Raw genomic sequence first — 439,121 nt, 5'->3', positions numbered from 1 at the left:
GGCAAAGTCTAACGTGACGTGATCTCCAGGTTATGAAAGCATTAAAGTTCAAATGTGACCAATGACACCAAACGTATTAACAGTCTTTGTCCTGGGACTACGGTAACCTGGCAGTAGCTGGTATCTGATTAGAAAGTGATCTACGGCACTTACCTGTTGTGGATACAGCTACCCATGATATGACTGTATAGAGTTCAGATAGCGAAACCTTGACTTTTGAAGTTAAACATTCATTCGGCGATAAAGAATTGTCACGTGTTTGGGTAACAACCAGCTGTGCCGCTCACTCAGTTTGGTTTAATTGTTTAGGTTCTATTGATAGTAATAGTAATCAATAATGGATTTCTGCTGTTTTTTTTAAATGCGGTTCTGATTAATTCAATGTTGAAATGTGAACTACAAAATACCCCTTTAGATATGTTTTACCATGTCTCTATTGCAAGTGTTTTACTCAACTGTCTCTTTCAGCAATGCTGCTGTGAATCGCTTTCCAGCTATGCATTGATTACCATTACCTCTTTGTGCTGACTGTGCTCCATTATGGCTCAGGTGGACCAGGCTGCTGCAGGCCTCCTGGCACTGGGACTGAAGAGGGGGGACCGACTGGGCATGTGGGGACCCAACATATATGAGTGGATCCTGTTCCAGTTTGCCTCAGCCAAGGCTGGCATCATACTGGTGAGCGCTGACACTGGTGGCATGGAGGAGGAATCTTAATAGGGGAAAGAGGTTTTTCAACCTCATTTGTGAAGTCAAGTACAATAAAGCGGATGTTTTCAGTGGTTATGCTTTGTCTTCTGACAGGTGTCTGTGAACCCAGCCTATCAGGTGCAGGAGTTGGAGTTTGCTTTGAGGAAGGTGGGTCACTTGAGTTGGCACGTTATGTTCCATGAAAGTTGCACTGGGTGTGGCCCTCTTAAGTACGGTGCAGAGATTATTGCTTTTTAAACAGTTTATTATGAGGATAAAGGCAATGATGTTGATGATGTTCATTGGTGGTGATAACAGTGTGTTAATTGGTGGTAATAATGTAGTTTCCTGCTTTGGTCCAGGTTGGATGCAATGCCATTGTGTGCCCAACCCAGTTTAAGACCCAGAAGTATTGTGACATGCTCAGGCAGATCTGTCCAGAGATGGACACTGCTATTCCAGGATCGGTCAAGAGTGCCAGGTATGACCACACTTTTTTCATATACAATCACAACTCTTCTTTTGACGAAATCACACAATTTCAGTTACACTGAATGATGGTCAAATTACAATGGGTTGTGTTCTGGTAGGTGCAAAGCTCTAGATATTGCAGATAGAAAAATTCTAGAGCTCAGACGATTCTCTGTTCTATTCTACATGACTGAGAAGCATGGCTGTCTGTTCTACATCATGTTTTTCTACCGGAATGTTTTGTTACATTTAGTGCTGAGCAATTAGAGCTTTTTGAGGTCGGTTCAGTTTGAAAAATAATCATGTTTTTCGGAGATAAAAAAACAACATTAAATGCAATATACATTTTGTGGGTTGAATGCTGTAACAACACAGAGTAAAACAATTAATGAAAGTCCCATGATGGAGGTGACTGGCCATAACTGCTTATCACTTATTAACCATCATTTATTCACATTACTTTACTAAAATATTTCAGTTGTTTGTATATTTGTTTTATTTGAGGACTTTATTATTTCATTCCAAGTCAATAGAGGATGCAGTCTGGCAAAATCACTATTTTAGTAATTCTTCAAAGTAAATAATGCATACTTTTATGCCTGCTAAATACCAACTGTCCAACACTTAGATCAGGAATGGGCAACTAGCAGCCCCCCTTTTGAAGGCCTTCAGATCAATAAAAAATGTAATACTAATATATGTATATATTTTTTCGGTTGGGGGGGGGGGGGCCGTCGTCGTCTCAACTTATTGTTAGAATAGTAGCATACACAAGGTGCAATTTCGAAATGTGGTTGTGCATCTGCAATTTTTCTCTTGTTATGTTAGTCAATTAGCCCATGTCAGCAAAACATTTTTAGATTGCTAAATTTGTTTAGTGGCCAGATATCTGAACTTGCTATCATGGTTGAATTACTGTCCGTGAGGCCCCCATTGATTATTATTTTTAAAAAAAATGTCAATCTCACCCAGATATCATATAAAAAACTGCAAACATTTCTTCTCTGCCCCATGGCAAAATGTGTAGAATTGCAGCAAACTTGCTTTAAAACTGCAACATTTTCTCTACACCGAATGCTAAAATGTGCACCCCCATCAAAGTTGCCCATCCCTGACTTAGATCTTGTATTTTCCAGTAGAGATACCACTAGATCGCGCATTTTTCTGTCTCTTTTACGTAGCAGTTGTAAAAGAAACACAGACCGAAGAAGTTTGCGCGCAATGAATTATGGTCATTGTAGTTAATTGCCACATTATCTGCACTCAACTATGTAGAATATTGGCCTGTTGGAAACTACAACTTACTACTATATCGCACAGTTGGGGCTTGATATGATTAATCTCTACAGAAACTGTGTAATGTGCTTATTAAACTCACAGAAAAAAATACAAACCAACTTCAGTCAATTTGTTGTTTAAAAATAACCGAAATGTCGGTTAATCGCTCAGCACTAGTTACATTGCACTCCACTGAGCTCACACGATTATCTGTTCTATTCAACGTATTCTGTTCTACATAATGCATTTCTATCAGAATGTTTTGTTACGTGTGACACTTCCTCCTCAGACTCCCTGACCTCCATACAGTGATAGTGACAGACAGCCGGCAGCCGGGGATGTACCACCTAGAGGACGTGATGCAGGCAGGGAGCAGCCAGCACATGCAGCAGCTGGAGGAGCTGCAGAAGAAACTGTCCTTCGACGACCCCATCAATATTCAGTTCACATCGGTACTTTTAGTAAACTGTATATACTCTCACTCTCTATTCTTCCTATTTGATCCTGTGCTCACAGTTCATCTTTACATGGTCATGGTGTTCAACAAATCTATACTGTGAATTCATGTTAAATCCTCTGTTGACAGTGATCTGAGTCATAATACTCAACAGCCCCAGTTGACCTATTCAAGTGCATTTGCGAATATGCATTGCTTTGTGTCCACCATTTCTGACATACTTGTTTGTCTGATGTCAGGGTACGACGGGGATCCCCAAAGGTGCCACCCTCTCCCACCACAACATCGTCAACAATTCCTACTTCATTGGCATGCGACTTGGATATGACTGGAGGGTGAGTGCCCTGCCCACACAGACACATGTGATTCCAGACAATGAGTTAGTTAGGCTGCGTTTAGACCGACAGCCCAATTCAGATTTTTTTTCTTCCACTAATTGGTCTTTTGACCAATCACATCAGATACTTTCACATCAGATCTTTTTCAGAGCTGATCTGATCGGTCAGAAGACCGATTTAGTTAAAAAAATATGAGAATTTGGCTGCCTGTCTAAACATAGCCATAGAGTCACTGGGGTAGTCTTTAATCCATGTCCCCTCAGTCTCAGGTACGCGTGTGCCTGTCTGTGCCCATGTACCACTGCTTCGGCTCGGTGGGTGGTGGCATTGTCATGGCCACGCATGGCATCACGTTGGTCTATCCCTCCACTGGATACGACGGACGTGCCAACCTGGCAGCTATGGAGAGTGAAAGGTATGGCAGAAATATCTAAGTTCTGGTGGAAAACATGCATTCAGTGTTATTGAAGACATTTCTGGGACAGTGAACTGTGGTGTAGGTTGTGTGCTTTGTGCCTCAATCAAGTGTGTCCACTTTTCCACCAGGTGTACCTTTGTCTATGGCACTCCTACTATGTACATCGACATGCTGGGCCAGCCTGACTTGGCCAAGTTTGACTTGTCGTCAGTGGAGGGAGGTGAGAGATCATGTTTTTAACTCAGCTCATTTGTTTCTGTTCTAATCATATTCTCGAAATCTGCTGGATTGAACATTAGTTGGGATGAAATCCTGCATACTCGGGGGTCCTATAGGACCGTTTTTGCGCAATCTTGATATTGGTTATGTCAAATGTACTGTATCTTAGATGATGTGTTTATTTATGCATTTTAGGCGTCATGGCTGGTTCCCCGTGTCCACCTGAAATAGTGAAGAAGGTCATTTCTACCATGGGCATTAAGGAGCTCGTAGTGAGTAATGTTTTCTTAATTAGGTTAATTGATTAATTAAAGTTAGCTAAATGATTACTGAATATGATTTATTGTCCAGAGAGTTCACTCATCTGGTTTCCCAGGCCTGAGTCAGTCCCTGGTTAGAGGTGGAAGCTCAAACCAGCTGTGGGGTAACCCTTCAGGACCTTCACTGCTGGGTACAGTTAATATATTTTTTCGTTAGAGGGAGACATTTTCATACGAGAACGTCCTTCTAGATTCATTATTGCAGAGTTGTGTGCCGACCTCTACTCCTAGCGAGTTACAGGATGGGCATGCGTTTGTTTCAGACCAGCACTAACTCACATGCCTTTGCTAATAAGCTACACATCCAGACTTGGATTAGCTGAAGCAGGTGTGCTAGTGTTGGGCTGGGACAAACCCCCAAACTCTGTAGCTCCCTGGGAGTAAGGTTGGCCGCTCCTATGACATTGTCTCTCTGTTAATATGTTAGCGCACAGTAGTTGAAAATGGAATCAGGACAGACAAGGTTACATATTTATTTCTTAGATGTCCCCCCAAAATATGATGTTCAATATACATAAAAAAAAGATGTTAAGAGTTATGAAAGGGAAAGGAGAATACCTACATGCTCCCAGAGTTTGGGAAGTCTTCAATGCCTATAGATAATCCATTGATTTAGCAGTAAAAACTATCTTGTTTTCAATGTAAATCAATTACTTTAAATGAAAAGTCACACAGTGTAAGCATTGCCACAGCAGTTGGGGAGGGTGGAAAAGGCAAAATATTTTGTATATTAATTATTTAGTCAAAGACTCAGACATGTCACCTCTGCTACCTATTCTCAAATCCCTTTAGAACTGTACAACATGTCCTCCTGTGATAACAGACCTAAAGGCACTGCAAACACTTCCAAACTCCATTCATGTAAGGATTATTATTTTTTGTATCTCTGGGGGAGATTGAATACATACAGTCTTTAAACGAAAGATACCGCTGGAGAACTGGACTCCTCTCTTTGTCTGTGTCATCGCTGACTATGTTCCTTTTCAACTTGCCGTTGCTCCATTATCTCATAAAGTCCTTAGCCGCCTGCGCTGTGTTGTGTCATTTACTTTTGGTCAGAGTTTTGAGAGGAGTCGGGTCAAGTCACAATACGTCAAGGTCCGTTTTACGGTCACAGTCCTTTCAGGATGTTTTCTCAGTCTGACATAATTTCTCACGGGAGAAGCGAGACATGACCAACTGAGTGAACCACATTAAATAAAGGGAGACCTGGCCTGGAACATTCCATTTGGAAGGCTGTTAGCGGGGGCTTGTGGGATGATGCAGGCCGTTGCTGTGGCAGCAGGTGATGGGGTCCTGAGAGGTGAGGGTGTAAAGCTGGCGTTAGGGAGAGCGAGAGGAGGAGAGTCAACATGGCTGCTCGTCTGAATGTTGGTTGTGGGATGCATGACAAATTCTTCAGCTGTTGAAAAGAAAGGGGGATGTATTTGTGTCATGTCTCACTCCATGTGTGTACATGTGACATTGATATTTGGCAGATAGTGAGATGGACGGTCTTTAAGCAGCAGTTAGCGTCGCTTTCTTTCTCTGCACACGTACCGAGCCGGTCACCTGGACAGGCCTTTCCCCTCAGGCAGCGTCTCCTGTAGAAAGACACAAACATCAACAGCCAAGTCAAACAGTCTGCCCTCCTATTGTTCAACGCCATGACCGGGACACGCTGTTCTGTTCTGGACAGGACCCCAAGGCCAAGATTGAAAATAACAGCCAGGGGACAAAGAGTTCTGAGGGAAAAGAAAAGAAGAATGTCAAGCTAGGCCGGTCCAAACCCATCCTCCAATATCATGTTGTGCCAAGTCCCCAAACACATAAATACAGTCCTTTGTAAGAATTCAAACCGTGAGGAAAGCATTGAAGCCAGAAGGGGACCAACAAAAATGTGAAATATGTATCACAATCAAAACCCTTTGTCAAGCTGTTCTTGGGTAAATGCATATGACTGCAACATCCCAAGTCTGATACTGAGAAACTCTTAAGCTTGCTCAACTCAGCTCATAAGTTCACTTGACTGAGGTTAAACTTGCCTATTGACGGACTAGTTTTGTATTTCGTCGAGTCATCGTCAGTCAGGTTACCTGTGTTTTAATGGCGTGTGCCCTTCTTGGCTCTCTTTGTCTTAACTGTGCAGTCGCTGAAGGCAGAGCTGTCCCTAATCTGCTTTCCTCTCTGTGAGGACGGAGAGGCACAGAGCGCATCAGGGCGCTGGCGGCTAGAATCCATCCACCTAGTGGAGGGAAACAGAGAGAATCAGACATACAGGGTCTTGGAAGTTCTCTCTAACGGTTTGGATAATATGTGTGTTAATCAAGATTTTAGAATGTTGAAATGTATTCATGGATTCCGTTTAGTGTGTATATCAAATAGACCACTGTCTGTGTGTGCTTTTCTACCTCAATATTGTGTCAGTGCAAGGTAAGATTTCCTACTGTGCTGTATGTGCGTGTAAAGGTGAGGTCATTACTTACTTGCGCAGAGGGGCTAGCGTGCAGGTGCAGCTCCAGGGGTTGTTGGCGAGCGTGAGGTTGGTGATGGTGGTGAACTCCAGGCTCTTGGGCAGGGACTTGAGCTTGTTGTTGTCCAAGTGCAGAGACTTGATGGCCTTCATGCCGTTGAACGCACCGTCAGAAAACTACAGGCGGACAGATATATAAGACACAGTATAGGAGGCTTTTCAGTTTCATCAGAAGAGGTAGAATTTGACAGGAGATATTTAAACCATAATGTCATAACCAAGAATAGTCTCGTCCTTCAAATCCAAAAGTAATTCATTGCAAGTATAAAAGCTTCATGTGACTGATTGAAATCCCTGAATTCAACTATTGAAACCCTGAACTCCACAATAAGGTAGAACTCCTTTCTGAACTCCTTTCTGAACTCCTTTCTGAACTCCTTTCTGAGCTCCTTTCTGAGCTCCTTTCTCAACTCCTTTCTCAACTCCTTTCTCAACTCCTTTCTCAAATGGCAGTGAAGGCATGCCTGATGACGTAAATGGGTCAAGAATTTGCAGTTAGACCTCATCCTTAATATCCGTCAGAGGGCAGACAGCGATGTTTGGTGGAGGAGATTTTTTTCAGTTTTTTTCTCCAGCAATGTCACTCTTGTCTGACATGAACGCCTCCACTCATAACTGGTTCCTGCACCGTTGCTTATGTAAACTGGACTCTCACCCCTCCCTTCTCCCAAACTTCATACGCATTTGTGAGGCCGCTAAAAACTTCACAGAGGTGCAAGATGAGCTAATGTTCACCGTGTTATGTTTCCCACTGAACACACCACGTCGTTTCAACGTGAATAATTGGGTAATATTTGGTTGAGACGTTGATCAATGAGATTACAACCTATATTCACCCACTCAAAAAAGTTAGTTGAATTTCCAATGTTTTATCACTGTACTTTCAGTCATCTAAGAGCACAACCAAATTCCAATGGAAAAACGGTCTGATTTTTGGTTTAGTTGTCACCCAAATGTGTATCGCTACGCTTTCAACCGTTTAAAAGCACCAAATGGGAATACAATGTCAAGATTTATTTGTTGTGTAAATAAACAAAATATCTATCACTGTGCTTCATTTAATAGCAGAACCAAATGACCTGGATTGCAAATGAGATTACATAAAAAGTACGTGGTGCACTTGATCAATGATGTTCAAGATTCTGCACTGGTTATTACAGTAATCGTGAAGATCTCCACAGACCTGCTATTACCTATGCATGCTATCTTGAATGTGCATGCTTTATATGATTACATAAGAAATGTATAGTTACAGTAACCCTAATATGGCCATGGATGTGTTACTCATTTTAAGGTTGAATGTTACATTAGTTTGTAAGATAGCTTTAACTTTAGGCTATTTACTGTATTACAAAAGTAATATTGAATTGTGTTTGGTTGACGACGCAACCAAATATCAACATTTAAGAGGAGATATAGGCATATTTACTTCTTGGATGGGCTTAATCCTATTTCTTAACTTGTATTTTTGGTTGAGTTGGAGACGTGAATCCAACATATCATTTGTTAACTTGTCGACAAAAATACCTGTCCTTTTCAATCAACCAGAGCTTGAAACCCTAGGCTTATTGTATTGTTTATTTTTAGTTGAATTCTAGGTTGAATTGAAACAATAGTTGTTGATGACTTTGTAAATGCTATATAGGCCTAAATAGCTTCATTGATGATATGAGTGAAAGTATGGTCACATTTCAACTGCTCTGTTAAACCTACCCTTTGAAATGACTTTCATAGCATGAGTGAGATCTCAACACTCATTCTCATCATAGCACACTGGTAATAGTCAGTGACAAATATCATAGCTAAGCGGGGCTTGGTTAAAACCGTGGATGGGAGACCAACAGGTAGCAGTAGATAGATCAATTCTCCAGTAGGAGGTGCTGCCCAGACAGTTTTTTTCAGATAGGGGATATAATGTTGAAGATCTGACGTTGTTTTCAAGGCACAAATTCCCCAAAGTGTATACACGGTTTGTCTATGTTGAAATTTGGTTAACATGATGACATAATCCTGTGGTTGAAATTTGACTCTCAAAACAACCGTTGATGACTTTTTCCAATCCAATGTATTTTCCACGTAGATTCCACGTCACAAAATGTTGACAAATGACTTTGAAAGAACGTTGACTCAACCCGTTTGTCCAGTGGGTTGGCTCTTAGCCTCTTAACAGGAAGAGAGAGGGAGGGAAGGAGGTCCGGGGGCAGTCGTGAGAGGAGGGTGGGCTTTTGCAACATGTTATGTAAGTCTATAAGAGATGAGGCTGTTGATTGAGGAGTCTTTTGGAAATTTCCACTGCAGAAGGGCACAAGTGCCAAGGTGGAGGCTTCTGGTAATTTGCAGCAATGGAAGATGGATGACTTCCAGCGTGGCCAGGTTGTTTTTGCTCTCTTTTTTTAGTCTCTCTCTCTGAGCCACTTCTCTGCCAAGGAGGCTTGCAAAGGGCCCAATTGTCCATTCACCTAAGGAGCGATGGGCAAGCTAAAAATACCCGTCCTTCATGGGCTACGGAACACCCTGCCTCTATTTACCCGTCTCCTAACCCTTACTGACCTGTTGGCAGGACCCTCCTGCCGAGGGGAAAAAACGCACAGAAGATTTTAGAATTTGGCTGGTACAGTACATGCTTGGATACGGGCTAGCAAACAAAAACACCCTAAAAATACCCACTTTTGACTGGAAAATTGCTTTTTACTCTCCCCCACCATGTGCCTCCCCCGCCACCCCAAAAACTTGCCCTCTCACACTGCTTTCCCCTCACTTTCACTGGTACAGTCTGCCTGAGAGATGCTTGTTATTTTACCATTTCCCCTGTGGGATCTCTCCATACTGTATTATGGATTGATAAACTCAAATACTGGATTAACTTTGAGTTTGGAATGAATGGGGAGCAGCAAGCTAACCCCTCAATCAGTATATGTGATAAGTGTCTCGAGGCCAGCATTTCCCATCTCTCCACTCAGGCCTTGACTGGGGTTCATTCAACCTTGTTACCTCTTACATTGTTATGCTATGCCTTACGAGGTGTAGGATCGACGTTTATCTCTAGATAGGAAACCATTTCCTGTGCTCTCTGGACTGTCTGCTGTTGTTCCGTGAACTATATAGCCTTATGATTGTCTGTATGACAGTTCAAACGCCTTCCCCACCAAAGGATGGAAGCTAACCAGATCTTAAAAGCCTTGTCGGACTGCACCATTTAAGTGTAATGAGGCGGTCACCCACCTCACACATCAACCTGAACCTCAGGAATGATCAAGCACTGCGTCAACGCCGCCCACTCACTGCATGGTCAAGGTTATCTTGGGCTATGCTTCAGGAACCCTTGTATGATGGTGTGTATGGGTTTACAGTACTGTACGTGCTGAAGCTGAAGAGTGTGGTTCATACCAGCAGTTTTTTTATGATGCTTACTAGGTGATGTAACTTGGCCACCTGACATTGTTTGGAATCTCCCAACTAGGACGGCATGTATGTGTCGCCCATATAGCTCCTTAATGTAAACAGCAGGGACCTGATCCCTCCCCCAACTCCACTTCTTGTCCTCGCCAAGCTAAATTGGACATGAATCCAATCTTCTGCGCCAACAGCCCACCAACCAACTACAGTATATATGGGAATGGAGCAACATATGACTAGAACACCACTCCTCTCTCCCACTGTGCAATCGTCCTGACCTACACACTTTCAGGGGAAGAGATCTCCTTGTACCACACCATAGAGCGAGCAGAGCAATCAGGGCTAAAACACTGGCTAAAACCAGTCAACTATTTTGCCGACAAACAGCCCGAGACAGAGATCCCGCTGGTCTCAGCACATGTGCATCCTGACCCAAAGCATGTGTGACCTATTTTCTTCTCATATGGGTGGATAAGTCATCATAAGGATCTTATTAGGTTACAGTTAGAGCGATGCGGAGAAAGTACCCAATGTCTAAACATCACGCACACACAGTACCAGTCAAAAGTTGACACACCTACTCATTCAGGGGTTTTTCTTAATTTTTTCTACATTGTAGAATAATAGTGAAGACATCAAAACTATGAAATAACACATATGGAATCATGTAGTAACCAAAAAAGTGTTAAACAAATCAAAATATATTTTATATTACAGATTCTTGATGACAGCTTTGCACACTCTTGGCATTCTCTCAACCAGCTTCATGAGGTAATCACCAGGAATGCATTTCAATTAACAGGTGTGCATTGTTAAAAGTACATTTGTGGAATTTCTTTCCTTCTTAATGCGTTTGAGACAATCAGTTGTGTTGTGACATGGTAGGGGTGGTAAAAGACCAAGTCCATATTATGGCAAGAACAGCTCAAATAAGCAAAGAGAAACAACAATCCATAATTTCTTTAAGGTCAGTCAATTCGGAAAATTTCAAGAACTTTGAAAGTTCCTTCAAGTGCAGTCGCAAAAGCCAAGCGCTATGATGAAACTGGCTCTTATGAGGACTGCCATAGGAAAGGAAGACCCAGAGTTACCTCTGCCACAGAGGATAAGTTCGTTAGAGTTACCAGCCTCAGAAATTGCAGCCCAAATAATGCTTCACAGAGTTCCAGTAACAGACACATCTCAACATCAACTGTTCAGAGGAGACTGCGTGAATTGCTGCAAAGAAACCACTACTAAAGGACACCAATAAGAAGAAGAGACTTGCTTGGGCCAAGAAACACGAGCAATGGACATTAGACAGGTGGAAATTTGTCCTTTGGTCTAATGAGTCCAAATTTGAGATTTTTGGTTCCAACCTCCGTGTATTTGTAAGACGCATAGTAGGCGAACGGATGATCTCTGCATGTCGGTTCCCACTGTGAAGCATGGAGGAGGTGGTGTGGGGGTGCTTTGCAGGTGACATTGTCTGATTTATTTAGAATTCAAGGCTCACTTAACCAGCATGGCTCCCACAGCATTCTGCAGCGATCCAATCTGGTTTAGGGTTAGTGGGACTATCATTTGTTTTTCAACAGGACAATGACCCAACACACCTCCAGGCTGTGTAAGGGCTATTTGACCAAGAAGGAGAGTGATGCAGTGGTGCATCAGCTGACCTGGCCTCCACAATCAGCCGACCTCAACCCAATTGGGAGGAGTTGGACCGCAGAGTGAAGTAAAAGCAGCCAACAAGTGCTCAGCACATGTGGGAACTCCTTCAAGACTGTTGGAAAAGCATTCCTCATGAAGCTGGTTGAGAGGATGCCAAGAGTGTGCAAAGCTGTCAAAGGCGAAGGGTGAATTTGAACCGTCAGTCATCATATGATCAATCGTAGCAGTCTACTAAACCACCTCGCATTTATTATCTGCCCTCCCCAGGCTACGGTACGCAACCACAGAACTGGGAAAAGAGAAACATCTTTTGGCTACTGGAAAAGAGGGAGTTGGCCGGTGGCAAGCCAGACTGTACATATAAATAGCAGATGAAATATGGCAAGCCAGAACCAAAACAAACAAACAAACAACAAGCCTCCCTAATCCACAGGGTTGCTAGAGTAGACAAGAATACAACATATTTATACTAACTGAAGCTTTCTCTGTCTACTGAATGGCTAACTGCCTCAAATAATTGAGATTCAGGTTGCATGAAATGGAACTGTTGTAAATGTTCAATATTCTAAGGCTTGAAATGAATTTGTGTTATCTACTCTTGTCATGGTAGACTTATTTACCACATCTATGCTATGTTATTGCATTGCCGTTCTCTTAAACTTTCAATCGCCTCTTAATTCTTCCCAACTCAATAAGCACTTTGCACCCACAAAAAGGACCCACACCCATCCCACAAACAATCTGAGAGACTAACCTTCTCCAGCCCCATGCCGTCCAGGTGCAGCTTCTCCATGTAGCGTCCGAAGCTCTGGAAGGCGTTGTCAGGGATGCTTCTCAGGGGGTTCTTGGCCAGGCTCAGTTCCTCCACCACTCTCAGCTTGCTCATGGCCAGACCGGGGTAGGTGGACAGCCTGTTCCTGTCAAGGTGCAGGATGGCCAGGTTCTCCACGTCGTCCAGAGAGCCCGGCTGCAGCGAGCTCATCTCATTGCCACTCATGTGCAGCCAGCGCAGGTCCTTGGCTCCGGCGAAGGTGCCTGGCTTGATGTCACGCAGCTTGTTATCGTTGAGCTGCAGGATGAACAGATTGATCATGGGCGAGAAGATGCCCTTGGGTAGGTCGCTGATGCGGTTGCCGTCCAGGTAGAGGTAGGTGAGCTCGGCGAGGTCCTCGAAGGCACCTGGCTTGATGCTGGTGATCTCGTTGTTGGACAGGTAGAGGTAGATGAGCTTCTTGAGCCCCTTGAAGGCCTGGCTGCCGATCTCGCGGAGCTGGCAGTGCTGCATGTGCAACGAGATGAGACCCTTGCTGCTGGCGAAGGAGCCGGTGGGCAGGCTGCCCAGATTGTTCCTCTGCAGGTTGAGCAGACGGGTGGCCTCGGACACCTGTGGAATATTCTTTAGCCCCACGTTGTCACAGATGACATGCTGCAGGTCCCCGTGGCAGTGACACAGGGCCGGGCACTGGCTGGGTGCGCCCCATACCACCGGGGCGAGGACCAGCAGGTAGGTCCACACCGAGAGAAAGCTCACACACCGCATGCTGACGCTGCTACTCTAGACTTGTGTCTGTCAGTCTGTCCACCTTATCTGTATTCGGTCTCTTCCTGAGAGCTTCTTCTCACTGCTTGACAGGCACTCCAAGCTAGAAAAAGTCCTCCAGAAAGTCTCAGGGCGAGAGAAAGAGAGAGGATTCAGAGAGGGAAGGCAAGAGGTGAGCTGGTGTGAGAGTGAATGTGTGACTGAGAGAAAAGGGGGGCAGTGCAAAAAATATTCACTTGGGGCTTTGAGAGGAGGACGGCACGGCGGTGAACAGAACACAGCACTATTTATAACATTTATTTGAGGAGGGGCTCACCAGGGTGTTACGTGGATACGGCTGCAAGAGGAAGTCAAGTGTCTCTGAGAGTTTAACTCCGCGCACACAGTTCAGGATCTTCCACTGACCATAGGGAGCTCAACTAAATTCCACTAACTTCTGGTTAAAATGTCTAAAAAGCTTCCAGATCTTCTGCATGAGACATTTAATCAAACAGTTGGTGTGTGCATACGTTTCAATTGCTTGTTATGTTTAGCAGGCAAAGGATCTCTAGGTCATTTTAGTTATGTAAGCAGAAAAATTGTGTAAACATTGCACTCTCAAGAAGGGCAAAATGTGCTTCCAAATCAAATGCAGTGTCTTGGTGGATCAAGCACACTTTTGACTGCCAATATAGCATGGTCTGTATACCTGTACAGGCTACCTGGATTTTTGTTGGGTAGATAAGAGGCCCTTCACAGGCCGGGGCCATTGTCAGTCATTTCTAAAATAGTTGCCTGAGTGTAGTCGGGCGGTAGGTAAGAGATTAAGGTTCCAGTGTTTAGGGTTCCAGACATCTCTATTGTTTTTCAGTCTGCAGTCAGAGGGAAAGGAGCTCCTTTGTGGCTGTTTTATAACTCATAATCGTCACCAGATGTTTGGCGAGTGGCGGGACTCCTTTTCAAGTCCAAAAAATGTGAAATGGTCCCTCTTCACCTCACTAAAAGAGGGTTTCAAATGGCCAGTTTCATTCCTGCGTGCATATTTTCTACTATTTTGAAAAGGAGTAAGGTGTTACAATGGTCTTTGTGGTCACTCTCACTTTCCAAATAGAGGCGAGGTTGGATGTGGCTGAATTGAGTTTCAGCAGATAGTGTATGTTAAGAAATCAGAATATTTTTCATTAGCTTTCACTCAGGGATGTGTGTGGCTCTGAGTGGGCCTTAACCAACCAGATGTGAGACCTTGGTCTCGAGCGCTGATCCATTAGCCACTTGAAATTGACCAGGAGCGTGAGGGAAAGAGACAGGAAGGGATGGAGGGAGAGAGACATTGTCCACTTCAGCCCTTGGGCTTGCTGGCTCAGCTCCTATGACGCGTTGGCCTCAGAAGGGTGTGTTTATGAGTCCGATGAACACTCTCATGATAAGTGGAATCTCGAGTTTACTTAACAAATCTAGCATTTTATCGGGAACGTCTTTCTCCTGGCTGCCCAGGTGAACATTCTCACCCTCCCCATCCCCAAACGGCTCCTTCAATGCCTTTCTGTTCACCAGTCATGACCTTACTCTGCCACTCTGTCACTACTGGCCTTCGCCCTCAGAAGGATGTGCTTGTGGCAGCAGATGAATAATCGTCTAGCGAGCGCTTCAGAGGCCGAAACCACTGCTGACTCCATTGGTCCTGCTATTCAAAGTCTTAGCCTTCATTTCACTCAACTTACAACTTACGTCTGCCACTGACCCAGTTGAAATTTGTCAATTTAAAAACAGTAATCAAGAAAAGGTTATCAAGAGGACTCACTGGTCAGTGAAAGGCCACAGCAGGACAGATGTATGGGCGTGGTCTACAGAGGGGCAGGCACCATCCTACTGCACAGGTGTGCCAGTTGTCAGGGGGGCACCACATACCTCACTGAGCTCCCATGCCCTGGCTTGCCTGCTGACTCACCCCCTGCCCCTCGCTGGATCAGCTAGTCCTAGCCTTGGAACTGTGAAGTCACGCTGACGTCCAGTACTGACAGGAAACTGTCCACCAGACAGTGGGCCCAGTGCATCAAAGCTGGGACCGAGAGACGGAAAAACAGCTTCTATCTCAAGGCCATCAGACTGTTAAACAGCCATCACTAACATTGAGTGGCTGCTGCCAACATACTGACTCAAATCTCTAGCCACTTTAATAATAAAAAATTGGAAGTAATAAATGTATCACTTACCACTTTAAACAATGCCACTTTATATAATGTTTACATACCCTACATTACTCATCTCATATGTATATACTGTATTCTATACCATCTACTGCATCTTGCCTATGCCGTTCGGCCATCGCTCATCCATATATTTTTATGTACACATTCTTATTCATTCCTTTACACTTGTGTGTGTATAAGGTAGTTGTTGTGAAATTGTTAGATATTACTGCATGGTCGGAACTATAAGCACAAGCATTTCGCTACACTCGCATTAACATCTGCAAACCATGTGTATGTGACAAATAAAATATGATTTGGTAAACAGACGGACAGACTTTTCCATACCCCCTCAGTCACCTTCTCCGACTACCTCTGCAAATGACACAGGGTTGTAGAACGTCAAGAATAGCGCCGTGGTGATACTGTATGTTTAATTGAACTCAGTGTGTGGTTTCACTTTGAATTGACAGATCGGCTATGGAACCACAGAGAACAGCCCTGTGACATTCTGTGGCTTCCCAACAGACAATATGGAGAGGAAGTCAGAGACTGTTGGGTGCATTACCAGTCACTTAGAGGTACGTCTCATCCACCTGAGTCATTTATGTTTTAATGTCTTTACTTCTATTATACAATAAGTATATTTATGTCTGTTAAAGGGATACTTCGGGATTTTGGCAATGAAGCCCTGTATCTACTTCCCCAGAGTCAGATGAACTCTTGGATACCATTTTTATCTCTGTTTGCAGTTTGAAGGAAGTTGCTAACTAGCCCTAGTGCAATTGCTAACTAACAGAACAATGACTGGAAGTCTGTTACCAAAGACTTCCAGTCTTAGCTGTGACCATAGACTTTCAGTCATTGGGCTAACACTAGTTAGCGTGGGCTCGCAAAACGACCTCTAACTTCCTTCATACTGAACGCGGAGACATAAAAATGGCATCCTCAAGTTCATCTGACTTTCCATTCCCAAAAATCCTGAAGTATCTACTTTACATGTCTTATCCACATAGGCAGAACTGCCGGGAGCATTGATTGTATTATCATCATGGTAACTGACGACAGTAGAGTCGCACCCTATTGTGTTCATCACTGCTGTTCCTCAGGCTAAGGTAGTTGACCCTGGCTCTGGTCAGATCATGCCTCTCGGGATATCAGGAGAGCTGATGATCAGGGGCTACTGTGTAATGCTGGAGTACTGGGGGGATGTCGCCAAGACAGACGAGTGCATTACCAAAGAGAACTGGTATAAGACTGGGTGAGTGGACAGGTCTGGTCCCATATACCTCCCCAAAACGCTGATGTCTCAACTTTTACTTATGCGTCATACATGTGTCCTTATAACCATATGCAGTGACATCGCCACCCTGGACAAGTATGGCTTCTGCCGCATCGAGGGTCGAATCAAGGACATGATCATCCGAGGAGGGGAGAACATATACCCAGCTGAGATTGAGCAGTTCCTACACACCCACCCTAAAGTCCAGGAGGCACAGGTGAATTCTCAATCAGTTTGTTTGTATATGCACGTTGAACAGAAGATCGTTTTCTAGGGAAATGACTGCTAATGTTGGTTCATTCTCGCTCTCCATCAGGTGATTGGAATAAAGGATGAGCGCATGGGAGAGGAGGTGTGCGCCTGCCTCAAGCTGAAGGCGGGACAGGATTGCAGTGCAGAGGACATCAAAGCTTACTGCAAGGGGAAGGTGAGATTGAATGAAAGAAAAAGGTTCTGTGACTTCCTGCTGTGGCTAGCCTAAATCCTTGAAATGTTCTGTTTATCTTCTTTCTCCTCTTAGATTGCTCATTTCAAGATCCCGCGTTATGTAACATTTGTGAAGGGCTACCCGCTCACAGTTTCAGGAAAGGTAATCTCTCAAACCATATACTCTCACTCAAAGCTAAGCTGACATGCCCCATAATGTATGTGTCTACATGAACGCTGACCAACATTTCTTTTGTATTTGTTTATACAATTCTGAAGACATAATCAGGGAGCTTAAGTAATTGTCAGAGACAAATTCGTTTTTTATGAACAGTCCATTGCATAAACTGTATGTTCCTCGGTCTCTCTCAAGAGACACTTCAAAACCATTTAGAAATGGAGAGTAATTTGAGTATCCAGGTCCTCTGTCTCTAGACAGAAGGAAACTGAGCTATTAAGCAGTCTGCACGCAGCAGTCCTGCTAAACACATTCAGAGGGCTTCATGTTGGAGGGAGTCACGAACCACCGCGGCTGTCTGGTCGATCTGAGAAACCACCCTGACATAAAACACTGTATTTAATACAAAGACTTATTCTCTCCTTTTTAAATTCCTCTTTCAGATCCAGAAGAACAAACTGCGTGAGCAGACAGAGAAGTTTCTGGAACTGTGAAGGACTGTGAAGTAATGAGAGAAAGTCGGGCTAGACATGGTGGCTCATATCTCCGATGCATGGCATATGTTTTCACTCCACTCTGCCAAAGCACCTGCTGAAATCAAAGTCATTATGGCTGCAGCCCAATTCAGCCCAATTCTTATCTTTTATCCACTAATATTTTTTATTAAAGAGCTAATGTGAAAAGATCTGATGTGATTGGACAAAAGACTAATAATTGGAAAATATATCTGAATTGGGCAGCCTAAGGGCTCTATTAAATACGTAGCTCTGAAGATCCACTTTACAGAGCGATTGACAATTAAAGGCGATGTTCCCGCAGTCGTGGAGACTGCATTCACGGTAATCACAGAAATTACCTTTAAATTTTAAACGCGGATCTTCCACGATACGGATTGAATCCAGCCGTAAGTGCCATCATTTGTGCCTTTTTTAATGCAAACTTTTTTGCAGAACCCATTGGACTAATGCTGTTTTAGTAGGCACAGTTTAACAGGAAAGCGAAGCCATGTCCAACAGTCAGATAAACACTTGCAGCCAAATGATTTTACTGTATTTTTAGGACCGATCATGTAATTGTGACAGCCTTGAAACCACCTCATCAATCTGTGACTCGGGGTTCTATTCCGTCTGTAAAACTGAAGCGTTACAGATTCCGCGATTTATAAAATGTAAAAGGTCATTTCCAATTGAGCTGACATCTGCAGGGTTTAACGCCAAAGCGGGAACATTGCCTTTACATTTCAGTGAAGCTGTACTTCGGCGACGCAGATTGAATAGCGCCCTTATATTACAGCTGCCTATATGTCAAAATAAAAAGCATGTACCTCACCATTAAAAGTTGGGCGTAGGTGTCTGTGTTTTTGTTGGAGGACAGAAGCTTTTAGCTTCTCCATTGATCTCAGTGGCAGGTGGACGGCTGTTAAGCCTTTGGAAAGCCTCTCAAACACACCTATAGAAGCATGCAGACACACAGCTGGATAAGATTTCCACTCAGGTTGTGTTTTTCCAGGATACCTATCCTCTGCACCCAACACTTGTCTGAGCCAGGTCTGCAGTATTCCTGGATGAGAAACCCAGACCCTGCCCTGTCAGAGGGCCAAGAAGATCACAGATGCAGCCTACTTGAGACCTGCTAGTCAAATACTTGAATATCAAATGGAAAATATAGTGGCAAGAAAAAGTATGTGAACCTTTCGGAATTACCTGGATTTCTGCATAAATTGGTCATAAAATCGAATCTTCATCTAAGTCACAACAATAGACAAACACAGTCTGCTTAAACTAATAACACAAACAATTATACGTCTGTCTTTATTGAACACACCGTGTAAACATTCAGTGTAGGGTGGGAAAAGTATGTGAACCCTTGGATTTAATAACTGGTTGACCCTCCTTTGGCAACAAACTCAACCAAACGTTTTCTGTAGTTGCGGATCAGACCTGAACAACGGTCAGGAGGAATTTTGGACCATTCATCTTTGCAAAACTGTTGCAGTTCAGCAATATTCTTAGGATGTCTGGTGTGAACCGGACATGCCACAACATTTTAAATCAGGTTGAAGTCAGGACTGACTGGGCCACTCCAGAAGGTGTATTTTCTTCTGTTGAAGCAATTCTGTTGTTGATTTACTTGCGTTTTTGGTCGTTGTCCTGTTGCATCACCCAACTTCTGTTGAGCTTCAATTGGCGGACAGATAGCCTTACATTCTCCTACAAAATGTCTTGATAAACTTGGGAATTCATTTTTCCGTCTATGATAGCAAGCTGTTCAGGCCCCGAGGCAGCAAAGCAGCCCCAAACCATGATGCTCCCTCCATCATACTTTACAGTTGGGATGAGGTTTTGATGTTGGTGTGCTGTGCTGTGCCTTTTTTTCTCCACACATAGTGTTGTGTGTTCCTTCCAAACAACACAACTTTAGTTTAATCTGTCCACAGAATATTTTGCCAGAAGCGCTGTGGAACAGCCAGGTGCTCTTTTGCGAACCTCAGACGCGCAGCAATGTTTTTTTGGAAAGCAGTGGCTTCTTCCGTGGTGTCTTCCCATGAACACCATTCTTGTTTATTAGTGTTTTATGTATCGTAGACTCGTCAACAGAGATGTTAGCATGTTCCAGAGATTTCTGTAAGTCTTTAGCTGACACTCTAGGATTCTTCTTAACCTCATTGAGCATTCTGCACTGTGCTCTTGCAGTCATCTTTGCAGGACGGCCACTCCTAGGGAGAGTAGCAACAGTGCTGAACTTTCTTCACTTATAGACCATTTGTCTTACCGTGGACTGATGAACACCAAGGCTTTTAGAGATACTTTTGTAACCCTTTCCAGCTTTATGCAAGTCAACAATTGTTAATCTTAGGTCTTCTGAGATCTCTTTTGTTCAAGGCATGGTTCACATCAGGCAATGCTTCTTGTGAAAGGCAAACTCAAATTCTGTGAGTTTTTATAGGGCAAGGCAGCTCTAACCAACATCTCCAATCTCGTCTCATTGATTTGACTCCAGGTTAGCTGACTCCTGACTCCAGTTAGCTTTTGGAGAAGCCATTAGCCTAGGGGTTCACATACTTTTTCCAACCTACACTGAATGTTAAATGATGTACTCAATATAGACAAGAAAAATACAATTTGTTATTAGTTTAATCACACTGTCTATTATTGTGACTAAGATGAAGATCAAATTTGGTGACGAATTTATGCAGAAATCCAGGTAATTCCCAAAGAGTTCACATACTTTTTCTTGCCAATGTACATATGGGTGTATCTAAGGAATGCATTGAGTTTGATGAAAAATAGAGTTTACTGAATGCAGAGACTTTTTATTGGGACCATATGTCAAGATGTCACTGGATAGCATAGTAATGGGTCGCAGACATGACTGCTGGAGATTTGGCTCAATATTGACCAGCTTTGGTGGACTAAGCCTGAGCAAGGCACTGCACAGAATCACTGATATCAAAATCCTAAATGTATTCCAACTCAAGATTAGCCGTGCTACTGATCCTCTGGAATGTGACTGACCAGCCTAACACCACGTTCTTCTCCACCACAGCTGGGATGTGGCCCACCAGACCAAACCAGATTCCATCCTTGTGATGCTGCAGCATCTGTGATATTGAGAGAACCCCCACGTTCCAGAGGATCAGTAACGAGGCTAATCTTGAGTAGCTGTTGGAATACTTTGGGATTTGGAGATCAGTGATTCTATGCAGTGAATTTCTCTGGCCGATCCCTTTTAATGTGCTGAGTAACTTCAGTCAAAGGGGACATAAGAGCTTATGTCATCTCTAAATCGGCAATGACTAACTGGGATGAAGTGAGTTGACAGAGTCAACTGAGTCTTAAGTCAATAGGTGAGAGCAACCGAGCCAGTTAACATCACAGCTTTCAACGGCTAAGCATAGCAGTGGTATTGCCTCCCTCATGTGGCACTGAAGTGTAAAGCAATTTTAAGTTGGAAAGTATGTTAAAGTCTTCCATCACGAGTCATTGTGCACTCCTACACAGTGTAAAAAACATTAAGAACACCTTCCTAATATTGCGTTGTACCCCCCATTTTGCCCTCAGAACAGCTTCAATTCGTCCGGGCATGAACTCTACAAGGTGTCGAAAGCCTTCCACAGGGATGCTGGCCCATGTTGACTCCAATTCTTCCTACAGTTGTGTCGATTTCCTTTGGGTGGTGGACCATTCTTGATACACACGGGCAACGGTTGAGTGTGAAAATCCATCAGCGTTGCAGTTCTTGACACAAACCGGTGCACCGGGCATCTATTACCATAACCCATTCAAAGCCACAAATATATTCCTTGCCCATTCACCCTCAACGGCACACAATCCATGTCTCAATGATTAAAAATCATTCTTTAACCCATCTCCTCCCCTTCATCTACACTGATTGTAGTGGACTTAACAAGTGACATCAATAAGGGATCATAGCTTTCATCTGGTCAGTCCATGCCATGGAAAGAGCAGGTGTTCTTAATGTTTTGTACACTCAGTGTATGTGATTCCCTGTTCATTTCTCAGAGATCAGACATCAGATCTAGCGATCATGTCTCCAGACTAGCCTAGTCCTTAGGCAGGGGGATCCCCAGTGCTGTAGGATGGTGTCCCTGCATCTGTGCCTCTGCCCTGGCCACCTGCTCCTCAGTGCAGCAGTCCTGGAGGAACACAGAGGCCAGGTTACGCAGGCGTGGGCTCTGGGAGATGGAGAAGCGCAGCATGCACTGTAGCACTGCGGTGTCGGTGGTTTGGGAGCGTGATGCAGCGGTGGTGAGATTCATGAGCGTGGTGATGGCAGATAGCACCGTCTCCTCCCGCCGGCTGGACAGGCATCCCGTAACCAAGGGGATTGCTTCGCTCTGCAGGATCTGGTCACGGCATTCCCGATCCATACTAAGATTACATAGACCCCCTGGGAATGCACAGAAGCACTCCGTGATGGAGAGATTCTCCTTTTGAACATCTGGATTAAGGTATATACTGTATGTTTCATTTAAACATGATCTTATGTATTTCACAACTAGTGTCCCTTGTGCCATACTCACCTATCCCAAACTCCACAAAGTTCTCATTTTCCTCTGTGAGCATGTCCAAGAAGAGATCAGTAACCTGAAGGGTTCTCAGGTTCTCCAGGTTCCTCGGATCATAGGCAAAGTTGGCCAAGTTGGCCAACACTTGCTCTTTCGCTTCTAGAAGAAATGGACAATTCGATAGTAATGTTAGTGTAACGGATGTGAAATGGCTAGCTAGTTAGCGGGTACGCGCTAGTAGCATTTCAATCAGTTACGTCACTTGCTCTGAGACTTTAAGTAGGGTTGCCCCTTGCTTTGCAAGGGCCGTGGCCTTTGTGGAGCGATGGGTAACGATGCTTCGTGGGCGAACGTTGTCGATGTGTGCAGAGGGTCCCTGGTTCGCGCCCGTGTCGGGGCGAGGGGACGGTTTAAAGTTATACTGTTACATTAGCTAATGCCAACCACATGGTCAAATAAGGCTCAATTAGTTATATGGTGTAGTAAGATTTGGCTAGAATATAATCAAACAAGAGGTCTATCATCCACCAAATCATTACCAGGGCTTCTGCCTTCTAAAACATTAGCTACACCAATGTCTACACATATTAACCTTAATATAGCCTACTCTACTGCATTAGCTAGCAACGTACCATCACTGTCGGTGTCCTGAAACTCAGTGACAAGCGTCTGCAGGTATTCAAACCGATCAGATCCCGTCGCAGAATGTCCTTTTCCCGACATCATGTGTTCACTTCATCACAGTTACTATGAATAAACGATCCACTGATATATTTACAATGACGAACGTTCACTCAAGATAAATGAAGTAACAATCTTCACATGTTAATGCCAGTGTTGTGGCCGGATGTTTGGGACGCATTGGTCCGTCCTCGAATTGTTTCCCCACCAGGACACGGTCCGTAATGTAATTGGTTGCACATAAATGGCTTTCTAGGAGGAGGATATTCCTGCTGTTTTACTTTATTTGTGAATGCGTGACAACGGTGTAAACTTGTATACTTTATCATTTAAATAGTTTATTTAAACTGTCACAAGATACATTTGATTTAACCAACGTGTTTCGTAATGAAGGGAGGGGTGATCCGGCGGAAGTCGTTGTACGTGCATCTTTTGCGTTCTTTAGGAGGTCACGGTACAGTTGTTGTGAGATACTAGTGGAATAAGAATATTTTGACGGACAACAGTTACTATTTTTGCAAAATTTCGGACAAGTCTCGTCGTGGTTGTTGTCTACCATGAAGCAACATCAGCTGTCTGCCATAAAGCGCCTTACAAAACCAATTTTATTTGGAACATTAATCGTGGGACTGGCCACTGCTTTCTTCAACAGGTGATCCCCTTTCATTAATGTTTCTAGCTAGCTATGTAGCTGTATTCTATCTGGTAAAGGGCAATCAATGACCTATTAACTATAGACGGTCTATACTTGCTCTCCACACCACAACCTAAATGGAGCTGCAGTTCTGTGTCCATGGAATATGATTTGTTTTCACTTAGTAACCTGTCTGTGTTGTCCTATTTGCAGGGAAATACTGCATTAGATCATGTCAATTCTGAATTCATCCTAAAAACGTAATTCAATGACACAATTTAATTTACTTATGACTGACTGCCCATTTTTGTCAGAGCTGGTTGAACATGTCTTTGGGCCCGTATCTAGTGCTTAATGGTGTATTGCCAATGTCTGTTCGACTGCCAATAGTGAGTGTGTAATAATAATCTAGTGAAACGCTAGCCCAATAATGGACTAAAGGAGCCTTATAGTCCAAGGACATTACATGTTCTGTTTAGAGGAGCCAATTCGCCTCCAAACGTGAATCCAATTTATCGTGAATTGATTTTCAATGGTGGTATGATTACAGAAACATAAAGTCCTCTACTTTGAAATCACAAAAATAATTTCACGAATGCAAAATATACGGTTACTAAAGTTTAAGGATTGGACCCTTTTTTTCAATTTTCGCCTAAAACGACATACCCAAATCTAACCTCTTGTAGCTCAGGACCTGAAGCAAGGATATACATATTCCTGATACCATTTGAAAGGAAACACTTAGAAGTTTGTGGAAATGTGAAATGAATGTAACACATTAGATCTGGTCAAAGATAATACAAACAAAAAAACATGCTTTTTTTGTTGTTCCATTTTTGAAATGCAAGAGAAAGTCCAAAGTATTATTCCACCTTAAGCGTAATTTAGATTTTGGCCACTAGGTGACAGCAGTGTATGTGCAAAGTTTTAGACTGGTCCAATGAACCATTGCATTTCTGTTCAAAATGTTGTATCAATGCTAGCTGCGCCACCAGAGTCTCTGGGTTCGCGCCCAGGCTCTGTCGCAGCCGGCGACCGGGAGGTCCGTGGGGCGACGCACAATTGGGCTAGCGTCGTCCGGGTTATGGAGGGTTTGGCCGGTAGGGATATCCTTGTCTCATCGCGCTCCAGCGACTCCTGTGGCGGGCCGGGCGCAGTGCGCGCTAACCAAGGGGGCCAGTTGCACGGTGTTTCCTCCGACACATTGGTGCGGCTGACTTCCGGGTTGGAGGCGCGCTGTGTTAAGAAGCAGTGCGGCTTGGTTGGGTTGTGCTTCGGAGGACCCGTGGCTTTCGACCTTCGTCTCTCCCGAGCCCGTACGGGAGTTGTAGCGATGAGACAAGATAGTAATTACTAGCGATTGGATACCACGAAAATTGGGGAGAAAAGGGGAAAAATTAAATAAAAAAATGTTGTATCAAGTCTGCCCAAATGTGCCTAATTAGTTTATTAAAACATTTAAGTTCATTATTGTGCACTCAAATAATAGCATGGTATTCTTTCACTGTAATAACTACTGTAAATTGGACAGATTAACAAGAATTTAAGCTTTCTGCCCATATCAGATTCTTGTTCTTGTTACTTACAACCTCATGCTAATCACATTAGTGCTCGTTAGCTCAACCGTCCCGCTGTGGGGGACACCAATCCTGTAGAGGTTTTTAACCGATTTTAGCACAGTTTCAGCCAACAGTATTGTTCAGTGACAACACGTTTGTCAAATCAATACCATTTTATTGGTCACATACACATATTTTGCAGTGTTATTGTTATTGGGTGTAGCAAAATGCTTATGTTCCTAGCTCCAACAGTGCAGTAATACCTAACAATACACGCAATTCCAAAAAAGAAAAAAGGAATTAAGAGATATAGAATTATTACAACGAGCAGTGTCAGAGTCCGGGAATATAAATAATAATGTATATGAGGTTGTGTATACCCATTATGAACAGTATATGCATAGAAAATGTGTACAACAAAAATCACTGAATCTGGAGACTCATCTCCCTCACTAACTTCAAGCATCAGCTGTCAGAGCAGCTCACAGATCATTGCACCTGTGGTGATAATTAGGGTCGATTTTTAGGACTATTGTTCAACCCCCATTGTACACTTTTTTTCCCCCACCTTCTAGTATTTTATGGATTGAACTTGAATAGGACAACTTTCAGGATAAATCAAACCACTGTATTGTTTTTATTCATCAATATTGGTTGTGCCTAAAGGCTCTCAAACTGTATTTTTAAACGATTCATATATACCTTTCCTAACCCTAACATTTGCCTAAATAATCTACAAAATCATTTTTTTTTTTTTTTTTTTTTTTTTTTAATAAATCTACCCGTTGGTGTTGAAATGGAGCTGAAGATGCATAGAGGGAATTCTTTCATTGATCCCTATTTTCTGAACCGGTTCTCTTGATGTCTTCTAGTCTGTCATCAAAATTCTAATTAAAGGTACACCGTATTTAAAGGGATGGCTTAAAATAAATGTACTGAAAACCCTATTGAATGAAAACTCCACAAGAAAATCGATTGGCCAGCCAAACAGCACATTTCAGCATTACGCAAATTCATAATGTAAGTCTGAATACAAACTACGTAGAAGTGCATAGGAAAGGCGTGCGCAAGAAAGGTGTAATTTCCTAAATCGGAAATCGGGCACTTAGTGTCTATGAATGGAGTACCAAAACGCTATAAAGGTGTGTAGTAATTGAAATGATTTCTTGCTGATATGAAAGATACTTTCTTCATGTTTCCAAAACTTCACCACAAGCAATGCATGTTCACGTTCAGACCGAGGGTCGGGGCTCTTAACAGAAGTCCCCCGGGAAGAAATCAATAGGCGGTAAAGGCAATTGGCGTCTATGAATGTGTTGGTGAAAAGCATGAATGCACACACAAAAAGTTAGTGGAGGTGCTGACTACCGGCGAGTAAACTGTAGGCTATAAAAAAAATTAGTCGCACACTATATAAGCTCCCAGTAATTTATTGGGTCAACCACCAACGTTTCGGCATCACACTGCCTTCTGTGATGATGAAACGTTGGTTTACCCAATAAATGACTAGGCATTTATATAGCGTGCGACTTTAATTGTGTGTGTGTATAACTATATTGTATACCTTCTACAGACACCGATTCTTTGAAGACCTAGCAGAGATGAGGGCTCAGGAGCGTGCTAAGAATGATGCCAAGCTGATGGAGGTGCTGGAGATGAGGAAGAGGCAGATGGAGGAGTTAGCAGAGAAGAAGAAGCCACGATGAACCTCGACCCACTGGGCACAACAGACACTGAGCTGGACAGACCGAATGACAGCATCCCTTTGGTGGGGTTGCTGGGGGTTGTACAATACAGGCCATTTTCAGTGAGGGAATCTTTTAGCAAACAAGTAGACAGGACAGAGGAGCAGAGAATAAGTAATGTCACGACAAGAGCATCATTCATGTGAAGGCTTTCATTGTGGTTATTCATTCATCTAGCTTAATGTTTTCGTGGAGCTCTAAATTGTCCAATGAGATGTCCATGAAGAGGTCCTCTTCTTGTCAAAGAAAGAACTGAAAGGCAATAAGGTGTTTGGGGAGTGGGTACACTTTTTGGTTTGCTGCTGCAACTTCACTACAATGTAATATTTGTTTAAAGAGCGGAGCATCACATTTTTGTCCCATGATGATAATTGGGTACAGCTGTGAAGTAGCTTACAGTAGTCATACTTAATTGTACAGCAAATCATGATGTTTAATCAGAATAGACTATCCACTTGTTAGTTGTACCCACGGAGAGGGAATTCAACATCCGAAATGTATGATTGCTGGATTTAAATAAAAAAAACATGAGGTGAATGGTGGTAAATGTTATCTTTGCCTTTACCAATAAGAATTATGAAATGACGTCCTAATCTAGAATGGAAACCATTACTTTGGGGTAGTTTTTGTATAATTTTGTTCAATTTGCAAGTACAACTGTTATCCACCAGGGGGCAGTGGTGACTAAATGTTCAGCTGCGTTCTTAGGGATAAGAACGTTGCCAGTCAGTATGGCAATGGAACATTAAGAACGAACGACTTCGTCTCATGCCTAACAACACCCTTGCCAATACATCCTCCAAATACTGGCTTCTCTGGCATTATCACTTAACTAAACAATGGATTTTCAAATAAATCATACAAAGGCCTCGCTTGCCCTTGATGAGTTTAGGCCTTGAATGTGATATGTTGGATGAAGGCAGTGGGCAGAGTTTACGCTCAATGGAGTTTTCGTTATTCAAGTTTGAGCTTTTTCTCAATTATTCTTTCATTGATTCCTTACACCGTCTCTCCTCACCTCGTCAAACTACATTGGAGGGGGGGGACATTCTCCAATAGGTTTGAGAAGGAGACTAAGAGAGAGGATATAAGAAATCACAGATTAGAACCAGAAAGGAAGAGGCGAACTGAGAGTAATTTCTCCAATAGGGTCCAGCTGTGACATCATCCCTCAGGGTTTTTATGCTGCCACCTGGGTCTTTGCAACAGGCAGCGTTTTCATTTTTTTTGCTCACTAAGCATTTTGTTTATGGAGGGATCAAAGAGAGTGCACAAAAGGAAAAGTTCTCTCTTGGTGAGGACTCCCCATCCGAGTGAGTCAAATCACACCTCATCCTCAAACTGCCCAGCAGACGAGCAGCCCCAAGTGGAGAGTCACACACCCCCCTCCCCTCCATCACTGAACAGACCCATGTTTCACAACTGCACTGATCCACCCCGGACTGAGGTGAGAACTTGAGGAGAGAGAGGAACACATGGCACAGCTAACAGCACTGAAGGAGAAGAGAGGAACACATGACACAGCTAACAGCACTGAAGGAGAAGAGAGGAACACATGGCACAGCCAACAGCACTGAAGGAGAAGAGGAACACATGGCACATCTAACAGCACTGAAGGAGAAGAGAGGAACACATGACACAGCTAACAGCACTGAAGGAGAAGAGAGGAACACATGGCACAGCCAACAGCACTGAAGGAGAAGAGGAACACATGGCACAGCTAACAGCACTGAAGGAGAAGAGAGGAACACATGGCACAGCTAACAGCACTGAAGGAGAAGAGAGGAACACATGGCACAGCCAACAGCACTGAAGGAGAAGAGAGGAACACATGGCACAGCCAACAGCACTGAAGGAGAAGAGAGGAACACATGGCACAGCCAACAGCACTGAAGGAGAAGAGAGGAACACATGGCACAGCTAACAGCACTGAAGGAGAAGAGAGGAACACATGACACAGCACTGAAGGAGAAGAGAGGAACACATGGCACAGCCAACAGCACTGAAGGAGAAGAGAGGAACACATGCCACAGCTAACAGCACTGAAGGAGAAGAGAGGAACACATGACACAGCCAACAGCACTGAAGGAGAAGAGAGGAACACATGGCACAGCTAACAGCACTGAAGGAGAAGAGAGGAACACATGACACAGCCAACAGCACTGAAGGAGAATAGAGGAACACATGGCACAGCCAACAGCACTGAAGGAGAAGAGAGGAACACATGACAGCCAACAGCACTGAAGGAGAATAGAGGAACACATGGCACAGCCAACAGCACTGAAGGAGAATAGAGGAACACATGACACAGCCAACAGCACTGAAGGAGAATAGAGGAACACATGGCACAGCCAACAGCACTGAAGGAGAATAGAGGAACACATGACACAGCCAACAGCACTGAAGGAGAAGAGAGGAACACATGGCACAGCTAACAGCACTGAAGGAGAAGAGAGGAACACATGGCACAGCTAACAGCACTGAAGGAGGAAGTGAGAAAGCTGAGGTGCGACTCCCTCAGAGAATCCAGCAGAACAGTCCACCTCAGACCTGGACCACAACCTCAATACCACGATGGGACAGGCAACACAGGACCCAACAGACGCCACCCCTTCCTAACAGCCTTCCTGTCAGCTCCCCCGATAGTCCTCCTGTCAGATCCCACACATCCACGAGGACACACAAAAGCCAGAGGTTGTGCTTCTCATTGATTCAAATGGAAAATACATTCAAGAGAATAATCCACCCCCCCCCACCCCCCACCCCCCCAAAAAGTGGCTAAAGTCTGGTTCCCAAACAAATCAAATTTCATTTGTCACATACACATGGTTAGCAAATGTTAATGCGAGTGTAGCGAAATGCTTGTGCTTCCAGTTCCAACAGTGCAGCAATGTCTAACAAGTAATCTAACAAATCCTAACAATTCCCCAACAACTACCTAATACACACAAATCTAAAGGGGTGAATGAGAATATGTACATGTAAGTATATGGATGAGCAATGGCAAAGGTGCAATAGATGGTATGAAATACAGTATATACATGTGATATGAGTAATGTAAGATATGTAAACATTAAAGTGGCATTATTTAGAGTGGCATTGTATAAAATGACTATTGATCCATTTATTAAAGTGGCCAGTGATTGGGTCTCAATGTAGGCAGCAGCCTCTCTGAGTTAGTGATTGCTGTTTAGCAGTCTGATTGCCTTGAGATAGAAGCTGTTTTTCAGTCTCTCGGTCCCAGCTTTGATGCACCTGTACTGATCTCGCCTTCTGGATGGTAGCGGTGTGAACAGGCAGTGGCTCGGGTGGTTGATGTCCTTGATGATCTTTTTGGCCTTCCTGTGACATCGGGTGCTGTAGCTATCATGGAGGGCAGGTGGTTTTCCCCAGGTTATGCGTTATGTAGACAGCACCACCCTCTGGAGAGCCTTGCGGTTGAGGTTCTGCCCGACAGGATGCTCTCGATTGTGCATCTGTAAAGGTTTGTGAGTGTTTTTGGTGACAAGACAAATTTCTTAAGCCTCCTGAGGTTAAAGAGGCGCTGTTGGGCCTTCTTTACCACACTGTCTGTGTGGGTGGACCATTTCAGTTTGTCTGTGATGTGTACGCCAAGGAACTTAAAACTTTCCACCTTCTCCACTGCTGTCCCTTCGATGTGGATAGGGGGGTGCTCCCTCTGCTGTTTTTTGAAGTCCACGATCATCTCCTTTGTTTTGTTGATGTTGAGTGAGAGGTTGTTTTCCTGACACCACACTCCGAGTGCCCTCACCTTCTCCCTGTAGGCTGTCTCGTAGTTGTTGGTAATCAAGCCCACTACTGTTGTGTTGTCTGCAAACTTGATGATTGAGTTTGAGGCGTGCATGGCCACGCAGTCATGGGTGAACAGGGAGTACAGGAGGGGGCTGAGTACGCACCCTTGTGGGGCCACAGTCTTGAGAGTCAGCGAAGTGGAGATGTTGTTTCCTACCATCACCACCTGGGGGTGGACCGTCAAAGTCCAGGGCCCAATTGCGAGACCCAGGGCCTCCAGCTTGATGATGGGCTTGGAGGGTACTATGGTGTTGAATGCTGAGCTGTAGTCAATGAACAGCATTCTTACATAGGTATTCCTTTTGTCCAGATGGGATAGGGCAGTGTGCAGCGTCATGGCGATTGCTTCGTCTGTGGACCTGTTGGGGCGGTAGTCATTTAGTTCAGTTATCTTTGCCTTCTTGGGTACAGGAACAATGATAGTCATCTTGAAGCATGTGGGGACAATAGACTGGGATAGGGAGCGATTGAATATGTCTGTAAACACACCAGCCAGCTGGTCTGCGCATGCTCTGAGGACGCGGCTAGGGATGCCATCTGGGCCTGCAGCCTTGCGAGGGTTAACACGTTTAAATGTTTTACTCACGTCAGCCACGTAGAAGGGGGGGGGTGGAGTCCTTGTTTGCAGGCCGTGACGGTGGAACTATATTATCCTCAAAGCGGGCAAGGAAGGTGTTTAGTTTGTCTGGAAGCGTGACGTCGATGTCCGTCACGTGGCTGGTTTTCTTTTTGGAGTCCGTGATTTCCTGTAGACCCTGCCACGTACATCTCGTTTCTGAGCCATTGAATTGCGACTCCACCTTGTCCCTGTACTGGCATTTTGCTTGTTTGATTGCCTTGCGGAGGGAATAACTACACTGTTTATATTCAGTCATATTCCCAGACCTCTTTCCATGGTTAAATGCTGTGCAGCGCGTTTCCAGTTTTGCGCGAATGCCGCCATCCATCCACAGTTTCTGGTTAGGGTAAGTTTTAATAGTCACAGTGGGTACAACATCTCCAATGCACTTCTTTATAAACACACTCATTGAATCAGCGTATAGGTCGATGTTGTTCTCTGAGGTTGACCGGAACATATTCCAGTCCGTGTGATCAAAACAATCTTAAAGTGTGGCTTCCGATTGGTCTTACCAGCGTTGAATGGTTCTCATCAATGGTACATCCTGGTTGAGTTTCTGCCTATAAGACAGTAGGAACAAGATGGCGTCGTGATCGGATTTTCCGAAGGGAGGGCGGGGGAGAGCTTTGTATGCATCGCGGAAGTTAGAGTAGCATTGGTCGAGGGTATTGCCCATGCGCGTAGCACAATCAATATGCTGGTAGAATTTAGGTAGCCTTGTTCTCAAATTTGCTTTGTTAAAATCCTCAGCTACAATAAATGCAGCCTCAGGATATATGGTTTCCAGTTTGCATATAGTCCAGTGAAGTTCCTTGATGGCCATCTTGGTGTCTGCATGAGGAGGAATGTACATAGCTGCGACTATAACTGACGAGAATTCTCTTGGTAGGTAAAATGGCCGGCATTTGATTGTAAGGAATTCTAGGTCGGGTGAGCAGAAAGACTTGAGTTCCTGTATGTTCTTATGATTACACCATGAGTCGTTAATCATGAAGCATACACCCCCGCCCTTCCTCTTCTCAGAGACATGTTTATCTCTGTCGGCGCGATGCATGGAGAAGCCCGGTGGCTGAACCGATTCCGACAACATATCCCAAGAGAGCCATGTTTCCGTGAAACAGAGAATACAATCTCTGATGTCTCTCTGGAAGGCAGCCCTTGCTCGAATTTCATCTACCTTGTTGCCAAGAGACTGGACATTGGCGAGTAGTATACTCGGGAGCGGTGGGCAATGTGCACGTCTACGGAGCCTGACCAGGTGGCCGCTTCGTCTGCCCCTTCTGCGGCACCGTTGTTTTGGGTCGCCTACTGGAATTAGATCTATTGTCCTGGGTGGTGGTCCGAACAGAGGATCCATTTCAGGAAAGTCGTATTCCTGGTCGTAATGTTGGTAAGTTGACGTTGCTCTTATATCCAAAAGTTCTTCCCGGCTGTATGTGATAAGACTTAAGATTTCCTGGGGTAACAATGTAAGAAATAATACATAAGAAACAAAATACTGCATAGTTTCCTAAGAACTCAAAGTGAGGCGACCATCTCTGTCTGCACCATCATTCATCAATAGGCATGCCCTGGAGCTGTTGTCAAAGGACAGACTAGGTTCCCAGCCACATCATAATTCACATGAGCACAAACGACCTGAGGGCCCAGCAGGAAAGGGAGTGATTGAAAAAGCTTCTTTTTCCACCCTGCTATCATGAAAATACTTTCACCCTGCCATGTGAGAATGCTATTCACTGACTACAGCTCAGCCTTCAACACAATGGTGCCCTCAAAGCTCATCACTAAGCTAAGGACCCTGGGACTAAACACCTCCCTCTGCAACTGGATCCTGGACTTCCTTACAGGTCACCCACAGGTGGTAGGGGTAGGAAACAACACATCCGCCACGCTGATCCTCAACACAGCGGCCCCTCAGGGCCTGCATGGCCAGGCACGACTCAAACACCATCATCAAGTTTGCCGATGACACAACAGTGGTAGATATAACTAAATCTAGCATATAGGACCTGTTTCAAATTTTCACTTTTATAATAATGGAACAGGATTTATTAGCATATCTTGCCAGCTAAATTAACAAGCCTACAGTCTATGGCATAGCCATATAAATAACATACACTAGGCCAACTCATATTCTGTTCTTCTGAAATACATTTTCTTCCTATCATGTTTCTTTAGACCTGACTAAAATAAATAATGGATTTATTGTGAGGGTGTATACTCAGGGTTGGGTAGGTTACTTTCTAAATGCAATCCGTAACAGTTACAAGTTGTCTAAAATTGTAATCTGTAAAGTAACTTTTGGATTACCCAAACTCAGTAATGTAATCTGATTACATTCGGTTACCTTGAGATTAGTTTCCCCTTAATTCTTATGGCTGCAGGCGCAGTATTGAGTAGCTCGGATGAAAAGGTGCCCAGAGAAAACTGCCTGCTCCTCAGTCCCAGTTGCTAATATATGCATATTATTAGTATATTTGGATAGAAAACACTCTGAAGTTTCTAAAACTGTTTGAATGATTTCTGTGAGTATAACAGAACTCATATGGCAGGCAAAAACCTGAGAAAAAATCCAACCATGAAGTGGGAAATCTGAGGTTTGTAGGTTTTCAACTCATCGACTATCGAATACACAGTTTGATATGGGTCATTTTGCACTTCCTAAGGCTTCCACTAGATGTCAACAGTCTTTAGAACCTTGTCTGATGCTTCTACTGTGAAGTGGGGCCGAATGAGAGGAGATTGAGTAAGGTCTACCATGACCTGAACATGCGCTGACCATGCGCGTTCATGTGAGAGCGAGCTCTGTTCTATCGCATTTCTGAAGACAAAGGAATTCTCCGGTTGGAACATTATTGAAGATTTATGTTAAACATCTTAAAGATACATTCATTACAACGTTTGACATGTTTCTACTGACTGTTCCGGAACTTTTTGACATTTCGTCTGCTTTAAGTGAACGCGCTTTGTGACTTTGGATTTGTTTACCAAACGCGCTAACAAAAGTAGCTATTTGGACATAAATGATGGACATTACCGAACAAATCAAACATTTATTGTAAGACTGGGATTCCTGGGAGTGCATTCTGATGAAGATCATTAAAGGTAAGTGAATATTTATAATGTTATTTCTGACTTCTGTTGACTGCACAATATGGCGGATATATTTTTGTCTTGATTGGGATCTGAGCGCCGACCTCAGATTATTGCATGGTTTGCTTTTTCCGTAACGCTTTTTTGAATCTGACACAGCGGTTGCATTAACTTCTCTAGGATAGGGGGCAGCATTTTTACTTTGGATGAATAGCGTGCCCAGAGTGAACTGCCTCCTACTCTGTCCCAGATGCTAATATATGCATATTATTATTGGATATAAAACACTCTGAAGTTTCTAAAACTGTTTGAATGATGTCTGTGAGTGTAACAGAACTCATATGGCAGGCTAAAAACCTGAGAAAAAATCCAAACAGGAAGTGAGAATTCTGAGGCGGGTCGATTTTCAACTCATCGCCTATTCAAATCCCATTAAGATATGGATCTGTTTGCACTTCCTACGCCTTCCACTAGATGTCAACAGTCTGTAGAATGTTGAATGAAGCCTCCACTGTGATGTGGGGCCGGATAGGAGGTGTTTCAGTCAGCGGTCTGGCAGAGAGCCAGTTCCTGGTCACGAGCATTCCACATGATATCGCCTTGCGTTCCATTACTTCTGTAGACACAAAGGAATTCTCCGGTTGGAATGTTATTGAATATTTATGATAACAACATCCTGAAGATTGATTCTCTACTTAGTTTGACAAGTTTATTCGACCTGTAATATAACTTTTTGAAGTTTTCGTCCGACGTTATGCGGGACCTGCGCGAGCGTTTGGACATGTGTACTAAACGTGCTAGCAAAAGTAGCTACTTGGACATAATTAATGGACATTATCGAACAAAACAACAATTTATTGTGGAACTAGGATTCCTGGGAGTGCATTCTGATGAAGATAATCAAAGGTAAGGGAATATTTATGATGTAATTTCGTATTTCTGTTGACTCCAACATGGCGGAGAAATGTTGTTTATATTTGAGCGCTGTCTCAGATTATTGCATGGTTTGCTTTGTCCGTAACGTTTTTTTGAAAACTGACACAGCAGTTGCATGAAGAACAAGTGTATCTTTAATTCTATGAAAAACATGTATCTTTCATCAAAGTTTATGATGAGTATTTCTGTTATTTGATGTGGCTCGCTTCAATTTCTCCGGATATTTTGGAGGCATTTCTGAAAATGGCGCCAATGGAAACTGAGATTTGTGGATATAAATATGCACATCATCGAACAAAACATACATGTATTGTGTAACATGATGTCCTATGAGTGTCACCTGATGAAGATCATCAAAGGTTAGTGATTAATTTTATCTCTTTCTGCTTTTTGTGACTCCTATCTTTTGCTGGGAAAATGGCTGTGTTTTTCTGTGGCTATGTACTGACCTAACATAGTCGTTTGGTGTGCTTTCACCGTAAATCCTTTTTGAAATCAGATATGTTGGCTGGATTCATAACATGTGTAGCTTTAATTTGGTGTCTTTCATGTGTGATTTCATGAAAGATGAATTTTTACAGTAATATATTTGAATATGGCGCGCTGCATTTTTACTGGCTTTTGGCCAAGTGGGACGTTAGCGTCCCACATACCCTAGAGAGGTTAAGGAGAAGTGGATCTAAAATTCCATGTATAACACTTGATCTTTGATCAACGTTTATTATGAGTATTTCTGGAAATTGATGTGGCTCTATGCAAAATCACCGGATGTTTTTGGAACTACTGAACATAACGCGCCAATGTATACTTAGATTTTTTGATATAAATATGAACTTTACCGAACAAAACATACATGTATTGTGTAACATGAAGTCCTATGAGTGTCATCTGATGAAGATCATCAAAGGTTAGTGATGAATTTTATCTCTATTTCTGCTTTTTGTGACTCCTGTCTTTGGCTGGGAAAATGGCTGTGTTTTTCTGTGATTTGGTGATGACCTAACATAATCGTTTGTGGTGCTTTCGCTGTAAAGCCTTTTTGAAATCGGACACTGTGGTGGGATTAACAACAAGATTACCTTAAAAATGGTATAAGATACTTGTAAGTTTGAGGAATTTTAATTATGAGATTTCTGTTGTTTGAATATGGCGCCCTGCACTTTCACTGGCTGTTGTCATATCGATCCCGTTAACGGGATTGCAGCCATAAGAAGTTTTAAGAGGCATTAGAAGAAGTAAAAAATGTATGTTACCAATTGAACGTCATCTATTACAGGATAAATCAATGTTAAAGTTTACATTTCTGGCCATGTATGGATGTTTAATTTTACTTTATGGGTTGGTTATGTAGGCTTATTCTAACCCATCACTTTCTACTACATATAATAATACTATTAAATTATATCTTTACATTAAAAACCAAAGTCTATCAGAATTCCATATTTCCAAGTCCTATTCTTGAAGACCAAGGGTTATAGCATTTATTGGACTGGCTGGCAGTATAGATTAGCCAAATTGTTTTACCTGCGCATGACCCCAAAACTAAGGACTTATTAGCCAGCCGTACTCTGTTGTTTATGATTTTGTTGTCATGGAGGACGGATTGGGCTCATTGATTCGAGTTGAAAAATAAATCCTGCCTCATGCTTTGGCATGATTTGAGCACTACTGAAAAGTGCTATTTACATGTGGAAAAGAAATGCCATATGCTGCATTTGTTATAGGCCTAATGTTTACCTTTTTGTTGGGGATACGGATATCTTGATAATATGCCGCTGTTTAAAGGGCAAATCCTATGCTCGCTTCGAGGCAAGCAGCACTAAAGCATGCACGAGAACACCAGCTGTTCTGGATGACTGTGATAACGCTCTAGGTAGCCGATGTGAACAAAACCTTTAAAGAGGTCAACATTCACAAAGCCGCAGGGCCAGATGGATTAACAGGACGTATACTCAAAGCATGCGCGGATCGAAGGTAACCTGTCTAAATAATTACCTCCCAGTGGCACTCAAGTTGGTAGATATGAAGTGCTTTGAAACACATGTCATGGCTCACCTCAACAGCATCCTCCCGGACACCCTAGACCCACTCCAATTCCCATACCGCCCCAACAGATCCACAGATGACACAATCTCAATCGCACTCCACACTGCCCTTTCTCACCTGGACAAAAGGAACATCTATGTGAGAATGCTGTTCATTGACTACAGCTCGGCGTTCAACACCATAGTGCCCACAAAGCTCATCACTAAGCTAAGGACTCTGGGACTAAACACCACCCTCTGCAACTGGATCCTGGACTTCCTAACGGGCTGCCCCCAGGTGGTAAGTGTAGGCAACAACACATCTGCCACGCTGATCCTTAACACTGGGGCCCCTCAGGGGTGTGTACTTAGTCCCCTCCTGTATTCCCTGTTTACCCACGACTGTGTGGCCAAACACGACTCCAACACCATCATTAAGTTAGCTGATGACACAGCAGTGGTAGGCCTGATCACCGACAACGATGGCCTATAGGGAGGAGGTCAGAGAACTGGCAGTGTGGTGCCAGGACCACAACCTTTCCCTCAATGTGAGCAAGACAAAGGAGCTGATCGTGGACTACAGGAAAAGGCGGGCCGAACAGGAGGACCTGAGCCCTAGGACCATGCCTCAGGACTACCTGGCCTGATGACTCCTTGCTGACCCCAGTCCACCTGGTAGTGCTGCTGCTCCAGTTTCAACTGTTCTGCCTGCGTCTATGGAACCCTGACCTGATCACCGGACGTGCTACCTTGTCCCAGACCTGCTGTTTTCAACTCTCTAGAGACAGCAGGAGCGGTAGAGATGCTCTGAATGATCAGCTATGAAAAGCCAACTGACATTTACTCCTGAGGTGCTGACTTGCTGCACCCTCTACAACCATTGTGATTATTATTATTTGACCCTGCTGATCATCTATGAACATTTGAACATCTTGGCCATGTTCTGTTATAATCTCTGGCCAGACCTACTCCCTGCCTGTTTCATTACAATACATTCCCTCGCGCTAACCCCGGGATAGCCCGCTAATATGACCCATAATAGGGAAGAAAATGTATTGAGTGCAATTCGATCTACAGTACATCTACACCACGATATGAAACGTTGATTTGAACCTTCTGACCAAATAGTGGGTCAGGCGGCGCCCCACTGTCTGATTCATATCGCTTGATTTCTGATGATAGTCGATATAATCGACAACTGATTGCAATTGTATCGGGTGCACCAAAGAGGGAGGCTGGCTTGGCTGGTGCTAGCACGTGAGCAGATCAAATACACAGCTGGAACGCTGATTAATGTGTCCTAACATGTCCTAATAATTCAAAACATTGCTCAGAAAACCAGGTGTTTAAATCAGCGTATGCTTACTTTGATTTGGTCCGTACGCCAATTATGATAAACAGAGTAAGGTGTCTCCATGACTATTACATAATCTTTAATATCAAATTACTGCTGCGCATATACACCTAGATAATGTCTTTAAGTAGTTGAACATGTTATTACTCCAACCTCGTGAAAGTGACAAACTGGCACGTTTTCATTTGAGTCAAAAACAACTTTATATTGAGTGCCTTTGATTTGATGGCCTGCACATGCGTAGTTCGGCACTAGACTACCGTTAGACCCGATTCTTTTTTTCTTTTTTCTTTCTTAAATCAATACAGAAAGTACATGGGGGAACACAAGTATATATAAATAATATACAAAGGACAATTGGGCTTGGGGGTACAATATCACATTACACAAGGACCTTGAGGGACATACACTTAGAACTATAAGAACTTTTTTGTTAGAGTATTTGTCTTATAATAGTTCAATTTCTTTTTGTAAGGTATGAAAATGTGGTGTTCTGTTTGTAAATTTGCATTTGTGAATATGAAATTTGGCCAAAAGAATGAAATGAATTACATAAAAATAAGTTGAAACAATTTTATTGTAGGTAATGAATCCAAGCAGTACACCTCCACACAATAGTGTAAAATCTTCATAAATGTGTTCAATTATAAATCTACTGATGTCTTGCCACAGTTTCCTTACATTAATAAATGCCAAAAAAGATGCGACACGGTTTCTGGGTGGTCATTACAAAAGGTACAATTTGAGTTAGTTTTTCTTAAACTTCTTCATATAGTGGTTGGCAGGATAATATTTATGAATAATTTTAAAGGAAACTTCCTTAATTTTGTTAACAAGTAGGCATGTGTAGGTATGACTTATTTCTGCGCATGAGCTTAGCTAGCCAAAGTCACATCACCTACAAGCGTGATCTGGGATTTCTATTGGAGAAGCAGTTTCTGCCCATCATCATACTGTACTTTGATTTTATACTCATCCAATGTCTGCCATGTTTTTCTGGATGAGGTGATGTCGTTTTGCTGCTCCCTGTGCTCACTGAAAGTGTGCATGTGATATTGGTCCTTATAAACCAGATGCAACCTGGATATACTGTCCATGAATCAGTGTAGCTAACGTGAGTATATTACCTGGTCATGGCTAGGAGGAATCCAGCTTTTGAAAAAATAAAATCAAGTGCATTTTAGCTACCCATAACCCTTTTCCTAACCTTGAACTAATTATCCAAACCTGCTGCGTAAGTTCTCCTAATACCCTGACTACACCGCTCGCGTCGCATGCGCGAGCATTACAAAATAAATTCAGAAATCTTTTATTAAATTATTGCTCCCGCGCACCAACGAGCGTCTGCATTGCCAAGGGCTAAAATAGAAGTCAGTTCTATTTCTGACGCAGATCGTGCTGCAAGTCCTGCCTCTCCCATCTCCTTATTGGTTTGTAGAAGCAGGTATCCACGTGCCATCTTCTTATTGGTTATACCCACGTGGGTGACTGAAAGACGAACGAGGTCAGTGGCAGTAATGCACCTAATTTATGAAAGTTGCCAATCGCAATATAAAGTCAAGAGAAGAAAAGGCCCGGAAGGACGAGAGATGACTAGATACGATTTGGTTGACCGTTTGTGTTGATTAATTGGTGGAGTAGAGGACCTTGTGCATTTCAGGTAAAATAACTCAATGTTTAAATCCCAGGACAAATTAGCTAGCAAGTGCAAGCTAGCTAGCTAAATTGCCATAAATGTGTAGTGCTTTTCGACCTGTCTAGAACTTTGTCTGATGACTAATGTGAAGGGGGGCCGAAGGAGACAGGAATTAGTAATCACTGCCATGAGGTGACCACGCATTGAACACGTGCCTTCACATGAGGACCTCTGTTCCACCGCTCTTCTGAAATCAATCTAATTGGAACGTTATTCAAGATGTATTTTAACAACATTCTAAAGATTGATTCAGTACATCGTTTGACATGTTTCTACTGACTGTTACGGAACTTTTGGACATTGTCACGTTATAGTGGATGCGCTTTATGACTTTGGAATTGTTTACCGCTAACGCGCTAACCAAAGTAGCTAATTGGACATTATCGAACAAATCAAGCATTTATTGTGGACCTGTGATTCCTAGGACTGCATTCTGATGAAGTTCAAAGGTAAGGAAACATTTATCATGTATTTTCTGGTTTCTGTTGGCGGCTAATTTGGCTATTATTCTGAGCTCTGTCTCAGATTATTGCATGATTTGCTTTTCTGTAAAGCTTTTGGGAAATCTGACACAGCGGCTGCATTAACGAGAGGTATATCTATAATTCCATGTGTATAACTTGTATTATTATCTACATTTATGATGAGTATTTCTGTTGAAACGATGTGGCTATGCAAAATCACTTGATGTTTTTGGAACTAGTGAATGTAACGTGCCAATGTAAACTCAGATTTTTTTAATAAATATGAACTTTATCAAACAAAACATGCATGTATTGTGTAACATGAAGTCCTATGAGTGTCATCTGATGAAGATAATCAAAGGTTAGTGATTAATTTTTTATCTCTTTCTGCTTTTTGTGAAAGCTATCTTTCGCTGGAAAAATGGCTGTGCTTATTGTGGTTTGGTGGTGACCTAACAATCGTTTGTAGTGCTTTCGCTGAAAAGCATATTTGAAAATCGGACACTTGTGGGATTAACAACAAGATTACCGTTAAAATGATATAAGACACATGTATGTTTGAGGAATTTTAATTATGAGATTTCTGTTTGAATGTGGCGCCCTGCACTTTCACTGGCTGCTATCATATCGATCCCGGTAGCGGGATGCAGCCATAAGAAGTTAACCTGCGTGTCATGATCGCGTTTGGTGTGGGGGGACAAAATAAATGTATGCACAATGGGGCACGCGCACAGCCGGTTTGGGTTCAGTGTAACTTGCTACAAAACAAATCTGATGTTAATTTGACAAAAGCTTGATCCCTTCTAGCCACGACTAATGACCACCCTCTATTTAAATAACATTTTAGCCTACTGGGTGCAGGCCTGTGCAGAGAGCGTAACATAGGTTGCGATAGCTACATTCTCTGTTTCGAATCCAGCTGTTTCACTTCACAATTATTGCCTAAATTTAAAAGAATCACTATTGAAACCTTAACTAATTAGGATGACTCGCCTAAATTTAACCAATCCCATTCATTGCTCAACTAGATTCAAGGAGAACTCCAATATACAATCTGTATTAGCTCATGGTATGAGGCTAGAGTTGAATTGCTAAATTTGCATTGTGGACTACTTTAAGTTTTAAAAACAATAAAAAGAATGGCTTTATTTATTTATTTTCTCAACATTTTAAGACAACGGATCCTACATCATGATATATGACTAATTGATGTATAATCACATCCTATATATTTGAACACATCATGCCATAAAATGAATAAACAAAACATACAAACAGGCAATATTGCACTTGAATAAAACTGATAGAATAATGTGAAAATACTTGCACTGGATAAAGTGCTCTTAACTTACAATATAGGTTGCTAACACAGGGTTGTGTGATATTTTAAATACAATAAGATACCAGTGAAAATTCAACACCGAAAATGAAAGACTTGGGAGTTAAAATCCAAAAATTGAATACTGGCAAAAGTAGTCTAAAACACCATGACAGCACCACTCAAGTGGACATCTATAAATAATGATCAATATGACCAATACAGTGCACGTTGTCATACGGTTAAACTGAGCTGAGACTAAGTAGCCCAGAACACAACGACACAATGAGTATTTTCCTTCACCATCCCTTTTGAACAGGTCTAAAACAATGCATTTTAATTTGAACACATTACATAAATAAAAACAAAACTGTAACATTAAATTCTTCAGATGGCTACTGAAGTTAGACTCAAGGTCAGAAAGGCATACGAGGTCGACACGAGATTTAAACCACCTTTAGTGACGGACAATAAGTCAGCTTGTTAGGAGCAGGTCCACGTGGTGAAGGACCGTTCCAGGCTATTAAACACATCTACACACGTGTGCCAGCTGCCAATCCATTAACCCTAGTTTCCATTTATAAGAAATGTCAAATAAGGCGTGGAGAGTTAGAGAGGGCCTCTGCATTGTCTGAGGCAATGCTGCTAGATGAATGCGTTACAGTAATCCAGACATCTTGCTTCTTCTGTAGACTCTGGCTAATCTATATTCTTTCACTTGCTACACCATCTCTGATAAATCGTAACAGTTAAATAAAATTACAGTAACATGTATATCGGAAACCCTCACTGTGTCACAATTTCAATTGCATAACGTGTGTTTTTTCAGTCTAAACTAAAGATTTGAAAAATGACTGCAGAGAGGATAGGATCCTACATAGATACCGTCTCTTTGGATGCACCTTCTCTTTGGGTGTCTGTGTAGAGTGGGCTATATGTACAAGCAGTAAACAATTAGCGAGTACATATAAACTGTGAGCCACATGTACAGTAGGACCAAAGCACAAGCACTAAAGGGCCAGAATTACACAGACAGCCTGTGTATATGCAGTGGCTGCAAAAAGGGGCCAGTATTACAGTATGTGAAAAGTGTTTAATAGTGCTAGCCATTCTCATGTGCGTTCTCTTGTTTGAAGTCATCACAATGCTTTCTGTTTAAGGATATAGCCTTGTCCATTGGCAGGGTGTTTGTGTGTGCAGGGGGGAGATTAAATTGGGGTGTGGTGTCTGTCACTGTCACTGTCACATGATGAGAGGCAGGAGGCCAGGGGAGGAGGGAGCGGGGGGTGCTGTGATGGCTGTCAGGGTGCCAGGGTCCATGCCGTTCACCGCCCTGCTGTAAACACAAACACAACATGAATTAGTCTGGTCGACTGAGGGTTAGGCAGCATCTCACTTGCTGCTCCTTACAAAATGAACCTTGCTGGATTCATATTATAAGGTGGTAAAACCATAGAACACATCAAATCTGCCTAATAATTAGCTAGGTATTACATGGCATTTTAAATAACGCGAGTTGTAATTACTGGGCTAGACCTAAGCAAATTAATTAAAATGGGGGAGTGTTAGATGTAAGACTACTGAAATAAAATGTAGCCCTATTGTTGGAGTATCACTTTACAGTGGTACCCTGGTGCCTACAGCTCTACTAGACCACTAGACAATGGGGCCATTTTAATGAAGGCAAACTCTGTCACTCCACAAGCAGGCACACTTTCCAGTGGTCAATGGATCCCAGTGACCATTGGTCGATGGATCCCAGTGACCTGAGCCACAGCAGGTTACTTCACTCTGTCCTCATTATCCTACTATCAGTTGGCCCTGGCACGGTCACACTGCTAGGCAGCACACACAGGGCTTCGGGCACGTGCAGACAAAAATGAAACTTGATATATTTTTAGATTCTGTTATGGTTTACTGTGCCAAATCATTTATAAAGTATGTGATTGGAAGATCACATACTTCAAGGTTCTAAAAGTCCTCTCAGCTAGTTTGCCCCTCCCTGCACAAATGTAAAATACCTAGTGGAGTTTGTTCAACTTACAAAAATATAAACGCAACATATAAAGTGTTGGTCCCATGTTTCATAAACTCAAATAAAAGATCCCAGAAATGTTCCATAAGCACAGAAAGCTTATTTCTCTAAAATGTTATGCACAAATGTGTTTATATCCATGTTGGTGAGCATTTCTCCTTTACCAAGATAATCCATCCACCTGACAGGTGTGGCATATCAAGAAGCTGATTAAACAGCATGATCATTACAGGTGCACCTTGTGCTGGGGACAATAAAAGGCCACTATAAAATGTGCTATTTTGTAACAACACAATGCCACAGATGTCTCAAGTTGAGGGAGTGTGCAATTGGCATGCTGACTGCAGGAATGTCCACCAGAGCTGTTGCCAGATAATGTAATGTGAATTTCTCTACCAAAAGCCGCCTCCAACGTCGTTTTAGAGAATTTGGCAGTACGGCCAACAGGCCTCACAACCACGCCAGCCCAGGACCACCACATCCAGATTCTTCACCTGCGGGATTTTTTGAGACCAGCCACCTGGACAGCTGATGAAACTGGAGTATTTCGGTCTGTAATAAAGCCCTTTTGTGGGGAAAACGAATTCTGATTAGCTTGGCCTGGCTCCCCAGTGGGTGGGCCTATGCCCACCCATGGCTGTGCCCCTGACCAGTCATGTGAAATCCATAGATTAGGGCCTAATTCATTTATTTCAATTGACTGATTTCCTTATATAAACATTAACTCAGTAAAATCGTTGAAATTGTTACATGTTGCGTCTATATTTTTGTTCAGTATGGTTAGGACCATGGCAAACAAAGTAAATTCTAAGCTCTACTGTTATTTTGTAGTATATACTCCACTTCAAACTCGTGTCCTATAAACAAGCTAGGACTCTGAATAGTAAGGCACAGCGTTGGCAGTGTGTGCTCTCTTGTAAAGATAGATTTATAATCCACTCCTCCCTGCGGTGAAACAAACTGTGCCCTTGTAACCATGTCTTGCTCAGCATGCTCAGTCAGCCTCATATCAATAGTTCCTCACACAGCAGAAACACAACGCCATGACACTACAACCTTGCCACAGTCACACCACTTCTATATGGGACATCTAGTAGTATGTATACCTTGAAATACAACCTCAACAAGGAACAACAGAAGGACAGCACCAGCTACATAAGAACAGTGAAAGATTACTTTTGACGTTGCACTTTAGAATCAGCTGCAAAACTGTGGTGCCTTGTTCACATGCAGTAGTTTGTAGTTAATTGACAATGTGAGCACAAAATCAAAAGTACTGTACCATAACCAACCCTTCCATTGCACTACATGCTTTCCTCTGGGTCATTAAACACACCTCCGAGAATTTCCCCCTCCCTCAATATGATGATTGATCCAAATTGAATGACACTATATTGAAAGCTACCAACTCACACCAGCAAATAGACAGACATATTAATCACATGTGGATGTATTAGCATAGTGTTAAGAAAGCAGGGGAATGTACCACTACCCAAAGCAGTTATCTAGCCCCACGGTGAGTGAGTCTACCTAAGCACTAGATGGGAACTGGAGGGAAGCTTGTTAATCAAACAGCATGCAGGTGACTGACTAACTTCCCCACACATCATCAGCATCGGAGGAGGAAGACCATTACCCAGAAGTAATGCAGGGAATATGACCCTCTCTCTCCTGCTGGGGAAAAACACAAGGGTCTGAGAGACCTCATCAACATCCATAACTCAACACATCTCCATAGACTCCCAACACTAAACAAGCATTTCAAATACACATTTCTACAGTCAAATTTATCAACGTTAAAAAATCTAACTGAAACAAAACGGTCTTAGGAGTGACTGACTGCTTAACACAGCAAATAAAAATGACAAATGCATTAGGCCTATATCCAAATAAAGACAATTTCACATTATGAAACGTTGTTGTCTTTTGCCAAGTTTCTTTCTCATAAAATCTAAGCTTTCATTTCCTATTCGTCACCAATGAGTAATGTGTGGCTCACTGAGGGTGAAGTGGAAGCGGGCTTCGACTTACGTTTTGTCGTAGTACGACGACGTCATGTGGAGGGTATGGGAGAACTTGGCTGTGTTGCCGTTGATCACGTTCCCGTTTTCCGTGATGGCGTAAGACTTTCTGGCTTTCTGGTCCTTGGCAAAGTTCCTGCAGGCTGCCAGCTTAGACTCCAGAGCCTGAGACGGACATAGAGAATGCAGAAAGATAAGAGGCCTTCCACTATTAGCAAGAAATTACAATATGGTATAAGACAAGGAGTGTTTTTCAAAACGCATACTACCGTGCTCCGAGCACGCAAATTGGAGCACGGGAGGGTTGGAGTATGAGTCCAAATCAAAGTATGCGAAACGGAGCGCACTTCTCTATTTTAACGCATGCATCGATGCAATCTTCAACGGAAAGTATGAAAATAAATATGACGCAACCACATAAGAAATGACGCAAATTTTCTCAATCAATGGCCATTATTTGAGCTGAAGTGAGAGAAAATACACCGACTTCAGAATGAAATGTTGCCTATTCACATCTCATATGTTGCTTGACTACAATATTTTATCTTGATACGTTAATAAATACATGCTATGTTAATTTTGGCATGGTTACCTGCCTACAATACCCACTATAGAATGCGTAGGTCACAAGCCCATAGTAAGTCAATAGAGCTAACTGGCTAGCTACTACTGTTAGCTAAACAGATAGTCACGAAGAATTGTTAGCTTGCTACCCACAAAGAATTTACATCTACCTTGGATAATATTTGTTTTAGGCCATTTTTGCCACTTATACTATCTGGTTAGCTACATTATTACAATTCACATATAACTAGCTGACAGTTATGAAGTAAAACGTTTGCTTTTTGTATATATTGTTTAGTCTCTACCATTGCCTTGGTTAGAAGAAGGAAGGTTCAGTGAATGGGTAAGTCCATAGTAAGTCATAGTAAGGCTAACTGGCTAGGCACAAAGAATTGTTAGCTAGCTACCCACCCACGAAGAATTGACATCTACTGTACCTTGCATAAAATTCATTTTAGGTCATTTTTTCCTGTTTAGCTGGCGAGCTAGCTAGATTACAATGATTCACATATCTAGCTGATAATTATGAAGTAAAACGTTTGCTTTGTCTATTTCTTGTTTCGTCTCTATTGTTGCCATTGTCCTGGCTGGAAGAAGGTTCAGTGAATGGGGAGATACAGAGTGAGGTAATACAGTAGGAGTGCGAGTGCTACTCAAATGTAATGTTTTATGCGTTCTCCATGCGCTAGTCCTCACAAGAACGTACTCAAGAGAACATCCTCGGATAATGTACTTGGAGCATGAGAGTGTGCAGGACGGTAGTATGCATATTGAGAAACACCAACAGTCTCAGTGTACCAGGGCACACGGTGAATAGTGATCTGTACAAATGGAAAAAACAAATGTACAAATGTATGTCTCACCCCTACTTTCCGAAGCAGGTCACCTACGATGTTGAGTGCTGATATTCTGGCAGAGGGAGTTAGTGAGTTACCAAGGCCGTTTGACAACTCTGGGGGGAAATAAATACAATTAGATAAATACATACAGTATACTGCACATAAAAAAAGGTTAGGCAACATATTGAGGTGTTGGGGTCAGAGCAAAAGGGTACCTGTTGGGTTGGCGAAGGCGTTGTCCAGACTATTGGCGAGCGGCGTGGCGGGGAGAGACAGTGAGGCCTGGACAGAGGAATCCATCTTGTCGTTGTCCTCCTGGGTGGGCGAGGCGGGTGCCGACATCCTGGTCAAGTCCGTATTTCGCTCTCGGACGGCGAGCTCCTGTCGTAGGTCTGACAGAGAAGCAGACAGACATAATATTTAACTCTAAAACAGACCATATTATTATTATTTTTGTAATTTTTTTATTATAATAAATTTTCTCCCCTTTTCTCCCCAATTTTCGTGTTATCCAATCGCTAGTAATTACTATCTTGTCTCATCGCTACAACTCCCGTACGGGCTCGGGAGAGACGAAGGTCGAAAGTCATGCGTCCTCCGAAGCACAACCCAACCAAGCCGCACTGCTTCTTTAACACAGCGCGCCTCCAACCCGGAAGCCAGCCGCACCAATGTGTCGGAGGAAACACCGTGCACCTGGCCCCCTTGGTTAGCGCGCACTGCGCCCAGCCCGCCACAGGAGTCGCTGGAGCGCGATGAGACAAGGAAATCCCTACCGGCCAAACCCTCCCTAACCCGGACGACGCTAGCCCAATTGTGCGTCGCCCCACGGACCTCCCGGTCGCGGCCGGCTGCGACAGAGCCTGGGGGCGAACCCAGAGACTCTGGTGGCGCAGTTAGCACTGCGATGCAGTGCCCTAGACCACTGCGCCACCCGGGAGGCCCCATAAAACAGACCATATTGACACCAGACATTCAAATTGAGGATAATGCTGTTATAGTCTCTCCCAACAATAATTTGCAGCTGTAAGCAATGCTGTGAGAACATGGGTTCTATTAATTTCACAGAGAACAGCTCATTTTCTAATGAGTGAAGGCAGGCAGGGGTTTGAGTGAAACTGGATCAATAAGCACCTCTGGCCTCATCTTTTAATCTCTGCACTGAGACCAGGAGGGACTCTTTCTCATCAAGCTCACTCTCCAGGAAGGCATTCCTTTCGATGGCCTGGTTCAGACGCTGCTCAAAATCCTCCAGGGACACGATCGTAGCCCTGCAGAAGGAAATAAAGGAGAATACATTTAATTTGTGTGACTTTCTATTTATACAGTGTACTCTCTGTTAGTCAGCAACTCTACCAAAAATGTTAGGTGTGCGTCAGCTCATAATTTTTACTAGAAAATGAATGTTTAGTGACAAACAAATGTCCCGATTCCTCCAAGTAATCTACATCTCTGGCGATGTGTGACAGTGCTGACCTGAATCCAATTCAATTCAGCAATCAGACCCAATTGGGCAAGTGTTTTAATTGGCATGGAGATTTGCCATCTGTCTGATTACTCCCAATGAAGAGCACAGTGTAAAATTAACTAGGAAGCACACAACAAGCACCTCAGCCTCCATCATTGATCAGCACCTCTCTGCATGGGGTAAATATATGGGTTTATTTTCTGAAAGATGGTCAGAGGATGACTACCTTTGCTTAAATTGTTAGATTAGTACTACTGTTAGATATTGCCCTTTTCCTCCAAAATGAACATAACCCTGAAGTACACAGTAAATATCAAATTATGACTCCTACAGCTCGTCTTCTAATGCTGTATCCAGTATGTGTCTGTTAGATACTGTGTAGTGGTCTGGTCTCTTTGCTGACCTCTTGGCTCTTTCCAGGTCGTCGTTGGACTGCTCCAGCTCCCGGACGTATTTGTGGAGCTGCTCCTTGATGCCCCGGGTCTGACCCAGGTCACCCTCCAGCATGTTGATCTGCTTGTAGCTTTGGGCATACTGCTGCTCCAGTTTCTCCTGAAAGTGGGGGTGGAGAGATTAGGAGAGAGAAGAGAAAAGAAAGAGGGATACCTAGTCAGTTGCACAACTGAATGCATTCAACTGAAATGTGTCTTCTGCATTTAACCCAACCCCTCTGGGGGGGGGGGGGGGGTTAAAATTGGTAAAGGACACTAAAAGCTTCCAATGGTGTTTTACTTACTAAAATATTTTCCTAACACTACACAGTCGAACGCACCCAAGGAGGGAACCGCCGCGTTAACCTACATTCTGTCATCTATTTTTCAGAGCACTCCGTTGTGCTCCAGCGTTCTCAGGCTATGGGATGATGATGTGACCCATGTCTCCTCCAGCTCTCTGGTGACAAGCTCAATAGATGGGACTGGATCTGCCTGCCTGTCTGACCTATATCTTCTGGATACATCACGTCTGAATCATTTAACCACTAACCTCGACCAGACAAGCCCTGCTTTGTCCTGAAATGCCGTTTTATATGAGCTACATGTGCATACTACACTGACTACATCAAAACACATTCTAGCCTATGTCAAGTAAAAGTATGTCATAACAAGGCGTTAAACAAGGTGTCACAGACAGTCTAAATGTAGCGCATACTGCACAACATGAATGCATCTCTAAGATTCTTTACTCTGGCGTCAGAATGAGAACTAGTTGCTGTGGTATTTTCCATAAACAAAGGCATGAAAGCAAGAAAAAATGTTTAACTGCCTGGAATAACCACCATACAGTCAGAAAAAAGATGCACCGATTACATTCTTAACACATTCGTATCTCACCATCACCGGTGCCGTGATTCACTGACTCGCATGGCAGGAGTCGTAATGTGAACATGGACGCAGAGCCACGCTCATCCTAGAGCTAATTATGGAGCGTGAATTAACATGCTGATGCATTATGTATGAGAATTAGGGATTGGCAATTGAAATGATTACACTATTCGAATATCATGACATTTATTCAGATACCCCCCAAAAATTGACTCGACCAATCAGAATGATGAAAATGCACAAACGGCAGAGATAAACACAGGGTATCAGCAGGTTCCATGAAGTTGAATTGCTAATATTCTTCTCCAGAAATGAGCCCATGTTTGCAAAAAGTTGGATTATTAGGGCTGGCTCTTTCACCAAAGGCTATAGCCGACATGACTCATATTTTTCAGGCTGGTGTGCTAATTTAGCAATGATTATTCTGCTGTAGCCTAACAGCCGTAGTAGCATAGTTTAAGCGGGTAGGCTATAGATGACTAAAGCAAGGGCTTTCCCATCTGCATTTGTTAATGCTACCCCAATGGGCTAATTCATTAGCTGGATCACAAAGTCTAAGTGTTCAGAATGTTGGCTTCCATAATGATACCACTGTGAAAAAATGCCTTAAAGTCAAATATACAGCACTGTTACTGTATAAAACACGGTCAACTCTCCATCTGGAGAGCTGGGTGTGCAGGCTTTTGATCCACCACTGCTCAAGCACACCTGAGTCCACTTAACAAGGTCACTTTGAGCAGTTGTTTTGTAGAATTTTATTTTTTTATTTTTATTTATTTATTTAACCTTTATTTAACCAGGTAGGCAAATTGAGAACACGTTCTCATTTACAATTGCGACCTGGCCAAGATAAAGCAAAGCAGTTTGACACATACAACAACACATAGTTACACATGGAGTAAAAACAAACATATAGTCAATAATACAGTGAAAAAAAAAATAAGTCTATATACAATGTGAGCAAGTGAGGTGAGATAAGGGAGGTGAAGGCAAACAGATATATGTATAAATAAATAAAATATAAAAAGGCCATGGAGGCGAAGTGAGTACAACACAGCAAGTAAAATAAAAACTAAAAAACACTGGAATGGTTGGTTTGCATTGGAAGAAAGTGCAAAGTAGAGACAGAAATAATGGGGTGCAAAGGAGCAAAATAAATTAATAAATAAATACAGTAGGTAAAGAGGTAGTTGTTTGGGCTAAATTGTAGATGGGTTATGTACAGGTGCAGTAATCTATGAGCTGCTCTGACAGCTGGTGCTTAAAGCTAGTGAGGGAGATAGGTGTTTCCAGTTTCAGAGATTTTTGTAGTTCGTTCCAGTCATTGGCAGCAGAGAACTGGAAGGAGAGGCGTCCAAAGGAAGAATTGGTTTTGGGGGTGACTAGAGAGATATACCTGCTGGAGCGCGTGCTACAGGTAGGTGCTGCTATGGTGACCAGCGAGCTGAGATAAGGGGGGACTTTACCTAGCAGGGTCTTGTAGATGACCTGGAACCAGTGGGTTTGGCGACGAGTATGAAGCGAGGGCCAGCCAACGAGAGTGTACAGGTCGCAGTGGTGGGTAGTATATGGGGCTTTGGTGACAAAACGGATGGCACTGTGATAGACTGCATCCAATTTATTGAGTAGGGTTTTGGAGGCTATTTTGTAAATGACATCACCGAAGTCGAGGATTGGTAGGATGGTCAGTTTTACACGGGTATGTTTGGCAGCATGAGTAAAGGATGCTTTGTTGCGGAATAGGAAGCCAATTCTAGATTTGACTTTGGATTGGAGATGTTTGATGTGGGTCTGGAAGGAGAGTTTACAGTCTAACCAGACACCTAGGTATTTGTAGTTGTCCACATATTCTAAGTCAGAGCCGTCCAAAGTAGTGATGTTGGACAGGCGGGCAGGAGCAGGCAGCGATCGGTTGAAGAGCATGCATTTGGTTTTACTTGTATTTAAGAGCAGTTGGAGGCCACGGAAGGAGAGTTGTATGGCATTGAAGCTCGCCTGGAGGGTTGTTAACACAGTGTCAAAAGAAGGGCCAGAAGTATACAGAATAGTGTCGTCTGCGTAGAGGTTGATCAGAGAATCACCAGCAGCAAGAGCGACATCATTGATGTAAACAGAGAAGAGGGTCGGTCCAAGAATTGAACCCTGTGGCACCCCCATAGAGACTGCCAGAGGCCCGGACAACAGACCCTCCGATTTGACACACTGAACTCTATCAGAGAAGTAGTTGGTGAACCAGGCGAGGCAATCATTAGAGAAACCAAGGCTGTCGAGTCTGCCAATGAGGATGTGGTGATTGACAGAGTCAAAAGCCTTGGCCAGGTCAATGAATACGGCTGCACAGTATTGTTTCCTATCGATGGCGGTTACGATATCGTTTATGACCTTGAGCGTGGCTGAGGTGCACCCATGACCAGCTCTGAAACCAGATTGCATAGCGGAGAAGGTGTGGTGTGATTCGAAATGGTGGGTAATCTGTTTGTTGACTTGGCTTTCGAAGACCTTAGAAAGGCAGGGTAGGATAGATATAGGTCTGTAGCAGTTAGGGTCAAGGGTGTCCCCCCCTTTGAAGAGGGGGATAACCGCAGCTGCTTTCCAATCTTTGGGGATCTCAGACGACACGAAAGAGAGGTTGAAGAGGCTAGTAATAGGGGTGGCAACAATTTCAGCAGATAGTTTTAGAAAGAAAGGGTCCAGATTATCTAGCCCGGCTGATTTGTAAGGGTCCAGATTTTGCAGCTCATTAAGAACATCAGCTGACTGTATTTGGGAGAAAGAGAAATGGGGAAGGCTTGGGCGAGTAGCAGAGGGGAGGGCAGTGCTGTTGTCCGGGGTAGGGGCAGCCAGGTGGAAAGCATGGCCAGCCGTAGAAAAATGCTTATTGAAATTCTCAATTATAGTGGATTTGTCGGTGGTGACAGTGTTTCCTATCTTCAGAGCGGTTGGAAGCTGGGAGGAGGTGTTCTTATTCTCCATGGACTTTACGGTGTCCCAGAACTTTTTTGAATTTGTGTTGCAGGAAGCAAATTTCTGCTTGAAAAAGCTAGCCTTGGCTGTTCTAACTGCCTGTGTATATTGGTTTCTGGCTTCCCTGAAAAGTTGCATATCACGGGGGCTGTTCGATGCTAATGCAGAACGCCATAGGATGTTTTTCTGATGGTTAAGGGCAGTCAGGTCAGGAGAGAACCAAGGGCTATATCTGTTCCTGGTTCTAAATTTCTTGAATGGGGCATGCTTATTCAAGATGGTGAGGAAGGCATTTTAAAAAAATGACCAGGCATCCTCTACTGACGGGATGAGATCAATATCCTTCCAGGATATCCCGGCCAGGTCGATTAGGAAGGCCTACTCGCTGAAGTGTTTCAGGGAGCGTTTGACAGTGATGAGTGGAGGTCGTTTGACCGCTGACCCATTACGGATGCAGGCAATGAGGCAGTGATCGCTGAGATCTTGGTTGAAAACAGCAGAGGTGTATTTGGAGGGCAAGTTTGTTAGGATGATATCTATGAGGGTACCCGTGTTTACGGAATTGGGGTGGTACCTGGTAGGTTCATTGATAATTTGTGTGAGATTGAGGGCATCAAGCTTAGATTGTAGGGTGGCTGGGGTGTTGAGCATGTTCAAATTTAGGTCGCCTAGCAGCACGAGCTCTGAAGATAGATGGGGGGCAATCAGTTCACATATAGTGTCCAGAGCACAGCTGGGGGCAGAGGGTGGTCTATAGCAGGCGGCAACGGTGAGAGACTTGTTTTTAGAGAGGTGGATTTTTAAAAGTAGAAGTTCAAATTGTTTGGGAACAGACCTGGATAGTATAACAGAACTCTGCAGGCAGTCTTTGCAGTAGATTGCAACACCGCCCCCTTTGGCCGTTCTATCTTGTCTGAAAATATTGTAATTGGGGATAAAAATGTCTGAATTTTTGGTGGTCTTTCTAAGCCAGGATTCAGACACGGCTAAAACATCCGGGTTGGTAGAGTGTGCTAAAGCAGTGAACAAAACAAACTTAGGGAGGAGGCTTCTAATGTTAACATGCATGAAGCCAAGGCTATTACGGTTACAGAAGTCATCAAAAGAGAGCGCCTGGGGAATAGGAGTGGAGCCAGGTACTGCAGGGCCTGGATTCACCTCTACATCACCAGAGGAACAGAGGAGAAGTAGGATAATGGTACGGCTAAAAGCTATGAGAATTGGTCGCCTAGAGCTACTAGAGCAGAGAGTAAAAGGAAGTTTCTGGGGGCGATAAAATAGTTTAAAGGAATAATGTACAGACAAAGGTATGGTAGGATGTGAATACAGTGGAGGTAAACCTAGGTATTGAGTGATGATGAGAGAGATCTTGTCTCTAGAAACATCATTGAAACCAGGTGATGTCATCGCATATGTGGGTGGTGGAACTGATAGGTTGGATATGGTATAGAGAGCAGGGCTAGAATCTCTACAGTGAAATAAGCCAATAAACACTAACCAGAACAGCAATGGACAAGGCATATTTACATTAAGGAGAGGCATGCTTAATCGAGTGATCAGTAAGGGTCCAGTGAGTAGAGGTTGGTTGGGGTCGTGGCGATCCAGACAGCTGGCCGGGTATATGGCTATCGGTAGCAGCATAGGATGGAGGTCTGTTTGTAGATACCTCGTGCGTTTCCGTCGGTAGGTTCCGTGTAGTGGGGTTTTGTTCAGATAGCAGCCGATAGGACAGCTAACGATTAGCGGGCCTCAGGTGAGCGTTCAGGTAACGTCGGGACGGATTTGCCGGTTGGATAAATCCCTCGGGCAGATAACGTCGGCAGTCAGTCGTGAAGGCCCGGTGGGGTTCCGTATCTGCAGCAGCAACAAAAGAAACGGGTCCGGATGGTGATGGAACTCCTCAGCTGGCTAGCTCCAGCATGTTTTGAGTTTGCTCCGGGGTCGACGTAAGCCAATAGTCACACGGTATGCAGCTAGCTAGCTGCGAAATCAAGGTGCAAGTGTCCAGAGCCTGCGGTTGGAATCCGGGGAAACTGGGAGAAAAAAAGTCCCGGAATGCTCCGGTCCGAGTCGCGTTGCACAAAAGTGCCGGTAGATTATCGAGCTAAAGGAATAGCTGATGACCGCAAAACGTGGGCAGCTGAAACACCAACGCTAGCTAGCAAACCGGCTAATTTCGGGGCAGCTACAGATTAGCTTCTGGCTAGCTATCGGAGTAGCTTCTGGTTAGCTATCAGGCTAGCTTCTGAATTAGCCCCTGGCTATCTTCCACGATGGATTTTCAGATTGAGGTAAATATTACTTATTGTAATTGGTGAAGCGGGTTGCAGGAAAGCTTTTGCAGGAAAGCTTTTGTAGTTGAGTTCTTGGATAATAAAATAAATAAAAGATATGTGAAGAAAAGGTGTAAATATATATATATATACAGGACACGACAAGACAATACGGAAAAGACGTCTGAACTGCTAAGCCACCTTGGAGAGGATGAATCTGGCGAGTGTTGCTGGAACAAAAGTCTACACACCCAGTAGCTCCCCTGATGTGTTACAACATTAGCCTACAACCAAAAAAGTTTAATAAAATAATTCCCTCATTAAGTGAATAAGATATCAATTCACTATACTTTGAAGCAAGGTAGCTATGCAGGAGGGCCCTAGACTGACTTTTTCAAGTGCCAAGACATGAAAGTTAGCCATTTTTTTCCTGAACATGTTTGAAATAGTTATTTCATCTAACATGTTTAGGGAATGCATGATGGATATTTTTATGTGCAACATGTCATAATAGGATGCAGAATAATCACATTTTGGGGGGGATTAATTTGCCAGCATGTTTTTTGTGCATATTAGTCTAGGCAATGTGCTACATAATTTACCAACTGAGGAAGTGGGAACTCAAAACACATTAGCCACATTGCTAACTCTAAATATGATATTGTTGATAGGCTGTTTCCCGTAGTAGTGATCAGAGCAAAAATGGGAAAGAGTTCCTTGTCTGTCTGACTGATATGAAAGAGATTTCTCATTTAGATTACACATTAATTTCTGACTAAGAACCCTCTACTTTACTGTTGACCATGCCTGATTTTGCTTAATATCATGTACGCTGGGATACTCACAGATACATGCTACAACAACTTGCCTCCTCTCTGGACAGCACTAAAGGACAAGCCATGATGATACAAACTTGAAATAGTCATCAATTTATTATGTCAAGGATATGGAGTTTTTCATAGGTTGTCAAAAGAAGAGCATCATACTTTTTCAGCATAAACGCTAAAGGCTCCTCGTAAATATTTTCTTACCAACTCATGGTTGTAATATTCAAATTCACAGGGAACTCAACTTCACAGGGTTTAAGATTTGTTTCAGATTCCAAGCACAAAAAATATGTACTCAGTCCTTTAAGTGCATTGTGTTCGTCTTGGTACCTTGAGTGAGTCCACCTCGTTCTTGAGCCTGCTGTTCTCAGAGTGCAGGTCTCTCATGCGGTGCTCAGCCTGCCCCAGCTGGGTTTCCAGCTCTGCCTCCAGCTCTCTGCTGCCCTCCTGAAACTCCAGCAGCTCCTCCTGGGCCTCCTGGCAACTGACAGGGCAGACACCACCGGAGAGGACGTGGTTAGTAAACCATTACACCATTGTTATTTTACAGTCCATTGGTATTTACTTAGATACACTCTTGGGTCCTTCTAATTTCTAAGAGTTATAAATAAAAAGCACACAAGTGTGTTGCAGCCTAATGTGCTGAATGGTATATTATCCTTGATCTTCTTTATTCATCTAAAAACATACAAAACCCTCATTGCGTCGGTGCTTAAACATACAAATGTCTTAAGGCAATTTAAAACGGTGGAAATTGAAAGTGCAGATCATGTTACACTGCTTAACAAAGCCCACACAGGACTTGTACCGTTACACTGCTTAAAAAAAAGTGCAATATGAAGAAATCGCTCTGCCATTTCCAAAAATTCTAAATGTTCACCTAATTTCAGTTTGTGACAAAAGAAGCAGTCATTCCATCTAAAACGATGTGAAATACATGACCAAAAGTATGTGGACACCTGCTCGTCAAACATCTCATTCCAAAATCATGGACATTAAATATGGAGTTGATCCCCTTATATAACAACCTCCACTCTTCTGGGAAGGCTTCCCACTAGATGTTGGAACATTGCTGCAGGGACTGCTTCCATTCAGCCACAAGAGCATTATTGAATTTGGGCACTGACGTTGGGCAATAAGGCCTGGCTCGCAGTCGGCATTCCAATTCATACCAAAGGTGTTCGATAGGATTGAGGTCAGGGCTCTGTGCAGGCCAGTCAAGTTCTTCCACACTGAACTCGACAAACCATTTTTATATGGCCCTTGCTTTGTGCACGGGGGCATTGTCATGCGGAAACAGGAGAGGGCCTTCCCCAAACTGTTGCCACAAAGTTGGAAAAACAGAATCGTCTAGGATGTCATTGTATGCTGTAGCGTTGAGATTTCTCTTCACTGGAACTAAGGGGCCTAGCCCAAACCATCAAAAACAACCCCAGACCATTATTCCTCCACCACCAAACTCTGCAGTTGGCGCTATGTATTGGGGCAGGTAGTGTTCTCCTGGCATCCACCAAACTCAGATTCTTCCGTTGAACTGCCAGATGGTGAAGTGTGATTCATCACTCCAGAGAATGCGTTTCCACTGCTCCAGATTCCAATGGCGGAAAGCTTTACACCACTCCAGTCGACGCTTGGCAGTGCGCATGGTGATCTTAGGCTTGTGTGTGGTTGCTCGGCCATGGAAACTCAATAGCGAGTGTCGCAACCGAGGACAAACGATTTGTACGCGTTTCAAATCACCCTGGTGATGCGTTGGGCAGACCACACCACCCTCTGGAGAACCCTTCAGTTGCGGGCGGTGCAGTTGCCGTACCAGACGGTTATACAGCCCGACAGGATGCTCTCAATTGTGCATCTGTAAAGGTTTGTGAGGGTTTTAGGGGCCAAGCCAAATTTCTTCAGCCTCCTGAGGTTGAAGAGGCGCTGTTGCGCCTTCTTCACCTTCACCTTCACCTTCACCACACTGTGTGTGGGTGGACCATTTCAGATCGTCAGTGATGTGTACGCCGAGGAACTTGAAGCTTTCCACTTTCTCCACTGCAGTGCCGTCGATGTGGATAGGGGTGTGCTCCCTCTGCTGTTTCCTGAAGTCCACGATCAGCTCCTTTGTTTAGTTGACATTGAATGAGAGGTTATTTTCCTGGCACCACTCTCAGGGCCTTCACCTCCTCTCTGTAGGCTGTCTCGTCATTGTTGGTAATCAGGCCTACTTCTGTTGTGTCGTCTGCAAACTTGATGATTGAGTTGGAGCCGTACATCGCCACGCAGTCATGGCTGAACAGGGAGAACAGGAGGGGCTGAGCAAGCAGAGGTGTTGTTTCCTACCTTCACCACCTGGGGGCCGCCCGTCAGGAAGTCCAGGACCCAGTTGCACAGGGCAGGGTTCAGACCAAGCTCATTAGGCTCGGGGTCCTGGGAGGGTACTATGGTGTTAAATGCTGAGCTATAGTCAATGAACAGCATTCTTACATTAGGTATTGCTCTTGTCTAGATGGGATATGGCAGTGTACAGTGCGATGGCGACTGCATCGTCTGTGAATCTATTGGGGCGGTAAGCAAATGGAAGTGGGTCTAGGGTGGCCGGTAAGGTGATATGATCCTTGACTAGTCTCTCAAAGCACTTCATGATGACAGAAGTGAGTGCTACAGGGCGATAGTCATTTAGTTTAGTTACCTTTGCTTTCTTGGGTACAGGAACAATGGTGAACATCTTGAAGCAAGTGGGGATAGCAGTCTGGGATAGGGAGAGATTGAATATGTCCGTAACCACTCCAGCCAGCTGGTCTGCGCATGCTCTGCCGCCACGGCTAGGGATGCCGTCTGGGCCGGCAGCCTTGCGAGGGTTAACCCGCTTAGACGTCTTACTCACGTCGGCCACAGAGAGCCCACAGTCCTTGGTAGCGGACCGCGTCAGGGGCACTGTGTTATCCTCAAAGTGGGCAAAGAAGGTGTTTAGCTTGCCGGGAAACAAGACGCCGGTGCCCGTGACGTGTCTGGTTTCCCTTTGTAGTCCGTGATTTTCTGTAGACCCTGACACATACATCTCGTGTCTGAGCCGTTGAATTGCGACTCCACCTTGTCTCTGTACTGACATTTTTCCTGTTTGATTGCCTTACAGAGGGAATAACTACACTGTTTGTATTCAGTCATATTTCCAGTCACCTTGCCATGGTTAAATGCGGTCGTTCGCACTTTCAGTTCACGGTTTCTGGTTTGGGTAAGTTAATAGTCAGTGGGTACAACATCTCCTATTCACTTCCTGATGAACTCAGTCACCGTATCCGTGTATTCGTCGATGTTATTCTCTGAGGCTACCCAGAACATATCCCAATCCTGGTGATCAAAAGAAATCTTGAAGCATGGATTCTGATTGGTCAGACCAAAGTTAAGACCTTAGCACAGGTACTTCCTGTTTGAGTAGACTTGAGCTGCAACAGATTTCCAAAAACGATTGACAATTCTACCAATCTTGTTACAACGACAAAATTAAACATTGGTTTACACCCCCCCCCCACAGTTTTACACTGTTAAACATAGGGATTAGTGGTTTGGTGTGGATTATCCCTTTAACAAAGCCCAATGGTTCAACCCAGAAGTCTGTAACACAAACACAATGTTTAAAAGGGTTAGAAGTCTAAAACAGTGTTACGGTGGGACTCATTTTGGTTAACAAAGCCCACACAGGATTTGTACAGTTACACTGCTTAACAAAGCCCACACAGGATTAATGCCTGACTGTTTGTTTCTTCTGTGTTTTCATATTTGTTTTATGTATTCATGTATGAGCTGTGCCAAGATGTTCCTCTTGTAGGACAATAAACGTGAGTTCAGTGTAACTGAATCAGAATCACTTGACCCAGCTAATCAAAGAACCCTTTGACTTCCCCTCATTGTTTGATAACACATCTCGTCACTAGTCCACCCTGGCCTCCCCATACGGAAACAGACTGTCTGTTGCTCAGAGCACCAGTAGATATTCTATAAATAACCAGGAGGTTGGGTTGTTTACAGTGGGTATGTGACTAGGGCAGAGCATGTTTTGTGTAGCTCAAACCATTCAGACGTTTCTGTAAAAAAAAAAAACTTACGGGATCAGCCCTTGTCTCACAAACCCCACTCTAGCTCAGCTCCCGTTAATTAAAAACGTGCCAGCGTTACGGTTGGACTTGTTGGGCTAACAAAGCTCACACGGGATTTGTACTGTTACACAGCTTAACAGTGTTTCGGGGGGGGGGGGGGGGGTTGAGTGTGGTTATATAAATATGTATCCGGCGCCCGCTACAGCCATGGATATACACACAGCTGCTCTAAAAATGTCAGTGTCCGGGGGCCATCGGAATGGCACGCTACAGGCATGTGACTGGCGGGACAGGGTGGAAGGGGAGCCTGGAGCCAGGAAAGCCATCAAACAGAACTCACTGTCCTTCTATGGGGTGTCCTGTGTTGTGACCCTGGGGGCAGTGGTGTTTTTGAAGGGGAAAGCCCACTTCCTCCATCTGTGGTTTATTCCAAACGCAGCAGCACCCTCGTGGTCTTTGAACAGCTTGAGGCAGATGACCCTATTGGATATCCTTGAGCTGTCAGGGAACACGACCATCCTCCTCACTTTACTACCCAAAATGTTTTGCAACAGAGTTTGGGGGAATCCTCAAGTAAGAGCATCCATTGTTGATACTAAGGAAGAATATTGTACAACTGCTTCACTACAGAATTCATGACAAATTCATCAGAAACACATTTAAATCGAGCAATACAAAGGGAAGTGGATTTGAATCCCCTTGGGTGTAAATGTCCAGAGAGCCTTAGGGCAATTCCACAGTAATAGAATTAGGCGGAGACTCAGATTTGTTTTACTTCAAAATGTTACCAAACAAAAACCCTTGATTTCAAAGTTGAACAAAATCATACAACTCTATGCACATGGACTAATTTTAACAATTTACATATTTGCTCTGAATTAAGATTCAAAGATGTCTGCAGATAGAATAGGGTGTCAGCTATGACATGACACTGACGTCAGGAAAAACATCTATTTTGGTTATTGAACTACAGTAAGTGAAGTGGATTTACATCCGGTAACGGAATTTCAGTGAAGGAATTTGGCCTACATGGGTCTTTGATCTGTACTATACAGAAATGCATAATTATGGACAGGAATATCCTTCTCTTCATGGTGATGTATCCTGAATAGGTACGCAAAGGTAGAAATATGCAACATCCTTCTTTTGCAAATTTGGGTATTATTCTACACACTGGCTATTATTCTCTTGAGCTCTGCCTCCAAACAAGATCACATTTGGTTGGTCTGGACCAGACCAAATCTGAACCAATCATAGACGTCTATGTTTCACAAGTTAGGACATCACAGTACAGCAGAGTACAGCACAGTACAGCAGATATTTTCAGTACAGTACACTCTACGCTAGTGTGCTCTACTGTACTGAACTATAATCTACAGTACAGTAATCTACTTTACTGTTCTGTACTCTACCAGGGGTTGTGTTAGAGTTCAGAAATCAGCATTTTCAAAACACAGACCGTCAACCATTTCACCTGCTTTTTATATTGAAAGTCAGTGTTTTTCTGCTTCAAGAGTGATTACGGGAGTGCAACTATAGTTTCCATCACAGAAAATACATTAGTGCAACACATTCGGCAGAAAATGTGGCTTAATTTTCATCAGATGACAACAAAAGTGCAACACTATTTGGCTACAGCCACACAAGTAAATTATCTTACAATGAAAAAGCATGTTTAATTTTGGTAAAACAATGCATGGCCATCATATTTCTAATGTTTACCATAGAAAGAATGTAGCCAGCTACATTTCCTAATGCTTTGCATGAAGTTAATCTTGCATTTTATCAGAGAAAAGTAGGTAGGCTACACCGATAAAAGTACCGGAGACAAGTAGCTACACATCAGTCAGAGCACTGTCTGCTGATAGAATGCCTGTTTGTGAATTCTCATCCGAATGGAAAAGTGCAAATGAAGCACAAAATTTGTCTGATGCCGAGAAGATATTATAATAACAAGCATTTTAAAATCGGTGTTCCCAAAACACAGCAAGATAATTCTCATGCGTTTGTTTTTTTTCAGTGTGAAAAATGGATAATTCTGCATTAACGTGACCCCTGACTCAACTGTACTGTTTTATACTGTGCTCTACTGTACTGTGCAAACTTGTGAAACATAAACGTATATGATTGGTTCAGATTTGGTCTGGCCAGGGCAGACTGACCAAATTTTAACTACTTTTCAACCTCAATGGACATCCGGTGCCAGTCAATGCTCAGTGGGTAAATGGAATGAGGGTAGGTGGTAGGTGTCAGTAAGAGCCAGAAGAAGTGACATTAAGAGAGAAGAGAGAATATAAGTAGAGAGAGAGAGCAAGAGAGAGAAGCAGAGGGAGAAGCAGAAGCAGAGGGAGAGAGAGAGAGAAGCAGAGGGAGAGAGAGAGAGAAGCAGAGGGAGAGAGAGAGAAGCAGAGGGAGAGAGAGAGAAGCAGAGGGAGAGAGAGAGAAGCAGAGGGAGAGAGAGAGAAGCAGAGGGAGAGAGAGAGAAGCAGAGGGAGAATGAGAGGTTGTCCAGACTGTTTTCACTCTTGCTTTGACCACCAGATGACAGAACAAGAAAGAAAACAGTTGAAATCAGTTGAACATAACAGTATGCCAGTGGAAGGGAGGAAAGTAGCAGGTGAACCAACTGTGGTTTGTGACTGATTTCCCACTGTAGCCAATTAAATTCCGATTTTATAACATAATTGCGAGTTTTAATCACTTTATAATTCATAAACAAACTTGATATCAGTAAAAACACTAACTAATTGGTAGGTCTACCTTTACTTGTTTACTTTACTTACCTTTACTGTGAACTTAGAAAATATCTTAAAGATGTGGGTTTTTGGAAACAGAATTACAAGGCTATGTTTCTTAAACTTACAAAAGGTAAATCATTTCTTCAAAACTAAATATAAGTGTTGATATTAGTTGGGAGGGGTCTTTACTTCAACATTACTGTGCTTTCTAATACCTTTAAGACTTTTTCTGATAGATGTTGTCTAAGACAATGTGTTGTTGTTTGTGTCGCACTGCTTAGCTTTATCTTGGCCAGGCCGCAGTTGTAAATGAGAACTTGTTCTCAACTAGCCTACCTGGTTAAACAAAAAAAGACCCCCTTTTCCATCTGTTTGAACAGAAATCAAAGCCTTTGCTTATTCCTAATTTGTAGGATGGGAAAATGGTTGAAAAATATATATTCCTTTATAAAAATAATAAAAAAATAGACTTTTAGCTTTAATTTTACACCCAATGTGGCATGCTCCTATAAACTTCACATGTTGGTGCTCATGGGTCCTTTAACATGGAAATTCCCCTTATATAACTGGTTGTAGTTTCCCCTAGTGCTGGGTGTGTCTGTGGCCCACTGCGATCTTATCAGCAGTCTTATTTCAAACAGCAGTAGGCCTATGCTCTGTGATGAGGATGTTCATTGAGAGAAATAGACCAGAGATAATTCCATTACAGGGAGCAGAGTGGTCTGCTGCCCACTGTCAGTCACTCACAGATGAGAAAAGATAAATCTAACACCGCTATTACGTAATCCCATTCAGTAGACTATATAAGAAGAGAGAGACATACTAGGGCTTCTGTTTTTAATGTGAAACCAGATCTGTGCCTTTGGGAGTATAAAGGAGCATTGAAAGAAATTCCTAACAAGGTCTTACATAAAGGACTGTCACAGGTGAAACTGGATCTATCATTCAATACAGCTCTTTAAAATGACAGAATGATGAAAGCCATTTGAGGTCCATGTAACAAGTCTGTCTGGGGAATTTCCTTTCAGAAGTATTCATGATTTTAAAGTACAGGTACAGGTAGTGTTACTCTGATCCCATGCACACAGTGAAACCACAGGATTCAAACATCATACTGTAACACCTCGGAGTTCCTTGTGAGTTCAAGTAAAAGTTAAGCCTGATGATGACCATAGAGATAGCATTAATGTAACACAAAAGGCATTATTTGTGCAGATCTTACTTTTTCTTGTACTTGAGGGAAAGAGCCTTCCAGAAGTTAATCTCCTCGTCTTTCGAGGAGAATTTTGGAATCATATCAGTGTCCATGGTATACATGTAGATCTGAAAAATCAATAGAAACAAGTTCTATTACACAACTGCACATGGTAAAACAATCATATATATCAGTAGCACTGTTGGGTCACAAAAGTTGAGCGGCAATAAACAACCACCATAGCAAATATGATACATTAGATATTTAGCCAAAAAGGACATAGAATAGGTCCAGATTAGAGTACACAGAGTATCCATCAGTGACACGGAGACATTTTTCAATAGACACACTGCTGACAGAATGACATGCAGTACCCTGCTCTGTCGTTTTCAATCAATACATCTTCTCAAGCTTTCTCTGTACAGTTGTAGTCGAGTGCCAGAGTGTGTTTATGCGTAATGGTTGAGTGCCCTCTCTTCTGTATCGAGTTAAAAAACACATAACTGACTGGAATGGTGACCAACTCAGCAATTTTAACTCTTGTCCAGTAATCATTTATTATGCACTGTGTGCCAAAGCCATAGAACCTCTCTTCTGTGTACAAAACCGAAAGTAAAAAAGTAAAAGATACAATGAGTACATTTGAGCATGTTCAATTACGACTAGCTTAATGTTCTGAAGGACCATGGAGAACAACTCATTATTGCAAGTTCCTTGGAGTGTTATTCTTACTATGTGGAAAAGTCCACAGCTACTGCTCCATAAAGGAAATATATGCAGTGAATAGCAATGATAAAAGTGAAATAGATGGCGGTATAAAATGAGACACTCATTTCCCTGAGGTAAAAGTATGACTCGAAGTCCCATTCATCACAGTTACTCCATAATTAGAGATAAGGGAATGGAGGTGAGGCGCTGCATATGAAACCAGCCCGGAGCCCTGAGCCGAGGCCATGGGGAGGAGGGGGGGACAGACTGCTGTGTAACAGACTGCTGCTATATTGCTCCCAATCAAATGTCAGCGTTATGGGTTGATACAGGCCTAACCACTCACGGAGTAGGTTTATGTGGGTGCTGTAGAATAATTTGATAAAAGGCTGCAAGTGAATGACAATAGAAATTATTTGAATAAATAAGCGTTTTTGGTGGGTGCTTATATTTGTCCCATATCCCAACCTTCCCTGAGACACCCTCGCAGAGTGAGGTCACAGCCAGGGTCGGCCATTATCAACGGCAACCCTGGAGCAATTTGGTTTGAGTGCCTTGATCAAGGGCACATTGACAGATTTTTTTACCTGGTCAGCTCTGGGATTCAAACTAGCAACCTTTTGGTTACTGGCCCAACGCTCTAACTGCTATGCTACCTGCCACCTTTGATATCAGTTGCCTAGGATGTAAGAGCCTAGCGCCTTGACCACACCGACAGCGTCATTGCATTTTGTTACACCAGAAGTACATTAATTTCCAATGGAACGCTGTGATTGCCTCGCAGCATTCCGTTGCAGAGGCAGTTGCAGTGCATTCTGTGTGGTGCATACGTTGGATTTATTGAACGTATACATAAAACTGTTTGCATAGACAAATTTGACAGAAATGGTAGCAGAAGGTGAATGATGAACTTTTGTTGCAAACATATCCAGATGGTGCTGCATACCATTTTGCGCAATGACGCTAATCGGTGTGATCGAGGCGTAACTGTACTGTAGTAGGTCAAATGAACATGTGGAATCTAGAATGGAATTTTAAATAGATTCTACTCACTCTCAATTCTGCAATGAATGTGGGGTTTTGATGAACGTAAACAATGGTCACCACAGGAAGTAGCCTAGGTACAGTGTCTTCAGAAAGTATTCCTACCCCTTGACTTATTCCACATTTTGTTGTCTTACAGCCTGAATTCAAAATGGATTAAATAGATTTTTCCCCCTCACCCATGTACACACAATACATAATGACAAAGTACATTTTTAAGAAACATTTCGCTAATAAAACCCAGAAATATCAAACTTACTTAAGTATTCACACCCCTGATTCAAACCTTTGTAGAAAGACCTTTGGCAGCGATTACAGCTGTGAGTCTTTCTGGGTAAGTCTAAGAGCTTTACACCTGGATTGTACAACATCTGCCCAATATTCTTTTCAATACTCTTCAAGCTCTATCAAATTGGTTGATCATTGCAAGACAACCATTTTCAGGTCTTGCCATAGATTTTTAAGTAGATTTAAGTCAAAACTAACTCGCCCACTCAGGAACATTCACCGTCTTCATGGTAAGCAACTCTAGTGTAGATTTGGCCTTGTGTTTTAATTTACTCCTCCTGAAAGTGGAATTCATATCCCAGTGTCTGGTAGAAAGCAGATTAACCAGGTTTTCCTCTAGGATTTTGCCTGTGCTTAGCGCCATTCCATTTATTTTTCTCTTGAAAAACTCCCCAGTCCTTAACGATTACAAGCACACCCATAACATGATGCAGCCACCACTATGCTTGAAAGCATGGAGAGCTGTACTCCATAATGTGTTGTATTGGATTTGCCCCAAACATAACACTTTCAGGACAAAAAGTGAATTGCTTTGCCACGTTTTTTTTCCTACAAAGTGCCCTTTGCGAGGCATTGGAGAACCACCCTTGTCTTTGTGGTTGAATCTGTGTTTGAAATTGTATGTGTTGGGTACAGAGATGAGGTAGTTATGTTAAACACTATTATTGCACAAGAGTAAGTCCATGTAACTTTGTGAGACTTGTTAAGCACATTTTTACTCCTGAACTTACTTAGGCTTGCCATAGGAAAGAGGTTGAATACTTATTGACTCAAGACATTTCAACCTTTCTATTTTTTATAAATTAGGGAAAAAAATAATTAAAAAAAAATTCCACTTTGACATTATGGGGTAAATGTGTGTAGGCCAGTGACCAGAAAAATCTATTTAATCAATTTTAAAGTCAGGGGGAAAAGTCAGGGGGTGTCAATACTTTCTGAAGGCACAGTATCTCTCAGCAGCAGAGAGGAATTTCTAGCACATTGGCCAGTGTGCTGACAATCATTGACAATTGCAAAATATAGTTTCACAGTGTGTGTGTCACATTACATATTTGCAAAGGAAGTTGTGAGAATATCTGGGCAAATAACTTTGATATAACAAACGCTGGGTTTTACAGGTACGAGCTCAGTCAATACTATTATATTTTGTAGGGCAAATACAAAGCAAAAGTATGTTTTTTTTCAACCAACAATTCCATCAGATCCTTAACTTTAAGCACCAGATATCAGAGCAGCTCACAGATCACTGCACCTGTACATAGCTCATCTGTAAATAGCCCGTCCAACTACCACATCCCCATACTGTTATTTTATTTAGCTCCTTTGCACCCCAGTATCTCTACTTGCACACTCATCTTCTGCACATCTATCACTCCAGTGTTTAATTGCTATATTGTAATTATTTTGCCACTATGGCCTATTTATTGCCTTACCTCCCTTATCCTACCTCATTTGCACACACTGAATATAGACCTTTTCTATTGTATTATTGACTGTATGTTTGTTTGTTGTTGTACTGCTTTGCTTTATCTTGGCCAGGTCACAGCTGTAAATGAGAACTTGTTCTCAACTAGCCTACCTGGTTAAATAAAGGTGAAGTAAAAAACAATTTAAAAAAGTTTAGAACATGAGACAAAGCAAATGGCTACGTGATCTGTGAAAAAGTCCCTAACACTGACCTTCTGCCCTGCGATTAATACAAGTGGGCAACCAAGTGTTAGGTAGGGGCAATTCTAGATTGTTCACTTTAAAATGTATACCCCCCCAAAATATTTGATTTCCAAGTTTAATAAACCATATGCACATGGGCTACTTTTAACAATTTCCACAGAAGATTTTACAAAAACAAAAAAAGAACTGTGCAGATATAAAGTTTATTTACAGAATAAAACAGATTTCACCATAATTCAGTTTTCCAGTAAATGTTTTGCACTGTGTAAACTGTTCAAAGTAGTCATTGTGCATAGAGTTGTATGGTTTGTTAAACTTTGAAATCAATAGTTTGTTTGGCATACATTTTTAAAGTGAAAAAAAAATCAGTCTCAGCATAATTCTGTAACCATGGAATTTCCCATAGCCTACCACTCAAGAAAAGAGTGAGAGGTAGCCTAGCTAAATAGACAGATGGACAATACTTCTGTTGTGCAGTACAGTTAGTGGCATTGATAGAAACCTTGGGAACAAATGTTGCTAACTGACTGACCTCTGCTCTGGCATCAAGTTACATTGAATGTAGAGACATAAAATACTTTTCATGGCCACAAAGGACTGAGCCAGACTGAGTCAGACAGTCTTGAGCGAGGCAGTAAAACAGCTTAATTTTCTGTACAGAAATTCTACAAGGATGAACAGAATACTGCAGTGGAGGATGAACAGAATACTGCAGTGGAGGATGAACAGAATACTGCAGTGGATTGCCAATTTGCCATGTAGTCTAGCTTGTTCTGTGATTTACTTGAAGGCCACTACTCATGCTATTATTAAAGTGGAACGTGATTGACGCACAGGTGCACAGGTGCGTCAATCTAAGTAACATAATTAAAAAAATCCCCATCAAAATCCCTCAGATTAGGGGCCTCCCGGGTGGCGCAGTGGTCTAGGGCACTGCATCGCAGTGCTAGCTGCGCCACCAGAGTCTCTGGGTTCGCGCCCAGGCTCTGTCGCAGCCGGCCGCGACCGGGAGGTCCGTGGGGCGACGCACAATTGGCATAGCGTCGTCCGGGTTAGGCCGGTAGGGATATCTTTGTCTCATCGCGCTCCAGCGACTCCTGTGGCAGGCCGGGCGCAGTGCCCGCTAACCAAGGGGGCCAGGTACACGGTGTTTCCTCCGACACATTGGTGCGGCTGGCTTCCGGGTTGGAGGCGCGCTGTGTTAAGAAGCAGTGCGGCTTGGTTGGGTTGTGCTTCGGAGGACGCATGGCTTTCGACCTTCGTCTCTCCCGAGCCCGTACGGGAGTTGTAGCGATGAGACAAGATAGTAATTACTAGCGATTGGATACCACGAAAATTGGGGAGAAAATGGGATAAAAATAAAAAATAAAATAAATCCCTCAGATTAAGCTACAGAGTTTTTTTTGCATTGGATGCGGCTCAATCCACCACATCTGCCGGTGAAAGGTTGCAGAGCTAGAGTGGTGTTTGCCAGACCATGAGACATCACAAAAAAAATCGGTCTTCTCACGAAAACGTACAGTTGAAGTCGGAAGTTTACATAAATTGTAGTCATTAAAACTAGTTTAAGTGTTTCAACCACTTCACAAATGTCTTAACTTCTTATGGCTGCAGGGGCAGTATTGAGTAGCTTGGATGAAAGGTGCACAGAGGTGCCCAGAGTAAACGGCCTACTCCTCAGTCATAGTTGCTAATATATGCATAAAAGTATTAATATTGGATAGAAAACACTCTGAAGTTTCTAAAACTGTTTGAATTATGTCTGTGAGTATAACAGAACTCATATGGCAGGCAAAAACCTGAAAAAAAATCTGAAGTGGAAACTGAGGCTGGTAGATTTCCAACCAAGCTCCCATTGAAATTACAGCGAGATATGGATGAGTTTTCACTTCCTACGACTTCCACTAGATGTCAACAGTCTGTAGAACTTTGTCTGATGACTCTACTGTGAAGGGGGGCCGAAGGAGACAGGAATGAGTCACCACTGCCATGAGGTGACCATTCTTTGACCATGCGCGTTCACATAAGAGGGAGCTCCGTTCCATCGCTCATCTGAAGTCAATGTAATTCTCCGGTTGAAACGTTATTCAAGATTTATGTTAACAACATTCTAAAGATTGATTCATCGTTTAACATGTTTCTACGGACTGTTACGGAACTTTTGGACATTTCGTCAGGTTTTAGTGAACGCGCTTCCCTGACGTTGGATTTGTATACCAAACACGCGACAAAAATAGCTATTTGGACATAAATGATGGACATTACCGAAAAAAAAAAAACATTTATTGTGGAAGTGCATTCCGACGAAGATCAGCAAAGTGAAGATTTATAATGCTTTTTATGAGTTTTGTTGACTGCACAATTTGGGCGGGTAACTGTATTTGCTTGCTTTTGTGGCTGAACGCTGTTTTCAGATGATTGAATATTGTGTTTTGCCGTAAAGCTTTTTGAAATCTGACACAGCGGTTGCATTAAGAACAAGTGTATCTTTAATTCTATGTAAAACATGTATCTTTCATCAAAGTTTATGATGAGTATTTCTGTTATTTGACGTGGCTCTCTGCAATTTTCCAGATATTTTGGAGGCATTTCTGAACATGGCGCCAATGTAAACGGAGGTTTTTGGATATAAAAATGAACTTAATCGAACAAGACATATATGTATTGTGTAATATGAAGTCCTATGAGTGTCATCTGATGAAGATCAAAGGTTAGTGATTAATTATATCTCTATTTGTGACTCCGCTGAAAAGCCTATTTGAAATCGGACACTTTGGTGGGATTAACAACAAGATTACCTTTAAAATGGTATAAGACATGTATGTTTGAGGAATTTTAATTATGAGATTTCTGTTTTGAAATTGGCGCCCTGCACTTTCACTGGCTGTTGTCATATCGTTACCGGGATTGCAGCCATAAGAAGTTAACAAACTATAGTTTTGGCAAGTCGGTTAGGACATCTACTTTGTGCATAACACAAGTAATTATTCCAACAATTGTTTACAGACAGATTATTTCACTTATAATTCACTGTATCACAATTCCAGTGGGTCAGAAGTTTACATACGCAAAGTTGACTTGTGCCTTTAAACAGCTTGGATAATTCCCCAAAATGATGTCATGGCTTTCGAAGCTTCTGATAGGCTAATTGACATAATTTGAGTCAATTGGAGGTGTACCTGTGGATGTATTTCAAGGCCTACCTTCAAACTCAGTGCCTCCTTGCTTGACATCATGGGAAAATCAAAAGAAAATCAGCCAAGACCTCAGAAAAATAATTGTAGACCTCCACAAGTCTGGTTCATCCTTGGGAGCAATTTCCAAACGGCTGAAGGTACCACGTTCATCTGTACAAACAATAGTATGCAAGTATAAACACCATGGGACCATGCAGCAGTCATACCGCTCAGGAAGGAGACGCCTTCTGTCTCCTAGATATGAACGTACTTTGGTGCAAAAAGTGCAAATCAATCCCAGAACAGCAGTAAATGACCTTGTGAAGCTGCTGGAGGAAACAGGTACAACAGTATCTGTATCCACAGTAAAACAAGTCCTATATCGACATAACCTGAAAGGCCGCTCAGCAAGGAAGAAGCCACTGCTCCAAAATCGCCATAAAAAAGCCAGACTACGGTTTCCAACTGCACACGGGGACAAAGATCGTACTTTTTGGAGAAATGTCCTCTGGTCTGATGAAACAAAAATAAAACTGTTTCGCCATAATGACCATCGTTATGTTTGGAGAAAAAAGGTGAAGACTTGCAAGCCGAAGAACACCATCCCAACCGTGAAGCACGTGGGTGGCAGCATCATGTTGTGGGGGTGCTCTGCTGCAGGAGGGACTGGTGCACTTCACAAAATAGATGGCATCATGAGGAAGGAAAATGATGTGGATATATTGAAGCAACATCTCAAGACATCAGTCAGGAAATTCTCAAGACATCAGTCAGGAAATTCTCAAGACATCAGTCAGGAAATTCTCAAGACATCAGTCAGGAAGTTCTCAAGACATCAGTCAGGAAATTCTCAAGACATCAGTCAGGAAGTTCTCAAGACATCAGTCAGGAAGTTCTCAAGACATCAGTCAGGAAGTTCTCAAGACATCAGTCAGGAAGTTCTCAAGACATCAGTCAGGAAGTTCTCAAGACATCAGTCAGGAAGTTCTCAAGACATCAGTCAGGAAGTTCTCAAGACATCAGTCAGGAAGTTCTCAAGACATCAGTCAGGAAGTTCTCAAGACATCAGTCAGGAAGTTCTCAAGACATCAGTCAGGAAGTTAAAGCTTGGTCACAAATGGGTCTTCCAAATGGACAATGACCCCAAGCATTCTTCCAAAGTTGTGGCAAAATGGCTTAACGACAACAAAGTCAAGGTATTGGAGTGGCCATCACAAAGCCCTGACCTCAATCCTATAGAAAATTTGTGGGCAGAACTGAAAAAGCTTTTTCGAGTAAGGAGGCCCACAAACCTGACTGAGTTACACCAGCTATGTCAGGAGAAATGGGCCAGAATTCAACCAACTTATTGTGGGAAGCTTGTGGAAGGCTACCCAAAACATTTGACCCAAGTTAAACAATTTAAAGGCAATGCTACCAAATACTAATTTAATGTATGTAAACTTCTGACTCACTGGGAATGTGATGAAAGAAATAAAAGCTGAAATAAATCTTCCTCTACTATTATTCTGACATTTACATTCTTAAAATAAAGTGGTGATCCTAACTGACCTAAGACAGGGAATTTTTACTCTGATTAAATGTCAGGAATTGTGAAGAACTGAGTTTAAATGTATTTGGCTAAGGTGTATGTAAACTTCCGACTTCAACTGTATGTAGCATCCAAACGGTTTGAACTACAAACTATTATGACTACTATGAAAAGGGGAGACTCACGAACATGGTGTTCTTGGGACTCGTCTGAAGGAAGTTTTTTAAATTATTATTATTGTTTTACAAAAAGGAAGTATGACGTTAGTTTTGTGCTTACCCAAAAAGGGGTTAAATAAAATGTATATATATATACATACACACACACACACATATACACACAGTACCAGTCAAAAGTTGACACATCTACTCATTTAAGGGTTTCTTTATTTTTACTATTTCATACATTGTAGAATAATAGTGAAGACATCAAAACTATGAAATAACACAAATGGAATCATGTAGCAACCAAAAAATGTGTTAAACAAATCAAAATATTTTATAATTTGAGATTCTTCAAATAGCCACCCTTTGCCTTGATGACAGCTTTGCACACTCTTGGCATTGTCTCAACCAGCTTCATGAGGTAGTCACCTAGAATGCATTTCAATTAACAGGTGTGCCTTGTTAAAAGTTAATTTGTGGAATTTCTTTCCTTCTTATTGCGTTTGAGCCAATCAGTTGTGGTGTGACAAAGTAGGGTTGGTATACAGAAGATAGCCCTATTTGGTAAAAGACCAAGTCCATATTATGGAAAGAACAGCTCAAATAAGCAAAGAGAAACAGTCTATCATTAGTTTCTTCAAGTGCAGTCGCAAAAACCATCAAGCGCTATGATGAAACTGGCTCTGATGAGGACCGCCACAAGAAAGTGTCTATTTCCATCTTGTCCAACTGTGTATGTAGCATTTCATGTAAACCCTGTTTCTTGTCTGCATCAAAGTAGCGGTCCTTGTACCTAGCATCGAGCATGGTGGCAACACAGTAGAGGCTCAGAGAGAATGCCACCGAATCACTTATTCACAGCCTCGCGTACTTTTGTAAGTTTTAACCCCACGGTCTGCGTCTGCAGTTTTGTTGAGCAGGCATTTCAATGCCATGACAGAGGGCAGACGCAGTTGATTAGCTTATTTCTCGAGTCAGTTGTTCGACTGGGGCTAGGAGTGTGTTCATGTTTCCAAGTTTCAAACATGTTCTCAAATGCCATTGAAATGGAAGCAGCGGTATGAGAACCAGCACATTCTTGAGCATGCAATATGGCTTTCCTTAGCATGAAATACTCTTCGACCCAATGTGCTGTCAGACTCAGCATGCTCATGGGTCCAACATCGCTGGTCCAAATGTCAGTCTTGAAGCTAATAGCAGTGGACGCTCATAGCAAGCAGCTCATAGATGTACGTTTCAATAATACTGTGTAACTCTGGTAGGGCAACATCTGAAAAATAGTGTGTACCGGGGCTCGATAAGTCGGCAAAAGCCAACATCATCCACGACAGAGGACGGTTGATTGTCAAGGGCAATGAATTCCATTATCTTGGCGTTGATGGATTTCGCCATTGAGTTGTCTTGCTGAAATGTTCTTACTCTTTCAAATGACTACTCAAGTTGTTGGAAGTGTGCGCTTAGTATTTTTCTGCTTTTGTTCTGTGTAGCGCTGTATTTTTTGTGGTGTCATTACGCCATCTATTTACGTTATATAGGTATGCACGTCAGCTATGACATCGGTTTTGCACAGGCGTTAAACCAGACATCGGTCCTATGCTGATGTTGGCATTTTTAGCTTTAATCGTCCGATTCCGATATGCTCACCGATATATCGTGCATCCCGACAAAACATGGTACAAACATTACTGGGCACAGACAACAGCACAAAGGGCAAGAAGGTAGAGACAACAATACATCACCCGAAACAGCCACAACTGTCAATTTGTGGTCGAATTACTGCAAAGAAACCACTACTAAAGGACACCAATAAGTAGAAGAGACTTGCTTGGGCCAAGAAACACGAGCAATGGACATTAGGAAACAGAGGAAATCTTTGGTCTAATGAGTCCAAATTTGAGATTTTTGGTTCAAACGTTGTGTCTTTGTGAGATGCAGAGTATGTGAACGGATGATCTCTGCATGTGTAATTCCCACCGTGAAGCATGGAGGAGGTGTGATGCTTTGCTGGTGACACTGTCTGTGATTTATTTAGAATTCAAGGCACACTTAACATGTCTAGCACAGCATTCTGCAGCGACACGCCATCCCATCTAGTTTGCGCTTAGTGGGACTATCATTTGTTTTTCAACACAACATGGACCCAACACACTTCCAGGCTGTGTAAGGGCTATTTGGCCTAGAACAGGGGTGTCAAACTCATTCCACGGAGGGCCTAGTGTCTGCAGGTTTTTGGTTTTTCCTTTCAATAAAGCCCTAGACAACCAGGTGTGGGGAGTTCCTAACTAATTAGTGATGTTAATTCATCAATCAAGTATAAGGGAGGAGCGAAAACCCGCAGACACTCGGCCCCCCGTGGAATGAGTTTGACACCTGTGGTCTAGAAGGAGAGTGATGGAGCGCTGCATCAGATGACCTGGCCTCCACAATCACCCAACCTCAACCCAATTGAGATTGTTTGGGATGAGTTGGACCGCAGAGTGAAGGAAAAGGAGCCAACAAGTGCTCAGCATAAAAAAACTGGAAAAGCATTCAAGGTGAAGCTGGTTGAGAGAATGCCAAGAGTGTGCAAAGCTGTCATCAAGGCAAAGGGTGGCTACTTTGAAGAATCTAAAATGTATTTGGATTTGTTTAAGACTTTTTTGTTTACTACATGATTCCATGTGTTATTTTCTAGCTGGGCTATAAAAAGCTGGCTATAAAAATGAGTATGCAGTCAATGCAAGCTAGCTATGTGTCTGTTCAGAAGAGTTAGCTACAGACATGTAGGGTTGTTAATAACAGAGACTTACCAAATGATGCTGCCAAGATCCATATCAATAATCCATAGTAAAATCCTGTACCGTATCAAGCGGTTTTGCTAACGTCACTAGCTAACAAAATATTAATCAATGATAGTTGAGCTTACGGTGGTTCTTTGACTAGCTGGCTAACTACATTATAATTTATGCCATGTTACCTGGCTAGTCTCTAACAGGTTAGCCTTCCAAAAAGGCACTTCTTTTCATATTATTTTTAATTAAACCCATTTTTTAAATTAAAACATTCTCAATGAGGTTACTAACATGCATTGTCATCGTGCATAAATAGTCAGATGAGTCAATTTTCAAATGTTTAACTGAATTTTTTAGCAGGGTGGCAGGTAGCCTTGAGATTAGAGCATTGGGTCAGTAACCGAAAGGTTGCTGGTTTGAATACCGGAGCCAACAAGGTAAAAACAAATTAGCTGTCGCTGTGCCCTTGTGCAAGGCACTTCTAAATTTGGGCTACTTCTAAATTGCATTGCGGTTGCCATGGCATTTCTCTTTAAAATAAAATCTATACATTTCACTGTTACCTGCCGCTGCTACTGACTACTAGGCAGTGAGACAGGCTGTTGCTGAGTAAGAGAGTTAGTGAGTGAGTGATGAGGAGGACCGGAGGGGGGGGGGGGGGGGGGGGGGGGGGTTGTAAGAAGTGATGTAAGAACAACGAACAGCACCAGCTAGCTACATACTTCTCCCTCATGTCATGGAGAGAAACAGTAAAGGCGTCTTTTTGTAGGCACTAACTCCGCCATGGTTCATTGAACAAAGCCTATGGGGAAAGTCAATGGCATTTTTGTAGGGTTTTTGGATTAACGGCAAAAATAAGGTCTGTGGAAAACATAATGTTTTGTTCTATTTGATAATCTTCATCAGCTAACGCAACTTCTTGTGAATTTTGAAGCATTTATTTAATGAAAAAAAAGCACAAAGGCTTCATAATTCATAAAGGTCATGTTAACTGACTGCTATTATAGAACAAAACATATAAATTAGTTAATGAGTTAACCTCAGACCTTATTTTCAACTTATATTCCAAAACCCTATTATTTTCCATAGGGATAGCTAAATGAACCAGAGGTCACTCATATCTAGTTTTTAGGACTACATTTTTCCCCTCTTGTTGCTAGTTTTAAAGTCTTGGGGGCAGGTTGAGTTGCAATTGCCCTGGAAATTTTAACTAGACCTGGCAACCCTGCACGCATTACCTGACAAGATTGCCATTATACTGAAAGGAGAAATTCTCCTCATTGCAAAAATGATATCACAAAATGTGGTGCAGAATATTGGTAAATAATTGGCTATATGGTGAATAACGTTATATCAGTCAAATATGTTGTTGTAACGTAGCTATCAAACTTAACTACTATTATTGAGTATTTCTAGCCAAGTTTCAGTGAATATCATCCTTGCTTGAGGGTCTTCAGTTTTCAAGCCTGGCCCCTTGGCCCTCAAACTAAGAGATTATAAACTATCGTTATCTAAATATCTATCGCAAATAATGTAGCTCGGGGACCATTGCCATTTAACTTACTGTCATTAGTTACAAGATACGCCTAAATTAACTGTCAAAACCAAACCGTCAGCTGTCAAACATGGGTGGCCGCTCAGCTCGGGTACACCGGGCGTCGCTTGGCTAGCTAGCTAGCTAGCTAGCTAACTACCCCCATCAATTCGAAGGAATTGTATTTTCATGCATTTTACTCAAATAAAGACAATGATACATCGCGTCAACGTTATACACAATTTGATAAGTACATGTTGCGATGTACCTGAACATTTCCATTCGATGTCTCGCCCCCTTTCGATGGTTTTCAGTCCATCGTAGTCGTCCCGCCTGGTGGTTCTGTGCTTGGAGGAAACTGTTGATGCTGTGATTCACGCGCAGCCTACACAAGGGCAAGACACGCACGTGATGAGCAGAGCAAGCGCATCCAAATCGGTGGACCTTTGTTTTAGCGTCATCTGGTGGTTTAAAGCTGCAATATACGTTTTCAAATACACGTTTTAAAAATGATAATGCTTACAGTATTTGACTGAGAATGAACAAAGAAACATTTGCCAGGCTATCTCGAACTAGGATCATATTGTTGTTGAGTGATGAATAAATTGGTAGATTTTTGGGTGTGATCTAGTCATACTCTCCTATTCTTGAAAAACATTCTGGGGGGAAACATTTAGCTAACTTAATAACTGGACACGTCTGTTTATTATAGACTTTATTTTTACGGCTTTATTAAAGGCTTTACTCGAAGGTAAGTCACCTGTCTTGAATCCAGCTCACACACAGGTGCATAACCCGAGTCTTTTCCTGCTCCCCCCTCATTCCAGTCCCCACATTTGTTGCTTAGTAACACTTCCAAACATCCATTGTCAGTAATGGCTTCCAGGTCGCACGAAGTTGATAATGCGCCCTTTACCATCTGGAACTCCGCCTTTGAAGACAGAATGTCGCTGCTTGCAAAGCTGGAAGAGTCCCACAGGGCCGTTAGAAAGGTTTGTGCTGGCACTTTGTGCCGCAGTGCTAGAAAAATAAACTTCTCAGTGCATGAAATGGGTGATCTCCATGCGAACTCATAACACCACAGTTGTGATCCGTGGCCCTAGGCCTATAGATTGAGTGGTGTGAACATATGTTTATTATTAGATATCTCTGTGATATGATGTCTGGGTGCCTGCAATAACAATGCAAGTCATTTTTTAACAAGCAAACCTGGAATACTCCCTGTACCCTGTGTTGTGAAACTGCCACTGTGGTGTTTATGGTGTGGCCTGGTTATGTGGCCCTCTTTCACATTCAAATGAGGCCCTATTTCATATTCAAATGGGACCTTCTACTACAAAAGGAGAATGTTTCGTTGTCATAGAGACTTATCCTCTTCAACTGGCAATCCAGAGAGTAAATAAGGTACCCAAGCATAGGCGGGTAGTGTCGTGGAGTGTCTGTAGGGGCGGTGGGTAGGGTGACTGTGGTGTGTGTGCGTGTGTGTGTGTGTGTGTGTGTGTGTGTGTGTGTGTGTGTGTGTGTGTGTGTGTGTGTGTGTGTGTGTGTGTGTGTGTGTGTGTGTGTGTGTGTGTGTGTGTGTGTGTGTGTGTGGCCGAGGAGGACCTGCCTTCTCCCTCATTCTACTACGTACGAGCATCCCCTTACAAATAGGGCTGGGTCTGTTATCAGTGGATCTGTTGGCAGTCTTGTGTACTGCAGCGGAGCGAAGAAGGATTGGCTTTATTGCACTAGGGGGAACAGTAGGTATCCAGGATATACCATGCAAGTGGTAAACACAAAGGGAGGGCTATCTGCTGCTGCTGCCCCAGTCAGTACTTGACTGAGAGAGAGACAGACAGAGAGAGAAAGAGAGAAGAAATGGAGGCATCCAGCCAGCTACTAAGTCTTGACCAAAAGAAGGAGGAAGATGTTGGGACTAGCTTGTTTCACTGCCATATGAAGCAAAGACGGCTTTTTAATCCTCAAGAGGAGATGGTTTGTGTAGTTCATTGTCTGGGAGGGCTAAAGGAACAATATTCAAGAGTCAAGTTCAATGCTTTACTTATTTATCTAAGAGTCCACATTGTTTGCAAGGTACTGCAATGTAAACGATATGATTTGAACAGCTTGTACTGTATAAAGAGTGTCCTGGAAGGATAGGCAGGGCCGGCTCCAGCTATAAGCGACATAAGTGGTCGCTTATGTCTTTGATTGATTGTTTGTGTGATTGGTCAGTGGGTCGCTGGTTTGCTTTCATTATTATTTTATTTGTATTTTTTATGTATCGTTTATTTATTCAGTCGAGACAAAATAACATACACACACAACCGAAGAGCAACAAATGTGTTTACTTATCACTATCCCAACCAAACCCACCTCATCCAGAGTTAGGTAGGCTTGTAGCCTTAACTATTTAAGTAGGGCCAATAGGCCTACTGCTATTTGTCTATTCTTGATACCTGTTCTCTCACTCATCAGATAGCTTAATACCCTTCTTCTCTGTCTCTCCAGAAGTTCCTGTTACACCGGTTGATAGTCGTCGCCAGCCTCCCCCAGCAACTCGCAGACAGGAAAGACCTGGGAGGTCAGCCAAACATTACTGTAGAACACATTTAAGAGCTATTGTGCATTCCAGGGCGGATTACAAGGCATCACTATTTCACTGATAGAGGTCCTTCCTGTACACTGACTCAGGTTTCTCTTTCTCCTACGGAGCATGATTTTGTTTATAGCTGATAGGTCAAATCAAAATCAACGTTCAAAATGCTTTCCAGTCACTTTAACTCTACCTACATGTACATATTACCTCAATTACCTCGACTAACCGGTGCACATTGACTCTGTACCGGTACCCCCTGTATATAGCCTAGCTTGTTATTTTACTGCTGCTGTTTAATTATATTACTTTAATTTTCTATTTTTTACTTATCTATTTTTTATTTAGCACTTTTTTTTCTTAACTTCTTAAAGCATTGTTGGTTAAGGGCTTGTAAGTAAGCATTTCACTGTAAGGTCTACACCTGTTGTATTCGGCGCGTGTGACAAATAACATTTGATTTGATTTGATGATGTGTTTATGAACGTATGATGTTGGGACATACTTCCGCTACAAATACTCTTCACAGAAAAAGTTACTTTACTTGTCACGTTCCTGACCTATTTCTGTTAGTTTGTTATATGTGTTAGTTGGTCAGGACGTGAGGTTGGGTGGGCATTCTATGTTTTCTGTTTCTATGTTGGTTTATGGGTTGCCTGGTATGGCTCTTAATTAGAGGCAGGTGTTTGGCGTTCCTCTAATTAAGAGTCATATTTAGGTAGGTGTTTTCACAGTGTTCGTTGTGGGTGATTGTCTCCTGTGTTTGTGTATGTCGTTGCACCACACGGGACTGTTTTCGGGTTTGTTTGTTCAGTGTCATTTATGTGTAGGCTTTTTTCCCTGTTCGTGCGTTCTCGTGTGTTATGTGAGTCCGTCGTCCAGATCTGTCTACACCGTTTGTTGTTTTGTTAGTTTATTAGTCAAGTTCGTGTTTTCGTGTTTTTCTTTAAGAAATCATGTCTTCACAATCCGCTGCATATTGGTTCAATCCCTGCTCCTCCTCTTCAGATGAAGAGGAAGAGGAAAGCCGTTCCATTACTTTAGGATGCTCCTTAGTTGGGGTTATTTGAACAAGTCTTTTGTTATGGGCCACTTTCTGGCTGACACACCTAGGTCTGTGAGTGAAAAAGGAAGGACATTATGGGGTGATCCTTATACAATATATTGGATGCAATAAAGCTTATTCATGCAAACCAAGGCGTTTCCAGTAGTGAGATACCTCACTCTGTTATCAGTGAACCGGGGTTATGCAAGTAACCGTACATTCTTTCTCCTTTGGTTGTACAGTACACTACGAAGAACTGAACCAGCGCTTGCAGAGGTATTACCAAGGTGATGCTATCACAGGCCTGCTTTTGCTGTACCCAACCTGCATGCTTCATGTCATTGAGGTAAACAAGATTAACCAGTAACACCTATTAATGAAACTCATATAATATATACAAATCTGTCAAAATCCCCCGTCAATGCAGCGACAAGGCACTAGTCTCAGCCAATAACTTTAATAAGAGGTGAACCTTCATTGCCCATCTTTCTATTGATTAGCATAATGATATGGTATTTTCATTAATCACCATGCTCTTTGTTTCTCTGCTAGTCCTCCAGCGAGGTTCTTGTGTCTCTGCTGCAGGATCTGAGGGACATGCAGGAACGGCCACACTGGTAGAGTATCTTACTATGCAGATTTGAATCAATATATCATAGTTTTATCTCTTCTGCTACTAAGTTCCCGAGGGTTATGCACAGTGGTGTAAAGTACTTAAGTAAAAATACTTTAAAGTACTACTGAAGTAGTTTTTTGTGGTAACTGTACTTTACTTTACTATTTATATTTTTGACAACTTTTACTTTTACTCCACTACATCCCTAAAGAAAATAATGTACTTTCTACACCATACATTTTCCCTGACACCCAAAAGTACTCGTTACATTTTTAATTCTTACGAAAAAATTTAAATTCACGCACTTAATAAAGAGAAAATATCCTGGTCATCCCTACTGCATCTGATCTGGCGGACTCACTAAAAACAAATGCTTTGTTTGTAAATTATGTCTGAATGTTGGAGTGTGCCCCTGGCTATGCGTAAACTACAAAAACAAGAAAATCTTGCCATCTGGTTTGCTTAATATAATACATTTGAAATTATTTTTACTTTTATTTTTGATTAAGTATATTTTAGAAATTACATTTACTTTTGATGCTTAAGTATATTTAAAACCAAATACTTTTAGACTTTTACTCAAGTAGTATTTTACTGGGTGACTTTCACTTTTACTTGAGTCCTTTTCTATTACTTTTACTCAAGTATGACAATTGGGTACTTTTACACCACTGGTTAAGCATGTGCATTCCAGCCTCAATATAGCTGACTAAAACCCAGACATAAACATTGCTTGACATGCTGTCTTGATGTTGTCATGGTCCCTATCATTGTCATACAGTGTCCTGATCGAGGCGCCCAGGGTCCTGGTGATGTCACATGACCTTCCCAGCAGGTTGTTCCAGCAGTGGAGCTACAAGGTGCTGAATGTGCAGCCCAGGCTGGGTGGGATGCTGAGTAGAGACGGGCCGGAGGAGGACACAGACACACTGGTCAGCACGGCCCTGTCTATGCTGCTCAAGCTGGGGAATCACCTCCTCAAAGCCACCAAGGTGTTTTATCATTAGCATCGGTTAGACTACAGAGACTTATCATATCCTGGGCTCATTTAAAGGAAGATCCACCTGCTATTTTTGAATTCAATTTGTCCTACTCTAGATACCATAAGCGGAATCTCTAATTTCTGACAGACCATTATTTTTTGGCGCCTCTATCAACTCTATGTATTTCTACAGGGGTCAAAGATGCCCCCGGGCTCTGTTCTGGATGAAGTACCAGAGATGATAGTCCCCCAGGATATCCTGGTTCAGCTCCTGTCTAGAGGAGACCTTCTGAGCCCCCAGCAGTACCTGCAGGCCTACCACACCCCTCTCCACATCCTCATGGACTCTGGTGAGCAGGACTTTAATCACTCATCAACAGGGTTGGGGTTAACTCCATTACAGTTCAGTCAATTTGAGAAGTGAATTGAAGTTCCAGTACATTAATTAATTTAAGAAATTGTCTGTGAAAATCAATGGTTCTCAGATTGTTATATAGTTCACGCTAACTGATAACTTTGATACCTAAACATTGCCACATGCTGTATGTTCTGTGATTTGTTTTAAGGGCACGTGTTTGGAAGCAGTCAGCTAACTACAGTTTAGTGTTTGGCCAAAAGGTCAAAGGTATGGGTCTGTCAGCATGAAACCAATGCACGTGGTTTGAACCCAGAGAATAACATTGCATGCATCATCTCAAATTGGATCTGCATGACTTTGAATGGATTGTATCTCTCTGAATGAAGGATATTTTGATTCCGGCACAGTATATTCCTTTGTACGCAAGGGATCTTGATGTGTTGCTGTGCATTTGAATCTTATTCCTTGTCTTTGTCTCGTGTTCTTGTCCTTGTCAAAGGTCTCTGGCCTATGCTTTAATATTGGGATTTATTTTGTGGACAATGTCAGTTAGGATGATTCACATGTTTGATATTATTTCCACAGAGCGTACTTGGCCTCCACCTGAGCAACTTCGATGTGAATTCTGACTTCTGATGTGATACAACTAGGCATTTGAATGTGCTTCCTACTCAATCTGTTTTCAGGGTTCATGCCTGGTTATTTGTATGTGTTATTGAGAACTGCCATTCATCTGAACTGTGTGAAACATTCAACTATAAATAATTGTCCTTGCTCCAACAATGGATACTACATAACAAGATACATTGTTTGATATAGTGTTAAAATACACAGGGACTGCAGGGTAGGTTTGGTTGTATATTGCAAATATTTCATAAATATTTTATTGAATGTGAACTGGCATTGGATGTCTTTTCTGTGTATATACTGTCACACCCACGCCATACTCACAATAAGGTATGATTAAATACACATTTTAAAAAAATCATTTTTTAATAGTTTCAACATTCTGATGAGCATTGTTTTTGATCTTACAGGACATGTCCACAGTAGTTGTTCCACTCTGTGACTGGGAGGGAGTATGTTCCCTCTCTTTATTTCAGTGTCCCCAATGTCACTGCAGTTTGACATAGTACTGTAGGGCCTTTATATCTAAAAACAATGTCTCTGGAGCATCAACCTATTTTATTTTGGCCCCCTTGTGTTAATTTATTACTTGAACATAAACTATGCAAAAAGATTAATTAAAAGGTACTTGCTTACCAAACAATAGCTGCATGCACCACAGTGTCATAACTTACAAATGTTCATAGAGGCAAACCAGGTGTGTTTTATCCCACATTTATTCAGGCTTGGCTGATTGGCCAACAAAAGGTGTATCTTTGTTTTGCCTAATATGAAGCAGGAGGGTTTTTTCATCTGATGGATAATGGGATTGATTTATGCCCATATAAGGCTATCCTCAGAGAATAACTCAATGTTTACAGACAAAAAGAAATACACTGCCAGTCATCCATTCAGTTTCACTGTCATTCTGTCCTGACTCATTAGGCAAAAAAAGCTAAAAGTTAGATGCTATATTGTCTCCGAGTTGTATTAAGTTTGGCAATTATTAAGCCATGCTTCTAGATGTACAGTACTTCATATATTTATGTGACTCTGCTTAGTGAATAGTTGATTGACTGGATGGAAAGTTGGAGCTCAACAAAAATGCAAAACAGGAACTGTGGACTGATCAACTGATCATAGGGCGGAACTGAATAATTCTACCTGCATTGCAAGGCCCTTTTTCTTTTCACATGTAAAAATAAATATAACAAGCACGGGTAAATAGGACCAAAGATAAGACAAATTTCACAAGCATGATGAAAAAGCATGCTGCTGATTTTCACACATGGGACAATGTCTAGTCATAACCCCCAAGCCTATTCACATCACTACCAAACATCTGTCCACCCTGTTAAAACTACATCCACAACACAGATTTCCCCCTAAAAACAACCTGAGGCAAACAGTCCAAATAGTCACCAGTACATTCCACCTATTCATTTAAAAAAGGCCTTTTCTCTTACAGTAACTCAACAGACATGCTTAGAAAAACTGTGCTAGTGGAAATAGTCTGAGGAATCTCTCCTACCAACAACTGCCCTTGGTAGACAGGATTTCTGCTTTTAATAAAGTTGTGTGTTTAATAAATATGTACAAACCATCACTTCATAAAAAAAAGACAACCCCTTTTACAGAACAGCAACAGAACAGCACATTATCACCACAGACAGAAGTCCAGATTGACACAACTGAACATTCACTTCAACACATACAAATTGTAAGAACAGCCTTCAAAAATGTTAATGCAATTTTGTCAATTTTATAATTTTTTGAATCCTCAAAATCATATGCCATGGTTGGCATTTGTTGCAAGTAATGATACAAAAGACAAAAGCAATGAAACATCAATATAAACTGTAAAAAACATCAAATCATTTTAAAGAGAGTGGGACCCTCTTCATCTTTGAGGTTTCTCTGTTTCTCTGTTCACAAATACTGTAATTGCACTTTCTTTATTCATTTTGAAATTCAACATTTTTCTTCTGGAACTGTCTACTCAGCATTGCGTTGAACTATATTGCTTTCAGAGGAGGGATATTTGTCTTCTACACTGGGGAATATACTCTGTACTGTAAGGTTGGAATAACTAGGTTGACTCAACCGTTTTTTGCCCCGAGGGATGGTGGTCCCCTTTTTACTTACCTATTGACAATCACAAATACATCCCTTACAATAGCTCTACTGGTCAGGCTGTAGACTAGAGGGGACACACAGTGATGCAGCACTTTCCATTCAGACATACTATATTATTAAGCTCCAGGCTGATGACTTTGCACTAACAATCCTAGAAAATAGATTTAACCTTTAATCTTTGTCCGTGTTATATGGTACTATTTAAAGCTTGCGGCTGATAACCGTGCAAAGCTTACTGCATTTCGTTAAGTGTGAATCTGGCAATATTGTGGTCAGGACCAGAACAACACAGACATGTCAATATATAAATACTTTCAGTCAATATTTATATTTTTCTTATCTTAATATATATATTTGATCCTCTCCCCCTGTTTTATATACACACACATATACAGAGGCGTCAGTATTTACAATAGTGTTGTGATGGATAAAATATATAGCACTTGAACATAAGAGCATGAAAGAGCAGCGTTTGTTGTGGCTTCCAGGCAATAATCAGTGTTATGGATGGAACATTTCTAAGGAGAAAAAGTCATAGGTTTGTATAGGTCATGGGCGGGCGCCTCACCTTTGAACCCCAGCACCGGATAAACAGATTGGACCATTGGTCTTTTGTGTTGTGGATGTCAATCCAACTCCTCTGCACCGTAATCATCGGTATACAGTAAATACTTTCATCACAATAAGAAATACTTCACATTCCTCATCATGAAAGTATAGTTTTTTTTTATTGTGTGGTGGGGGACTGAAACAGAAACCTCTGTATACTTTCAATGAGAGCCTATTCTCATTCGCTGCATGATAGAATATAAACATATATTCTAGCACCAGAAGAAATGTACCTATATTCCGGATAACACCCATACACACAGGCACAGAACTGCACCCATATACACACTCACTCTCAGAAGAGTTTCCAATATTTGCTTTCAAACAGCTGAGCCGGCTCCCCAGTGACAGGCTCTTGCCAGAGAAGTCTCAGGGCGCTCATGAACAGAGTTACAGAGACCACAGAGAGGAGGTATACAGACAAAGGGTGTTAATTTGAGCCAGTTTGCTACAGCAGGAAAAAAATCCTGCAGCAACAGGAAATGTCAATTATTATGTGGATTATAACTAATGGACGTTTTTGTAGGGGTTGATACATTTTTCGTAAGAGAAAATCAAGTCTGAAATTTCAAAGTGGAAATGACAAACTTCAGAAGCCTTTTAATACCTCAAATACACTTCAAGTTAAAGAAATTCCTACATTGAAGGTAAGTTCTCCTGCAACAGGGTTATCAAATTAAGATCCTACATCTGTAGTCCCACCCTGCAAAGTCCACTCATACTCACTATTCAGCAATCCATTTATAAGTATTCTGTTTATTCTGTTTCTATGCTCTATTCCCTCTACTACAACATAGACATGCAGATTTCTCCCACTGAGCTCCAAGCCTCTCCTATGATAATGTACAGTCAAGTACATGCTAGACTATATAATATCTGTATACCGTATTTATAGTTCTATATACAGTAGAATATCTGTATATCTATGGTTGAATTCTTATATTATATGACTCATATAATAACTCCTGTATCTCTGTTAATATCATATACTCTGAAATGTACAGTATAAACCGTCATTTTAAATAGTCAATAATATATTATCCTGATTTAACTTCCCCTCTAACAGCCAAATGTAATCTTAAACCCCCCTTTGAAGAATGTGATTGTGAATTCAAGCTCAAACTGGTCGTGCAGTACCATTATATTCACAGACTATGGCAGAACTCGCCACTCAATGATGCAGCACGTTTCCAAACACATCACACAAATCACAAACACACGTACACGTTCAGCCAGGACGGAACAAGGGGTTGCCAGAATGCCAGTGAACTCAAGAGTACAAGAATGGGTTTAGGCGTCAAAAGGAATGATATAGCCTTGGTGGCAGAAATCAGAGATATCCTGTCCCCTTCCTTTCCTACTGCACTCACAAGAGGAGAACCCATTCCACCAAGCAACTTGTTTTCATGTCTTGTAAGTTAAAGGCAATATTGCAAATGACTCAAATAAGGCAAAAATAAGACAAATGAAAAAAATTGTTTCAAATAAATCCTTAAAAATGAATGCACCCCCAGATAGAATCAATGGAATCTAGTCAACATAAAAACCTAGCGTTCGGTCCCTTTCTCTGAATCAAAAGTTTCTACCTCCATTGTCTCAGCCAGAAACCCTCTGGATGTGGATATAGGTATTTTCTGTATTCATGTCTATTACATTTTTTTGTAGAAGGACTTTGATTTACAGGGCTGAGCCTGGTACTTGGTCTCTATGGGTGGAGGTGAGGTCTGGAGTGAGTCCCCATTGGGTCAAAGGTCAGAGAATGGGTCCTGGAGACAGGTTGGAATAGTTAGGGCTGGGCGTGGAAACTTGTGATGTCATAGTACCGTGCTCTCAGACTCTTCCTCTGACTCTGCCTTAGGGGTTGGCCGGACCACCGCCACTGAGTTCCTGTAGGTGGCCATCTTGGGCTCATCAAAGATGCCATCCAGTTCTACGTTAATGATGGGGATATCCAGGTTGCAGAAAGAGTCTGGGCAGTCAAAGATCGACACGAGACGAGAAGAGACAAGAGAGAAGAAAATAAGAGAGAGACATAGAAAATAACTGTTAGTGGTTGCTTAGAAAAGGCCATTCTAGACATGATTAAGGCAATGCTGAATGATGTGTTGTACACAGCAGGGAGGTCAGCATAAGCCCAAGCTATTGTTTTACACACACATCCTCAAAAACGATCCGTGTATCTAGAGAATTACTGACAGATAAGAGGCAGGTCAGTTAGTAATGTAACGCCAACTTTTCTAGCAGACATAGTGGTTCGGGTAGGTTTGTAATGCCTCAAAATGCATGCGGAGAGACAATTCCCCAACAGTATCCAGTGCAGTCACCACAAACATTTATCCTTGTCATTACTTTGTCTTTGAACTCACAGTCATGTGAGAATGATGACATCCATTGTGTAACACTGAAATGGATAACAACCAGTGACTGGGAAACAGAAAGTGGAATAATTCTAGAACAGCAGTGGGTGTGGCAGTGGGTGAGGGGGGGGGGGGGGGGGGGGGTACTGTGCAGTGTGTAAGCAAAGGGGCAGCTGGCACCGCACAGGAGAGGTGGGATGTGCCATGGTTTCGGGGAGAAAACAGTAAAGAAAGCTTCTTGTGATAGCAAAATTACGCCAATCTTCTGTGTGAAGTGGAGTCAGTGGACGGTCTTTCAGACACATCCACAAGCCATGCATCGCGCCAGTCTCAGCCACCATGCAAAGGCCAACAAAATGGGTTAGTGGTGGACTGAACACAGCAGAGATATATAGCTATATACATATGAGAAGTCATGTATACAGGTATATATACACAGCAGGGGAGGCTGGTGGGAGGAGCTATAGGAGGACAGGCTCATTGTAATTGCTGGAATGGAATCAATGGAATGGTACCAAACACATCAAACACATGGAAACAACATGTTGGACTCCGTTCCATTGATTCCATTCCAGCCATTACAATGAGCCTATCCACCTACAGCTCCTCCCATCAGCCTCCTCTGATATACAGAAAGCTGGAGCCATGCAGCTCCACAGTGAGCCAGAATGGCGGACGGTTGGTTGTTTGGAGGGATGGGAGGGTGAGGCTTTAGTACAGTACTGGAACTCCTGCTTACCCTAAAAGGCCCTCTCACATTTAGACCATATTGAACCACTCGCCTCATACCGCTGTAGGCACACAATAATAGGAGTCGAAAAAAAATATTGAAAAAATGGAAGAACAAGATAAGAGATTAAAATATTTTTACCTTCTTACCTTTTTTTTGTGTGAGTTCCCCACAGTTTAACACAGATGAAAGGATTAAAAGTATTATCAGTTTAACAAACTACACAAAATAATTCCATTTGCAGAAACCATATTAATACTCTGGCAGGCACACTGGAGAGTGAGATATTCCACCTATACCAGAGAAGAGAGTGTATGGGCGGGCTCCTAGGGTGTTGAAACTCCATTGAAGCGTTTACCTGTGGACATGCTCTCTCCAGGAGACAATCCATCCAGAAGGCCGCCACCGTGCTCAAGAGGTTGGGGGCTGGAGCCAGGGGTGCTGGGGGGCTGCGGCGGGGGTAGGCTGGGCCTCTGCCGAGGAGGCTTGGGAGTGGGCCTAGCCTTGGTGAGGGTGCCGGCTAGCGAGGGAGGGGAGGAGAGAGAGGGGGTGGCGGTCTGGGCCTGTCCCGGGGAGCCGATGGTGGCGTAGCCCTGGGGGTAGCTGAAGCCGTACAGGGAGGGGGTACTAGGAGGGGTGGGGGACAGGCTGACTGGAGACGGCTGACCTGTAGACTGGTCCGACATTCCCCCAGACTGAGAGTAGGGTTTAGGTGGGATGGGGGCCAGCTTCTTAGCTGTGGAGAGAGCAGCAACACAGATTTTAATTGAGAGGTGACAAGCCAAGACAAAACGATCTGTCTGCTTGTGCACAGCATGGTCTCTCTCTCTCTCTCACACACACACACACACACACACACACACACACACACACACACACACACACACACACACACACACACACACACACACACACACACACACACACACACACACACACACACACACACACACACACACACACACACACACACACACACACACACTACTTCCATCAGTACCTCTTCTCAGGGTGTGAGGGCTATGTTCAGAAGAGTGCTGTGACAGCCCACCAGAGGGTGCCGTTCCCTGGAAGCCCTTCTGTCCAATCACTGGAGACAGCTCATTGTTCTTCAGAGTACTGGGGAAGACAAAGGGATATGAACAACAATATGTAATCTTCATAACATCTTCTTCAGGTTGTGTGTGTGTGTGTGTGTGTGTGTGTGTGTGTGTGTGTGTGTGTGTGTGTGTGTGTGTGTGTGTGTGTGTGTGTGTGTGTGTGTGTGTGTGTGTGTGTGTGTGTGTGTGTGTGTGTGTGTGTGTTCACTACCTGTCAGTTTGAGGGTAGATGGCCTCAATCTTCCACATGTAGCTAACAATTGCCAATCAGGTTCAACATATTGACCTTATTTCTGCACATGTCATGACATCTATAGAAATGATAATCCCTGTCGTTCAATGTCAGATAATCTGAGTGACAACTGACAACTTTCACTACTGCAAGTATACTACTAGCTATATGGCAGTGTAGCTAAAGCCCCCACCAAAAATCCAAGCCCAAGCCAGTAGGCTTAATGGATTTTTTTCTTGCCTTTTATGGCACGATGCACACAGAATGCCAATGGGTAGAGAGCTTGAAGGTCAAAACCTAACCAGTTTATAATAGGATGTGAGTGACAGCTCTCCCAGCTCCAAATCCCCCCGCCCACTGACAACAGATGAGGATGGGTGACCGGGACTGGAGAGATTTGAAGTTAGGGTGGAGCTATGCAAATGAGGCATCCCTAACAGCTGTTGATGTAAAAGACCCCATTCTGATGAAAGCCAATGATCGGATAGGAATCATGCCAGCCCATCCATATTTTTCACTTAGTCACTATTCAGAAACATAACTAGTCAACTAACATCCAAGGCCAACTGGGCCCCTTTAAAATGACAAATTAACGTCCACTATGTTCTGCTATCTCTGAGAGTTTTTAATATTCTTTGTTGCTTGGCAACATCCTCCAGAATTTCCTGGCAACATGAAAAGTTATGGATTGCATAAAATAAGGAGAGTTTGGTACTAGAATGATCCAATAGAAAATAAATATAAATATCCCTTTGAAACATGAAATTGAGCACAAAAGCGAGAAAATGAACAAAATGTATAAAACAGGATGTTGGCACTTTGGAGGGAGCTCCCTCTCTCTCCCTCTCCCCTTTGTTTCCTAATTTCCCTCTCTCATTTTGCCATTATGAGCCATCTCTGGGAGTGGGCAGGGCGATGTGACGTAGTATTTACCTAGTCAGCTTGGCTCCTCTCTCTCGGCTACAGGCACAGGCGGCCCACGGAGGAGGTGCGGACAGAGGGAGGTTAGGGGGGTGGGGACCGAGGGACGAGTCGTGTCGGGTTAGCACGAGGGGGGTTTTGATGTAGAGAGGGGAGACGTTAGTTTCTAACAGTGAGGGCGCATGCGGAGCTTCGGCCAGGGAGCTCTGTTTGGGGAGGTGCAGGGAGCTTTGTTTGGGGAGGTGCAGGGAGCAGGGCTTGGGGTTAGAGTTGATATCAAGCTGCTGGGGGGAGGGAGAGGGACACGAAGAGGGGGGCAGTGGGGGAGGGCTGTAGCAAGACCAGCGGGGGGGAGGTGGGGGCGACGGCCCAGGGGAAACGGACTCTGGACCGGGGGCGACAGGGCGCGCACACTGCGGTGCTCGGGGGTAGAAATGGTGAAGAGGCGGGTAGCAAGAGGAGGAAGAGGGGTAAGGGGGAGGGGGCCTCTCCTCTTCCGGGGAAGGGTAGGCATAACAGGAGTCCGATGCGTCATCTGAGCTGCAATGATACAAATTTTTATGATTTCACAGGGAATTGAATTGTTCTAAGTCAGGGAGAGGCCAATATTGTCACGTTTTTGTAGTGGAATGAAAAGTGTTGTATGAAAAAAAATATGTGAACAAGTCGAGTGGGCCATTCTGTCATATTTGTGAGCACTCAATAACCACCGCAGTTCATGTAGGGTGAAGGAGAACAAGTGCTGGTTTTTGTATCTGGGAAGGGATTAGTCAACCAAAGTTGAACAGAGTCGCATTAAGAGGGGGAGGGGAGAGGTCTAAGGAGAACGCAAATAAAAAATGTAAAATAAAAGAGCAAATGAAAAACCTTCATTCAGGCCAGCATTCAAGTTTTGAAACTAGTAAACTGTTTGACAAATACAAGAAAAACTCTATTTGCAATCTTACATGAGCAGTGTTAATGAAACCTGTTCTGATGGATGGAAATGAAAAACATGTACATGCTGCATTGGCAAGCTACTTTTGAGATGAGGTACACATTTTCACAATTTTATGGGTAATGGATAAAAAAATGACTCTCTGGTACAACCTGGATATGAAACAAAACCAAGCACAAAAAGAACTTCAAGGGTTCTAGAAACTCTGAAGATCAGACTAAAGGACAACAACAACAACCAAAACAACACACGAGGTCACGAGGTCAAATCAAGTTTGAGAACACATGCAACAGGTGTGAGGGGCTTCGGTTCACAGAAAGATGAAGATGATACGTGGGAAAGAGAATTAGAAGACGTCAACAGACTGAAAGAATACAACAACGCCGTGTCGGGGTCAGTTTCAGGACGCGAGGAGTGTGGGAAATGGACAGCCTTACCTGGCACGGTCACTGCTAGCGGGAGGAGGGGTTGGGGAGGGGGACGCAGAGACCTCCCCCTGCTCAGGTATGAGAGCGTCTGAGGGCGGGAGGGGGGGCTGTACACCTAGGGGCGTGGAGGAGCTTTTACGCGCTGACGACGAGCCCCTGCGCGACACCCAAGAAGTGTCCATCACCCTGACCCCCATGCTGCAGTGGGACAGAGACGCACAGCCAATCAAAGACAGTGGTCAGGGGTCAGAGGTCAGCTCAGGGAGCCTTATCCTGGAGTCCTCACGATTGTCAGTACAGTCTTTACTGTACTATATGAAGTAGAAACACTAGGGAAAGGAAACCTTTGTAATAATGTGTCACAGTGAGGGTGTATGTATGGTTGGTCTCTGTGTGACAAACAACTATTTGAACCTGTTATTGTCGGTTGTACTTGTCAAGCAATCAGAGGAATCATCTGACACCAGACATCGCACAAAAATGCATTTGAAGTAAACAAACCACACACAGTGTGAGAACATTGTTCACACGGGAACTTATTTGGCAGCACTGTCTGTCAGCAGCACTCTGTAAGGAGCATTGCACTATACGATTAGAAGTGTGTCAGGACGAGAGAATAATTGCGACTGGAATACTGACAGACAAATGATGACAGAGAGAGGCATTCTCTCCACAGGCAGTTCAGACAAGAGTGAACAGAGAGGAGATACAGGCAGGAGGAAGAGTAAGTACAGTACCTTTGAATTTTCCTAACGCTGCTTGGTAGGACAAAAACATCACAATAAAGGGTAAGGATCATGAGAAACTCCATTAACTGATTCACAGCAACACTAAAGCAAAGCAACTGCGGGGGCAGTCGGTCAGGGGTTGGATCCAAGATGGAGAAGCAGCAGGTCAAGCCTTCAGGTTTGGATTGCAGAGTGTTGTGGGGGATGGAAGTCATGCTGAGAGTAATGAGTAGAGGGATTTGAGGGGTGAAGATGGTCCTTCCCAAAAGAGCTCCAAGCATGTCCTACCGGTGAGCCAATTATCACTTAGTTTAGAGCTAATTAGGGCAACATTTCCCCATGGACGTAAAAATACCCCAAAATAACACCAAAATATAGGAAGTAACTTGCAGCAGTGGTTAATGTACTCGTTTACTATAAAAAGAGCAAGTACAACTATGGATAGCTAAAGGATACGTAGTATTCAGATATTTCTTCAATCAATGACAATCGCACACACAAAGACACGGTCAAGGACATGGCATGACACATCACCCATAGTGCTTTGGAGAAAGGCCCCGAATGAATGAAGACCATAACAGAGGTATCAACCTGCCTTCATGGACTTGAATATGGACACAAAAGAAAAGGAATCAAAGCTGGGAATGCTACTTCCTCATTGGTGTCAGCTTGTACTAAGGAGCAGAATGCTCCTTGACCTGATCCTGCTCTATCTGAAGGGGTGGGTGTTTCTAATGAGAGCAGAGCTCTATTGATTGGTCCCTATGCAGTCCTGGACATGTTTAATTAGCTGGGATTATTGTGTGGTCCCAGAGCTGAGGGGCTCAGACGGTCTGCTCTGCTGACAGGGACCGATAAGACAGAGAGGTCATTTGAAAAGAGAGAGTGAGAACATGATTGACTTGAAACTAATCCTCCACAGAGCACAAGAACTGCTTACAGCACCACTCATCACCAAGGACCAACCTCTTTCTCTGAGCTCCCTGCTCTCTGACTGCCTATCTCTTACAGTGCACATCTCTCTCTCTCTATCTCACTAGTTATCTCTCTCTCTCTCACCTGAGATGAAGAAGAATTCTGTGATATTCTCTCCGCCATTCTCATACCCAGACAAAACTTTTTACTTAGCTCACTTAAAAAGACTATACAGCCTTGTATGATCTTATGAAGAAAAACTATTCACATAGAAAGATGACATTATGCCATTTCTATGGCACAGATCTGGGTTCAAATACATGCTTATTTAAGTATGTGTATTTGAAATACTTATTTTCTGTGTATTTGAGTATTTTCAAATAATTTGGCAGAATCAACTACTTCTGTTTGAAGTATTTAAGAGTATTTGTCATGGATCCCTCCGGAACTTTCATTACGCACACCTGGCCCCTATTCCCAGTGATTAGTAATTGTATAAGGGTGTCCTTGGTTTACCAGTGTCCTGTTGATTATTTTTACAATGTCCGTTGGTGCGTGTGAGTACCTGTGCTGTGTGATTTGGGCTTTCGTGTCCTTGTGGATTGCGCAGATGATTACGGGTCTCGTCCCGTGCGTTAATCATTGTGTGCATGTGTATTTATTTCCTGTGTTTTTGTCACGTGTTTGTTTGGTCTTCGTCCCCGTGCCTTTACACGGCACGCCTGTCACGCCCTGGCCTTAGTATTATTTGTTTTATTTATTATTTTAGTTAGGTCAGGGTGTGACATGGGGTATGTGTGTATTTTGGGGTATTATATGGTAGAGGGGGTGTTTGTTGTAGTTTATGGTTTTGTGTTGAGTGTATGTGTCTAGCTGTGTCTATGTTGGGTGTAGTTCTAGGAAAGTCTATGGTGGCCGGAATGGGTTCTCAATTAGAGACAGCTGATTTCGGTTGTCTCTAATTGGGAGCCATATTTAAGGCTGCCATAGGCTTTAGCTGTTTGTGGGTCATTGTTTGTGTATATGTCGACGTAAGTGAGTTTGTGTGTGCACTTACGTTTGAAGTTTTTTCACGATCGTTTGTTGTTTTCGTTAGTGTTGTATAAGTGTGTCGTGTTCATCTTCGTCGTTGTTATTAAAAGAAGATGTATTCAAATCATGTTGCGCCTTGGTCCTCTCGTTCATGTCAACGCGATCGTGACAGAATGACCCACCAATACCGGATCAAGCAACATGACCAGCGGCAACAGGAGCAGCACAAAGAGGAATGGAAATGGGAGCGTAATCTGGACTACACTACGTGGGAGGAGATCGACAGGTGGGCGATCGACCCAGGGCGAGTGCCGGAGCCAGCCTGGGATTCTCTGGCGCAGTGTGAGGAGGGATACCGGCGAATGGAGGCAGCACGACGACGCGGTAGGAAGCCTGTGAGTCAGCCCAAAAAATTTCCTGGGGGGAGGCTAAGAGGTAGTGGGCCGAGGGCAGGTAGGAGACCTGCGCCCACTTCCCAGGCTAACCGTGGAGAGCTGGAGTACGGGCGGACACCGTGTTACGCAGTAGAGCGCACGGTGTCTCCTGTACGTGTTCATAGCCCAGTGCGGGTTATTCCACCTTCCCGCACTGGTAGGGCTAGATTGGGCATTGAGCCAGGTGCCATGATACCGGCTCAACGCGTCTGGTCTCCAGTGCGTCTCCTCGGGCCGGTATACATGGCACCAGCCTTACGCATGGTGTCCCCGGTTCGCCTACATAGCCCGGTGCGGGTTATTCCACCTTTCCGCACTGGTCGGGCGACGGGGAGCATTCAACCAGGTAAGGTTGGGCAGGCTCGGTGTTCAAGGGAACCAGTACGCCTGCACGGTCCGGTATTTCCGGCGCCACCTTCCCGCCCCAGTTCAGTTCCACCAGTGCCTACACCACGTAACAGGCTTCCAGTGTGTCTCCAGAGCCCTGTTCCTCCTCCACGCACTCGTCCTATGGTGCGTGTCTCCAGCACGGTACCACCAATTCTGGCACCACGCACTAAGCCTCCTGTGCGTCTCCAGAGTCCTGTGCATCCTGTTGCTGCTCCCCGCACTAGCCCTGAGATGCGTGTCCCCAGTCCGGTACCACCAGTTCCGGCCCCACGCACTAGGCCTAATGTGCGTCCCCAGGGTCCAGTATGCCTTGTTCCTTCTCCCCGCACTAGCCTGAAAGTGCGTTCCTTTAGCCCGGTGCCTCCAGTTCCGGCACCACGCACCAGGCCTACAGTGCGCCTCATCCGGCCAGAGCCATCCGTCTCCCCAGCGCCGTCTGAGCCATCCGTCTCCCCAGCGCCGTCTGAGCCATCCGTCTCCCCAGCGCCGTCTGAGCCATCCGTCTCCCCAGCGCCGTCTGAGCCATCCGTCTCCCCAGCGCCGTCTGAGCCATCCGTCTGCCCAGCGCCGTCTGAGCCATCCGTCTGCCCAGCGCCGTCTGAGCCATCCGTCTGCCCAGCGCCGTCTGAGCCATCCGTCTGCCCAGCGCCGTCTGAGCCATCCGTCTCCCCAGCGCCGTCTGAGCCATCCGTCTCCCCAGCGCCGTCTGAGCCATCCGTCTCCCCAGCGCCGTCTGAGCCATCCGTCTCCCCAGCGCCGTCTGAGCCATCCGTCTCCCCAGCGCCGTCTGAGCCATCCGTCTGCCCAGCGCCGTCTGAGCCATCCGTCTGTCCAGAGCCATTAGAGCCGCCCGTCTGTCCCGAGCCGTCAGAGCCATTAGTCAGTCAGGAGCCGCTAGAGCCATTCGTCAGTCAGGAGCCGCTAGAGCCGCCAACCAGACAGGAGCCGCTAGAGCCGCCAACCAGACAGGATCCGCCAGAGCCGCCAACCAGACAGGATCTGCCAGAGCCGCCAACCAGACAGGATCTGCCAGAGCCGCCAACCAGACAGGATCTGCCAGAGCCGCCAACCAGACAGGATCTGCCAGAGCCGCCAACCAGACAGGATCTGCCAGAGCCGCCAACCAGACAGGATCTGCCAGAGCCGCCAACCAGACAGGATCTGCCAGAGCCGCCAACCAGACAGGATCTGCCAGAGCCGTCAGCCAGCCATGAGCGTCCAAATCTGTCAGCCAGCCATGAGCGTCCAAATCTGTCAGCCAGCCATGAGCGTCCAAATCTGTCAGCCAGCCATGAGCGTCCGGATCCGTCTGCCAGCCATGAGCGTCCGGATCCGTCAGCCAACCATGAGCCGTCCAACCAATATCCGCCGGAGCCGTCATCCAGCCAGGATCTGCCCATTATCCTGGTGTTGCCCCTTATCCTGGTGCTGCCCCTTATGCTGGTGCTGCCCCTTATCCCGGTGCTGCCCCTTATCCCGGTGCTGCCCCTTATCCCGGTGCTGCCCCTTATGACTATGGTGGGGTGGGGACCACGACCAGTGCCGGAGCCGCCGCCGTGGAAGGAAGCCCACCCAGACCCTCCCCTAGACTATGTGCTGGTGCGTCCGGAGTTCGCACCTTAAGGGGGGGGTTATGTCACGCCCTGGCCTTAGTATTATTTGTTTTATTTATTATTTTAGTTAGGTCAGGGTGTGACATGGGGTATGTGTGTATTTTGGGGTATTATATGGTAGAGGGGGTGTTTGTTGTAGTTTATGGTTTTGTGTTGAGTGTATGTGTCTAGCTGTGTCTATGTTGGGTGTAGTTCTAGGAAAGTCTATGGTGGCCGGAATGGGTTCTCAATTAGAGACAGCTGATTTCGGTTGTCTCTAATTGGGAGCCATATTTAAGGCTGCCATAGGCTTTAGCTGTTTGTGGGTCATTGTTTGTGTATATGTCGACGTAAGTGAGTTTGTGTGTGCACTTACGTTTGAAGTTTTTTCACGATCGTTTGTTGTTTTCGTTAGTGTTGTATAAGTGTGTCGTGTTCATCTTCGTCGTTGTTATTAAAAGAAGATGTATTCAAATCATGTTGCGCCTTGGTCCTCTCGTTCATGTCAACGCGATCGTGACAACGCCATAATTTGGGGCTTAATAAAAAAAACTGTTACGCATTCCTGCGCCTGTCTCCCAAATCATTTATACCAGCGTGACAGTATTTTTAAAACAAATTCCCGTAAATATTATTTGAAACTATTTCCAAATACTTGCTTCCAAATACATGTCAAATATCCCTAGGACCAAACAGACCTGGGTTCAAATGCATGGGAGTACTTAAATATCTGTATTTGAAAAAAAACTTTTCTGTGTATTTGAGTATTCTCAAATACATAGCAATACTTTCTAAGTGAACTTCCAAATACTTTTTCAAATATTCAACTACTTATCAAAATACTTATTTGAAATGTACGTGAAAATTATTGAAATACCTTAAATAGTATTTAAATCCAGATCTGCTATGCCATACATCTTCACAAAACACAAAAATACGTTGCTAGTCAACCATTACCCATTGCTCACGCAAATCCTTTATTCTGAACTGTGCTGTAATAACCAATAATATCAATAATAATATTTGATGTCCAATCCCACTGGGCACAGATGTCAATTCAATGTCTATTCCACGTTGGTTCAACGTAATTTAATTGAAATTAAGTGGACACACAAGTTGATTCAACCAGTGTGTGCTCAGTGGTATGGTTCATGTTCCAGAAAATAGTTTTCAGCGAGGACAAGGAGGGAAGACAAGCAGTTAGGTAGTTGACTTCAGAGAGAGAGAGGATTTGGGAGCGATGTGGAGGGTAAGATATGGTAAGATAGGGTAAGATATGGGGCAACAAGAGTTGGATCTTCTTACCCATCCTTCTTATAGAACTCCAGCATCATATTATCGGTGGCCACACTGAGTGGACGTCGGCTCTGATCATTGTGCTTGCGATCTGAATGGTCCATATCTGGAGACGGCATGGAGCTGTAGTTGGCGTTGTGATTGGTGTGGACTGGGCTGCCATAGTTTCCTGTGACATTAAACTCAATCTCTGAGAGAGAGGAAGGAGATAGGTCAGGCGATTACTTCTGTGACAATTCACAGGTATCCTGTTGTAAGAACTGACTCTTAAAATTGTGAATAATGTCTCCTAAGGTCGGTGACTGGCTGTCATACTGTGTCTGTGAGAGCTGACGCTCGACTCCACTTGCTCCCTTGCAGAGGGCGATACAAGGATAATAAAGCAATGGTATTAACCCCTAATGGATGATGGAGGCGGTTGTGCCTGATGGAGGCTGAACAGACACTGTGTTTCCCTCACCTCCAGGGAAGAACCAGTCAGCGTGCTGGATGATGGGCTCAATGATGCCTACGATCTGCAGGGACACAGTGGTCATCATCTCGGTAATGTTCCTGGTTGGGAGAGAGAGGAAGAGATATGAAGGAGATAGTTTAGTTTGATGGAGAGGGATATAACTGTACTGGAAATGATTCACTTGAACCTTGAGATATGAGTATTATTTAATTTGGACAGTTTTCTGCATTTTCATGATGTTCGAGAACTGACCATTAACATGACGATAAAAGTCAAGAGATATAAAGGTTAAAGATATATGGAAATGACTAAGGAGTATTTTTCTCTTTAAGTCGCAACCAATGACCAGGCATTGCTTTTAAAAAGGTATGGTGTGGTAGAGAGAGGTTAAGTCCTACCCTTCCTGCGTTGTCCACAGCAGGTTGGGGCCCAAGACAATTGCAATATTCCCAGGGGTCATTTTATTTTCGTCCTGGTAGTCATCCAACTTGGCGAGGAATTTGATTAAATACCTGAAAGAAAACAAATAAACAGTGAACTAACTATACATTTATATTTTCAACTAACTATACATAGTCATTTATGTACTGTATACCGCATTGGCTGACAAATCTCTGAATCACAGAGATTGAGGTTTTCGTGCTCATCCTGAAATGAACAGATTGCTCAGACAGAACCCCAGGCAGCTCTTTTCAATTGGGCTATGATAAGGACAGCTTTGACAGGTGTTTCGCAAAAGAAGACAACCTAAAGATAAGCCTATTTGTGAGATTCAATGAAGACGCTGACATGCACTGCAGTCTGTCAGCCTTTTGATTCTATTTCACCTTTCTTACACTCCCCCACTCCCACTTCTCCTTTTGATATAAAAAAAATTACAAAAAAACACCCAGTACTGGCTGCTTGAAAGCTATGATTCCTCGGTTAAATGCCTCTGCTGATGTGAAAAGAGCAGTGAGGGATGAAAACGGTGAAAGGTGATGGAAACTGAAATAATTGAATGGTCAGGCAAGTCCAGGAAAGACCAGAGTGAAATGGAAGCGGGACAGAGGAGAGCGAAAGAGCGAAACAGAGATGGCGACTCACTTGAAGTTGTTGCCGTTGGCCAGGGGTAGTTTCTCGCAGGCTGTGAGGAGGGCTTGGAGTCTCTTGTCTTGGTCTTGAATGCTGCCAGACGAACCACAAAATAACAACTCAGTGTAAAAGAGAAACTCCCTTTCCAATGATCTCATCCTTTTAAAGTGAATAAAAAAATGACCAGCATGGCGTACGAATCCAACACAATGAATAAACATCAACTAATTCCGGCATCATTATAAGCAGATACTGACTTGGAAGCTTGAATCCATTCGTCGTAAAGTTCAAAGGTCATCAGTGGCTCAGGGAGTTCCCGTAGGTAGGATTTCAAAGCACCTGTCGGGATAAGACAAGAGGAGGGTGAGTGAGAGAAAGAGGGATAAAGCGAGAGGACTGGGAGAGTGTGTGCTGAAAATGAGAGGGAGAGATAAAATGAGAAAGTAAGAAGGATTATACAGCTACTGTTTAGGCCTAAAGACAGCGGTGCCAAAAGATGAAATGCATCAGAAAACACTGCCAGACACAGAAAGAAGGAGAAATAGGGGGAAGGAGAGAGTGTGTATCTCTACTGTAACTATTTCTCATGTGTTGTACGGGATGAGGACGTCCTAGTATCCCTCGCATTTTGACGGTGTGGAGGAAACCACGACAGCTGTGCCACTCTTCTGCGTGTATGTGTGTGTGCAGGCACACCTGTGTGTGTGTCTATTTGCACTACTAGATAATCACATTCAATGCAGAGCAGTTTGAATCCCTGCAGGGAGCATCTTTTATTAGCTGTGTTGACTTGATTCTGATGTGTTTGGACTGGGTGACGTGAATCCACCTTGACACTACCCTAACCTCAGGAGAGGGTCGCAAATTAGCTTTCCTTTTGGTGCAGGCTCTGTGTATCAGCCTGTTTAACATGGAATCGTTAGAAATAAACATGGAAGAGGATTCAGAGATAATTATTTTCCAAGGCTCACTCAGGTTTCTATTCACATGGTCGTATATTCAGATTCTGGCACAGCCAGGATCACAACAAGGCTGTGCATAAGACCTAAGTTGTTCGTAGGTTGACAGGGAGCCCTTGATAACCCAAACAGACTAGGGGAAGGTTTCCGTGACCATATCAGTTGTCATGGTAACAGATGCAGAGTGACAGGGAGAGGGGGGTTGGGGGGGGGGGGGGGGGGTTTGCCAATTCACCTGCGATGGCGTGAGGGTCTACAGAATACTCCTGTACGTCCATCACCCCGCAGTCTAGAGACGCCTTGAGCTTCTTCAGTTTGGACGCAGACGGCGCTACTCTGAACAGGCCCTGGAATGGGACAGGAACACAGGAGGTTAGGCTAATCAGTACGTTGTCACTTGGTAACCGGAAAACATAGCGATAGGGTGAAATACACACCGACCTCTTCCTGCATGCCACACTCCAGCAGCATGGTGACACAGGCTTCGATAGGAAAGGCAATATCCCGCCCGCTGAGGGCTAGGTGCTCCTCTAAGGGTTTCCCATAGCACGGCTTCTCCACCCAGGTCTCTGTCAACCCCAACACACACACACACAGCACCAAGGTTACACAGTCAGCAGGTTAATCAGGTTATTACTAAGGCATAACATTACCTCAAATACACTAGAGCCTCGGTGCAGCCCCTGTTGACTTTAACTTACTTGATATACGCCCTTGGTTCCTATAATGATGGATATGTCAAAAGGAAACTAATAGCATACAGTAGCTATGAATATCAGGGTTGGGTTCAGTTCCATTTAAACTACAGCAATTCAGGGAGTTAATAGAAATTCCATTCATGAATTGAAACGTCTTCACTTCATTAAAAAATAAAGAAAATCAATGTATCTTCAGAACTGACTGAATTGAAATGGAATTGACCCCAACCCTGATGAATATAGAGAAGATGTGCACCAATGCTCCTACTGCAGGGTTGAAGTTGGAAAGAGATGGTATAATACTGTATGTGTGTAATAATGAGTGAGGGCTGGGTGGGCGCTGGGCGCTGGGCAGACAGACTCACCCTGGTGGGCTTTAATCTGAGGCAGAATATTCTGGAGGAGCTCTAACGACTTCCTGTGGTACTGTGCCTGCACCTCTATCAACTAGAGACAGAGAGAGATGGAGAGGGAGAGCGAGAGAGAGAGAGGGAGAGAGAGAGAGATGGAGAGGGAGGGAGAGGGAGAGTGAGAGAAAGAAAAAGAGAGGGAGAGAGATTAGTGTATGTTCAAGCTGTACCTCAATGAAGACATACAGTAGTGAGCGTGATTAGAGATTAGAGTACTTACTGCCTGAAAGTAGCTTGCATAGTCGATTTCTTTGGCCACAAAATTGTACATGTCTGCTGATAATTGATCCTGGAAAAATACAAAAGTTTAACTTCAGAAAACAAAGAGAGATTTCAGAGAAAACATCTTGAGGCAAGTGAGAAAGAGGACGTGAGCGAGAAAAAAGGAGATGTAGACTGACTCGACAGATCTCCATTCGATTGGCTGCCTCTTCCATCTCTTCCCTGAGGTGCTCGCCCTTGGCCCCTGGCTGCACGTTGCTGGACATACCCGATTTGGAGGACTGGTGGAACCTGATGGATGGAGGGAGAACCGGGGGGGTTACACATCCTATGCATACATATAGACACCCGCTGCGTCCCAAAACTTGTTGACTTCTGTGTCTGTCCATTCGTCCACCTGTCTGTCTGTCTGTCTGTCTGTCTGTCTGTCTGTCTGTCTGTCTGTCTGTCTGTCTGTCTGTCTGTCTGTCTGTCTGTCTGTGTCTGTCTGCCTTCCTCTCTCTCACTCTCTATCCTCCCCACTTGTTCATGGTAGGGGTGGAGAATGTAGCCATGCCTAGATCCTCACTGTACAGTACGGGCAATCCAACAATGACATTCACGTGAAACGCTGTAACGAGATCCCTTCACAGGGGGTTAAGTTTCTTCCTGTCTGGACACACAGCAAAATCACGCACCATTTTCACACACACAGAGACACCTTGAAACGCACACAGACAGACTCAGGCAGTGTCAGTGAGCAGCTCTTACCTTGTGCGTGCCGAATCCATGTCCAGAACCAGTTTTGCTAATTGTTTCCTTTGTTTCTGGATGTTGGGGATTTCCACCTGAGGGAAATCACATCACAATAAAACAAATACTCTTTACTCTGGTTTGTTCTGTAGTGTGAGAGATTGAACGGAGACAGACACTGCAATGTCAGAGGCGCTTTACTTGCCTGTTAAACTGATCATCATTTTATCAATTACAATAATTCTGTTCTCCAGCTTGTGCAATAGCTTTGCAGGTGTGGTAAATTTGAGGTGGTGTACTCTCTCTGACCGTGGTAAAGATCATGATTGCTCTGGTCTACTGTACCTCGGCTAGTTCGTACAGGGGTTCCACCACGTCTCTGTCAATGGTGAACTCAAACAGGATGAGCTCTTGAGCCATCTTCTCCTGTGTCTCGCCACACAGTTTTAGCATCTTCCTGCAACCGGCCAATGAGAGGCCAGAGAAAGCAGCGCATAGCCAATCAGAACTCAAACCAGAACAAGCCCTTGTGTCACTTCAAATCATTACCGTATGTGCTATCCCAATAATGCATAAAAAAGTGTCATATGCTATTGAAATGAGCTGATGGCTGATCGTTTACTCTGCTGTTGATCATGGATCATCCCTCTTTAATACATCCTGTGACAGATGTGGCAGATGATCAATCGGTAATTAAGGAGATTACTGTGTGTGTGCGTGAATTACTGTTTGTGTGTGAGTGTGCATGCGTGTCCTCACCCCAATAGTGAGTCGTCGCCCAACACTGCAGCTCCCTCCACCAGGCATTGCGCTAGCGTTGTAAGGGGCAGCTTTTTCTACACAGGAAATAGAACAGGAGAACATGTAACACTCCCCTGGAAATGTATCATCTCAATGTCAGCATTACAAGAAGGAACAGGGAAAATACAGGCAGACTCACCGAGGGCGATCTGACAGACCTTTTCTCCACATCCACCCCCTGTTGGCCCTGCAGACAGGCAGTCAGCTTCTTGTGGGTGCTGTGGGACACCTGTTTGACCAGCTCCAGCCGCTTCTCCACCTGATGGACAGACCGAAGGACAGGGCTCACTGATTTGGGTATCTCTCTTCATACACACGGACACTCAAACACACACACACACACACACACACACACACACACACACACACACACACACACACACACACACACACACACACACACACACACACACACACACACACACACACACACACACACACACACACACACACAGATAATCTGAATGCAATAAGTGCATCCTGTACATTTTCTCTTTAATAGTTAAGTGTTCCCTACACTCATCAGAAACCAATCCAGTGGAACCGATGTCGTCTCCATTGACGATTTCATTAATCTAAAGGTATTACACAGATATAGGATCTTAATTTGAGACAGTTTGCTACAGCAAGAGAATAATCCTGCAGCAACAGGAAACGTGAATTATAATGTGGATGATAATTAATGTACTGGATGATGTGGATGATAATTAATTAAAGAGTTTATATATTTTTCGTAGGCTAACATCAAGTCTGAAATTTCAAAGTGGAAATCACAAACTTTTTAAACCTTAAATACACTACACATTTAAAATGTAAAATCCTGCAACAGGGTGATCAAATTAAGACCCTACATCTGTAGCCTGTAGTCTGGCTCTCTCAGTAAATCAGAGGGGAGGTTCAGCCTTTGTCTCTAATTAAAGAGGTTCCATTTTGGAGCTGATTAACTTTGCCTTCGGTAATTCGACACCCATTTCACACAAAACATACTCTGTTTTAGGGTTAGAGTTTCACATTCAGAAAAGAGGTATGTACAGTGCATCCTGAAAGCATTCGGACACCTTCCCTTTTCCCACATTTTGTTACATTACAGCCTTATTCTAAAATGGATTAAATTAATTTGTTTCCTCATCAATCTACACACAATACCCCATAACGATAAAGTGAAAACATGTTTTTAAATATTTAAGAAAAAAACATATTTACATAAGTATTGAGACAATTTGCTATGAGACTCGAAATTGAGCTCAGGTGCATCCTGTTTCCATTGATCACCCTTGATATGTTTCTACAACTTGATTGGGGTCCACCTGTGGTAAATTAAAATGATTGGACATGATTTGGAAAGCCACACAGCTGTCTATATAAGGTCCCATAGCTGACAGTGCATGTCAGAGCAAAAAAAATCTTAGAGCTCCGAGACAGGATTGTGTCGAGGCACAGATCTGGAGAAGGGTACCAAAACATTTCTGCAGCATTGAAGGTCCCCAAAGAACACAGTGGCCTCCATCATTCTTAAATGGAAGAAGTTTGGAACCACCAAGACTTCCTAGAACTGGCCACCCGGCCAAACTGAGTAATTGGGGTAGAAGGGCCTTGGTCAGGGAGGTGACCAAGAACACGATGGTCACACTGACAGAGCTCCAGTATTCCTCTGTGGAGATGGGAGAATATTCCAGAAGGACAACCATTTCTGCAGCACTCCACCAATCAGGCCTTTATGGTAGAGCGGCCAGACAGAAGACACTCCTCAGTAAAAGGCACATGACAGCCCGCTTGGAGTTTGCCAAAAGGCGCCTAAAGGACTCTCAGACCATAAGAAACAAGATTATCTGGTCTGATGAAACCAAGATTGAACTCTTTGGCCTGAATGCCAAGCGTCACGTCTGGAGTAAAACCTGGCACCATCTCTACGGTGAAGCATGGTGGTGGTAGCATCATGCTGTGGGGATGTTTTTCAGCGGCAGGAACTGGGAGACTAGTCAGGATCGAGGGAAAGATAAAAGGAGTAAAGTACAGAGAGATCCTTGATGAAAACCTGCTCCAGAGCGCTCAGAACCTCAGACTGGGGGCGAAGGTTCACCTTCCAACAGGACAACGACCCTAAGCACACAGCCAAGACAACGCAGGAGTGGCTTCGGGACAAGTTTCTGAATGTCCTTGAGTGGCCCAGCCAGAGCCCGGACTTGAACCCGATTGAACATCTCTGGAGAGACCTGAAAATAGCTGTGCAGTGACGCTCCCCATCCAACCTGACAGAGCTTGAGAGGATCTGCAGAGAAGAATTGGAGAAACTCCCCAAATACAGGTGTGCCAAGCTTGTAGTGTCATACCCAAGAAGACTCAAGGTTGTAATCACTGCCAAAGGTGCTTCAACATAGTACTGAGTAAAGGATCTGAATACTTATGTAAATGTAATATTTCAGTTTTTTAATACATTTGCAAAACTTTCTAAAAACCTGTTTTTGCTTTGTCATTGTGGGGTATTGTGTGTAGATTGATGAGTAAAAAATTTATTTACCCGATTTTAGAATAAGGCTGCAATGTAACAACATGTGGAAAAAGTCAAGGGGTCTGAAGACTTTCCGAAAGCACTGTATATATACTTGCAGTTCACAGACACATAACAAACAGGCATATTCTGTAGGCCTATATTAAGCCATTATAAGCACAGACACATGCACGCACACACACGCACACACACACACAAATACACACTAACAAAACTTCCTTTTGACTCTTACCTGTAGCAGGTCTTCACTTAATACTTCAGTTTTTTCAGCTCTGCAATGAAGAAGAAGAGAAAGGCGATTAGGGTGGAGTGGGGAATTAGGGGATGCATTATCTAACAAGTTACCGTGGGAATGGGAAATGTATGCACATACCGCTGAATCAACGTTATTACATCACAGAGTGCATTTTCATGCGGATGACTCATTTCCCCGATGATGCCTTGGGCTAACCATGTAAAAGGAATGTTTACTTTACTGTTCTCAGAGTGCTGAGAGAGAGAGAGAGAGAGAGAGAGAGAGAGAGAGAGAGAGAGAGAGAGAGAGAGAGAGAGAGAGAGAGAGAGAGAGAGAGAGAGAGAGAGAGAGAGAGAGAGAGAGAGAGAGAGAGAGAGAGAGAGAGAGAGAGAGAGAGAGAGAGAACAGAATGTTCTTCTGGGTAACAACTACTTGGCTGCCTTATAAACCAAACAAGGCCCAGCTCTTTTTGGGACACTTATGGTGTGTAGCGAATAGAAATCGGACAATTTATGTCACCCACTCCCTCATCACTCAACGTCACAGAATATTGCTCAATACTGTACAACAAACATTGGTTTTCTGTAACTTTTATTTAGCTACGTTGTCATTTTGTCAGTTACTTTTGGATAATGGAGAATGATTCTGCTTTAGATCATCACTAAGGTGAACCAACGCAAGAACTCACTCAGGGTCATAACCGAATTCTCCAGAAAATACGGGGAAAACGCTGCATCACCATCATCTGTGAGTCACATAAGTAGGAACACATGGGTTTCTCATGGGTTTCTTTCCATTATGCTTTGAAACAGTGTTTACTGTGGGTCATAAATCATTACTACTTCTCCGTGTTCTGTTTCTTCATCTTCCCTTCTAAAAAGCATTGCAGGAGGCCTTGGAGAACTGCTGAGTCATTTGGCTGTCTCTATTGTGGGATGTTTCTGCCTGGTCTCATCTATGCTTGTCGGTGCCATGGCAAAAAGATGCGGATTTGCTAGGGGACCCGTGTGTGTCCTGATGGAGCATGGGGGGTTGGGGTGGGTTTGATCTGGTAGGGGATCCGTGTGTGTTCTGTTGGAGCATGGAGGGTTGGGGTGGGTTTGATCTGGTAGGGGATCCGTGTGTGTCCTGATGGAACATGGAGGGTTGGGGTGGGTTTGATCTGGTAGGGGATCCGTGTGTGTCCTGATGGAACATGGGGGGTTGGGGTGGGTTTGATCTGGTAGGGGATCCGTGTGTGTTCTGTTGGAACATGGGGGGTTGGGGTGGGTTTGATCTGGTAGGGGATCCGTGTGTGTTCTGTTGGAACCTGGAGGGTTGGGGTGGGTTTGATCTGGTAGGGGATCCGTGTGTGTTCTGTTGGAACCTGGAGGGTTGGGGTGGGTTTGATCTGGTAGGGGACCCGTGTGTGTTCTGTTGGAACCTGGAGGGTTGGGGTGGGTTTGATCTGGTAGGGGATCTGTGTGTGTTCTGTTGGAACATGGAGGGTTGGGGTGGGTTTGATCTGGTAGGGGATCCGTGTGTGTTCTGATGGAGCATGGGGGGTTGGGGTGGGTTTGATCTGGTAGGGGATCCGTGTGTGTTCTGTTGGAACCTGGAGGGTTGGGGTGGGTTTGATCTGGTAGGGGATCTGTGTGTGTTCTGTTGGAACATGGGGGGTTGGGGTGGGTTTGATCTGGTAGGGGATCCGTGTGTGTTCTGTTGGAACCTGGAGGGTTGGGGTGGGTTTGATCTGGTAGGGGATCCGTGTGTGTTCTGTTGGAACCTGGAGGGTTGGGGTGGGTTTGATCTGGTAGGGGATCTGTGTGTGTTCTGTTGGAACCTGGAGGGTTGGGGTGGGTTTGATCTGGTAGGGGATCTGTGTGTTTTGCCCTCTACTTGTTCTGTCTGTATTATCTGTATAATAAAAAAAGCCAAATTTTAAAAAAAATGAGAAAAAAAAAAGACATGTTTGTACACACTCACTCACTCACTCACTCACTCACTCACTCACTCACTCACTCACTCACTCACTCAAGGAAACAAACAAAACTGTGCTTAAGTGAAGGTGTGGACAAGGCACTTCCATTGCCTGAGATTACCCTCTCTGTCTACACATAAGCGCCTGCAGCGGGTCAGACAGGTAGCGGGACGACAGAGGAGGCTGGTGGGAAGAGATATAGGAGGACAGGCTCCTCAATGGAACAGTACCAAACACATCAAACATATGGAAACCACACGTTTGACGTTTAATTTATGCCATTCCAGCCATTACGACAAACCTGTCCTCCTATAGCTCCTACCACCAGCCCCCTCTGCGGGACAGACAGGTAGTAGGACAGGTCAGCTCATTGCTAGGGAGTGAGAGCCACTTGAGTCCATCTAGTTTGGATCTTTACCACTGCTTACTCCTGTCCACAACAGTGTAGAAGCAGAGTCCTACTGGAACATGAAAGTAAACACTAGTAACATGGCAGTTAGGGTGAAGTGCACTAAGTGTCATGTGCGCGCTTTACAAATGAAGCTCACTATTGCTATTACTATCAATACAATAGTGTTGGTCTTACAAATATCATTCAGATAAAGACTAAACAATACCAAATACCAAATACCAAAACAGTTCACTCTTGTTCACTAACCCAGACCTCTTCCAATAAGCACTCCACCCTCACTCTAACAAACAGACCTATCCCATATTTATTATAGTCTTACTGAGCATTGCTTTTCATCCTCTTCTACATGTCCCTAGACTGGGGCACTAAACATGAGCACACTGACTGGTTTCGGGCAATGACAGAAACGAGAGATTGGTAAAGAGAGAGAGAGAGAGCGTCAGAGAGACGGGAAGGGGGAAGGGACAAGAATGAGACCTGACTGTCAGGCCCTTTCACTATCTCACACCTATTCCCTCACTTCCACCCCCTCTCACACCTCCTCTATCTCGCTCTCTCTATCCGTGTCCTGACAGGAATAGAACCGAATAGGAGAGAACAGGCAGAGAGAGAAAGAGCCCTGTATGTCTGCGGACGGAGCAGTTGCAACTCATAATGAGGGTAATGCAGACAAGCCAAGCATAGATCTAGAGCTGATGGATGGGACAACTGCTCAGACTCCTAGCCAGTACCCAGCTCTTTTTGCTCACCTAAGGCAGCGGTTCTATATCTCAGGCCGTTTCTATTCTCGGCTCGCGAGGCCCAGTGTATTGATCTAGGTGATGAATAACAGGAGTGGCTGGAGTGGAGACTTATTTTTTCCATCTTCAGCAGCCTCTCTGTGCTGAGAGTAGCAGTGTGTGGTTCCCCATGTCTTCTGCTGTGGCTACTGCAGTACACACTTCAGCACTTTAGCTGTGCATTAGTGGGGGAAGGTGTGTAGGGGTGGGGTGAGTTTGTAAATGTGTGTGCATGTGAATGTGTGTGTGTGTGAAGAGTACATTACAGTACAGTGTTAACAGTATTACAGTATTCTCCATTTGTATAATTTGTCGATAACATATCGATAATTTGTGTACTTCTTCCTGGATGTAAACCTGAGGGCATAACAGTTACCAAATGTATACGGCTGTTGCGGGTCCCTCTATTCTTGGATTCAAATCCTGAGCCATTAGCAGGACTGGAGAGAACTGTGAATGAGATTTACTCCAGCATTTGAATTCTCCCGTGAGGCAATGACTCACTCATACAAACACAGGCGTGGTTTAATGAGCGGATTACGAATCAGTGAATTCTTTCGACAGGGAACATTGGAACACTCTCTCGCTCTCGCTCTCTCTCTCTCTCTGTCTCTCGCACGTGCGCGCACACACACACACACACACACACACACACACACACACACACACACACACACACACACACACACACACACACACACACACACACACACACACACACACTCTGAAAGTAATTTCCCAGGCCGGGTCTGAGGCTGGTCTGACCGTCTGCCTGATCGACTGTGTGATCGATCACAGCTACGATGAGAGAACACCTGCTACATCCTCCAGAGACAGGCCAGACACACGGACACACACCCATTTCTCGTCCTCTCTTTTTAGAGGCTGCATGATGAACGAGGGGCTGGACTAGAGAAATGCCATGAAGCAGCAGATGTCAACCACACTCTCTCACAAATTAGAAATGACAACAGAGCGAGTATGGCCTATGTTACATTTTACATGCCTTGAACGTATAAAGAAATGTTGGTTGTTTGAACTGTTATGCCCTCAATAACCACCAGGAGGCATGGTTCCATGACATGTCACACCAGTCCCTACAGTAGGCATATGACTTGGAGTTCATGACCCCCTCCTCATCCAATGAACCAGTAGGCTACATGAAGTAAAGAATGCGTATCAATGGAATGAAGCAAACGCCTATGAAGTTCTTTCATCCCGTATTACCACACCCTGCACAGAAGATGTACAGTTGCGGCCAAATATATTGGCACCCTTGCACTTTTCTTAAATAGTTCCCTATTTCTTCTAAAATAAGTTTAAATAAAAAAAACATTTGGGTCACCACACCTTGCAATTGGATTTTCAACATTAGAGAACAAATGTCATTATTGTAAACTTAAGTTTAAAAATAATTCTTTAGAAAATAAAGACATGGCATGGACAAAATTATTGGCACCTCGGAGCAAGTACTTGGTTGCACAGCCTTTGGCCAAGATAAACGCCATCAATGGGTTTGCTGCACCTTTCTACTAGCAATTTGCCCCACTAATTGTTCAATGTTTAAGCGATTCAACTGCTGTTTTCAGCTCTCGCCATCGGTTATGGATGGGATTCAGATCTGGACTCTTTGCTAACCACTCCAGAACAGTCCAGCCTTTCTTCTTGAATCATTCCAGGCTTCTTTTGATGTGTGTTTGGGTTGTTGTCCTGCTGGAAGTCCCACAACTTTCAACAGAGACAGGGTTGTACATTGCACTCCAAAACACTTTTGATAATCTTCTGATTTCATGATGCCTGCAGATATTGTTTTGAAGTCCAATGTTCAACCCAGTGTCCAGAAACTGGCTCTCCATTGAAGGTTGTTGGTCTTCCAGCAGGACAACAATCCCAAACACACATCAAAAAGCCCTCAAGAATGGTTCAAGAAGAGATGCTGGACTGTTCTGGAGTGGCCAGATCTGAATTACATCCAAAACCAAAGGCGAGATCAGAAAACAGCAGTTGGTGGAGGGTACCCCAACAACATTGATTCATTTAGAGCAGTTAGCTGCTTAAAGGTGGGCCAAATTGCCAGTAGAAAGGTGCAACAAGCTCATTGTTACGAGAAGAGTTTGTCTGCAGTTATCTTGGCTGTTCAACCAAGTACTAGGTCAGGGTTGGCAATAATTTTGTCCATGCCAGTTGTCTTTATTTTCTAAGTAAAATTGTAAACCTAAGTTCACAAAAATGAAATTGGTTCGCTAATGCTGACAATCCAAGTACAAGGTGTGGTGACCAGAAATCATTACTTTCGGTCTACAAGGAAACGACTGCATATGAGAAATAAGAAGTTGAGTTATCCCGACACACACGCCTCTCTCCCGGGCTCTGCAGCATCCGCTGTGTGATGTGAGGTTAAGCTTTTGTTACAGTGAATGCCTGATGAGGCTCTCTGCCAGTCAGAAGCCATTTCCCATCTAATGTTTCTAACAGACAGATCATGCAACACACACGAAGACTCACAGAGAAAATAAAACAAGGCTAATATTTCCTTCTGTAGGCCAAACACTACTTGAAATGTGTTAAGAAAATAGACATAACTCTAGCTAGCCTACAGTACATGCACACACTCACACAGCACAGAGGTATAGAGAGGCTGAGAAATGCAACACCGCCTCCTCAGAGCAGCAGATCCCACATGGCAGCTGCTGTGCTATCATCTGAGCTCTAGTTCTCTCTGTAGACATGTTTTTAATTCCCCAGCACATATTTAGCCAGCCAACACACACACACACACACCCACACACACGCACACGCACACACACACACACACACACACACACACACACACACACACACACACACACACACACACACACACACACACACACACACAGTCATCTCCTTAATGAGTGTAACAGTACCAACACTTCTGCTACAGATACAGCCAGCTCTGACCATTTCAGACGGAGACAGAGGTTGGGTAGATTACATATGGAAGTAGCCAGTAACTTAGGCTAATATAACTATTTCATTTGTAAGAATATCAGGACTGTATACTTTAGAGTTCATCAACAAGAAAAAGAGAGTCAGCCTAGTCTTGGCCATATAACCTTATGTACTGGTCCTTTTTCTCTGCATACTGCACAGTTACAGTGCTGCCTCAGGACGTCAGTCAACTAGATCTGCATACTGCACAGTTACAGTGCTGCCTCAGGACGTCAGTCAGCTAGATCTGCATACTGCACAGTTACAGTGCTGCCTCAGGACGTCAGTCAGCTAGATCTGCATACTGCACAGTTACAGTGCTGCCTCAGGACGTCAGTCAACTAGATCTGCATACTGCACAGTTACAGTGCTGCCTCAGGACGTCAGTCAGCTAGATCTGCATACTGCACAGTTACAGTGCTGCCTCAGGGCGTCAGTCAGCTAGATCTGCATACTGCACAGTTACAGCAGTCAGGAACTAGCAGCAAACACTGAACACTGCAGCAGTTTCTGACGTCAGTGCTGGAATTCCCTATGGACAAGAGAGAGAGAGAGAGAGAGAGAGAGAGAGAGAGAGAGAGAGGAGCACCCTAATCAACTCCTGGCATGGGTCCCTGTCCCTCCTCCATTCCTCGTCTAGGCTGTGGACCAGCCAATTTAAACGGCCCTTCACACACACACACACACCAAATTTACATTAAAAACCGATCCAAACAATTCAAAGGTCCCTGTATGCATGTCACTCAAGGGTACATAAAGCAGCTCCTTCTCCAAACAGTTAGGCTGCCCATGACAGCTGAAACAGAGCAGTACCTACACAACTGCTTTGCCCTAGTTTTTGTCAGGCCCGCAATCTGGAGGCCAGGCACTGCAAGCCTGTGTACGTGGCCGAGACTGCCAAATATCAGCACTACCAGCCTGCACCTCCACCCCAAGCTGTCCAATCGTGCCACGAGGGGCTGGTATTTAAGAAGCTTGTCGGCAAAGGCCTGCTCCATGTAGCCGTCAAATGAGCAGCCCACTTCCAAAATGATCACCTCCCCCTGGCCTGCCCCCAAAACAACAACATCTGGTGTATTTGGCACATAGGAAAACACATCATCAACATCAAACCAGCTTCCTCTTACACAACAATGTTTATGGATGTGTGCTGTTGGTGAGACGACCCGTCTCACCTCGCTGGCTGTCACTTTAACAAGGCGGTCATGTCTAGCAATGTACACATCCTTGTATGAACAGCAACCATTCACAACATGGGCAACAGACTCCATTACATTTGACCCATGTAGAATACAAAATGGGTCATGGTTTGCAGGCTACCAGAGTGCTAGGTTATATTTTGTTGGTGGAACCTCACCAACGGCAGAATTCTGGTACATGGAATGGGAGACAGAGTGGTCAGCACAGTCCAGAGCAATGAGTTTCCCCTGCAGACTCAGTTTTCAGCTGCATCCGTCTGATACCAAGGAGTGTTGTCCTCCATGAAGGATGAGATGTTCCAACATGGATGACAGAAGCCTCCACAACAACATAGGGGTCTGCCACTACTGCATCAGAGGCAGTCACTGGCTCAGTTTGCATATCAGTCCGTGTCCATTTGAGCTCCACTTCAGTGCAGTTGCACAGGCCGTTGAGGTCCGGCCATTCTGACCAGACTCCAAAGCCCGCAGCACACCACAATTTTCCATTAGCCTTCCTGGCCCAGGAAGTTGTCCTCAGTGTCCGTGGCCAGTGGGGCCTTCCTCCTCCGTAGCTCCAGGAGGAGGGAGACTCTGGCTAATTCCTTAACTGTCACATGGTCACTGTTGAGCATGTTCAACAGTTGAGTCAGTCTGGGAGCAGTGTAAATCCACACAACATTCGGGACACCCAAACCCCCCTCTCTTTGGCTCAGGGAGATAACGTCACGTGTGGTGCGGTGAGTTGAAGCATAGCCACTTTCTCACCACCTGCACAGTTTTGTTATTCATCTCCCCCAGAACCTTCTGTGGGAGAGGCACATTTGCAAGCAGATGTTGAATCTCTGCTAGGGCCACCTCTCTCACAGCCTCTAGCTTCATGACCATAGGTAGAGGGGACATGTCAATCATTTCAAGCCTGGTTGAATACTCATGGACAAGCTCCTCAACTTGTCCCCCCCCCCCAGTCGCCAGCAACATTAAACTTATGTTACATTAGCAACAAACACACACACACACACACACACACACACACACACACACACACACACACACACACACACACACACACACACACACACACACACACACACACACACACACACACACACACACACACACACACACACACAATGTCTACTCTCACCAAGGATTCATTAATCTGCCTTGTACTTCAACTCAATCAGCACCTCCATCCAGACATATACCTGGACACAACATGGACACAATCAAGGACCAAGGACTGTCCAATCATTGGCTACTGTGGCTAAAGACTAATGATCCTAATGATGCTGTAAGTTAGCCGTTTGTGCAGTGGATCCCTATGGGAGGATGCTAAAAGCTAAATAGCATCTCTTAGTTAACTAACTAAAGCTTGCTAGCGTGATGTTGGGATCCCATCAAAATCACTAGTTAAAGCATTGCTTTCCTGAGCATTATTAGGGACCTGTCAGCTATGAATGGGTGCTAAATCCCTTATTAATGCTGTAGTGCGGTATGTGGAGGAGGGGGGGAATCAAGCCTGGTTGTCTGTATTGCTATAATCTCTATAAGCAGATAAGCAATATGGTGGGATTTACGGTACCGTGTGTGTGTGTAGGATACGGTGTATGGGATGGGATGGGAGGTAGGGCTCAAGTTCCCATAATTCCATTTCCCTATGTGGTCCCTGTTTAGCCAGGCGCTCCTCTAACCCAATGGCTAATGGACAGAGCAAAAAATTGACAACTCAGGCTGCCACATCACAATATCAAATTTAGAGACAGTTTCCAACAATTTACTGGACAAATGTATGCAGTGATCCTCAAACGAAAATGAAAATCTAAATAGCAGGATATTATTGGCACTCTCCAAAAACAACCTTTTTTCTCTGGATTCATGGAGGCATTGCATGGTCTGATGTCACAAGCCACATGTTTCATGACATCGTGGCACGACTTAACCAATAACAGCCATGTTTGAGAAGAGTCACGTTGGAACAAATAAAAAGCCTCTTCATCACACCATTCAATTACACACTGGGTTTTCCCCCACCTGCGTGATACAGGCACACAGTACACCAATCAATAAAGCAGTAATCATGTCATGCGTGCTCCCTGTGGCTTGAACAAACAGCAGGAAATGACTAAGGAGTGTTATTAGAGGCAGACAGTCGTGCATTTGTTCATGCCTCACACACTGGTAAATGTAACTGTAAATGTTACCATGCTGTGGATTTCTAGCCTGGGTACCAGTCTGTTTAGCTAACATGGAAGGTTAGCGAAACTGGTACCCAAGCTAGTAGATTTCTGTTTCCCCTTGTAACTCTGTTCCTTACATTTAAGTACAGTCTATTGAGGAGGACCATTGGTTTAAGGACACACGAGTGCACCAAGAGAATTCTTCCAAGTGAATTTAGATTACACAGCATACTTCACTCTGCAGCATCGGAGGTGGGATGTGGGCAGGGTTGCAAGGTCTAGATAAAATGTCCAGGCCAATGACCACTCAAAATCCGCCCAACAAGGCCTTAAAACTAGCCACATTTTTTGGGGGTGCAGCAAGACAGGAACTGCCAAATGTATCCAATGGGTGTCTCTATATTAGCTAGCTAGTGCTGGTCAATTGTGAAAACTTTTACAGATGCACAATCGAGAGCATCCTGTCGGGCTGTAACACCGCTTGGTACTGCAACTGCACCGCACGCAACCGCATCACCGGGGGCAAACTGCCTGCCCTCCAGGACACCGAGAGTACCCGATGTCACAGGAAGGCTAAAAAGATCATCAAGGACATAAACCACCCGAGCCACTGCCTGTTCACCCCGCTATCAACTAGAAGGCGAGGTCAGTACAGGTGCATCAAAGCTGAGACAGAGAGACTGAAAAACAGCTTCTATCTCAAGTCCATCAGACTGTTAAATAGCCATCACTAGCACATAGAGGCTGCTGTTTATATACATAAACTTGAAATCACTGGCCACTTTAATAAATGGAACACTAGTCACTTTAATAATGTTTACATATCTTGCATTACTCATCTCATATCTATATACTGTATTCTATACTATTCTACTGTATCTTAATCTATGCCGCTCTGACATTGTTCGTCCATATATTTATATATTCTTAATTACACTCCTTTACTTAGATTTGTGTGTATTGGGTATATGTTGTGAAATTGTTATATATTACTTGTCGGAGCTAGAAACACAAGTATTTCGCTACATCCGCAATAACATCTGCTAAACACGTGTATGTGACCAATACAATTTGATTTGATTGTTATCACATCACTTTTCATGCCATGGCGGTCGCAGTGCAATTTAGAAGTAGCCCAAAAACCCACAACCCGCGACCAATACATTTTCACACGCGATATAGTTTTCAAAGTAGCCAAATTTGCGGGAAAAAAGCAGACATGGCAACCCTGGATGTGGTGGATGGGTTGCCATGGTAACAACCGTTCCACTGCGGGGTCGGGGAAAGTGGCAATGTCGTCTGATGATGCATGCAGCTTTAGAGTAAACAGGAGTGATTTCACTAATGGGGGAACACGGTGGTGAGAGAGCTAGATGGAGGCCAAGCTTTCATTTGTCACCAACTACTGAGCTGAGATCTGTCACACACATACACACATGGATACAGAACAAACACCTCTTCAGTGCTTTCAAGGTCATGTGGTGCAATGTGTGTGTGTGAGAGGGAGGAATACAAAAATCTTCAGTGAGTCTTCAAACCTGTACAGGTTGTTTTTGTATGCTAAAATTGGGATAAATGTATGTAAACTCAGCAAAAAAAGAAACGTCCCTTTTTCACGACGCTGTCTTTCAAAGATAATTTGTCAAATTCAAATAACTTCACAGATCTTCATTGTCAAGAGTTTAAACACTGTTTCCCATGCTTGTTCAATGAACCTTAAACAATTAATCAACATGCACCTGTGGAACGGTCGTTAAGACACTAACAGCTTACAGACGGTAGGCAATTAAGGTCACAGTTATGAAAATGTAGGACACTAAAGAGGCCTTTCTACTGACTCTGAAAAACACCAAAAGACAGATGCCCAGGGTCCCTGCTCATCAGCGTGAGCGTGCCTTAGGCAGGCTGCAAGGAGGCACGAGGACTGCAGATGTGGCCAGGGCAATAAATTGCAATGTCCGTACTGTGAGACGCCTAAGACAGCGCTACAGGGAGACAGGACGGACAGCTGATCGTCCTTGCTGCGGCAGACCACGTGTAACAACACTTGCACAGGATCGGTATATCCGAACATCACACCTGGGGGACAGGTATAGGATGGCAACAACAACTGCCTGAGTTGCACCAGGAACGCACAATCCCTCCATCAGTGCTCAGACTGTCTGCAATAGGCTGAGAGAGGTAGGACTGAGGGCTTGTAGGCCTGTTGTAAGGTAGGTCCTCACCAGACATCACCGGCAACAACGTCGCCTATGGGCACAAACCCACCATCGCTGGACCAGACAGGACTGGCAAAAAGTGCTTTTTAGTGACGAGTCACGGTTTTGTCTCACCAGGGGTGATGGTCGGATTCGCGTTTATCGTCGAAGGAATGAGAGTTACACCGAGGCCTGTACTCTGGAGCGGGATCGATTTGGAGGTGGATGATTCGTCATGGACTGGGGCGGTGTGTCACAGCATCATCGGACTGAGCTTGTTGTCATTGCAGGCAATCTCAACGCTGTGCGTTAAAGGGAAGACATCCTCCTCCCTCATGTGGTATCCTTCCTGCAGGTTCATCCTGACATGACCCTCCAGCATGACAAAGCCACCAGCCATACTGCTCGTTCTGTGCGTGATTTCCTGCAAGACAGGAATGTCAGTGTTCTGCCAGGGCCAGCGAAGAGCCCGGATCTCAATCCCATTGAGCACGTCTGGGACCTGTTGGATCGGAGGGTGAGGGCTAGGGACATTCCCCCAAGAAATGTCCGGGAACTTGCAGGTGCCTTGGTGGAAGAGAGGGGTAACATCTCACAGCAAGAACTGGCAAATCTGGTGCAGTCCATGAGGAAATGCACTGCAGTACTTAATGCAGCTGGTGGCCACACCAGATACTGACTGTTACTTTTGATTTTGACCCCCCCCCCCCCCCCCCCCCCTTTGTTCAGGGACACATTATTCCATTTCTGTTAGTCACATGTCTGTGGAACTTGTTCAGTTTATGTCTCAGTTGTTGAATCTTGTTATGTTCATACAAATATTTACACATGTTAAGTTTGCTGAAAATAAACGCAGTTGACAGTGAGAGGACGTTTCTTTTTTTGCTGAGTTCATGTACGTATGTATGTATGTATGTGTGTGTGTGTGTGTGTGTGTGTGTGTGTGTGTGTGTGTGTGTGTGTGTGTGTGTGTGTGTGTGTGTGTGTGTGTGTGTGTGTGTGTGTGTGTGTGTGTGTGTGTGTGTGTGTGTGTGTGTGTCCGCATGTTTGTGAAGACTTACATGCAGTGTGTTAGTGCAAATCTCAGAGCATGGTATTGGTATTCTTTATATGATTGGATAAATATACATATACATAAACTGAGAGACGGAAAATCTTTAGTGTCCCCAAACTTGCTCCATAAGCATTGTAAACCAGAACCCCATTCTGATCAGTGTTTCATACCAACAGTTATATCACACTAATATACTGTATCCTCCCCATGCTGGACAACACATGGTCTGGTGTGGGAATGACATCACAGCCAAATGCACATGCTGCATAGTGAACAGATAACTCAGTCTGAGGGACTCAAGACTAGAGACGCCAAACGTGTTCCAAAACCTTGAGAAACACAAGCGGCACTCATAGCCAAAACCTCTTGTGTTAACGGAAAGATGAGTAACATCTGAAAAGGCTACTAACTTTCTCCACTCTCCACGGGGTTGCCATTTTACAAAAAGCACGAAAATCCATGTTTCTACTTAAAACAATGAATGTGGTTTACCTACAGTAAGTCACTATTATGGTCCAAACATTAGCAACACCAGACCGATGAGGAGACAGGGGCAACAATGGGTTCAGGAAGTAGCTGTGCTACGCTGCTCCAAGACGAGCGTCGCTGAAACATTCATGCTTCACACTCTTGTAGCATCAATATTTCAACAGGGATAAAACATAGCAGAGTCCCCCAGGAGTGTACCGGTGGGTATGTTTGGTACTGTGTAGGTGTTAGAGGGCAGAGTGTAACATGTGTGTGTGTGTGTGTGTGTGTGTGTGTGTGTGTGTGTGTGTGTGTGTGTGTGTGTGTGTGTGTGTGTGTGTGTGTGTGTGTGTCTGTGTGTGTGTGTGTGTGTGTGTGTGTGTGTGTGTGTGTGTGTGTGTGTGTGTGTGTGTGTGTGTGTGTGTGTGTGTGTGTGTGTGTGTGTGTGTGTGTGTGTGTGTGCGAGAGAGAGAGAGAGAGCGAGAGAGAGAGCGAGCGAGATCATCACAGCAGACTGTCTGTAACACACACACACACACACACACACACACACACACACGCACGCACACACACAGAGAGAGAGAGAAACAAGCTTTCCCCCGCACACACACACACACAAACACACACATTGCCCCCATGCAACATAGGCTTGCTGCCTTCTGTCTGCCCCTGTACTTACCACTTCTGCACTGTTTCACACGACCCTGCTGAACCCAGACACAGCTGACTCCTACTTACACAAGAGTTGCCTCAGGCCATCCTCAGACATCTAATACGGTGGGCCTTTATGTCGCTGTCTTCACACAGCGTCTAAACAACACTGATTGTCTTGTACTTGACACCACTGGCATTGGATTAGCTAGGAAGGTAGCTACCATTGAGACTGAGAAAGTATTTTTAGTAAAGGGAAAGGGGGATACCTAGTCAGTTGTACAACTGAATGCATTCAACTGAAATGTGTCTTCCGCATTTAACCCAACCCCTCTGAATCAGAGAGGTGCGGGGAGGCTGCCATAATTGATATCCACATCTTCGGCGCCCGGGGAACTGTGGGTTAACTGCCTTTCTCAGGGGCAGAACGACAGATTTTTACCTTGTCAGCTCGGGGATTCGATCCAGCAACCTTTCGGTTGCTCTAACCACTAGGCTAGTATTATCAGTACAACAGTTTTATTTGTGAGGACAGGATTTGGGGATCAAATTAGCTAATTCTACTGCTACAAATAGTATTTTAAAGAATCCTTTGAAGAAAATTCCGAAATACTACTAGAAAAATCCTGTGACCAGGCAACAGATTGGGCTATTAACTACAGTATGTCAATATGTTTACGAATCTGGGAATGCTTTCCCAGGGTAGTAAACATCTGGTCCTCGGACTGTTTTGCATCCAACAACACCAATGGTTTATCGGCTAGTTTGGACAGATTCTTTACTACTCAATTCTCACTCCCCAATCAGGCCTGACCCAGAGCCAACGATGGTGTTCTGGAGAGTCACATATTTGGCAAACAGACCTATGCTCTTTACTCTCTGGTTCTCTCTCACTCTCCTCCCCTCTATCCTACAACATGTCACTCTGGTTCTCTCTCACTCTCCTCCCCTCTATCCTACAACATGTCACTCTGTTCCTCTCTCACTCTCCTCCCCTCTATCCTACAACATGTCACTCTGGTTCTCTCTCACTCTCCTCCCCTCTATCCTACAACATGTCACTCTGGTTCTCTCTCACTCTCCTCCCCTCTATCCTACAACATGTCACTCTGTTCCTCTCTCACTCTCCTCCCCTCTATCCTACAACATGTCACTCTGTTCCTCTCTCACTCTCCTCCCCTCTATCCTACAACATGTCACTCTGTTTCTCTCTCACTCTCCTCCCCTCTATCCTACAACATGTCACTCTGTTTCTCTCTCACTCTCCTCCCCTCTATCCTACAACATGTCACTCTGTTTCTCTCTCACATTCCTCCCCTCTATCCTACAACATGTCACTCTGTTTCTCTCTCACTCTCCTCCCCTCTATCCTACAACATGTCACTCTGTTTCTCTCTCACTCTCCTCCCCTCTATCCTACAACATGTCACTCTGTTTCTCTCTCACTCTCCTCCCCTCTATCCTACAACATGTCACTCTGTTTCTCTCTCACTCTCCTCCCCTCTATCCTACAACATGTCACTCTGTTTCTCTCTCACTCTCCTCCCCTCTATCCTACAACATGTCACTCTGGTTCTCTCTCACTCTCCTCCCCTCTATCCTACAACATGTCACTCTGTTTCTCTCTCACATTCCTCCCCTCTATCCTACAACATGTCACTCTGGTTCTCTCTCACTCTCCTCCCCTCTATCCTACAACATGTCACTCTGGTTCTCTCTCACTCTCCTCCCCTCTATCCTACAACATGTCACTCTGTTTCTCTCTCACTCTCCTCCCCTCTATCCTACAACATGTCACTCTGGTTCTCTCTCACTCTCCTCCCCTCTATCCTACAACATGTCACTCTGTTTCTCTCTCACTCTCCTCCCCTCTATCCCACAACATGTCACTCTGTTTCTCTCTCACTCTCCTCCCCTCTATCCTACAACATGTCACTCTGTTCCTCTCTCACTCTCCTCCCCTCTATCCTACAACATGTCACTCTGTTCCTCTCTCACTCTCCTCCCCTCTATCCTACAACATGTCACTCTGTTCCTCTCTCACTCTCCTCCCCTCTATCCTACAACATGTCACTCTGTTTCTCTCTCACTCTCCTCCCCTCTATCCTACAACATGTCACTCTGTTTCTCTCTCACTCTCCTCCCCTCTATCCTACAACATGTCACTCTGTTTCTCTCTCACTCTCCTCCCCTCTATCCTACAACATGTCACTCTGTTTCTCTCTCACTCTCCTCCCCTCTATCCTACAACATGTCACTCTGGTTCTCTCTCACTCTCCTCCCCTCTATCCTACAACATGTCACTCTGTTTCTCTCTCACTCTCCTCCCCTCTATCCTACAACATGTCACTCTGGTTCTCTCTCACTCTCCTCCCCTCTATCCTACAACATGTCACTCTGGTTCTCTCTCACTCTCCTCCCCTCTATCCTACAACATGTCACTCTGTTTCTCTCTCACTCTCCTCCCCTCTATCCTACAACATGTCACTCTGGTTCTCTCTCACTCTCCTCCCCTCTATCCTACAACATGTCACTCTGTTTCTCTCTCACTCTCCTCCCCTCTATCCTACAACATGTCACTCTGTTCCTCTCTCACTCTCCTCCCCTCTATCCTACAACATGTCACTCTGTTTCTCTCTCACTCTCCTCCCCTCTATCCTACAACATGTCACTCTGTTTCTCTCACTCTCCTCCCCTCTATCCTACAACATGTCACTCTGTTCCGCTCTCACTATCCTCCCCTCTATCCTACAACATGTCACTCTGTTCCTCTCTCACTCTCCTCCCCTCTATCCTACAACATGTCACTCTGTTTCTCTCTCACTCTCCTCCCCTCTATCCTACAACATGTCACTCTGTTCCTCTCTCACTCTCCTCCCCTCTATCCTACAACATGTCACTCTGTTCCTCTCTCACTCTCCTCCCCTCTATCCTACAACATGTCACTCTGTTCCTCTCTCCCGATCCATTTATCTCACATTCCCTCTCTTTTCTCTCCCTTCCTTAGACTTTTCTTTCTCTCTCACCCCTATTTATGTCTCTCCCTCTTTCTCTCTCTCTATACTCCCCTGTTTCTTCAACTTTACCCCTGGTGTTGTGTTGTGTAGTGTTGTGTTGTGTAGTGTAGTGTTGTGTTGACGGAGAGAGCTCTGGCACCCGGTGTGGGGACAGTTATTTGGACTGGTCGTGGCTCAGACACTGCCAAGTTCTCATACTGAACAATTAGAGACTGAGTAAAGTGAATGACTAATAGCCGTCCTGGGTGTGGAGAGGAGAAACGTGAGAGGAGATGAGCACCCTAAAAACCCTTTCCAAGTTCCAAGAGTTTCCTGCGGTGTAGGTTCAGAATACGGAAACAAACGCATCTTCAAATCTCCATTCGGTACAGTGTACATAGTTCTGAAAGTGGATAGGTTAGAGCAAACAATTATGCGGACAGGCTTGAAATTAAGGAGGATTTCTCAACTTTCTCAGCTGTTTCTAAGGGAGGGTTCTTATTTGATGTTCTCCTGAGAATGATAACGAGGGACCGAGAAATCTGTTGCAGGCCTCTGGAGGTGTGGGACACCGGTCACAGTACACTGACTATGTCTCAGAGGCCTGGTGTGGCCTTATCTAGTGCCAGTGGGGAGGGAGTGGCAGTCGTCAATGATGTCATGTCATCATTGCGTCATCAGCTGTATTCTCTCACAAAGTGACATCTTACTGACGTCACTCACAGAATTGCTTTACATTGCGTAGATATCGTCCTAAAATGTATATATTTCTTAATTCCATTATTTCACTTTTACTTTTAGATTTGTGTATTGTGTATTGTTAGATATTACTGCACTATTGGAGCTAAGAACACAAGCATTTCGCTACACCTGCAATAACATCTGCTCAATATGTGGATGTGACCAATACAATTTGATTGGGTTTGATTTGTCGTCTGATTTGTATGACATACTACTGACAGATTAGCAGTGACGCATTTGCAAGGCGCTCTGCTCCAGCAAGCTTCTGTAATCTGCCAGGCTGTTGGCTGTTGGCTGTCACTCACCTACCTGCAGCTCAGGTCAGACAGGTTGGTACTATAGCTGCAGGGGTAGTTCCCACACTACCAGGCTCTGTGGTTAGGGAGGAGTTAGTACATTGGACTAGGATCCATAGGCTATAGACCAGCACTGAATTAAGGCCATACTAGTCACTGTCTCCCAAGAAAACCTAACCTAGCCAAACTCCCCATACATGGGATACTTTACATTGCCTGGGAGAGAAAATATGTCTAGATTTCGCTATTGAGGCTTAAGTCAAATGTAAGTGATTTGCTTATTTTTGCATTTTATAAAAGTAAATAGAATATTCAAAATGGTATATGATACACTGTGGTTGGAGAAAACATGGGAAAGTTATGCTGCTTTAAAAGTTCATAAACTTGTTATCGCACTAAAGAAAAAGGGCGCATCTGAGAACAGTCACTCAGGACAAGTCCCTCCTCTTTCTCACTTGAATAACCTCTTAAAGCCCATCCAACCACTTCCAGACATTATGTCCCAATACAATCCCAGCAATAAGAGATATTAGGGATGTGTTTTACCAGAATAAAGTAGCGTAAGTTACCGCCGGATACAACTCTCATCTGTGCTATAGGTAGGCTACATGCTGATCAGGGCTTACATTACATTTAGTTAGTTAGTCAGCAATAATTTTGGTAGTTTTGCGTGAAACAATCACTATACAGTTGAAGTTGGAAGTTTACATACACTTAGTTTGGAGTCATTAAAAATCCTTTTTCAACCACTCCACAAATTTCTTGTTAACAAACTATAGTTTTGGCAAGTCGGTTAGGACTACGGTTAGGATCTACTTTGTGCATGACACAAGTAATTTTTCCAACAATTGTTTACAGACAGATTATTTCACTTATAATTCACTGTATCACAATTCCAGGGGGTCAGAAGTTTACATACACTAAGTTGACGGTGCCTTTAAACAGCTTGGAAAATTCCAGAAAATGATGCAACGTCATGACAATGTCATAGCTTTAGAAGCTTCTGATAGGCTAATTGACATAATTTGAGTCAATTGGAGGCCTGCCTTCAAACTCAGTGCCTCCTTGCTTGACATTATCGGAAAATCAAAAGAAATCCGCCAAGTCCTCAGAAAAAAAATTGTAGACCTCCACAAGTCTGGTTCATCCTTGGGAGCAATTTCCAAATGCCTGAAGGTACCACGTTCATCTGTACAAACAATAGTACGCAAGTATAAACACCATGGGACCACACAGCCGTCATACCGCTCAGGAAGGAGATGCGTTCTGTCTCCTAGATATGAACGTACTTTGGTGCGAAAAGTGCAAATCAATCCCAGAACAACAGCAAAGGACCTTGTGAATATGCTGGAGAAAACAGGTACAAAAGTATCTATATCCACAGTAAAACGAGTCCTATATCGACATAACCTGAAAGGCCGCTCAGCAAGGAAGAAGCCACTGCTCCAAAACCGCCATAAAAAAGATAGACTACAGTCTGTAACTACACATGGGGACAAAGATCATACTTTTTGGAGAAATGTCCTCTGGTCTGATGAAACAAAAATAAAACAGTTTGGCCATAATGACCATCGTGCTACCAAATACTAATTGAGTGCATGTAAACTTCTGACCCACTGGGAATGTGATGAAAGAAATAAAAGCTGAAATAAATAATTCTCTCTACTATTATTCTGACATTTCACATTCTTAAAATAAAATGGTGATCCTTACTGACCTAAGACAGGGAATTTGTACTAGGATTAAATGTCAGGAATTGTGAAAAACTGAGTTTAAATGTATTTGTCTAAGGTGTATGTAAACTTCCGATTTCAACTGTATATGGTAATTTTTAGACATACATGATTAAGTTAATGGTTTAATAATGAGGTCAGCAATCACTTTTACTACCTGTACTGCATGGGTCCAAGTAGGAGAAGAAGAGAAGCCCATTCAATTATGAGACAAAGTTGGGCTATTTATATATTCATAGTTTTAAGTGATAAATATTGATACATTACTAGCCCAAACACTTAATCTGCTAAAATGACAAGTTAATTAGTGGGTGTTGGTGATTTCAGATCAAAAGTGTGGGTGGGTGCCTACATACACCATAGACATATACATATTTCACACACACACAAACACGCACACACACCACACACACCACACAAACACACACAGAAGTCAGCTCTGACAGGCCCAGCTCATGCGCTCCATCAGCAGATTTGAATTGAGAATGGAAAATGAATGTGCTTATGTAACAAATGCTAGTGCATCGAATCGTATCGCATTGAACCGAATCGCATCGATCCGTACCTCTAATCAAACCGAGTCGCACCGAATCGTTTCAAACTAAAAAGTATTGTTCCTGCATCGTATCGGAGCCCATGCATCTAGATACATATAGAATCGTCTTGAAAGGGAAAGATACACATACCTAAGAGTTATGATTGTCACCGTGGTAACAGAAAGACACAGTTTCCAGTTCTGAAACACACGTACATGCACAAGTCTCCTCCAGTGGTCTATAAATCACTGAGTCACACCACAGGAAGAAGGAGGCTGGAGGCTGGAGAGTCTGTTCTGATCCCCAGACTGTTACTCAAACAACACTTACAGCTCCCATTCCTGGAGAAATAGTGAATTCACTGCTCGTGAATGACAATCAAACATGTGAACATTATACTGCTTAAAAGATGATTATCTAATCAATAGTATTGTGAAACAGGTAGGGAGAGTGAGCTTGGCCGAGGGTGGAAATTGAACCGACAAGGTTCTGGATGGGAGACCTGCACACTAACAACGGATCCAAGAAAGCTAGCTCCATTAGCAGAGTCGATATCCGTGCTTATAAACACAGGGTTGCTAAGTAAAGCCTAGGTAAAGGGAAACCAGGTCCTCCTCTGAATGATACAAGACTATACAGGGAGGTGGATGAGAAGGAAGCTGTAACCAACCACTCTAAACAGAGGATTACTCCCTCCATCAATATCACTCCTCCACAGGAGGGCTTTGTTTTCATCCACAGATGGAAGGATACAACCCCACTGTAATCCATGTAGCCTTTTAAAAAAGCTGTCTGATTCTCCCCCCCACACACACACACACACACACACACACACACACACACACACACACACACACACACACACACACACACACACACACACACACACACACACACACACACACACACACACACACACACACAAACAAACAGGCACGCGCAAACAAACTCAAACACACACAGACACATTCAAGCATGCACACATAAACACAAAGAATGCACAGAATTGCACACAAACACATACGCAAAGACACACACACACACGCACATATACAAGCCCTCATTATAATGTACTGTGATTAGCATGGTGTAAACACAAGTGAGCTCTGGCAAAGGAAGCTACAGTAGGCCTACCAGAAAGAAAAATATGCTGGACACACACACACACACACACACAATGTGCATTAACAGATAGCTAGGAGGGCTGCACACATTATGTTCCGAATGTGGGATCAGATGGATAATGGTGTACAGCTGGCTATCTTGGGAGTTTATCTCTCCTTACTCAGCAAGTTTGTGTGTGTGTGTGTGTGTGTGTGGGGGGGGGGGGGGGGGTGATTCAGATTTTTTTTCTCTCACTAATTGTTTTTTTTTTCAGATCAGCTCTGAAAAAGATCTGATGTGAAAAGATTTCCAAAAGTCCCCACAGGGATAGTAAAACAAGGAAAATGTACCACGTCCCCATGAGGACAAAGGCTATTTTAAAATTAGGGGTTAGGTTTAGGATTACAATTAGGGTAAGGGTTTAGTGGTTAGGTTTAGGAGTTAGGTTTAGGTTCTAGGGTTTAGGGTTTGGGTTACAGGTCAATGTTAGCGGTAGGGTTAAGGTAGGGGTTAGTTTTAGGGTTAGGGGTTAGGGAAAATAGGATTTTGAATGGAAATACATTTTCGGTCTCCATGAGGATAGAATAACAAAGTGTGTGTGTGTGTGTGTATGTGTGTCTGTAGTCTATGCATGGCTACGGTCTTCCTATCAGACAGCTTGGTTCCTCATTGAGGTGGGGGGAATACCTCAAGGAGGGACAACACAGCCGGCAGGGGATGCGAGGTTCCGAGGAATGTGCACTCTGATTGTAAAACAGTAATAGAAAAAGCACTGGTTGGCGTGAGACACAGAGGATGTGTTTACTATGGGTCTCTGATGATGGATGTTCTAAACAACATAACTTAGACAAATTAACACACATAGAACCAACCAGCATCATGGTGGAAAGAAAGTAGCAACAACTTATTGTACTCTTTACTATAGGTGTTTCTGTTCACCAAGGCACTTTCAACAGGCAAAAAGTGACAACATCATGACAAGAAGGAATGAAGCCCTCTGTTTAAAGGCCTCCAGAGAAACAGCCTGGAAAAACAGCCAGGCAAAACAGCCAGACAACATTGTTAGGAAGGGAATGCGGTCTAACATCCTATGATAACATAGCCGACACAGAGATAACATGGCCGCTGTAGTAAATGACAGACAAGACAACGACCACTAACACAGATAAGACACAAAACCGGATAAGACTTCAAAAATATGTGTGTGTTCAGCTTTCTTCCTACACTCTAAACAAGGCTGCTGAGCCAAAACACATGTGTAAGCTTACAAATTAGACTTACAAATTAGAATTGTTTTTGTGTGTAGCCCTATAATATTGTGTGTGTAGTTTTACTCACACATCAGTTTACGTTACACTGCATTCACAGAGCAGATGCTCTTATCCAGAGCGACTTATAGGAGAATTTAGGGTTACGTGCCTTGCTCAAGGGCACATCGACAGCTTTTTCACCTAGTCGACTCGAAGATTCAAACCAGCGAACTTTCGGGCTACTGACCCAACGCTCTTAACAGCTAGGCTACCTGCCGGTGGACTGTTTCTCTCATATCACAGTCTGCAGGGACTAGCATCGCTGCTACTCCCCTGATACAGGTGTTGGTATAACACGCCACCCACATGGGCCACAAACAACGCGCTGCTATCCCATAATCCCACATCTATATACAACACATACCTACATGACTCACACTGAGAAAACACACTGCCTCGTGATGAATATACTTGAGCAGTAGACTGACACATACAAATCACAAGTGTTGTGAAATGTGCCATTATGTAAAAAGAACACTCACGTACACACACACACACACTCTCTCCCTACCCACAAACACAGATACATTTTTCAGTCAGCAACCCACAACCCACAAATTTCCCCTTGCTGCTGCACAGCTCCAGACTGCAGATGAAGAGAGAGAACGTCCTCTGGGTTTATTTGTACCCGTTATATCGTCAGCATCGCAGACACACAAAGTTCGAATTAAAGCACAGCAGAACCAATAAAACAGTAGTCTTTGCTGCTCTGCTCTGGTTGCCTGCGAGGCCTCTCCCTCATTCCGACCCACATTCCATCCTATCACGCTGAAATATTCATCGTGTCACTAGTAATCATGATTCCTTTCTGCCTGCTCAATAGCATAGGAAAGCAGTGACTATTGTTGTGGTAGCGTCTGGAATGGCACCCTATTCCCTAAATATAGTTCCATAGGGTTCTAGTCAAACGTAGTGCACTTTATAGGGAATAGGATGCCATTTCGGACGCATGCTGTGTCCTTATCGGATCAGGTCACAGATCACACTGAATTCACGGTTATCTCATCATGTAATTGTTTTGTAAAAGAGTACTCATGCATCTTATCTTGAGAAAGGTCGCAAACGTACCCGAAATATCAACAATAAACATGCTTAGGTAATCGTGTGTGCAGGAGTCTTTTACAATGACCCTCTTAGGCTGTGGTTAGATAGCCAGCCCAATACAGAAATGTTTTTCTCACTAATTGGTCTTTTTTCCCACATCAGCTCTGATGTGAAAATATCTAAGATCCCCAGAAGTCCCCACAAGGAGAGTAAAACAAGGACAATTCTCCCTCGTGGGGACATTTCCCACGTCCCCATGAGGACAAAGGCTATTTTAAGCTTAGGGGTTATGTTGAGGATTACAACTAGAGTTAGGGTTAGAATTAGAAGACCAATTAGTAGGAAAAAACATCTGAATTAGGTTGCCTGTCTAAACACAGCCTATGTGACTTAATAGATGTTGTTCCTTGTCATTCCCTCTCCCAGAGCACTATAATATACCATTTACAATCTGGAAATGTCAGCCAGCTCATCGAAGGAACAACAATAGCTTAATGTCGGGATTGATCTTCCCCCGATTACACCTTGGGATATCATTCAGTGACATACACAACGAGCCAGTAGGAGGCTTGGGTAGAGCCGTGAGTGATTTCGTCGATCTCGGCTTCAGGCCAAATGTATTCTACTAACGGTAATATACCTCATCTCCTCTACTGTTCTGGATGTGTGTTTTTTTTTCCTTCTCAAAATGTCAGCGGTGACTTCATGCGCATACTAAGGCTCTCCGACTGGGCACCAGATGCTTGGGCTGAAAGGCAGTCCTCGGGCCCTTGAGCGAAGCCCAGCGAATCCCTATCCTCTAATTGGTCTTCAAACACACACATTCTCTACAGCTCTGGAAGGACATGAGAGAGACCGGGAGAGATGTGCTGGGAATACAGGATAGCTCACATGGCTAGGACATGGCTTTGCAATTCAGCAAAAATATAGCACTGATAGTGAGGATTGTTGTCACAGGGGTGTTTACAGTCCGAAGGTGAAGCCTTTGAAGGGTAACACGCCTTAGTAAGTCTGGTTCACCACATGCATTAGGAGGAGCACCTGCTAAGGAACATATGTTGCCTGATTCTCAACTGAAAATTAGGCAGGAAGCTACTGAGAAATGATAACCAACAATAACATAGCATTTTGTGATGATACACTCTAGGGAAAAAGGGTTCCAAAATGGTTATTTGGCTGTCCCCATAGGAAAACCCTTCTTGGTTCCAGGTAAATCCGTTTTTGGTTCCTGGTAGAACCATTTTGGGTTCCATGTAGAACCCTCTGTGGAAAGGGTTCTACATGGAAACCAAACCGGTTTTACTTGGAACCAAAAGGGTCCCCAAAGGGTTATCCTATGGGGACAGCCAAATAACCCTTTTAGGTTCTATATAGCACCTTTTCTTTCTCTCAAAGAATGTAAAAAGCTAAGAGAAACAGTGTCTACTTCAAGGAAGGAGCAGCAGGCTTCTCTGTCTCAGTTCGTTTTGTAAGCTGTAGTTAGACTGTGCATGAGACGTCATACGAGCAAGTATACATGGAGCACAGTATACATACATATTTATTTGTCTAGTGCACTGTAGAGAAATTGTTCTTTGCCATGCTGCACAGTTGACATTTTTCAGCATCAGAGCGGGCAGCCTGACACATTCCATCCACTGTGTGGGTTTTGCATGGCTCTGCATAGTGAAGAAAATCCATTCTAAGTCATTACTCTAGCCAGGGAGGTCTAGCCATGAGTCATCAGTTTCACCCAAGCCTACAAAACATCCTGAACTTGCTCCTTCACTGAGAAGGATACATACTAAGAAGGATTAGTAAGACAGTCAGTGACAGATATACAGTAACATGACAATCTAGCATATTCTAGCATCTAGCATCTTCTAACGAGTGTTAAGATTTATGAGCTTGGTTGATTAGCTGGTTGGCATATGTTGCGGACATATATGACCTACACAGAGACATAGAATCATATGACATGATTGATTTGGTAGGCACAACTGGGATCTGTGGTCCTGTCTGTGGAGTAATATTGAGGCGACTGAAAGCGGAAGTGAAGACAGGTTGTGGGGAAACAGGACTGTGGAGATGGAGCGGACGTGAGAAATCAGGTTACCAAAACAGAGAAACCCACTTAGCAGGTCGGGAAAACTGGGTCAAAGCTTTGTTAAGTATGCCAGAATAGCTGCAAGTAGCTAACACACACACGCACACACACTCACTCACACATACACACACAAACACACACACGCATGACATATAGAGGTGCCTCAAGAAGACAGCTCACAGCCTAAAAGCTGACAATAGATGGGCGAAAAAGTATACTGAGAGACAGGATAGTGCTCTTCACAAACTGAACAGGTTTCTTCAGTGGGAGAAAAATGTCTGCAGCACAAATCAAGGAAAGCCTAATCCTTAAACCTATCAATCCTGAGACCCAAACAAAAATCGAATTTTCATTTATCTGCACGGCCAGCCTTTGTATTTAGCGTAAAAATGAAGTGTTTTACAAAAAATAATCAGGACAACCAGGGCTACAAGTAGAACACAAATTGATATAAACAGTTGCATCCATGAGTTTTATTGATAAATGTCAACAACAACAAAGAGAAGGTCCGCCAAAGCAAAAACCTGATAAAAATGCATTTATATGAATGCTGTAAGTACAGAAATGGTTTGCTCAGTGGCAAATTAATATCCAACTAGGCAGTGACAACTGTGTGGAGTTTGGAGTTTGCGACAGCAACTATGTGAGCTTATTACAGTATTATAGACACTATGTCCTTGGATTTCCTGTGATCTATGTAGACTAACCCCTTACCTTCTAACGACTCTTGCGTAGCTTGTGAGCGTCATAGAGCAAAGCATGTTACATGTGTGTGGTTCAGTGGCGGTCGGTGCCATTTAAGATGAAGAAGGATGATTATTTTTTACCATGAAAAACTTTTGAGGTGACAAACAGTGACACACAGACAGACAGTGACACAGTCAATACCGCCTTGCAAACTCTTGCCTGCATCTGGCTGATCTAGGGTGTAATCATTAGTCCAACAGTTGCAAACGAGAGTTTCTATTGGACAAATTCAAGTATGTTAATCCCCGTTTCGTTCCGTTAACGAAAAGTTTTTCAACAGAATTGGTGGAATGAATACACCCCTGATCACACATAAACACACTTCACTTTCATAGCAGCCACGTCGTATTCCTTCTCGCATCTCCTCTTCTCACCTTTTTCCTTCGCTTGTGGACTTCAATGCACAACACAGCTGTCTGTGACCAGGTTGAAGAAACCTTTCCAAGGCAAACCATATCATAACCACTACAGAAAGCCTAAATCGTTGTTACCATATTAGCTAAAGTAACGTCATAGTCAACGTAGCTAATATAACTAACGCGTTAGTAATCCCACTATAATCATCCAATACAGTGTACAGTCAGTAAGCAGTTTAGCAGTTATATGTCAGGCCCCAGTGGCAAAACATTTATAAAGTCAACCGCTTACCATGACTTGGAAGAGTTCCAGTGTTGTGTTGGCTAGTCATAGCCAGCTAGTTAACATAGCATCCCTCGGTTTGAGTAAGCTAAACAAACTAGCTGCATTTGTTAGCGAAGTAAGTGAAAGTGAAAAGAAATCATGAAATATCCCTCTCTTTCTCTCTCTCTCTCTGAGTCAACTACTTACATATTATGCAGTGCTAGCTAGCTGTAGCTTATGCTTTCAGTACTAGACTCATTCTCTGGTCCTTTGATTGGGTGGACAACATGTCAGTTCATGCTGCAAGAGCTCTGATAGGTTGGAGGACATCCTCCGAAAGTTGTCATAATTCCTGTGTAAGTTAATGGAAGGGGGTAAGACCCATGAGCCTCCTAGGATTTGTATTCAAATCAATGTACCCAGAGGAGGATGGAAGCTAGCTTTCCTCCAGCTACACCATGATGCTACCTTACAGAGTGCAGTTGAGCCTACTGTAGACCTTCATAGCAAAACAGTGTGGTTTAATAAATTATTTGGTGACGTGAAGACATTTAGCATAATTTCACTATTTTTATTTTTATTAAATTCATTGAAGAGGATGGTCCTCTTCTTCCTCCTCTGAGGAGCCTCCACTGGTGTGGTTCCAACAGATCCAAAATAAAAATAAAGGAATTACGAAATATCAGAACGAGCAATGTCCGAGTCCAGAATATAAATATATATGTATATGATTGTGTGTATAGACATTATGGACAGTATATTAATAGAAAGGGTGTGTACAGCAGTAGTTATATAGGATGAGCCTCGACTAGAATACAGTATATAGATATGAAGTGGGTAAAACTGTATGTAAACATTATTAAAGTGACCAGTGTTCAATTACTCTATGTACATCGGGCAGCAGTCTCTAAGGTGCAGGGTAGAGTACTGGGTTGTAGCCAGCTAGTAACAGTGACTAAGTTCAGGGCAGGGTACTGGATAATAACCTAAAACACAATGCCAAATATACACTGGATTTGCTTACCAAGATGACATTGAATGTTCCTGAGCAGAGTGTGTGAGTGGAGTTGAGCTGGATTTCACTCATCGCTCATGGAGTGGTGCTCCGGTGCTCCACGTCCTTTCCAACCACTCTGCTAAAAACCGTTCCACAATCACAGAAAAAAAAAACTGCTGCTTCAAATTCGCTCCATTCATTAAAATCACAATTTAACCAACACCCATCTATTTTTGTGACTGCCTGGACCTACCATTTATTTGGTTTTGAAGTTTTGAAACCAAACCATATGATTTGAATGAAAAGTATTTTAATTAACATGAAAAGGTGAATATAAGAAGCGCTCATAACTTTAAATAGGCTATATATCATATTACACAGCATTTATACACTCTAGTAAATACAAATTAAACAAAACATTTGGCGCAGTCTACAGTGCATTTGAATTCATTTTTAGAAACATGAGTTTGGCCAGAGTCTGTGGCTTCAGGCTCATCCGATGGTGCCTGTAGAGCAGGCCAGCAGCCGAGAATATCCTCTCCAGCTTGCAAAGCCACTGGGGATGAGAAACACCCTTTTGGCCACTCTTAGGCTGGGCAGAGATGCAGAGTTGTTTTTTTACGTTTTTTATAGGTAGGCCTAAAGGTTTTTAGGCAAAATAACCCAATCAAAACAGAAAGCTCCATGAAAGTGGGAATAATGAACAACATTTTTAAGAGATCTGATTTTTAGTTTATAAATATTTTGCTACAATGACGCAGTTATCTATCCACATCCTTCCTTTCTTTTAGCATGTGCACGTAGTAAGTACACCATCGTGCTTTTGGGATAAGTGTCTTTTCAGATTCCACATTGATAATTCAGTTGTGGTGTCACGCCCTGGCCTTAGTATTCTTTGTTTTCTTTATGTTTTTTAGTTAGGTCAGGGTGTGACATGGGGAATGTATGTGTTTGTAGTGTCTAGGGGTGTTGTATGTGTATGGGGCAGAGTAGAGTAATGTTGTCTAGTTATGTCTATGGCTGCCTAGATTGGTTCTCAATCAGAGACAGCTGTCATTCATTGTCTCTGATTGGGAGCCATATTTAAGGCAGCCATAGGCAGTGGCTTTTGTGGGGTGTTGTCTATGTTCCATGTTGCATGTGTGCACTTAGTTCTGTTTAGCTTCACATTTGTTTTATTCATTTTGTAAGTGTTTGTTTTTTTCCTTCATTAAAGAAGATGTATTTTTCACGCGCTGCGCCTTGGTCCTCTCTTTCTCAAGAAGACGATCGTGACATGTGGACACTACCTCCCTGCATTCTCTCTCTTGTTCTTGGTCCTCATCTTTGTAAGCCATCTTGATTTTGCACCTGTGTGTTTTATTTGTTACTTTATGAAAATATTTAGCCAACTCCATGACAGTAGCTAAAGCAATGGGCTATAGCAGCACACAGGTAGACTACAGATGCATGCTGGGTATGCCCTGAGCTCATGAAGTGAGCCGTACTGGAGCGCTACTGTAGTGAAATTGGAGCAGGCGAGAAGCCCAAAGCTCCAGCCTTTAGGAATCTCGCTCCGCGCTCCAGTCAAATTGGTCACACTCCGCTCCTCGCTCCAGCTCTGCTCACATACTCTGTTCCTGTCACACCCTGATCTGTTTCACCTGTCTTTGTGATTGTCTCCACCCCCATCTTCTTCCCCATTATCCCCTGTGTACTTATACCTGTGTTTTCTGTTTGTCTGTTGCCAGTTTGCCTTTTTTTTTCAAGTCAACCAGCGTTTTGTGTCTCAGCTCCTGTTTTTTCCAGTCTCTCTTTTCTCGCCTACCTAGTTTTGACCCTTGCCTGTCCTGGCCCGCCTGCCTGACCACTCTGCCTACCCCTGACCCTGTGCCTGCCTGCCGACCTGTACCTTTGCCCCACTCTGGATTACCGACCTCTGCCTTACCCTGAGCCTGCCCGTCGTCCGGTACCGTTGCCCCACCTCTGGGTTACCGACCCCTGCCTGCCTTGACCTGTCTATTGCCTGCCCCTGTTGGAATATTACACTATTGTTTATTCGACATGGTCTGCATCTGGGTCTTACTTTCATACCTGATAGTTCCTAAGTGGACTAGTTACAGTTTTGACTTAAATCGTCTTGAAAATCTTTGGCAAAGATTTGAAAACACCTGTATAGCAATGATCAACAACTAGTGCTGAGTGATTAGTTATTTTTGAAGTCGGTTTGATTCCTACAAAATAATCACGGTTTTCAATTTCGGTTTCGATTAGGCCTATTTGGGTTGAATGCTGTAACAACACAGAATAAAACAATGAATAAAAGTCCCATGATGGTAGTGACCGACATTACGGCTTATCACTTATTAAGGGAAATGAGGATACCTAGTCAGTACAACTGAATGCATTCAACCCATCAATTATTCACATTACTTTACTTTAATAAAATATTTAATTGTTGTGTATATTTGTTTTATTTGATGACTTTATTATTTAATTCCAAGTCATCATCTCTATAGATGTAATGAGGACTGTGTGTAGCTGGTGTAGAGGAGTCAGGAGCAGGACAGCAGATATGAGTAAATAAATGTACTTTACTCAACATAATATAAATGCGATACAAAAAGAGAGCCCACATAAACGGACCTTACTACATAACAAACAATCACTCACAAACAAACATGGGGGAACAGAGGGTTAAATAATGAACAAGTAATTGAGGGATTGAAACCAAGTGTGTAAGACAAAGACAAAACAAATGGAAAATGAAAAGTGGATCGGCGATGGCTGGAAGGCCGGTGACGTCGACCATCGAATGCCGCCCGAACAAGGAGAGAGACCGATTTCGGCGGAAGTCGTGACAATAGAGCTGCTGCCTATGCTGTCTGACAAAATCACTATTCTGTAGTTCTTCAAAGTAGATAAGGCATACTTTTATGACTGCTGAATACCAACTATCAATGACTTGGATCATGTATTTTCACGTAGAGATACCTCGTTAAGCAACAGCTGCTCTCTATATCCCCTCACGATCGCGCATTTTTATGTATTTTCCGTAGCAGGCATAAAGAAACACCGACAAGTAGATGCACAATGGATTATGGTAATTTTACTTATTTACCATGTTTTATGCGCTAAACTATGTAGATTATTGGCCTGTTAGAAATTACAACTCCCTACTACATCACACAGTTCAGGCTGGATCTGATTTACCTCTAGAGAAACTGTGCAATATGGCATTGAGCTCACAAAAAACAAACAAATTAAATGGAATTCAAATAATTGAAACGACATCGGTCAATTAGTTGTTTAAAACCCAAAAATTACAGACATTTCGGTAAATCGCTCAGTGATATTCACTGCCATAAAACCAGTGTGGGCACAGAGGAAATGGCCTGTATCAATGTCCTACCAGCTATTCCGAGATCAATGAGCCAGTGATTTAGCTGGCAGAGATCAGCACTGCACTGAGTTATTCGCACACGCGCACAACACACATACACAACAGGGAGCACGTGAGAGTGCATGCTGCCCACTTCCTGGTGTTGAGACATATGTCATTCCTGTATGAGGGTGTTGGCGTGTTTGTGTGAAGGAGCTGCCTGACGAAGTCGGTCATTTTATGGACCTTCTTTATGGACACAGTAGGGTCCTTTCACCAGCCCTACAGGCCAGCCTTGCTGTGGGCTAACCTTTCCAGGTTTCGTCATTCATTCAAGCCACTCGATACGGTGCCATTTGATGCATTGCTGTTGGTATGTTTAATGTTTGTTCCTCACCTTAGAGTGCAAAGACATCCTTTCAAATCAAATCTTATTTGTCACATGCGCCGAACACAACAGGTGTAGACCTGACAGTGAAATGCTTACTTACAAGGCCTTAACCAACGATGCTTTACGAAGTTTTACGAAAAATAAGTGTTAGGTAAAAAATAGATAAGTAAAAAATAGAAAATAAAAGTAACAAATAATTAAAGAGCAGCAGTAAAATAACAACAGCGAGGCTATATACAGGGGGTACCGGTACAGAGTCAATGTGCGGGGGCACCGGTTAGTCAAGGTAATTGAGGTAATATGTACATGTAGGTAGAGTTAAAGTGACTATGCATAGATAATAAACAGAGAGTAGCAGCAGCGTAAAAAATGGGTCTGTGTAGCCATTTGATTAAGTGTTCAGGAGTATTATGGCTTGGGGGTAGAAGCTGTTAAGAAGCCTTTTGGACCTAGACTTAGCGCTCCGGTACCACTTGCCGTGCGGTAGCAGAGAGAATAGTCTATGACTAGGTTGGCTGGAGTCTTTCACCATTTTTAGGGCCTTCCTCTGACACCACCTGGTATAGAGGTCCTGGATGGCAGGAAGATTGGTCCCAGTGATGTACTGGGCCGTACACACTACTCTCTGTAGTGCTTTGCGGTCGGAGGCCGAGCAGTTGTCATACCAGGCAGTGATGCAACCAGTCAGGATGCTCTCGATGTTGCAGCTGTAGAACCTTTTGAGGATCTGAGGACCCATGCCAAATCTTTTCAGTCTCCTGAGGGTGAATAGACTTTGTCGTGCCCTCTTCACGACTGTCTTAGTGTGTTTTGGACCATGATAGTTTGTTGGTGATGTGGACACCAAGGAACTTGAAGCTCTCAACCTGCTCCACTACAGCCCCGTCGATGAGAATGGGGGCGTGCACTGTCCTCCTTTTCCTGTAGTCCACAATCATCTCCTTTGTCTTGATCACGTTGCGGGAGAGGTTGTTGTCCTGGCACCACACGGCCAGGTCTCTGACCTCCTCCCTATAGGCTGTCTCATCGTTGTCGGTGATCAGGCCTACCACTGTTGTGTCGTCGGCAAACTTGATGATGGTGTTGGCGTCGTGCCTGGCCATGCAGTCATGAGTGAACAGGGAGTACAGGAGAGGACTGAGCAAGCACCTCTGAGGGGGCCCCCGTGTTGAGGATCAGCGTGGCGGATGTGTTGTTACCTACCCTTACCACCTGGGGGCGGCCCGTCAGGAAGTCCAGGATCCAGTTGCAGAGGGAGGTGTTTAGTCCCAGGGTCCTTAGCTTATTGATGAGCTTTGAGGGCACTATGGTGTTGAACGCTGAGCTGTAGTCAATGAATAGCATTCTCACATAGGTGGTCCTTTTGTCCTTGTGGGAAAGGGCCATGTTGAGTGCTATAGAGATTCCATCATCTGTGGATCTGTTGGGGCGGTATGCAAATTGGAGTGGGTCTAGGGTTTCTGGGATAATGGTGTTGATGTGAGCCATGACCAGACTTTCAAAGCACTTCATGTCTACAGACGTGAGTGCTACGGGTCGGTAGTAATTTATGCAGGTTACCCTTCCTGGGCACAGGGACTATGGCGATCTGCTTGAAACATGTTGATCTTACAGGGACAGGTTGAAAATGTCAGTGAAGACACTTGCCAGTTGGTTAGTACATGCTCGGAGTACACGTCCTGGTAATCCGTCTGGCCCTGCGGCCTTGTGAATGTTGACCTGTTAAAAGGTCTTACTCACATCGGCTAAGGAGAGCGTGATCACACAGTCGTCTGGAACAGCTGATGCTCTCATGCATGTTTCAGTGTTACTTGCCTCGAAGCGAGCATAGAAGTAATTTAGCTCATCTGGTAGACTCGTGTCACTGGGCAGCTCATGGCTGTGCTTCCCTTTGTAGTCTGTAATAGTTTGCAAGCCCTGCCACATCCGACGAGTGTCGGAGCTGGTGTAGTACGATTCAATCTTAGTTCTGTATTGACGCTTTTCCTGTTTGATGGTTCGTCAGAGGGCATAGCGGGATTTCTTATAAGCTTCCGGGTTAGAGTCCCGCTCCTTGAAACCGGCAGCTCTACCCTTTAGCTCAGTGCGGATGTTGCCTGTAATCCATGGTTTCTGGTTGGGGTATGTAGGTACGGTCACTGTGGGGATGACGTCACGAATGCACTTATTGATGAAGCCAGTGACTGATTTGGTGTACTCCTCAATGCCATTGGAAGACTCCCGGAACATATTCCAGTCTGTGCTAGCAAAACAGTCCTGTAGCTTAGCATCATCTGACCACTTTCTTATTGACCGAGTCACTGGTGCTTCCTGCTTTAGTTTTTGCTTGTAAGCAGGAATTTGCCAAAAGGAGGGCGAGGGAGAGGTTTGTGTGTGGAGTAAAAGGTGGTCTAGAGTTTTTTTCCCTCTGGTTGCACAATAAACATGCTGGTAGAAATGAGGTAAAACAGATTTAAGTTGTCCTGCATTCAAGTCCCCGGCTCTAGGAGTGCCGCCTCTGGATGAGCATTTTCCTGTTTGCATTCGGCTTACAGCTCATTGAATGCGGTCTTAGTGCCATCATCGGTTTGTGGTGGTAAATAGACAGCTACGAAGAATATAGATGAAAACTCTCTTGGTAAATAGTGTGGTCTACAGCTTATCATGAGATACTCTACCTCAGGTGAGCAAAACCTCAAGACTTTTTTAGATTTTGTGCACCAGCTGTTGTTTACAAATATACATAGACCGCCACCCCTTGTCTTACCAGAGGCCGCTGTTCTATCCTGCCGAAAAAGCTTAAAACCAGCTGTATGTTATTCATGTCATGGTTCAGCCACGACTCGGTGAAACATAAGATATTACCATTTTTAATGTCCCATTGGTAGGATATCCGTGCTCGTAGCTCGTCTATTTTATTATCCAATGATTGTACATTGGCTAATAGGACCGATGGTAAAGGCAGATTACCAACTCGTCATTGGATCCTTACAAGGCACCCAGACCTTCGTCCCTGATATCTCTGTCTCTCTTTCCTGCGAATGACGAGGATGAGGGCCTTGTCGGACGTCTGAAGTAAATCCTTCCCGTCTGACTCGTTAAAGAAAAAGTATTCCTCCAGTACGGGGTGAGTAATCGCTGTCCTGATATCTAGAAGCTATTTTCGGTCATAAGACAGGGTGGCAGAAACATTATATACAAAATAAGTTACAAACAATGCGAAAAAACACACACAATAGCACAATTGGTTAGGGGATCGTAAAACGGTAGCCATCTTCTACGGCGTCATTATCATCAGGGCCTTGTCTATCACATAAAGCGGTAACAGGTAAGCTGTGTTAGTGAAAGAGTTAAATCTCCCCTTCCACCTCCATCTGATATGAAACCGCTCACAGCGGGAGGCTACAAAGAGCCACCTTCCTCCTAAAAAGCTGTTGAGTATGGCTTGAACGAAGCCTGAATCTGGGCCAACATTACCCCTGGTGTGCACTGGCTCATTGTCACTTTATAAGCATTGGCATCTTCGTCTTTCATCAAAGATTTTCATCTCTGAGTTGACAGTGATGATTGGTGCTGTGCGAGGCTTCTAGACGAACATGGAAACTTTTTTTTGGAGAGACAGAGAGAAAGAGGGCAACTGTAGTCCATTAGTTAAAGTGAGATCCGCTACCTTGCTGCCTTGTCAGTGCATGGAACATGAACAATTCACAAACCCAGAGGGAGGCTGGGAGGGCTGATCAAAGTCACATCGATCTCTCTCGGGTTACCTGTCCGTAAGAGCACACCTGTTTATTCGGGAGAATGTGAGAGGGTGTGTAGGGGTGGGTAGTGTGCCCTGTTTGTCTGACTGTCTGTGTGTCTGTCTGACTTTCTGTCTGTCAGTGTTACCTACTGCATTTTTCCTCCAATACAGGAGTTGGCGGGGTCTTTCACAGGAAAGTTGTTACCATAGCGCACACAGAGAGTCACAGACAATATGTACCTAAGGTTCTTTCGAAGTGGTGATACTATCCTGTCTTGATGGAGGATTTAGTGAATGGAGTTTGCCAACGAGTTTCTTTAAAGACTCAAATTGGAACTCCACTTTGTGTGGGGCACTATAATGCTGACAAGGACAAGAGGAGTTATTTTAGTATTCGACTCTTATTAAAAAATGGAGTGAAGAGAAATAAAGGAAAAGCTTATGCCTATCCATACAGTGGAGTCTGAGAGGATGCCAGTGGCCTAGTTTTCAGCTTCTCCACGTCCAATATAATAGCGTTAAAATCCAAAAAGGAGGAGTCCATTTGCATTTTTGTTTAAAGGGGCACATAGCTCTGCTCATGCAGCGCTGTCCAATTATGTTACTGTATTATGAAGAAGTACTGTGTGTTGGAAAACTGAGCTCAGTTAGAGCATTAGCCACGATGCTGTTCTTTACAAGGTGTGTGGGGATACGGAGATTTGAGGCCCCTGCCAGGAAGGGAAGTCTCTGATTTCAGCAGGAGCTAGCTCACAATGTTTTCTCTCTCTGCACAGCAAGACAAAGCTTACAGTCCAGTCCTGCACACTGCTCACCTCAATGCAATTCCAGCATTATTCAAATGAAATTCTGTATTGATTTCAATTATTAAATTATTGAAAATAAAACAGAGGTTTAAAACAATGAGCTCTTTCCAAGGTCCATAACAGCCTCTTTCACACAGAGGCAATAGCCATTGGGTTGTTCTAAGGACATCCTATAATGAAAACATAATCTGTGGGGGTTGGAAAATTTATAACATCTACTTTCTGAAAAGTATGCTCATAGATGATGATTTTCCCCAGCTGATATTGTTGATAATGTTGTTAAAATATGCTTAATATCTGTGCTCAGGAATGCAACACATTTACATCGCTGCTGTGGCCTCCTGCGTGAATAAATCAACCGTTGCCATGGTATTCCTGTGTGGAAATGAGAGCGTGTGGGCCGGGGTCTATTAAAGTGATATGACAGCAGAAACTAGCAACTCAAAGGGTTAATGCTGCGCTGAGGAGAGACATACGCTACAGAGCAGGAGGCAGGAAATGAAGGGGAGAATTTTTCAGCCGTCTGCTCTTTTCCCTTCAGGCATCCCCTCTCTCTCTCTCTCTCTCTCCTATGCCAGTCCAGTCCTCACCTTTCCTCTGTAGACCTACCCAGTAGCCCACAGCTGCCCTCCTTGGTTGGCATGGCAGCTCCAATGACACCTGAGCCCTAGAGGTTTGACTTGCCATCAAAGTTTAACAGGCAGGTGAGGAGAGGATGTTTGGCATCCTGAGTTCATAAAGCAAACTCCAGTCAAAGGTAGGCGGAATGATCTTAGTGGTTATTTAGAAATGTATAACACATGCACACACACTGACACTGTAATGAATGGGGGCTTTTTGTATTATCAGATTACCAACATTTCGTGCTGCATTTGTAAGCTATGGCATGTGACATTTCATTCAATCAATTATGAGGTCTAGTCATCATCGTCATCATCTTCAAATCAGATTCGCCATAGCCGAACTGACTAGGTATCCCTCTTTCCTTTTACCAGTGTCGGAGGTGGAATTGTCTTATGGCACGTATTGACTATGGACGATGTCGCACGATGAAACATCGGAAGCCATTCATTTTCAATGGAAGGTGACGCGAGCATGGGCGAAGGAGCGTGAACAGGGCCAATCGAAGCTCACAATTGCCTCCAGCCCCGACTGGATTGGCTTTGATACCTAGCACTACCGAGCGTGCTGTCGGCTTGTTAGCGCCCACATGACAGGCGAAGCATCGCTGTCTGTCAATCATAGCCGTTAAGAGCTCTCAAATCCACAAGCTGCTCCCGGCATTATACCTAAAGTGGACATTACCATTGGCTGCACGGAGTCTCATTTAAAATTCACCTGCAGACGTGTTTACAAATTCGAACACTGGAATGTGTGACGCAATCTACACCAAGATTAGACGGATAGAAATCCTCATTATTTTGTTTAGTGATTTTCAATTTGAGTGTCATTATTTCCATATACAGATGTAGGATCTCAATTTGATCACTCTTTTGTTGCTGAGAATTTTCCTGCGCCGGAGGAAATACAGATGAGCTTTGTGATTTACATAAATTCACTGCAAACCCACACAAAACACTTGGTTATATTAACAGTATTGCACTTTTCATGTAGCCTACTTTTGGCCAGCTAATAGCCTAACTACCGATCACAAAACGTTAAAATCCTGTTGCTGGAGGATTATTTTGCTGTGACAATATAGGTCAAATTAAGATCCTACATCTGGAGCCTCCACTTTCTTGTTCTGAACTTCTAACACGAGTGGGACGGGAGCGGTTTCGTGACAATGACCACACGATCAGCCGCTCACCGATTTGACAGCTCGAACGCAGTTACACCTCCGACACAGCCAAAACACCAGCTATGCGGGCGTCGGGCTATTATGGGTTAACGATTGATCTGACTGAATCTAGACCTTAATTGATCCTTTGTACAGGTGATCCAATTGTACAAGATATCTGTACCTCCCCAGAAATGTCTGTAACCCCCCATATGCAATAGTCTCAACACAATCTGTCTCGATCACAATGGTGCACCAAATATAAAAGCCCTGTAAAAGGAAAAAGAAACCAACGACTATCCACCTGGGCAGCCAACCCCACTGGACAATTTCTGAGAAGATTAGGCTCAGCAAATGTCACTCCACAGGGGTAGTAGTGTGCCAGCCAAAGGCCACCATTACAACGAATGAAAAACGGATTCGGAGGACGGATATGTGGAGGGAAAGGAGCATGAAAGAAGAAAAATGTTGCCCATTAGAATGTGTGGAATGATTCAAGCTCTCCCTGAGAGGAGCATCGAGCTAATGTGAACATAATGAGGACGGTCCCTCTCTTTCCTTCTCTCTCTTCCATCAGCCTCATCGTCCTTTGTTCCTCACTGTTACACTGCTTGACGGGAGCGTGGTGGAGAAGGAGATCTTTAACCATGCAAGCGCCATTGGCTTATGATAATGTTCATGATACAATGAAATAAGAACGAAGAGGACTGACACTGTGATTACTCATAAAACCTCATCATATGAGTAATTGCTTTGTTGTTGCATAGTATTGAGTTGAGCATGTTTGTTGTTATTACACAAATGGAATAAGGACCATTTCTTACTATCTACTGTAACAATATGTTGTTACTATAGTAACTACAATGCTACTGAATTACAATAAGAACAACTTAATGTAAAGTGTTACCTTCGACTAATCTAATAACAGAGAAGAGTGAAAACACTAATGGTGCTTTTCCATTGAGACAGGTGTCAGCCCCCGTAGATGGAAACAGAAAAGTCTGACCCGTTAAATCCTCAATAGGGGCGGCAGGTAGCCTAGTGGTTAGAGCGTTGGACCAGTAACCGGAAGGTTTCTAGATCGAATCCCACAGCTGACAAGGTAAAAATATGTCGTTCTGCCCCTGAGCAAGGCAGAACGACTGTTCCTAGACTGTCATTGTAAATAAGAATTTGTTCTTAACTGATTTGCCTTGTTATATTGAAATGTGGCATAACAGGAACAAGAGGTTCCATCGGTGCTTTTGAAATGTTTACTCACTGAATCCTCTAATCATCCCTGATTAATGGCCAATGTAACCAATTATATGAGGTGACGACAGGAGGACTATGATGTGATGTATTTTCTCTGGGACCTTGTCTGACAGCTCTCGCAGCAGTCGAGACTTCAGTATAGAGAATGTGACAACTCTGAGTTAGACGTCAACGTACTGGAAAGGAGATGTGGTCACTGAGTGAAATTCATTCATACTCCCAATCCCAACAGGCAACAATTAGCCTAGCGTATATTATTACAACACCGAAATCCCAGCTAGGGCCCTGGGATTGTTACTCAACCCAACTAATTTCCTGTCTAGCTGAGACCAGGCCTTTTCGTTCATGTTGACGAAATACTCATGTTTCAGAGTCAGAGGGTTTTATGCGTGTGTAGAGTAATTTTAGTGAGTGTGTTCACAGAGAAAGTCAGTTTGTTTTCTTGCCAGGTGGGATCTCAATCTGTTTTTGTAATGTTGAAATTCAATCACAGAGTATTGGCATGGCGAGAGGCGGGCATGCAGGAAAGGTGTGGCGGGTTGTGATGCCACTCACTGGCATTGCTAGAGTAGGGAACGCCTGGCTCTCAATGACCTGGGTTGCCACGGTGATGGAAGAATATACAATGCTGTAATACCCATTGGCCCCCTCTCTGACTCACTCGACATCATTGGTTCCTTCCCCTCCCTGCACCAGCCCTCTGGATAACTCTTTGAGGATACGCTACACAGCTGCAGCGTTCTGACAAACGCTCACTTTCCTTGCCCCTTGACTGCAAGAGACATGGAATCTGATCAAAGTACGAGCCAAAATTACCAAAAAGGCTGCCATTTTGGAGCAAATATTTCTGTCATCGTGGATAAACGCAGGCCAAACAGCTAGGAGAAAAAGACTGTTCCAGACAGGAGGCTTCCTCCAGTCCACCTCTTATTCTCTGATCTAGAAGATGCTGTCATCGGGTAGAGCGGAGAACGGTTGGGTGTGGCGTCTGCATGGTCCTAATGGGATCCGACTCACACTCCAGTGGCTGCAGCAACACTTGGCTGCAGACAGCAATGTCTCTGACTGAGATCCTCCCAAGGTTACAGAGAGAAGAGGGCGGATGATGTCCCACAGGAACATACTGAGAAGCCCTCACTATCTAACTGTCTCAGTCAGATGACTTTTGACTGAGACTCTAAAATCTAAAACCTCTAAATCTCTAAAACCAATGATATTTCAGTAGTAGGCCTATAGGTACTGGTAGGGCCCTGAGCATTTCCTGACCATGTGACCTGACCAGTAAAAAGTCAGGGTCCTACCCCTAACTACAGGACCACTTGCAATTCATTCAGAAGGTCCTGTTCTATCATGATCAGTGGAACGCACAGAAAACAAGATTGTTTCATCTCTCAGAGGCACATTTTCTGCCCCACCATATCTGGAGAGGCTACCACCCCCCCCCCCCTTCCACAGAAGAATATACTGCAGGGGAAGAGGAGTGATGCCAGAGTGACATGTCAAAACGGAGGGAAAGAGGAAGAGAAAAAATGGAAAGGTAAATGTATGAGTGGAGCAAGTAGAGAGAGATGCATAGGGAGAAAAGAGATTAAAAGTGTGTGTGTATGCTATTGGGAGAGAGACACAGTGTTAGTGTGTGTGTGTGTGTGTGTGTGTGTGTGTGTGTGTGTGTGTGTGTGTGTGTGTGTGTGTGTGTGTGTGTGTGTGTGTGTGTGTGTGTGTGTGTGTGTGTGTGTGTGTGTGTGTGTGTGTGCGTGTGTGTGTGTTCAGCTCTTCCCAGCCCCCTCTGGCAGCTTCCTAGCGCCTTTCATTTTCTTCTAATTACAGTGTAGCCCAGAGATAGCGCCCAGCTCTAATTGCTTGCAGGAATCTATCATTATTACTACACTATCGCCATGATTAAGAAACACACACACACACTCATCGAGTGTGAAGAAGGTGATGGTGTTGGTTGTTCTCACCCCCTGTGCCTCAGAGCCTCTCAACACCTCGGTGAGGTGCAACACTTCACACTATAAAGGTAATGTCACACCTGTCAGCTCCCATTAATTGGTCCACTACTGAACCCACTGTAGCAATACAGCACTCAATTAATCTGGTTTGAGACCTTAAGAGGTGCGTTAGCACCCCTGAGCTATTGCCTCGACTTTAGCTCAAAGGGCTAACACAACATTGTAGTGTGCAAATGACCGGGGTTCAAACCCAGTTGGTCACACCTACATGATTTATTTTGACTTGCACAAAAACATTTTCTCATTGTATTAGGCAGCTGAGACACAATACTGATTACATTCCAAGTAAAGGACAATCAATTCATAAGCCCAGTTGTGAAAATTACCATACATTTTTACATTTATATTTTTAGTCATTTAGCAGACTCTCTTATCCAGAGCAACTTACAGTTAGTGCTAAAACAGCCTCCAGGCATCCCTACTCTGACAGCCTCCACTCTTCTGCGAAGGCTTTCCACTAGATGTTGGAAAATTGCTGCGGAGACTTGCTTCCACAGCCACAAGAGCATTAGTGAGATTGGGCACTGATGTTGAGCGATTAGGCCTGGCTCGCAGTCTGCGTTCAAATTCCTCCCAAAGGTGTTCGATGGGGTTGAGGTCAGGACGTTGTGCAGGCCAGTCAAGTTCTTCCTCACCGATCTTGACAAACCATTTCTGTATGGACCTCGCTTTGTGCACGCTGGCATTGTCATGTAGAAACAGGAAAGGGCCTTCCCCAAGCTGTTGCCACAAAGTTGGAAGCACAGAATCGTCTAGAATGTCATTGTATGCTGTAGTGTTAAGATTTCCCTTCACTTGAACTAAGGGGCCTAGCCCGAACCATGAAAAACAGTCCCAGACCATTATTCCTCAGCCACCAAACTTTGCACTGTGCATTCAGGCAGGTAGCGTTCACCCAGATTAGTCCGTCGGACTGCCAGATGGTGAAGCGTGATTCATCACTCCAGAGAACGCGTTTCCACTGCTCCAGAGTCCAATGACAGTGAGCTTTACACCACTCCAGCCGACGCTTGGCATTGCGCATGGTGATCTTAGGCTGCTCGGCCATGGAAACCCATTTTATGAAGCTCCCGATGAAGAGTTCTTGTGCTGACGTTACTTCCAGAGGCAGTTTGGAACTCAGTAGTGAGTGTTGCAACCGAGGACAGACGATTTTTTCGCGCTACATGCTTAAGCACTCGGCGGTGCCATTCTGTGAGCTTGTGTGGCCTACCACTTCGCGGCTCGGCCATTGTTGCTCCTTAACGTTTTCACTTCACAATAACAGCACTCTGTGACACAGAGTGACCCGTCTTGAAGCCTTTTTTAAATATAAAAAGGGCAAATTAAGTCATACAATCAAGATCTTGACACACGTGAGTGACCTGTCTTGAAGCCTGACTGGTTAGGGTCAAGAAGATCATTCTGAGAGAGGTAACGAGAGTGTTGATCAGAGACAACACGCTCAAGTGTTTTGGAAAGAAAAGAAAGAAGGGATACAGGTCTATAGTTTTTGACGTCAGATGAGTCAAGTGTTGGTTTCATGAGGAGGGGAGCGACTCTGGCCATTTTGAAGTCAGAGGGGACACAGCCAGTGGTCAGGGATGAATTGATGAGGGAAGTGAGGAATGGGAGAAGGTCTCCAGAGATGGTCTGGAGAAGGGAGGAGGGGATATGGTCGAGCGGGCAGGTTGTCGGGCGGTCAGACCTCACTAGTCGCAGGATTTCATCTGGAGAGAGGGGGGAGAAACAGATCAAGGCGTAGGGTAGTTCTGTGTGAGTGGGACCAGTGGACTCAATAGGCTGAGTGAATGGGGAGCGGATGTCGTCAACCTTCTTTTCAAAGTGGTTGACAAAGTCGACCGCAGAGAGAGAGGAGGGAGGGGTGGAGGATTAAGGAGAGAGGAGAAGGTGGAAAAGAGTTTCCTCGGGTTAGATGCAGAAGCTGGAAATACACTGCACTGTAGAATCAAGTCCACTACGCGTACAATGTTTGACAAATGTGTTTCATTATCTTTGAACTGAATGGTCCAGCAATCAGGGAGGATGAACAAACAGGCTAGGATCATTTAAAATCACCCCTATGGAGTAATTTCTCCTAATCCGAAACATGTAGAGCGATACTCTCATTAAGACCCAGCAGTTGGGTGGCGGTGGTCTTCAAACCAAGGCGAAGCTAATGGTTGTGAGGGTTGACGGTCAAGAAAACAATACCTCTAATTTGTATACAAGGACACAGAAGTGGGGACATCCATGTAGATGTATATGAGGTCAGGGATTGACAGGGAATTCCAGACTGGATTTAGAATCCCTGTGGAATTCTATACCCTGACAGACACAGTCAAGTGCTACACGCCAGCCCTTGTATCAACATTGAGGAAATGCTGATTCAACATTGAGGAGAAACTCAACTCTGAGATGAACCACAACCGTTGCCCCTGGTAGGAAATGAACTGGTTTGATAGTAAATATTCAGAGAATTATGTCACAGAGAGACATAGGCTTATTGTAAGTACAGCAGCTTGAGGGAGAAACTCTGGATCTGTCTTCAATGAGACCTCAGACAACTTGGGGATTCCACATGCAATGTTTGGAAGCCATGTCCCATCATTCTCTTCCATGTCATGTGTGTCACTGACTCTGCATGCTGCCACAAGGTATGTAATGTCACCTATCTTCACACAAGGCATTGAACAGGGTTCACCATCTCCAGTATGGCACTCAAACTTCCACGACCAAGGTCCAGAGAAAAGCCATACACACTGCCCTAAGTTCCAAGTATAGTTTGTTTGTCATTGAACGACCCCGCTCATCAATCAAATAGGCCAGACACGGCTATACATCATACCTTGCCTTAGTTTTGACACGGAAATAGTAAAAGCAAAACATGGATACCCCGAAATTGAAGACCTTAGTAGGATGCCTGTCTTTTTCCCTGAGAAAAACATGCAATATCTTTAATCATCAGTCATAGCAGGGCAGAATGACCGTCAGTCAGTAATGGTAAGGCCAGAAATTTATGGAGGCTAATAATGTTCCAGGGTCTGATAGTCTAAACAAATCATAAAGTGACAAAACTAAACAATTTCCCAGACTGTTTCTGAGGATAAGGAACGCATTTTCTAAAATCCCCATTCCCTGGAAAACATTTCCTTCAAAAATGTTATCAGCCCCCACATTCTTTCACTTCCTTTGCTGACCCAGCAGTTTGACCGACGCAAATCCATTTTTTCCCCCGTTTTCGAGATGAAATCATCTTTTCCTAAAGAGATAGCCTTCCGCTACTTCCCGCTAACATAACAGTTTCCCCTATTCACGACCTCACCTCTCACAGAATGTCCAATCAACACAAAAACTGTGATTGAGAAGATAGCTCAAAATAAACAGCAGAATAGTGATCCAGCCAGATGGAAAATAACACTCCTCTTCATGACTGTGCCTCCCTCACCTCAGCCAAGACAGACCGTCACACATTTTCACACAGACACATTTTTATAACACACCATTACACAGGACTAATAATGGAGGTTCAGGGTCTGCAAATACTCATTACTGGGTGAAACCTTTCTATCATGTTCACCATGCTAAAATAGAACAACATATCCTTGAAAAGGCCTTTGCTTTAGTACATCTACCTATAGCCTACTGAGTCAGCAAGTGAAAGCCAGGTATAGTGCCGGCGGCTGCCAAGGTCACAGAGACATCCCCATTTACGTACATGGATCCCCAGCAGTCAGGAGCCATGCTGGAGCCTCTGCCCTCTAAATATGACTAATTGCCCCTGCTGTTCCACTTCTTAGAATACAGGTTATAACTCATTACTGGGGTGTTACGCCTCAGTGGGCTAGTGTTCTATGCAGCAGTGCCAGCTCACAAGGAAGACAGGGAAACACACAAACACACATATACACTTCTGCATACACACACCCTTGTGCATGCATGCATGCACACACATGCACACACACACACATTCACAGACACACACAGCTGGCTCGGACAACATGTTGATGCCATCACTAGCGTGCAGTGATATAAACACACCACACCTGGCTGCAACCACAGGGCAGGGGTACAGCATGCACGCTTCGACTCTCTTACGAAGATACTAAATGAGATAGCAACACTTCCTCTGCTTCTCGTGAGGCACACATAAGACTCTACTGTCTAGCAGCAAGTGTAAAGGCAGTCAATGTTGTTCTCCTCCTCAAACGAGGAGGAGCATGGATAGGACCAAGATGCGGATTGAGGGAAATAAGCCATCTTTTAATGAAAACAGCAAACAAGACACTACAAAACTACAAAACAACAAACGTGACTAACCTTCAACCGTCCATGTGTGGACACAGGAACAAACACCCACAAAACCCCAGTGAAACCCTGGCTGCCTTAGTATGACTCTCAATTAGAGACAAACGAATGACAGCTGTCTCTGATTGAGAATCATACCAGGCCGAACACAAACTCCCAACATAGAAATACAAACATAGACAAACCCACCCAACTCACGCCCTGACCAACTAAAATGAATACAAAACAAAGGAAAACAGGTCAGGAACGTGACAGAACCCCCCCCTTAAGGTGCGAACTCCGGGCGCACCAGCACAAAGTCTAGGGGAGTGTCTGGGTGGGCGTCTGTCCACGGTGGCGGCTCTGGCGCTGGTCGTGGTCCCCACCCCACCATAGTCAACCCCCGCTTCCGTGGCCTCCTCAAAATGTCCACCCTCCATGTCAATCCCCCTATACTAAAGAGCAGTAGCAGACTGAGGGGTAGCACCTGACTGAGGGGCAGCACCGGACTGAGGGGCGGATCCTGGCTGGCTGGCTCTGGCGGATCCTGGCTGGCGGAAGGCTCTGGCGGATCCTGGCTGGCGGAAGGCTCTGGCGGATCCTGGCTGGCGGAAGGCTCTGGCGGATCCTGGCTGGCGGAAGGCTCTGGAGGATCCTGGCTGGCGGAAGGCTCTGGAGGATCCTGGCTGGCGGACGGCTCTGGCTGGTCCTGGCTGGACGGCTCTGGCTGGTCCTGGCTGGACGGCTCTGGCTGGTCCTGGCTGGACGGCTCTGGACGCTCATGACTGGCTGACGGCTCCCGCAGATCCTGTCTGGTTGGCAGCTCTGGCAGATCCTGTCTGGTTGGCGTCTCTGGCAGATCCTGTCTGGTTGGCGTCTCTGGCAGATCCTGTCTGGTTGGCGGCCCTGGCAGATCCTGACTGACGACTGGCTCTAACGGCTCGGGACAGACGGATGGCTCAGACGGCGCTGGGGAGACGGATGGCTCAGACGGCGCTGGGGAGACGGATGGCTCAGATGGCGCTTGGCAGACGGGCAGTTCAGGCGCCGCTGGGCAGACGGGCAGTTCAGGCCCCGCTGGGCAGACGGGCAGTTCAGGCACCGCTGGGCAGACGGGCAGTTCAGGCACCGCTGGGCAGACGGGCAGTTCAGGCACCGCTGGGCAGACGGGCCGTTCAGGCACCGCTGGGCAGACGGCAGACTCTGGCCGGCTGAGACGCACTATAGGCCTGGTGCGTGGTACCGGAACTGGAGGCACTGGGCTGGAGACACGCACCATAGGGAGAGTGCGTGGAGGAGGAACAGGGCTCTGGAGATGCACTGGAAGCCTGGTGCGTGGTGTCGGCACTGATGGTACTGTGCTGGGGTGGGAAGGTGGCGCCGGATATACCGGACCGTGAAGGAGGACACGCGCTCTTGAGCACCGAGCCTCTCCAACCTTACCAGGTTGAATGGTCCCCGTAGCCCTGCCAGTGCGGCGAGGTGGAATAGCCCGCACTGGGCTATGCAGGCGAACCGGGGACACCACCTGTAAGGCTGGTACCATGTCCGCCGGCCCGAGGAGACGTACTGGAGGCCAGATACGTTGGGCCGGCTTCATGGCATCTGGCTCGATGCCCAACCTAGCCCTCCCAGTGCGGCAAGGTGGAATAGCCCGCACTGGGCTAAGCACGCGTACTGGGGACACCGTGCGCTTTACCGCATAACACGGTGTCTGACCAGTACGACGCCCTCTCACTCCACGGCAAGCCCGGGGAGTTGGCTCAGGTATCCAACCCGGCTTCGCCACACTCCCCTTTATCCCCCCCCAAGAAATTTTTGGGTGAGCCTCTCGGGCTTCCAGCCGCTCTTACGTGCTTTTGCCTCATAGAACCTCCTCTCCGCTTTCGCTGCCTCCAGCTCCGCTTTGGGACGGCGATATTCCCCTGGCTGAGTCCAGGGTCCTTTGCCGTCCAGGATCTCCTCCCAAGTCCATTCCTCTTTTCCCCATTGCTGTTGTTCTTGCCTTCCTTCCTCAATCCGCTTGGTCCTGTTGTGGTGGGTGTTTCTGTTAAGGCAGTCAATGTTGTTCTCCTCCTCAAACGAGGAGGAGCATGGATAGGACCAAGATGCGGATTGAGGGAAATAAGCCATCTTTTAATGAAAACAGCAAACAAGACACTACAAAACTACAAAACAACAAACGTGACTAACCTTCAACCGTCCATGTGTGGACACAGGAACAAACACCCACAAAACCCCAGTGAAACCCTGGCTGCCTTAGTATGACTCTCAATTAGAGACAAACGAATGACAGCTGTCTCTGATTGAGAATCATACCAGGCCGAACACAAACTCCCAACATAGAAATACAAACATAGACAAACCCACCCAACTCACGCCCTGACCAACTAAAATGAATACAAAACAAAGGAAAACAGGTCAGGAACGTGACAGCAAGACAAATCTAATCTAGCTCCAGATTGCATCCCATGGTCAAAAGGGAATCCTCCCAAGGCTTTAAATAGTGACTCATCCTTTCTAAATGCCCTGATGATACTGGTTGGAGGATATGATCCAATACTCCTCCTGAGTTCCAGTAATGACTTATAACCAGCCATTAAACTGCTTTCATCACAGTTTCCTATTACCTCTGCCTGCCAGGTCCACTCTGTTGAGAGGTAATACCTTTTGCATTGATGAACACCTATATCATTGTCCGACTGACTGACTCACCGAAGCCTTAAAGTGAAAGTCAGCAGGCGAGGCTATATGGACGGTGTGACAGAAAATCCTGTAGGTGTGTGCCAGCGTCATCCGTTAACATCGTGTCAGACCCAGGCATGAAAAACAAACTGGTTGTAACATACTTATACCACCGCAAGGATGTATCGGACTCAAATTGAGATGAACCTGGGAACTGAAACAAGTTAATCTGGTTGTGGCGCATAAATCATCGCCTTTGTGTTTAATCTGACTTGCAGGTTCTGTTCCCCAATTTTCAATACCTGAAGAATAAGGAGTTGAGATTAAACAAACACAACATTGATTCTGCATTCGGTTATGCAACAGTGACAGAAAAAAGCTTTTCAGTCAAGCGACAAAGACACACTGTTAACATGAGTTTGCCTTTTAGTTACCGTATGAGGTAGAGTGGTACAAATAAAAGAAAGAGAAAAAAATAGAAAACCAGATTACTGAGGGAATGGAGCTAAAATCTCACCTCTTTTCTGGTCTCCCCTTCTCTCTTACTGTATCCCTGTCACAGTTCAATTTGGCCCCAGAGTATATGCGTGGCCTTCACCCCATTGACATAAAAACCACTAGTGCTCTTGGCTCTGCTGTTGCCGTAGTAACTAAGACACAGATTTTGTATTTCATAGATTTTTTATTTATTTAACCTTTATTTAACAAGGCAAGTCAGTTAAGAACAAATTCTTATTTTACAATGACGGCCTACCCTGGTCCAAACCCTCCCCTAACCCGGACCACACTGGTCCAATTGTGCACCGCCCTATGAGACTCTCGATCACGGCCGGTTGTGATACAGCCCGGGACCGAACTAGGGTCTGTAGTGATGCCTCTAGCGCTGAGATGCAATGCCTTAGACCGCTGCGCCACTCGGGAGCCCAAAATAGGGGGCACATTCTTGCCCCCATAAACATTCAAATTAGGAGAGAACACCAGTTCAGACTATCTGAACTGATATGGATATGGAGGCCTTTTGTCCATACAGTACATGCAAACATAGAACAGGGCATGGAACCTGTGTCTACACTCTTAGAAAAAAGGGTTGCAAAAGGGTTCTTCAGCTGACCCATAGGAGAACCATTTTTGATTCCAGGTAGAACACTTTTTGGTTTCAGGTTGAACCCTTATGGGTTCCATGTAGAACCCTCTGTGGAAAGGGTTCTTTGTTGAACCCAAAAGGGTTCTTCAAAGGGTTCTCCTACAGGGACAGATGAAGAACCTGTTTAGGTTCTAGATATTACCTTTTTTTCTAAGAGTGTACCAGGGGCGTTTCTAGGATTTGAGGCCATCAGGGGCTTAGCCAAAATCCAGAGGTGGAACCCTAATAGGGGGGTCTCAGGGTATCCTCCCCCGGAAGAAGAACATTTTAATTTCAACAGCTAACTGCATCAATCTGGTACACTTTGAGATGAATATGTAAAGATTATATCACTAAAAAAATACATAAAATAATAATTAATGTGTAGAGGAACCATCCCTTTAAAATAGGGCTTGAAGAAAGCCCTGCAGAGTGGGATGTTTTTATGTTGACGCTATATTAATTAATTTCTACAAGTCACACCACCTTCAAGAAAAATCTAAAGGTGGTTGAGGCTGACTAGTTGCAGACACTTGTCATCTTACAATACATACAGTAGGCATGATCTATTGCATTTATGAGCTATTGAGAGTCCCTTTGACATCTCTGACCAGCAGCTTGTGCACGCTACTAAAATGACAAAATCATTTAGGGAACATGCGTTTCAATATAGCCTATCCTCGTTTTTATTACTTAAAATCAACATGTACATGGCATAGTAAACTTACACACAGCTCTGACACACACACTTACCCCACCAGACATGCAGCCAGGGGTCTTTACACAGTCCCCAAATCCAGAACAAATTCAAGAAAACATACAGTATTATATAGAGCCATGTTAGCAGGGGACTCCCTTCTATCTCAATTTGCTCAAGTGAACTGCAAACCTGTTTTTTTTTTAAATAGATAAAGAAACACCTCAAGGCACAACACTTCTCCCCTATTTGACCCAGTTATTTTGTGTATATGTACTGATATGTAGGCTATGTGTGACTTTTACATTTGATGTAGTTCTGTCCTTGAGCTATTCTTGTTAATTCATGTTCTGTATTACGTCATGTTTCATGCTTTCGCAACAGCTAATGGGGATCCTAATAAAATACCAAACACCAGATAAGCAGTTACACCTGAAATATTAGGAAGAAGCGGAATAATAAAAGAAGTATGAGGAATAACAGTAGCCTACTGTTCTTTCTGACAAGCATACTAATTATCCTATAATATGATAGCCCATCATAAGAAATAGAAATGGTTCCACTGACTTAAAATAAAAAACTGAAAATATCCTGAAGACAACATGGCATAGCCTAAATCTACCCGGGACACACTACGTCACGATTGACGTGTATTTATTTTTGTTCCACTCCCTGTGGAGAGGAAACGTTATCAGATTGTTAACTGTCCAGTTACCAGGTTGTTAGCTAATAAGGTAACACGACGGAACAAACGTATTTGTTATTCAACAAATAAGTTAATTAGCCGTCCACGAGTAGCCCAGTTTTAAAAGGGCCCAGGACATGGTTTGTTTATCAAATGGTTCCTGCGAATTTGCGGTAGAAAAAAAACATAGCTCTGGTAAAATGGATCATATCTTTTCAATGGTTTGGGCTAAAGACAAAGTTTTCAGTAGATTAATGGTGAATTATGGCATACTGTCTAGTGTGTAAGTGTAACAGTATAACTTTAGTACGTCCCCTCGCCCCGACCTCGGGCGCGAACCAGGGACCCTCTGCACACACATCGCTCCACAAAAGCCGCAGCCCCTGCAGAGCAAGGGGAAACCCTACTTCAAGTCTCAGAGCAAGTGACGTAACCGATTGAAACACTATTAGCGCGTACCTGCTAACTAGCTAGCCATTTCACATCCGTTACACTCACCCCCCTTTCGACCTCCTCCTTTTCCGCAGCAACCAGTGATCCGGGTCAACAGCATCAATGTAACAGTATAACTTTAGACCGTCCCCTCGCCCCGACACGGGCGCGAACCAGGGACCCTCTGCACACATCAACAACGGTCGCCCACGAAGCATCGTTACCCATCGCTCCACAAAGTCCGCGGCTCTTGCAGAGCAAGGGGAAACCCTACTTCAAGTCTCAGAGCAAGTGACGTAACCGATTGAAAAGCTATTAGCGCGTACCCGCTAACTAGCTAGCCATTTCACATTCGTTACATAAGTGATGCACTGTTATGGGAACTCATATCAGACATAGAGCCTCCAATCAAGGTTTGGAACCGGTTAAGGGAACAGAACCGAAAACCAGAAAATAACTAAATTATTTGAGGGACAGGACCCAAACTGAAAATGAAAGTGATCTATACTGTTTCGGAACAGTATAAAAGCATGGGAACAGGTTAATAACATTATCTTACATTCCGGACATTTTTTTCCAGTCCCACAAAAATTGCAACAAAGCGCCTATGCAAAGCCCCCACTCTGTCACTCAGATATTTTTTATTCTAGTGGTGCTCTGCACACACAAGCTAGCTAGCTAACGTTTGCTCTGGTCCAATGTTAAACCAACTCGGAAGTTCAAAGACATTCAAAGTTCCTCCATAGAAGCCACTCCTCCGTAGGTATAATTCTGTGGGACTAATTCAGATAATCGATATCATAACAAGATGCTGAGCACTTCAAGGCAAGCTTCCTCCATCCTCTCTCCTCAAAATGTCAGTTGCATCTCGCACCCTACACTGTGACTGGTGCTTGTCTTTCATTATCATTAAACCAAAATACAAAATATTTGCTCTTAACGACTTTCCTATTCAGATTAAATAACTTACCCATTCCACAGCAAGCTGCTCTACTCGCACTGACTAGTAAAATAATGTAATGTTGAGGCAATGTAAAAAAAGAAAAAGTATATTTCAGAGGTTTAAAAAGGAACAGAAATGAATGATATATAACAGTATTTTTTGGGGTTTAAACCAGTTCAGAACTTTATTTTGCTGGTCAGAACAGTGGAATAAATAAAAAAATTGCTTCTGTTCAGGATGAAAGATTGGAAAATAACTTTGGCTCCAGCCCCTGCATCAAAAGACCATCAAAATGTTCAGGGCTGGACCAAAAACATTCGGGGCTGCAGTCCTGGAAGCCCAGGCCTAATGACGCCACTGGAGTGTACTGTGACTGTGGGCTTCATGATTTTCTAATGCAATGCAATTTTGACGTATTTTATCTTAATATGGTGGATAATACTCTTTAATGTAGTGAATAAATGTATTTATTACCCAGGAGTAGCGGTGCAACATTGTTTTTTACATCAAGACTCTCCCTTTGATTGGCGAATAGGCTAGCCAACATGAGATTTGTCTGGATTGGACCTTTAAATTACATAGGCTATGCACCAGGCCTATGCTATTTAATCACAGTAAAGCATAGAATAATTTGCTTTTGCGATGTCCAAGAGTCCAACATCAGCTTGGAATGGTGATGGTACCCAAGCAGTGTGTCATATTATTATTTCTCACCCTCCCCGATCGTGCGCGCGCGACCCCTGTTAGGCTACATAAATTAGGTCATATTAGGCATAAAGAAAAACTAAAACCATCAGTATTGCATACAGATAATCTGCTATATGCAAGCTGTAACTTCCCATAAGATTCATTCAATCATTATCGACCCGAGATGTCGGATAGAGCATAATGGCAGCCTATTCTGCCACATCGAAGTCCTTACAAGATTGCAGAACTGAATGGGTTTCTCAATACATTTGTCCTTACCTGCCCACTGTTTGGTTGGCGAGCTGTCGCATTCGATTGAATTGCTTCTTCATCTTGTATTTTCTGCGTTAACACCGATGGATAGAGCGACTCCACATATCTCATTGACAAACAGTCCGGGTCTCCAACGAGAATAACGAGACAGTCCACCCTTTAACAATCCGAATGCCCATAGCTATAAGGAAGGTATCGCAAATAAAGAGGAATGGGTGAGATACTTTTCAACGCATTGTATGGTCCCTGTCACCCAGTCAGTTCACTGCTCAGAGATGCTATACCAATTTCTCCCCGGGCGAGTGACAGCTCACGACACGACGCTGCGCACTAGCGCAGTATGGGGAATGTAGTTTTGCCAATCAAACGTTGAGCCTACAACGAGACCATAGCTGTATTTCAGTGGTTCCCAACCTTTTTCGGTTACTGTTCCACCAACTGAATTTTTCTCTGCCCGGAGTACCCCCAAGTTCCTCCTCATGTGCATTTTACCAGTATAGTCTCATGAGTCTTCTCAAGTACCCCCTGTGGATAGGCCAATTACGCCCAGGGGTCCTAGTACCTAGTTGGGAACCACTGTTTGATATGATACAGTGTTTAAAACAAGGTGAATCTGTTTATTTCAACCTGACAAAAACAAATGTAGCGTATACCCTTTGTCCCTTGTTCAATTTTAAAGTAATTCCATTGCTCTATTGCAGCGGTTCCCAAACTTTTATCTTCCGGGGGCCACCAAATCACTGCCCAAAGCTCTTGAGGACCACCAGTTGCAGAACATTAACATCAAATATTTAGTCAATTTAGTACATTTTAGCAGTGAATGTAACAAATTAAAGGCCTATTTGCATTGTAAAAAATAATTTTGACATTGATTATAATACCATTAACCCCTAATAACACACATCATTTTTGGAAGAAAAATAATTGCAGAGCACCTGTGATAGGCTACACCCGTTTTTTACATTTATTTTTATTTAACTAGGCAAGACAGTTAAGAACAAATTCTTATTTACAATGATGTCCTAGGAACAGTGGGTTAACTGTATTGTTCAGGGGCAGAATTACATCATTTTATTTTGTCAGCTCGGGGATTCAATCTTGCAGCCTTCCGGTTACTGGCCCAATGCTCTAACCACTCTACCTGCCACCCCGTCACCCCGTTACTAACCACTGCTCTATAAGTTACATTGAAAAACAAGAATTGAGTGGTATTTTAATGTTTGTATAGGCCAAGGTCTACTACTTACAGACCCCAAATGCCAAAATAAACCTTTTGTATTTCATTACGGGCAATGCAACCTACTTACAATGTCAGGTGAAATATGCCTCTGAAACACCATATGTCTGAGTAACCTGGTTTGATACCTGTAGGGTCAGTCACACACATACCCTGGCACATGTCCCTAGAATGTCCTTTAGGCCTACATTGACCAATTTGGTTTGTTGATAGTATAATAAAGCATTCTGAAAGTATAACTAGTTTAGGCAGGCCTACTCAGCGGAAAACTTTGATTCTGTGGTTTAGTAAGGCAAACAGCATCATCTTGTGGCTATGAAAGCAGAGTATCCTACCACACACAGATTCTTTATTCATTTAATTTACATAATTAGTGCTTAGCAATTGGCTGCAAAAGTCAGTGATAGTTTTTTACAGCAACACATTCTGTTCCCAATACAAAATATCCAAGGGAATATGCTGTCATCAAAGAAATTACTTTGGGTGCTATTCAGTTATTATTAGACTACCATATCTGGGAATTTCCTTAGTACATGCATTATATTTCAAAACATGACTACACTGAGAACGTATGTTTAAATTGATAAGTGATGTTGTGTTTTCTTAACCTAGAAATTCTAATTTTGGTTTTAATTGAATCTGATCTGATTTGGATGATCACAGTGTATTGTGTATTGTATCTATACCTTCCACCCTCTTCCTTTGTGGATATTGGAGGCCTCCTTGTAGATTGACCAAATTCAAATGAATTCAGTTTAACACCAAGGAATATTTCACTTGCTGTAAAGTCTGGAATTCCAGATTCTGAAGCCATTTTGAAAGATTGAAGCATCTGAAATAGATAGTGGGATGCATGTTCTTCTTATAGACACGTTATAGCAGGAGTTCCAATACTTTTTTGGCCAGAGACCCCATTTTGATATCAATTTTTTTTCCCCACCATGTAAAAAAATCTGAAGGAAGTATGGTTTGAAGTGACTGGAATGCATCAGAAAGGTATTGTGAAGTTCAGAAGATCATCAGGCAATAATTGTGCATGATCTTCTGTGTAGAAAAGAACATCATGATGACGTTTGTTTCCCCCCAGTCTGATTTAGTGCTTGGTCTTGTCCACTTTGTTCTAAGGAATCCTGAGCTTGTGGGCATTGTAGAAGGAAACAGAAGACACCTATGTGTTCCTGGGAGTCTTATCTTTCAGGAAGGGGGTCAGAAAGTTAGAGTCACATTTGTAGGAAGAAAACAGAAACTGCTCTGTTTATTACAACCGCATTTAGCTGTTAGCGAAGGTTACTGACATACCCGCGGTTCTATGAACCAAGTGCAGTTTTATTTTTGCAGTTTCTCTCACGACCCCATTTTCAAATCAGGCAACCCCACATGGGGTTGTGACCTCTAGTTTGGGAAATGCTGCATTTTAGTCACCTAAAATGTAATTTCTCAGTTTGAAGGATCATTATGATCATATCAAGTCAATAACAATTTCACAATAGGTAAAGGACTTTTGTTGTGGGGGTACAAACAATACAATGAAGCACAAACGAATTATAAATGTGACCATGTTTACAGCGGAGGGCAAAATGAACCAACGTATTTAATTGACAGCCAAACAAACAAAAAAGCTCCAGTACGGTAGGTGGCGTAGCTATGTGTTCTAATATGGGCTGTCTTTCTCTCTAACATCCTAAAGGGAAGACCAACTAGCCGTTTAGATTACTTGTTGAATGACATAAGCACGAAAGTTATTTTTGTGTATGTTTTATTGCGCATTTATACCAATTTTTCTTCACCTTGATATAGGATATCGTAATAATATATTCGTTAGCTAATACATTGCATTTGGACTGAGAAGAAATGCGGGACCGAACCAAGGAACTGGGCAATGTGAGTTTCAAGCTAACTTATGCTAACCAATACCAATTAATTTAGCAATTGGTCAGTTTGCAAGGGAAGGTTTCATGCAGATTTGTTAGCTATTTCTTGGGGTATTCTTTATCTGGTAACTAGTTATTAGTGCTAGCTACATTGCTTTTTAATCGGCGAACTTTGCTAAAGTTAACGTACTTGTTAACCTGGCTTGGCTAGCTAGCATTGCTAAAATAGTTTACACCCCAAGGATAGGTCAGTGGCTAGAAGTGCATTAAAAGTTCAATGCCGCACTCATGGGTTGCATGTTGGATTTACATGGCAATGGAGCTCGCCAGCTCGTAGTCCTAAAAAACAGAAATAAATTACCTATGGTTCGTTCAGACATTCCTATGGGGGAACTTTTTATTTCTTGTTTTTTTAAAGGTATTTTTCTTAAACGCATTGTTGGTTAAGGGCTTGTAAGTAAGCATTTCACTGTAAGGTCTACTACACCTGTTGTATTCGGCGCATGTGACAAATACAATTTGATTTGAAATTCATGGGAAAGATTGGGACTTTGGGATGAACGCCGAAAATAAGGTCTGAGGTTAACACAGGTTTAGGAGATCTTATACGTTTTGTTCTATGATATCATTCAGTTAACATGACCTTTATGAAATATGAAGCCTTTATGTGCTTGTTTTGATTACATAAATACTTCAAAATGCACAGTAAGTGACGTTAACTGATGATTATCTCATAGAACAAACTATAAGATCTCCTAAACCTGTTTACCACAGACCCTTTTTCCCGCGTTTATCAACAAAAAAAACACATTTCCCCATAGGCTTTGGCCAACGAGCCATGGCGGAGTTAGTGCCTACAAAAAGTTGAGGATTGTGTCCATTCTTTCCCCCTCTTGCTCTTCCTCACACACCAGACTGCCGAGGCGTCAGACGAGGATGAAGAGGGCAGGGCACTTATGATCAAACCAGGGACTTCTACAGTGAGGGAGGAGAAGGAGAATGATGCTTTTTTCAAGAAGGTGAAATCATGCAACCTAATACAACAGTCAAGCCGTCTGTTTGCATTTATAATGACTTGCTGTCAGTTTCAAGTTGTGTTGTTCTGCAGTACTTTTCTCTTGGCTTGTGGATGCCAAGCACAGGAACAGTTTGTTGTGTCAACATTAAACTACTGTGCCAATGTGATCTGGCAAGTTAAAATGAGCAGCTTTTCTGTATGCCCAATTTACATCTTATGCAAAAACATAGGATGATGCAGAATATGTCTCCTGGCCCGTTCTCAAGTGCCCCAAACAACCAAATTCACTGATTTATTCACATCTTACGTTAACCAGCCTGTTTATCCCTTCATATCAGGTCCAAGAGATTCGAGAGGGATTGGAGACGCTTAAAAAGGTGGTTTCTGACCTTGAGAACAAACAGAAGACCGTGTTGGGTGTGGCACTGCCAGAGGATGGTCAGTAGATCAACACTAACACATTGACGTTAGTGCTAATATGCTGTATGTAAATATATGCTATGGTGGTACTGTTAGGAGTTATGATATGCATAGAATATGTAATGTGAGCTGTAGCCTAATTAATCACTGCACCTCCATGTCTTGTCAAAAGGATCACATTCCACTAAGAAATGTCTCCGTTTTTATCATTTTTGGTGAGAAAGCAGTTGTACTAATTATACGATTAGGTGCCATTATTCCCCTCAGGCTGCCTATTCTGAGGGATTAGTTACTCTGCCTGTTGACAGTTACTAAAGGTGATGTCGTAAGGTTTCTTTCTGCTTCAGGCATGAAAAGGGAACTCCAAACCCTTCGGGAACAGATCAAAACAATGGCAATGCAGATCCATAAGAAACTGAAGAGTGAGTATTCTTAACTGAAGTAACATGATCAGCTATTGATTATTGATCGTGTTTCGGTGCCCCCAGCGGATACACCTGAATACAGAAATATCAGACCCATTGTTTAGTTTTTTTTTCACAGTCATTGAACCCAAGAAAGGAGAAGATGATGGGAAATACATCCCCATAAACCTAAGGATGCAGAGAGCCCAAGTGAGGCTTCTAATTTCCGAAAAATAAATATATTTTCATTTATATAGTTTTACTGTAGGCTGCCATTTAAATTAACACTTTTCCCATCCCTCTACCTCCTTTTTCTCTCTCCAGCATGGCGTCTTGTCTCGGGAGTTTGTGGAGTTGATGGGCCACTGTAACACCATCCAGGCTTCCTACAGAGATCGCAACGTGGAGAGGATACAGAGGCAGCTCAGAATCAGTGGGTCTACATCTATTCGTCTATTACTGTCACTGTATGGCTGTTAAGAAAGGGGAATCGTAAGTGATTTCAACACCATGGATTTTTGTCTTCTGAATTCAAGACTGCAATGCAGAAGTTCATCCACAAAGGTGATTTCGTATGAAAATTAAATATACCCAAAAGCAGCAACTGATAAGGTTATTATATCCCTCTAGCTGGCACCAATGTAACAGATGAAGATTTGGATGTTATGCTTGAAAGTGGACAGACTGATGTTTTCACACAGAATGTGAGTATGACTGACTGACAGATTCACTGACTGACTGAAACTAACCACAATTAATTACTTGTCTGGAAACCACCTACTTGCAATCACACACGTGTTTTCTTCCTCTTTGTTGGGTACTATGCTATGACTTTTCTCTCTTACTCAATCAGGCTCTGTGTTTAGCTGAATAACAAAAAAACATAGTGCATTTGGAAGTATTCAGACCCCTTGACTTTTTCCACATTTTGTTAAGTTACAGCCTTATTCTAAAATGGATTTAAAAAAGAAATCTATACACTATAATGACAAAGCGAAAACAGGTTTTTAGAAATGTTTGAACATTTATTAAAATTACAAAACAGATACCTTATTTACATAAGTATTCAGACCCTTTGCTATGAGACTCGAAATTGATCTCAGGTGCACTGTTTCCATTGATCATCCTTGATGTTTTTACAACTTGATTGGAGTCCACTTGTGGTAAATTCAATTGATTGGACATGATTTGGAAAGGCCCCACAGTTGACCGTGCATGTCGGAGCAAAAACCAAGCCATGAGGTTGAAGGAATTGTCCGTAGACCTCCGAGACAGGATCGTGTCGAGGCACAGATCTGGGGAAGGGTACCAACAAAATTCTGCAGCATTGAAGGTCCGCTAGAACACAGTGGCCACCATCATTCTTAAATGAAAAATGTTTGGAACCACCAAGACTTCCTAGAGCTGGCTACCCGGTCAAACTGAGAAGGGCCTTGGTCAAGAACCCGATGTTCACTCTGACAGAGCTCCAGAGTTCCTCTGTGGAGATGGGAGAACCTTCCTGAAGGACAACCATCTCTGCAGCAATCCACCAATCAGGCCTGTTATAGTAGAGTGGCCAGACGGAAGCCACTCCTCAGTAAAAGGCACATGACCGCCTGTGTGGAACTTGCCAAAAGGCACCTAAAGGACTCTCAGACCATGAGAAACAAGATTATCTGGTCTGATGAAACCAAGATTGAACTCTTTGGCCTGAATGCCAAGTGTCACGTGTGGAGGAAACCTGGCACCATCCCTACGGTGAACCATGGTGGTGGCAGCATCATGCTGTGGGGATGTTTTTCAGCGGCAGGGACTGGGATACTAGTCAGGATCGAGGGAAAGATGAACGGAGCAAAGTACAGAGAGAGCCTTGATGAAAACCTGCTCCAGAGCCCTCAGGACCTCAGACTGGGGCGAAGGTTTACCTTCCAACAGGAGAACGACCCTAAGCACACAGTAGACAATGCAGGAGTGGCTTTGGGATAAGTCTCTGAATGTCCTTGAGTAGCCAAGCCAGAGCCAGGACTTGAACCTGATCAAACATCTCTGGAGAGACCTGAAAATAGCTGTGCAGCGACGCTCCCCATCCAACCTGGCAGAGCTTGAGAGGATCTGCAGAGAAGAATGGGAGAAACTCTCCAAATACAGGTGTGCCAAGCTTGTAGCGTCATACCCAAGAAGACTCGAGGCTGTAATCGCTGCCAAAGGTGCTCCAACATAGTACTGAGTAAAGGGTCTGAATACTTGTAAATGTGATATTTCATACATTTGCAAAAATGTCTAATCCTGTTTTTGCTTGGTCCTTATGGGGTATTGATGAGGAAAAAGCAATAATTTAATCAATTTTAGAATAAGGCTGTAACGTAACAAAATGTGGGAAAAGTCAAAGGGTCTGAATACTTTCCGAAGGCACTCTATGTAAACGGTAATGTCTGGGACGACAACAAATGTTTCTACATTCTCTTGGGAGTAAAATGATGACAGATTTGTTTTGTTTAAGACACTCTTGATGGCTTGCACTGGACTACAAGTTTGAATTTGGTAAGCACTCATTGAGATGCCTGTGCTGTACAGGACATCCTTAGACATCTGTAACCTGTATAGTCGCCATAGCTGTGAAAGCGAGCCCCACGTAAATGGAACCCTTACTTGCTTTTAGAAGATTGACTACTTTAGCTGTTTCAGTTCAACTGTAGTTCTCTTTTGCTGGATGTGTTTTATGAGCAGATAGACATGTGTTATCATTTCTCAGACATCACCCGTGTGACTTTTTTGGGGGGTCAGGCTCGAAACAGCCTGATTGTAACATTTACACTCTTCCTCCTGTAGATCCTGATCGACGCTAAAGCCACTAAGCAGGCGCTGAATGAGATTGAGTCCCGGCATGACGAGATCCTCAAACTGGAAAGGAGCATCAGGGATCTGCATGACATGTTCCAGTACCTGGCCATGGAGGTGGAGGCCCAGGTAAGACTGTCACCCCCAGGAGGACAGACTGGAGCCATAATACCTTTCCCACCCAAGTGTGCACTTGTTCACTCCCCGTGAAAATCACATTTCATGAAATGGGCTTTGAGAAAGTTGGTTGGTGGAAACCTTAGTGAGGTGTTTGCTGAATTGGCTAACTGTTGTGCAGGGGGAGATGGTCAACCGCATTGAAGCCAACGTCCTCAACTCAACTGATTATGTGCAGAAGGCAGTGGTAGAGACCAAGGAAGCTGCCACCTACCAAAACAAAGCACGCAAGGTAGGAAATAATTTAAGGCTGTACTGCTAATTATTGGACAAGTTAGCTAATGAGCGTTGATACTACCCCTCTCTCTCCCTCTACAGAAGAAGATATGGATTGCGTTATGCTGTGCCATTCTCCTCCTCATTTTAGCCATCTCATTGGCCATCTCCTTCTCCTGAGATCCAGACATGAGTTCACTCTTGATGTGCACACGAGGTTTGCAAAAATTGACATTTCATATTAATATATCAACGTGTGCAAATACAAAACTTGGAAGTATTGGTTGATTAGTAATCAATATCTACTTTTTCATTCCTTTTACAGTGTCTTCGCCTAACCCACTCTCCTGCCCTGGGACAAAAAAGACATGTCCTGTCCTACTGAACTTTTGACTAACACCACTCTCATATAGACAGACACAATCAATCATAGTCTCTCATGTTAACTGCCCCACTCTCAGCGAAAGGCCTTGCTGAAGGCTTTTTGGCCCCCTCTGTGGCGCCCTTTTCCATTTAGGGTGCCATTGAAGAAATGTGTGGACAACTCAACGTGCTGGAGCCCTATGTATCCACAAGCACGGAAGAATGCAGTATTGGAACTGGCACTGATCAGATTTACTCAGGAAAACCCATAGCTAAAGGTGGTTATTTTACGAAGTACAACGCGAAATAATCTTTTTAGGGCTTGTTTTTAAATGCAGATATAATTGTATATCGCCAATTTTCTTATTTGTTGAGTAATTAAGACATGCGGTTTTATAAATCTTTCAAGATGTCTGAACTGGCTTCCATGTTGCCCCTGAAATTGATCTCCCATTAAGACAATATTGTCTGATCACTGCAATGTTATCCTATTTACATCAGTATTTATTTATAGTTTGAATATTGTTGTGGAAGCTGCTATTTTAAGTCTTGCCACAGCAACAATCGGAATCCTTATAGTAATGGTGCCTTATAGTTATGGTGCCTCATACTGTCCGTCAGTATGTGCTGACGGACAGCTCTAAGAACAATGTAGTGCACTCTTATTTTGTGAAGGGATGGAAACTGCTGTAATTATTCAATGCTTCCGCTTCAAGAACGCATTAACCATTTTTTTAAATATCTGTATTTTACCCTAGCCTTATTGATCTGTGCTGACCAGCTTTTCCCTATAGATATTAGCTGACATCACAAAAACGGTTCAGAAGTCAATCTGGATGGCCAGAGAGCTAGCAACAATGACAAGAAGCTGCCATGTGAGAAATCGTAGGTGCTTGTTCATGTCTTGTTTTGACGCCCATGGTGACCAACTGTAATTATGTATTTGAAAAACAGGCCTACATTTACAGAATGAGCACTTATCTATATATAAAAGCAACACTTTCAAAGATTTTACATAAAGAAATCAGTGAATTTAAATAAATTCATTAGGCCCTAATGAATGGATTTCACAACTGGGAATACCATAACCCCAGCACAAGGTGCACCTGTGTAATGATCGTGCTTTTTCGTTATATGCCACAACTTTCAGGTGGATGAATTATCTTGGCAAAGAAGAAATACTAACAGGGATGTAAACACTTGTGCACAACATTTCAGAGAACTAAGCTTTTCGTGCATATGGAACATTTGCTGGTGTCTTTAATTTCAGCTTGTGAAATATGGGACCAACACTTTACATGTGGCTGTTTAATTTTGTATAAAACTTTCAGCTCATTTTAATGCAGTTCAAATAAAATTGCCTGTTGTGCTTGTATGGGTTTAACTGTTGCCCAGATTCAAGTTTGTGAAACGTGTGTGCCTATGTTCTGAGAGAAACGGTACGGTCCCCAGAATTACCTGGCAATCGCAAGAGGGACATCTTGCATTGTAAAATCCAAAAGCCATAAGATATGGCTACATTTTACACATGCCAAGCAGCAAAACGAATACTGCATGGCACCTACTGAGAAGATGTGTATAATACAAGTGTCATGCACAAACATTAACACTTTATTTTGCAGATGCTCTTATAGAGGTAGGTTACACAAACAAACACCCAATACATTTTTGGTCTTTTTATTCAACTGTCATTTTGTCTTTCAAGTAAAACAATGTGGAATTACAAGGGAACAAAGGAATGTAACAAATTAAATGGACAAATCAAGGTAAGACCATCACCATATTCCACCCATTCACTCAAACATCACCCTGCCCAAAAACTGCTTTGACAAATGCAAGTCACAGAGCCATCTGCACTATTTTAAGTCCTTACATGAAAGAGGAGCAATGTAATGATAGTAGAAATTCAGATTTAAAAAAATTTGCTCGCACTGATGCATAAGGTGCTTTCCTCGTGATTTACAGAAAGCATATCCTTTTTTTGTGACAAATGACAACTCGGTAAGTTCCACACCTCAACGTCAAGTACTTTACAACGCAAACTGGGATCTCCGTCCACCCACTCGGCCTAATAGGCACTGTTTTTTTATTCACACTGATTCAATACCCTTTTAGTATAAACTTCATGAAATGTTAACCATAATGTCCGACTTTGGAAAGGTGAGGAGTTAAATCAAGGTTCTGCTCCCGTTTCTGCATTGCCAGTGAGTAAAATAATTTGCATCTTCGAGATGCATAACAAGCTTGAGAGAGACAGCCATATTTGGAGCTTTGGAGTTACATTGTGTGAGGTACCAGGAACGTAGTAGTAATTTGATTGAAATTTATGTAAAATACTACACCACAATGCACTCAAATGCTGAGGACATCATGTCAGATGTGCAAAGGAAAATTGCAGGCTGGATTTAAAAAGTCAGATGGACAGAAAATGACAAGATACAGAGACCCAAGCAAAGAGTAACTCCAGCATATTGCAGCAAAGATCACATTTACAGATCTGCTCTCTTCCTGGAAGAAACTATAAAATATCCATAACTTATCAACAGAGGTCAGAACAGCTGACAAAATGTCCAGAACCCAAAAAGTCTAAAACCTTCAAACGTACGATACAATCGTCACTCAAAATATTATTTTGAATGTCGCATGAATGATTCCCATCGATAACCCTGGCAGAGGATAAAATCTGCATATCGGGTGCAATCTAATCCTCTCTCGAACACATACATCTTAGTATTCCAGTCTTTTTAAATGTTTTACAGTACAATAGTGTGAACTAACAAATAACTCACTCGCACCCATCTCGTCCCAAAGTCCCCGGTGTGCAGTCAAGCCACTGTCCGTATGAAGTGACACCTTCAGGACTACAACACCTCACTTCTGGAAGGGCTCTACCATGGTGGCACCTTTCTCTCCGCAGACAGTCTGGCATCTCTAAGCCTTTCCCCAGTTGATGATGGCTGAACTGGAGAGGAGACCAGCTCTAATGTGGGGTGGGGGAGAGGGCCCAAGAGGGAGGGAGGTCACTGACCTGCACAACACGTAGTTCTGCTCTGGCCTCCGTCAGTGTAGACAAAGCAGCAACTTTAGAGGCCATTTCCCCTCCGTTTTCCAGTCAGAATCCCTCACTCCCTCTCCCAGTTTAAAAAAAATATCTTGTTATTCCATCATGTCTTGTTGTGTTGGGCAGAGGAAGAGCGGGAGGAGCGGGTGTTGGCGGCAGGTGTGCGGGCCTGAGCTGCTGCCATAGCCGCCACGCTGCGCAGCACCCTGTCCGGGGTGCCCTCTCCCGAGCCAGCGTTCCCTTCCTGTGAGAGCCTCTCCCGCTTCTGGGCGTGCCTCTCCTTTCTTTCCTTCCGGGTCTCCCTCCCCCGGCCTTCTCCTTCCTTCCTGTGGCTACGCCTCCTGCCCCTCTCGGTGCTGCGTTCACGTTCGCTGCCGGAGGAGGGTGCTCGCGAGCTGTTGAGCCTGGGCCCGGTGCTCTGGGAGCTGAGGCTGTGGGTGCGCTGGCTGCTGTTGCTGCTGGTCCGACTACTCCCTCCACCATCGCTACTCACGCTGCTGCAGGCGCTGTGGCCCCTGGACGAGTGAGTCTCCCTCTCGCACCCCTCCTCTTCCTTCTCCTCCGAGGGCTTCTTTTTTTCTTTTTCACTCTCCTCCTTTTTGCTCCCCCTCTTGTTGTCTGTCTCCAGGGGTGGGACGAGGGCGCCAGGGCACTGGCGGGTGGAGCGGGCGGCGGTGCGGCTAGACTTGGTGGGGGTCATCTGGCTGATTCCTGCTTTGTTGTTGCAGTTTGTTTGCGGAGTGGCTGGTGCACTTTTAGATTTGGACTTGTGGTTCTTGTCAGAGGAAGCAGGAGAAATGGCATTCTGCCCAGCAGCCTTAGCCGCAGGGTCTTTCCTGCTGCCAGGGGTGTCGACCCTGCCTCGCATGGCAAGGAGTTTGGCTGCAGCGTTCAGGGCTGAGCACCTCTTTCCCAGGACCTCTGGCTGGGGAGGGGTAGAGGGCACGCTGTTAGACTGGGGTTTACTCTCTGGGTTGGGCAGAGGACCAGAGGATTTCCGGGTGACCCTCACAGAGGATGTCTCGCTGCCAGACTCCCCAGTACCGGTGTTGTTGGACACAGTCCTGCCCTCCCGTTCAGAGCTCCTGGCGGGTCTTCTTCTCCGCCTGTTGCCCTCTCCTTCCCCCTCTTTCTCCTGCCAGATCTGGGACGAGCGGGTGAGGAGGCGCTCTTTCCTGGTTTCACAGGGGTCCGAGTCTGAAGAAGAGGACCTGGACTGCCTCCTCCGAGTGGCGTTGGTGGACTCTTTCTCAGTCTTCCCCTCTCCCTTCTCTGGGTCAAACAGAACCTCTCCTCGCCTCCTCTTGGCAGGTGCTCTCTTCTCTGCACTCTTCTTGTGTTGGGATGACCGGGTGGGATTGGATGTAGAGCACACAGAGGAGGGAGAAGAGGAGCGCACAGACTCCTGACTGCTCTGGCGACTAAGAGGCCTCTTCTTGCTGGCGGCTTTGTCATCTCTGGCACTCTCCTCTATCTTCTGCTTATCTGTTTCCTCTGGCCGAGGAGCCACTGGAGTCTCTGGGTCAGCGAGTGAGGGAGTGGAAAGGACAGTGTCTTTGGCTTCAGGAGAATTCTCCACTTTCCTCTTTTTCGGTTGAGAGTCACTAATCTCCTCTTCTCCACCCTCCGTCTTTTTGTCCTCTTTAGCCGCCTGGGTCTCCACCTCCATGTCTTTTATGTTCTCTGAATCTGGATTCTGGGCAGTCTCCACAGTCTGGTTCTCTGTGGCAGCCACAGCAGTAGAGTTGCTGGAGAGGGTAGATGTAATAGGAATTTGGGCCAGGGGCAAGACTAATGTTGAACTTGGAGTGGGGGCTGGGGTGGATATCTGGGTGAGGATTTTGTTGGTAGTAGAGTTGTATACTTGGGAAGGGGCGGGGGTTGGCATGGGGGCTTCAGTGGGGGTTGGGGTAGGAGTTGATGTGATGCTTGTGGCAGCGGATGCAGTAGCAGTGGTGGCAGTTCTGGGTGGGGGCGGTGTAGCGCTGGTGACAGTTGTGGTAGGGGCTGGTGTAACGGTGGTGACAGTTGTGGTAGGGGCTGGTTTAACGGTGGTGACAGCTGTGGTAGGGGCTGGTGTAACGGTGGTGACAGTTGTGGTAGGGGCTGGTGTAACGGTGGTGACAGTTGTGGTAGGGGCTGGTGTAGAGGTTAGTGTGGTGGTTGTTGTAGGGGCTGGTGTGGGGGTTGTGATGGTGATTTTGGTAGAAGTTGGTATGGAGGTTGTTGCAGTAACTGCTGTGATGGCTGTGGTTCGGGCTGATGTGACGGTGGTGACTATTATACTTGGGGCTGGTGTGGAAATGGTGGTCAGATTTGCGATTGAGGTGAGTTTTCTAAGTGTTGGTACATGGGTTGCAACAATTGTGGTAGGGCCCGGAGTAGGGGTTGGTTTGACATTTGTGAGTGTTGGTGTAGGGGCTGGAGTGGGGGTGACGTTTGGAGTAGAGGCTGATGTGGCCATTTTGGAGATTTGAGCTGGAGTAGGGATAGCGATTTGGGCAAGGGGAGGAGTGGAGATCTTGTTGGGGGTAGGGGTGACGATTTGTGTGGTAGTTGTGGAGATTGGTGGAGAAGTGGAGACTCTAGGTCTTGAGGTGAGGAACTGGGCAAGTGTTGAGGTGAGGACTGCAGTTGGAATTCGAATGAGACCAGAGGTTGACCTTGAGGAAGGGCTAAAGGGCGGCCTCGATGTGGATACTGTGGGTAAGCTTGGGGTGGAAACTGTGGATGAGCTTGAAGCAGGAACAGAGGTTGAGTTTAAGGCGGGGACTGTGGGTGAGCTTGTGGCAGGGACTAAAATTGGAACCGAGGTGGAGATGGTTGTTGAGCTTGAGGCAGGGACATCGGTTGAGCTTGAGGTGGAGACAGAGATTGGAATTGAGATGGGAACTCGAGTTCGGCTTGGCGCAGGAATAGCGGTAAGAACTTGAGCTGGGCTTAGTGCTAGGATTGCAGTTGGGGTTGTGGTAAGGTCCTCAGTCTTAGTGTTTGGTTTTAATGTTGCGGTAGAGTCCTCAGCTTTGGTAGACAGAGAGTCTTGGCTGGTGCAGATAGCAGAGGAGGCCACAGTTTGAGGCTCAGTGGGGGCAGACGGGAGTAGTGGCTCTGTGTCAACAGCGTCAGACAGGGAACCAGGTCGGCTGGTGGTGCTGGCGGTTGAGTTATGTCCTGCACCCACGGCATTCTTTACAGTTGTCGAGTCCTTGCGGGGACGACCCCGCTTGCGTTTAGGGGAGAGAGCGGGGCTCCCCTCACTTGCTGAGGTGGGCTGGGGAGGAGATACATACTCTGGCTGGGATACCGCCAACCCGAGGGGAGTTTTGGGGGGTCGGCCCCTCTTTCGTTTCACTGGTGGGGTCGAGTTCGCAACATTAGCGACTGAGGACAAGTTTCCGTCTTTTCCTGGCTGATTGTCCATTTTCCTGTGGTAGTTCCCTCCCCTCCCTCGGCCCAGCTCTCCTAACTGCGCCGCCACTCGAGACTCGCTCTCCAGCCGCTGCCGCACCGGCAGGTTCCTCAGCACCGGCATGTCAGGGGATTGGTGGGGCGGGGAGTAAGGGAGGTAGCTTCTGGCAGGATAGGTGTGTGTTGAGGGGGATTCTTGGTCCTCTGTGAGTTTGGTGGTCGTTGAGTATTTTGAAGCAGTTCCTTTCTCTTCGGGTATCTGGCTGGTTTTGTCAGGGGTTTGGGAGTCTCGGCTTGGCTCGTCTGAGCCTCGGCCTGACTCAGCGTTCTCCGTCTCCTCTGATGAGCCTCCTCCTGTCCCGCTGCCTCTCCTCCTCCTCTTCCTGGGCTCCTTGTCCTCCACCACCGTCACCAGGCGACCAGGGAGCTTCCGCAGGACCTTGGCCGACGGGGAATGTTCCGGAAGGCCTAGCAGGACCTCCCCGTCAGCCGACTGGCGCTTGCGGGGCGATCGGGAGAGAGGGCACACAGAGTTGGGAGACAGGGACTCCTGGTCCCTAATGTCGTAGTCCCTGGCCTGGGCAGAGTATGACTGGTGGTCCACCGGACACGTGGACTCTGAGGTGATACACACTGCCCTCTCCCCGCTGGGTGACCTGGTGTGTGACTCCCCTGGTAGTGTCAGTGGTTTCATAGCTAGAGGACTGGTGGCAGTGGAAGGCACTGAGCTGGATTCGGACTGAGATCCGAGAGGTTGCGCTGCCGACCCGGATTTGAGGCTGGAGTCTCTAGAAGGAGAGGCCGGGGTTGTGGATGCAGGTTTGGCAGATTCCTTTGATGAGGAGGTGTGGGCCCTGGGGTGCTCTGTGCGGGCCGGTGTGGTGGTAGTGTCTTTGATCCCCCCTCGTCCTCTCAGAGCTGAGCGGAGCCTTTCAGGCACTTCTCTGGGGGTGGGGGAATCGGACTCTGGCTCTGGGGAAGTGGGCGGTGGGGAGGCCGTGGCTCCTCGGAGCCTACCGCTGATTCTGGTGGAGGGGGCGCCTTTCTCTTTGTGTTTGCGTGGGCGACGGCCCGACCCGGGCGGCGAGGGCTCCTCCGCTGGCTGTGATGAGAAGTCCTCGTCGTCGTTGTCCGAGGAGCCTGCATGCAGCTTCAGGCCCTCCTCCTTGGCCTGGTCCAGCCCCTTCCTGGCAGCCTCCACCTGCTCCTGTAAACACAGAGCAGAGAGATGGGCTTTTTATTAGAACCCAGGTCTCTAATAGGGTGAACCAATTAAACATGGACACATGGCAAGCTCTCTTAAATGCACTGAGAAATATCAATCTTACCTCTGCTTGCTTTAACTCCTCCTTGCACACGTCCTCCAGTGAAGCCTCCAGGAAATTCATAGCATAGCGCTCTATAGGAGTGAGCTGAGATATGAGGGGGAAAAAAGATAGGTTGTCAGGGTTTGCAAAAAAGCTCAAAATAGTCAAACAACACAGATGGAATAGCCAAAAAACAGGGATATTGAACAACAATCACCTGCTCCACAAGAGCCGCTATCTCCTGCTCTGCCTTGGAGAGCTCCTCCTCTTCCGGGTCCCTCCCTTCGCCAGCCTCGTCCAATGGGATGGCCTCGTTGAACTCTGCCAGTTCAGCTACCTGCTCTGCTTTGGCTTGGGAGGCAGCCACTATGTCCTCCTCGTCCTCGGCACGACAAAGGGCCTGTGGTAGAGAGAGAATTCGTTTTTGGGAACAGTGCCACCCGGAGTAGAGATTGATGTGTCTTGCTGACTTGTAAAATACCTAAAACAATCATTTGACCTCTAATAACCATGTTACTTTCATAAAATAAAGCTTGTTTGTATGGAGTCAGTGCTGGTCCAAACACTCAGCTGCTGGTTTCTGGGTGTCTTCTAGACTCCTGCTGTTGTATGGTGTGGTATAAACAGGTGTCTATGGTCTGAGAGACACCTGCTCTGAACACACCGGTAAAACTCAACAACATACTGTTATTACCAGTGTTTTGGGTGCGACTGACCTGCTCCAGGATGGTGGTGTTCTGTTTGTTGCCCGTCTCTTCCTCTTCTGGTTGGGGCACAGACGGCTCTGGGGTCACCTCCTTCTTCTCCCCCTCATTCACGTCAAACAGGTCCCTGATGGTTTGCTGAGAGAAGAGAGGGGAGCGTAGTTCGTTTTGAATTGCCCTCGATTCAGAGTGAATGGACGACGTCACAGAGTGTTATATCGGTGGAGACGTACCTGTTTGAAGAAAGCGGTGGTGAAGTTGCCTCCTTCTATGGCCATGTCTCCCAGCATTCTTTTCTGGTTGGCCTTCTTTAGGATGTTCTCCTCCACCGTGCGCTCACTGATCAGCCTGGGGTGGGGTGGAGAATAGTCACACCAGATGCTCAACAGACTAGCTAACATAGCGGCAGAGTAGTAATCACAGGCTCTATGCCTACCACATTCATATCTTCAGAGTAGAAGTATGCACACTGTTTATGCTACTTCCGGAGACATTCAGATCCTGCCTGTGTCAAATCTAAAGGAAACTAAAAAATGACCGTAGTGCTGAGACGATTTGAGGGAGTTAAGTGTCAGCTTGGTTCAACAGTCTAAGAGGCAGGGGAGGGTTTCACAGTGTACCTGTAGATGTGGACGTCGCGGGTCTGTCCGATGCGGTGGCAGCGGTCCTGGGCCTGGGCGTCCATGGTGGGGTTCCAGTCACTGTCGTAGAACACCACCGTGTCGGCGCCTGTCAGGTTCACCCCCACGCCGCCGCTGCGCGTGGACAGGATGAAGCAGAAGATGCGGCGGTCCGCGTTGAAGCGATCCATCAGGGACTGAGGGAGAGGAGGACAACAGTCAGCATCCTTTATCAGTTTCAGAACAATATTGACCTCCGGCTAAATTCCATTCAACTCAGCCAATCAAATCGCAAATGTCCAAAATAATTGAAATGGAATTGAACCCCAACTGAGTTGCTGAAGTCCAACACAACAACAGTATCCCATAAAGCTCAGGTCTAGTCACGGCGCCCCTCACTTGTCTCTGCTCGACGCGGGTGCTGCCGTCCAGCCGGAGGTAGATGTGTCCGTGGTAGTTGAGGAACTGCTCCAGCACGTCCAGCATGCGGGTCATCTGGGTGAAGATGAGAACGCGATGTTGGCCCTCCTTCAGCCGACGCAGCAGGGTGTGGAGCGTCTGCAGCTTACCTACACACACACACACACCAAAGTGTTATCATTCAAAGGCTCATACCTTTCCTCCTCATTTTAAAAATACCTTCGTCTTCAACTGAAGGACACGCTGCTCTGGAGAACTGAACTTGACCCTGACCCAGTGACCCTAGAGACAGACTGTGTCCCGTACCGTCGCTGAAGTAGCAGCACTTCCACTTAAGTGTATTTTCATGTCATGGCCTGTGCAAACACATAGCCAAACTGATTTAGGTGTCAGAGTTCAAATTCCTCAGCCAATGCCGAGGTAAAACAAGACAAGTTTCCTAAGGAACACGCGGTTGTGTTGTCTGAGTGGGGACTCACCGCAGTCGTACTGGATGAGCCTCAGGTCAGGGAAGTGGGTCCTCATGTTGCACTGGATGCGGTGCAGACTGCGTGCGAGCGGGGCCACCTGGGAGGAGAGCAGCGAGGTGAACACGGCCTGCTGGTGGCTCAGAGACGGAGGGGGGTGGCAGCTTCGCATGGTGATGGCCGGAGCCTCCACCGGCGGGATCACAAACGTAAACCTGAAGGTTAGGAAATAGGGTCCGATTAGAAATGGTCATATTTACCCTTTATCAATCCCTGGGGCATCACAAGAAAGATAAACAGAAAGTGCTTGAAAACTGACAACTGATTCAACTAATGAAGGGCTTGGTGATTCGTTGAATCAGGTGTGTTAGTGCAGGGATAAAACAAAAAATGTGGACAGTCGTGGTTCCAGACAGTGGACAGCAACAGTCAGCGTGTTACCGTTCGATCACATCTTTGAGCAGCTGCAGCCTGTCCTCGGTGGTGTGGATGCCCTCCCTCAGGGCGCGGCTCTGGTCCCAGTAGTCCGTAGTGCTGTGGGACTGGGCGAACAGGCAGGCGGCGTGGCCCGAGCGACCCCACTGACCCAGGGCCCTGGGGGCCGGAGCAGGGCAGGAGCCCGGGAGGAAGGTGAGGAAGTCCAGCACCTCATGGCCAAATACGGGCTTGGCGCTGCAGTGCAGGTCGTTGATCCGGATGATCTGGGTCAGGCGGCTGTCTCGCTGCTTCTTGCGGCTGTCTGCCAGCCATGCCTGACAGGGGGAAAGGGACAGTTTGTCAGTTGATAGGACAACAACAGTTAAAGGAACATGACAGGAGTCAATTTAAGAATGTTGCTGTGGGCTGATACCTGACAGAACTAAAACAAAGTACTACTGTGGTATATAAGCAACCTCATAATTTCACACATGGTGATTGAAAAGTCACAAACAAAAGAAAAGATATTTGTAAATGAAAGCAGATGTAGCTAGTACCATGTAGAAGGGGGAGCGAGGAGGTGGGCGAGGTTGTGCCCGAGGTCGAGGGGGGACAAATCCACCAACATGTGACCCTGATTTAGGAACGGCTGATTTGGTGTCGCTGCTCTCCTCACGTGTCAATGTAGAATTCACACGCGCTAGAGAGGAGAATTACTTGTTCAATACAGGGATTGTAAATACAGAATCATAAAAAAATATTTGCATTCATCTCTTCACCTTTCTGTTCTGTGCTGGTTTCTGCTGGTCCCGTTACTACCTTCAGCACCGGGCGAGGGGGCTGGGACTGACTGGGGGCTGAGGTAGGATTACGGGGGGGGGCAGGGGTTCGAGGAGGGGCTGGGGCAGGGATTCGAGGGGGGGCTGGAGTACAGGTTCTAATTGTGACTGAGGTAGGGGTTCTAGGGGGGGCCAGGGTGTATTGAGCAGTGGTGGGTCCGGGGTGGCGATGGGCGGTTTGCTGGGGGGCAGGAGTTCTCACGGCAGTATTGGCATGATGGTGCATGGAGGTTGATGCCTGGGGGGCTACGCGAGGAGAAGGGGGCACTGCCAGGGTGGGTACACCCCCTCCTTCCTTGCTTGACTGGCGTACCACAATCTTCACAATCCCAGAGCTGGTCACCACGGAGGAGGGCACTGGAAAGTAAAGGCAGGTAAGAGCACAACCGTCACTGAACCAGGGCAAAAGACCGCTAACGAAGAACAGATCAGTGACCATAGTCTTAAAAAGGGGATGCCGCTGTACCTTGAGAAGAATTGCAAGGCAGCTGGATTCCCGAGGGTACAGGAGAGGTGGGGACAGCGTGGGTATTGGCTGAACTGAAAACTGCTACTTGGGCTGGCTGGCTGATGAGGTGGTGCTGCCCTCCGCTGGTCACCAGATGCATGACGTTACCTGCGGAGCCCACAGTAAGAACCACGCCATTTAGACACTCCTGAAAGTGCAGGATAGGATAGATACTGTACCCCTGACTTAAATAGAACATCAAGATGGCTGTCTATATCAGCACGTTCTAGAGTTTTATGACATAAGCCAATCTGGTAATATACACTGAGTGTACAAAACATTAAGAACACCTTCCTACTGTTAAGCTGCACCCCTTTTGCCCTCGGAACAGCCTCAATTCATCAGGGCATGGACTCTACAAGGTGTCGAAAGCATTCCACAGGGATGCTAGTATATGTTGACTCCAACGCTTCCCACAGTTGTGTCAAGTTGGCTGGATGTCCTTTGGGTGGTGGACCATTCTTGATACACACGGGAAACTGTTGAGCATGAAAAACCCAGCAGCGTTGAAGTTCTTGACAAACCGGTGCGCCTGGCATCTTCTACCATACCCTGTTCAAAGGCACTTAAATCTTTTGTCTTGACCATTCACCCTCTGAATGGCACACACACACAATCCATGTCTCAATTGTCTCAAAGCTGAAAATGTCATTCTTTAAACTGTCTCCTCCCCTTCATCTCCAGTAATTGAAGTGGATTTAACAAGTGACATCAATAAGGGATCCTAGCTTTCACCTTCGTCAGTCTGTCATGGAACGAGCAGGTGTTCATAATGTTTTTTTTACACTCACTGAATCTCCATGTAGTCTAGTTAGTGCTGGGATCTGACCTGACCTTGTACTGGGCGTGGAGGTGCCATGGGAACCTGGTGGAGCTGGGTTCCAGACAGGGTGAGCTTGTTGCCCTGCAGCTGGAAGGTGACAGGCTTACTGCCCTGGCACGATGACACAGGACGCCCGGCCAATGAGGCCAGTTGGGCGATACTCACTACCTCCCCAGCTGAGATAGAGAGAAAAATGTTAGATATTAAAATGTAGATGAGTTTCATTTCACCAGTAGAGATAAACAAAAAAAAAAAGTCATGAATTTACATTCTAATACATTTTCAGTTTGTTCTTATGAACTGTTCATGCACATTCGTTGCCCGACAGAGAGAGTGTTTGAGAGAATGGCAGGTACTCACAGGGAAGCCGGGCCTGCATGTCTGGGCTGAGCAAAACCCGTTGGGTCAAAACGTTGCTGGGAGGATGGGTGAGATGGGTGGCGGGGTTGCAGGAGGTGGTGGGCGGGCGTACGGCCAGGACTGGCATTGGGGAGCCGGACCTCATGACAGAGGGGCCACTGGGGTGCAAGGGCGGGCGAGGAGGGGCTGTGGGTGCAACTGAACACACTGCTGAGGGTTCATGGAAACAAGGGAAGACAGTATTACATTATGTCTGTTTGTGTAGAGTAGAATAGTTTGTCTGGCTGAGTAGAAGTTCCCACAAGAAATGTTTAACGGAATTCAAGGTTAAAGGAAAACTCAAACTGTATATTTTTTTATTATTAGTCCACTGTTGATACAGTCCCAGAATGTTTTGCACGTCGGCAGTAAAGTTAAGATATTGGACTTTAAGAAGCATCATGTGATGCAAGAAACGTCATCAAGTGGCAGGTGACACTATGCTTCTTGTAAGTCCTATATCTTGAAACCTTAACTGCTGACATGCAAAACATTCTGGGACTGTATCAGTGGACTTATGAAAAAAATCAAATATAGTTTGAGTAGAATTTTCCTTAAAAGCTGCAACATGCTACTTTTTGGGCTTGCCCCCCAAAAATGCACATAGAAATATAAGTTATAGATCTGTCACTAAGAATCTCTCTTTTTTTAGAGATCTGTTTCTATGTGCGCCATTAAGTTAAGTTTCGCTTTTGCGTCATTTACTTTCGGTTTAGTACACCAGCTTCAAACAGCTGAAAATACAATATGTTTGGATATGGAAAATATATTTCACAGCGGTGTAGATCGTACAATGATTACATTTACATTTTACATTTAAGTCATTTAGCAGACGCTCTTATCCAGAGCGACTTACAAATTGGTGCATTCACCTTATGATATCCATAAAACACCCATGATTCTCTACACTACGCTTGCTTGATTTTATCACAAACTGAAATTAGACAAACTATTTGAATTTTAGCAACCAGGAAATGGCAGAGCGATTTCTGCATAGTGCATCTAAGATCAGACCATTACAAAAACACTTGGATCATATGTTTGATTTTTTCCATGTAAAATTAGCAACTACTCAAGCAGTATTTACAGTGCATTCATAAAGTTCAGACCCCTTGACTTTTTCCACTTTCTTACGTTACAGACTTAATCTAAAATTGATTAAATAAATAATAAAATCCTCAATCTACACACAATACCCCATAATGACAGAGCAAAAACACATTTTTAGAAATGTATTAAAAATAAAAACAGAAATACCTTATTTACATAAGTATACAGACCCTTTGCTATAAGGCCCGAAACTGAGCTAAAGTTTCCATTGATCATTCTTAAGATGTTTCTATAACTTGATTGGAGTCCACCTGTGGTAAATTAAATTGATTGGACATGATTTGGAAAGGCACACACACACACCTGTCTATATATGGTCCCACAGTTGACAGTGCATGTCAGAGAAAAAAACCAAGCTATGAGGTCGAAAGAATTGTCCGTAGAGCTCTGAGACAGGATTGTGTCGAGGCACAGATCTGGGGAAGGGAACCAAAACATTTCTGCAGCATTGAAGGTCCCCAGGAACACGGTGGCCTCCATCATTCTTAAATTGAAGAAGTTAGGAACCACCAAGACTCTTCCTAGAGCTGGCCACCTGGCCAAACTGAGCAATTGGGGGAAGAAGGGCCTTGGTCAGGGAGGTGACCACGAACCCGATGGTCACTGACAGAGCTCCAGTTCCTCTGTGGAGATGGGAGAACCTTCCTGAAGGACAACCATCTCTGCAGCACTCTACCAATCAGGCCTTTATGGTAGAGTGGCCAGACGGAAGCCACTCCTCAGTAAAAGGCACATGACAGCCCGCTTGGAGTTTGCCAAAAGGCACCTAAAGGACTCTCAGACCATGAGAAACAAGGTTGTCTGGTCTGATGAAACCAAGATTGAACTCGTTGGCCTGAATGCCAAACATCACGTCTGGAGGAAACCTGGCACCATCCCTATGGTGAAGCATGGTGGTGGCAGCATCATGCTATGGGGATGTTTTTCAGAGAAGAAATGGGTGAAACTCCCCAAATACAGGTGTGCCAAGCTTGTAGCGTCATACCCAAGACCTCGAAGCTGTAATCGCTACCAAAGTTGCTTTAACAGAGTACTGAGTAAAAGGTCTGAATACTAACACTACTAGTCAAAAGACTGGACACATCTACTCATTCAAGGGTTTCTTTTATTTTTACTATTTTCTACGTTGTAGAATAATAGTGAAGACAAACTATGAAACACATATGGAATTATGTAGTAACCAAAAAAAAAGGAAAAAAAAGTTGAACAAATCAACATTTATTTTATATTTGAGATTCTTCAAAGTAGCCACCCTTTGCCTTGATGACAGCTTTGCACACTCTTGGCATTCTCTCAATCAGATTAAACTGGAATGCTTTTCCAACAGTGTTGAAGGAGTTCTCACATATGCTGAGCACTTGTTGGCTGCTTTTCCTTCACTCTGCGGTCCAACTCATCCCAAACCATCTCAATTTGGTTGATGTCAGGTGATTGTGGAGGCCAGGTCTTCTGATGCAGCACACTCACTCACTCTCCTTCTTGGTCAAATAGCCCTTACACAGCCTGGAGGTGTGTTTTGGGTCATTGTTCTGCTGAAAAACAAATGATAGTCCAACTAAGCACAAACCAGGTGGGATGGCGTATCGCTGCAGAATGTTGTGGTAGACATGCTGGTTAAGTGTGTCTTGAATTCTAAATAAATCACAGACAGTGTCACCAGCAAAGCACCGCCACACTATCACAGCACCTCCTCCATGCTTCACGGTGGGAACGAAACATGCGGAGAACATTGCGTCTCTTAAATACACGGCGGATGGAATCAAAAATCTCAAATTTGGACTCATCAGACCAAAAGGACAGATTTCCACCGGTCTAATGTCCATTGCTCTTGTTTCTTGGCACAAGCAAGTCTCTTCTTATTGGTGTCCTTTAGTAGTGGTTTCTTTGCAGCAATTCGACCATGAAGGCCCGATTCACAGTCTCCTCTGAACAGTTGATGTTGAGATGCGTCTGTTACTTGAACTAAGTGAAGCATTTATTTGGGCTGCATTTTCTGAGGCTGGTAACTCTAATGAACTTATCCTCTGCAGCAGAGGTAACTCTGGGTCTTCCTTTCCTGTGGCGGTCCTCATGAGAGCCAGTTTCATCATAGCGATTGATGGTTTTTGTGATTGAAAGTTTCTTCAAGTGCAATGTTCTTGAAATGTTCCGGATTGACTGACCTTCATGTCTTGAAGTAATGATGAACTTTACTTATCTGAGCTGTTCTTGCCATAATATGGACTTGGTCTTTTACCAAACAGGGCTATCTTCTGTATACCAACCCTACCTTGTCACAACAACTGATTGGCTCGAATGCATTAAGGAAAGAAATCCCACAAATTAACTTAAGGCACACCTGTAAATTGAATGGCATTCCAGGTGACTACCTCATTAAGAGAAAATGCCAAGAGTGTGCAAAGCACTCAAGGCAAAGGGTGAAGAATACTTTGAAACAAATCAAAATATATTTGATATTCTTAACACTTTTTGGTTACTACATGATGTAGAAAATAGTGAAAATAAAGAAAAACCCTTGAATGAGTAGGTGTGTCCAAACTTTTGACTGGTAATGTATGTAACGGTGATATTTCAGTGTTTAATTCTTTAGAAATGAGCAAACATTTCAAAACTGTTTTTGTTTTGTCGTTTTGGGGTACTGTGTGTAGATTGATGAAAAAAATGATTTAATCCCTTTTAGGAAAAAGGCTGTAACGTAACATTTGGAAAAAGTCAAGGGGTCTGAATACTTTCCGAATGCACTGTACTTGTAAATCCAAGCTATTTAGTACTAACTTTGTTGGACTGGCGGTGTAGGGGTTGGGGTCACATCCTGGATGAGAGGGGTCCTTGAGGCCTGAGCAGCAGGGGTGACAGGGCAGGTGGGTCGGGGTTTGTTCACCACCAGCACCGTGCGACCATCAGCCTTAGGTAAGGGCTGGAACATCCTGTTGACCTTCATGCGGACGGGTTTGGGACGGGGAGGGGTGTCGGGAGACTCCATGACCTCCTGGATCAGCTGACGGGTGACCTTCCTGGAAGGCAGAAACACGTCGGCCTGGTACCTGGACACGTTGGCCTCCAGACCCACCAAGTCAAACATGGACAGGTCGCAGCGCTGGGGACGGAGGAGGGGTAAGGTTATGGACGTTTAGATAAGTACAAATGCATTTAAATTAGACTGCACAGCTCTAGTGACACACCCCATCCCCAGGGGGCAGTAGGAGCAGTAACCTTGAATGGGGAGACGTCCAGGGCTCGCTGTACCAGGGAGGCAGTGTGGAAGACGATAGGCTTGGTGATGAAGGGGGAGTGAATGGGCCGAGGGTCAAACAGGTTGGGGTGGTTACACACTTTACGGAGCTGCATCAAGATGTTGATCACAGACATGAAGTGACCACTAGCCAGCGTTTCCCGGGTCCTGAGAGAAATAAAAAGGGTGAAGAGGGGTTTCCTTTACAATATTAACTAGTAGATGATCTAAGCAAACCTACAGTAGAAGCTGACAACATCATAGTGATGTAATAACATTCTGGCAATGAGGAATATACAGGTAAAAAGCATATTACTGGCAGAATTTCAAACCAATGAGCCCTCCTGCAATGCATCATTTGCTTCCAGTAAACCACCTTGTCTATATATACTTACGAGGCCTGTGCCATGAAGTCATCGTAGAGGAAGCGCTGCCTCTTGGACAAACGGCAGCGCACCACATGCTCATATTTCTTAGGCATCTGCTTCTCCACATCCACCTTGATTCTCCTCAACAGAAACGGTCTGAGCACCTAGAAGGAAAAACAGAAAGTGGTGATATGTCGGGTTAGGGAACAGAATGTCGTTTACAACATCTCAACGTGCACAAACATGTAAAACAGTTCATGGTATTTAACAGTTCATTTGGACCCCCCTACATACTCTGACCAATCCACACCCCCTTGCCCAACTGCGCATTCCTCCATCTATCGCAGCCTGAGTTCTTACCTTATGTAACCTCTTTACCAGGCCCTCGTTGTATTCCTGGCTACCCTCGATCATACCGGTGAGGGGGTTGGAGAACCACTCCTTGAACTCTCGGTGGGACTGGAAGACGTGGGGCATGAGGAAGTGCATCAGGGACCACAGCTCCATCAGGCTGTTCTGCAGCGGGGTGCCTGTCAGCAGCAGGCGCCTCTGACTGGGTCCAGAGAAAACGTTAAAATGACACTAGGTTAGGATTTAAGTTTATTATATTCTAAGTGGACGAAGAACTTTCAGCTTTAGTTGTCGTAATTTGGACTGATATTGTAAAGGAAGAATGCAGAGAAATGGGAGCACGTCGTTTGAAGGATTTTAGAAAAGCGCTATAAAAATCTCGTATTATAACTATTCATAAATGAGGATTAGGATGTTCACTGGCAACACATACTGGCCGTCTATAAACATCTCCTCCCTCCTCTCCCTTCCCTTAGTGCGGACCTGTTGAAGTTGAGCAGGCTCTGCCAGCGCTGGGACTTGAAGTTCTTGATGTTCTGGGCCTCGTCCAGGATGAGGTAGCGCCAGGACTTGCGTCGGAAGGCCTGGTGGTCCTGCAGCACCAACTTGTAGGAGGTGATGCACACGTGGAAAGCGTTGGGCTTGGTCCAACCCTGAGTAGAGAAAGGACTTTTTTCATTAGCTTATTGAAACAGTGACACACACTTCAGAGGGCCAGGGCTTTTATCCACTTCAGAATGCAAGGCTGACTTTTTGTTCAGTTGGAATGAGACAGGAAGCACCAGAAAAGAGATGAGGCAGCACCAGGGAAGATTCATTTGGAACACGAAAAGGAAAAGAGGACGCCAAAGAAACACAGGGGAGGCGGGAGTTTAAGGCAGACACTATGAAAACCGGCATGGGTGGAACTAGGGCTGGGTGATATATCAAATTAATTTGATTAATTCGAATGTGTGTTTTTGCGTGATATTCCAAATGCCTATATCTCAAGAATCAAGGTTTTGTTATTTTTTCATTTTTTGAGCATTTATGTCCACTTGTTCTCATGTTGTATTTTTGATCTCTCCTTCGCTCCTCCGTGCACACCTTCCACATTTACACCAGAGATCTGCATGTAATGACGAGGTGCACTTCTTCACACTAACAATGGGAGTCATTGTCCCAAAGGCTAGAGGACAGTCGACAAGCTTAGGTCCAAAATAAGCCCATAGAAACGCATTGGCCTTATTTTGACATTTGAGCAAGAGTGAAACCTCTCACTTCCCCTTTTCAGTTTACACACACACACACACACACACGCCCCTACCCGCCTCTCACGCCAACAAAGTTGAGAGATCACATCTTCCTCTCTGGCAAGCGGTTTCAACACGCTATTTGTATTTGAGGTTTGGTACAAAAATTGGTAATATGGACACAAACACATTGAGACATTATTTACTGTAATAGAGAAATTAACTTTTCAAACTATGCCCTTTTTATGTCTCAACTCCTCAAATAGCGCGCAGAGCAGACACTACTAAAACAACAATCAATGGTCAGTCTGTTGCAATGACTACTGGACAACTTTTATTTGCGAAGCTACCATCAGTGGGATTATGACTGAACGCCTCTAAGTCAGAATCCCCCTTAAACGGAATGATACCGTAGCGCCGTGGAGCTTCGGTTGGCCCGGGATAGCTTGCCTCTTTTACTATATCATTGTGTTTACTTGATAGCTACCTACACAATAGCTAGCTAGAACAAAGTGTTAATAAGTTAAAAAATATAATTAAAAGCAATACAAATACCATGTACCATTAATATAACAGTCTGTGGCTAAAATGCTGCTGTCTAGTCTGTGTTTTATAAATGTGCAATAAGCATAAAACACAATTATAAGGAATTGGCAACTCGTTGTCATTCTGAAAAATAAGGTAGGCCACTTGATTTCAACACCTGAACAAAGTGGACAGGCTAACATGCTTTTCAAACAGTTGGAGACAGACAGAAGGGTGTGTTCATAACAGTTCAACTTGGTTAGCTAGCAAATAGATCCAAGTTGGCTAAACTTGAACTATAAAGATTAGCTGGCTAATCACTAGCACGAGGCCTTGAGGTTGTTGATGAGACCAGTGTTCATTTTCTGTAGCCAGATGCCTGCTACAAGAAGTTAGTGCATTATGCATAGTTCTAGTTAAATGTGAAACAAAAAGGGCATTTTTCATAGACTTGAAAGCCAGAAAAGTGATTATTGTAAAAAAATATATTTTCATTATTTTATCAAAATAGTTTATTAGTGGGGTCTTATGGTTGTGGAAGGCTTATATTGAGTCTAGGTATAACTTCACTAGCCCTTAATTAATCAGATCATTGCTGTCTGTTTGAAATGCGTGTATTTTACCTTTAATCGCACAACGCTTATTTAGAAAATAAACATGACCATTTTTTTTTTTTAACAATATGATTTTTAGGCCATATCGTCCGGCCATAGACGGTACAAGCTGGAGGACTACCCCGAACAGAGTGCGATGGAGAGCGGTCCTCGTGAGGAGCGATTGGCGTTGAGTTAATAACAATTTGGTGATTTGAAGATTTGTATCCATTTACAAGGGGATTTGGTGATTGTTAGTAGTGGTTTACCTGTCTCTTGAGTTTCCTCTCCTTCTGACTGCCATAGTAAGTGAGGATTTTGAATCCGGGACACCAGCGCTTCAGCTCCATCTCCCAATTCAGCATCACACTGGTTGGCACGATGATCAGATGGGGCCCCCAGTTACCTGAACAACCAACTTGATTAAGTATCCGATATCCAGGCTGTGCGCATATCTTCTATTGTCCTGGTAAAACGTTAGTGTATGAATGGACGAAAGGACTGTAATGAATGACTCAATGTCTTACTCTTTTCACAGGCGAGGTGAGCCAGCAGGGCGATGGTCTGGATGGTCTTCCCAAGGCCCATCTCGTCAGCCAGGATGCCGTTGAGCTTCTTCTCGTACATGGTGACCAGCCAGTCCAGGCCGATGTGCTGGTACTCACGCAGCTGGCCCACCAACAGGAAGGGAATGGGAGTTTTGACCTATTGACGAAAAACAAAAAAATTACATGAATAAAGAGATGCAAACTAGTTACATTTCACAGCATCATGGTGGAATCATAGCCACCCAAGCCAGCGAAGGCTGGTGTCGCTTTAAAAGTGGAGGACGGGCTTATTGGAATGGGATGAATGGAAAAGTATCAACCTTCCCCTTAAGTCATCAACAAGCTTATGGCAAAGGATCCTCGTTTCATGTTTGATTATCTGGCCAGTGTCGTAAGGCATGGGTTACCCACCTTGGTTGTGGCCAGGGTGTAGCCTTTGGGCTGGAGGCTCTCTGCAGTAGCAGCAATGTGGCTGATCTCCTTCTTGGGCCGCGGGCCGGTTGGCAGAGGGGGGCTGTGGTCCCCCTCCTTCAGCAGGATCTCCATCCCCTCACCGCACTCATCTTCCTCACTGTCCTCTTCCTCAATGTCACTGACCTCGTCCTCTTCACTGTCCTCATCATCTGGTGAGTGGTTCATTGAGAAGAGGGGTAATGCAGTGAGGGTGGTATAATCAGGACAAAACGCACATGCTTCACATAAAGTAAAAGCACTTGAAAACTTTTGATTTTTGGTTTGTAGGTCCATCTACAGTGTGAAGCGTCCCAGAGCTTTCGCAAGGTCAGAGAGAAAAGATGTTGCAACATTGTTTGTGTGTGTGGGCAATACCTGAGGAGGTGGTGTTGCTCTCCACATCACTTTCTTCTTCCTCGCTCTCCTCTTCCTCGTCTCCGGAATTTTCCGACTCCTCTGTGCTGGCAGGAGAGGCGGACGCGGAGGGCGCCTCGAAATCAGAGGCATACGCTCCTTTGTACTTCTCCAGCAGCTCCTCCACGGTCATGTCACCTGGCAGGGGAACGGGAAGAAAAGAAAGTTTAGAGCAGTCTTAAATAACAGATGTGACAGACAGGGATGTAGCAGTTACTTGGGGCTTGTAATGACAACAGCTTAAAAACAACTACGCAGCACATTGGAGTCATCATCTGTGCAGCAGATACAGCCGTTTTAGTAGTGTGGGTGGTAACCTTCTTTAGCCAAGTCATCAAGCTCTCCTGTGTGATCAGCTTCCCCCTCCACTACCTCCTGGGCTGCGATGGTGTCCTCCTCGTCTTCAGCTGAGCACCACAGACAGGGACAAATAATTACACCAATGCTCACAGCCAAGTCACTAAATTGACAAGTTATCCATTGAACAATGCACAACTACAACGGTATTACTAGGGCCTCACCATCCTCTTCGTTGGCTGTGAACTCTTCGTCTTCCTCCACTGTTGTTGACGAATTGCCTGAGCACTCCTCTTCCGAGTCCTGGGGAGGGAACAAAGTCAGTCTCCACCGAATAACAACATTTACAGTATAATCAATGAAGTTGTAATGTGCACCAACGTATACAAAGGAAGGACATGGGAGTGCAGTATGAGTGAGGGGCTTTGCCAGTGGTACCCACCTGTGAATGAGGCCGTTTGAGGGTGCTGAGCAACTCTGCCAAGGACATGGTCCCCTCCTGTCTCAGCATCTCCATCTCCCTCCTCTGGGTCTCGGCATCATTGCCGTCCTGCGCCTCCTCTACGTCGATGGTCTCCTCGTCATCTTCCTCCTCGCCACACGGAGGCTCAAAGTCTCGGTCTGCAGACGGGAGGAAGAGAGACAGAGGAAAGTTCAAACGGGTCTGTTACGGCATCTGGAAGCCGTGCAGGAGTCGGTACCAGGATAAGTTTCGCTTCCATTATGCTAGGTCAGGTCTGATGATTGGAATGTCAATGCACTTTAGAGAAGCATAATTGCATAATTTTTGGCGAGAAATAAATGGCAGGAGATGAGACTGGCCTCTTGTCAAGACAGCGCTTTCTCTAGTAGTTGAGCAGCCCTTGCACTGAAGTCACTGTTGACCTCCCAATGGCTTTCTGCACAAACAGCAATTTGTCAGCAGCCTAACCCAACAGCCCTGACATCCACAGCCAGTCTGGTCACTGGACTGACATCAATGAGTCTGACAGTTGCTAATGGAGACTAAAATACAGGAGCACTAGCGTACACCTTAGCAACAATCTTACAGAATAAGCTTTGAACTAATATTAGCAATTGATTGCATTTAAATAGGACGTTTCACAAGGTCTCGAAAGCAACGCATCCACCAACAATGTGTAGCACCAACTGGTGGCACACAGCAGGCATTTTGCACCAGGATGCACTACATACAACACATCAGCTGATCTAAGAGCTGTGGCTACAACAACCTCCTTATGTTGTAAATTATAGGTAGGTAAGGACTAGAGATTCTGCATTGGGGCAATCTGGATTCACAAGAAACAGTCCTCACCATCCTCATCCACAGCAGGTGGAAGGGATTTTTTGGGTGGCGAGGGTGCAGGTTCACTGTTCCCAGCCGGTGCCGTTTCCAGGGCCTGACTAAGGAGGTCGGAGTATTTCTCTGTCTGGCCCACGATGAAGTCCAGCTGGAGGTCCAGAGCCTTCTTCCTCTTCTCCTCTAACCGGGACTGCTGCTTGTACTGCACCACCTTCTCAACACTGCCCCAGAAGGCCCGGACCTCCTTGGCTACGTTGGAGGCGACTCGTCTGATTTTGGCGTGCTCGTCCCGCTTGGCCTTCTCCTCCTTCTGCCTTAGCTCCTCGTGGTGTCGCATCACCATCCGCACCACCTGCAGAAACATACATATCTTTTGAGTTCCTTTGAACTTTTTGAACCTAACCTGAAATCATGATGGCAGTTAAAGGAGATATTCACCCGTTTTGAATGTTATACCGTTTCTGTGCATCTCTGAGCGGTGTTCTATCGATTCCCGGGGTCACTTCATGTTTTCATTTGTATCTGAACTATTGCCGTTGAAGCAGGCAGAAATACAGACGGTATTTTTTACTCAAACCACACGCGGGCCGGATTGGACCCTCTCTCTTTTACACCCCTGCTTTAAGCCATCAGTAGGTAATACCAATCTCTCTGCATTATGAATTCCACTTTGGATGGATGCCAAGCGATGTGAAATGAAAATTATCTATGGGAGCCTCTGACCTTCCTGGCGACCCCTCTCTTCCACCTTCTCTCCTGGGCAAAGTCAGCAGAGAGCCACTGCATCTCCTCACACAGGTAGTCCCAGTGCACCTTGGGCCGGATCGGCTCCGTCAGACGGGTCAGTCGCTTTATAGACCAGAAGCCTTCTCTCTTCAACGCTAGGGTCCTGCCCTCTATCTCAGCTTCCTACAACAACACAACACAGTTCACATCCGGAAGCAAAGAAATAAAGTTTATCTCGTCTAGACAGTTGTTTAAAATAAAATAAACATTCACAGTTGACATTTAGGACCAAAGGTCAGAAGGATGAGCAGGAGAACGCTGACTCACGTGTTTGGCCAGTTCGGCCATGTCCGCGTGACGCTCCATGCGGGGTCGATAGGGAGTGACCGGGTCCGATGGGGAGGAACCTCCCAGGCCCATAGAGGGCGGGGAGAGGAACCTACCCCGGGGACCTCGGAGAGCGAGGGGAGTAGTGCTGGGAGTCCAGTCACTGGAGGAAGATGGGCTAGGAGAGGGGGGTGAAGAACAGGGCGAGAAGGGAGACGAACTTGGAGTGACCCTGTCTGCTATCCACTGGCGTACCTGGAGATGAGAAGGTAACAAGGACTTTTGAGCAAGACCATAACAAGACTGTGCCTACAGGAACAGGCCAAACATGCAGAGAGATCACAGAAAAACCTGTCTCAACACGATGTTGTACATCAAGCTGTCAACAATTCTCTTTGAAATCACATGCAGCAGTGAATACAAAACAAACAGATTAATATTCTGTAGCCTACACCCATTCAAACTGTGCAGTGTGTGCACCACCTGCCATCTCATGTGAAAAATGTCAGCTGAATGATGGTTCAGTGATCATTCTGCAAGTGTGATCCTATCAGAGTGTCTGATACCCACCGCTTACCTTTGAGAAAAGGGCCTTTCTGTCTGGCCTGCTCTGTCTCTGCTCATGCTGGAAAACACACATGGCTTAACATGCGGCCAACTTTAAATCACTAGGGCAAAACACTGCATATGAAAGATCATTTCATGCAACAAATGGAGAAACAATTTTGAGAACTGAGAATGAAATGCTATAATTTGAAAACATGCTGAAAACATGCTGACAATTAACATCTTAAATAAAAGTATGGAATTACGCCTGCGTGTTCATTTTTCATCACCTGAAAAAAAGTCCCATGCTCAAAAACTAATCTGAATGATAAACTTATGACTTGTAGCTTTGCACTTTCAACAAGATTTCATGGAATTGCCTCATTCAAATATAATCGCAGCACCAGCTGAGCCAGCTACATTTTCCTACATTTAACTAACCATAGCATATTAATTATAGGGCAAACACGGTCAACCAAGCCAAGCTCAAAATTCTTCAAACTGAAAAGGGAGTTTATTATATAGCCGAATTAAATGTTTCACAAAATTGCATAACAACACATTATACCTTCATTAAACAATGAAAATATGCATAATTAACAAGTATACATACAGTAGAAAAATGTTAGTGTGCCGCTGGCAGAGCAATAATTTTTATGCGAAAATAATTGTCTCTGTCGATACATAGCAATATAATTGCTGACTTGGCAGAACATCTTAAGGAAACAGCTAGGCCTTAAGGAAAGACATTTTGGGGCATACCTTGCTCTCTACTGGGCTGTGGGTGACCATGCTCCTGCGGCCAGGCTTGGCCTCCACTGCTAGGTCAGCCTCCCCATCACTGCTCTCCTCCTTGGCGCTGCTGATCCCTGGGCCCTTCACACCAGCTAGCCGTGGCCGGATAACGGGGAGCGGTCCAGACTGGCTCCCATCACAGGAGGAAATGGAGAGACTACTCCTCGTCACATTGCCTGATGTTGAGGGCAACTTGGGGTCAGAGGGGCGCTTGGAAGGTGTGTTGCCAATGGTGGGAGGGTTTAAGGTTTGGGAAACTGTCACTGCTTTCCCCATGGAAGTTTTGATCGAAGTTAAGGCCCCTCTGTCAGATTTGCATGGCGTGGGACCAGAGGGAGGGAGCAGACGGGGCTGTGATGGGGTGTTTGTAGAGGGAAGTGCTGCTGTGGGTTCTCTCTTGACGGAGGGCTCTGTCTGGCCTCTATGAATGCAGAGAGCCACAGGCTCCTGCACAGAGACTGCGGCTGCCACAGCTTTGGGAGGGCACTCTACCACAGGCGCCGTGTCTGAGCCACAGCTGGGGCTTCTAGCGCTAGGATGTGTCAAGCTGTTGCTTTGCTGCACGCACAACCCCAACAATAAGGAGGGTGGATGTTTGAGGAGAGGGGTGTCCCCGCGCTTTAATAGGAGGAGCTTTGGGTCGATGACGCCAGAGGAGAGCGCGGACCGGGAAGCCTCCGGTTTGACCTCGGTTGTTGATGTCACATTAACAGCACGATCAACATCCTGCTGGGTCTGCACTGGGGTTTCTGTCAGAGTTGGACAGGGCTGTGGATCTTCAGGCCCTTCATGAGATGAAACACAGGACTCTGGTTCTGTAGTACTTCGTAAGGTAACTCCTGGTACCTCTATTAGAGGACAATTCTGCCCTTTACTCTCTGACAAGTGTATGGTAATTGGCAAGGAGAGGACCTCAATACTGTGTTGACTGGTTGACTGTACAACAACCTCTGTTAATTCGTCCATTGGGGAGACAAGAGAAGACTTACTGGTCGTTGACCCTACTTCAGTTTCCCCTGGCAGCTTTTGGATGTCACTCAGATGGGTGGTTGGGGAAAAGCTCACCCCTCTATGGTCTGAGACAGCTGTGCTGGTCTCCATACAAGGTTCTGTAGCTTGTGTACAAGTGTTCGCCTTTCCAACTGTTTTATCTGATCCTGGGACAGTTATGACTAAATCAACCTCACTTGAATCTTCCACCACAGCAGTGTCCGCTTCAGTAGTTGTGTTTTCGGGTTCTAAATGATGTCTTTCATCAGTCATCTCTACATGTTGTGTAGAGAGACTAGGAATATAGTCATTTGAACAGACCTCCATTTCTGAGAGACCGTGATCTGATGAAAGGGGGCCTTGCTGGATAATGGCTTGATCATTGTCATTACCCGTTTGAGGGGGAGATGGCAGGTGTATGTCTTGTCCCTCACTGGCTGTACAATTCTCAGAGTGTTCAATGAGTGGGGTGAATAAGTTTACTTCATAGCTTGGGGAGAGAGACAGTCTCTCTCCAACAACTTCTGTTGCAATCTCCTCCTCTGCAAAGCTATAAATCTCAAATTCTCCAGCAGCCAGTTGGGACATTTCAATGTCCGAATGGGTCCCTTCAATAAACGACTTTGTTTCTCCAGAAGAAAGTTCAGAGTTTAATTCAATAACATTGTGTTCTTCCAGGAGGATACACTGATTAACCTGCACCTCCTCACACAACTCCAGGCTGGTCTCTCCTCCAAGCATCACAGCTCCTTGAGTGTCAGTTGAGAGGACATGTTCAGACACCAGTGGAGTCTCTATCCTGGTTACGTGCTCAAGATTAGACATCTGAACTTCAACAGATTGTTCTGTCTGCATTGAGTCCAGTTCTAAACTGGGGAGGTGGTGGACATGAGGAGTTGCTGCTGTTGTTGACGTCTCGTGTAGAAAAGAGCTTTGTGACTGGATTGTAAGGTTGGGCGAGGGCTCGGCCATTTCAGTCTCCTCCTCTGCCCTGTTAGTCTCAATCTGTTCCTTCTGTTGAGGTGGACTTTTTTCGTTATCGCTCTCACTCTGTCGGTCAGTTGAGTAGCTTGGGGTGGAATTTCCACTGCCAGGAGGCGTGTAGGGTACAAGTCCAGAGTATTTAGCTCCTGGCTGTGGGGTCCCAGATACGTCAGTTGGTGGGGCTGGGAGTGGCGTTTGTGTGTGTGAACTCCCAAGTGTGACATGTCCACTCTCAGATGGTTCTGTAGGTCTTTCAGGTTCTTGTGGTCCCTGCTCCACAGCATTAGCTCCCGGCATCTCTCCTTTGTCGTCATTCGAGTTCTGCATGGTGATTTTAGGTTCTGTGGAGATGTCGGTTTGTTTCCTCTCACAGTTGTCAGTGATGGGCTGCTCAGAATTTTGAAGAATGCCTGCTTGCTCTTTAACCTCAGATAGAGGTCTGTGGCTGGCCTGATTCGCCTGAGTAGGCAGAGTTGTTTGAGGCTGCTCCATCCCTCCGTCTTCTGTGTGGTCTGGGACTTTATCTGTATTTGGGCTGAGGGGAAGAGGGGAGGCTGTTGAGAAGGATTCAGAGGAAAGGTTTCTAGCTGGGTGTTCCCTGCTAAGTTCCTCCTTTCCAGTCTTTTGTTTATATTCCAATTTCTCCGTCTCTGGGAGAGGCTGTCGCTGTTCTGTCCGACTGACAACCTCCATTCCACCTGCATCTCCCTGCTGCAGAGCCTGGTCCTGACCTGGTCCAGCAGCGCCCGTCTGTCTGTCTGTGTGGCTGCGGTTATCAGTTTGTGACCCGTAATGCAAATCTTGCTCTGTTCCTTCCGTCTGTATGTCAGAGAATCTGTCTGAGTGAGACTCTGTAGAGACACTAGGATCATTGGCGTGCGATGGGCCCAATCCTCCTTGGACAACCTCAGCACCACTATCCGACATAGCCCCTTCTTCACGGCTGTCCTTAGTTTTGCCGTTGGGGTGACTCTCTGTGGGTGCGTTCTTTTCACTGACGTGTACGCGTCTTTCTGGCTGTGACGTGGCCGTGTTATCCAGTGGTGGCAGGGGCGCAGCAGGTACTGGATGCAGGGCATGCTGGGATGACCCAGCCACATAATGCTCAGCCTGGGGGTCGCCACCCAGCACAGCCACAGCCGGAGGGGTGCACTGCTGCACCACCTCCTCCCCAGAGCTTCCTCCCTCTGTGCAGCTCTGGCTACACACTGCACCTGGAAGAAGAGCGAGGAAGTTGTCAGTTGACGTAGATAAGTACAGTACATGTATTCAGAGAGAAAAGGTTTAATAATTTGTCAAATTAAATCAGTGTCTTTGGTTAAAGAATGACTACCTGTCTGTGGTGTGGGACACAGATCTTCCGTGCTTTCCTCTTCCAGGATGCTGATTAAGGTCCTGTCCGCATATTCTGAGGAAAATTACAAGTGTTTAGAAGGTAACCCCAAAGAGTCCAATTATCTATCCCACTGTTCTCTGGTCTACAATAAAATGTTCCATACCATCATAGAACCACAAATGATGGTTCAACGCGTTTCCCTGAAGCGTTGCATAAGTGTACAGTACTGGCCAATGGCAATGAATGAAATTGGCAACAAAGTTAGGCCTACACTGTAAACTATTCATGAATCAAACATATTATATGGGGCGGTGGTTTGTTGTATGAGTCAAAGTTCACAACGTAACGTTATAATGTTCCAACAGAATTGAGCAGATAGTCGCTAAATCGAAACCTACCTGCTAGCATAGTTTGTAGCTACGATTGTTATGTGGCATTATCAACATATGCACGCGCTCTGGTTTTAATGTATATGATTTTGACACACGGGCCTCCAGCCATTGAATTCACAGTGTAGCTACACTGTTGCAAATGCAATTCATTGCTGGGTCTACTAATCTGGACATGGCATGCGCGGTGGTAACATTTATTTGTGTTCTTATAGCAAAGTAACACTTTTCGTGCGCTCTTCAGATAGTATCGTTTCAATAATTTGATTTAGCTAGTTCGCCAGTTAATGTAAGGTAGCAACAATAGTACTCAGCTAGCATGCAAGCAACAATAGTACCTAGCTAGCAAGCAACAATAGTACCTAGCTAGCATGCTTGCTAGTTGACTATACAGCTTTATCTATATGAGAGTTGTTAGCCCAAATACCGATGCATTCAACTAGGCGCGCACGCGCCCCCATCCCACCCGAAGTTATGTAATGGTCTGGGCCTTTATAAATGCATTTGTTATTTGCTTGAAGCGAAAATGGTTTTAAAAAGCCGAATTAAACCCCACTTCCCCATGCACTACTGAGGGGGAATATTACTCGTGACGTCATTGCGCGGGGTCAAATAATAACCACAAAAACTCAACCTTGACATCATACATTTATATAGTGAATTAATATAAATAATTTACATCAACAATAAAATAATGACAAAATAAATTGTTGCTGCAATGTTCCTTGCTAAAATTTTGCAACGATTACGAGGGGGATCAAGGGGGTTCGAGTGACCCCACACAGTCCAAGACTTGTGAAGTAACGTGTAACGGCGTGGAGAGCTGGTGGCAGTTCTTGCTAAATCCTTTTACACCGCAGCAAAACTGACTGGTATAAGGCAAATCCCATGCCAAAGCCACTGTTTGGCCATGATGCTAGTAGCTAGGTAACGTTACATGTTCTGGCTGCAGGTGAAGTATACAGGAAAATGAATTAACTTTATAATTGCGTCATCAACGACATGTGTTGTATCTATGCTGCAGTGGAGCATGCATACAATAGTAACTTTGGTAATTCTCAATTTCATAAATAGATTGTCAGAATTAGCGGAATCCTGTGTTCCGCCGCGAACAAGCCCCCTTAGTGTCCCCCCACTACTTCCTCCATAGACCCCCCCCCCCCTTCTCATGGCCGCCATCTTAAGTTCCCACCTACCTGAAATTTCCGAGCTGTTTTCTTTTACTAAATTCTTATTGAAGGAGTCGTCATCCGGATAAAATCTTACTCAATCCGTGATGATAGTATTCCAAACTGTCTCTCGGTACCCAACGAGGTACGACTAGGTCCGTGGGAAGAAGTTAAAATACGGACCGAAAGAGAGCGGGTTCGGCTCGCCGAATCTAGCATTTGCGGGGAGGAGACTTTAGACGCAGCGAAATGGTGGAGAACCGCTGCTGACAACGTGAAGAAGTATTATCTCGCGAGAAGTTGCCAGGCGCGCCACTGCAATTTTTGGGACAAGTAGTTGGAAGACAGTGCGTTGATTGCTTTAGTTGAAATTCTAGCAAATCCCATGATAATTTGGGGGTTAATGTTTTGTTTCTATTCTCTGGTTAGATTTTAGATTATTTTCATGCAATGTACTCCACGAGGGTTTCATTCATTTACCTGGTTATTGCAAATGTTTATTCTATTTCCATATAAAAGTACACAATTCCCCTACTCCTGCACCTTTCTGTAATGTATTTGTGGTTTCTACAAACCCAAATGGACTCAATAATGCAAAAAAAAAGTAACCTTATAAACCTTACAAATCGAAATAGCATTCATTACTAGATACTGGTAGATAAAAGCTTTCATTGTAAATCATAACAGGGATTTGAATGGTACAATAAGTAAATCACCATTGTCAAATCAAGAACCTATTTGACAGGGAATATGAATTACCATTACTTCTTTGGTGGTCACAAAACACTTTAGCCATTTACAATTCCACAGATGGGTCAGGATGCTGAAATTGGACTAGGTGCTTGCCTACCATTGTCTCTACTTAAGGCGTTAGTGCTGGGCTGGAACAAAATCCTGCTCTCCAAGGTCGGCGTTGGAGCTCCACGCTGTATACCCTCTCCAAATAAACTTAAATTCTGGAAAGCACAAAAGGTGCACAAAAATGTCAGAGTACATTAAGATGGGCTGTCATCCCTTTGAAGTTGCTGAACTCTGACATATATTTAGACACCAAGACAACCAAAACAAATAAAAGACCCACAATCAAGTAACCAACAGTTATTTTAATAATTCATCTTTGTGGACTATAGGGGAAGAGGTTTGAAAGGTATAAAATGGCCTTATTAAAATAAATCGACCCAAATGTCTTTTCCTTCTCTCAGTATACCCTTAGTCCAGTCCTGTGTACCGATTCTTTTTTTCCAAGCCTCCTGTCCCATTCTTCCATGTTTATAAATTATCTTTGTTCATGGAGCATCAACGTGAAAATGACTTGCCGGCAGGCATTCATAGTCCAAAATGTGATGTGACACCAACACAAACCTCCCGCAGTGTATTCATCATATATTCAAAGATCTGATCCATGAAGAAGCCAGAGGTTGTTATGGTTGTGTCTTACTCACGTTCACAAGCATTTTCTTTTTCCGTCAAACAACTGTTACTGCCTGATGTGGAACAACTTGAAATTGTTACTAAAGGGGAGTGCATTGGTGATACCTGAAACAATGACAAATAACAGTGAATATATTTATTATCATTATAGAAGATAAAATGTTAACAATAATTACAAAGGCAATTTCACTAGACTACTATATTAGGGTCCTGCTCATATGTCAAGTCAGAAGAGAAATATTGTCCACCGTGTCGGCACAGTATACATCATCAGTCTTTCTATTAAATACAAGAGGTGGAGCCAAGGATCTTAGATCACAGAGGAGTGGTGAGAAGAGGTACAGAAGCATACGGTTCTTTATAGATTTAGAATCTTCAAAACTTTCATCAATAATCTAGTCTTTTCACAATTACAGAGGACACCAAAAAAAAAGAACCAGAGAAATATACTGTGCTACCATAATTATTTTGCTCATCCAGAAAACATCCCAACGTTTTATTTATGCAAAGGGATTTATATATCACCATGAGTTGGAACCAGAGTAGGATGAACGATTCATGTGTACAAAATTTGCACATCTCTCAGAGCTCATCTTATCAAACCTGAAAAAGCTTGCTTGAAACCTGATCATATTCAATTGGGAAAGCCTTTTCTCTGCCTCTTTGTTCAGCTACCATTATTGTATACATCATATGGACAAAGAACAAACCTTAAAATAATAAAACACTAGGAAGCACAGAAACCATGTACCTTAAAATTGCACTGATTGAACCATTGTGAATGTGCTGAGTCGCCCCCATACAAGTCTCCTCATATCCCTTCCCTATCTTCAACCCCAGAAACACCCTTTGGGGGGCTCATTGGTCTAGATCAGAGATGGACAACTCTAGTCATCAGGGACCTGATTGGTGTCACACTTTTGCCCCAGCTAACACACCTGACTTAATTATCAACTAATCTTGATCTTCATGATCATGATCTTCAGTTTATAATCAAATTCATTTGAATTCATTTGAGTTTACTAGGGATGGGGGGAAAAGTGTAACACCACTCCAGCCCCGAGGACTGGAGTTGCCCATCTCTGGTCTAGAGCCTTAGTGAGTTGTGTGTTTCAGGAAGCAGAGTGAGAGCAGCAAAGTAATCCTGATGTTTCCCTTTGACTCCTCTGGTGTGACCCTGTACTATCTGGACTCGCTGTCTTTGTGAGAGTACATGGCCAAGTCCCCGGGCCCACCCAGTCTGCGGGTCGGGGTGGAAGACCTGCTGGTCACAGATGGAATGAGCGGAGGGGGGGCTCCTACGGACAGTGCCCCCACCAGGCCAGCAGGGGTCTTGGCCAGGATGCCGTTGGGCACGTGGTGCGCGTGTAGAGGTCCCAGGCGGGAGTAAAGGCCGGGATGGTGGGGCGAGTGGGTGGAAGCTCCAGGCTGATGGAGGTGTGAGTGGGAGAGCATCCCAGCGTGCAGCTGCTCCAGGTGGGCAGAGTGAGAACCCGGTGGGAGGTGGGAGCCCGAGAGGTGCGGGTGAGAATGCATCCCAAAGTAGCGTGCCCTTTCAAAGTCTTCCCTCAGGATCTGGGCACGCTGCTGCTCATCAATGAGCACGCCACCTTGGGGACCCAGCTGGGGAGGGCGGTCGAAGTTGTGGGCCATCAGGCCAAACTCCTGGCGGGCCGAGGAGGCGGAGGAGGTAGGAGGGTGGTGGTGAGGGTTGTTTGCAGCCACCGCTGCTGCCATGGCAGCCGCCCTCTCAGCCTCCAAGAAGCGCTGAGCGTGCTGGTTCTGGAGCAGCCGGGCCAGGTGGGGGTCGGAGCGCAGCGCCAGGTGGGGGTCCGAACGCAGAGCCATGGCCTCCCGGCGTTGCTGCTGCTGCTGTTGGGCAGCCAGCTCCCTCCATGGGTCCCATGGGAAGCTGTGGGGGTGCTGGCCATGCCCCTGGGGCGGGCCGTGGGGATGGGTGGAGAACCTCTCTCCCCCTGGACCCACTACTATCCCGCCAGCCCCTTGTGTGCTCCCTAGGTAGGCCTCAATGGCGGCCTGCGCTCGGGAGCGCTCCAGGATGGAGAGGTGATGGTGAGGGTTGTGCGGGGTGGGAGGAGGCAGGGGCAAGCCGGGTGTGGGAGTCAGAGAGCGAGAAGAGGGGGTGGCGGAACGGTGGAGGTGAGGGCGGCTGTTGGGCCGATCGTAGTTGTGGCTGGGGGGCAGGGGAGGCGGCAGGGAGATTGGCACGGGCTCCGGTTCCTCCTTCCGCTCCTCCTTGACCTTGACCGGGGGGAAGAGGGGGGGAGGCTTGGGCAACGGGGTGGTGGTTCGGTCAGGCTTCTTGGCCTGGGACAGAGAGGTGACTGTGGCTGAGGATAAGGCAGGGGGGCCTCCCTCTCTTTGTGAGGAGTGGGAGAGTTCGTTATGTAGGCCGTGCTGCGCGGGGGGCTGCTGACGGGGGTACAGATCCAAGGGCGAGGCGGCGCCGGGTCCCGAGGGTGGGGGAGTCGTCAGCACAGAGGAAGAAGAGGAGCGAGGCCTGTCTCTGTCTGCTGCAGCTGCTGAGGACGAAGGGCCTGGTGGAGGTGGCCTGGAGGAGAGCGGTCTCTTGTCCCCGTCTCTGTCCCTCTCTCGGTCCCTGCTGTGGCTGCGTGTCAGATCCTCAGTGAGACCGCTGGGGCCTCCCAGGGGGCCCCCATGTCCGTTGATGTGGGAGACAGGGGTGCTGCTGCGATGCTGCTGGAGCTTGAGGGCCGGGGCGACCGGAGACATCCGCACAGGTTGACGACCATATAGCATATTGTCTCTAAAAAGAGGATAGAAGTTGATCAGTGGTTGCGGGGAGAGGTATACCAATTAAGCACTCAAATCAAAAACAGCATTAAAAATGTGTTGAGTAACGTGAACCGAAACAGACAGAAAACTACTATAGACAGATAAGTTCAAACAACATATTTTGGAACTAGGTTGATGAAATATGTTTGAGTGAGGCCGTTGTCTCTCACCGGTCTTTCTCGTCTTTGATGTGAATAATCTCTCTCCTCTCCATGTCCTTCCCCGGGTCCCGCTCATCCCTCTTCTCACTCCCCTTGGCCCAGCTGGGGCCGGCAAATGGGGGAGGCCCACTGTGCAGCCGGTTCCATGGGTCATGAGGGTTGGGTAAGCCCCCGACCACAGGAGGCTCCTTGTGGCCAAACACTGAGCTGTTAGCTAGAGACGGAAAGACGTTGGAGTAATGTTAGTCATTTCAGTAGACAGTACAAATTATTATCGAATGAGTAAGGACAAACGATTGTTCTTTTTTGAGGAAGGAAATGGTGACTCACCCAGTGTAGGGCTGCCCAGTCCCCCGAAGGCACCAGAGCCCAGGGCTCCGAGAGGTGCGAACGGAGGTGAGCGGCCGTACGGGTCTGCAACACATGCGCATATAAACATCAGGACTGAAGCGGACACAAACCTTAAAGCATCAAACCTCTGGCAATACTCACTATTTGTGTTCAGACTCACTGGAGCACAATCTTCTTTAGTCGCATGTTCTAAAGTTACTATGCTTCAATTGATTATCTAGGCTAATACAGTGTTTCAGTGACCTGTGAATATCCTAAAAAAAGCAGTTTCTTGAGACGGTGTATCAAAATAAGAATTGTTTACCAAGGGTGCAAGTGGCACAGATAAGACCTTTGAAGCAGTCTCTTACCTAAGTGTGCAGTTGGGGTGAGGAAAGATGAGTGGGGCGTTGATGGTGGGATGAAAGGAGATGATGGATTGACTCCACCTGAGGGAAAAGGGGGCACACACCAAAATGTCAAATAATATGCACACCTCTACATAAGACTTTAAAAAGGTACTCAGTCATTCTGAAAAGTACTTTCTCTCATATAGCTAACTAAGAAGTTTGAAAAGACAGGCTGAGTGGGCAGGGAGCTTATATTCATGAGCTTGCCTTGACTGACAGCTCTTCGAAACGCCCATGCCAAGCAACTTGGATGCAGTGAGAAATGTTGCAGTAAAATCCTCAAGCGAATTTGGTGACACAGAAAGCAACTCAGTGAAATTGCATCAATTCTATCATAAAAATATACATCTCCCGTTTGGCATGTCTCTTGTGGAGCATTTCACAGCAGCACTGATGGATGTGTTGACAACTGCGTCTGCATTTTTAACAACCCCCTCATTTTGTTCAATGCTATCTGAAGACCTAGCTAGCCAGTAACTAGTTAACACCAGACATAGATGAAAGGGGAAACAAGTATCTGAATAGGGTAATGAATAGGGTAAACTTTTAATTACATTTGCTAGCACCCTACAGTGACATTTTGGCACCAGTAGAGTAGCTATTTCAACCAAGTCCCTCTGCAAACATGCCTTCTCCCATGTTGGTTACAAGGCGGTACTTACTTAAATTAGGTACGTGAATATCATGTTACCATTGGTGTATTAAAATGAGAGTTCAGGTGATGTCCCCTTAATAACGAATCTAAGTGTTTGACATGGGGGAGCAAACCCGTAACTTTATCAATGTAGAAGCAACAGTAATTTTCACAGGTCGGTCATCATACTGGTTTCCTTCAAATATCATCCCATTTCATGAAAAACATGATTGACTGTTCATGACCTTTAAACATTGCACATATCAGATGCCAAATTTGATAAACCCACTATCCATAATAAAAACTATAAACAATTTACTAACTATTTGCAATGTCAGGGAATCTTTTCTCTTTCCTGTGGTTTTTGAACAGCCCATAGTTCTCTCTTTATGGTGCAAACAATTGCTGCCCCTTTTCTTCGAACATATCTGTCAAGACCACAAAAGCACCCACCAGCAGCTGTGAAGAGGCTGGCAGGTCGGTTCAGGTCGTGGGCAGATGGAAGGCCACCTCCGAGGGGCCCCAGAGGGCCCAGACCCCCGGCCCCTGGAAGACGAGCCAGCAGCTCGTTACGGAAGTCCAGCTTGTGAGGATCTGCCTGCATCAGCTGAGAAAGAGGGGAGTGGTGGTTAGTCAATGCAATGGCCATAGCATTTGTCAAGTGAGATGAGGGCAGTGGAAGGTAGGCCCCTAAATGGCAGGTAATCAAAGAAAGAAAACAAGTCAGTGGGCAGTATGATGCAGAAAACTTTAGAGAACTATTTACAGATAATACATATAATAGGAGCAGATTAGAATATTGTTTACAGATCAGCAATTGCAAATAGCTTTTTCAATAAACATGGACAACTAAACCAATATTGTTACGATTTTTTATATTGACATCTGATAATGTTTGAGTGGTCGAATTTCCCCGAAATACTTTCTAATACAGATTGGATGAGAATGAAGTCAAATAATAAAAAATTTAAAAAGTGAGAAATGTTTCACAAGTCATTACCTTCACCTTCTTCTGATGGCTCAGAATCATCCATGCCACACGTACATGCATTGCACACCACTTCCCTGGTTTCTGTGTATTCAAAAACACATGATTGACTGTGATCCTGTTTAGCTTGCATTAAGACTTAAGGCCTTTGCCCAGAGTCAGATGCAATGGTGTTAATGTCTGCCGTATGAAATGTTTGTCTGGCATAGCATGAACATGAGTATGGTGGAAGAAGTACAGTTAAGTAAGGCAAACAGCATTAATAAACAAATTATGGGTCAGTTAATTTATCCGAGACAAAAAAAAAGTTACAAATATCAGAATCCTTCCGATTCCAAAATGAGTAATGACGGAAAGTTGCAGAGTTTCACAGTAGGTGTGCCAAAAGTCAGAGAAGAAGTCAGACTTGGTGTGCAAGGGCGTTTAGTCTAATAGTTTTGAATCTGACCAAGAGTTAGTAGGAACACCAACAGAACAGTGACAGTATCATAACACTTTAAAAAAATGTATTCAAGGGCTGACAAAGCAGCCGACTTTTCTTACATTACTGACTTTCAACGATGTCCCAAATGGATCAGTTAGCTAAAAAACAAAAAGCAGTAGTAAACCATGTTTGTTAAAGGCCCAATGCAGCCGTTATTATAACAATATCAAATCATTTCTGGGTAACAATTAAGTACCTTGCTGTGATTTTAATTGAAAACAATGGTCAAAAAGAAACAAATAGCTTCTTAGCAAAGAGCAATTTCTCGAGCAAGAATTTTGCTATGGCTGTCTGGGAGTGGTTTGAGTGGGGAGGGGGAAAACAGATAATTAGCTATCATTGGCAGAAGTTTCAAACTCATTCTTATTGCTCTATTAACTAATTTACCACATGGTAATGTCATCATGAAAGGCTAAAACTCCATTCAACCCAAACAGGCAGAAATTTCAGGTGGTCTTTTCAAACAGCTCTTACACTAAAAGGGCATTATAATAATTTAATAAAATCATTCCAACCTCAGTGTGGAAATATATATAAAACACAGGAAAATAATTTGACTGTACTGGAACCTCTAGCCAACTGCTTGCTAATTGTTGTCCACTTTTTCCTGCACTGACTACTAGGCCCAAGTCTTCGCAGATAATGCCTTTATAGGCACACGTATCGTCTATCAACTCAATCCTGTACTACAAGCTTCCGTTGTAACCATTGCCATGATATATTCTATAATGTCATAGTTATACGGAGCATCTTACCCTGGGGTCTTTGGGCTGCAAGTGGTGAGGCACACCCCCCAGTCGAGCGGTCATCTCAGGACTCGTTCTCTGGGGGGCAAGAGGCTGTATCAAAACACAGCAAATGGTTCTTCATCTAGACACAACAACATATCATAATCCATTGACTTGTAAAAGGACAATCTCTCAGGGAAATGTAGCGAAAGCGCCACTCACCTTAGGCTGGAAGGCTCCTTGCAGAGAGCTGAAAGGCCCAGTGGGAGGAAGCACAGGCTGGATGCCTGGCACTGAGGGAGCAGGGTACTGTGGGAAGAACTACACCAGCCAGCCACACACACACACACACACACAGAGGGGCTGGTTAAAACGACACTCCTCAGACCCCTACCACATTCATCTCAACATCCACCTCAAATGTATAAACAAACACACCAATTCTGGAGCATGTAAACATAAACTCACAGTGTTTCTGTAGAGCCCCTCCATCTTGCCATACTTATCAAACTAAAAGATGAATACAAAAAGTGGTACGTTACATGCCAACACTGGCATTTCAAGGCAGAAGCTGCTCTATGAAACCCAATGTGAGAAGGGTAGCATGGCATCTCTTACCAGGTGCTGAGGTGGTGGTGCGGAGGCGTTGGGGTGCAGGAAGGGGGTGAAGTGTTGGTGTGTATGTGTGTGCTGGTGTTGGTGGTTGTGCTGGTGGAACTGGAAGGCCAGGGGCTGGACGCTGGTCTGGGAGGAGCGGCCTGAGGAGCCCGAACTGGAGCTGGCCCCCGACGGACCTCCGGGAGTAGAGCGGCCTGGCCCGCCACCGTTTGTCTCAGCCCCAGGGACGCTCCGGCGGCCCTCGCGGTCCTGCGAAGCCAGGAAGTGAGAGTTCAGGCCCTGGCGCAGCAGGTCTTGTTCTACAGTAGGGGAACAGACAGATCAGAATGGAATTATTATTAAATCAGAAACAAAGAACTAATTTTACTACACTGTGACATTAGGCTGTACATGTACCCATAGGAAGCTAATTGCAGACCTGATTGGTAAATAAAACACTAACATTTTCAATTATGGTTGACGATCTGACTGAGGCTGTGGAATTTTTAAAAAATAGCACTAAACATTGGTGCCAACTGTACAGTACCTGCTCCTGAGTGGGACGTGAGGAGAGGAGGTGGAGGGGGAAGCCCAGGGGAGGTGGTGAACAGGGAGCCGGAACGCGAAGGGGGGCGTAGAGATCCTGACGACCCTGGACCTCTCATGAGGGACATCGACATACCGGTAGAGGGAGTTGGGGGTCGCATAGACGACAATGAAGAAGCAGCAGAAGAGGATTGTGGTTTTACTGAGGTACCGTTCCTAAGGAGAGTGAAAACAAGTTTAGACTAGAAAAAAAGGTACATTTCCTGAAGAAAATGCGTGTTTGCTTCAGCTGTCCAAAACGGTGTGGAAGTGGAAGTAGTTGTTTTTACAGCAGAAGTAATAGTGAGAACTGCTAAGCAGACCTGGTAGTACCAGTGACTGACCTGTTGTTGATGCCCATGCTGTAGATGGATGGGTGTCGCCCAGGGAAGGTGAGGAAGGGCTTGTGTTTGGAGCGCGGCGGGCTGGGGTCGTGGTGGGGGCGGTGAAGGCCGTTGCTGCTGCCGCCGTTGAGCTGGCCGGGCCGTGTGACCATGGCCGGGGAGAGGGACGGCAGGCAGGAAAAGGAGGTAGACAGGGGCTCGGGGTAAGGCGGCTCCAGGCTCCTCTCCTGGCTGCGCTCCAGGCCAGAGACACGTGGGGTGACCGCCAGCCGCGAGAGGCCACAGCGGCCTGGTAGTGGTAGTAGAGGGCAGCCTTTGCCCATAGAAGAGGCAACACTCACAGGGATAGGCTCCATAACTAAAGGGCGAGAAAAAAAACACTGCATAATTTCAAATGAGTGCATACTCTGTTTCACCCTAATGGTCCTAATGTGGAATCAGTACCCTTAACGATATCATGGACAGTAATAGTTTGAGAAGATTCCATTTTAAAGATACATACATATTACCAGGCAACTCCTTTTTTCAATATTTACAATTTAGATCAGCTATGCTATGCCCTTCGGAAAACCCACCTACCGAAACATCCAATAATAGAATTTATAAATAAATTCTCTGGGCTCTCGAAAAGACTGATCACTATAATATATAAAAACCTTTTTGGAAAGATCATATTCTGAGCTAGTCATTAAAAAAGTATGGTCCACAGATCTAATTGAATCTGAACCTTTAACTGGAAAAGAATATGGAAAAACTTGACCTTTGCATCCCGTAATCCAAACGACCAACTACAAAATACACGAATTCAAATATTCAATGCCTTCATCTATTACGTTACTTAACAATTATAGTTCCTTGAATCTCTCAATCAGAGAAGAATAATGCTAGCAGGCAGCACTGCCAAAAACCACATCCCTCCCATTTAACCGGTGAACACAGTTACTATTAGAAGTTCAAACATTATTATCGTCAGTGAGAATGAATGGTAATAGTCAACGAGCAATTGAGGCCTGGGCAAATATACTTGACTCTAAAGAACAATCTCAGCTAAAGCCCAACACCTTCAAACCAATTATATATATTTATATAGACTATTGTTACTTTCTTTGCTTTCAGGCCCACGGGGAAGGGGTGGTACGGGGGAAGGGAATATAAGTGGAGAAACGGGGGATGGATAGGTGGAGAAATAAGCAATCCTGTTTTTTGGGTGGATTGGTAAGGGGTGGGAGGCATGCTGTGGTGGGCGGGGGCATGGTTTCCGGGTGGGAGTAGAGGATGCGGGGAGGTGGCATGGGTTCTTTGTATGCATTCATTTTATTGTTTTTGTACCCGCAACCCCCCTCTGAAAAAAGAAATTTACAAAACTGAATAAAAAAATTAATCAATGAGTCCACACTGAAAACAAAAGTCACCAAATGACAAGAGCATAATTATAAAGCAAAGGCATACAGCTATGGGAATGAGAGAACAGCATTTTACCTTTCCTGGTGCTAACAGTGAACATTGGCTCCAAGTCATTGTCAGAGGCCTAGGACAATGAGAGGAAAAACACAGTAGGTAAATCTAAACCTAACAATAGGCAGGAACAATAGTGCAACTCCAAAAATGAATCTTAATTGTGTGTGGTTTGATTCAAGCAGTACCTTACCTTATCTGCTGACTCGCTCTCTGTGTCACACTAAAAGAAACCATAATAATAAAAAATAAAAATTGCTACATTTAGATGTGCCACAACATTTGAAACACTGTCCTATGGACAGCTTAAGTACTGTATCAATAGAAGTATAAAGAAACTTACAATGTAGCCAGTCTCCAAGAAGAGGATGCTCCCAACCTAAACAAATTCTCACAGTTAATATGTAAAATAGGTGGTATTCACCTTCAACATAAATGTAAATGTTGGCCCAAGGCTTAGGCAGAGCAGGTGGGACATTACAGGTTATGCAGGATCTGTATCCTGAGATAGTTCAGACGTCAAAGCCTTTCCAGAATCAATTTGTACTTCTTCTGCAACTCCCAGCATAGTAGTTTTGAGGAGGTCCCTTGATCTCAACTTTGCAGATGGTTTTATTGAGTTGCTATTCTTGCCTTCACATTCTTTGACTGACTTTTTCAGGACTAAACACCCTTGAATTTCCAAATTATACTGTGTAGGCTAGCCGTTCCCTAGGTTGGGATACATAACACCTGAAAATCCAGTGTCAAAGAGCAGTCGTACTCTAAATACAGTTTCCCCATCGACAGGGTATTTAACAACTTGAAATAATCTTCATGTCTGTCTGACCTTGAGTCAATAAATCCCAATCGTTCCATTTGACGCTCGGCCGACACGTTGCTATAAGTTGTCACTATTAAGTGTTACTCAGCCAGTGCTCCTACTAGCCCTGAAGGCCATTAAAGGTTTTGAATTCACTTCAGTCTAAATATTTGAGATGAACAGGCCAGCTATTTCCCAAAAACAAGAGACAAATGGGTCGCAATAGCATGGCAACCATACCGCCGGTGTGCTGCTTACCTTCACCTCTGTCTTTCTTCTCTTCTTTCTGTTCCTATTACAACAGCTGCGGGAGAAGCTGGGTAGGGCCCCTTCCTCTGGCTCTGAGACGAGCCCTCTGCCATTCTCCTTTGGGCCCCTCTTTCTCTTGCTCCCCCTTCCCATGAGCATGGCGGCACGTTGGTTAGGCTTCATGGAGCAGTCCATCTTGATAGAAGATACATCGCAGTGTTAAACAAGTGGTACAAAACTGTTACAAGCTGATCAAACCGGACGCCTGCGTGCGCATGTTGATTTTGTACCCCTACACCAGACACGATCAGGATACGCAGGTTGAAATATCAAAACAAAAACTGAACCAATTATATTAATTTGGGGACAGATCGAAAAGCATTAAACATTTATGGCAATTTAGCTAGCTTGCTGTTGCTAGCTAATTTGTTCTGGTATATAAACATTGGGTTGTTATTTTCCCTGAAATGCACAAGGTCCTCTACTCTGACAATTAATCCATAGATGAGAAAGGAATTCAGTTAACCGTTTTGTCACCTTCCTCAGGCTTCTTTTTTACTTCTTTGGACTTTATATGGCGGTTGGCAACCAACTTAACAGTGCATTACTACAACCGACTGGAGTGAGGACGTCAGTTCATCTTTCATATCACCCACGTGGGTATATGCTCCTAAACACCAATGAGGAGATGGCTCGTGGGTATATGCTCTTAAAAACCATTGAGGAGATGGGAGAGAAAGGACTTGCAGCGCGTTGAGTGTCACAAATAGAACCTATTTCTATTTTAGCGCCTGGCCACGCAGACGCTTGCTGAGGCGCATGAACAGTGTGGGTGCAATGATTGATGTATGTGTACACTTATTTTGCCACGCACGCGAGCGGTGTGGTCAGCATGTTAGGTTTACTGAAACAATGACAACGATTTGATTGACTTCCTAGTATTTACCAGAATTTCGCACGCAAGTTTTAAGCAGCTCATGCCTTGCCTTGATAGCCACCAAGGACCTTCTTGCCACCGACATTTAATTGGCCAAAAAACAAATGAAGCCTCGACTGAGAAATTAATAGCATAGTCAGTGATGACTTGCGCTGACACAATTTCAGATTGGTTACAATGATATTGCATGTTTTAGCAACTCAGTTTTAAAGGTTGTCTAAAGTATGGATACTGGATTGCTGCCATTCAACTGCCCCCAGAGCATGCTACACTACATGACCAAAAGTATGTGGACACCTGCTCATCAAACATCTTATTCCAAAATCATGGTCATTAATATGCCCCCAACCCCCTATGCTGCTATAACAGGCTCCACTCTTCTGGGAAGGCTTTCTACTCAATGTTGGAACATTGCTGCAGGGACTTGCTTCTATTCAGCCACAAGAGCATTAGTGTGGTCGGGCACTGATGTTGGGTGATTAGGCCTGGCTCGCAGTTGGAATTCCAATTCACACCAAAGGTGTTCGATGGGATTGAGGTCAGGGCTCTGTGCAGGACACTCAATTTCTCCCACACCGATCTCGACAAACCATTTCTGTATGGACCTCGCTTTGTACATGCTGGCATTGTCATGCTGGCATTGTCATGCCGAAACAGGAAAGGGCCTTCCCCAAACTGTTCCCACAAAGTTTGAAGCACAGACTCATCTAGAATGTCATGCTGTAACATTAAGATGTCCTTTCACTGGAACTAAGGAGCCTAGACTAAACCATGAAAAACAGCCCCAGACCATTATTCCTTCTCCACCAAACTTTGCAGTTGGCACTACACATTCGGGCAGGTAGCATTCTTCTGGCATCCAGCAAACCCAGATTCGTTCCTTCGGACTGCCAGATGGCGTGATTCATCACTCCAGCCGACGCTTGGCATTGCTCATGGTGAACTTAGGCTTGTGTGCAGCTGCTCGGCCAAGGAAACCCATTTCATGAAGCTGCTGACAAACAGTTCTTGTGCTGACGTTGCTTCCAGAGGCAGTTTGTAACTCGGTAGTGAGTGTTGCAACTGATATTGCATGGCTGTGTGCTCCATTTTATACACCTGTCAGCAACAAGTGTGGCTGAAATAGGCGAGTCCCCTAATTTTAAGGGGTGTCCACATACTTTAGTATATATCAAATACGTATCCTGAAATACTGGATTGTGTGGGGTTTAAACTCAAGAGAAGAACGAGACTAGTTATTGTTGGTCTAATGTCAAGCAGATTCCTAAACCTTAATATAACCTAGGCTATTTGTATTTACATAGGGTGCTTAGAGTACACAAATAATTAAGGTTGTTAAGACACATCAGAGAAGATCATTGTATCCAATGGCTTTCATTGTGGTTGTTGATTGGATTGCTCCTCCTAAGTGTTCAAAGTGTAAATGAGCTGAATTGTTATTAGTTCAATGAACAACTGATTCACACCTGGAGGGGATGTTATCCTAACTAGTGACCAAGTAAAGACAAAGAGATAGAGGGAGGACAATCCACGTCTGTGGAGACCATTGTGTGCCTCCAAAAACTGTTGATGTGTGTTAGTCTGATTTATTCCAGGACCAAATGTTATTTACATAAGGTTGAAGTCCATCATATTTGAGTATTGTGTTCAGGGTAAGATTGTGCTGACATAAGGAAATACAGCTACTTACCTCCAGGGCCTCAAAGCTGATGAAGCTGGCAATTGAGAAGCCATCGATGATGTCCTCCTCGCAGGACACCGACACTCGCTTCCTCCGTCGAGGAGGCCTGTGTCTGGGACTGGTTCGACATTCTTTACCTCCAGGACCGAGTACAGATCCTGATCCACAAATCTCCCTTTCCGAGCCCGAGGAGGGCGATGTGGCCCGCTGCACAGCGAGGTCTACTCTTCTCCTGCGCCGCTCTCTGTCTCGTTGAGAACGGGAGCGTCGGCTCTGTCTGAACACACTACTTCGAATCGGACCTTCCATGTCAAAAAAATCAGCACCAGTCACAGTCTGACCAAAGGCACTTGTAAAAATCCGGCACGGTGGCACTTTCCTTAGACCAAAAAGAAACACCAACACAGGCCCACAACTGAGCCCCTGTTTAAAATGGCGTTAATAGTAGTCTATTATTTAGCGTCTTTTGCGGACAGGATGGCATCTGTGCCTTTCTCTCGGCGAACTTTGACTGTCATGTCAATGCACTAAGATGTTATCTTTATTTCCAGAATTGTTGGTATTACTGTTCAGCAGGAGTAACCCCAGGAAGCTTTTGTCAAGACATGGCTGATTCTAAGTCTCAAAAGCTAGCTGGCAAGACAAAAAACAAATATGCGTATGTAAACAAAATCACTAACTCTAGCTAACTAACTTGCGTAGTTAGCTGTTTTTCCCCAAAACGTGTATTTTATAGCAATGTTACATTTACTGATGTAATACTGAAATGTAAAGCAAACCCATCTCGTTCCAATTAAAATTTTGGCACGAGCTGACAAATGAGCTAGCTAAAATCACTCATTAGCCAATGATAGCTTAACTGCTAACTAGCTAAACGGACAATAGCTCGATAGATAGCTACCTGCCACGGAAAATAACCAGAGTAAGATATGTGTTGCTCGTTTAAAGCATATCACTGTTTAGCTAACTAATTTAGCGCAGCCACACAATTATTATAAGCAGCTAGACAGTTAACTGTTTTTGTAGCTAAGCTAACTTCAGCAATACATGAGAATTATATCCACTTGCTGCTAGCTAGGCTAATGCTACATAGATATATGTATTCAAGTGCTTTATTATGCTAACATTGGGTAGCTAATTAGCATGTGTATTGCAAACTCAATGTAGCTAGTTATCACGGAGTAGGCAACGTTACTGGAGTAAAACGCATTCTTTAAAAACCGTCTGAAATATTGATTAGTACAAAATCAATAACTACCCTGCAGCAACTGGGGGTAAAGATAGCTAACATAATTTTTCCAGTCTGACGATGGGCCCGATACGAATGGTTGAATTATCGTAAAAGACCTAACTAATACACAAAAATGGTTTTGTTTACACCAAGACTGACGTTATATGGCGACTGTTTGGCCACCCACCATCCGTGTGTTATCGATGTGTCTCTTCCTACACCAATTTGTTTTCGTATAACAGTCATTAAAGACGAAATTATTCAAGGCCCTACTTAAGCCTCGATCTGGAGTTTCATTGATAAGGGTGTCGACCAAGCCCCTGGCAGAACAACTCCGTCAGCGGCCCACACAATACTGCACTGTGTTGGGGGAAGTTATTTGCCGACGTTTCCGGTCGAACGAAATCTACCCTGACCACAGTCTTCAAATACACACAAAATAGCACGATTCTCCAACGACTTATTATATTTTTGAACAAATAGGATATGAAGATTTAGGCGATACTACCCTTGTCAGAAGTGCATTGTGTGCTTCAGCGAGTCCTCTTCTTCAATCTGGGTAGTTGGGAAATTGATACCACTGCAAGTACCTTGCTGCCACCAAGTGGACATAGTTGGACTGAACATGTCAGGGTCTGTTTTAATCAGATTTGTGAAACCAAATGCATTTCAAACCTTACACTTTATGGATTTAACGTTAAGTCGTTAATTTACCACCTATTGATTTCACTCTAAATGGTTATATAATAAAGTCACTGGTCTGTGTCTGTGACTATCGCACTAAGAACATGAACGCCATGACTCTTTGGTACGCTCGTTTTGCAAGACACCGTGCCACGAAATTATTAATAAACATACCAATAAATAGGTAATACTGCCAGTTTGTTTATTGATTGGCTCAACCAAGTGTGTTTATTTGGTGTTATACTTACTACCCAGCAGTGAATATTAGTAATTTAACGACTTAAGTGGCACTGCCTAACCGGGACAGAAACGGCAAAAGTCTCCTTTCAAAACAAACGAACCAGTAGCATTTATGACTCAAACTCTTTATTACGTCATATCCTGCTGGGATGGAAGTGGAGATATCTTTATGCGGAAGTATATGAAAGAAAACAAATAGGTAGACTATTCCCGAATTAAAACCTTTGAAGAACTCTCAAACAGTATTTTCCTTTGAAATTGTCATTATCGTGATATAAACAGTCACACGAAAGACCTCATACACGGTAAGCTAACATGGAATAACTAAGCATGTGACCAATACATTTAATTTGTTACTATGACTCAACTTCTTAGCTTCTAGCAGCTAATGTTAGTTAGCTTGTTACTAAACTAGCAAGGAAACAAGCACAATAGTTTAAACAAAGACAATACTCTGTGGTTTAAAAGTCTACTCACCAGAGTAGCGTAATCAGTCTCAGTTATGCATATGCCTGTTGAATTATTAGAATCCGATCAATAACCTTAAAGAGCAATTTCACAACTTTAACCTCATTTTCATGATCTACTGCAGAATAACAATGTATACATATGTGAAAACGGCGCATTTCTCTTGAAAAAAAAAAAGAAGTTCTACCAGTTGACATTGAAAGTTACAGCATTATTTTCAAACACTATTGCCCTGTTCAAACCAACTGGGAACTCGGATATGAGGTCAAATCATGACGTCAGTGATCTTCAGGTCGGAAAGTCGGAGCTCAAGAAAGAGGCCCGAGTTGGAATCCGAGTTGGATAGCCGTTAAAATAGATTTTCCCAATCGTAGCTCGTTTTTTCCCGAGTTCCCAGTTGTTTTGAACGCAGCATTAAAAGCACCATATGAGATTCGTGGTGACATGTGGAGCAGGAAAATATCCTCCCAATGGCTAGAAACTCGTTGCAGGTTTTGTCAATTAACTTTAATGGTGCTTTCAAGACAACTGGGAACTCGGGGGGGGGGGGGGGGGCTGTGTCAAATCATGACATCAGCGATCTTCAGGTCGGAAAGTTGGAGCTCTAGAAAGATGTCCCGTTCAAACAACTCGGAAATCTCCGACTTCAGTGCGTTCAAGAGAACTGGAAACTCAAGGGACAAAACGAACTTCTACTGGAAGAAAAATAGTTTTGAACGGTCATCCAAGTTGGAAATTTGGGCATTTTATTAGAGCTTTCGCTTAACGACCTGAAAATGACTTACGTCATGATTTGATCTCGTTAATATTTTTTGAGTTCCCAGTTGTCTTGAAAGCACTATTAATTCTACCATGTGATGTCACAGTGAAGCATTTAAGACCTTATTTTTTAACCACAGATCATAAAAACGGGCCTTTTTTAATTTGTTTAATTTAATTAAAGGTTAACTGCCTTGCTCAGGGGCAGAACGACAGATTTTTACTTTGTCAGCTCGGGGATTCGATCCAGCAACCTTTCGGTTACCTGCCGCCCATTTAGACACTGGCATGGTGCTAGAGATAATGAATATGAGGTTGAAAAGTGGTGGAATTGTCCTTTAATTTTGAATGTTAAAAAGCAGTTTAATCAGGGTCTAGCTACAGTAAATTTATATAATGAGAAGTTGGCTATCTACATTAGCTATAAACAAGAATTTGTTTAGGCGCGAACAAAACGTATGCATAAAACATACCTAAAATGTGTGCCTCTTCTGGGGAAAAACTGGCACATTGTAATTAATAATGACTGACGAGAGAGTTAGATTTGGATTGTTTGTATTTTCTGTTTTTGTTCCTTAGATGGAGTTCCTGTTTGGGAAGAGGAAGACCCCGGAGGAGATGTTGAGGCAAAACCAGAGGGCACTGACTCGGGCCATGAGAGATCTGGACAGAGAGCGACAAAGACTGGAGCAGCAGGAGAAGAAAATCATAGCTGACATTAAGAAAATGGCCAAACAGGGACAGATGGTGAGAAAATAAGGAGGTGCTTCTACACCTGCATTGCTTGCTGTTTGGGATTTTAGGCTGGGTTTCTGTACAGCACTTTGAGATATCAGCTGATGTAAGAAGGGCTATATAAATAAATTTGATTTGAGATAAGATGCTGTAAAGGGGAAAAGTCTTGATGCTTAAAAAAAATATGTGTATTCTCACTCCTCTGTTCCCATTACAGGATGCTGTGAAGATCATGGCGAAGGACTTGGTTCGTACAAGACACTATGTGAAGAAATTCATTATGATGAAGGCAAATATCCAAGCAGTCAGTCTAAAGATCCAGACCCTCAAGTCAAACAACAGCATGGCACAAGCAATGAAAGGTGTCACCAAAGCAATGGCTACCATGAACAGACAGGTGATCGTTTCATTGTATCATTTGATTGATTCCTGTTAAGCACAATCCAATTCTGTTTAAGATAACTTGCCAGTAGAACTGTAAAACACTATTAATAACCCAAAATATTTGTAGTCATTCTTGTTACCAGTGAATTGTGCCAATACATTCTATTGGCTTACATCATATGTTCACTTCCCCTACACAGATGAAGTTGCCACAGATTCAGAAGATCATGATGGAGTTTGAGCGACAGAGTGAGATCATGGACATGAAGGAGGAGATGATGAATGATGCCATAGACGATGCCATGGGTGATGAGGATGATGAAGAAGAGAGGTAGGGGGTTCATGACACAAATCTCCAGCCAAATCATTTAAATCTCAAAACCAAAGCCAGTACTACCTCAATTTGATCACAACGTTATTTGTGAATGTCATATTAGTTTGTACTATTCATATTTTTTGGCATACTTATGTTAGCTGGTAAATCTATGGAAACACTAACTCTCATTCTGTTTTATTTAGTGATGCTGTTGTGTCCCAAGTGTTGGACGAGCTGGGTCTCAATCTCTCTGACGAACTCTCAAGTAAGGAACATTATTGCGCTTGCAGTTAGTCAAATTTACAACTGCATTCAGTAAAATGTTGTAGTAGTGATAAAGCTGGATGTCTCTTCATCAAGATTCCTATGAATACTGATTGATTTGATTTCCTTCCTGTTCATTTAGATCTGCCATCCACGGGAGGTAGCCTCTCTGTAGCAGGTGGGAAGAAAGCTGAACCCCAGCCAGCCCTGGCAGATGCAGATGCTGACCTTGAGGAGAGACTGAATAACCTCAGGAGAGACTGAGCGTGGAAAAACTGTCACACAACAGCACTTTGGCTGCCTGGCGTTAATACAGATACACATGTACTCAGCAACTCAAATCTCTGTACATAGATTTATTTGGGGAACAGAAGTAGAGGAACACTGAAGGGTTTCAGTGAGAACTCTGTTTTGGTATATAGCTTTTTTGTTGCAGGTATTTTTTCGCTTGCAGTATGTTATCTTTAATCAATGACGGATCAGAATCATTATCCATACAATTGTTCTCTTAAAAATGAAGGATTCTCTTTAGGGAGTATATTTTAATGGAGTTTAAATACACCCAGAGGCATGCGTTACACACTAAATTCACTTTAAAATCATTAGACTATCCTATTAAAGTAAAAATGTTGTATATTTGATGTACAAGTATCATTACATTTGTACATAATCTCAACTTTTAGTGGTGTGCAGGCATACAGTACACATTGCCAGATAACATTAACATGATTTAGTAATGGTTTTACTGTTAGTTGCTTGCTTTTTATTTACTTGGTGACTTTGAATAACATAGGGGTTGAGGTTTCAACAATACCATTATCGTAACGTCCTTTGAGTTAAATGGATTCAACAAAAATACTTAAGTGGGGTAAAATGTCTACCGTTTGGCAAATCTTTCCATGTCAAATGTCCAAAAAGGGGGCACTCACTTGATGGTGCCTGGTAAAACTGAAATAGCCTTTCTATCCTAGGACTGTAGTCATTGAGTTTGATAATCAATGTAATGTTGATGGAAGGTGTGGTGATTTGTATAAGAAATTCCTATTTTGCCTTTATTGAATAAACTTTTTGTTTTTACATTTGACAGTAAGGGGTCTGTCTTCAATACCTAAAACTGTGCTAATTTAGATTCTCTAACCCCCATGACTACAACATTTGGCTAACTAGCTCAATCTCATTTATGTAGTGGTAATACACTAAACTCCCACGGTTTAACCTTGTTTAGAGGTTTTTTAACCACTAGATTCACATAGTTTCATGGTGTGGGCTTACATGCCCATGATGTTCAAACTCAATTATACTATTGGGGAAACTTGTTTTTTTTCACTACATTTCTCTCATGGATATGGCCTACCATTGTCAATCTACAAATTGAGAATTGAAGATTAAGCTCAAATTTTATTTTTATTCCAAAACAAACTTTTGTAAATTATTTCGTCAACATACAATCAATTATCATAGAACAATATTGAATGTACTCAACACAAACATTTAAATAATACAAAAATAAGCCATGTATTTCATATTTACATTTGTTCCTGAAAGCTATGTACAGAAGAACAATTTTGCGGTCTGTAGCGTCGGAGAGCCAGGAAGCCATTGAGCCAAAAGTAAAAATGTTGACGCGATAACACATGACAGAACACAAGCTTAACATCGCCAGCTGCTCGATGCCAATATCGTTAGATATAGCTAGCATTTAAGAGAAGGAAAACACCCAGCATTAAGTTTGAGTGCTCTAGCTGATTAGGCTACTCTAATGCCAACCCATGTTTTCTAAACCTCAGTTGTCTACTGCAATTTATTGTGATGTAATGGGGGAAAAAAACATCTTAAATGAAAAACACGAGCAAATTCCTCACAGAGAATGTTCTAGAAACAAAGCAGTGCTTTTTGAATAATGCAGCCAGAGTCATGCTTTCGAAATTAAATCAGATATTACTCTCCTCGGGAATTGTACTCGGCGGAAATGTTTAATATGCTGATAGTTGATATCGCTTGGAACAGATTTGTCACCTCAAAAAAGACCATGCAAACTTGCATGATAAAATCTTGGGGGAAAAAGAAGCATACTGTAGAAGACCCATGGTTCTCAAATTAATTTAACAGACAATTTTTTCTGCCAAGAAGTACTCAAACAACCAACTTCTCTTCATGATGCAAAGTATGGACACATTTTAGCATCAGAAGAGGACATTTATCTCATATTTACTGCATTTGTGATTAAACATACATGCAGAGTGAGGATCAAACATATATCCACACTTTAGTGCACAATAATAAAACCTTTCGCTTGAAGCGGTGTCCACACAAGGAAATATTATTACAGTTAATACACAGACAGAGCAAATAGTTCAGAGTTTCAGTCTAAGCAAAACACTGAGCATGTAAATGCCAATGGAGCTTCCAGCATACAGGGTTAGTTGTAGCAATGTGCATATCGTACAATTCAAGCACTGCCATTCAGTCAAATCAGAAAATATCACTTCTCTTAACTTGGGGACTGGGATCTAAAGGGTAAGTCAGGTTGACAACTATGTAATAATGTAGTTATAATAAAAAGTTACACATTTTAGTGATGATGCAGTAATTAAGTATTACATTACACCGAATTCCAAAACATTTGGAAAATGTTTGTGCTCCCCAGGTTTGCTTCACAGAACATGCTTATTACTAAATAGTTACTTACTACAGACATTAAGTAACAGTTGTGTTTTACCTTATAATCACTTAATTGTTAGTAGGGGGTCTGTTATCTAAGGGGGGGCAGCTTTTCATTCCTTTTGAGTAGATTGGGCACCTAATTTACAATAGCTAACCAATTTGGTAGCCATTTTCTTTATCTCCAGCAGCTCCTTCTCCAGGCCAGCTGGCAAGTAACCACACGGGAAGACAGTGGTTTACTTTCCCACAGACTACTGAGAGTGGTGCATGCTACACCACTGATAGCCTAAACCCACAAAATTAAACTTTTCACATGTGGTAAAGGAAGGGTGCGCTCTCTCTCTCTTTCTTTTGCATGACACGCAGATACCACCTCACTTCCGACAAGTCCGGTGTGGTGTGTGTTTCTTGGGCACCTCAATGCGGCAGCGGCTTCGCTCGTCAAGCCAAGGCAGGTCAAAGTTCCTACAGAGGAAGACACAATTCAGCAATTGAAAAGTTGACTGGAGAAATCAGGGAAAGCGGAAGGTCACCGGGAAAATAGGACCCCTGTAACATGAAAAGCATTTCACATTGGGTTATCATTCAATTGGCACATCATGTGTAAATTGTTTTCAGCATGCAGACATGTTAATAATAATATTAATATTAATGACTGTTGGAATGGACAAATGTGTAACATTTCTTATCTAGGAAAGTGCATTATTGTATATATGTATTTTTTGTCAATTTTCTTTAAAGGATTAGCAAAACTACTGGTATTTAAATATCCAGTATCAATATTTACCCCTTCAGATTCTATGTTAAGTCCCTCACCATGTCTTCAAAATGGCATTAGCAATCATTCATGAGACCCTTTTTGAAATTACACCAGTGTGCATTCATATTAACCTGTTTTTCTAAATCATCTTCTTTGAGACCAGAGGAAAGAAAAGGCAAGAAAATTATTGACTTTGAGACGAGTGTTTTGGGCGACAAATGTTCAGTTTACTTAACTTAAAAGACATACTTATGGGGAAGAATAAATACTTGCATTTTGATGAAAGGTCTTTCTGTGAAACTCGCCCTGCCCCGCCACCTGCACCATGGTACCATCTTGAAAAATAAATTATGCATAGTAATGGATGAACTCAAGCTAGTGGGCGTAATGATTTACATTCCTAACTTATCCCCTAACTCACTGTACAAAGAAAAGTCCAGCGACAAGCCGAACAAAAAAATTAACCTATAGGAAAATGTCAAAACGGGACAAAAAAATAATAAAAAATTGATAAATGACATCTCTGCATATGAATGGTATATCACAAACTATATCCTTTGCATGAAAGATAAATCTATGCATTTGTGTGTGTTTGGACCAGGTGCTTGGAAAAGGGTGCCATGATAAGATGATTCCGGCATGTTGAACTGAAACTACAACAAGTGTTGCAGAGAGAGAGAGAGAGGGAGAGAGACAGAACTACTGGTGGTGGAAATCATAAATACAAAGACTTACTGTTGAGTGAGCTTCGGCAATGGCCGGCCAAAGGCCACCACAGGCAGGAAAGGGGTGATGATTATGGACTCGACTAGAGAAGGGAAAGAAAAGGGATCAAGAGTGTCTGCGTGCAATGAAAACGTCGCTCAGAAAACTTTTGCAACTAAATGACAGTATTAAATGTGGTGCAACATCATGGTTCTGAGAAAACAACATGTTTACACAGCAGATGAAGTGGCCAGTCATACCATCTTCAGTGTCCGGGTAAAACGACGAGACCTCTGGCTCACTTTCCTGGATCCCCTTCTTCTTGTTCATGCGCTGCTGCAGACGCTGAAACATGCGCTGCTCGCGGATACGCTGAATGTCCCATCTACAAAAAACAGGACAGTTACGGAGGGAAGATGAGAGCGCAAGGAAAGGATGAAAAAGCTGGTGGCTCAATGTAGTAAATCAAGATTGAATTACACAAAAAACAAAAGGAACCTTAGTGCGTGAGGATAAAGATGGTTCATGAGGCATTGAGATTAACTTCAAAGTCGTAAAACCCATTTGTACCTTTTTCTCCTCTTCTCATCCAACTCCAGCTTTGCATGTCGCTTCAAAAAGACACTGTCGTCCAACATCTTGGTATAATAACACAAAAACATGGTTGATGTGGTTAAGGACCATTTGCATGGACAAATGGGTGAGGTGAATAGTGTGGTAATACTTTATCTCTATACAATTCTGTAATTGTATAGCCTGTGCGCTCTCCTCTCTCACCTCTGGGATGACACTGGCAGCTTCCTCCTCCAAGGGCTCCATAATGTTTTCCCTCCAAGAGGGGACTGGAAGACAGAACAGTGTATACAGTGGCAAGAAAAGGTATGTGAACCCTTTGGAATTACTTTGGATTTCTGCATAAATTGGTCATCAAATTTGATCTGATCATCTAAGTCACAACAATAGACAAACAGTGTTCTTAAACTAATAACACAAATTGTATTTTTCTTGTCTATATTGAATACATAATTTAAACATTCACAGTGTAGGTCAAAAAAAGTATGTGAACCCCTAGGCTAATGGCTGACTCCAATTAGCTTTTGGAGAAGGAGTCAGCTAACCTGGAGTCCAATCAATAAGACGAGATTGGAAATGTTGGTTAGAGCTGCCTAGCCCTATAAAAACTCACAGAATGAGTTTGCCATTCACAAGAAGCATTGCCTGATGTGAACCATGCCTCGAACAAAAGATCTCAGAAGACCTAAGATTAACAATTGTTGACTTGCATAAAGCTGGAAAGAGTTACAAAAATATCTCTAAAAGCCTTGATGTTCATCAGTCCACGGTAAGACAAATTGTCTACAAATGGAGAAAGTTCAGCACTGTTGCTTCTCTCCCTAGGAGTGGCCGTCCTGCAAAGATGACTGCAAGAGCACAGTACAGAATGCTCAATGTTAAGAAGTTAAGTTAAGAAGAATCGTAGAGTCAGCTAACACCCAACAGAAAACTCTGGAAAATGCTTACATCTCTGTTGACGAGTCTACGATACGCAAAACACTAAACAAGAATGGTGTTCATGGTGTTCATGGGAAGACACCACAGAAGAAGCCACTGCTGTCCAAGAAAACCATTGCTGCACGTCTGAAGCTCGCAAAAGAGCACCTGGATGTTCCATACCGCTTTTGGCAAAATATTCTGTGGACAGATTAAACTAAAGTTGAGTTGTTTGGAAGGAACACACAAGGCTATCTGTCTGCCAATTGAAGCTCAACAGAAGTTGGGTCATGCAACAGGACACAGAAGCAAATCAACAACAGAATGGTTAAACAGAAGAAAATACGCCTTCTGGAGTGGCCCAGTCAGTCCTGACCTCAACCCGATTTAAAATGTTGTGGCATGACCTCGAGAGCGGTTCACACCAGACATCCTAAGAATATTGCTGAACTGAAACAGTTGTGTAAAGATGAATGGTCCAAAATTCCTCCTGACCGTTGTTCAGGTCTGATCCACGTCTGATCCACAACTGCAGAAAACGTTTGGTTGAGTTTACTGTTGCCAAAGGAGAGTCAACTAGTTATTAAATCCAAGGGTTCACATACTTTTCCACCCTACACTGAATGTTTACAGTGTGTTCAATAAAGACATGAAAACATATAATTGTGTGTTATTAGTTTAAGCAAGCTGTCTATTGTTGTGACCTAGATGAAGATCAAATCAAATTTGATGACCAATTTATGCAGAAATCCAGGTATTTCCAAAGGGTTCACATAATTCTGTAAGAGACATGAGCCTAATTATGACTCTACTTGGATTTCTACTTCATTGTGAAGCAATACTACACAGCTTTACACTTAGAACTGAAAAACTGGCTTGTGTGGTGGGTCTACTCACTGGCCACAACCTCCTCTTTCTTTGGGGATGGCGATGGCTCGCGCTGGGGGGAGGGGGGAGGCTGATGCCAACGACACAGGTACATCTCAGTAGTCGACATGAAAGGGAGCTCCTCCATCCGAGCGGTGAGCTCCGGGTCCTCATTGCTCGATTGCAGAGTACCCCTCTCTACCGCTGACCGACCAAACCCAGTCTTTTCTGGGGTCTCTTTATTGCGCAGCTCCCTCTGATGTGGAGAGCCAGCTCCACACTCTGACTTAGAGGCGGCGAACTTGGAGCCTTTGCCTCCTCGTGACTTCTGGATTTTGGAGTCCAGGAAGCAGAATTTCCTGCATGGGCAGAGCAGAGATATTAGTGAATGAAAGATAGTTTGACTAAGAAGTGAATGCATTGTAGTATTTGGGATGTGTTACCTTTTGAGGCCTTTGCCTCCTCGGCTGAAGGGGAGTGACCTAGGGGTGGGAGTCTGGGGGCTGTCACCCACTTCTAGATCCCACAGGTCCTCTTTATCTGGGGTCCAGGGCTCTAGCGGCTGAAATAGGCGCTTATCACGTGGGTCTTTCCTCGTCAGCTGCAAACGGCGCTCCATACGCTCAATACGCGCCAGCAACTGTGTATGCAGACATGTTTTTATAAATGATTTGGTTCTAAAGAAATGACAGACTTACTGTCATCTAAAAACAATTAGACACTTCCAGATAACGTGCATACCGTCTCTTTGTCCGCTTTCAGCTCATCTATCTCCTTGTCCTTGGACTGCAGCTGTTGTTGCTGTTGTTCAATCAAGTCCAGCTGAAGCAGGAGAATCTGCTGGAGGCAGGTGGCCTGTGTGTGAGGGTTAGCAGGGGTTTTCCTGATGTTTCTCCACTTGCCCTCTGTGCTGAGCTCAATGGATGCAGTGTTGACAACTCCTCCAGGGGAGACCCCTCTGGTGCTCTCATCAGTACCAGCATCCTTGGAGTTATTGTTTGAAACCAACTCTGTATTATCCATACGGTCACTCAGAATGAGTTTACCTTTAATTGGGATCCCCTCACCCCCCATTTGTCTGACGGAAGATGACAGCACCCCTGTGCTTTCCCAATTGTCGCCTTGAACCAGTGCCCCTTCCGCTTTATTTTGAGCAGCCACTGGGGTCCGAATTATGTAATTCTGGTCTAGGAGCTTTGTTTTGCTGAGGAGCTCCCCTCCAGTCTTGTGGATTGCCCCATGTATGTCATGGACATCAATGACAAAGTCACAGGATTCTCTCTTGATGGTTATGGAATTCACGACGTTTGCAGTTCCCACGTGTGATTTGTCAAAGTCAAGTTTCTCTGTGTCCAGCTTAAATCCTGCATTAGCAAACAAAGTTGATCTCATAGTCATGGCGAATAAAACGCAGGTGTTATTGAACTAACATGACAGAATAACTGCTTGTCTTGCAAAGCAGTCAAGTGTCATTGGAGTCTATTTTCTGTTTCATTGAGCCTGGATCAGACTCAGTCCTGTAACAGAAAGAAGTGTTTATCAGTATTGAAACCATTATAATTAACAGTTAACGGGTCTAAATAACAGATGAAAAGTGCTAGCTAGCTACGCTGGGTACCATGTTGCTCCATCACTGGAAACCTCGACACTAGCTACTTCAACTGACTGAAACATAAAATACTGCACTGCGTCTGACTGCTGGGCTTCATTTTTACCAGTTAGACATCAAAAAACACACCATTTCAGCTAGCTAACTTACTAACTGTACGGGACAAACAAGGTAACAAAACTCTCCCAGCATCTAGTTAGCATTTAGCTAGCTAACTTGCTACGTAGGGTCTATTATTTTACAATCGGATAAAAATATATAGTTTGCACAACCTCATGGTCCTGCAGAAATGTTTGGTAGCTAGCCAATTATATTGCAAGCCAAGAGGACGCGCGGGGATATCGTTTGGCTAGAGTGGCTCGTGCTTTAACAAGTGATAGCACTTCGACATTTCCTCCATTTTAGTCCTGCACGCATTGATGAAAAACATAGTACAGTCCCCTTTCTGTGTTTGCAAACATTGCCGCACGAGGGCGATAAGCGCAAATTGGTAGGAGAACAAGGGGGAGTTCTTATAGAACGCCAGCAAATAAGCCTCTATTTACATGTTGCATATGAGTGCATTTCACACTACTTTTGGATTTTAAGGCTCGTATTAATGTACTGCTTAATATAATGTTTGGGTCATCAGAAATTAACCGCATTATACTTTTTAAAAAACACTTCAACCAATAAAATGGCTCTTCAGCTAGACTATCAATGAGCGTTAGCATTCTAGCTAACAACTTCTCCATCCAAAATAGTTATTTTGCCAAGATCATAACCAAATATAATCTTAGCGACTGTTCAAGCAAGAATCAAACCATCATTTTAAGCGTATGAGAAGCCAAAAAAGCTATTTTGTTTAGAAGTAATAACGTAAATCTAGGCTGTTGAACGGGTGCAGCTTTGGCTTTCTTACAGCTGTGCGTGACGTCACTGTGTCGTGTCCTGGAAAAGGGTCACAGCACTGACTAGCATGCGATAGGGATTTAGAGGACCTATGTAACACACCCTACTGAAAATAAGTTATCATAGTTTCAAATAGCATGGTATTTTGTGTTATCCTTAATTTTCGAACGTCAGTTGGTTAATTTTCCAATTTTGCTCACTTTTTTTTTTTATTGTCCCAATAATTGCGCATGCGTAATTACGACAAATGTATAGGGAAAAATGAAGTCGCAGAAAAGCTTCAGTAGGGAGCATTGAGCTGTAAACGTACGTCGCCATCTTGGAGGACGGTCCAAATGATTAGCCAAGCAAGTTGAAGTTTGTAACGTAAGCCCACGGTTTCAGTCGGCTTTGCGAGTGTACAATTATGTTCACTTCGAGGCTTGATACTCCCCATAATTCAATTCGCGACGACTGTACTTCCATTAAGAAAAGTCCGCGAAAACTTAAACATCAATGGAAAAGTCAACATACAAGTGTAAGTAAAAACTAATGCAAATAAGTAAAATTGTGCTACTAATTAACATGACGGCGCAAACACGTCTCGTAAAGTTAATGTTTGGTTCTCTTTTGGCAGACAATTCCTTCAGAAGTTCCAGCTAGGCAGGCTAATATTTGCTAGCTATCATACAGTAGGTGTACATTAAATTATTTAATATAAGCAGACATGCCCACAATTGACTGTAGCACAAAGCATCCACCAGTTACAGGTGGATGAAAACAATCATGGGATGAAGGAGGGAATTTCCAGCCATGGGCGATCCATTTAAAAATAATTCCTCCCTCACCCTGCAAGTGCATACTCATCTGACGTCATGAAACGTTATCAGAAGTGTCCACTTAATTTGAGGGCGGAGGGGATAGGATGGGTCTTAAGTCTTTGGACCCCGACCCAGGGTTTAACCATATTGACCTCTGTCAAAGAGCAATATAGATCACGTGTAAACTCATTACATGAAGGGCCGAGTCTACATTCCAAACACGTAAGACACACCCCCTCGACCTTCTAGCCTGAAGTCCAACGCGCTATCTACTGTTTCGCAAAAAGTATGCTCGAGCGGGAGAGTCGATATCAGCGCTTATAAACTCAGGGTTGTTACACTACGCCCTCCTTTCAAAGAGCGCGTCCTCGCGCTAGCTTGCGTCTTACAGGAACGCGCTCACCGGCCAAGCACACGCACTGTCGTGGATGCAAGGTCCGATCCCACTTCTGACACCAATGTAAAGAAACAGCAGGGAGCAGGTCTCGAACCCTCGACATTCTAGCCCGAAGTCCAGCGCGCTATCGACTGTGCCGCAAAAGGATACTCGAGCGGCAGAGTCGATATCAGCACTGAAACCCAGGGTGGTGACAATATACACCTACTGTATGATAGCTAGAAAATTAATGAGCCAACTAATGTTAGCCTGTCTAGATGGAACTTCCGAAGGAAAATGTTTTCTACAACTTCCAAAAGCTAACCAAACAAAAACATTACCAGACGTGTTTGTGCATTAACACAATTTAACTTATTTACATGCGTTTTTACTTACACTTGTATGTTGACTCAATATTGACGTTTAAGTTTTGGCTGACTTCTTAGCGGATGTACAAACATTGCAAATTGAATTATGGGGCATTTCAGGCACCGAAGGGAACATAATTGTACACTCGCTAACTCTATTAAAGCTAAGGGGCTTAAATTGCACATTTCCCTTGCTTGGCTAATCATTTGGACCGACGACAAATATGGCCGTGGAGATTCACCCGAGGGTGTGCCTTTTATAAGTTTGAAACGCGTAGAGCGTCTGCAGGTCTTAGCTCCTCCCTTGTACTTGATTGATGAATTCCTGTCACCTGGGTTGTCTTGATTGAAAGGAAAAACCTGTGGACACTTGGCCCTCCATGGATCGAGTTTGACACCCCTGATATATTCTGAACAAAAATATCAACGCAACATTCAAAAAATTCAAAGAATTTACTGAGTTACAATTCATTTGAGGAAATCAGTCAATTTAAATTCTTTAGTCCCTAATCTACGAGTTTCACATGACTGGGATGCATACAGTACCAGTCAAATATTTGGACACACCTACTCATTCCTGGGTTTTTCTTTATTTTTACTATTTTCTACATTGTAGAATAGTAGTGAATACATTAAAACTATGAAATAACACATATGGAATCATGTAGTAACCAAAAAAGTGTTAAATGAAAATATTTGAGATTTTTAAAAGTAGCCACCCTTTGCCTTGATGACAGCTTTGCATTCTCTCTTCATGAGGTAGTCACCTGGAATGCTTTTAAATGAACAGGTGTGCCTTGTTAAAAGTTAATTTGTGGAATTTGAGCCAATCAGTTGTGTTGTGACAAGATAGGGGTGGTATACAGAAGGTAGAACTATTTGGTTAAAGACCAAGTCCATATTATGGCAAGAACAGCTCAAATAAGTGAAGTCCATCATTACAGGTCAGTCAATTTGAAAAATTTCAAGAACTTTGAAAGTTTCTTCCAGTGCAGTCACACAAACCATCAAGCGCTATGATAAAACTGGCTCTCATAAGGACCGCCACAGGAAAGGAAGACCCAGCGTTACCTCTGATGCGGAGGATAAATTCATTAGAGTTAAATGCTCCTCAGATTGCAGCCCAAATAAATACTTCACAGAGTTCAAGTAACAGACACATGTCAACATTAACTGTTCAGAGGAGACTGTAAATCAGGCCTTCATGGTCGAATTGCTGCAAAGAAACCACTACTAAAGGACACCAATAAGAAGAGACTTGATTGAGCCAAGAAACATGGACATTAGACCGGTGGACATCTGTCCTTTGGTCTGATGAGTCCAAATTTGAGATTTTTGGTTCCAACCGCAATGTCTTTGTGAGACGCAGAGTAGATGAACGGATGATCTCCGCGTGTGTGGTTCCCACTGTGGCGCATGGAGGAGGAGGTGTGGGGGTGCTTTGCTTGTGACACTGATTTATTTAGAATTCAAGGCACATTTAACCAGCATGGTCACCACAGCATTCTGCAGTGATACACCATCCCATCTGGTTTGCGCTTAGTGGGACTATCATTTGTTTTTCAACAGGACAATGACCCAACACACCTCAAGGCTGTGTAAGGGCTATTTGACCAAGAAGGGGAATGATGGAGTGCTGCATCAGATGACCTGGCCTCCACAATCACCTGACCTCAACCCAATTGAGATGGTTGGAGTTGAGTTGGACCGCAGAGTGAAGGAAAAGCAGCATTTGTGGGAACTTCTTCTAGACTGTTGGAAAAGCATTCCAGGTGAAGCTGGTTGTGATAATGCCAAGAGTGTGCAAAGCTGTCATTAAGGCAAAGGGTGGCTACTTTTAAGAATCTCAAATATAAAATATATTTACATTTAACTTTATTGGTTACTACATGATTCCATATGTGTTATTGCATAGTTTTGATGTCTTCCCTATTATTATACAATGTAGAAAATAGCAACAAATAAACCTTGAATCAGTAGGTGTGTCCAAACTTTTGACTGGTACTGTATATGCATCTCTTGGTCATAGATACCTTAAAAGAAATGGGCCTCGGGATCTCGTCATGGTATTTCTGTGCATTCATATTGCCATAGATAAAATGCAATTGTGTTCGTTGTCCGGAGCACTTTCCTGCCCATACCATAACGGAAGTTAAGAATGTAACTATGGTTCTACGAATACCTGGAAGACCGTCAGTACAGTTGAAAGTACAGTTTAAGTCAGAAGTTTACACATACCTTAGCCAAATACATTTAAACTCAGTTTTTCACAATTCCTGATATTTAATCCTAGTAAATATTCCTGTCTTAGGTCAGTTAGGAATACCACGTTATTTTAAGAATGTTTAATGTCAGGATAATAGTAGAGAGAATGATTTATTTCAGCTTTTATTTATTTAATCACATTCCCAGTGGGTCAGAAGTTTACATACACTCAATTAGTATTTGGTGGCATTACCTTTAAATTGTTAAACTTGGGTCAAACGTTTCAGGTAGCCTTCCACAATAAGTTGGGTGAATTTTGGCCCATTCCTCCTGACAGAGCTGGTGTAACTGAGTCAGGTTTGTAGGCCTCCTTGCTCGCACACTCTTTTTCAGTTATGCCCACAGATTTTCTGTAGGATTGAGGTCAGGGCTTTGTGATGGTCACTCCAATACCTTGACTTTGTTATCCTTAAGCCATTTTGCCACAACTTTGGAAGTATGCTTGGGGTCATTGTCCATTTGGAAGACCCATTTGCGACCAAGATTTAACTTCCTGACTGATGTCTTGAGATGTTGCTTCAATATATCCACATCATTTTCTTTCCTCATAATGCCATCTATTTTATTTAAGTGCACCAATCCCTCCTGCAGAAAAGCACCCCCACAACATGATGCTGCCACCCTCGTGCTTCACGGTTGGGATGGTGTTCTTGGGCTTGCAAGCCTCCCCCTTTTTCCTCCAAACATAACAATGGTCATTATGGCCAAATAGTTATATTTTTGTTTCATCAGACCAGAGGTCATTTCTCCAAAAAGTACGATCTTTGTTCTCATGTGCAGTTGCAAACCGTAGTCTGGCGTTTTTATGGCGGTTTTGGAGCAATGGCTTCTTCCTTGCTGAGCGGCCTTTCAGGTTAGGTCGATAAAGGACTCGTTTTAATGTGGATATAGATACTTTTGTACCCGTTTCCTCCAGCATCTTCACAAGGTCCTTTGCTGTTGTTCTGAGATTGATTTGCACTTTTCGCCCCAAAGTACGTTAATCTCTAGGAGACAGAAGGCGTCTCCTTCCTGAGCGGTATGATGGCTGCATGGTCCCATGGTGTTTATACTTGCGTACTATTGTTTGTACAGATGAGCGTGGTACCTTCAGGTGTTTGGAAATTGCTCCCAAGGATGAACCAGACTTGTGGAGGTTTACAATTTTTTCTGAGGTCTTGGCTGATTTCTTTTGATTTTCCCATGATGTCAAGCAAAGAGGCACTGAGTTTGAAGGTAAGTCTTGAAATACATCCACAGGTACACCTCCAATTGACTCAAATTATGTCAATTAGCCTATCAGAAGCTTCTAAAGCCATGACATCATTTTCTGGAATTTTCCAAAAAGGCACAGTCAATTTAGTGTATGTAAACTTCTGACCCACTGGAATTGTGATACAGTGAATTATAAGTGAAATAATCTGTCTGTAAACAATTGTTGGAAAAATGACTTGTGTCATGCACAAAGTAGATGTCCTAACCGACTTTCCAAAACTATAGTTTGTTAACAAGAAATTTGTGGAATGGTTGAAAAACAAGTTTTAATGACTCCAACCTAAGCGTATGTAAACTTCAGACTTCAACTGTATGTATTATATCCCTCGCTCTCCGCGTTGGTCAAGTAATAATAACAACAATATCACGCCAATGACGTGACAGCGTGGGAGGATGTGCCCCGCGGTTCATGTAAAACCGTACGTCAGACCACACACTGTCTCAGAGAATCTTCTCGCCCAAAATGTTCAGAGTGACAGGAAAGTACTGACAGACTTCCAGGTATTCGTAGAACCATAGTTACATTCGTAACTTCCGTTCTACTTCATACCTTTCAGACCGTCCGTACGGTTGAAAGTATGGATGACTCATACCAACAATTGCACTACTAACCTCTAATTAATGCACCAGTGCTACTGGAAGAATGGCAGAGCCCATGGCGTGGTAGGATGAAACGTTGACCTTGTAAAATCTTGAGAACGTGCAGGGCGACGACCAGGTAGCAACTGCACATATCTCATTCAGGGGGACGCCTCACAGCGCAGTCCAGGATGTGGCGACACTTCTGGTCGAGTGAATATATCACACCTTCTGGGACAGGGAGCCCTACACCCTTGTAGGCCTGAGTGATGATATCCACAACCCAGTGTGAAAGCCTCTGCTTGGACAATTCAAGTCCTTTTGACTTCTCACAGAAACAGCTGGGCTGACTTCCTGTAGTGCTCCGAGGCTTACATATAGCGTTTGAGGGAACGGACTGGACACAGGAGATTTGCTCACTCCTCCTCCACATTCTGGAAGGGATGGGGGCAGTAGGCCGCCAGCTCGATGGCTTGATTGATCTGAAGGGGTGATAAAACCTTAGGCAAAAAGGCTGGATTGGTCCATAAGGTCAAATAATACTAGTGGCAGGTCCCAGGATGCTGCGCGGATGGTCCTGGGGGGATGCAGCTGGCGGACACCTTGTAAGAATTGACAGATAAGGTATTGGGCCCCTGCCGATTTTCCATCGATGTGTAAATAGTTAGCCGATATGGCTGAGGCATACACCTTCAAGGTAGAGGCAGAGTGACCGAAGTCCAATAGTTTCTGAAGGAAGGTACAGAACAGGACACTGGTTCCTCCACCCTGGTACAGCACCATTCTGTAAACAGCTTCCAGCGACTAGCATACATTCTCCTGGTCGATGGGGCTCTGGCATTCTGTAACATCTCGATAATAGCAGGATCGCAGCCGATCAGTAGAGGGTCGGGCTCTTCAGAGGCCACACCCATAGCTGTAATTTGTCTGGGCTGGGATGCCATATCCTGCCGTCCAACTGTGAGAGCAGGTCCTGTCTGTAATGGAGCTGCCATGGCTCTCCCTCCAGAAGACTGAGGAGGGTTGGAAACCAGGGTCTCGCTGGCCATCTGGGGGCTACAAGCAGAAGTCTGTGCTGAGCCTGAAAGATCCTGTGCAGCGTTACTAAGGGGGGTCCGAGGGAAAGCATTTAGTAGGCCCTCTGGCCATGTGTAAGCTAAGGCGTCCATGACCAGGAGCTCTTGAACTCTTCCAGAGAGAACCAGAGGGAGCAATGGGATGTCCATATCAAGAGTTGTTGGGCCACCTGTAGGAGCGTACAGACCTTGTTCCCCCTTGATGGTTGATGTGGAACACTGTCAATGTATTGTCTGATCGTATCAGAACATGTTTGTGTTTGAGAACCGGCAGAAAGTGATTCAGGGCTAGGTAAACTGTCTGAAGTTCTAGAAAGTTGATGTTCTCTTTCCTCCAGCGGGGGCACCACTCCCCCCTTAATAAACTGTGTTGCCACACTGCTCCCCAGCCTGGTAGTGAAGCGTCGGCCGTGACTACTTCCCGACTTGACGGAATCGATCCGAAAGGGACACCTGTAGTCAGGTAGGCTCTCTTCCTCCACAGCCACAGAGTAGAGTAGCACGCCCTTGTCACCTGTATTTAGGTGTTTCTGTCCCACTTGGGGTCCAAGCAGAGGTCATTGAACCACACTTGTAGTGGCCTTAAAGAAAGCAGGCCTAACAATGTCACCGCAGAGGTCTCTGCGAGCATGCCCATCAGTTGTTGGAACGTCCATACTTTCACCAATGCATTCAACTGGAATTGTTTCAGAAGAAGAAGAATGCTGTCCTTGCGCTGAGGTGTTGTACATGCCCTCATAGTGCGGGAGTTCAGAGCCATGCCAATAAAGGTGACCTCTCGGCTTGGTGTGACGTTGCTCTTTTCGTTGTTCACGGTAAGACCCAGTGCAGTGACATGGGTTAGTGTCAGTGCTGTGCCTTTGACCGCACACTCGCAAGCGGGGGAGCAGATGAGCCAGTCATCGAGGTAAGAAAGGATCTTGATCCCCTGTAGGTGGATTGAGCTCAGGGTTGCACTCACGCATCTTGTGAAGACGCGAGGAGCTAGAGAGAGACCGAAGGGTAATACCGCAAACTGGTATGCCTGGCCCTGGAAGGTAAACTGCAGAAAACGCCAGTGTTCCAGTAACACAGGAATGTGAAAGTAAGCATCTTTTAAGTCTGTGGCTACGGTCTGTAGAATGTCGACCTTCCGCAAAATGTCAAAGGGGAGAACGTTTAGGAAAACATTGAACCATTTTAAATCCAGGACTGGACAGAACCCTCTGTCTTTCTTCGGAACCAGGCAATAGGTTGAGAAAAAGCCATCTTGCTCTTCTGATGTTTTTACTCTTGTGATCACGCCCTTCTCCAGGAGAGATGTAATCTACTGGTTGAGGGTGCAAGCTTTCAGGGGTTCTGTGACTGAAGTCATTCTGATCACTGAGAATGGTGGGGGCTGGCATCGGAACTGCAGCCTGTACCCTTGTGAGAGGGTCATCACCACCTATGGGTCTAAGGAGTGGGATGCCCAGTAGGTCAGGTGCTGCTGGGTAAATCGGCCCCGCCATTCAGTTTCTGCCCCCACGCCTGTTTGTTGGGTTGGGGTGGGGGGGGGGGGGGGGGTGGGGGGGGGTTATGAACGCAAACGCTTGAAGAGATGCGTCATTCAGGTTGCAGAGGTCCAGGTCTGCGTGCTCCGGTTGGAGCATTCTGTTCTGTGCTAGCATGAGCACTGAGAGGGTGTTCTCAATGCGGGCCACTGTGTCGTAGGCCCGTGACAATTATGTCAAATCACTTTATATCAACATTAGCTTTGATTGGACTGATCATGTCAACATCATACTTTCAAAATCTTAACTAGCAAGCTAGCAGTTATCATCATGAATCAATTCTACAATCTACTGGCAAATTTAAGAGAAATTATAGATAAAACTTATCGGTGCTCATCGATCATTGGACATAAACATTACACAACAAGTTGTAAATCGCAAGTTCAACGATAAGTAGTTTGGAAGGAATCAGTGGCCAACTGCAAGCATTGCAAAGCAATCACTAGCCAGCTATTCAGTGGAGTGGATGTGTGGTCCAAGTCTGGGTTTAAGGATCTCTTTTCCAAACTTAAAAGGATAAACATATAAAAAACACATATAAAACATATTCTGCTGCTTTCAAAACAACTGAAAACTCTGAACTGGGAAATATCAGACTTCAGTGAGTTCAAGACAACTGGGAACTTTGAAAAAAATGACCTCCGACTGGGAAAATATGTTTTGAACTATCATCCAACTCGGTATTCCAAATCGGGAACTCTGCCTTCTTTCTATAGCTTCGACCTGAAGGTTACTAACGTCATGATTCAACCTTGTTTTTTTCCCCCAGAGTTCCCAATTGTCTTGAAAGCACCATAAATCCAGAGAATGTCAGACTTTGATGACAAAGTTTGATGACAAAATTTGCCCATGAAGGACCGCCGCGCCACCTTCCTTTTCAAGAGAGCACAGCACAACAAGGTGAGTACAAAAATGTCTTGTTTGCTGCTGCATAAATTATGTACTATGCCAGGGAGATATGTATACCGTAGCTAAGAAAGTAATACTAAGTGTATGTTGTGTAGTAAGCTGTTAGTAGCCCATGTGCCTTACCCTAATAATTTGGTCCCCTTTCACCTCATAATTTGGCCTACTGTTCTGACTTGGTGGTGCAAATGTAGCCTATAGCCTGTTTTAGAGAAATGTCATCATTGAATATTGTAAGAGCTTTCATTGTCTGCTTACAGTGGTCTCCAAAATTACTGGCATCATATGATGATACGCCTGACTGGCAATGCACAAACAATACTTTAAAAAATATAAAAAATATAATTATAGAGAGAAACTCAAAATACCAACATGTGAGAAATACTGTATTTTATTAATGTTTCAATGGAACCAACCAAAATAATTTATTGATTTAATAAATTAAAAATCAATGTCCTCCAAATCAAGGTTTCACAATTAATGGCACCCTTAAAGATTATTGTAAATAACATCTACCAAAATTAAACCACAATATGCCCCCTTTATTTATCGTACGGTTCTGACTTGGTGTACAGGGAGAATACTGTAAGAACGGTCCATGTTCTGAATTCTGTCGCTGTACATTTCAAAAGTGCTGAACAAATAGGTATATTGACTACGTCCATTCTAGCTCGATCATTAATGTCTTAATCGAAATTATGTATTGTCATCCCCTTATGCGATCATTTGTACATTTCAGTTATCAGTAGAAACCACATTTGTTTAAGCAAGTAAACCATATCAGCTATGGTTTTTTTTAAAGGCAGTAAATGAGGCTGAATTAAATGTTTTTCTGCCTGACAAGGCTCCGCTGATAGCCAGGTGTAACAGTGGTAAAGTGTTGGGACTGCTTTCGGGACTCTGCTGTTGGGACAGCTTTATGTAGGCCCTAACAGTTAGTGGGCACCGTTTGTCACCCTTATAGTCCAATTATAATGTATTGTTTAGGGTTGTATTGTGTTATGTAGTGGATTTGCTGGGATGCGTCTAAAAGCTTTTATTTTTATTGCCCCACCAAGATTTACATGCTAAAATCGCCACTGGTCAGGTGATTCACTTCAATCACCAATATGTCACACCTGTGTGCTCTTTATCCTGTACTCATAAACATTTCCATGTTTTTGCTTTTAGGGATGAATACGAGGGCTTAGTTGATGTTCGGCCGGCAAGGTAGAGACGTGTTTTCTGCTTTCTCTGTGATGCATATTATTTACATTTTTTTCTTTCTGCATCGTTAGGAAGGGCCCGTAAGTAAGCATTTCACTGTTAGTTTACACCTGTTGTTAACAAAGTATGTGACAAATACAATTTCATTCGATATTGTGAGAGACAGGTGGGTTTAGCCTGGTCACTCCTTTAGCAACCTAAAATGACCATGATGAATAAAAAACAAACAGTAACAGCATTAGCATATTTACCATTACACCATCGTTCATATTTAAGACAAATCATGTTTTCCGATCTCAAGGACCATTTTAGATTTAAATTTAGCTACACGTAACCCAAAACAGGTTACAGCATTGAAAACATTCACCTTTTACTTCATTCCCTTATCTTCTAGTTTGACCATTAAGCTGTTCACGTCTCAATTGTTTCCCATCTAGCACCATTCAGATTAGCCTAATAGCCCAGAAAGGTTTCCACTGATCATATTAAGGGTAGTTACCTCCAATCTAGAGAACAATTTTAAACATCCTATTATTTTACTCAGTGAGGAAAACAGGCTTAAAAGTTTTGAATTTATTAGAAAGCTTGCTTATCGGAAGTATGTGTATATTATTGCCCTAATGTAGTGGAACTAAGGTGTTATTCCTGTTGATATGCCGGTGTTGCCACAAATCACCTCTGAGAAACTGTATAAAAGGACCAATGTCTTGTAGCAATTCACAAAAAGCCTGCATCTCTCACTGAAGAATATCCATTCACAAGGTAAGATAGTTTTCAAAATATACCCTTCCAGTATTCTGTTGTTCCAACTATACATTTCTACTTAATACATGCAATCTTGTGTCTAGCTTACTGTATGTGTAATACATTTACAGAAATATAACAGTTATTTAGAAATATAAAGGCATCCCTATATTGTAAGTGTAAGACATTCTCCACAATTGCTGTTTTTTTTCTCTTCCTGACTTTCTCTGACTCTCGCTTCTCTCCTCGTTTAGTTTTGTCACCATGAAGGTAGCTTTGTTTTCACTGGTGGTTCTCTGCCTGGCTGGGATGCTGCATGCTGAAGTCCTGTCCCAGTCTGACGAGAACAGGTAAGATTCCCATCCTGCGTTTGCGATGTCTGATCATATTTCATTTTGATGTTGAGTCGTCTGCATTATCAAATATGTCCATTCCTCTCACATGTTTGTGTTCATGTCTGCTTGTTAGTCTCACAGAAAATGGACAGGGTTTGGGGAGAAGATATGCAGAGTCAACCATCGCCAGTGACATGAGCAAAATCATGGACTCCATGGTGCAGAAGAATTTTGTCAACTTCCTGCTCAACCAGAGAGAGAAAAAGAGCATGTAAGTCAAATTGGCTTTGAAATTACTATAATTACTGCAGTTCAGAACTTGAGATATGCAGAAGCTGAATCGGAGAGATATGCAGAAGCGGAGAGCAAATTCAGCCACTGGCAACGATAATAATAAAATAAAACTGTCATAGGTCTAATGTCACTCCAGAGGAAGATCCAGAGGCTCGGCTGTACAACAATCTCCTGAAAATGCTTGCACTGTGCATTCGCAGCAAGGGACAGATCCATGTGAGTTCATTCTGTGAACTACTTTAATATAGTAATTATAGTAAATTGTTGCCAAATTATTGGTTGTGTCATATTGTTTTTATTATAATATTTTCACATTTGTTTCCTCACTACAACCGAACACAGTGATGTTTTGAAGAATATCAACAAATTATCAACATAGGTGGGAGAGTAATGCAAAGAAGTCAACCAAAACATTATGACAATTTGGAGGAAAATGTATGCTTTCTATTTTTGTGTACACAAAATATATTGTAAAGTTAGAAATATGAATCCAGCATGTCTGAACTTTTTCATAAATATTTGCTAAGGGGAAATAAAATAGCTTGAAGTAAAAAAAAAAAATTGGCCTCACTGAGTTGTTAATTGCATCTAGCATTTTGCATGAGATAAACATTTCACAAAAGTAAAATCTTGAATTGCAATATTTTCACAAATGTTCAAATTTTTCACAAACGTCACACCTTAAAGAGTCCTACTGGTCATATTGAAAGAATAACAAGGTCCTTTGCGTAGCTTGAGAGGAGGCTTCATATACAGAGCATTCGGAAAGTATTCAGACCCCTTGACTTTTCCCACATTTTCTTACGTTACAGCCTTATTCCAAAATTGGTTTCATTCTTTTTCCCCCTCATCAATCTACACAAACGTATTACATTTTTGCAAATGTATTAAAAATTAAAAACAGAAATACTTTATTTTACAAAAGTATTCAGACCCTTTGCTATGAGACTCGAAATTGAGCTCAGGTGCATCTTGTTTCCATTGATCATCCTTAAGATGTTTCTACAACTTGATTGGAGTCCACCTGTGCTAAATTCAATTGATTGGAAATTATTTGGAAAGGCACACAACTGTCTATATAAGGTCCCACAGTTCATGTCAGAGCAAAAACCAAGCCGTGAGGTCGAAGGAATTGTCCATAGAGCTCCGAGACAGGATGTGTCAAGGCACAGATTTGGGGAAGGGTACCCAAAAAATGTCTGCAGCGTTGAAGGTCCCCAAGAACACAGTGTCCTCCATCATTCTTAAATGGTAGAAATGTGGAACCACCAAGACTCTTCCTAGAGCTGGCCGGCCAGCCAAACTAAGCAATCGGGGGGAGGGCCTTGGTCAGGGAGGTGACTAAGACCCCAATGGTCAGTGGTTAAAAACAAATGGCAAGAGTTGTGGAACAGGGAGAGAAAGGGAAGACACCTGTATAAGATCCAGGAAAAGTTGGGGGCAGGGAGATCCTCAGGCCAAGAGAGAAGGGAGGAAAGTGTAATCAGAAGGCTGAGACTGCGACACACAGGGCTCAATAGTACCATGAAATTGGTGGGGAGGTGGAAGGTGTCCTGTGTGGCTCAGTTGGTAGAGCATGGTACTTGCAATTCCTGGGTTGTAGGTTCAATTCCCATGGGGGACAAGTATGAAAGTGTATGCACTCACTCCTTCACAGTCTCTGATTCACAGTCTAGTTGGTGGCAGAAGAAGTCTCTTGCCAAGGCAGTAGGTGGCAGTACCAAATTTGATGGCATTGCCTCTCGTCAAACACAGGATGAATTTACTTCCGGGTTCCTAAACTAAGCAAATAGACCTTGCTAGCTCTCAAGTGTCACGACTAGTTCGAAATGAGTCGATTTCAAAGTTGTGTGCATAGAAATGATTATTGAATAAGAACGGAATGCTGAGAGCTATCATATGGCTGCAATAGACTAAATGCACCTCGCGACCTAACAAATTACTTTGACCGTGCAACTGTAAACTACCTAGCTACCTAACGTTAGTTGGCAAGCATAACAATAGCGGTGTCAACTTTTTCATAGCTAGCTAGTACTTTTTTCACATCAACAAGATGCATAGGAGAGGAGTAGGTGCGGGAGCAATCGCCAAAAAGAAGCTTGCAGAGGTAACGTTGTCTAGATGAATGAGCCCATCTACAAAATATAAACAATGAATCCAAGGCATTTCAGAAGTACAACCATCTTATCCAAAACACTCTCTTATTTTTTTGTAGGCCAGGTATAAAGAGAGGGGGACAGTGTTAGCTGAGGATCAAATTGTTCAGGTAAGCTCGATAATAATATTATAATATGCCATTTAGCAGACACTTTCATCTAAAGCGACTTAGTCATGCGTGCATACATTTTACTTACGAGTGGTCCCTGGAATCAACCCACTATCCTGGCGTTGCAAACAATCAAATTGATTTTATAAAGCCCAGTTTACACCAGTAAGTGTCACAAAGTGTTATACAGATACCCATCCTTAAACCCCAAAGAGCAAGCAATGCAGATGTAGAAGCACAGTGGCTAGGAAAAACTCCCGAGTAAGTAAGGAAGGAACCAAAGAAGAAACCTAGAGGGGAACCAGTCCTCTTCTGGCTGTGCAGGGTGGAGATTATAATAGTTTGGCCATTTAGGCCAGATTGTTCTGCAAGATGTTTAAATGTTCATAGATGACCGGTAGGGTCAGATAACCACAGTGGTTATAGTAAATGTGGATATAGCACTTCAGGAGTAAATGCCAGTTGGGTTTTCATAGTCGAGCAGCGCCATACTCTACCAACTGAGCTTATGTGTGCAAGTGTGTCTTCATTGGAATGTTATTCAATCCATGTAGCTAGTCAAGCTGTTGCCATTGTGGAAATATCTAAAACATCATGGTCTTTCAGATGTCAAAACAGCTGGAGACCTTCAAATCTAACCTTGAGGAATTTGCCAGCAAGCACAAACAAGAGATTCGTAAGAGTTCCCAGTTCCGGGTCCAGTTTCAGGAGATGTGTGCCACCATTGGAGTTGACCCGCTTGCCTGTGAGAATCACAACTGTGTCTGTTTAAAATACAAGTTGTTTTTGCTCTACATTAAAAGCCCATTAAAATGTCCTTTACTCCTTTTTTATGCATGTGGTTACTCATATGTTGTATTTATTCAAGGAATTGAAATACAACCAATGAAGTGTTTTCTGTGTCATTGACAGCTGGCAAAGGCTTTTGGTCAGAGATGCTTGGTGTGGGTGACTTCTATTACGAGTTGGGTGTGCAGATCATTGAAGTATGCCTGGCCCTGAAACACAGAAATGGAGGTGAGGCTTCTTTGGAACATCATCAAAGTCATAGCAAAACACTGCATTTTGAAATGTGTTGTTCATTGGTGTTCCATCTCTGTGTTTTAGGACTTATTACCCTGGACGAACTCCATCACAGAGTGTTGAAGGGAAGGGGGAAATTTGCTCAGGATGTGAGCCAGTGAGTACTATCTGACAAATATCAGAAATTATATAATAAATTATCTCCTAAGTAATGCAGAAAGTCAACATTTATCATCATATTTAATATTAGAGAGGATCTCATGTCAAATGCTGTTGAAGTAGTATGGCTACAGGTTCACTTGCCTCACCTAAACCCTATTCTTGTGGAAAGCGGCTATAGACCACCAAGTGCTAACAGTCAGTATCTGGATAATATGTGTGAAATGCTTGATAATGTATATGATATCAACAGAGAGGTTTATTTTCTGGGTGACCAAAATATTGACTGGCTTTAATCAAGCTGTCCACTCAAGAAAAAACCTTAAACTGTAACTAGTGCCTGCAACCTGATTCAGGTTATCAGTTACCAGTGTATTTACAAACAGAACAGGAACTAAATCATCCACTTGCATTGAACACATCTTTACTAATGCTTCCGAAATCTGATCTAAAGCAGTTTCCACACCTATCAGATGTAGTGAACATAATAGTCATAGCTAGGAAAACCAAAGTTTCAAAGACTGGACCTAAAATAGTGTATAAGCGATCAAGAGGTTTTGCAATTATTCTTATGTTGAAGATGTGAAAAATATGTGTTGGTCTAATGTGTGTAATGAGGAACATGCTGACGCTGCACTTTAAACATGTATGAAATTGCTTCTTCCGGTTACTGACAGGCATGCGGCAATAAATAAACGTACTGTTAAAACTGCCAAATCCCCATGGATAGATGATTCATTTAAAAACTGTATGCCTGAGAGGGATGAGGCTAAGGGAATGGCAAATAAGTCTGGCAACACAGCAGATTGGCAAACATATAGTAAATTGAGAAATCACATGACTAAACAAAAATAAGAAGAAACTATACTATGGAACAAATATACATTATATAAAGAATAATAGTGAAAATCTCTGGAGTACCTTAAATGAAATTCTAGGCAGAAAAGCTAACTCTGCTCCATCGAGGTTGATGGCTCATTCATAACAAAACCCTTTGATATTGCCAACCACTTTAATAACTTTTTTGTTAGCAAGATAAGCAAACTTAGGCATGACATGCAATCAAAAAATGCTGAGCCTTCATATTCATGCATAAAGGACCAAATGATGAAAGACAAGCACTGTAGCTTTAAATTCTGCAAAGTGGGTGTGGAATTATTGATATCTATAAATAAGGGCAAACCACCTGGTACCGACAACCTGGATGGTGAACTACTGAGGTTGGTAGCGGAATACATTGCGACTCCTATGTGCCACATCTTAAATCTTGGCCTAGAAGACGGAGTGTACCTTCAGGCCTGGAGGGAGACAAAGGACATTCCGCTGCCCCAAAATAGCAAAGCACCCTTGAATGGTTCAAACAATCAGCCTGTTACCGGTGCTTAGCATCATTTTTGGAAAAAAAATATTGTTCGACCAATGTTATTTTACAGAAAATAAATGAACAACAGACTTTCAGCATGCTTATAGGGAAGGGCACTCAACGTGTTCGGCCCTGACACAAATGACTGATGATTGGCTGAAAGAAATTGATAAGAAGATCGTGGGAGCTGTTTTGTTAGACTTCAGTGCAGCCTTAAAGGTAATTGAAAAAACAGTTGTTATAAGGATTAACATAATTTGCCTTATCATGGATGGACTGATATCTGTCCAATAGAACACATGGAAGTCTCTGTAATGCAAATACGGTTGAGTGTGGTGTACCGCAGGGTAACCGGCTTGGACTATTATTGTTTTCTGTGTTTAGTAATGACCTTCCACTGACCTTGAATAAAGCCTCTTTGTCCATGTACGCAGATGACTCAACAGTATACACGTCGGCTGTAACAGTAAAATATATAACTGACACCCTTAACAGAGGTCTAGTCAGTTTTAGAATGGGTAACTAGCAATAGGCTGGTGTTAAATATCTCAAAAACTTAAAGCATCATTTTTGGCGACAAATCATTCGCTCAACCCTAAACCTCATCAGTCGATTATTGAATAGTGTGGCTATTGAGCAAGTTAAGGAGACTAAACGAGCTATCATGGTCAAAATATATACAGTGCATTCGGAAAGTATTCAGACCCCTTAACTTTTTCCACATTTTGTTACGTTGCAGCCTTATTCTAAAATGGATGGGGGAAAAACGAACAATAATCGTCATCAATCTACACACGATACCACATAATGACAAAACAAAAACGTGTTTTTAGAAATTGTTGCAAATGTATTTTTAAAAAACAGATCACATTTACATTAGTATTCAGACCCTTTGTCAGTACTTTGTTGAAGCACCTTTGGCAGCGATTACAGCCTTGAGTCTTCTTGGGTATGACGCTACATGACAGAACTTGGCACACCTGTATTTGGAGAGTTTTTCCCATTTTTCTCTGCAGATTCTCTCAAGCTCTGTCAGGTTGAATGGGGAGAGTCACTGCACAGCTATTTTCAGGTCTCTCCAGAGATGTTCGATCGGGTTCAAGTCCGGGCCAGTTGTCTTGGCTGTGTGCTTAGGGTTGTTGTCCTGTTGGAAGGTAAACCTTCACCCCAGTCTGAGTTCCTGAGCGCTCTGGAGGTTTTCATCAATGATCTCTCTGTACTTTGTTCCGTTCATATTTCCTTCGATCTTGACTAATCTCCCAGTCCCTGCCGCTGAAAAACAACCCCAGAGCATGATGCTGCCACCACCATGCTTCATCGTAGGGATGGTGCCAGGTTTCCCCCAGATGTGACGCTTGGCATTCAGGCCATAGAGTTCAATCTTGGAACAATTGAATCAATTTTAGAATAAGGCTGTAACATAACAAAAAGTCAAGGGGCCTGAATACTTTCCGAATGCAATGGTTACTTAATTGGGAAGAGGTCTGTACACGATAAGGCATTGCTCTGCTTTCTTGATATCCCAGTCAACCAGACAGGTTCTACAGGCCCTAGTTTTGATGCACTTGGACTACTGTGCAGTTGTGTGGTCAGTTGCAGCAAGGAAGGACATAGGCAAATTGCAGTTGATCTAAAAAAGATCAGCACATATTGATTTCTCTTAGATGTACACGGAGGGCGAATGTCAACAGACATGCATGTCAATCTCTCCTGGCTCAAAGTTGAGGAGAGATTGACTGCATCACTATTGGTCTTTGTGCGAGGTATTGATGTGTCGAAGGTGCCGAACTGTCTGTTCAAGCAGTTGGCACACAGTTCGGACACTCATCGGCACAACACTAGACATGTAACCAGAGGACTTCACTGTCCCCAGGTCGAGAATAGAGGCTGGGAAACACACAGTATTAAATAGAGCCATGACTAAATTGAACTCTGCCACCCCAGGTAACTCAAGCTAGCAAATAAACAACATAAAAAATAAATTAAAGAACACCATACGGCACGACGGGGACTGTGGAGAGACAGAGACATTTTTATGCATTTTGTATTGTATTTTGCATTGTATTATGTATGTGATACGTGATTGGGATAGGACTTTGATATGTGGTTGACTCGCCTGGCTGTGGGTCGCTCTGAATGGGAGCATCTGCTGAATGGCTAAATTGTAATGTAAATTTAGTGCTATGTATATTATGTATTTTCTTTGTTATCCTGTTTCCTGTTTGGACTCCAGGAAGAGTAGCCGCTGCCTCTCCAGCAGCTAATTGGGGATCCTAATAAATACTAAATACAATAATGTAAACATATTGATATTTATTAATCAACTTTAGTGCACTTTCATTATGAAGTTGAAATTGTATCTCTATTCTCCACTCCAGAGATGACTTGGTGCGGGCCATAAAGAAGCTGAAAGTCATGGGGAACGGCTTTGGGATGATTCCTGTTGGAGGCTCTTACCTCGTGCAGTCAGTGCCAGCAGAGCTCAACATGGACCACACTGTGGTACTTCAGTTGGCTGAGGTAATCCTTCATTTCACCTCTTGAATCTGTATTGTGTGGCTGCCTCATCAGTAATTATGCTAAATGACTTGTCAAAAATGTCTCAGAGTACTGATTGTGAGATTAAAGAGGGGCGCGGTTTGTTTTTTCTTGTGAGCAGTTGCCAACATCATGCTTGGATCCAGAACATGCTGCTCTGATACTTTTGCCGAGTCATTTAGAGGACTGCAAATATGGTGCCAGGTGTCATGAATATTTGTTTTTCTGCCAATTTGCAGAAGAAGGGCTACGTTTCAGTGAGTGAGATCAGAGAGAGTCTCAAGTGGGAGCGAGAGCGGGCCTGTCATGTGCTGGTAAGTCGCCTACAGAGGAAATGCAAAGCAAAGCTGCCAAGAGTTTAGGAGGATATTTTAGAGAAGGAAATGGTTAGAAGAAAATTGGGAGTGAGGAAGCACCATAGAACCATGGTTCTTGATTTGATTTTAGCTCACCACCATCCTAACATACATACTCCTTGTTGTCTTAGGATCACCTGTTGAAAGAGGGCTTGGCGTGGTTGGATTCCCAAGCTTCTGGAGAGCCACAGTATTGGCTGCCAGCCCTCTTTTCTGAGCTGACTTCCCGTGATGTCACACCTGAGGAGGCCAATCAGATAACGCCTTAAGAAAGATAGGATTTTTGGTACGTGGGAAGTCTCGATAACTTCTTGAAGAACAATGTGTGCCTGTTGGGAATGTCCTGAATTGAAATGGTGTATTTAACTTATAACTTTTAAAGGGTAGGTACCAATTATGTATATAAATCATTGGTAGGTACACGTGATATTGCTTCCTTCCCTTCAGCGATTGTGGAGATGAAAACTAGGTCACAAATGTTGTTTTCTGTGGCAGTTGTCAATCATGGATTAGTTTTTTTATTTTTTAAAATGTCATTATATTCAATTACCTTCTATTAAAACATCAGAGGATTTCTTTGCATGTTGCAGTTTGTGCTACAAAAACATGTTTCTTTATGTCAACACAACTGTGAAGAGAACTTTATTTGTTGCTTGAACATCCCACATGAATCTCATTTCAACCCTTACATTATCAGAGAGCATCATTTGACCATTAATCATTTGACTTTATTATGCAACACATCATTTACATTTTAGCAGCAGGTTCAAGGGGAATATAGTGAAGTTAGCCAAAGTAAACATACAGTAGTTCAGAAGAGATAATAGCAGTAGAGTAAACCTAGGAAACGATTAAATAGCAAATCCATACAGTCCTATCCATCAGCGATGGAGGCAAATTTAGAAAAAACAGTCAACCCTAACCATCAAAATGTCTAAAACAATATGATCAATTCAGGCAAATTCAATTAGATACAGATTTCCCAGACATTAAATTCACAACCCTTATTTTACCAGGTAAGATAACGTTTACAGTAATAAACGGGACTTTAAATGTTTGTCTTACAATGTCGTGGATAGGTTGTTAGCCTGTATTTATTTGTCGCCCCCCCCCCCCCACCTCTTAGAAATATAATTAGTAGGGTATCAGCTTTCTTTAAATAGTAGTCAACTCTCTGGGTTGTGAGGATGTGGCTTCCCTACACCTCATGGCTGTAGACGTGTTCTTCATACTTGGTCTGCTCCATTCCGTCACAGATGAGGGTGCAAAAGGGGCACACTCTGTGGCTGTCCTCGTGCAGCTCCAGCTCATTCGGGGTGATGCCAGGGAAGCGCTCATGGCAGTGACGACACGTCAAGGACAACTATGGGACAGACACGGGTCATAAGTGGTAATAATATCGGATCTAGACTGGATAGTTAACTGTACTCCAGCACAAAAATTATAGAGCATTATGAAACCAAACCACTAGTGTATGTTGTTGCAAACATAATCTGCCGTATAACCATGTATATCATAGGAATGACTTAACATACCTCCTCTGCGTTTGTCGCAGGGCCTGCAAACAGAATCATATGTCAGCCATAGTTGAACCTGTTTTGTTATTTTCCAAGAAGGCGTGTCCATGAGGCACAAGTGGCGTTCATGTCTCATTTAAGAATATTTAGGTGAGGCTTTCCAACTGCTGGAATATTGGGAATACCTGGGGTCTCATAAGGGTTCCCAAAGTGGAGAGAGGCAGCCAGTGTATCTTGCTGCTGCTCCTCAGTGGGGGTGGGGTCAGTTGAAGAGCCATAAGGGTTGGGATGCTGCATGGACACTGGAGCAGCCTGGATGTCAGCAAACTCCTTGCGGAGTCTCTCAACATTTCTTTTGAGATCCTGACAGATAGAATACAGTGGCAAAACCCCAATGTAAGCAAATGTCCCTAATTGTAAATAATTAAATGACTAGTAAAGAGTATCAAAATTCATAGCAATCACCTGATTTTCTCTGTACAACTCCTCTTTCTCTACTTTAGCGATCTCTGCCATGCTTTCTTTCTCCTCAATGACTCGGTGGAACTCTAAAAGTTGCATCTGAGAGGAGAGAACAGGGAACTTGTGATCAGCCAAGAGAATACGTTTAGTGCGTTTTATATTAATTTGCTCTCACAGGTGAACTACTTTCCCAGAACAAACAACATATTGGTAAGAAAAAAATGTTATCCCTGACCCTGTCTGTGGATCGAAATAGCATCAAAGATATTCTCTAAGCACCTCTAGTTTGCTGCTTTTCTGCTCCGCCTGTGTAGACCTCATGACCATGAGATTCGTGCACTCATTGACCTTCACCAGTTCCCCCTCTGCTTGCTCTGCACGTCTGCGTGTGTTGTTGGAAGCCTGCAGCTCCTGGTGCAACTGTGTCCGAGCCTCCTGCAGCTGGCCAAGAAGAGCTTGGTATTGCACCTGAAGGCACACAAGAAGACTACAGTATTACATTTCACAATGGCGTGTACAGGAAGGACAGTTCTTTTAGCAACTTGTTCCAACCTTCAAATCACTGTCCACCATCTCCTGCTGTGGCTGGAGCCCCTGCTCTGACAGGCTTCTGTGTAAGGCCTTGTTCTCAGTCTTCAAGTCCTCCAGGTCATGTGTGAGACCACGCAGTTTGCGCAGCTCCACAGAAAGCTTCGCCTTCTCTTTCTCACTGCTCTGGAGATCCACCTGGAAAGGGTCAACATGAGATTCTGTGATTGACAGGTTTTTTTCACATCAAAGAAAGCACTAATTTAATTGGCCAACAGGTCTTTTAAAGAGTGTATGTGTGTTACAGGCATGCATTTACATCAATTACTCTGCTGAGTGTGCTGACCTGTAGAAGCTGAATGTTATCCTTCAGTCTGTAAGACTCCTGCTCAGAATCTCTCAGCCTATTGACACAGGGGCACGAGGAACAGCATTGTTACACAAGTGTAAAAAAAAAAATATATATATATATAAACTCAGCAAAAAAAGAAACAGCCCTTTTTCAGGACCCTGTCTTTCAAAGATAATTCGTAAAATTCCAAATAACTTCACAGGTCTTCATTGTAAAGGGTTTAAACACTGTATCCCATGCTTGTTCAATGAACCATAAACAATTAATGAACATGCACCGGTGGAACGGTCGTTAAGACACTAACAGCTTAGACGGTAGGCAATTAAGGTCATAGTTACAAAAACTTAGGACACTAAAGAGGCCTTTCTACTGACTGAAAAACACCAAAAGAAAGATATGTCCATTGAATGGATTGCTCGAGACAAGTACTCACTGTGCAATCTCCACACTTTGAACCTCAACCTTTCCTTTCAACTCCTCTCGCTCCTTCTTCAGCTGTTTGATCTTGGTCAATGCTCGTTCATATTTCTCACAAATAGGAGTCAGAGACTGCAGGCATTTGTGAAGAGAAATAGCAAGTTAAAGTGATTCAGACTTTGTCCCTTTAAGACAATTTTTGCGAGTGCAGTTCGCTTAATATTTTGTGTAGCGTAAACACTCCAAAGGAACTCAGACCCCTCAAAAGATCCCCCCGAAGTGAACCGAACTGAGACCATCTCGAGAGGTGGTCTGACTTCGGTTCGCTTGAATTCTGCAGGCCGGTTCTCTTTTTTTAGACCAATGTGAACACAAAGCTCCCCAGGTTCGCTTGTCGTTATTCCTGCACCACACACTACCCTACTTTATTAAAGAGGACTATACAGTGCCTTCGGAAAGTATTCAGACCCCTTGACTTTTTCCACATTTTGATAGGTTACAGCCTGAATACATTTTTTATCAAATCTACACACGATACCGCATAATGACAAAGAAAAAACTGTTTTGTAGAAGAAGAAAAAAACGGAAACATCACATTTACATAAGTATTCAGATCCTTTACTCAGTACTTTGTTGAAACCCCTTTGGCTGTGATTACAGCCTTGAGTCTTCTTGGGTATGACGCTACATGCTTGACACACATGTATTTGTGGAGTTTCTCCCATTCTTCTCTGCAGATCCTCTCAAGCTTCTTCAGGTTGGATGGGTAACGTTGGTGCACAGCTATCAGCATTTGCATTTTCGCTTTGTCATTATGGGGTATCGTGTGTAGATTGCTGGGGAAATAAATGTATTTAATCCATTTTAGAATAAGGCTGTAACATAACAAAATGTGGAAAAAGTCAAGGGGTCTGAATACTTTCAGAAGGAACAGTATGTGAAAACACCCTTCGATACATGACAGAGAAAGTGTGGGGAAAAAAGAGTCGAGGCATTGAAAAATATTGATGGTATACAAACAGCTGTCACATGTTTTGACACATTCACCAAATATTTTTTATGAATTGGGGTCAGAGACTCTAGCCTTTCATGGAAAGAAACTGTTAGAAACAAGACAAAATGTACTCCATAGTAGTAGTAGTTCTTTGGTAGTCCCAAATGGGAAAATGGTTTGCGACAGTTACCTCCTGTCCTGTGTGTGATTCATTCATTGATTTGTCATTCTGTGTCAGTTCTTCATGCTCTCTAGCATTCTGTTGCTGTTGCTCCAGTTTGCTCACTACCTGTGCAAGTTCCTCTTTGGATTCCTACAGGAAAACAATATACAATTCATCACCCTCTCAGCCTGATTAGGGGCTAGAAGTAAACCTGCTGGTGGAAAGAAAAGACTTTCAAACGAACCTTGAGGCGGTCAACCTCTTGCTGTTGCTCCTTTAGGGCACGTGTCAGAGTCTCATTTTGCTCTTTCAGTTGCCCCAACTCCATGGCCAGCTCTTCTATCTTCCTCTCACTTTGCACCACCTGTTCCTAGATTCAGAAATGCTCAAATCATGTCCATAACCTCTACTGGTTATGGATATGGAATACTAGTCACTTTAATAATGTTTACATACTGCTTTACTCATCTCATATGTATATACTGTATTCTATTCTACTGTATTTTAGTCAATGCCACTCCAAGATTGCTCACCCTAATATTTATATACTTCTTAATTCCATTGTTTTACTTTTAGATTTGTGTCTTGTTGTGAATTGTTAGATACTACTGCACTGTTGGAGCTAGGAACACAAGCATTTCGCTACACCCGCAATAACATCTGCTAAATAGGTGTATGTGACCAATACACTTTGATTTGTTTACTGTGTTTGGAAAGTCCCATCTATCCATCAAGTATAGTTCCACCAGTTATGTTGAAAAGCATTTATGTTTCAGTATGGAAAGAGTTTCTTAGTTGTCAGATGATTTGTGATCACTGTGTTGTAGACACAGAATTCACCAAATATTACCTCCTGTCCTTTGTGTGAGTCTTCCATTGATTTAGCTTTCTGTGTCAGTTGTTCATGCTCTTTTGACTTCTGCTGCTGCTTCTCCAGGTTCCCATCTGCCTTGTATAGTTCCTTTTTAGACAATTGCAGAAGTAATGTTACAATTCTGTTACCTCATATTGTAATTTCCCTTCTCACACATGACTAGGGGCTAGAAATTAGCAGATGCTGTAAGGAACATCTTGAAAACAAACCTTGAGGCAATCAATCTCTTGCTGTTGCTCCTTCAGGACTCCTCTCAAAATTTCATTTTGCTCTTTCAGTTGCCCCAACTCCATGACCATCTCTTCTTTCTCCCTCTCACGTTGCTCTACCTTTTCCTAGATTCAGAAATGCACATCATGTACATACCTAACCTCTCCTACGGATAATTCTAGCTAAAATGTTCTTGTGAGGGACATCATCTCCTTGACTCAGCAACTAAGCAAGCCAAACAACAAGTTCTGCATTTTTAAGTATTTCAAGCATGGTCTTTAAAACACAATCAAATCAACTTTTAATGTTAGGTATGGTGGATTGCGTTGTACCTGTGTTGTGATGACCAAGAGGTCGTTTTCCAGGCTGCCGTCTGTGCTTTGTTCCCCTGAGGTTTTAAAGCAGAAGGGGGTGCTGGCTCCTCTCACTTGGCCGTTGCTATCAATATAGCAGAACTGATAGAACTCTGCATCATCCTTTGGCAAGTAGTATGCTATCAGAATAACAACATCATTGTCAGTGTAATCCCCAGCATAATATTGATCACTTGAATGTCAAATAAATGTCATTTGTATCTAAAATTAAGAAATGAACATGGGCCTATAGGTATCATCAAAAACGAATTAACCGAAATTGATCACGATCATTCATATCAAAGTTCATGTCAGTTGAAAAGTTTGAGGATAAAATGCACACATGGTCTTACCATTAAAAAGCACTTGTTTTCTGTTTGCATCCTGTTTTATCAGATTCAATGATGGTTCTATCCACACAAATGTGTAATAATCCTTTGTGGTGCTCCAGCCCACCTGCACAACATCAGTTATAACACAATCAGCACAACATCAGTTATAACACAATCATGACTGACTGACAACTGGGAGGCATTCCAGACTGTGGATTTCTATTGTTAAATATATTAGGTTATTATTTCCTTTGCGGAAATACAATCCATATCATAATCTCTGATGAAACAGACCACTCATGAATATTCATGACAAAATATCTATAAACTCACCTTGAATATCCCCACCCAGTCTCTGGGGTTCTGTTGAATGGCTGCTGTCAGAGTGTAGCAGCAAGTCACGGCAATATTTGGTGCGTAGGAGTGGGGGATTTCCTGAAATACAACCTGGGAAAAGGTTGTTGACAATTCCATGTTGGCTGCACTTTCGACGCTCTCCATTGTGACCTCTGAAATGGAGAATATAGCAAAATGAAAACAAGTAGGCCCAACATGCGCATAAAAAAACTAACAGCATGTACAACTCGAATAAACCATCATTTATGTTCTCAACTGAACCCCGTATATGTATCTTATCTGGCAGCACACGTTGCGGATGGTTCGTGTGTTAATTAGAAGGCCAAACATTTTATAACACATAAAAATTGCATACAATGTTGCGTTCGCAAAACTAAGTTTCACTTTCATTTAACATTTGTTGTGAAACGTATCGCCTATTTTTCACACTTGACAACCACATTTAACATACCCATAAATGTTTTTTAAAGACTTTTGGACGTCAATTTGATTGTCAAACATATACTTCTAACCCAATAACTTATTCGAGGGTGATTTATTATGTTTGATCAAGCTACAATAAGCCATACAAGGCCACAAATAAATCACTGGAGAGAAAACGAATATGAAAGTGAACACAATTCTGTCACTATTAAGATCAATGTGTTATACGGTTCAGCTAAAATAATGACATTAAATGGTTGAACTTACATGAAGTTTGGACTGCCAACAGCAACTGCCAGTTCAACTCAGCGGTGTCGCAACTCAGACAACAACAAGAAGTACTTACTGTCCCTAGGTATTAATTTCCAGCAGAGAGGAAGAGGTTAGGGGAGAGGGATAACAGGGCTAAAATCTATCTTCTCCAACAGGTGGCGTTGTTTCGTTTTTTTCGCTCAACAAGCGAGGAGCTTTTGTATGGAGGTCAATGAGAAAGTGTCGAATTTTGTTAACACAAAAATGCGATGGCTTATTTTCTATGTGTGGCTTATTTGATCAAATAGAAGTCTCATAATGATGAGGTTGTTACGAGTGTACGGATATAAATAGGACACCTGACATCCCAGGAACTTTGAGAAAACACACTTTATATCGGAGTTGTGGCTGGTCATTACTACTTACCCCAGCCACAAAGTCATAAAGACCATTTCTACAATGTATCTTCTTAAAATGTGATTTTAAACCTAACATTAACCACACTGATAATCTTATGCCTAACCATAACCTTAAATGAACACCAAAAATCCGATTTTTGTTTTCATACATTCTTTTATGATCGCCTATAGCCAATTCAGACTTTGTGGCTGTGGTAACTTGTGGAAACCCTTGTGCCTGCTGTTCGAACACGTACATGTTTCTACTTTCCCTTTCGCCTAGACCAGTGTTTGCCAGTACATGCATTTGTTGTGGCGCATGACAAGCACACCGTATTCTACTTGTCAACTAATCATCAATATTTGACAAGTTAAATCAGGTTTTTTTTTGTCCTTGGATTCATCAGAAATGTGTGCTGCTGTTGAGGGTACTCGAGGACCCGAGTTGGGAAACACTGATCTAGACAGTTGGGGAGATTTCCCAATATGAAATGGGATATAGCCTCTTCCCTCTGGAAAGTTGGATATTGACCTGTCCCCATTATTAAAGGGTTGGTCTTATGTTGTGACTGTGGTAATTGCTGATGTCAATGAGTGGCAATGCACTAGTCAATATAGCACTATATACTAGGAAAGGGGTTCAGGTAGCCTTGGTGTCAGACTGTTTCTGTATTCAACTATGACAGTTAAGCTAAAGCAAAAATAGACTGTCACCCAGGACAGATGATAAGATGGGAGATAATCGTGATCAACTTTCAATTCCCTGCATCTGCTGTAGTGCACTCAGATATCTGTATGTAGCATGTAGCCTACAGGCTTCTCCTCAGTTAATCAGTTGTTTTCTTGAGGAAACCAACAACATCATTTCATATTGTTGGTTGAATTACACAACAATCTCCTGTGTTTACTTGAATACTTGGTCAATCTGGTGTGATTGAAGGTGCAAGGATTCCTCCTTCCATTGGCAAACAATAGCAGATGAAACAAGGGCCATAGAGGATGACAACCAATGGAAATCAAAGGCATACAATGGGTAGAACTTTGCTATAGCAGAAGCAGACACCAAATCAAGTAAAATAAAATTGTATTTGTCACATGTGCCGAACACAACAGGTGTAGAACTTACAGTGAAATGCTTACTTACAAGCCCTTAACCAACAATGCAGTTTTAAGAAAAATATGTGTTATGTAACATCTAATTAAAGAGCAGCAGTAAAATAACAGTAGTGAAGCTATATACAGGGGGTACCAGTACAGAGTCAATGTGCGGGGACACCGGTTAGTTGAGTAATTGAGGTAATATGTACATGTAGATAGTGTCAAAGTGACTATGCATAGATAATAACCAGAGAGTAGCAGCAGCGTAAAAGAGGGTGGGGGAGCAATGGTAGTGTGGCAGACCAGGGGGTTTGGTCAAGACGTTTACACAGATCAGACACGGGCAGAGTATGATTAGCTCGGTTTCAAGGGTGTTTATTTAAATAATAAAAAAGAAAAAAAAGGATAGGTCTCCCCCATGAGACCCTCTTCGGGATACTGTCTTCTCGGCTCCGGGTCTTGCTGTATCCTGTCGGGCACAAAAACTGAACTCCCTCCTCATACCTCTGCAACCGTTCCCAACTATACGGGAGTCCTTTCTTCCCCCACTCTCTCCTGTGTGCTGCCCTTCTGGCAGCTTTATGGTACTTGCACAGCTGGTGAGCAATCAGCCCTTGATACTCACCAGCTCCCAATCAGCCCCAATTAGTCCTGGCCGGAGAGCCCGTCGAGACCTGGCACGTCAAGCAGATGGAGCCATCGCCTCGTGATGTCGCCTCGACGAGGCTCCCCCTGGTGGCTGACCTGCTGTACACCACAGTAGCCATTTGGTTAGCTGTTCAGGAGTCTTATGTCTTGGGGGTAGAAGCTGTTAAGAAGCCTCTTGGACTTAGACTTGGCGCTCCGGTACCGCTTGTGCGGTAGCAGAGAGAACAGTCTTTGACCAGGGTGGCTGGAGTCTTTGACAATTTTTAGGGCCTTCCTCTGACACCGCCTGGTATAGAGGTCCTAGATGGCAGGAAGCTTGGCCTCAGTGATGTACTGTAGTGCCTTGCGGTCGGAGGCCGAGCAGTTGCCATACCAGGCAGTGATGCAACCAGTCAGGGTGCTCTCGATGGTGCAGCTGTACAACCTTTTGAGGATCTGAGGACCCATGCCAAATCTTTTCAGTCTCCTGAGGAGGAATAGGCTTTGTCGTGCCCTCTTCACGACTGTCTTAGTGTGTTTGGACCATGATAGTTTGTTGGTGATGTGGACACCAGGGAACTTGAAGCTCTCAACCTGCTCCACTACAGCCCCGTCGGTGAGAATGGAGGCGTGCTCGGTCCTTCTTTTCCTGTAGTCCACAATCATCTCCTTTGTTTTGATCACGTCGAGGGAGAGGTTGTTATCCTGGAACCACACGGCCAAGTCTCTGACCTCCACCCTATAGGCTGTCTCATCGTTGTCGGTGACACCAGCAAATTTGTGTCATCAGCAAATTTAACGATGGTGTTGGAGTCGTGCCTGGCCATGCAGTCACGGGTGAACAGGGAGTACAGGAGGGGACTGAGCACGCACCCCTGATGGGCCCACGTGTTCAGGATCAGTGTGGCAGATGTGTTGTTACCTACCCTTACCACCTGGGGGCGGCCCGTCAGGAAGTCCAGGATTCAGTTGCAGAGGGAGGTTTATAGTTCCAGGGTCCTTAGCTTAGTGATGAGCTTTGAGGGCACTATGGTGTTGAATGCTGAGCTGTAGTCAATGAATAGCATTCTCACATAGGTGTTCATTTTGTCCATGTGGGAAAGGGAAGTGTGGAGTGCAATAGAGATTGCATCATCTGTGGATCTGTTAGGGTGGTATGCAAATTGGAGTGGGTCTAGGGTTTCTGGGATAATGGTGTTGATGTGGGCCATGGACAGCCTTTCAAAGCACTTCATGGCTACAGATGTGAGTGCTACGGGTTGGTAATCATTTAGGCAGGTTACCTTAGTGTTCTTGGGAACAGGGACTATGATGGTCTGCTTGAAATTGGTTTTGGTATTACAGACTCAGTTAGGGACAGGTTGAAAATGTCAGTGAAGACACTTGCCAGTTGGTCGGTGCATGCTTGGAGTACACGTCCTGGTAATCCATCTGGCCATGCGGCCTTGTGAATGGTGACCTGTTAAAAGGTCTTACTCACATTGGCTACGGAGAGCGTGATCACACAGTTGTCCGGAACAGCTGATGCTCTCATTCATGCTTCAGTGTTGCTTGCCTCGAAGCGAGCATATAATTCATTTAGCTCGTCTGGTAGGCTTGTGTCACTGGGCAGCTCTCGGCTGTGCTTCACTTTGTAGTCTGTAATAGTTTGCAAGCCCTGCCACATCCGACACGAGTCGGAGCCGGTGTTGTATGATTTAATCTTAGTCCTGTATTGATGCTTTGCCTGTTTGATGGTTCGTCTGAGGGCATAGCGGATTTCTTATAAGCTTCCGGGTTAGAGTCCCGCTACTTGAAAGCGACAGCTCTACCCTTTAGCCTCTCTTGGGTAGGGGACAGTATTTTGAAGTTTGGATGACAAACGTGCCCAAAGTAAACTGCCTGTTACTCAGGCCCAGAAGCTAGGATATGCATATGGATGGTAGTATTGGATATAAAACACTCTGATGTTTCTAAAACTGTTCAAATAATGTCTGTGATGTCTGTGTAACAGAACTGATATGGCAGGCAAAAACCTGCAGAAAATCCATCCAGGAAGTGGGATTTTTTTGATGTGAGTTGTTTTCCATTGAATGCCAAATGACTATGTTATGGGTTAGGGCCCAGATTGCAGTTCCTATGGCTTCCACTAGATGTCACCAGTCTTTAGACATGCTTTCAGGCTTGTATTTTGAAAAACGAAGAGTAAAAATACCTTTTGATCAGAGGAAGAATGCAGAGCAGCTTTGCGCATGTGACCGATTGCGCACCGTTCGTTATTTTTCCTTTCTATTAAAAACGCTATTGTCCAGTTGAAATATGATTTGATTATTTAGACACTAGACAACCTGAGGATTAATTATAAACATTGTTTGATATGTTTCGACGAACTTTACCGGTACTATTAGGATGTATTCGTTTGCATGTTTTGACCGCCCTGGAGCCAGTGGATTACTGAACAAAACGCGCCAACAAAACTGAGTTTTTGGGACATAAAGAGGGACTTTATTGAACAAAACAAACATTTATTTTGTAACAGGGAGTCTTGTTAGTGCAACCATATGAAGATCATCAAAGGTAAGTGATTAATTTTAGCGCTATTTCTGACTTTTATGACTCCTCTACTTGGCTGGAAAATGTTTGTATGCGTTTGTAAGCGGGGCGCTGTCCTCAGATAATCGCATGGTATGCTTTCGCCGTAAAGCCTTTTTGAAATCTGACACAGCGGCTAGATTAACAAGAATTTAATCTTTAAGCCGATGTATAACACTTGTATATTTTATGAATGTTTATTATGAGTATTTCTGTATTTTGAATATGGCGCTCTGCAATTTCACCTGATGTTGGCCAGGTGGGACGCTACCATCCCACCTGCTCATAAGAAGTTAGCTCAGTGAGGATGTTGCCTGTAATCCATGGCTTCTGGTTGGGGTATGTACGTATGGTCACTGTGGGGATAACATCATCGATGCACTTATTGATGAAGCCAGTGACTGATGTGGTGTACTCCTCAGTGCCATAGGAAGAATCCCGAAACATATTCCAGTCTGTGCTAGCAAAACAATCCTGTAGTTTAGCATCTACGTCATCTAACCACTTCTTTATTGACCAAGTCACTGGTGCTTCCTGCTTCAGTGTTTGCTTGTAAGCAGGAATCAGAAGGATAGAATTATGGTCAGATTTGCCAAATGGAGGGCAAGGGAGAGCTATGTACGCGTCACTGTGTGTGGAGTATAGATGGTCTAGAGTTTGTTTTCCTCTGGTTCACATTTAACATGCTGGTAGAAATTAGGTAAAACGGATTTAAGCTTCCCTGCATTAAAGTCCCCGGGCCACTAAGAGCGCCGTCTCTGGATGATCGATTTAAAAAAATATATATATATTATTATTTTATTTATTTTTTACCTTTATTTAGCCAGGTAGGCTAGTTGAGAACAAGTTCTCATTTGCAACTGCGACCTGGGAAAGATAAAGCATAGCAATTTGACACATACAACAACACAGAGTTACATATGGAATAAACAAAACATACAGTCAATAATACAGTAGAAAAAAAGAAAACAAAAAAGTATATATACAATGAGTGCAAATGAGGTAAGATAAGGGAGTTAAGGAAATAAATAGGCCATGGTGGCGAAGTAATTACAATATAGCAATTAAACAATGGAATGGTAGATGTACAGAAGATGAATGTGCAAGTAGAGATACTGGGGTTCAAAGGAGCAAGATAAATAAATAAATACAGTATGGGGATGAGGTAGATAGATGCACTGTTTACAGATGGGCTATGTACAGGTGCAGTGATCTGTGAGCTGCTCTGACAGCTAGTGAGGGAGATATGAGTCTCCAGCTTCAGAAATGGTTGCAGTTCGTTCCAGTCATTGGCAGCAGAGAACTGGAAGGAAAGGCGACCAAAGGTCGAATTGGCTTTGGGGGTGACCAGTGAGATATACCTGCTGGAGCGCGTGCTACGAGTGGGATGCTGCTATGGTGACCAGTGAGTTGAGATAAGGCGGGGCTTTACCTAGCAGAGACTTGTAGATGACCTGTAGCCAGTGGGTTTGGCGATGAGTATGAAGCGAGGGCCAACCAACGAGAGCGTACAGGTCGCAGTGGTGGGTAGTGTATGGGGATTTGGTGACTAAACGGATGGCACTGTGATAGACTGCATCCAATTTGTTGAGTAGAGTGTTGGAGGCTATTTTATTGAAAGAAAAAAAAATAATAAAAAAAATCAAATAAAAATTAATGTATAAATAGCATTATATACATCATAACTGTAGCGGTGTTTAATAAATAAATGTCCATTGGGGTGGAGGCAGAGTAAAGACTGTTGATGGGGAGGGAATGACCATAGGAGGAGTAGCATGACCATTGAGGGGTGTGGGGACCAAGTTAAATAAAAACAATGACAACTATAATAAAAATGATCTATAATATACTGCTATAGAATAGTCGAGGATCGGTAGGATGGTCAGTTGTACGAGGGTATGTTTGGCAGCATGAGTGAAGGATGCTTTGTTGCGATATAGGAAGCCGATTCTAGATTTCATTTTGAATTTTAGATGCTTAATGTGAGTCTGGAAGGAGAGTTTACAGTCTAACCAGACACCTAGGTATTTGTAGTTGTCCACGTATTCTAAGTCAGAACCGTCCAGAGTTGTGATGCTGGACGGGCAGGCAGGTGCGGCCAGTGATCGATTGAATGGCATGCATTTAGTTTTACTTGCATTTAAGAGCAGTTGGAGGCCACGGAAGGAGAGTTGTATGGCATTGAAGCTCGTCTGGAGGTTAGTTAACACAGTGTCCATAGAAGGGCCAGAAGTATACAGAATGGTGTCGTCTGCGTAGAGGTGGATCAGAAAATCACCAGCAGCAAGAGCGACATCATTAATGTATACAGAGAAGAGAGTCGGCCCGAGAATTGAACCCTGTGGCACCCCCATAGAGACTGCCAGAGGTCCAGACAACAGGCCCTCCGATTTCACACACTGAACTCTCAGAGAAGTAGTTGGTAAACCAGGCGAGGCAATCGTTTGAGAAACCAAGGCTGTCGAGTCTGTCAATAAGAATGTGGTGATTGACATAGTCGAAAGCGTTGGCCAGGTCGATGAATACGGCTGCACAGTAATATCTCTTATCAATGGCAGTTATGATGCCGTTTAGGACCTTGAGCGTGGCTGAGGTGCACCCATGACCAGCTCTGAAACCAGATTGCATAGCGGAGAAGGTACGGTGGGATTCGAAATGGTCGGTAATCTGTTTGCTAACTTGGCTTTCGAATACCTTAGAAAGACAGGGTAGGATAGATTTAGGTCTGTAGCAGTTTGGGTCTAGAGTGTCACCCCCTTTGAAGAGGGGGATGACCGCAGCAGCTTTCCAATCTTTGGGAATCTCAGAAGATACGAAAGAGAGGTTGAACAGGCTAGTAATAGGGGTTGCAACAATTTCGGCAGATCATTTTAGAAAGAGAGGGTCCAGATTGTCTAGCCCGGCTGATTTGTAGGGGTCCAGATTTTGCAGCTCTTTCAGAACATCAGCTATCTGGATTTGGGTAAAGGGGAAATGGTGGGGGCTATGGCGGGTTGCTGTGGAGGGTGCCGGGCAGTTGACCGGGGTAGGGGTAGCCAGGTGGAAAGCATGGCCAACCGTAGAAAAATGCTTATTGAAATTCTCAATTATAGTGGATTTATCGGTGGCGACAGTGTTTCCTAGCCTCAGAGCAGTGGGCAGCTGGGAGGAGGTGCTCTTATTCTCCATGGACTTTACAGTGTCCCAGAACTTTTTTGAGTTTGTACTACAGGATGCAAATTCTGTTTGAAAAAGCTAGCCTTAGCTTTCCTAACTGCCTGTGTATATTTGTTCCTAACTTCCCTGAAAAGTTGCATATCACGGGGGCTATTCGATGCTAATGCAGAACGCCACAGGATGTTTTTGTGGTGGTCAAGGACAGATAGGTCTGGAGTGAACCAAGGACTATATCTTATCTAGTTCTACATTTTTTGAATGGGGCATGCTTATTTAAGATGGTAAGGAAGGCACTTTTAAAGAATAACCAGACATCCTCTACTGACGGGTTGAGGTCAATGTCATTCCAGGATACTCTGGCCAGGTTGATTAGAAAGGCCTGCTCACAGAAGTGTTTTAGGGAGCGTTTGACAGTGATGAGGGTTGGTTGTTTGGTCGCAGACCCATTACGGATGCAGGCAATGAGGCAGTGATCGCTGAGATCTTGATTGAAAACAGCAGAGGTGTATTTGGAGGGGGAGTTAGTTAGGATGATATCTACGAGGGTGCCCGTGTTTACGGATTTGGGGTTGTACCTGGTAGGTTCATTGATAATTTGTGTGAGATTGAGGGCATCAAGCTTAGATTGTAGGATGGCCGAGGTGTTAAGCATGTCCCAGTTTAGGTCACCTAGTAGCACGAGCTCAGAAGATACATGGGGGGCAATCAATTCACATATGGTGTCGAGAGCACAGATGGGGGCTGAGGGTGGTCTATAGCAAGTGGCAACAGTGAGAGACTTGTTTCTCGAAAGGTGCATTTTTAGAAGTAGAAGCTCGAATTGTTTGGGTACAGACCTGGATAGTAAGACAGAACTATGCAGGCTATCTTTGCAGTAGATTGCAACACTGCCCCCTTTGTCAGTTCTATCCTGGCGGAAAATGTTATAGTTAGGGATGGAGATTTCAGGGTTTTTGGTGGTTTTCCTAAGCCAGGATTCAGACACGGCTATGACATCCGGGTTGGCAGAGTGTGCTAAAGCAGTGAGTAAAACAAAGTTAGGGAGTAGGCTTCTAATGTTAACTTCTTATGGCTGGGGCAGTATTGAGTAGCTTGGATGAATAAGGTGCCCAGAGTAAACTGCCTGCTACTCAGTCCCAGAAGCTAAGATATGCATATTATTAGTAGATTTGGATAGAAAACACTCTGAAGTTTCTAAAACTGTTTAAATAATGGCTGTGAGTTTAACCTCGCTAGGGTATGTGGGATGGTAGCGTCCCACCTCGTCAACAGCCAGTGAAACTGCAGGGCGCCAAATTCAAAACAACATAAATCCCATAATTACAATTCCTCAAACATACAAGTATTTTACACCATTTTAAAGATACACTTGTTGTAAATCCAGCCAGTGTCCGATTTCAAAAAGGCTTTACGACGAAAGCACACCAAACGATTATGTTTGGTCAGAGCCAAGTCACAGAAAAACACAGCCATTTTTCCAGCCAAAGAGAGAAGTCACAAAAAGCAGAAATAGAGATAAAATGAATCACTAACTTTTGATGATCTTCATCAGATGACACTCATAGGACTTCATGTTACACAATACATGTATGTTTTGTTCGGTAAAGTTCATATTTATATCCAAAAATCTGAGTTTACATTGGCGCGTTATGTTCAGTAGTTCCAAAACATCCGGTGGTTTTGCAGAGAGCCACATCAATTTACAGAAATACTCATAATAAACATTGCTAAAAGATACAACTGTTAAGCATGGAATTTTAGATCCACTTATCCTTAATGCAACTGCTGTGTCAGATTTAAAAAAAACTTTACGGAAAAAGCACACCATGCAATAATCTGAGTACAGCGCTCAGAGACCAAAACAACCCAAACAGATATTCGCCATGGTGTGTAGTCAACAGAAGTCAGAAATAGCACTATAAATATTCACTTACCTTTGATGATTTTCATCAGAATGCACTCCCAGGAATCCCAGTTCCACAATAAATGTTTGTTTTGTTCGATAATGTCCATCATTTATGTCCAAATACCTCCTTTTTGTTTGTGCGTTTAGCCCAGTAATCCAAATTCAGGATGCGTGATCACTAGGTGCAGATGAAAAGTCAAAAAGTTCCGTTACAGTCTGTAGAAACATGTCAAACGATTTACAGAATCAATCTTTACGATGTTTTTAACATTAATCTTCAATAATGTTCCATCGGAGAATTCCTTTGTCTTCAGAAATGCAATGGAACGCAAGCTAACTATCACATGAACGCGCGTGGCCAGCTCGTGGCTCTCTGGCAGACCTCTGACTCATTCCCCTCTCATTCGCCCCCACTTCACAGTAGAAGCATCAAACAAGGCTCTAAAGACTGTTGACATCTAGTGGAAGCCTTAGGAAGTGCAATATGACCCCAATAAGACCCCAGTCATGGATTAGTAGGGTTCCAAGTAGCTCTAGGTAGCTAGCAGGCCGCGGTTAGCAGAATGGGCCTTCAGCAGATGTCGTGCATGAGGGGTCTGTTGGAATCCTTGGGCAGATTATGTCGGTATTCCAGTCGTAGAGGATCAGCGGGGTTCCGTGCCCCGTACCGGCAGTAGAAGGGGTCTGGATATTGTAGCCCAGGAGTGGGCTTCGGTGGTAGCCCAGGAGCCCTAGCCAGGCTAGCTTCAGGCTAATTGGTGCTTGCTCCGGGATGGAAACGCTAGCCAGGAGTAGTCACCCGGGATTGTGGTTAGCTAGTTGCAAAGATCCAGATGAAAATGTTTGCGGTAGGAATCCGGGATATGGAGAGAAGAAAAAAAATAGGTCCATTATGCTCTGGTTTGAGTCATGTTGTACGAACTCGGAGAGCTTTCAGAGATAAAGGTTAGCTGATGACCGCTAGCAGTGGTTTCCTGACTGATAGCTGGTAAGTAGTTAGCTGGCTAGCTTTAGTTGAGGGATTCCTGATTCGAAGTAAATATAAATACTTTAGGAAAAAAAACAGATCCACGCCACATTGGGTATTTAGAAGTTGAGGTTTAGGAAAATATTTTTAAAAGATATGCCAAGAAAAAGATGTATACAAGGGACACGACAGGACAAGACAAAGACGTCTGACTGCTACGCCATCTTGGATCTCCAGGTGACACACTGGTGCTGCTATTCCTGTGACACTAGCCCACTGCTCTCCTTCTGCTTCCCTGGTTCAGTGTACAAAAGGAGATAACCTGCTGAGCGCTCTATCAGAGAGGTGTCAGTGTGACTCGTGTGTAGCCTAGTTGAACAGGCAGCAGCTCCCCAATGTATTGCCCAGCTTAATACACACTATTCATAACCCTAACCTTTCTGACGTTAGCCAGGATAGTGTAGTATTAGGCACAGAATGGAGCATTGAAATGCTCTATGCACCTGTTGAAGGCCGGGTTTGGCTTTTGGCTCTTTTTCTTTCATTGATCTGATCCATATTGCATCTTTTGAAGGATTTATTCTTATGATGGTTTGTTGATTTTGAGGTTAATGTTTCCAGGTTAAATTTAATTCTGCCCCATTTTATTTGATCAAGACCTTGTTGTCCTGTGCTGCTTCATTTAACGATACCGCAGATCTGTATATAATGATGAAATGACAAGTTTAGATCCAAAATAAGCCCAGAGAATCGCACTAGGCTTATTTTGAACAGATTTTGGAAAGAGTGAAACCTTTCACTTCGTCTTTTCATCTCTGAAGATACTCTGTGCACCCTGGTGGGTAGGCTAAATACCACCTGTTTCCTATTTTGAAAATGTTTCACACTCTACTGAAGAATAGTGCTCAGATTATACAATAATTTACTTGTATTACATTTTCTCAGCATCCTGAACCTCAGTATAATCCTCCAGAATTATTTAAGTCTCGGTGAACTGAACGTCAGTGTCAACATCGCCTCTAGATGGCGCAAACTAGGGCCTCCTAGTGGTCTAGGGCACTGCATCGCAGTGCTAGCTGTGCCACCAGAGACTCTGGGTTCGCGCCCAGGCGTTGTCGCAGCCGGCCGCGAACGGGAGGTCCGTGGGGTGACGCACAATTGGCCTAGCGTCGTCCAGGTTAGGGAGGGTTTGGCCGGTAGGGATATCCTTGTCTCATCGCGCACCAGCGACTTCTGTGGCGGGCCGGGCGCAGTGCACGCTAACCAAGGTCGCCAGGTGCACGGCGTTTCCTCCGACACGTTGGTGCGGCTGGCTTCCGGATTGGATGCGCACTGTGCTAAGAAGCAACAGGCTAACCTCAAAGGCTGATGTGTTTCTCTGGTGCAGAGGTCATCAGTTAGTACAGTGGTATTTCACATTTTTCAACAGGGCCCCCATTTTTTCGTGATCCCACTCCAAATCCAATGGCACAACCTTAAAATTGGTACATTTCTACTTTAACATCAACATATAACATTCATTTAATTACATGTTCATCTCTCATCAAAATTAAGAGAACCAATATATACATTTACTCAATAAAATGTATTTTTCAAATGACCTTTAAAAAAATATTGTTTATTGTCCTGTACAATAATCTGTAGAATACTCTTATTTTTTAATATATTTTTTTAGGTACAAACCCCCACTAGGCGTTGCTGATAGCCCGTTGGCTGTCGAACGAACAATGGGCTGTGTGATTGGACGAAACTACAGCCTGTTTGTGTAGGAGGAACTTTAGGGCAGAAGAACAGGACGTCGGGAATGTTTTTAAACAATATTGACACCGTGTGCCTGCCACACTAACACATATTGTGCGGAACGAAAAGTAGAAGGTAAGCTTTACTCTTTTATTTTGACAGTGTATGGTTTGCCATTTTCGGGTGATGTGAGAACATTTTTGAGACTCAGGTGTTGATACCTACTTGCTGCTGCTTGCCCTGCAGTCTGCGAGCGTTCTGTTACCATAGCAATGCCATGCGCTATCCAGCCAAGAAGCTAACTAGCATAGCAGCAGGGAAGTCAAGTTAATACAGTGGGTTTATATTTTGAACTCACTATTTGCAATGACAATTATTCAGTTACTTTTCTAAAAAGGTTGTTGGCTCAGTAGGGAATGGATGAACTGTAATGTGTGAAATAACATTTGCAGCTTGTGAGGGAGGGTATTTAGGGGTAGGAAGAAAGCAAGTGTTAACATAGCAGAGACTCGGTCAGTGTGTGTGTGTGTGTGTGTGTGTGTGTGTGTGTGTGTACTAGTTAGGAGATGACTGATACCTATTAGTTACCATGACAACAAGGAAACATAAGGTAAAGTGACCCCCACACAGATCAAATTGCCTCCTAGGCTTTAATCTCTGTATGCTGGGGGGCTAGTTGTAACTCATCTTTGATTAGAATAAAACAAATATAGCTATGAAAGATCAACTGAGCATGCTGTTGATAGAGCAGACATTATTTTTAAAACCACAGATTATGGTAACAAATAGACCAGAGCATCCCTTTGAACAACTACGGTTCAGTAACGATTATCTGTAGTGCAGATTTCTCCATGGTCAATGAAAAGCATTCATTTTGCTAATGTGCACTGTAGCTAGTGGTTTCAGCACAGATTTGAATTTCTCAGTGTCAAAGCACTTGTCTAATTACCTTGAACAAATATGAGGGATTAACCCTCTCTACTTCCACAATGTGATCTCCTGCTCATCGTTTTCTCTCTATGTCAGGTGTTTTTCCCTAGTTTCTTATTGGCCACCTGACCCTCTGGCCCTGCTATTAGGATGTAAGTCAATCTGAGTAGGGCTGCCCCTGGGCTCATAATACAAATGTGCTCTTTTTGTTCAGAATTAGGACCAGACCAGAGGTGGATATGTGGCTTTGTGAGCTGCCTTCTGTTGGGAACGACCACATCTTGCTGGGCCCCTGAAACTGAGGGGCCACGACCAACAAACAGAGTGGGTGAGTTGGACAGGTGGAGGGCATCGTCTAGCATTTCCAGCCACCTTAAATGCACAGCACAGGTTTGTGTACCTTAAAAAAAAATATATATATATATATGTATGTGAGAGTGCTGTTCATTGACTAGAGCTCAGTGTTAAACTCCGTGGTCCCCTCCAAGCTCATCACCAAGCTCGGGACCCTGGGACTGAACACCTCCCTCTGCAACTGGATCCTGTTCCTCTGTGTCCACATCACTGAGGACTTAACATGATCCACACACATGGTCTGCACAGTCGTGAAGAGGGCACAACAGTGCCTCTTCTCCCTCAGGAGGCTGAAGAGATTTGGCATGGGCTCTCAGGTCCTGAAGAGGTTCTACAGCTGCGCCATTGAGAGCATCTTGACTGGTAGCATCACTGCTTGGAAAGCAACGGCACCGCCCTCGACCCCAAAGCTCTACAGAGGGTGTTGAGGACGGCCCAGTACATCACTGGGGCTGAGCTCCCTGCCATCCTGTACCTCGATATCAGATACCGTATTTACATAATTATTCAGACCCTTTGCTATGAGACTCGAAATTGAGATCAGGTGCATCCTTTTTCCATTGAACATCCTTGAGATGTTTCTACAACTAGATTGGAGTCCACCTGTGGTAAATTCAATTGATTGGACATGATTTGGAAAGGCACACACCTATATATATATATATATATATATATATATATATATATAAGGTCCCACATTTGACAGTGCATGTCAGATCAAAAACCAAGCAATGAGTTCCAAAGACTTGTCCATAGAGCTCTGAGACTGGATTGTTACGAGGCACAGATCTGGGAAAGTGTACCAAAAAATGTCTACAGCAAAGAACGGAGAGATCCTTGATGAAAACCTGCTCCAGGTGGCTCAGGACCTCAGACTGGGGCAAAGGTTCACCTTACAACAGGAAAACGACCCTAAGCACACAGCCAAGACAAGGCAGGAGTGGCATCGAGACAAGTCCTTGAGTGTCCAAGCCAGAGCCCGGACTTGAACCCTATCGAACATAGCTGTGCAGCGATGCTCCCCATGCAACCTGACAGAGCTTGAGAGGATTTGCAGAGAAAAATGGGAGAAACTCTCCAAATACAGGTGTGCCAAGCTTGTAGCGTCATACTCAAGGCTGTAATTGCTGCCAAAGGTGCTTCAACAAAGTACTGAGTAAAGGGTCTGAATAAAAAAAATGTATTTTATTTTTTATTTTTTTAAATAAATGTTATCCCCTTTTCTCCCCAATTTTCGTGGTATCCAATCGCTAGTAATTACTATCTTGTCTCATCGCTACAACTCCCGTATGGGCTCGGGAGAGACGAAGGTCGAAAGCCATGCGTCCTCCGAGGCACAACCCAACCAAGCCGCACTGCTTCTTTAACACAGCGCGCCTCCAACCCGGAAGCTAGCCGCACCAATGTGTCGGAGGAAACACCGTGCACCTGGCTCCCTTGGTTAGCGCGCACTGCGCCCAGCCCGCCACAGGAGTCGCTGGAGCGCGATGAGACAAGGAAATCCCTACCGGCCAAACCCTCCCTAACCCGGACGACGCTAGCCCAATTGTGCGTCGCCCCACGGACCTCCCGGTCGCGGCCGGCTGCGACAGAGCCTGGGGGCGAACCCAGAGACTCTGGTGGCGCAGTTGGCACTGCGATGCAGTGCCCTAGACCACTGCGCCACCCGGGAGGCCCTAGGGGGGGGTCTGAATATTTATGTAAATGTGATATTTCGGTGGTTTATTTTTTCTAAGAACCTGTTTTTGCTTTGTCATTATGGAGTATTGTGTGTAGATTGATGAGGGGGAAAACTATTTAATAAGGCTGTATCGTAACAAAATGTGGAAAAGGTCAAGGGGTCAGAATACTTTCCGAATGCAATGTATATGCTGCTGCTACTTAGTTTTTTAAGTCTTATTATTATCAATCCTGATGCCTAGTCACTTTACCCAGGCCTACATGTACATATATAACTACCTCAGCTCCCTCTTACCCCTGCACACTGATATGGTATTGGTTCACCCTGTATATAGCTTCATTCTTGTGTTTTTTTTTCTTATTTTACCTCTGTGTTGTCAGGAAAGAGCTTGTAAGTAAGCATTTCACTGTAAGTATTCGGCGCATGTGACAAATAAAATATGATAATAAGTGATAATGAGGGAAAAAGCAGTGAGCATTGATCAGAGAAAAACATGCAAAGTCAGGTCAGTCGTTGACTGAATTGTTGATTTGAGTTGTTTTCAGAAGTTTTTGACAATGACTTCAGAACTTTTGCATGAAATAATTACTTTGTTTTTCCATCTTGAGGATAGAGATTAGTGAATTGAAAATTAGTTATTAGATAGTAATAGACCGATATCGTTCTTGGACTAGAATTTACATCTGATATACTAGAAGGAATATGCTTGAGAACACATAACTGCTAGGCCTATTTAAAGACTATTTTTATGCAATTGTTGTTTTTTGGATAGGTCCTAAAGAGAGATCCTATGAGAGTGCTTTTGTAACAATATACCTGTAGAGGTCACTGGGCCGTCTCGGCCAAGCTCAATAACAAGAGTTCAGGGTCAGGATTATCCAGATCACTGGCTCAGAATACTGTTACCCAGCACCAGAGGAGGCTCGTGGGTGGAGCTATAGGTGGATGGGCTGATTAATGGCTGGAATGGAATCAATGGAATGGAGTCAAACATGTTATCATGTGTTTGATACCATTCCATCGATTCCATTCCAGCCATTACAATTAGCCCATCCTCCTATAGCTCCTCCCACTAGCAGCCTATGCCCAGCACCCAGGCCTCCCGCAGCCTAACAGGGATGTCCCTCCTCACCCTCCCCTGGGCCCTGTCCAGCACTTACCCTTATCATTACCAGCAATTAGCCTAGTCTCACCTAGGCTTCACCTTAGGAACGTGAGATCGGAGAGAGAACCCCTCAGTGATGGCCAGGGCACACAAGGACACTTCAAGGGGATTTAGGCTAAGTTACTGTCTGAGGAGTCTTGTGTTTTTTTCCAAACGGAGTGATCCGTCTGAACTCTGTTGCAAATTTGATTCGCTGCCCAATAACTCTTGAATGATCCTCTGCTATGGATGGAATGTTGACAGGCCGAGTACCTACCTGAGAAGAGAAATGGAAATAGAAACATGATTCCATGTGTACATAACAACCTGCATTCTGATCCAGTTGATTGTATTTCAGGGTGGGGGTACTTGTATCCACATCAAAACACAATTATGTAAATGTATGCAAATTGCTTAATGTAGGTTGGAAAACAGAATGTATTTTAATTTGTGTTAATTGATGCTTGATAACTCAAGTTAATTAACGAGTGTTACTGTTATGTAAGCCTTTTTTATTCCTCTTTGTGTATCTTCTTCAGGATGGACCTGCGAGCAGAGAGCCCTGACAAAGACTCTGAAGATGATGCCTTCAAGTGTGGACCTGAGGGAGGAGAGGAGGGCGAGGGCTGGGGGAGCGATAGTCAACCTGAGGCCTGCACCCCTACTCCTCCATCCACTGGCAAGAGGAAGAAGAAAAGGAAAAAGAGGTACTTAAAGTTAAAATATGTAACTGTATGGATGTACTAGTGCTTTGATGCTTCCTCTTCCCCAGAACGCTGGGAGAGGCAGAAGTTATTGGGGAAGAATGATTACAACTTTGCAGCAAGGCACGTCTGTCCCCCTCTCTCTTTCTTCTCTCCCAGATGACTGTGGATCAATATCGTCAACTGCAAATATGAAAGTGGTGAGTTATCCTGCATATACCAACGTGTGGATTGGTGTGATTTTATATTTTCAAAGATCACCCATGTCACTTGCTTTGTTACCCACATGTTGGGATAATCCGAGACCATCCATTTATCTCCTCACAGTCACAGTTTTGCTACTTGGTCTAGTCAAATACATTTGAAGCACAGATGTACACTGAGTATTGCATACATTAGGAACATCTTCTTAATATTGAGTTGCATCCCCTTTTGCCAACAGAACAACCTCAATTTGTCAGGGTAGGGACTCTACAAGGTGTCGAAAGCGTTCCACAGGGATGCTGGCCCATGTTGACTCCAATGCTTCCCACAGTTGTGTCAAGTTGGCTGGATGTCCTTTGGGTGATGGACCTTTCAATATACACACGGGAAACTGTTGATCGTGAAAAACCCAGCAGCGTTGCAGTTCTTGACGCAAACCGGTGCACCAGACACCTACTACCATATCCCGTTCAAAGGCACCTTTTGTCTTGCCCATACACAATCCATGTCTCAGTTGTCTCAAGGCTTGAAAATCCTTCTTTAACCTGTTTCCTCCCCTTCATCTACACTGATTTGAAGTGGATTTAACAAGTTACATCAATAAGGGATCATAGACTGACCAGGTGAATCCAGGCGAAAGCTATGTCACAAAAGGAGCAGGGGTTCCTTAATGTTTTGTATACTTAGTGTAGATTAATATATGTCATCTAATAGGTAGTCTTTCTTCCTCACCCTGTCAGTGCGACGTGCTGCTCGCAGATATGGCCTTTGGGAAGCAGTGGAGGGCGAGGACTGGACTCTCTTCTGGACAGACTGCTCTGTCTCACTGGACAGAGTTATGGACATGAAGCGCTACCAGGTACTCAACATCTCCCAAGTGCACTTCTCTCCTCATAGAGTTCTGAAAAGATTCCTCTGCCCCATTCAATGCTATGTGTCTGCTGTACCCTTACAGAAGATCAACCATTTTCCAGGGATGAGTGAGATTTGTAGAAAGGATCTTCTGGCTCGGAACATGAACCGCATGCTAAAGCTCTTCCCCAAAGACTACAATATCTTTCCCCGAACATGGTGCCTACCAGCAGAGTGAGTTCTCATTGTCAATGTGCTTAAGAGTCTCGTTATTCAAAACACATACAGTACCAGTCAAAAGTTTGGACACACCTACTCATTCCAGGGTTTTTCTTTATTTTTACTATTTTCTACATTGTAGAATAATGGTGAAGACATCAAAACTATGAAATAACACATATGGAATTATGTGGTAACCAAACAAGTGTTAAACAAATCAAAATATATTTTATATTTGAGATTCTTCAAAGTAGCCACCCTTTACCTTAATGACAGCTTTGCACACTCTTGGCATTCTCTCAACCAGCTTCATGTGGTAGTCACCTGGAATGCATTACATTAACAGGTGTGCCTTGTTAAAAGTTAATTTGTGGAATTTCTTTCTTTCTTAATGTGTTTGAGCCAATCAGCTGTCTTGTGAAAAGGTAGGGATGGCATACAGAAGATAGCCCTATTTTATAAAAGACCAAGTCAATATTATGGCAAGAATGGCTCAAATAAGCAAAGAGAAATGGCAGTCCATCATAACTTTATGACATGAAGGTCAGTCAATCTGGAAAATTTCAAAAACTTTGAAATTTTCTTCAAGTGCAGTCGCAAAAACCATCAAGCGCTATAATTTAACTGGCTCTCATGAGGACCACCACAGGAAAGGAAGAGTTACCTCTGCTGCAGAGGATAAGTTCATTAGTTAACTGCACCTCAGATTGCAGCCCAAATATATGCTTCACAGAGTTCAAGTAACAGACACATGTCAACATCAACTGTTCAGAGGAGTCTGCGTGAATCAGGCCTTCATGGTCGATTAAGAGACTTGCTTGGACCAAATAAGAATAAGAGACTTGCTTGGACCAAGAAACACGAGCAATGTACATTAGACCGGTGGAAATGTGTTGTTTGGTCTGATGAGTCCAAATTTGAGATTTTTGGTTCCAACCGCCGTGTCTTTGTGAGATGCAGAGTAGGTGAACGGATGACCTCCGCATGTGTGTTTCCCACTGTGAAGCATGGAGGAGGACGTATGATGGTGTGGGGGTGCTTTGCTGGTGACACTGTCTGTGATTTATTTAGAATTCAAGGCACAGTTAACCAGCATGGTTACCACAGCATTCTGCAGCGATACGCCATCCCATCTGGTTTGCGCTTAGTGGGACTATCATTTGTTTTTCAACAGGACAATGATCCAAAACACACCTCCAGGCGGTGTAAGTGCTATTTGACCAAGAAGGAGAGTGATGGAGTGCTGCATCAGATGACCTGGCCTCCACAACCACCCGACCTCAACCCAATTGATGGTTTGGGATGAGTTGGACCGCAGAGTGAAGGAAAAGCAGCCAGCAAGTGCACAGCATATGTGATGGGCGGCAGGTAGCCTAGTGGTTAGAGTGTTGTGCCAGTAACCGAAAGGTTGCTAGATCGAATCCCCGAGCTGCCAAGGTAAAAATCAGTCATTCTGCCCCTGAACAAGGTAGTTAACCCACTGTTCCTAGGCCTTCATTGTAAATAACAATTTGGTCTTAACTGACTTGCCTGGTTAAAGATTAAATAAAATAAAAAAATATGTGGGGACTGCATTCCTTGTGAAGCTGATTGAGAGAATGCCAAGAGTGTGCAAAGAGGGCACGACAAAACCTGTTCCCCCTCAGGAGACTGAAAAGATTTGGCATGGGTCCTCAGATCCTCAAAAGGTTCTTCAGCTGCACCATCAAGGGCATCCTGACTGGTTTTATCACTGCCTGGTATGGCAACCGCTCGGCCTCCGACCGCAAGGCACTACAGAGGGTAGTGCGAACGGCCCAGTACATCACTGGGGCCAAGCTTTCTGCCATCCAGGACCTCTATACCAGGTGGTGTCAGAGGAAGGCCCTAAAAATTGTCAAAGAATCCAGTCATAGGCTGTTTTCTCTGCTACTGCATGGCAAGCGGTACCGGAGTGCCAAGTCTAGGTCCAAGAGGCTTTTAAGCAGCTTCTACCCCCAAGCCATAAGACTCCTGAACACCTAATAAAATATCTACACAGACTATTTGCATTGCTCCACCCCCCCTTTTACACCACTGCTACTCTCTGTTGTTAACATCTATGCATAGTCACTTTAATAACGTTACCTACATGTACATATTACCTCAACTAACTGGTGTCCCCGCACATTGTCTCTGTACCGGTACCCCCCCCCCCCCCCCCCCCCCCCCCCCGTAAATATAGTCACGCAATTGTTATTTTACTGCTGCTCTTGTTGGTTAGGGGCTCGTAAGTAAGCATTTCACTGTATTCGGCGCATGTGACAAATAAAATGTGATTTGATTTGAAGCTGTCATCAAGGCAAAGGGTGGCTACTTTGAAGAATCTAAAATATATTTAGATTTTTTTAACACTTTTTGTTTACTACATGATTCCATATGTGTTATTTCATAGTTTTGATATCTTCACTATTATTCTACAATGTAGAAAATAGTCAAAATAAAGTCAAACCCTGGAATGAGTAGGTGTGTCCAAACTTTTGACTGGTACTGTAAATGATCAGGAGAGTAATCAATTGAGAATGGAAGTGTTTTTTTTGTATCTCCGCAGTTATAGTGACTTCCAAGCTTACACCAGGTCCAAGAAACACAAGACTTACATCTGTAAGCCAGACTCCGGTTGCCAAGGGCGAGGCATCTTACTCACCAAGTCCAGCAAAGACATTCGCCCGGGGGAACACATGATCTGCCAGGTGTACGTCTCCCGGGTGAGACTCACTCCCTTCTCAGAGAGGGATCCTTCTAGACTTTTGTACATATTGTGTAATATTCTGCACAATCAATTCAACTCGTAGTTCAACTGAGGTTGCAGGATGACAGTTGCAATAAATGTGATACCTTATTATGTGACAGTATTTATGGGACCAATCAGAGAGAAGGGTTATGACAATGTCATTATGAAAGGACCAATCAGAGAGCAGGGCTATGACAATGTTATTACGAAGAGATAATAAGAGAGAAGGGTTATGTTGATGTCATTAAATATATCATAATGCCAACCATCCTCTCCCCCAGCCATTCGTTATTGACGGCTTCAAGTTTGACCTGCGTATCTATGTGCTGGTGACCTCCTGTGACCCATTCCGCATCTTTTTGTACAATGAGGGGTTGGCTCGCTTCTGCACTACACAATACAACGAGCCCAGCAATGGCAACGTGGTGAGGTGGACAGCACAGATACTCCGTTAACACTTCTAATGCCAACTGTTACGCAGCATTACACACTTCTTATTGTCCTATCTCGCCCTGTTCTTTGACAATTAATTGGTAGTTGTGGTATTGGTTGTGTCGTTGATGCTCTGAAGCATTCTAGATAATCATTTAAAATGGGGAATCGCATCTTTACAGTATTCATATGTTTATTCCAGAATGATAGTATATTTTCTACGGTGTCCTTTCTGATTCCTTATTTTACCTTTACACATCCCCGGCTCTCCCTCACAAACTTTATATTTGTACAAGGATGATGTTTGCATGCATCTGACCAACTATGCCATCAACAAGCACAGTGAGAACTTTGTCCGTGATGACGACACGGGCAGCAAACGGTAAGCAGGTGTTTGTTTACTTCAAATACCTCTCGAGTTGACCTTTAGCTTTGTTTGTTTGTATAATTCATCTCGATGCAACGCTTGCATCTCAGTTCCCTCCTCCCTGTCGTTCCAGGAAGCTGTCCACCTTGAACAAGCACCTGGAGGCCATGTGTTACGACACAGAGAAGATGTGGTTGGACATTGAGGACGTGATTATTAAGACGCTCATCTCTGCCCACCCCATCCTCAAACACAACTACCACACCTGTTTCCCCAATCACGCGGCCGGCAGCGCCTGCTTTGAGATCCTTGGCTTTGATGTGCTACTAGACCATCGACTCAGGCCCTGGCTGCTGGAGGTGAGGACTTCTTAAAGAATCAGGATGATGTATTGATTTGGCTCCGGTTCAGTGTTTGTTGAGCTAAGAAATGTGTTATTCTAATCTACTACACTCTCATCATGCAGTGTCCAATAGGCATTTCGCTAGCAACTTATAATAACTTTATTATTAAAGCTAGATAGCAAACAAGGAATATTCATGATGTTCAATTATGTTCACATTAATATATGGGCGTGTTTATTAAAGGGATACGGGATTTTGACAATGGGGCTTTTTATCTATTTTCCCAGAGTCAGATGAGCTCGTAGATGCAATTTTTATGTCTCTGTGTCCAGTATGAAGGAAGTTTGAGGTAGTTTCACGAGCCAATGCTAACTAGCGTTAGTACAATTTAATGGGAGTGTTGCATCCTAGCAGAGACCCATAAACGTACTCATTGCGCTGACGCTAGTTAGCAATTGCGCTAGCGTTAGTTAGTTAGTAGGAGGTAGATAACGTGTCTCATTACCAAAATTCTGAAGTATCCCTTTAATGTTTGTGCAGGTGAACCACTCCCCCAGTTTCACTACTGATTCGCGGTTGGACCGGGAGGTGAAGGATAGCCTGCTGTATGACACACTGGTCCTTATAAACCTGGGTGCCTGTGACCGCCGTAAGATCACTGAGGAGGAGAAGCGCAGGGTGAAGGAGAGGCTGCAGCAGAACCGCTCCAGAGAGGCTAGGTATAGTCAGGACCATGTGATGGATAGGAAGACAATGCGGAACTTTGATTTCAGTACGCTTGTATGATCAGTTTGACCATGTAACAATAAGCTATGATGGGTCATTTTATTATAAATTAGCATCGTTATAGACATGTAACAAACAAAGTGATTTGGACCAAACTCAAGCCAACATACACTGAGTGTACAAAACATTAAAAACACTTTCCATGACATAGACTGACCAGGTGAATCCAGGTGAAAGCTATGATCCCTTATTGATGTCACTTGTTAAATCCACTTCAATCAGTGTAGATGAAGGGGAGGAGCCAGGTTAAAGAAGGATTTTTAAGCCTTGAGACAACTGAGACATGGGCAAGACTAAAGATGTAAGTGACTTCGAACAGGGTATGGTAGTAGGTGCCAGGCGCACCAGTTTGAGTGTGTCAAGAACTGCATCGCTGCTGGTTTTTCACGCTCAACAGTTTCCCGTGTGTATCAAGAATGGTCCAAAACCCAAAGGACATCCAGCCAACTTGACACAACTGTGGGAAGCATTGGAGTCAACATGGGCCAGCATCCCTGTGGAACGCTTTCGACACCTTGTAGAGTCCATGCTTAGACGAATTGAGGTTGTTCTGAGGGCAAAAGGGGGGTTGCAACTCAATATTAGGAAGATGTTCTTAATGTTTGGTACATTCAGTGTATATTGAGTGTATGCATTCATTCAGTTGTGGTAATTTTTGTGTTGTCAGGAGTGAGGAACTGCGTCAGTCCCAGGCAGCCAGTGTAGAGCAGATGCGGAGGTATGAGGCCAAACACCTGGGTGGCTTCCGTGGGATCTACCCCCGCGAGGGCGGAGAGAAGTACGAGAAATACTTCAAACACAGCAGCTCCCTGTTTCAGGAGACTGCCGCCTCTAAGGCCAGGGAGGAGTGTGCCAGGTAGAAACTATCACCCAAACACTCACACACATACGCACGCACAGGCTTCTTGACAATACCATGAAAACATTCAACAGAAAATAAAAATTTGTTGTACCTTTAAATACACGTTTTTCATTGTTTCATGTACAACTTGTTTGTGTGTGACTGTCCGCTCAGGCAGCAGCTGCAGGAGCTGCGTCTGAAGCAGGAGCAGAAGGAGAGGGAGCAGAAGGGGAGCCGTAGACGAGACTTGCAGGGGGAGTCTGCAGGAGAGAAGGCCAAACCACACAGAGTACAAGTTCGTCAGACCAACTCCCATCAGGTTACTGTGAGTCACATCACCCTGCCCATCAGTTTTATGTAACATTTTACCTCAGGTTTTGAATGTATTATTGCCTACAGAATCTAGCAATCAACAACCATAAAGAGAAGTCCAAAGTCTTGTCGTATCATTGGGGGTGGCAATCTTAGTGGGCATGTAGTTGCAGGGCCTTTCAGTGGCCACAAGAGGGAGCCAAATATCTTCTCCACTGAACACCTTACATATATGTCCAGCTACCAAATTATATAATGGCCATTTATCATATTTACATAAGCATCTCAATGAATACTGAAGAATGATTATACACTGTGATTAACCTATTCCTTACTGTATGGTGTGAATTGTGGCTGTCCAGCTCCTGACCATGCCCCTCCTGCCTACTGCTACCAACGGTTCCCCTACGGTGCAGGACCTCTCTGATGAGGAGGTGGAGAGGGTGAGTGGACTGCTCCAACGGGAGAGTCTACTGAGGGACCTGGGGGTGGTGGACCAGATCTATAAGCTGCTGCAGGGGCGAGGCCAGTCCATGCCTAATGGCATTACATCCCCCCGTGAGCAGAATGAGCTGCCCCTACACAGACATGAACGAGCCAATAAGGTAAGGCTACACCTCCATAGTCACTCACTGGTCAGTTTAGTAAGTTCCTTTTATTGTTTCCCTAGCAAGGAAATGTGTCCTCCATATTTTTCCTAATATGGGATAAAGAGCTCGCCAGCTTGTAGTCCTAAAAAACAGAAATGAGTTACCTCTAGTTCGTTCAAGCATTCTTATGGGGGAAATTAATGGGAAAAGAATGATGTTTTGGGATAAACGCTGAAATAAGGTCAGAGATTAACACAGGTTTAGGAGATCTTATACATTTTGTTCTGTGAGATAATATCAAATAAAATTGTATTTGTCACATGTGCCGAATACAACTGGTGTAGACCTTACAGTGGAGTCCTTACTTGCAAGCCCTTAACCAACAATGCAGTTTTTCAGAAAATACCAATAACAAAAAAAAGAAATAGGAGTAACATAATTACAGAGTAGCAGTAAAATAACAATAGCGAGGCTATATATAGGGCGGTACTGGTACAGAGTCAATGTGCGGGGGCACCGGTTAGTCGAGGTAATTGAGGTAATATATACATGTGGGTAGAGTTATTAAAGTGACTTATGCATAGATAATAATGAAGTGATGTTAGCTGATGAAGATTATCTCATAGAACAAAATGTATAAGATCTCCTAAGCCTGTGTTTACTACAGACCTTATTTTCTGCGTTTTATCCAAAAACCCTACAAAAAAAACATTCATTTCTCCATATGCTTTGTTTAACCAATGAGTTATGGCGGAGTTAGTGCCTACAAAACTACACCATTACTCTTGCTCTCTATGGTCACTGCATTGTCTCAAACATTACTCCATTAGTAATGAGACGCTTAAGTCTGTCCTATGTAATGTCTTGCCAGTTGGACTCCCTGACTGAGTTCTCCTGGAGACCGAAGCGTCATTGTACTGTGATCCAACACCAGTTGCCTCCAGGGGCCAAGCCCTGCCGTCAGTACGTCCATTCCCAGCTGCTGCAGCAGCGCTGGCCCTGGCCCAGTCTGGACAGGGGGCCCGCTCACACTGAGTCTGCCTGCCTTCAATACTACACCCCAGAGGACCAAGTCCTAGAGACGGTCCGCCGGGCGCCAGGGGACCTGAGGAGGACCAACAGTGCCCAGCGTATCCCATGGACAAGTGAGCACACCCACTGCACCTCACTTTATTGTGTCATTACTGTACCGCCACTGATCTGAAGTTGGACATTGTACTTCTGGATAATTGGATGGCATAGTATTCATTTTCTCTACCTCTCTCTCTTTTTCTCTCTCTCTTTGACTCTCAGTCAATGGTGCTCGTCAGGGCAGTATGAGCTCGTCTTATGCAGAGTCCAAGGCCCGGGCCACAGTGTCAAACATCTCCCAATTCACACCTGGACGGCTCCACTGCACCCCCATGTCCTCCGACCCCAAGGCCCTCCAGAGCCTGTTTGTCATTTCCACCCCAGCCCTACTGATCCAGAGGCCCGAGTTCCCCCACCCCATCCGCAAACCCTTGCGCAAAGTCCCCCAGCACGGACAAGGGCGCTAGGGAGCAGGGACTTTACCAGTCTAGCCATAGTGCCATAAACCACGAGCGGGGGAGAGTGAACAAGCTTTCCTGACAAAATTGTACACAAGTTGTCCCCGAAATCCTCTTCCTATACTGTGTACATTTCTTCACTTTTACATCATCAAAATGAAATTCATTTCTACATTAGCACTGAGCTACTGAGAATTAATTGAAGAGAAATGGAGAGTAGATAAATGGAATAGGTCTTATTGTGAAAATATTGAAGCAATGGTGCCTATCGTGATTTGAGGTACTTGGTAGGAAGACGTGTCATCTCATATGTCTACGCAAACACTGTGGCGTTTACAGAATTGAATGCAAGTGAATACTATCTGTGTCTTATCAAATATCACTATAACCACTGAGCCAATGGTGAAACACGTTTTTTTTAATAATTCTGGAAATCTGGATGTTTTACTCAGTAATGTGAAATCTGAAGGGAAGATGTGACCATGTAGTCATATAGCAAATTTGTATGACTTTGATGTTGAGGACTTTGCTACTATGCTTTGTTATCATATTGATTTTTGTTTAGATAAGCAGGAAATTCTCATTTTGCACGTGAACCGTAATCAATCATGTGTGCCAAACCTTAGAAGAAAAGCTCAGGATACTGAAATGAGATACTGAAATGACCACCAAGCTGGACTAACAAATACTCCTCACATTTCACTGATTTTAATTGCAAATTTACCCACAGTATTTTCATATGGTTATTTTAGATCTGGGATGGGGTGTACATTTACTTATTGAGCATTCTTTTATTTGAGTTGGTGAGAAATATAGACAAATGCCTTCAGAAATTATATGCGTTGATCATTGCTCATGTAGAAATTAGGATATTTGTTCAATTCAGGAATATATTGATAATAGTACTAGGCATATTATCAATATATACTCCATATGAATAATCAAATAAATTAGGAAACTATGTAAATTATTTGGAAATCTTAGATTTGCACATTTGTAGGCCTACAAATTATGAGTGAAATCTTTGGAAATGAAAACTAATATTTCAATGAAAATGTAAGGTTATTTTCTTTAACAATGATCTTGTTTGATTTTTTTATTATTTTATTTCATCAAGCTCATAAACATTGTCGGCCTACTACTGTATTTAAATGGTAATTCGATATGTCGATGTGTTTACATTTTACCTCAAGAATTATTTGGAAAAGTAGGCTTTAATTACAATCGAAATCATTTAATGATGTATTTTTCTATTGGAATATGTAGGCCTTTGTTGAGTTTCGATGCGCGTGATCTCAAGTCTATGAGTCTATGAGCTCAAAACCTATGAGCTGTTGCTATCGTCATAACAATAGTTTCAGTTACATAGTTAAATTACAGTTTAGTTATAGTTTTATATAACTTTCAACACACTTTATCAAAATATTGAAATTGAAATAAAAGCACATTTTATTGTTATCTACAAACACAATAACTCAAGCCCCGTATATACGAATAATGATTGATTTGTAATCGCCAAAATAAAGTAGCCTTTACTTTTCACGTTGAAACAGGCTGCTGATGATGAACATCCTCTTATTATTGACGTCTTTGAATGCCAATTAAAAACATAGGTTATCAGTTTGTTGTTAGAAATTAATCATGAAATGTAAGCTGTGTTGTCTATTCGATCCAATGAACTAACCTATGCATCAATATTCTCTAGTATTTCAGCTAATAGCTAGCTCTTCACAGTTTAATATTTGTATCAGGTTCGCGTAAATTCAACGTCTATTCCACACTGGTTCAAAATGACGTGTAAAAAACGTTGATTCAATCAGTGTGTGCCCAGTGGGTTCCCTCGTCTCCCTATCATCCCCTCCCTCTGTTGGTTTTTCTCACTTTGCATTCAAGCGCGCAATGCTTTGTCTGTTGTCTGGAGATTTTCGTTTGGAGACATCATCGTATCCAAAACAAGGCAGGATATACCCTGTGAAGCTATAATCCATATAGTCTAGTCTGCCCCATCATTCATGGACTTGAGAGAGGTAGGCTATTGAAATGACATGGAAATGTTGGTCTTCACCGAGGAAAGTCATGCCTAAACTTAAAAAACCTTGCGTTTATTCCATGAAGTGTAATATATGCTAGTAGCCTGACTTAAATAAGATTTTAAACATCGAAGTTGAAAATGAGCTCTTATTTCGTTAATGCTCTATTCTCAAAAAACAGCAACAGCGAGTCCTGGCATTCCGATTATGGGCTGGCACATGATTTGGGAAGCACATCCTCTGTATCGTACGGATACGGTGCCGGTAGCACCATCCAGCAGCAGCATCCCACGCAGTTAACGGAATTCTACAATGGCACATCGTTGTCCAAAACCGCTCACCAACACCAACTAAATCCGTGCGTATTATCGCTGCCAATTGGCAGCTTGTATCATGCCCACGATGTGATACAGAGACCAACCTTTTACGCATCCCATAATACGGATTGTATCCAGTACAGTGATTATCATTTAAAATCCACCGGGGTTGCAAATGATTCCGTGTGCGCAGAACAGTGCTCCTCTCTACCGGACCTCTTTCCCTGGATGAAACCACAAGGTGAGTCAATGACCCTTAAAACACCTAATTTGAGAATTTGGTTGACATCGGAGATATGTGAGACACCTCCCCAATAAACTTCGTTTCAAATTACCCCCAATAAACTTCGTTGTTTTTCAAGCATTTCTGGAGAGGACAATGGCTCGTTATGGTGTCAAAAAGAAACTGTAAATCTATTTTATGATGTGAGAAAAGTTTCTGCTTCGCCTGATTTTCTTTTTTTTTCTTTTTAGGTGTGTGTGTGTCTTCGCTAACAGCTGTGGTATGTGGTAGCCTTTGTTTCGGCCTATTGAGTCAATGTTCATCTAAATGTCTCTAAAATGTTTTGTCTCTCAGCAGCTACCGGACGGAGAAGAGGCAGACAGGCATACAGTCGCTTCCAGACTCTGGAACTTGAGAAGGAGTTCTTATTCAACTCTTACTTGACCCGCAAGCGCAAGGTTGAAGTGTCGCACGCTCTGGCACTCACCGAGCGGCAGATTAAAATCTGGTTTCAAAACAGACGCATGAAATGGAAGAAGGAGAACAAGAAGGACACATTTCCAATAAACAGGCCGGATCAGAATGAAATCAAGAAAGAGAGCAAAGAAATGTACAAGAATATTCAGACGTCAGATGAGGGTAAAGGATAAGACTATCCTAGACTTGGTGATGGGAGGTCACACAGTGATAACAAATGTGTTATTTATAAATTGCATTTCGAATTTAAAAAATCAACAGTGAAATCTATTGTGTTTGTTAATAATTCATTGTCAAATTAAATTCTATAAAATTTGAGAAGACGTGCGCAAAATAGCTTTTACGCACCATTTTACGCATCATTCCAATTAGAGGTTTGTGCGTGTGAATCACTTCTGCAGAATAGTCTGAACAGGTATTTATGTTGTTAGAATGTATAATTCTGTAATTTAGTGCAGTATGGTAGCACAGCTGCCACACTTTCTGACACTAATAATAATGATTCATCATTAGATGGGCTTCTGAGTTGCGCTGCGGTCTAAGGCACTGCATCTCAGTGCTCGAGGCGTCACTACAGACCCTGGTTCGATTCCAGGCTATATCATAACCGGCCGTGATTGGTAGTCCCATAGGGTGGCGCACAATTGGCCCAGCGTCGTCCGGGTTAGGCCGTCATTGTAAATAAGAATTTGTTCTTAACTGACTTTCCTAGTTTAAAAAAATGATCAATTAAAAGTGTATTTAAAAAATAAAAAGCTGGCACTAAATCCTAACTTAAGATGTGCATAAAGAATTTTGCGCAAACCTCCAATGGGCATCTGTGTTGTCAATGTTGTGTCTAGAGCTGTTGTCAGGCCTTGGCTGTGAAGGCTGCTACTGGATGTAAACTGTAAATAAAATGTAACCTTTTAAAATCGAAGCCTCTCCTTTATTGTGAAACATATAGGCCTACCTAATAGTGTAATTGTTCGGATCTTTGTTTGCTGAAATCCATACATTTTTAATAAAACGTTAATCAAATACAACCACCAACTGTTTTCTTGAATAGATTCAATTGGCACATGCGCATTTGCGCTGAGTTGCCATAGAGCAACAGTAACGAAGAAACAGTCGGTGGTTGTATTTGATTAACGTTTAATTAAAAAGTATGGGTTTCAGAAAACAAAGAAAGGCATGCAACATCAGATGACAAACAGGTACACAGTAAGCGTTAAGGAATTAACATTTGGAAGTGTCGACGCATAGCTAATTGAAGGAGTCGGAGGTTCATTTAAAAAAAACGAATCTTTGCTCAACTCTGTGGAGGAGTTAAGCTGGCTAACAACCAAGATCACATTATGCAGGTCTGTATCCAGTTTCCTCCGTGTTATATCGACATTTTGAGTAGCCTATTCGGGTTTGGCACTAGCATAACAAATTCAAAAGATCTAAAGATATTATAGAAAAAAATATTTGTTTTACTATGTCGGGTAACTGATATTTTGTGCACCATCATTCAGTCTAATATAAGCCTGGCTGAATTCATGCCATTTGTATATTCAATGGGCCTAGATTTAAAAAAGTGTCTGAAGGTTAATAAACAGTCTGAAATTGTGGAAACACACAATTTCAGCTAAATTTTATCCACCTTTATGAGGCAAATACTTTGTAGTTAATGAAAACTATAATGTATCAAAATGCTTCATGTTAGTTTATTGTTGATAGGTTGTTAGCATTTTTTTTGACTGCAATACAATGTTCCAACGTAGGCCTATAGAACTACCTAGAGGTCACATTCATCCAAAGTAGAATAATTTCAAACTGCATTTGACAACCTCCAAGTCTACATAATATTTACGAATTTTATATAAATAGTTATAAAAAAGGAATTGACCGTTTATTGTCGTGGAGGTTAGGCCTGTTGGTCTTACCAATGAAAAACATTCCAGAATTCATTTCATTCATTCCAGAATTCAAAAAAACATTGCACGTTTCCTTGAACATCTTCGGTTTAGGCTAGTCCTGTTTTGGGGAGATTAGGCCGAATTTTCTCTGTGCGACCTTTTGCAGAAGGAATAGGTTGCATTGGGGGGTTTTATGGTTTTATTGCATCTATAAACGTCGGAAATCCTTTTGTCAATGAAATTAAATTTAACGGGGCACCATGCAAACAACCCTGCCCAAACAGTAACGGAACATTTTTCCATACATTTTATATAAATATTTTACCTTATGATTATATACATGCCTGATGACCACTGGGCACAGACGTCAGTTCAACCTCTATTACACGTTGGCTTAACATAATTTCATTGAAATGACGTGGAAACAACGTTGATTCAACCAGTGTGTGCCCAGTGGGTGATTTCATATAGGGATATCTTTGGTCTATATATCTTAACATACAACTGTTTTATATGAGAGCAAAATCTTAAAATGGGCAGCTCAGTAGGCTATTGCAACAGTATGGGCTAATTACATGGATCCCTATCATATTTTGTCGCATTTGTTTGAAAATCTGTGCTAGTGCAATGAAGGTAGGCCTATAGGCTATCTAATGGATTCATAAAGGGTTCACGCTTGATTATCTTGATATATAACTAGTTTAACTTAGCTACATTACTAAACGTAATGCAAATGTAGTAGGCCTTAAATAATTATCCGTTTACATAGTCTACCTATAGGCTTTTATCAATAATTTAAGTAAACTTATAATAACTATCCTATAAGACAATGTACATGTTTTATATAAGCCTATATGCTATTGTATGGAACTAAAATTTGGTCAAACGTTTCCGCATTTTTGTAGCTTAATATTCAATTGATAAGGCATGATCATCAAATGCTCAAAATAGGATACCGGCCTGAAATATTTTAGACCTAGCCATTTCGCTTTAAAGACAACGTAGCTTTAAAAAAAGCCAAAAATGCTATCCCATCTTTGAAAGAAAAAGATGGCGATGAAGAAAAAAATGCCTTCTATTGAAGCATTCCTGAAAAATGCAATAAATTAGAGTCTGCTAATGAAAATGCACAACTTTATGATGGAACTTTACGACTGGCTGGGTTCTGCGATTGGCTGAGGTTGGTCATGTGGACTCTGGACAGGGAACTTTTTTCCCCTTGAGGTTATATTGCAGCTGTCTGTTTTCGACCGCTCATTCAGTAACACCTTCGTTTTCTTGGCTCTTGTATAAGCTACAGTTGAATTCTGGTAGAAATGTGTTCTGTATCTACGGAGCTCCACCAACTGAGAGATGGAGTCAATGAGGAATCTCTCATCCAATGTTAGCCTATGCTAATGTGGCTATCTCTGAATTGCACCGTCAAAGAATACTCAATATTCGCAAGGACAATGGAATACTTTATTTTTTACAGAGGGAATCGTTTAGTTATTGCTACTTACCCGTATGCAATATACCAAATTAACAGTAATGGAAGACGTAAAAAGAACCGTGATAATCACATCCGGAATACCCACATGCGAAATGATGAATTATCAACAAAGGTAGGTCGTTAAATCTCAATGTCCTATATCACCACAATCATACTTGAAGCCTGTCTTATAAGGTTTTTAAAATGATAAAATGTTGAGTAGGTCATGAGGTGCAAATTATGTTCGATAAAAACCGTTACAAATTTAACATTGGTAACATACAAAATGGCTAGTGTCTTAAAGTGTACTAGCATTGTATCGATTTGCAATACCTATAGTGTGTTAGTGGCAAGATGGCAGCAGTATCTTTGGCGGGTGACTGTGGCCTAAATGCATTTAGTATTTTTACGAAGGTTTCAGATAAATACGTAGGCCTATATGATACCTCTTGGAAGCTGCCACAATCATGTGCACACACTGAAAATCAGACAAGCCAAAATATTTAGATTTAGATTTCCACGATGTATAGTGTTTTTTAAATTTTATTGTGTGTAGCCTACATTTGTATTACCTTTGAGCTAGCTGTAATGCTAAGTAGATATGCTACAATTGACTCATACCCAAAATGTTTTATGTGTCATTTAAAGAGTAAAATTGAGACATGATGTAAGCGATGTTCTCAATGGTCCAATGTAATTTTTCAGAATCCACTTCTCAATCATCTGCACTATTCGACGTCGTCATCATCATCATCAACTTTATCGTCGAGCCTCAATCAATTAATTGATAAGCTGTATGTTATTCACCTCATTTATACAGCAGTATGCTGACATTTTCTTTACAACCTGATCTCGTGTATTGCTCTTTGACTCCATCTAGTGGTGACAATAAGCCTACATTTGGACACCGAATTCTTGAGACAGAAGCTTTCAGAATGACATATTGACGTATTGGTACAATTTTTTTTTTAAATCTTTCGTTTTTTACTATCAAATTAAACTAAAGCAAACTAAAATGTATTTTGAACAAACGCTATTGAACTTGAATAACTGTCATTCTGTATACAGACAAGTCGTAGGATACTTAGCTAAAATGTTTGATTATTTGTGGAAACATAATTTTGTTGAAGGAAGTCTACACAGACTATTAACTATCAAGTTTAGATAATACAAAATTATTTTGTTGAAATATCATCTTAAACAAGGTTTTTACAGTGAACGGAAAATATCATTGATTGGAAAAGGGAAAGACATCCTGTTGTAAAGACAGTGGCTTTGTTTATTTATTCAAATGTATTGAACGTTTTAGTCCAACAACAAAATAACGATAAAAATCATAATAATAATAATAAATATTAAATAATATTATTCAACTCAATAATATGAGTCTACTGATATAAGAAGCAGTCAAAATAATATCAGACGAGATTCGATCATGACAATGTTTATATTAATGTAAATATATTTATTTGATAATATTCGAAAACAGATTATTTATTTTAGTGGTTAATAATAAAACATGCTGCATGTAATGTGGTCTACTTCCCGAAACATGAATCGCAATTTAAGTGATGAATGTTGAAACCAATGCGTAATATCCTCTGCATTGGCCTTGATCAGTTGGAAAATCCTTTTGCCTTTTGTGAGTTGATTTGTCAGTGTAGACGTCTTGGTCGTGTTTTACTTTTTATCCGGCCAGTGTGGGAATACCTAGAAAACATAACGAACACGTTAACTTATACGCGAACGAATGATGAAACATAAATGATGTCAAACAGCTTAAAATAACAGCTGCATGAAAGTAGAAATTCAGCTGGATCAATTGAATAGGCCCACTTTTGATTGTGCAACTAGCCTACTTCTAGTAATCAATACTTTACATTTGTGGGTAATTGAAAGAACCAACAAACAACAACATTATTCTTCTTAAGTCAATTTGATAAAAGGGGAAATTGTACAGTGATTATTTAATGCAAACCAAAGATCGAATAAAGATCATATAAGGGTCAAATTGTGTGTGTGTGTGTGTGTGTGTGTGTGTGTGTGTGTGTGTGTGTGTGTGTGTGTGTGTGTGTGTGTGTGTGTGTGTGTGTGTGTGTGTGTGCGTGCGGAGAGAGGGTGGTGTTGCCAGCATTATATTATTTATTTATATCGTTTGTTTGCAACGAAATTAAGAACGAAAACGAAATGCTTCAATGTTGAATGAATCAGAGGGCGCAAGCTCATTTAATATGTGGAAAGACTGCGCGAGAAGCTTGAGCGCTTCGTTTCGAATCACTGGGGACCCCTGTGCGCAACAAGAGCCCCCCATGAGAGCAATATTGCAACCAGACGCTCGCGATTGGCCGGACGTTGATCAGATGGTACAGTTCCCTTCTGCCCTATTGAGTGGCACCTCGCAAGCCCCCTTCAGCTAAAACCAAATCTCCGATAAAGTAATGACAAAACCACTTGGACTATAAAACATTACAAATCATATTCCTCGGAGCATATTTGTCCATCCAATGAGTTCCTATTTTGTCAACTCAACTTTTCCGGTTTCTCTGCCCGGAGGACAGGAGTCTCTCCTCGCTCAGATACCTTTATATTCCTCCGGATATACTGACCCTTTAAGACACTTTTCCAACGCTACATATGGAGCTGCCAATATGCAAGAGAAGGTTTACCCAACCTCATATTACCAGCAAACCACTAGTATCTACGGTCGCCCCAGCACCAGCGCTCCCTGCGACTATACAGCTGCCACTTTTTACAGTGACCGCTCGTGCGCTTTCGCAAATCGAGAGGAGCAGCCGCTCTTTGTAACTCAGGACCAGCGCAAGTCAGAGTGCCTCGAGCAGAATGTAAACATAACCACTGCTGTGGACGACAAGTCTTCTCTGCTTTATCCGTGGATGCAAAGGATGAATTCTTGCACCGCCGGTCAGTGAAACCTTTACTTTTGATTTTTGTTAACGTTTAACGTGTTTTCATTGTTAATTTATTGAAAGGGGGTTTACAATCAGCATGTTGCCTATCAATCAGATGACTACTGTAACAGTGTTGCCTGGCAAAGTCCATAATATGCATTGACATTGTAGCTTATAAGTAACTATTGCTTTGAAATTAAGACGGGAAAAGAGGAAGAATTTTACAAGTCGTTGTGTGACCACATGCATGATGATTTGATGACTGGGATATGTATTGGATTCTATCGCCGAGAACGTGATTGACATGAAAAATATATGAACAGAAACTGGTTTTGTATAGGAAATGCGTTAAACTGTCAAAATACAGTGGGCTATCATGTGAATCAAATGGATAATTTCAACTACGCTATGCTATTTTTAAGGTTTTACTAATGGAGGCTATTTTACATGTATATAGGCTAATTTATTACATCCATAATAGTGATTGTAACAATAGTCTATAACAGTGATGATAGTGTAAAGGTATCCATCCTGTCCATGTCTTTGTTTCTTACATAATTGCTGGGTTTGGTTTGCTATTCTTTTTTTGTAGGGACATTGGGCAGCAGTGGACGCAGAGGCCGCCAGACCTATACTCGATACCAGACTCTTGAGCTCGAGAAAGAGTTCCATTTCAATAGGTATCTCACCAGGCGTCGTCGAATCGAGATTTCGCATGCTCTGTGTCTCACTGAACGTCAAATAAAGATTTGGTTCCAGAATCGCAGAATGAAGTGGAAAAAGGAGAACAAAGTTATGAATCCTTCGAAACCCAGCGATGAAGAGGAGGAAAAGCAGACAGATTGAAAGGCACCGAGTAAAAAAACTACACAAACCATCCTATAACTGTTGTACCATGAATTGAGAGATGTTTAATTATTGTTGGTTGTTGTTTTTCATAAAATAGCTGCATAGGCCTACACATTTTTGTGAAAATATGTAAATAGGCCTACTAGATAAATATATTTGCACGATGATATAACGTCTGTTGGTTAGAAACAGGTTAAAAACAACTGAAGCTGGCTAGCCTATTCTTATTTGATTGTGTTTGTATTTTTTGTTTTGCCAATATTGTTGCTTGAAAGTAAAATAGGGTTTACCACATCCACAAAGTCAAAATTGGCTATATCGTAAAAATTCATGAAAAAATAAATGTGGTCTTAATTTAAGGTTAGAAGTGTGGTAAAAGTATAAAATTACATTTTAGGAAGATCAATTGTAGAAATAGGCGGGGTTTATGACTTTGTGGTTGTGGTAACTGGTGACGACCGTGAAATAGGCCTTACGCTCGCACATATTGGTTTCCTGGAGCCGCGTTGGAGAAGTGCAAAAACAAGCCTATTCAAAATACTCGATAATTAAATATTTTGTATGGCCCCATTATCGATACAAGAGAGATGCTTTGGCCTAATAGCCTACCATAGTGTGTGTGTGTTGTATTTTGTTCGTTTTAGGCGTTTACATCGCTTTGTCATATTCAACTGGATAATGTTTTCACAAGTTGTTTATTGTGCACTTGCCATCTGGATGTCGTGTGCAATATTATGTAAGACATTTTTTTGTTATCTTTTGTAAATGCAAATAAAGCGTTGGTAATTTCTGTAAATATTTCATAGAAAGTTTTCTTGTTTTATTGATGTGAAGGAAATAGTCTTATAATAGTTATTATTATCATTATGTCCTGTAAAATTGACCTAGTTGAGCAAGCCGGACATTTAAATAGGCTAGTCTCTCTTTAATGATACACATGCCTAGTGTATTAGGCCTACTATAATATATATTTTTGTATAACTTTTTTATACTGGGATACCTGTCTGAGATACCTATTGGTAAAATAGTTTAGCCTACTTTTGTGTCCTAGAACAGTCAATGTTTAAAAAAAGAATGAACAATGAAAAAAAGTATTCAGAGCACCCTCTCTGACAGTTACCTCCACTGCCAGTAGATGGCGCTGTCTGCCTACATGGATCTCAGGGCGAAATGGGGAGGCACCATTGACTCGAGCATAACGACCATCATTTCGTCATCATTTGTAACCGTAGAGCATGAATTACCTCTTGAAGTCATCAGTGAGAATTTACGACTGGTCAACAAATGCACGTGATTCCCGAGCGCTCTCCCATATTTGGCCGCATACCTGGCAAAGTACAGTAGGCTTCATTGCTATAATTCATGATTACATCATAAATCGTGAAGCAGAGGATTATAGCGACAAAGATCTACAAATCGAGCCTTTAAAAACAAGCAAATGAGCTCTTACTTTGTTAACTCGTTTTCAGGGCGCTATCCGAATGGCTCCGACTATCAGTTACTAAATTATGGGACTAACGGCACTGTGAACGGTACGTTCAGGGACCCTGGCACCATGCACTCTGGGTCTTTCGGATGCAACTACAATGGCATGGACCTAACCGTAAATCGCCCCGACACTGGTAGCCACTTCGCGGCTGTTGGAGAGGATACCCGTGGTTTTCAGTCCACTGGCCCGGATGCCCGGTACAGATTGCCGACCTGCTCGCTTTCGTCTCCAGATCCCCTTCCTTGCGCCAACCGCGAGTCTTTGGAACTAAAAAGCCCCTCTCCTCCACCTGACCGGAGCACGACCTCGATCGCCAACAATAATCTCAACAAAGGCAACAACAGTCATTTTACAGAGATAGAGGATACCAGCGTTGTCTCTGAGACTGAGGAAGGCGCGCACACAAGCAGTACCAGCAGCATGGCTGCCCGGGCACAACAACTACAACAGGAGTCCAATAACGCAACCTCCACGACAATCTCAAACGATTGCCAAACGCCGCAAATATTCCCATGGATGCGGAAACTGCACATTAACCATGGTACATACATAGCCTACTTTTACTGTGTTTTGTGGTGGTCTTGCTTTGGAGTGAATTGCATGCTCGCTGATGTGATTTTCTATAGTACAAATTTGTAGCGTCACAAATATGTCAAGTGTTGCACGAACTCCGTAAGGATGGTAGGATATGGCAACGGATTTGCTTTTATGATATTGTCAAGTACAATATATGTCTTAGTGCAAGATAAAACATAATTTTTAGCCTATTAAAGTATATTTTAATTGTAATAAAGATTCATTTAGAGAAATATTGTTTAAATGTTGGAAAATTGGTGGGTATTTATGTTTAGGCTATAGCTGAATGCAAGTTCTATTTCTGGTAATGTAGGATAGTTGTGCGACAATCCGTGCATGGCACGCGCCCGCGTGCAGCCTATACAACACCCAGAATTGCTTAATATTTCATATGTGCTGTTAAACATGTTTCCTTTTGTAATGTTTAAAATCCTATTTCCACTATCTGTTGTCCACTTCTAATTTGGATTTTTCATGCAATTTAGAAATGGCTGGACCAGATGGGAAAAGGGCCCGAACAGCGTACACCCGCTACCAGACGCTAGAGCTGGAGAAAGAATTTCACTTCAATAGATACCTAACCCGGAGGAGGAGAATAGAGATAGCCCACACGTTGTGCCTCACGGAACGACAAATAAAAATCTGGTTTCAGAATCGAAGGATGAAATGGAAGAAGGACAATAAACTGAAAAGTATGAGTCTGGTTACAGGAGGTAGCGCGTTCCATAACTGAGCTCGAACTGCAAGTGATAAGGGGGGAATCCGGAGTACTGTAAACTACAGCGCAGCATCTTTCAGCATGTTGTTGTGATTTTAGACGAAAAAATATTCTGTGGTCTTCAACAGACGTTTAGTTCAACGTTGTGTTACGGTAGCCTGTAGTTATCTTTGGAACTAGAAAAAAAGTTAGACTCGTTGTCTAAGGGTAGTATAAAGTCATGTGCTCTGTTTTATCTCTTGAATGTTGTCATGTTTCACGTGAGCTGTTAGCCTATATTGTGTAATTTCTAAACATTCTAACAGGTGTAAAGTGTACAGTAGCCTATGTTTCCAAAACATATGCTGCTCTTCATTGAATGTAAACCTATAGATGATGGGATCATTCAAAGCGCTTCAGTGTAAGTTTTTAATGCTGTATTTATGCTTGATTATCGTGGTTAGCGCAGTACGTTTTCCAGGTTTAAAAATACAGGTAAATCTGTTATGTAGCCTATAACACGTTGTGCACAAATATATCCAATTGTAATTGTTTAGAACTAAGTACTTATTAAGTTGCATAAATGTATTGAACCTTTTCAATGTGATCAATTTGTATAGTGGACAGGAAGGGAGTGGTATTCGGTGGATTATACGCCTACAGTGATGGTAAAGATTTTGCCAATTAAGCTTTTTGTATTTCTATGTGAATCTATAGATTTGGAAATAAAGTTTCTCTCCATCGCTTGATATATTTGAAGCATAGTAATTGCAATGGATTAACCTCTTCTTCATTTAACATATAGTAAATGAATGAATTAGGCCTACACATGTTTTCATGCACTATTCTATAGACACACATAGGCTATAACACTGGTGAACGTAAACCATTCATGGCATTTTGGACATCTTGTATCAACAATTTAGGCTTACTTAACCTTGCCACACGTTCAAACAAATTAACTTCATAAACAACATGTTCCTATAGATTTTGTACTGTTTTACATTGCTGTAAAATAACACATTAGCAAGAATAATTTCCATGGAAGTTTTCATGCTTAACATTGGCTTGAGATTACTTTTTTGGTATAGGCCTATGACGTGCATTACATTTGAGTCAGGTTTGTTGCTGATTTAAATATTTGCATTGTTTTCGTCCAAGCTATATTGTTTTAACCATGCACCTATAAAGTGCCCACCATCATGTCAAGGTTATTAGATTCAGTATTGGTTCCATGCTGCCATTCTTTACCAGAAAAACAAACGCTAAACCTTTTAAACTTACCCTCTTATTGACTTCTTTGGCTTGAGTCGCACTTCTGTTTGCTTGTATTTAGTTATTCGTTTCCACATCAAATGTCCCAACATGTAGGCTATCTTACAGGTACATGGCTCGAATTTACTAAATGCCTCCGTACCGTAGAACATATAATCCCTTTACTGACTCTGAAAGGTCACGTGGGGTCCATAAAGTTAGTTTTATGGTTTTGGGGAGTAGACAATGTACTATATAATTCACATTCTTGAATGAAAGTGACGGTTTAACTGCTGCGAAGGGATTAGAAAGGGTTGTGGACTGTACAGCACTAGTCTGGGCAGTGGCGATATCCTCGATATCAGGATAGAAAGTTAATATCAGAAATGCAGTGATACATTTAAATAAGTGTTCCACTGTCTATGATTATATACCAAACATATATTATTAATGTTGGAATTAGCCTCAAAATAAAATATTTTGAGAATCCATGGATTGTAATCGAATTATCTATAAAGACCAGCAAATAAGAATTCATTCATTTTGCTCAGCGTAAAACTGGGGGAAATTCTGCCTCTTCACGAACAGGACACAAACTAATTCAATTTTTTTGCAATAATTGCATTGCACCTCGTGGAATCAGTGTCAGAGGTGCTGATATGTGAAGGGAAATTGGATAATGCATGTCTCTGGCCTATAGACTCAAGTCAGAAAACTGACAAAAACTTGAAGTGAAATTCAAGTCTGTATCCAAAAATTAGACCGTCTTGATAAAAGCGTGGTCTAAGGTAAAGCACGAACTTCAACAGGGTTTTGTGTGTACCATCAATTTCCAAGATAAGCCGTTGAACAGTGCGTCTCTCTCCAAGGACAGAATAGGTGAATCCACTGTAAACGTTGGGAATCAGACCTCAGTCGATTTTAATAAATTATGCTGGATAATGGAGGTCTAATCATATAAATATTAGGCTTTATTATTCCACACTGAACAAAAATATAAACGCAACATGTAAAATGTTGGTCCCATGTTTCATAAGCTGAAATAAAAGATCCCAGAAATGTTCCATATGCACAAAAAGCTTATTTCTTTAAAATGTTGTGCACAAATTTGTTTACATCCCTGTTAGTGAGCATTTCCCCATTTGCCAACATAATCCATCCACCTGACAGGTGTGGCATATCAAGAAGCTTGTTCTGTTGACAATAAAAGGACACTCTAAAATGTGCAGTTTTGTCACACAACACAATGCCACAGATGTCTCAAGTTTTGAGGGAGGTGCAATTGGCATGCTGACTGCAGGAATGTCCACCAGAGCTGTTGCCGGAGAATTGAATGTTCATTTCTCTAGCATAAGCCGCCTCCAACATCATTTTAGAGAATTTGGCAGTACATCCAACAAGCCTCTCAACCGCAGACAAGATATATGACGTCGGTGTGGGCAAGCGGTTTGCTGATGTCAATGTTGTGAACAGAGTGCCCAATGGTGGCGGTGGGGTTATGAAATGGGCAGGCATAAACTACCAACAATGAACACAATTGCATTTTCTCGATGGTAGTTTGAATGCACAGAAATAGCGTGACGAGATCCTGAGGCCCATTTTGAGGCTTTTTAAAGGTATCTGTAACCTACAGATGCATATCTGTATTCCCAATCATGTGAAATCCATCGATTAGTGACCAATTCATTTATTTCAATTGGCTGATTTCCTTATTTGAACAGTAATTCAGTAAAATCTTAGAAATTGTTACACGTTGCGTTTTTATATTTTTGTCCAGTATATAAACGCATCAAACACTGATCCTGATGGTAAAAACTTGGAATTACGCCCAATTTTGTATGTTATATTATAATAACGAGTTGCTATTGTGTGTTTGTAGCCTATGTTAATGGATCATGTCTTTGCGTAGTTGCCACCATGGCTAAATTGTATGTGTCCCATTGTGTAGCAAGCCTACCTGACCAAATTGTATATGAATCAGCATGCAATCGCAGTTCTGCGTGGTGATATCCAATCAAATTAGGGCAATATGAAAACACTGGTTTTGACATCTTTCGTCAATAGCTGTCATTTATTCATCTAAAATGTACCTAAATGCAATAAATATTCCCGATGTCTCAAACTTTTTTTGCTTAAATCATTTTATATATTTAAAAGAAATGTGCTAAAGAACACACACCAATGTTTTGTATTGGGTTGAAACAATTCCACTATTCATAACTGTTAAATAGCCATTTATCCAGGATAATAAGTATTGCATATTGATAGGGGTAATCTGTGCACGGATCTCATCAATAATTCATAGACCGGGGATCATCGCGAGGTCACTAGACGAGAGCCACAGATGCTGAGGATCTAACCTACAATACCAATAGGCCTGTTTCTCAGACATCGTCAACATCCTTGAAATCCATAGGCCTACACGGACGAAAAAGACAGTCTGAATAATTGTTTTAATTTGTGATTTTGGAAGCATACATGATAGCCTATGGAATTGTATCTTGTGTTGGTTATTCTGTATGGATGGATTAATGCGTAAAATACGTTAGTGTTTTGTTTAAGAATTGTCTGTTTCGTTTTACATTTATAGGCCTACTTATTATTTATATTCGATACAATTGCATGGAGATTATTGACACCTTTATTAGTGCGTAGGCCTTTTTTATTGAGCAGTTGGGAATCAAGTTTTACATTGAAAAAGCATTGATAGATGAACAGGCTATTTGTTCTTTATCTGAAAACTTGTCTGACAGCAGTCGACACAAATATTTGAATATGCATGGATAGATGGCATAATAATCGTGCTTCACAAAGTGACCTCAAAGTAAATCTTAAAATATGCGATTGGAGCATAGGCCAATGCTTATTCAGTGACGTGATGTAACGCCACCTGCACACCAGCAGAGCCCGCTTCAGACCGGCTTCACTGTTGCCCCGCTCAATCGATCATCTAAGTTGTAAATTAAGCACAGTGTAAAAAAAAAAGTCTCAAACCTTAGAAAATCTGTGGTTATATTACAATGCCTGGCCTATATTTCCAATGAGAGGAGATAAAACAAAATGTCTCCCATTATCTCACTTTCTCGAGTACCGTAACATGTAAAAACATTCTGGATCAAAATAATGTATTTATTTGGAATTATGTTTTAATTCGGGGTGTAGGTCTAGCCTACCCACTGTTTGCTATTTAACTGTAAATCACTATACATGTCATTGCTCTCTCTGCGCTCAGAATTATCAGCTCTAATAACTCACAGGAGCCTGGTTCCTATATATATTGGGCCCCTGCTCCCTTTTTGGTAAAAGGAGTAGGTCCTACATTACTCAATATCATCGAACAAGTCAGAAATTGTTCATGTGTGAGGCCTTGAGGAAGGGGTGAAACGCAGGTCACCGCTTCTAACAAATATTAAAATGCCATGCGATTCATGAGGCGCGGTGTCTATCAAAGGCTGTACGTCCAAAAACGAGATTAATCAGAAAGCTCGTGTCCACCTCGTATGTGTTTTGGGATCTGGATTTTTCGGATGACGTAGCTCCAGCAGGCCATGTTTTTAAATCAGGAGAGAGACAAGTTACAGTTGAAGTCGGAAGTTTTCATACACTTGGTTGGAGTCATTAAAACTCGTTTTTCAACCACTCCACACATTTCTTGTTAACAAACTATAGTTTGTGCATGACACAAGTCATTTTTCCAACAAAGACAGATTATTTCACTTGTAATTCACTATCACAATTCCAATTGGTCAGAAGTTTACATACACTAAGATGACTGTGCCTTTAAACAGCTTGGAAAATTCCATAAAATTATGCCATGGCTTTAGAAGCTTCTGATAGGCTAATTGACATAATTTGAGTCAATTGGAGGTGTACCTGTGGATGTATTTCAAGGCCTACTTTCAAACTCAGTGCCTCTTTGCTTGACATCATGGGAAAATCAAAAGAAATCAGCCAAGACCTCCAAAAAATGTAGACCTCCACAAGTCTGGTTCATCCTTGGGAGCAATTTCCAAACGCCTGAAGGTACCATGTTCATCTGTACAAGCAATAGTACGCCAGTATAAACACCATGGGACCACGCAGCCGTCATACCGCTCAGGAAGTAGACGCCTTCTGTCTCCTAGAGATGAACGTACTTTGGTGTGAAAAGTGCAAATCAATCCCAGAACAACAGCAAAAGACCTTGTGAAGATGCTGGAGGAAACGGGTACAAAAGTATCTATATCCACAGCAAAACGAGTCCTATATCGACATAACCTGAAAGGCTGCTCAGCAAGGAAGAAGCCACTGCTCCAAAACCGCCATAAAAAAAGCCAGACTACGGGTTGCAACTGCACATGGGGACAAAGATCATACTTTTTGGAGAAATGTCCTCTGGTCTGATGAAACAAAAATATAACTGTTTGGCTATAATGACCATCGTTATGTTTGGAGGGAAAAGAGGGAGAATTGCAAGCCGAAGAACACCATCCCAACCGTGAAGCATGGGGTTGGCAGCATCATGTTGTGGGGGTGCTTTGCTGCAGGAGGGACAAAATAGATGGCATCATAAGGAAAGAAAATGATGTGGATATATTGAAGCAACATCTCAAGACATCAGTCAGGAAGTTAAAGCTTGGTCGCAAATGCACAATGACCCCAAGCATACTTCCAAAGTTGTGGCAAAATGGCTTAAGGACAACAAAGTCAAGGTATTGGAGTGGCCATCACAAAGCCCTGACCTCAATCCTATAGAAAATTTGTGGGAAGAACTGAAAAAGCGTGTGCGGGGAAGGAGGCCTACAAACCTGACTCAGTTACACCAGCTGTCAGGAGGAATGGGCCAAAATTCACCCAACTTATTGTGGGAAGCTTGTGGAAGGCTACCTGAAATGTTTGACCCATGTTAAACAATTTAAAGACAATGCTACCAAATATTAATTGAGTGTATGTAACCTTCTGATCCACTGGGAATGTGATGAAAGGAATAAAAGCTGAAATAAATCATTCTCTCTACTATTATCCTGACATTTCACATTCTTAAAATAAAGTGGTGATCCTAACTGACCTAAGACAGGGAATTTTTACTAGGATTAAATGTCAGGCATTGTGAAAAACTGAGTTTAAATATATTTGGCTAAAGTGTATGTAAACCTCCGACTTCAACTAAATGAGGAATACGAATTATATTGAACGTTAATTAAGCAGTTAACATCCCATCATGCGTAGGGTCACGTATAAAAATTCCCAGTTGCCAATTTTTGGCTAGAAGAAGAGACCTCAGTGACAAGAAAAGGAGTTTCAAATGAGCATATGGGGTTTAAAGGGTGTGTGTGTTAGTCACTAGATCTAAACCCAATTTAACACTTATTGGAGATTCTCGATGTGTCCTGAGAGAGCGTTTTCTACCACCATCAACAAAACACCAGATAATGGAATTTCTCGTGGAAGAAGGGTGTCGCATCCCTCCAATAGACTTCCAGACACTTGTAGAATCTATGCCAATGCGCACTAAAGCTCTTCTGGCCGATCGTGGTCAGAGCCATAACCAGGGTTTGAGTTTTAATGAGGTTTGTTATACAATAAAAAAACGTTAAAATGCTTTTTGGTGAACAGAAAAATGACCCCAGCCATGATCACTTTGGCTGCTAGTTCTTTCACCTCAGTCAATCAACAACCACATAGCCTGTTAGCTAGCTTAGACAATTGTAATGTTATACGCCTGATTTGATTTGAAAGGGGAAAATATGAGAAATGATTCACACTGACACATAGCATCAGCGACTGTTCAGTCGGTTGTAATGATGAATTGTATAAAACCATCAACTCTTTACATAGATATCTCTTTTCTCAAATTCCATAGTGTTCACGTTTGTATTCCTAACGCTCATCAAGCGCCACACAGACGTCAATGGAGCACACAGATGATCGTATGTATTATCGCATTTACATGAATTATTAGAACGTTACTTACAATTCTGTATTAATATCAGTGATGTAGTGGTAAAAAAAGGTGGGTGATGGGTAAACTATAAACTCCAGTGGGCGATCGATATAAGACTGTATTGTTTGCTTTTTGATTAGACAATGTAGGCCTATAGGGAAAATAGGTCATGTGGAGATGTTCATTTTGAAACATATATATATATATATATATATATATATATATATATATATATATATATATATATATATATATTTGTTTTAGTTCACAACTTGTTCCATAAGTTTTAACAAGTTTGGGAACCACTTTACTAACCACTCTCTCTCCCTGCTTGCTTGTTTCCGCTTTCTTGCGGTCTCTGCTTCTTCCTACATGCCTGCCTCAGTCTCACCACATCACTGGCTGTCTCAGTATAACCTATTGTCTGTAAAGCAACGTTATTATTATCCTGCTGAGGTATGCTCGGTTTAACGTTCGATTCTTACTTCATCCTTATAGTTGGCCAAGTAGCCGAATACAGAGCCTGCAATATAAGTCTCTGCGACATCTAGCCACCCGACCGACATACTGTCTTTATAATAGACTATTTACCAGTTGTGCACTCATTCTTTGAAAGACGGTTTTTGTTTGTTTGGGGGGATGTCTGTAGACACGGCAGGAGTCTCGGGACGGTTTTAAAATGGCCTTTTGTCCGGCATCTCGCAAACACACTCCACAGGGTCTCTAGTTACCTACTTGAGCCGACTCCGAGCTGGGTTGGTTAGTTTCACGTCTCAGGCCCTCGGCCTGTGCACGAGAGGGCGGAGTTAGCCGTTGAGAGAGTGGTGAATGTGCTGCTAAAAAGGCAAATCCGGGAGGCAAATCCAGGAGACGCAGGTGAACATTACGAACAGACCACTGTTCATGATTCCACTCGTTCACAAAGATGCAGGCGCGATTAGAACTCCGTCAGATCAAGAATATAAGCCTCCTGAGCTTTGATCAACGCTGGGAGCAATATTTAGATGTTGACCCGTCTTTTTTTATTTATTATGTACAATATATATTTTCCCCCAAAATTACACAGAACACAAGTATAAACACAACATGAAACAATTTCAAAATATCTTAGGAGATCCTGTAGGTAAATAAGTCTGATGTGGAGGTCTTGGGGGCTAGCGTGTTACATGTGGTCAGTGGTTGTGAGGCCTGTTGGACATACTGCCAAATTCTTTAAAACTACATTGGAGGTGGCTTATGGTAGAGAATTTAACATCAGTTCTCTGGCAACAGCTCTGGTGGACAGTCCTGCAGTCAGCATGCCAATTGCACGCTCCCTCAAAACTTGAGACATTTGTGGCATTGTATTGTGTGACAAAACAGAACATTTTTAAGTGGCCTTTTATTGTCCCCAGCAATAATCAGTTTCTTGATATGCCACACCTATCAGGTGGATGGAATATCTTGGCAAATGAGAAATGTTCACTAACAGGGATGTTAACAAATTTGTGCGCAACAAAGGAGAGAGATATGCGTGCATATGGAACATTTCTGTTTTTTTCATCTTATGAAACGTGGGGCCAACACTTTACATGTTGCGTTTATATTTCTGTTCAGTGTAAAATAATTACACTTTATGTTTGTGTTTCCTTTATTTTGGCAATTACATGTAGGTATATCATGCTAATTAGAATCGTTTGGTCCACCTTGACATAATTCCATTGAAGATCAATAAGGCTGGAAATAAAACAAATAGCCTAAACGTGGTTCTCTTGCATCGAGCACAAAAAAATGCTTAAACAAGACATTTAGGATTTCGTTGCTATTGATTTAGGCGCCACTGAAGAATACCTGTAATCTATTCCCCCCATACCCCACTGAAGGTGCAGGCTGAGATGTCAATCATGGGCTTTGGAGCCACTGTGCAACAGGGATACATGCAATTCTTTATTTACCCTCTACAGAGCCTGCTGACCTTTTTGACAGAGAGAGCCTCATGTTTGACTAGATGTGTGCCAAATCTAGTTTATAAACTTTCTGTCATTATGCCTTTTTTAATTATTATTTAATCCTGTTGCTGTAATGCACACACGATCCAGATCAAAATTGTTATTTTTCTTATCCCAGGATCACTACTTTGAATATAATCCATACTATTTGGCTAGTAATGACCGCGAATCCGTCTAAAGATTAACAGCAATGACATGGGGCGAGCCAAGGTTTACATTGTTCGGGGAGGTAGCCCTACCCACTCAGCGTCAAGTGCCCCGTCTATAGACAGCCCCATGTTACTACTGACGATAGCCTTCCGTCTGCATTCATTTCGCCGACATATCCATCATGTCTCCTTTGAAAACTCTAATGCGCAAAACTAGCTACTGGCGAATACCAAGTGCTAACCTTCACGCCCGAGTTTTGTCTTTTGGATAATAAGATACGTTTTTGGAGAACCTCGGTAAGTGCCACTGTTGCTCATTACTTCCAGTTTTCAAACATAGGTCTATTGTCATAACGAAATGCACGTCTCATGTATTTTCAATGCAACTGATGTGTAAGCCATGAGGTGTTATATCTATTCTACAAAGCGTTATTATATGAAAGCTTTCCAACTTATGACAGTGCTCTCCAAAACAGTTCCTGGAGAGCTATGGTCCTGTAGGTCTTGGCTCCAATCATAATATCTGATTCTAATAATTAGCTGGTTGATCAGCTGAATCAGGTTGGTTACAACTGGGTTGGATTGAAAACATACAGGAGTATAGCTCTCCAGGAACAGGGTTGGAGAGCCCTGGCCTATACGATATTGATTGACTGGGCTAGTGCAAACTGGGCTAGTGCTGACTACATTTTATTAAAAGTGTAAGGAAGTTGGATAAGATGTTATTTTTCATGGTATTAAATATTATCAAAGATGATTTGTATACCAAACCCATGGTGAGACATGCTTTTTGGACCCATTATCATTTGAACGTTCATTATACTTATACTACTTGTACTTTTTACGCACACACCCACACCCACACGGTTAGGGATGGATCAATACTTTGACGAGGCAGTCTGTTTTGGTTCAAGTCTGAATGCTAGAATGTTTACTGTATGCTGTCCTAAATTTAGTCATGCTGACCATGAGGCCTGAAATGAATATTTGGGTCTGAAACTGCCTATATCCTCATGCATTTCAAAAATTATTTTCGCTGTTGTAGACAAAACTCAGAGGGTGTGTTAACTTATTTACCTAACCTAAATTTATTTAGGGTAGTTAATTGCTGGCGTAAATATGTCAGCCTCTTATAGACTATAATCAGTTGTTTGAACATTAGTAAATCCATTTGATTTGTAAATCTTGTTTATTGTATTTATGCGCCTGTTATCAATTGCCGTTGCATGAGGTCAGCAGGAGCCCTTGCCGTTTTAAATAATAATTTGCCATGTAACAATCTGAATTAATCCATGAGTTTAGATTCTAACCGACCAACCATTTTCTGACAGAGAAATGAACGGCTCCATTCGACGTTTCAGTATAGGCCTAAGATGTGGGCATCGTTCAGGATAACATGTATTTCTTCATTCTTTAATACACTTTTGTTTTGCTATACAGCTTATCTATAGAGGACCAGACCGTCTGCCAAAGAAATCACAGAGTTCTTATCTCCGTTCTCGAAGACAGCACTACAGTGCAAATCAAAAGCGATATGGGTAGGTTTTATTTTATATTTGCAGCGCCGTGCAAATAACACAACACAGTTGCATTGCTCTGAAGCCAGTTCCCACATCATAGGTCAGAGTAGCCTGGTGAGCAACCATCCATGTCACGTGATTCATTAAATAAGAGGTTGCAGAGTAGATGCACGCATTCATCAGGCCAACCACTGTAGTGATTTGCCCGCTGGTGTACAATGTATCTTCTTAAAGTCTACATAGCTGGAATGAAGATGATCCTGCAAATCTATTGTAAGTATATGGATAGCATTTTTTGGAGAATCTGATGTTGTATTAATTAGGCTATATGAATGACATTGCAGGAAATGTATGGTCCAATTCAAGAAATGTTACAACAAGCACGACACATTATGTTGTTTGATTTTCTATATTGAAGTTTCAATAGGCGAGAGATCCATTGGCTAGACTATCTATCTCTATTTAATTGATTTCGATGGTTTAGGTGATGTATACATTTCATCCTACACTGTCTGCCTCTCTTTCCTGTCTGCCAGTCGTTCCATTTTGATTTATAGCCTAATGATATGTGAGCCAATGTCAGAGACAGCTGCCATTGTGTTTCTGGAATACTCTTTTTGTTTTGTTTATAGCTGTATGTGCATTAATCTACAGATCCACAAGTGATACGATTAATCGGTGCTCTTAATTGTCTTTCTCCATCCTTCATCTGGGCTGAGCAGACCGATATAAAGACTTTATGCCTGGAGGTCTCGGGTTACATCAACTTGGCAATTACAGAGCCTTAACGTTTAATTTTAAGCCATAGAACCTTGAAATAAATCATTGTCTAATCTCGACGCCACATATTCATGCATCATTTCGAATTGATCATCGTTCCCCCAGGATAGGAGCTTTTTATGGAATATGATTTGAAACGATTATTATAGTATTTTCATGACAGTGTATATGGCAGGAATTTGTCTTGAGATTCGAAGAATAGGCACACAGATATATTTGATCACTGAAAGATTATATAGCTATGCTATAGGCAGACATCCTATAAATGTAGTATGACAATGTAGATAGAAAAAGTGGGAGATGTACGTTATCCATTTGATAGCTAAGTTCAACAAATCCATGTGCATGGTCTGAACCGGTCACGGCTAAATTACCTCGGCTAATTTTCGTTAGATTGGCAGTCCTGACGTCTTTGATCAAAAGACTGGTCAATGTTTAGATGATTTTGTGTTGTAGCCTAATTACTTTCGTGTAGTTAAACATTAGCTATCCTGCCTGGGGTATTAACTATTGTCCCTAATGAATGAATCGAGGGGATTGAGCATTTTCAATTAAAAGGTTAACATAAGAGATCAAAGCACCGCCACAGTCCCAATGGGTATCGATCCACTAACAACAATCCTATAGCGGCATGTTTGATCCTCACCTCCAGTAGGCTCAATGTCTAACCTGTACAGCCAAGAGGCAGATGGTTCTCCAAAGAAACTGACGCAATTTGGGTCCATGGCCTTTTGAGGACTAATATGCTGGAATATTAGTTTACCTCTCCAAAACTGAATATGAGTGTTGGTGTGTTTTGAGTGTTGGGTTGGTGTGTTTTGTCCTGATGTGTGCAAAATATTTCACTTTTCGATATGGTTGTCTGCCAGGTTAGACAACCGCATAATCCTGAAATCTTAAATTCATATATCATGGAAATACATTATATTGATAGCCAGTCACACTCAACACGAACTTTTTGTCAAATTTCACATTGACATCATACATTATTCATGCAGGGGTCATGCAATAGTACGCAAAGTCATAAATTGACCAAATCAAAATCATAACCCCATTTTGACAATTTAGTTTGGCATAGTTCAATTGGTGCATTTTGATTTCCTTTCTTTATTTTAAGACACCAATGCCATTCCACATTTTGGCTACTACTCTCAAATTGTTATTTGGTTTCTGTTGTCATCTCCAAACACTGGTCTCTTGATTTTTATATTTATTTTGTTGGTAAAATCTGACATATAACATCCAATGAGATAGGCTACATTGAATAGGCCTAAGTATAGACTGGGCCATGTTAGCTCTATGGCTATGCCATAGAGAAAAGTTGGGCCCTCAGGTCAGTTCATTAATGCAGATTGCTCTCGTGTGAATCAAATCGATCAAAGGCCACTAGCCCCGTCCCACCACATCTGCAATTACCATAATTTTCGTTGTGAAAAGGCTTTCCTAAACACACATTTTAAAATAGGCTGCTCTAACTTCAGACAGCCCCTTACAACGCATCATGGAGTAATGTATCCACATGTATTTGTCTCATAATTTACGGACTGAGGTCATGGTTTTCGGCGAATTGTGTTTTCAAATTGGCGATGTGGCCAGAATTCTTCTTCACTGTCTAGTCAGCTGCGCAAAGGCTACCCATGTTCTCGTTCGACCTCTTCCATGCTGTGGGCGACTCCCAATGAGTTAATAGCAAGCCTATCATTGCAACTGGATTATAATACTCCTCGATGTTTTTGAAAGGAGAGACCTGTCGTTATTGATTCTGGATGTGAAATGAATCATATCTAGTCAGTATTCGTGGGATCTACGTTATACGCTAAGGTAAGCCGGGCTGGTGAATGGTCGGCTATTTTCTTTGTGATTTACGACCATATGACTCGTGCGCGGTTCAAGCAGAGTTCATAAAGCTGTACGCTATGCCTCCATACCATCCAACATTCGTTTTCTCTTAAACTATTTAATCATCTTCTGTTTTTACTTATTTTTGTTGCTTATAAAGGCATAGGCAGCATAATCGTTATAATGAATTCAGAGACCTTGAATATTTTGTTCATGTTGAAGATTTCAATGGAAATGTAAGGAAACGTGATTAGAAATATACAATTATAGGCTACCATTAACGGTTAAGATTATCTGATATTGAATAAAGAAATTGTCTGTTTTCTTCCCCCTATATTGGGCTTTATGTAGGAGACTTGACACAGTTACCTTGTTTTTTTTGTCGAGTTTTGTTGGCTAAATCTCTATCGACAGTTGTATATTATAATAATGTTATCATTAGCCTATGTAAGACCTATAGCCTATGTGTCTTTAATTAGTTGTATTTATTTAGGCTAGTAATTTAACATGTAGGGCTTTTTAGTTTTTCTCTAAAATAGCATAGTTTCACACAAGTTCTACAGGCCTCAAGCATTCTAGCATTAAATTCTTGAAAATATAAAATAATGTCTTGCCTTTATGATATTCAAATTGCATTGTTGTTTGCATTCTTATTTGTTTAAGCCCATTGACGGGTCTGCAAAAGTAGGCCTATGCTGAATAACACTACTGGACTAAAAGCTGGTGACTTGTTTCTCAACAAACAATTACTTTCTTTAGGGTTGAGAAGGGAAAGTAGATATTAGAGACTATCTTATAGTCTGACATTGCCTCTGTAAGCAGGTTGAAAGGGTCCTATTCACGTCATGGTGCTATTGAGTTGATAAGATGGATTCATACTGTCACCTCCCTTATTCTGTGTTTTTTCATAACCTTTCAGAACAGCAACCAAGAGGTCATTGGAAGGAAACTGTCACGTGACTTCTGGTTGCCAATGTTCCTTCGGAAGGTCAAAAGGGCCCCAGTAGCTGATGAGACATTTCTTGACAATGCAGAGAAATACCTACCAAGACGCCATAGCAATATTTGGAGAGTCCCCATACCAAGGTGCCAGTGGATTTGGATACAATCATGACGCACCAGCCCACCAACCCTTGGCCTACCTGGAGAGCCAGATCAACTTGAAGGAGTTGGATTGCTCATCGCAGTCAAATGGCAACAGCAAATCACAGCACCCAAAAGAGATTGACCCTAACTCAAATTCTACCTTCACTAAAAGAATATTCCCGTGGATGAAGAAGTCGACAATTCAGAACTGTATAAAGAACAACGGAGACAATCCCTTAGAAGTTAATGGTGTGTATTCAAATTCCTAGCCCAATAAATAGTTGGACAGTAAAATTCCCATTTAGGTCTACAAATAATACTTTTTTAAGCTTGATCAATCCTAATTGTATTATATGATTACGACCAATGGGCGTTGGCTAATTGCATTTCCAGTTTCGATAGAAGCTTACATGTTGATATAATGTTATGTAATATAGCCTAATGTTGTTAAGATTTTGTTTAGGTACTGTAGGCCTATTCAATTTATGAATGATGTTACATTTCATTTTCTCTCGGCAGAACTATTTGGTGACGAGGAAAACCCAACAACTGCAGCCTCCAAAAGGGCGCGCACTGCATACACAAGCGCCCAGTTGGTTGAGCTCGAGAAGGAATTCCACTTCAATCGTTACCTTTGCCGCCCCAGGCGCGTGGAGATGGCTAACCAACTCAGTCTAAAGGAGAGGCAGATCAAGATTTGGTTTCAAAATCGGAGAATGAAGTGCAAGAAAGATGGAAAGTTTAAAGGACTGTGCTCTTCTTTAGGTAGCCCTGGAACTCTTACCAATCTTGGTTATATTAATGCAATGGGGGAGGATTATGACACTGTTTCCCCGCTATCTTTAAAGCATCAACAAAACGATTATGTCAGTGCATCAGTCTATCCAAACTCAATGAAAGGGCAACAGAAATATGCCACAACCCCAGAATATGCTCCTTGCAGTATGCAGGACAATGATAGTAGTTTTTCCATTCATTATGCTCAAGCTGACCCTGTTCATGTTGATGTGAACTTGCCATTCACTGCATGCGGGGTAAATAACCAGTGTAATCATACTGCACAGATGACGTCAAGTCAACACCATCCTAAACCTACACTATATGATCCAAACACATCATACCTATTGGGGCATCATTCTTCTCAAGAATGAATCAAGCAAGCTCCTAAACTGACTCATTTATAGCATATGTAGTCAATATGTCCCTTGACCATAATCAGATCCTTAGTGGACCGAATCCAAAAGTTCAGGTATGCACACATAAAAATATTTTTTTGTTCCGCAAAAGGCCAATTATTCGCTGTATCCAAATGCATGCAAATAGTGTTGAGTCATTACAGCAGAGTTACTCATATTTTACTCGAAAAAAGCAGCTTTAACTATTTTGGGAATTAAGCGACTGATTGTGACCACTAGAGTCGGAGGTTAAACACAGAGTTAATTCGAATAGAGTGTTTATAAGTATTGCTAGAGTCAACGTGATCCCGCCCACAGATCAGCACCTGCATAGGCTATTCGATCCTGTTGGACAGTTCTGTTTTTCTATTTTGATTTCTTATCCATATAGGATAAACCTGAAATTATTTAATTATATGAAACCACCGGGTAATGTAAAACATTGAATTTAAATCAATACCAAGCAAAAACTTTTCTCACTTATGTTTTTGTACAAGACTTGACATTATGCACTTTTATAAGTGGAGCAGGTCATGACCCAACTGTGTGCATTGGAATATTACAAACATATTTATTACAATGTTGTTTATATGTTATTTATTAATTTAATTTATGGGAATGTAATGTATTTTGTTATTTTTTATCATAGGGCTTAGTGTTTACAGACAGACTCTTATGCTTCAGGGACAGTTGAATCAATGTTCCTCAAAATGTAATTTAATTGTGAAATCCTTTTGGATACCCTTTGAAATGCATGTGTAGGCTATGCTGACGAATCATTTCTGTATATTGTTGAATAAATGCATTTGTTGGTCAGACTTTCTGCAGAACTGTTTTTTTACACATCTTGTTATCAAAAAGACCTTGCTCTACCTATTTATAGTCTAAATGTGTCTAGTTAGAGTAAAATACATACAAAATATATTCAAATATGTCAAATGAAATAGGCCACATTAGGTATAGTCTGGTAAAGATTATATGCAATATTAAATTGTTAAAAGCCCATCAAGGCACAATGATTTAGGCTGTTCTTTGTTCTCTCTCGAGCAAATTGGAGAACAAGCTGTCAAGCGTTTAGAGGAGCAGAAGATTGATCGTCGCATTAATTTCAAGACTCCTCTGTAAAATTAGCTCTCAGACAGAAGAACACGCCGAGCTAATCAAGTAATTCACATGAGCTGCTATACTTATACACATTGGGCAACATAATGCTCATAGAGGACGCCTGGTATTATACACCAATCTTATATCCTCTTGTTAACTGCATGAATGACAATGGAAACATTTCAGTTCACTAAACTTACTTACTCTTATAATACTGTTAAAAAAGCACAGCCAAAATACTATTTCGATCACATAGACCATCCAATCAACTGTTTGCTTCAAACTCTAAATTACCGAGAGACGAAATTGAAATAATTTCTAAATCTTTCACTTTTTCAGACTATCGTTCTCCCTCACTCTGACCAGAAGGTCCTTGCAGAAGTGGTGTGACGTGTTTGTGTTCTTATCAGATTGATGGGCGAGTTTGACTGAAGCCTTTGTCATGTAAATGTGAGACGTTTGATGGACGATCCTGACCTGACAAACTGCTATAGGTCCCAATTGCCATTGGCGTAAAGTGAGTCACATGGTCTGTCACTAAGGTGATATGAGCCTGGTAGGCAGTTTTACAGATTTGACATACTACCTAGAGGTTGTAGGGCACAGGGAAGAGCAATTAAGGTGAACTGACCCGTCTTCATTAATTTTGCCATAACAATACAGGATGAACTCTTACTTAGATTATACCATTTGTAACAGGGGGACTAACATATTCAACGCCAATGCCGGATACCACAATTTAAACCATGGATACATGTCCTCCTTATCTTCCAATTCATGCGCAACAAGTGATAGTTTTGTGTCGGATGGGCGGTTAGTTGGCGGTTCTTCGGTGCACCAGACTTCGAGCCACCCTCTCCACCAGCCCCAGCTACATCATATAGATCTCCAGTTTGGCTCAACGGGAAACTCGGTGTATGGCTCGCCAACAGGGCCAAACTTGGATTATGGACCTCATCAATACGCTCTAATTCACGAACAAGAACGAGGTTTCATTCAGTCGCCTGGGATTCCTGTGTCAGCCATTGGAACGAACATGCCCCCCCTGGCCGAAGGGAACAGTGAGCCAGGGTCTGCACCAAGCAGCCAGTATCTGCACTTTTGCAGTGGAGAACAGGGGCAACAAGAATACTTGGAGAGTATTTACTCGAGATTAGTTCCTTCCCAATATAGTGATAAGGATTCGGATGATTTCAATGCAGATTTAACTTCAAAAACTTTCGACTGGATGAAAGTTAAGAGGAATCCCCCTAAAACAGGTTTGTTAGCTCCTGGGACATGGTCATAAATAACACTGTCATGACAAAGGGTAATTTATAGACAACATTACAATATATATATATATTATATATATATATATACTGCCTAATCAATGTTTGTGCTTTGCATGTTATTGCGTAAAATGTGCCGTGGTGCGTAAAATAAATGATCAAATACAAAATCTGTTTGCTTGGCTGCTCACAATCATCACATAATCATAATACAGTGTATTCCTGTTTTCATTCCTTAATTTAAAATTACATTTATTCCATCAGTTCCTTCATTCATTCATTAACTTTTACAGTTTCAGAATATGGAGTCCCTGGTCAACAGAATGTAATCCGTACCAACTTCAACACAAAGCAGCTGACAGAGCTCGAGAAGGAGTTCCATTTCAACAAGTACCTGACCAGGGCCCGGCGAGTGGAAGTTGCCGCTATTCTCGAGCTCAACGAAACTCAAGTGAAAATTTGGTTCCAAAACCGCAGGATGAAGCAGAAAAAGCGTGAGAAAGCAGGCACGGTCTTTCTAAACACAGCAGTACCGGCAAATGATTTGGGAGAGATCGCCTCATCTCCTGATGTGTCACCAAGCTCGAAGACCGCATAAAGCAATCGTTTACAAATAACATTTGAATTACCGCACTCATGGTGCTGCACTTTACTTGTCACATTTTCAAGGATACTGCAGGTTTCAGGGTTTAGGTGCACTAATTTCTGCAAACAATTTAGTTTCACGTTTGCACTATTTACGGGTATTTTCTACAAATACATTTAGATAATTATGTGAGAAGTTAGAAATAAAATGTTTGTTTTGAAAAGTCTGTATTTGTGCTGATTTGTACATTTGTGAGCGAATGAAATGTTCCCATACAGTAAGCTACAAAGTATTTATTGAATGTGACAATAAGGATAAGAAAATCTAAATCTATGGAACTAATTGAATTGTTCTTCGATGTTCTTTCTACGCAAATAGTATTTTGGAAGTCAACATTGTTTAACTGTTGTTGAAACTGTTTTATATCTGCCTACTCATGAAATTAGGAATCAGATGGAAAAATATGTAATTTTCATTGAAATGCAGTTCATAATGACAATCACATATTACTGATTTCTATATAATAGTTTTTACAAAATTAAACTTTAACAAATATATAATGTTCTGTCTTTCATTGCTGTTGAGTTTAACCCATTCTTTTCCTTTGCATAATGTGACATGAGGAGTCTTTTACCACACATGGGGTGGCTACCAATGACCTCTTCACCTCAGAATATCCCCAGGGTTTCTAAACATGACAACAAACTCCAGGGTGCCAGGTTTCACACTAGATTTGTTACCCAAATTCAATTTGGCTATGCACAAATGCCATGCCCTGAGATCCACAAACAATTGGTACAGGTTCTCACTTACACTTGCCACTTTCTCTTCTGATTGCTATAATAGTTCATTAGAAAAGTAATTGGATAATCTTCTACCACCACTAGAGCTAAATTTATAGTTGAACCTTGTATGCTGCCCCCAGCTCTTCCTTAAAGCTGGCAGGGGCTTGACAACCCTGTTTCATCTCCTGATGTTATAGGCAGGCTCAATATTTGCACTGGGTGTTAGGTTTGCACAGTTCCTGCCCCAGCGGCACTGGCCTGTCAGTGCCCTCTCCCCCAAAGCTGAGGTTCATTCAAAGTTCACCCACAAATGGATTCACAAAGGCCTCTAGTCAATCTGTCAGGACACCAGAATGGCTTCGACGAGTCAACTGAAGGGCTCCCCCTCTTCCTTTTCTTTGCTTTTAATATTCAAGACTAAAAAGCGGCGGGGGATATTTTTTCATCTACATATTGTATGGCTTATTAGACAATTGTAGTGTCATCATAGTTCCTTACATTTTTTTTTACCATGAATTATTAACAAAGAGGGAACTGGTGCTTGATGATGATCATTCCATTAAAATACCTATCTGCCTCATTGCCTCCTGCCACAACCCATGTGGTCCTCTCCCTCGTTGTCTCTTTTTGAAGCTGACTCTCTTCCTCCCATTTGCCCCATCAGACTGTTTGAAACAAACAGTCATCAGGCAAGCCATGATGATTTGAAATACATCTGAATGAGGTTTTACGTTCTCTTCTAGCAATTGGCGTCAATAATTGATAGATTTTCAACCAATCATCGTTTCACTTTAAAATTTACACTGAGCGTCACCAAAGAGAATATGTCGGGTTAGTTGCCATGTATCTTTTCTCTACCCTGACAGTCACAATGGGGCCTTGGGAGGTGATGGCGGTAGATATAGTGAAGGTTGACAGGTCCAACAAAAACAGGGATGGTACTAAGTGCACGACTTGAACCCAGAGGTGTGATTCCTGTCCTCTCACTCGGTAATACCTCAGACCTCCCACTGGGCTCTCCACCTGCGTCACAGCCAGCAATGGAGGAGCCAGCACCATGGAGACAGATGTTCAACCAGGGAGATGGAGGATGATTTTTCACCAGCCTGTCAGTGTGGCACTACAGCTCTAACTGGAGAACGTAAAACAAGCAGGGCCAGGGATTTAACATGCAATGAACACAGAGAGGCAAAAGGCAGAAACGCAGGCAGAGAATACTACTAGGTACAATGGTAATGGTGTAAGCTATAGCATGAATGCCAGCTGAAACATAAAGACCGATAATACATAGCAACAAGTCAACATTTAGTAAAAAAAATGTGAACATCGTTATCTCTTCACTGTAACATTTTCTGACACCAAAGAAATGAATAGTGAGCCCCATGCTGGTTGCAGTTGTTGCAAGCTCTTTTACAAGTTGAATGCCTGGCTCACTTCCTTGGTCTCTGGTTCCACTGTGGCACGTCACACTGCAGGGACACCAAGCTTCAAGGCAGGGACAGCAGGCTTCAAGGCAGGGACAGCAGACTTCAAAGGATCTGAACTGGATACAGTATTCATAGGTTAGGGGGTTGGGGATTGGGGAGTTCAGGGGCAGCACAGAGAGATCCCTTTTGTTAATTATCGAGGCAGAAATCAGGGTGGTATCCTAAACATTTTAGAACCAGGATAAAAGCTTCTTACAGGTGTTCAGTAGGCCTCGAAGAGAATGGCACATGTCCCGCTTCTGCGTGATTCCTTTGTTGTGACAGTGGTTCATTTGAGCCAAGGTAAGTGTCTCCAAAAATCCTCCTCCTTGGGAGGCTCATTCATATCTGCATCCCCAAGCCAACTTGCAGGCCAACCCCTCATGAGTGCTCCAGCAACTGCATTCATTCTCTACCCTATATGCAGGCTAACCAGGAGGGACAAGTGGCTGGGCCAGGGTTAACGTCTTGATACTTTCTGGAATTGCCTCCAGGATCCAAATGGCCACCCTAATAGTTTGCCACGGTGTGCCTGCCAGTTCACCATGGCTGTTTGGCGTAAGAAAAACAGGAACGGGAGAAAATCAGAGTAACGAAGCAGCGCTATGGAAATAATGAGGGGTGGTGAAACGAGACGATTGTAACCATGGCAGGTCGAGTAGAATAAGGCTAAAATGCTGTCACAGAACATCCACCCTCATTCGGCTGCAGGGCCTCTTTCCATTCATTTAAAAAACAGTTGTATTGTTCCAAATGGAGACAGCAGAGCTCAATCAGTGTTGCGTCACATGGTTCAAAGCGGGCCAATTCGATGCTGCCAGGAGTTTGAGAAATGAGAGGTGACAGTTCATTTTCCCAGTGACAGTCTGTCGGTCTCGCTTGCTGGTTCCCCAGTCAATTTCCAGTGTGCAGTGAAGGCGGAGTGTTGGCTGAGATAGACAGCAACCCCCTTCTCCACCACTCTCTCCCATCGACCTCGCTGTGCTTTGTGTTCCAATTAACTGGACAGCAGTGGGTAAAATCACTGGGGAAGCCAGAAAAAAAGTCATATTACAACCTATGTGTTGTGATAATTGCGTTGTTTGCTCTATAACCTGTTAGTTCATATGCCTTGCCACCGTGATAAATAGGCCTAAGGCCGAGACAATGAGATGACACAGAGGCAGAATAAATTCAACCACACCTGTTTCATCACAAAACTGGAGAGCAACCTCTGTCAAGTGAGGTCCACAAAGCATTCTGCATGTAACAAACAGTTACATGACCTACAGCATGTTCAACCAAGTTAATGTTTCCGACTAAACAACTATTGATTTAGAACCACATAGAGTTACTGCAAGTCGCAAAGAAAACAGGAGCTGCCTCCACTATTCCAGCACCATTTCAACTTCAACATTTCAACATCATCAAATCACCTATGCTTAGTCTAACACAGTGACAACTAAAATATACCAAAAACTATTTAGCCCAATCAACTTAAGTTACATATAATGTGGCTGTCCATGGTTCTGATTTCTGTGTGTGTGTGTGTGTGTTTGTGCGTGCATGTGCGTTTGTGCAAGTAGAAAAAACATGTTGCCTCTCTTTCATGTTGAAGAAACAATCTATCACTCTGTCATAAATTACACACTTACATTTTTTGTGGTCCTAGGCTAACTGACTAAAAAGCTGGCTTGCTAGCCTAACTTCCTTTAATGGGAAACTTTAGCTAGTTAACATTAGCCTTCTACATATAGCTACATATTGAACATACATCTTCTCAGAATCGCCATTATAATCATTGGCCAGTACGGAGAATTAAGTAAAACCACAAGTCCAAATCCATATCTCTGTCCATGGCTAATTTAGGAAAGGGACAATTTTAGCTAGCTAGAATCCGTAGGACTACAACACAACGAGATTCACAACAAGATACTGTCAGTGACCGTATGCTCTCGATGTGATTGGAGTGAAGCCAAATCCAAACTGGCTTCCCTTGACACTTTTTTTTGAGTGCGCCAGGACCATTCACAGTTGAGCTCACTCAGTTTAGCTCAACGCTGATTGACTATTATTTTATACTTTTATTATCAAGGGAGGCCAAACGCACGCTGGCTTCCATTGCATTCAACGCTATGGGCGGCAACAATGTCATACTCTTTATGACCAGACAGCGTCAGATATATGGCCTACACATACAGAGGAGCGCTGTTTCGCTCGCTCGGATGCCTTCTCTGGTGAGATACATCCAGCCTCTTGCGAATTGAAGGTAAATTATGAAACCCAGAGATACGAAAGATTTTTCTTGGTCAATTTTTTTGGGGAAGCCTGGCTTCCCTTGGCGTTCATGAATACATGCCACTGCTGGACAGAGAGAAGCGGTGAAATGCAGGATCGGAAGCAGCTACACACTCCTTGTGTCCTTCCAGTCTCTCAATCCACAATCCATACCCCTGTGCAAAATGTTGCTTTTATTTTACTAGAGGGTGGAAATAGCGCAGATTCGTCTTTTTCACACTGCCTCAAGGGACAATGTCTGAACAGTGAAAATGTATACAGTTGTTATGTATATCAGAGATAGGGAATTGTTCCGTTAAAGACAACGTTCTCCAGCACAGCACACACTGTGGTGAATCAAGTTATGCAAAGACAGCTACACCATGGTTTTGAATATGGTTTGGCATGATTTTCTTCTATCTTAATTGATTAGAGTGACTCAAGCCTATACTTTTCTCAGTCAATACCTAACTGACCGACTGAATGCGCAAGGTTCTCAACAATAGATCTAGCATAAGCGCTACACCTGACTCTGGTGCTCTTCATCTCGCGTCACATCTTACTACCTTCCAAGACCAACCCACAGCCCTCCCCCTCTCTCTCATATATTTGAGCAAAGGGTGGAAGGGGAATACAATGATTCCCTAGGGAAATCCCTAAAGCAAACTACCTCTTTTCACCCTCTTCTAAAATGTAAACATTTGCAGACTCTTAAGAATTAACCCAAACGTCCTTTCAATAGTGCTTTTACATAAGTCGTGAGGTGTTTTAAGCAGACGAAGACCTTTAAGCAAATGGCCATGTTGATGGTCAAACTGCCCATGTCTCCTCAACTAGTTAGGTCCATATGAGCACTGCGTTTCGAAGAGATAGTAAAACCATCATACACCCAATACTATTTGTCCTTTTACCCTTATGCATTGGTGCCTGCCTGCCCATCTTGAGAATGTATGTATTGAGAGTGAAGTGCGGGGGTGGATATACACACACTCTAGATACCCTCAGGTTTCTCCTCACTCTCTCTCTCCTGGCTCTATCAGATCAGAGACTGTCCCTCCCCAATGTCCCTCCCTTCTGTCCCTCCCCCACTGCAATGGAAATGGAAAGGAATGCACAGATAAAGAAGCCTGGCACTAGAGATGAGAGGGTAGAAGACAGGGGGAGCGAATGCTAAAGGGCTTTCTTGAGGAGATGAGAGGTGGTCGTGACAGTGTTGGTAGTGGGAGATCATAGCAGGTTCCCCTCAGCAGCCCTGGGTTGCGTTTGATACAGGGCTTTTGTCACTCTTTCAGCGCTGCAATGTTGGGTGGTGTAATCCCTGCTGGATTACAAAGGGCCTGTCCTTTCATATGTGTGAGCCCAGCAGGCAGGTGGTGGAGGAAGGAAGGCTGGTTCCTCTAGCCCTCACAGGAGCATGGCTGGGGGGACAGTGAAACACGGGTCAAAGGGACAATTACATCACTGGAATTCCTCTCCCCCTGACCTCATCTGATTTCCTGTGTAAAGGCTACAGGGTTAATGGGATATCAAGCTAAAATGCTAGTATACAGAATTTTTGGGGGAAAATTAACAGTGTGTAGTCATATTTGTAGCTGAAACATACTCAAAATAAATGTAATTATGAGAATATTAAAACAATTTGCAATGTGTACTGTGTATCACATTTGTTGATGTATCATATGGTTCATTAGGTTAGCTGGTTATGAAAAGAGAGTTAACTGAGTGTGCTGATCATTCATTTCCTGTGGGCCTCAGAGAGCACACCAGAACAGACCATAGTTATAATCCTAATGACAGGTCAAAGAGAGATGAATGGGCAGAGGTCAACAGACAGACATGCAACTGTGGCAAAAGCCTTTCATTTTCATCCAATTTAGATTCAATGATTTATTTGTTGAAGTAAAAATTCAATTCTCTCTCAGCAGACCCATAGCAATCACGTTAGTTAAATTGATTGGTGGGGGATGCGTAATTAACACATTTTAAATGGGATAATATCTCAATAAGATGTTTTTTAATCCTTAGAATAAAATCATATTTAAGCAATAATGCCCGCGGGGGTGAAGTATATGGCAAATAGGGGCGGCAGGTAGCCTAGTGGTTAGGGCGTTGGGCCAGTAACCGAAAAGTTGAAAAAGGTTGCGAGATCGAATCCCCGAGCTGACAAGGTAAACATCCGTTGTTCTGTCTCTGAACAAGGCAGTTAACACACTGTTCCTAAGCCGTCATTGTAAATAAGAATGTGTTCTTTACTGACTTGTCTAGTTAATAAAAATACCACGGTTAAGGGCTGTTCTGACGCACAATGCAGTGCGGGGTGCCTGGATTTAGCCGTATATTGGCCATATACCACAAACCCTCGTTGTATTATAAACTGGTTAGCAACGTAATTAGAACAATAAAAAAAATGTGTTTGTCATACCAGTGGTATATGGTCTGATATACAACGGCTTTTCAGGGCTCAAACCAGGATTACAATTGTTAATAAATTCATTTAGCTCATGTGCATAACTATAGATAATCCGACAGGAGATTTTGAGTGATGAAAATTGAAATTTGACATTTCTCAAGAAACAATTGTACAAACTAAAACATTTAATGTTAGGCTATTTTCTGGCAATTGTGCCGTTATTATGTGCAAGATTTTAAGACTACAAACCATTATAAATGGCCATTTGCGAGATTGACTTGTCATTTCAATGGGCATAGACTACAGACAAAAAATCTGGGTTTATGATATAGCCCAGGATAGGCCTACATCTAATTTCAGTAGCCTATGAGGCAAGATGTAAACAGAACGATTTAGCAGCTTGCTGAATGCCAGGCGATTTCGAGATAAGAAGTGCTTGTGTTTCCCAATAGCCTGCTGGAATGGGATACTGAGGATGGGGTCATAATTCCAATCACTAAATTAAGTATTAATAATATGTTCACTACAAAATTCTTCCTTGAGAAATACACTACATGACCTGTATGTGGAGGTATGTGGAGACCTGCTCGTTGAACATCTTATTCCAAAATCATGGGTATTAATATGGAGTTGGTCCCCCCTTTGCTGCTATAACAGCCTCCACTCTTCTGAGAAGGCTTTCCACTAGATGTTCGAACATTGCTGCGGGGACTTACTTCCATTCAGCCACAAGAGCATTAGTGAGGTCGAGCACTGATGTTGTGCAATTAGGCCTGGTTTGCAGTCAGCGTTCCAATTCATCCCAAAGGTGTTTTATGGGGTTGAGGTCAAGGCTCTGTGCAGGCCAGTCAAGTTCTTCCACACTGATCTCGACAAACCATTTCTGTATGGACCTCGCTTTGTGCATGGGGGCATTGTCATGCTGAAACAGGAAAGGGCCTTCCCCAAACTGTTGCCACAAAGTTAGAAGCACAGAATAATCTAGAATGTCATTGTACACTGTAGCGTTAAGATTTCCCTTCACTGGAACTAGCCCAAATCATGAAAAACAGCTCCAGACATTTATTCCTCTTCCACCAAACTTTACAGTTGGCACTATGCATTGGGGCAGGTTGCATTCTCCTGGCATCCGACAAACCCAGATTTGTCCGTCAGACCGCCAGATGGTGAAGCGTGATTCATCACTCCAGAGAACACGTTTCCACTGCTCCAGAGTCTAATAGCAGTGAGCTTTACACCAATCCAGCCAACGCTTGGCATTGCGCATGATGATCTTAGGCTTGTGTGCGTGCGGCTGTTCAGCCATAGAAACCCATTTCATGAAGGTCACCACGAACAGTTATTGTGCTGACGTTGCTTCCAGGGGCAGTTTGGATCTCGGTAGTGAATGTTGCAACCAAGGACAGACAATTTTTATACGCTTCAGCACTTGGCGGTCCCGTATACTTCACAATAACAGCACTTACAGTTGACTGGGGCAACTTTAGCAGGGCATACATTTGACGATAGAGCGTCGATAACTTCCAATTAACTAAACATGGCCATTAATAATTGCATAATAACACAAGGCTACAACAACAATAAACTGAAGTTATGGGCTATTTATTAAATCTGTTTGCCAGCTCCAGGTAGGCTACACAAGTGGAACAAATTGATTTTCAATGACTCGTGATATGGTCATTTCAACATATTTATTGTATCAAATGGTAGCCTACAATGGCATGTACATTAATAGGCTTTTTTTTTAACTAGGCAAGTCAATTAAAGACAAATTCTTATTATACAATGAATGACTTTACTAGTAAAGTCCCCCAGGCCAAATCATTCCCTAACCCGGACGACACAGGGCCAATTGTGCACCGCCCTATGGGACGGTGATACAGCCTGGGATCGAACCCGGGTCTGTAGTGATGCCTCTAGATCGCTGCGCCACTCCGGAGGCCAATAGATGCAAATGATGGCCAACAGATGCAAATGTATCATTATCCACATTTAATGTCAGTATCATTGAGACTTTTCCCCATAACAGAAGCACATGAGTTCCATAACTTCCATTTCAAATTTCCACTCAGGCAGCCACCGAGACCCATAACTGATCATGCATAAAACACTTTTCCATAAGCAGTCGACATTAGAATGGAGTTTAGACCACCTCCGTGCGAATTTATCTAATGCGCTCTAGCGCCCAAAGTCGTTTTCCAGTGCTTTGTCGCCGTTATTTGTTGATGCGCATCAGTTCTAGCGTGTTGATACGCTTTATGGAGAAAGGGTTGAAAATAGGTGTCTCCATAATGACAATCTAAATATCCTACCTACAACTGGTTAAAACGTTTACAAGTGGTGCGCGCGTGCTGCTCTGTCCCCTCTCACTCACGTGACTCAGCCAATAGTGGTCTCTTGCTGTGTTAAATGCTAGTCGGAACTAGGAAAATCGGAAATTTCCGACTTGATGATTCGTTGAACGCGGCACGTGTATAACTACAACCGTTTAGCAGCTTCGACGTTTCAGAGTTTCCTAGTTCTGACTAGCACATAAACGCAACATAAACTTCCTGCTGCAGTGCCCTCCCCACCACTCAATCACGCAGTAACAGCGTGCCTCACTGCCTGATAGTCATTAGCAGCAGGTCACAGTGAAATATTATACACTTATTTATTTTTAAAGAGAAATGCCATGGCGGCCGCTGTGTAATTTAAAAGTAGCCCAAAAACCTGCAACCGATAAATTTTCACCCGTGACATCGTTTTCAAAGTGGGCCAAATCTGGAAAATTACGAACATGGCAACCCTGAGTGATAGGAAGACGAACTGTTATCGAATAGTCATACTAACCGCGGTAACCGTACTATTTGTGACGTGAATTGAGTATATAGTATGTAGTATATACTCATTAAGTATGTATTAGTATACAGTATGTTAGTATTGGTATTCGAACACAGCTAGAGTTTCTAAACCCATAGACGCAACATCGCAAAAAATCAATTAGAGAAGTGAAAAACTATTCCTTAGCTGTTGATTTTCTCGAAATCTAAAGGCACAACCTTAATTAAGTAGTGGAACATGTTATTACTCCAATTTCTGAAAGTGATAAACTGACACGTTTTCATTTTCGTCAAAAACAACTTTATATCGAAGGAGTGGCTTTGAGTTGACGGCGTGCACACGCGCAGTTCAGCGAGAGACGGCTGTTAGACGTGTTAATTTTTTTAATATATATTTTTCTCTGTTAGACGTGTTTCTGCGCATGAGTTTGGCTAATCAACGTCGCCATGATATTGCCTACAAGCGTGATCGTACTGTCTTTGGTAGAAAGCACAAACACCTCCACCCAATCAGTCTACAATACTGCACAACACCCTTCGTTACTATGACAACTAGCGTATCCATGTTAGCAAGTTACTGGTGGCTGAACACACATTCGATTTGGTAACTTCTAACTTGCAGTTTGTACAGTCAGTATTCCAAAATGAATATGAGAAACAAACCTGAATTGAGCGTTATGGCCTGCAGTGTGAACAAAGGCTTTACTCATACTTGAAGTTGGATGCATACAGGGACTTTGAACAAACTGATGTGACGAGGTGATATAGCCCTAACTGAATAACATAATTCAGAGGAAGCATTGAGTCACATCATGCTCCGCCCCATTTTTGCAATTCTGATTTTGCATTAGATGCCTGCACGGAAATAATTTTTCTAACAAAAGTGTACAGGTGTTGCATGAGTGTATTAGTATAGTGTGTGAGTATCCACATGCTTTCATTTCAAGCAGGGAACAGTTACAATATGACAGGAGTCCAGTCCACACAGATTCCTTAACTTTTCACAAAAGTATAGTTTTGATTGACTTTATCAACATTTGTCCGAAAATTCCTCTGGCACTTTGAGGGAAGGATGGGGACAGTCTCTGAAGAAGTTAGGAGGCTTTTGAATGGTAATGTTATATATATTTCTATTGATTTTAAGCAGTATGATTTAATGTAAGACTATTATCATAAGGATGGAATAGAAAATCATATACTGTGTGATTTTCGTTATATTTGTCTTTCTTATAACTAGAATCATTGTAAGAGGACACATTGTATAACTTTACTGCTATATGTAGGCCTACTGATAGGTTTGAATTGCTACAACTTTTATTGTCAACAAGGCACTGAACATGTCTGTTAACATTATTATAATGTGCTACAGAATTCAGTGATTTATGTTCAAAGTAATTAAACCATCTGGACTTGTTACTATGCTTTTATCTACAGTGGCTCTGTGAATAACTATGCATGTGCCTTACTGTATTTCATATTCTATCGTCTTTATGACAAGATAATATTACAGATTTTTAGTTAGTTCCTTATGGATATTCCTCATAGATTGCCATCTGATTTACACTGTAGAGTAACTGTCAATGTTTGCAAACATGAACACTGGCATCTGCCGTATTTGCATGTACTACTGAGCAACCTGACTTGGCCCTTTGACAAACATTTGCATATGTCAACGCCTTAATGTAATATTAAGTGGTGGGAAAAGTACAAAATTAATATACCTGAGTAAAGTAAAGATACCATAATAGAAAATGACTCAAGTAAAAGTAAAACTCACCCAGTAAAGTACTACTTGAGTAAACGTCTAAAAGTATCTGGTTTTAAAAGTACTTAAGTACAGTAGTGGAAAAAGTACTCAATTGTAATACTTAAGTAAAATTTAAATATATACATCAAATTCCTTATATTAATAAGCAAACCAGTAAAGTACAGATACCCAATAAACTACTGTAGTACTTTAAAGTATTTTTTACTTAAGTACTTTCACCACTGGTAATATTACAATTATAGGAAATAAAGAAATCTAAACAAGCGCTGTAGTTCAACTTGTTTTTCCTGTGCCAGCATGAAAAATAACATTGTTTCTGATATGCTTGTGACTTGGAATACACTTTGTGATTACATGTCAAGGTGGAAATTGTAATGGAAAAGATCATAGTATGGCTATAGGCACTTAAAATGATGTGCATTTTTGGAAGAGTTCATGCTCCAGGTAATGAATGACAAAATATCCTAAATGGCCACTTAGTAAATTAAAATATATTTTATATGACGTCTTCTCAGGATTGATGCGTACAGGTATATATTTTTTCTTCCACTTATTACATGTGTGACTTGCCTGTCTTGTCTTTCAGACTGTGAGCTGTTTGTATCAGATATTCTACAGGATGAGAACCTCAGTAAACATGCCAAGGAAACACGGGACGTCTTACTTAATAACTTCAGGGTGATCTACTCCAGGTACGAAAGGCCTACCAGAATGTTCTTCCTAGTTGACCTCTTTACCTCCCTATGCACACACACAATAATGAAACAAGTTGTGTCACTTAAATTGGACATTAGATGTTCACATTTCCTGAAGCTTTTTTGAGGATGGAAAGAAGCGTTAACATTTTGATTTCAGAAACTTGTTATTGAAAGGAAAATATGTATGAAAGCAAGCACATGAGAAGAAATGAATAGTCTCTGCATCAGAGATGTCTGCACCGGAAGCCTTTACTTCTTTTGACTCTGCATGGTGAAGGTTGTACTTATTTGTGAGAGGTGTCTTGTGGTCTGAGAGGCAGGAAACCAAAGTAGGGTGTTTGGTGTCATTGACGGAAGTGTAAGCACCTGAAAAACCTTATAACCTAATTTGCAGTCTAAATTTAACTAATCCCCACTTATATTTTGCAGAAATCCTCAGGCGTTTCCCTTCAGATGTAAGTGACTGCATATTTTACACCATAAAATGGTTGAATCCTTCCTTGGGATGTAACTATTTTGTGCGCCATTGACATACATTTGTGCAACTAACACATTTGGCCATGTCAGGGCATTTCCTGTGTGCTGTTGAAAGTCCTCCCCCTGGCCTTCCGATCCTGATGTAGTGTTCTTACTCACCTAGCTGAGTCCAGACAGGAGGACAGTTCAGATGACAACCAGAGCTCCAGTTTGGGCCGCTCGGCCCCCTCAGACGACCTGTCAGTGGCCTCTGACTACCAGGACGAGGGCTCTCCTGACTGTGAGTAAAGGCTTGGTTCTGTGTGTGTGCGCTGTGTACGTGTGTGAGCGCGTGTGTCTCAATGCAACGTGCTTATGTGCTAAGCATTTCTGAGGGTGTTTGCTACATTATATTTGGGGTTTGTAAGTGGAACATAAGGACTCCTACTGTGCATTTAACCTGAAAGATAGCACATAGAAGGGGTGTCAAGTAACAGCTTGCCCTCTAGTGGTTGGGTCTGCTGAATGAATGGAGTGTTGGTGGGAATACTAAGGGTGAGGATGGGGGGATGTTCACACAGACCTGATAGGTGACCTAGAGCTCTCTCTAGTGGTGAGAGTAGTCTGGAGCCCTCAGTGAATCCATCCGTGTGTACCGGGTGGGAGGCAGAGGCCCTAGTCAGTTTCTCTTAGATCAGCCCACACAGAGTGTGCTCTGCAGCTCGAGGCTAATTAGCTGATTGATTAACCCTAACCCTGGTCTCCTCTCCCAATTCAGTTTGAAATACAACACTGTACCTGAGGGGCCATGTGTGTTCCATCTCTCTCCCTTTATCTGTCTGGCTCTCTGTCTTCCATTCTCTCTCTCTCTCTCTTTCACTATCTCTGGTTCTATGAGACATGGTAGTACTTGACTGGTTGTTCAGAAGTTACACAATGACTCACCTAGAGCCTTGGGTGTCCCATGCTCTCAGTGGGTGTCATGCGATGAGGATGATGGGAATTCCTACATATAACTTCTCCACTTTGTGAATTTAGCATGTTGCAATGTCTATTTTCAAAGGTCTGTTTGACTGTGCTTTTTCCTCATTGGTTGTACACCGTTGCTTCCTGAACTAACTGTCTGCACCAAAGGGCAGCTGGAGTTCATAGTTCACTGTCTGTTCACTAGCTAGAGTAAATTACAGATATGGCTTTACCCGCTTTGCAGGGCAGTCCATTTTAAAGGAAGAAGGTGTGTGTGAAAATAATGAAATGATGAGCCAATGGAATCAATTACATTTTAGGAAGAAAATGTATTAATGGTTTAATTACAGAAGCTGGATATGCATGACTGATTTTAGGAGTACTGGCGTTCTAGTCACCCAAACCACAATTGCCTATAGGAGGTCAACTTTTGCTTTTGCCTCAGTAACAATCCCACCTTTTTCTATTTAGCCTTATGATATAAAACAAGATAACCTTTATCCTAAAACAATTGAGCAAATGTACAATGATTGAAAGAATATCAAAAGTAAGAATAGGAAAATATTGATGATATGGGTTCAGTTCCTGTTCACCTATGTAGAGGAGAACCATGACAGTTGGTATTTGACTTCTCTGCTCCTTAACCTGTTTTGAAAAAGTGTGTTCAATCCAGGCGGGAAACATAACACCTACTGTTATTTCACTAAATGGCCTGGCCTGTTTTCTCCATGGCCCAGTTCTTCAAAAGTTCTCTATCTGGATTTCACCAATTGGATAGGATTAAATGCATAGAAATAGAATGAATAGAATGGACAAGTCATTGACTTGAATGGAGAGTCCCGTTCTATTCATTATATTTCTATACATTTAATCCTATCCGATAGCTGGAATCCAGATAGATAACTTTTGAAAAGCTGGGTCCAGTGGACTGGCTGACACCAGATTTGTAATGGCTGACAGGAACAGATGGATCCTCCATTGTTTTCCTCTGTGTCTGCATGGTAATGTGAACTGTGTTTCACCCATCGACTGCACGGTTGACCTGACCGTGCCTGCAGCCTCACCCCAGCCCCAGTCTGGTTGACAACAGCCCCCATCACCACCCAGCACTCCCCCAGTGTGAGGAGGACTTGCAAAGTAGAGGGAGGGAAGCAGGAGATAGGGATCGAAGTGCTATGAGCCTTGGCATGCCGTTTTGCAGGGTCAAGTTTACGATCTGTCTTAAAAGAAGGGATGGTGTGTAGGGATGGTGTGTTTGTTTTGTGGCCATTGGGTGGTAGCCGAGGCGATGACAGTATTGCAGGAGCATTGTATCAGGAGCAGTCAGAGTTTACATTTAAAAAAATATATATTTCAACGTTTTTGTGGTCATAAGGATTGTTTTCATACATTGTTATCTCCCATATTTGTTCAGGTGTGGAGAAAAGGTCTCGATTATTTATTTAGTAATAAAACATCTAACGTCACGATTCACAGTGCACGTATTTGTTATTGAAAGCATACATGACCAGTTCAAGCGGAAACCAACTCCATCTCTCAAATTGATATCTCACCAGATGATTAGTGTCTGTTTGTTGATCCATTTGATGGATATGATCTATGGACAAACATGTCTGAGTGGTGAGAAAGATCTGTTTGTTAGAAGCAGGGGAAGGCTGAGGTACTGTGTGATATCAGAGAATAAAGGTGGCGTTGGGCCCTTGTGTCTGCTGACTGTGACAGATATCAGAGACAATGGGCAGCAGGCTCCAGCTCTGCCAGTGCCAACACTATTTCCTGCACCAATTACGGCCAACAGGAAAAAGGCCAAGATACAACTGAACTAAAATGGTTATCTCATTTTTCTTAAATTGGGTCAGTAGCGTATCAATCTAGAATGTTCATTTCCAAAGAGTGTGCTGGCATAAAATTGTTTGCGTTTTGATTGGTTTAATTTATTGCAGAAAGAGTTCAAAAGGAGTACTTTCATTTATATTTAACTATGCTATTGAGAACAAAATTACATGAAAGAAAATAAAAAATTAAAGGTTTGTGGGTAGAATATCTCGAGAGATTCCTGGCCCAGTCAAAGCTGTATCACAGAACAAAATAAATACAGATATGTGGGGCTGTAGCAAGACCTTGAATGGCCTCTGTATAGTATGTGGTTTTAGTGGAGGAAGCTGTTATACCTCAGATACAGATTATTTTTTATTTTAGCTGGTACTTCGCTGAATTACATACAGCACTTCGGTGAAAAACAGACCTGGATCTCCCTGTACAGTAAGTGGCCATGCTATCTATCCACTTAGTGAACTTCTGACCCCTGGCTTCTTAGCTGGTCGACCTGTCAAACATCCAAACCTGTCTTGAGCAGGGCTGGGTAACTGGCGGCCCACGGGAACTCAGTCGGGGTCTCAACTTACTGTTGAGAGTTAGAATAGTAGAAAACACAAGGTGCAATTTCGAAATTTGGTTGGGCATAAGCAGTTTTTCTCTTGTTATGTCAGTCACTGACAGCCAAAATATTTTAGATTGGTAAATTAGTCTAGCGGCCAGCTATCTAAACTTGGCTAGGACCGGCTCTGACCTCATGTGTGGTTATGGATGTGGGTACGCAGACCCGTGAGCCACTGCGGCCCCTAATGATGAGTTCAGATTTTTGGTGGCCCCCACCTCCATCAAAGTGCCCATCCCTGTTCTAGAGTAACCCTGTCTAGAATATTGATCTGGCTGCCCATGGAAACGCCATAGATCTACGTTTCTTTGACTTGGAAATACCCACCCTTCAGAAAACAGAGCTGCTGGGAGATTCATTTTCCAGTGTTCATTGGTGCACTTGCAGGACGCACATAACATGTTAATGACCATCTCCCCCCCCTTTCTCCTTCACTCTCTCCTTTTCCCTCACTCTCCTCCTGTGCTGTAGTCGTTGAGAAACACATTACAAGACTGGAACAGGCTCGCCATCATGCTGGCCCAGCCATCGGGGTTCAAAGGTTCACTCTGTTCCCCCGGGGCTACTGTGCTGCTGCAGATGCTAGTCGTTTCTTTCTCTGCTCCTTTTCTCCTTCTTCGTTCTCCCTCTGCACCCTCTCTCCCTGTTTAGACTATTAATCTCCAACTCTCTCTCTCTCTCTCTCTCCCTCACTCATGCTGCCTAGCAAGAGGAGAGGACTGCTTGAAGGGGGGATTTTGACTGTCTAACTGAGGGGCATCCATCACTCACGTCTCCTCGCCCCCACTCCAAGATTTGCCATGTTGTTTTCTGTCTCCTCCTGTAAAAATCTCTTTTGTTTCAGCTTTCTCCTTAACTTCCCTTGTTTAATTGTTTTTCTTAATTAGAGTACCTCTCCCCTCTGGTGTAAGTCTTTGGTAAAACACACAGAGAAAACAGGCAGTGAGAATATCGATGTGTAACAGTCCACCCATTCTCGAACAAAGCACCAACCCGCGGCGCAATTTAAATGTTCTACTTCATATTCATCATCTCTAGCACCACCCCAACATAAACATATGTGAAAATGTCGCGTTCCTATGTTTTGTAGTAAAAAATATAAGGTTAGGAATTCATTCCGAGTGGTTAAATTAAGGATTAAGATTTGGGAAAGGCGGCACTGGGATTGGAAACGCGACCTTCGGAGCTGGAGCCTGCGGTTTAAACGCCCGTTCACCATACCGATCCACAACGCACTAGCAAGCCTCCTAGACATAATAGGCGCTCACATTGCCCCTAATGGACAGTATAGCGCTCACATTTCGCCAGGTCGAAATGTAATCTCGTACCTGCATAATTGGCCCTTCCTGGCATATTCCATAAGAAAATGGGCTGGTAACAGTCTACATAGACAGCATGCAGAGTGGGAAGCCCAGGCTGGGCGGTTCTAATCTCCCCCTTAGCTGTCAATGTCACAGACAAATAGTAAAACTATCAGATGCACTGGGTTCACCCAGAGGTTAGCCTTCCCAGGTACCTCTTGCATTCACTCTCTTGCCTCTCTCTCCTGCCTTCCAAATGAGAATTTGATTTTGCTCTCCACCGGAATCTATTTCTGGAGATGAATGAAGTTTCGATGCCAAGCCAAGGTGGCCCCGCTGATTTCTTAGGGAAAGAAATGGAGATTGGAGAGATGTGTTGGCCTGTACAGACAGTGACACAACAGCTCCCAACACCTTTGGGATTCCTTTGTGTAATTGTGGCTGTAATATAGCAATTTGAGGTCATTAACATGCCCGTGTGGAGTTATTTGAGGATGCTGAGGAAGAAGTATCGCTCTTATTCACCGGGGATACCTCTGGATCACCAGGGATACCTCTGGATCACCAGGGATACCTCTGGAGAGCCGATCGCACTGTGTGTGCCAGGGTGACAGCGTTGCCTCTGTGTGGATCCATGTGCCTGTGAGCAGAGTGTTTATTTACAATGGAAATGATCTCCAATGATTTATTGTAGCCTGTATTGTAACTTACCCTTATCTCAGGGAAATGATACGTGATTACTCTGTGCATGTGGAAAAGAACACACCCGATCCTGGAACAACACAGTGGTAAAATTAGATTGTTCTACTGATAATAGTCATGAGAGGATTCATCCTGAGTTTGGGAGTTTGTCTTAATGCAGACTTGTCTGTCTGTCTTCTAAAAGACAGATAAGGTGTTGGGCCAGTAATCGAAAGGTTGCTGGTTCGAATCCCCGAGCAGACTAGGTAAAAATCTGCCAGTGTGGATAGAATTGCTGAGGATAAGAGAAAAGATTACTTAAATGTGTATGTCAAATATTTTATTTCAATTCAGTGTAAAATTGGCCTATGTGGATAGATTTAACTGTCAACATTATATTTCCATGATGTTGATACATTTTTTTCAACCTTTATTTAACTAGGCAAGTCAGTTAAGAACACATTCTTATTTACAATGATGGCCTAGGAACAGTGGGTTTGTTCCTTGTTCAATGATTTAGGGGCAGAACGGTTCAGGGGCAGAACGACAGATGTTTACCTTGGGGATTCGATCTAGCAACTGGCCCAACGCTCTAACCACTAGGCTACCTGCCGCCCCATAGGTTAAATGTATTTAAAAATCATGATTTTTTTGGTCTAAAAAAACCCTAATCAGCAAGCACATCACAATGCTAAAATAATGGACTGAATCTAATAAAATAGCCAGGCTTATTCTATACAAACAGCAGCTTTTTGATTTGCATTTTGGCTCTACACTAATATTCTAAATGATGTTTATTGTTTTGTTGTGTTTATCGTTCTCATAAATGATCAGTTATGTTACCATTAATGATACATTGATTAAAAAAAATCAATTGCCTTCGTTGTTTATTCAGTGAAGCCTATATTATGTCTAAGAAATAACAATATTTTATCATCCATACACATTTTCTGGAGCCTATTATGACGTACAAATAGTCAACCACAAGGCAGCATAGTATTTGAATCACATTTGTTTGATTTCGTTCCGTTGAAAACTGATTTTATATTAGAACATGCTCAAATACCGTATAGCCTCCATCTTAAAATGTGGACTGTCAACTTTACGAACCCATCGCATTCCGTTTCAGCGATGTGATAAGAATTATTGTGTAGGCTATCATTTACATATTTCTGACAGCAGACACGTGTTAATTTTCTTTAATTGAAATGACATTTTTCTTCGGCAAATGCTATAAATATTATTTTCTAATCCTGAATTCATACAGTATTTGCCTACTACAACAATCTACTTACAAACTGACGTGTCAGATTCGTGATTCAGGAAGCAGCAGCCCATTCATTTTGTTTTGAATTATGCTGTTGATTTTAATCAATAGGTCTAAATTTGAGGTCAAAATGTCCTTGTTGGCAAAAAAGAAAACAATGATGGAAATGTGTTTAAGATCTACTCTTGCTTATTTGCTATTTATTTATTGCAGAACAATATCTTCCACCAGTTTTATTCTTGATTCTCATCAAATTAAATGTATTGGTACATTATAATGGTTAATAATTATCAATGTTTCCCCACAAATTTAGGAATCACTGAGATTGTCATTAGACAAATGACATGATCAAGGACACATTAACGTTCTAGACCTTTCCCTCCCATATTGGCTGGCTGATAAATCTTTATTTAGATTTGTATGTTTAAAAAAAATGATATTCTTTTATATTTTCAGAGAAAAGCATTGTATTGCATTTTAAAGCTGTACTGTAAGCTATACTTTAAATATAAAGCCACTCAATTAATTTAATAGCCTATATCAAAATATACAATTAGTGGGGCAATTAATTATTATCTTATCCAAATATGGATTTATTTTTCATTTTTTAGATACAATTCTACATGAATCCCATGTTTTGTTTGTTTGGATTCTTTTACAACTATTTCTCAGCTACCCACAATGTTCAAACAAAACAATTGCACTTTGCCTACAGAGAACATTCTGGCAACTGCAAGTCTGTAGTGAATCCATCTCAATCCCTATTTTAGTTTTTATTCCCACTCAATGCTGACCTAGACTTGTACATTTTCACCCAATGCTGCCTCATTGACTTGCCACTATCACCAGTGTTTTATCGCAAACAGACAAGCTCTCCTGTTGGCTGTGCTCCTCTAATGTTGCGGTCTATATCCCCACTGTAGTTTTTTCCAAGTGTCAGTGAGGCAGCTGAAAGCCATCCCCTGTGATTTGAGGATTCTTATATCTGCAGTTAAGTATTTGAATAGTGGTTGTTAATCTATGAGAGGGAATTTAGGGCGCTGCAGTCACTCCTTATGGCTACCCAGGGGGAACCCGATGTCACATCGTAATATTTCTCCCTCTGGCCCCGGCCTGAACACAGGCATGGGGAATGTGAAAGCACCAGAGCCTGGCAGGACTGACATAATATTATTACCCTGCAGAGAGACACACAAAGACAAGCGATCTGCTCCCTCTCAGAGCCACTGGGAGGAGGAATCTTCATACAGAGGCGAAGATTTTCGTCCTTGCTTTGCATTATTCGACCTCTCGTTGCCGTCACAGTAGAGATACATGACATACATTCCGTTTACATTAAAAAACATGGACCTCTACTAATGTAATGTATGCTTTTGCTCAGATGCGTGCATTACAAGATTAATTCTATATGCTCTGCGTATCGATGAGTGAAATCATAATCAGATCACTGGTTGGAGAAGGGGGCAGGGAGGACATTTGGTCTTTAACCTCAGAGCCTCTCTGTCTCTCTCCTACTCCCCCCTGATGGTGTCTTTGTGGAGGGATGCACACACGGGGAAGGAGGAGGCTCTCGTGTAATGAGGAGAAATGTCTCCATTTAGCCTGGGCTGTGTGCAGAAGGAGCTCTGGGCGGGGTGAGGGTGCACTTAGTAGACCCTTTTTCCTAATCAAGGACAGCGTCGGAAGGGATCGCAGTCACACTCGCTGTGTCTCCCAAAGCCGCATTCCTCCCTCCCACTCCAGCCCCCCTAGGCCTGGTGTGGGGGGCGGGGGCTCCCTCTGCCTTCTTGTTCACCTCATCACCAGGGTTCACATGGAGGTCAGGTCTTGGCCCCGTTGTATCTCCGCTCCAACACAATGCAGTATCTCCCACAGCAAAAGACACAGGGGAAGAGGCTAGCGCCAGGGATCCTAGGACTAAACTGAGAAGAAACAGTATGGTTCCTACCCAATCTGTAAAGAGGTGTGTCATCAATTCACCTGCTCTACTAACCCACCTGGACCAGCTTGGACCGGTCTGGGACACACCCATTTTGGCTCACCTAAAAGCAAACAGGAAAAAGTCCTCTCCTGTTGGCAGCTGTGTAAGGCATGGCCCTCCAGGTAATGATGAGTAATTTAACCCAGGCTAATGTTGACACCTACTCAGGGTGGTTTCAGATTGAGCCGACACACTGAGTCTGGGCAGCACCCTGCACACCAGGCAAGCCTACCTCCAGATTTTCATATGACTCAATGTAAATCTTCCTGTCTGTTGTAGCATTGCCCCCCCGTGTGATCTCGTTTCCTCTGCCTACACCCTGTCATTAGCAATGCTTCATGCAGATGGGTAATGTTTTTGTTTTTTTGCAGATGAAAGAAAAATGGTGAAATAAGTGGGAACATCAAATACCCTACATGTTGGTGTGATTTCTCCTCATCCTGCAGCAACAAAAGCCTCTTTAAATAAAGTATTGTTTTCCCAACATATTTGTTGCGTTATAGCAGTATAGATATAAAATGTTAGTCCTCCTACCTACCATTTGCCTTCATTTTGATTCACTCTAAAGCCAGCCTCTGATTGACTTGCAGCATAACTAAAGTGGATTTTAATGGGCGACTACATTAACTCTTTCTGGTCATTATCACATAAATCAAGCTTTTCTTGCTGGATCAACTGCTGAGCTCGTAACATCATGCTGAGACTGAGGGGGGGAATAACCAAATGAGAGAGAGTGGCCATGACACTGCTATGGCAGCTCACATGCATCCTATATCACGTAGGTTTAGGGGTTAACATGGGATTTTTTGTAGGTGTGTGTATAGCTGTGTTATTAATAACAATATAAATGATGTGAATGACACTAATTAAAACAGGAAAATAATGAAAATGAAGTAGATGCATAGAGCTGAATAATTGATAATGCAATCTACGGTTGATAGAAGAACAGCCTCCATCTGGAATTTTGAATTTGGGGGATGTCTTCATTAGCTTTCAGTTAGCTTTCATCTCGTTGCTTCGTTATGTGTTTGTGTGTTAAGAAAAATCATAATTTAAACATGTTGGATTCTGTATTTAGAGTTTATGTGAATCATACATGTTTTTAATCAGTCTTGTTAACTTTAGACTCCAACCAAGAGTAGATACATTGTTATAGCTGTTGATAAGTATTTTCATAAGATGAGGTATTGCTTGCTGTTGGCCAATCAGCCAATCAGCATATGTCATACAGAGGGGTGGGATCAATAACATTTCTGAATGCACAGTATGCAAACTTAACAGGTGCTGAACCATGCAAGAATCATTCAAAACCCCAGCCCCTTAACTGTTGGCGAATTTGGTCCTCAAGCTGTAACTCTGTCTCGAAATGTTGTCTATTACTAGTAGAACCATATTGCCAAGTAGAATTCTGAGTATGTGTAAATGTACTTGGTTGAATAAAGCTGATTCTGATTCTTAAAAGCAATTCCCTGACCTTTCCGATATCTTTGAAACCTAGTATGAAACACATGCTTTATACCATGAGGCCTGGTCAAAGAGCTCTCTTTGGTCAAGCCATAGCTGTGTTGTTTACTGATTCACGCAGATCTAACAGTCCCGTCCCTGTGTTGACTTTATATCTCCTTGACTATTAACTGGGCATGACCTTTGAAATAAATGAAGATGGAAGGAAGTAGACAGATGAGAGGTGCCGTGACCGGGAAGCAGGCCTAGAAAAATGAACAGAGCACTGGATGGATGAGGCGGGGGAAGCCTAATGATGGGCCTTTTGTTATGATGGACTGAATCAGGTTCTCTTTGACAAAACAGTCTGTAGCGGCTTAGTGTCAGTCATTCACAAAGCAGGGTGACATATGAGAGTGTGTTACTGTCATGAGGTGTCTGGGGCCTCACTCTGAGCTGTGACCACCTCATATTTCAGTAGGACATGCGAGGTACAGTGGACAGTGAAGGGTTACCTTGTTACACGTTGGCTTATAACATGACTCTCTAATGGTTCTTATATGGCATGACGTTCAGATATGACTTTGATTCCATTGCACTCTGGACTAGATTCATTTGCCTACACTAAAACGACAGGAGCAGATAGCCACTGACATTTTGGCTAGGGGAGAATTTCAGCTCTACCAGTGCAGTCTCCAGGCTACCAGCTCTTCTCTCCTCCTCTCTCGTGTTTTGGGTTTTATAATAAACGAGAGAGAGGCTCCTCTTGGCTAAACATATACTTTGTTTGGACAAGAAGACACAGTTGTGGCGCGGCGTGTTTGGTTTTGTTCTTAGGATGTCAAGGTCTGGTTCAAAGGGGATGGATTCCAGGCCTCTTTCCCTGTCATCAGTGGTCTGAATGAAAGGTCACCCAGACTAGTATAAATGGGTTTGAAAACGGCTCCTGCACTCCAAACCAAAGGAGGCCACCTGTTCCCCCATAGTCCCTCCTTGGTAACTAGGTCGAAGCCCGATGACAGATGAATTGAGAATCAGGATTGAGCTTTGTTTTGCCATGTTCAGGAGGATAGGCACCTTGGTTGAATTCCAGTCAACTGTGGAATCCTACATGTAATCCTAAAGTGAGACAAGGAATGGCCATTTAAGATGTAGTGGATGTTTAAATGCCCTTAATTTACACAGCTACACTTGTAACATGGTACGGCTCTCCGTAACACATTTGTTAGATCCCGGGTCAGTTAATAGCATACACCTAAAGGCCTCGGAGGTGCATAGTCAATGTATGACTGAAGCTCCAGGCCAGGGAGCCATACAGAGACCCATTCTGGTCATTCCCCGTATCTGCTGCATTGCTCATCTGCAGCACAACAGCAATAGCAGCAAAAGTGCTGTAAATGTATTGATCCCAGTTTCCCCAAAGCTGCAGTGGTGTATTTGATTCCGGGCCTGCCGCAGTGTGGCCTGTTACTGCTCTCTGGGCAGGAGAGAACCATCTTCAACATGGAGCCCATGACAAATACCCATGACAAATACCGAATTTGCGCAAAACTGAAAGCGCAATCCACCGTATTTAACCATGGAAAGAGGTCTGGGAATATGACTGAATATAAACAGCGTAATTATTCCCTCCGCAATGTAATCAAACAAGCAAAATGCCAGTACAGGGACAAGTTGGAGTCGCAATTCAACGGCTCAGATACAAGACGTATGTGGCAGGGTCTACAGGAAATCACGGACTACAAAAAGAAAACCAGTCACGTCACGGACACCGACGTCACGCTTCCAGAAAAACTAAACACCTTCTTTGCCCGCTTTCAGGATAATACAGTGCCACCGTCGTGGCCCACTAACAAGGTCTGCACCCCCTCCTTCTCCGTGGCTGACGTGAGTAAAACATTTAAACCTGTTAAGCCTCACAAGGCTGCTGGCCCAGACGGCATCCCTAGCCACGTCCTCAGAGCATGCGCAGACCAGCTGGCTGTTGTGTTTACGGACATATTCAATCGCTCCCTATCCCAGTCTGGTGTCCCTACATGCTTCAAGATGGCTCCCAGTGTTTCTGTGCCCAAGAAGGCAAAGATAACTAAACTAAATGACTACCGCCCGTAGCACTCACTTCTGTCGTCATGAAGTGCTTTGAGAGACTAGTCAAGGATTATATCACCTCCACCTTACCGGCCACCCTAGACCCACTTCAGTTTGCATACCGCCCCAACAGGTCCACAGACGACACAATCGCCACCACACTGCACACTGCCCTATTCCATCTGGACAAAAGGAATACCTATGTAAGAATGCTGTTTATTGACTACAGCTCAGCATTCAACACCATAGTACCCTCCAAGCTCATCATCAAGCTGGAGGCCCTGGGTCTCAATCCCGCCCTGTGCAATTGGGTCCTGGACTTTCTGACGGGCCGCCCCCAGGTGGGTAAGGTAGGAAACAACATCTCCACTTCGCTGACCCTCAACACTGGGGCCCCACAAAGGTGCGTGCTCAGCCCCCTCCTGTACTCCCTGTTCACCCACGACTGCGTGGCCACGCACGCCGCCAACTCAATCATCAAGTTTGCAGACGACACAACAGTAGTGGGCTTGATTACCAACAATGACGAGACAACCTACAGGGAGGAGGTGAGGGCACTCGGAGTGTGGTGTCAGGAAAACAACCTCTCACTCAATGTCAACAAAACAAAGGAGATGATCATGGACCACTATGACGATCGTATAGGAAAGGACATGGACCACGCCAAGGACAGACATGCTAGTGCCGATTGTAGGAATATTTTGGTGAGTATTCTATTATTAGGCAAGTGAGTATTCTGATCGTATCATTATTTCTATGCACATTTTCCAACTCCAAACCATATAAACTTGAATGCTTATTGGATTTAATCATTTTCAGGTGATATGGGTTTGTGTAATGAGGGAGGGTGTGGTGAAAGTGAATAACACCTTATATCAAGGTGTGCATAACTATTAGGCAGCATCATTACCTCAGATAAAATGGGCCATAAAAGAGATTTAACTGACACTGAAAAGTAAGAAAATGCCTTTCAGACTCTTGAAATAGCTCAACTATTGAGGCGTGACCACCCGACAGTCAAACGTTTTGTTTGTGAATAGTCAACTAGGGAGCAAAATACGCACGGAGAAGAAAAGGCACAAATTAACTGCAAAAGACTTGAGAAGAATTAAACATCAAGCTACCAGGAACCCATTATCCTCCAGTGCCACCATCATTCCAGAACCGCAACCAACCTGGAGTGTCCAGAAGTACAAGGTGTCAAGTGCTCAGAGACATGGCCAAGGTCAAGAAGGCTGAAACACGACCACCACTGAATAAGATTCACAAGTTGAAGCGCCAAGATTGGGCAAAGAAATACCTGAAGACTTTTATGTACAGGTTTTATGGTTTTATGGACAGATGAAATGAGAGTGACTCTTGATGGACCAGATGGATGGGCCCGTGGCTGGATCAGTAATGGACACGGCATCACTTAGATTCAGGCGCCAGCAAGGTGGAGGGGTACTGGTATGGGCTGCTATCATTAAGGATGAGGTAGTTGGACCTTTTTGGGTTGAAGATGAACTGAAACTCAACTCCCAAACTTCAGGGAACAGCAGAGGGAGCACCCCCTATCCACTTCGAATGGACAGCAGTGGAGAAGGTGGAAAGTTTTAAGTTCTTCGGCGTACACATCACAGACAAACTGAAATGGTCCACCCACACAGACAATGTGGTGAAGAAGGCGCAACAGCACCTCTTCAACCTCAGGAAGCTGAAGAAATTTGGCTTGTCACCCAAAACGCTGACAAACCTTTACAGATACACAATCAAGAGCATCCTGTCGTGCTGTATCACAGCCTGGTATGGCAACTGCACCGCCCTCAACCGCAAGGCTCTCCAGAGGGTGGTGCGGTCTGCACAATGCATCACCAGCAGCAATCTACCTGCCCTCCATGACACCTACAGCACCTGATGTCACAGGAAGGCCAAAAAGATCAAGGACATCAACCACCCGAGCCACTGCCTGTTCACACCGCTACCATCCAGCAGGCGAGATTAGTACAGGTGCATCAAAGCTGGGACCGAGAGACTGAAGAAGCTTCTATCTCAAGGCAATCAGACTACTAAACAGCATTCACTAACTCAGAGAGGCTGCTGCCTACATTGAGACCCAATCACTGGCCACTTTAATAAATGGATCAATAGTCACTTTATACAATGCCACTCTAAATAATGCCACTTTAATAATGTTTACATATCTTACATTACTCATATCACATGTATATACTGTATTTTATACCATCTATTGCACCTTGCCTGTGCCGCTCATCCATCGCTCATCCATATACTTACATGTACATATTCTCATTCACCCCTTTAGATTTGTGTGTATTAGGTAGTTGTTGGGGAATTGTTAGATTACTTGTTCGATATTACTGTACTGTCGGAACTAGAAGCACAAGCATTTCGCTACACTCGCAATAAAATCTGCTAGCCAGGTGTATGGATTTTGTTTACATCCTACTTTGTGATCTTCCACAGACATTGAGGAGATCCAAATGGTGGCAGCCCAGGATCTCAGCAACATCTTGAAACAAGGCTACCTGGAGAAGAAACGACATGGTAGTATAAATTATGGAGTCAAATATGTTGCAAATATGTCACGTTGAGTGCTCATTCAAATGCTTGTTTTCATTCCGTTTTCCATGTAGATCACAGCTTCTTCAGCTTAGAATGGCAAAAGCGATGGTGTGTCCTCAAAAACACAATATTCTACTATTTTGGGAGTGACAAAGGTTGGTTTGAAACCCTCACATCACACTAAGACATACAATTTATCCATGTACAGTTATTTATGCCTGGAACTCATACATGTGAACATTTGGGTGAGGAGATTGAGTTAATACTGTTCTTCCTTCAGACAAGCAGCAGAAGGGAGCCTTCTATATCAAGGGTTACAGTGCAGAGATGGTGGCCAACCTACGTAAAGACTCCAAGAAAAATGGCTGCTTTGAGCTGAGTGCCCCTGGCCGACACTCCTTCCAGGTGGGTGTGCAGTACAAAAGCAATACAAGAGACTCCTCACAGTGATGTTTCATAGCATACCAGTCTTACCTAATGATCATGTTGTATGATGGTGGCTATCCTCCCCAGTTCACTGCTAGCAGTCTGCGAGAAGCCAGGGAATGGGTGGACCAGATCAACTTTGTCCTGAAAGGTATGTCAACATATTTCCAAATCTATTTCAAAGACACAGTAGTAGAAAAGGATATAGTGAGGATTGTGTACGTTTTCTTGTCCTCTGTTAGATTGGTATTGCCTCACTCACTTTTTGGCCTGAAAGGGCAGGAAATAAACCATTTATATGCATTCCCAAATATATCCATCCCCAAACTGACCAATCAGACGCCTTCCGAACCTCCTCATCCACCACGTCACAAGGCATTCATGTCACGCAGGCCAACCCCCCCCCCCCCCCCCCCCCCCCCCCCCCCGACTGATTTCCCACTTACGGGAAATGTATTGGTAGACGTTCTGGTTATCCTCTAGCGGCATTGATTTTTGCCTGGCCAATGGCGTATCACAGAGGACCCGATACCCTGTGTTGCAGTGCCCAGTCGCCAGCAATCACAGCGCTGCTCCGTCTGAGAAAGGCAGGCTGCACCGGCTGCTTGCGGGAAGTAACAGACACCACATCATTTGTCTTGTCCACTTTTACTACTATACAAGACCCAAATATATACAGGGAGTTGGAGGCAAAGGTTTTTCTCCCTGTTTGCTCTTGGTTTATGCTGGGTGAATTTGAGATTGTTCACTTCCTTTTCCCCCCGGCTGGTCATCAAAGGTGTCCACGAATGTCTATCAGAATGACTAGATATTTCACAGATCTTTTGAAAATAGAATCAACTGGGGAAGTCGGATGCCATCTACTACACTGGGTCCTATGGGTACTCAAGGGGATGTGACTCATACAGTGCTCTATACAGAGATACTGCTCATTATTTATGCCGTGCCTGTGTTCTATGCAGATTTGAGTTCCAGCTTTATCCCCTGTGAGGATGAGACCTATGATGACATTGAGGGGGTGACGGGGGTGGCCAGCCGTCCCCCTTGGCCCGCCCCCTTGCCGGTCCTGCCCCAGCAGGTCAAAGCCTCTCTCAGTAGCCAGGAGGAAGGGAGGCCCAGCCAGGGGGAGGAACAGGAAGAGGATGATATCTACGAGGTTCTCCCAGGTATGAGAACAGACGCACCGACACACGTTCTCATAACCCCTTGGAGGTGTATCACTATCACTGTAACTCAAAGACTAATTACACATTATAAATCATGTTATCCTAATAAGAGTGTCAGATGTGTGGCTGTTGTTATAGAGGAAATACAGGACTGTCCCACAGGCAGGTGGGTGGCTAAATGGGTCCCGAGAACGACCAAAGGGGGGGACTTCTCCGTGTCATCATCCATACCTCCATTTGAGATACATCAAGGTTTTGTTTCCCCTTTGCCGAAATCATTGGTTGGGGAGAAATATGCCTTGCCAACTCAACTGTCTTTTCACCAAAGAAAGCCATCTGGGATGGGTACAGAGTAGACCCTGACCACAGATGGTGTATCGAATGACAGTCTCTTTTTTTTCCACTTTCTCACCCTATCACCAATAAATCTCTCTCCCCTTCTTTGGTTGCTCTCAGATTTTCTTAAAAGGCACTGGAGGGCCAAGGGAGGTGGTGGGAAGACAGGCTGTACCCTACATCTCCACAACACAGAAAGTGCATGATTTTGTTTTAGGAAAGTTTTTTAAAATGTCTCACCTCTTTTGTTTTCATTCTGTTTTCCAGAGGATGACTTTCCAGGATCCATTGAGGAGATCAGTGAGAAGAGCACGAAACCAGGTCTGAATCCCACTCACAGCATTCACTGACCAGAAAAATAGGAAAAAGTTAAAAACAAACAAAAAAACATTTTGGATGACCCTTCAATGATCTGTATCAACTTTTCCTCTTTCGCAAAGTCATCTTTGTCAGAATTTGCCAGCTGTTTATGTTAATACAAGATAGATGAGGGCAAGAAGGACGTACGATATCAGCAAGCTGCTGTTCTAGAGAGGGGGTGTGTAGGTGTGTCTTTCAGATAATTATAGTTATTGATAGGGGTAGTACTCACTATTCAAGTTATTCAAAGTGTTTTGATATTTAGACTTTCGATTCAAGTGTAATATTTTGGGTAACAGCATTGTGTGTTTTTGCTCAGTTTGGTCCATAGACTATGCCAATTACTACCAGGGCTTGTGGGACTGTGAGGCAGACGAGCCTGACGAGCTGGCCTTCCAAAGAGGTGACCTCATCTACATCGTCAGTAAGGTCAGCATCAACAACGCCAGTCACAGTTCCTTCATGCACTTCATCAACATGCTATATACAGGTAATTACCAAAAATAATGGAAACACTTGAGTAAACAAGGGCTAGAAAGTATAGTGAAAGCAGATGCTTCCACACAGGTGTGGTTTCTGAGTTAATTAAGCAACTGGTATCCCACCATGCTTAGGGTCATTATTTTGCCTACTATGGCCATGCTCCCATAGGAAAACAATACCCCCATTGAAAGGGCACGAGCGGTCACTGAATGTTTTGATGAGCATAAAAACTATGTAAACCATATGCCATGACTGCTTCACTCAACAGATCTCAACCCATTTGAACACTTATGGGAGATTCTGAAGCGTTTGCAGAGACAGTGTTTTCCGCCACCATCCACAAAACACCAAATTATGGAGTTTCTTGTGCAAGAATGATGTTGCATCGCTCCAATAGTCTTCCAGAAACTTGTAGAATCCATGCCAAGGTGCCTTGTAGAATCCATGCCAAGGTGCCAAACTGTTCTGGCTCGTGGTGGCCCCACGCCTTATTAAGACAATTCATGGTGTTTCCTTTATTTAGGTAGTTACGTGTAGATTCTATTCTATTTTAAACAATTCTGTTTTATTCTATTCTAATCAATTCTATTCTATTCCAACCCCTCCATTGTCTCTATCCTTGAGCCACTGGGGGAGAAATGCCCATCAGATCTTCTATAATGGGATTGGGGTTCATTACTGAGTCTGTATCTGTATCATGAGGGTTAATTGAGAGAGCAGCCATGCAAAACCCCTGCTGTGTTGAACACAAACTGCAGGTGAAGCATCCTGCATCTCAGCTCTTTTCCCTCAATCTATTTCCCTGTGCTTTATGGCCATTGTGTAGAAACATGCAGTATATCTACGTGTTACAGCCACTCTACTGGAAATCAATGTGTTGCAATTTGGGCATTGCCGTCCTCTAAGCTTTTCAGGACCTTGTTTGCAGATTGAAGCAGTATTGGAAGGCTTGGATTTGTGTGTCATCATATATCCTGTTTTTTAACAGTATGCATAAGCGGTACTATTTGACATGTTGTGGAAAGAGTTATGGATCATTTGCAGTCTTCCAGTGGAATAGTTAATGAACTCTTAGTTGAGCAAGGTGGTCTCCTCTGCAGTGTCAGACAAAGAAGTTTCTTTAACAAACCTAACACAATGGTACATCTAGGAGAGGGGGTGTGTCCGAAATATTTGTTGCTATATTCATAGCTGGCTGTGGCGCGAAAGGGCTGGGTTTATATGAATAAATACATTTTAGGTGTGAGGAGGGCTTGGCCACGCACTGGCCAATCAACGCGCCATGACTTAATACCGCATGCTGCTGTCTCAAGTTCTGTAGGTTATTGACGGTCTTTGCGTTGTCATCAACTCCAATTCGGCTGGGGGCACAGAAATATTCTAATCCCAGTATATTGTGGATTGATACTACAGTTTATTAAATAGCATAAGCTACAGTAAAAAGTAATAGCAAAAGTTTAAAAAACATCCAGTTTTTTCTCGAAATGTTTGGAGTGTCGGCAGTCAACGTTATAATTGGCTTCAACGAGTGTAAGCCTACATGTCTTTACGCATCGCACTTCTCCTCAAATAAAAAATACTATGCTCTCGTCAATGGTACTGTATGTGTGAGGCACGTTCTCAATAAGCAAGATATAGCGTAGGCCAAAGGTTGATATGACATTATATGACTGAATAATTTAAATATGTTTGGAGCAGCCGGTCTTTGGTAACCAGATGAGAGGTGCTCTATGGAAATGGGGATGGATATTTGAACAAGAGAAATGAAATAATGGCTAAAATAATGTTCAATCATAGGCTACAACAAAAAATGGGATGTCAGCTCACTGTTTTTCTGCTCCCAAACTTAATCTTTTAAAGGCCCAGTGCAGTCAAAATTATATTTCTCCTTTGTTTTGTATGCTATTGTACAACAGGTGATTAAACTAACACTGTAAAAGTGTGAGAGAAAAAAATGGATCAGTGTTATTTCCTGATAGTTGCTGGTTGAAAATACGACCTATACAGGAACGTCTAATCAGCGTGAGTTGCATGGGCTGGTGACATCGCCAGGCTGTGAATTTGTTAATAGACCAATAACAAAGAGAGTTCCAAACCTATTCTGCCAATAAGAGCTAGTTTGTTTTCCCTCCCAACTCAGACCACTCCCAGACAGTCCTGGCAAAATTCTTCCTTGAGAAATACACTACATGACCAAAAGTATGTGGACACCTGCTCGTCGAACATCTCATTTCAAAATCATGAGCATTAAAATGGAGTTGGTCCCCCCTTTGCTGTTATAACAGCCTCCACTCTTCTGGGAAGGTTTTCCACTAGATGTTAGAACATTGCTGCAGGGACTTGCTTCCATTCAGCCACAAAATAATCGTTGAGGTCAGGCACTGATGTTGGGCATTTAGGCCTGGCTCGCAGTCGGTGTTCCAATTCATCTCGAAGGTGTTCGATAGGGTTGAGGTCAGGGCTCTGTGCAGGCCAGTCAAGTTCTCCCACACTGATCTCGACAAACCATTTCTGTATGGACCTCGCTTTGTGCATGGGGGCATTGTCATGCGGAAACAGGAAAGGGCCTTCCCCAAACTGTTGCCACAAAGTTGTAAGCACAGAATCATCTAAAATGTCATTGTACGCTGTAGCGTTAAGATTTCCCTTCACTGGAACTAAGGGGCCATAGCCCGGACCATGAAAAACAGCCCCGGGCCATTATTTCTCCTCCACCAAACTTTACAGTTGGCACTATACATTGGGGCAGGTAGCGTTCTCCTGGCATCAGGCAAAATCCAGATTTGTCCGTTGGACTGCTAGATGGTGACGCGTGATTCATCACTCCATAGAACGCGTTTCCACTGCTCCAGAGTCCAATGGCGGTGAGGTTTACACCACTCCAGCCGAAGCTTGGTATTGCGCATGGTGACCTTAGGCTTGTGTGTGGCTGCTCAGCCATGGAAACCCATTTCATGAAGCTCCCGGCAAACGTTGCTGATATTGCTAGTGAGTGTTGCAACAGAGGATAAATGATTTTTTAACGCCTCAGCGGTCCCGTTCTGTGAGCTTGTGTGGCCTACCACTTTGCGGCTGAGCCGCTGTTTCTCAATAACAGCACTTACAGTTGACCTGGGTGGCTGTAGCAGGGCAGAAATTTGACGAACTGACTTGTTGGAAAGGTGGCATCCTATGACGGTGCCACGTTGAATGTCACTGAGCTCTTCAGTAAGGCCATTCTACTGCCAATGTTTGTCTATGGAGAATGCATGGCTGTATGCTTGATTTTATACACCTGTCAGCAACGTTGTGGCTGAAACAGCCAAATCCACTAATTTGAAAGGGGGTCCACATACTTTTGCATATATATATAAATATATATAAATATATATATATATATATATATATATCATATATATATAGAGTGTCGTTTATTTTGCTAAAAAGCTATTTTTGTCCATTTTAATGGAAAACTATTACCCAAAAATGATTTGATATTGATATAAATATGTCTGCATTGGGCCTTTAATAAAGCTTTGGTGATTTATGTCAAAGCAGTCTCAGGAGCCAAAGCCTTTATTGATAGGCTTGGCTACTAGTAGGCCTACTTGGTGAATGCATTGGGCAGGACAAAAAAAAACAGCCTTCATTGAGGGGAGGCTATGCTTGATTTTTCAACAAATGATGCGAATATATATATCTTTTTTAAATATATATACGAGGGTTACCGGCACAAAAAGCACATCTCTCTTTTTCCATGAGCATATGGGCACTGTGCGTCACGGGTAGATAGGTAGCACTTCCGCAGGACAAAATCCTTACCATAACCAACATGTTACCTCTAAGACCAGCCTTTGTTTGGTCTTAAATATCCCCACCAAACACTTCCTGAAATTGACACTTTGGCCCGTTTTAAGCACACACCTCAGATATTGCCACGCCTCCCACCTCAGCGCAAGCGAGCTGATATATGACAGGTAAACTACCAATCCCGGTGCAAGGGTTGTAAAATAGCAGAGCACTGGCTTTAACAGGTTGAAATTGCCAACGAGCGTGTTTTAACACCAGCCGAAAATAGAGCCCTATGGGTACTAGTTTATAGGGGAATGTCTAAACAACCCATTACATGTTTCATAGAAGAAGAATAAAGCCACCTGCTCTGAATCTATTGGAGGTGTATCAGGAAGACGTTACCTATCAGGAAGACGTTACCAGAGTTCTACAGTATTACCTTTCGGTGTAGGTGTTGGGCTACCTACCTTTCACTGTAACAGACCAACTCTTGGTTGGTTGTAGCTGTACTGTCTGGTACACAGCTTTCGTGACACAGATTACTCTTGTTTTGTCAAGCTTTTCCCCTTAGTCTTCATAATAACATGAGAGTCTACAGAGCATTCTAACAGAGCATTTTAACAGAGCATTCTAACAGAGCATTCTAACAGAGCATTTTAACAGAGCATTCTAACAGAGCATTCTAACAGAGCATTCTAACAGAGCATTCTAACAGAGCATTCTAACAGAGCATTCTAACAGAGCATTCTAACAGAGCATTCTAACAGTCCCTTAATGGATTAAAAGTGAGGGCCTCATTGTAATTCGTTTAGAGGCGATTCCTTCCTGTCTGTTTCTGAATGGAAGGTTTTGGTTTAGTGCGACATGAGTCCACACGTGCCCCATTCAGAGTCATAACCTTGTATCATATTTCCCTCATGGATGACATTAATGACATGATTAGGACACTACATGGCAATCGTGTGTTTTAATGAGCCTTAAGGGAGGGGAATCCCTGTTCCCCCTGGTTCAACAGTGGAGCAGACTATTTAGTTGAACGGGGGTTTCCTTGGAACACTGACCTCGACGAATGAAATACAGGCCCTTGGCTGCAGCTCAAGCCTTGCTCTAACTGGGGAACACAGACATAAAATGGCCATATAAAACTAAGACCCATAAATTCTCCTGAACAGAGGCTTAGGGTGTTGGGGGGAGGCTGAGTGTATGGGCTCTATGTCAACACTGACCATAATTACAAGGTATAAAGGACACGCTCTAAGTGCTAAATCAATGGTGCTAACAAACTGTTATTTTTAAGCTGCGATTTGATTGACTACCGGGGTGCAGACCAGGCTAGGGGCTAGCCACAGGCGCTGTGTCGTATGGCTGTGAACTGAGTAGAACATGACGATTATACAAAGAGCCCCCATCAATCATTATTGATCTAGCGAGAACTTACTGTAAAGAGGTGCATTTTTGCTGTTTTTTTGGGGGGGGGGGGGTTGTTCTGTGTGTATATGAGAGGGGATTGTGTGTGTGTGTGTGTGTGTGTGTGTGTGTGTGTGTGTGTGTGTGTGTGTGTGTGTGTGTGTGTGTGTGTGTGTGTGTGTGTGTGTGTGTGTGTGTCAGTGGGAAAGTAAATAAATGAGTAAAGCCACAGCTCGTATTCATTCCATTCGTTTTACTACATTAATCTGGCAGAGTCTGCCGCTGGTTTCACGGATGATGAACTTGGTTCCCAGTCTCCCGTCCACAAAGAAACACATAGCAACTATCTTGTCTTTGCACTGGCCTTTTACTGCTGAGAGCTTGCACTGTCTTCTATAGCTTTTGGCTTTGCAAAGACATTTTAGAGCGTGGGATTTTTTTATGTTATAGATTTTTCTGATAAAGATCCATACTATTTTACACTTTACCATTTTTATATCATTTTTGGATATACTATACTAACTACTGGATAGAGCCTACTTATTCATATAAAAATGCTAACTGTTTTGAGTTCTCATTATGCAGAACTGACAGGTTGAGCCTGTTTATTGTACATGTACAATACATCATGAATTTGCTGACAAAATGTCTGCAATTAGTAAATCTTTGCTCTCCTAACATCCGTATTGCTTATATTGACTCCTAAGCATGTTTCTCACTACTCCATTGGGTTGTCCTGCATTCCAGGACTATAATTTATGTAGCTAGCTGGAATCAAAAGACACAGCTCCACAGGTCAGCTGCCACATTCCGGTATTCCCAGAGGCACTCTTGTAGAACGGCAGGGTTGGAGTGGGGAGAGATTTACGATGTAAACCCATCCAGGCTCCTTTAAACTCTAGCAAACACTGCCATCTCTCTGCTCCCTCTCTCTCTCTCTCTCTCTCTCTCTCTCTCCACCCCTCTCTCTGATCTCTCTTCCCCACTCTGCTCTGTCCACCCGGGGCGTGCACCTCACAAGCAGAGAGAGAGAGAGCTAGGGGGCGGGAGAGAGGCCCTCCTTGTCGCCAACCAAGGAGGGCCTATAGCAGCACCTAGATCTTCTGCACTCATTCTGTCAGACCTGGGCCCTGACAGTAAATCTCAGTAAGACAAAAATAATGGTGTTCCAAAAAGGTCAAGTTGCCAGGACCACAAATACAAATTCCATCTAGACACCGTTGCCCTAGAGCACACAAAAAACTATAAATACCTCGGCCTAAACATCAGCACCACAGGTAACTTCCACAAAGCTGTGAACAATCTGAGAGACAAGGCAAGAAGGGCCTTCTATGCCATCAAAAGGAACATAAAATTCAACATACCAATTAGGATCTGGCTATAAATACTTGAATCAGTTATAGAACCCATTGCCCTTTATGGTTTTGTTGTCTGGGGTCCGCTCACCAACCAAGAATTCACAAAATGGGACAAACACCAAATTGAGACTGCATGCAGAATTCTGCAAAAATATCCTCAGTGTACAATGTAAAACACCAAATAATGCATGCAGAGCAGAATTAGGCCGATACCTAATTATCAAAATCCAGAAAAGAGCCGTTAAATTCTACAACCACCTAAAAGGAACTGATTCCCAAGCCTTCCATAACAAAACCATCACCTACAGAGAAATTAACCTGGAGAAGAGCCCCTAAGCAAGCTGGTCCTGGGGCTCTGTTCACAAACAGACCCCACTGAGCCCCAGAAAAGCAACACAATTAGACCCAACCAAACCATGAGAAAACAAAAAGATAATTACTTGACACATTGGAAAGAATTTACAAAAAACAGAGCAAACTAGAATGCTATTTGGCCCTAAACAGAGAATACACAGTGGCAGAATACCTGACCACTGTGACTGACCCAAAATGAAGGAAATCTTTGACTATGTGCAGACTCAGTGAGCATAGCCTTACTATTGAGAAAGGCCGTCAAAGGCAGACCTGGCTGTCAAGAGAAGACAGGCTATGTGAACACTTCCTAACCTCCTGCCAAATGTATGACCATATTAGAGACACCTCAGATTACACAGACCCACAAAGAATTCTAGAACAAATCCAATTTTGATAAACTGACATATCTATTGGGTGAAATACCATAGTGTGCAATCACAACAGCAAGATTTGTGACCTGTGTGCAATCACAGCAGCAAGATTTGTGACCAAACACCATTGTAAATACAACCTATAGTTATGTTTATATATTTTCCCTTTTGTACTTTAACTATTTGCACATCATTACAAGACTGTATATATACATAATATGACATTTGGAATGCCTTTATTATTTTTGGAACTTTTGTAAGTGTAATGTTTACAGTTAATTGTTTATTATCTATTTCACTTGCTTTGGCAATGTTAACATATGTTCCCTATGCCAACAAAGCCCATAAATTGAAATTGGAGAGCGAGAGAGAGAGACGACTGTTCCATGCCGGCCTCCTCCAGTCTTCAATGGCTCGTTAGCGCCATCAAGAACATGGACACTGGTGACATCTAGTGGCTGACTTCAGTGCGAAACTAACTAATAATACTGAGAATGTTTCACAGTTGACAACACACACACTCGGAGACTGATTTACGCTAGTAGGCTATGTCCCACTCTTAAATCAACATGAACTTTACCCTAAGTAAATGGCTATCAATTATGTTGAAGTTTGCAGCTAGAGGAAAAAACACAAACACAATTTAGAATTGATTAAATTAATTAAAAGCCCTTATTAATGCAATTAAAGCAGAACTAACTGATTTGATTATTCTCATTACATCTATCTTGTTATAAATTTAGAGAAAATTAATCAAATCAAATTGTATTTGACACATGCGCCGAATACAACAGGTGTAGACCGTACAGTGAAATGCTTACTTACAAGCTCTTAACCAAAATTGCAGTTTTAAGAAAAATACCTAAAAAAACAAAAAATAAATGTAACAAATAATTAAAGAGCAGCAGTAAAATAACAATAGCGAGGCTATATACATGGAATTGTAGCCTACCTAAGTTGTATTCGTTTGTATTAAATTGTATTTTATTAGTGTAGGAAATATGGGAGTATCTTATTTCCATAGGGCCATATTCTCATATCCTCAACTGCCTCAAACCCATGGCAACCCCAGTTGGCCCATTGCCCGTAGGTCCCACCATGTGAATGTGGTGGAAGAAACGGGAGAGGGAGGAAAAACAATCAGATGGGAAAAGTCAAGCAAGAAAGAGACAAAGGAAGAACCTTTTATCCCTTTGTGTGACCCCCCACCCCCTTATATATAATTTTCTCTGTCACACATCCCTTTAAAGTCCCTCGCTGCTTTTGTGGCTATAGACAGGGAAAGACATCTTATTTACCACCCAAAGTAGCAGGGGGAGAGAGAGCAGAGTCTGGGGTTTGGGGTCATGTAGGAGGCCGCGGTCATCTACCGGTCAACTACAGTAAGGTCATTATTCAGGCCCAGCCAATAGGCCAGAACTGTGCCTGAGCAACCCCTATCCATTCTGCCTAATTATTATAAATGAGGGGCGGCGTAAACAGCTATCATTACAGACACTCAGTGGCATACACAAATCCACTTTAAATTGCTATTAAGTTAAAGAGCCATCCTGTAATCCCAAAACGGCCTTAGAAGAGAAGCGGCTTGCTTCTTTTCATTTATTTTTTATTTGTTCCTTCATATTTTAGACGGCTCTGATGCGCAGTCATCTCTCGACTTTGAATCCATCTCATTGATTAAATTACAAGATGTTTAGTGTTTATTACTGGGATCAAAACATTTTAAAGACTTTTACAAAGAAATCACCAACCCTAAAAAACAATGTGTCCAAATCTCTAAACAGGCATTGCTAGAATTTATTTTGAATATTCATATCTGTCAAAATAAGTATACTTTTTCCCACCACAATGGTCGGATACGTGTCTGTACATATTTCCAGAACACCTAAGGCAGTCCAGTCCACATGTGTGAGCAAAATGCTTCGACTAGATATGGTGTTGAATAGATCAGGAGTTGCGGTTTGTAAGAGGTGTCTGTTTCTTTGTTAGGGTGACTAGTGGAGAGAGACGCAGCACTGCAGTGTGTGCCTCATGACTTTCCTTGTGGATGAGAGCGAAACAGAGAGAGGGAGAGGTAGCTAGAGAGAGAAAGAAGGGAGGGAGATGGAGGGTGGCGGTGAGGAGGGAGAGATTGTAACACCCAGGCGGCGGGTTCAGCGGCAGGGCAATGAGAGACTTCCTGTGCTCCATCACGCCCAAGGCCTGTTTCAGTCAGCTGGTAGCGGAGGGCAGATGCCTCATGTGTCAGTCTTATTAGCAATCCTTCTGCGTACGTGTGTGTCCGTGAGTGTGAGTGTACTGTACGTGTCTGTGTGCGTCTACGTGTGTGAATGTGTGTTTGCTTGCGCGTCCTTGTCTATGTGTAGTTTATACATCAAGAGAAATAGTAAAAAGACAGAATATGACTATGGAACGTGAGCAGAACCTGATGTTCTACAAAAGGAGTGAATGCATAGCTCGATGAGGAGTTAGGGAATAGGGTAATGTAGCTGTCACGGTGACCTGGCAGGCATACAAAGTGCTCCTTCTCCTGCATGAGAGACAGTCAAACCAACCTTCTCCCTCTTCAGGCATCGTTAGCAGTCAATCTGTCCTCCTGCCACCATTAGCCAGACCCTTGAGTGGTAAATAAACGATGCTGCTGGTGTACTGCAGGTGTTGTCATGGCAACTTGCTCACTCCCTCTCTTTCTTAGCTAGCTCTGCCCACGTTCATTTGCTCCCTCTCAGTGAAGGAGTCACAGGGAGGTCAACGAGTCAAAGCACCGCCACAATATGGCGCTGTTTTGTCCTCACTCACCTCCTCCCAACACACAGTAGCTGATATGATACGCATTCAGGGCACTCAAACACGGGCAGACTTAGTGATTTGGAGGCCCCAGGCAGAGTCTGAGCCCGATCCAACATTACAGAAATGTAAGGCCGAACCGGAAAAAAATACAGATTTCTAGAAAAATCGGCCTATTGATTTAAAGTGGTGTTGAGAACAATGCCACAGAGGCGGGCGGAGTGAGGAGAAAAGGAAACAGCCATTGTCTTAGAAAAGTGAGGAGAGGTAAACTCAATATTGGAAGAATTGGGATAAAGTAGGCTAATACAATTGAAGGCATGCATCAAATTGTTGCTTATTGGCCTACTGAAACTCCCAAAGTCATATCCAATCGTTATACTAAAATTAAGGTAATACCCGTGTGTGATCAACTAGATGAAAATGTCAGCACTGTTTTGATTGGCAAAGCGCCATCGCCTGCTTTGAGACAAGCGTGGGGGACTCGTCTTCTTGATAAGTCAATTAGTGTCAGATTTTTGTTTCCCCCGAATCTCTGTTTGCATATTTGGTGAGCCTACAAATACCCTGGGAAAATGTTAGCTATGTTGAAGTGTTGTCTTTATTCTGTTATATATAATGATCAGAACATTCTGCTAGCATGTTATGTAGTTTAACAAGTGGATTTTGCTATTCACTCGCGTTGTAGCCTGGCCTACTCCCGATTTGTCTGATAATCAATGGGATTTCGTTTCACTGAATCTCCATCTGTATATTTGGTTAGTTGCTCTCTGGCTGGGCAAATAAGTGGAGGTGGTAGTTAATTTATTTGTTTGCTCATCTATCACCGATCAGAAACATTTAGCATGCAATAATTCATGTAATAATAATTATTGTAGCCTAAATCAATTGTATTATTTTGCTCATGACTGAGGTATAGGCTATAGTAGGCTATACAGGCTATACAACTGCTGAGCTGTGTGAGTCCTGTTTTATCTAGCTTAACCAGAGGAGGCTGGTGGGAGGAGCTATAGGAGGACAGCTCATTGTAATGGCTGTATTGGAGTCAATGGAACGGAGTCAAACACGTTGTTTCCATGTGTTTGATGTGTTTGGTAACATTTCATTCATTCCATCTGTCCTCCTGTAGCTCCTCCCACCAGCCTCCTCTTTCTTAATGTAACTTACATCAACATATCTCAATCAATCATTCATGTCATTCATAGGCAGCTGTTATGAGATAAAAAAAATATATATTTTGTTACTAGTATTTTGGGGTTTTATTATGCCCAGTTCATGAGGCCCCTGATGATGTGAGGCATGAGGGAAATTCTTCTTCTGCCTAACAGTAAGTCCACCACTGCACAGAAAACATCCCAGACTGTCATGAAGGGCCTCTTGATTATTTTAAAATTGAAGAACAATGTCTCGGTATGGAAATGGCATGGCACCTTGGTGCCAACAGAAAGGTGTTATCCATAACCCCACTGTATTTTCTCCTGAGAATTAAAGATCATTCTATCCAAAATTCAGATACGCATTACACCAAATTAAAGGGGGGAAATCTGTAGGAGGTAGGAGAGATTGAAGTTAGGGCATTGTCATAAGAATACATTTACTCCCTGTGCTTCTTTCTATACGAGACCTCCCCTTCCAGCAGGCGTACTCTGGATGAACCCGTAGTAAGCAGCGAAGAAGATGGAGTTGGCACGCTTGACAGACCTTCGCTGCCATTGGAACACTGTGGCGATGTAGCTGTTGTATTAAAATGGCGGCGCTGATAATCAAAAAGAGCTTTCTCAGGGAGGACGTTGGACTGTCTGGCTGCACAGATGGGCCAGGGAGATAAATACAACTTTCTGTCACTGTGGTTGGAGGAATGGATCTGCGACAGCCCCGTGGGAGAGAAACTGTTTCGTTCCTACTCTCTGATGCCCCAATCTGTCTGTTTCTCTCCTTTTATAGATTACTATTCAAGCTAGATTTCCACAAGAAAACTTGTTTTTATGACTTCAGATATTAGGGCCATGTTTTAGAAATGCACACAGGTAATAGAACACGTACCTTTCCAGAAGAAAATGTGTATACTTGCTTCAGTTGTCTTAAAATCAGCAAGCACATTAATTAGCCATTGTGAGTGGAGTACTCCACCTTCATTTACCCTGTCATTCCATTGAATCAGGGCTCTGTGTGGGCGAGCAGACCGAATGAAAATGTTCTCTCTGTTCGCCACATCTGGATGGATAACCTGCTTATCATAGCTACATTCACTTGCTCTAAGAACATGTCAGGCCTGGGCCATCACTCTGCTCAGTGAGCTCTAACTGGTCTATACATCATCTCTGTCCAGCCACCGGACATTAGGAGTAGGTCTGTTTCTCATTCCTCTGGCTCTGTAGTGAGGTGTCAAAGCTCTCTCTATTAGAGGATGTGGTATCTATCACAGCAGTGCCCAGAGAGACAGCCAGGAGAGGGGGCAAAGATTTGACAAACATGCATTATAAATGTAAACCCCATACAAATGGATTGATCGATATAAGCTAGCCTTGGGGTTTCAGATGCTGTACCCCAATAATGACAACACGAGGTATCAAGAGCCATTTTGAGGCAATGCTAAATTCTGTTATAAACCTATGATGACACAGGGAGAATCACATTTGCATACTCCTCATGTTCTCTCCTCAAAACCCACTGGAGGAGAAGGTCAGAGGGAATGGACCTCCTCCTGGCTTTCTCCAGTGGATTTTGAGGAGGCGGTGAGGAAAGGAGAGAGGACGCGAGGAGAATGCAATTGAGATTCTCCTATGGTCTACTGTGCATCGTTGTGCTTGTTCCTCCTCCTTACCCTGCTTGTGTCGCTCTGTTCCAGGAGTATAACATCAATGGCTGGTGGGTCGGAGAGCTAAACGGTACCGTCGGCATTGTCCCTAAAGACTTCCTCCACCTTGCCTACATCCTCTGAGCTCCCAAGAGGTACTGGAGCACTCTCATATTGTTACGATTACAGACTGATATAATGGGCTAATGTACCTTACAGGCCTCCTGACACCCATTGAGATAACCATTGAAATAGCAGGAGAGGTGTATATTCATAGCGGTGGACTGGCCATTTAAGACATCTGGTGGCTGAAAGTAGAACTGCAATTACTGCATAGACCCAAGGTGTGAAATTTTATCAGCATTATAAGCGACACTGATATGCTCAGTAATGCTTAATTATAGCACCATTGACATAATTGAATTGGGAAATATGACTCCATAGTGATATTAACTATACGCCAGATAAAGCATACAGTATCATACTGCACTACTACAGGAAATATGTTATTTGACCCTGCTGGTCATCTATGAACATTTGAACATCTTGGCCATGTTCTGTTATAATCTCCACCCGGCACAGCCAGGAGAGGACTGGCTCATAGTCTGGTTCCTCTCTAGGTTTCTTCCTAGGTTTTGGCCTTTCTAGGGAGTTTTTCCTAGCCACCGTGCTTCTACACCTGCATTGCTTGCTGTTTGGGGTTTTAGGCTGGGTTTCTGTACAGCACTTTGAGATATCAGCTGATGTAAGAAGGGCTTTATAAATACATTTGATTTGACTATGTTTCTCTCTGACAGTTTATCTTTGTACTGTGCCTTACTTCCACAGTTGAGTGATGTGACTGACTACATTCCCAATCCCCAACACTGAACAGTTCGAGATGGATGACAGATTGACCTTTTTTATTATTTCGTAATATAGTGTAATGCTGTTAGTGTCATTTTTGTTGTTGTTTTTGTAAAGATATGCTTCATTACCCTGCATAAATTACATTACCATGGTTCTTCTGAGGCGTTTGGTGTACACATCAAATTCTGGATAATTCTGATGTCGCAAAAAGGTTTCCTCTGTTCAATTGTTTCCAATGTATTTGTGCCCATGTGTGTGAATGGAAATTGCCAGACATTGAGGAAACATTATGCCCCTGTGACAAAAATAGGAAATCCTCACCTCTGGTGAACTGAGGGGCTGTCTATTCCATATTTTGAAGCATACCAACTGGTGCCTTCAACAGCCTTGTGTCTGAGGCTACAGTGCTTGTTATTTTGATGCTGACTTCAAATATATATGTAGGCCACAAGGGGTCAGGCATGCTCCCTTGTGCAATTCATTATTTTTCAATGAAGAGTTTGAAATTGAAATACCTGATCATTTGCAATAAGAAAACTTTGTATTTTTTATTGTTGAACTTGTAAAAATATTTTGTTAGATATTTAAATTCCACAATATGATGTACATAAGAACTTGTTTGACTGTGCATATGAAAGTCTATGGCAATATAAATGTCTGGAAGCGAAAGAAACACCTATTTAGGCGAGGTGCTGAGTAATATAAATGTCTGTAAATGTCATGCACTAAAATAGACTCTACAGTGCCCTCCACTAAAAAACTACAGTGCCCTCCACTAATATTGGCCCCCCTTGTTAAATATGAGCAAAACGGGCTTTGAAATGTTTTTCTTTGTTTATCCTCTTGGTCTTTCATTGAAAATATTCACAAAAATCTAACCTTTAATTAAAGTAAAATAATTGAAAATAAGAAAATAAATTCATGAAACAAATTTTTTTCTGAAATATGTGTCCCGCAATTATTGGAACCCCTTCATTCAATAGTTTGTGCAACCTCCCTTTGACAAGATAACAGCTCTGAGTCTTCTCCTATAATGCATAATGAGGTTGGAGAACACATGACAAGGGATCAGAATCTCTCCAGATCCTTCAGATTCCGAGGTCCACGCTTGTGGACTCTCCTCTTCAGCTCACCCGACAAGGTTTTCTATAGAGTTTAGGTTGGGGACTGGGATGGCCACGGCAAAACCTTGATTCTGTGGTCAGTGAACCTTTTTGTGTTGATTTTGAGGTGTGCTTTGGATCATTGTCCTGCTGGAAGATCCAACCACGGCCCAGTTTAAGCTTTCTAGCAGAGGCAGTCAGGTTTTGATTTAATATTTTTTACATTTAACATTTATTTAACTAGGTAAGTCAGTTAAGAACAAATTCTTATTTTACAATGATGGCCTACCCCGGCCAAAACCTCCCCTAGCCCGGATGACGCTGGGCCAATTGTGCGCCGCCCTATGGGACTCCTGATCATGGCCGGTTGGGATACAGCCCGGGATCAAACCAGGGTCTGTAGTGACGCCTCTAGCAAACTGTACGCGCTTGAGTTTGTTGTTTGATGACAGCAAAGGCTTTTTTTTATGGCAACCCTCCCAAACAATTTGTGGTTATGTAGGTGGCGTCTGATCGTGGTTTTGGAGAATTTCTGACCCCAAGACCCAATTAACATCTGCAATTCTCCAGCTGTGAACCTTGTAGATTTTTTTGGCCACTCAAACCATCCTCCTCACTGTATGTGGGGTAAATATAGACATGCGTCCTCTTCCAGGCCGATTGTTAACATCTCCAGTTGCTTTAAACTTCAGTTACATTTTACTCATAAGAATTTCTAGGGGTGCCAATAATTGTGACATATGTTGCAGAGTAAAATAGTTATTTATTTCAATAATTTTACTTATATTTTTGTGAATATTTTGAAAGGCAGACATTTCACAGCCCGTTTTGCTCATATTTACCAAGGGTGCCAATATTAGTGGAGGGCACTAACATTTTATTTCCAAGAAAAATTATATTCCACAGAAATATTGTCATCAATAGGTGCATTCCTAGTTTGTTTTTGACTATTTTTAGGTTGGCATATTGCCCTTGTACGTCCTTGTATGAACTACCTAAGTGAAAAAAACTATGGTAATCATCTACATAACATAAAAGGGGTACTTCAAACAACTGCTATGCCACTTAAATAAACTAATGCACTGTTAAAATGCTGAATATGAGAACAAACATCCCCAACATTGCAAAACACTGTACAGTGTGTTTGGGACTTTTACCATTGAAGACCATTAGACCATAACATTGAAACCATTAGAACTGCTGTAGCCTGATGGTTTGCTTTTTCAACAGGAATGGTCTAACTAATCCAGGCCTTTTCTGAAGGGAATAAACCACACACACGGTTCATTTCCTGGACACAGATTAAGCCCAAGAGAAGAACAAACTGAAGGACTGGCTTGAATTGTGAGGATGATCATGAGCAAAAGCTTTTGGTTTACTTCCCAAAGTTGCAAAGAAAATGTTGCGATCCATTTAATAAACACAGGAGACTAGCCAAACTGATGACATGGTGTTGCAGTCAGGAACAGCGACGTTACATAATATGAAAAAGCAATACTACAAGGCGCAGCGCCATTTCAGACATAGCGAACTGATACTGTATACTGGTTATTGGGGTGGGATTGGTGTAGTGTGGGGGATCACATTTTACTCATTTGTCAGGAAGAATGATGGTTCAAATAGGATGTTAGGTACTACATTTATTTCTCAGAGATCAAATCATATTTCCACAAAATAATGTTTCAGGAATGAAACTTGTTTCTAATTACAGAAATAATTTCAGCACAATTCTTGTGCTTTTAGGTGGAACGACACTCATCCCTGTTTGTTCAAGCTGAACCCAGAAACCGCCCCACAAAAGCAACACAGAATGCCTAAGGGAACGCATGCAGGATGACACTATTTTCCCCCAGAAGTTATGAATAAAACACAGTCAACGTTGATTGCATGATAAGTTGTCTTGAGTAACTTTCACCCACTCCAAACTCACATTTTAACAGCATCATAGTTCTGGATCACACAGCATTCAGAAGGCATGTGAATTAACTGCCAAATTATTTGCCACATCAATGCCATTTGGGCAACACAGCCGGTTGAGTTAGACTAATTCCCTCTCAGACTTTGACACCATTGGTCCGCTGAGCATTGTGTACCTCAGGTGTTATTTCTTCATGTGAGGGATCTTGGTTCGTTTCGGGCTTTCGAATGTCTGTTCTTGAGGACTTCTTCTGCCTCTGTGGTCTGTTTTGTGATGTCCCTTCTCAGGAGCTGACTCCATGTAGCCATTTGTCTCATGTCCTTGTTGTCGTTCTCCTTATTACTCCCATCGGATGTTGTAGTCTCCCCATTCCCAAGACTCTCCCCGTCCTCTCCATTAATTTCCTCGTCACTGTGAACCGCTTCTGTTGTGTCCAGCTGATTATTTACTTGTTGAATGTCGAAGGGAGTCTTCCCTTGGGTTGTCTCATCACCACTTTCCACCTTGAGATGAGTCATCGACTTCTACCTTTTGGGTTGCAACGTCTCAATTTTCTACCTCTTGGGTTAAGTCATCAACACTTTCCACCTCTACGTGGGAGTTGATCTCATTCGTGTGTCCTTGGCTGTCCAGCTCAATGGCTGTTACTGTGTCTTTGTCGCTGTCCCCTTCTGAGGTTGTTTCTTGAGCTTCCTCCGCAGGGTTAAGGTCCTCTAGAACTGTCTCCCTTAGGCCATCTTGAGGGGTTTCCTCATGGATGTCTAGCTCTGGGCTACTCTGTTTGGGAGGGATGTCTGTATGGGTCTCCTCAATGACCCTCTCATTCTTCACCTCCGTTACACACTCCTCCTCCAAGCCGGTGTCCTTTACACAGTGCGCTTCCACAAGAGTCAGCTGTTGACAATCCCCTTGGTGGTGGATCACCTCCTCATGGTCGAGCCTTTCTGGGGTAGAGTCTTCATGGCCGCCCCACTTAAAGATAGTCTCCACTGGGCTGTGTGTCTCCAGGACGGCCTCTACCTGGACTACATCGTGGTCCTCTTGGGTGACCTCTGAGGAAGGGGTCTCACCGAGTAACTCTCTCAACTGTAACTCTACAGCGTCTATGTCATGGGGGTCAGCTAGGAACTTCTCAGTCCATTGGCCCTCTGGCTTACTGGAGGTGAGGTTCACAGGGGTGAGGGGCTCTTCACATTGCAGGGTAGGTAGATGAGGAACACGGCTGTGGGGAACGAGAAGGCCATGAAGTAACAACACTCAACATGACCTTTATACTGACATGTAAAACCTGAAATGCAAGTGTGGGTAATGAATTGACGCGGAGACTTATTTTTCACTTTAAAATGTATGTAAAAAAAAAAATACAATGATTGTAAAGTTAAACAAACCATAAAACTCTATGCACAAGGACTACTTAACAATTTCCACAAAAAGCCCTTTACTTGAAGAACAGTGCAGATGCAAAGATTGGTAACAGAATGGCGGTTTGTGCCATCATTCTATTACCAAACATTGCATCTGCCGAGATTCAATCCAATTGGCCCTTTTCGGATAGGCACCATAAAGGCAATATTACCACGGTCGCGGAGATCGCATTCAAAGTGAACGCTGCAGATGTTGGCTCAATCGGAAATTAGTTATGCGGACCGGATTGAATACTGGCCTAAAACAATGTGTTTATTGAACACACTCAAGTCTATTCGGGCACTACAACTCATTTGTGCCTGTGTGGACAGTTGTGCTATTTGATCTGTTGACACTCCAGTCTTACCTCTCCATGGACTCATACGGAACTGGAGTAAGACTCGGGTCCTGGGCCGAGTCCTCTTCTGGAACCCGGCCCTGATTGGATGAGCCGTAGGTGAGGATGGCCTCTGTCACCGTGTAGGGGGTGTGGCCCTGCACACAGTCCAGGATGTGACCAACCGGCAGTTGGGTTTGCAGGAAGAGGTGGAGCTGGCTATCTGACAGACACACTGTCATGCTACACACTCTGAAGAAAGACAAACAACGTACGCCAATGTCATGCTCAATGTTGGGGTCTCATTTTATTTGATTAGTCATGTGAATTTTTTTTTTTCCCTTTGTGCTCATTTCAGGTGTGACAATATAATGACCAATAGAGGGAACAACCAAGCACTATAATTGAAATGGTGAAGTCGTAGCTAATTATTAACTTAGGAGAGGAACTGACTTGTCCAGAAAGGACTGCAGGCCTTTCCTCCTCTTCTCAAGGAAGTCCTCACCACTAGAGGAGAAGAAGGGCTTGCTGGGCAGGTCTGGGACAGGTCTATAGGACAGAGAATAACCCATAGCTCACAGAACAGGACAGCTTCACATTAAAAGTTTCAAATGATTTTTTTTTCTACAAAAGAGTTAAGCCATGCAGATTGGGGGACATTGCTGATTTACACCAAGCCAGTGTTCTTCTGCATCCTCTTCTTGAGCCAGACAAACTCACTGTAGCGCCGGCGCACACATGACGTCTTGGCCGTGAAGGCCTTGCTGTTGGTCTGTGAGTAAAAAGAGAGGGTGCACCATAATGTCCTGTGGATACAGACAATACCAATGGGAGATATGGACAAAAAGTCACTGTGATAAATTGATCAATGTTGCACGATAGCGATAAATACAACTTTTTACTTCCCATTAGCGGCAGGGCTCTAGACTGACCTTTTCCAGTGCCAAGTAAGACATGAAAGAATTTAGCTATTTATCTAACGTTCAGAGAACATTGATGGATATTTTGATGTGCAACATGTCAAAATAGGATTCAGAATGAGCTGATTTATTTTTGGCTCTTTACAGATCAATATGCCTGCATATTTTTGGGGCATATTGGTCTAGGATATATGCGACATAATTCACCCACCTGAAGAAGCGGGAACTCAAAACACATGAGCTAGATTGCTAACTAAATATGATATTGGTGCTGGATAGCCTTGTAATTGATCGAACAGTAATTGTAATGTCAAACAAAAACGTTCATCATCTCCATTACATACTCTGCCAAGTGGTGGTATTTCCTCAATATTGAGTACCATTGAGTAACAACAATACTCACGAAAGCTGAGACTTGTATCTTTAACAGTAAAAGTTTTAAAAAGAGTTTGGTCTCAATTATATTTTTTAAATGTTGCTCAACTTCCATATGTTTGTGCTTATCAGAATGCATCTCTCCTTTCATTTCGTGCACAAAGGGGGAGAGGGAGTGAGAGCCAGCAGCGATACCAGGACAGGCCAGATATTTTCATTGCAGGAAGTAGGATAAATGCACATTACTGTTGACCTAGCCTCATTGAGAACCAGGCTTCCCTAATTGGAAAGCTTGGTGAAGTCAATGGCACAAAGTAGCTAAAAAGGGGAAGAAAACACGGTGTAAATCAGTGACGGCTCCCAACACGTCAAACCAATCAACTGCCTTGCTTGGGCAGAAAGTGTTCAAGCCATACAGTTATTGGTTCAAGCAGAGGAGTTGTAATGCCTCCTACTTGATTTTGTCTATAGAGCACACCTCTGGCAAAACAGAATTACGTTTTTCCTCAAGGTTTTCTTCCATCTTCTGCAATGTTGCAATCTAGCACACGCAACAACTCTGCAAAATGTGTCCCACCCGGTCGGAAAACAGTGACGAACACGCAGCACCCCTTCTACGGGTATGTGGGGGAAGGGTTCTTTAAATGTAACATTCAATATAAATTCCAGCAGACAATTATAGCCGTTTCGGCTAATGCAAAATTCTCCTGACCTTCAAAGTAGGCGTGAATTTGAGGTACGGCTAAGCAAGACTACTGTTGACCAAATAATGTTAAACAAAATTGCTTCGGTAAGAGGGCAATGTCTGTGTCAGTAATTTTAGCTTTATCGTCCCAGCTCTAGCCCAACCACCTTTGTCCCTAGTATTGATAACTATTTGGAGAACAAAATTGACATTTACACTGGGTATACAAAACATTAAGAACACCTGCTCTTTCCATGACATAGACTGACCAGGTGAATCCAAGTGAAAGCTATGATCCCTTATTGATGTCACTTGTTAAATCCATTTCAAATCAATGTGTATATTAAGGGGAGGAGACAGGTTAAAGAAGGATTTTTAGGCTTTGAGACACAGATTGTGTACGTGTGCCATTTAGACAGTGAATGGGCAAGGCAAAACATTTACATGCCTTTGAACGGGTTATGGTAGTAGGTGCCAGGAGCACCGGTTTGAGTGAAGAACTGCAACACTGCTGGGTTTTTCACACTCAAGTTTCCAGTGTGTGTCAAGAAAAGGTCCACGACCCAAATGACATACATACAACTCGAAACAACTGTGGGAAGCATTGGCATCAACATGGGCTAGCATCCCCGTGGAACGCTTGACACCTTGTGGAGTCCATGCCCTGACGAATTGAGGCTGTTCTAAAGGCAAAGGGGGGTGGGGGAGGTGCAACTCACTAATAGGAGGGTGTTCCTAATGTTTGGCATACTCAGTGTATATTATTTTGTCGTTGTTGTACATTTGCTGTTGACAGTGCACAACAACGTAGCAGGATTACCCAACCAAAATCACCACAATTTAGCACTTAACAAAATCTGAAGTGTCAGCCAGTCTTGCCGCAGAACGAGACACAGCCTGCTACAGAGAAGCCATTTAGTCTTGAGCCATAATCCATTACCCATTGAACTGATGGCTTCTCATTGATAACATTCTGCTCTAGAAAATATTAACGTCTCTCCTAGGACTTATTCTGCTTTTATCAGGTAGTGCTTAGACAACAACTTCCCCAGTGACTGTGCGTTCTTACCCAAACCAAAAGACTTAGATTAACAGTGACCTCCACGCTAAGGTAAAGGCTAGAAATACAGCTACCACTGAGGGTTTCTCATTAGCAAGGTTTCCATCCAATTAGTGACAGATTTATGCAAATATTCTAAAATGCACATAAAATCTGCATAAAAACAATGTCCACCATTTTCCCACCAGAGATGTGTTTCTATCAAATGTCCTTGTTGCGGGTATAAGGCTTTGCGTGATGCCGTAGTGCACATAAAATTCCACGTACCTACCGAATAAAAAATACATGTTAGGGCCTCCCAAGTGACGCAGTGTTCTAAGACACTGCATCGCAGTGCTAGCTGTGGCACTAGAGATCCTGGTTCAAGTCCAGGCTCTGTCGCAGCCGGCTGCGACCGGGAGACCCATGGGGCGGCGGCGGCTGGGTTAGGGGAGGGTTTGACCGGCCGGGATGTCCATGTCCCATCGCGCTCTAGCGATTCCTGTGGCGGGCCGGGCACATGCACGCTGACACAGTCGCCAGTTGGACGGTGTTTGGTGCGGCATTGGTGCGGCTGGCTTCCGGGTTAAGCGGACATTGTGTGAAGCAGCAGTGCGGCTTGGCTGCGTCATGTTTCGGAGGACGCATGGCTCTCGACCTTCGCCTCTCCCGAGTCCGTACATGAGTTGCAGCGATGGAACAAGACTAACTACCAATTGGATAAGAGGAAACTGGGGGGAAAAAATTGATTTTGCAGATTTTATGTACATTTTAGAATATTTGCATAAATCTGTCACTATTGGATGGAAACCTAGATAATGAGAAACCCTCAGTGGTAGCTGTATTTCTAGCCTTTTAAATAAACAATAAAAAATAAATTGTTAAATGGGTTTCCATCTGATGGTTTTGTCACAAAAAAAGTTTCATATAGCCAGGGTTTTACAATAACTTTCCCACTGGTGTCACCAACTTTCTCAGTTGATGGCACCAGCACATGATTTGGTCACACAACATCTTCGCCGCTACGTGCTGATAATGACCTGACCCGTGTCCCATACTGTACATGCATTCCATACAGAACCAGGCTAATAACATCTAGCCACCTTTTACATTAGCATGTTCTTACATGGATTTAGATATATTTACTCAAACCTACTAGCCCAAACAGAATTTCTAATGGCCCGGACATTAGTTATTTTATAAATGCATTTATTTTGGGAGATTGCAAAATAACAATTTTCATTCAAGACAGGATAAATATATTGTTTCAGGTGATAATAAAACATGTTTTCTTTAGTTACTTTTTCCTCAACTTGTTGCTCTAACTTTATAGCAAGTCAAGCTAGCTTGGTGATGAGTTGACTAGTTGAATCAAGTGTGTAGTGCTAGGGCAAAAACAAAGATGTGCACCCCTTTGGGTCCCCAGGACCAGGATAGAGAAATGCTACAGTAGGGTATTGAAGCTCACATCCTCTACCATTGAATGCATATCAAATTGAATAATTTCTGTAAATCAGTGCTGTGATTTTCTCACTCCATCCTGCCAGCAATGGGTTGGGTCAACCCTTTCAGCACTGCAGCTGTGCTGCCACTGTAGCACAAGTTCACCTTAAAAAGTTTGCATTTCATCACCTTCTCATTGCCATACACGACTTCACCGCTGTTGCTTCCCTGTCTCTCGCTCTACCATTTTCACATTTGTTAATGACCATGGCGTGCGGAGCGCTTTATATCCAAGGCAAATCATTTGAAAGATGCATATCTCCTTCTACTAAACACAAAAAGCATTGTTGCATTAGGTATTTGTTTAATTTCCCCTTTATGATGTTGATGATCAGGGCCTGTGGTAGTTTTTTGTGGTAACTGCACAAAAAATAAACACGACATGTAAAGTGTTGGTCCCATGTTTCATGAGTTAAAATAAAAGATTCCCGAAATTTTCCATATGCACAAAAAAAGTATTTTTCTCAAATTTTGTGCACAAATTTCTTTACATCCCTGTTAGTGAGCATCCCACCTTGATATGCTACACCCGTCAGAAGCTGATTAAACAGCATGATCATTACACAGGTGCACCTTGTGCTGGGGACAAAAACAGGCCACTCTAAAATGGGAAGTTGTGTCACACAACACAATGCCACAGATGTCAAGTTGAAGGAGCATGCAATTAGCATGCTGACCGGAGCTGTTGCCAGAGAATTTAATGTTGATTTCTCTACCATAAATTGCCATCAACATCATTTTAGAGAATTTGGCATTACGTCCAACCGGCCTCACAACCGCAGACCACGTGTAACCACGGCAGCCCAGGACCGCCACATCTTGCTTCTTCACCTGTGGGATTGCCTGTGACCTGACTGCAGGTTGGTGTTGTGACCAACTTCAGTGGGCAAATGCTCACCTTCAATGGCCACTGGCACGCTGGAGAAGTGTGCTCTTTTTGCATGAATCCCGGTTTCTGTACTGGGCAAATTGCAGACAACGTGTATGGCGTTGTGTGGGCGAGCGGTTTGCTTGTGAACAGAGTGCCCCATGGTTGTGGTATGGATTTATTTAAATTGACTGATTTCCTTATATGAACTATAACTCATTAAAATCTTAGAAATTGTTGCATGTAGTGTTTATATTTTTGTTCTGTGTAATTTTGTAAAATAAAATTATTAAAAAAGTTTTTTCAGTAAGGGATGTTTTCTAAAAGTTAATCATCCCTATGTCATTTAATCGTTGTCACCCCTAGTGTGTTCTTACCCGAACCAAAAGCCTTGGATTAACGGTGACATCCATGCTATGCTAAAGGCTAGAGTTACCGCTTTTCAAGGATGGTACACAGATGCATACAAGTAGTCCCACTACAACCTTCGCTGAGTCATCAAACACACATGCCTCTTTTTGCCGCCACTTCCTCTTTTGAGTCTAGGGATTAGAGCCTGGTCCGGAGTAAGCAGATTGTCTAGAGCTGCCAACTCAAGTACAAATGTTCATCCAAATCAAGGTTAGTAATCGCTGTTTTGATGTCCAGAATCTGTTTCGGTCGTAGGAAATGATGGCCGAGACATTACGTAAAAAGAATAAAAGTTAAAATCAGCGTAAAAAAACAAAACACAAAATAGGAGAATTGGTCAGGAGCCTGTAAGACGGATGACAAGACGAACTGCAAGATTCCATTGTGTTTACAGAGAACAAAGTCAACACTAGATTGTCAAGCAATTTGAACAAAGCCGTCCAATGTTAAAGGTAGACTCAGCAAAATAACGTTGCCACGAGCAGCAGCGCAGATATTGAGATGAGCGAGATGCAAGACTTCGCTCTCACAGTCACACAGTATCAGTACTGTGTGACATACAGTACCCTTGCATGTGCAAGGGTTCGCTTCATGCTGTTACAGTGTGGTAGCCAGGGAACCAAAACAGCGGACAAGTTGAGACTCGCGCTTCAACGCTCTTAGTTTTTTCGGCGGAAATTGACCCACTGCGGTTTACTTTCTGCATCATGTCGCCGAGTCTACTTTTAAGCATCCAGTTTCTCCAGCTAGCCAGTGCAAAACTTGGTTATGGCTTCGAGAATAAGTCTACATCAAAATAGTTTGATGCTGGTTTAGCTATTCATCACCATGAGCCAAACATCATGGCGAGAGCAAAGTCAACTGCAGAGATTAACAAAAGGCACATGATCGTTGTAGAATTTATAACAAATATGTTTACCTCTGAGGAGTTCTGTAAAGCATATTAATGTATTCATAGTGTAATTTGTCTAGTTGATCATACAGAGTTTATTAGTATTTAGAAATGTAACTTCGATGTAGTGGGAAACGTCATGTGTATAATGTGAATTGAAAATAATTTGGCCTTGAGCTGTGCCTCTAGCGCCCGAAATGATAAGCAGCCAGCAGCAAATCACATTTGTGCTGTGCGTGAAGAGGATAATGGACAGCTATGGAAAACGACCAGTTATTATGTGGGAGTCATGTGCTGGTTGGAAAGTATGTATAGAACTTTCTGTAACATTCATATTTTAGTGCATTTTCTTATGACACTTCTGGTTTATAAACGTTTGAAAGTCAAAGGTTTTGTCTCAGGTTCTGTTAAAAGGAAAATGATTAGGAATAGAGTACAAGATCTATCCTTCCATCACCTCCAGCATTCCAACCCACAGGCCATCCACTTTAGTGACATGTAGGTTAATTTGGTGATAGATGAGTCAGGACCAGGAAAAACAAATTACTACTATGACAAATGCACATAATGAGTAAAGAAATGTCAAACTAGCCCTTCCCGATGACTTGGGATCTACAGCTCTAATAAGGACTAAAGCACTCATTGAGACAACTGCTTCTTTCTCAAGTTTAGACAGTGAATGGACACTCACGTGTAGGAATATCTTGAAATCTACGTATGAATTCCAAGACCCGTCATTCTGAACCCGAGGATCTTGGACTCGCACAGCAACAAACTCCTGCAGAGACAAACAAAACACTGCTTTCACTAACAGAGGGAGCTGCAGGCAGTTTGTGTAGTTAAATTGGTGAATCAACAGCTTGCAAAGCTAGGAGGAAGTGATACAACAAGGTGTTGATGTGTCCATGTCATGGGGACAATCTCAATTGAGCATCCTCTCCTCGCCTCCTTCTCAAAACCCATTGGAGGATTAGGTCAGAGGGGCAGGACCTTTAGATTTCTCATCAATGGATTTAGATAAGGAGGCGAGGAGTATGCAATTGAGATTCTCCCATAGATGGCTCGACACTACTGTATATCCTTTTTTCAAACAACAGTTTTGTTTACCAGAGTATACAGTGGATTAAAGTGTCAGAGTAAATGGGAAGAGAATGAGGGTAACTTACATCTTCTTCGTGATTCTTAATCATCATTCAGAGTATCTGTTAATCCCTTGGAGTGCAATCTGTGTAAAAAAAAAAAAAAAAGAGTATGTTTTTAGTTCCACCTCTAAAAAAAAATTTCTCGGCTACTTTGCTGCCTACGTAAAAGAGGTATTGAAATTGGAAGCAAACATCTAATTTCGATCGGGCTCTAAATTACATATTTTCGTGATTCTTAATAATCGTTCTGTAGGCTACGCTGCACATGATACATCTGCCAAACAAAGAAGAAACCACAAAATGCAAGAATCAATATCAACGAGTCAGCAAAGGGGGAAAACTCTGCCAATGCTTCTCTTCCACAGGTGGCACCTCTCACCGCTCACTAAAGCACTCAGTCACATGAGGACAACGGTTCAGGGCCGCAATAATCTTTGTGAAAAACGTACCCATGGATAACATCTCAAATGCAGTTAGTCTTTTGCTTCTCTTTGCTGTTAGCCATGGGAACAGAAGATTGAAGGAATTCATCCCCACTTGCCCTTTGCCCTCAAGATTACCCTCCTCGTCTTGATAACACAGAGACGCAATAGGTTTAACTCCTCCACCACTAACCACTCCTGTTTAAAAAAAAATATTTGGCTGTAGCCACATTGTAAAAACAAATGTTGATATAATTCAAAAGTCACTGACACTAACGTTTGTTTACCCATACTTCCTTGCTAGACTAACAAACTGATGAATCATGTTTTGGAATGACAACTTGGGCTAGGCTAGCTGGTTACTTTCATATGTAGTCAGGGTACATTTTAAACGTCTTCTTAAAAATGTGTTTTGAAAGAGCCACAAATAATTAGCTAGCTAACATTAGCTATTCAGAGTTGAGCGCTCCGAACGATATTTAGAAATACTAATTCTACTAAAATCATGCCTTGGCATCAATTGAGACGCAATTTCCGTTTCCGGGCAAACTCAAAGCCTTTAAATAAATAAATAAACAGTCGCCATTTTCCCTTCATGATAAATGTTACAGCGCCGACACTTTTGACTTTATTATCTAAAATATTATGGACAGGAGGAAATCATACACATTTAGTAGAAAATGCTGTGTTAAAATCGAACATGTTCGAGCGGGAGCGGATAGATACCGCGCTGGTACACTCACTGAGCAGATCGACCGACTAGCTAATCTCTAAATCATCTGAGACACCTACATGAGATAATTTTGGTTACGTTGGGAAATCCACACAATGTAGAATCGATGCACGTGTACAAAGAATTTTTGAGATCGGAGACGAAGGGGGCGGACACGATATTTAGCTTACACAAACTCATATTTGATTGATAATAAACTAAAACACATTTATAAGAAATTATAACCCAGATTATTTTGCTAATCATATAAATATTTGAACACCGACACTGTTTTTCCTCTCGAATAACTCGTTTTGAGGTGAGTTGCATTCTATCCTTGCTAGTCTTCGCTACCTGCACATTTGTGTTGGGAAATAATGTAATTATAGCTAGCTACAGCGAGTATCTTGCCAACTACATAAATATAAGAATGCATTTCTATATACATTGCGCTTTGTTACATTAACTAGCTAGCTAACACATACAGAATATGCATGCTAGCGATGCTTTTGTTTTCTATTGAAACCAATATGGAGGAAAGTGGCGTGTGTTACTAGTACTCGAGAGCTCGCCCGAATCGGGGATGAACCGTGGCTCTGTAAATGACAGGGAGCAATAGTAGCTAGACCGCTAGCTCAGTTTTCAAACGATATTAAACCATTTTTTGGCTAACTGATTATTTGCACTCTGGTCAAGCATGATGCCGTATCACCACAGAGTTTCTAAACGATTTTTGGTTCACCTCGTATTGTAGCCAGTGTTGCCAACTATTTTTCAGTTGGGGCGGTAGGTAGCCTAATGGTTAGTGCGTTGGGCCAGTAACCGAAAGGTTGCAGATCGAATCCCCGAGCTGACAAGGTAAAAATGTGTCGTTCTGCCACTGTTCCTAGGCCTTCATTGTAAATATGAATTTGTTCTTAATTAACTGACTTGCCTAGTAAAATAAAACAAATCAACTATTTTTCAGTAAGAATCTGTATTGGCTCCTTGTCTTGTCGCTAGTTGACCTTTTCCGCGACAACGTCACAGCACCAATTTAATTTGCTGTGGCACAGCTGATTTTCCCCGGGTAGCTTTTTTGTCCCCTTTCCCGCCCCCCCCCCCCCCCCCCCCCCCCCCCCCCCCCCCCTTGTGATTCTCTGCCTGTGTGTGCGCGCCGTTACTGTGATTTCTGTTCCACAGACAACTTCTCCCACTCTCGTTTGCGGCATAATTGTCTGGGAAAATTCGCTAAAGCTATCAAAACTCCCCCAAGGCTATCTGAAAAGTAGCTGCATTTGTCGCTAGACTCTTTTACCAATAAAAGTCGCCGAAGGTATCTAAAAACTAACCAAATAGAGCGACTAAGTCGCTAAATCAGCGCCTAGAAGGGTTTTGACTAAATTGAATAAATCTTTTGCCAGATTTGACTTTTCGTAATAGGTTAGGAGAACGTACGTAGCAGGTTAGAATAATTAACGTAGCAGGTTAGGGTTAGTTAAAATAGCCAAAAAGCTGCATCCCTTCTAGTTTAGGACCTCCTAGTGAGCGTAGTTTTTCCTCATGTAGTAAAATGACAAACAACGTAAAGGGAATAATAGCGCCATCTTTAGGCCGGTTGGCCTACTCGTATTGTAATTGGTTACTTGCCCTCCAGTTGTTTCACAGATTGAAGGATGTGTTTTTACTCCATCTCCTGCATGATGGCCCCAGTAATTTTGCGAGCTAGCTACCGCAACATCTGTGGTCAATTGAGCCCAACAAAAAAAATGTTGCTGCCTGAGGCCACCCTGTCTGTATTCTTGTGCTTTTCTCCAGCACTGTACTCATTTGCTATTAGAAATTTGCACACTGGTACTCTTGATGCACATCCATTTTCATTATCTACAAAAGGGCGTTGAGCCCTGTAAAAATGGTGTAGACATTCATGAATCGCTTTCTCTCCAATGCTATTTTTTAATCCTGTCTACCTTGTTGATTCCTGACCCCCATCGCCCCTACTCTTGACGTTGACCAGGAACCAACTGCTGGTCCTACGGTCTACCTGATGAGTATGAGCGAGTCTACAGAACCTTCTAATGATGCTCCCACTCTTACTGAAGGTCTTATAACATTTTTCAAATATACAAGCCATTTCTCTGTTTCTGTCTGTGTGGGGTAAAGGTGATGTAGATGTTTTTGCAAAAGTCAAGCTGCTATTTCTACTAACAAATCTTCTTCTGCAGCAGTGGGTAAACATAGGCGTTTATAATTTCTGTGTGGCACTCCGTGATGTTGTGAGTTTCCCATCTACCTCTGTGTTTCACTGAATTACAGTATATAGTTTCAAAAGGTGATGCTACCTCTCACAAGACGCCATAGAGCTTAGCATCTTTAGGCTTTAAAGGGGCAATCTGCAGTTGCTACATACATTTTTGGACTTATAAATTAATGCTATACAGTCATGACTGAAGTTATTGGCACCCGTGGTAAGCATAAGCAAAAAAGACTATCAAATAAATAATACAAATACTGAGCTATATTGTATGCAAAAAAAGGGAACATTTTATACTAGTACAATTGTTCAGAAATTGATTGAACAAGTAATAAAAAAATGGGTTCTTTTCTGGTGTGTGCCTGGTCAAAGAGCTCTATTTTCAAAAGGCTCAGTGCCGTTATCCTCGCAATGGGAGGATGCCAGACTATTGAAAATGGGTGGCAATAACTTTGACGTATCTTTTTAGATTTGTTTTATTACTTGTCAAACAAAATCTCCTCTGAGCAATTATATTAGTATAAAAAAAATGATATTTATTTTATAATCTTTTTTGCACATCTTTATCAAGGGTGTCAATAATTTAGGTCATGATCCTACTGTATACCCATTGGTTCTGAAAGAAAATAACTTATAAATGCCCCATTAACTTAAACTGTCTTACCACCTCAGAACCCAAAATATAAGCTTGTTTACTCCAAATGTTATTAAATACTGTCTAGCATCAACATGCTTAAAACTATACTTTTCATATCTTGGGTGGTCAGTCCTTGTAGCATATGAATTTGAGAGTGGTTACATTTCTCCAGGCCCATCCCTTAGCTTTTTTACCAAAACAGAGGCGGGGAATTCGCTTTGTTATTGTTTCAACTGCGGATTACCCCATTAGTGAAAAGTTCAGTATAAGTGTCACCTCAACAGAGTGGCCGTTTTCTGGAGCCGTGATTTGCTGCTCCTGCACCCACAGCCCACATTACCCCTGCATCTGCAGACAACATTCCCCCTGCACCTGCAGACAACATTTCCCCTGCACCTGCAGACATCAATCCCCCTGCACCTGCAGACATCAATCCCCCTGCACCTGCAGACATCAATCCCCCTGCACCTGCAGACATCAATCCCCCTGCACCTGCAGACATCAATCCCCCTGCACCTGCAGACATCAATCCCTCTGCACCTGCAGACATCATTCCCCCTGCACCCACAGCCCCCACCCAGTCTCAGGTGACGATGACAATGCCGGCTGAGAAGACACAGGAGAAGAAGGCAGAGGATGTGGTGCCCGTGGAGGAAGAGGAGGAGGAAGAAGAATATGTGGTGGAGAAGGTCTTGAATCGAAGAGTAGTGAAAGGAAGAGTGGAGTACCTTCTCAAGTGGAAAGGCTTTTCGGAGTGAGTTTCCACAATATCCCTAGTGTGTGGATTGCTTGTATTGACCAATCAAAACACCACTTTCCCTCCAATGCTGTTTTCGGGCTTAATTAACACCTGCCTGTATGTTTATTCAGTGACGACAACACATGGGAACCAGAGGATAATTTGGACTGCCCCGACCTGATTGCACAGTTTCTGCAGAAACAGAAATCGGCCCATGAGTCTGTGGGTAAGAGGAAGTCTGCAGAGACTAATGTGGAAGGAGAGGAAAGTCGACCCAAGAAGAGAAAAGATGACGTAAGTCCTAAAGACCGAAGCATGTACACAGATGCAATCATTTGTCTTTGCTCTGTCACATTGATTGACTGCGATTCACTGTGTTTTAGCCAGAGAAACTAAGGGGCTTCGCTCGAGGTTTGGATCCAGAAAGGATTATTGGTGCCACTGACTCCACTGGAGAACTCATGTTCCTCATGAAATGGTTTGTATAGCCTTTAATCGCCCTATTCACTTTAATTTATTTGAACCTTTATTTATACTGCTTACTAGACCTAATCATGGAGCAGTAGCATGTTAACTCACGTTGTGCATACTGTCTACCTGTCAATTCCAAAACAGCGTAGATCAGCATACATTTCGAGCTAGTCCATGCTGGTCTGATGCTGGTCAAACAGGTCTGACCAGCATGGACTAGCTCAGGAATAGGCAACTAGATTAAGCCGCGGGACGATTTTTGTAGGAGGGCCGAACATAATTATTTGTAAACTGCAAATTGACCACAACTAAGCCCATAAAGAGATTGTTATTTTCAAATACAATCATTCATACCTTGATTACATTGAGACACAATTATCATTTTTTTTCTTTTCTCGTGGGAATACTTGGGAACAGATTTCTTAAATGAAACACATTTTTTGCCAAATTACTGGTGATTTTAATAATTTCTGACTAAACTAAAAAACCTTTAACGCTTACCTTAACCATTTTACATTTCAACTTCAATGGGGTGACGTCCGTTGGACTTTCCAAGGATTCTGTATAGCAAGGACCTTTTTAGAATTTTAAAGCTCAGCAAAGTTCAAATTGGAATACAATGTTAGATATCTTGTTAATTTATACAACAGATTAATGTGATATCACTGTGCGTGCTTTATCTAACAGCAGAACCAAAGGACCTGGATAGCAGTTGCGATTACATTAAAAGTCCATAATTGAAGTGATCAATGCTGTTCAAGATTCTCCACTGATTATTACAGTAATTGTGAAGATCTCCACAGGCCTGCTATTACCTATATGCATGCTATCTTGAACATTCACGCTTCATATGATTACATAAGAAGAAATGTACAGTGCATTTGGAAAGTATTAAGACCCTTGACTTTTTCCATATTTTGGTACATTACAGCTTTTTCTAAAATAGATTTTTTTTTAAATCCCTCATCAATCTACACACCATATCCCATAATGACGAGACAAAAAAAGGGTTAGAAATTTAAAACATGGAAATATCACATTTGCATAAGTATTCAGACCCTTTACTCAATACTTTGTTGATGCACCTTTGGCAGCGATTACAGCCTCGAGTCTTATTGGGTATGACGCTACAAGCTTGGCACACCTGTATTTGGGGAGTTTCTCCCATTCTCTGCAGGTTGGATGGGGAGCGTCGTTACACAGCTATTTTCAGGTCTCTCCAGAGATGTTCGATCGGATTCAAGTTCTGGCTCTGGCTGGGCCACTCAAGGACATTCAGAGACTTGTCCCGAAGCCACTCCTGCGTTGTCTTGGCTGTGTGCTTATGGTCGTTCTCCTGTTAGAAGGTGAACCTTCGCCCCAGTCTGAGGTCCTGAGTGCTCTGTACTTTACTCTGTTTATCTTTCCCTCGATCCTGACTAGTCTCCCAGTCCCTGCCGCTGAAAAACATCCCACAGCATGATGCTGCCACCACCATGCTTCACCGTAGGGATGGTGCCAGGTTTCCTTCAGACGTGACGTTTGCCATTCCGGCCAAAGAGTTCAATCTTGGTTTCATCAGACCAGAGAATCTTGTTTCTCATGGTCTGAGAGACCTTTAGGTGACTTTTGGCAAACACCAAGTGGGCTGTCATGTGCCTTTTACTGAGGAGTGCCTTCCGTCTGGCCACTCTACCATAAATGTCTGATTGGTGGAGTGCTGCAGAGATGGTTGTCCTTCTGTGGTAGGCTTGATCAACAGTGGTAGGCCTGATCACAGACAACGACGAGACAGCCTATAGGGAGGTCAGAGACCTGGCCGTGTGGTGCCAGAATAACAACCTATCCCTCAACGTAGCCAAGACTAAGGAGATGATTGTGGACTACAGGAAAAGGAGGACCGAGCTAGCCCCCATTCTCATCGACGGGGCTGCAGTGGAGCAGGTTGAGAGCTTCAAGTTCCTCGGTGTCCATATTAACAACAAACTAGAATGGTCCAAACACACCAAGACAGTCGTGAAGAGGGCACGACAAAGCCTATTCCCCTCAGGAAACTAAAAAGATTTGTCATGGTCCGGAGATCCTCAAAAAGTTCTACAGCTGCAACATCGAGAGCATCCTCACTGGTTGCATCACTGCCTGGTACGGCAATTGCTCGGCCTCTGACCGCAAGGCACTACAGAGGGTAGTGTGTGCGGCCCAGTACATCACTGGGGCTAAGCTGCCTGCCATCCAGGACCTCTACACCAGGCGGTGTCAGAGGAAGGCCCTACAGAGGAAGACCCCAGCCACCCCAGTCATAGTGTTCTCTCTACTACCGCATGGCAAGTGGTACCGGAGTGCCAAGTCTAGGACAAAAGGCTTCTCAACAGTTTTTACACCCAAGCCATAAGACTCCTGAACAGGTAATGAAATGGCTACCCGGACTATTTGTATTGTGTGCCCCCACCAAACCCTCTTTTTACACTGCTGCTACTCTCTGTTTATCATATATGCATAGTCACTTTAACTATACATTCATGTACATACTACCTCAATTGGGCCGACCAACCAGTGCTCCCGCACATTGGCTAACCGGGCTATCTGCATTGTGTCCCGCCACCCACCTATCTACATGTACATACTACCTCAATCAGCCTGTCTAACCGGTGCCTGTATGTAGCCTCGCTACTTTTATAGCCTCGCTACTGTATATAGCCTGTCTTTTTACTGTTGTTTTATTTCTTTACTTACCTATTGTTCACCTAATGCCTTTTTTTTGCACTATTGGTTAGAGCCTGTAAGTAAGCATTTCACTGCACGTGACAAATAAACTTTGATTTGATCTCAAGGATGTTCAATTTTGAGTCTCATAGCAAAGGGTCTGAATACCTATGTAAAAAAGGTATTTCTGTTTATTTGTAAAAAAAAAATAATAATAAGTTGTCAAATTACATTGAAACAACATTAGTTCAACCAGCTGGTGCCCAGTGGGATGTCTTAAATAATTAAGCACTTTGATGCTGGTTTTGCTGGTCACCAGCATCAGTGTCCAAAACCCAATGAAGGCTGGTCACCAGCATATGCTGGTCTATGCTGTTTTTTTTCAGCAGGGTATGCATCAATGAAAACAACAATAATCCATTGCTTTCATCTCCCCATTCTCTGCATCCTGACCTACAGATGCAGTCAAATATATTTTACATTTTTAAATTGAACCTTTTATTTAACAAGGCAAGTCAGTTAAGAACAAACTCTTATTTACAATGACGGCCTACCCTGGCCAAACCCGGACGACGCTGGGCCAATTGTGCGACGCCCTATGGGACTCCCAATCATGGCCGGATGTGATATTGTTACCCTTGCACTTTTCAATGGAAATTTTTACCTGCAATTTACCACATGCAAACTAAATTAACGAGAATCATTGCCTCCAACCTAGTTGGAATAATTTAGTCCAGAACATTTGAAGTGAAATCTAAATGTAATTTTAAAAATGTCTTGGTCCTGTGCGGTTGTAAATCAAACAAATACACGTGTAAACAACTTTTTTTAGAACAAATTGAATCATGCAACAGTGCCAATATATTTGACTGCATCTGTATGCTTCATGGCGTCACTACAATCCCTGAACTAGCCACAACCTTCCACTTAAGTACTCATCCAACTCGTGGTTCTTTCCACACGGCCTGTTCTTGTAGGAAAAACTCTGATGAAGCAGACCTGGTACCTGCTAAGGAGGCAAACGTGAAGTGTCCACAGGTGGTCATATCCTTCTACGAGGAGCGGCTTACGTGGCACTCTTACCCCACCGAGGAGAAGGAGGACGACAAGAACTAGCCGTTTGGTGTCAAGCTGGTTCTGAAGACTATAGAGGTAGTGCAAGGGCATATGGGTTCTAGGCAGAGGGTCTGAAAAAACAAGATAGCATTTGAACTCTCTTTTTGGCTTAATATCACCCATCAGGTTAAACTCTTATCTGGATATGATCAGTCAATACAGGCAATGGGTTATCTTGAGGAAACACAACCCTGGAAGAAATATATAATGCAGTGTTAATTTTTAAAGATTCACTTCAGTGATGGTTTATTTGGATACTACAAGATAATTTTCACACGGCACACTTGATTAAGAGGTCCAGACCTTTTTGCTATGACATTACTGTAAAGGCAGGTGGAGATGTTATCATTCATAGTGTTGTAAACAGGAGAACAGTGCCATTTTGTCTTTTAACGTAAATGTTTTGTAGCGTTTAGTGCAAAACGATGTTAATCTGTGCTCATTTTGTGACGGTTTTATTCGTGTATTAAGGTAACTTGTTGAAAACCATATCTTTTTACTTTGCTCATTCGTCCATCTTATCATTCTAACATTTTCATAAACAGAACTTGCTTGTCTGTTTTTGGAGAATAAACAACTTTTTGTTACAGTTGTCTCAGTATCATTCTGACAAATAACTACAAGTTTGTGTAAATACTTGGATAGCTACATTTATAAAGGCTTGATGTATTCATCTTCACAAAACCTAATGGACATCCTATTCCCCCCCAAAGTATACTTTCATGGACACATTTCACCCTGTTATTAATAACACAAATGGTGCAGTCAGATGAAAATAAAAACACTTTATTAAATCAATAAAATAACAATCCCAGATTGCCAGCAAATATTTTAAAGTAAACCAAAGAAACTGCACAACCAAACCCAAAGCAGGGGTGAGAAGGCTGTGCAAAACACACAAACTACAGAAAGAATGACAAAACATGAAACATTTAAATATTTACAGAACAAACAAGACTAACAAATGCAGTGCGCAAAGAGTAGTAATAACTTAGTGGGTTTAGCATTGTGTTGCAATGCAGGTGAACATTGCATGTCTGTATGTCAAATGTTTTCTCAAGTGCAAGAACTAACAACTTATCAGCTGTCTCATTTCTTTTCATTTAAATTTTGAGACGCCCCAAATGTATTTCCTGCTAAAAGTATTAGTACTGCATGAAACATTTGATTAAAAGCAATGTAATTTACTTGGCTCCCCTCTCAGGTTAGTGATGACAAGAACAATGAAAGTTATGTGGATGAATAAGAACATAGGTCATTCTCATCATTGCAGCAACTTAGTTCTTGTCCACCCTTTACTGTAGATCTGGGGCTCTCAAATGTACTCAAATTCTCTTTAAAACAGCCATCTCTGCCACATTAAATGGAATACTAATTATCTTTTTTTGTTAGGGGTACATGCTAAAACACAATTTTGACCCTAATAAAACACAAGCTCAGATAATAGCACTTCTAACATAATGAAAACAGTCCAATAACCTTTGTTTGAAAAACCAACAAATGTATAAAATGTGCTTGTGAAACAAAGGCATTCGAAAACAAGGTGCTCACTTCACACATTCTTCTTGTCAGTTCGATTCAATTGATTGACTTTTCTAACGACACAAATGAATGACCCGTAAACTATTGCAGCTGACAACTAGGCTATTCATCAACTCCTTCATCAAGACCTCTTGCGTCTGCAGAAATCGTTCTTAGTGATTTTAGCAAAATTAAAGAAAGGGCAGCAGCTTCCTCCTCACTTCTTTTTGTCCTTTTGTTTCTTGTCGGGCTTACGGGTCTGCTGATCTGTCATGTTGCGGGGCATGATCAGAACGCTGCCGTCGGCGCTATACTGGAGCGAGTACTCGCTGGGGGGGTAGGGCCGGCCTTCCTCATCCCGAAGCTGGGTGAACACTTCCTGGTAGAGGCTTTGCACTTTCTGCTTCATCTGACGGATGGAGCGAATAAACTCCATCTTCTCCTTCAGAAGTCGCGCTTTGTCACGACGCATGTCGTGCACCCCTTGCTCAAGGTTGATGATGGTATCCAGCTTGCGCTTCCGGCAGTTCTGGGCCGCCATCTTGTTCTTGCCACGTCTACGAATGTCGCGAACGAGGGCCAGTTGGGCCTCGCTCAGATGGTGCTTGGACAGAAGCTCGTTGAACTCCTCTACAGGCAGATTGATGATCTTCTCATTTGAGAAGGGGATCTTCATGGCCCGAGCCCGGCGCTCGTCGCGACTCGACTGTTTGTCCAGGAAGTCCTGTTGGGGCTGAAGCTTCGACTGCTTCTCGCGGCCCATTTTCTTGCCAGTGGGAATCGGTAGCTCTGGGTGTTCATCTAATGAGGAAGACAGTGGTAAATTGTAAGTGTGATTGTGGTTGATGTTGTCGAGCTGAGGGAGCCCATGGAACTGGGAAGGGTCTTGATAGCTCATGCGGCAGAGCTTGTTGAATTCGGGTTGGTAGCCCCCCACAGCACCTTCTGGTTCCACGGTGACTGACTCAGAGTCAGTGCTGTATCCCACAGCCCCTTCCTCTGAGAAGGTGGCAGAGGTGGAGGAGGAGGAGGCGGCAGAGGAGCAGGAGGTCTCAGAGCTGCTCGGGGAGACCGGGCTGTGACTGGAGTCCAGGGAGAGGCCTGAGTCTGAGTCGAGTTCATCCTCCAACTGAGAGGCCTGGGCCTGATTGAAGCCCTCCTCCATCGCCAGGTCCAGCAGGCTGATCTCATCCAGCATTGACTCCTCCAGCAGACTGCTGAAGGGGTCAGGCAACACTGGGGTCGAAGTGATGTTGTTGGTGCTGTTTAGAGGCGGTGGGAGAAAGAGTCCAGTCAGGTTGGTGGCTCCGAATGTAGAGTTGACGCTGGAGGAGTTGGAGCTGGAGGACATTCTAAGTAAGGGAGGGCGTGGGGTGCTAGTGCCATCAATCTCTGGATTGAAAAGCGTGGGAAAATCCTGGCTGCAGCTAGGGAGGGAGGCCTGGTGAAGGCTGACATCTTGGTGGATAAGGGTGGAGGAACGAGTAAGTACAAAGCTTTCAACCGAGCCTGACTCAGTTGTGCTGCCACTGGTATTGGCACTGTTGGAAGTAGTGCTGAGGAAGGAGTTCTCAGAGGTGTTGTTAACCTCCATTTCCTTCAAAGAGGAAAAACCTGGTTAGAGAACATCTAATAACAAAAAAATATATTTATTGGAAGAACCAGTTGTGATTAAAGCACAAGTACAAACCTGTAGTTCCATGATAGCCATGATGTCTTGCCACTGCTGCTCCAGGTCCAACTGGGGCACAGGCTGGGGCAACGGAGGAGGCAGTGGCAGCCCCTGAGATGTGGATGGAGCTTCTTCATTGGCCACTGCAAGCTCAGCAGTGACTACAGGGGCTACAAACTGATAACAGATGTTTACCTTAAAAATGATCTCACAAACATGTTGATAGACCATAAAGGCAATCTACCTTTTGTAATATCATGGTTTGTTTAAATTTATTTAAATGAAGACATTTCTGTCTCCTGAGACAGAAATGAGACAGTCTTTACCTCAGGAGATTCTTCTCCGAAAGGGAAGGTGGCCTCAAGCAGCCTCAGGCATTCCTGCAGAGACAGTGAAGTCTGAGAGCCAAGGCCTGTGAGCTGAGGGGGAGGGGCAGACAGCACAGAGGTCACTCCCTTAACTATCAACTGCAGTGGACACAGGATCATGAAAAACACAATCTGTGCCCTTAGCTACCTGCTCTGGTATGCTCTCCCCTGTCTCTCCATCCACAGGCTGAGCCTCTTGAAGGTTCACTCCGTTCCTCCAGCTCTCCTGTGCCTCTGTCCCTTCCTTCTTCTCCTCTGGGCTGGGTTTCTCCGCCTCGCTCTCCTTCTGGCGGCTGCTGTAGTTGAACACTTCCCGTCCTGCGCCAAGGTCGATATCCTGTCGCCACAGGATGTCAATCAAATCAATGTCCTGAAAAAGACATGTCAGATGAGAAAGATGTCAGGACTACAAAGAGCCCTCTTGATTGAGTTGTACACCATCTTGTCTTACACAACTTCATTCTAAATCAAAAGCACTTCAAGGAGAGAGAACTACTTGACTGTGGTGCAATAGTCAAAAGATGGCTTCAGCTGTGATACGGTTGGCTTTACATTTTGATATTTTCATCCTCAGATAGGTCAACACGTGGCGATATACATAAGATTTAAACTTCAGATCATGTAACTTGAAGCTAAGCCCACTGATTCAACCGTAGCCACTTAATTACCATAAAAGCATGTGATTCCACTCCAGTGGGAGACTCTGTTCATTCTAGAGCTTTAACAATGGCTTAGTGTTTGGCCCAAAACCACACTGCGTCTTGAGTGGTGGTCCTGTGACTATTAGGGGAAAGGATGATTCTAATGTAGGAAAAAGGACATTATAATAATGCAGATTACACAATGCCAGAAATAACTTCCATTTGATTACAATTGTGTTTTATCAAGGTTCAGACATACAATGGGTCTCTGATAGACAGCTAAATACAGTAAGCTCCTAGTAATATATCCTTGTACATTACAATAGACGTGCTATGCCTCAACTTGCCCTAGTCGTGTGATACTGAGTAGAGGTGAGATCATTGCATGCTTTCTTACCTCTTTGGTGAGGTCAGCGTTGCCCTCCCTGTTGCCCTGCTCCTGGCTATCCTCGGGGGCCACAGCTCCCAGGGTTCGGTCCTCTCCACTCAGATTGTAGGTGGACTCAGGCGCTCCGCCGCCCCCCCTCATGGCCGGGGCTTCGGAGTTGTTCACGTCCTCCAGGCCGGTCCCATTGTCCAGGGTGATGCTGGGGCTGGGCTGGCTGGCGGCGGACACCACAGTCTCAGGGTCGCGGTGCACCAGCCACGTGCTCAGTTCTGGACTGGGCACTGACAGGCGATCTAGCTGGCGCACCTGGTTCAGCAGCCGGCGGGTGGTAAAGAACTGGTCGAGGTCCACACTCTTGGGATGGATGCCATACCCGTCCAGCGTGTTGCGGAGGTTGTGGAACTGCGTCTGGGTGTAGGCCGAGCTGGGGCCTAGGATGATCTCTCGCAGTGGGGGCAGTTGATTGCTCAGGTAGGTGTCCAGGTCTACCCGCACCCCAATGAGACTCAGGAGGATGGTGAACTGAATCAGGCCCTCTGTGAAGTACTTTTTCAGGTAAAGCATTTCTTTACAAAGGAACAAAAAGTGAAAGTAAAAAAAATAAGTAAAAAATAAATAGAAACAACGGAAAACTTGAGTTCCACAATAGTTGATATTGAGATTAACTGATATAGAATGATAGAATGAAAGAAGTGAAGAGCGACTTTTGGAGTTGGCCTATGATGTGAATAGAATGTAGAGGGTTTCTGTGGTCTTGTATGGGAGTCCAATATCAGTCAAATGCTGAACTGTTTTCTAGGTCAGGTTTCGGTCTTCCACATTAGTAAGTCCTCCCATATCTGCACAGAGAGAGAGAGAGAGAGAGATCAAGGACAAATTAAACCTCCTTCTCTTGGTGTTGATGCCTTTAAAATGTAATGACAAGATAAAAATAAAAAAAATGAATTTGTTGAGTAAATAAGTTAAGGTCAACCTGAGCCTGTGTTCTACCATCAAATTTCACTTAGTCACAGAAAAAAATATTACATTACATAATGTCAAAAGAATATGTCATAACAGCTGCAGAATGCATCAAACATTGTTCATGCCAAATGAAATGTGAGTATGGCCTTATATGTTGAAACAAACAGGCTTGTCAACCACACATGATTTAAGATGACCAAATGCACTGATAAAAATAACATGAATAGCCAAATAAAATGCACACTGAACTCATAAGCATAAATCAATCATATGCACTGCCAGTGCAGAGGCAATAAATGAGATAACAGTCTCACATTCCACATATTTCTATGGGAGAGAACAATTAGAACACTACTTCTTAGCAGCAAACCATCACATCTCCACTTTCTATAGCAGTGGTTTTCAAATCTCCCCCTGGGGACCCCACACCTGATTCCAGATGTCAACTAATCATAAAACCCTTGACTAGGTGAATCAGGGGAGCTTGTTCATGACTACAACTAAATTGTGAACTGGGGTCCCAGCGGAAAGGTTTAATGGCCACGGTCTCTAGAGGACACACTGTACCTCAACCCCAATTTAAGATGAAGACCAATTAGACAAGCCAACCTGACAATGCAGAACAAGTGAAATGGATCACCCAGGCCAGTGCAGGAATAGATAGTTGTGAAGGTGAAAGAGGGAGGGTCTCTTGGTTCAGTAGCTACGCTTCCTGACACCCATCCCTAGCTGTCTCCCTCTCACCCATCCCTTGCAGTCTCCCTCTCATCCATTTTCTTTTCAAGATCTCCAGCTTACCGATGTATACAAAATAACATTAAATTAATACCAATGAAAACGATGCATCAGTTTATACATCAATAGTGTTTAAAAGTAGGCAACCTAACAAAATCATAGCTAGCATCCAACGGTATTTATCGTCCAGACTCCAGTGGGAAGTGTTGATAGCGCTCACTTCCGCTATCAAGCAACCTCCCTAGCAACAAGTGGCGCAGTGACAACAGACAGACTGGTGAACCATTAACAAAACAAGGATACAAGCACAACATGGGATGCTCACAAATTTTTGCCAATGGGAAAAGATTGGGGCGGGATGTTGATGTGACAGCAACGGGGAAAGAGAAATTGCTAAAATGTAACGTTAGTTAGCTAACGTAACGGTTACAATGTATTTTAAACTAGGTTTTGTATTGCCACTCAAATAAATGTAGACACAAGAAGCAGATAATCCATCTGCTAACTTTAAGTCGCTTGTTAAAAAACACAAGCACAATTAGCTACAAGCTAACGCAATCTAACGTTCTGTAGCTAGCTAACAAAGCTAGTTGGCTAGCTAGCTAAAACCTATTTTATACTTACGCGTGAAGATTTTATACATTTGCCTGTATGCCCACAAGTCGGCCAACTTCTATAACCATTATCTGAATCCAGAAGAGTTCTCTCATATGTGTTATAAGCATTACCCAAAGTCATTATCCACCCTTTCCCCCCATTGAATGGCCCACCATGACTTGCAATATTTCCAATTTTCTAGCTAGCAGCAGCGCGTCTGACGCCAAAACAAGGCTTCCCACAGAGCATGCGTAGAATATTCTAGGGCGCATGTTTTCATCACCGCAGTGAAAATCACCGAATTTAATCCCTGGCTTCACAAATCAATGATTAACTTTAGTTAGACTGAAAAAAAGTCAACTTCATGTCATATTATATATTTAAAAAAGAATTTGAATACAACGATCAGCCCTTTCTATACAATGAGTCGATTTTTGTGGGCTAAACGTCAAACTCGTTTGAGAAATAGGATAGGGCTAGGCCTATTAATTATATAATAATTCACACAGAAAGTGAACAACTGGTTTCACAATTATGCATAGGATATTATGCCTGTGTAACAGCATGTGCTTTATATCATGTTTATTTCTTTACATTTATATTTTACTTTCTATTATTTTCGTCCTCTTATTTTAATCCCCAAACTGCTGGATGATCCAGGAGATAAGAGATACAACTTCCAACATAATTTCTTAAGAATGCCTGATAAATTGCTTTGAAATATATAACTTTTGATTGAAACGTATAATTTTTGTAGTTAAGGGTTAAGGGTTCACTTGCACTTCAAGTCATAGGCAATTTTTTTTAAATGAACCTTTATTTAACTAGGCAAATTAGTTAAGAACAAATTCTTATTTACAATGACAGCCCAGGAACAGTGGGTTAACTGCCTTGTTCAGGGTCAGAACTACAAATCTACCTGACACCGCTCATAGTCATATGGCTCGTTCATTACACGTTATATCACAGCTTTTCCCACAGAGACCACGTCATAGGGACAAATTCTTGTGTGAGCTTTTGTGTGTAGGCCTAAATACACACTTGTTCCTATAATCTGTGTTAATAATTCCATGGTATATCTGCATAGGGTAGGTTTACCCCTAGAGGTTTTCCATTATCTGAATCAGAAGCACCATTTATTTGTCAAGTACATTTACACACAACTCAGAATTTTACTTGGTGATACCTGTATGTTGCTGCTAGTGGTAGACAACATTTAGAGACATAATACAGACAGCGGAATTTAAACAAAGTCTACATACTACTAGGTAGAGTGAGCATAGAGCTATAAGAGAATGAACAGTCAAATCAAATCAAATCAAATTATATTTGTCACATACACATGGTTAGCAGATGTTAATGCGAGTGTAGCGAAATGCTTGTGCTTCTAGTTCCGACAATGCAGTAATAACCAACAAGTAATCTAACCTAACAATTCCACAACTACTACCTTATACACACAAGTGTAAAGGGATAAAGAATATGTACATAAAGATATATGAATGAGTGATGGTACAGAACGGCATAGGCAAGATGCAGTAGATGGTATAGAATACAGTATATACATATGAGATGAGTAATGTAGGGTATGTAAACATAAAGTGGCATAGTTTAAAGTGGCTAGTGATACATGTATTACATAAAGATGGCAAGATGCAGTAGATGATATAGAGTACAGTATATACATATGCATATGAGATGAGTAATGTAGGGTATGTAAACATTACATTAAGTGGCATTGTTTAAAGTGGCTAGTGGTACATCATGGTTCTGTCAGTAACTCCTACGGTCCCCCGTGAGAATCGAACCAACAACCCTGGCGATGCAAGCGCCATGCTCTACCAACTGAGCCAGACATGACCGCAGATGTCGTAATGCAATATAGATGACGTCTGTAACATGTTTGACTATGACTGTTTTTTGTAAAATCTGCATTTTGTATTATTGTATCATTGTGGAGTGACACGTAAATACATGTTTCTAACTCTACTGTCTGTATGTCTTTACAGTGTCTGCCATGTATCCTGCTATCATGTCCAACTATCACTCTGAGTGCCCCATCCCAAGTTCTGCGAAACACTTAGACTCAGAGTCTGAGGTAGGCAGTGCATAACATAACTTTGGTAGTATCAAGGCTCAGGAGAAGACCCAGATGCAGACAGTTTCGAAGTAACAAAAGTTTATTACAGAAACAGGGGGCAGGCAAACGACAGGTCAAGGGCAGGCAGAGGTCAGTAGTCCAGAGCAGAGTCCGAAATGTACAGAATGGCAGGCAGGCAGAGGCCAGTAATCCAGGGTGGTGTGACAAGGTACAGAACGGCAGGCAGGCTCAGGGTCAGGACAGCAGAATGGTCAAAACCCGGGATAGCTAGAAAACAGGAACTAGAGCAAGACAGGAACATGGGAAAAACGCTGGAAGGCTAGACGAAACAAAACGAACTGGCAACAGACAAACAGAGAACACAGGTATAAGTACACTGGGGATAATGTGGAAGATGGCGACACCTGGAGGAGGGTGGAGACAAGCACAAAGACAGGTGAAACAGATCAGGGTGTGACAGGTAGGGGTTAACCCAACAGCTAGGTAGTGGAACAGGAAGAGCAGTCCAGGAGTGTCCATTTGGTTGAATAACCTAATCTTCATCTCCACACCATCTCCAATTTATGAAGTGTATTGGGATAAATCATACTTTCATAGGTTTTGTTACTCAAAGAGACCGCCAGTTAATTTCCACAGAGACAAAATCGGTATTTGAGTAAAGGATAATGGATTTTTGTGAGTGATCATGATGGATGGATGCCACCAGATGGCAAGAGAGCACATTTAAGCAGGCAAAACATCCACTGTTTAATTAACCTTTTTTGACAATTTATTAAAGTTTAATTAAGATTGGATTGATACATATCCAGGATGTGGACAAAAAGTTGTTGAAAAATATTATTTTTATCACAGTTATCAACTTCAATTTGGCTTGTAGACATTACTCAAGTGCATCATGATGTGTCATTAAATCTATTTTTGGAGAGCATATATGCTCTTTGTATTTTGTGGCACATACAGTAAAGCCATTGTAATACACTATGAATACATACTTCTCTTAGTCTTTTCTGTGAATGTAATGGTCTTTTTCTAAACTATCAATCGACCAGTATTTCAAAGAATGCATCTTCTTTTCAAGAAAATATGTTTATGAACTATCAATTTGTAGCAAATTAACTGAAACTGTGACGAATTTCTCAGTTACATCACCACACAAGCATATCATCTCTTAACAAAAGTATTGCCTTGACTGTTTAATGCAATGCATGCATGCATCATAAAAAGTATGCTTTGATAGTGTCAATAATTATAATAGAAATAAAAAGGAATGAAAATACTCTTCCAATTCTTATTGGTAAAATTAAAAGTAATTTTCTGATTATCATCACCCCAAAGTGACGTACTAGGTAGTAAAAGGTACAATGTAACTTTGAGAGGGATACAAATCATTATCGAATCATTCACGGCTACAACGTAACAGTGCCACGTTACGCCTCAGTGTATAAAATCCTCACTCCCTCTCTCTGTTTAGGCGATTCTCAGTATGGGGATTGGGCATCAAAGGGGATGTCTTCGCACGATGGTTCTGGAGTAGAAGAACGACAGCAAGCGTCCCCTCCTGCGTTACCCTCCTCCGTTTACCCAGGACACTTTCACAGTATTCCCCAATATTTTGAACACGTGCAGTATGCTGGGCACAGTTTTTCTGCAAGGCAATTAATGGAATAGAAATATGAGAAGGAAATCAAAGGCGAAACGAGTCCGAAAGTGAAGGAGATGAAGACGGGGCTCAAAAAGTAGATGTAAGCTTTGTAAGAGTAGCCTATTGCCATAAAATGTTTTGATCTTAAAATATCAACAACTGCTGTGAGTTTGAATAAACGCGTTTTAACTTAATCATGCCATAACTGTCTAACAGCATGGGGTGCAGAAAAGAAGAAAACAGATGTATCTTGATCAAGAGAAAGTCGACGAAAATGCTTCATCCTCAGCCGGCTTCCAGAAGTGGATAAGGGTTTGTTACTTATACAGTTACATACTGTATATCTTAAAACATGTCTATTCTATAATAAATGCACCACCAAGAATGGCATGTGTTGTTGTTAGCTGTGATTTGACCAATGGACACTAGGCTTGGGGTGCAAGCATGGAGAACAACGGGGTTGGTACTAAAGGAACTGCTTCTCCATTGAACAAAAGGCAGCTCTTTTTTGGACTGTGTGTCGTGTGCATTTATATGTTTTGTTACTTTATGTCACAACTTCAAAGCAGTCATTTTTTATGTTGTCCTGTTATTAAGGGTATCTCATGAAATAGGCTATGAAAGTTACTTGTCAATGTCTTATTTCAGAGAAAGTTCGTAATGGTAATAAAATAGTTACAACTTTGGATGATAACTGTATACAAACTTTGAAATCCTATTTTTTACAGGCTTTTGAGCTGGGCAATGCTAACTTGTATCACCTGAGGGACAGCAATTCCAATTCAGAGGTATGCCTGTACACACACACAACCCACTCCTTCTGTACAGGTGTGGACAATTTGTGATGTTATCTTGAACATTCCTTCCAATACCCAACATCCAATTCTGATTTTGCATTGTCATTGCAGGAGTCAGAGTTTCTGCGGTCATACTCAAAGATGAAACTCATTCCTATGGTGATTTGCATGCAAAGAGAGATGGAAAGCTTGAAATATCAAATTCAGTGCCTTACAGGTGAGGAGATTAAAATGAATGAATGAAATCCTCTTGAAACTTTACACATTTGATCCAGAGTGAAGTTAAATGTTTAGGACATTTTGTGTGGATGACTCGACAGCCTGTGGAGAGCTGTCCAGAAACCTTAAAGCCCTGATAGAAAAGACCCAGAGGTGGTCGAATGAGGACAGCAAGACGTCTGTCCAAGCATCACGTCCTAGCCTAACTGTAGGACTTGTCAATGGAGATGCCATGACCCCAGATTTACTGGCCTGCCCAACTGGGATGAATGGGCAGTGGGAGAAACAAGGGGCCTTACCCCAGAAACTACACAGGCACCATAGGGATGGACTCTTCACTGAGGTACAGATAAACCACTACACAAATTTTTGGGTCATGTTCAACAGGCACGAAATGGGATACAACATTTAAATAAATGGATGAGGTACTACCTGGGCTGGACCTACCAGAAATAACACTTATTTTCATCTTCCCATTGGAATGTTTGGTGTAAAAAAAAAAAAAACTTGACCTACACCCACACCCTGCCTCTTGTGAACTGGTTGTCAGTCTCCAAGTCTTATATATACACATCTTATTTTGTCCTCAGTTCATTACCCCAGAGCTGTTGGAACGGTGCAACGCTGGCACTACAGCTCAGAAACTGACCAATGACCTGTTGCGAGAGCTGTATGAGAGGGACTGCCTAGCCTCCCACTCCATCTCAGGGCTGGTGTACAACAAGAGGTCTCAGACCAAACCTGCTCTCCCTACTGAGGAGGTCCAGGCCATACTGAGTGAGCAGCCTTTCCCTCAACATACCTTATTGGGAGACATAATAAAGACATTACAGAACACTGAGGTTCAGTGCAAAATGCATTATTAGGCTAATGTTTATTTGATTATTGTTTGAAAAAGATAGTTGGAATGTCTTAAATAAATATCTACAATCGTTGTAGCCTTTGGTTTTGACTTGCATAATAACTGTATTGTCACTGTTTCCTAACTGTTCCTGACCTAGTTTTCTAACCTTCAACCACCTCTATGAATTGACGTACATGAGAGAAAAAACACGTGTTATGCACAACTGTAATCATTTCTGTTTAAGGGAGTTCCGCATGCAAATGTACATTTCATGTGACTATTTCCACAGGGACAGTTCAGTATTTTTTTCCTGGAAAGACAGATGCGGAAATTAAAGGGTATATCCGGCAGAAACTGCAGAACGAGGCGAAGAGGCTGAGGAAGAAGCCTCCACTGTTGGGTAATATGGATTCCAGCTTTGACCTCCCCTGCCCCAGAACAAGTATTGTTAACATGGATTTTGTCGAGGATCAAAGGTGATATATCTGATTATGGATAATTGACAAATGCATGGAGGTAATATTTTACTTTTTTTTTTTTTTTTTTTACTTCAATGAACCATGTTCGACTGCTGACGTTTGGGAGAGGTTGAGATTTGAATAGGTGATCATGCAGAATGCAAGTTTGTCCTCAGTTCAGTCAAACATGAATTCAAACTTTGCATTCACCCTGACCTCTGGTTGCTGTAGATCTAGATAAAGCATAATACTGTAGCATATGTGAACTTTATGTCCCGATTAGAAATAAATGCCAATTGTTTTTGAATTTTGTATTTTTAAGATATTCATTTGCAAAATCAATGCTGAACAAGTGTTAGCATATTCTCAATGCCTTTGAAAATGAACTGTATGATGAGCCCCATGATGTGTTAATGTTTTTTTTTTGCAATGACAACCTGATAAATGACTGGATTGAACAAAATAGGTATCTGGCAATTTGCAGTTTTTCCATTATACTGCATCATCAATAAAATACATAAGAAAATATATTTAGTATATTTTAAAGAGGGTATGTATGTGCACAGACAATGCCAGCAGAGAGAGCTGGTGAGATGAGAGGCGATCAATGACCAAGAGTGACAACAGCAGGGGACACTGGGCCAGTTGCCTTGGCAACCCTAGTCTTTTTGGCTACAAAGGCCCAACATTTGTCCACTCCACTGCTAGAATTATCAGTATGCTTATAATACATTCAAATCAAATCAGATGTTATTTGTCACATGCTAAGTAAACAACAGGTGTAGACTAACAGTGAAATGCTTATGGGCCCTTCCCAACAATGCAGAGAGAAAGAAAAGATCAATAGAAAAGTCCTAACACGTAATAATGAAGGTAATAATATACACACGATAACTTTGCTATATACATGGGGTACCAGTAAATCAAATCTAATTTTATTAGTCACATGCATCGAATACAATAGGTATAGACTACAGTGAAATGCTTACTTACGAGCCCCTAAGCAACAATGCAGTTTAAAAAACAATACAGATAAGAATAAGAAATAAAAGTAACAAGTAATTTAAGAGCAGCAGTAAAATAACAATAGCGAGACTATATACAGGGGGTACCGGTACAGAGTTAATGTGCGGGGCACCGGTTAGTTGAGATAATATGTACATGTAGGTGGAGTTATTAAAGTGATTATGCATAGATGATAATAGAGAGTAGCAGCGCTGTGAAAGTGTGGGGGGACAATGCAAATAGTCTGGGTAGTCATTTGATTAGGTGTTTTTATGGCTTGGGGTAAAAGCTGTTTAGAAGCCTCTTGGACCTAGACTTGGCGCTCCGGTACCGCTTGCCGTGCGGTAGCAGAGAGAACAGTCTATGACTAGGGTGGCTGGACTCTTTGACAATTTTTAGGGCCTTCCTCTGACACCGCCTGGTATAGAGGTCCTGGATGGCAGGAAGCTTGGCCCCAGTGAGGTATTGGGCCGTTCGCACTACCCTCTGTAGTACCTTGCGGTCAGAGGCCGAGCAGTGATGCAACCAGTCAGGATGCTCTCGAAGGTGCAGCTGTAGAACCTTTTGAGGATCTGAGGACCCATGCCAAATCTTTTCAGTCTTCTGAGGGGGAATAGGTTTTGTCGTGCCCTCTTCACGGTTTGTAAGATGGCACCGGAGAAGAAGGCAAACGTTTTACTTGCCCCCAACCGATTGTGTTTTTTTGTTTGTTTATTTGTGTTGTTTGTAACTTATTTTTTAAACTTATTTTGTACATAATGTTGCCGCTACCGTCTCTTATGACGAAAACAACTTCTGGACATCAGGACTGCGATTACTCAACACGGGCTGGCAAAATCATTTTTTTCCTTTAACGAGTCTGTCGAGGCCGATGCAAACGATATACTGCTTTCTTGGGAACAGGCCCAGATCCCCATGATTTGCATGAAGAGGAGGCGGAGAAAAAAGGGCCGAAGGGCGGGCTGCCTTCTGAGAATTTGTAGGCGATCGAATAAACCCCCACTTCCTTCCATTCTGCTAGCAAACGTGAAATCTTTGGACAATAAAATAGATGACCTACGCGGAAGATTAAACTACCAACGGGACATTCAAAACTGTAATATCTTATGCTTTATGGAGATGTGGCTGAACGACGACACTATCAACATACTGCTAGCTGGTTATACGCTGCACCGGCAGGATAGAACAGCGGCTTCTGGTAAGACAAGGGGCGGCGGACTATGTATTTTTGTAAATAGCAGCTGGTGCACGATATCTAAGGAAGTCTCGAGCTATTGCTCGCCTGAGGTAGATTATCTCATGATAAACTGTGGACCACACTACCTACCTAGAGAGTTTATCTGTATTTTTCGTAGCTGTTTTACATACCACCACCGTCAGAGGCTGGCACTAAGAAAGCATTAAATGAGCTGGAGTGGCCTAGCCAGTCTCCAGATCTCAACCCCCATAGAAAATCTTTGGAGGGAGTTGAAAGTCCGTGTTGCCCAGCAACAGCCCCAAACATCACTGCTCTAGAGGAGATCTGCATGGAGGAATGGGCCAAAATACCAGCAACAGTGTGTGAAAACCTTGTGAAGACTTACAGAAAACGTTTGACCTCTGTCATTGCCAACAAAGGGTATATAACAAAGTATTGAGATAAACTTTTGTTATTGACCAAATACTTATTTTCCACCATAATTTGCAAATAAATTCATTAAAAATCCTACAATGTGATTTTCTGGATTTTTTTTCCTCATTTTGTCTGTCATAGTTGAATTGCACCTATGATGAAAATTACAGGCCTCTCTCATCTTTTTAAGTGGGAGAACTTGCACAATTGGTGGCTGACTAAATACTTTTTTGCCCCACTGTACATACCCCAACCAGAAGCCATGGATTACAGGCAACATCTGCACTGAGCTAAAGACTAGAAATGCCGCTTTCAAGGAGTGGGACTCGGAAGCTTATAAGAAATCCTGCTATGCCCTCAGACGAACCATCAAACAGCCAAAGCGTCAATACAGGATTAAGATCGAATCGTACCACACCGGCTCTGACGCTTGTCGGATGTGGTAGGGCTTGCAAACCATTATAGACTACAAAGGGAAGCACAGCCGAGAGTTGCCCAGTGACACGAGCCTACCAGACGAGCTAAACAACTTCTATGCTCGCTTCGAGGCAAATAACACTGAAACATGCATGAGAGCACCAGCTGTTCTGGAAGACTGTGTGATTGCGCTCTTTGCAGCCGATGTGAGTAAGACCTTTAAACCGGTCAACATTGGCAAGGCCACAGGGCCAAACGGATTACCAGGATGTGTACTGCGGGCATGCGCTGACCAACTGGCTTCAATTACATTTTCAACCTCTCCCTGTCCGAGTCTGTAATACCAACATGTTTTAAGCAGACCACCATAGTGCCTGTGCCCAAGAACGCTAAGGTAACCTGCCTAAACGACTACCGACCCGTAGCACTCACTTCTGTAGCCATGAAGTGCTTCGAAAAGGCTGGTCGTGGCTCACATCAACACCATTATCTCAGAAACCCTAGCCTACCTACCCTTCCTGACGGGCCGCCCCCAAGCGGTAAGGGTAGGTAGCAACACATCCGCCACGCTGATCCTCAACACAGGGGCCCCTCAGGGGTGCGTGCTCAGTCCCCTCCTCTACTCCTTGTTCACTCATGACTGCACGGCCAGGCACGACTCCAACACCAGCATTAAGTTTGAAGATGACACAACAGTGGTAGGCCTGACCACCGACAAGACAGCCAATAGAGAGGAGGTAAGAGACCTGGCCGTGTGGTGCCAGGACAACAACCTCTCCCTCAACGTGATCAAGACAAAGGAGATGATTGTGGACTACAGGAAAAAGAGGACCGAGCACGCCCCCATTCTCATCGACGGGGCTGCAGTGGAGCAGGTTGAGAGCTTCAAGTTCCTTGGTGTCCACATCACCAACAAACTAACATGGTCCAAGCACACCAAGACAGTACCGAGTCGGTGTGCAGGGGTATGAGAAAACTGAGGTATGTACATATAACTAGGAATAATGTAACTAGGCAACAGGATAGATAATAAACAGCAGCAGCGTGTGAGGAGTCGAAAAAAGCTTGTGGAAAAAGGGCCAATGCAGATAGCCAAATAGCTACACGGACTAACTATGCTGAACAAAAATAGAAGGCAGGGAGCTCGACCCCAGTGATGTAATGGGCAGCACACACTACCCTCTGTCGTGCCTTGCGGTCAGATGCCAAGCAGTTGCCTTACCAAGTGATGATGCAGTCAGTCAATATGTTCTCAATGGTACAGCTGTAGATGCCAAATCTTTTCAGCCTCCAGAGGGGGAAGAGGTGTTGCGTGGAGTCGTGCGTGGCCACGTGGAGGATACGTTATTTCCTACCGTCATCACCTGGGGGCGGCCCGTCAGGAAGTCCAGCATCCAGTTGCAGCGGGAGGTTTTCAGTCCCAGGGTCCTTAACATTGTTTTGGAGGCGGATTAAAATTGATTTCTATAAAATAATCAAACTTGACTAGCTAACTAATGAGAAACTTCTAACATATTTCCATGAAATTGAGATATTGTTCTAATGTTGGATTGGTTTGATAAATGTTAAATTCTCATCTCCATTGGATTTTTCTGGGGAACTGTACACCCTGCTTATCACCACCATCATCATCTAGGGTATTTGCATGACAATAACATGCATCGATATTGGGATACAGTGCAGATCATTTCAACAATAATGACTCAGCCTCAGCGTTATCCATAAGTGGTTTTCTTTGTCTGTGTGATATCAAAAGAAACCCCTCTAAGGCAGCTTCACAGAATAATGTGTTATTAGTCCCATGTAAACCATCTACTCTCCTTTCCCTCCCTTTTATCCATCTGTTGAGATTCAATTATACTGGCCATTAGCCTCTCAATCTTGCGATCATCATGAGCTTTGGGAGTGTGATTATGCAGCTAGCTGCCCAGGGGTGAAAAGCAGATACCAACATGTTAGAATCTTAGGCTGCAGTAACAAAGAGCTCAAGGAGAAGGCTGAGGTTTAGATCAAGAATTGTGTAACGGTAGGGGGAGTTGACATTGTGCGTCTCATTCAAGTGCAGAATGTGTATACTCACTCCCGACCTTGTTCTTATTTCTGTTTCACATCTACTATCTATATTGCCTAGCAACATTCGGAGCGGTTTAAAAACAGGTACAACAATGTCAGTATATTATTTGAAGAGTTGTTTACAGCAGATAATGAAAAAAGTATTCATAACAACACACCTTTACATCAAATCAAACATTTATTTTTTCCTAGGGAGCTACGACGATGATACAAATCTGGGTGAACTACAACAGCTACACATTGACTCCCATTAGGTTGACAGGGCGGTTGTTGTAGCGTTTTGAAATGTCCGCTTCGATCTGTAAAACACAACACAAGTAAGTCACAGGTCAGGTGGGTCCCACACTTGCCTGTCGTCATTGTAATCTACCAGACAGAAACATACGAGAGAGAGACAGATGGACAGTACCAGTTTGTGGAGTTGGTGGGTGCGCTGAGCCAGGAGGTCAATGCGGGGCTCCAGGGTGGCCTGCTCTTCCAGAGCTTCCTGTCTCTTCTCGGCCAGTGTGGCCCGCTTCAGCACGAGGATGTCTGCCTGCTTCAGCTTCTGCCTCAGGACCTCTGAGACACGCTCCACGTACCTGGGACACACACACCGCCTCAGCATGGGGAGTTCCCCTGAATACCCTTTACAAGGAACCAGCTAATGGCAATACTGGTTGTTGTAGAGGTCTGAGAAGATGATAGAGATGACTACTGATGAAGCTGACAGTTGTAGTGTTGTGGCGAAGACTCACCGTGGCGAGGCCTGTATCATGAAGAGGTGCTGCATCCGTAGGTTGGTCAGCCGTTGCAACAGGTGGCGCACCTCAGCCAGCATCTCCTGGATGCGCTGGCAGGTCTGCCCCTGGATGATGGAGGGGGCCAGCTGGAACTGACACATGGCCACCACATTGCCCTCCTCTCCCATCTCACTCAGCCGCTGGGTCAGGAATACCTCCAACTGTCCAACACACAACCACACTGGCTCAGTCTGCGCTCTCATCTCCAGTTAGTAAACAATGGTGCGCTAAGAGCAACTCGTACATTGCAATCTTACGACGGAAAAAGGTAATACTACGCACTTCAATACCACGCATTTCAAAGCATAATCTGATAAATGCACAATTACAGTGAGACTGGCTTGTCAAAATCTTTCCATAGAGTTGTCATACAACACCAGAGGGTTGTGCATTAGAGCCGGATGGTTACCTACCTCCATCAGCTCGTCGATGTACTGGCTGCGGGTCTGTGGGGTCTCCAATATAGACAGAGCATCCTCCCCCCTGGCCACACCATCAGGACCTGGTCACACGACCATAGTTTATGGTCACATTTCATATTCTTAATGTGCTGCTACCATGCGTAAGATACATTGCGCAGTAGAATTTATTAAACTTGTTTTTGTTTGTCTACAGCTACAGGTATAAAAAGGTAAGAATACTCACAATCCGTGCCCATATCTAAGATCTCAATTTCTATAGGGGTTTCACTCTCTCCCCAATCAATGACACCTGCATCTGTGCCCTATGGGGAACAAAAACACATGAAGAGATAAAAGGCATCTTATGGATGCCTTATGTGCCTCAAGCCACAAAAAGGATTAGAAAGTAAGTAAGAAAATAGAAAGTAAGATTAACTCTTACCTCAGAGCCAGGCTCCAGGCTGATGCCCCAGTCCACTCCTCCATCCTCCACCGTGATGACATCCTGTGTCCCTTCTGCCCCTGTCCCACACCCCAGGTCACCCCAGTCAATCTGAATGGACATAGAGATACAGACACACACCGTCAGCATGACGTCTTACTATAACGATGAATTGTGTGTGAATTTAAAGTTAAGAGGATATTTTCAAATGCCCTAAAAGTATTTCACACTAGTTTCAAGATGCAGCCCGGACACTCTCATCTTTTAGACCAACTTATAATGATAGAGATTGTGTAAGATCAACAAACCGTTTCCTCTGTGACCGTATCAGGGGGCGCCTCCTCCATTACAGGCCTCTCGATGACAGCTGGTGCTTTTCCAGTTCGCCACTCATAGAACGTGGGGTTACCTCTCTTTTGGGAGAAAGTCAGCATGGGCAGCACTGGCTCATCCCTGCGGCAGGACGACACACTCTTACTCAACAACTGATGCCATTCAAAAAGACGTACCTAGCAAGGCCCTGTGTTTTCCACAGAACCTGGAAGGGATTTCACACTCACCAGTCGCAGAGAAAGTTTGTGAAGGCTGTGTAAAGTTGGATTTGCTCCTCTAGCTTGGCTGTGTCCCTCCCCACTTCCCCAAGAGTCGTTGGTAGATCCTTCACTAGAGCCTGCAGCTCCCGAGCCACATTTTCCCCCTGGGAGAGAAATAAATTGTTTCAGCCAGGCACAGGGAAAGTGTACCATTTTAAATACAGAATATCACACTGTACCCTTGCCTTGAGGTATGGATCAGTGTACCTATGCATCAGCGTAACACTGTGCATATGCTGTACCTCTGTTTTCACCACATGCATACCACAGCGTTTCACTCTGTGTGTCCTCACCATGATGCCGTACTGCTTGCAGCCTGCGTAGAAGCGCTCCCTCAGGTCCGCAGCAGAGCTCTGGCACTCAGTCTCTCTCCGGCTCAACTCCTGCTGAAGCTGCTGGGCCTTGGCTACCTGCTTCCTCAGGGCCGGACCCTCATAGCTCACAGTGCGGCTCAACAAGCTGGCCACCTCCGCTGCGTCACACAACAGGGAAGAGTCAATACTCAGTCACACTCAAGTCTCACCAGTCTATATTCCAATCTTAATTCATACATCCTCCATCAGTGTTCCTCCATCCCGGTCTTGAGCATGGACCCACAGGGTGCTAAGGCTTTAATTCCGACGCAGTGTTACGAAAAAACTAAATTCCACTAAACTACAAATCATTCAACCCTTGATTAGCTGAAAAGCCTGCACACCCTGTGGATCCCCACGACCAGGATAGAGGGCCACTATTTAATCTCACACTTACCCAAGTTAACATAGTCTGCTTCATAGGTGGGCCACTATTTCATCTCATACTTACCCAAGTAAACATTGTCTGCCTCATAGAGGGACACTATTTCTTGCCAGTCCTGCAGCAACAAAACAGAGAACACTGGTTTGTAGATGGCTACTTGGGGGATAAACGATGACAAAAACAACTGTCAGACATTGTATGTCACTTCACCTTCATCCTCTGAGAGGAGTATCTGCCAAAGATGTTTTTGGAAGAGGCCTCAGTCCCCCTCAGGATGTCCACTATCCTCAAGCAGTGGAAGTAGTGGATGTCTGCAATAACAAAGGACAGCACTATTATATTTTGGTATGTCAACGGCAAGTACCAGACATCTGCATTTATCTGAATAGTGGCTGTGGAGCAGTCAGGAGAGTGAGGGACTTACAGGACCCTGAGAGAAGCTCCTTGATCTCCTCGTTCTCTGGCATGTCCTGCATCGCAGCGTTGATCTTCTCCCGGATGCTCATTACAGCACTCTGCCATTTCAGACTGCAGTGTCGTCGGTCCACCAGCCAGTCTACAGGGGATAGCTGGTCAATGTACCACTACAGAAATCCAAAGACTCAGAATCCAAAGAAAAATGTCCCATTCATTACTATATCCAATCTTACCTAAAAGCTTACTAGTCTGTATGTCAATAGGAAGATTTTGAAGATTCTGTTGAGAAGATGAGGTTAAATGTTAGCCTAATAACGTTACTTGAACAACTGCATTTGAGAAAGGAGAATTGTAGCTCCTAAATGATCACGTGAACAGTGGTAGCATAGGAAAGGTCAAAGTGAAAGTCTAGATATAAACAACCACATATGGATGGAAAGGAGTGCTTTGACAATCTGTGAACATTGACATCTAGATAGCTTGTTATCAATATATGGATAGATAGATATAGTAGCGGGTTGGTGTAAATTACTAACACTACCGTGCACGAATTAATCTGCGAGAACAAGATAATGGAGAGCAATTCATCAAAAATATTTACTGATCGACAGTTCAGCAGAAGTAACTAGAGACCATGCAGGCCAATCTGAACAGTCTTCAAACCAGCTGTTCAAACCATTGTTCTGAAGAAAAACAACATATATGCATACATGTACCTCCATCGCCTCTTCAACTGTTCATGGAATTGTTGGATTTTTATTATTCTTGGCACATTGCAGTTATATTTCTGCGACTTCTTCAAGTTAATCCGCTATTCCACTATTTACACCCAAAACGACACGTTACCAGACGAAGGACCAATAGAAAAACGTGATGGTAGGAAAGCGAACTCTCATAAACCAATGGAATTGTACCATATTTAGGACTGATTCTAATAGGTAAATATTTTAGTTCCGGATTGGGTGACGTCTACCAACAGAGGGCGTTGTACCTCAGGTTTAATTTCTGTCTTGAGCAGAAATGAATCAGGGCTCAATCATGGGCTCAATGCAGGACTTTGGAATTAAACAATGAATGCATTATTTAATAGCTTACCAGCATTGATGAATCTACCCAAACATGATCTACATCACCAAGTGGCCTAGATATGGTCATAGTTTACTGTAAGCAAATATTTCCCAAGTCATGTTGAATGTTATTCAAACTTGCAAAGCAGGCCTGGGAATTAATTCCTTGTCTGTGATTTCCCCTCTGACTTTGAGCAATGGTGACACATTGTATTTCTCCTCTGTGGACAGGCTATTAATTCAAAAGTTGAATGAACATTTATTTTTGTTGAGGTCTTTTCAGCAGTAAAGAGTGTCCCTAATTGAGTCTTTGAATGAAGAGATGGAGATAAAATTGTCCAGTTTGAGTGTTTTGTGCAGCTCGTTCCAGTCGCTAGCTGCAGCGAACTGAAAAGAGGAGCGACCCAGGGATGGAAACTGGAAAAACATTGTTGCAAACATAAGGATATCCAATGATCCAATCACATTAGTGAAGGCAAATTATTACCACGTCACTCGTCAGAGTGTTTTTATATTATTCCAATGATATGGCTATAGCCATGAGAAAACATGGCTTTGGCCAATTAAAATTAGTTGTTTCCATTCCATTCCACTTGGAAACAGATCCAGTTTTGCGGTAGGAGAGGGGTTGTAATAGTGCATTAATTTACCAACTGGAAAGCTGCACACCTCTCAAGTTCACTGTAAGACCCCACTGGGCACAGACGTCAATTCAACATCTATTCCACGTTGGTTCAACATAATTACATTGAAATGACGTGGAAACAACATTGATTCAACCAGTGTGTGCCCAGTGGGACAGTAACTTAACAGTACTCTTGAAAGGGGTTGGGCATTCTGACAACAAGTCCCCTTCAAATCACATGGTTGTTACATTTACTTGCTTGTATTTGGCTGTCTTTGTGTGTGTGCGTGTGTGTGTGTGTCAGAGGAGGCTGGTTGGAGGAGCTATAGGAGGACGGGCCCATTGTAATGGCTGTAATGGAATAAATGGAACGGTATCAAGCACATCAAACAAATGGAAACCACATGTTTGACTCCGCTCCATCGATACCATTCCGGCCATTACAATGAGTCCATCCTCCTGCTCCCACCAGCCTCCACTGGTGTGTGTGTGTTTGTGTGTGTGTGCGCAAGAGAGAAAGAGCGAGAGCAAGAGAGAGAGAGACAGAGAGAGAGAGAGAGAGACTGCACCTGTGGCGGAACACCTGAGTGTCAACATAAGGAGGACTGAGAAACTGAGTGAATGTGAAAAGAGAACAGGAAGAGAAAGAGAGAATAATAAAGTATAAGAAATTAATGCAGAACCTCTAAGTAGGAGAGCACTAAGATATGGTTGGACATTTTCACATCTGAAATCCACTCCCTCTCCAGGACAGAGACCAATTCTCCATCAACAAGGTAAGCATTACATTCATGCACACTGTACATCCATCAAGGGACCATTATTTCTAGTAGGAATGTTTATAATTGGAATGTTACTTGTGTTATGTTTATGTTTTTAGAGGATGTGTTTTAGCCTTTATGTATTTTACAGTTTCTTATTGTGTGCATTTCACTATATGTAATCCAATTCAAAATATCCTGATACAGTACATTTGCTTACATTTTACATTTCCGTGGCATCAAGTTGATAGTGTCTAATTAAACTCCCCCAAAAAACAAAAAATGGTGGGAAACAAAAATGCTAAATCAACTGGGTACAAGCCGTGTGCCAGCCCTTCTGACATAGAAAAAATTATGATTTAAACTGTCCAGATAGGTCACAACTGATAAACAAGAAATATGGAGAGACACGAGGGCCACAGCTATGTGAGAAATCAGTGTGCCCTCAGAGCATCCTTTCCCAACCTCTATGTTATAGGTCAACAGTGAACCTTAGTTTGGTTACCAGTATTTTTAGCTAACATTCCACTCCTTGCCACTCCTGTCATTTGCCAAAGACATAGGCCAGTCTCTTTGGCAAGTGATAGGAGTGACAAGGAGTGGAATGCAATAGCTGAAAAGAGATGGCAACCAACCTAAGGAAACCTGGCAGCCAAAGTGAAACCCAAGACTGTTGCAACATTCCAGCTCTGTGTTCAGGGAAGCTCAGGCACACAGTACAGTAGATGTCCTTGGACCCACCTTTCAGAAGCTCAAACAATGTATCATTGAAAGGCTTTGTACTCAATTAGTGATTTCTCAGTGTACAGCGTGAACATGGTGTTCCTTCACTGTGATCTTTGAAGCTTTGCAGAACACAGAGTAACTTATTAAACAGGACCTACTGAGAACCCCAAATGAGTCATATGAGTTCTATTTGTAAAGGTAAAATCGAAGATGGCAGAGAGATGGTAGAATAATGGTCAAACTTATCAATCTAATCTGGTTAAACTCTTTCAGGTAACACTTTGCCATTAGCCATTAGCTAGAATCCTTAGTTGCTACATCCGTTTTTGGACTTATATTCTTCAAGAATCAATGGGTATATATCATTAATTTATAACTTATAAATTCCTCGTGAGCTTAGTTCAACAGTCATATTCCATCAGAACACAAAATGTTTTTTTAATCTAAGGGTTGTAAACCTCATAAATGTAAACAAACACTGAAAACCTTGAAAACTATAATTTTGATATGGTCTGTTCTTGCATCCAATGCTCTGTCTATGAATTTGAGGCCCATCCCTCAGCTTTTTACCAAAACAGAAGAGGGGTAAACACTTTTTTCAACTGCAGATTCTAGCTTTAAGGTACCATTTCTGAAACATTTATATATATTGAAAATAAAGGGTTAATAATCAGTTAATTGACTATTTACAACCCCTATAAATCATTATGTCATAGTTAGTCAGGAAGTTGGCAGAGAACAGGAGTCCAACACTGAGCCAGGAGGGTAACTGCACCTTTTTTAGAAACACTACAAAGCCATAAAAGCTCATCTTGGGGAGCAACCGTATCTGCTTCTTGGGTGTCTGTGACTGTAAACAACCAGGTCACATATAAGTGCAATTAGAAAATGCTAATTAACTCAAAGAGTAAAACTATCTCGAAACAAGGATTGCATCAAAGAAATAACACAATTACTTTGAACATGACAGTGACAAAGTGACGTTACTATGCGCCGACCCAGATTGTTATTTCTTGCTTACACTACATAGGCATATGCCTAGCACCAAACTCTGCCAATGCCAAGTGTTTCAGATAAGAAAGCGATGTAATTCACATGTACATTTGCATGGGTGTGATATCAAACCCACAGCAAGCTGTACTGTCAAGACTGCCGGGGTAAACTTCATGCCATGGGGTTGGGCAAACTAAGGGCAATGAAAATTAATCTGTTACTTGTTGCATTTAAATTATAAATTGTGGACTACGGCCATATCAGAATAGATATGGGCGTTTTAAGCAAATTAACATGTTCTATAGAGGGAGTTCCCAGAGAACCAACCCAACTTATAAATATATTGCTTTATTTTTCGACTATGATAGACTGTAACAAGCACGTTTCTGTGGCATTCACTTGCTTGGTTGACCGGAAACTTGGCATTTTCTCATTCTTGCCATCTCCATTGTATGTTGCACCAAACAACTCAAGGAAACATGAATATAACCTGCTTTAATGCTATTAATGGTAGATAACATGATACATCTATTAACCCCATAACTTATCACACTGTGGTATACCCAAAATAGCTCACATTCTAAACAGTATTTGTGATATGCCTGTATTCTTACAACACCATGCTTAAATGATCATCAGAAAAGGGTGAGTCTATTACTATTAGCGTTTCAACTGGACCGGATGTTGGCTAAAAGGTTGCCAGGTGACAGAGCTGGGGCACACCTCATACTGACAGTGGAGAACAAAGCATCGCAACACCTGGGCTTAATATGTGTGCTCTTGTAATTGCTACTTGTTTGCATTTATGCGTCCATTGGTTTGCATTGGTTTGTGTCACGCAAATCCAAAATGGAAAAGGATGTAGTTTGCAGGGGCGCTACTTTGGTTTTAGAAGTGGGGGGGACATAATTATATATATATATATATATTTGAAATAAAGTCGGATAAACACTCCAAACAGCTTACCTGACCACTCGGAGGTGTCCGCATGGTCCTAAAGCATACAGTTGCCTTGTTTTGTATCACATTTCAATGATAAATCTGGGTGACAGAAATGCAGTGAAAGTTGCGCCCCTGGCAGTTTGTATTGTGTTGGTGTATCTAGAGTGGATTCAGGAAACAAGTTGCTTTCTCATCAGCCGAAAGGTTTTTTCTGAGTTCATATCAGATCACATGGAAGAGACACGAGATCCTCTCAATGCGTCGGTTAATCTATTAGCTGAGAGCCTGTATCAGATGTCAGATGAGTCATCTCCTCGATTAGTCTTTATCACTGTGATGTGATAGAGACTGCTAACAAGGGCTCCCGAGTGGCACAGCGGTCTAAGGCACTGCATCTCAGTGCTAGAGTTGTCACTACAGACCCTGGTTTGATTACAGGCTATATCACAACCAGCTGTGATTGGGAGTCCCATAGGGCGGCACACAATTGGCCAAGCTTCGTCCGGGCTAGGGTTTGGCCGGGGTAGGCCGTCATTGTAAATAGGAATATGTTCTTAACTGGCTTGCCAGGTTAAAAAAAACAAGGGAGTTAACAATTTACAGCATGAATCCTCTGGTAAATAAATACACACTCATAAGATAAGTACACAGAATAGACACACAGAAAGTACACCAGCCAATCTGGAAAATGTGCTTGAAAGCATTTGCCTTCACATAGGGGAGAAAGGAGAAAGATCAGGACTGGATTTGTTTGTATTTTGGTTATCAGTAAAACAATTCTGAGAGCAGGCTCAATTTGCCCGACTGCCATGAATTCCATACATTTTCTGTCTTTCACGTAAACATCTTAAACAATGGGGAGGAATTAGATAAGATACGTTTTAGGCTAATGGAATTCTTGGTTGTTTTCCCTTTTCTTTATTTAAGCCCCATGGATCCACCTCAAAGCAGGCTCAGTTCACTTGTCCCTGGCAATAGTGAAACCTTCGATGTCAATCCCTGCTTAAATGTTTTCTTTATATTCAGTCAATATGGCCAAAATCTATCATTACCTCAAAAATGTCAACTTTGTCTGCATTTACACTTGACCTGTAGTTCCAAGGTTTCCTCTATTGTTCCCACAAGCAGGGGGGGGGGGGGGGGGGGGGCAATGACATCACATCAGACCATCTCCTTGAAATTTTCAGTTGTCTTAAAAAACATATTTTGCTCCCAAAAAATGTTTTCCCCATTAAGTGTGTGTGTGTGTACATTACTGTATGTTTACTTGTGTTTTTCAACAGGAAAAGTTCACAAGTGTTACAGCTGGAGTGTGTTTTTAACACTCAAGATAAAAGTTGATAATTGTCAGCTAATGAATGCTATTATATTGAAGGTCTGGATCATTTTCACCTTTTTGCCCTGAAATGTAAGGAATGAGTAAATTTAGTCAGGCAATCAACTACAACAAACATGTCAACATTGTCACAAGAACCCCCCTGCTTGCGTCTCTTGAACTTCAACTTGAAACCTCTTACAAAGACCCACGTTACTGATTGACATAACCAAGTGCCCTTTTCCTCCCTAGGTCAATCCCCCCTCCAGTCTCTGTTTGTGCCATGGCTGACCCTAGCTGGTGGAAGCTGACCTTCTCACGTACGAAGTCTGAGGCAAAGGTTCTGTACGAGATCCCCCAAGAGTATGGTAATAACGCTGGGAATAACCAGCATCACAACAGCCCTCAGCTCCCCACGGACCCAATGGACAACCAATTCAGTGCCAGACTGGAGAAGATAGTGGATAAGTCGGCCACTAAAGGTCGCCATGTTAAGGTGTCCCACTCTGGTCGCTTCAAGGAGAAGAAGAAGATCCGTGCCACACTGCCTGAGAACCCTATGCTGTTCTTTGAACACAGTCTCAGTGATGAGAACCACAGGGCAGAGAAATAGCACATAGCCTAAAAAGCATGCACCTGGTTCTTTTTTTAGTCACGCATAACAGACAGCCACACCATTCACGACAACAACACATCCATACTCTTATTGGTACAAAACATATATACACGCCCAAGGTGGGCTCCACACCTAAGTACACAGATAATATTGTAACCAGCTGAATTATCATCATGCACATCCACAACACTGTTCAAGGTTCATTGATGCAAACATGTTAGAATGGGTGGTATTTTTCACCAGTTCATTCCTGAGCTCACTGCACTTGGACAACACTGAAAATGTCCAAGAATATGGCAATATGTTGCCTATGTCTTTACAAGGACTCATGACCAGTAACCTGGAGTGAATATTTCACTGTAGTAGAAGAGAAGAAAATTATGGAAAATATGTTTAGCTACAAAGTTTTGTCTGTTATAACTTTTAGTTACACATGTTGTATATTTAATGTCCTGTAATGATATGAAGAAGTCGAGTTTACGACATGGTGACGTAATAATGTGTAAACTGGGCCCTCCATCAGGGATTTATCGTCCAGTTTGTCACTTCATCGGAGTCCGGTTGCGAGGCTTGGGTAAATGGAGTCAGACAGGAGATGTGAGGGATACATGGTATTGAAGCGATCACAGAAAAGGGCATGTCTATCCATAAGAACAAGTCAGAGTATAATGTGATCCAGTGATTATTTTCTTTATTTATTTACAGTTCTGTTTAATCTAACACGCTAAAAAGATCTGCATAAAATAAAGTTGATTGAAAAACATCAAAATGTCAGTCAAGGCGTATGGCAATATACTTACTTGTAGGTAAAATTTTGCTTTTTTTCATGCAACACTGACATCTTTTGGCCAGAAAAAGCACGGAGTACTCAATTGCAGATTAAAACATTTTCAGATCCATTCAGTCGATCACAATTCGGATGTGCCATTTAAACTGTCGCGAATACAGAGGTCTTCACACACCAAGAAAATCAAGTGAACAACCAAGCTCATTCTCAGACATGACTGACTTTATACACTGAATTACCTTAGCACAACTGAACTCACATCAACTCTTCTAATCTGAATTTACCTATATTAAAAAGGCAGTTTGAGCCACAGACATGACAATCAATCCATAACAAATTCAACACAGGGACTACAGCCTAATAAGCTATCTGTATTACATGACAGAGAAACTGCTATGGATTTGGGCCTTCAGAAGACATATTAGCTGCTAGACAGAACATGTCATCCAATACAGTGGAACTCAAGTACAAATGTTAAATAACAGACAGACAGTACTGGAGATTGCGCTTTTTACAAGTACAGAGTTTCCAGGGGTTGTTGAGGTCGCGGAAATGCATTTTCATTGGATAACCGGTTAACTGTCAATAATTATCCAACATTGACTACTGTACTAGACAGACTTTGCACGTCAAGCGTCAGGGAATGTAAAGTGTGCCATACAGCATATTGAGATTCGTAAAACCTTGCATCACAGGTTACGTGCTAGACCATATAGTCATATCACATTGATACTTTCCCATTGTTGCCCTGGAGACAACAGGCAATCAGGCCTCCTAACCATCCAGAAAATAAAATAAATAAAAATAAATTCGCTACTGATTTGGTATTAAACAAGAACGATTGGAGAAAACAAGCCATAATTTGCTTTTTCTAAGACACACATATAGCACGTAGTTATTCAACATCAATAGGTCTTCCATTCAACATCAACATGAGAGGCTCCTACTGCATTGAGATGATGGTGGTCATTTGGTTGACATCATGAGTGACTTGTACACTAGGCCCAATCTCCAGCCTTGCCTTAGTCCATTTCCCCTAATGTAACCGACCTCAAGGGGATAGCCTCTGGTAGACCCAGCCCGCCTCAGCATTATGTTCATACTCTTCTAGAACACTCTCTCCATTTTTCAGCCGCGTGAAGACGATGCGGTCATGTAGCCTGTTGGTCTGACCCTGCCAGAACTCTATCAAGTAAGGCTTGACGATATAGCCTCCCCTGTTGGAAGATAGAGGGACAATGTGCAAAAACAAGAACAGGCTTACGTGATAGATCATCTCTCGTGGATAGCATCTGACCAAATTTCTCAGATTTTAATTCTGGGTTAACTGAGATTACATGATAGACAATTTACTGCACAGGTTTGGTGATTTAATATACTAACCAGTAGTCGGGCATTGGGACATCTGTGTCCTTGTACCTTTCCTCCAGCTCTGCATTTTTCTGTCTCAGGTACTGCAGAGTGAAATAAAACCGGCAGATTTCACATATTTTCATTAATTTCCCTCATTTTGGCAATAAGTCCAATGGTGGATCTCTATAATACATTGGTGGTCCTCACATTTCTGTCAGGGACTGCAGTGCTTTGTCTGCTCACAACGGCCCCGATCTGGCTACTCTTGGGCCGGGAGTGGAAGTAGTCACAGGAGCTCTGGTAGGGGATTCTCTCCACATTGCCCTCGATACGGACCTGCACACCCACATTCTCAAGTGAGTGCCAACTAACTGTACAGCAAATTCAGTGTCATCCTGCATTAGTTAAAGGGAAATTCCACCACTTTTCAACCCCATATTCGTTATCTCCAGCACCAGCCGAGTGTCTACATGAGAAAACGGCACATTTCTATGATCTGTGGTTAAAAAGACAAGAAATATAAAAAAAATAACGCTTCTCTGTGATATTACCGGGTAGGATTAACCTGCAATGAGTTTCTAGCCAAAGTTAGGGTATTTTCTTTCTCTCCACATCACCACACATCTCATAGTGTTAGAAAATCACTGTTTTTAAAAATGCTTTACCTTTTGATGATATCATCATGTAAAACTTTTGAACTTCTTTATTAAAAAAACAACAACATAGAAATGCACCCGTCTTCACTTATGTAGACACTGGTATTGTGCTGGAGATAATGAAATTAGGTTGAAAAGTGATGGAATTGCCCTTTAATTCATCCAAAACCCAAATCACAACATATTCATCATACCAAATCAAAGATATTGAAACAATGGGTTAACAAGTACGCTACATTTTAAGAGGTAAAATTAAGCACATACCTGCCTGTTGATGGGCTCCCAGTAAAAGCACAGACATGCATAAGGGTTGCTCTCCTACAGGAAGGGATATGAAAATATCAGATGTAAAATCGGAAAACAGAAGTAGTACGACATAATCTAGTGGTGCAGGTGCAAAGGACGTCACGTTGCTTACTTAGCAAGTATCACTTCCTCCTGAATCGGCTCACACTGAGGCTCGAACCCAGGACCTCTGCCTTGCTAGCATGCATGACCTCAATAAGCGTCTTACCAGTCGGCGTCACGTGAAAAGCTAGCTAATCACTGGTGCAAGTGGGGACACTTCAGGCTGAGGAGTAAGTTTCGCACATCCCCATGTGCTACACATGCACTTGAGAGGAAAGGGAGGAAGATGCCTGCCTAGTGACAGTAGTAGGTACTAACCAGCTCTCCACCTTTCCGGCTCTCGTAGTTGGTAAAGAACCGGAAGCCTTCTTTACTGTAGCCTTTTAACAAGACCATTCGAGCAGATGGACGTCCATCTCTTTATGAAGAAACAGACAGATTGATAGAAAATGTGTTACAATTTAGCTTAAGAAGCAAGCATTGTGCTTGAGGGACTACTTATGGGGGTACTCACCTGGTGGATGTGGCAATGCACATTGCATTGGGCTCTCCAATTTCAGGACACTTTGTGGCTTGATCAAACCAATCTTCAAACTGCTTGATGGGGTCCAGAGAAACAAGATGATTCTCTTCAAAGCACTAAAACAAGTTAAGATAGAGGCTTTTACATCAAAATGCACATTACATTGAAGTCATAAGCATTTAGGTAATTCAACGTTGGCCTATGTTTATTGTGACATCGTCAATGAAGTTCTGATCTCTCCAATTGCTGGGGTGTAGGCTACGCAGTGAGGTGAAACGTCAAAACGTAGCAGATGATAAATATAATATGACTAGAGGTGCCACAAATCTCTGTTCTATATGACTACACTATCTATCTGTTCTACAATACGCTCTGTAAAGTTGCAACCGCCTGATTGGGCCCCTGATATATAATAGGGGCCCTTATGTTCCCTTTGCCAGTGGAGGAGCTGTTGGGGGAGAGAAGCCCCTTCATTACATCACAAGACGCTGGACGTAAGCGAAGGCAGCTTTGTGAGCAGATTTAACATATGACTAAACTACATTGAATTTACATTTTATACTTGATGCAATGAAAATGTTGGGGTCGTCAACGTAATTCATACACAATTGAAACAATGCAAGCACACTGGCTAGACATTGTTGTGCTAGAAAGGTGAGGTAGCTTGTGTCATAGCAAACTCGTCAATTCTCACCTCTTCGTCTCCTTTGTATTTTTTTCGCATGTCACTGAGATCCATGGCTGTAGAATCACTGGTAGTTTTCGTGCAAAATGACTGATAAAATAAGGCTCGACAGCAAGCTGTCAAAGAAACCTGGGGATGAAAGTATTTACCTACTTCACTGATATTCTTCAACGAATTGCAACCGAGTATGCGCCTCATACTTTACAACAAACACGCAAAGCCTGACGCTGACGTAATCACGCTCGCTGTCTTACGTAAAATATTATGCAAACATTCGCTCAAAGATGTTTTAATATATTGTCAAGATAGTCGAGTGACCGCTCTAACAATGGAAATACATGTCCTCATATGTCAGGTGGAAGAAGGCTAGATCAGGTTCTAGCCAATGAGAGAGCAGATACGCGTGTGAATAACAGGGCTGCGTTCAATTGAATAGAAATGGCGCTGTGCTGAACGTCCAGTTGAAAAACGGGGAGAGGTTGGGTGTTGTTTTGGAACGCTGTCATCATGGCCACTCCCCTTTAATTACGTCCTCATTGCTTCAAGCCACACCCACCAAACAGGAGCAAACCATACAGAATGACAGAGGCCTCTAGTGGCCAAAATGACTTTTTAACATGCGCAGCGCCATTGAAGAATTCCACCATTTTAAAGTAGTCATCTGGGGTTGTAGCCACAACGGCCCTGCACAAACTGTCACGGACGCTATAATAGCACAGAATATGTCTAAATGGAGCAAACGTACGTCAAAGTATGTTCAAAATGTTTTGAGAAAATGTGTCGTTCAGTACAAACCGTTCCGCAAAGTAGCACACATTCAAGCGAACTGAACGCACCCCAAACACAACTCCGATATAAAGTAGTTTTTTTCAAAGTTGACGAAATGCCACGTGCGTCCACTTATACCACTGCATTCTTAACAACATAGCCATTACGAAACGTATATTCGATCAAATAAGCTTTATGTAGCAATTCAATATTTTGTTGACCAAATTCGACACGCTAATTGAAAAATTCCTTACTTCGTGGTCTTATTTTCGTGGCGGAGTCAACCCTGTTGCTTCGCCTCTTTTTCTGTTATTTTTTGTTGTTGACTTTATCGATAAATACAAATGAAAATCAATCGGAATATTTTACACTGTCTTCGCATTCATCCGTCATTTCACAGATAGTACAATTACTTCAAAGGCATACATGTTCACCTTAATGCAAAATGTAAGATGATTGAAACAACTGCCGCGTTCAAAACAACTGGGATCGGAATTCTCCGACTTCAGTCCGTTCATGACAACTGGGAACCTGGGGGAAAAAACGATATCCGAATGGGAAAAATCTACCCAGAAATCCAAGTCTGATACTTGGGCATCTCTCTAGAGCTCTTACTTTCCGACATGAAGATCACTGACTTCATGTTTTTTACACGTTCACTGTTGTCTTGTGGTTCTTTTAATTGTTTTGATCGCGGCATTGAAAGTGCCAAACTACTGACACTACTTTCCGCGTTCAAAACAACTGGGAAAACTCAACTTGAACGGTCAAGTAACTCGGGGCATTTCTAGACCTGAAAATCAAGGCTTCATGACTTGACCTCGTATATTTTTCCGAGAACTGTAATCGGTGTCTGACGTATGATTCACGCCCCCCATTCCAACGCTTCCTGACAAAGATGGCGGCGACCTTGTGTGGCAGGCTTTTACCAAAACAGGGTAACGTACCTCGTTTTTATAAAAACGTTATAAATACAGCTACATGTCAAGTCATGTTGCAGCACGAGCCCATGTTCTCGGTTGTAGTACACAGCGCACAGCTAACTTCGAATATGACTAAAATAAGCTTCCTAGAGCGCTAGGCTACATTGTAAGTAGCTACATTGTAGCAAGTAAGTACATTGCTACATTAGAATAAGCTAGTTACATTGTAGCAATTGCATGGCTACATTGTAACAAGCAGAACATTGCAAAAACAACAGCCATTCAACATACACCAGGACTCAAACCTTGCAACTTCATGCTTTTGCTCTTGGGTGAAAGGTTATAACAGAGAGCTTGATGTACAGAATGATCTGTACACTATAAGTGCAAATCCGTTGCATAGCTCTGCTGCAATACATCCTTTCTTTGATGTCAAACCTGAGATAAGACCGTCATTGTGCAAGGATAGTCACATTGACAGAAAGATGAGTTGTAAAAGACTGCTTGTAATGGAATCACTTACACATTATACTGTATTATTGGAATGTATACACACACAAGTTAACTGCATTGCATGGAATAAAAGAGTTATCAGGTTTTAATGTCTGCATAGAAACATCTATTATTTTCAGTCCTTCTTTATAAACCCATTGTTAATGTAACGTGTGTCTACAGGATGGCTTCCCCTGACACAGAGTGTCCGGCATGGCTCTAAGGCAGTCACGCGTCACAGGAAGCCCATGCACATCCTCAAACAGAAGCTGATGGCTATCACTGAATACATTCCACCCAAACCTGCAGCTCCCCCCGGGGCTCTGACCCCCCGCGTCAAACCAGTTCAGGAGGTCAGTGAAGTCCAGTGCATGTGTTTATAACTCAAAAACAAGCACAAGCAACCCGTCAATGTTAGTGTGTGTACTGGAGCTGTTTTTTCAGAAGCACACATGTATATTTGTTTAGTGCTAAAAGGAGAGCTCCTCCACCCACCCAGCCGGTTAGGAATAGTAGTGATGTGAGCTGGCTTGGTATCGAGATGATGGCTGATTTATGAATACTGCTGTATTCACAGGAAAGTGGCCTGGTGTTGCTCTTGAAGAAGGATTTGCAGACCATGTTCCAGGACTGTAAGATGATCGCTGTGATCCAAAACAACGCCACCAATTCAGAGGACATGCTGCTTCTCAAGCACAGGCTCCACAAGCATGGCATCAAAATCAAGTTCATCCCCAACCAGGTCATATTGTAACTATGACGCAAATTGTATCGCCTATTGCATCTTGAAAGATGTTAATATGATGTTTTTTGATCTTGTTTAACCACAGGTGATGAGGTCCTACCTGCCAGACAGCCCTTACATTAACATGGGGCCTCTATTCATCGGCCAGACAGTTCTATTTGTTAGTAAAGAGCCAAAGGTGAAGGAAATGCTTTTGAGTTTGAGGACCAGCCCCCAGATGGTATTATTGGGTAAGTAAATACTTTTTCAATGCAATCGGGTGGTCCCACTCTCAGTATAGCAAAACGTTATTCCCTGACTTCAGTAAAGCTACTATCATACAAGCAATTGTGTAATCCCTTACTTTTCCTCCCACTGTTTCAGGGGCCTGTATAGAGAAGACATTGCTAAGTCGGCAGGGGGTGTTGAACTATGCCAAGCTGCCATCAGTGACCGTGGTACAGGGAGAGCTGGTGAGTGGCCTGACCATGCTGACCTCGCAGACAGCCTCCATGTTGCAGCGCCACCCGGCCCACCTCTCATTGATACTCCAGCAGTACCTCAAACAGCAGGCTCCCGCAGGCAGTACCAACGGGACCCCAGGGGAGAGCCCCCCCAAGGCAGAGGAGACTGCTTAGGTCTAGAAGATTCATGCCCGTGGGGGAGGGGAAGGAGGTCGGCAGCACTATGTCTACTGGGAGGTCATGTCCGCAGATTTAAGGTCTGCCTCTGTGACCTGGAGGTCATACAATGTACAGTACAACATGAACCGCTACAACACCTCTTGAGAGCAACTCTTGAAAAAAACTTGTTTTTGTTCCTTTTGTTCATTATTTTGATTACTACTCATGTTCTGTTCTAAGGCCTCTTTGACCATATCAAAAATAAATGGTGTCAATGTTTAAAATATTGTATTAGCCAATGGCAAGTGTTTTGTTATTGATTTGAAGTGATTGGTCCAAAAAACTCAAAGTAAATGGGCCAACCTTCTTGGCTGAGGTAATCCTCTGCGTTGATCCTTTTTGAATATATGAATATGTGGGTAGACATTTGTAAAAGTCAGTGCCAATAGTCATGCATGCTCCAATAGTTATGAGAATCATACGAGCCAAAAATAAACACAAGTGGTCTTGGAGATCCTGATAAAGGCTAATCTGGGGATTACCACGTTAATCTGGGTCAGTTAGTCTATTTACAACTGCTATTCTGAGTTTGTGGGGGGGAAACTACCATATTCATCTCAATTCAATATCAGTATGTCACAGGGCAAGCCCTACAATATTATTATTACTACTACTACTACTAACCCACAGGGTTGTGTATGAATCAAATGTGTGTGACATTTTTTTGTTTGATTTAAGTAGATCTTCTCATGATGTCAAAACATTGGATCATGTGTATTCTATGTGGGAGAAGAACATTGACGAGACTTTATTTAAATGTATTGTAAACATGCAGTTATCCAATGGCGATATAGCGACAGACAGGCCTAGGTGCATCATCAGTTGTCGGGCCTACAAGTCTAGTCGGGCCTACAAACATCCCATGAGCACTTGTAATTCCTTAGGCTAATGCGGATAATGCCCTGGCCACATTGCGCAGTGGCACAGCTATCCGTGGATTTGGATGCTGCGTTTTACTCATTACGCGAGCACAGCGAAGCAGACATTGGCAGTTTCTACAATAATTTTTTGACAGCGTGTCTTGTTTTTCCGCACGTGTGTTGAGAAAGACATGGTCCCGCAATCGGATAAAGCTGTGTGATTTGTCAAACAAATGGGAAATCACGAGGTTTGTTGGACATTTAAAAAAAATATTACCGCGATGAGAGTGGTCACACATGAACTTCAGGTAAGCTCGCAGAGTGAATATTTGCGTTTGATGAATGTGTAGTTGAAGAGATGACTTTTCAGGAATGGGGAATTTCCAAGGATATGGATGCAATTTCAACATGTCCACTTCAACCAACTAAACAAACAACCACATAACCAAAACAAACTACATTATTTATTGGGTTTAACTTTTTCATAATGTTGCTATTGGACAAATAATGCAATATCAGATCATTGTAGATTAGGCTATTATAGAATACATGTTTGTTTTTGACACTTTCTTAAGATCATTCATTGGACTAGCCCCCTATGTCTAAATTTTTATGAAATAGATACTAGTTGAAGGTAATTCCCAAATTAACATGTGTCTTGCTCAAATGGTTTGTTTAGTTCAGGACATGAGTCAATTTGTGTGGCACAGTCATTTCATAATGGGCTTTCAATAAGAGCCTCCTTGCACCAATTTAACCATTGTGATGGGACCCAAGGTTATGCCTTTTTGCATTGTGCTTTCTTGAGAATAACAAACAGTTTGTATGTAACCACATAGCAAGTTTACTCACCAGCTGTTTTATGACTAACAACCTGTCTGTGGTTTACTCGTGCACACTGTATATGCGTCAGTCACCTCATTCTTGTTGTGCTGGAAAATCATATTGTATGGTGAGCCCTGTAATATGCACAGACTTCTCATATTTCTTCAGTAGCATTATACTTGGAGGCAGGGTTGTTATCAGTTGGAGGCAGGGTTGCCAAATCTCTTACTTTTAGGAACAACCTCTGTGCACTGCCCACAGAATCTCACCAGGGAAACTTCAGAGAATTTGGAGCAATGTTGAGTAGAAAGATGACACTATTTCCCATTTGATGCAATGACTGCAGTCTGGCCTCTATTTGGCAGACATACATCCTTCATTGATTCAGTTAGTTGTAAGTTGTCAATAGTGCTTACCCTTAAACGTAATATAAGATGACATTTGGTCACACTAGCAATGTTGCCCAGAATAACCTGCATTGACTGCCACAGGACTAAGGCCTGAACATCAACTTAACCTACCATTCAACATATCCACATAGCATTCATAATTCAATGGATTATTTGCCCACTTCAACATGCCAAGCAGGCCCATATACAGAGCATGATGTGGAGGGTTTGCACTGTAATTGGCGACACTAGATAATTCTGTATTTTTCTGCGTTGAGTAAGCAAGCTTGAAGCTTGGTTAGCAGCAAATCCTATTATCCTGTTTCTGCCACACGCTTCCCTGACGGAGGTCAGAGAGGCTTCCCTCTCTACCTCTGTCCTCAAACATCATCCCTTATTTAATGCCAAGCAAAGCCTGCATGGATGCACATGGGTACATTCATGAGCTCAAAACACTTGTCTTGGAACCCAGGGGTGCAACTTTCACATTTTTTTCCTCCCCAGTTTTATCATTGGAATGTGATACAAAACGAGGCAACGGTGTGCTTTAAGAACATGCTGACACCTCTGGGCGGGTAGACTGTTTGGAGTGTTTAACTAATGGATTAAAAAATAAATTAAATAAAATGTCTCCTCCACTTCTAAAACCGAAGTTGCGCCCCTGTTGGAACCTATATAGTATTCAAGTCACATTATCTATTGTGTTTTCAATGGCTGTAGATGTAACTTTTGCATAGGCCTAGTACTCCCATACCCAGACCTCAAACCTTTTATTGTTGTCACCGCCAGATCTTCAGTGTTCTCTGCCTTGTGATCTCATTACTGCATGTTCAGGAGAGGTCTTACTAAAAAAGCTTAAGCCAATTAGAAGGGAGGTTTGTAATCTTCTCCTCAGATTCCCAGCCTGTTGGAGTGAGAACAACCCTATCACCCTACAGGTAATGGCCTCTGATGTCATGTTTCTTCCTTTACATTGAAATGGAAAAATGCGTAAATTACACTGGATGGAAAATATGACATTGATATTAAATGGCTCAGTATCACAAATACCTGTTGGGGAAGGGTGAGAGGGATCTTGGGTTCTTTCACAAGCCCCCGTGCAAACCTTTGCCAAGAGCTAGATGTGCTTTTAGTCTTTTTGAAATAACACCCGCCTAGAAGTTATGAATACAGGCCTCATATCTTCATACAATGACCTCAGACAAGAGATTTGTCAACCAAAGGTTGTCCACTCTTCAGACCCTTATTCACATAATTGCAGCTAACAATTGACAAGTTTAATCATTTAGAATATGCAACTTATTCAAAGGAAGCTACAAAACTTTGCACAGCCTCATTCAACAGCAGTTTATACATGTTGACAGGAGGAAACATGTTTGCAAAGAGTAGCCATCTATATTTGTATTCTTTCATGTGTTTCTTTCTCAGACCCATACTTCTGAGATGACTGGGAGTTTGTAGTGGAACAGTCTTATTGAAAAATCGACCAATAACACAAGGGAGGGAAGCCTGACATTATCATTTCAAAATGGATTCATTTCAAAATCCTTACGGGTCCACGCTCAATCGCAGCCAATCGCTGATGAGTGGCCTGGAGAAGACCCCTCCCACGTTGAACAAACCCACCCACTCTCGGAGCAGTAGCACCGCCTCCTCCCGTCACTCTCGGGTGAGTACGGTATGTCTCCTCCACCAGGAGAGAGTCACAATGACAAAGAACCAACATCAACACATTCAGTTAACAATAAGCACAACCAACAATTCTGTTCTGTAGATAGGTAAGGAGTTTTAAACCCATTCTGCACCTGTTTTTAAATATCAAATATCCAAACAAAACATCAAACTGCGTGTTAACATCCCACAAATAACAATGTCTCCAGATGGATGCTGATGTGTTTGTTATGGTGTTGGTTCACCCTCAGAACATTAAAGACTGGGAGGTGATGGATGACCTTCAGGTGGAAATGATGTCTGGTGACAACTCTCAAGACCTGACCATTCCAGGCATCTGTGAAGGATACCTCCTCAAGAGGAGAAAATGGCCCCTGAAAGGCTGGCACAAGGTCAGCTAACTGCCCATTCATCCAATCCACCAGTGTGTTTGGTCACTATTTTGGAAATTAGTTCACATTAGTTTAATTATAAATTAGTTTAATTCATGTGTTTTTGATCCTACTTTCAGAGGTACTTTGTGTTGGAAACGGGGATCTTACGATATTCCAAAACCCAACAAGATGTAAGTGTACATTCACTATGTTATGTATTTTAGTTAAATGATAAACTCAGCATTAATAATATAATGGAAAGCACTTTTATTTTAAAGATCACAAGGGGAAAGCTTCATGGTTCATTAGATGTCGGCCTTGCAGTCATGTCTATCAACAAGAAATCCAATCGTATCGATTTGGATGCAGGAGATATTCTATATCATATGAAGGTATGCCCAGTCCCTTTCACTTACTTTAGCTTGTTGGCCAACTTCAATACATAAATTATAATTAAGTAACTTAGTAAACAAAGTTCAATATTGTCCAAGGTTGAATTGGAGAGATGTTGGATTAGGTTTTTGGGATTAGTTTTTGAGGCCTGTAGTAATACAAATGAACTTGGCACCACTCTTCCTGTTCTTTCCTCTCCTAGGCCAATAGTCATGACTTGTTCTACATCTGGCTGGCCAAGCTGAGTGCCCATCGCATGTTCAAGAAGAATGAGGCTGCTCAAGTGCACAATGGCTTCTTCCAGGCCTTGTCCCAGGGCACCAGTGTGCCTGGACTAGCACAGAGGAACGGCATGCAGGACGTGGTGAGTCCTCTCACTCTGTAGAGGTCCAGTCTCTATTCGTGGCTTATAGTCTTGTATTGACTCGTCAGTGTCTCTGTCTCCCTCTCTCGTCTGTATACCAGTCTTCCTACCAACACTACCATAGCACTACAGACTCTTACGTGGGTGAGATAGCTGCACCAACATCGTCCGAGTTTCCCTCGGTCAACCCGGGGGTGAATGGGAAGGTGTCAGCCTGGTTACAACAGACTCATGACCCAGACAGCTGTGCTCAAGGTACTGCACTCGTATATAAAGTAAACCCAAAATGCTTTAGGGCTGCCAAACCGTTCTTTTTTTGTTGCACTCACGTAAATAGTCGAGCTTCTAATTGTCATGAATGGTGCTTCATGGACAACCATGGTTATCTCAAGGCCATCAGACTGTTAAACAGCCATCACTAACATTGAGTGGCTGCTGCCAACATACTGACTCAAATCTCTAGCCACTTTGATAATAAGAAATTGGATGTAATAAATGTATCACTAGTCACTTTAAACAATGCCACTATACCCTACATTACTCATATGTATATAGTGTAGTCTATACCATCTACTGCATCTTGCCTTTGCCGTTCGGCCATTGCTCATCCATATATTTATAAGTATATATTCTTATTCATTCCTTTACACTTGTGTGTGTATAAGGTAGTTGTTGTGAAATTGTTAGATTACTTGTTAGATATTACTGCAGGGTCGGAACTAGAAGTTAATGCGAGTGTAGCGAAATGCTTGAGCATCTGCTAACCATGTGTATGTGATTTGATGAGATGTACGAATGTTTCGCTCTAGGTCTTAACTCCCCAGTAGAACTGTTCTGGGATCTGCCCTAACAGTCTCTGTGTTTTTTGTTTTGTTTTTTTCTTCAGAGCTGAACCGTTGTCAGTTGGAACTGTCTGAGCTGAACCGGCTGGTCCGGAGGCTGCAGTTGCTGGAGGGGGGCCAGCAGGCCTTCACCGACGGCGAGCTGCAGCGCATCATCAGCATGCAGGTGAGATGAAGCGGCACCACGGCCCAGCTCCAAACCAACCCTTCCTAGTATAGGTTTAGCAATGTGGTAATGGTTCCACTCCAGCCATCGCATAGGCTAGGATCAAATATCAACACTTATCCAGTTGTTTCAGGTCTACACATTTTCCTAGGGGTAAGGGGTGACTTTTCCTAGGGACAAGTGAACTAGGAATACCAGTGGACAGGGGTGTGGAGACATGCTTGAATTAAGTAATGTAATGAGATAAATGGCTCATGTCTGTTTTCATAATTCCACCAAGAATCTCTCTCTTGAGAAACCCAAGAAGTCCAGGTCTTGCAAGATATGGGGTCACTCGCGCACAATGTCAAGGGTAGAGGCCCTTGGAATGGTAAGACAGGTTAGTAACATACATTTTCTTTTTTACCTGTGGTTCTTAGATTAAATGTGTAGGTGATTTAGACTGACATTTTTAGTTTTGACTCATGGATATTTGTTCCAGTGCATTTCCCCGTTGATTTGGCACTAATGTTCACATATTTTTTAATACTAAAATACCAAAAGTTGATTGTGTACCACTAACCAACCTGTAAAGAGTATAATGTTTTGAGTATTAGCTAACCCAATCATCTGATAACTTTTAGGCTTCCTTTTAATCCAAAACCTTTTCGTGGGATTGCTAAATCGGTGAGTCAACACCAGGAAACAAGGCAGACTGCCAAAGCAAGGAACACCTAGCTAGTCCTACTTGATCTCTTCCATGTTGTCTAGACAGTCACACAGACAAAGGGGTAAACATTTTTTTACAATGGAAAGTAAGGTCAAATCAGATTTAGATTCAGAGAGCAAACCAACGTTTTACAATTAGACTGCTATCAGATTGAATGGAAATTGTAGCTGTGATATATGTTTGAGAAATAAAACTGGTTAATTCCTTGTAGGACATACATGCTCCTACAGTAGAATTGAACACTAGCGGGACTCCTGAGTGGCGCAGTGGTCTAAGGGGTTCGAATCCCAAGCTGTGTCAATACTGGCCGTGACTGGGAGTCCCATAGAGCGGCGAACAATTGGCCCTGCGTCGTCCGGGTTAGGGGAGGGCCAGGGGGGGCTTTACTTGGCTCATCACGCTCTAGCAACTCCTTGTGGCGGGCCGGGCCCCTGCAGGCTGTCTTCGGTTGTCAGTTGAACGGTGTTTCCTCTGATACATTGGTGCAGCAGGCTCCTGGGTTAAGCGAGCTGCTTTTAAGTGCAGCTTGTTGGGTCATATTTTGCAGGACACACGACTCAACCTTCGGCTCTCCGGAGCCCGTTAGGGAGTTGCAGCGACGAGACAAGATCGTAATAACAAAATCGGGGAGAAAAAGGGGTTAATTTTTCATGAAATAAAAAATGAAACGTTAGCTTTTAATCTTCCATAGTATCTATATTGCAAGGCTTGTACACAGTTCTTATTCATTTTCCTTCTACATGCAAACATATTTGACATCTCACTAATGTGGGGAATCAGTGACTGGCAAATAATTCTCAGACAAATAGAAAATGGTTGTTCAGTTTTTTCTACTTGTTCATTCTCCATCGTTCCTCCATTTTGTAGCTGTCCTCTAGTCACCTGAACAGCTCGTCCCAACTGGGTGCGTCTGTCCCCTCCCTTCAAGACTATGTCCCCGCCGTCCCGGACTATGTCTACTCCCAGCTGTCCCCTCCCACCAACGCCTCCCCAGAAGGCAAGAAGATCCAGCAGGACATCTGTAGCGTGTCCCAAAGAGGTCAGAGTCAAAACACACGTGGACTCACATGTTGTGTGCGTTCATTACTACTAATGCTAAATGTGAATTTCTTTATTTTCCTGTCCCCGTCAGTATACACGTCCCTCAAGTCTGTGCATGATGCCTTGGCCCAGGAGCGTCAGAGACTGCAGGACACCTACCACCAATCAACCACACTGGCTGAGGTGAGGGTATATGCATTCATGGAGACAGGCTTGGTTTACGAAATGTTTGTATTTATTTGTGTGCGAGTGCCTATGGGTGCTTTTCCTCACCGACTCTGTCTTGGCTGTCTTTCTCATGGTGTTTATTGTTCGTCACTCTTCCTCTCTTTAGACTGTATCTGGGAACGAGTCCCGTCGCACGCCATCGGTGACAGACTCTGCTGCTGAGTATTTTGATGCGAGTGACGGTGTCCTGAATGGGAGCTTCTCTGAGTCTGAGTCTGGTCTGAGTGAAGGGACAACCAGCAACTCTGAACCTGAGGAAGGACATGGTGAACACACATACACACGCTCTGTAACTAGTTAGCAATTCGTTTTTTCAATTTATTGAAACCGATCTCTCTCCCCCACAGCTTCAGCCACTCGTGAGTACCGTGCCAGTATCTCTAAGACTCCCAACTGTGTCGTGCCCAAAAACACGGGCCGCCGTACCACCCTGGCCGCCCACTGCCCGGACAACTCCCAGGTGGGCCTGATGCAGATCCTCTATAACAACATAGGCAAGGACCTGTCCCGTGTGTCCATGCCTGCTGCTCTCAACGAGCCCATCAACCTGATGCAAAGACTGTGTGAGGAGCTGGAGTACTCTGAGCTGCTGGACACCGCCAACAACACACTAGACCCCTACCAGAGGATGGTGAGGATTCTTAAATGTCATCAAATTTTGTAACTCAAAGGATGTAAGGCGTTAAGAGCCACCTTGAGCACTTTTCCATTCGGTGTTTAAGTTAGCAGCATCTGGACACATCACTAAACTATGATAAGTTTCCGTTGTGTCAAAGGCATATGCTAGAATACAGTATGCACAGAGCCTCAGGGTTTAAATGAAACCACGTAACGACAGCTATGCTAGTGATTCGCAGTATGTTAGATTAGAAGACTGAAGGTGCTTCTCTGGTCTTGTGCAGGTCTACGTAGGTGCCTTTGCCATCTCTGGCTATGCTACAGCTCACTACCGCAACCGCTACAAGCCCTTCAACCCACTCCTGGGGGAGACCTATGAATGTCTGAGAGAAGACAAGGGCTTCCGCTACATCAGTGAGCAGGTAGGAGGACTGAATCTTCTCTAGCATTCCTCAGCAGACCAGGTCAGACTAGTTCTGTTGTATTCAGACTTAAACCATTGTCTTTCATCAGGTCTGCCACCACCCCCCCATCTCTGCATGCCACGCGGACTCCGACTCCTTCTCCTTCTGGCAGGGTGAGCTTTACTGATTTATAACTGAGCAGAACCTTGATTCTAGTCGGCTAATGTTAGCAAGTGTCTTGACATTTTGTTTTGAACCATTTCTAAACCTTTAGAAACTATCTGAAACTTTGATCATTTAACGTTTTTCTCATGAAGCACAACATATTTGTGTCACCTAAACAGACCAGCGGTGGAAGAATAAGTTCTGGGGAAAGTCACTGGAGATCATGCCAACAGGGATGGTGAATGTCACTCTCCCAAGGTGAGAGTCTGCTGCTGCTGGCCATTTCTTTACTGTCTGCTCCCTCAAACTGTTAGAAATTAACTTCACTCTTTTAGGTTTGGGGACCACTATGAGTGGAACAAAGTGGTGACCTGCATCCATAATGTCCTGAGCCAGCAGCGCTACCTGGAGCACTATGGGGAGGTCATCATCCGTAACCTCAACGGCAACGCGTGCACCTGTAAGATAACCTTCGTTAAGTCTCGCTATTGGGGGTCGGACACCAACAAGAATGAAGTGCAGGGCACCGTGCTCGACCAGACTGGGAGTGTTATCCACCGGTTTGGGGGGCTGTGGCATGAGGGCATCTTCTGTGACACCTTGCCCACTCCACAGTGTATCTGGAAGCCAAGTGAGTATCCCACCCACCCAAGGATAACAGTCTGAAAAGTTCAAAACTGAGAATTCTTGTATCAAAAGCCTCCAAACCCCTAAAGTTTTTTTTTTTACTGGTTAGCGATATGCTATCTAAAGACATTGTGGTTTGAGGCTGTGGTTACATTAGCTGTAGCTGACCTCAGTGGTCTATTTCACTGTACAGATTCCCAGCCCAAGGACTACTACCTGTACTACGGCTTCTCCAGCTTCACACTAGAGCTGAACGAGCTCACCCCAGGCCTGAAGCCTCTTCTGCCCCCCACAGACTCACGCCTTCGCCCTGACCAGAGGTGAGTGGTGCCGCCATGGGTCGGGCTTGATTAGGAAATGGAAAACCACCATTTTACAAATATATATATTTTTATTAACAGGGCCATGACGTTTTCCTGTTTTAGGTGACACGACCAGGAAAAACTCGGGGCCTTTCTCTTAGATATGATGGATTTGATGAATTGGTGTGTTTTTGATGATTTTTGTTATTTTCTTTTCCTCAGGATGCTGGAGGATGGGAGGGTGGATGACTGTGACAAGTTTAAAGAAGAAGTGGAAGACATGCAGAGGGAGCGGAGGAAACAACTGGCTAAGAAAGGACAGGAGCACACGCCACGCTTCTTTAAGTAAGTCCCTTTCCTTTTAATCTTCAGTGGTACTCTTGTGTGTCATCTTATATCTAGGATAATACCCCCAAATCTCTTTTTTGTAGTCTGAAATGTACCGAACTTCAATTGTGATACACAGGAAGATCATATGGGACTCCACTGGTTTAATACTAGGTATGCTTTCTGTAATTGAATCATTTTCCATCTTTAGGAAAGCCATAGATTCCTCTGGGAGGGATGTGTGGCGGACCAATGGAACCTATTGGAAAGTCCGAGAGAACCCGGGCTTTGCTAACACAAACAACCTGGAACTATGGTGAATAAACCGACAGACTGGGGCCAATTGGTGAAGGCATCGATGAACTGTCCTGAGACCTCACCTTCCATCATTGCCATCTGATTTGCACTCCCTCCCGGGCTGCTTCATGGGAAAGTCTGGAAACTACTTGGATCCACTGAAACGTCATGTTGAAAATAGTTCCCAGAATGTGTAGCGTTACCTGTTCCGCCACCTGGAAAGGATAAGTAGACTTTTCTCTCATACTCGTATTTAGTCCATTGCAATGTATTTATGGTCATTCCCCATTTGTGTACATTTATGCTATCCTGTCAAGATGTATTTGCTGTCTAGAGGGCTGGAAGTGTGAGGTTCATTTGCTCAGGTCAAGACATCTACTGTGGACTAATCTTCAGATATTGTAAAGGTAGAAAAATGTGTATTTAATAGTCTCTGGGCTCACTCCTAACTCAATCTTTTTGCGTCATCACTCAATTTTCAACACGTCTCTCTAAGTCAGCTATGCATGGTTTGTGGATCAAAAATTAGGATTAAGCCGATTTATGAATTATTGTTGAATCATATTTATTTCAGTGGCATTAGTGTGTTCAAACATTCCTTTCTCCTACCTGAGTGTTTTAGTAAGTCAAACAATTTGACATGGGAATGTAACCTATAACAGTCTCTGTCATTTAGGGTGCACATAAGTTACTTTTTATAATGTAAGTGTTGTATTTTTGACTTGATTTTTAGTGAACAATAATAATGCTGTTACTTGTGATTAAGATATTGCTCTTGAAAGGGGTTACCAAGGCAACTGGTTACATAATGAGTCTGTGTTTAATAAAGTATATTTTATGATTGAGTATAATTATAATCAAGCTAGACTTAATATCAACATGTCTAATATACAGTACAATGGGTATGTGGGTATTATTCTGTTTATAATCTTGAGGTTGTCTTTTTTATTTTTTACATTGGTTTGAGATTCAATTTAAACAGTTGTGATTATGAAATGTTAATTCATGAATAAAACACAGTAAAAGACAAGTGAGCCACCTTTTAATAAATTTAAAAACAAATCCCTTTGTTTTCTGCTATTCAAGTCTTTATTACATTAGAATAAAGCAAAGACAATATTTACATTTCTTAATTTAGTACAATATTTTGCATTTCTCTTCTGCATTCCTGGATCATCAGTCTATTCATCCGTTACAGCCTGCTCGGACCGATTGAGTTAATGATTTATACACCTTTACGATAATTTAAGGACAGGCCATTTCACAGACTGAAGGCAAGGTGCCCTACCCCGGAGACAAACAGTCCACATTAAACACAAATGAAATTGCTTCACTATCCAACTGTTGGATGGAGAATTTGACCTTTCAAGTCTACCCCATCCTTATCCTCTTTGAGCTTTTTAAGTCAAGACTGAACTACATTTCCCATTCACAACTTCATTCTAATATAAGGATGGCAAAGAATCATGGGTTATGGATTGTTTATAGAAGATTTCTATTGGCAGGAGTTTGTTTTGTTTATTGTAAGGAGATGTACACTAGGAGGCAGTCCTGAGGAGTCCACAACACACAGACAGAATGATCTATTTATCTCAACTCACTAGCAGTCATGTTAATGCAGGTTCAGTGCCAGACAGCGTCACATACAAAATCATGTAACGCAAGATACAGAATAAACATTTCTGCACATTTTCCAAGCATTTGAGCAAATCAATGTTTTCATTTGCTCTTGCAATATTGAACACCTTATAAATAAAAAGTTAATTTACATCTCATTTTAATTGCACTTAAATAACAAATTGTCCACCTCTTAACAAACAACTGTAGTAATGAAGTCCTTTTTTCATTCATTTAAATTGCTTAAGGGTAAAAATAAACTTTTCAGGAAGAGACTCATGTTAGCAATATATTTCTATAGTGTCCAGCATAAGATCAACTCTACATAAGAAAACATCTATAGCTAGACTTTTTAAATTCCAGTTGATTCCCCTTTTGTAGCACATAAAGTCAGTCCAATGACCTTTACTGTGCTGTGGCATTATTGCATTATGATGGTGTCACAGCAGTCACATTATGCTAAGCTCTGTTTAGGGAAGATGTCTTTCTGTTTGCGAACATATTTCATTTGCAGAGTTCTGCAATACCACAGATCTGATTGGCTTCTCCATCCTATTGCTCTGGTTTTATGTCAGAGAATCACTGATTTCTTCCACCTTCCAATAGGAAAACCAGCTTCTCTGTTTGTAGAAAGGCAGTTTAGCCTGACACAAAATGGCAGAATTTCCCTTTGAAAGTTGGCATCTGTACAATTCATGAATTAATAATATAAAAACACCTTGAGGAGGTTAACAAAATGAACATCCAGTATATGTAAGTAGGATAAAAAAAAATTTATTTTATTTTTTAAATATCTTACATTAAGTATATTCAATCATAGCCAGCAGGGCTGACTGTAGACACACAGCCCCAATGTATTTTTTTAAACTCAAAAGTTAATTTGTTTTGGTCACCTTCCAGTCTGAGTGAGTGACTGTGTTTGTGAGTCATGTTTTCATGGCTGGCCTGTCACTTAATAAGTGTGATTATATCTTAATTATATCATGTGTCTTCTGACTGTACTCTGTGTATGATATACCGTAATCATAAGTGCGATAAATAATGAGGTCTTGCCTTGATTACATTCCTGTCATTTCTTATGGCCTCGCAATTGGAGCACACACACCCAGCAATATGTGGTTTTAGACCACCAGTATCCCAGGATCCTCTTGAGTGAGTGGCTGCCTGTCACCCCCAGAGTCTCTGATTGGCTCAGACTGGAGACTCCCTCTCTCTATTGCTCTCTCCTCTCTCTATAGATCTTCGTCACCTTGCCAGGAAGCTGTGTCTTTGTCACGACATGATGAACCTAAAGTCTGGGGGGGTGGACACATGTTCTGTTGGGTCACACTAACTAAGCCCGGGAGTGACAATACATAGGCTACACGTACTATGTCAGTTTGGCGCTCTCTTAGCCATATACACTAAGTGTACAAAACATTAGGAACTGCTCTTTCCATGACAGGTGAATCCAGGTGAAAGCTATGATCCCTTATTAATGTCGACTGTTAAATCCACTTCAGTTATTGGGGGGGGGGGGGTGTAAAAACGATATACCCTGCTGGTAATGATTTCCGGTGTGTGTTGTCTGACTGGCTCACATTTTAATGAATGAACGTAGTTGCCTCAGATTGTCTGTGAGATATGCTGATTTCCATTGTGTTGTGAGTCTTTGGATTGGCTGCTAAGGCTGTGTTGTTCTAAATGACAGACCTGCTGTAGGCGACAGTAGCTCACAGGAAGACTGGCCCGTCAGCCTTGATGCTGATTAGCCTTGATCCCTCGCTAAGCTCCCCTCACCTCTAACACCTGACGCTGGCCTCTGCTCTCGCCTGCGCGCTCGCCATCAGCCTGCAGTTCTTCACTGCTGTCACAAGGGGGAGTTCCAAACTCCTCAGACAGAGGATTAGACAGAAATGATTCCGTTTTGTTATTAACATACAACCAGTCGTGTCTGCGTCTCAGTACATTGGGTCATGTGACCGCGAGCATATACTGAAAGTGGAGCTGGAGAATAGTGTGTGTGTGTGTGAGAGAGAGAGTGTGTCTGTGTGTGAGCATGTGTGTGTGAAAGAGTGTGTGTCTGTGTGTGAATGTGATAGGGGAAGACTGGACAGTCCCTGCAGGGGTCTGTTAGCAGGTGTGCAGACGTCTTATTTTTTAATCCCCAAACGTTAAAAAGACTTAAGTCACAGGTCTGTGTGTCTGTGTGTCTGCATGTTTCTAGGGCAGTGTCTGTGGACCCAGTCAAATCGCCTTTGCACTTTGGCCCTCGCACGCATTAACAGTCATGTTCAAAGTGTTCCTGTCTGACCTTAGGAGGTCCTTGTCCTCAAACACGTAACCTAAACACAACCTTAGAGTAGCCTCCCTTTTGGGCTGTCGAGAGGTCCAGTCTGTCTGTATGTGTCAAAATGGCTGAGGTGCCATTTACCTGGCCCATCTGTGATGTTGGCGTTCTGTGGCCAATGGAGCTTCAGTCCAGCGCCATTACATGACTTCATGGGACAGGCAGAGAGACACGGCCATGTGGGAGATACCAAAGCACAAAGAGGACAGGAGGGGGACACTAGGAGAGGGTATTTACGTGGTGGGTGGGCGGCTTCAGTGGGTATAAAAGCCGTAGTAGCCAGCATCGCTACCGCAGTCCTTTTCACAGACCTCCACGCTACGGGTGGGCGGCGAGTTCTCCGTGCTGGAAGCGTAGGGCGACACTCGCCGCTTCTTGCCCTCTGCCCCGCCCTCGAACAGGCCGGAGTCAGCCGAGTCCACCGATTTGACTGAGGGGGGTTCCAGCCAGGGGTCCTCTCCCCCCACCCCCGCCTCCTTGGGCTTGTCCTGCAGTGATGGTGGGGGGCGGAGCCTGGGGTGACCTGGAGAGGGAGAGGACACAGGCCTGAACCAGCCTAGACTGGGGCCAACTTTACTGGGACAGGGATGGTTGAGGTACTGAGGGGAGGGCCGGCCGGTGCTCCAGGCTGCCGAGGAGGCTCCTGAGATGGATACGCTGGCCGTGGCGAACGGGCTGTCCTCGTAGTAGCTCAGCGTGTGGTGGGCCGACGTCTGCAGGGGGAAGGGCTTGTAGAAGCTGTTGCTGGAGAAGTCACCCTCATAGGAGTTGAAGTCCAGCCGGTTGGAGGTGACACTTTGCTGGGGAGAGAGGTACCAGCGGCTGTGGGGGCTGGCTGAGGGGTCTTTGGTCTGATGGCCCATGCCTGCCATGTGCTCCCGGCTGTAGAAGCGGTTCTGGGGCAGGGGGTTCATGTACTGGTCCATCAGGTACCCCTGGGTATAGCAGGTACCTGCCAAAAGCTGCTGGCCCTCGGTGGGAGAGGGGGTGACACGGTCTGAGTCAGGTGGTGCGTACAGCCTAGGCAGGGGAACGGGGAGGAATGGGGGAGGGGGCGCAACACAAGAAGATGTGTCACATCAAATGTCTCTTAACCATCTTGCAGGTATTTCACACCTCCTCATATCAACACATCTTTGTGAGATAGAAATACATTGGCCTATTAGGGTTAGCAATTGTATATTTATTAGTTGGAGATATCCAGTGTTGATATGGTAGGACTGAGTACGTGTGTGAGCACTGTGCCTCAGCGTCCGCTTGTACAGACATAGAGCTGGTTTAAAATGTCAAACGTTCTCATTCAAGACTACAGATGTTTTTGAGGGGTTTCGTTTTCTCTTTATTCATTTGGTTATTTTCTGGCATACTCACGCGTCATAATTGTCCCGGAAACCTTTAGCAAAGGGGTTATGGTCTATTTTGAGCTGGGTGATCTGTGTAAGAAATAGCAGGAGACAGGATGGGAGAGGGGGCAAGGATAGGACATACAGATCGTTGAGGAGAGAGAGTGATAGAGCGTAGACGCATAGGAAAAAGAGAGGGGGAGAGAGAGGGGGAGAGAGAGAGATCACTGACTGCATGAAATTACTAATGAGGGTTACACACAGTTTATTTTCTTATTGTGGGAAAGTCTTCTTGTTTGGCACTTCAGTGTGAGTACACTTCTATTCCTAATTACGTTATAAACATCTATGGCAGTGGTCACCAACCTTTTCTGAGTCAAGATCACTTTCTGAGTCAAAATGCCGAGATCTACCACTCTGAATTTTTATTAACGTGACTTAAAAAATGTAAGTCTATGCAAAATTAACCAATTAAAAACAGCACTGTAGCAGTGAGGTTTGTGCAGTAAGCTATAGGCCCAATACATTATCACTGCAGACTGGCTTTGCTTGAATTGACCTGCCAATGCATTGTTGTTCAGGACATAGATCCATTGTTGTATTACTTGTGAGGCACAGCTGGGTGAGCATACATTTAAATAATTTGCTTTTTATTTTACTGGGCTGATGGTGCCTGCATCTGATGGTCAGTCTCAGAGGAGGGAGAGAGCAACATCTCTCAACATCCCTCCACTCTCCCTTTCCTCCACTGACACTGACCAAAAAAGGTACAGCGTCTTCCAGCTGATGGCGAAACTCGAGTCGCACCGCATTACTTTTGCCTCATGCACAAATTCAGGTTGTTACTCCTATGAACAGAGAAATATTCCTTGATATTAAAAAAAGACCCAAGCCGCTAATAATCCCAACAGGGCAAGCCTATAGATACACTTTCCTACTCATTCATTACTGCTGCGGTGCTTGTTGTAGCTCTGAGTGGAAATAGGAAGAACGCGCATTTTATGGGTGATAAAAGTGTTGAATACAAAGTGTCGACAGTGCTGAGTAAGAACTTAAACATGAACTCACTCATATAAACTGCAGCTCTTTGCTGTATTCGTTGACAGTCTCTCTCTAGTCATGGTTTTAAACGTTTTGAAATCTCACAGTATCAATTTTGCCGTAGCTTTCTTTTATGCCTGCTACGTTACTGCAGACTCGGTCATCTGAGCAATCTGATTGGCCAGCGGTGGCATAGTGCACTTGATTTCCTCTCCAGGCCCACCGGGAAGGCAGAGTTTGTACCTTCAGACACATGAAATGGCAACAGTTTGCCAGCCCGGCGCGCAGGGCAGCTGAATTGGCTGCACCTACCACCAACAACCCGAGAATAATTTAAAAAAGGCTTTATCGTTGTTGTTTTTTACAGAAATGTTTGGCGATCGACTAGAAATGCCTTGGAGATCGACAAGTCGATCGTGATCGACCAGTTGGTGACCCCTGGTCTATGGTATGCTAAGGAAAAGGGCTAGTCAAATGAGCTGTTGAGGTCAGGCGAGGTGACTCACGTCTGCGTTCTGATAGGCTGTGACGGCGATGAATTGGGTCTCTGGGAAGACGAAGGTCTGGGCCTTGGCGGTGAGGAAGAGGTCCTCAGAACCATCCTCCTTCACTTCGACGATGTGCAGCCGTGGCTGGTACTTATGAAGTGACTGCAGAACAATCATCTAAGAGGGAACAGCACCGGAGAGTTAGTCCTAGAAGGGCATTAACGACCGTGAAAAAAACAATGAAAAGTACCACCAATGGAAAATCTCATTTGGATTTTAGGACATCTTTAAATGAGTTTCTGAGGCATATCTGTTACCTGCCCCACGTTGTTGGCACTGCCCTTGTTGTTGGTGAGCTTGAGCTTGCCAAACGACACCTCCTGCCTCATCCAGTGAGCCCCTGTGTTGGGAGAGTCTGGGTGCATATACATCCTGTTCCCTATGGGGTAGAGTTAGCAACAACGTTAATGAAGCTTTAGCGAAGCCCTTTACAAGTCTACATAGGCCTACATTAATGCTTCACAAATCGTTTACAAGCAAATGCTATACTAAACAATCACAGCTCCAGTTAACATTAGCAAAACGACCTACTAACCTGTTACTAAAGAATCATAGCTACCACAACAATGTTACCACGGCTACCACTACGCTGTAATTAGTCAGGAGCCACACAGCCACAATACATGTTAGTGTATGACACAGGTTGACCTATTTCAATGACTGCAGTGCTGTACGGCGGGTTGAAATCGTCATCGTTCACAAAACAATGTAGCTGCTTTAGGTTGAGTCTCTTGGTGATTTCACTCATACTGGGTAAATTGAAACGAATGGAGTAGAGTGAGAGGGATGATTAGCCACTGAGGAAAAGACTGAATCCATGTTCCATTCAATCAATAAGCATGGTTATAAATGCTAAGGACACGTTGATGCTCTAACTCTCAATGCTACTCTGGAGGGATCCTCTTTTGGATTCATTCATTGTACCATTGTATGTCATTGATTGGAGCAGTATGGATGACAGAGAGTGTGGTGTGGCAATATATATTTAATATATTTTAACATTTAAGTCATTTAGCAGATGCTCTTATCCAAAGCGACTTACAATAGCAATTAGGGTTAAGTGCCTTGCTCAATGGCAGATTTTTCACATAGTCTGTTCAGGGATTTGAACCAGCGACCTTTCGGGTTACTGGTCCAACGTTGGCCCAAACGTTCTTAACCGCTAGGTAATCATACCTGGCATGTTACCCTCTGCTTTGCCACACTGGACCCACTTGCCTCCCTGGTACCTCCAGTGGTGCTGGTCGGATAGGACCACGTCCACATACACATTGTAGTGGGCTGACGGGTCCAGAACGCTGATGTTGAAACTCAGGAAGGGGAACATCCTCCTAGAGTAGAAGAGAGGAGAAAAATGTCATCATAAGATGAGAGAAGAGGTAGATACAGTTGGTTAAAATACACTGAAACTGTAGCGTTTTCTTCTAGAGCCAGATTGAATTGAAGTAACACAAAAAGGATGCGGTATTGCTCTTTATAAAAGCCGTATTATGAGTGGTGTTATTGCTTCACTACCATTATTCCAATGTGGATATATACACACAATTGAAGTAAAAAAATATATGAATGCAATTAACATTTCCTGACTTGACAGCTTTACAACACTACCATCACAATGTCAAAATCTACTTTTAGCTACACATTGTACTGCAATCAGAAGCAATCACAAGGCATCTTTGTCCGAAACAACAGCGAGCAAGATAAAGAGGGGACTTCTGGGTGTACATTTTCGAAGGTGTCGTGTGTGTTTCTTTTGTGTGCAGTTAGAGGGCTGAGGGGCAGAGTGGGAGGGTGGGGGGGATATGAGTGTAGTGGAGGTTAATATTTAAAATGACTGTTAATAAGAGATGGACCAAAAAGTAGCGTCTGATTGCTGGAGCTTTACATTGGTGAACAGATTTTGAGCACCGGGGCCGTGGAGGTAACGGGGAGGTCAGGCTGTCCCCAAGTAGGGGAATGCTGGCTAAAATTCGGCCAAACACAGGAAAAGCACACACACACACATACATATTGTACAGTACAAACACACACACACACACACACACACACACACACACACACACACACACACACAGTGAGCACACGCGCGCATGTACAGGAGCACGTACACAACACAACTACAGGATTGCTTTCTGCTGGAGTGGATTCTCCCGAATACATTATATAACCCCTTGCCCTCAGGCGCCATGGCATATATATACTATATATACACATATCAGTTTACACTAGGCTGTATATGCCTTCATTATGATACTGCAGGTTGCTGCTGTTTGTGGCGCTAAATCATCGTGGCACGCTTGCCATTTGGTCCGTTGTTTTTACACTCCGTAGTACCTGAGGCTGCAACGCTGCCAATACAATACATTCGTTGAGATAGTGTGCTTCAGTGACGGATAGATTATTGATCAGATAAGGCTTTGCCCATTCATTTGCGGTCGTTCTAAGTTCTAGAAGCTGTGCTAAAAAGACACTTCCTTTAGAGATACTCTCATCGCCACCAACCAGCCAACTCAGGAAATTACTATTATTATCCATTGCAGTCCATTTGGAGACAGGTTTTGAAAAGTAGCATGAGCTAGAAACCCCATAGCGCAATGCAACCTGACAAGTGTTAGCTCAGTGTGTCAATGTGTTTGTGCGGTGTCCCTATCCAAATAAAATAAACTATGGCGAGAATAATAATGCAATTTCGTGACAAAATGAATAATGAAGGCGCTTACTTTTCAGAGTGTTAAATGTTGGTCTCTTTAAACCCTGGTGAAGTATTTAATCGTACAATTACTATAGCAGAGATTGAGGGAGAGAGATACTCTGCCTCTTACATTGACAGTCCTGTCTGCCTCGGTAGGATAGAAGGGGCATTACCTTTTCCACTTGGTGTGAGCCTATAAACTCAGCTAATTTAAATTCAGTCTACTCGACCCTCAAGCTGTTTCAGCATTAAGCAGTGTAAAACAAGTGAGGTGTATAAAGAGATATTTGTTTTTGAGGGAAACTGTGTGTGTGTGTGTGTGTATGTGTGTGGACAGGGGGCATTCACTCTGGAGGGTAACTCCTACACCATGGGGGGGGGGGGGGTATCTCACAGTCAACCTGTACTCTGCTGATACAAAACAGAGTTTCCTCTTCAATGACCACGTTTCCATCCACAGTTTTTATGCGAGTAAAGTCATTCCGTATGACTACACAAATAAATCACGACAGCTCTGATAAAAAAATGTTTAAAAGCAAAGAGATCATTTTTAGGTTCGACGTGGTTATTCGAGAAATGGCGGTGGACGCCTTTATGAGCAAATATTTGGAGTCACGTGATGATATGTTGTGTGGTCCTCCCACTACGACTCGGGAAACAATGCAGTTTACTAGGCATCAGATGAAATAAATGATGATTAACTTCACACAGGGTGGTGAAAGTGCACAGTGATCTTGATGCTCCTTTCCAATAAATATCGAGGGTCTTATTCTGGTGAAATGATGATCGATGCTTGACTGCCATTTGACAAATAAAAATATTCTCGCTCTTATCCATAACAATCTCATCATGTACACTAGACTACCCGCACAGCATACCCGCACTGTACCTGCGAGCTGTTAGTCGGCATATTTGCTATTTAACGCAACAGTTTGTGTAGAGTTGAAAATGCAATCGAAACACATTGAACATTCGATTTTTATTCGGTACATGAAAACTTAAGCGAAAATGTAAATTTTGTGTACACTACGTCATCACGTACTGATTTTCATCTGTAACAAGTCAGTTTAGTGGAAACCACTGGTGGGAAAATTAGCATATTTTATTTATGCGGATTTGAGAATATTCACATGAAAATCTGCCGCCAATTGGATGAAAACCTAGCAATTGTTATAGAATATGTTTTGTTTGTGTTTGTTCTGCATGCTTCTGTGACAAGATGGAAGCGGCTGTCATATACTGTATCTGTAGGAGATAATGGGCTAACTGATTTTATTGACAAAACTCACGAGACCTTACACACATCATTTACCCTTTGTACATAATCTAATTAGGTGATGCTATATTTTCCTTCCACAGTAAACCCCTACACTGTTGGATAGCAGTCTGGCTATGTGCATCATGGGCAGCCCAGTGCAACAATCAATCACAATTCTTGGGGAAATCCAAGTATTGTGGCAGCTCCTTAGCTGCTAACAAATAACAGGTGATAGGTTTGTCCATCCATGTCTGTTTTTAAAGGTCCAGTGCAGTCAAAATTCTGTTTTTTCCTGTGTTTTGTATTATATTTTACAACAGCTGATGAAACTAACATTGTAAAAGTGTCAACATGTTTTATCAGTATTATTTCCTGATAGTTGCTGGTTGAAAATACAATCTATACAGGTCCTTCTAATCAGCAGATTCGCATGGGCGGGAGTTTCGGCTTTCGGGTCAATTGATTTATAGAGAGAGTTGCAAACCTCTCTGCCAATGACAGCTAGTTTTCCCCTCCCCACTTAGACCACTTTCAGACAGTCCTAGCTAAATTCATACTTTAGAAATAGTTGCTTTCTTAATGGAAATCTATTACAGTAAGGCACTTAATTGTTACCCAGAAATGATTTGATATTGAAAAAAAACAGCTGCATTGGGCATTTAATATAAGTGAAAACAGAAACTGGCGGCAGGCTGTTTGAGTCATGAGTAAAACCCCACTACTTCTGCGCCATGAGATGAACAGAAAACAAGAACACTGAAAGTTGACATCTCCCTTCACTTATATTATCAGACTTATTTAAACTGAGGCCTTTTATCAGAAATCAGAACTTGTCGAGGGGAAACCAACGATGGAGCCACAGACATGTGGAGGAGGTTCAGGGGTTTTCGTTATTGAGAGTGCAGGCTGAAGTCTGGAAACTTCTCTGGCAGAGGCTGAATGGCAGAGAGGCTGACTGAGATGGCACAACGACAGAATGGTCTAGCCATGCCATGATTCGATGTCCAGTGACTCCTACACTAGTGTCTAGGATTGTAGGCGAAACCTGTCTGGTATGACAGGGCCTGTGGTGGCAAAGGCAGTGTCCATTCTGAGTAAATCCTTGTATTTACGTCATATCTAGTCATAGCTGTACCTGTAGTAATTGCCAGACTGCCGCTCATTTAAAATGTGGGTGAAGTTAAAAAATAAAATGTCAATGACAAAAATGGGATTGTCGTTGAAATGAGGTAGAGAGAAAGAGAGAGCACACAGTCAAGGAAAAACGGGGTAGAGGGAAAGAGAGAGAAAGAAGGAGAGAGAAAAAGGAGGGGTTGTCCTGGGGATGTGAAGCAGAAGCTGGAGAGGGACTGGATATTCACCGGGGAGAAGACTGAGATGCTTGAGCGCACCCACTGATTCAACAGGACAGGGGTTCAGGTCCAGTTTGTGTCACCACACAAGTACACTTGATCAACTATGATGAAAACATGCCAGTCTACAGCTGCTGCTGGACACAAGCAGAGTTTCCCACTATTTATAGGCATCTATTCTCTGTCCACTGTATCAATGTGCAGTATAGATAACCTCTCTGTGCATAGAAAACAGTACAGGTGCAACGATTGCAGCTCAGGAATATGTAGTCAGATGATGTTATTTGGTACACATCGAAGATATGATTGATGATACAGTATAATGTTTGCATTGGATGAATCAGTCAAGCAGTAGACTTCAGATATTGGCTGCACAGTAATTCAAATAAACGGAATGTATACAAACATATTATTGCCGAAAGCATGAACCTCAAATCAAACCCACTGGTCAAAAACTGGTTGAATCAACGTTGGTGCCACGTCATTTCAACCGTAAATATCCATGTGATGATGTTGAATCAACGTGGAAAACTAATTGTATTTGCAAAAAGTCATCAACATAAGGGCATTTCGTCTTTTTTTCACTTTGAACCTAAATCCAATGACATGGTGATTTGTTTGGTTGATTTCACGTTGAATTCACATTAGTTGACAACTCAACCAAATGTAAATCAAAACGAAATGTTGAACTGACGTGTGTGCCTAGAGGGACGGTTTCTATGAGTGGACGCCACCATACTGTACATGCTCCATATTCTCCACATCCGTGAAGAACCTAAACATCAGAGCATACAGGAAGTACTTGGGTTAGTTCTTTCTGAAGAGTCTGCATTAGAGGTTTCTGCAAGACATTGCATCCTCTATGTATGCACTCACCAACAGCTGTACAGGATGTGACAAGTCATTTAAAAAGCCTAAGACACCAAAACCTTGAAATAGTCCTACTTCTGCTTCACTAGAGAGAGAGCAAGAGGGGAGGCAGAG

At 43.2% G+C, this 439,121-nt stretch overlaps 31 protein-coding genes and 1 long non-coding RNA gene across 69 annotated transcripts in view; 19 read left to right on the top strand and 13 right to left on the bottom strand.

The window, feature by feature from the left end:
- The first annotated feature begins 158 nt into the window (after positions 1 to 158).
- Positions 159 to 18,683, top strand: LOC129849567 (medium-chain acyl-CoA ligase ACSF2, mitochondrial-like). Of its 2 annotated transcripts, XM_055916420.1 has the most exons (16): positions 159 to 263; positions 550 to 678; positions 805 to 858; positions 1,053 to 1,171; positions 2,729 to 2,891; positions 3,136 to 3,231; positions 3,498 to 3,649; positions 3,781 to 3,872; positions 4,067 to 4,143; positions 10,817 to 10,870; positions 15,934 to 16,041; positions 16,570 to 16,721; positions 16,818 to 16,959; positions 17,059 to 17,169; positions 17,263 to 17,331; positions 17,790 to 18,683. In XM_055916420.1, exons 2-16 carry the CDS (start codon positions 610 to 612, stop codon positions 17,838 to 17,840), a joined length of 1,509 nt encoding a protein of 502 aa, XP_055772395.1. In that variant the 5' UTR covers positions 159 to 263; positions 550 to 609; the 3' UTR covers positions 17,841 to 18,683. The 2 variants fall into 2 exon arrangements, with proteins under 2 accessions (XP_055772395.1, XP_055772456.1); XM_055916481.1 differs by lacking the exon at positions 10,817 to 10,870 and having other exon boundaries at positions 245 to 263.
- On the bottom strand, positions 4,649 to 15,936 carry LOC129849757 (chondroadherin-like). Of its 2 annotated transcripts, XR_008758702.1 has the most exons (5): positions 12,507 to 15,936; positions 6,657 to 6,820; positions 6,267 to 6,415; positions 5,731 to 5,774; positions 4,649 to 5,593 (listed from the first exon to the last, which is right to left on the bottom strand). XR_008758702.1 is itself a non-coding variant. In XM_055916540.1 (4 exons), the coding sequence occupies exons 1-3, from the start codon at positions 13,290 to 13,292 to the stop codon at positions 6,274 to 6,276; spliced, it is 1,092 nt and encodes a 363-aa protein (XP_055772515.1). In that variant the 5' UTR covers positions 13,293 to 15,936; the 3' UTR covers positions 4,649 to 5,774; positions 6,267 to 6,273. The 2 variants fall into 2 exon arrangements, 1 of the variants encoding a protein (XP_055772515.1); XM_055916540.1 differs by having other exon boundaries at positions 4,649 to 5,774.
- Positions 18,684 to 19,143: 460 nt separating the features above from the next.
- armc7 (armadillo repeat containing 7) lies at positions 19,144 to 23,253 on the bottom strand. The gene is made up of 3 exons (XM_055916619.1): positions 23,008 to 23,253; positions 22,391 to 22,534; positions 19,144 to 22,257 (listed from the first exon to the last, which is right to left on the bottom strand). The coding sequence occupies exons 1-3, from the start codon at positions 23,099 to 23,101 to the stop codon at positions 21,911 to 21,913; spliced, it is 585 nt and encodes a 194-aa protein (XP_055772594.1). The 5' UTR covers positions 23,102 to 23,253; the 3' UTR covers positions 19,144 to 21,910.
- Positions 23,254 to 23,477: 224 nt separating this feature from the next.
- On the top strand, positions 23,478 to 27,531 carry LOC129850023 (uncharacterized). The gene is made up of 2 exons (XR_008758711.1): positions 23,478 to 23,708; positions 26,823 to 27,531. It is a non-coding gene; the product is annotated as an uncharacterized LOC129850023 (long non-coding RNA).
- An 11,861-nt stretch (positions 27,532 to 39,392) lies between these two features.
- On the bottom strand, positions 39,393 to 77,911 carry LOC129849391 (nuclear distribution protein nudE-like 1-A). Of its 2 annotated transcripts, XM_055916336.1 has the most exons (10): positions 77,792 to 77,911; positions 64,664 to 64,764; positions 56,955 to 57,108; positions 49,642 to 49,790; positions 48,905 to 49,041; positions 47,986 to 48,162; positions 47,795 to 47,883; positions 46,378 to 46,532; positions 45,983 to 46,017; positions 43,554 to 43,647 (listed from the first exon to the last, which is right to left on the bottom strand). In XM_055916336.1, the coding sequence occupies exons 2-10, from the start codon at positions 64,756 to 64,758 to the stop codon at positions 43,637 to 43,639; spliced, it is 1,002 nt and encodes a 333-aa protein (XP_055772311.1). In that variant the 5' UTR covers positions 64,759 to 64,764; positions 77,792 to 77,911; the 3' UTR covers positions 43,554 to 43,636. The 2 variants fall into 2 exon arrangements, with proteins under 2 accessions (XP_055772256.1, XP_055772311.1); XM_055916281.1 differs by lacking the exon at positions 45,983 to 46,017 and having other exon boundaries at positions 39,393 to 43,647; positions 77,792 to 77,910.
- Positions 77,912 to 78,375: 464 nt separating this feature from the next.
- LOC129848925 (testis-expressed protein 47) lies at positions 78,376 to 83,999 on the top strand. Of its 6 annotated transcripts, XM_055916233.1 has the most exons (8): positions 79,172 to 79,500; positions 80,017 to 80,089; positions 81,389 to 81,492; positions 81,699 to 81,763; positions 82,544 to 82,754; positions 82,938 to 83,094; positions 83,311 to 83,369; positions 83,688 to 83,999. In XM_055916233.1, the coding sequence occupies exons 1-7, from the start codon at positions 79,384 to 79,386 to the stop codon at positions 83,346 to 83,348; spliced, it is 765 nt and encodes a 254-aa protein (XP_055772208.1). In that variant the 5' UTR covers positions 79,172 to 79,383; the 3' UTR covers positions 83,349 to 83,369; positions 83,688 to 83,999. The 6 variants fall into 6 exon arrangements, 5 of the variants coding, with proteins under 5 accessions (XP_055772014.1, XP_055772208.1, XP_055772111.1 ...); XR_008758620.1 differs by having other exon boundaries at positions 82,938 to 83,369; positions 83,688 to 83,711; XM_055916136.1 differs by lacking the exon at positions 83,311 to 83,369.
- Positions 84,000 to 84,076: 77 nt separating this feature from the next.
- LOC129848213 (rho GTPase-activating protein 44-like) lies at positions 84,077 to 161,135 on the bottom strand. Of its 9 annotated transcripts, XM_055915679.1 has the most exons (23): positions 160,823 to 161,135; positions 107,637 to 107,676; positions 105,035 to 105,154; positions 104,854 to 104,930; positions 104,440 to 104,551; positions 104,113 to 104,189; positions 103,542 to 103,653; positions 103,361 to 103,429; positions 103,096 to 103,177; positions 102,474 to 102,601; positions 102,268 to 102,379; positions 101,331 to 101,412; positions 101,086 to 101,166; positions 100,398 to 100,511; positions 100,006 to 100,097; positions 99,555 to 99,735; positions 93,896 to 93,916; positions 93,168 to 93,356; positions 91,806 to 92,333; positions 90,541 to 90,659; positions 89,899 to 90,276; positions 89,550 to 89,601; positions 88,333 to 88,422 (listed from the first exon to the last, which is right to left on the bottom strand). In XM_055915679.1, exons 1-22 carry the CDS (start codon positions 160,873 to 160,875, stop codon positions 89,594 to 89,596), a joined length of 2,775 nt encoding a protein of 924 aa, XP_055771654.1. In that variant the 5' UTR covers positions 160,876 to 161,135; the 3' UTR covers positions 88,333 to 88,422; positions 89,550 to 89,593. The 9 variants fall into 9 exon arrangements, 8 of the variants coding, with proteins under 8 accessions (XP_055771630.1, XP_055771620.1, XP_055771719.1 ...); XM_055915655.1 differs by lacking the exon at positions 89,550 to 89,601 and having other exon boundaries at positions 84,077 to 88,422; positions 93,896 to 93,913; XM_055915645.1 differs by lacking the exon at positions 89,550 to 89,601 and having other exon boundaries at positions 84,077 to 88,422; positions 160,823 to 161,134.
- A 2,569-nt stretch (positions 161,136 to 163,704) lies between these two features.
- Positions 163,705 to 170,726, top strand: LOC129847694 (syntaxin-4-like). Its single transcript, XM_055915464.1, has 11 exons — positions 163,705 to 163,934; positions 164,839 to 164,943; positions 165,281 to 165,380; positions 165,710 to 165,784; positions 165,906 to 165,976; positions 166,091 to 166,199; positions 166,397 to 166,470; positions 168,578 to 168,715; positions 168,885 to 168,995; positions 169,082 to 169,196; positions 169,305 to 170,726. Exons 1-10 carry the CDS (start codon positions 163,905 to 163,907, stop codon positions 169,157 to 169,159), a joined length of 891 nt encoding a protein of 296 aa, XP_055771439.1. The 5' UTR covers positions 163,705 to 163,904; the 3' UTR covers positions 169,160 to 169,196; positions 169,305 to 170,726.
- A 277-nt stretch (positions 170,727 to 171,003) lies between these two features.
- LOC129846617 (helicase SRCAP-like) lies at positions 171,004 to 200,094 on the bottom strand. Of its 5 annotated transcripts, none has more exons than XM_055914762.1 (33): positions 200,031 to 200,094; positions 198,443 to 198,517; positions 195,103 to 198,323; positions 194,372 to 194,419; positions 193,795 to 194,049; positions 193,465 to 193,650; positions 192,754 to 193,093; positions 191,881 to 192,059; positions 191,663 to 191,741; positions 191,459 to 191,548; positions 191,103 to 191,279; positions 190,686 to 190,897; positions 190,254 to 190,431; positions 189,996 to 190,132; positions 187,860 to 188,029; positions 187,386 to 187,578; positions 187,053 to 187,189; positions 186,639 to 186,825; positions 186,201 to 186,522; positions 182,277 to 182,486; positions 181,928 to 182,092; positions 181,052 to 181,201; positions 180,526 to 180,942; positions 180,304 to 180,446; positions 179,771 to 180,081; positions 179,342 to 179,544; positions 178,842 to 179,011; positions 178,443 to 178,639; positions 178,056 to 178,170; positions 177,835 to 177,960; positions 177,336 to 177,518; positions 177,140 to 177,223; positions 171,004 to 177,018 (listed from the first exon to the last, which is right to left on the bottom strand). In XM_055914762.1, the coding sequence occupies exons 3-33, from the start codon at positions 198,034 to 198,036 to the stop codon at positions 172,507 to 172,509; spliced, it is 12,810 nt and encodes a 4,269-aa protein (XP_055770737.1). In that variant the 5' UTR covers positions 198,037 to 198,323; positions 198,443 to 198,517; positions 200,031 to 200,094; the 3' UTR covers positions 171,004 to 172,506. The 5 variants fall into 5 exon arrangements, with proteins under 5 accessions (XP_055770737.1, XP_055770677.1, XP_055770551.1 ...); XM_055914702.1 differs by lacking the exon at positions 200,031 to 200,094 and adding an exon at positions 198,844 to 199,398; XM_055914576.1 differs by lacking the exon at positions 200,031 to 200,094 and adding an exon at positions 198,609 to 198,810.
- Positions 200,095 to 201,091: 997 nt separating this feature from the next.
- On the bottom strand, positions 201,092 to 216,476 carry LOC129847024 (autism susceptibility gene 2 protein-like). Of its 4 annotated transcripts, none has more exons than XM_055914829.1 (18): positions 214,646 to 216,476; positions 212,028 to 212,213; positions 211,311 to 211,346; positions 211,161 to 211,190; positions 210,992 to 211,040; positions 209,513 to 209,870; positions 209,131 to 209,345; positions 208,605 to 208,903; positions 208,455 to 208,496; positions 208,209 to 208,307; positions 208,014 to 208,097; positions 207,318 to 207,356; positions 206,787 to 206,858; positions 206,240 to 206,393; positions 205,114 to 205,191; positions 204,743 to 204,826; positions 204,422 to 204,626; positions 201,092 to 204,222 (listed from the first exon to the last, which is right to left on the bottom strand). In XM_055914829.1, the coding sequence occupies exons 1-18, from the start codon at positions 214,943 to 214,945 to the stop codon at positions 202,617 to 202,619; spliced, it is 3,936 nt and encodes a 1,311-aa protein (XP_055770804.1). In that variant the 5' UTR covers positions 214,946 to 216,476; the 3' UTR covers positions 201,092 to 202,616. The 4 variants fall into 4 exon arrangements, with proteins under 4 accessions (XP_055770804.1, XP_055770884.1, XP_055770948.1 ...); XM_055914909.1 differs by having other exon boundaries at positions 208,014 to 208,082; XM_055914973.1 differs by lacking the exon at positions 207,318 to 207,356 and having other exon boundaries at positions 214,646 to 216,475.
- A 447-nt stretch (positions 216,477 to 216,923) lies between these two features.
- Positions 216,924 to 220,801, top strand: LOC129847960 (charged multivesicular body protein 2a-like). The gene is made up of 6 exons (XM_055915555.1): positions 216,924 to 217,096; positions 218,598 to 218,765; positions 218,971 to 219,150; positions 219,338 to 219,468; positions 219,657 to 219,718; positions 219,860 to 220,801. Exons 2-6 carry the CDS (start codon positions 218,598 to 218,600, stop codon positions 219,979 to 219,981), a joined length of 663 nt encoding a protein of 220 aa, XP_055771530.1. The 5' UTR covers positions 216,924 to 217,096; the 3' UTR covers positions 219,982 to 220,801.
- Positions 220,802 to 221,095: 294 nt separating this feature from the next.
- On the bottom strand, positions 221,096 to 228,761 carry LOC129847396 (male-specific lethal 1-like 1). 4 transcript variants are annotated; one of them, XM_055915384.1, is made up of 10 exons: positions 228,086 to 228,708; positions 226,946 to 227,721; positions 226,648 to 226,844; positions 226,235 to 226,563; positions 224,624 to 224,688; positions 224,417 to 224,484; positions 224,107 to 224,231; positions 223,877 to 223,949; positions 223,415 to 223,476; positions 222,756 to 222,846 (listed from the first exon to the last, which is right to left on the bottom strand). In XM_055915384.1, coding segments are annotated over exons 2-10 (1,578 nt in total). In that variant the 5' UTR covers positions 227,603 to 227,721; positions 228,086 to 228,708; the 3' UTR covers positions 222,756 to 222,844. The 4 variants fall into 4 exon arrangements, with proteins under 4 accessions (XP_055771287.1, XP_055771260.1, XP_055771189.1 ...); XM_055915312.1 differs by lacking the exon at positions 223,415 to 223,476 and having other exon boundaries at positions 221,096 to 222,846; XM_055915285.1 differs by lacking the exon at positions 228,086 to 228,708 and adding an exon at positions 228,715 to 228,761 and having other exon boundaries at positions 222,753 to 223,476.
- A 9,099-nt stretch (positions 228,762 to 237,860) lies between these two features.
- Positions 237,861 to 242,117, top strand: LOC129848106 (gastric inhibitory polypeptide-like). Its single transcript, XM_055915603.1, has 4 exons — positions 237,861 to 240,160; positions 240,279 to 240,416; positions 240,559 to 240,655; positions 240,782 to 242,117. Exons 1-4 carry the CDS (start codon positions 240,075 to 240,077, stop codon positions 240,782 to 240,784), a joined length of 324 nt encoding a protein of 107 aa, XP_055771578.1. The 5' UTR covers positions 237,861 to 240,074; the 3' UTR covers positions 240,785 to 242,117.
- A 91-nt stretch (positions 242,118 to 242,208) lies between these two features.
- LOC129847814 (vacuolar-sorting protein SNF8) lies at positions 242,209 to 248,720 on the top strand. The gene is made up of 8 exons (XM_055915515.1): positions 242,209 to 242,546; positions 242,655 to 242,705; positions 243,312 to 243,450; positions 243,618 to 243,722; positions 243,813 to 243,885; positions 247,629 to 247,770; positions 248,028 to 248,102; positions 248,276 to 248,720. The coding sequence occupies exons 1-8, from the start codon at positions 242,493 to 242,495 to the stop codon at positions 248,411 to 248,413; spliced, it is 777 nt and encodes a 258-aa protein (XP_055771490.1). The 5' UTR covers positions 242,209 to 242,492; the 3' UTR covers positions 248,414 to 248,720.
- A 49-nt stretch (positions 248,721 to 248,769) lies between these two features.
- On the bottom strand, positions 248,770 to 256,618 carry LOC129847311 (calcium-binding and coiled-coil domain-containing protein 2-like). Its single transcript, XM_055915104.1, has 16 exons — positions 255,394 to 256,618; positions 254,680 to 254,855; positions 254,368 to 254,470; positions 253,994 to 254,154; positions 253,661 to 253,786; positions 253,428 to 253,538; positions 252,822 to 252,947; positions 252,605 to 252,727; positions 251,437 to 251,552; positions 250,998 to 251,055; positions 250,676 to 250,849; positions 250,403 to 250,591; positions 250,127 to 250,222; positions 249,847 to 250,024; positions 249,680 to 249,702; positions 248,770 to 249,507 (listed from the first exon to the last, which is right to left on the bottom strand). Exons 2-16 carry the CDS (start codon positions 254,845 to 254,847, stop codon positions 249,343 to 249,345), a joined length of 1,917 nt encoding a protein of 638 aa, XP_055771079.1. The 5' UTR covers positions 254,848 to 254,855; positions 255,394 to 256,618; the 3' UTR covers positions 248,770 to 249,342.
- An 11,219-nt stretch (positions 256,619 to 267,837) lies between these two features.
- On the top strand, positions 267,838 to 282,852 carry ttll6 (tubulin tyrosine ligase-like family, member 6). The gene is made up of 16 exons (XM_055914498.1): positions 267,838 to 267,976; positions 268,986 to 269,099; positions 272,490 to 272,657; positions 272,817 to 272,854; positions 273,599 to 273,717; positions 273,814 to 273,944; positions 276,499 to 276,655; positions 276,963 to 277,106; positions 277,410 to 277,495; positions 277,614 to 277,839; positions 278,365 to 278,543; positions 279,278 to 279,466; positions 279,626 to 279,776; positions 280,126 to 280,368; positions 281,225 to 281,498; positions 281,647 to 282,852. Exons 3-16 carry the CDS (start codon positions 272,491 to 272,493, stop codon positions 281,889 to 281,891), a joined length of 2,349 nt encoding a protein of 782 aa, XP_055770473.1. The 5' UTR covers positions 267,838 to 267,976; positions 268,986 to 269,099; position 272,490; the 3' UTR covers positions 281,892 to 282,852.
- A 934-nt stretch (positions 282,853 to 283,786) lies between these two features.
- LOC129852003 (homeobox protein Hox-B8-like) lies at positions 283,787 to 285,204 on the top strand. The gene is made up of 2 exons (XM_055918243.1): positions 283,787 to 284,470; positions 284,807 to 285,204. Exons 1-2 carry the CDS (start codon positions 284,053 to 284,055, stop codon positions 285,100 to 285,102), a joined length of 714 nt encoding a protein of 237 aa, XP_055774218.1. The 5' UTR covers positions 283,787 to 284,052; the 3' UTR covers positions 285,103 to 285,204.
- Positions 285,205 to 290,652: 5,448 nt separating this feature from the next.
- Positions 290,653 to 292,837, top strand: LOC129851846 (homeobox protein Hox-B6b-like). The gene is made up of 2 exons (XM_055918230.1): positions 290,653 to 291,205; positions 291,785 to 292,837. The coding sequence occupies exons 1-2, from the start codon at positions 290,788 to 290,790 to the stop codon at positions 292,036 to 292,038; spliced, it is 672 nt and encodes a 223-aa protein (XP_055774205.1). The 5' UTR covers positions 290,653 to 290,787; the 3' UTR covers positions 292,039 to 292,837.
- A 449-nt stretch (positions 292,838 to 293,286) lies between these two features.
- Positions 293,287 to 295,552, top strand: LOC129846435 (homeobox protein Hox-B5b-like). The gene is made up of 2 exons (XM_055914403.1): positions 293,287 to 294,071; positions 294,592 to 295,552. Exons 1-2 carry the CDS (start codon positions 293,480 to 293,482, stop codon positions 294,837 to 294,839), a joined length of 840 nt encoding a protein of 279 aa, XP_055770378.1. The 5' UTR covers positions 293,287 to 293,479; the 3' UTR covers positions 294,840 to 295,552.
- An 8,669-nt stretch (positions 295,553 to 304,221) lies between these two features.
- On the top strand, positions 304,222 to 311,336 carry LOC129846195 (homeobox protein Hox-B3a-like). Of its 3 annotated transcripts, XM_055914215.1 has the most exons (4): positions 304,222 to 304,414; positions 305,558 to 305,655; positions 309,176 to 309,591; positions 309,862 to 311,336. In XM_055914215.1, the coding sequence occupies exons 3-4, from the start codon at positions 309,267 to 309,269 to the stop codon at positions 310,491 to 310,493; spliced, it is 957 nt and encodes a 318-aa protein (XP_055770190.1). In that variant the 5' UTR covers positions 304,222 to 304,414; positions 305,558 to 305,655; positions 309,176 to 309,266; the 3' UTR covers positions 310,494 to 311,336. The 3 variants fall into 3 exon arrangements, with proteins under 3 accessions (XP_055770190.1, XP_055770275.1, XP_055770241.1); XM_055914300.1 differs by lacking the exons at positions 304,222 to 304,414; positions 305,558 to 305,655 and adding an exon at positions 305,686 to 305,910; XM_055914266.1 differs by lacking the exons at positions 304,222 to 304,414; positions 305,558 to 305,655 and adding an exon at positions 305,917 to 308,238.
- Positions 311,337 to 311,971: 635 nt separating this feature from the next.
- LOC129851686 (homeobox protein Hox-B1b-like) lies at positions 311,972 to 314,048 on the top strand. The gene is made up of 2 exons (XM_055918219.1): positions 311,972 to 312,880; positions 313,186 to 314,048. The coding sequence occupies exons 1-2, from the start codon at positions 312,286 to 312,288 to the stop codon at positions 313,488 to 313,490; spliced, it is 900 nt and encodes a 299-aa protein (XP_055774194.1). The 5' UTR covers positions 311,972 to 312,285; the 3' UTR covers positions 313,491 to 314,048.
- An 8,958-nt stretch (positions 314,049 to 323,006) lies between these two features.
- Positions 323,007 to 360,319, top strand: LOC129845909 (src kinase-associated phosphoprotein 1-like). Its single transcript, XM_055913892.1, has 14 exons — positions 323,007 to 324,329; positions 325,572 to 325,677; positions 326,113 to 326,138; positions 326,324 to 326,440; positions 340,770 to 340,850; positions 340,940 to 341,023; positions 341,149 to 341,273; positions 341,382 to 341,445; positions 342,257 to 342,460; positions 343,064 to 343,117; positions 343,476 to 343,585; positions 356,536 to 356,639; positions 357,313 to 359,780; positions 360,180 to 360,319. Exons 1-12 carry the CDS (start codon positions 324,290 to 324,292, stop codon positions 356,626 to 356,628), a joined length of 1,104 nt encoding a protein of 367 aa, XP_055769867.1. The 5' UTR covers positions 323,007 to 324,289; the 3' UTR covers positions 356,629 to 356,639; positions 357,313 to 359,780; positions 360,180 to 360,319.
- On the bottom strand, positions 360,057 to 372,142 carry LOC129845665 (uncharacterized). Of its 4 annotated transcripts, none has more exons than XM_055913632.1 (7): positions 371,807 to 372,142; positions 369,955 to 370,013; positions 369,480 to 369,566; positions 362,767 to 362,867; positions 362,549 to 362,644; positions 362,126 to 362,347; positions 360,057 to 361,576 (listed from the first exon to the last, which is right to left on the bottom strand). In XM_055913632.1, exons 2-7 carry the CDS (start codon positions 369,979 to 369,981, stop codon positions 360,901 to 360,903), a joined length of 1,209 nt encoding a protein of 402 aa, XP_055769607.1. In that variant the 5' UTR covers positions 369,982 to 370,013; positions 371,807 to 372,142; the 3' UTR covers positions 360,057 to 360,900. The 4 variants fall into 4 exon arrangements, with proteins under 4 accessions (XP_055769607.1, XP_055769682.1, XP_055769544.1 ...); XM_055913707.1 differs by lacking the exon at positions 371,807 to 372,142 and adding an exon at positions 370,630 to 370,835; XM_055913569.1 differs by lacking the exon at positions 371,807 to 372,142 and adding an exon at positions 370,380 to 370,834.
- Positions 371,179 to 379,529, top strand: LOC129845980 (chromobox protein homolog 1-like). Of its 3 annotated transcripts, none has more exons than XM_055914002.1 (6): positions 371,179 to 371,383; positions 373,061 to 373,145; positions 374,265 to 374,688; positions 374,805 to 374,967; positions 375,057 to 375,151; positions 378,804 to 379,529. In XM_055914002.1, exons 2-6 carry the CDS (start codon positions 373,091 to 373,093, stop codon positions 378,940 to 378,942), a joined length of 876 nt encoding a protein of 291 aa, XP_055769977.1. In that variant the 5' UTR covers positions 371,179 to 371,383; positions 373,061 to 373,090; the 3' UTR covers positions 378,943 to 379,529. The 3 variants fall into 3 exon arrangements, with proteins under 3 accessions (XP_055769977.1, XP_055770028.1, XP_055770075.1); XM_055914053.1 differs by having other exon boundaries at positions 371,188 to 371,383; positions 374,481 to 374,688; XM_055914100.1 differs by having other exon boundaries at positions 371,190 to 371,383; positions 374,505 to 374,688.
- Positions 379,530 to 380,613: 1,084 nt separating this feature from the next.
- On the bottom strand, positions 380,614 to 386,082 carry nfe2l1b (nfe2 like bZIP transcription factor 1b). Of its 3 annotated transcripts, none has more exons than XM_055913472.1 (6): positions 385,855 to 386,082; positions 383,542 to 384,371; positions 382,652 to 382,873; positions 382,462 to 382,515; positions 382,154 to 382,312; positions 380,614 to 382,060 (listed from the first exon to the last, which is right to left on the bottom strand). In XM_055913472.1, exons 2-6 carry the CDS (start codon positions 384,094 to 384,096, stop codon positions 380,681 to 380,683), a joined length of 2,370 nt encoding a protein of 789 aa, XP_055769447.1. In that variant the 5' UTR covers positions 384,097 to 384,371; positions 385,855 to 386,082; the 3' UTR covers positions 380,614 to 380,680. The 3 variants fall into 3 exon arrangements, with proteins under 3 accessions (XP_055769447.1, XP_055769364.1, XP_055769403.1); XM_055913389.1 differs by having other exon boundaries at positions 382,462 to 382,554; positions 385,855 to 386,081; XM_055913428.1 differs by lacking the exon at positions 385,855 to 386,082 and adding an exon at positions 385,105 to 385,473 and having other exon boundaries at positions 382,462 to 382,554.
- Positions 386,083 to 389,337: 3,255 nt separating this feature from the next.
- si:ch211-194k22.8 (uncharacterized) lies at positions 389,338 to 392,418 on the top strand. The gene is made up of 7 exons (XM_055913275.1): positions 389,338 to 389,670; positions 389,787 to 389,882; positions 390,299 to 390,358; positions 390,479 to 390,584; positions 390,688 to 390,929; positions 391,177 to 391,363; positions 391,720 to 392,418. Exons 2-7 carry the CDS (start codon positions 389,814 to 389,816, stop codon positions 391,908 to 391,910), a joined length of 855 nt encoding a protein of 284 aa, XP_055769250.1. The 5' UTR covers positions 389,338 to 389,670; positions 389,787 to 389,813; the 3' UTR covers positions 391,911 to 392,418.
- A 4,736-nt stretch (positions 392,419 to 397,154) lies between these two features.
- On the bottom strand, positions 397,155 to 401,235 carry cdk5rap3 (CDK5 regulatory subunit associated protein 3). 2 transcript variants are annotated; one of them, XM_055913124.1, is made up of 14 exons: positions 401,085 to 401,234; positions 400,602 to 400,647; positions 400,376 to 400,507; positions 400,162 to 400,262; positions 400,018 to 400,066; positions 399,507 to 399,685; positions 399,181 to 399,317; positions 398,929 to 399,073; positions 398,621 to 398,731; positions 398,423 to 398,501; positions 398,191 to 398,279; positions 397,733 to 397,938; positions 397,405 to 397,576; positions 397,155 to 397,294 (listed from the first exon to the last, which is right to left on the bottom strand). In XM_055913124.1, exons 1-14 carry the CDS (start codon positions 401,088 to 401,090, stop codon positions 397,229 to 397,231), a joined length of 1,518 nt encoding a protein of 505 aa, XP_055769099.1. In that variant the 5' UTR covers positions 401,091 to 401,234; the 3' UTR covers positions 397,155 to 397,228. The 2 variants fall into 2 exon arrangements, with proteins under 2 accessions (XP_055769099.1, XP_055769142.1); XM_055913167.1 differs by lacking the exon at positions 400,602 to 400,647 and having other exon boundaries at positions 400,376 to 400,535; positions 401,085 to 401,235.
- Positions 401,236 to 402,360: 1,125 nt separating this feature from the next.
- LOC129844994 (proline-rich protein 15-like protein B) lies at positions 402,361 to 407,988 on the top strand. Its single transcript, XM_055913112.1, has 2 exons — positions 402,361 to 402,836; positions 407,050 to 407,988. Exon 2 carries the CDS (start codon positions 407,081 to 407,083, stop codon positions 407,408 to 407,410), a length of 330 nt encoding a protein of 109 aa, XP_055769087.1. The 5' UTR covers positions 402,361 to 402,836; positions 407,050 to 407,080; the 3' UTR covers positions 407,411 to 407,988.
- Positions 407,989 to 408,087: 99 nt separating this feature from the next.
- Positions 408,088 to 412,231, bottom strand: LOC129844797 (pyridoxine-5'-phosphate oxidase-like). The gene is made up of 7 exons (XM_055912971.1): positions 411,775 to 412,231; positions 411,072 to 411,196; positions 410,876 to 410,975; positions 410,474 to 410,527; positions 409,761 to 409,889; positions 409,584 to 409,654; positions 408,088 to 409,417 (listed from the first exon to the last, which is right to left on the bottom strand). Exons 1-7 carry the CDS (start codon positions 411,961 to 411,963, stop codon positions 409,252 to 409,254), a joined length of 834 nt encoding a protein of 277 aa, XP_055768946.1. The 5' UTR covers positions 411,964 to 412,231; the 3' UTR covers positions 408,088 to 409,251.
- An 868-nt stretch (positions 412,232 to 413,099) lies between these two features.
- mrpl10 (mitochondrial ribosomal protein L10) lies at positions 413,100 to 415,579 on the top strand. The gene is made up of 5 exons (XM_055913069.1): positions 413,100 to 413,471; positions 414,132 to 414,301; positions 414,526 to 414,690; positions 414,779 to 414,923; positions 415,057 to 415,579. Exons 1-5 carry the CDS (start codon positions 413,432 to 413,434, stop codon positions 415,308 to 415,310), a joined length of 774 nt encoding a protein of 257 aa, XP_055769044.1. The 5' UTR covers positions 413,100 to 413,431; the 3' UTR covers positions 415,311 to 415,579.
- Positions 415,580 to 415,775: 196 nt separating this feature from the next.
- LOC129844696 (oxysterol-binding protein-related protein 7-like) lies at positions 415,776 to 426,987 on the top strand. 2 transcript variants are annotated; one of them, XM_055912775.1, is made up of 20 exons: positions 415,776 to 416,523; positions 418,858 to 419,098; positions 419,352 to 419,492; positions 419,612 to 419,665; positions 419,753 to 419,866; positions 420,070 to 420,231; positions 420,333 to 420,486; positions 421,118 to 421,239; positions 421,520 to 421,618; positions 422,816 to 422,987; positions 423,081 to 423,172; positions 423,324 to 423,483; positions 423,565 to 423,848; positions 424,120 to 424,257; positions 424,349 to 424,412; positions 424,584 to 424,662; positions 424,740 to 425,035; positions 425,225 to 425,351; positions 425,556 to 425,678; positions 425,872 to 426,987. In XM_055912775.1, the coding sequence occupies exons 2-20, from the start codon at positions 418,958 to 418,960 to the stop codon at positions 425,978 to 425,980; spliced, it is 2,631 nt and encodes an 876-aa protein (XP_055768750.1). In that variant the 5' UTR covers positions 415,776 to 416,523; positions 418,858 to 418,957; the 3' UTR covers positions 425,981 to 426,987. The 2 variants fall into 2 exon arrangements, with proteins under 2 accessions (XP_055768750.1, XP_055768827.1); XM_055912852.1 differs by lacking the exon at positions 415,776 to 416,523 and adding an exon at positions 418,077 to 418,367.
- Positions 426,988 to 427,037: 50 nt separating this feature from the next.
- Positions 427,038 to 439,121, bottom strand: part of LOC129844548 (eomesodermin-like) — a 16,937-nt gene continuing 4,853 nt past the window's right edge. Inside the window, exons 2-6 of the mRNA XM_055912717.1 lie at positions 434,012 to 434,166; positions 433,093 to 433,214; positions 432,794 to 432,952; positions 431,275 to 431,336; positions 427,038 to 430,923 (exon numbers count right to left, since the gene is read on the bottom strand). Coding sequence (XP_055768692.1) covers positions 430,158 to 430,923; positions 431,275 to 431,336; positions 432,794 to 432,952; positions 433,093 to 433,214; positions 434,012 to 434,166 — 1,264 coding nt within the window. The 3' untranslated portion in view covers positions 427,038 to 430,157. The remainder of the gene's footprint in view (positions 430,924 to 431,274; positions 431,337 to 432,793; positions 432,953 to 433,092; positions 433,215 to 434,011; positions 434,167 to 439,121) is intronic.

This window comes from Salvelinus fontinalis, chromosome 1 (genome assembly GCF_029448725.1).
Source record: "Salvelinus fontinalis isolate EN_2023a chromosome 1, ASM2944872v1, whole genome shotgun sequence".
NCBI lineage: Eukaryota > Metazoa > Chordata > Actinopteri > Salmoniformes > Salmonidae > Salvelinus > Salvelinus fontinalis.
This window is presented reverse-complemented; position numbering and strand designations above follow the sequence as displayed.

What these genes read in the sequence shown, in the direction of transcription:
- LOC129849567 (XM_055916420.1), top strand. Translation starts at nt 610, where the DNA reads ATGTGGGGACCCAACATATATGAGTGGATCCTGTTCCAGTTTGCCTCA. An exon ending in CTTGTCGTCAGTGGAGGGAG is followed by an intron (nt 3,873 to 4,066) that starts GTGAGAGATCAT and finishes TATGCATTTTAG; the next exon opens with GCGTCATGGCTGGTTCCCCG. An exon ending in TGGGCATTAAGGAGCTCGTA is followed by an intron (nt 4,144 to 10,816) that starts GTGAGTAATGTT and finishes TTTATATTACAG; the next exon opens with ATTCTTGATGACAGCTTTGC.
- LOC129849757 (XM_055916540.1), bottom strand. Translation starts at nt 13,292, where the DNA reads ATGCGGTGTGTGAGCTTTCTCTCGGTGTGGACCTACCTGCTGGTCCTC. An exon ending in ACGGCATGGGGCTGGAGAAG is followed by an intron (nt 6,821 to 12,506) that starts GTTAGTCTCTCA and finishes GTCCGCCTGTAG; the next exon opens with TTTTCTGACGGTGCGTTCAA. An exon ending in ACGCTAGCCCCTCTGCGCAA is followed by an intron (nt 6,416 to 6,656) that starts GTAAGTAATGAC and finishes TCCCTCCACTAG; the next exon opens with GTGGATGGATTCTAGCCGCC.
- armc7 (XM_055916619.1), bottom strand. Translation starts at nt 23,101, where the DNA reads ATGATGTCGGGAAAAGGACATTCTGCGACGGGATCTGATCGGTTTGAA. An exon ending in TCAGGACACCGACAGTGATG is followed by an intron (nt 22,535 to 23,007) that starts GTACGTTGCTAG and finishes CATTTCTTCTAG; the next exon opens with AAGCGAAAGAGCAAGTGTTG. An exon ending in CTTTGTGGAGTTTGGGATAG is followed by an intron (nt 22,258 to 22,390) that starts GTGAGTATGGCA and finishes GTGCATTCCCAG; the next exon opens with GGGGTCTATGTAATCTTAGT.
- LOC129849391 (XM_055916281.1), bottom strand. Translation starts at nt 64,758, where the DNA reads ATGTATACCATGGACACTGATATGATTCCAAAATTCTCCTCGAAAGAC. An exon ending in TCCCTCAAGTACAAGAAAAA is followed by an intron (nt 57,109 to 64,663) that starts GTAAGATCTGCA and finishes CTGCCCTGTCAG; the next exon opens with TTGCCAGGAGGCCCAGGAGG. An exon ending in ACCTGCTTCGGAAAGTAGGG is followed by an intron (nt 46,533 to 47,794) that starts GTGAGACATACA and finishes TGTCCGTCTCAG; the next exon opens with GCTCTGGAGTCTAAGCTGGC.
- LOC129848925 (XM_055916039.1), top strand. Translation starts at nt 78,399, where the DNA reads ATGGCTTCCAGGTCGCACGAAGTTGATAATGCGCCCTTTACCATCTGG. An exon ending in AGACAGGAAAGACCTGGGAG is followed by an intron (nt 80,090 to 81,388) that starts GTCAGCCAAACA and finishes TTGGTTGTACAG; the next exon opens with TACACTACGAAGAACTGAAC. An exon ending in ATGCAGGAACGGCCACACTG is followed by an intron (nt 81,764 to 82,543) that starts GTAGAGTATCTT and finishes ATTGTCATACAG; the next exon opens with TGTCCTGATCGAGGCGCCCA.
- LOC129848213 (XM_055915645.1), bottom strand. Translation starts at nt 160,875, where the DNA reads ATGAAGAAGCAATTCAATCGAATGCGACAGCTCGCCAACCAAACAGTG. An exon ending in AGACCCTCACGCCATCGCAG is followed by an intron (nt 101,413 to 102,267) that starts GTGAATTGGCAA and finishes TTATCCCGACAG; the next exon opens with GTGCTTTGAAATCCTACCTA. An exon ending in AGAGGAGCCAAGCTGACTAG is followed by an intron (nt 90,660 to 91,805) that starts GTAAATACTACG and finishes TGTCTTCCCCAG; the next exon opens with TACTCTGAAGAACAATGAGC.
- LOC129847694 (XM_055915464.1), top strand. Translation starts at nt 163,905, where the DNA reads ATGCGGGACCGAACCAAGGAACTGGGCAAT. An exon ending in TGTGGCACTGCCAGAGGATG is followed by an intron (nt 165,381 to 165,709) that starts GTCAGTAGATCA and finishes TTTCTGCTTCAG; the next exon opens with GCATGAAAAGGGAACTCCAA. An exon ending in CCATGGAGGTGGAGGCCCAG is followed by an intron (nt 168,716 to 168,884) that starts GTAAGACTGTCA and finishes ACTGTTGTGCAG; the next exon opens with GGGGAGATGGTCAACCGCAT.
- LOC129846617 (XM_055914576.1), bottom strand. Translation starts at nt 198,732, where the DNA reads ATGAATAGTTTACAGTGTAGGCCTAACTTTGTTGCCAATTTCATTCAT. An exon ending in TGGACGTCTCCCCATTCAAG is followed by an intron (nt 186,523 to 186,638) that starts GTTACTGCTCCT and finishes CTCCGTCCCCAG; the next exon opens with CGCTGCGACCTGTCCATGTT. An exon ending in CGCGACGTCCACATCTACAG is followed by an intron (nt 178,171 to 178,442) that starts GTACACTGTGAA and finishes ACCCCACCCCAG; the next exon opens with GCTGATCAGTGAGCGCACGG.
- LOC129847024 (XM_055914829.1), bottom strand. Translation starts at nt 214,945, where the DNA reads ATGGAAGGTCCGATTCGAAGTAGTGTGTTCAGACAGAGCCGACGCTCC. An exon ending in GAAGAAAGACAGAGGTGAAG is followed by an intron (nt 211,347 to 212,027) that starts GTAAGCAGCACA and finishes GAATTTGTTTAG; the next exon opens with GTTGGGAGCATCCTCTTCTT. An exon ending in TGCAGCCCAAAGACCCCAGG is followed by an intron (nt 207,357 to 208,013) that starts GTAAGATGCTCC and finishes TTTGTTTTTTAG; the next exon opens with CTAACTGATCCATTTGGGAC.
- LOC129847960 (XM_055915555.1), top strand. Translation starts at nt 218,598, where the DNA reads ATGGAGTTCCTGTTTGGGAAGAGGAAGACCCCGGAGGAGATGTTGAGG. An exon ending in TGGCTACCATGAACAGACAG is followed by an intron (nt 219,151 to 219,337) that starts GTGATCGTTTCA and finishes TCCCCTACACAG; the next exon opens with ATGAAGTTGCCACAGATTCA. An exon ending in TCTCTCTGACGAACTCTCAA is followed by an intron (nt 219,719 to 219,859) that starts GTAAGGAACATT and finishes CTGTTCATTTAG; the next exon opens with ATCTGCCATCCACGGGAGGT.
- LOC129847396 (XM_055915285.1), bottom strand. Translation starts at nt 227,602, where the DNA reads ATGACTATGAGATCAACTTTGTTTGCTAATGCAGGATTTAAGCTGGAC. An exon ending in TGAAAGCGGACAAAGAGACG is followed by an intron (nt 226,845 to 226,945) that starts GTATGCACGTTA and finishes CTGCATACACAG; the next exon opens with TTGCTGGCGCGTATTGAGCG. An exon ending in GGAGGCAAAGGCCTCAAAAG is followed by an intron (nt 226,564 to 226,647) that starts GTAACACATCCC and finishes CTGCCCATGCAG; the next exon opens with GAAATTCTGCTTCCTGGACT.
- LOC129848106 (XM_055915603.1), top strand. Translation starts at nt 240,075, where the DNA reads ATGAAGGTAGCTTTGTTTTCACTGGTGGTTCTCTGCCTGGCTGGGATG. An exon ending in TCCCAGTCTGACGAGAACAG is followed by an intron (nt 240,161 to 240,278) that starts GTAAGATTCCCA and finishes TCTGCTTGTTAG; the next exon opens with TCTCACAGAAAATGGACAGG. An exon ending in CAGAGAGAGAAAAAGAGCAT is followed by an intron (nt 240,417 to 240,558) that starts GTAAGTCAAATT and finishes AAACTGTCATAG; the next exon opens with GTCTAATGTCACTCCAGAGG.
- LOC129847814 (XM_055915515.1), top strand. Translation starts at nt 242,493, where the DNA reads ATGCATAGGAGAGGAGTAGGTGCGGGAGCAATCGCCAAAAAGAAGCTT. An exon ending in TGGAGTTGACCCGCTTGCCT is followed by an intron (nt 243,451 to 243,617) that starts GTGAGAATCACA and finishes TGTCATTGACAG; the next exon opens with CTGGCAAAGGCTTTTGGTCA. An exon ending in TGGTACTTCAGTTGGCTGAG is followed by an intron (nt 247,771 to 248,027) that starts GTAATCCTTCAT and finishes GCCAATTTGCAG; the next exon opens with AAGAAGGGCTACGTTTCAGT.
- LOC129847311 (XM_055915104.1), bottom strand. Translation starts at nt 254,847, where the DNA reads ATGGAGAGCGTCGAAAGTGCAGCCAACATGGAATTGTCAACAACCTTT. An exon ending in TCTTGGTCATCACAACACAG is followed by an intron (nt 253,787 to 253,993) that starts GTACAACGCAAT and finishes TTCTGAATCTAG; the next exon opens with GAAAAGGTAGAGCAACGTGA. An exon ending in AAGAGGTTGACCGCCTCAAG is followed by an intron (nt 252,728 to 252,821) that starts GTTCGTTTGAAA and finishes GTTTTCCTGTAG; the next exon opens with GAATCCAAAGAGGAACTTGC.
- ttll6 (XM_055914498.1), top strand. Translation starts at nt 272,491, where the DNA reads ATGGACCTGCGAGCAGAGAGCCCTGACAAAGACTCTGAAGATGATGCC. An exon ending in ACATGGTGCCTACCAGCAGA is followed by an intron (nt 273,945 to 276,498) that starts GTGAGTTCTCAT and finishes GTATCTCCGCAG; the next exon opens with TTATAGTGACTTCCAAGCTT. An exon ending in CCAGCGTATCCCATGGACAA is followed by an intron (nt 281,499 to 281,646) that starts GTGAGCACACCC and finishes TTTGACTCTCAG; the next exon opens with TCAATGGTGCTCGTCAGGGC.
- LOC129852003 (XM_055918243.1), top strand. Translation starts at nt 284,053, where the DNA reads ATGAGCTCTTATTTCGTTAATGCTCTATTCTCAAAAAACAGCAACAGC. An exon ending in TCCCTGGATGAAACCACAAG is followed by an intron (nt 284,471 to 284,806) that starts GTGAGTCAATGA and finishes TTTGTCTCTCAG; the next exon opens with CAGCTACCGGACGGAGAAGA.
- LOC129851846 (XM_055918230.1), top strand. Translation starts at nt 290,788, where the DNA reads ATGAGTTCCTATTTTGTCAACTCAACTTTTCCGGTTTCTCTGCCCGGA. An exon ending in GATGAATTCTTGCACCGCCG is followed by an intron (nt 291,206 to 291,784) that starts GTCAGTGAAACC and finishes CTTTTTTTGTAG; the next exon opens with GGACATTGGGCAGCAGTGGA.
- LOC129846435 (XM_055914403.1), top strand. Translation starts at nt 293,480, where the DNA reads ATGAGCTCTTACTTTGTTAACTCGTTTTCAGGGCGCTATCCGAATGGC. An exon ending in GAAACTGCACATTAACCATG is followed by an intron (nt 294,072 to 294,591) that starts GTACATACATAG and finishes CATGCAATTTAG; the next exon opens with AAATGGCTGGACCAGATGGG.
- LOC129846195 (XM_055914215.1), top strand. Translation starts at nt 309,267, where the DNA reads ATGAGACATTTCTTGACAATGCAGAGAAATACCTACCAAGACGCCATA. An exon ending in CAATCCCTTAGAAGTTAATG is followed by an intron (nt 309,592 to 309,861) that starts GTGTGTATTCAA and finishes TTCTCTCGGCAG; the next exon opens with AACTATTTGGTGACGAGGAA.
- LOC129851686 (XM_055918219.1), top strand. Translation starts at nt 312,286, where the DNA reads ATGAACTCTTACTTAGATTATACCATTTGTAACAGGGGGACTAACATA. An exon ending in GAGGAATCCCCCTAAAACAG is followed by an intron (nt 312,881 to 313,185) that starts GTTTGTTAGCTC and finishes TAACTTTTACAG; the next exon opens with TTTCAGAATATGGAGTCCCT.
- LOC129845909 (XM_055913892.1), top strand. Translation starts at nt 324,290, where the DNA reads ATGGGGACAGTCTCTGAAGAAGTTAGGAGGCTTTTGAATG. An exon ending in CCTGGAGAAGAAACGACATG is followed by an intron (nt 340,851 to 340,939) that starts GTAGTATAAATT and finishes TTTTCCATGTAG; the next exon opens with ATCACAGCTTCTTCAGCTTA. An exon ending in TGAGAAGAGCACGAAACCAG is followed by an intron (nt 343,118 to 343,475) that starts GTCTGAATCCCA and finishes GTTTTTGCTCAG; the next exon opens with TTTGGTCCATAGACTATGCC.
- LOC129845665 (XM_055913632.1), bottom strand. Translation starts at nt 369,981, where the DNA reads ATGATGATTAAGAATCACGAAGAAGAT. An exon ending in TTAAGAATCACGAAGAAGAT is followed by an intron (nt 369,567 to 369,954) that starts GTAAGTTACCCT and finishes TTGTCTCTGCAG; the next exon opens with GAGTTTGTTGCTGTGCGAGT. An exon ending in CTGCAGTCCTTTCTGGACAA is followed by an intron (nt 362,348 to 362,548) that starts GTCAGTTCCTCT and finishes GTCTTTCTTCAG; the next exon opens with AGTGTGTAGCATGACAGTGT.
- LOC129845980 (XM_055914002.1), top strand. Translation starts at nt 373,091, where the DNA reads ATGAGTATGAGCGAGTCTACAGAACCTTCTAATGATGCTCCCACTCTT. An exon ending in AAGTGGAAAGGCTTTTCGGA is followed by an intron (nt 374,689 to 374,804) that starts GTGAGTTTCCAC and finishes ATGTTTATTCAG; the next exon opens with TGACGACAACACATGGGAAC. An exon ending in CTCATGTTCCTCATGAAATG is followed by an intron (nt 375,152 to 378,803) that starts GTTTGTATAGCC and finishes CTGTTCTTGTAG; the next exon opens with GAAAAACTCTGATGAAGCAG.
- nfe2l1b (XM_055913389.1), bottom strand. Translation starts at nt 384,096, where the DNA reads ATGCTTTACCTGAAAAAGTACTTCACAGAGGGCCTGATTCAGTTCACC. An exon ending in GGGAGAGCATACCAGAGCAG is followed by an intron (nt 382,555 to 382,651) that starts GTAGCTAAGGGC and finishes CCTCCCCCTCAG; the next exon opens with CTCACAGGCCTTGGCTCTCA. An exon ending in TCGGAGAAGAATCTCCTGAG is followed by an intron (nt 382,313 to 382,461) that starts GTAAAGACTGTC and finishes ATCTGTTATCAG; the next exon opens with TTTGTAGCCCCTGTAGTCAC.
- si:ch211-194k22.8 (XM_055913275.1), top strand. Translation starts at nt 389,814, where the DNA reads ATGTATCTTGATCAAGAGAAAGTCGACGAAAATGCTTCATCCTCAGCC. An exon ending in TCAAATTCAGTGCCTTACAG is followed by an intron (nt 390,585 to 390,687) that starts GTGAGGAGATTA and finishes ATGACTCGACAG; the next exon opens with CCTGTGGAGAGCTGTCCAGA. An exon ending in GGAGGTCCAGGCCATACTGA is followed by an intron (nt 391,364 to 391,719) that starts GTGAGCAGCCTT and finishes CTATTTCCACAG; the next exon opens with GGACAGTTCAGTATTTTTTT.
- cdk5rap3 (XM_055913124.1), bottom strand. An exon ending in ACTCCTCTCAGAGGATGAAG is followed by an intron (nt 400,067 to 400,161) that starts GTGAAGTGACAT and finishes TTGTTGCTGCAG; the next exon opens with GACTGGCAAGAAATAGTGTC. An exon ending in GCAAGCAGTACGGCATCATG is followed by an intron (nt 399,318 to 399,506) that starts GTGAGGACACAC and finishes TTTCTCTCCCAG; the next exon opens with GGGGAAAATGTGGCTCGGGA.
- LOC129844994 (XM_055913112.1), top strand. Translation starts at nt 407,081, where the DNA reads ATGGCTGACCCTAGCTGGTGGAAGCTGACCTTCTCACGTACGAAGTCT.
- LOC129844797 (XM_055912971.1), bottom strand. Translation starts at nt 411,963, where the DNA reads ATGAGGCGCATACTCGGTTGCAATTCGTTGAAGAATATCAGTGAAGTA. An exon ending in GGGAGCCCATCAACAGGCAG is followed by an intron (nt 409,890 to 410,473) that starts GTATGTGCTTAA and finishes GTGGGTGTGCAG; the next exon opens with GTCCGTATCGAGGGCAATGT. An exon ending in GTCCCAATGCCCGACTACTG is followed by an intron (nt 409,418 to 409,583) that starts GTTAGTATATTA and finishes ATCTTCCAACAG; the next exon opens with GGGAGGCTATATCGTCAAGC.
- mrpl10 (XM_055913069.1), top strand. Translation starts at nt 413,432, where the DNA reads ATGGCGGCGACCTTGTGTGGCAGGCTTTTACCAAAACAGG. An exon ending in TCAAGTTCATCCCCAACCAG is followed by an intron (nt 414,691 to 414,778) that starts GTCATATTGTAA and finishes GTTTAACCACAG; the next exon opens with GTGATGAGGTCCTACCTGCC. An exon ending in CCCCCAGATGGTATTATTGG is followed by an intron (nt 414,924 to 415,056) that starts GTAAGTAAATAC and finishes CCACTGTTTCAG; the next exon opens with GGGCCTGTATAGAGAAGACA.
- LOC129844696 (XM_055912775.1), top strand. Translation starts at nt 418,958, where the DNA reads ATGGATTCATTTCAAAATCCTTACGGGTCCACGCTCAATCGCAGCCAA. An exon ending in TGAACCTGAGGAAGGACATG is followed by an intron (nt 423,484 to 423,564) that starts GTGAACACACAT and finishes TCTCCCCCACAG; the next exon opens with CTTCAGCCACTCGTGAGTAC. An exon ending in CTCCTTCTCCTTCTGGCAGG is followed by an intron (nt 424,413 to 424,583) that starts GTGAGCTTTACT and finishes TCACCTAAACAG; the next exon opens with ACCAGCGGTGGAAGAATAAG.